The 576,716-nt window shown below is 43.3% G+C and overlaps 1 pseudogene; it reads left to right on the top strand.

Moving 5' to 3' along the window:
* The first annotated feature begins 89,148 nt into the window (after nt 1-89,148).
* LOC138528395 (probable ribosome biogenesis protein RLP24 pseudogene) lies at nt 89,149-89,683 on the top strand (annotated as a pseudogene).
* The last annotated feature ends 487,033 nt before the right edge of the window (nt 89,684-576,716 follow it).

Here is a 576,716-nt window from a genome sequence, read left to right as displayed (position 1 = left end):
ACAATGTATACAAATATGACCATATACAGGGAAAGTACAGCCATAAAAAAAACAGAACTATCAGAAAGTGCTCATAAGTCTAGTGATTATCTTTATGCACAAAAAGGATTGCTGTCTTTCAAGCTTGTGTTTTCCCATATGTATATGTTTCATATGATGTGACTGTACTCTAAGGGAATTACTGTAAGAACCTACTAGAAGGATACGTCTACAAATGAAATAAAATTCTTAGTTTCTGACTGTTACTGAAGAAAACCATGAGGCCTAGATGTGTCAGCAAAAGACAAAATAGTGAGCCAGACATGTGATGTCATCAGTGATGTCATCAATGACATTTGTGATGTCATCTTTGATGTCCTGGGTGTTAGTCTTAGCAGTGCACGGTGGTGGCGCCAGTTATGGTTGCTTAGCTTACCATAACTGGCAAATTTCAAGGTTTTTTCGGTTTTACTTGGAACCATAACGTCCCTTTAACAAAGTTTTTTCACTGAATTTCATAGGTTTTTAGTAGCGCAACTTAACCATAACGTCCCTTTAACAAAGTTTTTTTCACTGAATATATATATATGAGCGGGTTGGAATGAATGGGCGTGCAGGAGGCTTGGCGGGTGAGTCTGCCCTTTACAAGGCGTGTGACACCCGCCAAAAGCGTGTGAGTTGAGAGCTATGGTAGATGAACACATTTTCAAACAGACTTTTACCTTGTAAAATCTGTAAAATGAATTTACTGTACTTTTTTCAATTTCCTAAAATCAACTACCACTTATACAACTTTATACTTTTTACTTTCTTTATACACACACACTCAAATCATGTTAAACTAACATTTTTTAAATGAAATATATAGACTACATATATTCAAACAAAATTGCATGCAAACACAATCTATGTTTAAACCTTTATAAAAATACTTATACAATTTCATGTTTTTTGTTTTTATTTATTTCCTTAATTACTTTAAATTAGACATGACATTGGGGCGCTATTACCTAGAACAGTTTACTTACAGAAATAGTGGTATTCACTAATATATTATAAATTTCACAAGACATAGTAAAGATATTTTATTTTTGCTACAGTTAGTCATTCAATACAATTTGTTCATTAAGAACATATCATATGTACTGAACTGATGCAATGTATCTTATGTAAATAAATTAGTTTAATGGTTTTACAGAAGGCACTGAGGATTTCAATTAAAAAAATCAATATCTAAATTATAAACAGTGCTATATACAAACAAAGTTACTAATTTGAAGCTTTTACAGTTGCAGTGAAGACCAGTTTCCTGAAAAGAAGCAGCCAAATTCGAAGAAGAAAGAAAAACTAAGAAGTTACCTGTTAATTTAAAAAAAAAGTAAGTAAAATATCACCATATTATTTATATTATTAATCAAATATACTATAACATTAATACCAGCTATTTTGGTTTCTTAAAATAGAGATTTTGTACCATTTTGTCCAAAAATGTCCATGTCTTAAACAGCGATTTACAGCCAGAATGGCCCACAAATTTCTATTTTTGGACACACAAATTAGCCAACTGAACCACTACAATTTTCATATTATAGAACAAACAACTGTTTTAATTTTATACATTACATTTACTATTTGTACTTTTCCACACCACTAGCTTACTTTTTTTTGTCATCTGAACCCCAGTTTAGTGACACATAAATTCAAGAATACCTATCCCTACTAGTTTTAGTTCCCAATGCAAAAACACACACCATTACATACATCTTTATCATCTTACTCAAACACTCATGCACACAGCACACAAACATTCCAGAACACCCCAACCCATATCTTCTTTATTTTTTTCAACAGACCCTAAAGAATGCCTACCAAAAGACAACTCCGCAGAAAGCAACGCAAAATTAGAGCAAATGAAAATAAAGGTGTCCAACATAAGCATCCATCTCTAGCAGAATTTGTAAAAAAAGTTGAAACAAAACAGCTAATACAATCATTTAGTGAAACACAAGAAGTTTCATGTACAACAACTTCGCTTCCTCTATCAAAATGTAAAACAAACCAAAAAACAATTAACAGAAAATCAGATATCAGTACAGATAAAACTACTTCTTCAAATTTTAATATAGTGCAAAGTAAGCATACCATGAAAAGTATTTTAGCCAAAATATACCGTCACATAGTCCTTCAAAATCTTATAAAAACAGGAGAGAAATCAGGTTTAAAGCTTAAAACCTATCGTAGGAAATTAATCTTAGAAGCATTGATGGACAGTGCAATTCTTCTCAAAAGAAATTTATTTATTTTACTGTTAAACAAAATGAAACCACTAACAAAACTAACTAAATTACAAAAAAGACTTCTCAATAAGCGAAATGTCAACAGAAAGAACTTCTTAAGTATCTGCGGAGGTGAGTGGAATCACACTACGAGCACAGAACCATATTTTAATGAAGAAGCGTACAAACAAAAGCAAACGAATACAATTGCCATAAATAGCAGTGGTCGAGGTTATGAAAAAGTGAATAATACCATAATGGAACAAGAAGTACTCCTTACAAAAATATGCCCTGAAAACTTAGAATTACCCCTCCATTCAACTGAATCAGAACGTCTAGTGTACAAATGGCCATGCACGTCAATGTGTAACATTCCCAAACAATGTTTCAAATCTTTACACCAATTCCTCAATAAATATGTAAAAAGCAAAGACAAAATCAAAATTAAATTACTGTAAAATATAGATACCTGTCCAGTGCGCAAGTACACAGGACTACAAGGACATTCATTGGCCTGCATTACAGGACCTACTTGTAAAACCACTTTCCATGATATCAAAAGGATATCAACACATCATTTTAATATAAAAGAAATCTAGTCTATAAACTGTACTATGCTAAAAGTACTGCTTTAGCACTAGCAAAGTTAAATAACATCCTTCTACATGGTACAGCAAAAGACCTACTTGAAGAAATTCACTATATCCAGAAAAAATATTTTGGAAGTGAAAGCCATTTACAGAATGAAATAGCTTTAAACCAATTAAGCAACAATTCTACACATGGCAACCTTTTGCTAAACACATACAAAAAAGAAATACTAAAATTTAAAAGTACATCAGCTGAAGTACCAAACCATGTATGTGTATGTTGCCGTAGAATTTTTCATAAAAGTAACACAAAAACTGTTGACCTATCATACAAAATAGAAGACAATGAAGATTCTAAATGGTTTGAATTAGCTCTCTACCTTCTAGCAGAAAACAAATATGAAATAACTGAGCCCTTAATACTTTGCAGTTACTGCACTACAAAACTTGACAAACAACCAACTCCTTCACGTTCTATCACAGTTAATTTGGAATTATACCCAGTACCAAAACCTCTACAACAACTTAATTTATATGAGAGCATCATAATTCAAACAGTACACCCATTTCAAGCAATAATACGCCTTCAACCAAAAACAGCAAAATTACCTCCCTCTGAATTGGTAAAAGGCATTCCTGGAAAAGTAGTTTATTTACCATTAAATCTAAAAGAAAATGTGCATACTCTAGGAGTGCAATGTCCAATGCAGCAATCTTTAATTATATTAGTAAATGGAGTACCTACAAAAGACAAAAAAATATGGCAACGGCTGGTACATTTATATAAAGTTAGACAAGCCTTCCAATATCTTAAAGAGAATAATGAATATTACAAAGAAATTAATATTGAAGAAAGCTTGAAAGATACAACTGAAATAATTCAAGAAACACAAGAAGCTGGTCAATTTGAGCTACTAGATCCTGCTACAATATCAAATACTTTAGACCAGTATACAATTCATCCTTTGCACTGTAATGACACCGTACAAGATGTACTGGAAACTTACCAAATGCGTCAAACAAAAGGATCGCCAATCAGTATATGGGAAAAAAGTATAGAAGCACAAGCTTTTCCTCTTCTCTTTCCAACTGGCAAAGGCGGAAGGTATGATGATAGACCTATTCAAATATCAGCTTCAGAATACCGCTCATTACGGATGTATTCTGAAGATCCCAGATTTAGACAAAATGTGGAATACATATTCCACCTACTCTTTGAAAGTGAACTAGCAACTTTATGTTACGGAGTTGCACACATATTAAAATCAGGATCACACTTTCAAAATATGACAGCTACACAATTATTAGAGAAAGTGCAACAATAGGATGAGGTTTTACAATCAAATATTACAAATCTATTAGCAAATATGCATGGTACTAAAGAGTACTGCTTTCTACGTCATGGAGATGTACGTTGTATGATCAGAAACCTTGGCCCACCCACTTGGTTTGTTACATTAATTTGTGCAGAATATGCATGGGAAGATTTACATGATTTCCTACGCATATCAAATAAAAACAAAACAAACATAGATATTCTAACACCTGGAGAACTTTGTTCTTTGGATCCTGTTAATGTTTCAAGATATTTTCACCATCGCTTCATTGTTATGCTACATTTTATTTGTAATAAAACTGTTCCTCCCCTTGGAGAAGTGCAACACTTCTTTTGGAGAAAAGAATACCAAGCCAGAGGAGCACCACATATCCACATGCTTTTATGGATTAAAAATGCTCCTAAATTTGGTCAAGACAGTGATGCCACTGTTTTACAGTTTATTGAAAAATATGTCACTTGTGAAATTCCAAATGGCCATGCACCCAAGACTCTATGCCCTGGCAACAACCACCGCAGTATATCACATCCATAGAGTCAAACATTTCAACTATGATCTATGGGAAACTTTTAATGTCCGCGAACAATGTGAGTGTTCTTAGAACACTTTGAACTTGCCAGCGAACAATACGGACACCGTTTTCAGGACACCCCCTACGAACATTTCAGAACAATGTGATAGTTCTTACAACACTTTCAACTTAACAACAAACAATACGGACAGCGTCCTAAGCACACCCCCTACGAACATTCCAGGACACCGGGAGTGTTCTTAGAAGCGTCCTCAGAACACCACCATCTTGTTTATTTGGAACATTTCAGGACACCGCGAGTGTTCTTAGGACACATTCAACTTGACAAAGAACAATACGGACAGCGTCCTCAGGACACCCCCTATGAACACTCCCCGGACACCGCGAGTGTTCTTAGAAGCGTCTTCAGAACACCCCCATTTTGTTTATTTGCGAACATTTCAGGACACCACGAGTGTTCTTAGGACACATTGAACTTGACAGAGAACAATATGAACAGCGTCCTCAGGACACCCCCTACGAACACTCCCCGGACACCGCGAGTGTTCTTAGAAGCGTCTTCAGAACACCCCCATTTTGTTTATTTGCGAACATTTCAGGACACCGCGCGTGTTCTTAGGACACATTCAACTTGACAGAGAACAATACGGACAGCGTCCTCAGGACACCCCCTACGAACACTCCCCAGACACCGCGAGTGTTCTTAGAAGCGTCTTCAGAACACCCCCATTTTGTTTATTTGCAAACATTTCAGGACACCGCGAGTGTTCTTAGGACAGACTCAACTTGACAGAGAACAATACGAACAGCGTCCTCAGGACACCCCCTACGAACACTCCCCGGACACCGCGAGTGTTCTTAAAAGCGTCTTCAGAACACCCCCATTTTGTTTATTTGCGAACATTTCAGGACACCGCGCGTGTTCTTAGAACACATTCAACTTGACAGAGAACAATACGGACAGCCTCCTCAGGACACCACCTACGAACACTCCCCGGACACCGCGAGTGTTCTTAGAACAGTTTAACTTTGCTTGCGAACAAAACGGACACATATTGACTCCTTAGAACACCCCCTAGTCAGTTTATTTAGAACATTTCAGAACACCCGTGATGTCCGCAAACAAATCGAACACAAAAAGAATGTCTAACACATAAAAAACACAACTTTCATCCTATCTCACACACTCCCACCCTCCCCAAACAATCCTACACACCAACACACTCTACAAAATACACATTTTGAACAAAGTTTCACCGCGCTGTCCGGGGACGTCCGCGAATCCAATATGGCGGGCGCTACCGAAAATCTGACGCGCTTCACGCTCCACGCCGTCCAATCAGCGAACACTTTGCATGTCCGCGAACATCACGCAAGGCGATTGGCAAATCAGGACACTTTCTGCGGAGCGAACAGGGAAGTGTATCCGCAAACCGAACACAGATATCACTAATTTTTTTTACCTACTTTTTGGTCATTTTAAAAAAAAAACTACTGGACGAATTTTCACCAAATTTGCAAAAGCACGCTTTCGGGACCAAGCCGCTGCTCCTGGTCCAAATTTGGTGGAAATCCATCCAGCGGTTTGGGCTGTATGCGCAAGTAAAAATGTTTTCCCATTCACTCTATGGAGAGTGAGTATAATGTATACAAATATGAGCATATAGAGGGAAGGTAGAGTAATAAAAATAAAACTATGACAAAGTGCTGATAACCATAATGATTATCTTCATGCACAGAAAGGATTTCTCTCTTTCAAGCCTGTATCTTCCGCTATGTACATGTTTCATATGATGTGACAGGACCCCAAGTCTACAAATATAGTACCTTTTCAATTTTTACTTCCTGACTGTTACTGAAGAAATCTATGTGGCTTTGATATGTCAGTAAAGGATAAAAAGGGAGAGCCAGCCATGTGATGTCATCAGTTATGTCATCAATGACATTTGTGATGTCATCTTTGATGTCCTGGGTGTTAGTGTTATCAGTGCACGGTGGCGCGAGTTATGGTTGCTTATGTTACCATAACTGGCGAATTTCAAGGGTTTTTTGGTTTTACTTGGAACCATAACGTCCCTTTAACAAAGTTTTTTCACGGAATTTCATAGGTTTTTAGTAGCACAACTTAACCATAATATCCCTGACATGTAACATAGAACATACTAACCCCCTTGTAGAGATTTTCATGTCCGCGGACTACCGCCATGTCCGCGGACACATCGAAAATCTGAGCGTGGTGAATGTAAATTTAAATAGTGTGCCCCATTTCCCCTTTGAAGTTGGCTCTGAAAAGAGCCGTTTTTTTTTTACAGATGCTTGACAGACACCTGTTATTTTATATTTTTTTTCTTGGTTTTTTTTTCTTACTTTACTCCTAAAATCTTCACATAACCTTCTCCAAAGCAACCCTTACATTCCAAAATAGAAAGGCATTTCCGGTAAAAGATAAAGAAATGCCATCCTCTTTAAAATTAACAGTATTACTGGCATCAATATTCTCATTGTTACAGAAGAACATACCAGCTCTAAGCATGAAGGCACACATGCCTCGGTTGATGACACACCTAGCAATGTTTTGCTGAGGACAAAAAACTGAACTATTGTCCCATATTGCCCTAGGTAGTAATCGAGAAAAAAATACTTTCGCATTTGGAAGGATCTTCTTTACGGCTTGAACCAAGCGTTCCAAATCAGCCAACAAAGTAGGGGCACTGACGTTGCCCAAATGGAAAGCACCATAGTGCAAAACTACCACATGCGGACTGTTCATCGTGGCCATATCCGCACAAAGTTGTACAATTCCCTGTACATTGCAATCAGGCACAGTGCTCCACACCACCTCCACTCCTTTCACATCAAAGTTCTTTGCAACATGCCTGCATTCAGCGTACTGCTGTAAACCATGCACAAACATATCTCCGAGCACCAACACCCTGACTTTCTCCACTTCTGCCATCTTCACCACACACAGTCTCTTTCAACACAAATCTACAACCTCGACATCTGATTGGCTGATCCGTACAGTCTTCTTTCCATGTTGGATTTCCTGGAAAAACCTGGATTTACCACGCCCTGTCCACGAACAGCCGCGGTGTCCGCGGACGGCGTCCACTTTACTCTCTGTACCATTCCCTCATTGCATACAGCTAAGCAATCACACAATACGAATAACGTCCTCAGAAAACCCCCATTTTGTGAATTTTCGAACATTTCAGGACAATTATCATTTCATTATTCAACATATTAACATTACAAATATTATACTTTTATCTTGTACTCTGCACACAATGCTATCTTTCTCCATTAGTAGCTCAGTATACTACATAGAATCCCATAATACAATGCTATTTATTGATATAAATGCATTGTTCAAAGCACTAATAACGGTACGATATTTATTGCAATATCCTTGACACTTTTTTCGGAACATTATAATAAAAATCCCTAGTACACAAATTCCATGAAAAGTACATACACATGTGATGTCATCAGTGATTTCATCAATGACATTTGCGATGTCATCTTTGATGTCCTGGGTGTTAGTCTTAGAAGTGCATGGTGTTGGCGCGAGTTATTTTTCATAGCTTACCATAACTTGCTATTTTCAGGGGTCTTTCAGCTGTACTTAGAACCATAACGTCCTTTAAACAAACTTGTTTTAATATCACGCAAACAATATACAAACATGGCGTGCAAAAACCAACTTCTACAGATGGCTTTACACAGAATGTTGCAAAGTAAGAATTTATGCTCGTTCACAGTGAAGGTCAGCTGCTTCCATTTTCACCCTGACAACGAACAATACAAGCAACGTTCTCAGAACACCCCCATTTTGTGTAATTGCAACCATTTCGGGACACTGCGAGTGTTCTTAGAACACATTCAACTAGACAGATTACAATACGGACAGCGTCCTGAGGACACCCCCAGTTTGTGTATTTACGAACAATTAAGTACACCGCGAGTGTTCATAGCTCATTTTTACCTTCCTTGCGAACAAAAATGACACATACTCCGTCCTCTAAACCATAGCTCTCAACTCACACGCTTTTGGCGGGTGTCACACGCCTTGTAAAGGGCAGACTCACCCGCCAAGCCTCCTGCACGCCCATTCATTCCAATGGGCGTCTCACCCGCTAAAAACAAAATCGGGTGATTTCACCCGCCTGTAAAACAAAAATGGTTGAGAGCTATGTCTAAACACCCCACCATTTAGTTTATTTACAAAATGTCAGAACAGCCATGTTCTCCGCGGACAAATCGAACGCAACAAAAAGGTCTAGCACATAAGAAAAGAAAACATTGAACCTATCTCATACTCCCCAACCCTCCCCAAACACTCTTACACACCAACACACGGCACTAAATACAATTTTTTATCCACGTTTCACTGCGCTGTACGCGGTCGACTGCGAATACAAGATGGCGGGCGCCACAGAAAATCTGACGCGCTCCACGCCCCTCGCCGTCCAATCAGCGAACACGTTGCATGTCCGCGGACATGACGCAAGCCCATGGGCCAATCGGGGTGCTGTCCGCGGAGCGAACAGGGAAGTTCGTCCGCGAAGCGAACGCAGATATCACTAATTTTTTTGCCTTACATTTTGGTCATTTTTAAAAAAACTACTGGACAGATTTACACCAAATTTACAAAAGCACGGTTTTGGGATCAGGCCGCCACTCCTACCGCAAATTTGGTGTAAATCCGTCCAGCGGTTCGGGCTGTAGCCGTGCGCAAAGTTTTTTCCCATTCAGTCTATGGGAAAAAAAAAAGTTTTGGGGCCCCCCCTATAACTGTTCCCCCCCTGGACGAATCCTCACCAAACTTTGCAAAAGAATTCAGAGTGACCCAACTACTTTTTTTGCAAAGTTTGGTGAGAATCCGTCCAGGGAGAGCGAAGTTATAAGCCGCTCAAAAAGTGCTCTTCCTATGGAAACAGCAATTTAACCATAACTACATGGCCACTACCGTGGCCATGTAATATATATATATATATATATATATATGGTGAGAAAAAAAGGAGGAGAGGGGCGCACTCCAGTTCCCTGCACAGTACACCTTCTCAGCCACAGGTGTTCTCCTCCGACCGGTTTCTGTGCCAATACACGTCATCAGGGAGGCTGTCTTAACTTGCAGCTCACAGCAAGTGCAGGTGTTAACACTTAGTGAGGATTGTGCTGCAAGGACTTCTGGTAGCTGTAGTCATCAGGTTTGCAGGGAACAGACTCACACCCAATCCCACAGTGGGGAAAGGGGGGGAGTAGCCTACAGTGAGGCACTCCAAAGTAGGGCATAAATTACCCCGGTGCAGCACCCAACAAGATTTCTGAAGATTCCACCCTTCAGAAAACTTGGAAATATGGTGAGAAAAAAAGGAGGAGAGGGGCGCACTCCAGTTCCCTGCACAGTACACCTTCTCAGCCACAGGTGTTCTCCTCCGACCGGTTTCTGTGCCAATACACGTCATCAGGGAGGCTGTCTTAACTTGCAGCTCACAGCAAGTGCAGGTGTTAACACTTAGTGAGGATTGTGCTGCAAGGACTTCTGGTAGCTGTAGTCATCAGGTTTGCAGGGAACAGACTCACACCCAATCCCACAGTGGGGAAAGGGGGGGAGTAGCCTACAGTGAGGCACTCCAAAGTAGGGCATAAATTACCCCGGTGCAGCACCCAACAAGATTTCTGAAGATTCCACCCTTCAGAAAACTTGGAAATATGGTGAGAAAAAAAGGAGGAGAGGGGCGCACTCCAGTTCCCTGCACAGTACACCTTCTCAGCCACAGGTGTTCTCCTCCGACCGGTTTCTGTGCCAATACACGTCATCAGGGAGGCTGTCTTAACTTGCAGCTCACAGCAAGTGCAGGTGTTAACACTTAGTGAGGATTGTGCTGCAAGGACTTCTGGTAGCTGTAGTCATCAGGTTTGCAGGGAACAGACTCACACCCAATCCCACAGTGGGGAAAGGGGGGGAGTAGCCTACAGTGAGGCACTCCAAAGTAGGGCATAAATTACCCCGGTGCAGCACCCAACAAGATTTCTGAAGATTCCACCCTTCAGAAAACTTGGAAATATGGTGAGAAAAAAAGGGAGGAGAGGGGCGCACTCCAGTTCCCTGCACAGTACACCTTCTCAGCCACAGGTGTTCTCCTCCGACCGGTTTCTGTGCCAATACACGTCATCAGGGAGGCTGTCTTAACTTGCAGCTCACAGCAAGTGCAGGTGTTAACACTTAGTGAGGATTGTGCTGCAAGGACTTCTGGTAGCTGTAGTCATCAGGTTTGCAGGGAACAGACTCACACCCAATCCCACAGTGGGGAAAGGGGGGGAGTAGCCTACAGTGAGGCACTCCAAAGTAGGGCATAAATTACCCCGGTGCAGCACCCAACAAGATTTCTGAAGATTCCACCCTTCAGAAAACTTGGAAATATGGTGAGAAAAAAAGGAGGAGAGGGGCGCACTCCAGTTCCCTGCACAGTACACCTTCTCAGCCACAGGTGTTCTCCTCCGACCGGTTTCTGTGCCAATACACGTCATCAGGGAGGCTGTCTTAACTTGCAGCTCACAGCAAGTGCAGGTGTTAACACTTAGTGAGGATTGTGCTGCAAGGACTTCTGGTAGCTGTAGTCATCAGGTTTGCAGGGAACAGACTCACACCCAATCCCACAGTGGGGAAAGGGGGGGAGTAGCCTACAGTGAGGCACTCCAAAGTAGGGCATAAATTACCCCGGTGCAGCACCCAACAAGATTTCTGAAGATTCCACCCTTCAGAAAACTTGGAAATATGGTGAGAAAAAAAGGAGGAGAGGGGCGCACTCCAGTTCCCTGCACAGTACACCTTCTCAGCCACAGGTGTTCTCCTCCGACCGGTTTCTGTGCCAATACACGTCATCAGGGAGGCTGTCTTAACTTGCAGCTCACAGCAAGTGCAGGTGTTAACACTTAGTGAGGATTGTGCTGCAAGGACTTCTGGTAGCTGTAGTCATCAGGTTTGCAGGGAACAGACTCACACCCAATCCCACAGTGGGGAAAGGGGGGGAGTAGCCTACAGTGAGGCACTCCAAAGTAGGGCATAAATTACCCCGGTGCAGCACCCAACAAGATTTCTGAAGATTCCACCCTTCAGAAAACTTGGAAATATGGTGAGAAAAAAAGGAGGAGAGGGGCGCACTCCAGTTCCCTGCACAGTACACCTTCTCAGCCACAGGTGTTCTCCTCCGACCGGTTTCTGTGCCAATACACGTCATCAGGGAGGCTGTCTTAACTTGCAGCTCACAGCAAGTGCAGGTGTTAACACTTAGTGAGGATTGTGCTGCAAGGACTTCTGGTAGCTGTAGTCATCAGGTTTGCAGGGAACAGACTCACACCCAATCCCACAGTGGGGAAAGGGGGGGAGTAGCCTACAGTGAGGCACTCCAAAGTAGGGCATAAATTACCCCGGTGCAGCACCCAACAAGATTTCTGAAGATTCCACCCTTCAGAAAACTTGGAAATATGGTGAGAAAAAAAGGAGGAGAGGGGCGCACTCCAGTTCCCTTCAACACATTTGTAAGTTTTCTGAAGGGTGGAATCTTCAGAAATCTAATAGGGTGCTGCACCGGGGTAATTTATGCCCAACTTTGGAGTGCCTCACTGTAGGCTACTCCCCCCCTTTCCCCACTGTGGGATTGGGTGTGAGTCTGTTCCTTGCTAACCTGATGACTACAGCTACCAGAAGTCCTTGCAGCAGAATCCTCACTAAGTGGTAACACCTGCACTTGCTGTGAGCTGCAAGTTAAGACAGCCTCCCTGATGACGTGTATTGGCACAGAAACCGGTCGGAGGAGAACACCTGTGGCTGGGAAGGTTTACTGTGCAGGGAACTGGAGTGCGCCCCTCTCCTCTTTTTTTCAACATATATATATATATATATATATATATATATATATATATATATATATATATATATATATATATATATATATATATATATTTATGTTGGGACAGAGAGAGGGTCATGCGGAGGGAGACAGAGAATAATGAATAGTAAATGAGTAAGGCATGCACATTTAGGTAGCAGAAAGGTGGCTTTAGAATTATGTACTGTACACTAATAGAGGTACATTGTTACCTACTCAGAGACATATGGTCAGAATCATCCCTCAGAACAGAGAGAGGTGGAGGCTTAGTATTAGGGAGGGGGAGAAAGTCCTAGTGAGTGCAAGTGAATGTGGTGGGCATAGGCAGGGCAAGAACGACAGTCCAAACAGTCCAGTTGGACATGTACATTTTGGGAAGAGATATGCAGCTCTAGAACCTTTGATATCAACTGTCAGAGGGACATACAGTCAAGACTCACTACCTTGGTACAGAGGGGCTGAAGAGAGGGGATAGAGGGAGGTAGTGAGGTGGACTGAGTGGGGGAGTGAGGAAGATAAGGGTAGAAGAGGGGGGATAGATAGAGAGAGTCTGAGATAGAGTGAGAGAGATGTATTGAGATAGAGGGAGAGAAGGAGAGAGCTGGAGAGATGGACTGAGTAAGGATGATGGGTGTTGGTAGAGGGAGGAAAGATGCGGAGAGAGAGACAGAGTAAGAGCGAAGGAAAGGAAGGGAGAGAGTGGGAGAGATTAAGAGGGAGGGAATGAGGGGTAGGGTGAATGAGGTAGGGATAGGCAGGTAGAGTGAGTGGGAGATAGGCATAAAAAGGAGTAGGGGAAGCAGATTTAGATGGCTCTATAACCTTCAAGACTAGACTGAAATAGCTACATTGTAACAAACTGAGAGACATTCAACCAGACACATCACTTGGGACAGAGAGTTGAGAGAGGGAGTGAGCAGGTTAGAGAGGAAGAGAGCTAGAGTGATTGTAGGTGTGAGGAAGACAGCGTGAGGCAGAGGGAGAGAAGGAAGGAGGGAGAGAGAGAGAGAGAGAGAGAGAGAGAGAGAGAAAGAGACAGAGGGAGGGAGAGTGAGAGTCTGAGTGAGAGTGCGAGAGGAGGGAGAGATGGATTGAGGAAGGGAGTAACGAGTGTGGGATGTATTAACCCACTTATGCTCTGTCCTGTGGCATCACTGTGTGCTGATGGTGCCAGAATTATCAAAATGGCTGCAAAAACCATGGCCACGCCAAAACCTATGGAAATCGCACTTTACAACGCGAAAAGATGGCTGCCAAATGTACCATGCATGTTGTCAGTGGTGGAATGGAGGCCTCATTCCTGAAACATGTCACAGGGCTTCACAACAAGTAAAAATGGAGACTGCATGAAAAGCAGTGTTTTGCTGAAAGGAATCCAGAATTTTGTATTCAAATCTTTTTCTTGGTTGCTGAAACTGCTGAATGCCGGTCCAAAACACCATAAAACATCAAATAATCTTGCTGGGTGTTACAAATAACTTAATTCAAGAAATCATTATGAACAGACAATGGGCCTCATTACGACCCAGGCGGTAAGTTACCGCCTGGGCCGTGACTTTACCACCATGGCCTAAACTACGTTTACGCCATGGTGGTTGGCGGACTTACCGCCCCATTCCGACCTTGGCGGGGCGGTAAGTCCCCAATCCCCATTTACCCTTCCCCATTCCCATTTTTGCCCCATAGGGTATAATGGGAGTGGGGAAGGCGTTAATTACGCCACCGTAAATTACGGTGGCGTAATTAACTCCATGGTCCCTTAGCGCCATGGATTTTAACACCTGCTAAAAGCAGGTGTTAAAAGCGCCATGGCGCTAAGGGACCTCGTACTCAGGCGGTAAGGGTCGGCGCTGTTAACGCTGCCGTTAACCCCTTACCGCCTGGGTCGTAATGAGGCCCAATGTCCAGAAAAGCTGAATTTGTCATCAGAACATTCACAGCAAAAATGGGCCTGCCTGTGAAATCTGTCAAAAGCTAACAACGGGCCAATTATGACCGGGCCGTTGTCACCTCCCTGGTCCCCACGCGGGACCCTGCAACGCTGCCTGGTTTTATCAGGCGTCCTTACCGGGTCCCGCGAGGGGACCTTGTAATCAGGCGGAATGGGTTTAACGGGTCCGCATCCATTTGCGGCACCCATTATCCCATTCCGCCAGGGTCGTAATGAGGCCCATTGAATTTAAGCCTGCCTAAAAACAATTAAACCAGTCAAACAGCTTCTTCCCAGAAAGAGGACACTTCCCCACCGCTGGAACTCGCAGGGAGGTGCCAATTGCTGGGGAGCCAGAAGGAGACAATGGACTTCCTCCAAATCAAGGAGATGCTAATTAGGAAGGATCGTAAATGGCCTATGCCAGGAGGAAATGGGAGGAGGCTGCTTCTGGACTGCAAACAGACAGGAGGAGGCGGGGACAGACAACCATTTGTGGATTCACAAGGACAAAAAGCACATTTTAATAAAGACTGATAAATGACTGTGTAAAATTGTAAAAAATATAAAAATAACAGCATTGTTAATGTGATTTCTGGATGCATGGTTTAAGAGATGCCAGAACTCTGTGCTATGTTCTGGGAAGTATCAGGGGAAATTCTGGTTTTGCTGCAAATATATTTACGTCAAAATATATACTTCACACACTTATGCCCCTATACGATGTGCACATTTGTGGAAATTTGCTCCGAAATTGGACCATGTGTTCCGGACAAAATGTGCAAAATTCTGTCAAATCCAGACCCAAGAACCTACAGCAAGAATCAAGAAGGGCAAATTAAACCCAATCCTGTGCCGTGCTGTGCCAATCCTGTCCAGTCCTGTCATGCGGTAACCGGAGTGCCTTGCTGATTGAAGACCCAGTCTAGTCCGGTGTGCCCAGCAGAATTCCTGTCCAGAAATCTTGACTGACCAGAATCCCTGACGGTCCATTTGAAACCCAGATAGTGAGTATCCATAGATAGGACTTTGTCACTAGCATATGCATTGCCTTAGTATCCCTATCTAAACCCATCCTCTCTTGTATCTAGAACCTGTTAGAAATATTTTTGAATTGCCTGAACTCTTTACATTATCCCTACTATCTCCTTCGGTAGTAGTATTGTTAAATATCTTTGCGCTCATTTATTTCATCTGAAGAAGGCAAGCTCCTCGGCAGGCAGTCGCCCTGATTCAGTGGCGCCCTGGTCTAGTGGCTGTGCTTCCGTGTGGTATTTGCTTCTTCATAATCATCCCCTAGTGTAAAGAAATCCTGTTTGTCTTTTGAAAGCGCATAACTGTTTTCCATTTTTGCGCCTATCTCACAAAAACGACCTCCACTAAAATGTCCATAACTTCTTCAATTTTTATGCTAGAAACAACATTTAAACATCTGCTTGTAGTTTTCCCGCAATCGCGATTACTGCACGTGGAAAAGTTTGCCGCAAAGTTTGTTTTAGGTAAAATTCTGTCGCGTGTAAAACAGCTTTCACTTGCACCCAACCTTAGTTCTAAGTTTTCACATTACTTATTAGTGTCAAATCATTGCTAGTGTTTGTCTATAACTGTCTAAAGTGGCTCCCAATAGAATTTAAACAATTTCAGTCATTTAAACCATATTTAGTGTTTTACCCAATCCATTCTCCGATAACTTTAAAACCATTTTGACAGTTTGCCAATCAATTCTGTTTCTCTCTCGTGTTGCTGGGGGGAAATTGGGATTGACCTTTTGTTTGAATTCTGCATTCCTGAAACATGTTCTCTCTCCTCCTATCTCTTTACATTGCCTGTTGGGGGGATTGAGGGATGTGCAGGGGGAACTAGTAACCCCATTGCTATTTGATTCGAGAACCCTCACAAAAGTATTATTTCTGTGCTGCATTGTTTTTGCTTACTATTACTCCTCGTGATTAAATAGATTGCTTAGTGTGACATCACCCCATTGGTGATTATTGTATCCCCATTAAAAATAGTGTGATTATATTGTGAATACATAAATAAATATTTTAACTTTGCAAACCAGCCCGATTCCTGGTTCAGTGTGACGGGGGTGGGGTGGGGTTCCAAGAGAGGGGTGTGATATAAGTGGTACATCGTTCAGAATAAAATAACTTTTAGGCACAAATAAATAAGGATTTCAGTTGTGCATTGCACGATAGGCATTGACTTAGGTGAAGTGCCGGATTGAAATCACTGACACGAAGATGGGTGTGATAAAGGGAAGAACAGAAGGAAAGTGAAGGTGAGAGGGAGTGAGAGAGCTTCAAAGGGAGAGAGAAGGTGAGACATGGAGTATGGAAGATGGGTTGGTAGAGGAAGTGGTAGAGAGAGCGAGTGAGAAGGTGGGAGGGAGTCAATTTGGTATGTCGTTGTGTTTATATTAAGTTTTATATTGAAATTAAACATTTTAAATACATAGATCGGAGCCATTCAATCTATTCACGAACATAACCATTGAAAGAGCATTTCATCCATGAATAATATTTGGATTAGTCCAAGCAACAGGAAGCATGTTATAATAAACAACCTCTTTCCGATTTTTGGATACAACCATTTTTACAATTTTCCAATTTTATTTGAGATGCTTTCCTAAAAACATTATTTGTTTCTTGTAATTATTATTTTCCATGTTTTATTCCAATTCTTTAATTTGAAATGAAAATCCTCCTTTAAATAACATCAAAATCCATATTGGGAAAACATCAGTCTTTTAATTCCACTTGACTCCCTGTTTTCACAAAGTACATGGTATACTCATGTGTAGAATTAATATGTGTACCACATCCACTGAAATGGCCTATTTTTCAGTTCGATTCACAACAGAATCACTGGCATGTTGGTTCACATCATGGGTACCACAACATGGCAAACGTGAGTGGCACAACTCTCCCATTATATATATATATGATTGATCCATTGGTAATGGCGATACTCCAGTGCTGTGAATCCCTTCCATCCTTGGGAGTATGGCTTCTGTGGCACATGTGCATTCTTGTTACATAACTAGGGATCAAGACGATTGCCATTGGTGATAAATGTACATTATTTCCTATCGATTCTGCAGATAGACATCATGTGCCTGATCAACACAGCATTTACAATGGGATCACACCATTGTAAAAGGCTTCTGTTAATCAAGCCTGTTTGGCACGTGTGTCTCAGTTCTTGGTCTATCATGATTTTGTACGATATTTAAAATATTTTTAGATACAATACTGTTGATACAAAATAACTGTGTTTATATGCATTAGTATGCCAATATATGCACAGCATCAAGCTATTATTCATGGCTTATGTTTTACGTCATGGTCTAAATTACATTCTTATATTAAAAACACATAACATCGCAGTTACATAAAATTAAGCACGTCCATTAAGCATATCTAATGGCGTTGTTTCTCTTTTAAGAGGCAAGTGTGAAATGACAATATGATTACAATCCATGTGGCATTTTAGTAATGCATTACCCATTCTTTGATCACCTTCGTAAGAATATGTTATCATCGTAATGTGTATTCCATGAAATTTCTAGGTCAAAATACAACGTGAACACAGTTTGACAAAGCCACCAGCCAAAGTCAAGATTGCTTTCATTTGTCAATTTGTAGCTTTTTCAAAAAGTGCTCTATCAAAGAAAACTGAATTAAATTAAAGTGTTGACTGACACTGAAATTGAATTAGTATACCAATCATTCTTCAGATGGCATGAGTGTAATTTATTTTTAAAATGTTACTAATTCTGTGCATTTGATTGTACCTATTCATAAACAATATGTCTTTATTAAATAAAGAAAGAAGTGTGCTTGTGCTGTGCAGGTGGAGCTATCAGTCAGTGTGCCAGCAAGATCCCTCATAACGCCCCAGATCTGCGGAACACAGAGTAGAGGTGGATAAAGAAGTGGTCAGACAGTCGGGAACACTTAAGGGAGTAAGAAAGAAAGAAAACTTCAACTTCAGTGATTTGGGGGCGGCCTTGAGATGAGACGAGACAGAGAGAGGGGCGGTCTGAATCACGTCATGCATCCTTCGTCTCACGTTCAGAGGTTCTTTCCTCTAACCTCTTTCCTTTCCTTTGCTTTTGCGACCAAGTTGGTGGCCAAGTTGGCGTGTTGAGACGCCCCAATGGCTGTCGGCTGATGGCGTTTTGAACACACTTGGGACACCCTTGGAACATTGAAACTATTGGAATTTTTAGAAAACACATCAGAGGCACGCAGACTGATGTATTTAAACCCACCAGTAGGACCTGTCTCACAAACAGGCCAACAGTCAAGAGGTAAAACAAATACACCAACAAATGAAATTAAATGAAGACTCTTTTACAAGTGTGGACTATGATGAAGACACACATGAAAATAGAAAGCCCTCAATTAACTCAAACAACATCATTAAGCCAAAAAACGTTTAAAATTCAGCTGACTTAGAGGATCTGATGAACCTCTCGGTGCAATCTGCTGATTGAACAAGGTCCTTGAGACCGATACCTCCTTGGAAGATCGTTTTAAGGCATTGATAACAAACAATGCTTGGGTATCTTCACACAGCATCTTAATGGAAATGATTAATTTTGAAGGCATTGATGGTGAGTCTTCAAGAACGTCTGACTGGAAGAATTTACAAAAATTGCCTCTGCAAACGACTGCAAAACCTCTATTTAAAACAAGAGTTGCATCTAGAGTCCATATGAATAGATCCTTTGGAGAGGATACACCACCTTTGGTGGGAAGGTTTTTGATGCTTGAACAAAGCTGCAGGGCTGGAGATAAGCAATCAAAATGGTCGAACAAGACCTACAATGTGGACAGTACGAAACATGAAAACAGTTCTTGGAAGGAGATTACACCAGCTCCCATTTGCATGGAATTTAAGCAAAATCCTTTGCCTTAAAGATAATCTTGTTCTAAAAAGAGCTAATATCTTGAGGCTCTTTCATAGCATCGACACACTTTCTGGGCTCAATGCAAAGGATCTCTTACTAGTAGAGTTTCCGGACAAATCAAATTATGACAAAGTCATAATGCATCTTGTATCCACAGAGGTGAAAACCTTACTACTACAAAATATTGACCTGCTGAAAAATATGGGGTTTTCTCTAAAAGCCATATCAACCACAGACCTAGAAAAAAGAGAAGAGGAAAAATGTATGTCCAGGTGCTTGCTAAAATTCTCCAAACAAACAGCAGCAATTCAGGCCTAGGGAGTGGGAAGAAAGGCAATGTTGATGGTAATTGGTCTTCGAGAACAAATACAACCCTTAGTGATGAAGGACTGAGTAAAAGTAAGGGCAAATTCAGAATTGTGATCAACAACCCTAAATCGTCAAAGAGCACATCTGGTGCACCACAAGGGCCCTTGGGCAACAAGGTTGGGGATAACTGGGACTGGCTGGCCAGGTCATTGGCTCGAAGATCATAATGCCAGGGCCCAGGAAGTAAAGATCGCCCGCCCTATGTACATTTGGGCTGCTGGAACACGTGTGGCTTTAAACATGTGCTGGGAGAAAGCAGCATTCGATTTGGAGACTTTGAGGTCATTTGTCTCCAGGAGACGTGGCTGCGTGTCCAACCAACCCTTGAGGATTTTGTTGCCCTCATCAACCTGGCAACAAAAGGTCCAAAAGGTAGACCAATTGCGGGTCTACTGACTGCAATTAAGTAAAGTTGCGGACTAAGAGTAGTTTGGACAAAGAACATTTCATCATTAATTCAGGTCCATCTTCTGGAATACCAATCCTGTGAAGAGGATGCCATGAGGCCGATTCTTTTGTGTAATCTGTACTGGAACTGTAATGACCCAGCAGCCAAGAACTTCATGGACCATTTGTTGGAGGTGGTTGATGCCGCTATGATTGACAACTCCAACTTAAACTTGATTTTATGTGGGGACCTAAACATTCACTGTTTCAACAATTGAGGTGCTCTCATAAACCACTAAGCGAGTAACATACAAGAAGTTGAAAAGCGAGGGTTGCCATTTAGTAAGGAGTTCCAGTTGAGAAACATCTCATTAAATGGCATAACACCGGGGATTCTCTGCCAAACCCCACTTGGAGGAGAGGGTCTGAATCCAACATCCTAGATATTTCCTTGCTTCTAATACTTTTCATTCCAGAGTAGTGGCCTTGACGGTCATGGAAACCCCACAGAGAGACCACAACATGCTGAAATTAAGCCTTGAATTGGGTGTGAATAAAAAGTTTACTCCAGAAGGAGATACACTGGAAGTAAAGCAAGGAAGGAATAGACTGAGATTATTGAGTAATCATGTGACAAGATTATCAAGGGATCTAAGAGATAATGGCAGGCCGTAAGACATAAATTATACGCAGTCTTTGGCCATCTACAGTGAAAAATCTGGCCCAGGAAGATCCAAGGGATTCTGCCACAAATATAACTTCAACCATGAAGTTGATACAAGAAAAAGGGAACTAAAACAGATTTAAAGAGAGCATAAGAAAAATCCTTCCCTGGCATCATATGCGGCTGTCATGAAAACTAGGACAGCACACAATAATTGGTTGAAGCAACATACACAATCCTTAATGCAATCAAACGCAGAACACATGCTGCAACTGTTTGCATCCAAAAACTCGAGGGAAATGTGGGAAATCTTTAATATGCTGTATGGCCCTCAGCAGAGTCTCATCACCAATCCTATTTCAGCGAAGGATTGGATGGACCATTTCTCCAAGCTTTTCTCAAAGCCCAACTCACATGCTATGAAGGCTGTAGAAAATTAATGTTTCATTTGGGAGTTTGAGACTGAAAGGGAGGACATCCTTGCCTTAATTAGATCGTCCAGCAATTCCAGAGTCGCAGGTCCTGATGGCCTATGAACTTGACATTAAAACAACATCCAATGGGCAACTTTTTTACATCGCCTATTTCTATTGGTGAAAATAAAATGTAGCATCCCAGCCATTGAACAAAATCTCGAGCTTCCCAGTCTTGGCAGCGAAGCTGTGGAACTCAGTACCCAATGACCTCAGGAATGTCCCCTCCCTCCAATCCTTCAAAAACAGAGCAAAACAATGGATCTATGAGCAAGACGAAGATTTGGCCACCCTTTAGTAAACACCTATTGCATGCTGTGCCACCACGATTACCTCTGTATATACTGAGACGACTAACTACCTTTGTAAACATATGTACATATCTTTGTTCTATGTATATATATATATTATGTAATATGTAACTGCCTTCTGTAACCTCTCACTGTAACCTTTCCAAAACATGCGCCCTGATGCCCGTGGGCAGGCTGCGCAATATAAATAAATAAATACAAATACAAACAATCTTCAAGAAGGGTGATAGGTCTGTGGCAACAATATACAGACCAATGCTATACAGGATTCAAGGCTATCTGTAACTTTTTCTTTGTTAGAGATGGTATCAATCAATTTCAAAAAACTTGAAGGAGGGAAGTGAGAAAGAAGCTCACTTTTGTATAATTGGACAGTAGGAGCCACTAATTCTGTTTGGTTAAGATTTTTCTTTTGTTCTTCTTTTTCTCCCTCCTTCTTTTCCTTCCGTAGTAACTGGTTGAAATGGTTGTATGATATGCTCTTATTGTTATGGAACCTTTCTTTTGAACTTAAACTGTAAATGGTAAAAAGCTTCTCTTGAAGCTAAATGCTAATAAAACATATTAATAAAAGAAGTGGTCTGCTGTGGTCGTGGGGCAACAGTCTTTTCTCTGTGTTTGTGCTGAAGAGGTGGATCTACTAGTAAATGTGTCGGCAGAGTGGAAGTAGAGAAAGAAGTGCTCTGCTGTAGTTGTGGGGCTACAGTCATTTCTCTGTGCTTGTGCTGTGGAGGTGGAGCTACCAGTCAGTGTGTCGGCAAGATCCCTCATTACCCCCAGCCCAGATCCAAGGAACATGAAGCAGAATTGGAGAAATAAGTGGTTTGCATTGGTCCGCTGTGTGTAGTGTTTGGGGGTTGGAGCCAAAACACTTGCAATAAGCCTAAACAAGTCTTAACATGGTGAGAGACTCTGCCTAGGTTGGAGCAAGTGCAGCAAATGGGCGCACATACTCAGCGACAGTTGAAACTACGAGGCGTTGTACCTACATCGCAGACATCTGAAATGAATCCAGAAGCTGAGGTGAGACTGACCACCCTTTCCCCATCTATACACACCAAATTGATATCTGTTGAGAATACAAAGCAGACACATTACAAACTTTAGATCTGATTGATGGCGAGATGTTGGAAGTGGGAGATGAGGTGCCTCACTTGTCCCTAAGGGTCCAGGACACAGTGGGCTCAGTCAAGAACTTGGCCAAGGAGAACCTCCCAGACACATCATGGAGGGTGGGAGTTTTTATTAGAGAAGGGGGAAACTAAGAGGGAAAGGACCAAATAGCCCCCCCCCTCACTAACAACACTGCTGTGGGGAAAGAGAGTGACGTTAGCCAGCTGGAGTTGAGACTGGAAAATGTCCCCAATTTTGGACCCTTGGAAGGAGATGATCCAGCTAGGAGGGCTCGGGAAGTAAAGTCTCTGCCTGAAACTTTAAACTACAAGACAGTCGATTCCTCAGCTCTGGTGATGCGACTATCGCAGGATATCACTGTCATCCATGCTACCCTCAATGAGAAAGCCCTAAGAAAAAAAAACTCTACTTGCACCTTCAGTATCTTGGAAAGAGACAACCCACCTGCCCATCATGCAAAGAACCTACATTCCACCCCAACTAACTCATTTAGAGAAGCAGAATTACTACATGAGGGGCAGGGGGAGATGGTGAAGCCTCAAGTGTCTCTCAGACCCTTTCACCACATGAATGTTTTTTGAAAGATCAGAGACAGCCCTCCCTCCTTTCCTCAACCCAATCTTCAGCATCTACTGCAACCAGTCTAAATGAGTCTGTATGCCCTCTGAATATATCCCTATGGGAAGCTCAGGCATCAACCAATTCACAACTCATATCCAAAGCATGATAATATCAGCCCTTACGATCTTGCTGGCACTTTTATTTAATTGTATGAATCAGTCAATGAAAATTACAAAGTCCAAGCCACCCTCTTGTCAATTGTTCATTGATCTTCCTTGAGTCATTCACAGAGAGAGTCCAAGCCATATTGGATAGGGATGCTGAACAATCAAGCCAGTGGCAAAACCGCCTATGTGACCTAGCAAGGGAAGAACTAACTGACAAAAGGTTGATGATGGGTGCGATTTTGGAACTGCAGAAATGGATGTAAGTAATGTATAAAAAAGCCTGAAAAAAAAGTGAACACATTGAGAATCCACTTGGAAAGATTCAGCGACTGTGGCGACAGAGGCAACATGGATTCCCAATGAGGATGATATTCAGCTCCAAGAAAAAGCGAGGAATGATGCAGCCCCTGGGGAAAATAAAGAAACACAAATGAGGTGTAATTCTAAATCTCCACAAATGGATATTGAGGTGATAGAAGTGGATCCAATAGAGGATATTGTGGCAAGACAATCAAATCCAATAGAAAAAGTAAGCGGCCAAGAATCGTATATCCTTGGTGTACAATCTGCAACATGTGAGATTATTGACCAATCAGATCATAGCGGTAAGGTAAAGTGCACCAAGGAACATTTTCCAATTTTGGAAAAAAACACAATTCAAACGGTATGTGTAAAGCACCAATGCAACAAAATAATTAGGAAAACGTTATACCAGACAAGAGACAAAATGAAATGCCTCCACAGTTTTTTTCCATCATTTAGAAAAACGTATTGCCCCCGAGAGTGGTCCAGCTATGATCAAAAGAAAAGCGACTAAAGTGGAACCAAAAGGAAATAACAGCTCCAATTTGGAGTGCAGATAACGAGGAGGAGCAAGAAGTGCAAACTTTAAATCTCCAAGTTGTAGGAAAATACAGTGATATCCCCCTTAGAGTTCTCAATTTGTTCCATTGAATCCACCAATGAAGCACTGGAAAGAAAGCAAGGGACCCCTAGAGGGGAATCGCAAATGAGCATAGATCAGCACATGACTATGACGGTTAAGGCCCCAAACTCTTCTAGGGTCCGAGAAGGGGCGTTTCAAACCTTGGACCAAAAAAGAGCAGTGGCTGAGAGAACATCTCAATGAAATGAGGAATTTGTTAAACATCATTGGCTCCACAAGTACCCATACGGAAAAACCAAAATTGTAACCCAAAGTGGAATAAAAAGGAGGTGATAACATTATCTTTGGAACGTCTGTGTTATTCAAATGATTGTCTTATCCTTAATCGCACAAATGTAATGACCTTACTGCATTACATTCCAAATCTGTGTTTGATCAATTCTGATGACATTTTATTAGTTGTATTTGTGAGAGATTCCTGAATTGATTGGGTGATTTTACATTTGAGAACCAACCTAATAAAAAAGACCTTTTGAGAAGCAGCCCCAATGTTCCTGTTGCTAGGCTTTGAGTGAAAACAGGAGGTGGGAGCGTCATGGGACCCCCGAGGAAATAATATATCTATAACCAATGATGAACATGGCCAACAAGAGCTAGCAAGGAAACCACACATGTCCGGTACATTGAGATTTGGTATACAATCTGACGAACGTGTAAGACCTCATTAAATAAAGGGGTGAGACAACCTGCCCCAAAAGGTGGACTTCTGAAAGTAACCTTCTTCTCTATAAAATCTGACAAAAAGAGGGTAGAATAAATACAATATAGTGCCTCTTCTGACTATAAATTGTAAGAATGGGTCTGACTTCCGAGAGCTCTCCCACACTCTCAATATCAATAGGATGATATAAACGCCACTTGGAATCTATGCAAGTTGGCTGTTGGAACACAAGAGGGTTCATTCACCTTTTTAATAATGAGGAGCAAGACTTGAAAAACATTGACATTCTTGCCAGGAGTCCAGGTTAAGAGAAGCTCCAATATGTGAGGGAATTGCTGAATTTGTACTGGAATCTGGCTAAAGTAAAGGAAGAAACATTCATAAAATGTGCAATAGGTCTGATCAGGTGCGTATGGACTTTGTGAATCCTTATATAATACTTTGTGGAGACTTGAACATCAGGTGTATTGATAATAATGAGAACCCCATCACATGTGTGGATGCCATAGTAGCTTCTATGGGAATTAGATCTCAGGGATGGTTACATGAAATAGAGGTCAGTGAGCTCCAGATGCTTAAAGGCCAAACAGGGGGGACATCCCAGCTAAAACCACCTGGCAGTGTGGTAACCTTAAGACCACACTAGATTTTTTTTGTTTTTTTTTTTGTTTCAGGTAATGTCCTATGAGGGGTCACAGCACTGAAATCTATTGATCATGCCCTCTTGAAGCTGAGATGGAAAGGGATGACAATGTTGGAGGCAGAGAGTAAATGCATTGATGTTCAGGTCTCCTAAGGTAGAAATAGATGATGCATTAAAGCACATAATATCTCGGAGGTGACAGCAGGATTCAGAGACTTGGTAGATCAGCATAGTGCAACACTGAACTACATGCCTTTGCTCGTAACATTTGTACAAGTTGATTCTAAGCAGAAAATACCTGAACTATTCCGAAAACATAGATACAGCAAAAAATTGGTAGAGGAGTGGAAGAGATTTAGGTCAGAGATGAGAGTGCTAAATAACACCCCTGGGCTCATATGAACTCTGAATAAGAAGATGCAAAGGCAGCAATATAAAAACTGGCATTTGTCATTCAAAGCTGAAAGGTCCCAGCACGATGCTGAGAATATGCTAAAAGTCTTATGCAGGAACAATTCCTGCCTAACGTGGGAATTGATAAACAAGGTGGACACACCCCAGGAAGTGCTACAAATGTTGGCAGTCTCTGAAGAACAGTGGGTCGAGCACGTTGGATCACTTTTTGACCCTCTTTCAGCTCAGTTTGAGGAAATGGATGTGCCTGACCCAACACTCTTTGCAGCTTGACAAAAATGATGTCTTGAGCTTGATTATGAAATTAAGCACTTTGAGAGCTCCCAGCCCTGATGGCTTGACACACAATATCTTAAAGTAGGCCCCTGCTCTTTGGGGAGAATTTGCATTCCTATTATTCCACCAAATAATGAAAGAGAAAAGGGTTCCTTTGTCATGGAGAAAGACCCTTATAATACCTATTTTCAAGAAGGGCGACAGAACAAACCCAAAAAACTATCGACCAATGGCCCTGTTAGATACTCTGGGTAAGCTTTTTGAATCCCTTATCTTGTATCATCTTACAAAATGGGCCAATGAATTGGGACGATTAGCCCCACGTCACACAGGATTCGATAAGGGTATAGGAACCTCCCGAAATCTTTTCCTGTTAAATCTGCTCAAACTCCAGGCGACCAGAGAGAACAAAACTCTATATTGCATTTGGGAACCTGGAACAGTCATTTGACAGCATTAACAGGGAAAGACTGTGGGCTAAATTGAATGACTGGAACTGCCCTCAGCATTTGATTCAAGCCATGAGACAATTATACTCCGGAACAACAATACAGGTTCGATTGAACCTGCAGGGCATGATATCTAAGGATATCAATACAAATCAGGGATTGAAACAAGGCTGGCCATTGGCGCCAGCCTTATTTAATCTATACTTATTGGATTTGGTTTTGGGCCAAGTAAAATAATTGCTTTTCTGCCTAGGATCAATGGAACTCTGATACCTTGGATCCTACCTGCAGATGGTCTGATCTTAATAGATACAACGCCCATAGGTCTCCATCGTAGACTAAATCGCCTTCCGTAGTATATGGCTGCTAATGACCTAAGAATCAATGTCAGAAAATCACAAATCATGGTGCTGAATACTAACAGGCAATCAAAAGCCAAAATTAAAATGGTTTGTTGGGAAAGAGGCCCTGGAGTGCATTACATACCTGGGGGTGTGCATTAATGAGAGCTTAATTTAGGCCCTGTTGGCATTGGGATTATGATCTAAAGTAAAAAAAAAAATGTGCTGCACAAGGAATGGTTCTCCATCAAAGATTTGGCAAGTTTACATTGATTCCGCTCCTTACTTTCTATAATCAGAAAGTGAGACAAGTTCTCTCCTATAGTGCAGAAACAGGACTGAAGGGGCATTTTGTAAGATAGTTCTACAACTCCCGAGATGCCTACCTGTGGCATGTATGAGATTTGAGTTGGACCTTTAATCTTAATACTCAGTGTTCTTATAGAAGTCAATAGCCAGTGTCAAAGCTGGATCTATCTTCGGAGCTTCTAGTGCTTAATCCAATGGTGGTTGCAACGAAAATTGCAACGCCAAAACTGGATATTAACCCAAGCAAAAATGGATCAATATTTGCTGATGAAGGACTATCGGGGAGAATGTAGAGCATTGAAAATCATCTTTAAATACCTGGTGAAGTTCCCCAATCTGGTATACAGAGTGCTATTTATGAGAGTCCAAATAAATCTGTATCTAACTGAAGAGATTCTGGGCTCTAACAAACACATTGTGAACCGTGCCCTCACCTGGAGATTCTATGAAAAACAGGGCGTGGTAGAAATGTTGAAACATCTAATATATAGTCTCAGTTATGGGCCTAACTGCCCTAAGAATGTACTACTTGTGAACCTTTATTGATAGAGTAAATACACTATCACCAGATTAATGTTGGAGGATGCTCTTATTAGGTGAAAATCCATCTCTGATTATTTCAGTTGTGAAATCTTTATATGAACATTTGAAGGATGAGAGGGTTTGATATAGCAGGGGAAAGGAGTGAACATGAATGTGTAGAAGTAGGGCCCTTTGGGGAATTTTTGTTTTGTCTAGAATCTTTGTTTGGATCACTTATTTCATTGGGGAGTGGAATGGATAGTGAGTGTGAGTGAATGAGGTGAGTATAGGCAGGGTAAGTGTGACAGACGGTCCATACAGTAGAGTAAGACATGATTATTTAGGTAGCAGACAGGTGGCTCTAGAATCATCGAGTATACACTGATAGAGGTACATTTTTACTAACTCAGAGATATGGTCAGACACATCTGTTGTGACATAGAGAGGTGGAGGCTTAGGGGTAGGGAGGCAGAGGAAGTCCTAGTGAGTGCGAGTGAATAAGGTAGTGATAGGCAGGGTGAGAGCGACAGATTGCCAAAAAAGTACAGTAAGACATGCACATTTAGGTAAGAGACATGTGGCACTAGAAGCTTTGAGTCAACTGACAGAGGTACATTGAAATAAAGATAGGGGCATAGAGTCAGAAGCATAAACCTGAGACAGAGGGGGCAGAGGGACAGATGGGGAGAAAGGGAGAGAGATGGAGAGGGATGGAGTGAGTGAGGGAGAGGGAGGGGAGAGAGAGTAAGAGCGATGGAGTGAGGAAGTGAGAATGATGTGGAATTGTAGAGGGAGGAAAGAATAGGAGTGAAATATATGTGGAGAGGGAGAGGAAGGGAGGGAGGGAGAGAGAGGGAGGGAATGAAGTAGAGGGTAATAAGATAGGGATAGGTAGGGGTGAGTGAGAGATAGGCCTATCAATAGAGTAGGATAAGAACATTTTGGTTACATATATATGGCTCTATAGATACATACATAAAGACACATCAATTAAGACGAAGAGAGAGGAGAGGATGAGAGGGTTATTGAGGAAGGGAGAGGGGAAGAAAGGGAGGGACAGCGAGGAATAGAGAGGATAGAGAGGGAGATAAATGAGGTGACTGTAGGAATGAGGAAGAAGGGAGGAGGAGAGAGAATGAGGAAAATGGGAGAAAGAGTTAGATGATGGGAGAGGGAGATAGGGGGATAGTGAAAGGTTGAGGAAGGGAGTGAGGAAGATGTGGGTGGGAGAGGGAGAGCTGAAGTGGGAGACATAGACAGTGAGAGAGAGGGAATGAAGTGAGGGTGAATGAGTTAACAATAGATTGGGACATTTAGGTAACAGAAATGTGGCTCTATAACCTTCGAGTCTCAACTGACAAAATGACATTGTAACAAACAGAGGGACTTCCATTCAGACACATCACCTGGGACAGAGAGGGGGAGCAAGATAGAGGGGTATAGAGGGATGGGGAGTGAAGGAGAGGGAAGGAGAGAGAGGAAACAAGAGTGAGATAGATGAAGAGAGATAGAGTGAAAGAGATGGGAGAGTTAGAGGGAGGGATAGAGACAACAAGAGTTAGTGAGAGATCATCCTAACAATATAGCAGGACAAACACATTTAGGTAACACACATATGGCTCTAGAACTTTCAAGTCCAGTGATACATTGTAACAAACAGAGCAACATACAGTCAGGCGGGGAGTGACAGAGTGGTAGTGAGGAAGGGAGAGGGAGGGTTCTATTGCATAGACTTACCCAGGAAAAGTATTCAGTTGTCTGTCTTGGCATTTTGCACACTTTCTTTTGAAGATCTGTGTGAATAGGGTAGTCGGGCACCAACCATGTTTTCCCACTCTCCAGTTCGTTACTCAAAAGTCCATATTGGTAAGCGTGATAATGTTCATTATATTACCACCACTGTTTGTTTAACGTATGTTGAATCAGTGATGGCATTCTTTCTGAAATCCTCAACTGAACCCTAAAACTTTTTCAGATACCACTATAGATGATTGTAGATGGACTGAGAATTTCTTCACATCCCTTTTTTACAAGCAGCATTAACCTTCTTGGATATTGAGCTGTACACATGCTATTTATCAAATGTATGCTTTATGTCTGGAAACTTCTCTCACATGACGCTCACAGTGCCAACATGCTGGTGCATGGCTATCAATTCTATTTCAAACCCTCTTGATTGCAGAAGATCAATGGATTTACTGAAACCATATTTATCCATGGCAACAGAGGATCTACATTCTGACACTTTTAATATTACAGAGCTCACTCAATTTTGGCTGATCATGTCCTTGAAGTATAAGCGCAGTACTTCACTGAAAATCAAGGACTGTCATATTGTCCATCATCAGTAAGCCTGAGCCTTTTTCCTGCGATAGCATTCTCAATTTCTACCTGCTTGCGATTCCATGCATGACTTATAGCGGGGACCAAGTAATGTCTCTAATCTTTGTATTGTGTAGTTTTAGGAATTAACTCAAGTCCAAAACATTTACATAAACTTGAGATCTTACTAAATTTTGATCCACTGATAAATAGGGGACAAGAATTAATTACATTTCCTGCTGGTACTTTGCCAATAATTGGTTGATTGGATCATGAACATTTTGATTGTGCATGCACACAGCTCCCCTTGATCTTCAGATTGGCTCCAACGACTTCTCAAGTAAAACTAACCAATGGCTCCCAACATGTCCTTCCACATTTTTTAAAGATATCAAACAGGCAACTGTCAAAGACAATGGGGGTCATTTTGAGTTTGGAGGCAGCCATGGTGCTATTAGCACCATGGCTGCCTCCAAACCGTGTCCGGGTCCGGGTAGTCAGAATGGGGACTTTCCGGGCCCGTTATTAGCTCCCTGGTCCCTTAGCGGGTCACGCTAAGGGTGGCTGGTAAAACCAGCCGACCCGTGTGGGACCCGCTAAGGGACCTCGGAATGCGGCGGTAGGGGGTTAATGGCACCGGCATTCTTACTGGTGCCATTAACCCCCTACCGCCGTACTCGTAATGACCCCCAATATAATTAGGCTCTCTGAATAGCCACTTTTTCTGTGATGTGGGACATTAATGATTCAACAGTGGTGGTAAATTGTTTTTCACTATGGATGGTGTTAGAAGGGTCTTTCTCCTTGCTGTTGGTCAATTCAGAAATTCCCTCCATGAATTCACACTGTGATATTTATTGATTGTGAGACTATATTGGAGAAATAAGGAACAGTAGATCTTAATATTTCACCAATACTTTTGATGCTGTGGATTGGGTGAGTGGATCGGCAAGTAATATTGATGCCATTTCTGTGGGGTCTTTCAGTTCAGGTGGACATCTGTGCTGTAAAAATGTTCCAACATAATGTTTCCATGGCTTGCAGTTGATATACAGATCAAATTCTGGCCTCTGCACATGAGCATCCTGAGTCTGTACTTTGAGAATAGTATTTGAAAGCTCCCACAAATGTTTTTCCCAATTCACAGCAGTTTCACAAGTGGCATCAGTTGTAAGTGGGATGGTATGAGCATTCCTATTCTTCCTTTTTTATCCCTTTAGTTGGGGAAAAATATTCTTTCAAAATTGATAAAAATATAAATATAAACCTTAAAATGTAGTACTCTATTTAAAACAATTAGAAAATGCTATGGTCAATGTTTGCAGGAATAATTTGTATTCATCCGGATTTTTCTAATTCATTTTGAAACAGTCAATATTTATGTGCAATTTCATCGCCCATCTGCCAGAGTAAAGACACAAGACATTTTTGACATGATTTAGAAAAATTGACAATTGTTTTAATTCACATGTATGTGAACATAAATGATTACTTAGAATGACCTTTAATTTGACCTATTAAAAACAAAATATTTCTATTTACATCACTTGTAAAACAAGTATTGCAGAGTTCCTTGAATGATGTTGTTTATGCCATAATAGAAATTATGGCATATATGATTGTATTTTTATTTTCATACACAGAAAAGATACACACACAAATTAAAATAAATGACATACATTCTACAATGGCATACACTTATAGCTTGGAATTAATAAATATAACAAATTAAAATGTAAACATAATAGAACATTACATTCAGTTGAACGTTTGTACCTGTGCTCCTTGTGCTTCTTCTCAGTCAACTAGTCAGTGGATAATGCCTTGGACATCCCAAAGCAGAAATGGGTTTTGTGAAAAATTATTGATGATTTTATTAGTCTGATTTTATTATTCATTTCAAGTGAGATACATTACTTTGGAAAACATGCTTTATTTTACGTAGTGAGACTATTATAATTCTACATATCATAACTATGGACATACACAACAAAATAAATGTGCCGCCTAACTGTTTCCCCTCTGTGCTATTACTTGATATGCATGTAAATATGATTTTACGCTACAAGGTCAGGGCAAATCACAAGAAGTGTGGTGAACAGATACAAATAAAATTATGAAGGCATAATATTTGAAAGTCTTACTATAAATAAGCATAGGAGAGCAGATTTTAATAGATACATTACTTATCAATTCAATTTTCAATTAGCTAATTGTAGATGTAAACATTTGAAAATAAGTTTCAAAGAACTATCTGATATCTGTTGTCCATTCCTAGTGTCACAGAGAACAGAGCTAAGGAATCCCCTGTACTGGAATCACTCAATTTCAACTCTGACCAATTTTTTTGCAGATTTTTCTTCTCTCTCTTGTAATGAAAGAAGGGCCGCACATGGAAATAATACTGGTGGGGGACCAGAATGCCTCTTGCCTTACAGTTAAGACCAATGGCAATGTAAATGCAAATTCCCTGTTGAATGGTGAAAAGTGGTTGGATTTCCTGTCTGAATTGAATTTAAACATGGTGAATGTGTGTATCGGGGAGAGGAAGCGCTGAGGCCAACATGGTTCAATAGTCGTAACAGCTCGGTGATCGATTACCTGTCTTTGTATAAATTCCTATTGGACTTTTGTGTTGATTTTAAGATCAACGAGACGGACAGAAGCTATCACAACATCTTGTCAGTTAGCCTCAATTTGGGTATTAGTCTGGTCCGTGAGGTGTATCAGTTACCGCTGGAAGTGAACCAGAGTGAAAATAGGGTGGTTATGGTTCAAAGAGGGGGAGAATCTCTACATTTGAAACTAGATCAACTCCTGGATTCGACGACCGCTAGCAATCTTTTTCGGGCCTGTACCCCTTTTGATTACACTGACCTCATCTGGGAACTGGAAGCGCCAAACTTGATTAACATAAAGGGTGGGCTGTGTCATCAAAATGATTTTGAGGAAGCAACCCACTGGAAGAAAAAGGAACTCAGAAGAGCAATTCATGCACTGAAGTATTTCCAAGGAGACCTGCAGGCCATAGCTCTTAAGCAGACATCCCTGTTGAAGTGCAGATGCTTCCCCGATTACCAGTTCTCATCCAGTGTAATGACATGACTGTGAAGATACCTGTCAGCATACAGAGTGAGGTACCAGGACAAGTTCTGTTGGGTAACGATTTAAAAACTCTCGGAGTTGTGTCTCATACCCCCAGACCTCCTAGTAAAAAGGTTACAGGAGCTGACCAGACCTGCAAGGGAGAGAACCATGAGAGGTACTCCCGAGGAGATGATGAAGAAGGATATCACTCCTGCTCTTCTGGTATTGTCAGCTGCTGTCTCAAAGAAATCAGAAGCAAAAGGGAAACCTAAAACTTCTATACCGAAACCAGCAGCCAGCACTTCAGTGCAGCCAACAAGGACTTCCCCTCGGTTGTCCACAGTTTCACCCGTAACTCCCCCTCCAGCTGAGACTGAGAGGGTGGTACAAACCTGTGTGGTAGAATTAGACTCTGAGGAAGAGCTAATGGAAGGCCAGGAACTCATTGGAGATCTGGATCCTGTTGACCATCCTGAGCTGCAGTCTTTACTGGCAGAAGGTGGACCCAACAGGGCAGACTTCAGTAAGGGACAGAGAGAATGTCCAACTCTGGAAGGTCTTTGCCACCAGGCAGAAGCTCAGGCTGAAGGGCAAGAGCCTGGGAAATACAGGGTGCACTGGGAAGACGGCCTCTTCTACAGTGAACCGACCGAGTCTGAACTTGGAGACTACAAACGACTTGTAGTACCCAAAGAGAACAGACAACAGTTCTTGCAGTTAGCCCACGAGATTCCTTTGGCTGGTCACTTGAGTTTCAAGAAGACCAAGGAAAGGCTCTCTTTGTACTTTTATTGGCCTAAAATGGAGGCCGAAGTAGAAAAACACTGCAGGAGCTGCCACACCTGCCAGACCTCTGGTAAGGTTGGCTCCAAGAATGTGGCACCTTTAGTGCCTCTCCCAGTTGTGGGAGTGCCATTTGAGAGAGTAGGGATTGACATTGTTGGTCCCCTTGATCCTCCAACCTCCTCAGGCAACAGGTTTATACTTGTTGTAGTAGACCATGCTACTATGTATCCTGAGGCAATTCCTATGAAGACTGTTAAAGCTCCGGCTGTGGCTAAGGCCCTCCTTGGTATTTTTACCAGGGTCGGGTTTCCTAAGGAAGTAATCTTTGACAGGGGGTCAAACTTTATGTCCCACTACGAGAAAGCCATGTGGAAAACCTGTGGAGTTACTTACAAGTTCTCAACAGCTTACCACCCACAAACCAATGGGTTGGTAGAAAGGTTCAACCGAACCATGAAGAGCATGATAGGTGCTTTAGAGGAACCCCTTAAACGGAAGTAGGACCTTCTACTGCCATGCCTTCTCTTTGCTTATAGAGAAGTCCCTCAGGAGGGAGTAGGTTATTCTCCCTTTGAGCTTCTCTATGGTCATCCATCAGAGGTCAATTGGCCCTGATTAAGGAGGGGTTGGAGAGTGCTCCTTCCCCCAAGCAAGTCAGAGTGACTGACTACATGATATGTCTCCGGAGGAGAATGTCAGACATGATGGCGGAAGCAAGTGATAACTTGAAAGCTGGACAAGCATTGGTCAAGCACTGGCATGACCAAAAGGCTAACATGGTTGAGTTCACTCAAGACCAGCTAGTTCTCGTTATGATCCCAACAAGGCAGAGGGCCTTGCAAGACAAATGGATGGGACCCTTCAGAGTTGTGGGTAAACTTGGAGAGGTCAACTATCTGGTGGACTTGGGCAATCCGAAGGAGGCTCCGACAGTCTTCCACACCAACCGACTCAAATCGTATGTCTCGAGACCTGATGTAGGAGCGTTGCTTCTAGCATCATCAGAGGAAGAAGAAGAGAGTGAAGCTCTTCCAGATCTCCTCAGAGGCTTACCTTTAGATGAAAAAATTGAAGGAGTAAATCTCTCTTCAAATCTGACACCTGAGCAACAAGAGGAGTGCAAATCTATGTTGAATCAGTTTGCCTCTCTGTTCTCACTTTCACCAGGCTTGACCCCTTGGGGCCAGCATGACATACTCATTGGTGACTGTCTGCCAGTCAAAAGCAGAGGATACAGAATGTCAGAAAGTGTAAGAACCCACATCAAAGGTGAGGTCAGCAAGATGCTTGATCTTGGGGTAATAGAGCCCTCTACTAGTCCATGGTCTAGCCCAGTTGTGTTAGTACCAAAGGCAGGATCTAAAGAACTTAGATTCTGTGTGGACTATAGAGCTCTTAATGCAGTCACCAAGACTGATGCCCAACCTTTGCCAAGAACAGATGAGTTGGTGGATAGACTTGGTTCAGCCAAGTTCCTCAGCACATTTGACTTGACGTCAGGCTATTGGCAAATAGCCCTGACAGACCATGCCAAGGAGAAAAGTTTATTTTCTACCCCAGCTGGCTTATACCAGTTTAAGGTAATGCCTTTCGGATTGAAAAATGCACCTGCTACATTTCAACGGATGGTAAACCAGGTTCTGAATGGGATGGAGGACTTCTGCATGGCATACTTGGATGACATAGCAGTGTTCAGCAATTCCTGGGAAGAACATGTAACCCACCTAAGAGATGTTTTGCAGGCTCTTGGACGAGCCAATCTGACCATAAAGGCGAGTAAATGCCAAATTGGACAGAGTAAGGTAGTCTATCTTGGACATGAGGTAGGAGGGGGAGAAATAAGGCCTTTGCCCAGTAAGATTGAAGCTGTGCAAAATTGGACAACACCTACTACTCAGACCCAGGTGAGAGCCTTCTTAGGTCTCACTGGGTATTACAGGAATTCCATTGAGAACTATGGGACTGTAGCTTCTCCTCTGAATGTCATCTCCTCTCCAAAATTCCCTAAAAAGGTTAGATGGAACGAGGAGTGCAATCAGGCCTTTGAAAACCTGAAAAAGGCTCTTTGCCAAGCCCCAGTACTCAGAGCTCCTGATTACCACCAAACTTTCATTGTGCAGACAGATGCTTCAAATGTAGGAATAGGTGCAGTACTCAGTCAACTGGATGGGAAAGGTAGGGAGCACCCCGTTTGCTTCCTCAGCCGCAAGCTGAAGGATCCTGAAACAAGGTGGGCAACAATCTAAAGAAAATGCTTTGCTATCGTGTGGGCCCTGAAGAAGTTTAGGCCATACTTGTATGGTTCTACTTTTGTCATTCAGACTGACCACCAACCCTTGAGATGGTTAATGCAAATGAAAGGGGAAAACCCAAAACTACTGAGATGGTCAATCTGCCTGCAAGGGTTTGATTTCACCATTGAGCACAGGTCAGGTCGTCACCACCAAAATGCTGATGGTCTCTCTAGGATGTATATCATCGACTAGAGGTATGAGATTCATCCAGGAATGGATTAAATCCTCCTGTCCCTTAGTCTGGGGGGGGGGGCGAGTGTTAGGGAGAATTCTCAGTTTAGGCTGAATTTCCTAACCTAGTGAGTCCCCCAGCAGCTTTGCTGGATTTCTGGAGTTTGTTTTTTTCATCCTGCCAAGAGTGAGACTCTTTTCCTCCCACTCTTGGACATGAATGTGGTTGATTTCTTTGAATGTCAATGTGTTCTATGGGCTATGAGGTCTTTTACTCCATAGGGCCTCATGTGTTTTGCTATGTGTGTTACACCACACCCTCCGTGCCATAACACTGGGGTGTCCTAGAGGATCCCCACCATAGGCTCCATACCCTGGGACTGACTACTGTCTCCCAGGGCATGTAAAGTCACCATTGGCTTTACTAGACATACATTTACTAACAGAACTAGTACAAACCATTCTATTGTGGACGTACTGGTAGGGGTAACCTGGGTCTGTTGTTCGAGGAGGCACTGTCCCGTCCCCCTCGTCGAGTTTTGGCTGGTGGCAGTGGATACTACTTTTTATATTCATCCGCGAATATATTCCTATGGGATTCTTCCCATTGTTGGAGGCTAATTCTTTTTCACATTAGTCTCTAATATACCGCCGGTTTATTTGTCTTAAATAAATCCACCGGTTGGTATTTTCTGCCAGAACTCGGTTTTTAAAATGGCGTATGTGTTCACCTCTGTAACTCCGAAACCAAAGGTTGAGCCCTTTGTTCCACTTTTGGCGGGCTTCTGCACAGAAGCCCTCCAGAGTGGTGCCATTCTGTCTGGGTACCACAGGGGGTGCGGGAGGGGGGTTAGGCACCCTGGACTGAGTTGCCTTGCCAACTCAAGTCGCACTCTTGTGTGATTGGCCCGGGTGGTGAGCCGCCCCGCTCACCACTTAGCATGTTTGATTGACAGCTAGGCTGAATGAATGGGGGTTTTCTGCATAAAAGCATGGCTTTTGGGACTTGAACTTCAGATGTCGCCACAGGACCTAAGAATCCGACGAGGGTAAAGCTGAGCCGACCTGCAATGACGACACCTCCGGTGGAGCCCTGCTGAACCGACTCACCACTTCCCAACGACAGAGGAGATCTCCCCGCTGGAGAGTCTTCTTCCCCTGACTGGTGGGAACAACCAGTCCCTTGCTTTTTCTTTTCTTCCAGGACGTCCAGTGGTCGAATTGCCCATGCAGAGCACCCCGGCAACCGGATAGCCACTGACCACTGTACCGCGACCAAAAGGTGGTGCCTTGTGACGGAGCACTCCGCGGCTGGTCTCTTCCCTGGTGGTGCAACTATCTTCAACTTTTCCTCGACGACGAGACCATCTCATCTTCTGGCAAAGCCCCGACTTGCATCCACCACCAGGAACAACTGCCCCCGCCGGAGCTGTCTCTTCACTCTCAAGGTACTGTGTCCACCTGGCTTCCCTTGTGACGGTTAGCGTGAGGTGTCTTAAATCCTTACCTTTCCATTGGGTCACCTCCAGACCTTCTTAACTTTTTGTTCTAAACTGGTCCAACCTCTCTGTGACATTTTGCTACAAAGACTTGAAGTGCATTTCCACTGTGATACTTTTGGGACATACAGCCTTGCCTCTCTCCTTTGTGATTTACAGTCAACCCTGCCTTGCTCGTCTTGCATTTGTTTCGTAAAAGTGTTGGTACTGAGTTGGTTTCATACCCTGCCTTTTTCTCTCCCTTTCTAAGGAATACTAGAGTGCCATCTAGGTTAAAGCATTCACCTCTGTCTGCAAATAAGTGGTGCCGTTGAACCTAGACTTGTCGAAATATTGTTATGGGATTGATATATGCTTATAGTAATTGTGATTGAAGTTGTTTGCCATATTAGTGCCAGTGTGTTTTCCATAGATGTGTTTTTAAATAAATAATTATATATCTTTACACCCAAGCTCTGTTCCGTGTCTGCTTGTTCTACTGTGTAAATTGCCCTATCTTGTATACTCCAAATACGACCTAACTCTTCTTGAGGGAAGTCTGACTGCTCAGCCACAGCTACCAAGTGAATCTGTGTGGTACAGACTGCTACCAAGTGGGTTTACTGCCAAACACCTGTAGTCTTAAATCTTTTGCAGTGGTCCCAGAGGGAACTGCACAGGTTTCTGCCTAACACCATGCATGCACCATCACTGCGTATGAAGGGGAGGCAAATGGCACACATTGATGACACCAAGATGGAAGATCAACACATTTGCTGCATGCTGGCTAGCAGTGCCATTACACATTGGCCTGTGATTGGCATGTCCAATACACATACATGACACATGCCATCAGCCAGATGGCATGTACCATAGCCATGTCACACATGTGACAATAGGACTGAGAAATGCCTAGTGGAAGTGGTGGAATGCAAACAATCTGCCTGAATGAACACAGAAAAATATGCAACAATGTTGTGGGAAGATGACACTTCAAGGGCAACTGGCGTGATGTTGGGCCAAATGTCTACTGTTGCCAGAAGGGATACTGCAATACCCAAATCCTGGTGCGCAGAATGTATTGGATGTAGAACATGGGTGACCCAAACCACTCAGACACACACACCCTCACCTGGCACTCAATCAGAAGCCCTCACACACACACCATGCACATGGATGACACACACATGCATGTGCACTCACCAGACAATGCCTCGTAATCTGGCAGGTCTCCCATGCCTTGGATATGTTCCTCCGTGACATAGGTCCCAGCAACATACTCATGTGGAGTGAGTTCAATGTCCTCTGCTGGAGACCCAGCTCCAGTCACTAGAGTAGCGGCATGACTTGAGGCCAGCTTTTTCTTTGCCGTGCGCTTCAGGTCATTCCAGCGCTTGTAGCAATCATTAGCTGTGCGCCTCACGATTCCAAGGGCACTTATGATGTCCACGATCGTCGGCCAGTGTGCCTGACGTTGAGCAGGTGTCGTCTTGCACCCTGCGGTAATCAACATCTCCCGGTCATTTGCGTACACATACTCTATAAGTGCATCACGTTCGGCCTCACTGAAGCTAGGCTTCCTCGAGGTGCCGGACTGTGTAGCCGTGTCTGGGGCATCAGCCTCTACTGGACGAGCACTCTTCCTCTTCCGCTTGGAAGGTGGTGGCGATGCTGAGTGTCCTACGCCGCTCTGGACACTAGGGGCAGAAGCCCAGGTGGACTGTGTACTAGGAGTGTGTGAATGAACACTGAGCATGGGCCTTGGTGCAGGCATTAGCTGAAGTGTGATGTAGTCAGGGGGAACGTCAGCAGGATGGACTGGGACCGACACTGTCCTGGCTGGGTGAGTGATATCTGGAGTCGATGGAGCCAGAACTGCCCCTGCAGCCTTCCCTCCCTGCCTACTTGGGGCAGCAGATAACATAGCTGCCCCTGATCCATGAGGCCTGGTGACAACAACGTGCACCGCCACACGTGGCCTTGACCTGCTGACCTGGAAGTCAGCCTGGGAGTCACCCTGTGCCAGGTCTGGTGCCACAATGGGCTGGTCCAACAAGGGCTGAGCATGGATGGTGTCAGCCACGTTACTCTCAACCAGGGGGGGGGGCATGCGTGTCCCTGACTGGTCCTCCACACATTGGGGGCTAGGGGCACCCTGCAAGTCCGGGCCACGTCCCCTACCGTATCCACCACGCCCACCTCTTGATGCTCGGCCACCTTTGCCACCCTTACCGCTTCCTCGCCTCCCAACCATGGCACTGATGTTGTTGTGCGTATGGGAGTTGCAGTAAACTATTGTCCTGGGCAATTGGGGGTCAAAGGGGTAGGGTTCTAGATGGAATTCGTACCCTGGTGCTCTAGCAAGACTGTATGTGACCCCTGGAGAAAGTTGACGGGTCACGCAACGCACAGGCACCCCAAAAAAGGGAGATTACGTGCACGCAAACCCTCCTAGACCACGTGCGTGGAAAAATAAACCTGCACTACGCTGTGGCACCCAGAAACACAAGAATGAACGTATGCGTGTCACACGCAGCCTAGAATGACCTCTGAAGGGGTACGCTACACACGGAAAAGCACAGATGTTAAATACGTGCGCGACTCACCGTCTGCCTGGAATAATAGCGTAAAAAAGACACGCGTGTGCGCGCAGGCAACACCCCGCCAAAAAAAGAATTGCACGCTGTCTGAGGAGACAGGACAACAGAAGAAGTGTACGCTGTTTGAGAAAACAGGGCCAGGAAAAAGACAAAAAGAGAAAAAGCTGTCAGAGGTAACAGGGAGTACGGACTCGAAATGCCGTGAAGTAAATCGCATGTGAACCAAGAAGAAGTACAGATTTCACCCACTCACTCTCCACGAAAAGCACGTACAAGGAAATGGCATTCTACACGTGCCTTTTAAACATGGCCACACGTCCAGCGTCACTTTCGCGTGTACGCGCTAAGGCCCTATCCTCCAATTACACGAGCTGACACTCTGACATGCAGTCATTGGACGTGTAACATGCACCCGTGTACAGGGAAACTCCCGCGCACGCACGTCACAGACGCGCATACGCGCTGAGGCCCTTTCAACCAATTACACGCTTCGACACTCGGACGTGCTTATTTTTTCTACACACCATGAGAAACGCCCGTGCGCGTAACGTCATAGACGCCCCTACAAGCTGGGGGCCTTTTGGCCAATGAATTTGCGTACGTGTGCTGACGGGCTTACGCGCTAAGGGCCTTTCGTCGAATTACACGCAGACGTGCTGGATTTTCACGTGCCAAATCACTCCGTATCAAGCTGGCCATGCGTAAGCACACGGAAGACCACGCTCCTGCCCAGAAGGCCGAATCACTGCCCCCCAGAGCCCCGAGCACGCTCCCACCTGCCATCTGCTGCTGCCTGAGTGCCTGCTGCCCACGTGCCCTGCCATTTGCTGCCTGCACATCAGCCAGGGGTGCTGTTGCTGTGACCACCCCTGCTGGACCCAAAGACTCCCGACGGGGATTCCATCGCTCCACAGCCCAGCCCCAGGACCCTGTTGCCCACCCACTCCTGCCTCTGGGGTTTCCATGTCGGGCACTACACCATCTGGCACCACTGGCAACCCCCAGCCAGAGAGGCAGAGGGGCACCAGCTTCACTGCCACTGAAGTTGGTGTCCTGGAGGAGCTAGTCCTGGGGCAGTATGATGCCCTCTTCAGAAGTTTGCGCGCCGACAAGGAAGGACGGACTCGGATCTGGACGGACATCGTGACTGCCATCAACGCGGAGGGGGTGGCAGTCCGACAATTCCATCATGTTAAGAAGCGCTGGGAGGACTTCAGGTCCAGGACCCTTAACAAGGCCCGGCGCCTCTTGAAGGCAGCGGATGCTAAGGTGCGCCGGGGCCACTTGTCGGAAGATCAGATGAGGGTCCTGGAACGCATATCCCCAGCGCTCCACATCCAGGTCCTTGAGAGGCAGACCCGTCTGGAGTCGAGCGGTAAGTGTACATGCATACTGATTGTAAGCTGTGCGTGTGGTGGTGTGCCAGTAGTGTGCAGGTTGCACATGTGGTTTTATGGGGCCAAGTATGGGGGTGTGTGTACAGGCCCATGAGGCTAACACATGCGAGGGCTTTCATGTGTGAGACATGGATGGTTCTTGTGTGTGTAGGCTTGCATGCCAAATGCAGATGTTTGTGCAAACATGTTTGAATGAATGTGTATGTAAGTAGGCATGGTCGTGATGTCACACATGGATGTTGGTTTCAGCTGCATGTATCTGCACCGTGTACATGTGCATGTATGTGTATTTGACAAGGGTGCAACAGTGATGCAACATGGATGCGATATGGCTGTGGTATAGCTCATGTGTGCGAGTTGAGGGGCAGCTGGGACCCCACAGGGCCGGACGGGGGAAGATGGCATGGAGTAATCCAGGTTGGTGGGGGGTTTGGTGGAGGAGGAGGCTGTGCAAGGGACAGAGACGGGGTCTGGAGGTAGGGATTCCACTGGTGCTAGTGGTGCAGTGCAGGACCAGGGACAGGAGGCAGCACAGGCTGCCGCGGAGGTGCCTGTGTGCAATCCTGTCCCTGATCCTGTCACTGCATCATTTTGCACCAGCAGGGATGCCCACGTCCAGACCCGTTTTCAGGCAGGGGATGAGCTTACAACAACAGGCCTTCCACTGCCTGCAGACGTGGCTATCCAGGTACGGGTTGAGCCTGTCCTGACTGGTGAGGTGTTGCGTCAACGGCCATGCGAGGTGACCTGCAGTCTTTTCGTGAGGAGACTGCATGTCATCTCGAATGGCTCGTTGACCGCGTCGGCCTACTGGGATGGGTCACCCAGGCCGGATTCCTCTGTTTGCTGGAGCTTGTTCCGACCCCCTCCTCAACTGAACCCCCTATGCGCCAGTCATCCTCTGTGCCATCTTTCCACCCATTTGTCTCCTGGGTGCCCACATCAACAACTGCACCCCAGCCGGAGGAGGATGTGCAGGCAGCAGGAGCCAGGGCACGGGCACAGGCACAGCAGCAGTGTCAACGAGGTGGGAGCCATGATGGCTAGGGGCCTTCGACATCGGAGGGGCAGGCATCGGCCGGAGGGCATGAGGACCCAGGACGGGAAGTGTCTTCCGTGTGGCAGCGGTTGGGCCACGCCATAGATGCGGAGCGGCAGCGGGCGGAAGAGGCACGGCTGACGATGGTCATGGCGGAGAACTCCATGCGGAGGGCCCTGAGGCGGGCCGAGTGCCTCGAGGCAATCCGCGGGAGTTGGAGGAGAACATGTCGTCGGCCCTGCCGACCCTCGGGGCCATGGAGGAGGACTGCCTCTGGGACATTAAGCAGGAGTTCGATGATTCCCTGGCCCGGAACATCCAGAAGTGAGCCATCGGACTAGCCCGCTGCCCTTGTAAATAGTTCTTTAGTGTTAAGTTTCCTTTCTTTTTTTTTTTTTGGGGCGCTTGGACAATGCCCCAACTTCTTGTATATAGTTCTTCATTAGGTAGGGTTTTATTTTGTAGGTTTCATTTAAAGGATTGGGCACATGGACCCTGGATGTTCACTTTGTAAATAGTTTGACTATGGATTTGGATTATTGATTTTTTTTCACATGGATCAATGTTTTTTAATTATTTTTGCCCCTTGGATTTATTTTCTCAGACTGGCACTTTAGAGACTTGCTTTTGGATTGCTTTTCATTTGGATTTCATGCATCTTTTTCATTTATTGGACATGCAGTATTTCATTTATTATTTCCATTTTCTTCTGTTCCATTTCATTCCCTTGCTTTTCTGTTTAAAACATTATCATTTGGTACTTCAATGTGTGGTATTCTCTTTTTGGTTTCATGCATGTCACAATGTGTGTTTTATCATTCACATGCTCTGATTGTGTGGGTTTGACAGATATATGTTGATGTGCAGACTGGCCATTTGGGATGCATCATGTGGAGTTGATTTCATTGTGGGGTGGATGTCATACCTGGTGGTGTGTTCGGACTGGGGTGGCGTGTGGGGTGTATTGATGGGGTATGGGGAACATGATTGTGGATCGTCATGAGGTGTTGGGGGGACATGTGTGGGGGCCTACTGGCAGGTGCCCCTGACTGCTGGGTGGTGGGGGTGCTGGGAGACATGTGTGGGACATGAGTGGGGGCCTGGTGGAGGGTGCCCCTGACTGCTGGGGGGTGGGGGTGTAGGGGGACATGAGTGGGGGCCTGGTGGAGGGTGTCCCTGACTGCTGGGGGGTGTTGGTGCAGGGGGACATGTGTGGGGGCCTGCTGGAGGGTGCCCCTGACTGCTGGGGGGTGGGGGTGCATGGGGACATGAGTGGGGGCCTGGTGGAGGGTGCCCCTGACTGCTGGGGGGTGGGGGTGCAGGGGGACATGAGTGGGGGCCTGGTGGAGGGTGCCCCTGACTGCTGGGGGGTGGGAGTGCTGGGAGACATGTGTGGGACATGAGTGGAACCTGGTGGAGGGTGCCCCTGACTGCTGGGGGGTGGGGGTGCAGGGAGACATGTGTGGGACATGAGTGGGGGCCTGGTGGAGGGTGCCCCTGACTGCTGGGGGGTGGGGGTGCTGGGAGACATGTGTGGGACATGAGTGGGGGCCTGGTGGAGGGTGCTCCTGACTGCTGGGGGTGGGGGTGCAGGGGGAAATGAGTGGGACCTGGTGGAGGGTGCCCTGACTGCTGGGGGTGCTAGGGGACATGTGTGGGACATGAGTGGGGGCCTGGTGGAGGGTGCCCCTGACTGCTGGGGGGTGGGGGTGCTGGGAGACATGTGTGGGACATGAGTGGGGGCCTGGTGGAGGGTGCCCCTGACTGCTGGGGGGTGGGGGTGCAGGGGGACATGTGTGGGACATGAGTGGGGGCCTGGGGGAGGGTGCTCCTGACTGCTGGGGGGTGGGGGTGCAGGGGGACATGAGTGGGGGCCTTGTGGAGGGTGCCCCTGACAGCTGGGGGGTGGGGGTGCAGGGGGACATGTGTGGGGGCCTGGTGGAGGGTGTTCCTGACTGCAGGGGGGTGGGGGTGCAGGGGGACATGAGTGGGGGCCTGGTGGAGGGTGCCCCTGACTGCTGGGGGGTGGGGGTGCAGGGGGACATGAGTGGGGGCCTGGTGGAGGGTGCCCCTGACTGCTGGAGGTTGGGGGTGCAGGGGGACATGAGTGGGGGCCTGCTGGCGGGTGTCACTGACTGCTGGGGGATGGGGGTGCAGGGGGACATGAGTGAGGGCCTGGTGGAGGGTGCCCCTGGATGCTGGGGGGTGGGGGTGCTGGGAGACATGCGTTGGTGATCAGTAGTGCAAGTTGACATGTGGGTTGGCTGGGGGGCATGGCCATGGCGGATGGGCTGCCTGCGGGACATGACCAGGGGTGCAGGGTAGTCCCCTGTGGTGTGGGCTGCCTGCAGGGGCCGTGGAGGGTGTAGACATAAAACCTGGGGGGACCCACACGGCCAATTCATGTGTAGTACTCCCCGGCACCCCCGAAATACACGTACCCTGCTGAATTTGCATGTGGAACTTCCCGCGCACCCCAGAATACACGTAGCCTGCTGAATTTGCATGTGGAACTTCCCGCGCATCCCGGAATACACGTAGCCTGCTGTGATCGCATGTGAAACTTCCCGCGCACCCCGAGGTACACGTGCCCTGCTGGAATTGCGTGTGGAACTTCCTGCGCACCCCGGAATACACGTAGCCTGCTGAATTTGCGTGTGGAACTTCCCGCGCACCTCGAAATACACGTACCCTGCTGTGGTTGCGTGTGGAACTTCCCGCGCACCCCGAAATACACGTATCCAGGCCAATCGCGTGTGGTACTTGCCGCACACCCCAAAATGCACGCACACGCTATTTTTCACGCAGCGGGTGTCCGTGTTTGTCACGTACCCCTTTGCACATCATTTGTCCTAGAGGGCCACATTATGGGACATTCATCGTAGCTGTATATAGGTGCTTTTTGTTAGCGCACACTTTGGCGCACATTCATTTCAGGCGCAGGGACGCTACCACCTGCTTTCTTGTGGCGGACGTGTTTGGGCCTGTGCGCGTCTTTGCCCGTGCGCTGGTTTGCCCTATTCGATTCCATGAATACGTGTTGTAGGCGAGCGTGTGGGCGCTCCGCGCACTTGCCTCCTGTACTTCCCCCGTGACGCCCATATTTTCACGCGTTGTTCCCCATTCCGAGTGTTACGCCCTGCGATCTGCCTACTTTTGTTATGTGCGCCGCGCTATGTGCGATTTCGCTGTGGCCGTGGCGCACACCGTTAGATGACGTGTGCGCCGGCGTGCGCCGCACACTTTTTCAGCGCACATCCAATATTTTTCTCGTGCACGGACTTCCATTAATCGATGTGCGCTGGTTTCCCTGCAATTTTCGCACTTACACTGCGATTCGCATGTTTTTGGCCGCTTGCGCCGATATTTTCGGCGCACATTGATTCCATGAATCGCCCTCTAAATGTTTCAAATAAATGAGTGACCTACTGTTGAGTGTCACATAGCTTTCAACTGTTAAATGTCATAGTTTTGAACTTAGAATCAGTATTCTAGCTGCAGGTGTAAAAATTGTAAGTTTGATTTGGATGAAGAAAAACTGGGAACAAAAGTGACATTTAGCTGAAGTCTGGCTTAAAGAGATTGAATTCTGCCTGGCAACTACCCCCGACAGGAGTTGAAACTTGCTCAGCCACTCTTCCCAGGCCTGGCCTGCATTCTCCTGCCCTCACCAAAGGGAGATGACACCTCTCTGATTGGATTAGGGGAGGAGCAGCTGGGGACTGCAGGAAACTGAACAATGAGCCGTCCTGGGCTCAGGCAAATGTTAAATTAAGGGGGGTCGTAAATGGCTTCCTCTTGAGAGAAACGGGGAGGGGCAGTGCCTCTGTGAGCAACTTGAGTTGGAGAAAGTGGACAAACCAGAAATTCCAACATGTGCTTTGGGAAACCACACCCCTCTGGGCCAGAGCATAATTTTAAAAAGATGGATAATTCATAGTACGGACTTGTCAAAATTATATAATTAATATCATTTTTCTTGTGATTTTTCTGTGCACATTTTAAGAGGTGTTAGAACTCTGTACCATGTTCTGAGGCAAAACCCCATGAATTATGGAGATTGCAGACACGGGGTTCACGCTAGAAAAATGAAAATTTACTGGAAATTGTGTAATTTTTGGTAAAAATCCAATATTGGAAAACCAACCAAAAAGCGCAAAATGTTGTCATTTCTTTATCCAAGCTCTTAGAAACATCAGAGTTGGAACAGAAACTACCTTATGTGATATATGATGTGTATATGTAATGTCAACCACTTGTGTATCTGGGAAATGTGTTTAGTTATGAAAATTATTTTCTAAGGTAAAATGCAAAGGGGAGTGTTCTTTCTGTATGCCATAAAGATGACACCTGATGACTCACTGCTGCCTTCTCAAATCAGGTCAAAGAGAAATCCTTGACCTATCAAATCATGAGTGGGGTGGGCAAAGAAAGTTAGCATCCACACCCATTTTCAAAAGACATAAAAAGATCCACTGGAAGCCAGACAGGGACATTCATTTTCCAACCTTCAACTGAATTCCTGCGCAGCACTCTGACAGAGAACTTCACTCCAGAACTTAAAGCAGAGAGGCCTGGACCACCAGCTAAATCCTTTTTCAGCAGGCTTTCAGAATCCATCAATCCAACCAATCTATTCTACAGCCGGGCGAGCTGTTGGATTCTTGTCAAGAACTTTTGCCAGAACCAGTAGCAGACCCAGAAAGCAGTGCTGTATCCAGAGAGACCAGACCCAGATCGCTGTGAGCAGAAGCAGAACCAGAGATCCAGACCAGATCAGCAGAGCAGAGCTGACCCAGATAGCTGTGACTTCAGAACCAACCGCCTGGAGTCCATTCCCAACCTGACCAGACCCTGACGGCCTATTTCAAATTCATAGTGTGAGTGCTCAGCTAGAACTGTGCAGAACCCATCTCTTAGCTTAAATGAATCTGATTCAAAACATTTGAACCTGTCCAGAACTGCATCATAGAATCGTGTGTCCCTTCTCCAATTTTAAACCTGTAAAAGTGTAATTTGCCATTTTGAATCATTATTTAATTTCTGAAAAACTACCTTCATAAAATCGTCCGTATCTCTTGAACCGTTTGTGCTAGGAACATTTTACATTTTCTATTCATTATACTTTTTCCGTAATCGCGCTCGACGGGCTCGATGCACTAGGAAAAAGTGCTGCGATTTGCGATTTGGCTCAAATTTCTTCACTTGTCAAAATAGCAGCTTCTTGCTTTCCTTTGCTGAAATTCATTTGCAACCTGACAATCATTCATAGAGCATTGCGAAAGTGATCCTGAAATAATTTAAAGTAGCTATCACCCACCCTGAATCTCTTATAGGAAATTAAAAAACATCTTTAGCATATCTTTCCCTTCTTTGCAAACCACATTTAAAGTATTTTGCCTGTGTTTCAAAATCATCCCTGGTGCTATAAGCTTGCTAGGGGGGAACTGAATTCGTATTGTACTGTGATTGTATTCCTGAAGACTGTGGGCCTCATTACACGAATGTCGGTAATGGTTAACGGTCACCGTTACTGGTAACGGTGACCGTTAACCATTACCGCCTTACTACGAGGTCCCTTAGCGGGTTGGTGCTTTAACGCCTGCTTTTTGCAGGCGTTAAAAATCAACCCGCTAAGGGACCTTGCTGCTAATTACGGCACCGCAAAATTGCGGTGCCGTAATTAGCACCTTCCCCATTCCCATTATGCCCTATGGGGCAAAAATGGGAATGGGGAAGGGCAGTGGTGGAAGGGGGAATTACCGCCCTGCCAACCTTGGAATGGGGCGGTAATTCCCCTTTCCACCAAGGCGGTGCCGGTATTTTACCGGCCTGGACCAAGGTGCTAATAGCACCTTGGTCCATGTGCTAATACCGCCATCCGTGTAATGAGGCCCTGTGTGTGTTACTTCCATCTCCTTACATTGCATTGGGGGGGTGAATTGCCAAAAGGGGAAAAGTGATTATATTATCTTTTGCTGAAATCATATAAAGTTTATTCCTGTGTTGCTTCTTTTCCACCTTGCATTTCCTTGAAATCATAAAAGTATTCTCAGCTACCTTGTTCTTTCCATACCAACTCGTAAGTAATAAAATAAGTGTGCTAGTATAACATTATCCATTGTTGATCGACATTATACTCATAAATGTGATATCAAATCTTAATTTATTATAAAAGTGTAATATATATATATATTGTTTAATTTTTCCAATAAATCTTTTGAATTGCAAAACAAACCTACTTCTTGGCTCAGTGAGGTCAGGGGGATTCAAAGAGAGGGGTGTTATACAAGGGTTCATCATCCAGAGTATAACTTGTCATAAAAATATATAATTAAGGGCTTCCCTTGGGCATCCTAGACGAGGCACTGACTTAGTTGGATGCTTGATTGGAGTCATTAACAGGTGATATAGATTTGTTGTTTCCTGTGCTCTTACCTGCTGACTCATGGAAACAGATTAGAACTGTAGATGATGCAGCAGCGTTGGGTGACACATGGGATAACTTGGTTAGGCAAGATAGAGAAAGGAAAGCTTGTGAAAGACCACTGCAGATGATACTGACCTTGCCTGATAGAATAGTGACACAATTGAAAACCTTAATCCCTGAGAGAAGGATTGTTTGGGACAAACTCACTGCTTGTAGCCAAGGAAAATCTGAAGGTGCTACCAAATTCTTTCATCGGTTTGAACAAATATTCTCAGGTTTAAGCGGACAGGATTTAAGCACTGAGTCCGGAAAAAGATTATTTGTGGATAAATTTGTGCGTTGATTGTTGCCTGACATCCAGTCACAAATGTTGACTTCCGAGAGTGCTTGGCAAGCTAAATCACAGTCGAAGTATTGAATATGGCTCAGTATTATGAGAATAGAGTCAATATGAAAAGAAAGGATTGAAAAGAAGAAAGGAGATTTGAAAACTAAGGTAGTGTTGCAACAGATAGTTAGAGGACCTAGAGGGGGTAGTACACAGTTTCAGGTTCAGTATGTTCCACAAGGTAATGTGCCGTTGGGTCCCGTGCACGCGAACCAATGTGCTTATTGCAGACAAGAGTGTCATTGGCGAGCAGTGGTCGAATAACACATGTGGGCCTCATTACGACCCAGGCGCTAAGTGGTTAACTAAGCGCCTTTCTACAAGGTCCCTTTGCGGGACCCGACCTGGTCTGGACCAGCCGTTAAAGTAGGGACCCGCAAAGGGACCTCGCAGGCAATTACGGTACCACAATTTGCAGTACCGTAATTGCCGCCTTCCCCATTCCCATTGAGCCCTATGGGTCAAAAATGGGAATGGGGAAGGGCCATGGTGAAATGGGGAAATACCGCCCCACCAACCTTGGAATGGGGCGGTATTTCCCCATTTCACCATGGCGGACTCGTTACAACACCGGCACCAACCGTGGTGCTAATAGCGCCATGGTTTAGCGCCAGTGTTGTAATGAGGGCCATGGTGTCATGGGGAGACGACCCAGAGGCCACCCTGGGGTAGGGGGTCTGGGTAGAAGCCAGTTTGCTCAAAATTCCCAATCTTTTTCGCAAGATAATCAGCAACCTAATGTAGATAGCAGAAATATTTTTGATAAACCTTCTACTGCCTATCTTTCTGAGGATCTTCCCTTTGATGATATATTGTTCCGTTAGGATAGCCCGAAAGCAGGGTCTGGAACCAACACCTATTCCCATTAATCAGAAAGGTCTCTATGTTCAAATGATGGTGGGAAATAGGAAACATCTATTTTTGATAGACACAGGAGCACAGAAGTGTTCCATAGTTCATTCACGGGTTCCAGACATTCCACTGTCAGGGCAGACTAACGTTTCTGTAGGGTTTTCTGGTACACCAGTGCTTAGTCCGGTTTCTTTGCCAGTACCAATCTCACTGGGTCCATTTATGGATCACTGTCCATTTCTTTTGACAATGAACTGTGGAGAGAATTTGTTGTGGTTGAATCTGTTGAAGGAATTAAATGTGGTAATTAATTGTTCTTGGATGGAGTGCGTTTGACGATTTCACCACAACAATTCTTTGCCTCACAGTTACTGACTAGACCTTTGCCACCGGAATTTAGTGTTGTTCCGGAGTGTGTGTGGGCAAATGATGACAATGATTTTGGTATTTTACAAATTGAGCCTGTTAAAATCGTTTTGAAACCAGTTAAGTTGCCAGGAAGTCCACAGTATAAGATTTCAGTTGATGGTGAGCAAGCTTTGAAGTGTATAGTTTCTGATTTTGTACATCGTGGGGTAATTGAAGAAATTGCAGGAGGTTTGTGCAATAGTCCGATTTTACCTGTGTATAAGAAAGGGGATAATGCAATTCCTTTCCGTTTCATTATCGATTTACGCGCTATCAATAAGATTGTTGCTCCACAATTTCCAATTGTACCTGATGTAACCCGATGTAACGACGATACTGACGATGATTCCAGCGTCTGCTACTCATTTTAGTGTTGTGGATCTTAAGAATGCTGTCTTTAGCATTCCTATACACAAGGATATTAGATATCTGTTCACGTTCACCCTAGGGGGACACTCGTTTACATTCACCCATGCGCTGCAAGGGTACACGGAGAGTCCAAGCATTTACAGTAAGGCTATGAAAGAGCATCTCGATACACTTGAGTTGCCTTCTACTTGTGCATTGCTGCAATATGTCGATGATCTTCTTTTAGCTGCAGGCACTGTGTTATTACTTATACATCTAGCAAGACATGGACATAAAGCTTCACTGAAAATGTTTCGATATTGTCGACAGGAGGTCTCCTATTTAGGCTATCTCCTGCCAAAGGAGAGAATAAGATTGACACCTGAATGAAGTAAAATCATTTCTAGCATGTCTGTCCCAAATACACAGAAGGAAGTTAGAGCCTTGATAGGAATGGCTTCTTACTGTAGACAGTGGATCCCAAACTTTTCGTTAGTGATCAAACCAATGTTGGCATTGACAAAGAAGGGCATTTGTTTGCCACTACCATGGAACTTGGAACACCAGAAAGCTTTTGATCTTTTCAAGACTGCACTATGTTTAGCACCAGTTTTGGGCATACCAAATTGTGAAAAAAGGCCTTCAAATTGTATGTGCATGAACGTGATGGATGTGCTTTGGCTGTGTTAACACAGGAACATGGGTGGAAGAATAGACCATGCAGTTACTTTTCCTCCACCCTTGATCCTGTTGCATGCGCTTTGCCGAGATGTCTGAGAGCTGTCGCTGCTGCTGTTGCATCTGTAAAACAGAGCGAGGGCATGGTCCTACACCATGCTTTAACCTTGTTGGTACCGCACTCTGTAGATGTTCTATTAAATAGAACGCAAACACAACACCTTACTTCCGCACGATTAACGAGATATGAATTGATCTTGTTTGCACTGCATATTCAAATTAAAAGATGTTGTGTATTAAATCCGGCTGAACTGTTACTTCTTCCGCAAGATATTGTTTGCAGTGACGAAATGTCACATGACTGCCTTTATACCACAGAGCAAGAAACTAAAGGCAAAATTGATTTGAAAGAGACACCTCTGAATGATCCTCAAGGGGAGCTATTTTGTGATGGCTCCTGCTTCAAGCTTCCGGATGGTACATCCACTGCTGCTTATAACATGACTACATTAAGCACAATTGTGGAAACCAAGTGAATTTCTCATAACTCCGGGCAGGCCACCGAGATGATTGCAATGTCTAGAGCTTGGGAACTTTCTGAAGGTCTTAGAGTGAATATATTTACTGACAGTCAATATGTTTTTGGGGTGGTTCACAACTTCGGTAGATTATGGGCAGAACGAGATTTCTTGACCTCACATGGTACAAAAATCCAGTATGGCACCTTGATAGTTCAGCTACTCTCAGCGCTTGTGCTTTCCACTCAACTAGCAATTATGAAGTGCGTGGCACATCAGAAAATCATAGATGATTAGGAAAAGGAAACACTTTTGCTGACCAGATAGCCAAACAGACTGCTACTGACCTTTATTCATATACGTACACTACAAGGGAAGCCACAAACATTTGTACTATAGATGAAGGGATAGATTCCATAAGAAATATGCCACTCTAGAAGAAACTAAACAATGAGTTGATAGTTTGGCAAGGTTGGATGAAGAAGGGTGTTGGGTGGATAATTTGAAGGGAAAATGGATGTTGCCAATTGCATACGTTACTGCAATGGTTGCAATGGCTCATGGTCCCACTCATATATGTGCTAGAAAGATCTGCAAAATGCTAGAACTGGTCGGGGAAAATGTTAACATTCCAAAAACTGCTGAGTGTTTTATTCAGAATTGTATGGTTTGTCTACAGCATAATGTGGGGAAAGGTACGTCGACACCGAGGGGTAGATTTGGTACACCCTCTGTGCCTTTTGAAGTGATTCACTTTGACTTCATTGAAATGGAACGTTGCAATAACTTTAAATAAGTATTAGTAGTCATTTGTGCTTTTAGTAAATGTTGAAGCCTTTCCTGTGAAAGATGCCACAGCAATGACAACGGCAAAAAACATGCTTAAGGCATATTTTCCTAGGTTTGGTCTGCCGAGGGTCATCTGGTCAGATAATGGTCCACATTTTATCGCTGCTGTTATTCTGCAAGTATGCATGGGATTACAGATCGATAAACGTTTCCATTCGGCTAGACATGCTCAAAGTGCTGGACTTGTAGAACGTCACAATGGTATTTTGAAAAATAAAATAGCTAAGGTCTGCGCCGGCAGAAATCTGAAATGGCCAGACGCCTTACCTATAGCACTATTGTCCATGCGAACAACCCCACAGACTTTCCCCCTATGAGATTATAATGGGGAGTCCAGCTAACATTTGGAGACTTCCCAAAACTAATTACCTAAAGGATGTAGAACATGTACTTCTTTCTGAATACTGTGATCGGTTAACTCAAAATCTGTATTTGATTTATCAACAGGTGTGAGAAGCCCTCCCAGTTAAATACAAGGGGCCAGGTCACAGAATTCGACCCGTCTCGCACTGCGCTGGATAGGACCTTTCCAGGTTGTATTGGCCACACAGACTGCCGTAAGAGTAGTTGGGAAACAACACTGGATCCACGCCATGCATGTCAAGAGGATACCTTTCCCTTTGCCACACGACAGAGAAGATAAGAAGAAACCTACTTGCGCTGTTCCCAACGATCAACCAGTGTTGAACAGCAACAAGGGTGTTTCAGAGACACTTCCTGAGCCCGTGGGGCCTTGGGAGACTGTTGTTTTGTCTCTGAACTCTTCTGCACATCCTTCTGCATCCTTGCACGATTCTGTTGTTATTTCATCACTTCAACCAGGAAGCAACGACACACTGTTTGCAGATCACACAGTACCAAGAGTCACAAGGTACAATCTGCGTCCACGGCACTAGACTTATACACAAGTGGATGGGGACTGGGAAAGACTATATTCAATCAAGAAATCACATGATCAGGAGATCACCCACAAACGGACTACAGAGTTTTCGTTGAAAAAAGAGCTTTGAGGAACAATGCCTGTCGTTATCTCTACTCGTGTGGAACAATCAAATAATTATGTGGCCAACAAAGACATTGGATGATCAAATACATGGTACGTGAGGACATATTGTTTTCTCGTAATTGTGTTTATCAGTCTCATTATTGATTGCTTTTGGGTTTTTGTATATAGAAGGAGTATGTCCACTTGAAACATTCTTGCCTACTGAGAATGTTCCTACTATGTCTACACCTTTCATGCACTTGCACACTCTATCTCCTAGGGACTCCCAACACAGACAAAGCTATCACAACAACACACTTCTACTAATAATGAATGCAACTCATGTGATTTTGAATAGAACAAACTGTTGGATCTGTTCACATTTACCACAGTATGGGGAAAAAGGGTTGAGGTGGTATATTCATCCTTTGCCTTTAACTATTGCATGTTATGCCCCTCTAAGGGCACTATTCTTTGGTCACTGGAATGATAGCATCTCAGGGAACTTTGACAGGACTAATTTGAATGAATTTGAAAGGCAAGTCCTGACGCCTCTGGGATGCTCACTTTTTGCAAATAGGAGCAAGCTTAAGATTACTTCTATTAGGCCTTCTGATAGACTATCTCAACCTTTCCAATCTCTGATTTCTTTCAAAATGGCTCCTGTAGGCAACCGGGATTCCATGCCACCTTCTTATACTATCAATCATAGCCCCATCTCTGTCTCTTTCTGCATACAAAGGAATGGTACTCAGTCAATGGGCGATTTCAAGGGTTGTACTAGTGTTGCAAACTTGACCAGCAAGGACAGATCTTTGCACGTAGCTTGTCTACTTTGTTTGTGGTAATTAAGCTTATACGTGGCTAGCTAGGGATTGGCAGGGAAATTGTCATTTGGGTATACTGTTAATAGGGGTATATGTAGCTAGTACCACTGAGATCTCTAGTGCTCGTCCAAGGTGGGACGAGAATGGTGATACATCTTCACAAGTCTTGGGTGATGTAGCAAAAGCTTTTGTACCATTTTGGGGACAGATTATGAATCCCGAGGATATTAGGAGACTAGCGAGAATATTAGAGAAAACCATCACCCGGACCACTGACATACTCTACAATATGACTCTAGAACAAAAAGCAATTAGATTAGTGGCTCTTCAGAACTGGATGGTGTTAGACGTCATCCTGGCTGAGCGTGGTGGAGTATGCAAATTGGTGGGGTCCGCTTACTGCGTTTTCGTACCTGACTCCTCCCCGACCATATTTAAGGCAATAAAAAATCTGCAGGTCCTAAGCTCAGAAGTGCACGTTCGCGAGGGAAACTGGGATTTTTGTACTTGGTTCTGGGACTCTTTATGGTCTTGGGGATGGAAGCTTCTTTCAGTCTTAATGGTAATCCTTGGCATTTTGTTGTTCTGTTGTTGTTGCATACAATGGGCCTGATTACGACCCAGGCGGAGGACCATGGTGCTATTAGCACCATGGTCCATGCCGGTGTCCGCCATGGCGGAATGGGGAATTACCACCCCATTCCGAGGTTGGTGGGGCGGTAATTCTCTATGCCGCTATGGCCCTTCCCCATTCCCATTTTCACCCCATAGGGCTCAATGGGAATGGGGAAGGCTCTAATAACGGTACCACAAATTGCAGTACCGTTATTAGCACCAAAGTCCCTTTGCGGGTCCCTACTTTAACGGCTGGAAAAACCAGCCATTAAGGTCGGGTGCCGCAAAGGGACCTCGTAATCAGGCGTTAAGGGTTTAACGGCGCTGACACCTTTTACGGCGCTGTTAAACCCTTAACGCCAGGGTCGTAATGAGGCCCAATGTCTTCCTGCTATATGTTCAATGTTAGGGGGATGTTGCGTGCAAACTGAAGTAACATTAGGACCGAAAATGCACACACCTGAAAAGATGACTAATGTATTTGTGATGAAATCTATTGCTGTCAAAGATCTAATGGCGATTGATATATCTGATGAATGTGATTCAGGATGTGTGGACATTGAAATGTGGAGTTGCGAGTAAAGCGACTATTTTTAGTAAAGCTCTTGGCTTAGGCCAAAAGGAGGGTTTGTTAAACGGTAATTGTATAGTGCCTCCTTTATATTTATATTGGCCTAAGCCTAGCCTCTCTAAGAGGAAAACTGTGTTGCAAAGTTCCGATTTCTAATTGGTTTCGCCGCCATTTTAAGATTCATCTGCCATTTTGGTTTCTACTCACATGTTTCTTCGTTCTAAAATGGTGGACTATATTTTCAACTTGCAACTAGGCTTCCTGACCTTTGAGTCCTGTTAATGTTTAGACTGTCCGAGAGCCGACGGTTTAGACTATGTAATGAGGAATTGCACTGCAATTGAACTGTTGTTTAAGTGTCGTCTGAGCTCAAAAGACTCATCCGTGAATAGAAATTGGGGACAATGCAGAACAAACCTCAAGCGTAGACACAGGCCAAACTACATTGTGTAGAAATTTAGAACAAGGCTTACTGCAGGATTTGAGAACATACATCGCCATTCTCATACCAACATCCGCCGCTCACTGCACATCATTCTAAGTAAACACTGCTGGTTTCACACCCCCAGCCAGACGTTCTCCTCAGGCCTAACGCAGCCACAGCCGTTCTGGATAAAACCCACCAGAACGAACACATTCTCCTGATCTCTCAACCACCACACCTACCGCTAAGAAGCAGCTATTACACGAATACCGCACGAGCTGCACACATACCCGGTGCTCACATGCACCTTTGACTCTCTCTACTCTCTCTACTGATCTGAACTTCGGTTCCCAAGGGCGTTCAACCTACCAGCGCCTTCAGACCATACCAATGGTATATAAGGCACTATATAAGTGCAAAATAACATAACATAACATAACATTCTATCTCTATGGAAATTCAAATGTATGTAATCCCTTGTACAATATTGTATGATCTGTATGTGAACTAGGCATGAACTCTAGACCACAAATTATTAACGTGAAGAGAGGCTGGACAATATTACTCAAAATTGTATAAAAGTACAAACATTTAGATGTCCAGCACACTCTCACCTCTCTCTGTCGGTCTGGTACACATTGCAGGGTGTTGAGAGCCAGATAGCTATCTGTGTTACTTTGTAAACTGTACAGTAATAAAAGATATGTGAATCTTTCTAGCCCGTGATTGGTGTATTTCCTTTGTGGTACTAAGCCGCAATGTTTTCTCGTTCTTTCAACCATGCATAATTTATTTGGATTCTCTGTTTGGGTATACCTATGTTTTGTGATAGGAAGAGCTCCGCCTATGCTTATCGAGACCAACATCATGGCACTGTTCCGGAGAGTCTTTGTGCAGCACCAGAGTATCATTTGGCATTTGCAGAACATTACCAACAGGAACACCACAAGCTGAATCAGTACTGCTATTCCTAGACATGTTGGCACCCATGAGAACATTGTATCGAACCAATCTTCAGCCTGCACTCCTGCTTCAGTCTCCATTCCCATCTTCAGCTTCTGTAGGGCCCTATGATGTGTGACAGGGACCCGTTGTCTGCAACATTTGTGGGGATGTATGTTCAAGATGACAACTCGATCCTCTTGCACACGCTCCCTCCATGGCCATCTGTAAGTCCAGAATGTATCTGTTTTGAAGGGTCATCAACCAGATCACATGCATCTCACGTTTGATCAATTACAACCCTTGCTTTGTGTCTTTCACCAAGTAGATAATTTCCCACTGTATGATTTGAAACCATTTGGCATTGGCTGCAGCCTAGACAACTAACAGTATAAAAGAGGAAAATAACACTTCTGTTTTGGTGTAGCGCCGACATTTATCTGGAATTGCTTTCAGTAATTTGAAGGAGTTTTCAGATAAATAATGTGAACACTTTTGTCATTTTCTTTTCAGTGATCGCTTATTTCCTTTGCTTCTGGGGGTTGCGATGGCTGTGGCTCTGCCGTGGGTGTGTGTGCTAAGGGCAGGTGGACTTGCAGAACCACTCAAATAGCTCAATGCAAATAGCTCAAGGTTGCTAACATGTTTGTCTCTATGATGGTGTGAGATGCACATAGGCCCGCGGGCCGCACACCCAGAAGATGTCCATGACCATGGCTCTGCCTTTGCTCAGATCATGAATGATATGATATGATATGATATGGCATTTGTAACGCGCCTATACACTAGTGTTTCAAGGCGCGACATAAGTGTTTCAAGGCGCGAAATTGCTGTTGGTTCCCAGAAGAACTGCCCCATGCCCTTGGAAACAGAACTCATATTCATCTGCTGCTTTCACTTTTACTGGAGTTTCCTTTGTTTTGATCCACATCAATGTTGACACAAACTTGGCACATTTGGTAAAACCGTTCTTGTTTATGTTCCATATGGTCTCTTCATTGAAACCCACCAACTCCCCTGCCACACAGCTTACTACTCCCTCCTCCCATCTGTCCGATATGAATAACACTGCATCCATCTTCAGCAATGGGCATGCCTTGCATTGGGTGTCTTTTTCATCTTTTGCATATTTTGGCTCGTTCTTGTCCATCAATACAACTTGTACTCTGTGCCCTTGGAACATCCTTTGTACCCAACACAGTGCCAAATGAACTAAACACTGGGCTTCTAGGGGTAGCATTTCTTGGGGTACTTACATTTTGGGTGCCCCCGATGCGTGCAGTTTGAGAGAGCATACATAACAGCTCTCATTTAACCTATGCTTCCCCACTCAGTCCATGTGATTATAACGTAAGTTATTGAATTCTGTATGGTGTACATCAATCAATGTGTGAAATACTACCGCTTTATATTGATCAGATTCCTTTTATTCTTCAATCCCTCTTTTGACTCATGACTTCCATTGCCATGTAACTGTATCACATATACAGGTTATTTTTATGTTTACTACCTCATTTTGAGAGACATTATTCCGAGCAGTACCATATTCAAACCCTTCTTTTTATGTGCACCCTATATTACGCCCCCTTTATATGTCCCTACCATATAAACTGCTTCATCGAATATATGCATAATCCTGAAATAAATCCTAAACATATATACAATATAGACATTATTGCACGATGCTTGAGAAATCTGCATGGGGTGAGAAGAATGAGACAACCATTCAGTATACATATAATTTCTCCTGTTAATACGAATGCTTTGTACCACAGGACAAATATAGTCCTAAAAGGGAAACACATTGGTTCTAAAACAAAAGTAGCTAATATTTTACACTCTGATCGCCAAATGTTTCTGGGGCCCTAACTAAATATACCCAGAATGTGAAACATTTAGGGTACATATGTCAGTCTAGTTTGAGCTGTAACTTACACATCAATCAAAATGTTAAGTCGGATATTTTCATCTAAAACCTCTGAAGCCATTACTGCCCCTTATCTCTGTGAAAGACTGACCTATCGTGGTGGTGATTAGCACTAGGTTGGAGTATTGTAATGCTCTTTTGATGGGCATACCAAATAATCAGCTCCAGAGACTGCAGGTTGCTTAAAATTCTGTGGTACGATTAATCTTCCATCACCCCATTTCGATGGAGACTTCATTGGCTCCCAGTGCAGCAAAGGATTTTGTTTTAAATTCTGTGCATGGTCTTTAAGTGTGTCCATGGTCTAACCACGGCTTAATTATCTTCCAAGATTGTTAATTACCATCCTCATCGTATATTATGATCTAAGGGGCAAGGTCTCTTGGTGGTCCCATTATCCAGAACCTCTACCCAGGGCACAGGCATTTCTCCCTTACTGGCCCCCGTTGCTGGGATTCTCATCTGCAAAATGTGTGGCTAACCAAATCATTAAATGTATTCTGAAGCAACTGAAAATGTATCTATTTACATGATACTATTGTCATGAGAATAAATATTCAAATTCCGTATGGTTTCTGATGCATATACATTTTCCATCTGCTCCCAGATGTAGTTATCTGCTGCGATCCCGTTGTGGGATATGCACAATAAAAGCTCACAAAATCAAAATAAAAATCGTCACTCAGCAGAACTTTTATTTATACAAAAAATGGCAAGAGCTGGCAAATTTATCCAAACGGACACTGATAATCTGGTAAAGGATGAGCTGAATGGGGCACCTTCTGGACATTCGAAAGGTACACCCAAAGCTACAATTCCTTTACTTTTACTGTGAACGAGGTGACAAAGACCACGCTGTAAGGTCCATTGAAGTGTGGCTCACTCCATCTGCAGACAAAATTGCAGATGTAAATTGTGTCTCCAGGCAGTAGCTGCAATGGTGGTGAGCTTGCAGTTTCTGGTGCCATGCTGTCTTCCACTATTGCTCTTCTGAGTACTATTTGACAAAGGGATTTATGGCATTTTGTTAAATGGTGCAACTATACTGTCAACTCTTCTACTAACACAGTCACAGGCCTGTGAACATTAGAGGCACTGAGTGTAGGTGAAAGTGGCATGTGCATTCTCCTCCCCTTCACTAGTTTGTTAGGTGAGAGGTGATGGTCCTTACAGGGTTGTGTCCTTAAAATGAACAGGGCCAGGGGCAAACAGTAGACCCAGTTATTTTTTAGGGTAAAAAACCATTTTGACAAGTTGCCCTTTTGAAGGGCATTGATTCCCTCGACAATTCCATTGGCCTGAGTGTGATAGATGGAGCACATCTTTTGTTGAATGCCTAACAGAATAGCTACTTCTTTAAACAGCTAATTGAAGAAGTGATATGATATGATATGATATATCATATGATATCATATGATATGATATGGCATTTATAACGCACCTATACACAAGTGTTTCTAGACGTGAGTGTGTACATAAGTGTGTGCCAAAATACAGATTTTAATACTTAGCACATTCCCCAGCAGAGGTACACTTCTCAAACTGAAACTGTGGCTGCTGATGTAGCATCTGATGTGGGCATGGGCCAGCCTCAATCCAATGGGAGAACGGACAGGCATCAACAATAGGATACTGATAGGTATTGCACCGCTCACCCATGTCAGCAAAGTCGATATGTAACTCTCAAAATGGTCCACTGGGGCCTTGTAGTGTGCCTCGCAGTGTTCTCAATGTTTGTGCTGTGTGCACATATAGCAAGTGGTGCAATTGGCAATGACATTATTTATCAGTTCTTGGATTTTAGGCACAAACCAATCCACTTGTATGTCTGCAGTGATGCACTGCTTCCACATGTGCAACAGGTGGTGCAACTGTTCAGAGGTGACCATCACCAACTCTTGGGCCATCACTACCATACTTGTGATGTCCTGTCTGTCAGTGAGGGATTGCACACATCCTTTCTTTTACCATAATTGTTTGCACTGTAGTTCGATAATCTGAGTAATTGATAGTACTGTGTAGGGGACCTCTATTTGTACTTGCACACTGGACAGTTCAGGGTAAGCCACAATATCTGACACTGGGAGATAGGCCTGCTGCCTCATTACCAAGAGATATTGGGTCAATATTATTGACTGTGACAGGTGTAGGCTGCAAGAGGGCATAAATCAACCTCTCAAATAGCAATGCGTGCTGTACAGGGGACCTGTCAGCCCTTCGACACCCCCTCCTCTTCCAACTCGATAATCCAGAATGCACAGTGCTGGTGACGTACACTGAATCAGAGCATATTGTAACATGGCATCTTTGGGATGCCTCCAGACGCTCAATTAGGGCACTAGGTTCTGCAGCTTGGACAGAATAATGCATGGGCAATCTCTTCTGCACTAAGACCTCCTATTCACCATCCATTAGGTGGACCACTGCGGCCCCCATGTGCCTCCTTTCGGTCTCCTTGTCAATAGTTGCTGACTCATCAATGAAAACTACTTCCCCATCCTCGAGAGCACAGTCCATGCCTTGGCTATGTCATCCTCTGGACCCTCATAAGTAACACAGTAATGAACGTCATCATGCTCAGTGATTGCCTCAGTGATAAATGTGGCTGGGCTACTGTCTTACATCAGACAATGTGAATGGACGGGCTGGATAGTATTACTTCATATGCCGAGGCCCTTTGTGTTGTCAGTGTGGATTTTGACCTTTCCAATATTGCAAATACTGTGTGTTCTATGTATAACTTCACTGAACACCCCAGAGTGATACTTGCTGATTTTTCAATAGCAAAGGTCGCTGCTACCAGAGCCTGTTCACAGAGGAACTGACCCTCCATTACTGAGTCCATCATGCCATTGTAATAAGCCATGGGCTTGTGACCCATGGTCAATTTTTGCATCAGTACTGCTGTCATCACCTGTGCATCTGCATGCAAAAACAAATTAAATTCCTATGCATAGTCAAGGTTTTCAAAAACAGGGACTGTACTATTCATGTCCTTCAGCTCCTAAACACTTGTTAGCATTTCTTTTGTCCATGTGATGGTGCTTTCTTTTTCTTTTGGGCCTCCTTGTGTGCATGTAATGATGACCTTGTGTATGTCGAGTTGTCAGAATTCCATGTCCTGCAGTATTTACATAACCCTAGGAACTTCTGCATGTCTTTTGCTGTTACTGGCTGTGGGGTACTGCACACTGCTGCTCAGCGCTCAGGCATTACTTTCTTACCACTGTTAGAAACCTGAGGGTATCCTCACACCTACTCCCCTTGCATCCTCTTCTCAGGTGGCCAAGGAAAGGCCCTCACTTTTGGATCCTGACCCTGGGGGTGGAGATGCGAGGGAGGATCACCTGGGTGGAGGGTCTTTAGAGATTGGAGACAGAATATCCACAGGCGAGGCATGGTATCCCCCTTTTCCAAATGACAACCAATATCACCCTGCCCCTGCCTTTATAGGCTGTTGTAAACCTTCTCCACTCATTTCCTCTCATTCATTCCACTTTAGTACTGAAACGAGGAAGAGGCGACTAGGAGTAATGCACACTAACAGATCCTTTCACCCCTCCAATATTGAGATGAGGAAGAGGCCTAGAGACTGGTGTAAAGTGCACACATGTCTAGAGTGCTTCACTAATTGTGGTCAGGCAATTTGGCAATTGGGACTGCAGACACATACCTGCAACCTGTTAAACAGTTGCAGGTGTATAAACGGTGTATAAAAGGTGGAGCCGGAGAACCCAAAGAGAGACCAGCAGGGAGGCCTGCAGAGGAAGAAATCCTGCAGAGTATGAAGCAGCAGACGGTAGTCCTGTCGGGAAAACAGGACACCAGCGACAACTGGAAGGAACTGCGGTGCCGGGGCGAGGAAGGGCCATGCAAAGGCCACAATATTGGGCGTTTCACTAGTCGGTGCCTGCATCAGAGTTTCTGGGCTGCAGAAGAAATCCAATAGTTGTAAGTCACCGGCAGCATTCAAAGGACACGAGTTGTGCTGCCGGCAAGCCACAGAGAGAGAGATAGAGAGGAGCAAATGGTGAGCGGGGCTCACCGTTCACTGAGAAGTGTACACGGAGCAGAACAAGAGGTCACAGCTGCCATGAGATGCCAGATACCATTGAGTGAGTTAAAGGGATCACTCAAACTGGGGGGGTTTTGGGGCTGTTCTGTGAAAAAAGGGAATGCCGAATGAACAAGAAAAAATTTGCAAGATACAGTTAATCAAAGTAAATGGGTTTGATGATTACTATAAAGTGTGAGCAAATAAGAACGGGAAAATATTGAATATCGAACTGAATGAAAGCTTTTGATGAGCATATGAAAGCTTTTAATAAACCAATATGCAAACAACAAGTTAGTGTGAGCAACGTGGTGAAAGGAAAAGAGCACCACAAAATGAACTGTGTAACACAACTCATGGTGGCACATTCCAGAGACTGGCAAAGAGTGAAACATGCTGTGGAAAAGCCAAAAGGCTCTCAAAGAGAGAGCCAAGTGAGTGTGAATCAGAGCATAGGTGCACCTACAGAAGAACCTGTGTGGGCAAGCAAACCTAGGGTGACCAATTTTGTGAACTGTAGTGGGTGGACCATGAGGTCCGACAACTGTACCTAGACTGGGTATACCCTATTTGTGAAAGCCAAAGACATATACAGTAAGAATTGCCAAGTGCCTGCAAGAAATTCCTGAAGTGAAGCAGGAGAAAGCAATCTGTTTGAACTACCAAAAACTTGAAGGAGTATAAAGTTGACCTGGAACTGGTTTTGAATATTGAGAGACTGACCTTAAGTACAAGTTAGCAAGCTGAGCAAGCTGGCGTCTTGGGGAAGGAGAATCCTGAGACCAAATTTGAACTGTGTTGTTTTCTTGGGGAAGACTTTGTGTAATTGTCTTGAACTTGGGGAAGGGAACCCTGAGACTTTGTGAAACGGTCTTAAACTTGGGGACGGGGAGCTAGAAAGTAAGCCCAGAGCTGGAAGAATCTCAAAACTTTATTAGGAACACTATTTCTTTTGATGCTGACAGCCCTACACATTGTTTAGCATTAGTTGTGGGGACAGGTATAGGTTGTGGACACAGGCAGCCTTTTAAGTTGAATTTACTGACTCAGACTATCCTTAGTTTCTTTAGGTAGGGAAATCCCATCTTAACCAAGGGCAAGTTAGGGCTTCATCCATCCTGACATTTAAGTTAACATATCATAACAAATCATTTTTGTTTACACTTTACATCTGTTGTCTGTGTCTTGCTTCATGATGTCTTCACACCACCAATGGTAATAAATTGGCCCAAATATAGCACTTCCTGTTTAAAATACTGCATCCTTGCTCTGTCCACTTTGTACCCCTTGTTTGCTAGCAGTTTCAACAGTGTGATTGAGTCCTCCCTGCACTACACACTAATACATTTTCATTTTAAATGATCGCACTGGGCACATGTATGTTACCGAAATCAGCGTGGAGTACTCTGTTGAAGTTGCTGGGGGACAGAGTACCCCTGTGGGAGCTTATTATGCTGGTATCACATCCCGCAATAGGTAAACAAAGTGAGGTACAGAGAATTGGGATGTAACGGAATAGAGAAGAAAGCATTTTTTAAGTCAATGACAGTAAAGTGGCTTGGTGAGGTGGGTGTATTCCAAAGTATCATTGCTTGGTTCGGTACACCAGGGAACTCACCTTGTGCTATGCTGTTTATGAGGCATAAATCATGGATCATTCTCCAACTTGATCCCTTTGCTTTATTGATGGGGTATATAGCTGTGTTGCAGGGGGAGTTTGATGGTACTATAATACCATGAAGTAACAAAGCTGTGATGGTGCCATGTATCCCTTCATCTGCTTCTTTGGACAACAGGTACTTTATTACTCTGGGCAATGCTGCTCCTGGTTTGAGGATAATGTGTACTGGCGCCACACTCTGCGACAGTCCTACATCATGGGGGTTACTTGTACTGAAACCATTGGGCACCTGCGCTAGAGCACCTTCAGCAAACTGTGGGGCATTCTCTATTAGCATCATGGGGCATGTAACATTTCAATTCTGAATCATTATTTCACATGGGACACAAAGTGCCAATATTATCTCTCTGTCATTGTCCATGTCTTCAAACATCTGATTGCTTGGCACCCCTCTCAAATGGCTGGACTGGGTCAATGGACAAACATTGCACCATTCTCCTCCCGCTGCATCTGTCCCTATCAGCCTAATCTTGTCTTTTGACACCACCACCCTTTCCAAATCAAGTGTGATAATCATCCCGCTACATGCTCTTGGAGCTGGCCTGGCCTAAACAAGAATTCTGATGATCCGCTCCATGATTGTTCAGTGACACCTGGCACTGCATTGAGCAATACTGTGGCCTTGTCAATGAACAAATCCGTTTGCACGGATACTCCTCTAGTTGCCCCCTCATTCCCCAATGCGTGCACAATAAGGATCGCCCTCACATAACAAATACCTGGGTTGGAACACACTAACACTTTTTCTGTGAATGAGATCACCATGTTCAATTTGCTTTACACATCTCTCTCCAGCACATTTACAGGGGATGTGTTGAAAACAACAGTTGGGCCGAAATCTCTCTATTACCTACCTTGATGAGGAATTCTTCTGTGAATGGAACTGATTTTATTGCCCCAGAGAACCATTGTGTGTCCATTACTTCACACAATAAGGGGGATTACCCCTCCCTAAAACATGATTCTGGTGCACCTGCACCTACCATGAAACAAATGTGGCTGTGCTTGACAGGACTGGGCATGCTAAAGTTCTCTGTGGGCTGACATAGCCTGGGTAAGAGTCTGTTCCTGGGGAGATGGAGGGATTCCACACTACCACACTGGCCACCTGGTAATTTGTTACTGTACCATGGGGTACCACATTACTTTTGGGCACTTCATGGGCCTGTGGCTGTGCTGGATATATTGTATAAGCTCGTGTGCCATTGAGTACTGGGGGAGCTGACAGCTGTGGGAATGGTGGTGGTGGCAGTACGAAGTGTGAGTTAAAAATCTGCATACAACAGCATGTGCGTGCCATTCTACACAATGATGTGAACTATCCAATGGCGAAACACTTCTATGAATGCCACAATAAGGAAATAGACAGTTTCAGATTTTTTGGCGTATACAAAATAGAATTGGGTCCAAGAGGAGGGGACAAGGAGAAGCTACTCAGACAAAAAGAAACAAGGTGCATATTGGACTTCGAAAGCAAACAGCCCAATGGGCATAACATTGATGAAGAACTATACACTTTTCTGGCTGCTAAAAAATGATCGAGTTCCCTGACCCACAACATATGATGATAGAAAGAATTAGCCAAAAAAATGTGTGGGCTGTCAAAGACAGTTTTTAACCTTTTTAAACTTTTTCACCATAGTTTTTCTAGATGTTGATAGAACAATGAAAAGGAAGAAGGGTAATTAGGAATTGCTGACCCTGACGAGTGATATAAAAATCTTGCAGTTGTTTTTAATGTTTTTTAACATTTTAGGGCTATTGATGTTTTGCTTTTAATACACTTGTTGTGAATACATTTTGATTTCAACAAAAGGTTTGAAGAGGGACGAACAGGAGAGGGTTGAGGGGTAGACAAACACATGCCGAATTGAGGATGTGGCAGCTTCATACATTGTGGGCAGTGTTGACATTCGGTATACACAGCCCTATATAGATTGCATGTAGATTCTAAGAACCGACATTTTGTACGCATTTTTTAAAAGCATTATGACATGAGCTAACGAAATCCCCCCCCTGTTTTTAGACATAAACGTTATTATAATTGGAGTAGTTGCTGCTAATGCACTTGCCACTTTAAATTGAAGAGCAAAGGCTGCTAATGCACTAAGCACTTTTTGACACTTTATATTTTTCGAAAATAATATGCTGCTTTTGTATTTGTTACTGTAACTTAAAGAGCCACTCTAGTCAAAGCACTACGCAATTTAGAAGTTTATGAACCAAACAATAAGACAAGTGGGCCATAGAAGACCGAGTAGTTTTACAGCTATCTGAAGTATAGGGGTTCACTGTGAAAAAATGAAGGTGCAAACATGACATGCCGCAATCGCACCTTTTACTCCTAAGAGAAGAGTCAGTGGTGCAAATGCATTGAGCATTCAAAGCATTTGAATATAAAGATATGTATTTTACATTCTACTGTTTCGAATTAACATGCTGCTATTGTTCATGTCACTTTACCTTCAAGAGTCACTTTGCACTAAGCACTTTAGTGTTATATGGGGGAGAACATTAGAATGTATAGCTAATTTAATGTACAAAATGTGGTACAATATGAAGTATGTCTATCATTGCATAGGGTTGAATGTAAACTGCATCGTTCCAAGATGGCCGACTTAGGAATTGAATGCTTGGGAAGGGCTAAATTAGTCCTTCCGCTATTGCTGCCATTTGCGTCTCCCCTCCCCTTTCCTACCTGTTTCCCTCATGTTTTCCTTAAAAACGGTTCCATGACAATGAGGCTAATTGTTGTGAGCAAGCGGCGAGGTAACCGCGAAACGCGTAAACGCCTCAACATGAGGAGTGTTGCACTTGGGAGGACCTTTACAATTTGGTCTTTTTGTTTTTCTATTTTGGAACGGAGTTCCATGATTTTTAAACATTACGTAATTTTACCTGTGAAATAAATAAAGGAACAGATTTGTAACAAAAACAACGGTTTGGATTCCAACCTCTTTTTAACTCTGACAGGTTACTAAGTCACTGTGGAGAGTGCAGCTTGAACTGTCTGCCTGATAGGCAGAAGAACCAACATATATATATATATATATATATATACATATTACGCAGCCACGGTAGTGGCTGTGTAGTTATAGTTATGGTTAAGTTGCTGTTTCCATCCATAGGAAGAGCACTTTTTGGGCGGCTTATAACTTCGCTCCCCCTAGACGAATCCTCACCAAACTTTGCAAAAAAGGTATATGGCCCACTCTGAATTTTTTTGCAAAGTTTGGTGAGGATTCGTCCAGGGAGGGAAAAGTTATAGGGGGGGTCCCAAAACTTTTTTTTTTTCCCATAGACTCAATGGGAAAAAACTTTGCGCACGGCTACAGCCCAAACCGCTGGACGGATTTACACCAAATTTGTGGCAGGAGTGGCGGCCTGGTCCCGAAAGCGTGCTTTTGCAAATTTGGTGTAAATCTGTCCAGTAGTTTTTTAAAAAATGACCAAAATGTAAGGAAAAAAAATTAGTGATATCTGTGTTCGCTTTGCGGACGGACGTCCCTGTTCGCCCCGCGGACAGCACCCCGATTGGCCCAAAATGTGTTCACATTTTGGACGGCGAGGGGCGTTGAGCGTGTCAGATTTTCTGTGGCGCCCGCCATCTTGTATTCGCCGTCGACCGCGTACAGCGCGGTGAAACTTGGATAAAAAATTGTATTTAGTGCCGTGTGTTGGTGTGTAAGAGTGTTTGGGGAGGGTGGGGGAGTTTGAGATAGGTTCAATGTTTTGTTTTTTTATGTGCTAGACGTTTTTGTTGCGTTCGATTTGTCCGCGGAAAACACAGCTGTTCTGACATTTTGTAAATAAACTAAATGGTGGGGTGTTTAGAGGACGGAGTATGAGTCATTTTTGTTCGCAAGGAAGGTAAAAATGAGCTATGAACACTCGCGGTGTACTTAATTGTTCGTAAATACACAAACTGGGGGTGTCCTCAGGACGCTGTCCGTATTGTAATCTTTCTAGTTGAATGTGTTCTAAGAACACTCGCGGTGTCCCGAAATGGTTGCAATTACACAAAATGGGGGTGTTCTGAGAACGTTGTTTGTATTGTTCGTTGTCAGGGTGAAAGTGTTTTAAGACCACTCCTTTTGTCCGCTAATAGTACAATTTCCTATTGGCGTCAACCGACTTTTTGTCCACTAAAGAAACGATAAATCCGGCTGGTGTGCGCCGACGTTATGTGATAATCCTATGACTGGCGCTATTGACCTGGCTGACTTGCTTTTGCGACACTAAATCATATCTCCCGCCCCTAAGCCTGATATTATCAAAGCATTCATATTCCCCGCCTCTCTCCGTGACGTTACAGGGTGCGTCATCAAACGCGCCTAGTTCTGTGCAGTCCTAAGTGTCTTTACACAGAACCTGGAAGACAACACATATTATGTCACAACACAGCGCGCTACAATTCGGAATATGAAACAGTGATTTAAAAGCAAACAGCAAGATTGTAAATTTTGTAAAGTACATTTATTTGACATCAAATGTTTAGAGAATATTAAGCAATTTGCAATTGTCTTTGTTGTCGATCCGCAAAAGTTCATGTTGAGGCACGCGATGTTCCTTTGCGGTACAGAGGGTGTTAGATTAGCTTACAACTCAGTGCGCCACAATTCGGAATATGAAACTGTGATTTAAAAGTAAACAGCAGGATTGTACATTTGGTAAAGTACATTTATTTCACATGAAATGTTTAGTGAATATTCAGCGATTCCCCGCCTCTCTCCGTGATGTTACAGGGTGCGTCATCAAATGCGCCTAGTTCTCTGCAGTCCTAAGTGTCTTTACACAGAACCCGGAAGACAACACATATTATGTCACAACACAGCGCTCTACAATTCGGAATATGAAACAGTGATTTAAAAGCAAACAGCAAGATTGTAAATTTTGTAAAGTACATTTATTTGACATCAAATGTTTAGAGAATATTAAGCAATTTGCATTTGTCTTTGTTGTCGATCCGCAAAAGTTCATGTTGAGGCACGCGATGTTCCTTTGCGCTACAGAGGGTGTTAGATCAGCTTACAACTCAGTGCGCCACAATTCGGAATATGAAACTGTGGTTTAAAAGTAAACAGCATGAATTGTACATTTGGTAAAGTACATTTATTTCACATGAAATGTTTAGTGAATATTCAGCGATGTGCTATTGCCTCTGCTGTCGATCAGCAAAAGTTTATTTGGAGCCATGCATTGTTCCTTTGCGGTAGATAGGCTGTTGGTTTATGATAAAAGCAGTAAATGGTCGCTCTGATAATCGGAAGGTTGCTCCAACAACGAGCCATTAGACCACCCTATTGGTTGGTATGTTCTTTGTAGCCGCTAGTACTGCGTAAGGGCATATTGGTCCTTGGCGATTGTCCCAGAAAATGGTGAGGGTCATGAAGTTGCATATTTGGACCTGCACCTGGCAGTTGAAGACCCCATCCGCTGGAGTCTGTAAATCGTGACATAGGCAAAATGGGGCCACATACCTGTTTTAAAAAACATAAATTAGTCTCACCAGCCGATCTTCATTAAAAATTATAATTTTATTTATTAGGGCGTGAAACTATTTGCTATCAAGTATGTTAATAATAAAATAATAATATTTTCCCATTCATATAGCGCTAAGAACCGTGAGGTATCTAAGCGGTGCTTATTATTAACCACGGTGTGTGGTGCTCATTTATCGACCACAGAAGGATGAAAGGCTGAGTTTGGCCTTTCCAGGGTTCGAACTTGTGTTAGCAAGCTGTGCACGGATGTCAAAGCGAAGTGACACAGAGAGTAGAGCGCTTGACCACCTATAGACCGGTTAAATTATTTCTATTAACCCACCCTGTATCGTCTGCCTTTTTCAGAGCCCTCTAAACGACAGGGGATCTATTCGGCGGTGATAGTGCGCTGTAGAAAACATTATGCCACTTTCAAAGAACAAGTTCAACTTGAGCGGTCTTTAATGCTACGCTATTGTAATTATATATGGTATAAAATAATCTAAAGGGTTACTTACAGTACAATTGCAATTTCCATTGTCTACAAGTGGTGCAGTCCCAAAATACGACTCCGCGTGTGCGAACGATCTTTCGCATAGGGATATAATATATAAAAGTGGTTTTGTTTCAGAAATGTCATCTTTATCTTCTCTTACGTTTTAGCAATATACCTTCAAGAGAAGTCTTTCATCACAATCTCTGTCTGTCAAGGTCAAAACACAATACAACCTTATAGTCCGCTTCGTGAGCCTCTCCGGGGCCCGAGAAAAAAATGGAAGCAGCTGACCTTCACTGTGAACGAGCATAAATTCTTACTTTGCAACATTCTGTGTAAAGCCATCTGTAGAAGTTGGTTTTTGCACGCCATGTTTGTATATTGTTTGCGTGATATTAAAAAAAGTTTGTTTAAGGGACTTTATGGTTCTAAGTACAGCCGAAAGACCCCGGAAAATCGCAAGTTATGGTAAGCTATGAAAAATAACTCGTGCCACCACCGTGCACTGCTAAGACTAACACCCAGGACATCAAAGATGACATCGCAAATGTCATTGATGAAATCACTGATGTCATCACATGTGTATGTACTTTTCATGGAATTTGTGTACTAGGGATTTTTATTCTAATATTGCGAAAAAAATGTCAAGGATATTGCAATAAATATCATACCGTTATTAGTGCTTTGAACGATGCATTGATATAAATAGGGATTCTATCTAGTATACTGAGCTACTAATGGAGAAACATAGCATTGTGTGCAGAGTACAAGATGAAAGTATAATATTTGTAATGTTAATATGTTGAATAATTAAATGATAATTTTCCTGAAATGTTCAAAAATTCACAAAATGGGGGTGTTCTGAGGACGTTATTCGTATTGTGTGATTGCTTAGCTGTATGCAATGAGGGAATGGCACAGAGAGTAAAGTGGACGCCGTCCGCGGACACTGCGGCTGTTCATGGACAGGGCGTGCTACATCTGGGTTTTTCCAGGAAATCCAACATGGAAAGAAGACTGTACGGATCAGCCAATCAGATGTCGAGGTTGTGGATTTGTGTTGAAAGAGACTGTTTGTGGTGACGATGGCAGACGTAGAGAAAGTCAGGGTGTTGGTGCTTGGAGATATGTTTGTGTATGGTTTACAACAGTACGCTCAATGCAGGCATGTTGCAAAGAACTTTGATGTGAAAGGAGTGGAGGTGGTGTGGAGCACTGTGCCTGATTGCAATGTACAGGGAATTGTACAAGTTTGTGAGGATATGGCCACGGTGAACAGTCCGCATGTGGTAGTTTTGCACTATGGTGCTTTCCATTTGGGCAACGTCAGTGCCCCTACTTTGTTGGCTGATTTGGAACTAATTAGCTCATGATATTTATCCCAATGATCCTTGACAGTTTTTGGTCAGCATTATACGAATCCCTTGTACAGAGTTTTTATGAAAAGTAAATGCACGTGTGATGTCATCAGTGATGTCATCAATGACATTTGTGATGTCATCTTTGATGTCCTGGGTGTTAGTGTTAGCAGTGCACGGTGGCGCAAGTTATGGTTGCCTATGTTACCATAACTGCCGAATTTCAGGGGTTTTATCGGTTTTACTTTGAACCAAAAATTCCCTTTAACAAAGTTTTTTCACTGAATTTCATAGGTTTTTAGTAGCGCAACTTAACCATAACGTCCCTTTAACAAAGTTTTTTACTGAAAATATATATATATATATATATATATAACAAAAACCAGCCCCAATTCGGTCCACAACGCCACAATAAAAATGCCAATAAACCACAACAAACTACTCTTCATCCTAAGGCCCCCTTTATTTTGGGTGGAGGGTGTCTTAGACTCTCTCAATATATGCAGCCTCTACCTTTCCTCTTTTCAATCATATAGTGCTGTATTCTCTCCCTAATGCAAGAGGATCATGTTACTCCTTTATCCTTGTACCTCATTTAACAAAATTCAGAAACTATATAGTGCCATGTTGGCTTTTCACTCCACATTCAGGCAATGCGACTACTGTAAACCTCTCCAGTTTGTGCACAGGGGATTGGAAACTGGAGGCGGGCACGGCTCCTTTGGATGTGCAGTCTGGAATCCTCTTTCACTGCAGAGGGCCTGGGATCATGTCGGGGTCACCAAATTTGTATGGCAAGACCTCCAGACAACCAGACAATAAAAGCACTCCTCTAATGAAACAAGTTGGTTCACCTCTTTGCATGGAAAACAAGGTTTTTTTGTCTACAAAAAGGGAAAAGGTGACAGAAGGTCCTGTAGAACCAAACTGCCATGGAGCTCTCAATTAGTTCCAAGCAATCATGGGGTTATGAGGGAAGGCATTGTCATTAATGACACACACAATATACAGTGTTCATCCCCACCCTCATTGGCTAGCACCTATATACAAACTATAAATCCCCTATAGTCCCTCTCCCAATTAGCCACATCCTAATCTACCCCTGGCCTCTAACACATGGTGCCCCTACTACATCATATTAGTTTCCTATTACCTCATTGTCGGGCCACCTGGAATGTTACCCTCCCCACGGGCCTTGTCACATGCTGTTCAGCTGGTCATCAACATGAGCTCAGTGGATACTTTTGAGGGGAAATTGACCATTTAGAATAATGGTGTGCTTTGCTAGATACCAGACATGCTGGTATCACCATCATACCTCCCCAGCATGGGACTAAAGTTGTTGGCATTACCTCTTGCTCCTTGTATCAGAAATTACGAGATGCTTCACTCCTTGCTTCCATCAGCTGCCAATCCCTGGACTCTTCCTGGGACTCTCAAGGACCTCAATAATCAGCCAAATTCTGATGGATTTAGGTATTATATTTTATAGGCATCTGGCAGTTCAAATGGGATGGCCAATATTCTGTGGGGCTCTAGTGCCCTTAGTCTAGCATAGGACCTCTACCCCGGCTCCCCTGAGTTTGTCCTTTAGGACGGGTGTAGCCCTGCCGTGCACAGCCATTCAAATTCCTTGCTGGTGCTGCAGGCCTACATACCGATAAAAATACATTTGTATCTATTCGGCTTGACGGTTTCTATGTTTGGTTTCGTTGCTGGGGCCTGGGATGGCCTTACTGGCCGTGTTTCGGTATGTCTTCCTTCAATGACAAGGACCTTCGCCTTCCTCATTATACACTATATTTTAACTACTGTACTTCAATATCACTTGTGCTCTATACCTGGGCCTACCTATAGTTCCATGACTACTACAAAACAACTATATTTGTTATTCCCAATTCACGCGTTCCACCCACTTGCAATCATGAAGATTTACTTTCCCATGCACTATTTTATTTTCCTCAGCCAGAATAGTTTGGGAAGGCATGGGAGCTGGACATGCATCACACCACTTTGTAATGTAATGTTTTGAATATTGGTTGGCCTTTGACTGGTTTCAGCTGTAAGAGATCCCCAGATGGAATGACATGTTTTCCTCCAAACAGTTCTTCGTATCCAATCTTATGAATTCTTAGGTGAATTAAGACAAGCATTTGGTTAGAAACCCTACTTACTTCATCTTTTAAAAATAACTATCATTTGTCATAGAATTCAACGTACTTCAAATGCAGCTTCTGCCAATAGTTGGTGATGTTATAATTTGGAAGACTAGTAGTCAGTGCAATGGTACATCTCCTATCTTGTACGCAGCTAGACCTGTGAGGGCTTTTAGAAGAACTGAAAGGTTGCTTTCTGTTTTTTGTCTAACAATTACAATTTGTTTTAATTTGAAACATTTTGTCAGAACAGCTAATGCACTAATATAGAAGAGCAGATAATTGTAATAATTTGTTCAATTTCTTATGTGACTTCAAGGTAAATGCTGAGTCGTTCATCATTTAACTCAGATGTGAGCACTGATAAATCAGAGTGTTTTATACGTCAGTCATTGTCATTTCTACTTTATTTTGAATAAGTGGTAAGTGGTTCAGAGTGGATCTTGTCCACCTGCACGCGATGGCTGACTCCCTTCTGGGGTTTCTTTACCAAATTCTCTTTCTATATCTTCTTCTTGATGAACCTCATCTTCCAACACTTCTTTGTTTTGTTTAAAATTGGTATTTGTTATCCAGCTTTCACTTGCTTCAAATACAGTTTTCAATCTATCATGGTCACCTAATAATTCTTCCTCTTTTCTCTAAGGTTTGAATAGTTGTAGTACAGCCACGTAATAACATTCTTTGTGGTTTGTAGATTTAAAGGATACTTTTTTATGGTTAATTAAACTGAGTTTTGAAAATCTTACTAGACTTCCTTTACAGATGAGTACTGAATATTTGCAAGCTGCTTCGTTAGGTATGACATCATTTTTGTATGAGTATTTTTGTGCTATTTTACACAAACGCATGTCTGTATATCAATTATTTTTTATAAGACTTTCTAAATAAAATATTTTATTTTTGAACATGCTTTTTGATTTGTTATTGAGTCACTCGTAATAACTAGTTTTCTTTTGAAACTTTCCTTTGAAAGTTCTAGGTTCTAGATGGTGCACTAACTGTTAAATTGTTGTTTTGAGAATGGGGTAACTACCTTCCATTTTCTCTTTAAATACATTCCTTAGTAGAATCCTAAACTCTTTTCACATGCGCTCAATGGAGATCCTTTGGATTGAAACATTTAGTATGTTTGTAAGGTTCTATGTCCTTAGATTGCCCGGTTTTTCGATTTTTATATTTCTTTATTGGGGGTTCCCCAAGGGCCCCTTTCCCATTATCTAGTCCCTATTCCCCACACTCCTACCCCTTAAATCCCCTTAGCACCCCACTCCCCATATTTTTGGATTAGTTATTCAGCTGAAATCTTTGGCAGAAAACTCCAAGAAAAAAAAGCCTGGGGATGGAACATCATCATACCATTGTTAGGATCAACATGTTCAAATTTAACAGTTTGTTTTGTATATTCAAAAATTATGATTTGTTTCTTTAAATTGCTCACTATTTAAATATCGTTGTGATATTCATTGCACTCCTTCAGATACTCTAGGGACTTTTTTATTTTGTTTAAGTCAACTAGTTATTGCCAATTTGTTTGACCTTTTGTTGGTACAACATTCATCTGTACAATAAATGGTTGATGTAACAGTCTTGAGCTGTAATCGATTATAGCTTGGAATTTTTGTATGGTCTGAATTATGATACTGTCATGCAGAATGAGGTGTTGGTGAGCATTTGGAAGTTATTAATGATAGTTTGAGAAGGCATTTGTTTGTCATCAAGTTTATTATTGGAAACTATACAAAATAATGAGTCTGTTATGTTGTATATATGTTCTGCTGTTAAGTACAAGGTCAATTGGAACCATTGTGATTCCTCCTTGTAATCAAATTTGTGGCGCATATAATATTTTTGTACTTTGTTTGTGAAAAGTTCAATGGCGATACTTACACTGTCTGGAACTTCTGCAGAGGTAGTTTGAACGTTTGCTATGTCCTCTTTTTATGTGTTGGAAAAAAGATTACTAGTTAAGAATTGTAGGTTGCTACTTTGTGAGTTAGTTGTGTTTTCTAGTTCTACTACAGTACCATTACATTTATGTTGTCATTTATCTGTTGTAGGACTTCTTGTGCTGTTCCAATTAGTAGAAGGCCATTGAGAGTTTGTAATTCTAGAACTCAACTTTTAGCATTGTATAGATTCTGCACAAGAGTGTGCATTGTAGAATGTTGTGTTTCTAACAGTTTTATGTGAAATAAGTTGATTTTAAAGGATGTTCCTGAAATGCAGCATAAAGAATGTCCAGAATGGATGCACACCAGACAGAAATATATCTTCTGTAGAATGTATATGCTTCTTTTGTCTTTCACTTTAACATATTGACTAGAAATTGTCATAAACATTTGAAAAACCATTGGGCCACTTTGTTCATTGAGCTGCATGACCGTGTGTAGACAGGATGAACTGTCTGGACTTGTGGAAGATTTGATTGAATGTTTGTTTTGTAAAAATCTTTATTTACGTTTTTCTTTTCATAATAGTTTTTCCTATTATTTCATAGCCTCTATTATATGCATCTATGTCAAAAGGATTTGTTTGTACTTTGTTGCATGCTTCTTCGTTAAAGTATGAATCTGCGCAGGTGGTGTAACACAATTCACCAGTAAATTAGTTACAGAAGATATCTACATTGACATTGCGCATGTTTCTACATTTTGTTTGCATTTTTTTCATTCATTTTTTTAATTGTTTAATTTTGTTTAAATGTGCTATTAATTATTGATTTTATGACAAGTTTTCTTGGGTAAATCACAAGGGCGGAGCGTGACTTTATAGATTTGTGTATGAGATTGTTGAAGACTCTACGATATAATAGTGTGTGCAAAATTGATTTCTTGAATTTTTATTGTGGCTTCATTGACATTGGAAGGTATGGTTTCCTTTTCTGTTGTGTTTGTTGGAGGCTCATCTTCTGTTGAAATTGATTTAGAAAATGATTGTTGTGACATTGCAAGAGAGAGTTACTTATTCTCTTGCCTGTACATTTTATAATAATTGTTATAGAGAAAGGAAAGTGTGTGACTCTCCCTTGTTTTTGAATTGGTGACAAGCAGGCGCTCTGTTGCCAGTCAAGTTTTCCTGCATTAGCTTCTCCTCCAAACGCACGTTTTCATGACTCCATCAATCTTCAGTGAGGCTGTGTTTCTTTACTTTTTCAGGTGTGTCTTCATTTCTTTTTTCAGGTTGTGGCAAGTTAATTGACTCTAAGGATTCTGGTACTTGTATTTTTCGCACTTGATTTTTCTTGCAGGTGGCTGGAAACAACTCCCTCCATAGGACAAATCTTTCCCTTGATGGGGGGAGGGGGAAAGCCATGGTTGTGGCTCTCCATTGTAAGGCATGGTGGCCCTGCTGCTGCTGCCTTTTGAGCCCGGGACTCCTGGAACAATGTTTAAGAATTGGTGACAAGGCAGACACTCTGTTGCCAGTCAAGTTTTCCTGCATTAGCTTCTCCTCCAAACGCACGTTTTCATAACTCCATCAATCTTCAGAGAGGCTGTGTTTCTTTGCTTTTTCAGGCATGTCTTCATTTCTTTTTCAGGTGTGGCAAGTTAATTGACTCTAATGATTCTGGTACTTGCATTTTTTGCACTTGATTTTTCTTGCAGGTGGCTGGAAACAACTCCCTCCATAGCACAAATCTTCCCCTTGATGGGGGGAGGGGAAAAGCCATGGCTGTGGCTCTCCATTGTAAGGCATGATGGCCCTGCTGCTGCTGCCTTTTGAGCCCGGGACTCCTGGAACAATGTTTAAGAATTGGTAACAAGGCAGGCACTCTGTTGCCAGTCAAGTTTTCCTGCATTAGCTTCTCCTCCAAATGCACGTTTTCATGACTCCATCCATCTTCAGGGAGGCTGTGTTTATTTGCTTTTTCAGGCGTGTCTTCATTTCTTTTTCAGGTGTGGCAAGTTAATTGACTCTAAGGATTCTGGTACTTTTCACCAATTTTTAAACATTCTCCCTTGTTTTTACCTGATGTTTTCTGTGTTTTTTACAGTGTTGAGTTTTAGTTGCCATTTTTAGTATCTGTTAGAGAAAAGAAATACGTTTTACATTATGTTTTTACAACATTTGTGCATATGTAATCATGTTATTTTGTATCAGTATCTGGGAAGAGATGTTTTTCAATAATGTCATTAGCAATTATGGCATTTTGGAAGGAGGACTGAAGTTTTTGGCATGGATACATTCTTAGTAGATTTCAGAGTCATGAATAGTGGTGTGCAGTTTATCTGAGAGTGCTTGCTTTCAAACTTTGAAGTTATGAAAGCTGAATTACTAATAGTATACTTGGATTAAAAAAAGAGAGAGTTTGAGTCTTTGAATAGTCTGATGAGGGAGATTGAGGCAATGATAATGTAACAGATCAGTAATAGGGTACTATGATTAGGAAGAGGGAGGTGGCATTATGTTATTAGTAGTTGGGTAGTGGCATGAGGAAGAGGGATGTTGTGGGACTGGCACAGACTGCTAATGTGGCAGTGGTTTAAGGAAGAGGGACGTGGTGGTTGGGTAATCAATTACTGTTGGGGTACTGGGATGAGAAAGAGAAAGTATTCAATTTTGGAGTACTACGAAGACAAAGAGGCAAGTGGTGATAATGTAACAGATAAGTACTGGGGAATGGGGTGAGGAAGAAGAGGGTGGGGTTATGTAATACGTTGCTAATTTGGTATTGGGATTAGTGAAAATGGGTTTGGGCCTCGGATTACTGTGATGAGGAAGATGGAGGTCTTAATATTGTAACAGATCAATAATAGGGTACTGGGATGAGGATGAGGGAGGTTGGTTTAATGCAACATATTAATAGTGTGGTAGTGGAACTAGGAAGAGGGAGATTATGGGAACGCCAGGCTACCGATATGGAAAATAAGATGTGCTTAATGTAACATATTACTAATGGTATAGTGGCATGAGGGGGAGGGAAGTTGTTAGAATGCAACAGACTAATGTTGGGGTACTGTGTTAATGAAGGTAATTTTAGACTACTATTTTTGTATAGAGATAGGCATTAGGGAGTTGAAGGTAACGTGATTGATTAATATTGGATACTGGAGTTAGTAAGATGGAGGTGAGGATAGCGTTATAGTATACTAAGGTGAGGAAGAGGGGTAAAGGCTGTGTAATGGATTACTAATGTAATACTGGGATAAAGAAGAGAGAGCTTGAGTCTTGAATTACTGTGATGAGGAAGAGGGAGGTACTGATAATGTAACAGAACAGTAATAGGGTAGTGGGGTGGGAGGGAGGTGGGGTTAAAGTAACACTTCAGTTATTTGGATTAGGGACATGGGAAATAGGGTGGCCAGGTAATAGTACATACTACAAATCAGGTACTTGGACGAGGAAGAGGGAGGTGGGGTCTATGCAAAAGATGAGTAACGGTGCTGGGATGAAGAAGATGAAGTTGGGGGTTCATCTAATATATGTCTAATGGGATAGAGGCATCAGGAAGAGGAAGGTTGTGGGAACACAGAAGACTAATATTGGGGTACTGGGATGAAGAAGAGGCAGTCGATGGCAATGCCATGGCCACTGAATGGAGTACTGTTGGGGTACTGGAGTGAAGAAGACAGGAGATTAGTTTAATGTTACTGAATAATAATGATATGCAAGAACAGGGAACATGGAGGTGGGGTTATGTAATAGATTGAAACTGCGGTATTGGGATGAGGAAGAGGGAGTATGAACTCTTGGGTACAGTGAAGAGGAAGAGGGAGCTGATTATAACGTAACCGATTAGTAATAGGGCACTAGGCAGAGTAAGAGGGAGGTTGGTTAATATGACATAATAGTTGTTTGGTAGAGAGATGAGGAAGAGGGCGGTTGTGGGAATTCCAGAGATTACTATTGGGGTAAGGGGATGAGGAAAATGGGGTTGGGGTTAATGAAACATATTGCTAATGAGATAGTGGCATGAGGAAGAGGGAGGTTGTGAGAATGCAAAATACCATTATTGGGATACTGTGTTAATGAAGACAAAGGTGGGGTAATTGTAGACTACTATTTCACTACTCGGCTGAGCAAGAGGGAGATGAAGGTAATGCCATGGTAATGCAATGGATTTTTTATGGATTCTTGAGTGAGGAAGATTGATCTGGGGATAATGGAACCGATTACTAATGGGGTAATGGGTTGAAGTAGGGAGAGGTGAGGGTTATGCAAAGGATTACTAATGAGTCACTGAGATAAAGAGGAGAGATTGAGTCTTGTCGTAATGTGATATGGAAGACAGAGGTGGGGTCAATATTAAATTATTAGTTGGGTAGTGGCAGGATTAAGTAGGTTGTGGGAAGGGCACAGTCTATTAATGAGATACTTGAATGAGGAAGAGGGGGGATTATGTAATCATTTACTAATTGGTACCAGGATGATGAACAGGGAGTGCTCAGTTTTGGAGTACTGTTACGTGGAAGATGCAGGTTGTTATAATGTAACATGTTAGTAATCGTGTACTGGGATGAGTACGAGGAAATTGTGGTTAATGTAGCATATTTCTAATGGGATAGTGGCATGAGCAAGAGGGAGGTTGTGCGGATGAAAAATACTATGCTCGAGGTACTTTGCTGAGGAAGAGAGCACTGTAGGAAGTTGCACTGACTACAATTTTGGTACTGGAATGAAGAAGAGGGAGCTGAAAGTAATGCTGTGGTTATGGGCTATAGTACTGTTGGGTTACTGAAGTGAGGAAAATGGACTTGGGGATACTGCCACAGAATAGTAGTGTGGCACTGGGACAAGGAAAATGAAAGTGGGGTATTTGTAATGAATTACCAATGGGGTATTGGGATGAGTAAGACGACTTCTGAACATTGGAGTACTGTGATGAGGAAGAGGGCGGTAATGATAAAGTAACAGATTAGCTATAGGGTACTGTTATGAGCAAAAGGGAGGTGGGCTTAATGTAATATATTAGTAATTTGTAGTGAGATGAGGAAGATGGGTAGAGGAATACCCGAGATTACTAAAGGGCTACTGGGATGAGAAAGAGGAATTTGATCTGAATGTTACATATTACTAATAGGATGGTGGCATGTGGAATAGGGAGTTTGTGAAAATGTACCAAACTCCTATTGGGGTACTGTTTTGACAAAGTCAGAGATGGAAGCCATTATGGGTACTGGGACGAAGAAGAGGGAATTGAATGCAATGTCACAGTAATGCAATTGGTTACCATTGGCTTCTGGAGTAAGGAAGATGGAGGTGGGGATAATGCTACAGAAAACCAGTGGGGAACTGGGACGAGGAAGATTCTGGTTATGTACTGGGTTACTAATGGCATAGTGGGATAAAGAAGAGGGAGTTTTAGTATTGGACTACTGTAATGAGGTACTGGGATGAGGAAGAGGGAAGAAGGGGCAAGTAATGATAGTGTAATAGATAAGTAATAATTTAACTGGATGAGAAAGAGGGAGGTGGTGTTAATGTAATATATTAGTTGTTCAGTAGCGGCATGAAAAAGAGGGAGGTTATAGAAATGGTATATCCTACTAATGAGAATGGGAAGAGGGAGACAGGGATATGTAATCGACTATTGTTGGAAGACTGTGATGAGGCAGAGGCATATGGTATTCATGTATCAGATTACTAATTGGGTACTGGGATGAGGAAGAAGAGGTTTGGCTAATGTAACATATTGTAATTGGGATAGTGGCATGAGGATGAAGGAGATTGTGGGAATGCAAAAGACTACTTTTGGTGTACAATGTTGAGGAAGAGGGAGGGAGGGGGGTGAAGGTAATTGCATAGCATATTATTGAGGTCCTGGGATGAAGAAAAGGAAGCTGAAGGTAATGCCATGGTCATTGAATGGGTTTCTGTTTGAGTTCTGAAATGATGAAGCTGGAGCTAGGAAAATGCCACAGTATACTAATGTTGTACTGAGGCAAGGAAGAGGGAGGAGTGGTTATGTAATGGATTACTTAGCGAGTACTGGGATGAGGAGGAAGAGAGAGTTTGAGTCTTTGAGTACTGTTATGAGGAAATTAAGGTAATGTTATGGTAATGTTATGGAACAGATTACTAATGGGGTACTAATAAGTTACTGGCAGGCATGAGGAAGATGGATGTTACTTGTATATTACTTGTTGGATAGTGAGATAAGGAAGAGGGAGGTTGTGGAAATGCCACACATTAGTAATGGGATACTATGACAAGGGAGAGGACATTTTAGTTATGCAAGAAATTACCATTGGACTACTGGGAGGAGGAAGCGGGAGGTGGGATAAGAAACAGATTGTGAAGGGGCATTGGAGTATGGAAGTATAAGATGAGGGTAATGCAAAGTAGATTTATGTAAGGAAAATTAATACGGGTTAAGAAAGAACCTTATTAGTGTCTGCTAAAACCACAGAAGGAAAACACATGAACAAATCAAAACTATTCTTGACACAGAGTCACTGCTCGCACATACATTGAACAAACTACAAGTGTCCAGAAAAAGGCTGCAAGAATCTCTTCAAAACAAAAGGAGGAAGAAGCTTGAAGCGTTGAGACAGAGAGCCGGAAACACTGCAGCAGCTCCTGACAATATGTGGACAGATAACGGAGAAAAGCTCCAACAAACCGGACTGTGTTGCAACCTCTCAGATTATACCCCAACATGGGCAGAAAATGCAGAGCTGTCCAGGGGGGCTCACATTATGCCCTTCTAATCCCATTGATAAAATAGAACTGTATAGGGATCTATAGGCCTTCTTCAGATGATTCGGATTAAAGGAAATATTTAATGACAAACCGGATGACAGCCAGGGAAGCAATGACATTGTCAACAACTGGGACACAAACAAAGCCAGAAAGTTCAATTGGAATCCAGAAATTGGGAGCAACCCAAAACTGAATGGATACTTAGAAAGCTTCAGACATTTATACACATCTTTCTTTAGCGCTGGCCCTACCCAGAGGATCTCGGAGTGCCTTACATGAGCCAAATATTGAAAAGGTGGTTGTTGAAAAAGAAGTTACTAAATGTTTTCAGGAAAAGATAGGAAGATTAGTATAGACAAGTGATAGCAGTGGAGGACGACAGTGTTATGTGTTGGGAAAGAAGTATGTTTTGAGGCTCTTTCTGACAGTGGTGATGGATGATGCAGTGCGCATGTTGAGATAAAAGTTGTTCCATGCCCCGGGTGTCCAGTGTTTAAATGATTGTTTTGTGTGCATGTGAGTTTGCAGAGTGGAGCGTGCAGAAGATGTTGTCTGTGTAGGGATTTGTAGTGTGTAGGAATCTACAGGCCTTCTTCAGATGACTCAGATTAAAGGAATTATTTAATGACAAACCGGATGATATCCAGGGTAGCAATGACTTTGTCAATAACTGGGATGTGAACAAAGCCAGAAAACAGTTCAACTGGACTCCAGAAATAGGGTGCAACCCAAAACTGAATGGATACATTGAAAGCTTCAGACATTTATACATATCTTTGTTTAGTGCTAGCCCTACCCAGAGGATCTCAGAGCGCCTTACATGAGTCAAATATTGAAAAGGTGGGTGTTGAAAAAGAAGTTACTAAATGTTTTCAGGAAAAGATAGGAAGATTAGTATAGACAAGTGATAGCAGTGGAGGAGGGCAGTCTGGTTTGAGGCTCTTTCTGACAGTGGTGATGGATGATGCCGTGTGCATGTGGAGAGGAAAGGTGCTCCATGCCCTGGGTGCCCAGTGTGTAAATGCTTGTTTTTGTGTGCATGTGAGTTTGCAGAATGGAATGTGCAGAATATGTTGTCTGGCTTTTCGGATGTTTGTGTGGGTGATGGGTTTGAGTTTGTCATGAAGGGAAGACAGAGTTTTGGTGTGGATGGCTTTGAATATAATGCAGAGATCTTTGAAAGCAATTCTCTGGGGTATGAGGAGACAGTGGAGCTGGGCAAGAGAGGGGGTAATGTGTGAATGTTTGGATATGTAGAGAATGAGTTTTGAATGGCTTGCAAGGGGGCAAGAGTGATGATCAAGAGTCCAGTGAGGAGAACATATCCATAGTCCATCTTAGAGAGAACCAGTGCCTGGACTGCAGTGCATAAGTCATCAGGAAGAGGGATATGTCTGCTTTTGCATAGGATGTCTAGTTGTAGATTGCATGTTTTGGTGACAGCGGCTATGTGGTGTGTGAAGGTGGGGGTTGATATTGAAACCAAGGGATTTAACAGGTGTGGAGAGTGATATGTGTGGGTTGGTCCGTCTACCAGAACAGAATCTTTATGCCTGAAAATGCACCAAAGAACTCCACACAATCTTCTCAGAATCCAAGGCCCTCCTTTGCAGTGCCCCATTGCACATCTCCCAAGCACTCTGTGATGCTCTCTCAGACCACATCTATAACATTTCATTAGAAAGAAACATCGCCATACCTGCTAAACTAGCGGCACACCCACCCCGACAATCAGAACCACAGCAGAACTCCTCCAACCCACCTTCCTCTCACCCTGTCTTCTCCTCTTTTACTCCCATCTCTCGACATGAGTTCCTAAAGCTAATTGCTAACCGCCGCCCATCAGAATCCCTGAATGATCCATGCCCTCCAGCCCTCCTCAAAGAAATCTTCTCCTTATCAGGTGCAGCTGACATAGCGAGATCTATCATTAAGTCCACCCTCACCTCAGGCCTATTCCCATCAGTAGTCAAGACATTGCAGAACAAACCCTTCTTCAAAAAACCCTCCAAGGAGCTCCAACTTCCAGTCAACTACAGACCTATTTCCAACAACTGCTTCCTAGCTAAACTTACTGACTGAATGGCCTACTCCCAGCTTCATCTCTTCACCACATCCAACCACCTCCTTGACCCTGCCAATCCGGCTTCAGACCCCTCCATCTCTGATGACCTCAAAAACACAGAAGATTCATATGGATGTGCTGACACCGTTGACCACAGCATCCTCAATGACAGACTCCACTCACTGGGCATAACGTACACAGAGCTTAGACCGATTTCCACTTTCCTGGCTAATATATCACAAATCACCCTTCTCCCTTCTTTCTTTCAGCCCCCCCCACCCTGTCTCTAATGGAGTCCCAGAGGGCGCCTCACTGTCTCCCCTTCTCTTCAACCTCTACTTGAGCCCCCTACACACCCTTATCCTCTCACATAGCCATACCTGTTAGAACTACGCTGATGACACCCAGATCATCTTTAATATCCCTAAGTGCACCGCCACACCCTCCCTGACCCCACCTCCTACCTCAGAGACATTTACCTCTGCATGACAGCCAACTGATTCCTCTTCAATCCTGGAAAAACAGCATCTGTCACAACGAGAACCACCTTGCCTTCTGGAGTGGGCTAGTCACTGTGCTCTACCAAGAACAGCAGGGAATGATCAGACCTGTGGCATTTACCAGCTGTTGTTTAAGCCCCTCTGAAATTAACTATGCCACCCACAAGATAGAGTTCTTGGCACTGAAAAGGTCAGTGACTAAAAAACTGCATGACTTCCTATATGGAGCCACCTACCGTGAGGACGGACAGCAACCCACTCACATACGTCCTCTGGTCCGCCAAATTGGATGCTACTGGCCATAGATGGGTAGCTGTTTTGTCCATATATACCTTCCAGTTAGAATATCACCCTGCAATCAATAGCATAGATGCTGATGCACTGTCCCGCAGACCCCACTCTGAGGACAGTCCGGAATCCATCACTATTGAAATGGCTTCTGTGGCCACTATGAAAGCTCTATTGAGGAAAGGAGCTACTCTGCCAGGGGAACCAGAGCGTTTCAATGAATGCCTGGGAGGAGCCACCCAGAGGGCCATCACAAGCAATTGTGATGCAACCAGTCTAATGGCTCCTGAATTGCTGCACATGAACCAGGCGGAACTGAGACAAAGACAATTACAAGATTCAAAACTATGTGAAGTGCTGCAGAACAAAGACAATGGCACAAAAGGGCTGCCTGAGCACAGAAATATACCTAACTACCAGATATGTCAAAAGGAGTGGAGATCCAGTCCTGTTCCCCTCCCGTGTCCCTTGCCCCCCTACCCCTGCCAGTTTCCCCTTGCCTCCCTTGCCCCTCTCCAGTGTTCCCATGTGCATCTTGCCCCCTGCCAGTGTCCCTTGTCCCTCCCTGCCCCCCACCAGTGTCTCTTGCCCCACCTGCCCCCTGCCAGTGGCCCCTGCTCCCCTGCCCCCTGCCAGTGTCCCTAGACCCCCGCAAGTGTCCCTTGCCCCCACCAGTGTCCCTTGCCCCCCTTGCCCCTTGCCAGTGTCCTTTGCCCCCCTTCCCACCACCAGTGTCCCTTTGCCCCCCATGCCCCCACCATTGTCCCCATGTGCCCCTGCCCCCGCCAGTGTCACCTTACCCCCTGCCCCCCTGCCAGTGTCCTCTTGTGCCCCTTTGCCCCTTCAGTGTCCCCATGTGCCCCTTGCCCCTGCCAGTGACCCTTGCCCCTCCCTGCCCCCCGCCAGTGTCCCTTGCTGCCCCTGCCCCCACCATTGTCCCCATGTGCCCCCTTCCCCCTGCCAGTTCCCCTTACCCCCTGCCCCCCTCCTGTGCCCCCTTGCCCCCTGTCTCCTCCAGTGTCCCCATGTGCCCCTTGCCCCCCACCAGTATTCCCTTGCCCCCTGCCCACGCTAGTGTCCCCACTCTCCCCTGTCCCCCTTCATTGTCCCCTGTTTTCTCTCCCCCTTGCCAGTTTCTCTTCTGTCCCCTGCCACCCCCCAAATCACTCATAGTAATTCGTAGCTGCCTGTCTTGCAAACATTTCCCCCCTCCTCCTCCTTTATGCCTCCAAAACTTCCTTAGCAGTTACTTTTATCATTGGTCCCTTGACCATTGATAACATATTGTCTGCCCTCCTCTTCCCTTCTGTTTTTCTCCTCCCCTTTCCTCCCCAGCATTATCTTGAAATGTTGCTGACCTTAATTGATAGTCACTTGTTTTGCTACTCTCCTCGTGTCCACTTTCCTTTCCCCTCACCCCTCCATTCCTTACCCCTCCTCTTGTCACTCTTGCACTGTAACAATTGCCATCAGGCATAGTAATGTTACTGCTTGTCTTGTCTCCCTTCCCCCTCCCCCCTTTCTCTCCTTTATTGTTACATGCACTTGTACTATTATGCCACATGGTGCTGGCCACAGCCCAGGAGCTTGCATTTAAAAAACAAAAAAAGTACCCTAAATGACGTCCCTGGTTTCATTTAACAATGTTTTATTTGAACCATGTCTGACATATATAAAGAAAGCTGTCAAGCTGGTAAACTGAAGATAAGTCTGTGACTATTTATTTACACAAAATGCACCCTAACATAGTCATCAACCAGGTATAACATATCAGATAGAAGAGGGCCTACACTGCCCAGAGCCTACTATTCGCTCTGAGGGTGGACAAGGGTCATCATAAGAGAGCCCACTCATTGTCCCCTTGATTATCATTTCACATATGTGTGCAGTAAGATGTGAGTATCCCATTCTCAGGACTCCTACAGGTTGCAGCACACGACACTTTTCAGATACCTTAGGGAGAAACACCTTAAAAAAGGATCATGTATGATATCTTTAAGGATGTACAGGGGGTAATATGATTTCTAGATGACATCTTGGTATTTGGACCAGACAAACAAACACACAATCAGAGGCCAGAGAAGGTGATGAAAGTACTGATCAAAAGAGGCCTAACACTCAGTAAGGAAAAATGCAAAATTAATCAAACAAAGATTGAGTATTTAGGACACACTGTGTCGGCCGATGGAGTTAATGTAAAGAAGAAACTTGCCAACAACATACAGAGTGCTGTTGAACCAAAGAATACGTATTCTGTGCGTACATTCTTTGGCATGGCAGAGTAGTATTTGAGATGTGTCTTAAAAATAACGCTCAATTCATATGGAGCTCGGAGTGTGCTCAAGAATGTGTTGCTATCGGTATGTCACTTCCTCTCCCCTGTGGATCGTTGTTGGGTAACACCGGGCTTCGGCCCTCCTCCAAGAGATGTGTATCGAGAAGTGTTACTTCTGCTCCGGGCCTCTGTACTCGGGGCACGGAATGATCTTTTTCCGCAACGACTGCAAGATGTTTAGGTTCTGCCAATCACAATGCCACAAGAACTTTAAGAAGAAGCAAAACCCCAGGAAAGTGAGATGGACCAAGGCTTTCTGAAAAGCAACTGGCAAGGAGCTGACTGTGGACAAGTCCCTTGAGTTTGAAAAACGTAGAAATGAACCTGTGAAATATAGGAGAGAGTTGTGTAGCAAATCTGTTGAGGCAATGAAGAGAGTTGAAGAGATTAAACAGAAACGCCAGGCCAGATTCATCATGAACAGACTAAGGAAGGGCAAGGAGGTGGAAAAGGCGCAGGACATCAAAGAGGTATAACAAAACATCCATCTTGTGCGTGCACCTCATGCACGCAAAGCAAAACGTCTGGCAGACAAAATGGTACAGAAGCTGCAGGAAGATGTGGACATGGAGGCCGATTCTTGGAACTATTGAGCAGTTTTATATTCACTTTTATACTTGGAAAGCCTGTCCTATCCCACTGTTGTGCAAAACTTGATTTGTTGTCTTGGGGGTTTCCTTGGTGTTTTGGTCCAGTAAATCGGATAATTTGAAAGCAAAATATTTTACTGTTCTGCATTTTTGTTTTTCCAAAGAATGTTTGGTAAGAATAAAAATGTTCCAAAACTGAAAAAAAATGTGTTGCTATCAAAGCTGCATGAGAATGGACACCTTCTCTTAACGACTTCACACGAACTAGAAAATCGATAATTACAATGGATGCCAAGAATATGGGACTAGGTGCTGTGTTCAAGGAAATTGAAGAAAACAAGGAGTCTGTCATTGCTTTTGCATCATGTTGGTTAAGAGGGGCAGAAGTAAATTACTCTACCATTGAAAAAAGATCTTCTTGCTGTCAAGTGGGCAATAGAGAAATTTAGAAGATTTATGTGGGCAGTTGAATTTGTCATATGTACCGATCACAAGCCTTTGAGAGAGACATTACAGAAGAAGCGTCTGGATGGTGGATCCTTGCGTATAAGGAGATGGGTTATTGCACTGCAAGAATATCAATTTGATGTAGAATATGTACCAGGAAAGAAGAATATGCCAGCAGACTGTTTGTCTTGTATTGGAGTGGATGGGAAAGAAGAAAATGAGTGCATGGAAGACGATGAATGTGTGTTGTATGTTGAGCCCAAGATGATAATGAATGACGAGTGGGAAAGGAGTTTGGAAGGGGATAGCATTCGTAAGAAAGTGAAAGAAATTTAGGAGAGAGGCGAAGACGTGAAGAAAGAGATAGTTGGTAGAACCAACTTGGAAAGACTTTGTAAAGTGAGTGAGGAACTACATGTGGAAAGAGGTTATGTCATGAGGGGAGATAGAGTAATTGCACACACTGACATGAGGAAAAGGATAATTGAAACAGCTCATGAGGGACACCAGGGTATCACGAAAACCAAACAAGCGTTGAACGATGAATTCTGGTGGCTGGGTTGTGATTTAGAAGTAGAAAGGACAGTAAGGGACTGTGTACTGTGCTGTTTAAGTGATACAAATTGTGTGCCAAAGGAAAGTCCCATGTCAAGTCTTAGAGTTCCCCGCATGCCGTGGGAAAGAGTAGGCATGAACAATGTTGGACACATTCATGGCAAAGGTGTGGACAAATATTGAATTGTCTTGATTGACATATTATCAAATGGGTAGGGGTGAAGATCACAAAGTCTATTACGACTGTAGATGTTATCACTTTCATAGAGGATGTGTTTAGGAGAGAAGGGTACCTGATTGAACTATTTACTGACAATGGCGTTCAATTTAAATCTAAAGAAATTAGAGATTATTTAATGAGAAATGGTATGCAAAATAAGATGACCACGATTTATCATCCTCAAACTAATGGTGTGGTGGAACGCTTCAATAACGTGATCAAAGACTGCATTAGGTGGGCATGTGTGAATGGTGAGGATTGGGAGATTGTTGTGATGTACAGGATGGTGGCGCACAGATTATATCCTCATGCCATGACTGAATCATCACCATTTGAGTTGTGTAGAGGGAGAAAACCCAACTACAAATTGAGTCCTCCATGGATGGGGCGAGCAAGATGATTGTGGGAGAGTGTGCAGCAGGTGAGGGAGAGAATGAGAGAAAAGCACATGAAAAACAAATGGAGGTACAATGAGAGAAAGTTGGTAAAAGAAAATGAGATAAAAGAAGGAGACTATGCCAGAATTAAACTGCCTGGTCCATTGAGGCAAGGTCCTATGAAGTGGTCCTCAACATGTGAGGTAGTGAATGTTAGAAAAGATGATGGTGGATTTTGGAACATGAACAGAGTTGTAAAAGTGACCAAAAAGAGTATGTTAACTGTGAATGAGTAAATGATGATAAAAAGGATTTCATAAGTGACAATGGTCTGAGGTGTGGAGCTGATAGGCCGCACAGGTTGATCAGCAGGCCTGAAAGATTCAAACACTTTGTGTTGTATTGATGTTGTATTAATAGGAGGGACGTGTGTAGTATCTTGATCCCAGCCGGCACAGTGCATTTTATGTAATGTAGGGAATAATGAGTAGTGAGGGATCTAGATTGAAAGGATAACTGAAAGATAGAGAACCTACTGAAAGGAAGGATACTGTGCTGCTTGTGGGACTTCAGATGATATTTGAAGAATAAAGTAAAAATCTGCCTAGCTCCTGTATACTTCAATAATGCTCTAAATGATGGTCAATCTCTGTTGATGCACTCTCAATCCTTAAATTCTTCAAATGATCACATACAAGTATATCTTCCCCTTTCCCATCATCAAATGAATCTAGTACCAATCACTTGTGCCTCTCATAAAATAGCATCTATAGATCCTTATCTCAAGGGACCTCTTCCTCATCACAAAAGTGGCTTAATGCACCAAAGAAGCACATTGGGACACAAGCACCCTTGCTAACTACCCCATGATTACCCAACTTCATTTTCTGGGAAGGGTCCTTGAAAGCATGATAGCTCTGCAAGAACAAGCAGATCAATATGGTCTACTGTGGGACTTTCAATTCCATTTCAGACCCAGAATCAGAAGTGAGACAGTAACATACAGAGATATCATTGACTCACTGCAAATCACGGACAAAAGAGATGCATACCCCTTGTCCCTATATCTCATTCCATTGTTTTAAAATGATCCTGAATATATCATTCGGGATGGTCTAATGTCAGATTGTCCCTAGGATTGAACACTACCTTAATTGTACTGAATTTAGCACAACCTGTGATGCTTTCTTAGTAGGCAATAGTGTTTTTGCCGCCAAACTACATATTATCTTCAAATATGCACATTAGGCACACATGAGGCAAACTGCATTTCCTTTTTACTGTTTGTTGAGCAGCATAAAAAGAGAAATGTTTACACACCTGTATTTGTATGTTATTCAGTAGACATCATATGAAAACTGACTGCTACCTTTCTGCCCAAAAGCAATTTTTTGATGATGTGGATTTGTACAAAAAACAATTGCTCCATTCCATATTTACTTACTAAGCATCAAAACGCAGGGTACATTTAGCTGCACACTTTTCAGTACTGGTGCACATGTTAAATAATCTGTCCCAGGAATCTGAAGCTCATGGTCTTCTCCTCATTCTGAACTATAGCTCATAGGAGTGAACCTTTTTAGTTAGGGCAGTAGTCCTCTGAGATTCTATTCTTATCCCAAACAGAATTATTTCTAATTAAACTCATTTTTATGTACACATTAAAACCTTTATCATTCCTTGTTTACGTTCTCACAAGTGTGAGTTTGGTTGGATTGATCTTACCCTTTGGTGTGAATGACCACTCTAAAACAATCTATACCATTACACACCTGTACATGTGCATGCTCCTTAGTCTCGGGATCTAAACGCTGCTACTCTTCAAAAAGAAGTGACACAAAATAGGGCAAGCAGCATTGCTAATAAAGCCTGCAAAGACAATTCATGGTTGTGATCCCCCACCTGAAAATGTGAGAGGATTAAGTTAGTGACCCACAATGCTGAGTATCTGGGTATAGAAGGACTTTTGCTCTTAATTCCTTGAAGGATCATCCAAACCCAAGATGATCACCAATTGGTATTCCATACACCTGATCATGAAGTTCCCAAAAGACAACTTGTACACATTAACTGACCAGTAGGAGTGAGAAAGAGCAATTATGCTTATGAGGTTTGCAACTGAAATCACATATGAATTAATTCTCTTGAAAGACACTAGCCAAACCAACATTCCTATCTAGAATGACACATTGCCCTGGTGCCAAAGGTCCATGACTCTCACAGGGATACTGTTTCAGTGTTCCCAAGTGCAGAGGAGGACACATGAGACCAGAATTCTTCCATGCCATTGGTTGGAGAGATTCTGCAAAAACATTGGAGGGGTTCTCCTTCCCAGGAATAATAGGACATGGAAATAAGGGAGAAGCATCAGTATATCCATGCTCCTCTGAAGAATCAAGGGGTTCCTCCTTGGTAAAGCCAAAAGAGGATTATTAGCATGAAACATGCTCCTGGTCTTTGGATGTTCATTAGCCACATTGGAATGAGTGAAGAGGGTGGGAAATCGTAGCACATGACTGGTTCCTATGACTGAAAATGGGCATCTGTTGGGACTGCAAATTGGTCTTGCCTCCAGCTAAAAAACATTAGTAATTATGTGTTGATTCTATGTGCAAACATATCAATACACATGACAATGCACTATATTTCCATTCTAATAATGTGATGGGAAAGGTGACAGTCATTGGAGTCTGTTATCTTTATTGTGCATCAGTCTGCAATCATATTGTATTGTGGATCCTGGGTAGGAATTCTATGTGTAACTGAACTGGTAAGGCAAGAATCTCAAAATGTCTTTGACATTACTGATAGTGTCTTGGATCGAGTACACTCTTTTTTTACATATGTTTTTATTGGCATTTACAAACAGAACAACTTCCCCTCCCTCCTTTTCCCTCTCTTTCTTCCCCACCCATGTTCCAACCGTAGGCTTGAACCCCCTTCCTTTCTCCATGCCTTATCTTTTACCCTCCCCCTCCTTTGTCCCCTCTTTAACTCCACCCCCCCTGCATCATGTCTCTTTTTAGGCACTGGACTATGAGTCGTGATACTACATTGTCCCATGTTCATGGCCTCAGAAGTCTGGGCGAGGAACCTCAATATTACGTCCCATTCCATGCGGAAGAGCTGGAGTTCCCCCTGGAGGAAGTAGGTGATACACTCTAGTGCTACAAAGTTTTATACTTTCCCCACCCATTCATACTCTGTGGGGCATTCCTTTCTTTTCCATTTCTGGGCTACCACCAGTCCCCCTGCCATCATGAGGATCACATATGCTTTTCTTTGTGACTTTCCTCAAGAGTCCACTAATTCTACCGCAAAGATCTGCTCCAGCACTGATTGGATCACCTGCCAGTATAATTGGATGAAATGGCACTCCCACCAAATGAGCTCCCATGTTCCCACTTTACCACATTCCCTCTAGCACCTTTCTGGGATCACCTTATAGAATTTGTGCAGCCTCTCGGGAGTCAAATGCCATTGGACCATCATCTTTGTCTATATTTCTTATATTTGGATTGTCCTGGTTAGCTTGGGGATTTGTGCCCATAGGACAGAGTAATGATCCCCCTCAAGAGAATGCCCTACTGCTGTCTCCCATCTCTCCATGTATCTCATCATCCCAGGTTCCTCCCCCTCTTTAATGATCAAGTACACTTTTGATGGTTAATATTCACAAATGGGAGACACATTGTACATTCATAGGGTGATTTCAACAAAAAGAAAAGAGGGGATGGCTGGAAGGTTAAGAATTAATTTTAATCTCTGGAATTTCTCAGGTCAACCCTCCAGGCCATCGTTCTTTGCCTGCCAAGCCATTACAAAAGGGCAAAGACCATATGCAGATCAGGCTTGGTCCCACTCCAAAAGGGGCAGACCAGTCCAATCTGCTTCTGCACAAGACCTACAGGATGATGCCCCATGGATATTTCCATTTTGTTAATGTTCAAAGTTCAGAGGAACCATGCATTTATTATCAGTTGATGTGTGGCTCTCGACCACCTTGGCAAATTGGGGTACTCTCTCAATACCTGACACCCTAATAAAATATGTTTGCATCAGATTCTTATAGTCAATATGGAAAGGTAATGAAGGATCTCCCTCAATTCGTTTTCCAAAGTCTTAATACTGAAGCTGGGATGATGAAGGGAGCACACCATTGAATCTACAATCTCAGGAACCTGATTTGTTGTGTTGGTACAATTTCTGATTTATCCTGAATATTCACAAACCCATTCCCTAAAAGAGAAAAGTAGCCTGCTGTGGATTACACCAAACCTCCTTGTATGAAGAGGTCATCAATCAGATGTCATTGGAACTTCAAAGGAGAACACGGCCCTGTAAGCTCCGGTGGATACCATGGTGAAGGCACTTCAACTGAAAGACATTTCTCTGCCCTTTGAACTGGAGATTTGTCCTGTGGTACTCGTCAGTTGAGTTTGTTAGGTACCTGTCCATACAGTCAAAATGTCCCATCCGGTTGCTGGTCTTTAAAAAATCACTTGGCAGAAATGATTGTGTAAGAATCTCTACCATGAGATGTTGAGTGTTCCAGGGCCCCTGATTCTTCACTCGGTAATTCATATTGTTACTAAGCTAGCAATCATAACTAATGGAATGCCTGATCTCTACTTCAATGTATACTTTTAAGAGGAGAATCAATGACAAATTTAAACTTGGGATATGATCTACATTATTGAAAGCCACACACTGCCTGTGTATCTTTCCAGGAACGTAATGCAAGTTATTCCTCTCTGCTGCATACTCACCATTATCTCTAGGGAATTTGATGTTAAACATAAGTAGTCATATTTTAAAAATGTAAATTAAATTATACTAATCTTTCCAGATAAAAGTAGACTTGCTATGGAAAGTCAAAGAAATAAATAGGAGAAATAATTATGGGTTTTGTAGACCCATGATTTAGAGAATTTATTAATAATTGATGCTTCTGTAAAAACAATGAAAATATATGTTGAATAGTAAGACATTTAGGAAATATGCATATGCTGTCACCACATCTCAGTTGCAATTAATGGGCTCTGCAACAGGGTTGAGGTGGAGAAAGTGGGAAGACATCCAGTTTTAAACAGCGGAAAGACAGTTGTAAGGGATTTCAATCAGGCACACACCCAAGTCTAGCTTAGCATGTAGTGCGCGAATGAAACACTTATTTATTTTTGTCTATAACATCACCCTTCTCAAAATACTGCACAGGTCACCAGGAATCAGGCTAGTTTGCAAAGGGAAATATTTATTTATTTAAATATTTAAATCACTCATAGGTTTACTATAGATAGGTATATGAGGCAGCAATCACCCAAAGGGTGACAATACAATTCAGAAATATAAGTCAAGCAATTGAATTCACTTATAAGGAGGCAAAATAGAAAACTCAGGGAAAAAGAACAGTCTTGTTTTGCACACAGATAGTGTTTAGGTTAATGTTACCCCTGCAAAGTTTTGTATAAATACAAATGAGCAATCCTACACCAATGTGGGTAATCAGAGGGTTTTCGGGAATGAAATGCAATGTCTAGAGTTATAGGCAATCCTCCCTCCCACACAAGATAGAAAACCTTATTTTGGCAAATGACACTTTGAAATGACAGGTGACATGGCTTGGTGAAATACTGCAAAATGGTCAAAATGCTGAAATGGAGATGAATTCTAAAGAAAGCAACACTAATCAGGTCCTAACATGCATGGGCTATAATATGAACCACAATATACACTTCCGATCAGGATGGGATGGAAAAAGCACTTTGAAATGGGCAAAAGACACGTGTACTTTGCCTGAAATTGCAAATTTGCGGCAAACTTTTACTATGCGATATTGAAAAAAAACAGTTGTGGAGATAGCTAAGGATGTTAGGTATCAGTTAGAGTTGAAATGTTGTTTCTATTGTTAAAACTGAGGGATTTATATAGGATTTAGCGAGAGGTGTTTTTAGAAAATGATGACGCAAATTTGGACAAGGACTTCAGTTTAAAACCAGAAAATATGGAAAATATGGATTATGCTTTTATTCAAGACTAGAGCATTCAATTTAGACAACCAGGTTAGGACGAAGTAAGCTCTGAGACTGATTCATGACTTCAGTAACAGATCCCCAGTGCCTTCCCCAGCGGAACCAGTCCAAACACTCAAAGTGGGATTTATGGATAAGAGTTACACAAATAAAAATGACTATGAAAATGATGCTTTAGCAAATAGACAGGATAGTAAAGCACTAAAGAGTTTGACACTATTACTGGTTATGAAAGTAAGGATAGTCCAGAGATTAGGGTGGAACAAGATAAGGCAAGGTATACAATAGTTCTCTAGCGTCCTGTTAATACTCACAATCCAATGGGATTTAAGATTTTTGGACCGTCAAAGTTCTGGTCAATTGGATCGAGTCTATCAGGGAAGGACAGCACATCAGGCAGGACAGGATCAGCTAGGCCAGTCACTGGAACACCACGGGATCTGCCCTTCTTGTTTCTGGATATTTCAGATCAGCGGGTTGGCAAGTTCAGCAGGCAATCATTTATGGTATCAAGCCAGATAGTTTCAGGATGCTTCCCCCCACCACAGAGCTTCACTGGGTTGTGAGGATAAGTTGAGGACAGAGGCCATGCTTAAAATGGTTCAGCTACTGCTTGGCCTGGTGGTTGGCATCTGGATCTAGAAGGATGTTGAAGGCTGGATGTTGAATGCTGGATCAAAATGCTTCACTGGAATCAGAAGAGAGATTGAGTGTATGTGTTGTCAGATGTCCCTAATTATCCTGTCAAATAACATCACCAAATGGGTTTATGGGCCGGCTTAACTAAACTTGCCTCTGTGAAATGGGATTGTATCAGAGCCTCATCTCCGCCTTGCATCCGGGTGATTGGTTCAAAGACAGATGATGTCAGGTTTATGGTTTGATTTTTACAATACTTAGAAACCTCCCCTAGCCACCAGTATCAAAATCGAATTGTGTCCTACATACATATTTATACATTTGTAACCTCTACAAAAATCACATACAAGGATTACATATTTTATGGAGTATCTGTTCATCAACATCCCACAGCTGTGAGATCTTGTTTCGCCTTTCTGCAGCATTTTGTCCATTTTGCCATGAAAATGTTTTCAAAATGTCTCAAAATTTCCACAAATATGCGTGTTTACCATAGGAATGTGTGTGCAAAGTATGACAATTCTAGCATAAATACAGTTCCCATAAAACCACATATATTGCCATGCCTGTTCAGAATATGCTACACAGTTCCACCACATTTTCAAAAGTAGGGTCAAAAATTTGATTAACTAATCTACCCTTTTTATATTTTTCCCTACTTCTGATAGGGAGTTATACATCTCTAAAAAATGTTCATTACATATTCATTAGCAGGAAATGGTCAACCTTTTATCTGTCTATGCAGGCAAAGAGCAGCCCCCACCTTTGGGATTTCCTTATGCAAGCCTAGTGTATGACCTCTTCACACATCCATTTCCTGGCCTGGAAAATCTGCCATTGTTCAGTCCCTGGCAGCAGACACAAGTCTGGCATACCACACAATTATCATGTGTCAGTGACGACCTGCTGAGAGCAATGCCCTCCCCTTGGGTGGAAACACGATTTTCAACCCCTTGCAGGCCCAGCCAGCCCAGGTTAATTCTTAATTTCTTGAACTGAAATCCAGCATAAAACAAACTTGTTGCATCAAATAACATATATAATTTACATTCTTGATTTAAACCTGTGGGATCAAAACAACTGAGACCCGTGTTCCTTTCAGCAACAGTCCTTTTATATTTGCTAATCCGGCAGACCTCTAGTTTAGACAACCTTAAAGTTTAATCAGGAGAGCCCATTTGACAGTGGCTGTCACTCACAGGTAGCCCATTGTGGCTGCACAAAGGTCTTTGACAGGAGTTGTCATTCACAGGCAATCCAGTTTTGCTGAGAAGGTGTTTTGCTCTTAACATTTCAGTACCTTGTAAATTCACAGTGCTTCATTAGATTAAATTAATGTTGGCGACAAGCAAGATTTTGAGTGTTGGAAATTGTTATGTACAGGCATTTTGAAGTTTCAGCAGCAAAGTAAATGTCATTTACAGGCACATTTTGGAGTTCCACTTGTAAAACGCTACTTCTCCCTCTGCACTCTATGATTACTTGTCCTGGAGCCCACTGGCACTTTTTCTGCAGTGTGTGCTCTGGTCCACCACAGATTGTGCAGCCATCTTTTTGTGTGTTGAAAAATGCAGTTTTGGAGGTTTTGGCACGCACAAGGATGGTGCCGCCATTTTACTGTTTCTCGCACCATAGATAGCTGAGTGAGGCCGCATAGTATAGCAGAGTGGGTTAATACATCCCACACAGTGCAAATCAGAATGAAGAAATAAGAGCAGACAGAGGGGCAGTATAAATAGAAAAGAGGAAAGGACCAAATACACTGCCTTGAGAGAAACCATTAAGAAGAGAAAATTAGGTGGAGGCATGTCCAGCCCAAGTTACAAAGTCGGACCGAGATAGGAATGGAACCATTCAAGAACCGATCCAGAAATACCCAAGGTAGAAAGAGAAGATATATGAAGAGAGTGATCAACAGTATTGAAAGCTGCAGAAAGATCAAGAAGGATGGAAATAGATGAATGCTCAGAGGGACGAGTGGAGAGAAGAGAGTTAGGTACATGTAAGAGAGAGGTCTCTGTGCAGTGAGAGCTGTGGAGTGAGAGGGACGAAAGCCAGGTTGAAGAGATGGGAAAAGAGAGTGAAGATTTAGATAATGTGTTACCTGAGCGTAAGAGGCCAGCTCGAGGATTATAGAAATGAATGGCAGAAGCGAGACAGGCCGAAAGTTGTCAAGAATAGATGGGTCAAGTGTAGATGTTTCAAGAATAGGAAGAATAAGTGCATGCGTGACCAGAAAACAGGAGTTTACAAAGGAAGCATTAATGAGAGAAGTAAGATAAGGAAGAAGATGGGGATAGACCTGAGGGATAAGAGAAGATGGAAAAGGACCAGAAGTAGAAGCAGTAAAATGGCCCCAGACAAATAGAGCAGAAGTGTTAGAATCAACAACAGGTGAAAACAAGAGAAAAGAGTGTGAAGATAGTCTAGGAGAAAGACCAGTAACTGAGAGAGTAAAGGCTGTGTGAGGATTTGCCACTTTAGATGTAAAACAGTAGTCAAAGTCAGGGGAATAAAGAGACAAGAGTGCAGATGAATCAGGTGGTTTTGAGGACAAGATATTGTGAAGAAGTTGATAAAGATGTTGAGGCTTATGGGAGAGGGAAAGTGTAAGCAAAGAAATGTATGCTTTTTTGCAGCAAGTAAAGCAAAATCAAAAGAAGAGTGTAGAGCTGAAAGTACAGTAAGATCCAAGGTAGATCGATAATGTTTGCATTCCCTTTCGGCTTTATGCAGGTGGCAGTGGAGGGACATATAATCAGGAGAGAGCCAGGGCTGAGGAGCTTTATCAGTAGTAGAAAAGTGATGCAGAGGAGAGACTGAGTCAAGTACAGATAACAGAGAAGATGGCAGAGTGCTGGTAGCTGTATCGGGAGAAAAGAAGGATAAAAATGAAGATTGATGGAAGAGAAGAATGTAGGGAAGAAACAAAGGATACAGAGTCAAAGGAAGAAAGATTACAGTAGTAAAGATAGTCAAAAAGGAGGTGGAGCTGGAGGAGAGAAAGGAAAAGAATGTAGAACATGATCAAAAGCATAAAGGGGACAGGAAGACACCTGAAAAGAAGACCGAAGTGAATAGAAGATTATATCAAGGCAGAAGCTAGACTGATGGGAAGGGGGAGAAGGAAGGAAATGTAGGTGGTAGGTAACAGTGATTGAAAACAACAAGGGGTAAGATGAATTAGTGGAGGGGAGTTTAAAGTCCACAAGAAGAAAAAGAGGTGAGGAAGAAGGAAGAAGAGATAAGAGAATGTCAGATGTTCAAGAAAATCAGTAGCTAGTTCAGGAGGACGATAAACAACAATCAGGAAGACAGAAAATAGACTAGACACAGAGTACCCTGACCATGCCTAGATGGGCGAGGACTGTGGGAAAACACAGAAGCAGTGTGAAAGGAAGCTGGAATGAAATAATTATCAGAAGTAATCCAGGTTTTGGTTAAAAAATGAAAGTGAAAGTTACAGTGAAAAAATAAATCATGGATCGAGTGGGATTTGTTACAGACAGAGCAGGCATTAAGGAGGCCACAATTAAAGAAGGGTAAAGCATCTGAATTAATAAGAGGACAGAAAAAAATGAAATGATTGTAGGTGTAAGCAGAAGATTACTGAGGAAAATTACTGTGGGTTATCCTAGATGGAACAAGACAAGGCATGGAAACACCAGAGAATATGAGAAATAGGTAGACCAAGTGGATTGCAAATCGGTGCATGACCAGGCGCAAACAGGTGCAAACAGGAGTAGTCAGTGCCTTTAGAAGGCTGCCCTTTGAATGGTACGCCTCAGGGCTTAGGATAAACTAGACTTTTGGAGATATAGGGCAAGTCACATGATCCTTCACATGACCCGAACATCAGCTGGGCCAATGATGGTGATGGCAGCTGGGCCACTGGCAGGGCTAGGCAGACCAGGCACAGTGCGAGGGAGCAGGGCAAGGCCTTGGTGTGTGGTGCACGACCACAATGGTAAGTGGGACCATGTCTGCCACTTTCCCGAGCAGCAAGACAGTCACTGGCAGGCAAGATGGCAGGCACTGACACAGTCAGATGGCACAGAACTCAAAGAATAAACAGTGGGGGACAATAATTCCCACCTAAAATTATGTTATTTTTTACAAACCAAAAATGAAAAGGGGACAGAAGGTGAATACAGGGGGGTGAGAAGCATTCTGGTGAGGCCATTGAGGGTGCCCAGCAATAAACAACTCAGAGAAATAACATCACAATATCAGCGTCTGTAATGCTATATGCTTATACAAGTGATGTGAACAAAGAATAATCACTCATAGTGAGCACAATGATCTCTTCATCGACGTTGGACTCCCAACAGTTTGCCATAAACATTATTTTGAAGCTGCTTAATAAGATACACACAGATGTAAGCACGCATTGTCAAATTTTAGAGAATGTTGCGGCTGAAATGGAAAGGTGAGGATAGGGCACAACAAGGAAGGACTTTGCCCTAGCCCCCCGAAGAATTATCTGAGCAAGAAGACAAGCAATGAGGCATTGTTTTCATACTGACAAGTGCAGAGGCTGAGAACAAGAACATTGTCACTGTTTTGTTCATTGAAGAAGATGATGCATGATGGTATATATATACCCAGAGGGAGAGAAGACACCAAAGGAAGTTGAATATACAGAAATCTAAATGTGTTATTACAAATGGCTCTATAATTGTTACCTGCGCTGACTCTGAGGAAGGTTGCCCGCCAATAATTTCAAACACGCATAAGCATACATTTTGCCATGAGTAAATGTATGACTGATATGGTCAGGTATGAATGGACACGGCTGAAATGTATGACTGCCAATTAATCGGACAACTGGATCAAAACCTTAGCCTCGGCACTGTCCGGGGTAATGTGTATTGTGCAAAAGAACCTCTATGATAAACAGATTCAAGATGACAAGCGCCTTCTGAGAATGAAGATATGTTCCACTAGGCGAAAAGGGATAGGGGGTGTGATCATAGGGAGAGAGGTTACGAAGAACAAAAATTAGTATTATAGGTGGATACCGATGGTTACATGTGATTTTAACTAATGGTTTTTTAACAAATAAAATTATGAGAACATTTTTGTTTTTTATTTGGGGGCTCTTCCCCACACTCCCCCAATTTCCCCACATTTGTAACCCCACCTTAATCCCCTGCCACCCCTTTTAACGCCTTACCTCCAGTCCCTACCTATTTACCTTTCGATATTTTGATCGTTACAATTTCATTTGTTATTTTAAATTTGTTAAAATGACTGCATACCATCCTGATTGATTGCCCAGTGGCGAGGGATTGCAAGCTTGAAAAATGGGAATATTTCCCTGATGTGGGTACTGGCTAGACAAAGTAGGAATGATTATTGAGAAGAACACATCAACTCAATAAGTGGTAATTGGTGTAAGTTTATCCGATCCAGTCAGGATTCCAACATAGAGCACTGCCATGGCAAAAGACACCTACCAATTTGGAAGGCAGCCTTAACTTTGGACTTTGACCATGATTCTGTCATTGTTGCTATTAATAAGGTAAAGCGATTTACGACACCTGGCCCAAATGGCCTGGCAAATGTTGTACTAAAAAGTAACTGAAGCGTAGTCTGATATTCTAGCCATTTTATTCCAAAAGCTCTGCTAAGAGGGTTAAAATAAGGCTTCTTGGAGAGAGACCACCTTGGTCCCTGTATTTAAAAAGATCTCCTGTCTAGAGCACATATATGAAAAGTTTTATTTATTTATTTTCTTTATCAGGTATTTATAATGCGCCTATACACAATAGACCTCATTACGTCTGTGGTGGTAAGGCAACAATGGCACCGGCAGTGCTACCGGTGCCGTTGTTATCATGCTGCCACATTACGAGGTCAGCCCGCGGGTGCCGCTCTGCAAGCCTGGTCAGACCAGGTGTGCAGAGCAGCACCTGCGAGCAGAACAGGATAGTAGCAACGGTACCATTATAAATGGTACCGCTGCTACCATCCTCCCCGTTCCCATTGAGCACTATGGGGGCTGAAATGGGAATGGGGACGTACCGGCTCCGGTTCCCGCGAATGGGAAATAACCGGGCCCTCCAAGGTAGGAATGGCCAGGTAATTTCCCTTTTGCGGGACCCGGAGCCGGACCCGAGTTTGGGCGAAGCCATGCCCTTATTAAGGTCATGGCTACCTCCAATCTCGTAATGAGGCCCAATGTGTTTTAAAGCACAATCAGACAAGAGGGTGGGGGAACAGGGAGGACAATCATAAAATGATCATACTAGACCTTGAGAAGAGAACAAAGAGTGGGCACCACTGTGAGATGTTCACGTTTCTTAAAAATTCGTTTCTGTGAAAAAGTTCATTTCCTTGGAAATTCCTTGTCAACAAATTATGAAAAGGAGCTGGCTGTGACGAATAAGGGGACACCCAAATTCAAAATACACAAGAAGCCAAAGACCAAGTGGGATACAAGGTCACACAGCCGCTCTCTTGGAAGACCCAATCAGGGTATATAAGTAATGTAAACTCTCCAAAGCTTGATGAATTCCAAAGTAAAATGTTTACATATTCAAAAATGATGATAGCCATAGAAGTTCAGTGATTTTACAAAAAGCCTTTTATCAACAAATGATTTTGTAAAAGAATAATGCGTCTCATGATATGAGCCATCACTAATATCTTCTTAGTGAGGAAGAAAAAGCCACTAGCATTTTACATCAGACCAGAAAATTTTTGCCAATGCATTTCGGATTTACAAATCCTTCAGGGGCAAGTCTGCAATTAACATGTGCGATTTCATAACATCCAAAAGACAGTGTATCAAAATGCACATTTGCATAAAAAATGTAAATAACATACCAATCATTGTAGTGGTAGAAGAAGTCAAGATTGATTGATACATAGAATATGAAACAGAAAGAGAAAAAAAAAAAGCAATGAGAGGTCTGTTTATTATGAGGTTGGCGGTGACAAGAGTTGCAGAAAGCATTTACCTGAGAAAATGGTGGAATGCTTGCATGGAAAGTGGCTTGGTGAACGAGAACCATGAGGTAGGCAGAAAACTGCCCGGAGAATATCAGCGCCGAGGCGCAGCCTTCAATAGATAGGCTGAAATCCAAGAAAGGCATTGTAAGAAAAACGGGTGGAATCCGTGTGAAAAACACGTGTCATAGCATCAAGGAGGCTTACCATGAGACCAGCGAGGAGTGGGACTGATCCTCTCGCCTACTAGACCTTGAGACATTCGGATCACACAAGTGCAGTAAGAGAAGTGCAGGGGAGAGTGGAGGGGGGAAGTCACGGTCAGGGTGAAGGTCCTGTGAGAAGAAATAGTGCCAGGGGACGCCAGGTGGACAGAGCCAGGAAAAGCAGAGAGTGCAGGGGAAGGGAGGTTCACAAGCTAAATGCGAGATAAGGGCTGGAAGGGCTACAAGGGTGCAGGCCAAGCCAGGCTATTGCAGGGGGAAGGGCCAAGAATGTCAAGTTCCGGTTGAAGGTGCGGTGGAGACGTAGTGGAGGGGTAGACTGGACTAGGGAGATCAGGTGACATGTATGACTCCGAATGAACCAGGCTGCCAGTCAATCAATCAATAACTTTATTTCAGCTTTGAGGCATAAAAGTATTGCAAAACAGATAAAAACAGAACAATTATTAAACAAATCGTGCAAAGAACCCTAACCCTAGGTTTTAAGTATTAAAGCATTTGGGATCAAACAGAACAAATGGGTAGTTGGCAACATAGCACAGGGGAACCATAAATAAGGACATAATAGCATTACTTCAACATTTTCTATCGTGGTCTCAACTTTGGAAAATAGGCTATAAGCATTTTCCCAAGTGGAATGATGTTCGTCCCGAAAGCATTGGGCTTCTTAGTATATTTTTGGAGTCATGGCCAGTGGGTATACTTACAATGTTCATGGGTGATTGGCATCTTGCCAGAAAACGCAATATGTACCTGGCAATATCTGGGCTCTTGAAAACAATGTTAACATGATCAGCAGCATTACTATCCCAATGACATACACTTGTACAGGTCTGAATTTGTTCTTATGATGCAAATAGACACCCTCTTACAGCTCGGAGCCATTGTGTGCATTTATTAATTAATACCCAGCGCGTCAATGCCACGGGATACACTTAATGTGAATTGGCTCTATTCCGAGTCACACCACAGTGTAATCCCGTTTATACATTTGCGTGCATCGCGCACTGGGTCCACTGAAGCTTACTGACTTACCTCCGTATGCCACCATTTTCCTGAATTCACTTGAAGAATCTGCGACTCTGACACAACGCGCTGCGACTTAGATAATAGCGGACACATTCATGAACAAAAGCTTTCTCCTCACATTTCACCCATTTGGAACTGGAGCAGCTACCCGGAAAATGTCCATGAACAACACTGTTATAAACTTTTCAAATACCAGCAATCTTTCCATCGAGGAGTGGCTTATTGATAAATCCATGGAAAGTGAAGAAGGACCAACCACTTCTAGAAACTGTCAAAGTAACATGCATATAGAGGCCACAAAAAACATTGCAAGCAGACATATTTCAGTGGCTAATGAAGACCTTGATCTGCTGGAAATGAATAGATGTGAGCAAAACACACAATGTGCAACCAAATGGGCAGTTGACAGATTTAAAGGCTGGCTCGCACAAAAAGGATATTCCACTTCTTTTGAAATGCAACCACTCCATACTCTGGCCTCCTATCTACATGCATTTTATGCTGAGGTTTGCTCAGTACATGGTACAGAATACCAACCACAAAGTCTCATCCCTCTGTGATCCGGTATAAACCATCACCTGATCAATTCACCTTTCAGCAGAAAAGTTAACATAATGCAAACTGGGAAATTCACTGCTTCCAACAATGTATACATCGCCATATTTGAAAGACTTTGTCGAAAATGGAAAAGACCAAGCTCAACATAAATCACCAATTACCTCCAGTGACCTTTCCAGTCTACTCTCATGCGACATCTTCAATACAGCTTTTCCACAAACATAACAATACCAAGTAAGGTTTGACATACAAATACATTTCACAAGAAGAGGACGTGACGGTCTTCATTTACTGCCACCTAATGTTTTCAAGGTAGAAACAGATGAAAATGGCAAACAATATGCAAACCTCACATAGAACGGGTTATTAAAGAACCACCACAAACTTTTGACCAACAATGAATTAGTCCTCAAGGAAGGATGTACACTATTGCTAACGGTCCCAACTGTCCAGTGAAATCTTTCCTCCTCTCCATCTCAAAATGACCATCAGAAACAGTATGATTTTTTGTAATGCCTCGTCACTTCATCCACAACTAATGCAAAGATGAAGAAATTGCTACAGCAATGGCCCACTAGGTAAAAACACTCTGGGTGCTTTCATGCAACGCATTAGTGAACGTGCGCACCCAAGTAAAGTATACACCTACCACTGCATTCGCGCCACTGCAATCCAACTCCTTTCTAATGCTGGGCTGGAATCCAGAGAAATAATGCCTGCGACTGAACACAAGAATGCCTCATCAATTTCCAATTACTGGCAACCGCAAGCCATACGGCGAAATGCATGGTCTTCCATTCTCCACAAAGACCAATCTGCAAAACAAATACACACTAAATATCATACCACTCTTCCACTTCACAATGCAACAGATGCTGCCACTGCATCTACTTCATCTACCTCATTCTCCACTATCATGTCCATCACCTCTACAAATAACGCCAACCCTCAATTTTCAAATTTCTCTTTCACTTTTCATGGAAATGTTCACTTTAATGGTCAATGATATTATTTTACTGCACACAAATTTTCATGTTATATTGTTCATCGCTACCATAAATTGTACATGTCGAAATACTTATTTTGGCTTTGTTAAATTGCACTTACTGTTCACACACCTTACTAATTTCCTATGCCTCAATTACACATGTCACAAGAAAAGTTTAACACCTTCACTCTGCCTACAATTTTTTACTGTATATGTTGCTATTGAAAATTACACATGCTGCTTGTCTGCTTGACAAAAGTCACATTACTGCCTTGCACGTCTGCTAATCCATTTTTGCTGTATATGTTGCCATTTACAATTGCACATACTATTTCTCTTCTTTACAAAATGCACATTACTGCCTTGCACATGTGTGCTTATCCATTTTTACTGTATATGCGGCCATTCACATTTGCACACTCTATTTATCTCCTTTACAAAATGCACATTAGTGCATTCTTCCCCATTCATTACTACAGATCATCATGACCCAAAATGGCGCCCTGTTGATCCATAGTAATGAAGCAGTACACGCATTCTAGTGTTTCTAGAACTAACGCTTACTGCTGCAACCACCTTTTCAAACAGCAAAATAAATGCTGCTTGAAAAGCTTTGACTATGACATTAGTATCCCAGGGCTACAAACCTCGGATACTAATGGCAATAACCCCCTCGCCGGCGGGCTATTACCACCCAGTGGTAATGCCTCTGGGGCCCCTGTTAAGGCCCTCACTACGCTCTGGCCTATAACTTTGGGCCCCAGGGGCATTACCTTAGGTGGTAATGGCCCCCTGGCTCGGGGTTTATTGCCACATGAGTGCTTCCCTAGATTCATGATAATTTGACACCCATTTGGGTACCCTATGCATACATACAGTACCCTTAGGTATCTGAGGAACTATTATCCTTCTAGGGTTTGTATGGCAGAAATCTTCGGGGTGACCTATTCAGCTCTTCACCTTGTCAGGTACAGTTTTTAACATGTCTTCCTTATCCACCTGTGGATTAATAACCTGGGACAATACGTAGGGGGTGGTGATTCGTAGGCACTCCTATGGCAAATATGGCTATTTATGGCCATTTCAAGTAACATCACTTTCTCTACAATTGGGAGTTACGAGTTAATACTTGATTTATTCCTGTGTATAAGCCTCCTCTCACCCTTCTTAGATTTTATGGTTTTAGTAGCTCGGGTATTACTGCTGCAAATTTCATACAGATTGGGCTAGGTTTCACCAGATTATTTAAAACCTTTTTTCTGTCCTCTTCCTGGTGCAGTAACTCCCCTTTGTTCAAGCCTTTCCTAACAACATCCATCAAAGAAAGGAACAAATTCCTTAGAATGAGAAGTTCGGCGAGAACAGAGCTGTGCTGGCACTCGTGCATTAAGTTCCCCTCGCCAGACTGTATAGGTGAACACTCTGCCGATTGTTCGTGGGATAGGAGTGGCTTGAGCATCCCATTTTCCAAACCAACACAGCTGCCCACCACTCTCCCCTCATCATTGATCAGACAAATGTCTTCGCCCAGTAATGGCTCGTTGTTGATGCCCCGCAGACCCTGGTCATGTTCAAGGAAAACAGAGGGCTTATCAGGGATGATCAACTCTGATGACATGAACCCATCCTCACCATCTAGAATTACATTGGTGATGGCCATGGCATGGGGTCACTGAAATCTGCACTGACTGGGCTATGTGGCAACAGAGAGAACTGCAGGCTCAACGGCAGACCAAGAATCAGGGTTATTGGCAGAGGGCCCTATAGACTGTACAGAGGTGTAAGAATAATGGTTAGCGCTTCCCATTTGTCCCATTTGTCCATGATCACTGGGCTGACACATGGAAAGACACATGGGGGGATCATTACGAGTTAGGAGGTAGCCATGCCGCTATTACCCTTACCGGGTACCAGGTCCGGGTTCCTTAAATGAGGAATTACCGGGTCATTCCAACCTTGGAGGGTCCGGTAATTCCTCATTGAAGGAACCCGGACCCGGTACATCCCCATTCCCGTTCAAGCCCCTATAAGGCTCAATGGGCCTGTTGTTAGCATGCTGGGCTGATCGCAGGACTCGCTAAGGACGCCTGGTAAAACCAGGCGGCCTTAGCGGGTCCCGCAAGCAGCCTCGCAATTGGGTGGTAAGGGGTTAACGGCTCCGGCACCTTTACCGGTGCCATTAGCCCCTTACCACCCTCCTCGTAATGAGGCCCATAGACTTGTCAGTTTTAATAGGGGCTCAGCATTGTGCAGAGAGTTGCCTCCCTTCCAAAGAAACCTCACTGACAGAAAGAGTAGATGAACACAAAAATTGGTTTATCTCACTGATGAGGGTGTAGGCTTCCTCTCGGTTCCCAAACAAAGTGAGCATACTGCTTTGCTGCAATGTTCCTTTTCATAGACAATCATTTTCGTTTTGGGGAATGGTACCATAGGTTGATCCAATGTGGTAGATGTAAGAGAGCTGATAATGGTAGCCATCTTAAAGCCATCATTTTTATTGGAAATAGTAATATGCCCAGAGAGTCCTGCACAAGTCAGTTATCAGTTAGGTTCACAAAATGTGGTGAAATATAGCAGAATAGCAATGATAGCACAAGAGTTCCATTGGCCTTATTTCCTTATTATTTCCACAGTGGTTTTAATGAAACAGCCTCGTGTCATCCAACTGTGCATCTCACCTGCTCAGAAGTGCTGCTTAGGTGCTTGGTGATTCCATTTATCATGGTCGGATTCTGAGGGCTGCACAACCTGTTCATCCACATCGGCGAAAAACAGTAGGCACATATAGACTCCTGGAAAATCATACCGGTTTAGCAGCCACAAACTCCCTGTGGATGCCAACTCCTGTGCCCTTTCCCACTCGTGCTGCAGGGGAAAGTCAGCATAGAAATGGAAAAGGGGGCCTGGCATCTGACAAAGCTGCCTGCCGTACTGCAAGGCTTCCTGTGTCCGCGCTCTTTCTCTGGTAGGCTTCACCCTGTGGGGGGCAGCCGGGAACAAAATGGAAAAGGGTGCATGGCCTCCAACAAAGCTGTCTGCAGGAATGCATAGCTTCCTGTGTCCCCAGCTGGTGCAGAAACTCCTGCCCCCTTCCCCTGCGGGCAACCAGTCAAGACAGACAGGGATATTTCATAGGAGGGGTAGGGGGAGAGGGAACGTAGAAGAGAAAAGGAAGGTCTTCAGAAGCGTCTGGAACTCAAGGAAATCCAGCTCAAGTCTGAGACGAGAAGGGAGGCCATTCCAGAAGGAGGCACCTGTGGAGGTTAGATATCTATCCCCCACTCTCTGCTTGGAAATGTGTCTGATCTGCAGAGAGTTAGAACTAGACGACAGATGGGCTCTAGCAGGAAGGTAGGGTTGAGAGAGTTGGATCTAGCAGGGTTCCAGGCCCCAGAAAGCCTTGTGGGTGATGCAGAGGGTTTTTCACATGATCCTTGCAGCAACCAGGAGCCAGTGGGGAGAATTTAGGGCTGCAGAGATGTAGGCTCTGGGCTTGAGGTCAAGGAGATGTCTCACAGAGCTGTTCTGGATTTGTTGAAGGGGCGAAGGGAGGAGTTAGGCAAACTGAGGAAGAGGCTGTTGCAGTAGCCCAGCCTCGAGGGGCTAGAGCTCTGGAGACATTGAGTTACTGGGGGAAGGTGAGGAAAGTGAGAATGCCTCTGAGGAGGCGCAGCTGAAAGTGGGCCTTCTTTGCAAGGTTAGTGATGTGAGGAGAGAAGGAGATAGAGGAGTTGAAGTTGACATCAAGTTTTTTTGCTTCACAGGAGGGTGAGGAAGGGGGCCTATGGAGGGTAGCCAGAGTGTGGGAGGGAGTCAGAGGACATGGGTCCCAATGAGAAGGATCTCTGTCTTACTGGACTTAAGACAGAGATTGTTGGCAGTGCACCATGCCTGAATTGCAGACATGGAGTCAGGAACAAGAGAGGAGTGGGGGCTGAGGAGGGAAGATTGAAGGAGCGCTGCATATCATCCGCATTACAAAGGAAATTAGGAGAGAAGGTGGAGATCAAGTGGGCTAGAGGGGCGAGGTAGATGTTAAAAAGCCAAGGTGGGAGGATAGAGCCCTAAGGGACACCACAGGCGGAGAGTGAGATATTGGAGAGAAAAGGGCACAGTTGAACCTGGGAAGGTTGGTCCCAGAGGAAGGATGTGAACCAGTCCAGAGTCAGGTCCGTGATGCCAAGGGTGTCACATTGTCGATTTATCAGGGTGGCATGATTGACACTATCACAGGCAGAGTAAAAGTCAAGAAAGATGAGAACGAAATGAGAGCAGGAATCAAGATTAGAGAGCAAGTCCTCATGGGTGTTCAGGAGAGCAGTGCTCTCAATGCACAATGCCATCAGTCAAACTATTTGCTTCCATGTTATTAATGGAGTATAATGGCTGGGAGGAGAGTGAATAAATTCTATGCCAATTTCAGATAGATTTCTGAGCTGCTCTTCGACTACCCATTACTTTGTAGCACTTAATTGGTTAATCAATGCATCAAAGAAAAAGGGCAATCCTCTAGCTGGTATTTCTGTTCATGCTGCTTTTGACTCTATAAATCGTAATCTATTTTGGCAGAAATTGATGAAGTGGGGTGCTCCTATGGCTGTACTAAAGATGATTATTCAACTGCAAGAGGACACACATGTTTGTGTTCACCTGAGTAGCTGGGGGTGGTGGGTGCATACATAATATATCTACTTGCAAAGAGTCAAAGCAGGGCTGTGTGCTTCCCCTCCTGCTCTTTAACTGATATCTGATGGACCTTTCTGCCAGACTCCAAAGAATGATGAATGACCTCTGTGAATAAGCCAATGAGAACAGACTTATCCTAAATGTAGACACAACTAAGTTCATGTATTTTGGCCAACGGAAAATGACAGCATTAATATTGCATATATTGTCTGCAACAATTGCATTTACGGATACTTACTGCTACTTGGGCTTACAAAAAACTCCTGCTAATGTTATGCAGAAAGTTATTACGTTTTTTTAAAAAAAAAGCTTTGGTCCTTAATAGGATAATTCTAAAAATATTATATCGTTCAGCTGAGTTTAGCATGAAAGGGCAGATGCTGCTATACAAGCACGTTTTTTGCTCTGCTGTTATTTACAGGCTGGAAGCCTTGGTTAGTTATGTTTCAGTGTCTGGCCTTTAGAAATTGTTCTGTGTGGTTAATGTGAAATTATTTGATGAAATTAGATGGGTGCTCAACAGGGCTGATACTTGTATACAGCAGAAGGAGAACTTCTTCAATACATTTCTGTTGAATGATTGGTGAAAGAATTGTGATCACCTCGCAAATCGTAAATCATACTGCACATATTCAAGGTTGGGCCATACATACATACATACAAATGCAGCTGTATCTGATGCCTTGTCCTGCCACTGAACTAAGGAGATGTGTTATTAATGCAGTTGAGTTGTCTCCCCACATTATAAGTGAAAGGTCCTGAATTGAAAATTCGCTCAGGTCTGTAGAATGTGTGGTATCGCTAATGTGATTGAGATAAACCACAATGTTATGACATCCAGCAAACAACTTGGAGACCTGTACATGACGCATTTAGACATCTTTGTATATGATTATAATAACATACAGACAGAAGAGTTCTGCAGTTAGTGTCTTAATGGATTACATACTGCACTTTATAGAGTTTGCAAAAGTATAGAAAGTATGCGATTGACCCGGCACTGATATTTAGTGTCGGTCTTTGGGCACACTAGATCCTGAAATTGTAGTAGTTTGTTTAGAATGGAAATGGTGATTGTCCTGTTTTAATATTTTTGAGTTGTGGATTGTTTGAGAAGTATTATGTTTATGAATATGATGACCTTACATATATTAATGTTTATATCATGTTAGCAACTTTGATGTATCACTGATGATTATATTGTTGAAGTTTATAATGTAAGGATGACTGTATGTATTGATGTTTTATATTTTGGATATGTGAAAAGTTCAATGATCTGGCACACATTAACCAAATGCAAATTTGATGTGGAATGTCAGATATAGAATTATGCATTCTTCAGCTTCTCAGTCATCCAGCATCCATTTGTAAAAATAGTAGAATAAAATAAAAGCTTAAATATGACACAAGGTAAACAGATTTTGTACATGTAATAGAAATGATTAATTGTGGCATCTAGGAAAATGTGTAAAAGTTACAGTTCCTTCCTCAGCAGTACTCGCGTCTGCATTTCATTGTCTATTTTGCTCGTTTTAGAAAATAAGTCAAACAATAAAATATGTTTTAATTCATTGGACATGTACAAGTAAATGTCAGCTATGTTCAGGAAAATAAATTGGTACAGTTCCTGTATAAATTGTAAGAGAAAAGGGAGATAACTATAAAATGGTGGCAGGTACAAACAGCCTACCCATCAAGAGCAGATTCTGTCCACCTACATAGAGGTTTCTCAGTGCTGAATAGTATAATTACATTTTGAAAGACACACAAATGCATGGGAATCTATGAATTAATGATATACAAACTGAATATAATTGTTTTCAGGCTGTCTGTGTCATTAATGGAAAGGACCTAACAGAGAGGGAGCCCTGTATACGAAACACAGGGCAGTCCAGGTATACACCAACAAAATAAACTCCCTATTCTTTCTGTCATCTTATATGTCACACTATTAATATAGACGATAATGCAAAAATATACATTTGGAAATTCTCTATTTAAACTTTGAAAACAATTAAACTGAACAAAAAACAAAAGAACAATTCAGTTACAATTGTAAAAAATAAATAAAACCATTTTACGATTAAACACCCACCATCTAAAAAGAAATAATTAACCAAAATAACGTAGGTGTCTCTTCAGGACAGCTTTCACACGTTCATACACAACTAAACAAACATATTTACAACTTAAGGACCGAATAAAAAAAAACAGAGCAACAACAAAATTCCTAGCATTGGATGTAATACAATATTGTTTTAACCACTTAATTCACAAATCAATATATCTATCGTAGTTTAGAAAATAGTGCCTCCGATCTTAATCACCACCAACAAGTGCATCAGCAATTGACACCTCACCATGTCATGCATGCCCCAAAGAGAAGAACATTTACATGAGTCACTAAAAAACAATTTTCTGTAATCTGGTGAATTAACTAGTTCCAGATATTTTCAGATTTCCAAGGGGATTCTTGCCCTAACATAGTTTACCAAACAGGGTTCTTTGCATGGGACCATTCAGACAACTTATCTTGGCTTAGAGCCACAGTCTGTACCTTGGCTTTGGTTTGGGCATAAGAGTGATTCTCCATTAAAGTTCTGTTTGGAAAACCTTACCTACCCACCATAGCACTAGCCTTTCAGAACCAAGGACAGCTGCCCTTAGGAGGTGAGTAAGCAATCTCTGACGCTACCTTGTTAATGTCTGGATTCAATTTAAGTACACACTGTTTTCTTTCTCAGGGAATATGAAACAAACCTCTATTCCACGTGTACCTTAATATTGTTGATTCCCAGTCTGATACAATGTGTGCAAATTGGAGAATCTCTTGGGAGCCGCAACGTTTTTCTGAGAACATTATTTTGATTTTTCCAAAAATCATTGCACTAAGCAGTCCCTTCCGGTCTTTCTACTATAAATCATTGTGGTGCAAACTTAAATGTTAAAGCTTGTTAGCACCTATCCAGTCTGCAGCCACAACCATTATAATTAAGCCTCATTAGCCCACCAAGACGCTTGGACAAACACTTTTTGTGGTCCTCCTGGTATGGGGTAACCAGCTCCCATTTTTCGTGAATCGAATTCCTCACATGTATATGAAACATTCACCCCTAACCTGGCGTCAATCTAATACCATGAAGATAAATTGTAACCTTTAGCAAACGCCATAATCTTTGTTTTAGACGAGTTTAGCGATCGCTCATGAGTTTTGAAATATTCTTTATCAAATGTCAGGCATTGTTGGAACGAAAACAGTTTAATTTGCAGAGAACTGCATTGAGTGCTATAAATAGATGGAAGATCTACTCTTCAGTAAAGATGTTGAACTCTGTCCATGTACACGTTTTTCATGTATTATTTTTCAAAACACAAAGTCGTCATGTAATCCCAAAACAATCGTTTTTGATGTTTCACATCATGGTTCTTCCATTCAGACAGGAACGTGTGCATAGGTGTATTAACACATGTGAGAAATGCTCTGTGCTTCTTGCCGAGAATATCAGAATAATGTTGCCTTTAACTAAAATGTGTTTTTCCATTTGCATTTGGCTGATCCAAAACCCTTAATTCAAAAAAAGTAATGACCCCCTATGGAAACACCACCAGATGGACACAGAACGGGTGCTTGGAACGAGTACTGTGAACCCAGATGATTGGGACAGGAGGAAGGGAAGGAGGGGTGGCACATCAGGAGATGAGTAGGGCGGATGCACATGATAGGGAGAAGATAAAAAGAAGGGGGCAGTTAGAAGAGGAGGGGGAGCAAAAAGAGGAAATCCATATGGGAGAACAGAGTAAGAAAAGTCGTATGGTGGAGAATAATTCCAGTGGCATGGCTAGTGCAAGATATGATATTCCATGACAGCTAGTATCTCTGGAATTCTCCACAATTTAAGGAGATTATTCTCAAATCTTAGACATGGTGAGCATTTCAGGGAGAATCCCAAAGTGTGAAATACCTCTGAAACGCGTGTATTTTATTGGGTGAATGTAGATTCTTATCAGATTGTTAGGCATCAGCAATGAAAGCAAAGGTGTCCTCTGTGATGTGGGTGTGTCATGTATTGAGGGTTATCAGAGTCTCTGGCTTGTGGATTATGAATGAGGTATTGCGTTCACTTGTGGTAGGATGATATCTTGCCTACTGCTTTTAGACACACATATTCACCTAATCGGTTTATTGCACTTGGTTGTTAATGATCCCGGAAGATTGGTGTCTGAATATTTGACAATACATTGTTGTTGGAATGGCTCTTTTTCTTTGTAGTGTTATGGAAGGTATTGTGGGATAAACAAGAGATCAGAGAAGGTGTTTTTCAAAAACCAGTATTTGTTCAATGTTTTTAATTTCTTCAGTGACTTTGTCGCCAGTGTCACAAAATTGAACTACTTCCCCGTACATTCTAGCAACCTTATACTCAGTGCCGCTGAATTTGTTAATTTTATCTTTATATTGTAGATGACATGAGTGCTAGTGTGACCTTCTCCATCCAATTGTTTACAACGTCGAATGCAGTTGATGGATGTATTAAATAGTTCAATAATGGACTGTTTAATACCTTGTTTCTGAAAACACTGTTAAAATGAACATTCATTAATTTGAATAAAATACTTTCTCTTGTGAACATGACCTTTATTAATGAAGGTTGTTAGCTAAATGGACAGGTTTATAGACCATGTGGATAGATTGTCTCCTTTCGCCCAGTATTTTAGACCTCATTCAAAGGTTATTCTCGTTAGCTTGTTTTTTCCTTCTTTTTTAGGTGTCCATGGTTATGTTAACTATGAATTGTTGTATTTCACTCAACTATTTTTGTCAAGGCATTTGCCTTTAACTACGAAGAAGAAATAATGTACTTCATTTAGAATTATATTTAAAATATAGTAGGACATTTACTATCTATACGAGTTTGGTGAGAAAAGTGTTTATGCTCACCAAGATGTGTGTTTTTTGTGGGTAACGGGTTGGTTGATGGCAACAATTTAAATAGCTATGTGGGGTGAGGAGCAACATCTATATACAACACGTATATATATGTAAGGGTAAGGAAGGCTGTATCAGTCACAAAGCATTGTAAACATGCGAGGCAAATGTACTTCGATAATACATATTCTAAGTTCTTTCTTTCTTTCTTTCTTTCTTTCTTTCTTTCTTTCTTTCTTTCTTTCTTTCTTTCTTTCTTTCTTTCTCTCTTTCTCTCTTTCTCTCTTTCTTTCTTTCTTTCTTTCTTTCTTTCTTTCTTTCTTTCTTTCTTTCTTTCTTTCTTTCTCCTCTTCTACTATAAAGGCAATGGAATGTAGGCTCAACCAGCATCACAATAGTATAACAAAAAATGCACATAAATGGTCATCCAACACATCATGAAAAGTTGCAAGCTGTGACAGATGCACAGATTCATATTTCAATGCACAAATAGAAATGAGTACATATTGTGCTCCTGAATGGTGGAGCAAATTGGACAAGACACAACAGTCTGGCAGTATCTCATCATAGTGAATGATCTATCAATACAGGCTAACTCTGATGTATAAGAATACCATGGCTGTAAATGGACAGTATGTTTAAATGCAAACTCCAAACAAGCTTTTCACATGAATCCATCTGTATATGCAGAAGCACGTTTTTAAATGCTGCATCTCTCTTTTTGTAAGTGTGATCTGCTGTACCTGTGATGTCATTCATGTGGTCATAAGAGATGTCATATGTGATATCATCAGTAGTGTCATTTGTGATGTAATCAAGATGCTATGAGCTGCATGATGAGGGCCTCATAGCAAGGTGGTGTAGCTTCCAGCATCTGCTGAATTTCAGGGGTTTTGTTATATTAGTACGGCAACTTAACATCACGTTAACTAAAATATGTTCACTGAATTTCAAGGGTTTAGTTGTATCAGATTGGTACACCTTAACGGTTCTTTAACTAAAGTGTTTTCATTGAAGTTCAAGTTTTGTTTGCACAGAATGTATTCACCTTAACTGTCCCTTAACTAATGTTTTTCAATGAGTTTCAAGGTTTTTTTTTTCTGTTATACCTCCCACCAACTGTACGTTTCTTTTTGTTATCAATATCCCAATTTGACCCATGTGACGTTGGGTTTATCACGTATTCAATCTTTTTGTGCATCCACTAGATAAGAATGGATTAGAAATAGTGTACCGAAACAAGGAAGAACAAGGTGAGTTGAGTGGTGGACTGTGATGAGGAAAACTGAACTTTGTAGTTTAGTACTGTGATGAGGAACAATGAGGTGTGATATTTGGGGAAAATGATGAGGAAGAGTGAGTTGGTGGTAGTTGAGTACTGTCACAAGGAAGAGCGAGTTGGTGGTAGTGGTGAAGCATGATGAGATGGGGTTGTTTGAGAATGTGATGTGGAATATTGTGGTGAGGAAGTTCAGGACTGTGATGAGGAAGAGCGAGTTGGTGGTAGAGGGTGACTGTGATGAGGAAGAATAAGGTGTTGGTAGTGGGGGACTGTGACGAGGAAGAGTGATATGGTGGTATTGGAGGGCTGTGAAGAAGAAGAGTGAGGTGGGGTTAGCAAGAGATTGTGACGAGATATACTGAAGTTGTGCAGTTGGTGACTGCGATGAGGAAGAGTGAGTTGGTGGTAGTGGAGTACTGTGACACGGAAGATTGAGGTGAGGTAGTTGGGGACTGAGATGAAGTAGAGTGAGGTGTATCTAGGGTTCCATGTCATTTCACAGCAGGATATATTTTAGCAGGTTTTTTTTACTGCGATTTAATTTTACAAAAAAACCTATTGAATTAAAAAATATATATTTTTGGGGTGGTTCTGCCCCAACCCCCCAATTCCCTTCAATTTTTCATGCATTCCCAAACACCCACACCCATATATATAATTTTCTAACCCCCACTAAAAAACTTGCTGGGTTTTCTCCTGAAATATTTTGCGGTAAAAAAAACATCTTGCGATGAAAGGACGTCATACCGTATTTAGTGGGTTACTCTGACCAAGAAGAGTGAGTCAGAATTAGTGAATTACTGTGATGAGGAAGAGTGAGGAGGAGGAGTTGGAGACTGTGAAGAGGAAGAGTGAGTTGGAGTTGTTATTGGACTGTGATGAAGAAGAGTGAAGTAGAGTTAGTGGGGGACTGTGACAAGAATGAGTAATGAAGGTGGTTGTGGGTTACTGCAATGAGGACGAGTGAGGTGGAGTTAGTGGAGGACGGTGGTGAAGAAGAGTGAGGTGGCATTAGTGTGGGATTGTGACAAAGAAGAGTAAGTTGAAGTTAGTGGGGTGCTGTGATGAAGAAGAGTGAGGTGGAGTAGTTGGGGACTATGATGAGGAATTGTGAGCTGGGGTAGTTGGAGACTTTGATGGGTACGAGTGTGGTGGGGTTGTTGGGACTACGATGAGGAAGAGTGAGAGGGTTGTAGTGGAGTACTGTGGTGAGGAAGAGGGGAGTTGGCTGTAGTGGAGTACTCTGATGAGGAAGAGTGCAGTAAGGTAGTTGGGGACTCTGATGAGGAACAGTGAGGTGGACTTAATGGGGGACTGTGATCAAAAAGAGTGAGGTAAAGTTAGTGAAGCACTGTGATGAAGAAGAGTGCAGAGGAATTAGTGGGGGACAGTGAAGAGGAAGAGTGAGTTGGAGTTAGTGTGATATTATTATGAGGAAGAGTGAGGTGGCTAGTTGGGGACTGATGCAAAAAGAGTGAGGTGTAGTTAGTGGGGTTCTGTGACCAAGAAGAGTGAGGTGGAGTAAGTTGAGGGACTGTGACAAAAAAAGAGTGTAGTGGAGTAAGTGGGGAACTGTGATAAAGAAGAGCGAGGTAGAGATAGTGGGGGACATTGATGAAGAGGAGTGAGGTGGAGTTATTGGGATACAGTGACGAGGAAGTGTGAAGTTGAGTTAGTTGGGCACTGTGATGAAAAAGGGTGAGGTGATCTTAATGGAGTACTGTGATGAGGAAGAGAGTGGTGGGTTTGTTGTGGACTGTGATGAAAAGGAGTGAGGTGGAGTTAGCGGGTGACTGCAATGAAGAAGATTGATATATTAATTTCAGTGTCAGAAAAAAAAATATGTTCTTTACACCAAAATGTATACTAACAATGTAGGCAGGGAGACTGTTCCAGAAGGAGGCACCTGCAAAGAGTAAAGCTATCCCCCCAAGTATCTGCTTGGAGAAGCGGCTCACCTACAGAGAGATGGAGGAAGACGAGCGAAGGGCTCGGGAAGGCGAGTATTTAGGAAGAGAGCATTGCAGGTAGATTGGGCCCAGGCCCCAGAAAGCCTCAGGGACAATGCAAAGGGTCTTGAACTTAATCCTTGCAACCACGGGGAGCCAGTGAAGGGATTTCAGCGCCAGAGAGATGCGGTCCCTGGGCTTGAAGCCAAAGATAAGTCTTGCAGTTCTGTTCTGGATGAGTTGAAGAGGACGGTGGGTAGAAGAAGGCAGGTTGAGAAAGAGGCTGTTGCAGTAGTCCAGACTAGAGGAGACCAGGACTCTGGAACGGTGAGCACCTGGGGGAAGGTGAGAAAAGGATGAATACCTATGAGAAGATGTAGTTGGTAGTGGGACTTTTTAGAGATGTCCGTGATGTGAGACGAGAAGGAGAGAATGGAGTCGAAGATGACCCCCAGGTTTTTTGGATCCTCATCTCCATGTAAGAGCTCTTCGCTCTTCCAATCAGGCACTAGTGACTCAACCCACCTTCAAACGTGCCAATTGCCGTGGGGAAATTGTTCCCAGTGACCTCAGCCCTACTATGGAATTCACTACCTCTGACCTTGAGAACTGAAGCGAATCTGGTCAACTTTCGTCATCAACTGAAAACTCACCTATTTGAGTAATCTTGTCTTGACCATGAATCATCGTGCAACAACAACTGTCCTGTCTTTCTTTTCGTCATATTGTATTATTGTTCCCCCCCACCCCCAGAGCCCCGACGCCTGTGGGCTTCAGTGCTATAGAAATAAATAAATAAATAAAAAACACCCAGGTGGAGGGAGGGACAAGCAACGACGGCCAACAGGCTACTGCGGCCCCCACACCTGAAGACATGCATGTGTTGGAAATTAGCACATCACCAGAGAGCCATGACCTTGTGGAGGTGCACAACCCAAGGCCATAGTGCTGGGCACACCGCTTTTGTGCTTACATCGCAGTGGCTGATGAGGACACACCCTCAAATGCCTAATCATCAGGCAGCCCCACCAGGCAGGACAGCCCCACAGGTGGAACAGCATCCCAGGCGGTACACCCCCCCTGTGGCTGCTATGATGGCGCGACTGGATGTTATAGAGGTAGGCCAGCTCAGAATTGATGGACTTGCCAGAGAACACAATAGGCACATGAAGGCCATCAGCCGTGCCATCAGGGGTGCTGCGAAAAGCATGGCCAGGGGCAATGCCTGCATGAGGATGGTGCTGAAGTATCCTTCATGGGGTTCGGGCAGAGGTTAAGGGAGCTATGCAAGGGGCTTTCTGCATTTGCAGAACAAATGAGGGAAACAAATAAACTCCACTGCCAGCAAATCCAAATGCCTGCCTCCATCCCATCTACCTCCACCACCCCCACTGAGGAGTGACAACGGGGAACCTGGCGGAGGACACAGCACACACTGCTACAGCACTCTCCCAAATCCGGTGCACATGATACGTGGCCACGTACCCAGTGAATGGACTCTGCACTGTCAACCTGAGGAGCCATCAAATGGACACATGATTGGTGGAGGGAAATTGGGACTGTGTGCTGGGGAGTTTGTGGTGGGTGAGGGGAGGGGGACTGCATGCTGGAGAGTTGGTGGCAGGTGGGGGAGGGTGGACTGTGTGCTGGGGAGTAGCTGGTGGGTGGGGAGGGGGTAATGTGTGCTGGGGAGTTGGTGGTGGGTGGGGGAGAGGGGAATGTGTTCTGGGAAGTTGGAAGTGGGTGGGGAAGGGGGATGGGGTTAGTTTCACATATGTTAAAGCCCATTGAAATCTGAGAAAATGCAAGGACAATCATGATTGTGTACTAGTGCTCTTTATTCAAAATGTGCAGGTCGTGGTATGGGTCCAGTCAGTGTGGTAAAGAAAAATGTATCTATCAGTGCCTCCCCTCCTTCACCCCATCCCTGTGTGTATCAGCTCTCGCTCCAGCCACATGGTCATCGTCATCATCAGCCCCTGGGGGTTCCCTGTCTGCGTATTGGGGTAGGGGCACTTAACGCCTGAGGCAACTTTTGTGCAGCATTGCACATGTCAAGACGCTGTTGACAACTTTGTCCTGGACATACATGAGGTCCCATCCAGGTCGATATAGACACCTGAATTATGCCTTCAAAAGTCCAAAGCATGCTTGATGCAGATGCAAGTCCGGCTGTGGGCATGGTTGTATGCATGGTCATGAGGTAATCTTGGGTCACGAACAGGGGTCATCAGCCAGTTGAACTTCAGGTTTTCTGAGTCACGTGCATGGGATGGGCTGAAAACATCAGGTATTTGTACCTTGCATGTGTCTGCAGAATCAGAATATTTAGCCATTATGCACCGTGGGCATTCCTGTGAGCAACAGTGCCATGCAATGTGTATGTCTGATGGGTGTACGTCGTTCCTATTTCATACCATGCATTATTTGTCCTGTATAAGCACCCAGTGTTGTTGAGGTGGCTGTCTTGTGGTGGCTGACGGTTTACTGCACACGGGATGGCTGCTTTGGCACGGGTGGACACAGCACTACAGGTAAGGGGGTTCATGGGCTACTTTTAATAATTATGAATCGGCATGAACTCACATTGTTGATTTATGATAGGATGTAGTAATATTTCCTTGAATGATTGTGCAAGGGTCACCAGGAGCCTTATGCCCCGGGTTCCACCTGCACTGCTTCTTGGATATGGTTGGGCAGGCGGTGCATGGATTCCCACAGGATGGGGCTACTGTTTTGACTGCTTGATCAGGCGAAGTAGGCATTTGTCTTTTAGTGTGCCTGTATCACTAGATAATGATTACACCAACAATTTCATTGAACAGTTGATACATGTTTTAATACACTTATGTGATACTATATCTATGAGGTTGATGTACATGTTTACTCCTCAGTATTTCATTTGACATAGTACTTTAGGGAGTAGGGAGTGGGATCCTTTCACTTTGGATTCTTTTCTGGGGCCCTGAGGGCACTCGCTGTTGGGTGATGTGGTGTGGATCTGCACTGCAGCATATTCCAGGTGCATTCTGGTGATTGTGTTCTGATGTGCTGTTGTGTTTGCATCAATGTGTGTCCATCACCATGTGTGGGTCCAGGTGTGGTGGCCATATGCATGCGCCTTTGGATGCCCCCTGTAAATGGTAGCGGTGCTGCAAAGGTGCTGACGGTGCCTACTATTGACATGGAATGTTTCCTGTGGTTATAACCCCCATTTTTTACTGTGCTTAAACATACATTTATAGCAGGGTTTGTACTCACCCACTATCCAGGTCTGTTGTCCACTTTGACTCTCCATGTAGGCCGGCCGTGTGCTGTTTTGTAGAACCATGGAGTGGTGGATGGATCCAGGGTAGCGGGCACAGCAGTGACTGATATTTTGGTTAGGCCCACAGGTCATCTGCACATTCAACGAGTGATAGTGCTTGTGGTTCTGAAAGACTGAATCATGAGCCTGGGGCACAACCATTGCAACATGGGTGCAGTCGATGGCTGCAATGATGTTGGGCATTTGTGCTGTGGCATAGAAGTGTGTCTTGAGGTCATTTCCCTGGGCCTGGGTGGTGGGCAGTGCCATGTGCTGGTTGCCATGGCACATCAGGGCATACAGCACCTGTACCAGGACTGCACTGAATGTCGACTGGGCCATGCCATGCATCATGGCCACAGAGTGCTGGAAGGTGCCCGTCCCCAGGAATTTCAGGACTGCCACCAGCTTGGCCAGTGGGGCACCACTGTGAGGTTGGAAATCCTGTTCCCAATGTCTTTTATTTATCATGGCCAGCAGCTCAGAGATGGTCACCCAATTCAGCCGGTACTCTGTTACTAAGTAAATATCACTGAGGGCCCAGGGAGATAGCCAGACCCTGGAGATGGGTGCACACATTGCTGGAGCTGGGCTCCTTCTCCGCCTCCTCATCCTCATTCAACCCCACCTGTGCTCCCGGTGCCCCGCCCTGGCTGTCCAGCATCTGTAGCTCCAGGCACAACATGTGGAACTGCATGTCAAAACTCCCAGCATAGAATGGCAGCATGGTGTTGGCAAGTGTGTTGGTGCCTAGGTGGGTCTTTTGTAGCCCTCTGGTGTGCATTGTATGTACCTGTGGCATTATACCTGGCACCTGGGTTCATTTACCTCCAGCTGGAGGTAATTCCAGCTGTATTATAGCTGGTTTTCAGTCAGTAATACAGCTGGAAATGCGGTTGTGATAGGTCTGTGATAATGTGCTGTATTGATTCCGGTATTATCGCTGGATGTAATAACGTCAGTTGTGATATCGCCGGCTGTATTAACGCCAGTCGCTTTTTGGTCTGGCACTAATTTTGCAGGGTTGTGATCAGGCAGAGTGGTATTCCTGGCGGGAATACCGTTACCACCACATTCGTGATGAGGCCCAATGTAGTTGTGTGGCATACAGTATAGTGCTTAAAGATGGGAAGAGAGGAGCTTTATATGTGCACATGAGAAAGGAGATTCACAGATGGGGGAGCCACTGTGAAGGGAAACAGTAGTCTTGAACTCACATGCACAGACATATATACACACATTGTTTTTCAGGGAAATGTATTTGGGGAACAGGAAGTAATGGTGAATACAAGGTAAGTTTGAATACCGAAAAACCCTCATAGCTGGTGTTTTGGAGGCTGCAGAAACCTGGGGTGGTGAGATATACTCTATGTGACCTGGGAAGTTGGTTGATTAAGGTGAAAGGATGAGGGAAGGTGGCTAACTGCAATCAGCCAACTGCAGGAATATCAAATGGTCAGTTGTGGCCAGGACCAAATGGAGGGAAATGACCAGGATGTGGCCAGAGGCCATGTGAGCTGAAATGGTAGTCGTAATAGATTAGCATGCAATAAGAGATACCAGAGATGCCTGCAAGTGTGAGTGGATACAATGTTTATCACAACTTCAAAGGGAACACGTTTGTTTCTCTCCCTCCTCATATTGATGAAGTGTCCTTCTAAAAGCCATGTGCATCACTCCTGGGGTTAGAGATCCATGACTAGATGGAACTTGTAATAAATTAGGATTGTTGTAGATGAATATGTAACCATGTGATGATGTCGCAACTGACTATGGCAAGAGCCCAAAAAGGGGTTGTACTGTTACAAGAGCTAATGCAAATGTGTGTCAAAAGGTATGGTGGTTATCTGAATGTATTCAATGAGAGTGTGGGAACTCAGGGGGATTAGATTTCCTTTTACGGGTTTAGCCAATCACATTTGTGTGATGACTTTGAAACAAAATATGATAAAGCGTGTTAAATGTTGCAACAATGTTTATAAAATGTAACTGTTGAGTGGTTCAAGCAGAATTATTGTTCTGTCTCTGAAAAGTCTTCTAGCCCCTCCTGGCTGTATGTATAGAGTAAACTTGCTCAACAGAAAAACATGCACTCACTTCTTAAGAGGTGTGCCTATTTTTGGTAAGCAGATCGGAGGTCCACCCTTAAAGATCCAGGCCTGGCTCACTGCTATGAAGTTTGAGGGATTCACATCCCAGATGGCCCCCTGTGCCAAGTCCCTTGGGTTCAACAATCGACAGACACCTCAGGTTCAAACAATACATAGCAAGAAAGACACAAACCACCTGGTGCAGACTGTTTAACAGTTACAGACTTATATGGAAAATCTGAACACATTGGCTAAACCTTGGTCCAGATTAATCCCAGAAAAGAGTACTAAAATCGTACCAAGAGATGGAAACAATAGCCACAAATGATCCCAACAGTCTGGACATTTTAAAAAACAATTAAATTGACACATACTACTCAAAGTACTGCTTTGGAAAACACGTGCCTGTACAACATAGCCCAAAACAACTCCTACAAAAACAATGTCACACCAGATGAGACAACTGGCAAATATCCAGTCTCAACTTGTGAAGGAAGCCCAGTGAAACTTTTCAAACCCAGCCTAATTAATCATATAAAGTTATCATTTAAATATCTGCAACATACATACCTTTATTACATGGCCCTACTGCAACTTTCTAAACCTTGGAGAAAATAAGAATGATTAGGTGACTATGACTCATTTGAAGCTGCATTCAAAACAAATGAAAGCAGTATAACAAATGTGACTTTCAAACAATTCAAAGAAATGTTGGACAATTAACGCCAACAAGAGGAACAAAGTCAAGCTCAACTTGATAAAGAAACTCCTGAGGGCAGTCATAGCCATGACTGAGGTAGAAAATACCATTTATCAATATTATCAGTCTGAAAAAGACTTGCCAGTGCTGAAATCACAACTAAATGATGAAAAACTCAGCATTTATTTAGAAGTCACTGAAGAAATTGAACATGGTTTTAAACATGAAACTAAAACATGTAGCAATACAAATTATAAACCTCTGCTCCTGTATGTAAGTGGTGAAGTTGTTTCTGGTAAAACATTCTTAATAAAATAAACAGCACATTTCTATAAACCTTAACAAACAACAGCATTTTGGCTGTTGTAACAGCCCCCATAGGTTTAGCTGCCTACAACATAGGAGGTGTAACTTTACACCGACTACCTCTCCTTCCAGCAGAACACCAAAACAAATGAGAATACAACACATTACAAGTCTCTGGTGTCCCATGTGAGCTCCAGGATTATTTGGTATCAGGGAACCATCAGCCAACCAGAATTGATAAAATGCGCAATTGCATCTTAGTGAATGTGTTTGTGAGGAATTAGATCATCCGCACAGGGAGAGTTTGCTCGCCTGGGCTTTTTAATTTTTGTTTATTTAAAAAGAATAAATGGTGGAAGAGCAACCTCCGAAAATATGTGGGGCCATTCCATCATGTATTTCCCACACTCACCGGATAGCAGAAAAATAGTCATGTACTCTGTGAGGACACAGTTTACCAGCGCTGCCCCCCCGGTAATGTTTAGCTGACACCTGACAGCTGTGGGTACATAAAAAGGCTTTGTCCGTGGGCAGCCTAATTAGCATTTCAAGGCCCCATGACTTTGCATCTCCATTGTTACACATTGCTGGTGGTGGCGAATACCGAAGAATGTTAATTAGCAGGCCTCAGGGAAGGCCTGGGTTCAGGAAGATACAATGTAGACCAGAGACCAACACTGCTTTGTAATGCAATTTGTCACCTGGTACTAACACCCCTATTTGTTATGAAAGGGCAGTGAATGTCCTGTCTGGGACCACTCCTTTCAGAGCAGGGAAGTATGTGAATTGTAGGAGATGAAAGTCTGCCTGCAACCTCCTATTTCAAAGGAGGCCCATGTTGTGACCAAGTGCCGCATAGGGCTCAGTTAATTAGGGAGACACTTTGATGTACAGCAGACAGGAAGATGGGTGCGAATTAGAATTATATGTTGTCATGCTTCCCCTGTCTGTTGCCAAGTGCTCTGATTCTGACCTGAAGCATCACTGAAAATTGTGGGTGGGGACCCAGGATTGGTTCATTAAGGTTTGCTTAGCCTGCACCAATCACTGGGGCCCATTTGGTTTTAAAAGAGGGCTGAGCCCCTCACTGATCAGATCATCTGAAGACTTTGAAAGGAGTAAGGACTCATTTTGACCTGAGCTGAAGGTACAGTCTACCTTACATCTTCTGCCATTGAAGGAAGGCCAGGAGTTCCAAGAGGGAAGCAAGATCCCTCTCCTAAACATCTTCCAGGGAACAGAGGGAAATACCGGACTCAGAGGACCCATCCAGCAGCTCCATGACTGGTACCCAGCAAACACATAGCATACCCTGCTAGGTACTGACAGCAAGCTTCCTAGGTGGAAAGTGCCAGAGACTCTCTGGTCAATTGCCTGCTAACACCCTCCTGAGCTTTGGTCCATCCACCTTAAAAGGTCACAAGCCCTGTGAAGAAGGAGGGAGAAGTGCTACACAAGCATAATCCAGCGTCCATCTTTTTAAGGACAATTTCTAGACAGTCAAGTCCTTGAACCACATCCACCTGCACCGCTGACTGTTGTCACACCGCAGTCACCAGAGCCATCCAAGATGCCTCAATCAGCATTACAGATCCACTAACCAGCACAGAGACAACGATTCTTGGCCCCGAACTGCCACGCCGGACAGCCTAGGGACAGTTACGACTCTTTGCCACTTTGGTGTTGAAACCAAATAAGCTTGAATTGTAAGACTGATTACTTTACCAACTACCCTCCTGTCAGTGCATCCCTTTCCTTCATGAAACTCTATTCTATGTGTTCCTTTACAGTGTGGGTTGTAATTCTATTGTGCTAGAACTGTCTGTTGCAGTAATAATAAAGTAGAGATTTTTATATAAGCTTGACTTGACAGTCCCCTTTATCATTGGGTAATAATTGTATTTTCGTTGTGTTGCAACTAGCCAACGATCCACGACCTTGCAGAGATAAACCTGCCGTTCCATCCACGTTACCAAAATTGGACAAGAAGGTCTTATAGTTTACTTGTATTCTGATCTGTTTGGATCCCTTCGATTGTACTACAGGTGTGGGGTTGATTGATGGTTTGGAAACCGAAATTCATCCATTAACCACTGGTGTCCCAGAAGTTGATCCGTCACAGTGTTCTCAAATTATGCCAACAAATGTATTACCTCTGCCTCTCATATGCTTTAATAGTAAAATTTCCTGTATTTTCTCCCTCATTGATTGTTGAATTAAAAGGATTATAAGCATGTCTGATATTTCTAATTGATTTTTAACTGTTCATATTAGCCACATTCCCCCTCTTTGGATTTACATTGGCACTTACATTGATATATGAATTGACACTTTAGAAAGAACACCATTTTCATAAAGTCTATCATGTTTTCTTCTCACAATGATCATCAGTCCCATTCTTACCTTATACTTCCCACTCAGTAAAAGTGAGTTTGAGGTACAACACTGTTGGTGGGCCCTCAATATTTATGTGCCATTCATTTGGAATTTTGATATATAATATTTATTTAATGTACAGTAGGTTTGCCCATAAACCCTTCCAAAAGAGTTAATATTCAATGTGGTAATCGGGAGACAGATGATATACATATTCAGTAAAAAAACTTTGTTAAAGGGATGTTATGGTTAAGTTGCGCTACTAAAAACCTATGAAATTCAGTGAAAAAACATTGTTAAAGGGACGTTATGGTTCAAAGTAAAACCGAAAAACCCCTGAAATTCGGCAGTTATGGTAAGATAATCAGGAACTAAATATTGTAAATTACTATATTCGTAGACTTATCCTTCAAGTATGTACTTAGAATAATTCCCTTATGGTCCAGTCATATCATATGAAACATATACATAGGAGAAGTCACAACCTTGAAAGACAGCAATCCTTTTTGTGCATTAAAATTATCAGTAGATTTATCAGCACTTTCTGATACTTTTGATGTTTTTTTATTACTGTACTTTCCCTGTATATGCTCATATTTTTATATGTTGTACTCACACTATTTTCCTTAGGGTCCAGACACATCATGTGATATATATATAGATAGGGTAAGTAACAGCTTTGAAACAGAGCAATCATTTCTCTGCATAAAGGTAATCAGTTAGGTTATGAACACTTTCTGCTACTATTGCTGTTTCTTTTTCCTACTTCAATTCCCTTGTTTATATTCATATTTATATGTGGTGTTGTCTCTTTGTGATTTGTGTATAATAATGCAATTATGTAGTAAGTGGGTTTTATTACCTACTTATCACAAGTTTCACTTTACGCAAAACTTTAATATGAAAACAGTTATCATTTCAATATTCAACATGGCAAGCTTATGAATATTGCACCTCCATCATGTATGCTGCACACAATGCCTATGTTTCTACATGAGTACCTTAGTATACTGGATTGAAGTTAATAATAAAATGCTATTTATATCAATGCATAGCTTAATGCACTGATTAACACTTGATATTTATTCCAATAATCTTTGACATTTTTTTTTTAACATTACACTAAGAATCCCTTGTTCAGACTTTTCATGAAAGGTAAATGAACATGTGATGTCATCAGTGATGTCATCAATGACATTTGTGATGTCATCTTTGATGTCCTGGGTGTTAGTGTTAGAAGTGCACGGTGGCGGCGCGAGTTATGGTTGCTTATCTTACCATAACTGCCGAATTTCAGGGGTTTTTCGGTTTTACTTTGAACCATAACGTCCATTTAACAATGTTTTTTCACTGAATTTCATAGGTTTTTAGTAGCGCAACTTAACCATAACGTCCCTTTAACAAAGTTTTTTTTTTACTGAATTTCATAGTTATTGAGTAGCACAACTTAACAATAATAACTTTGACTTTATGTACATATAATATGGAACATACTGAACCCTTTCTACTGAATTTGACGGTCCGCAGACATGTTTGGACAACAGTACCACCACCTAAAAACTCTGGGGAGGTATGTGTAATAGCTATATCATAACATAGGAACATTTAACAAATTCACAAAGCAGCACACATACAAAGTATATGTAGTAATACTTAAAAAATGTTACCCATATATGTAACACACTAACCATTCATGTAAATACAATATGTTTTAAAATGGAATATACCAAAAGAAGATAAAGTGGCTTCCACCATAATTATCTCACAGACGCTCCACAACCAACAGCAAGACCAGACGTATACACTACTGATTACATATCTCACCAGACATTGTAAGCGCACTTCTTTTTAGTCATATATTTATAAACTTTCTATAGTAGAAAAAAAAACATATTACTTTTTTGTTTTCTCACAGAAATGTGTAGTACTCTCGACTGGCTAGAGGAGCATTTCCCACGAGAGGAAATGTTAGAAAATAGTCCACCTAATGGTACACACTTTACTATATAAACCAATTAATAAATATTATTTTGTATACATTTAACATATACATTTTTTTTATTACAGACCATACAAAAAATTCCAAGTATCTCACAACAACAATCAGAGGATATCACTCTACAGAAGATTAATCAAAAAATGGACGACCTTATGCAAAATTTTATGGATTTGAAAAACTTTGGTGAAAATTATGCGAAACCCCCAACAGCACACCATTGATCAACCTGCACTTGTCCCCTCTGACCCTATCCCACGCAGTCCAAACCCTGTCTATGGACCAAAGCGTTTCGATGAGATTTCCTTCCCTTCTTCACCTGATCCCAGTTATCTAGAAATCCCTAATTCTCCTGTTTTTGTTTTCGTTTCTGCCCCACCTTCCCAGTCATAATTGTATATATATATGAAATAAAGTTACTTTTCTTATATTGTGTTGTAATTACTTTCAGTTCCTTGTGATAAAACCAATTTAGGTGTCCACGGACACCACGGTTGTTCGGAAATGTTCGTAAAGAAACGAAAATGTAACTGTCCTGAGGACACTACATCTGTCCGTAATGTTCTCATGCAAGTTGAAAATGTTCTAAGAACACTCGTAGTGTCCTGAAATGTTCGTAAATAAACGAAAATGGAGGTGTCCTTAAGAACACTATGCCTATTCGTTGTGTTCGATAGCAAGCAGAAACTGTTCTAAGAACACTTGTGGTGTCCTGAATTGTTGGTAAATAAACGAAAACGGAGGTGTGCTTGAAACGCTATGTCTGTCTGTATTGTTAGCAAATAAATTAAACTGTGCTAAGAACAAACGGCTGTCCGTAACTGTTCGTTTTACATGTGACGCACTTTTAATTAGTTCAGGACCCGAACACTGTCCGCAGAACATCAACACGCATGCGCAAAACAATGTCCGTACATTTGGTGTCCTGCGGACTACCGCTACCTTAGCGAACATGCTCACAAAACAATCATGTGACCGCGCCCACGCTCATCTCCTGCTCTAAATGCGGAAACTGTTCGTGTCCCCGACCAGTTTAAAAGTACATTTCCAAGTAATCCACAATATTTCTCATTAAAAAATCACCATACCACAAATCCCACATACTAATCCTAACTTTCCACATAGTTTTTGTGCCTTTTTGAACCTTTTTTGATGTTCGATCTGTCTTGCGGAAGGCGCGCATGTCCGCGACCCGCGCACAAGCACCCTGATATAAGACCACGCCCTAGAGCGTATTCTCATTGTGTTTCTGACTATTCCACAGAGCACACTGCATTTTCTGCTGCATACTTTGCAGATTTTGAGATTTCCATCTCCAAGCCTATGACATCCATGGCTCAACTATTACCACATGGTGCTACATCTGCCTCAGCACCGCCCCCACCCCCTCCACCACCACCATTTCCCCAAGAGCCTGAAGAGGGGAACAGGAGTGAGGACACAGAGGGGGAAGAAGAGGATGACGAGAATGAGGAAGAGGAAATCCCTATTACCCGCCGTCGGCGTGAATCGTGGGTGTGGCGGTTGTTTACCGTTCATGGAAACGGTCCTAAGTCTCATGCGAACCGTGTCACCTGTAATGAGTGCAAAATGGTACTCAGTCGCGGGAAGCATGGTTCATATAGCTTTGGGACCACTACCATGAAGCGACACCTGCGCTCATTCCACACTGGGGCCATTCGCAAGGTTGTACCTTGCGAGAAGCATAGTAGGTTGATTGCCTCTACTTCATCCTCCGTTCCTGATCCTGTCACCACAAGGAACACCTCTGTGGGACAGCGTCTTCCTCAAGCTGCCTCAAAGGCCATACAGAATTCTGATGACCCTTACCTTTCGAGGGTCACAGTTGTATGTGTGTACTATGACACAGTACTCTGCAGGGGGGAGCGACTTCTGAGTGCTTTTGAGACGATCGTCTCAGAGCACCAGAAGACCTGCTCAATACCCAAATAAAACCCACACTACATCTTCCTCTCTCAGCTCGCCCTTTCTTATCCCTTTGGTTGGTGTCCCCCTCCCTTTACCCTCCTTTCCCTCCTCTCCTAGTGTGTCGTGTATAAAAAAGAACAAAAAAAATACAAAATAACAAAAATCAAAAAAAAAATAAGGCTCTTTTCAGAGCTGCCTTTCACAGTTAAAAAATAGAAGTGAAGATACATAAAGCATAGCCATTTCCATTTCGTGAAAGTCCGCGGACGGTCCGCGGACAGAAAAACAATTGCATTGCTACCCTATTGAAACCAATGCATTTTTCTCTAACAGAAAGTGGTGGCTCTGAAAAGAGCCTTTCGGAGGTGTTTGAATGTAAAACATTTTAACTACGTAAGACGTACTTCAAAATGAATGCTGTATTTCTAAAAAAGGTCGCAATGCATTTTGTACATTTCTCAGAAAAATCTGATTGCCAGCATAAGTAAGATGGACTCCATCTTTGCGAAAAATGTTTGTACTACGAAACAAAATATTTTCATTGTTAAAAGAGGACATGCCAAAATCTCTTAGGAAAGCACAAACAGCCTTATTAACATTACGCCTTACTTTCTCCATTTGTGGACCACATGAGAAAGAACGAAGCCACACTTGTCTCTGTGCAATCCGTGAAAAAAGTATTTTAGAGTTTGGAAACATGTCCATTATCTTCTGAAGTCCTTCTTTCATTGCAAATTGCAAAGAAATTCCAGACACATGTCCTAAACTGTTCCCTCCACAATGAATTACAATTATGTCTGGATGTTCCTCTATCTTCAAAGTTGCACAGAGAGGTAGCAAGTCCAACCACTTCATTCCACGCACTCCATGCCAGTGCACTTCCACATGTGGGAATCCAAGATCTATAGATACTCCACAGCTTTCTGCATGCACCTTCAACCAATGAATCCAACAGTCTCCCAAAATCCATACAATCTGTGTTTTGAAACACTCAGCCATAGCTATCTGTTCTTCTCTCTGCAAAAACAATATCTGAGAAAACCTCTCCTAGCACAACACACTCACTAAACTTTACTGAGCAATCCCTTGCTTCATCCAATCTCATTTCCATACCTCCCCTCCCCAAATTCCCCGGATGTAATACTTGGTGTCCTAGAACTACCGCCATGTCCGCGAACGTATCGTAACATGTACAGCCTTTCTACCATTTCGATTTCACTCTCGGTGCCATTCCCTCATTGGATGTAGCTAAGCAATCACATGACCATCCACCAATCAAATCCAATAACTCTACTTGTAACTGCATCATCATAAAGCAGCACTACAAATGTACGGTGTATCTCTCGGAGTACAAATCTCATACCATTGACAACCACGATCTACGAGAAATACTATACAAATCTCCAATATTTCTACTTGCAGCTTGGTCCATATCCATATACATGAACAGAAAGTACAGGTATGCATATTTTCTACACAGTACATGAACACATTTTCTAACCGACTTTTACCTTCTATAATCTGAAAAATGAATGGACGATCATTGTTTCATTGTCCTAAAATGACCTGTCACTTACAAACCTTTATATCATTTAATTTCTTCATACACACACACACATGCAAATACTATTAAACTAACATTTTTGAAATAAAATATATACACGACATATAATCACACAAAATAACATACGCACTCTATGATCAAATCTAAAACAATAATATTTGTAGAAACACATAATTGGTTTTAATTTTTTTCATTTATATAAGTAGTTACATACATTTATATAGGACAAGCAGACTATGACATTCACTCACTGTTACGTGCAAAAGCAGGCTATGACACATAGCTCTCATCTCACACGCTTTTGGCGGGTGTCACCCCCCTTGTAAAGGACTGACTCACCCGCCAAGCCTCCTGCACGCCCATTCATTCCAATGGGCGTCTCACCCGCCAAAAACAAAATCAGGTGATTTCACCCGCCTTTGTGACACACATGGTTGAGAGCTATGATGACAATGACTCACTATTACGTGGAAAAGCTTAGTTACAAGAATAGTGGTATATGTTGGTAGATTATGAATTCCATTATTTTCTTTCCTACTCTTAGTCATAATATAGTTTTAATGGTTTTCAGGAAGGCGCTGAGCATTTCAATTAAAAAAAATCTATGTCTAAAATGAAAACAGTGCTATATAGCAACCAAATTACTAATTTCTTTCTTTTACAATTGCAGTGAAGCCATTCTCCTGAATAGAAGCAGCCGATTTTGATTTACAAAGAACAACTAAGAAGCAAACTACTCATTTTTGAAAAAAAAGTAAGTAGATTGTTACCATAATATTTGATTTATAACTCACACGCACTGTACGGTGCATTCATGGCATTTCTGTGCCTAAAAATAGAGATTCTGCACCATTCTGACCAAAAATCCCCCCGTCTTAAACAGTGATCTACTCTCAGAATGGCCCTCAAATTCCTATTTTTCGGCACACAAATTACCCAACTCAGCTGCTAGAATGTTGTAAGAGGATTCAATTCAACACTACAGCTAAGTCAATGCCTAGTCTGGGATACTGATTGGAAACCCTTATTGATATATCTTTATGTCCAGTTCATGAGTTCTGGATGACTACCCCTATATAACACCCCTCTCTTAGAATCCCCCTGACCCCACTGAGCCAAGAAGTAGTTCTGTTTTGCAAGTTTAAAAGGTTTATTTGAGAAATAAAACAAAATATAGATACCACGCTTTTATAATACATTAATAATCGATATTGCCCTTGTAAATATAATGTTAATCAACAATGGGTAATCTGACACTAGCACACTTCTTTATAATCAATGAGGAGTTAGTATAGGATGGATAAAGTAGCAAAAATACTTTTATGATTTCAAGGGAAAAGCAATGAGGAATAAAATGCAGTACAGAAATACTTGATATGATTTTAGCAAAAGATAAGATAATCACTTTTTCTCTGGCAATTCACCCCCCTCCCCTATGCAATGTAAGACATGGAAGGAGATGGAAGTAACACACACAGTTCTCAGGAATGCAATCAAATACAATACGAAATTCAATTCCCACCCCAGCAAGCTTAGAAAAAACCGGTATGAGTTTTAAAATACAGGCCCAAGTGCTTTGAATGTGGTGGCAATGAAGTGAGAAATATGCTGAAAATGCTTTTAATTCCCTTTAGGAGGTTCAGTGTGAGTGAGAGATACTTGGGATGAGCTCAGGCTCACTTTAGCAATGATTCAGGGATGGTTATTAAGAGGCAAACACATTTTTAGCAGAGGAAAGCAAAAAGCTGCTATCTTTTTACAGGTAAAGAAATCAGGCCAAATCGCAAATCGCGGCAAATTTGCGAGTGCATGAATCGTGATTACGGCAAAAGTATAAGGAGTAGCAAGTCGGTTCTAGGTTCGTTGGAAAGCTGAGATTCTAAGCTTTCAGAGGAAAGTTCCTAGGACAAACGGTTCCAGAGATATGAACGATTTTGTAAAGGTCGTTTTTCAGATTTAAAGTAAACTCAAAATGACAGGTGACAGCCTGCAGCTGCAGAATTGACAGGTGACAGTTGTGCAGCTTTAAAAATGACAGATGACACGATTTCTAGGAGGCAGTTCTACTTAGGTTAAAATAGTTTGGATTAGATTATTTTAACTAAGAGATTGGTTCTGCACAGTTCTGCTAGGTACTCACAAGATATTTTTGAAATAGGCCTCGCCATGGATCTGGTCAGGTTTTGGACTGGACTCCGGTTCTGGTCTCGGCACTTCACAGTGATCTGGGTCAGCTCTCTGGTTCTGCTCACAGCGGTCTGAGTCACTCTGGATCTCTGGTCTGGCAATTGTTCTTGGCAAAATAATTCAAACAGCTCGCCTGGCTGTGGAAGAGTTTGCAAATGATTTTGATGCCTGCTGACAAATACTTTTGCTTGCAGTGGGCTTTCTTGGTTCAAAGTTCTGTAGTCTCTGTTTAGCTTGGAAGTCTAAGTGTTGGATTCTGGATGTGAAGTCATCGGTCAGCATGCTCCGCAGCAAATGGAATTGAATGTCTCTACCTGTCCCAGCAGTCTCTTTTTATGTGTTTTGAAAATGGGTGTGTGCCTGGGCCTAGCTAAGCCTGCCCCTCTCTACTTGTCATTGGCCCAATTCTCCCCTCTCCCATGATTGGGGGAAGGAAATGGATTGTCAGCATGATGAAGTCTGTTTATGGGTCAGAGGATCCTCCCCTGGTCAGTTTGCCCACAATTCTATATTTGATTCAAATACATCCTTCCCAGATATATAATTTGTTGAAATTACATGTGCACATTATATATTCCTTATGGTCCATGCTTGTCCGCCTCTGATCTTCCTGGGGGCTTGTATTAAAAAATGACAACATTTTGCGCTTTTTAACTGGTTTTGCAATATCGGACATTTACCCAAAATTACACACATGCGCGCAAGGAGTATGGACATTAATTGATGAAGTGTCAGATTTTTAACATGCAGACATTTGAAGTGAGACCCTATTTTCCGCTAGCAACCCCCCAGAATACACCAGAGGGTCCTAACGCCTCTCAAAATGTTCACATAAAAATCACAAAAATAATGATATTACTTATATAATTCTGACAAGTCCGCACTATGAGTTATCTATCTTTTTAAAATTATGCCCTGGTCAATAAGGAGTATGGCTTCCCACATCACAGGGTGGAATAACTGGTTTATCCACTTCCCCCAAGCTCAGCTGCTAGCAGAGGCACTGCCCCTCCCAGTTTCCCCTAAGAGGAAGCCACTTTACGCCCCCCCAATATAACATTTGCCTGAGTCCAGGACAGGCCTTTTTTCAACTCCCTGTAGTCCCCAGCTGCTCCACCCCTAATCTAATCAGAGAGGTGACAACTCCTTTTGGCAAGGGGAGTGGCTGAGCAGGTTTCAACTCCTGTCGGGGGTAGTTGTCAGGCAGAATCCAGTTTCATTAAGCCAGGTTTCAGCTAAATGTCACTTTTTGTTCCCAGTTTTCTACATTCAAATCAAACTGACAATTTGTACCTATACATTAAATAATTATTTCCTTCAAGTCATTTCAGAATATGGTTTTACATTCTTCCACCTCTTAGCAAGTCTTTCCTTGGTCTGGTTTTGTTTCATTTGTGCAGTTTTACACAAAAGTCTGGTGGTTTTAAAACGCCGTCTTTCTGATAGTGGTGAGTACTGGTAATGCAACCATTTTTGGGATTAAGAAAATGAATTCCCCACAGTTCTGGGTTGCTTTTGGCAATCAGCATTGCCATTCCCAATGGTTTCAGGCTACTGTGTCTAGCCCAATGGTGGTTTTAGGCAGTGCCTTTCTGTGCCCACAACATAGGCAAAAATGGGTGGCAGCCTATTCTTCATGCATTTCCCTGTGCATTTTCTGGGAAGTTCTGGCCATCATGATGTTTTCAATGCCAGTAAGGCACAGTTTTTGTGGTAGGGCTCGGATGCATGGGTAAAAACATCCCACAATGTAGATGTTGTAGAAAAAACAACTGTTTTAATTGTATAGCTTTACCTATATTATTTATTCTTCTCCACACCACCGGCTTACTTTTTTCTGTCATCTGAACCCCAGTTTAGTAACACATTAATTGAAGAATACCCATCCCTAGTAGTTCAACTTCCCAATTCACAATCACACACCATTACATACATCTTTATCATCTTACTCAAACAATCATGCACACAACACACATGCATTGCAGAAAACCCCAACCCATACCTTCTGTATTTTTTTCAACAGACGCTAAAGAATGCCCACCAAAAAGCAACTCCATAGAAAGGGACGCAGAATTAGAGCAAATGAAAAGAAAAGTCTCCAACATAAACACCCATCTATAGCAGAATTTGTAAAAAACGTTGAAACACAACAGCTAATACAGTCATGTTGTGAAACAGAAGAAGTTTCTAGTGCAAACACTTTGCCTCCTCTATCACAAAGTAAAACGACCCAAAAAACTATTAACAGAAAATCAACTATCACTACAAATAAAACGTCTTCTATACATCTTGATATAGTACAAAGTAAGCATACCAAGAAAAGTATATTAGCCAAAACGTTCCGTCACAAAGTCCTTCAAAATCTGATAAAAACAGGAGAGAAACCAGGTTCAACACTTCATACCTATCGTAGGAAAGTAAGCTTAGAAGCGTTGATAGAAAGTGCAATTCTTCTCAAAAGAAACGTATTTATTGTTGTGTTAAACAGAATTAAACCACTAACAAAACTAATAACTACATTTCAAAAAAGACTTCTCAATAAACGAAATGTGAACAGAAATAACTTCTTAAATATCTGTGGAGGTGAATGGAGTCACACTACAAGCACAGAACCATACTTTAATGAAGAAGCGTACAAACAAAAGTAAACAAATACAATTGCCATACATAGCAGTGGTCGAAGTTATGAAAAAGTTAATAATACCATAATGGAACAAGAAGTACTCCTTACAAAAATATGCCCTGAAAACTTAGATTTACCCCTCCATTCGACTGAATTAGAACATCTAATTTACACATGGCCATGCACGTCAATGTGTAACATTCTCAAAGAAATCTTTACGCCTATTCCTCAATCAATAAGTGAAAAGCAAAGAAAAAATCAAAATTAAAATACTGCAAAGTATGGATGCTTGTCCAGTACGCAAGCATACAGGACTGCAAGGACATTCGTTGGCCTGCATATCAGGAGCTACTTGCAAAACAACCTTCCATGATATCAAAAGGATATCAACACATCATGCAAGTATAAGAAATCTAGTTTATAAACTGTGTTATGCAAAAAGTCCTGCTTTAGCAGTAGCCAATTTAAATAACATTCTTCTACATGGTACACCAAAAGACTTACTAGAAGAAATCTAGTATATACAGAAAAAATATTTTGGAAATGAAACCCACTTACAAGATGAATTAGCTGTCAACCAACTTCGTAACAAATCTGCACATGGCAACCTTTCACTACACACATACACAAAAGAAATACTTAAATTTCAAAGCACTTCAGCTGAAGTACCAAACCACGTGTGTGTGTATGTTGCCGCAGAACGTGTTATAAAAGTAACACAAAAACTATAGACCTTTCATACAAAATAGAAGACAATGAAGATTCTAAATGGTTTGAATTAGCTCTCTACCTTATAGCAGAAAACAAATACGAAATAACTGACCCCATAATACTTTGCAGTTACTGCACTACCAAACTTGACAACAACCAAACTCCTTCACGTGCTATCTCAAATAACTTGGCATTACATCCACTACCAAAACTCCTTCAACAACTTAATATATATGAGAGCATCATAATTCAAACAGTTCATCCATTTCAAGCAATAATACGCCTTCAACCAAAAACTGCAAAATTACCTCCCTCTGAATTAGTGAAAGGTATTTGTGGAAAAGTAGTGTATTTACCATTAGATCTAAAAGAAAATGTGCACACTCTAGGAGTGCAACGTCCAATGCAGCAATCTTTAATTATCTTGGTAAATGGAGTACCTACAAAAGAAAAAAGAATTTGGCAAAAACTGGTAGATTTACATAAAGTTAGAGAAGCCCTGCAATATTTCAAAGAGAATAATGATTATTACAAAGAAATTAATATCGAAGAAAACTTGTAAGATGCAACTGAAATAATTCAAGAGACACAAGAAACTGGTCAATTTGAGCTCCTAGATCCTGCTACAATAGCAAACACTTTAGACGATTATACAATTCACCCATTGAATTCTAATGACACCATAGAAGATGCACTGAAAACGTACCAAATGCGTCAAACAAAAGGATCACCAATCATATGGGAAAAAAGTATAGAAGCACATGCTTTTCCTCTACTCTTTCCTACTGGCAAAGGAGGAAGATACGATGATAGACCTGTTCAAATATCAGCATCAGAACATCGCTCATTACGAATGTATTCTGAAGATCACAGATTTTGACAAAATGTGGAATACATATACCACCTACTCTTTGAAAGTGAACTAGCAACTTTATGTTACGGAGTTGCACACATATCAAAATCAGGATCACACTTTCAAAATATGACAGCCACACAATTATTACAAAAAGTTCAACAAAAAGATGAGGTTTTACAGGCAAATCTTACAAATCTATTAGCAAATATGCGAGGTACTAAAGAGTACTGGTTTCGACGCCATGAAGATGTACGTTGTATGATCAGAAACCTTGGCCCACCCACTTGGTTTGTTACATTAAGTTGCGCAGAATATGCATGGGAAGATTTACATGCTTTCCTACGCATATCAAACGAAAACAAAACAAACATAGATATACTAACACCTGGAGAACTTTGTTCTCAGGATCCTGTTAATGTTTCTAGATATTTTCACCATCGCTTCATTGCTATGCTACATTTTTTTTGTAATAAAACTGTTCCTCCCCTTGGAGAAGTGCAACACTTCTTTTGGAGAAAATAATACCAAGCCAGAGGAGCGCCACATGTCCACATGCTTTTATGGATTAAAGATGCTCCTAAATTTGGTCAAGACAGTGATGCCACTGTTTTACAGTTTATTGAAAAATATGTCACTTGTGAAATTCCGTCAGAATCCACAAATAGTGATCTTCATGCAAAAATCTTACAATTCCAAAGACACAAATGTGGCAAATATTGTCGTCGCAAATACAAAAACAAAGGGAAATACTACACCAAATGCCGATTTGGTTTCCCTAGACCAGTTACAAATACAGGTCAAGTGAACAACCTCATGTCTTCAGTTAGACATAGTGTTAAGGATAAGTCACCTAAAAATACATATTGCATAAAAAGAAAAGAAGAAGAAAAATATATCATTGATTACAATGCAATCATTGCCCACTTGTGGAATGCAAACATAGATGTGCAGTACATTGCAGACAATTCTACTGCAGTTGCACGATATGTCACAGCATACTTAACCAAATCAGAATAGACAGAGCTCCAAGACCTCTGGAATGACCTGTCATCAGATAAAACAGTGTCTCAGAAATTATACAGCTTGGGCATAAAAATGCTGTCCCATAGAGAATGTGGATCCTATGAAGCAGCTGATCGATTAACTGGTACTGCATTGTATGGTAAATCTGCAAATATAGTATGGCTAAGTCTTGGTCCAGCTAAATCTAGAAAAAGAGTTCTAAAATCATACGAAGCTATAGAAACAATAGCCAAACATGATCCCACAGTCAAGACATTTTAAAAAACAATTTATTGGACACATACTACCCAAACAGGAGTACCACTTTGGAAACCATGTGTCTATACCACATAGCCCAAAACTACACATACAAAAATAATATAAAACCTGATGAGCAAAACCGTAAATACAAAGTGACAAACTGTGATGGCAGCTTAGTAAAACTCACCCAACCAAATTTAATTAATCATATCAAATTGTCATTAAAGACTCCTCAACATAAAGAAATATATTACATGTCCCTGCTACAACTCTTCAAACCATGGAGAAAAGAAGAAGAAATACTAGATACCTATGATTCATATGAAGACGCTTTCAAAGCCAATGAAAGCAGTATAACTGATGTAAACTTTGCACAGTACAAAACAATGTTGCACAATGAACAGCAACACGAAGAGGAACTCCAGGCCCAACTAGATAAGGACACTCCTGACAGTAGTCAACCTTCTGTCACAGGAAGCCAAGAACCACTGGGAGAACCACTAATAACAAATGAGGCAGAATTAGCTATGATAGAAGTAGAAAACACCATGTGTCACGATGAAGATAAAGTAGACTTAACTACACTACAATCAAAACTAAACAAAGAGCAACGTAGCATTTTTCATGAAATAACAAAAGAAATTGCACATGGTGTGCAACATGAAAACAAAGAATGCACCTGCCAAAATTACAAACCTATACTATTGTATGTCAGTGGTGAAGCTGGTTCTGGCAAAACATTCCTAATCAAAATTATCAGTAAGTTCCTTCAACAATTGACAAACAACAAACTGTCAGCTGTTGTCACTGCCCCCACAGGTTTAGCTGCCTACAACATAGGTGGTGTCACTTTACACTGATTAATACTCCTGCCAGTAGAACACCAAAACAAGTTAGATTATTACAAACTTTCTGCAGAAGCTGCAATGGAAGTATGCAGAGTATTGAAACAAATGAAAATGCTACTAATAGATGAAGTGAGCATGGTGTCCAACCTAATGTTGGCTTTGATTCACCTCAGATTAAAAGAAGTACTCAAAACAAACTATGAAGAGCTCTTTGCACGAAAACACATCATTGTTTTCGGAGATCTTCTTCAATTGACACCTGTAAAAGGTGAGCCTATTTTTAAAACATTAGGACACAAACTCTGCCATAAAACTGTTGGCAGCATTGGAAATGTCAACCTTTGGCAACATTTCCAATACAGAGAATTAACAGAAATTCTGCAGATCTCACTTATGCCAACATCTTAAAAAGTATCAGAGTTGGTATACTTTCTAGAGAAGCAGAAGCAATATTGAAAACCTGGCACATTCATGCACTTTATGGTGATAATGCATGTGCTACAGATGTTATGGAACAATTAGCCCACAAAAATGTCAATCGTATGGCCTTAATGCCAACTCTTGCAAGCTGTTTCAAATTCAATGAAATAATGTTAAGCAAAGAAATGCAACCAATTATGGAAATTAGCGCCACAGACAAACTAGATGTATATGGAATGACACTACCCATGTGTGACCAAGCCACAGCAAGACTAAATAGTTTAGAAAAATCAATCTCAAACACAGCAGGCTTGGAAAAGATATTAAAATTATCCTTAAATTGCAGAGTAATGCTTAAACGTAAACTTGACGTGGACCAAGGACTAGTTAATGGAGCACTGGGTACAGTTGTTGGCTTTCAAACATACAAGGAACGTGACAACAAAATTCAGTTTGTCAATATTCTCTTTGACAAACTTTCAGAAGTAAAAAAAATAGGACGCTCAACAGCTCAATTCCTTCTCTTCAAAGACATGTATGTACGCAGAGAACAATTTTCTCTAACTCTTGCATACGCAGTCAGCATTCATAAATCACAAGGTCTTACTCTAGACAAAGCAATTATAGACATTGGTAACACAGTCTTTAAAGAAGGCATGAGCTACGTAGCACTGTCACGCCTACGTACAATTGACAGTCTATTTCTAATAAACTTTGATGCAAGTAAAGTAAACGCTGATATTCCTTGCATTTTAGAATACAATAGACTTTGTTCACTATACACCCCCATCTACAACATATCCTGTTCCACAAAAAGGAAAATGTTCTAAAAGAAAACTAAATCAAACAGAAATGCAACAGGATGTCACTGCAAATCCTCCAAAGAGACTAAAAGAAACTAAAACTTCATCAAGTACCACAAGCAAACAAGAACCAATTAGAGAAAGTAAACCAAGTACTTCGTCAAAGAAGGAAGACAAACTAAAAAAAAAAATTCAGATACAGAACTACCTGGTCCATTTAAACTTATAAATGAAATAGGTGTAAGTTGCTACGCAAATGTAGCAATCAATATTCTCTTTCAAATACCAGCCATTGTTGACAACATTTACTTACACTTTAGAGACCCATTGTGTATGCAAATGTTAGTACTTCATAGAAACGCAAAAAACAACCCTGACACCCCGTATACTGTTCATGGAATAAGACAAGAATTGGACTACTGTGCTGGAATGGTGAAATTCACTATAGACTCACAGGAAGATCCACAATAATTTCTAATGTACTTACTATTAGTACTGGAAAACAAAAACATACCTATAAATGAAATCTTCCAGATTTCATACATGTGGAAACATATATGCACTCTCTGCAACAATGTGACACAAGAACAAATCCCCAATGAGCGCTTTGTCTATATATCAATACCTAATTGTGAATCTGTTCCATTTCAGCAACTTGTACAAAATGCAAACCACGGTAGATTATGTTCTACCTGCAATTCGGATAATCGCTCCACATTACTAATACAAACACATAGTAAATATTTAATACTAATGCTTCTACGTTACAATGCAGATGGTACGAAAAACAACTGCAAGCTGACTGGATTCACGCATGGTCAAATATCACTTGGTAGGAAAACCTTCACAACAATAGGTATAATCTACCACGCAGGAGCCACAACCAACCCAGGGCACTACACTGCTTATATAAAAAAAAAATCTGGATGGTTTGAATGTAATGATAGTACCGTTACTCTAAAGCAGAGATTACCAGCTAATCTTACAAATGCGTATTTAATGTTCTTAAAACCAAAATTTGATAACTGAACTGTACTTAAACCTTAAGTACACTTGTAGTAAAAAAAATATAAACTGTCACAATATTTCAAAACCTATCTAACTAAGATTCCACAACAACTAATCAGATAAATTAATACCACTCAAATAGAGCAAAAAATAGACAGTTAGAATACGCCAATTGGTATCTAACTGTCCCAAAATTTACAAATATGCAAACAGATAAATCAATACCACGAAATTATATCAAAACATAAACAGTTAGAATACGCCTACTGGTATCTAACTGGGCCAAAATTTTACAATATCCAAACAAATACCTAATATCTTACTGCTCACAAAAACTGAAACAATCCAATGCATAAAGCATTAGGCAGAAAGAACAAGTAAACGCGGAAAACAAACAAATAAATAAACTGTAGCATAACAGAAAAAGTTTTTTTTTTTAATACAACATGGATTTTTTTTCTCCCACAGACCCAATGATTTTAGAAACAAACACAGAAACTTTGCAAATTGCACAGTACTCTGGTTTGTAATCTACTAAATATGAGGGGCAATAAAAAGAAGAAAATGTTGATTGTACAATGTAATAAGTCATTATAAAATACTAATACTAACATGCTATTTTCTTTTATTACAGAAATGAACAAGAAAAACATGGACTTTCGTTACTAAACCAAATAGTACGTATAACAAGATAAATACAACCATCGCAGCATATCACACCCATACAAGCTTTAACATTGTTCCTTATAAATTAGTTTTTGACCCAAAGTTAAAAGCCACTATGGGTGTGATATGCTGCGGTGGTTGTGGCCAGGGCATACACTCTTGGGTGCATGGCCAAATGGCCATGCACCCAACATTCTATACCCTGGCCACAACCACTGCAGCATATCACACCCATAGATGCAAGCATTGCAACCATTTTTATGTCCGCGGACAAGGGGAAGGTCCTAGGACACATTCAACTTGCCAGAGGACAATACAAACAGCGTCCTCGGGACATCCCCATTTTCTTTATGTACGAACATTTCAGGACACCGCGATTGTTCTTAAAACATTTTCACCTTGCCAACGAACAATACAGACAACGTCTCCAGGACACCCCCTGCAAACATTCCAAGACCCCACGAGTGTTCTTAGAACACTTTCAAGTTGACACCGAATCCATTCTGTTTATTTACGAACATTCCAGAACAGCCGTGTTGTCCGCACACAAATCGAACACAACAAAAGCGTCTAGCACATAAATAAAATACAACTTTGAACCTATCTCATCCTCCCCCATCCTCCCCAAAGACTTCTACACACCAACACACTCTACTAAATACACATTTTGAACAAACTTTCACTGCGCTGTCTGCGGACGTCCGCAAATGCAAGATGGCGGGCGCGACAGAAAATCTGACGCGCATCACGCACCACGCCGCCCAATCAGCGAACACGTCGCATGTCCGCGGATATGCCGCAAGCCGCTGGGCCAATCGGGGTGCTGTCCGCAGAGCGAACAGGGAAGTCCGTCCGCGAATCGAACACAGATATCACTAATTTTTTTGCCTTACATTTTGGTCATTTTTTTAAAACCTACTGGACGGATTTACACCAAATTTGCAAAAGCACGCTTTTGGGACCAGGCCGCCGCTCCTGCCGCAAATTGGGTGTAAATCCGCCCAGCGGTTCGGGCTGTAGCCGTGCGCAAAGTTTTCCCATTCAGTCTATGGGGAAAACAAAGTTTTGGGACCCCCCTATAACAATTCCCTCCTGGACAAATCCTCACCAAACTTTGCAAAAAAATTCAGAGTGGGCCATATACTTTCTTTGCAAAGTTAGGTGAGGATTCGTCCAGGGGGAGCGAAGTTATAAGCCACCCAAAAAGTGCTCTTCCTATGGAAACACCAACTTAACCATAACTACATGGCCACTGCCGTGGCCATGTAATGTGGGAGATTTTGCGAGCATCTGCCCGTTGGGTGTTTGGGAGAGGATTTTAGAGAAAAGTTGGACAAGGCAGATAGTCAGTGGTGCAAGGAGGCTGTCTATATACAAGGAAGTAGGCATAATGAGATAAGGGGTATCCAGTAATAGCATTGAATAACAAAGCATCGAATGCCTTACCATCTAACAAAAAAAGTGTCGAAAAAAAAAGCATCTTATGCAGTTTTTTTTAAAGTAAAGGGTTTATTTTAATTGTATTGGATTTTCAAAGGTTAAAAAAAGTGGGGTTGTGGGGGGCCCCCACCCCCATTAAAATAAAATGGAAAAAAATGCATTAGATGTTTTTTTAAATGCTTTTTTTTAAATGGTAAGGCATTCAATGCTTTGGCATTCTATGTTATGACTATAAACCAGATCAGGTGTAGGGAAGTCATGGAGGAGGGGCGGTGGAATGTTGAATCAGTAGAGGTGATCCTTCTTAAATAGTGGAGTTTAATGGAGCTTTGAAAGAGCGGATAGTGGTAGTGTTCTTAACACTGAGCAGAAGGGCATTGTATTGGTGTGCGACAATTAAAGAAAAAGGAGTGGAAGAAAGAGATGAGAAATCGTGGTGAGGGGACAGAGAGATTAGAGAATGTACTAGAGAAGTTGTTAAGAGATGGTTGTAGAGGCATGTTCACTAGATACAGTGTACAAGCTTATGTTTGTATTGAATACACACAGTAAGAATTATAAAAAGCAGCAGTTTTTCCTGGCAAACTAACCAGCAAGATGTAAATGTTTTAAGGTGGGAGAAGAACAGATGGGGATATGTGAGTACTAACAGTGGAACAAAATGAGGTTTGCACAGTACTTGAGGCAGTTGAGCACCAATGTGAGTATGAAGGCTTTCTCAGTATTTAAGGTGAGGAAGTTATAGATTTCCTGACATTAAGCAGATTAACTCTGCCACAGTAGAGGTAGAAATAATAATGGCGTTAAGGCTAAGATTGCTATTTCTTCATGCCTACTGGGAGAGGGAGATACATCAAGAGGACACAAGGTGCATGTAGGAAGGAGAAGGAGTATACAGTGTGATAGAAGTTAGATCACTGCTGACTTGATGGAGTTCAGCATTGTACAATGAATTGTCATCCAATGATCGATCACAGAAACAATGAAAATAGAAGTAAAAGTAGATAAAGAGAAAAAGATTTTGGAACCATCCACATAGAGATTGTTGGAGAACCCAAACGTCAAGGGGATGATGTGTACAAGGAGAATAGTAGGAGGGCGATGACTGTTAGGCAAGGTTTGGCTGCAGAACCCTCTGGGAACACTACAAACAACTCTGACCACAGGTATAGGAAAACCAACCTTTGGTATAAGCTTGTACTACACAGTTTTGGTAGCGTGTTGAGCAGTCAGGCTTATCTCAAGAGGGGTCAGTGTGAGCTGTAGGGGAGTTTCACAGAGATTCTCAGTGACAAATATTCAAATAAACTTGTATACACAAGGTTTCTTGAATAAACAATTATTAATGTATTCATCAGTCAGTTAGAATAAGCTTTCTTCAGAATGGAGCAATATAATAGTAATACACAAATACACTTCAATACTATACATTCTTACTTTCTAAATCAGTACAGACCCTTTTGGGATGGCCCACAGACACACTCTACACCCTCATGTGACTTCAATTGATAGGGTGCTGGGGACATTACTATCTTACTGTTTGCATTTAGAATACTGTTATAAGTTGTTAAATGTTAATGATTATTAGAACAAAAAGAGACCACAAATATTCTTAAGCAGGCAAATACTCTTGGATGCCCACAGCAAATTCATTCAGTATAACAGGCTAGGCCAAAGTCAATGGGTAAAAGTCTTATATAGGAAGAAGCACTTCTGGTATGTAAGTAGACAAGTATTTTCACAATGTTTTAGAAGTCTTTGAAGAAAAGAAAAATCAAACATAAGACCACAAGCCGTTAGACCTATGAGTAGTAGAATATGCAAGCAACTCTACATCAAGAGTTAAGTTCTTTCAGACTTTGTACAGTACCTTTGAATTGAAGAAAAAGTACAGCAGATGACCTGTTCCAGTGCAACTCTGCAGATCTCACTGTTCCTGGGCTTCTGTCGTGGGGACAAGAGGGAGGACTTCTGGGGACTCCTGCACTGCAATGGGACGGTCACCGCTAGCGACCGGCCATCTTCAAATCAGTGGCTGTTTAGTAATACAGCTCCATGTGTCTACCGCAAATAGCAACACCGCAGTTCCTGGCTGTCGAGATGGGCTTTCCTTGTTTCTGGGGTCCCACACTCTGTTGAGGGGGCTCAGACTTGGTCAGTCCTGCTTCCTGGGAGTCTGGGAGATCTTCCTGGATCTCTAGGCCAGCTTAAAAGCAACGCACACAATCTGGTGTTCCTCTCCCTGGCTTTATAGTTTCCAGCAGCAACTCTGTGGAAATTCAACCAGCTCTGAGAAGGATGTCCAGGTGGCTTACTTTGTAGTTGATTGGCCCCACCAACTCAAGGGGAGAAGCCGTCCTTGCAGGGCTTCTCTGTTAAAATCGAATTTGGAGTTTCAGTACAGCAGCAGGGCTTCACCAGGCAAACCAACGGTCCAGGAGTTGCAGCAGGCATCCTCTTCAAGTTCTTCTTCAGTTCCTTCATCCAGTGGTTGACTCTGCCTTCCAAACCAAAAGCCTTGCATTTTATTCAGTTCTCTCCCATTCATTGCAGCCTAGCTGTCAGTCACCCAGCAGGGTGGCTGTCCTTGCCAGACAGTCAGCCACCCAATCACCACAGAGTGCATTTGGGTCGCCTAGGAGACTAAGCACAGGGAGTTTCGGGCACCTCGCTCACTTCTTGCCCACCTCAGACACCCTGTTGCCAGATGCGGGCTTCACTCGTGAATCCCGCCGAAGGCAAAGCGAACAATGGGACCAAACATAGTTTGGCGCGCAGAGTAAATCTCAAGAAAGACCTTTCCACAAAGAAATGGCGAAAAAAGACGACCAGGGCTATGTTGACAAACATGGCACATTTGGGTGCTTTGCTGCAGCTGCCAACACAGCCCACAGTAAATGCATGACACAGTAGTTAAAACAAAACCAGTGCCATCAGCCATTCAGTGAGAAAAGGGTGACATAAAATTGTTACATGAGAAGTTAGACAAAAGGGAATAGATGCTAGGTAACCCCTCCAGCACCCTACTGTAAAATAGTGTGTTCTGGGTCTAGAAAGTTATAAATGTAAGTAAAGTCAATTTCACTTTACTACTCTTGGAAATAGTAGTTTATGCCGGAGAAGGTATTTAAACCTTTGGGAAATCTGAAAAACTTTCCCGTGCCACTGCACTAGAGGTGTTGTGTGATACAATGTAAAAGATGATGCCTATGGAGTTTGTCAGACGCCACAACCAAAAGAATAAATCACATTAAAATACATGAGAGAGTGGGAAAAAAGAGAATCGCTCTCTCCAGGTTCAAAAATCAAGTCCTCAAAATCCAGCAAAGTTGCTGGGGGTCTCTAAGGTGAAGGGAATTAGCAGATCTCTGAGGATTCTCCCTAACAATGACAGCACCTTGTGGATTCTAACATTGTGGGAGGTTGGGTCAGCGTTGGCCTTGAACCACAAGATCTAGTATTTCCAGTGAATGAGGTATAAAGCCACACAATCCAGAGAGCTATCCCCTGGATGAAAAGGTTGGTAAGGATCCAAAGAATTAAGGGGCTCATCCACCATATCTAAAGCAGCTGAAAGGTCAAGAAGTGTTAATATTGAGGAGAGTTTGCAGTGGTGAGTAGAGTTCAGGAAATTAGAAACATACATTAATGCTGATGCCATAGAATGGATGTTGCAGTATTCAGATTAGAGAGGTTCAGCAAGGTTGTAAGTGTCCATAAAGGAGGAGATCATGTTAAACTCAAGTTTCTCTATGATTTTACAATGGTAGTAGAGGGGAGAGTTAGAGAGGTTTCTATTAGAAATATCAAATTTAAAGAGGACTCTGAGGAAAGTACCATTGAGTGGTACTAGGAGCGTTTGGCAGCCTGGAGAATGGGTGTTAATGTATTCTGAAAAGTTATGGGGTTAAATTGCTTTGAGGGTGGTGGTATGGATAGGTTGGAGTATGGGATGGAGGGATAGAATGGTGGTGAGGGATTGCCACATGTATTTATTTTTAATATGTAGATGCTAATTAGTCTTTGCACAATAGCTCCCATCTGTAATTGAAAGAACATGTGGAAGGGATGAAAACTAGCCAACAAGGAGCCAGCATGACTTGGAATGTAGAGTTGCATATGCATAGAGTAGTAGTTAGATTGATAAAGTGGCATGGTTTAGCAGAGTCAAGGGCTGTGGTGAAGGAGAGGACAATATTTTTGTAGGTGAGGTGAAGTGGCAGTCAGGTTGTTATGCCACTCTCAGAGGTGACACTGCAACTCTGGTTGGCCTGAGGGGTTATCTAGGGCTGAGGGCAAGGGGTGAAAGGAATGATGGCACGAGAATGTTAGTGATGCTCAGAGAAGGCCTATCAAAAGAGGAGGAATGGAGAGGAGCAAGCGTGAGTAGGGATGACTGGAATTCTCCTGGGTGTAGGGCAAACGATTCTGGTGTGCACTTATAGTAGGAGTTGGTGGTGTTTTGTGCGTGAGGGAGAGAACAACAGAGGACAACAGAGAGATAAGCAGGGAACAGTGATAACGAAGCACAGAATATAGTAGTGCAAAATAGAGGGATCACTCATGATATTAGATGTGGGCAGGAAAGAAGAGATAACGGTATGGTCAAAACTGTTTTTTGAGAGGAAGGAGGGAATTCAAGTGCATTGGTGGGAGAGGATATCGGGATATTGAATACACTCATGAGCATTATTGGGTCTTCAGTGAGAAATGAGTCAAGGAGGATTTCCAAATCATAAACTCAACGAGTCTTCATCCATTCAAATTTGGAGACACGTATGAAACATATATGAAACTGATGTTATGCCTAACGAGTTTCCATATATCTGTGCTGAAGGGTCACTTTGTAATATTATGTATTAGATTACTTACAGTTTGATGCCCTAAAGATGGACACATTTTTCCAAAATGCATTGGCCCATATTGTCAGCCTCACCACTATTTAAGGAATTGAATTACTTAAAGACGTTTTAGAAGCAACAAGAAGAGTGAAGAAACTTGGATGATTTGTTGACACATGTTATCAATTTTGAAGTCGTTTGAACTGCAAGGCTGCAACCAGCACAATGGGAGGTTCCCTCAGCTTGGCTCATGAATCTCCTTTCAGTGCCATACATTTTCAGGGAATTGTGGGGACAAAACAAAATCATGAAATAACTGAAAAGGCTTGTGGAAGGTAGATACAGATTTGGGAAAAGACAAGGGTTGGTGAGGCTGGGTGGGGGTTTAGCAAGAAGAAATCAAGTCCTATGCATCTATAAATGTTATCCAATTAGATCAGCCAGCTCTGCAGATACGGGCTTAATCAGGCCATTTTACCGAGATAAATTATCAGAATGCAGCAAATGCGTATCATTTATGCAGGCAGGTGACAGGTCTCAGTTGATGCCTGCAGAGGCCTTCCCTCTTTTTATTTTTTTATTTTGCATTTTTAAGCGCTCACACAGCCCACAGGCTTCGAGGCGCTGCAGCTTAAAAATAAGCATACAGAAGCCTTGTGCACAGACTCCCAATTATACTGATCTGAGTGGGCTGCAGCGTAGGGAATAGCAGCTTCCTGCCTGCACTGACAGCTTCCTTCCTGCACTGACTGTCCTGCACCAAGTCACAAGTCAGCTTTCACAGGCTGTGTAACATCTCAGCGTTTCGGTTGGAGAGGGTGGATGGAGTCAAAGATTGGTATGGCTGCACGCTGGAAGATTGAGAATTCACAGGATGGGATGGTGCCACATCCAATTCGCAGGTTATTTGCATCCAGCAGAAGCTGATAGAGATACTTAAAGGTGTAAAAAATCTCCTCTCCCAGGGACCTTACAATAAAATGCGTTTCCCATGAAGATTCAGTGGATGTGTGTACACGTGAGGCATTATTCTTCTGGTACACACCGAGGCAGTCCCTCAGTGTATCCTGATGCCCGCTGCTTATTTGCCATGTATTTGTCATGTAGGTAAGCGCATGTTCATTTAGTGCATATCTTCCAGGGGATGTTTGTCTACGTATTTCTCAGATATGTGCTACAGTAAATCAAAAGAAGTTGGCGAATTGAGCCAAGAAGCCCAGATGGTTATATTCTGGTGCATTCTTCAAGTGAATCGGTTGACCTATATAAGTGCTTAATTCATATGTTTTAGTTCGGATCCATGAAGGGTATCACAGTAGGGCATTGTGGAGTTCTGAAAGTTATCTGAGGGTCAGACAAATGATCATCATGCAAGAAGCAGCACTTTCAAGGTGACAGAGGAAACCTTGATGGGAGCAATGTCATGGTGAATGTCACATGTAAACAATTATGTGTACCCTTACTAGAAGAAAAGGTTTCAAACCAAACCAAACATTTGGTGGGACAGATACAGATTTTTAGGTCCTTCCAGAGAGTTTATAAAAAGTTGGTCTCATAAATAAGAGATCCAAGGAGTGAATCTGAAAGTAATAACCACTCACTGTATCTGTGTATTAAAGTGTTAGGAAACAATTATTTATTTTCTAATCATATGAGGCATGTGATAAACAAATGAGACATACTAAATATTGAAACATACAAATAAGAAATAGCAACTTGCAGTGACATCATAAACATACAATAAGAAAACATGACATAATATACAAAATTAAGTGTAAGTATAAATTATTTTTTCATTGACAAAAATGGTAAGCAACAAAATAGAAAATGTACAATGCTGAGTAATTTCAATTGAACCGTGAATGTTCTATAGGGATATAATTTCAATTGAACAGTGAATGTTTCAGGGTCATAGGATAAAAGATCTCTTTGCCGACGTGGTAGAGACAGACTGAACAGGGTCTGTAACACCGGGAACGGACTTGATCGGGTGTTCCCAGTTGGTTTCACAATTCGCAGGTTATTTGCATCCAGCAGAAGCTGATAGAGATACTTAAAGGTGTAAAAAATCTCCTCTCCCAGGGACCTTACAATCAAATGCGTTTCCCATGAAGATTCAGTGGATGTGTGTACACGTGAGGCATTATTCTTCTGGTACACACCGAGGCAGTCCCTCAGTGTATCCTGATGCCCGCTGCTTATTTGCCATGTATTTGTCATGTAGGTAAGCGCATGTTCATTTAGTGCATATCTTCCAGAGGATGTTTGTCTACGTATTTCTCAGATATGTGCTACAATAAATCAAAAGAAGTTGGCGAATTGAGCCAAGAAGCCCAGAAGGTTATATTCTGGTGCATTCTTCAAGTGAATCGGTTGACCTATATAAGTGCTTAATTCATATGTTTTAGTTCGGATCCATGAAGGGTATCACAGTAGGGCATTGTGGAGTTCTGAAAGTTATCTGAGGGTCAGACAAATGATCATCATGCAAGAAGCAGCACTTTCAAGGTGACAGAGGAAACCTTGATGGGAGCAATGTCATGGTGAATGTCACATGTAAACAATTATGTGTACCCTTACTAGAAGAAAAGGTTTCAAACCAAACCAAACATTTGGTGGGACAGATACAGATTTTTAGGTCCTTCCAGAGAGTTTATAAAAAGTTGGTCTCATAAATAAGAGATCCAAGGAGTGAATCTGAAAGTAATAACCACTCACTGTATCTGTGTATTAAAGTGTTAGGAAACAATTATTTATTTTCTAATCATATGAGGCATGTGATAAACAAATGAGACATACTAAATATTGAAACATACCAATAAGAAATAGCAACTTGCAGTGACATCATAAACATACAATAAGAAAACATGACATAATATACAAAATTAAGTGTAAGTATCAATTATTATTTCATTGACAAAAATGGTATGCAACAAAATAGAAAATGTACAATGCTGAGTAATTTCAATTGAACCGTGAATGTTCTATAGGGATATAATTTCAATTGAACAGTGAATGTTTCAGGGTCATAGGATAAAAGATCTCTTTGCCTGACTGAACAGGGTCTGTAACACCGGGAACGGACTTGATCGGGTGTTCCCAGTTGGTTTCACATTTTAGCAGTGTTAGAATGAAAACACGTCTGCCTTCTTCAGGGCTCCATATGGGGGACCCTGTGGGAAGTACAGAGAACTCCTGTGAGCAAGGGTATGGTGTGCCATTAATTACTGGGCACATGTGTCTTACCTGCCGGTGCTATAAATCCCAAGTACTCGGTAGTCGGTCACAGAGAGGCTTGATGCTGGACAGCATGGATCATCACACGGGTCCCAGAGAATTGGTGGGGACCCAAGCAGTTGATCGGTATACAAGGAATTCTCTGGTGAATGTCACAGTCATCTTAAAGTAACAAGCAAATAACACGTAGGAGTTTGGCTAAGATAAGCCTTATTCAGCATTTAACATCACCTTAAAGGAGCACTCGTTATACTGTTACGATCTGAGATAAGTGAGAAGGAGTTAATTAATACCATGCCTCAGTCTTCTCTTCCGAAGTTTGCTGGAGAGAATTTTAAATGAAAGAGTAACATGCATAGTGCTCAATTAGGAATTACGCAGCTCAGTGAGCTAAATGACAACTTTGTTGGGGTTAATTACCTGAGTACCATGGAATTGGGAAATAAGGACACTCACAATTCCGATGTCTGGAGGATTTACTTGTGCGTGAACCTTGTATGTGTAATTATTGTAAGTTTATTGATTTTTCAAGTATATTTGATCTCTTTTGCAACATATGTTTAAACAGTTTTTCATCTAGAAAGCCATTCCGTCAGTTTCTGTTTTGCCCCAATGTCAGTGCCCAGATGTGTTACCATGGCAACTCCGCACCAGCAGTGTCCCTGTGCGAACATCCTCCATTCTTTTGTAAGATTGACTCATATTTGGCTCTTAATGCCAGGCTTAGGGTTACCCAGGAATTTTCTGTCCCCCCTGCCCTTGCCCTACGTTTAGGGTAGTTTGCAGCACTGTTGAAGATCTCCTCCCATCTCAACCTCCCCCTTTCACCCACACATTGCTAATGGCATCAGCTACATTCTGTCTATTTCATAATGCCCGCCCCCCCCCCCCCACCCCTGGCAGTGAAGACACTGTCTCCATCAAGCAGCCCCTGGGTTTCTGCCTGAGTCTCTGCAGTGGTAGGCAGTAGGTGGCACTCCAGGGAAAACACAACGTTGTCTTGCACTCTGTGAGCCAAAAAAAAGGGTCTCACGCCCCCTCCCTCACACAATCAATCACAAACATACCTGGTGTGCACATGACACTAGCATCAGCTTCCTCTCCCTTTCTTCGATGCATGCTTCAATATTACCATGAGGTTTCACAAAACGCTGCCTCTAAATAATTGCCCAGGGTCAGTGACTCAGGAAGACCCAATGACCCAAAAGGTCTCATACAAATGGAAGGAAAAAAGCTGGTTGTGCGAGGGCAGAGCATGGGGTGGTATTGGTAGTAAGGGAGGGATATTTGAAAAGGAGCACAAATAGACGCAAAGATGTGGCATGCAGAACTTGGCTGCCTACCTGCTCAGAAGCTACCAGGGTGATTTCTGTTTCCTTAACAGGAATGCTTTGGCAATCTTCAAACATAATTTTTAAGCATAACAATCCACAGAAGCCAAATGAAAACTTGTAAATGCCAAGGGAGCTGCATTGGCAAGGTTGGACATGAGAAAGATGTAAAAATTCCTATGTCTGTTATCACTGCCACATGCACTGAACATCTTTACAAGGATGTTTACTCTGCGTGTAGGAATTGCAAAAGCCTCTGCAAATGCAATAGCTATCACTCCCTCATCGAGGGCATACATGACTGGTAAAAGCCCACATTCCAAGCGTAGGCAGGTCCAAGCAAAATGATATAAGCACCCCCAACAAGGAGGTGATGGCTATTTGCACCCAGGGACTCGATCCAGGGTGAACATAGATGTATTTATTTCCTTTCATCAGAGCCCAATCTCCCATTTGAAATATATAGTTTTTTAAAGCTGGCCCCCGTCATAGTGATTAGAAAAGGGACTAAGTCCCTCTTCTATTGCCATGGTGGGCAGCGACGACAGGAGAGAGCGCTGGAAGCTCTGTCCAACAGTTGAGTGGGTAGGGAGGGGGTAAGGGTAAGAAGGGTGTCTGGGAAGGGTGGGTGATTTCTTGCGGGGACTGTAGGAGGATGGGATGGCAACAGGAGAGAATCCCTGTTGTCTCCCCAAAATCAAGATGGTGGCTCCCTGGGGAGGGTCTGGGGTGGCTGAAAAATGCAGGCACTCCACTGTGTGTTCTCTCCCGCATTTCAAGCTACCTGATTGGTTGAGCAAACTTCCCCGGGTGGAAATCAACAATTATAAAGAGGTTACCTTCCAAGTTTACTAGGAGACATTACAGTGGGACCATTTCATTCAAACGTTTACAGATTTACATTGAGAATTAACTTGCATTCCATTTTTTTTAACCTTTTGTTGATAATCATTGAACTTGATGAATATTTTGGTGTTTTTCGGTGTGGAAATAGGAAACGATGGGAGCACATTCACCTTTCCAACAAGGATCACACCGACCTATGTAAAAATAGGATGCATTATGCAAAGTTACTTTTAAAAAGAGATGTGCGGAAAAAAAATGTGTGATCTTGAGAATTACTGTGCAATTTAAGGACCGCTGTTTCATAGTGATAGAGAATTGCAGATGGGGGTATTCAATAAGCCTTTTCCCAAACACATATCATTTGTCCAAGATCACTTAATTTGTTTATGTTGCTGACCAGAACTAAATCGCAGGTCTGATTCATACCTCATCCTGAATTCATACCTCATCTGACAGTTTTCTCTCAACTAACATGTTCCCAGACCGGAATCTCCATGTGCACTGCTAATGGTTAGAGTAGCACTGTAACACTTTAACTTTCTTCAACAGGAGATGCCCAATGGCTGCTGTGCGCTTTATAAATGTTAATAAATAAATAAAATAAAAGGAAGTTATTATGAAATAGAACTCATGTAGAAAATACAAGGCTATTAACAGTTGTTAATGGCATGTAGTATGTGCGGTCTGAAAAGGATTATTTTTTTTTTGTATCTGGGGGGGATACAAACCATCCAGGAAAATCAGGATTTGCCATTGGCATTTGTGGGGAAGCCATGTACGGAACCCCTCGGTGGCCCCAGTGGACTCCAGGGCAGGGCATTCGTTACACTTGTTTCCTCGTGAGCTGTAGCAGCCATCATCAGAGATTTCTTGGAAGAGGCCCCTCACGCTAGGAAAACATTGCATTTCTCGCAACTGCTAAGGTATGATGTGCCATGTTTTGTTCCCATCTAAGCCCTAGTCCCTGTCATGCCAGGGTATGAAGAACTTGGCTGGCTCTTTAAACTGTCCTTTTAATTCTCGCATATTGCTGTGGACAGTGGTCTGTACATGAAAGGCCTCAGACTGACACTCAGACTCAGAGTTCAAGACATTGCTGCTCTCTGCAGCTGCCACCAGGAACCTTCATACCAAAGACACAGGTGTTGTAGCCAGTGTGTGAAAAGTCCAAAGCCCAAAACTTCTTCTACTGTAAACCAGAAAAATAACTGTAAAACTCTCCAGTATGAGAAAGTAATTCTCAAGACATGACCATCTTTTGTAAGCTCTCCCAACCTGTGTACATGTGTGAGTGTGTTCCCTGCATCGGGGTACAACTCGATTATGACCCAAGTAAAAGATACGTTCTAGTTGTTCCCAAAGTGCTAGTCCAGAGATGTGTGTGAGAATGTCACCACCACAAGGCATGCATCTCCTCCTCATCCTGCAATATAGAAACTTTTCTTTGAACAAGTGCCAGGATTGTCATTTGGGGGTCGGTAGGGGTCCCAGTTGCAACCCCTGCTGCATCCCTGGCTACTCTTGCTGTCTTTCTTGCTACCTCTGGCCCGAAAAAAAAATAATTTATTTTATTTCATTTTTTTAAACTGGATGTGATGATTTAATTGCAAAATGCTCTTTTCTCTCACCATAGCATATAGCAGTTCCGCTGACATTACACAATTAGAAAAATAGGCCACTAGGTGTAGTGTGGAAGTACCTTGCAATGCTGTGCTATCATCGCTCCCAAGGCCACACAGTTTTCATTAAGTTCTAAAACAAAAAGACAGACAGGAACAGGATAAGGTATTACTGGAGTAATGGGACATGCTGGGTTTCATTTGTTAAATGATAATTGTTCTTCAGCAGAGCAGACATAAGGGACTATTTTCTGTGAGAAGGGTGCAAAAGGATCTGTGAAAGACAACACATCCCGTACAAATTGTTTGAAGACACTGGAAAAGGCTATACGGTTTTGGATTTGTTTTACAGTGTGGATATGGGCTATTGTATCACTGCGCTGTTCAGGAGGACCACTGGGGCGTGAGAGCATAGGTCAAGACATTCCCAGTGCTTACCAAGTTGGACTCATCTTAGGATATCATCTCTCGAAATGTAACTGCTGGAGGACAGTGCCCTCATGTAAAATATTAAAATCTTCTCTCTTGGTATATATATGAATGTCACCCTGGCAGGTCACTGTAATACATCTATGATGTCTGAAAGCACGTCCTTCACGAAATGGTCAAGTACCACTGGAGCAGAAAAAACCCAGAAAGACACCACTAAGTATTTGCTAGGCTCGAAAACATACACTTTCGCTGGATTGAAGGGAAGCACCAGTGCATGCCTTCTGTAAAGTAAAAAAGTGCTTTTATGCTATTTTAACATCTGTACAACCACCTTTTTGGTAGAGATAAAAACAGGCTCTGCTGAAAATCCACCATCAGCCTGATGCCGTTTTTTGCTACTTGCCTGAGAATGCCAGTGGGTCTGTCTGCAAGAGTGGACTGGCCTATAGGTGACTTTGGAGATTTTCCAGGTAGGCCTCTGCATCCGGGGCCACGTTTGTGTGGTAACCTATATAATTTCCAACGTTTCTCATAGAAGAAGGATTGGACTTGCTGAAAATGTGTAAAATGGTGCCACTTCAAAAATTATTTAAGGGCCTCTTTTGGCCATCAGTCAGTCCTCCACTCTCTTTGTGGCAGCCAGTGTGCTCACCTTCATCTCTTCTATTCTGTCGTCTCTTCTGGAGTGCTGGCCTCAACTCAGGGATTGTGCCTCCCCTTCCCTCCCTGAGTTGTTCCATGCTTCTGCTCCAAGTGCCCACATGAGCGGATTTACCAGGCATTGATCACCATTACCAGATGCTACAGCTTGGTTTACTGCCAGCAACATGACTCCAGCACAAAATGCTGTCAGTGTTTCCCTGCTAGCAGATAATCTACTTTGCAAAAATGTCCTTAGAATAATGGGTGCCACCTCAGCTGACCATGTTTCAGACGTAAGTCCTTGCCCATAGAATTCCAGGGCACTCGCTTAGCAGAATGTAGCCCCATTTCATGAGAAGAACTGCAACACAATTAGCTCATTTTCACATAATGCAAAGGTACGGTTACTAAATGCTTTCACGCACTCAAACAAAAGATCAAAACAAATAGTCATTGCAGCCCACACAATACAAATATACACCACTAACAACTAAACATTCAATACGAATTATTTGCATGCTAATACTCAAATTGCTGATTATTAACAATGTCTTAATTATAACTTCAGCACTTGTGCGTAGTGCCGATTGTCACGGAGCAGTGCACAATAACCGGTAAGCAATTAGCTCTGTGTGCAAATATCTCCTTAAAGTAGAAACGATAAAAGGAACAACATGCACATCTCTCCAGAAATGGGTGAGCCATAGGGCCAACGGTGTGCAGAACGCCCACAAGACTATTCTGCAGCAGGGCTCTCCAGATGTGTTGGACTTTCACTCCTATGATCACTCACAATTCACTATGCTGGCTAAGCCTGATGGTAGTTGTAAACCAACATATATAGCAACACAACATTTTTTAAGATCTGTGGGGTCCTGTAATGAAATGCTTGAACAATTACAGGAATGTTTGTGAGCTTGCAAATCCATTCTCTTTTAGCATCATCACACTGGGGGCATTTTAATGGTAAAATAAAACATGGGATTTCTTCTATGCACAAATGTGCTGAGGAATTCTGTAAATCTGGAATCTACCGATTTTCTTTCAAGGACGAACGTGCTTCTTAGAAAAAGTGAGATGTTTTGAATAAATACTGGATCTACCTGCAGGGACATCATTTGGGGGTCACTGGAAGTCCCCCTTGCTACCCTGGCCAAAAGAAAATAATTCCTGTGATGGCACTTGGGGCAGGGTCAAATTACATCACTTCATGTGATGTCATCAGAGATCAAGGTCACGAGATGTCACTTCTGCTAGCCCTGGCAGTTTGTTGAACTAACGACCCTGCCAAGTGCCTTATGTACTGACTAAATAACCCTTACCAATCCCCTCATGACTGACTCACTCTGTGACAGCATTCTAATTGCTGATTTATGGGTGTGTAAAACATCTCCGAGTGACTCTAAAGCAAACAGTCCAAACAAACCTCAAAGTAAAAAGTCCAAGATGGAATCCTGCTACTCCCACACACCTGCTAAAAATAGATCGGCCATTTAACAGAGAAGGTGTTTGCTCACTCAGCCTGCAGCTTCAAGGCCTCCAGGTCTAGTCATATGCTGATTTTTGTGGCCTCGAGCATCGGGTCACCATCTTCCTCCATTCCCCAAGACAAGGGCGTCTCAACAAAACAAAACAATACAATGCTGTGTTAAGGAACCCAATGTATCATGTTCTGCAGCATTTCTCTCCTTAATAAAATAAAATACAAAAAACGATGACTTAATTACATATCCCAATTTCACCCGCTGGCAAAAGAGCTCACTGGGGTAGGTGTTTGCTACTGACATATCTGTGTTCAAACTGCAGGTCACATGTTCAAAGTCCTAGGTTCAATTCTGCTTTTCATTTTTCTGGGTATGATAACGTGAGTTCCATTAAAATGGATAATATGAATGCAGTTTGTCCAAGTTATTATCAAGCTGCAGCTTTCTGCTGTGCAAACATGTATTTGACTAATAGTGAATGGTCTCCAACTAAATAAATAGTAGGCATGGGCCATGCCTACAAGGTATTATGTTGAAGACAACTTACCCCAAGTGTAATACATTGTTTGATGAAAGATAACTTTCATATACAATTGTTTTGTTTGTAATGTGTTCAGTACAGATTCTTTTGCATGTATGCTATTAATTTTGTACTCTCTTCAAATTACATTTAATCTCTAATTTTAAAGGTTCGTTGAAGAATATTCCCACCTCAGCATCTGCTCTGGAGCGCTGATGACAGTACAGTACACCTTGCAGTAATATATCCAGAGTACTGCACCTGCAGTGATCTACGTTCAAGCTGCATGTCCACGGTTTGAATCTAGTTCAGAATAATTCAGCCTTGGAGTCTGCCTAAATTGATCATTGTAGTAAAGTGTAAGTGAGGAATTGCAAGAGTGCATGTCATACTATGTCAGTTACATGCCAGACATACCTAGGTCTGCATCTCATTATTCAGAGATTGACAGATGTTGTATTATTGAGGTTTATAATCTACAATATAGGGAATTCATAACATACATAAACCTCTGAAATGCCTGTACAGCTGGGGAAGAGACAGTCATGTATTATTGGAGTTTTCTTCTAAGAGAACTACTGGGGTTATTTCTTTTAATAACAAGAATGATCCATGAATGCGGGTGTGACTGAATCTTTCTACGCCAGCAGGGCTCAGAAAGAGTCTGTCACATCTCAAACATTGACTACCAACTCTGATGTGACTTACTGAAATACCATTTAGTCAGGCAGAATTGCAATGTTATGACCTCTGTACCTGAGGAAAAAAGCACATCCCATATATCTACAGTAAGAGGTGTATGGGTGCAGGGAGAACCATGCATGCTCCTGACACTAATATATGCAGTGTGGCTATCAGAGCATTATTTGTGTTGCAGCACGGTCACCTGTAAATGTACGGAACCCCTTTGTGAATTAGCTGATATGCACATTTCTCAAAGTAATGCACATAAAACAACACATCCTCTGTGCCTTTTTATTTGCATAGCATTTTGTGAATTTGGGACTAAGGGCCTCATTATGAGTTGGGACCGCCCAAAGGAATTACTGTTACCACCACTTGGTCCTTCTGAATTAATGCCAGATTACAAGTGGCAGTGGCGGAGTTAAACCCCATTTTTTGAGAGCCCATTGGACTCTACGGGGCATTTTTGGTTGAATTAGGGCTGGCAGAATTAGCACTGCAGTAATTCCGCCGATTTTGATTTTTGGGGGTGGAAAATGGAAGGATTTACCTCCAGCATGACGTTGGAGGTAAATCTCCCACTCCAGGGCCATACTCAATACAAAGTGGGAATTATTTGCCACAACACCATTCTTGTAATGAGTCCCTATGTGTTTTTTTTTTTTAATGATTATTGTTTTTGCCACTGCAAACAAAGAGTTCATTTTGTGGATTTCTATATAAAAGAAACAGTCAGGTGCAAGCCATAGGACACTTAGACATGTCCTTTCTTTGAGTAACCCTTGCAGGAAAGGTTCTGAAGTTCTGACATATTCCATTAACTCCATAGTTTGTTTGCTTTGAACAACTGCTAGCTGGAAAATGTCTGACTGGTTCAGCCTAATCTTTACAGCAACATTTCATCAGCTTGGCTTACACATAAACCAATTCTGTCACCCACATCCCTTAAAAGTTTGTCTAAACGCAAATTACACAAATGAAGTGAACCGTCGGGCGATTCAGTGTTTGGCAGAATGTTTTCACTAAGGATTTGTGAGGAGAGACCAACACGAGAGAGAGGAGTGTGAGTAGCAGGGTCTTGGTTGGTGAGCTGTTTAGTGGTATTCAAGGACGCAGAAGAGAAGTTTAGGGGCTGGGCCCGAGGAAGCACCATAGTAATACAGGGAAATGGTGCAGCACAGTCAATAAGGTGGCTAAATGCAAGTAACAGAGTACATTTAGAAAGTACGGGTCCTATGGTAGGCCAAAGAGCAAATATAAAAGTATAATTTGGAAACAAAGCACCTAGGGTGACCTAAATGCCAGTATCACAGTGCAGTTTAAAAGCACGCGGCCTAAAGTGACCAAACTCAAGATATCACAATACAGTTTAGAAGCAGGGAGATTAGGTTGGCCAAACAGCAAAAAGAACAAAGGGTCTGGAGCAATGGAATTCAAGCAGCTTAATGAAGTTACAGAGCACAGGTTCATGGTTTCCACAGTGCAGTGTTGAGGCATATTATAAAAGTGTAGGCTCTTGGGGCAACAGCAAATAAATGTAAGAGTAGGGAAGCTTACCTTAATAGTGTCACAGGAGGGACACATGAATCGTCCAGGAATCTTCAATAACTGGTGGAAAACACAGAAGATGTTTGACTTATATTTCGGTGCAGCTCAAATGAGATTTGAGAGGCTGGACGGAGAAAGGAGGGAGGCTCTAGGACCTTGCAGGCCTGAAGAGGACCAAAACGAGCATACCTGTATCACTTCTGCCCTTTGCAACGACAGCTGGTCTAGGGATGCCAGGGGACTGGTGAAAGCAGTGGTCATGTGATTAGGACAGGCAATTGTGTAGCTGTATGCTGTGTAGTGTCAGTGGTTGTGACAAACACAGGTGTTTTTTGTATGTGCAGGTGAGGCAATGGGTCTTATGGGGGGTGGGGTGGGGGTTCACCCTCCCAGAATAGTGAAGCGCATGGCTATGCTGAGGCCTGGAAAGGACACACACATCTCAGTCAAGCAGCTAAGGTGTTGTACCTTTGACATGTCAAGCAGGCTTCGATCAGAGCCATCAGGTGATCAGACCACCATTTGGGAGCTACCCTGTTTTGTAATGGATATGGATGGGACAAGAATAGGCAGATGGCGGAGTATGGGCCTTTGGGAGGTCATACACACATATTTACCTGTGCCATTATTACCAGGCTGGTCAAGAGATTATACTGCAGTGCTTTTCTAAATTCCTAACACAATTCACGATTAATTTTTGCTTCTGTTTTATTCTATTCTATTCTATTCTATTTTACACAGCCAGTTGCTTTTGGAATTCGCATTCAAGTTGTGACTATATTGTCGTAATTTCAATGCTACAAATAGTTGCACTGTTGGCAGTATGCCTGTTTTGTGAAAAAAACGATCTGAGTTAGAAGTTACTAGACACAAACTGATTAGTTCCATGAGTTTGTATTTTCAGTGAGATACACTGTTACTCTGAATCAAACCAGTTCAATGTTTCAGATGTAAATATTGTTTATACGAAACCCATTTCGAAGGTGTTTTCTGTACAGTCTCTTTTTGAATGGCTCTGTTTAAACATTGAATTATTTTTTTATGTATTTTTTTTTCCTTTCCATCCTCTTTTGGACGTTATCACAGGTAAGGGCTAAACCCTAAGTATCAATAAAGAGCAATAAAAAAATGACCTATATGCAAAAGCAGACTTTCGTAACCAGCTGGGGAGGCAGGTGCAAGATCAGCACTGGACCAATGCCATCCATGCCAGTGCTACGATGGTAGCAGGTGCAGCATTCAGAGGAATACAAGTGTGCACTTTGAAAAAGTACAGGGGATGAGGATGGTTAAAAGCCACACCTTGGGAGTAGGATGGGCTGTGAATATTTATTTTAAAAATAGGTGCACGGTTTTCTCTAACTCGGTCTTACTTATATGTACAGATATGTTTCAACATCATTAACAGGCAGAAATGAAAAGCAATATCACACGCATACATACTGCACTGGTGAGGGCACTTATTGCCATGTAGCATGGGATGGAAAACTGTCAGCTTTGATTCAAGTTAGTATTTCATTGTAGGAAGTTAGATGTTCATAGCACTGAAGCAGAAAGTTGCACATGGCAACGGTGTTTCATAGAGTGTATGGGTTCGGTTGGCACAGCTAGATAAACTGTGCTTTGAGCTGCTAACTTTCTATATGCTGTCTTCCTTCTTTCATCCCAAGAGTCGGTTTTATCCCAGCAGGCCCCTTATAATAAAGCTGTGCTCTGAAGTGCTCACCTGCAGCCTGTGTGTGTACATCAGAGCATCACTTTAGGATGGGAGCTGAGCAATGAATCTGTCTTCAGGCATTCTCGCCCAGTAGGGCAGCACATCATATGTCATGTTCAATGGTAGCTAATCAAAAGACCGTTGAGGAAAGTTATTATTTTTTATTTTTTTTATTTTAGATCTTGAAAAGGACAACAAAATACTTTGAAATTGAATTTGTCGCAACTGCAGATCCTTGATCGTTCCAGTATTCCCATAAGGGGGATAATGACAGACAGTCATGGAGAGATGGAATAGCAACAAACAGACATTACATTTGAGCAGCCATTTCTGCAAAACACATAAAGATTCATTTAGAAATAAAAAGAAAAACATGTCCATAAATTCACTGATTGTGCTCTGCTATACTAATGCAAACGGTTGTCAACAGACCGTATTTGCAAGAAGTGATCACCGGATGGTCTATCTACTCAATAATATATAACTAATTTTACAGGCAATTGTTTAGCTGTTGAGATGGCCACTCATCAATATTAACTAAGAAGAAAATAAATTGAAAATGAGAGCAAGGGCATATATATATACTCCATCATTAGATATTTGATTAATTCAATATAAATAATACATACTTACCTAAACTATTTTTTCTTATTAGTGTTTGCATGGCTTTATACTTGGAAAACGTGAGTTGTGCACAGCACTTTTTTGTAAAATAGGAGTTGGTGTGCACACTTTGCACTTATGAATAGTCCTCTTTTTATGGCTTTTGCATTCATTTGCATTAATGGCAGTTAGCCTGCCTGACGCTCTTTTAGAAATTGCTGCGGCACGTTTACTGCACTGAAATGTTCTCGTGCTGTATACATTTATTGTTGCGGCTAGATTTTACTTGTATTGTATTTATAATATATTGTGCTTCTTTTAAAAGTTATTTTAACTCATTCATCTATCTGAATTTTAGACAGAAACTACGTGCCTATTTCGCACACAAATTTGCTAAGAGCTACCTTAGTGGGTTGTAAGAACTGCGAAACCCTTTAGGATTGTAGTCCTCACCGGTGCTCTTATTTGCATTTCTGGCACAAGAGCGCCGGCGTGATAGGGACAAGCCGGTCTGTGGCGCTCCTGGGTGCAAGGTGAACTCTGCGCGATTAAGTAAGTTAACATGAGTGTTGTCAGCGTTACATCTTTGATTAAGAAGGCCAAAGCTCAATCTGAGACTAGGAACACACAATTGGAGGAGATACCCACTCACGCTCGCACTCACTTTGATATTACGCGTGAGGGCCTTCTTGAGAGGCAAATAGAGGCACCGGTGTCCCACTCTAGCAGGGATAACGTGCCTGGATTGGAGGCGATAGTGCCCCACATAAATCACATCTGGGAGAGAAACTTAGTACTCAGCCCCCAGTAATGCAAGCAAAGGCAGATCATTTTAGTACTATGCAACACGTGAAGGGACATTCTGGCTGCAGGGACATACTGAAAACAACTATGCCAAATAATGGTCAGGCAGTAATAACAGTGGACTGGGATATACCAACTCAGTTCGTAACACCTCTGCGTAGGTTATACATACCCTCAGCTACTAGAACCATGATAAGTGTCTAACATTTGTGCTACTTAACACAAAATATTTAGTCAAACATGGTCTGGACGTTGCAGCATATCTAGTCCTTCATGATATAGATATATGTGCACTTGGTGAGACCTGGAGCCTTACCTCTAAAACTAATTTAGACATCTGGAGAATTGACTCCTAAATCCTGATGGATGTAACCCACTACACATAAAAATAAGGACAGATGCAGAAACCACTTTTAATGTGGTTCTCGTGTATAGACCCCAATCTATTATGCATGACTTCACCTATCAATTATGTAACTCAAAGTGTTCCTTTCTAAAACTTAACACTAAAGTTCTTCTGTTAGGCGATTTTAACTACTGTTTGACTGACAGGAGTAACACATGAGCCGAGTCTCTTGACGAGGCTTGAGCGACCTAGGGTTCGAACAATTTGGAAAGACAGCTACACATGATAAAGGTAACACACTGGACTGGATAGTGGGTCATAATGTATTTCTAGCCAGTCAGAAGATATCCCTGTGCCCATGGACCATCCTTTGATGCCTGCAGCGCCTGTGAACATTTATTTTGTTCCATCTTGGCTTCATGGAAGCTTGCTGCCATTGCCGCGCACGAGTTTGGGCTTTGAAAATGGCTGCTCGTGTTATTGTTTATTAGGTTGCCTAGCAACCTCACTTGAAGCAGCGACCTGTGATTGGCCCCACGTACCTATATACATCACGTGCCACGACCGGATGGCGATAGCCGGCCCATCCTGTACAAGGCCCGCCTGATAAGGCCAGCACCTGTCACCTGCCTGTCACGCCATGCATGCTGTTAGCCTGTCCCCCTGCTCGAACTGCCTCATTTCCAGTGACCCGATACATGTAGCACCTCAACTCGCAATCAAGGTAACTCTATTCCCTTATTATACCCCCGAAAACACTAACCTAAGTGCCTGATCGTCTGGAGCGACCCGCCGGCAATTCACCTCCCCACCACTCCTTTTACGCACCCAAGACTGAGATATTATGTCCACGCACAACAATTATCTAGACTGTTTGTTATGAATGAAATATATGTTCTGCCATAACCTTCAAGAATATTATGCTCAATATGATGTGCAATACTAATCCTAAATGTCTCATGACACCTAGCCCATGCATATGCTAGTGTTTGTGAACCCCTACCTCAATCACGCCTTGCATTGATTATCATCTTACATTGTTGCTGCCCAGAGTTCACCTCCCCTTCTCAAGCCCACAATGATCAATGATACATCTGCTAAAACTGCATCAGCCTACTGCTGCATTTTAGTCCCTCTGCAGAAATCCTACCATACCTACTGTGTTTTAGGCCACTCTGTTGAAATTCGAACTAGCCTACTGCTGCATTTACTATTCTACCAACTGTGCTTTTAGACCTCTCTGTTGAAATTCGAACTAGCCTACTGCCACATTTACTATTCTACCTACTGTGTTTTTAGGCCTCTCTGTTGAAATTCGAACTAGTCTACTGTCACATTTACTATTCTACCTACTGTGTTTTTAGGCCTCTCTGGTGAAATTCGAACTAGACTACTGCTGCATTTTCTATTCTACCTACAGTGTTAGCCCACCCTGCTTACTACGATACTGACCAATACTAGCACCCTGCTGAACGGGCACCTATGTGACCGTCTCCACATTGTATATACTGTTTAGCTAGGTCATACATTAACATTGTCCTCTGTATTTAAACTCTGTTTAATTTTGATCCTCAATTATTTGCCATGTACTAAGTTGCCTGTAACCACGCCGTGATACCCCAGGGTCTGGGCGTGTAACAAATGAATAAATAAAAACTAAAATAAAATACAATGCCCATAGCCATCAGCAAGCTCACTGCCCAGCCCACCACACTGCTCACCTTTCTTATTGCACTCTCCGCTCTCTCATTTCTCACCACACACAAACACCCCAAACGCACACCACACAGCTACGCCCCCAATCCCACTCAACCTACCCCAGCGGAAACATACCTATCCTCTGTAGACAAATGCCCTGCACCACCCTGCACCACAACTATCTGCAGACTGGATAGACTCAGAGCTCGGACACTGACTGCAGAACTCAGCATTCAACCCGCTTCTACAGCAATCAGAAACAACAGACTAGGCTCCGCACCACACACAAACACACCCCTCACCAGGAACACTCAAAAACCACCAAACAGTCCCCCGCCAACCACAACAGACCCCACACTGCCTCTACACACTCCACACCAGACCTATCCCACCCCACCACAAAAAAGCACACCCACCCCCCACATCAAATGCGCTCTCATTAATGTACGCTCCCTCCCAGCTCATGCTACTGAGATCCACAACCTCATAACCGACAACAACATCGACCTACTAGCCATCACAGAAACATGGCTCCATGAAGCCTCTGGCCCCACTGTCACTACCACCAGGCTTCACCATTCTTAGGCAGGACAGAATAGCACGAGTGGGAGGCGGAGTAGCCATCATCTACAAAGAGAGTCTCCACCTTCGACTTATCAGTCACCCCTGGACCTGTAACTCTGACCTGCTATCAGCTAAACTCACACAGTCCCCCAACAGCTCCATCAACATACACATACTGTACCGCCCCCCAGACCCCTTAACTCTGAGAAACACCTCACCCACATACTCAGTAATAACATCAAAAGCACCACCAAGACCCTCCTATTAGGAGACCTCAATCCAGGATTTAATGATGAGAAAGACAAAAACGCTGATACCTTCACAAAAGAACCTAATGACTCGGTTGTCACCCAAAAAGTATTAAGTCCCTCTCACTCCAAAGGCCGCATCCTAGATTGGATTGCGGACCATAACTGCCTCATGACCATTACCGCCAACAACACCATGCCGTGGACCGATCACAGCTGTATCGAATTCACTATACCCATCACCAAAAACACCAAAACCCTCACCCCTGCGACCGCAGTGCAAGTGAGAAGCTCCAAAAGCTCACAGAGGACAACTTGCGCCCTTACCTAAACATCCCTGATCTAGCGGCCCCCTTCGCCAAAGACCCTACCACCCTAGCTAACATCTACAAAGATATCATCACTAAAGCAATTAATGAGATAGCACCCCTCGAAGCCAAAGAAGATAAGAAATCATGTCAAACAAATTCATGGTTCACTGAAGAACTTCAGTCATTGTGCACTTGCAAAAGAATAGCACTGAAAAACTGGCAATCCAATCCTAGTGTCAACGCCAAAAACGAGTTCAACTTTATCTCCCACCAATACAAAGCAGCCATCACCTCAGCCAAAGCTAACACTTTCAACACACGCATCTCCAATGCTAAATCACACTCCTGAGAAATCTTTTCCATCTTCAATGAACTTACCTCCCCTCCCAGCACACAAGACAAAATAGTTCAAGATGAAGCATAATGTACAAGCATCCAAACGGCCATTTTACACAAAATAGACCTCCTCCAAAAGAAAATTGAAGACCACTGCAAAGCCCGACCACCACAAATAGGGACGAAATCTACCACCTCAACTCCTGACTCAACCAACTCCACCAAACCTGTATTCCCTTTCAGGGATATCACTGAACAAGAAGTTCTAGACCTCCTTTTGAGCAGTAAAACCTCAAACCCTCTCCCTGCAAAGGGGACACTTGCCCACCTAAGCTCATCAAGGACTGCGCAGACCGCTTCGCCCCACTATTCACGGCCTTCATCAATGCATCGTTCAAAACAGGCATTATCCCAGCCATCCTCAAAGAGTCCTGGGTCCGCCCACTCCTAAAAAAAACAACTCTGGACCCTCTACAACCCAATAACTACACACCAATAACCAAAGTGCCTTTCCTCCTGAAATTAATGGACAAAGATGTCCACTGCAAAATCCAACACTTTTTGGAAACCCACTCCATCTTAGGAACCAGACAATCAGGCTTCCTGAAAGGACATGGCACTGAAACAGCCCTGGTGGATCTTAAGAATCGGATCACCCAAATCATGGACAAAGGCAAGCCTGCCTTGCTACTGCTCCTAGATCTCTCAGCCGCTTTCAATCTGGTTGATCACAAGACTCTCACATCTCACCTGACACTTTCAACTAACTTCGCCAAAGAAGCAGCACGTTGGGTCACCTCCTTCTCGGATATAGCAAATGCTAAACCTACCACAATCCATTGCGGAGTCCCTCAGGGATCCTGCACAGTGCCCACATTATACAACTTGTTCACGAAGCCCCTCTTCGACAAGCTGGACTCACTTGGTATCGCGTACATGAATTACGCTGACGATACGCAAGCACTTCTACCCCTCTCTGGATCATACTACAAAGACGCCAAGACACGCCACACGATCTACTCCACCATCCAGGATTGGATGGCGGTAAATGGCCTCTGCCTCAATGGGGAAAAGACGGAGATCATGAAGCTAGGCTAAAAGAACACCCTAACCAAGCTTGACAAACTATATGCCAACTTTACCATTGACAACTCCACGATCCCTGTATCTAAAGCAGTCAAGACACTGGGAGTATACCTAGACTCCTCACTAACCATGACCAGACAGGTTAGCGCCATCACCCCCTCCTCAGCACATACCACCAAACTAATAATTGCCATAAAACCTCACCTATCCAAACCCAATTGCCTATCAATAGCCAGAGCAACCATTGGTGCAAAACTAGACTATTATAATGCCCTTCTGGCAGGCACATCCGAAAAAAAACCTAAACAGGCTTCAAGTCATGCAAAACAATGCTCTCCGTGCTGGCCTAAGCATCCTAAGAAGGGGACACATCTCCCAGGCTAGACAATCAGCTCTCTGGCTCCCGGTCAAAAAACGCATCACTTTCAAAATCTTCACCCTCACACACAAATGCCTCACACTATCCGCACCCTCATACCTATCTGAGACTATCTCCAAGTCCTCTTTCTACATGCCCCACCAGGCCACAATACTCCAACCAACTCCATATCCCACGTATTAACAGGGCCAAAGCCGGTGGGTTAGACTTCCCATATATTACTGCCAAACTCTGGAATGCACTACCCACAGACATTAGAGAAGAAAACTCACTCCTGGCATTTCGTAGGAAACTCAAGAACCAACTCCTTGCACAGTAATCTGTAACCATATCTGTAAATATGTGTTACGCTCACCTGGTATCCACAGGGACGCCACCCAGCTGGGTTACTCACTGGTATGCTTCTCAGCTTTGCCCTGATGTGGTCTGCGGGGAAGGTTCTGCCTGAAAATACAGGAGGACTGTGTTCAAGACTGACCGTCTGGGGTAAGTATCCTCCCTCCACCCCCGTATGCTTTCAGTCCCTCTGGCGTCCTCTCCTCACCTTGTGGTAGAATTAGGTGTGCTCTCTGTCCTGCCTTCTTTGCAGGGGCGTGTTGTCTTTCATGGGCGAGTGCGGTCCAGTTACTTCACTGACGCCGGCCCATTTGATATTGTTCAGGTCGGTCTTATTGCTGTTCTTTAGTTTTGTTGCTATCCTGCATGACTTTCTTTGTTTAAAATGTCTCTTTTTTTCTCCTTTAGGTATGTGGAGCTTCAGTGCGGCGAACTGGCTTGGTTGAGCCCCGCTGGTAAATGATGGTGCATACAGAGCGCTATGATGCGGTAAGTAAGCACTATGCGCAGCGCTGCAAAGTCTTGCCTTTGCTAACCTGTGTTTTCCATCCTTGTAGGTGGCAGTGTTCTTCAGCGCAAGTGGAATGTCCGGAGTGGTGCCAGCCAAGAGGCAACCAGCCAGGTAAGCCTTTTGAGCAGTTCGTAATTTGTAAATGTCTCTACAGCTTTCTTTAATGTTGCCTCTATCTTGCTCTTTCAGGTCGTTCTCTCCGGGAGGCGTGCAGATTCGAGGAAGCTGTTCTCAGTAGCTGCAAGTGTTTAAAGATGAAGACTGCAGGTAAAATGCTGCTGCTAATGATGTTCCTTTTGTCTCCTTGCAGGTTCTGCTTCTCCGAGGTTCAAGGGAATAGCTGTACACGGTGAGCGTCACGTTGCAAGCTGAAAAGTAACATGAAGCATGTTCTGCAGTCAGGGTGTGGTTTATATAGCCCAGGTAAAGTAGTACCAGGGAAAGTAGTTCCAGGCCTGCCACACCCAAAACACTAGACCGCATAGCTTGGTTCCTAGGAACCAAGCTATGTGGATGCCTCCATGTTGGCTGACAATACAACAAAGTAGTTCCCAAGCACATTGTTGTTCATGGTGTATGAGCCTGGCGCCATAGGCCAGGACTGGCCCCATGAGGGCTTTTGAAGAGGATGCCAGGCTCTAGAGGCCCGAGTCCTGACTCCACCTGGCCAATGGGTTTGCCAGAGAGGGTTTTGGGAGAGGGTCGTGACAGCACTCCCCCCTAAGACCCCTCCAATGGTGTTCCTTCTGTCTGGCCCAGGTTTGGTTGGGAAGTTCCAATGGAATTTCCTGATTAGACGTGGTGCGTGGAAATTCTCACTGGGCTCCCAGGATCTATCTTGTGGTCCGAATCCTTTCCAATCGACGAGATAATATAGCTTGGTCCTAGAGTATTTAGAGTCCAAGATATCTCTGACTTCGAATTCTGGTTCTCTGTCAACAAGTATGGGCTTAGGTGGTGTCCCAATCCGTGTGCCGGGTTGCATTGGTTTCAGGGGGGACACATGGAATAGCGGGTGGATGTGTAGTTTAGATGGTAAATCCAGTTTCACGGCTGCTGGGTTGATAATTGCCTTAAAGGTATAAGGTCCTAAGAATCTGGGATGAAAGGTCCAGGTTCCCTTGATGGGTATGAATTTAGCGGCTAACCAAACTTTGTCTCCTACTTGATAATCAGGGGCCTTTTTCCAGTACTGGTCGGCAAATCTCTTTCGTTTTTCTTTGGCATGAATAAGGTGTTCCTTTGCCCTTTTGAAAGCCTGAGTAATGGTTGTGTGTAGAGTCTTTACCGCTGGCATTACCAAGCTGGCTGGAAGATCTAGTTCAGAGGTAGGTGGATGTCTGCCATGAAGGGTACAGAAGGGCGTTTGTCGAGTGCTTGAATGTAAAGAATTGTTATATGCATATTCGGCTATCCATAGTAGGTCTTTCCAATTCCTTTGTTCGTGGTGCAGCATGCACCGTAAATATTGCTCGAGTGTCTGATTGGTTTTCTTGGTTTGGCCGTCCGTTTGGGGATGGTGACTGGTAGATAGCCGAACGTCGATCTGCGCTATTGCACAGCATTTTTTCCAGAAGTTTGAAACAAACTGGCTGCCTCGATCAGAGACCAGAACCAAAGGGAAGCCATGTAGCTTAACCACTCCCTCCAGGAACACATTTGCTAAAGTGGTTGCGTCTCGGAGGCCTTTGAGAGGAATAAAATGGGCCATCTTCGAGAATAAGTCCACAACTACAAGGATGGTGTTGACCCCTTGGCTTGGAGGTAGATCAGTGATGAAGTCAAAGGAAAGAGAGTGCCATGAAACTGGACGAATGTCCAATGGTTGTAGGAGACCAGATGGTTTTTGTTTCTGTGATTTATTTTGTGTGCAGACACCGCAGGACTGAATATACTGAATGATGTCCTTACGCCAGGTAGGCCACCAAAAGTTCTCTTTCACCTAGATAGGGTTTTGGCGATCCCAGGATGCCCTTCGATCAGTGAATCGTGATAGTTTGAAATAATATGCTGTTGTAATTTCTTCTTGGGTACATATAGGCGATCCCTAAAAAAGGGTAGGTGGTCCTTCATCTTATATTGTTCTCCTTGAGTTTGCCATGCGAGGTAGGCATCAGGATTCATTGTCCGTTGGATTTCTTTTCGTAGTTCTGCTTGTGTTAAGGCTGTCATGATACCCAAGAGTTTGTCTTCAGGTATAATAGGTACTGGGTCTGGAGTTGTATATACTATTTCATCTATGCCCATGCTAGATAAGGCATCCGCCTTTCTGTTTCTGACTCCTGGTCAAAATGTGATTACATAATCATATTCGGCAAAGAAAAGGGCCCACCGTAATTGGCGCGAGGACTGGGCCTTGGCTGTTTTGAGATATTGCAGGTTTTGGTGGTCTTTGATGACTGTAATGGTGTGTCTGGCCCCCATAGGGTAGTGCCTCCAGGATTAAAGGTGGATTTGATAGCAGGAGTTCCTTGTCCGTGATGGCATAATTAATCTCTGGAGGTGAGAACTTTTTCGACCAGAAGGCCACAGGATGTAGCTGGCTGGTTTCCGGGTCTCTCTGTGAAAGGACAGCCCCCATTGCGAGACTAGACGCATCAGTTTCAACGACATAAGGGAGGTCTGGACGAGGATGTTGCAGGATTGGAGTGGAGGTAAACTTTCATTTAAGTTCCTGAAAGGCTTCTTCTGCTTCTTCGGTCCAAGCTAACTTTTTATTGTTTTTTCGTAATAGTACTGTGATTGGGTGCACAACCTGAGAGAAGTCTGGGATGAAGCGGCGGTAGAAGTTCGCAAAGCCCTGCATGATTTGTACCCCTTTCAGAGGCGTCGGTGAAGGCCATTTCAGAATGGCATCTACCTTGTGCACGTCCATTCTGATGCCTCCTGGAGTAAGGATAAAACCAAGAAATTCTACTTCGGTGACGTGAAAAAAGCATTTTTCAAGCTTTGCAAACAAACGATGTTGACGGAGCTTGGTGAGGACTGAACGAACGTGCCTGACATGATCTTGTTCCGAGGCTGAGTATACTAAGATGTCGTTTATGTACACTAAGACGCACACATCAATTCACTTCCTTAAGACGCCATTCATGAAATAGAGGAATGCCGCAGGAGCATTGCATAACCCTAAGGGCATGACTTGATATTCAAACAAGCCGTACTTAGTACGGAAGGCGGTTTTCCATTCATATCCTTTTCTGACTCAGACCAGGTGGTACGCTGCTCGAAGGTCCAATATGGTATACATCTGGGCATGGTTAACTTGGTCTAGCATCTCAGGGGTAAGTGGCAAGGGGTAGCGGTTCTTCACGGTGATCTGGTTCAATGCGCGGTAGTCAATACAGGTTCTCAAGACTCCTTCCGTTTTTGGTACGAAAAACAAAGGACAGGCTGCGGGGGACTTCGAAGGACGGATAAATCTGTTTGCAAGGTACTGGTCAAAATAGGATTTCAAATGATGGTTTTCTGGTTCTGTGAGATCGTAGATCCTGCTGCAAGGGATTTGTGCACCAGGAACAAGGTCGATCTGACAGTCATAGGGCCTGTGTGGCGGCAATGTATTGGCTTGGTCCTTTTCGGAAAACATCCTGGAAATCATGGTATTCACTTGGCAAGGTATTAGTTGCTCCCAGGGTTGATACTGTCGCTCCGGGAGTCATGGGGATACCGACGTTGGGTTTCCCCTCTTGGTAAAAGCAGGCAGGGGAGCAGTCACCGGGGAAGGTTAATTTTCGTGCCTGCCAGTCTATCAAAGGGTTGTGAGCAACCGACCATGGCATCCCTAGTATTAGCCTGAACTGAGGTGCCTTGATGAGATCGAATGAAATAGACTCCCGATGTCCGTCCTGACACAGCAAGGTTACCCTGGCTGTGCACTGGGTTACTGGTCCAGAAGCGATTTCTGTCCCATCCACAGTGGTTACCTTGTCCATAGTTGGCTTAGAACACAAAGGAAGCCCCATCTCTGCTGCCAGTTCTTGATCAATATAATTTCCAACTGCTCGGCTATCGATGTATGCTTCAACGGCATGCATTCTTGATGACTGTTGGTGGTTAATTAAGATCACTGGTATTGCAAAGTGCAAGGTCAGCAACTCTTTCTTCTCACTCGACAAACTGACCTCTACGTTTGTCGAGCTTGGTAGTTTCCCGATTCCTTAGCTTCATCCTTCTCCACAGGGACGCCACCTAGCTGGGTTACTCGCTGATATGCTTCTCAGCTTTGTCCTGATGTGGTCTGCGGGGAAGGTTCTGCCTGAAAATACAGGAGGACTGTGTTCAAGACTGACCGACTGGGGTAAGTATCCTCCCTCCACCCCCGTATGCTTTCAGTCCCTCTGGCGCCCTCTCCTCACCTTGTGGTAGAATTAGGCGTGTTCTCCTTCCTGCCTTCTTTGCAGGGCGCGTTGTATTTCATGGGCGCGTGCGGTCCAGTTACTTCACTGACGCCGGCCCATTTGATATTGTTCAGGTAGGTCTTATTGGTGTTCTTTAGTTTTGTTGCTATCATGCATGCCTTTCTTTGTTTGAAATATCTCTTGTTTCTCCCTTAAGTATGCGGAGCTTCAGCGCAGCGAACTGGCTTGTTTGAGCCCCGCTGGTAAATTATGGCATATTAAGAGCATTATGATGCGGTAAGTAAGCGCTATGTGCAGCGCTGCTAAGTCTTGCCTTTGCTAACCTATGTTTGTCCTTCCTTGTAGGTCGCAGTGTTCTTCAGTGCAAGTGGAATGTCGGGAGTGGTGCCAGCCGAGAGGCGACCAGCCAGGTAACCCTCTTGAGCAGTTCGTAATTTGTAAATGTCTCTACAGCTTTCTTTAATGTTGCCTCTATCTTCCTCTTTCAGGTCGTTCTGTCCGGGAGGTGTGCAGATTCGAGGAAGCTGTTCTCAGTAGCTGCGAGTGTTTAAAGATGAAGACTGCAGGTAAGATGCTGCTGCTAATGATGTTCGTTTTGTCTCCTTGCAGGTTCTGCTTCTCCGAGGTTCGAGGGAATAGCTGGACACGGTGAGCGTCACGTTGCAAGCTGCAAAGTAACACGAAGCATGTTCTGCAGTCAGGGTGTGGTTTATATAGCCCAGGTAAAGTAGTACCAGGGAAAGTAGTTCCAGGCCTGCCACACCCTAAACAGTCGACCGCATAGCTTGGTTCTTAGGGACCAAGCTATGTGGATGCCTCCATTTTGGCTGACAATACAATAAAGTAGTTCCCAAGGACATTGTTGTTCATGGTGTATGAGCCTGGCGCCATAGGCGCCAGGACTGGACCCATGAGGGCTTTTGAAGAGGATGCCAGGCTCTAGAGGCCTGAGTACTGACTCCACCTGGCCAATGGGTTTGCCAGAGGGGGTTTTGGGCGAGGGTCATGAATGTAAAACATCACATGTAAATATGTAAAATAGCAGATTTGTTGTAACTATATATATCCTCATGTATATGTAACTAAGCCATGTATGTAACAAGCGGCATGATGCCCTAGGGCTAATGTGTGCTCTACAAATCTGAATAAACAAATAATACATAAATAAATATATGGTCAGAGCACTTTTTTTATACATTTTGGGGTTGTATGCGATAGAGTAATCGCGCATAAGAAAGTCTTTAAAACTATGGTGGTATGTAGAAACATCAATAATCTCACCCCTAAGGACATAAATCCATTGTTAACATCCTTTTGTCAGGAAGTGAATGACTCTCTTCTTGTGAACGATATTTCGGAGAAATATCAGTGTACTCTCCAAAAAGCCATAAATGCGTTAGCCCCCTGGAAAACAATACAAGTTATTCAGAGGCAGGCTAATTTGAGGTATAGCCCAGATTTACAAATGTTCAAGAGTGCAAAAATTAACACCCTCTATAGATGGAACATTTCTCTTACGGAGCCTGACAATGAAGCATATAGAACTGCAGCAAAAAGCTTTAAAGTAGCCGTTGTCCTTGCGAACAAATTCTGTCTCAATGATAGAATTAATAAGGCACATTCCCAACCTAGGGAATTGTTTACAATTCTGGAGGAATTGGAACATTTAAGTATGGTTACTGCTGAAGGTATTATCAGGGATGCTGAATGGTGTAATTCGATTCGGGATGCCATGATAGGTAAATTAAACACCATTAACGATAATATTGAACTGGCAAAGAAAGTGATAATATCCAATGATGATAAAACTACAGACACCACCCAAAAAATGTGGAATCCAGAAGAACGGTCTGTCTTCAAATCAGTGACTGAATCTGAACTGGCACTGATAATAGAAAAGTTGAAACCAACCAATTGTAAGAGGGATGCATGCCCTGCTATGATTGTAAAAACATGTTCTCCTGTATTCATTAGTACTCTGTGAAAATGTGTGAATGCCCCGTTCAGTGAAAGTCATGTTCCAAGTGGCATTAAGAATACATGGATCACACCCCTCCTGAAAAAGACTGGTATTTGCCCATTGAACCCGCTGAATTATCGACCCATCTCTAACTCCCCATTCCTGCTCAAAATTCCTGATAATGTAGCATACACTCAAGCTATGGCTCAACTTAAACTTAACAATATACTGAATAAATGGCAGTCAGGGTTTAGGGAGAACCATGGTACACAGACTACCCTTCTAAACATTAAGTCTAGGCTTCTTAGGATTATGGACAATAGGCTGATGGCTATGCTTATGGTGCTTGACCTCTCCGGCACCTTTGACTTGGTAGCTCATGTACTACTGATCTCCAGGTTAAAGGAGGTGGCAGGATTTTCAAGAGAAGCAGCTTGCTGGGTTGAATCATTTCTCAGCAATCGTCAATATCATGTTAATAGTACAGTGGCGGGTACAAAACCAGTTGAGCTCACACAAGGAGTACCACAAGGAGCCTGCTTGTCTCCCCTATATAACAATATTTTCACTTTCCCTTTTCTTAAATTCCTAGAAAAATATAAGATAGAATTTACAAGTTACGCTGATGACACACAATGTGTCATCTTTCTTTCTGGCAACTTTTCTGAGGATGAGATCACTATCAATAGGATATATGGATTGATCCAGAGGTAGATTTGTAATAATGGCCTTGCCCTGAATACTAGCAAAACTGAGTTGATGCTGGTTGGCACAGAGGCAAAAACCCATAAGTTTGGAACTGAATATGCCCAGTTCCAAATTGACGGATGTATTATAAAAACAAAAAACGTATTAACAGAGCCACATATTTACGTGTATGGAGGGTGCCATGTTTATCATGAGGGCAGGGTTTACAAAAATTTAAATGAGGAACAGGCAGCATGCTCGTAAGAGAGGAAGCTGAAAAACCTGTGGACGAATTTGGAAGCAGTTATTACAATGGAGTAAATTGAAATGATGCCAACACTTTTGGTTAAACTTAAACCCTCTGGCATATTTACAGCTGAAAAGCTGAAGAACAATATAAAGACAAAATAAAATAAATGTATTTGAGAGACAATAGAACCAGAGGAAACACAGGACTAGCAAAATAATATAAAACTATCTTTAAAAATCCTGATAATTGAAGGAGGACAAAATTGTGAAATACGTTTGAAATATATCATATTAACTATCAGAACATAAATACATAATTTAATCTTGTACAAAATAAATCAATTTTGATCTAGGATGACAGAACACAAAATGTGAAACAGTTGTGAACACAATGGAATGAAGTAGGAAGGATTTAACACAATATATTATTTGGAGCAAGGTATTCAAGTTGATATTGTTAGTTAGCATTGAATTTCAATTATTGGCTCACCTAGTTTATATTTGTCTGGCTGAGTCTTGGTTCAACGTCCACAGGAGCTGCTGAATCCTGACAGACCCACAAAGGTGTGAGGCACTCAACGTAATTGTCCATGGCTAAGCACCTAATATTCCTGGGGGAAAGGGGAAGTGGATAAAATAAATAACAGTAACAGATTCCTTTGAGCCCTCTGGATATCTGTGGTGGGAGAGAAGACATAAAACAACATCTCTTGTTAAAGAACATGCACATAAACCTCCCACCAGGATTTCACATTGCATATTAAAAGAATTGTTACCTGTTCTCCGTCTGTTGAAGGCTTAGAGGGATGCTTATTAACTTTCAAATGAGTGGTATGTGGTTTCCTGTGAAGAATAACTTTCTTGTTTATTTACAACTTTCCACTGACCTCTAAGCTAGAGTCAAGACTGTTTACGACTTTGAGGATAGAGAGTATTTTATCTGCCAATCTAGTCAAACCCCATGGATAACCCTGATGAGCAACTTTATCCTTTGACATTACACTCAACTCCAGGAGTCAAATAATTGAAGAACAACCTTTCAGCCACTAGACTGTTCACAGTTCCAGGAATGATAGGGTTAATCCTCAGAGTCAAGGCTTTTCTCTCCTCTTTTAATTTAAATTTCCATGCAACCTGTGCAGTCTCCTGTCTCCACCGTAAAGTGTAAAGTCACTGCACTTCCCATTAATTGTTTTATTGTTCCAAACTAATACTTTCTAATCTAAATGAAAATGTTAAATGAAATGACGCTGTCAGGAGTCTTCCGAACGGCTCATGCTAAATTACAGAGTTTGTCAGAAATCGCGCGCCTACCGAGCATGATCACTAACCAAAAGCTACAAGCCTCAGAGCCCTTCGAGACAGTCTAAATGTAAACACGCGCGAGTGTGTCAGCCAATGGGAGACCTGGCACTTAAATGTCAGTTGCAAACCTCCAGTTTCATGAATAAAGATTCAGATCCAAAAGCAAGGTGTCCTTGAGCTCGCGTGCACTGAACATGTCAGCTGTTAGGTGAAACTGACACAAAACAGGCCAAGCAACTTTTGACTTTTACATTAAGGCTGCTTCATAACTCTGCAATGTTATATTGCAAGGCTATCAGAAGTAAGGCTTCACAGAATAAACCAGTTTGACGTCTGCCTTCAAAGTGAAACTAATGTTACAATGCAAACAACCTAGGAAAGCTTTCCTAAGAGTAACTGACTCATTTTATTTTACAAAAAATGATTATGGAACAGCGGACAGTGAGTCAAATTTAAAGTGCATGGCTTGATTTAAGAAAATAGTCAGTTGCTTACAATACAAATGAAAAAAGACTCTCACACGCTCATTGTTCAAACCTTAAAGGTTACTCAAATTACTTCACAGTCAATTAAAGCAGAATAATTACATATATACATATATTTCTCATGTCGAAGGTGAAATAAGAGTTCAGGTATCATTTAGGAAGTTTTCTTTTGCTGAACTGAAAAGTATTAAATAAAAAGTTGAATGAACACTTAGCTTGTGATCTTCTGAAGGCTTCAATTCTCAACTGAAGCTCAATGAATAAATGTTTCCTTTCCTGCTACAAACAAAGGCGCAATACTGGAGCTTCCTGGATCCTGACCACCTCAGCTGAACTCTGGACAATGAAGGGCAGTTAATGGTGTTTCCAACTGACCTTGAGGACAGCTCAGCCAATCGGATCATCGACTGAAGCCTCCATCTTGGGTAGGGCAAGTGTCCACACTTTAATGGAATTTTTAAGGCCCAAACAGGAAAGTGGAGATGAACGCATATAATTCTTTCCCAAATCATAACTTCCCTCATTTTCAGAAGACTAATGTATTTCCAGTACCTACTCATGATAAACCTCAACAGTACAACCCTGACAATATTCTCATAGTAAGGAAAATATATTTAGCTAACAAGTTGATCTTTCATTATTACTATTATGCTTTTCAGTATAATGACAATGTAAAATACACTTTTAAGTGTAGAATGATAACAAACATTGATGATGGTTACTTTCTTATTATATTGATAGCCTTGAAGAAGATCCAAAAAATCGCAACACGTGTTGCCAAACAAAAGCTTTAGAATATTTTGAACAACACGATTCAACCGTATATTATGCACTGCGTTCATAATAAAGTGTAATAACACTAAGCAAAAGCTTTAGGAGGTTTTTTGAAATACAAATATAAGCAATTGTTCATTGAACTATGTTTTCAGAATAAATAATTGTAACTTTTGGAAAATAAGGTGTGCCCGTTTAAATGAGATATTATGGAACCTTAACTTAAATGAGTGAACCTTGGTCTATAATTCTATTTAAGGTGAGGTTGCCTTTACATAAATCCCCAACATTAGAGTAGCATCCCTCCATAGCATCAAAGAGCACAGCTAATGAAACTAGCAACCTAATTAGGTAGTTTTAGTACCTGAAAGCAAGAATACTCACTCATTATCACACTTACACAAGTACACACTTGCATGCACGCATAGATACATACATTCACACATACACCCAACGTCCTCACAATCATGCACAATGCACAAATACAAAATCAGGGTTTTCCTTCATTCTAGATCTTTCTTGCTCTGTTTCTCTCATTGTTACAGATACAGATACCACACCATTTACCCAAAACTCACACTAGAACTTACACAGACACACCCTTGCATGCACACATACCTTCATACATTCATACACACACACACACACACACACAAACACTCACACGCACACACACACACACACACATCAAACACCTGTGAGAAACCTGACAGTGTTCTCCCACCTACTCCCTTGGGATCTTCCATTCAGGTGTCCAGGGAAGGACCATCACTTTGGATCCTGACCCGGGGGTGGACAAGTGATGGAGGATCACCTGAGGGGAGGGTCACGATGGACTGGAAGGAGGATACCCAAGGGCGAGTCATGGTATTCCCTCAGTCCCACTAATACCCCAATCCACTCTCCCTTATTCTTCATGGGGTACTTTCAATCTCACCCCATCTCACCCTCCCCATTTCCAACCAATATTCATATGAGGAAAAGTCAACTGGGAGCAGTACATTTTTATCATAGAAACAACATGGGGAAAGTAAGGAAACCGGCTTTAGAAAGAACTTATCTGTCCCACTGATAGAGTCAGACAGAGTCAGGCATTAACTAATTATCACTGACACTTGTCTCCACTTGACTGTTTTCACAACTATAAAAGGTGTGGTCTATTTCAAGAGAGTGAGCAAGCTGTGGATGCTGTCTGGACCAGAGGAGCCAAGGTGTTGAAACTGGCAGGAGCTGAGGGCTGGAGGAGAATGGTGGCCCGCTACATTGGCCCTGTGTCTGTGAGGGGCTACAGCTTGAAGAGGGAGGCATGTCTCCAAGGAGCCAGAATGAGGCTGCCTGCATACTGCTGGCATTGTCCAGGGAAGTGCTTGTTCCTTTGGGAGCTGTGCCGGCCGCAAGGGCATTTTAGGGGCAGATGGTGAGACTCTGACATCAACCCTGTGTATCCTGAATGGACCTCCAGTTAACGTGGCGCTGACCAGTGAGTTTCATGCAAGCAGTGAGAAAGAAACTAGGGAGCGTGCACGTGACTGTAGCAGAGTGGGAGAAAGGCACAGAATATACAGCAGCATGGGGCAAAAAGCAAGCAACAGAATGTGAAAAGGTTTTGAAGCTAAAAGCGACTGGAAAAGTGTGCAAAAGACAAAAAGTGAAAGTAAAAAGTGGAAAGTTTACAAAGAAGCACTGAGAGAGCAGAAAGAAAAGAAAAGGTGGAAAATGAGCACCAGGAGCACAGACAGGTGTGGAAAAAGGGTGCAAGTAACCCACAATGAAAAGGAGGGTGCAAATGAGCACCGAATGGACAAGCGAAGTGTGCAAGAGGCACGGGAAGGAAAAAGGAAAGAGCCAGGGGCATGGAAAAGGTGAAAGCAAGCGAGAGGCAGTGCAAGTTTGCACGAGAAAGCAAGAAGGGTACAAGTGTTTACAAGAAAGTAAGGATGGTGCAAGTGTCCAGGTGCAAGAAAGCAAACATAGAATAAGAAGGGGGCATGGGAAGCATATGAAGGTGAAAGGCTTAAGAAGGAAGAGCATGGATGAAAGAGTGGAGTACAGATTGGCATGGTCATGCCTAGGAGGAGTAAAGAGCAGGAGGTTTTGAAAGTCTCTGACTGTGTCCCACAAGTGAAGTGTGTATGAACAAACTGTGTTTAAAAGGAAAAGTACATCCTAACACGTTGAACTTGCATTTGAAACCAAAAAGGGGCCTAAACCAGGGGAATGGCACCCTGAGAGGCCTAACAAAGAAAACAAAGTGCATCCTGACAAAACTGAATTTGTGTTTGAAACTGCACGGTCCTGAGCTTGGGGAAGGAACCTTGAGAGGCCTAACAATTTTCTTATTGGGAAAGGGAACCCCAAGAAGTTGAACGAGAAACTGTGTTATACTTCTTTTGTGGTGTTTTGGACTTGAACACATTGAAACTTTGGGAAGGGAAACTCAAGGAACCCAAATACATTAAATGTATTGGAGAGTATTGTGAGGGCTTTATGGAGAAGGATTTATGAACAGCCCTGTTTTGCTTGAACTAATTTTTGTGAAACTGACCAACGTACACCTGGTGAGAAGACCACCTGAAACCAATCTTGGTTTCCTATTTTTTGTTGAACCACTATATTTTTCTTTTGAGAGACTTCCTAATACATTTTCTCGAAGAGTAAGGGCTGGCATAGGCTTAGACAGAGACAGATTTTTACTTTGGACTTTAAGAGTTCAACGGCCCTTAGAAAAATCAGTAAAGGGAACAATCCCTTTAGTGTTAGAGCCAGTTGGGTGTTATACTAACCCAGAAACTTTGGTAAATAAAGGTTTTGAAACAAACATCTTTGAGTCTATGTCTCTCTTGATACCATGCCTGTCTCACACATCCTAACACACAAATAGGCACTCACAATACAGAAATACATTTTTTCTTTCCTATTCCCCACATCGCTCCGTACTTGATGCGCCTCTGCCCCTCAGGCATCCTGCTCCGGTGCTCCTAACACAGAGGAACCAGGAAGGAAAAAGAGCATTCTGGTTCCTGACATACACAGAGGAGCTGGATCACCTCAAATCTGTGCCGACAGTCAACCATCACTGCAGCATGTCCCCAGAGCCCTGAATTTAAAATGAAATACTTTCTTTCCAAAGTTAAGCTTTGGGAGGGACCCCTTGTGACATGGATTGGTGCCCCCACCCCACATTGCAGGGCCTTCATTGACGAATGCTAAGCAACTGCACATTCCATAACTGGAGAGTGCCACTGGCTTTTAGATGTTTGCTTGCCCTGCAGGAATAATGTTCCTTTCACAAAGTTTTGTGACTGAATTTCCAGGTTTTTATTAGGGTATGACTGTTATGGTCCATTGGAAAAATGCAAGTAAAATACCCTCTATCTGAACTTTTTGAGTAGAATCGGCAATCAATTTCAGCTAACATGCTACATGTTCCACAGTACCAAGAAGTAACAATTCATTGAACCTCAACTCCAGTTCAGACCCAATGAGCAATTAAATTTTCTTATGAAAATTAGCTGAAAATAAGGAATTTTTTCTTCTAGAAAATAGTGTACAAATTACAAAGTCTGCAATAGCAACTGTGTAGTTATGCATAGAATTGGGCATCTGATAGGAAGAACAGTTTTTGAACATCTTATATATCTGTCATCTTTCAATTTGCAAAAAAACGTTCCCAGAAAGGTATAAACCCATCTCAGGAAAGATTTGTGTGGTTTCAGTATGGGTTGCCACAATGATAGTGGTGTCCAAAGCATATGCTTTCATATTTATTCTCCACATATTCGGTTTTGTTTCTACATATTCATCAAACTGCTGGATGGATTCATGTCAAATATCTGCAAGGAGGTATCATCTAGTTGACTCAACATCATTTTGTTATTTGGTTTAAATCGGCCCAGAAGTTGCTTTTAAAAGTGCTCAAATGAAGGCAAATCCCAATTAGAAATACGTTTGCCTGACCAAACAAATTCACTGATACATAGATGCCCATTTGAATATATCTTTGGCTACTTTGGTTCAGGTCTGAAGTCTTTTTTGGGGTCGCAGGACTGGGGCCACAAAAATACTAAGGGCCCACTAGTTTAGTACTTGTACATAGATGTAATCTGATTACTGCCCAATGACACCACTTATTTTTAGCTACCCACTATTATGGTTTGCTCACATTTTTCATAGGGTTTGGGAGTTCTGTGCTGGAAAGACATGGTCCTTTTACTTGCTTGCTGGGGGTCCCCCCCACGTAGGGTAGTGTGTGGTGCATATGGGTAGGATATGCCCCTGAAAAAAAAGAAAATGCAGCCCACAACCAGAGCAGTTGGGTGGATGTCAACATTTTTGTTTATGGGTCAACAATGCTTAGAAAAGTGGATGCATGTGACTCCCTTTAGGTACTATGAGGACAAGGTGGGTTCAGAGGGGTCCCTCTAGCCCACCTGATCTCTACTTTTTCCCCTCATGTGCAGTGTTACGCAGATGACAAACAGCTCTTTTCAAGCTGCTTTTTTCTACCTCCTCCATCATACCTGACTGTCTGCTATTTAGGCATGATGCTCTGCCAATAATCTCTTACTGAAGGCCAGTAAGTCAGAGATCCTTCTCATTGGGACACCTGCTCCTTGCCCCCCCACTTTCTGTCCAGACCCCCTCGGTCTTCTTCCCTTACCCACTTGTGATGCAACAACCTTGGGATCATCTTTGACTCCTCTCTCTATTTCTCTCCACACATCATGGACCTTGCCAAGAGTCCAATTTTCAGCTACAACTCATTAGGTGCATTCTAACTTTCCTCATCTTCCCCCAGAAGCTCAATGCCTCCAGGGCAGACGGTTCTCTCTAGGCTTGCCTATTGCAACAGCCTCTTCTTCAACCTGCCCCTTACCTCCCTTTGCCCCATTCAATTAATCCAGATTAGGACTGCAAGATGTCTCCTTGTCCTCAAACCCATAGGCTGCATCTCTCCAGCCCTAAAATCTCACCACTGTCTCCAGGTGACTGCTTAGGGAGTGGGATATATTAATTTCCAACCCAACATTCTCCCCTTCCATTACTTCTACAGTAACATATTCTCATCGCCCATATTTAAGCTCATTGGCCCTCATCTCTGCTTCCTCTCATGCGGGTGTTCCTTTTATTTGCATCCAGGCCCTACACTCATGTCTTAAGATTTCTCCTGCTTGCACGTACTGCTCAGGTGTACATGTCGTGTGTATATACACCCCCAGCCCCAGCCAGATTGACCCACAATTCTTTGAAATTTTAGGCGTCGGGGGGAGAAACAATGGTTGTGTGGTATAGGTTATCTAATATATCTCCAACTGGCATTGGGACCATGTGGTGAACGGAGCGGTCAGTTTGGTCAGTCTGTATTTCTACTTCTTTTGTATTATGAGGTACTTCAGTATTCCCAATAGTAACCATCATCATGGCGCTACTAGGCACAGCTTTGGCAAAAAACCCAATACCCAATTGGCACACGCAGAAGATCACCAGGATAACCGCGATGATGGATATCAACATTTTCACCTATGTTCCGATCCATGATGGGACCCACCTGAAGGCCATGGTAAATCACTCTTCTTCTTGAACCCCAGTTTTTTCTTCTTTTTTACCCGCAGCTCATGTACTGCAGCAATGACATGCGTCAATGTCCCATTGTCAGCGTCTTCAGAAGGTGCGAATGTGCAACATGAACTCCCGATCTTTTTTGCAAACACCTCCTTCCATGGCTGTCAGAAGACCCAGTACATACTGGTTCTGTATTATCATTAGTATTAGGGCTCTCAGTTCCATTTTTATAACATTGAACCCTTGTTGTGAATCAATAGCCAGCTGGATCAACTCCCACTTCACAATGCAGAGCCATTTTGCATTGGCTTGTGTCTGGATGCTTGGTATTGGTGATACAAAAACATGTCTCTGTTAAATTATAGAGCTTATATTCATCAGGTATCTGTGCAAGCAGTTCAGACAAGTCTTCTGATAGAAAATTTAAGATTATTTTCTTCCTTCGCAGGTGGCCATAGGGCCCTTTCTCAGGGAGGATGCAAACGTTTGGTGATGCTTCCTCTGTTGTGGGCACGGTGGGTGCTTCGAGCAGGTCCTCCCTTCAGGTATTCTTCTGTTACCACTAGCAGGGCAAAGTGAAGTATGGCTAGCGAATAGTAGCCCCTCCAAGAAGGCGGGAGTTGCAAGTAGGCTTGCTGGCCGCAGATCCAGTAATAGTCCATCAGCACAGAGGCACATTTCTTGAGGTTGGTTGTTATGACAGTTCAGATGCATTGTTAATTCGATCCGACAGAAACAGTCCCTTCATTGTAAAAAGAAAGTTAATATGATTTTTTCTTGGTGCACTTTTACTAGTTTTTTGAGAGCTTCAATCCACGTTAGTTTGGTGATGTCTTCTGCCCATACTTGTGTGCATGTCTGCTTGATGAGTGCTATCATTTTCTCAGATAATCATAACTGTCCTTCGCCTTGCATGCATGTGTTGTTTCTTGCCACTCATCGACATTTCTTGCCCCTTCGATTACTAGATGTTGTTCTTTCAGACAGTTGAGGTAGTGGAGCATGTTTTGCATTTTCGGGGGTTGGGATCGATGAGTTCTAGGTGGACGTTGCATGCCTGGAAATTGCCTTTGAACCTACATAGCGCAAGATGTGCGATATATTGACCCACTCAACAGTATTTCCCCACATCACCAAGCTGCATTTGCGCAGAAACAGCAAAATGGCTGTGCTGGCTCCTGTGAGAGCCGTGGCCTCAAAACTGTGATTGCAGCAACAAAAAGATGGCTGCACCTTCTTGCCAAGCATACATTGGGTAGGATGTAACCAGGGGACACACTGAAGGAGTGTGCCAGTGTGTTTTGACACATACAAAAGGAAGAAAGTAAAAAAACATCATTGTTTTGCTGCACAACCCCAAAATCCCCCTTAAAAAATTATTTTTCACCTTTAAAAAAAATGCTGCTTTGACGCTAACTCCATCTGTTCATTCTGAAACCACGGTGATCAAAAAGGCCCTGCCATGTTCTGTACATTTCATTGTGCCTCAGCAAAACCAGGCATGATTTCTGGATGACAGGCTCTGTCAAACCAACTCTGAAATAAATCAACAAGGAACTTCACTTTACTCGCACGGGAACACACGTTCATTTCTTTACAAAAGTATCCAAAGTTCAGAAGTTCAAAGAGGCTTTAACTATCAGAGCCACGTCAGTTTCAATGTATCTGTGCTTCAGATGAAACTCCTGCATTCAGGAAAATTACTGTAGCTGCAAAGACAGTGTGGGAATCTAATAGAGCTTCCAAACCAAATTCAAAGGAAGAAATACTAGCTTTTCACCACACATGCAAAAATGGGCCTTTGCAAGCTAAAGGAAAGAAAATGGCCCATTTAAAAAGAAAATTGTTGAATGAAAGCTTGCCTTATTTAGCAATGTAAAGGGGGTGTGTTGTTGGTGATAATACACACATGGGCTTTTTTATTTCACAGGTGTGTTTTAATTCAAGACCCAAAATAAGAAAATAAAGATTTTAAACCACATGGGCTGGATTTGCAAGCTCTTAAAAACAGGATATTCCAGATGGCAGAGCTAAAAGCCTCCCCCTAAGGAAGGGAGACACAACATAAACTCTCAGCAGATACTAACACCTAAATGATCATTACTAGGTTGGAAAGCATATAGGCTAGGCTAACCCACTGACAATGGAACTCCCAGGGCAAGGAAGTTTGAAGTGTGAAGGGGCAATAAATCCAGCTGAGAACCCCCCACCTTGCTTTGAAGGAAGTGACAGTTGGTATCCGTTGAAGGAAGAGAAAAAAAAATGATCCAGTGGCAAAGGACTGCCATTTGTTTTCAAAGAATATTTTATAAATACACTTTAAAGACTGTTTATTTCTGCAGCAAGACTTTTTAAAAATGTAAGATTTTCGCAATTTAAAGGGGATTTTTTTGGGCTTTCTTTTAAGACATGGTAGAATTTATTAACACCTTGGGGACAGAAATGGCAAATTATTGTGGATTATTAGAACAGCATCCATGTGGCAAATGTGAATTTTTGTACATACATCCCTGATTATAATCCACATTTATGTATAAAGTTATAGAATTTTGAGTAATATAATTCCCATTGAACTGTGCGAACAACTGTTAGAAGGGCGAAACAAGGTCTCCTTGACTGGAAGATTGGACTGCTATGTGCTGCACAAAATATGTAACCTGTGTATATAATTTGCTAAGAGATTGCAATTGTATAAGTGTACGTTTGTGGCAAAATTGGATTTTAGTAAAATAACTGTGACAGGTTTTTGGACATTGTTAAACTCACATCATGAATCTGACATAATTTTCTGGAAATCCAGCCAGCTTAGAGAGAGGTGGGGACTAGTACCTCTGTCCAATCGAGTTGTTTAGAGGTGTGCTTAGTTAAGCCGGCCCAGCAATATAGTGTATGATGTCACTATGCCTTATAAATAAGAGTCCCTGACAAGACTCTACACACACACTCTTCCTGACATTCCTGTGCTGCGTTCCTGTTCCATCCATTCAGATTCCAGATCCCAACTACAAGGCCAAATCATTGCTGACCCTATTCCAGGGCCCACTGCAAAACCCAAGCAGTGCTTATCCTGCTCCAGCATGAACTCAAATCTGAAATCCCACTAAAATTCCCAAATAACCAAAGGTGAAAGCTATGGTATTCTTTTAGGAAGCATCCTGAACCAGCCTGGCTTGCTGCCCATTAACCGCTGCCATCCTGCCAGCTTGTCATCCTGCCATCCACTGGACCTTTAGTATCCAGAGACCAGAAATGCCATTCCAGAAGTGCCATCCGGTGACCAGAACTGCCCTGCTGTTTGCCACGTGTGCTGCCGTGTAGTGAGCAGAACCATTGACGGTCCAAAAATCCCAAACTAAAAGTGGACTGTAAGTATAAATCACCACCCCATAGAAACCCCTGGTATATCTTGTCTTGCCTTGGTCCTTATCCCCACTCTAAGTCATTCTATCCTTATACTGATAACTTGTAAAACTGTCAGAATTATCCGTGCAACCTAGCTCTTGATATCTAGTGTTAGCGCCATGTTTCTCTTCTTTTCTGTCTTGCATATATCCTAAGTCATTAGCAATATTGTGTTTAAATAAATTCATTTTCCCTTAAGGAAAGGGGTACACTACATGAAGGGTTACAACTGCAGCGTAACTTGTATATTCACGGGTGGCCGTTCCTCTTTTCTTAGCCATTAAATCTAGTTTAAGTAAGACTTGCCTTTCAATTTTAAAAAACGATTCCTCTTTTCACTGCTCTATTTTCCTAAAAATGAACCTCACTCTACCTTCCTTATCTCTCTCAATTTACCATCTAGAGACTTACTTTCACTTTCATATTGTACCTGAGATATACCTCTATTCCCAGCCAAAAACCTCAAAATCAGTGCATTTCACCCGTTTTAATAAAAACCGTTTGGTAAATTGTAGGCGGGAATTTAAAAAAGTGTAATTTTGCTGCAATCTGTTTTAAACTTTACTCTCGTTTTCGAATTGTATGCTCTTGGTAATCCATTCTTTGTGATGGTTAGTGTCGTTGCATTGTTGCTCTAGTGAGGAATTGTATTTTCTTCAAGGTTTTTAACACACATTCATTATTTATATGTCCATTTCCGAGTGTCATTTCATCACATTGCAAGGGGTTTGAAATCTGTTTTCTCTCTTATTTGGGTAGGGAAGGTCAGATTTGGATTCCAGTTCTTGCCTGTTATTCCTGATTACTAGCTATGTCTTTCTACCCTTTCAAAATTCAATTATTTGGGGGTTGAGGGAACATTGCAGGGGAACATTCTAAATTGGGTGCTATCTTTTCTAAATCAAAAAGCGCTCCTATTCCAATGTGCTCTATATATGTTCCACTAGAAGGTTAAACCCAGTGCATTGCTCACATTCTCATTGTAATTATCACCCCATTGGTGATTGCTGCCCCATATTAAAAAATGTATGATTTCTTTAGAATTTTAAAATAAATAAATAAATATTGTATTTTACTAACCAGCCTGGTTCACGGTCCATTATGACCCGGGGTATTTGAAAAGGGTGTGTGATATGAGTGGTGTACCATCTCAATATTGAATCCATATAATTTCAAAAGATAAGCATTTCAGTTGTGTGCTGCATACTAGGCTGAGACCGAGGTGTGTGTCGCCTAATTGAAATCCTTAACAAAGATGAATTAGGCATTGGCTCTCTATCATGAGTACTTCTTGCAGTACTAAGACCTTGGGTGCCCCAGATGTACGCAATATCAAGGAGCAGATGTAGCAACTTCCATTAGTCGTTCGCCTTCCCATTGCACTCATGTCGGAGTAACAACTGTTCGAGTGTTCAGGATGACGAATATCTTCTACTGCATCCAGTCCTAGTCCTAATGCATCAAATTTATCTTGCTGCGCTTGTCTTTCATTTCTTGGACTTCTGCTGCTAATAATATTTACATTTCTGCTTCAATTACATAAAGAGATTTTTACATATGGCATTAGTACTTGAAACATTTTGCTATTATATTCAGTGGCTTTGGAGCTGCTACTATTTGCACTGGTCACAATATACATTGCTCCTGTTTCCATTATAGTGTTTGGTTTTGCGACATTGGAAGGTACAGTTTAATTCATCCTTTCATTTGGGTTTAGGTTCGGGCCGGAACCTAGCATTATGACATGAGCGGAAGTGGGGTCGTGGTAGATTTAATTACCGTGGAGCATATAGGGGTTAAACTAGCATCAGTGAACGGTAGTCCAGTTACATTTGAAAGAAATACAGTGACATTGAAGGGCAATTCAGTATCATTCAGAAGCAATCCAGTGACACTGAAAGGTGTACTCATGGTCCAGGTTCCCGTATCCACTCCCCCCTTCTTTAAGATGACCAACCCAAAAAAAGAAATTCCCCAGTAAATTCCTAATGCAAACCTTGTTAATGCAAACAAAATAGCCTGAAAGTGGAGGCCACAGTTGTAACTATACATTCTAGTACTACTAATACTGTCTGTACTGCTGAGGAGTATCTGGGCTTGGTCATTTTCATCACTGGCGTACCTGTAATTTAGAAAAAAATGTGAACGGGAATGGAAAACAAGGAGGGGAGGGGCCAGGGAGTGAAGGAAAAAGGGAAAGAGAGGGAGAGATAGAGAGATGGAGAGTTTTAATCCACGTAGCTGATGCTGTAGCAGCAATGCACATTTTCTTACTTTTTACACATGCACTTAATATAATCAGCGAGAAGTTACACAAGCTGAGGTAGTGTTGTCTTCATTTTGGATACATTTTGTTGTGAATGTCTGAGAGGTGTATCCAATATCTCAATCCCTTCACCTTCACAGTGAGAGGGTAGAAAACACCACTTCGTAGGGACCATGGAACTTGGGTTGTTCCCTTTTCGTACAAAGCTTCTCACATATACCAATTCTTTGGGAAACATGTTTGTGCAGGTGTGGTGTTAGTTTGTGGGTTTTAGTTAGTTTTATCGCATGTGTCAGTTGGGACAGATATTGTTTACCCAACGATTGCTTCTGCTCTATGGGCATCTGCTGCTTTCATCACAGGCGATAGGGGTGTCTGCATGTGCCTGCCAGTCACTATTTTGTGGGAGGGACAGGTAGTGGTCCTTACTCGGCAGTGTGCACAGATTAAACACAAACCAACTCTATGTAAGGCAAATCCAACTTTTGTTAAGCGGTGGAGGCAGATACTAAACAAGTGCTCCTTGGATCTAATACTATTGATGATAGAGGAGTTGGCACATGGTCTCAGTAACCTTGAAGAGGAAATTGGTAATATTAAAGCCAGTTTGAGCAAAACACTGTCAAAGAGGAAATAGACAAAACCCTTGAAGATAATAATTCCAAATTAGCAAAATATAAACAGGAATTAGAGGTGAAGAAGATCAGCAAATTCTGCAGACACACCCAAGGCTACAAGTTGGACAAAGTATATACCTGGCAAGAGTATTTTGGTCAGAAACATCTGAGATCTTTTAACTCACAAAGCCCCAAACCGAATGTCCCTGGTACGGACCCACAGACATCAGACTCCTCAAGCACAGAACTAGAGACAGTTATTGAAGTAGAAAAGACAGCGGAAACAGTGTAAGTAGAGGACAGAGAAACAAGAATTAGACCAGCGCCTTTTTTAGGGGTAAACCAGTCAGGTGAGGAAAAAAGAAAAAAGTCACAGTGGAAGAATACCAAAAAGAGCCAGTGGATAACATGTCATCCTATTATTTATCAAAGATGGAACTAAAAGTCCTACATAAAGGATTGTCGTTCGTACCACAATACTCCAGTAACTTGTTGAGAGAGAAGATAGACTTCTTTAAACTGATGCAAAAAATTAAACTAAAAGTCTTTTTTGATTCTATCGAGGAAGATTCTCAAGAATATATGGATGAACAAACTGAAAATTTGGAAATGTTTCCAAAAAAGCACATTCTATCCACCAATACAAAATCATGCACTCTCGGTGTTCGAGAAGAAGGTACTGACAGACTTCAAGAAACTGAAGTTCAAAAATGAAAAAGGCACACAATCTTCTCGAAGATTGAACATCTGACACTAAAGGGAATGTTGGATAACAAAGACATAGGGCCTCATTACGAGTCCGGCGGTAACCGAGGCGGTAAAACCACCTGGTTACCACTGGACTCGTATTACCATTCCGCCTCCGTGACTCCCGGAAATACCAGGGCATTACAACCCTGGTGTCGCGGGAATTCGGGAGGCGGAATTCAGTAAATCCCCATTCCCATTGAGTCCCGTAGGACTCAATGGGAATGGGGAAGTGGAAACACCGGCACCATCTCGTGATGGTGCTGGTGTTTCCACGTCCACCTGCAGGCGGGCGGTGTTAAACCCGCCAGGTCAGACCTGGTGGGAACATCACCTCCCGCCTGCATGAGTCAGGATCGGGCGGTCCAGAATTAACAGTGGTGGCGGGTTTACCGCCACCATGATATCCAGACTGCCCGACCTGTAATGAGGCCCACAATCTTCAAGGGTGGAGCCTTTGTAGTGTTAAATAAGGAAGACTACATAACAGTGTCACACTCTGCCTCTTGTCTCACCTGTTTGTCCTTTGAAGTCTTCTTTCTCTGAGGTTTTTCTTTCTTTCTGGTCGTTCCGGACTTGTACAGGTACAGACGGGTATCCTCTGACTCCAGTGTGTAGAACGGACACCAGCCTTAGAGAGATGGTAAGTGTTCAGTATTCCAGGAAGATCAGGTGAGTAATGGTCTTAAGTCTGGGATGGGTCTAGGAACCAGAGGGGAGTCGAGGTACTCACACAGTGCAGAAGGTAGAATGCGAGTACGGAATGGAACAGGACCGAAGGCCCGGGAGGGAAGAGAGACGAATGAGTCCTGAGGCAGAAGTGCAAGGAGTGGCACAAAATGACAACAGGACGTGTTATTAGAGAACCACTAACTAGAAAGGGAGTAGCACGGGAGTAGATGGAAAAGTTAGGTACGCACTTGCTGGATAATTGGCAATATAGCGTTGAGACACGCAGAGCCGTGGGGGCTGTTTTCTAAGAAGTGGCAGGTCTTGCGGAAACACTAGACAGCGGGCTTCTCTATGGTATCGGCCATGTTGGTAGAATAGCGGACAAAAAATTGCGGTGCTTGATGGACCATAAAGTCCAGAAAGGGCGGAAACGGTGAATCATGACAGCATGCCCCCTCTTAAACCTCGATCCACAGGGTTTACCTGGATGAGTTAGGTGGAACCTTCGTACCAAACAGGGTGCATTCATGTTGGATACTGGTTCCCATGTTCATTTGCTAGGGAGATAACCTTTCCATTCCACCAAGTATTGCAGTCAACCTCTCCTATATCTCGAATCACATATCCTGGAGACCTCAAATTCGATCTGATCATTGACGAGCACAGGGGTATGTCGATGAGCTGTCCTGGTGGATTGAGAATAGGGTTTGAGCAAGGAAGTGTGAAAAACAGGATGTATCTTCTTCCAGGATTCTGGTAATTGAAGTCGATATGCCACTGGGTTAATGATTTCCTTTATTGAAAAGGGCACGTTGAATTGAGGGGCCAACTTTTTGGGTCACAGGTGTCGAGGTAAGAGTCGAGAGGAAAGCCAGACCTTGTCGTCAATGGCATACATAGGACCGGGTCTCCTCCTGGTATCAGCATGTCTTTTAATATCCATCCTGGCTTTTTCCAAATGACACTTAACGTCCTTATGTACAGTGACTAGATGCTCAATCCAGGAATCAACCGAAGGGACCAGGATGGGGTGAGGCAAGAGAGTTAGCAGGACAGATGGATGGAAACCTTGACTGCAAAAGAAAGGGCTTGTCTTGATAGCAGAGTGGTCAGAATTGTTGTATGCAAATTCAGCAAATGGGATTAAAATTGACCAATTATCCTGGAATTTGGCAGTGAAGCATTGTAAATATTGTTCAAGGGTCTGATTGACTCGTTCGGTTAACCCATTGGACTGAGGATGGTATCCTGAAGATAAGGCACTTTGAATACCTAACATTTGGCACAGGTTCTTCCAGAACTGGGAAATGTATTGAGGCCCACGGTCTGAAATGATTTTGGAAGGGTGACCATGTAGTCTAAACATGTGGTTCAAAAATATCCCTGCCATTTCTTGTGCCGAAGGTAACTTGTACAAGGGAGTGAAGTGGGCCATATGGGAGAATAGATCGATGGTAACCATAATGGTAGTGAGACCCTTAGAAGGAGGTAAATCTACGATAAAATCAGTGGCAATTATTTCCCAAGGCCGGTCTGGCAATGTAGATTGATGGAGAAGACCAGCAGGTTTTCTATTGTCGCACTTGTTCTGACTGCAGACAGCACAGGCTTGGATGTATGCCTTTACCCCATCAATCATTATAGGCCACCAAAAATGTCTCTGGATGAGATGAAGGGTAGCTTTAATGTCCCGATGCCTGGAATGGAAGGTATCATGACAGAGGTTTATTATCTTGGTTCTCAGGGTCTGTGTATGTATAACCAATCTCTTGTCCTTGAAAAGTTAACCATCTTTAGCAATCAGGGACCATTGGTTGGTATTGGTGTAATCCTTCCAGAGATCAGAAAGTGGGGTCTCAGTACGGACATTGTCCAATAGAGAGCTGGCCTGGGCTACTTAATCAGGACGTCTAGATAAGGCATCAGCGATTATGTTGGTTGTTCCGGGTACATGATGGATGTGAAACTGATATTGGGCAAAGAAAAAGGCCAAACGAGCCTGACGACTGTTTCTGCACTCCAGGGATTGCAGGACCTGTAAATTCCTGTGATCATTTCAAACTTGTACAGGGAATTTGGCACCCAAAAGCAGATGACGCCACTCTGTAAAAGCCTGCCAGATGGCGAGCAATTCCCTGTCCAGTACAGACTAATGCGTCTCACTAGGATTCAAAGTGCGAGATAGGTATGCAATGTGATGTTCTTCTTTGTCCTCGGATTCTTGTTTTAACACTGCCCCAATAGCCTAATCTGAGGCATCAGTCTCTACCAGGAAGGGTTTATTGATGTCAGGTTGAGCCAGGAAGGGACCTTGAGTAAACCTTTGTTTTAGTTCTTGGAAGGCAGTCTCTTGATCAACGGACCAGTTGAAAGGAATGTCTTTCTTTAGCAATGCAACTATAGGCTGTACTATGGCAGAGAATGTAGGGTCTGAATTTCCTATAAAAATGTGCAATTCCCAGGAAGGATTGGATCTGTTTTACTGTTGTAGGAGCAGGCCACGAAAGGATAGAGTCCACCTACGCGGGATCCATTTCTATTCCTTTGGAACTCAAAACAAATCCCAGGTAATGGACTGTAGGGAAATGAAAAATACACTTTTCTGGTTTAGCCAGCATCTTGTTCTCTCGTAGGCATTGTAAAACCAAGATCACATGTTCTTGATGTAGTATGGGAGAGTTGGAATATATCAATATGTCATCCAGGTAAACAATAACGAAGAGGAATGGCATGTCTGAAAATACTCTATCCATGAAGCGCTGGAAAACCGCTGGTGCAATATCAAGACCAAATTGCATAACCAAATATTCAGAGTGACCGAAGGGCCACCTGAAGGCAGTCTTCCACTCATTGCCTTCCTTTATGCGGATCAAATGGTAAGCGCCTCGTAAGTCGAGTTTGGTAAAGATTACAGCACTGCGTACTGCTTCCAATATGTCTGAGATGAGTGGTAATGGATAAGGGTCCTTGAGGGTGCATTGGTTAAGACCCCACTATTCCATGCATGGTTGGATTTCCTTGGTGTCCTTTTTGGGCACAAAGAACACAGAGGCCCCAGCAGGAGACTTAGAAGGACTTAGAAGGATGAATGGTTCCATTGGTGAGATTGGTGTCCAGGTATTCACGTAGAGCTCTTTTCTCAGGTTCTGAAAGTATAAACATCCTTCCAAATGGTATAACTGCAGAGACTTCAGTATCGATAGCACAGTCTTCTGGTCGATGGGGAGGCAGTGACTGAACAATGGCTGTCGAGAATACATCTGAAAATTGTTGATATATCTCAGGTACTTGGGTAATGTTGGAAACACAAATAGGGGGTTGTTCTGGGATCTGGGATTCCACGGATATAGTTTGCATCTAATTCCAGGATATATAATGAGACAGACAAAGTTCTGAACCAAGAAACAAGGATCTGGCCACCCAGTTGATGTATGGGTTGTGTTTTTGAAGCCAGGGCATGCCCAGGACCATTGGGTAATGAGCTGCCTTTATTATATCAAAATGTACCATCTCCTGGTGGTTGTTTATTGAAAGCAGTAGTTCTGTGGTTTGCTGGGTTATGGGTCCAGAAGACAATAGTTTTCCATCTATCACTTCGACCGCCTGGATAATTTCTTTGGATTCTCAAGCAATATTGTGCTTTAAGGCCCATTCGTGGCCAAGAATATTTCCATCGCACCACAATCAACTAGGGCCAGGATGGAATGTGTCTCCTTATTGGTGGTAGACACGGATGCCTGTAATACCACCAAGGTGTTTTGATGAAGACGATTCAAGGAAGGAGAAGAAGCGGAGCAAGTACTTTTCTCCCGAAGCTGGGCTCCGTTCAAGCTCAGGAGTTGGCATTTCCCGAACGCTGAGGTGGGGCTATTGGACAGTTTCTCACGAGGTGTTTATAAGAGGCACAATACATACAGAGTCCAGTGTTGATCCTACGAGTCCTTTCTTGTGCAGAGATTGGATCCCACAAGGAGCCAAGTTGCATAGGTTTGGGATCAGGGGAGTGAGGAGTGGTTGTTTCTTTAGGGCTAGGATAATCCCCGGGAACCTTTGGTGGTACTGTTTGTGTCTTTCTTTTCTCTGCCTTTCTCTCTTGAATACGGAAGTCGATTTGTAAGGACAAATCTATAAAAGCCTGGAAGGAACCTGGACGGTCCACTCTAGCTAATTCATCTTTGATTTCTTCATTTAACCCTCAACTAAACAAGGTAAAGCATGCATTCAGCCTCCTTAGACAATTGCTTAAAACGGGTTACATAAGATAACATATCTTGGTTTCCTTGTTGGAACTCCAGCAGCTTGTGCTGAGCACTATACACTTGTTCAGGACGGTCAAACATGGTTTTGAAGCATCCACAAATCTGTCATAGTTATCCAGGAGCGGGTCACCCGCATTTCCCAAGGGAGTTGCCCAGGCTAAAGCATTTCCAGAGAGATGGGAGATTATAAATCCCACTTTAGCCCTGAGTGTGGAAAAATAGGAGGGTTTAAACGTGAAAGGCACCAGTCAAGAATCGAGGAAGGAAAACAGTGCCTTAGAGGAACCGTCGTATTTGTCCACTATGCCCCCTACCAAGGCACTTTCCTGGAATGCCGAGTCCATGGATAACACGAGTTGTTTATGTGCTGCATTTTCAGCTTTGAGATTCTGAACTTCTGTTGTTATTTCTTGCATTCCTCTTATGAGGTCCTGGACAGCAGCCTACATATTGGATTATATATCAAGTCTTAGGCGTCTCAAACTGTAACACTCTGCATCTTGTCTCACCTGTTTGTCCTTTGAAGTCTTCTTTCTCAGAGGTCTTTATTTCTTTCTGGTTGTTCGGGAGTTGTACAGGTACGAATGGGTATCCTCTGTCTCCAGTGTGTAGACCGGACATCATCCTCAAAGAGATGGTAAGCGTTCAGTATTCCAGGAAGGTATGGTGAGTAATGGTCTTAAGTCAGTGATGGGTCTAGGAACCAGGGAGGAGTAGAGGGACTCGCACAGTGCAGAAGGCAGAATGCGATTACGGAATTGAGCAGTGCCGAAGGCCCAGGAGGGAAGAGGGACGAACGTGTCCTCAAGCGGAAGCGCAAGGAGCGGCACAAAATGATACCAGGATGGGTTATTAGGGAACCGCTAACTAGAAAGGGAGTAGCACGGGAGTAGAGGGAAAGTTAGGTATGCACTTGCTGGATACTCAGAAAGGTAGCGTTGAGACGCGCAGAGCCATGGGGGCGTGTCTGTTTTCTAGGAAGTGGCAGGTCTTGCGGAAACACTAGACAGCAGGCTTCTCAATGGTGTCGGCCATGTTGGTAGAATAGCGGATACAACATTGCGGTGCTTGATGGACCATGAAGTCCAGAAAGGGCGAAAACAGTGAATCATGACAAACAGAAGTGGAAAGACAATTGGGCGATAGGGAAACCTACCATAACATATCATTTGACCCCACAGAAAAAGTACAGAAACTGATTAAAGAAGTGGTAGATAAGGGAGAGAAACAACCATATCACTGAGAAGACAAGAAGATTTGTGGAAACAACACACCCTATGATGCTGGTATTGTATATCTTGCCGAAAATTCATAAGAGTGTATTGAATCCACCGGGCAGACCCATTATATCAGCTATGGGCAGCGTCCTGGAGACGCTAGCAAAATATCTGGAGAAATTAATACAACCAATGATCCAAAACAGTCCCACCAACATCAAAGATACGGGTGATTATTTGTCAAAATTGGCAGTTACTAGATTTGTGGTGGGACGGGACATAGTATTCACCATGGATGTCACGTCTCTATACACATATATAGCACACGAAGTAGGGATGGAAGCCATGGAGTGGTTCTTGTTACATACTGGAACATGTGGAAATACAATGTTTTCATACTAAAATCACTCAAATCACTCAACTAATACTAATTAATAATGTTTTCCTATTTGGGGACAACCATTATCTACAGGTGTCAGGCATGAGCATGGGGGCCGCTATGCCAACACCTTTATGTTGTTCCTAGAAACAGAACCTGTACTCAACATTGGATAGATGGCTACAACAACTCACAATGTATGTAAGATGTATATACTATGGGCCTCATTACACGGATGGCGGTAGGGATTTACCGGTTCCGGTAAAATACCGGTACCGGTAAATCCCTACCGCCTTACTACGAGGTCCCTTTGCGGGTTGGGGGATTTAACGCCTGCTTTTAGCAGGCGTTAAAATCCAACCCACTAAGGGACCTCGGAGCTAATTACGGCACCGCAAAATTGTGGTGCCGTAATTAGCGCCTTCCCCATTCCCATAGAGCCCTATGGGGCAGAAATAGGAATGGGGAAGGGCAATGGCAGAAAGGGCATTTACCGCCTCTCCAACCTTGGAATGGGGCGGTAAATCCCCTTTCCGCCAAGGCGGTGCCGGTATTTTACCGGCATGAGCCATGGCGCTAATAGCGCCATGGCTCACCGCCTACCGGGTAATGAGGCCCTATATCTTTGGAATTTGGAATGGACCCGAGATGAACTGATTCAGTTCTTCCAGATGATGAATGCAATCCACCCACGCATAAAGCTTACATCTTACGTCTTACAGCAAGTCCAAAATACATTTTTTGGATGTAGAAATTTACACCACAGAAATGGAGCTACACACACGCATCTCACAAAACCTACTGATAGATATAGCCTATTAAAGGCTACAAGTTTCCATCCAAAAAGAACAATAGACATTATGCCGATTAGTCATTTTATGCGGTATCGGAGGAACATCTCTGAGGAGGAGGAGTATGGTAGACAATCTGGAACAGTGAAGCTGAAATTTCAAAAAAGAACATATAGAACGGGTGGCACAGAGGGTAGCAAGGATGCCTAGGGACTCCCTATTTAAGTTCAAAGGAAAGGAGGGAGAGAAGTCGTTGGTGTATGTCACGACACACTCGCTGCAAAGTGGGCAAATCAAAAAAATGATAAAGAAGAATTGGTCACTGTTGAAAATGGACCCTATGCTTGAAAAAACATTACCAGAAGTACCTACCTTTGGATATTGCAACAGCCAGGCTCTTCGTAACACACTAGTTAGAGCCGAAACGACAGATACAAGGAAAACACCAAGATTAAAACATAAAGGCACAATGCCATGCCTGAACTGCCAGCATTGTGACAGTGTAATCAAGGGGAATGAGATTAGACATCCATACTCTGGTAAAGGCATTCAACAGAACCATTCATGCACATGCGATTCCAATAATGTTGTGTATGCGTTAAAGTGCTCTTGCGACTATTCTTCATGAGGATGACAACACGCAAAACAAAGTCCCCAGTATCAACACACTTTGTGGAAGCTAGGCATAATGTCACACACATGAGGTGCGTAATCTTGGAACCAGTAACATCAAAAACGTTTACAGAAGGAAATAACATGGATTGAAATGTTAGACTCCCTTTCAGCAAGAGGAATGAATTGTGAGTTCGATATGATGTGTTTTTTGTAATCAGGCATAATATTTGAGATATGAAGTACAATGAACAAAGGGACCCTGACCAAGATGTAAGAGCACGGTGTAATCTATACAATTGTGAGCCATCTCTATGGACAGATGGTGAGTGATTGAAAAAAAACAATAATGGGCACATGGCCAAGGAAGGCGTTATATCATCCAAGTGAGGTGGGGATACAAGAACGGTACTTGTGACTGTTCGCCTTTGTGTCCCCATACCTTCGCTTGGATTTGTATAGATTTAAAAATATGGGAGATCTCACAATGTAAATAATAGTGCAAAAAGTGATCTGCTTTACTAGACTTGGAAGAGTCCCACAGCAAGATGGCTGATATGGGATGTCACAGACATTGGTGCACATGCGTGGGGTGTCCATGACAACCACATGTTGATATTACGGTGATGTGATATGGGACATCTTGGCTGTCCAACGCTGCACGCTGCTACAATTCTGCGTACCTCGTTCGCCAAGGTGAGCATGAATCGAGGTGATTTGTGAACTAGACATGTACTATATGTTCCCTTTTGGATATTGTAAAATACGGATGTAAAGAAAGCAGAGAATGCTGTGGCTGCCGCACATGGAAATGCGGCAACCATGACAGAATCCAATATGTAATTGGTACCTGTCCCCTTTTGGGACAAGTGAATCTGTGCAAGTAGTGAGTGAAACATGCCGTGTATGACACACATGGGAATGCAACTATCACGACTAAACTGCATACATAGTAATAACGTTTTTTTAATAACAATGCCGTGGCTGCCCCATTATGGTACACAGCTGCCTAACCTTATGTACAAGGATAAGCACATCGCAACATTAGTGGAGGCAAAGTCACATAAGTGTTAGAGCATGGGGGAACTTATTTATTTGAGACAACTGCGGTCAACCCTTAGAGGAAGTGGGCCTAAGGAGCTTCCCAGTTAGGAATGACGGGATTGTGGAGGGAATTTGGGCAGAAAATGTGACGTTAGTCTTTCACGAATTATATAAGCTGGTTTATCTAGAAAGAGAGGTCGCTTTGAGGTGACAAAGAAAGTGTACGTCACACTGATTAAAACCGCATAATCCCCATGTGCCATTAGTTGTTCCTGGGAAGATGGACCAAGGACTAGCTTTAAGATTGGAGCTGGAGCAGTAGGAAATGCTGACTCTGAAACTAAACACTACTACACTGGATACCAGGTAAATATTATTTGGCATTTCCAGGAGGGGCTTATAAAAATATAAATCATTCATGTGAATTTCAGCAATTGTTCAATGGTATTGTTTCATGTAGGTGATGCAGAACTATGTACAGAGAAGAGAGTTGTGTATACAGATTCCAGTGTTAAGAGACACAGGACTATTTAAGAAAACTCTAAGGTTGGTGCATTAGAAATCTCCCGATGACATTAATGTTAGTACAGTGACATACAAATCACAGAATAGCAGCGATTATTTTTATTGTTTGCAGATACGCAGATGAAACTGAATGTTTGTAATAACGAAGTATCAATGTTGAACCGGCCCTGATGAAGGATTCTGATTCAAGTTCACAGATGAAACAGGGCCAGGGGCATGCAATTCACCCAATTGTTTTTTATGGTGTTACATAGTTTGGAGAGCCTGCTCTTAAGGAGGCCGTTGATCCTCTCTACCATCCCATTTTCTTGTGGTTGGTAAATTGAACAAATACAATGTTTTATTCCTAACAGGGCAGTTATTTCCTTAAACAGCTCATATCTGATCTAAAAACGTCACCCACTCCCCAACAGGGGAACACCACTCCAAAAAGGAATTTTGCGGCACACTGGGTGGGCACATGGGGTAGCCTCAACCCATTGGCAAAATTGACACACCACCATAATTAGATATCGTGACCCATTGCATCGTTCACCCATGTATGCATAATCAATATGCAGTTAGTGGAATGGGCCAACAGGGCATTGCAAAGTTCCTCTCAGTGTTAGTGTTCTCAGTGTCATGCCTGTCCTAAATAATTGACATGTTGCACATTGGATCATCATTGTTGCGAGGTGCTCCTGTAGGTTTGCGATAAACCAATCTTCCTGAATGTCTGCTGCAATGTGTTGCTTAGAGCTATAGGACGGTTAAGGCAATTGCTCGAAGGCTGTATGCAATAATTCAATGGGCATTACTACTTTCCCTGTGCTCTGTTCTCTCCATAGGAGATCGGTGTGTGATTGTATGCAGCCAAGTGTGAGCCAATTGTCTTGTTCTTCTGGGGGTGCCCTAGTATGAAGCTCAATTATCTGTGTGATAGGGAGAGCTGTGTATGCATCTGTGTCTGGCCCGGTGCTTACTGTAGTCACAACGCATTCAGCTGATGTTGGCACTCGGAAATATGCTGCAGCTTCGCTGCCATGTCGGCGGCTGCATTTCCCAGCAAAATCTTTTCTGTATTCTGTGTATGTGCTGCGCATTTGACGACCAACACCACAGAGGACTTTGCAAGGGCAGAAATCAATGAGATGAGCAGGGTGGCATGCTGTACTGGTTACCCAACTGCTTTTCTGAACCCCCCCTTCCCCAACGCGACAGACCTGCATGCTCTGTGGTGGTGGCATAGCCAGAGTCTGAATAGATGGTGGCATAGCACCCCTTTGAAGCCTGCAAGGCTTCTATGAGCACTACCAGTTCAGCTGCCTGCGCTAAATAATGTGTGGGTACTTTCCTCATTATCAATGTCTCATATTCTCCCGTCTCCAAGCGTACCACTGCTGCCCCAACATGTCTTTCATCTGTTTTCTGTTCAATTGATGCTGACCTGTCAATAATGTGGATCTCTCCCTCTTCTACGGGGCTGTCTTTTGCTTTGGGGATATTATCATCGTCTCCTTCATAAGATGCACAGTCATGCTACTGCAAATCTTCAATGGTGCATGGTTGTATGAGGAACGTGGGGGTATTTACTGTCTTGCACCTGCACAACATGGATGTGGGGGCTTGACAATATTATTTCATATGCTGATGCTCTCTGTGTGTTGAGTGTGGACTTTGAACTATCTAGAATTGTGAAAATTGAGTGCTCCACATACAACATTACTGAGCACCCCATGAAATGTATGGAGATTTTTTCAGTCGCAAACACTGCAGCTGCATGAGCTTGTCCGCAGAAGAATTATCCCTGCAAGACAGAGTCGAGTGGTGCTAATGTAATAGGTCGATGGCTCATGGTGCATTGTGCTCTTCTGCATGAGTACTGCTGTCATGAGTGTGAGAAAATGCAAAACTCCTGTATGTATTCTGGGGAGGCGAGGACAGGTGCTGTTGAATAACTTCTGTTAAGTCAATGAAACTAGTTATCATCTCTCGGGTTCACTCTATTATGTTGCTCTCTTTTTGTGCCTCCTTGAGGCCCTGTAGGAGTGGCCTTGTGTATGCTGCATAATATAGGATCCATACTCTGCAATATTTGCACAATCCTGGGAATGCGTGCATGTCTTTCACTGTGAGTGGTTTGGGAGTGGCACACACTGTTACTGCCCTGTCAGGAATTATTATTTTTCCATCCTTGGAAATGAGTTGCCCAGGTATAATACCTCCAGTTGGCAGTACTGGAGCTTTGCATTGCCCACTTTGTACCCTTTCCTTGTTAGCAATTATAATAATGTGAGTCTCTTCAACAGCGTTGCTCGCTGTTGCTGCATACTAGTAGGTCATCTACATATTTAAGTATCGTGATGGGTACCTGAATGTAGCCTAGGTCTTCAGGTAGTATTCTGTTGAAAATGCTAGGGCTCTCGCAGTACCCCTGGGGCAAATCAGTGTGTTCATGGCACTTTCCACCCAGGGTAAAGGCTGTGAGGTATTGTGAGTCTGGATGCAGGGGAACTGAGAAGAAGACATTCTTCAAATCCACAACAGAGAAATTAGTCGCTTCTTTGGGGATACTGCACAAGATGGACGCATATTTTGTGACAAGTGGAAACTCCTTCGGTACTATGTCTTTAAGGGGGCAGAGATTCTCGATCATCATCCAACTGCCACTGTTGCTTTTTTAATGGGGTATATGGCCATGTTGCATGGTGAGATGCAGGGTACTATGATCCCTTGGTGCAATTGGGCTTGCAGAGTTTCTTGAATCCCTTCCTCCGCTTCTCTGGACAGCGGATATTGTCTTACCCACGGAAGCACCACCCCTGGTTTAAGTCTGATTTTTACAGGGGTCACCTCTTTCAGCATCCCCACATCATGTGAGGTTGTTGTCCAGAAATGTGTGGGCAGGTAGTTTAAGTCAGCCTGGCTGAAAGTGGATGGTGTGACGGCAGCCATCAGGGGGCTCTGAACCTTCCTGTATTGAACCATAATCTCACAGGGTATACAGATCTCGAGGATGATTTCCCCATCATTATTGCCATCCTCGAAGATCTCTTCATCAGACAATTGTCATAGGGCACATTGATTTATGATCATTGACAGGACTGGACACGCAAGTGCTCTCTGTGGGCTGTCCTAGTTGGGGTACATGTCTATCCCAGGGAACGAGAAAGGGTTTCCCCCTACTTCTGTAGCCCTTTGAAATGGGGCAATAATATATACATGGGCCTGCTCCATAGGGGATGACAGGCTACCATGGGATAGTCCATTGCCATCAGTCAGGCTCCACATGGGTCAGCTGAGCTCATCTTTGAGGTTGGTTGAAGGTCAGGGCACGCACAAATTACAATGTTACTTCCAAACTATAATGCTAAACCCATGTACTATATCACTGTGGGATGTACCTGGGCAGCTTGGGGAATTGGTACCAGGGAGAGTGAGGATAAAATACAGTCACGCTGACCCACAAATTCAGTGCTTCCTTGATACCTTACCTCCCGCACTTAAGGTCTCAACCCTGAGTTTGATCTTTAATTCATCCTCCCCTGCCACTCGTGTAATAAAGGATGTATTTTATGCTGGGAGAAAAACAGTTGCACATGCTTAGATCTTTTATGGACCCTTGATTTGGGTTGGGACAGGAGGCTCACTTTGCTTTTCATGGAATTCAGAGGTGTGGGATTCAGTTCAGTGGTGTGGTGCTGACTCTGGGCTGGCTGGGTGGGGTTTAGAGGGCTACTGGCAGCTTAGTGGTGATGAATGCATTCTGCGCGGAGTCTAGTGTTGTCTCACATTTTTGCAGGGCGCATTCCTTCAAACGATACTAGATGATTGCAACAGTAAAGGGACATGGGGAGGTGGACCTCCGTTGGAACTCTCTGCCGTGAGAGTGTTGGGCTTAGTGAAATCTTTCCATGGAGCTCTGCTGGTGTAGCACAGTCATACAAGCCTGTATTTTTAGCCGTAACTACAAAATGGTGTTTTTTTCTATGGGTCTCCTAATGCCATGCAGCCGCTCTTCGCGCAATATTGCCTTTTCGCCGGGTTTCTTAGTGTGGTTCTCTCCCCCTTATACAATGCACTCGTAGGGGATTCACCTCACCTGAAAGCAGTAAGGAGGGTGGGATATACTCATTTCCATCCCAACAGTAGAAGGCCCTGACCCAATAAAAGTAGGTAGTGGGCATTGGTGGGCATTAGTGATAGTGCTGTGGGCTTGGGGGTAAATATGGCACAGGCCCTGCCCCAGTGGAATCAAGTAGTGGGATAAAAACATGCTATGGTAAATGTCTTCTGTATGCATCTGAATCAGAATCCATACTGTATATTTGAAAAGAAGAGAAACATAAATGCAGAGAAGTCATATATTAACAATTGCCTAGCATTTTGGTGCTGGACTGCCCCTGGGTAGGACAAAGACTGATATGCAGGGAAATTTCTTCTCAGTGAATCGCACAGTGAGCTAAAGACTTGGTAGAGTCTCTCCCAGGGGTTACTCACCCAAGAACAGGTCCTGGGGCTGTGTTCGTGCTGGTAGAGAGATTCCCAGACCCACCCTTGTTTTGCATAAATTAACTTTGGGTCTCACCCTAAGTTAAAAGGGCAATCCAGACGTGGACCCCTTGCTCACTGTTCTTAGAGAGGTGCAGATTCACCTCACTGATGATGCCCAACAAGGCTGAAACACGTGTATGGGGTTGCTGTTGGTACTCTTGTTCAGAGGAGAATTGCCTAGCATTTCGGAGCTGGACTGCCCCTGAGCAGGACAAAGACTGATATGCAGGGACATTTCTTCTCTGTGAAAGGGACAGTGAGCTAAAGGCTTGGTAGAGTCTCTCCCAAGGGTTACTCACCCAATAACAAGTAATTGGGCTGTGTTCGTGCTGGTAGAGCGATTCCCAGAGCCACCCTTGTTTTGCATAAATTAACTTTGGGTCTCACCCTAAGTTAAAAGGGCAATCCAGACGTGGACCCCTTGCTCACTGTTCTTAGAGAGGCGCAGCTTCACCTCATTGATGATGCCCAACAAGGCTGAAACACGTGTATGGGGTTGCTGTTGGTACTCTTGTTCAGAGGAGAATTGCCTAGCATTTCGGTGCCAGGGCAGGACAAAGACTGATATGCAGGGAAATGTATTCTCTGTGAAAGGGAGAGTGATCTAAAGACTTGGTAGTTTCTCTCCCAGGGGTTACTCACCCAAGAACAGGTCATTGGGCTGTGTTTGTGCTGTTAGAGAGATTCCCAGACCCACCCTTGTTTTGCATAAATTAACTTTGGGTCTCACCCTAAGTTAAAAGGGCAATCCAGACGTGGACCCCTTGCTCACTGTTCTTAGAGAGGCGCAGGTTCACCTCACTCATGATGCCCAACAAGGCCGAAACAACTTTATGGGGTTCTGTTGGTACTCTTGTTCAGAGGAGAATTGCCTAGCATTTCGGTGCTGGACTGCCCCTAGGCAGGACAAAGACTGATATGCAGGGAAATGTCTTCTCTGTGAATGGGACAGTGAGCTAAAGACTTGGTAGAGTCTCTCCCAGGGGTTACTCACCCAAGAACAGGTCATTGGGCTGTGTTCGTGCTGGTAGAGATATCCCCAGACACACCCTTGTTTTATACTCAAAACAGGTCAACACACATTGTTATTTTTTAAATCGATAGCAATTTTAAATACTATTGTATCAGTACAAGTAATCAATACAGCATTGACATGTACAGAACATCTTTTAAGTATTTTTTTTTCCTAATCCTCGGTTCATCCAGATGAAACAACTGAAGTGGATTTTGAATAAACGCATTATAAAATAATGTGCAAAGTCGGTGGATATTATCAAGCCGCATTTTAATTGGCAGTGTTGTAAATGCCATATGCATTATACTGTTTGGCAATGGATAGATTTAAAAGTAATATGAAGAATACCATACAGCACACTCAGAGCTTCCTTGGGAGGTCTATGTGAGTGGCATACACAGACAGTAATACTGTTATGTACAGTTTTACTACATGCCTTTGGAAATCATCTAGAAAAATAAACAAGCAAACGGCCTGCTTGTTAGTGGATGCGTTATCTCCTAAATGGTGGAGTAATGATGTTGGCAGTATTGCCACCTTCTTCAATACTGACACTCCACAAAAAAGTTCTATGAGACATTATTAGGAAGTCGGTAAAACTTATAATCGGGTTCAGCTTGCCAGATACCACATGCAGTAAACAGTATTTGCGTGCAGCCGATCAATGCTGATAATGCCACCAACCGCGCAGGGGAGTTGCTAGGTCTGGAAAAGACCCGGGGCTAAGCTGATGTTGGAACTGTTGGGACTGGGGGCTAGCTAGTCTTTTGGCTATAGCTCCTGAGATTCTATCTGGGGCTACAACCAAAAGATCAGGGGCTATAGCCCCCTTAACCCCCCCTAGCAACGCCCCTGCAACCGCGTAATGAGGCATTACATCTCTTTACCTTTTACAATTTGTTGGATACCAATGGGAATATTCACAACGGATACCACGGTGTCTTTCCCTGGTGTACAGATTGAATACGGTAATTTAACGCATGGTAATTATTTTGAATTGTATCTGTTATCTATTTCAATGAGAGATTGATCTGTGCTAAATGAAACACTTAGGGGCCGATTCATGGAACAAACGTGTGCCGAAAATCTTCGCGCAAGCATGCGCAAGCATGCGCAAGCGGAAAAAAACAGGCGCACGCGCACGTGTGCGATTCATGGAAGTCCCTGCGCGTGTTCACCGCGGGATGTGCGCAAAACCCATGCATGGCGCACAAGTCACTGCAACATCGCGAAAGGCGTGCGCGACGCGCACAGTGAAAGCGCACAACCTCAGCGCACACACCAGAAAGTGGGCGGGACATGGGGCGTAACGCGCGGAATGGGGAACAACACGGGAAAATAAGGGCGTAACTGGGGATGTACTGCAGGGAAGCAGACAGAACGCCCACACGCACTCGAACCACACGTATTCATGGAATCGAATAGGGCAAAGCCACGCACAGCCAAAGACACGCACAAGCTGAAACACGGCCGCCACACGAAGGCAGGCGGTAGAGTCCGAGCGCATCAAAAAAGTGGCGCGCGGGAAGTCAAATACGCGATTGAGCGGGGTGCGCGAGAAATACTACACGCGATTGGCCTGGGTACGTGTATTACAGGGGTGCGCGAGAAAATCTACACGCTATTGGTCTGGGTACGTGGATTTCAGGGGTGCGCGAGAAATTTTACACGCGATCGGGCCTGGGGGAGCGGGCTACGTGTATTACAGGGGTTCGCGTGAACTTTTTCACGCGATCGGGCCTGGGGGAGCGGGCTACGTGTATTACAGGGGTTCGCGTGAACTTTTTCACGCGATCGGGCCTGGGGGAGCGGGCTACGTGTATTACAGGGGTTCGCGTGAACTTTTACACGCGATCGGGCCTGGGGGAGCGGGCTACGTGTATTACAGGGGTTCGCGTGAACTTTTACACGCGATCGGGCCTGGGGGAGCGGGCTACGTGTATTACAGGGGTTCGCGTGAACTATTACACGCGATCGGGCCTGGGGGAGCGGGCTACGTGTATTACAGGGGTTCGCGTGAACTTTTTCACGCGATCGGGCCTGGGGGAGCGGGCTACGTGTATTACAGGGGTTCGCGTGAACTTTTTCACGCGATCGGGCCTGGGGGAGCGGGCTACGTGTATTACAGGGGTTCGCGTGAACTATTACACGCGATCGGGCCTGGGGGAGCGGGCTACGTGTATTACAGGGGTTCGCGTGAACTTTTTCACGCGATCGGGCCTGGGGGAGCGGGCTACGTGTATTACAGGGGTTCGCGTGAACTTTTTCACGCGATCGGGCCTGGGGGAGCGGGGTACCACTCACCGTCTGCCTTGCGTGTAGTAGAACGCCTAGCCAACACCCGCTGTGAAGTAATAGCGTGTGAACCCCAACGGATGGAAAACACACGCACCGCACGAAAAGCACGTACAGAACATAAAGGCACGCGGGATCGCCAAGCCCTGCCAGGGCAACGCCCGTGCGCAAAACGTCACAGACGCGTTTACGCTGTAAGGGCCTTTGGTCCAATGAAATCGCGTACGCGTGCTGACGCGCTTACGCGCTAAGGGCCTTTCCTCGAATTACACGCTGACGTGCAGATTTTTCACGTGCCAAATCACTCCGTATCAAGCTGGCCACGCGAAAACACACGGAAGACCACGCTCCTGCCCAGAAGGCCGAATCACTGCCCCCCAGTGCCCCGAGCAGCCTCCCACGTGCCATCTGCTGCTGCCTGCCTGCCTGCCTGCTGCCACCGTGCCCTGCCATTTGGTGCCTGCACATCAGCCATCTGCAGGGGTCCAGTTGCTGTGTCCACCCCTGCTGGAACAGTAGACTCCCGACTGGGATACCATCGCTCCACAGCCCAGCCCCAGGACCCAGTTGCCCACCCACGCCTGCCTCGGGGGTCGCCATGTCGGGGCAAGCACCATCTGAGACCAGTGGCGACCCCCAGCCAGAGAGGCAGAGGGCCACCAGCTTCAGTGAGAAGGAAGTTGGTGTCCTGGTGGAGCATGTCCTGGGGCATTATGATGCCCTCCTCGGAAGACCACGCGCCAACAAGGAAGGACGGGAGAGGATCTGGGACGATGTAGTGGTTGCCATCAATGCGGAGGGGGTGGCAACCCGCGACATCAAGCACATCAAGAAGCGCTGGGAGGACTTAAGGGCCAGGACCCTCAATAAGGCCCGGCGCCTCGCGGAGGAGGGCCGGGCATGCCTGAGTGACATCCAGATGAGGGTCCTGGAACGCGTAGACCCAGCGCTCCACGCCCGGATCCTTCGGAGGCAGACCCATCTGGAGTTGGCCGGTAAGTGGCCAAGCATTACTGTGTGAGACAGGGCATGTTGCAGTGTGCTGGTTGTCTGATACCTGCCTGTATGTGTGACATAGGCCATGTACGTATGTGTGTGTGCAGGGACATCATGGTCAGGCATGTGAGTACAGTGATGTGTTCTATTGCAACATGGGGGGCTCTGTGCGGAATGGACACATGGAAGCATGGCAGTCTCTGTTCCTGGACATGGGTGGGGGTGAGGGATGGGTGCTGGTCCCATGTACACGTATGGTGTCCATGTGTGTGTGTCTGACCTGCGTGTCTGTGACTTGTAACCGCCATGGATGCATGACACATGTCTGTGACAATGTTCAGATTCACTGATGCAGCCTAGTCATCCTTGTATCCACTGCGTCTGTGGTGCACGAGGCCAGATGGATGGAACTACGGTGAGGTGTGTGCATGTGATGGAAAGACCCATGATGCATGTGAGTTTGAAACCAACATTGTATGAATCATGAGTCCCTTGGTCATGTATGCCAATGTCCATGGCCTGCGCCATGCCTGTTACTGTATGTGTTTTGCCTGCACTGACCCATGTGTTGTGGAGGGACATGATGGAAGTGATGTATGACAGTGCCACTCATCTGCTGTTGCTTCCTGTCTAGGGGACCATTGTACAGTACCCTGATGCTTGTGTTCTATGTCTCCCTCTACACAGTGGCAAGTGAAGAAGAGGGCGGAGAAGGCGCTGTGGAGCAGAGCGGCGGGGATGCCGCCACGGCTGCAGCGGAAGGGGTGGGTGAGCCCCCACAGGGGCTTGCACCGGCGGAAGACGGCGTGGAGACATCCAGGTTGGTGGTTTCCACAGAGGGGGAGGAGGCCGCTACTGAGCCACACATGGGGCCTGGTGGGGGCATCCCCGCTGGTGCAAGTGGTGCAGTCCAGGGCCAGGGGCAGGAGGCAGCACAGGTCGCCGTGGAGGTGCCTGTGCATGTCACTGTCCCTGACACTGTGACTGCACCACCATGCACCAGCAGGGATGCCCCATCCCAGGCCCGTCCGCAGGTAGGGGAGATGTCCATGTCATCTGACACTCCTCTACCTGCGGACGAGGGGACCCCTGGCCATGTGGAGAGGGTCCTGATTGGTGTCACGTTGCGCACAGCTGGCATTCGTGATGAGGTGCATGCTTCCCGGGAGGAGCATGCACATCATCACGAAGAGCACCGTGCGTACGTGAACCATTTGGGAGCCGCCATGGTCGGGGGTTTCCTACATGTGTTTGGCCTTCTGGCGACCCTCTCCTCCTCTGAGGGGGCTATGCGCCAGTCGTGCTCCATGCCGTCTTCCGGCCCAGATGCCACCAGGGCCCCCTGTGGACCTGCCCCAACCAACGCAGCCAGCTCGGTGGGGACCCCATCCCTGCCACAGTCGGGAGTCGAAGGTCCAGCAGGGGTGGACACACCAGCAACTGCCCCCCTGCAGATGGAGGATGTGCCGGCATCATCTGGCAGGGCACGTGCACGACGGCATCGGTGGATTCCATCAGCCTGGATGCCGTCGTGCTGGCAGAGGCAGTGGCGTCGGAGGCAGCAGCAGGCTCGACGTGGGAGGCATCATGGCTCGGGGCCATCAAGAGCAGAGGGGCAGGCATCGGCCGGAGGGCAGGAGAACCCTGGGATGGCAGTGTCTTCCGTGTGGGAGCAGTTGGTCTAGCGGATAGGTGCGGAGCGGCAGCGGGCGGAAGAGGAGCGGCTCACCATGGTCAGGGCGGAGTTCTCCATGCGTCGGGCGTTGAGGCAGGCTGAGTGCCTCGAGGAAGCTCGCAGGGAGTTTGAGGTGGACACGGGGTTGTCCCTGCGAGACCTCGGGGCCAGGACAGAGTCCCGCCTCCGGGACATCGACATGGAGTACGATGATGCCCTGGCCGGCAACATCACAGAGTGAGCCGCAGGACTTGCCCGCTGCCATTGTATATAGTTCTTTAGTTAGTTAGTGTTAGGTTTCCTTTATTTTTTAAGTTTTTTTTGGACCGCTCAGACAATGGCCACTTTTCTGTATATATTTTTTTTATTAGTTAGTAGTAGTAGGTTTCATTTATGGTGTTGGGCTCATGGACCCTGGGATAATCTTGTACATAGTTTGATGTTTGGAAAACATTTGTTGGATTTATATTTGTGTTCACCATGAGGCAATGGTTTTTCCTTATTTTTTCCCCCCATTATTTTTCTTTGGACTACATTAGTTTTTGGATTCCTTTGTTTTTTGATTTTTTCTATTAGTTCTCGGACATGGACCATTTGTTTTGTCATCCCCATTGTTGTGTGTTTTATTTCTTTACTTCATTTTCATCTTTAATACATATATTTATTACTTATATTTGTGGTATTTTCTCATTGGTTTCATGCATGTCATGATATGGGTTTTGACATTCACTTGCACCCATTGTGTATGTGTGTGTGACGGACATGTGTTCATTTACATACTTGCCATTGGGGTTGTATCATGTAATTGCATCTACTATGTGGGTGGATGCAATCCTTGGCTGGGTGTTTGTGCTGGGTATGCTGCCCATTACTGCCATGATTGCGTTTCGTCAGGACCTGGGGGCAGGGGGACATGAGTGGGGGCCTGCAGGGGGGTGGGGGTGCAAGGGGACATGAGTGGGACATGGTTGGGGGCCTGCTGGCAGGTGCCCCACAGTGCTGGGGGGTGGGGGTGCAAGGGGACATGGTTGGGGGCCTGCTGGCAGGTGCCCCACAGTGCTGGGGGGTGGGGGTGCAAGGGGACATGAGTGGGACATGGTTGGGGGCCTGCTGGCAGGTGCCCCACAGTGCTGGGGGGTGGGGGTGCAAGGGGACATGGTTGGGGGCCTGCTGGCAGGTGCCCCACAGTGCTGGGGGGTGGGGGTGCAAGGGGACATGAGTGGGGGCCTGCTGGGGGGTGGGGGTGCAAGGGGACATGAGTGGGACATGGTTGGGGGCCTGCTGGCAGGTGCCCCACAGTGCTGGGGGGTGGGGGTGCAAGGGGACATGGTTGGGGGCCTGCTGGCAGGTGCCCCACAGTGCTGGGGGGTGGGGGTGCAAGGGGACATGGTTGGGGGCCTGCTGGCAGGTGCCCCACAGTGCTGGGGGGTGGGGGTGCAAGGGGACATGAGTGGGGGCCTGCTGGGGGGTGGGGGTGCAAGGGGACATGAGTGGGACATGGTTGGGGGCCTGCTGGCAGGTGCCACACAGTGCTGGGGGGTGGGGGTGCAAGGGGACATGTGGCTTGGCTGGGGGGCATGCCCATGGTGGATGGGCTGCCTGCGGGACATGACCAGGGGTGCAGGGTAGTCCCCTGTGGTGTGGGCTGCCTGCAGAGGTCGTGGAGGGGGTAGAGGGGAGACCTGGGAGGACCCACACTGGCAATTCACCTCTTCAACTTCCCGCACACCCACGTAATACACTGCCCCACTCGCACAGGCCCAATCGCGTGTAGAATTTCTCGCGCACCCCTGAAATACACGTACCCTGCTAAATCGCGTGTAGATTTTCTCGCGCACCCCTGAAATACACGCGCCCAGGCTATTCGCGTGTGGAACTTCACGCGCACCCCTGAAATACACGCGCCCAGGCTATTCGCGTGTGGAACTTCACGCGCACCCCTGAAATACACGCGCCCAGGCTATTCGCGTGTGGAACTTCCCGCGCACCCCTGAAATCCACGTACCCAGGCCAATCGCGTGTAGAATTTCTCGCGCACCCCTGAAATACACGCGCCCAGGCTATTCGCGTGTGGAACTTCACGCGCACCCCTGAAATACACGCGCCCAGGCTATTCGCGTGTGGAACTTCACGCGCACCCCTGAAATACACGCGCCCAGGCTATTCGCGTGTGGAACTTCCCGCGCACCCCTGAAATACACGCGCCCAGGCTATTCGCGTGTGGAACTTCACGCGCACCCCTGAAATACACGCGCCCAGGCTATTCGCGTGTGGAACTTCCCGCGCACCCCTGAAATACACGCGCCCAGGCTATTCGCGTGTGGAACTTCCCGCGCACCCCTGAAATACACGCGCCCAGGCTATTCGCGTGTGGAACTTCCCGCGCACCCCTGAAATACACGCGCCCAGGCTATTCGCGTGTGGAACTTCACGCGCACCCCTGAAATACACGCGCCCAGGCTATTCGCGTGTGGAACTTCCCGCGCACCCCTGAAATACACGCGCCCAGGCTATTCGCGTGTGGAACTTCACGCGCACCCCTGAAATACACGCGCCCAGGCTATTCGCGTGTGGAACTTCCCGCGCACCCCTGAAATACACGCGCCCAGGCTATTCGCGTGTGGAACTTCCCGTGAACCCCTGAAATACACGTAGCCCGCTTGCCGTGCTGGTACAGGGTTAGCGCAGCCCTTTGCGCTGGATTGGGGATTTTGATGGCTTTTCACTGCGCGGAAGGCGTTCTTGGGGGCGTAACTGGCGCTGCTGCAAGGTCGCTGCGCCACTATGCGCCACGGCTGGTTTCGGTGGCTGGAATCCATGAATACGCTGTGCGCGGAAATGGGTTTTGGCGCACGCGGCTGGCGCAGGGATTCGCACGCGCACACTGTGCGCCAGCCATGTGCGCCACTTGTGCACTGAATTCTATGAATTACCCCCTAAATCATTCCAGATTGAAAGAAAACGTTGTGCATGCAGGACATTTATTGCTTGACACAAGCATGTGGGTCACACATTGCAAAAATCACATCATCGAAAGAAGTATTTGCAGAGAACATTATTCTCTGAATGTCTATATTGTGTCACTGAGGGCATTAAAACCACACCAACTCCGGAAGAGGGTTCATCTGGATGTATTAAGTATTTCAATAGGGTCCATCTATGGGCCATCCCACTGCCTCTTGCCTTCCAGGTTTCCCTCCATCCTAGCATGGACTTCCCTAGAACCCACAGTGGTCAGTAGAGATCTTCATCCTACTGTCTAAACTCTGGTAGATAGTGGTGGGGGCCTACAGCTATGTTCCTTAGCTGGCTAACGCCCTATCTAATGTTCTTCTTGGATTGTAACCTGGGGACCCATAACAAGCATGATATCTGGAATTGGTGCCTTCTAATCATCCTGCTCACCCTCGATCTTTACCTCTAACACTCTCGTTTTCATTACTCTCCCTTTCTTCTGCTCTCCTACCTTCGATTCTTCTCAATGCCCTCTTTCTCAACCGCTATCTTTCCATTTTCATGCCCCATGATGTTCTTCCATCTACTGCTACTCTCACCCTCCCTCTTACACTCTCCAATCAATTTTTGATCACTCTCCCCTCCTACTCTTTAATACTTTCCATTTCTCTTCTCTGTCCTCCACTACTCTGCAACTCTCCACTACTCTCCACTCTCCTATGTTACTCTCCACTACTCTCTTCTCCCTCCATGCTCTACTACACTCTCCTCCTGTGCTCTTTACTACACTCTCTCCCCACTCCACATTTTACTCGACCACTCTCCCTCAATTACTCACTCTCACTAGCTCTCCCTACTTGTACTCTTAACCTCAGGTGGAAGTATGACTGTCTCTCACCAACCAATGCCTCACCCTGCACATGCTCTTTGAAATATTTTCCCACACTCTACTCCACTATCCTTCTTTCATTTGCTCTCTCAGTGTGCCTTCGCCTTACTTGCCCAGACCCGAACAACCCACATGGAGCAACTTCACTCCCCTTTTATTATCTACCCGTTCTATTGGCCCCGCATCTGGTTCTCTGGGCTAATCTCTGTCTTTCTCTTCTCCGAGCACTGGGTTACAGACATGAGAAACCATAAAGTACCAATTAAGCCCTATCCTTTTCCAAACATGGGTCTGATGGTGATCTGCAGTGTTAGCCCACTACAATGTTTACAAGTACGTATTCCATGTGTTATGAGCATCTCATTTGCCAGTCTGCCGTGAGCAATGGTTTACTGGCTCTAGGCTTGCTGCTGCATCACTGGCTCTAGTCTCTACTACAAGTAATTCTATTCTCAGCAGTCCTTGAAGGCAAGAGAGAATATACTAGCCAGCATGTTGTACAGCAGTGATGTGATGATTAAAATTGGCACACTGCAAATGTAGCCTGACACGTGACAGGGGGACACAGTCTGGGGGTCTACCATCTGTCATACACCATTGTAGCCCTTCTGTCCCAAGTTGAGAGCACCCCCATCCTCCCTTCACTGTGTGAGGTCCTTGACTTGTAACAATTGTATTTATAATTTTCCTGATATATTTAAGATAAACTTGAAAAGATTGTTGAACACATGTGACAATAAAGGTATAATGTGTTGTGATGATTAACATGTTAACTTAAACATAATAAGTAGGCATTCTGTAAGTTTGTAGATACATCCTGTTTGATGTGATGCATGTATCTTTTGATATAAGAGAAATGGTTAATATTACGGTTGTCTATTCACATATCTGTTTTATACCTCAGAGTAGATAGACTTCCTTTGCTGCAGGAAGAACAGGTGTTCATGTTCCCTTTAATTTAAAGTTGCAAGACGTTACACTCACAATTTGGAACACAGATCATTCACCAGGTGCATACACTCAGGAAATAGGGTTGCAGAGGTGCTTTCATGGTTTTATTTATATGCATTCTCCAGAATGTCCCTTTACCAATATGTGTTCTCGCTCTAGACATTCTAGCGAACACAGGAGGAATGCTTGCGGGCACCTTGGTTAGTTGAATTTGAAATTGACACATTCCTGCAGCTGAGTACATTACAATGATGTTGGCAGGTAGATTATGATGTGCATCATTTCTGTGCCAGCTCTGTTCGGAGCAGGAAGTGCGCCACCTAGCTCTATGTGAGTAAATGCCACATGCGAGGAAGGACATTTAAACAGATTAACAACAGCATTGATCTTTCAGTTTGATCAGGTGTTATTTTCAAATCTGGTTACCATATGCAATACCTGGCAGTCCTGTGAATTATGTTTGTGTTTTGTCGTTTAATAAACATCCCGGATAGAGCCGTTTTTAAAATGTAATTTCTAATAGTACATGTCTTTTTTGGTATATGCTTTTTTGGGATTGGGTACAAGTCCACAGTGGAGTACACAAACATGACGTCTAATGTATTCAACAATGCAGGCGGTTGCATCACTGACCCTATTTGGAACAATGTTCAGATAACACAGACATGTGAGTGCACAAACACAGAACTGTTCCCCACAAACGTACATCTTCTTTGAATAATTTTCAGCCTGCATCGACAGGAGCATGATCAAGGCAAAGGCATTGTCATTTCCCAATGGTAACTTGATATGCAAGTAAGAGAGAGAACTGTTGTCTTCTTACATTGTTATATTTCAAAAAGTAAGAAACATGCTAATGCGCAGGCAATCCTGTTGGTTTCGCCGAGTTTGTCGAACTTGACAATGGCAACATGAATGACACCTTGAATAGATACATGCCTGGGCATCAATCAGTGCGCCCACTCCCGAAACCACAGTATACATCCAGATGACAGCACAGAACGACTCTGCAGGTAAGGCAACAGCTAAAGTCTACTGTCTAAACCAAGTGTGTTAGGCACTAACTTTTCCATCTGATTGGCATAAACATAGTGTGTTGTTTCTTTTCCATAGAATTCGCTGACGTGCCAGGTGTTCATTATTGATTTAGCATGCAGGGTTTACACACCAACACTAAAGTATGTACGGATCTTAGTATACTTGGAGTCAGTGGCTTTCTTTAGAAAGTGACATTTTCAGTGCTCTACGTGACTTTTCCTGTTACTATATTGAACATGGCCTGGCATTTATCATGCAACAACTGAACACGTCTCCAATTGAAAATACACGTTTTCCTCCAAACCATGGTTTGTAGCCATTCTTAAGTATGTTCTGCAGTCTATGGGGAATGAAGGCTAGCAATAATTTACAAACCATGCCAACCTCGATACAATGTACAGCTGTGACAGCTATGGTGTGAGCAGCCAATCCGGTGGGTCTGTGACAACACATGTTACCTGTCCACTTGTGTAAGTATGTGTGAAAGCTGCAGTAATACAACAAGCGTGCTGGGACCAGGCTTCTCAATAATTTTCAAGAGAAGAGTCTGACATTTCTAAAAGTGCATTTTTTGCAATGTGTAAAATTCATGTTTTATGTTTCAAGTCATTTGATACATGCTCTGATGTTGATCATTCAGTTGAGTGTCAAAAAACTGCAAAATCCTCCTATGCCTGTTTGTATTTTAGAATGTATGTTTTCAATCTTTGCAATTTCAGGTTACTTTTGAATATGTCATGACCTTAATGCACCTTAGCTTCCTCCAGAACGTCATTAATTGCTTCTGAGAGTTTATTGGTAAGGTTCATCTTCTAACATGTGCTTGTTTTTAAAATGTTTGTTTGGACTCCTTCAGTAACTGCCTGTAAAATATTGCACTCTTGATGAAGAACTTGAAAGAGCCATGTAGCACAATTCATTTTGTCAGAGGTTTGACTGATCAAACTGGCTTTTGAATGTTTTACTAAATAGTCTTCAATGTGTTGAATGCCAAATATACCAGCAGCCTCATCAACGGACATGTTTTCCTTGTGTTTATAAAACAGAGAGATCACAAGCAAAAAGAAATTCTCCAAAGTAGTAATTATTTGGATGTACTATTATTGATATGCTTGTTTTTAGAGTTTATTTCATCTGTGTATCATGTGAAGAAATGTATTCTACTTCTCGAAATTATGTAATTACTTTTTCGATAAGACGTTGGACCAAAATTAAGCCAAATTATGTTCTCTGATCACAATATGCTGTGACATTTAAGTGGGGGGTGGCTTCTTATAGACCACACGCCGAAACCAAAGGCATCCCGAGACATGCCCTCCTCATTGAGCATTGTCAATGAGGTGTAGCTTGGACCTCTCGACAGGCAAAACTAGGGACCATCAGGCAGGAGGGATGTGACCTAGCAGTTCAGGCTGCACTGCCCCTTTTGGGTATGAGGCCAAGCCTGATTTGCATATGGTGTTACCATTTCTGGAATAGCATGACACGCTGACAAATGATGGTCTGAAAGATTGCCGAGAGAAATATCAAAGGTTATTATATAGCCAAAAGAGATTCAACCTTCTTCCTTGCATTCTTTCTTAGGACACCTGAGTGAGGAGGGTATTTCCAGATGTGGGTCCTGGGCTTGCCATGCCTACATAGCACAGCTACCCATCATTTACTATGTGCAATTATGCTGTGCAATTATATTGAAACATCCGTTGGGCTGCTTGCCATATACTGGCCTGTCATCTTGTGACGGGTCAATTCCTGATTTGCAATTAGTATTTCCCTTTCTGTTACGGCAAATTGGGCTGATAAACAATTTTCTGGATGGTTTTCCAGAGCAATGGCAGATGTTATGATTCAGGCAAAACCTGCCAGTCACCACTCTCGTGTTTTTCCACAAGTATAGAACGCCAACTATAATCTGAACAAGGCAGTTTCAGCCAGTGCCTTAAATGGCACTACAAATTGAGCCGGGGCTCATCCAGGGGGCGTGGCCTAACAACGGCGGTCTTCATGGCCCGTTAGGCCACGCCCCCTTGTGAGCCCCGGCTCAATGGGCTACTGGCACCCCTGCCAGGCAGCCTTCTGTAGAGATTAGCACCCTCTCGCCAATGGGGGAGAGGGTGCTGATCTCTGCATTTATTTTGTATAGGCTTGCCTGGCAGGGGACAGCGCCTCGTCTATTCAGCCTTAATGGTGATGTTGCCCCTCGCCAGCTGGGGAGGGGCAGCGTCACCATTAAGGCTGAAAGGGTGAGGCCACAGGAAGCAGAGGCCTTTTTCCTAAAGACTGAAACTCCTGCGAATCCGCGGAAGCTTCAGTATTTAGAAAGCAAGGCCTCTTCTTCCAGCGGCCTCACGTTTTCTCCATAATGGTAGCGCTGGCCTACATGCATCACTTGATTAAAGGGATGCCTCGCAGGTGCGGCGCCACCATTATGGCTAAAAGGCATTTTTTTCTGAAGCCTGAAGCTCTCCCTCATGAGCGAGAGCTTCAGGCTGTGGAAAAAAATGCCTTTTCGTGTAGTGGCCGGGGCTGCCAGGGGAGATTAGTGGACCCCGGCAGGGCCCCGCCTCTAAACAAAATTTCGGAGCCTGCCGGGGCCCAGCCCCAGCAGGCCCGGCCCACTTACAGCCCTGGTTTCAGCATTGCTTAGTGACTAGTGTACACATTATACTAGTTCCCTCCTAATAGAAGCACACACCATGATATAATTCATGTTTTGTTATTATTATTATTATTATTATTATTATTATTATTATTATTATTATTATTATTATTATTATTATTTCCTGTCTTCGATGCAACAATCATTTAATCACTTTTTCTAATAAGACACACAGAAAGGGCTCTTTTAAGAGACACCCTTGCTGGTTTAAAAATGACTTTACTCAAGAAGTTTAATAATACCCTACTTTACATTAATCTATTAGTAAACATTTGCATTCTGGTACTTCCAGTTACTAGTTTGCTGTTCAGCAGAAAAACCTCCCAAATTGGTGGATCGTAGTTTGCAATAGTTTAGAGCAATTTTAATATCCACCAACATACTTGTCATATAGGATTTCCTCACGATACTCTTGGAGGTGTCGCCAAGTGAATGGACTCCCATGTCATCCGCAAGCCACCTGTTTCTGGCAATCTGGATTCATGCTGGAAAAGAAGGGTGCATTCATACATAATAGTATATCAATACATTTATAAGGGGGTTACATTTTCTAATAAAAGTAATGGTAAACTCGTATTATTCTATGCTTGTAAATTGAAAATCAGGGGCAGTACAGTTAAACACAGAGATTGAATAGCATGGAGCACATTTTTTATGTGAGTAAAATGTTATACTGGGTATGCTATTACCTTGGATCTGAAAACGCGCATTTGTAGGCTTAATTTTTCTGAGGCTCATTAATGTGTAGCAGTTAACCATGGGATGAGACATTGTTTTATGACTAAGGATCTAACATTGTGCAAAGGGATTTTATGGTTGCACTCTTAAATAAAACTTTCTTGGCATGCTCCTTTTCTTCTCGCCCCCCCCTTTTTTTAGACTAGGCATGAGGTTGTGGGGTTTAAAGAAATACTTCAGTAAGCTTTCATTGAGTCTACCAAATTTTTGGTGTAAGTAGCGAGTGAGCAGTGATTACTTTGTTTACAATCCTTAGATGGTTTCTGAAGAGTAAGAACTTGACCTAGGGGCCATTTTCAAGCCAGAACCTGTTCCGCGGCGCACTATCTTTGGGCAACTCATTTGGATACCTTATCTTTTAAGGTATGTTTGGCTTTTACTATTCAAGGTGACGGTTTCTCTTTTTACACGTCGGTATGCTTTGAATGTGACACAGTGTTTGTGTCTTTTTCTTTTTTCTTTTCCAGTGTGGTTCTACTCTAAATCCATTGAAAGGATTATCATTATAGGCAGCTGAAAAACGGCTAATGTGACTGTACTATTGACAGCTTTGGATCCTTGGAATACGATTAATTGCAAGGTATATATTTATAGCAGATTTGTAGTGCTTTTTGTTTCCCCAAAGTGGGAATGAGGTAGGGGTGGCCTTATTAATTCAGGCTCCTGAGCTTTTTAGCGTGATGTTCACATATGACATTAAAAAGGTATACATTTGGGAAACTTTGGGTACACACACAATTTTTAATGTGATTGTATGTTTTTATAGATTGCATTAAGGATCAAGTTTAGATCCATACCCACCAGGATTGGAGGGGACGTTTTACTCCAGAATCTCAAGAAGAGCTACCCCTGATGAATGTCAGACATCTAAAAGTCAACAGACAGAAACATGTTGGGTTATTATTAGTATGCAACAGAGGATTTATATACTAATGTTTGTATGTCAAACGTTGTTTTAATGTTGTATGTTTTTTTCATTTTATATTTGATATTGTGTATGTAATTGTCCCGTTTATTGAGAACCTGATTTTAGGGTTATTCTCCAATATGTGTATGATTTAACACAGTCTTTTAAATGATATTGATTTTTCTACAATAAAATAATGGTTTTTTACTGATTTAGTCCCTGTGTGTGACACCTTCGGTTTTCCCATTCAAATGTGATTTTTGAACTGTTTTCTTCTATACTATATATGTAAGTTCATCTGACACCATGTATATATGAATGTAGTGTCCAAAAGCATGTGTCTCTCAGGAGAGATGCACAAAATGGTCATAGGAATGGTGCAACACATGGCAGTCAAAGCAAATGGCCAGTGAGCACACATAAGTGGCAGGGGAGGCAGTTAATGTTAGCAATGCACATGCACTGAAATAAAAACTTGCATGCCAACACATGGATACATTAGTATCACTCATGTGTGTCAAGATAGTCAATGTCAGCAAGTGAAGCCCCACCGCACCAACAACAACAAGCAACCAAACAGGCAATGTTCACATGCAGCACAGTGTACACCCACAGCAGGCACTACCACAACCAAGTAGTAGCAGCACTCATTGGAGCAATACCACCCAAGCCAACCACAGGAAATGTGCATCTCTCAGACACATACAATGTCACATGAGTGTAATGCAAGCTTGAATACATGTCTGACAGATGACTAACAACATGTCATTCTATTCCCAACAGGAACACAGTCAACAGACAGTGACAAGGCAGGACCCTCCACTGCAGGCACAAAATTGGCCACCACCCCTGCACAGGCCAGATCCCTTGCCAGCCGTAGCAGACAGCAGGGCAGGACTGCCGGGACACCTCCAACACCTCCACCTACCACTGCCATGGACACACGGCAGGTCCTGGAGAGGACACAATCCCCATGGCAGCACTCAGTGGACCTTTCCTCAGCCAGGCAGGTGAAAAGGCAGATGCTAAATCCGCCACTGCTATGCCAGAATTAGCACCAGTCATGGGGCACAGTGCTAACATCCCTCCTCTGTCCAGAAGACACTGAGGTTTCAGCACGCCCTCCTCGCCATCATGGACAGTGCAGCTGATGGACCATTGTGGCAGGGCCCATGTGGACACCACATATGAGGATGAAGGGGATGATTTGGAGCATGGGATGGGAGGTGCATCTGCATGATTCAGCCCTGACCCCTCCACACAGCCGATCATCTATGCTGGTGCCCAATGTGTTGGGCATGAGTGCACATCTGCATGTGACTGAGGAGTGGCAGGCTTCCAATGAGGATCTGGCGGGCCAGCAGCTGCATACGATGTGGGCCATGTGTGAGTGCATGCAGGGTTGCAGTGGCAGAATGGCCTGGTCACTTGCCCATGCCACCACCATTCAATTAAACAGAGGGTATGGGCGCTGACAGAGGCTACCTGCGCCTCTACCAAGACCATGCACAAATGCATGCAGCTTAACCTGCAGTTCATGCAGGCCCAAGGATTAGAGGCCTCCAACTCCGTGATTGTTACTTGGGAGGGTGTTTTGAGGGTAGGTTATTGGGAAGGGTGTTTTGAATGGGGGTTAGTGGGGAGGGTATTTTGAGGGTGGGTCATTGGTGAGGGTGTTTTTAGGGTGCTTTAATTGGGACACTGTTTTGAGGGTGGGTTATTGGAGAGGGGGAGTTGTTGTGGTGAATGTCATTCCACGTTGCTACAAAAAAATCATTTTGTCTTGAAACAATGACAGGACATTCCTTGTTGTGTACCAGTGTTTAACATGAGAGAACATTCTTTACAAAGGGGCAAGGGGAGTGCAATGTGTTCAATCAGTTCCTGGAGAGCCAGGCTCCCATTCCTTGCCTCTACCCACTCAGTGCATGCATGCATGGCCCCTGTAGGCACTGTGTCAGGTGGCAAGTCCAATTCCGGGGCCAGTGGAATGTTCTGCCAAATGCAGATGTTGTGCAGCTTTGCACAAGCAAGTACAATCTGACCCACCTTGCGAGCCTGTACATGAGCACATCAACAGACCGGTGTAAACATCAGAAGCAAGCCTTCCACAGCCCAAAGGTGATCTAAACACACACCTTAGTCTGGAATGTGCCCGGTTGTATGTCACCTCCTGTGGCATCTAGGGATTCAGAGTCATTGGCCACAGAAGCTCTCGGCATCCAGAGTCACCTGCAAGGGGAAGAGACATAGCTGTAAATCGTGATGATCTATGGATGCATTGCATGTAACAGCATCCTGAGAGACAGTCTGTGTATGCATGTCCCATGTGTCATTGCACAACACTATTTCCTATTCCAGTCCTTGAATGTGGTGTCAACTACTCAGGGGAGTTGTTCATTCAGTCATGGTAGATGATGCACACAGCTCAAAGCCAAAACACGTTGCTTTCATGGTCGATGACTGACAGGGCAGCATGCTATGTTGTTGGGTTTGGGCGTGTGCAATGCTCCCATGCATGGTTCCTAATGGGTGTCTGCATTGCATGTGCAGGTTGCCTGTGTGGATTCCATGATCGATTCATATACATGGTGAGCTGAGCACATGCCATGTCAAATGCCAGTGTTATGTTCCTCAGTTGCATTGCAGCAGAACGTCTTTCCATGTATGGCAGTTTTCTTTTAAACCTGTACATAATGGACACCCAAGGGGCTCTATTGGCATTTGTGAACCCTACGTCTAGTCGTTCCTCACCACCCTCAGCTCTCACCATGTGTGACTGGTAGTGGGCAGGCTATTCATCATTTCAAAGTGTCATTGGAGGAACTAATCTCCTTGTGTATTGCTTTACTGTGTAGTTTTACTCTGAATGGATGGTGACCTTGGTCATTAGTTGTGTTGCCAACTGTCATCTTCACTCTTTTCCCTGGCTCTTGGGGCACCTTCTGGACATACTTTGGACACCCTTAGGTGGTCCAGTTCCCCCCGTTTGCAGCCCATGAATGCTGTGGGATTGTGTGATGTTGCATTGTTGGTACATGTAGTGTAGTGTGTGTGGCTAACCTGTTGGGGAAGCATGGCTTGGACACCTATGGCTGCATCACCCTACTCCTGGGGGTTACAGCCTGTCATGTGCGCGGTGTGCAGGTGGGTCCTGCATGCATGTACAAAGCCTTGCCAAGGCATGATATCTCTAAGTGTGAGGCCCCCCCATTGCATGTCACTTGTACAGCAAAGTTTGTGTTCTGGAACATGTACTCATCCAATATCCAGGTCCATTGGCCCATGTTCCCCGCCATTTATGCCAGCAGCAGGACCCTGGCATCATGGGTTGATCCTGGGAAGCAGACACAGAAGTGGGTGATGGTGATGTCTGCATCACAGGTGACCTAGACATTGAGTGAATGGTACTGCTTCTGGTTCTTGTTGACCTCCTGCCTGGGGTGACTCCAACAATATTCGTGCACAGTCTAGGGCTGCTACCACATTGGGCATGTGTGCCATGATGTAAAATCTAACCTACATGGCATTTGCCTGTGCCAGGCTGGTTGAAAGGGAAATGTGCCATCCCACTTGGCACAGGAGTATTTCCATCACCTGGCACAGCACTTTAGTGAAAGGAGGCTGTGAGATGCCATGCAGCTGGCTCACAGTGTGCTGCAATGTGCCTGTGACAAGAACGTGCAAGACAGACACCAGCTTTGCCAGCAGTGGTATGGCTGTCCTGATGGTGATCCTTCTACCTATATCGTACAGGCTCTGGTTCAGCAGATCGGCAATATTCTCCCTGTTGAGGCGTTAGAGGGTGAGGACATGGCTGTCATTGGGGGTTCATTGTGAGGCCCTTATCTGCAGTATGGGTGCACACCTTGCATTACATCTCCTCCTCACCATCATCCTCCTCCTCTCCTCGGAATCATGTTCCCTGTGGTGGTCCTTGTGGGATGTTTTTACCCATGCAGCCAAGCCCTACCATAAAACTGTGCAGTACTGGCATTGAAAACATCATGATGGCCAGAACTCCCCAGAGAGTACACAGGGAAAACATGAAGAATAGGCTGCCACCCATTTTTGCCTATGTTGTGAGCACAGGAGGGCACTGCCTAAAACCACCATTGGGCTACACACACAGTTGCCTGAAACCATTGGGAATGGCAATGCTGATTGCCAAAAGCAACCCAGAATTGTGGGGAATTCATTTAATTAATGTCAAAAGGGATGCAATACTGGTGCTCACCACTATCAGAAAGCCGCCGTTTTAAAACCACCAGAATTTTGTGTAAAACTGAACAAATTAACCCAAACCAGGCCAAGGAAAGACTTGCTAAGAGGTGCATACAATGTAAAATTATATTCTGAAATGACCTGAAGGAAGTAATTATTTAATGTATATATAACAAAAAATAGCCTGGGATGTCAGCAGCTTAAGTGAATTTGGGGGTAAAACCACTAAAATCGAAATGTTTAAATTAAATGAGTGACCTACTTTTGAGGGTCACATAGTTTGCAACTGTTAAATGTCATGGTTTTGAACTTAGAATCAGCATTCTAGCTGCATGTGTAAAAATTGTAAGTTTGATTTAAACTGGGAACAAACAGGACATTTAGCTGAAGCTTGGCTTAAAGAAATTGAATTCTGCCTGAAAACTACCCCCGACAGGAGTTGAACTGGCTCAACAACTCTTCCCAGGCCTGGCTGCATCCTGCTGGCCCCACCAAAAGGAGATCACATGGCCCTGTTGATTGAAAGGGGAGTGGCACCTGGGGACTGCAGGAAACTGAACAATGGGCCTTCTTTGGCTCAGGCAATTGTTAAATTAGGGGGGTCGTAAAATGGCTTCCTCTTGGAAGGAAATGGGAGGGGCAGTGCCTCTGTTAGCAAGCTGAGCTTGGGGGAAGTGGACAAACCAGAAACTCCACCATGTGCTTGGGGCAAACCAAACCCCCTTTGGGCCAGAGCATAATTTTTAAAAAGATGCATAATTCATAGTACAGACTTGTCAGAATTATATAAGTAATATCATTATTCTTGTGATTTTTCTGTGCACGTTTTAAGAGGTGTTAGGACCCAGTGGTGTATTCTGGGGGGTTGCTAGCGGAAAATAGGGTCTTACTCCAAATGTCTGCATGTTAAAAATCTGATACTTCATCAATTAATGTCCATACTCCTTGCGCACATTTGTGTAATTTTTGGTAAATGTCCGATATTGGTAAACCGACCAAAAAGCGCAAAATGTTGTCATTTCTGAATCCCAGCTCGCAGGAACATGGGGCTTGAACAGAGACCTGTCTTAATTCATCTGTAATATGTACATGTAATGTCAACCACTTGTGTATCTGGGAAATATGTATTTGAATCAAATATAGATTTGTGGGCAAATTAACCAGGGGAGAATCCTCTGACCCATAAACAGACCTCATCATGATGACAATCCACTTCCCTCCCCCAATCATGGGAGAGGGGAGAATTGGTCCAATGACAAGTAGAGAGGGGCAGGCTCAGTTATGCCACACACACACCCACTTTCTAAACACATAAAAGCAGACAGTGCAGGACAGGTAGGGACAACAGGTAGGGACATTCACTTTCCACTTTCTTGCGGGACGCTTTGCCGGGAGACTTCAGACTTCACATCCAGAGATCCAGACTTCAAATCCATCAATCTCCAGAACCTGTAGCAGAAATTAACTCCAGAATTTGTAGCAGAGAGGCCTGAATCCACAAGCTGAATCCATTTCAGCAGGCCTCAAAACCAACCAAACTATTCAACAGCCGGGCAAGCTGTTTGAATTTTTTGCCAAGAACTTTTGCAAGAACCTGTAGCAGTATCCAGAAAGCAGTGCTGTATCCGGAACCAGAGAGAACCACAAACCAGACCCTTGTGAGCAGAACCGGTGCTTGACAGACCCAGAGAGCAGAGTTGACCCAGATAGCCGGGACTTCAGAACCACCCGCCGGAATTCCCGTCCAACCTGACCAGACCCTGACGGCTTATTTCAAAAATATAGTGTGAGTACTCACTGTGCCAAAACCAATTTCTTAGTTTAAAATAATCTAATCCAAACTATTTTAGCCTATTAGAACTGCCTCCTAGAATCGTGTCATTCTGTCATCTTTAAAACTGAAAACTGTCATCTGTCATTCTGAGCTTTAAAATTTCAAATCCGAAAAACTACCTTGACTAAATCGGCCGTATCTCCGGAACCGTTTGTGCTAGGAGCGAGTTTTAATTGTCATCTTAAAGCTAAGATTCTAAGCTTTCCAACGAGCCTAGAACCTACTCCTTATAATGCCTCTGTAATCGTGCTCGACGCACGCAATTACATTTGCTGCAATTTTACATTTTGCACAATTTCAGCCAAGTGTAAAAATCAGCAGCTCCTTGCATTCCTTTGCTAACATTTGTTTTAACCTGCTAGTTACTCATAGAGCATTGCTAAGGTGAGCCTGAACTAATATAAACTAGATATCACCCACCCTGAACCCCCTATAGGGAATTAAAAGCCTTTTTAGCATATTTTTCACTTAATTGCAACCACATCAAAGTATCTTGCCTGTGTTAAAACTCATACCTGTTTTCCTCTAAGCTTGCTGGGGGGAACTGAATTATATTTGATTGCATACCTGAGAACTGTGTGTCTTCTTTCCATCTCCTTATATTGCATAAAGGGGGGAGTGGATTGTCAAGGAAAAGTGATTACATTGTCTTTTGTTGAAGCCATATCAAGTTATTTTCTGTACTGCATTTCATTCATCATTGCGTTTCCTTGAACCATATAAAGCATTCTTTCCCACATCATTCTCCTGTTCCTATTGATAAGTAACCAAGAACTGTGCTACTGTAGGATTACCTCTTGATGGTTACAGCTCATATTCACAAGTGTACTAACCATTATCAATTTAATTATAGAAGTGTGATATATATATATATATATTGTTTAATTTTTCAAATAAACATTTTAAATTTGCAAAACAAGCCTACTTCTTGGCTCAGTGGGGTCAAGGGGGATTCTAAGAGAGGGGTGTTATACAAGGGTTCATCACCCAGATTATAACATGCCATAAAAATACATAAATAAGGGCTTCCCTTGGGCATCCCAGACTAGGCATTAACTTAGCTGTAGTGTTGAATTGAAGTCGCTTACAAAGAGGGGGCTCGTAGCCGGGATATTCTGGATTAGTTTTACCACTTGTGCAGCTTAATACAGTGTGTCAACTGACCGGATACACATATCCGGTTAGATCACCACGCTGTTTTACACTGTGAAAGCACCCCTCAAAGGAACGCTCTAAGGAAACGGTCTGTTTTGCAAAATAAAATACAAACTTCTGTAAGTCAGGAAGGAACTCAAATTCCAGAATGACGACACTGGTAGACATCAAAGTAGCCAGAGAGCACTTCTTACATAAGCTATTTGTGAGAGGTGAATGGACTGAGCAGGGCCAGTATGCGTGGTTGCAGGCAATCACATGACAGGTCACTGCAACTGGGTTAGATATCTGGAGAGATCAGGGTCCCTTACATGTGGCCCTGAGTGAACTATACATGGCTCCTAAAGCTAAAGATGAACACGACAAGATGGTTAGGATAGCGGCATATTTGTATCTATATATGGGAGCCATGCAGGACAAATGTGCTGAAGGCCAAGATCTGGCAAATAGTCAACAGATCGCATTAGAGAAGGCCCAATCTGACCTGGTCTCTTCTGAGCAGAGGATGCACAGAAGCCAGGAGTCAGAAAATGAGAGCAGACAGTATCTCATTAAAATCAAAGAGGACATGTGTATCCTGCAACAGGAAAAGTCTGACCAGGATACCAGATTTCTGGCCTTGCAGAAGGAGTACCAAGAAGGTTTGGACTCCCTACTGCAGAGCCAGAAAAAGCTGGAGCAACAATTAGATTTCAATAGGGCATGTGCTGAGCAGGTAGTCACCCTGCAAAGCCACCTAGATAGGGAAAAGGCAGAGAGCAATAAACTGATCCTGAAAGACCTGGATACCCAGGCAGAGTTCGATCAGGAACGCCAGAAAGCTGGTGCCCTTCAAAGGCAAAGGGACGACCTGGCGGCACAGATGCAGACTCTTAGTCAGGAAAGGGACACCTTAGGCCAGGAAGTCTGCCATTTAAAAAGAAAAACTGAAGAAAATCAATTGGCCCTCCAGGGGCTGGGTGACTTCCAAAAAGAGCATCAGAACCTGTTAGAGCACACCAGGAGGGTGGAAGAGGCTCTGGCAAGAAAGGAGCAGGCCAGTACGGATGGGACGCAGGAGGTAACCCTCCTGCAGCAAAGACTGGCCCAGTACTCCAGGACCAATCAGGAGGCACAGAGAGAGAATGAGGCTCTCTGCCAGCACAATGATAGGCTCCAGCAAGAGGTAGCCATGCAGGAGAGATTGATAGAGTCGAGTAAGGCCTTGGTTGAGGAACTGAAATCCCAGGCTCGTGCATTGCAAAAGGGAGCAGGGGCTGATAGAGATGAAGTTCGCTGGGAAAGGGAAACGCCTGAGCATAACCTCAGGAGCCCTAGTACCAGAGGCCTTCATCTCTACCAGTCCCTGGACTCTGCCACCCCCATGTTCCCTGGCGCACATGAGCACGGGGCCACAGGGATGGCAGATTACTATCCAGCTAAAAGTATGGGGCTCATAGGCCAGTAACACCCAGGAATGGAGGGGCGGGCATCCGGGTATGGGCATGCAAGCACAGTGCAAATTAGTGGGGAACCCCAGGAGAGTAGGCACACTAAGGGCATCCTGAAAACCTCTGCCCAGTTAGGTCAGTGGGGGGGGGGGGCTACCCATCAAATCCTGGCAGCAAGGAGGGATCTGAAGACTCCTCTGAGCGTCACAGGACACAGGAGACCAGGTTCCCACATTCTGCCAGCCATTCCCAGGCTCGCAGAATCCGGGAAACCTGCAAGATCAGACGGGCACCTCTGGGAGCAGTGCTTCTGAGTCGGAGGATGAATGGACCAGGGTTACCCGAACCAAAAAGGCCAATAAGGCAAAAAAGGGACTTGCTTAAGGACCCATTGAAACAACTAAAGGCAATAAGGAGTGTCATCATGCCTTATCATAAGAACACCAAGTATTCTGTTTGGGAACACTTGGAGCTCTATGAGCAAATGATGGAGACTTTCCATTTGAAGGACAGCAGTGGCTGCATCCAGTAAGTCAAATGGACATTCTCCCCAGAATACTCCAGTTTCTTTGCAGGGCTGGAGGACCAAAACCATTCAAGATGGTCTGCATATAGGGCGGCCATCTTGAAACATTTTTCTGTTCATAGAAATCCTCAAGAGGCTCGCAAGGCAGCCTACAATTTGCAATGTGGGGAGGATCAGGCCCCACAAGAATTTGTGCAAGAATTGAAGCGTGCCTTTGCGCATACCACCAGAAGGGTGCGCACGGACAGCAGAGAATTTGTCAATATTTTTTTCCATTCCTTTCCCAAATACATCATGACCCAGTTAGTGAGAGATTTTCACGAGAAGAGGTCACTAGACTGGGTCATTGAACAGGCTACCCGGATCTATGAGGTGCAGAAGCCCATAGAAAATAAAAATAATGCGCAGAAAAACCCCAAAACCAACAGCACCCCTGCTGCTGCCAAGGTGGCAGAGGTAAAGGTTGCTCCGTTTTAGATTTGGAGATGGGGGGCCTAAAAACCTGCCTGCACCTAATAACTCTAACACCAGAAGGCCCTCGGGCCAGTCACAGACAGGGAGTCAAGGAGGTAGTCCCACAAATGGGGTCCCTCGCTCCCCTGATTATGTAAGTCTCCACTACAAGGGAAACCGACCCATCCTGGGTTATGTGTGGACTCCTCAAAGCCAAGGGGGGGGGTCCGGCCAAGCACCTAACCCAGGGAATTTCCCTCCTAACTTCCCCCAGGAGGGCAGAAATTCACCAAACCCTGGGCAGAATTTTCCCCAGGTATCCACCCAACTTCCAGCCCCAAAATCATCCGTCCTTCTTTCCCCAATTCCCTGAGCCCATACAACCTAATCCGGGAGAGGGGATGCCAAGGGTGGAGGGGTACCCAAATCTTCCCAACCCGGGGTATTACCAGAGAAGGGATAGCTACCCTTCCCGGGATCAGCCCAGGGGGGAAAACAGAACCCCGTGTCAGCCTGAGCGGGTTTCACAACTTGAGCGACAGGTCCAAAACATGGCACGGGATCTGGGTCACATGCTGAGGGCGCAACAGAACCCTCAGATGGGCATGCCGGCACCGAACGCCCCAAACTCTGGACCTGGTGCTCCAGAACAATGACGGGGGCAGCACCCCGATAACCCACCAGTTCCCAGGGAGGAGGCACAAAGGGAAAGGGGTGCAAAGCCTTGGAGGAAGCTTCCTTCCCAACTTATAAACAGCCCCTGGAAAACCAGGAACCGGAAACAAAATCTCCTACCCCTGAAAGCCTGCCTCCCAAAGAGCAGAGGGGGGTAGGAGAAACAAAGGACCCAAACAGACCCACTTTGTGGAGGAGGTACAGGTCTTCCAATTTGAGGGAGAGGGATCCTCAGAAGATCCTGGGAAAAGGATCTTCTCCTTCAGAGATGGGGAACTCCTCCCAAGGAAAAATGGGTCCCAAGAGATTCCAATCCAGACTGGGTAGATGTAGGGAATGAGCTGTCGCCGCCCATCATCCTATCCCAGAACCAACAAAACCAAAAACCCCTGGTTCAAACCCATCCTGGTGACTGCCTCCAAAAAGGGGGGGGGGCTGCCCAGAACCCGGAAGCATTTCCAGTTGCCAACTTTTTCTTTCAGATTCCACAGAATTCTGCCCAAATCTCTTCGCTAGCAATGTCCAAAACCAGAAAATTAGCCCACCAGTTGTCCAAAAATGTGCATTATCTCTGCCCCCTTGAGGAGAAGGAGGGAAGATACTATGCCCCGGTACAAGTACAGGGGCAGGGTACAATTTTGGCACTGGTGGACACTGGATCCCAAGCTACCCTTCTGTCCAAAAGGGCCTTTGATGAACTAAATGCAGGAAGGGGGGAGAATTACCGTATTCCTCTCACCTCTCTTCCTGGACAACTGCAGAACTTCGACGGGAAGGAAATTCCTGTCTAGGGGACTGCAGATTTGGACATCAAAATTGGGCGACACAAGGTGAAACACCCGGTCATAGTAGTGACTCCAGAGGGCACCCCTTGTTTACTAGGGAACGACCTCCTGAGAAGGTTGTCACCCCTAATAGATTGTGTAAACAAGGTCCTCTGGACCCAGACTAGCCGACCAATAAAATTAAAACAGAGTGTCAACCATGTTAGTTTAAACGACACCTGCCACATGGTTGAACAAAAATCTGACCAAGTAGAATTTCACTTCCAGAACAACCAAATTCCAGACGTGACAGTAATAGCAGTAGGACAACAGACTGGTGATGGGGGGTCCTCTCTATTTCTGAAAATCAACCTTCCTTCCAGTTTAAGGTGGTATTCCACACTGGAAGGAAACACTCTGAAATTCTTTACCAATCCACAATCAGACACTCCCACTCCTATTGTCCAAAAAGATGTGAAATCAGCTCAGAGCCTGGCTGATATTCAGCAAATTGGAGATCAGTTGTTCATCCCTGTTCAGTTAAATGATGGGAAGGACTCTGTTCTCGCTCGAGTGTGTGTGAACAACGGTAAGAGCTTCATCAGCGAAGCAATGTTCCGCCAACTCCCAAAAGATGCAGCCATTCCCACATTCAAACTTATAGATAAATGGGAAATGGACCTTGAAACACCCAATTCCAAACATCTCCTGCCAAGCAGCTGTATGCTCAAAATCTCCATTGGCAACAAGAGCATAGTCCATAATTGTTGGCTCGTACGAGATGTCACTGCCGCCTTTTACTTAGGCAGTGACATTCTCAATCGCTTTGCCATTAGTTTGGACCTAATAAACTTCAAAGCTTGGTCCCGATTAGCGGATAATCCCATGGACTTTGATGATTAAGAAAAAACATTTAGGTCAGCTCAATTGCTACTTATCCACTTGAAATTCAGCTTAAAGAGGAAGTCACCATCCCAGAAAGGACCTGACCATTCTCCCTGGAAGTGAAAGTTAAAAGAGGACAAAAATTGAAAAACCCTGATGCTTATATTCATCTAAATGCTTCTCTACAACAGCAAGGGTTAGGGGTAAACCCAACACCATTAGTCAACATAGAACATGACACCATTCCAATAGAGGTGGATAACAGCGACTTAAAGAGTATTACTCTAGCCGCAGGCACCATTATTGGAATGGCGGTTGATGACCGACATTTCTCCATTGATTTAGGAAATGAACTGTTAGGACCAATCCCCAAGGACTGTTTTGACAGTGACAGTAGGACAATACAACAGCAGACAGGATTTTCACCCGGCATGGGGGGAACTTCCTGGTGTACACTTCTTGCCCTTATGGTAAGGAAGATGTGACTTCAGGAGGGATGAGGTGATTTTCCAGGTTCATGAGGGATGCCTTTCCCACCTGAAGCCTCCAGTCCAAATCAGCACTCTGACCAGGGACTTTTCCACCCAGCTGGAGGAGGCTGCTGAGATAGCCAAACCAGAAGTCTCTCCAGGCTTCAGGCAGATGGTGGAAGAGAGAGTCAACCTAGCTGTTGCCTGTGTGACTCTGGAACAGAAGCAAAAGTTGAAACAAGTTTTCTTGGATTTCCAAGATCTCTTTGCGGTAGACTCATATGACTGTGGTCGCACCGACATCCACACAACAAAAATTCCCACAGACCCTGGCATGACTCCAGTGTTTGTGAAGCAATATCGCTTGCCTCTCGCATCCATGGAGTCCCTTACTGAAATAATTAAGAACCTTCAGTCCTGGGGAATAATCCGTCCAGTCTACAGCACTTTCAATAATCCGGTGCTGGGAATATTGAAGCCAAACGGCCAGTGGAGACTCTGTGCCGACCTTAGGGTGCTCAACAAATGGGTCCATACTTCCCGATGGCCTCTGCCCTACATTGACCAAGGGCTGGCCCAGATCCAGGGGTCACAGGTATTCACTGCAATAGACCTGACCAATGGATACTGGACCGTGCCTGTCAGTAGGGAGGACCAATACAAACTGGCTTTTACCTTTGGGGGCCAGCAGTACACATAGACCCGGACTCCCTTCTGATACCTCAACTCCGGCAATTAATTCAACATTTTCTTACATAAGGCCATGCCCGACCTGGGTGCGAGGGGTAACCTGGCTTATGTAGATGATGTCCTCATCAAAAATTCATCTGTGGAGGAACACATAGCGGAGATCCGTTATGTTCTGATGCAGTTGAGGGCCACCGGAGCAAAACTTTCCTTTCAGAAAGCACAGTGGTGTAGAACCCGTGTTAATTTCTTGGGGCATGAGATTACTCCTCAGGGTCTCTGTCCCCAGGAAAAGAAAGTGGAAGCACTTCAGAAACTGAAAGACCCCACAACTCTGCGGGAACTAAGGAGCCTCCTTGGACTGACTAATTACAGCAGAAAGTTCATTGAGGGCCATGCAGAGATCACCAGACCCCTGATTCATCTCTTGAAGGGAGGGGTCAAGCGGGAATGGGGTCCAGAACAATCCGAGGCAGTAAAACAGCTCAAAAGAAGCCTCTGACAAGCGCCTTGCCTAGCTTACCATGTCAGAAACAAGAAGTTCTTCCTGGAGACAGGGTTCTCTAATACGTGCTTGACGGCAGTATTATACCAAAAGCATGACAAGGTCAATAAAGTAATCTCCTATGCGAGCAAAACTTTATCCTCTGTGGAGGAAAAATTCATCGATTGTGAGAAGGCACTCCTGGCAACGGTGTGGGCATTGAAGAATTACCACCCGTTTATCCAGGGGGAACACATCATAGTGGAGACTCCACACCAGCCCCTGCAATATCTCCAAAGTGACAGAATCCAGGCCCGAAATGTGAGTAATTCCTGAATTACTTCCTGGATTCTGTCAATGCAAGGCTTTCCTCTGGAGGTCAGATATGGCCAAAACAAAAAGAGTCCCCTCGCGCAAGGTCTGGCTGACTTGCCTGATTGTGCCAGAGAAAACTGTCTCGAGGACGAAAGTCTAAAAATCAAGGACAACATGAAGGCATACCTTAATTCCCCACACAAAGTCTTTGAAGAGGACAAGTGTGAGGGAATGCCCACTGTCTATGTGGATGGATGCTCTTACCATGTTGACAACAACAGGGAGAAAGAACTGGTGGCCGGCGTAGGGAATGCATGGGTGAAGGAGATTCCAGAACACCTCCGCTGGATACAAAATTGGTCCCCGAAGTAGTCAGGTGGCAGAGTTGATGGCTGTGCATCAGGCCATCCTCACTGCTGTCCAACATCAACTCCACGAACTGGTCATAATCACAGATTCGGATTATGTACGGAATGGGTTCGTGGAGCACCTGGTTAACTGGAAAACAGGAGGCATGCTATGTGCTAATAACAAACCCCTGAAACATGGGAAGTTAATCCAAAACATTGATGATCTGGTCACCACGAATGGGATGACCATCTACCAGAAGAAGATCAAGGGTCATTCCAAAGTAGAGGGACCAGACAAAACTGGAAATGACTTAGCTGATCAGCTGGCCAAAACTGGGGCCATCCAAGGGGAGCTAATAGAAATAGAGTACCTGTTGGGGGAAATCCAGGTCACTGCTATCACTAGGTCCCAGACAAATGCTCACAATGATCTTTCAACTGCACAATGGAGTAAGGAGACCCCTGATGCTGATTTAATTACAGCTCAGAAGGGGGACCCAATAATTGGTAAGTTTTACCAACACATTGAGGACCCTGAGAACTTTCCCCTGACGGATACCGATTACATTGGGAAGGAGGACCTAAGAGTGTTGATGAAATGTCCAAAATGGTTCCGAATCCAAGACGGTTTGTTGGTAAGGAAATCCCAAGCTGGCCATGATCAGTGGGTGGTCCCTACCTCATTCCGAAGCCTGATATTAAGTCACGCCCATGATGCGGCCACCGCCGGTCATAGGGGGTTTCACACAACACTTGAAATCTTAACAGAGGTTGCATACTGGCCACACATGAGGCAGGACCTCGACCAATACTTGAAGGGGTGTCTTGTGTGTGCACAATTTCAGCCATCATCCCTCACGCACTGTGCACCTCTCCAAAAGAGGGGGATGACACTGCCATGGTCAGATTTGCAAATCGAATTCGTAGGCCCTGTAATTCGCTTGTCTAGAGGAAACAAGTACATGTTGACCGTCACATGGTAAACAAGTGGGTGGAATGTCTCCCGGCCCCAATCTGCAAGGCAGAAACAGCAGCTGCCCTGATGATTAACCACATCTTTTCCCGTTTTGATCTACCTCAAAGGATTGAGTCAGACAGGGGTAGCCACTTCACCAGTGAAGTAATGACAAAGATGTGGGAGATACTGGGGGTCAAAAGGAAGCTACATATTGCTTACCGGCCAGCTTCTTCTGGGGCAGTAGAACGCTACAAACGAACCATTGTGAGCATCTTAAAAAAGTTTGTGGCAGATTCTGGGCCAAGTTGGGATATCCGACTACCTCTGGTCCTAATGGCCATCAGATCTACCCCTTCAACTGCAACTAAAATGTCACCATTTGAGTTGATGACTGGACGCAAGATGGTGCTTCCTCAGCATTTGCTCTACAGGACCCAAGAGCAGACACTGATAAATGCCTCCACAACTCATGAGTATGTGGAGAATTTAAGGAAACACCTCCAACATGCTTTTGCCTATGCTCAGCAGAATCTAGAAAGATCAGCTGAGAGTATGAAAACGCACTATGATTTGAAAACCACCAGGAAGGAATATGATGTGGGAGACCCGGTCTATCTATACAATTTCCAAAGGAACCAGGCCAAACAGCGAAAATGTTTGCCTACATGGAAGGGACCCTTTGAAATTATAGACAAGATCTCCCCTGTAGCGAATAAGATCCGCATCCCCAAAGATAGTCTGGCGGAAGGGGAAGACAAGTGGGTACATATAAATCAGCTAAAGTGTTGCCATCCTAGGCACACTGTGCAACAACTGGAGGAATCCTCTGGAATCCCAGAGGGGGCCACCCCAGATCAATAAAAGCTCCAACACTAAAATATTCCACATACCAAAAATATAGCAACCTAATGTCAATATTTCCTGTTATATCTTGTTTTTAAAACAAGACTGAAAAATGTAACCAGATGTATAAAATGTATGTGTTCGCCACACCATTAATAGTGGTGGAGAAATGTCTACGAATAGGTATTGCCACTTTTGCCTTATCATCCTAGGAGAGATGAAACCACGGAGACTGACCAAGGAGGCGACCTGGGGACCTGGAGCGAAGATCCGAGGGGCCCGGGGTACCGCCCAATCCTCCCATCAGGACCAGCAAGGAGAAATGATTGATCGACTGGAGGGAGGAAAAGATGCTGAACTGTGCCATCTACGGAATTGGAAGAAGATGAGGCGAACATCCCAGATCTTGCGAATTCCATCAGTGAAAGTACAGAATGGTCATCGCAAGAGGGGGGGCTTGTGGGATGTTTTTACCCATGCAGCCAAGCCCTACCATAAAACTGTGCAGTACTGGCATTGAAAACATCATGATGGCCAGAACTCCCCAGAGAGTGCACAGGGAAAACATGAAGAATAGGCTGCCACGCATTTTTGCCTATGTTGTGAGCACAGGAGAGCACTGCCTAAAACCACCATTGGGCTACACACACAGTACCCTGAAACCATTGGGAATGGCAATGCTGATTGCCAAAAACAACCCAGAATTGTGGGGAATTCATTTTATTAATGTCAAAAGGGATGCAATACTGCTGCTCACCACTATCAGAAAGCCGGCGTTTTAAAACCACCAGAATTTTGTGTAAAACTGAACAAATTAACCCAAACCAGGCCAAGGAAAGACTTGCTAAGAGGTGGATACAATGTAAAACTATATTCTGAAATGACTTGAAGGAAGTCATTATTTAATGTATATATAACAAAAAATAGCTGGGGATGTGAGCAGCTTAAGTGAATTTGGGGGTAAAACCATTAAAATCGAAATGTTTAAATTAAATGAGTGACCTACTTTTGAGGTTCACATAGTTTGCAACTGTTAAATGTCATGGTTTTGAACTTAGAATCAGCCTTCTAGCTGCATGTGTAAAAATTGTAAGTTTGATTTAAACTGGGAATAAACAGGACATTTAGCTGAAGCTTGGCTTAAAGAAATTGAATTCTGCCTGACAACTACCCCCGACACGAGTTGAACTGGCTCAACAACTCTTCCCAGGCCTGGCTGCATCCTGTGTTACGCTCACCTGACTCCCACGGAGGCGCAGGTCTGGTTTGGAGTGTTGTTGCTTCTTCTATGGTGAAGCGCAGGACCCGGAAGAAGGACTGGACCGGACCTTCGAATCTGGCTTGTCTGGCTCGCAGGAATATCTTTCTGTATGTGAAAAGGGAGTATTAACAATCTGCGGGAGAAAGTGTAAGCCTCCCGCTCCCTTCTCACCACTCTACGAAACCCTCCTGCAACCCCCACGTGAAGTCTCACCTTAGGGTTTGAAAGGTTGAGCTCTCCATCCTGCTTCTCATGCAGGGGCGCGTTGTATCCAGTTACTTCACTGGGATTTTGATTGTAGAGGGTTCAAGTTTTGTTTTCCCGGTATAGAACCGTAAGGATTCTGTTAATGAGTATGATTCCGCAATAATAATTGTTCGTTGTCTCTTTTTCAGGTGCGGAAACTATTCCGAGAAGAGCTGTGGAACCGAAGAATGAGACTCTGGTGAGCTTGATGAGAGTTCTCTCAGTGTCCTTGTATCAATGCGCTCACTAATGCTGATGTCTTTTTTCCCCATAGGGGTCCGGAAATGCCTGGATGCGGCACCGACCCGAAACAAAGCTCAATCCAGAAGAAATCAGATAAGTCTTTAATGGGCGTTTGGGTAATGTCTTTTCATGCGCCCACTAATGCTGATGTCTTTTTTCCCCATAGGGGCCGGTGCCCGGAAATGCCTGGATGCGCCACCAACCCGAAACAAAGATCAATCCAGAAGAAATCAGATAAGTCTTTAATGGGCGTTGGGTAACGTCTTTTCATGCGCCCACTAACGCTGATGTCTCTTTTTCCCCTTTGGGGGCGGTGGTCCGGAAATGCCAGGATCCGGCACCGACCCGAAATGAAGTTGGAATAACCCAACAGGTAAGCTTTGTATTGGAAATTAAGGTTTCCTTGTTTTCTTTCCCCTCTCACCTTTATTCTTGTCTTTTTCTCCCTAGGCGCGGTGATGTGGCTGCGAGTCCAGCTGTCGCCGTAGAATGTGGTGGTACCTTGTACAGGTGACTGAGATGCGGCGCTGCAGCGATCGATGCGATGTGCTTTTAAATGGATGTCTTCCTTTTCAGCACCGTCGGTGAGATGTCTCCGGAATGCGGATTTAGCAGGTAAGGACTCTTCTTTACCCTTTTCTCTTCTCTTCTCTCTTTGCAGGTGTTCCAGGATGCTGGCAGGAGTGGCAGAAGACAGAATGCAGGAGCAAACACGGTGAGCGTCCAGCTGCTAGATGCAGAACAACGAGAAGAACAAGTTACTTTCTTACCTGGTAACGTTCTTTCGATGGGATGGTCCGACGACGTATTCCATATCTATGACATGTAATCACCACAGCTGTGCTGCTTCGGAAACTTTTTTCGGCGTCTGCGTCCTGCGTCGATGACGTTGATGCGCCGTCGTCGAGGACCTCCTCCGACGTCCGACGTCATCCGATGTGATAAGTAGGACGCACGACGCCCGTAGCCTCAGTTGTAGTTTTTTCCCACAGAACGTGTGACATTAGTCAACTGCCAGTCAGACACAAAGCCTTGCGGAACGTAAGCTGCAATCGCAAAAGAAATTCTGCAGCGGGGAAGGCAGGGCGGGAGCGATATGGAATACATCGTCGGACCATCCCATCGAAAGAACTTTACCAGGTAAGAAAGTAACTTGTTCTTCGAGGGGATTGGGTCCTCCGACGTTTTCCATATCTATGACAGACTCCCAAAGCAGTACCAGAGCAAGGAAGAGGGAAAGTATTTAGAATCAAAATTTAGAATAGCCAATCAAATAGCAGAGCAAAGGACCGCCTTGCCAAAGGCCAGATCCTGCCCTCGGATGGAATCGAGGGAATAGTGACGTACAAATGTATGTATTGAAGCCCAGGTGGCTGCATCACAGATGTTGCGAATAGGAACACCCCTCTGCAGGGCAGTAGATGCAGCCACACCCCTGGTAGAATGGGCCCGCAAGCCAGCCGGTGGGTCCTTACCCGCCAAGCGGTAACACTCCGAGATGGCTAAAATAATCCAGCGAGACAAAGTCTGTTTCGTCACAGCTTGCCCCAAACGCTTTCCAGCGTAACCAATAAAGAGTTGATCGTCCACTCTGACCCGGGACATGCGTGAAACATAAAAGCTTAAAGCTCTCCTAGGATCAAGCCTATGGAGCCTCTCCTCTTCCTTACCACGATGCGGAGGAGGATAGAATGCCGGAAGAAACACCTTCTGGGCCAAATGAAATTCCGTCACTACCGTCGGAAGAAAAGAAGGACGAACTCTAAGGACAACCCTCTCCTTGTGAAATACAGTGAAATACAGTGAAGGGTGGCTTAACTGAAAGTGCCTGTAACTCACTCACTCTGCGAGCGGAAGTAACTGCAACTAAAAACACAGTTTTCAGAGTTAGCAGCCTCAAAGGGCAAGAATGTAAAGGCTCAAACGGAGCACCCATAAGAAACTTAAGAACAAGGTTTAAATCCCAACCGGGCACCAGGAAAGGTGACGGAGGGAACACATTAGTGAGCCCTTTCAGAAACTGTGAAATTAAAGGGATTTTAAAGTAAGAACACTCTTCAGACGAGCGCTTAAAGATGGACAGCGCCGCCAGGTAACCTTTAATGGTACCCACTTGCAAGCCCCTGTGGGCCAAAGAAAGTAAAAAGGACAGAACCATGGGGATGTCACATGCAAAAGGATCCACATTCTGAACTCTGCACCAGTCGCAGAACTTATGCCAACGGCAGCGGTACAGAGACTTTGTTGCTGGCCTTCGGGCCGAAAGCAACACCTCCATCACGTCTTCAGGGAGGTCCCAATCCTTATACCTCAACCTTTCAGAAGCCAAGCGTGAAGGTTGAGGGATCTGACCTCTGGATGGAGAACCTGACCCCCCTCCCGTGAGAGCAGATCGTCTCGGTAGGGAAGACGACGTGGAGGGCAGATGGACAAGTCGAGAAGGTCCGGGTACCACGTCCTCCGAGCCCACGCCGGAGCAATGAGGATCATCCGGGAACCGAACTTCCGTAACCTCCGCAGCACTTGCGGGATGACGGGGACTGGACGAAACGCGTACAGCAGCGGGAATGACCACTCCACCACAAACGCGTCTCCTAAGGCTGCTTTTGGAGGAAATTCCCGCAAGAAAAACCTTTCGCACTTCCGGTTGACACTGGAGGTGAAGAGATCCACTTGAGGGGTCCCCCAAAGGGCGAAGATCTCCAGGAGAATCTCCTGAGCCAACTCCCACTCGTGAGAGATCGCGCTCTGCCTGCTCAGAGCGTCTGCCGACACGTTTTCGTCTCCGGCCAGATGAACTGCCGAGATCGAAACTTCCTGCTGGATGGCCCAGAACTCGAGCTGCATCGCTTCCCTGCACAGAGGAAGTGACCCTGCCCCCCCCCTTTTTGTTGAGGTAGTGCATGGCCACTGTGTTGTCCGTCAGGATCAGGACATTCTTTCCTCGCACAGTCGGCAGAAAAGCCTTCAGGGCTCGCCTGACGGCCCTCAGCTCCAACAGATTGATATGGAGTCTGGACTCCGACGGAGACCAACGACCGCTGACTGTCAGCCCGTTGGCATGAGCTCCCCATCCCGTGAGGGATCCATCCGTCACGATCGTCACCTCCGGCCAGGGAAGCCAAAATGGAGCCCCCTTCATCAAGTTGCCTTCGATGGCCCACCACAGTAGGTCCCGGGCGACCGAGGGCGGCACCTGCCGGAGGACTGCCACCATTGCGTCTTGAGTGCCCACTGCAAAGATCTCATCCACAGGCGAGCCTCTGGCACCAGAAGAATGCAGGATGCCATGAGGCCGAGCAACCTCAAGAACTCGAACGCTGGGAGCGTCTGGGCATGCCAAAACTTGTGCACCATCTGCTGAATGTGAAGAGCCCTCACCTGGGGAGGAAAACACTGCCCCAGGGAAGTGTCGAGCACTGCTCCGATGTACTGGAGCCGCTGTGTTGGCGTCAAATGGGACTTCTTTAAATTGAGGGAGAAGCCCAGCCTGTGAAGGGAGTGGCAGGTGACGGACAGATGATCCAGGACTTGCTCGGGAGAGCTCCCCCTGATCAACCAATCGTCCAGGTAGGGGTAGACATGAATCCCCCCTTGCCTGAGATGCGCTGCCACCACCACCATGAGCTTGGTGAAAACCCTCGGGGCGGAGGTCAATCCGAACGGCAGGACCCGAAACTGAAAGTGAGAGTCGCAAACCGCGAACCTCAGGTACTTCTCGTGCTTGGGATGGATCGGCACATGGAAGTAAGCATACTTGAGGTCGAGTGACACCAACCAGTCCTGAAGCTGAAGGGCCTGGAGGACTTGAGAGAGAGTAACCATCTTGAACTTGTCCTTCCTGAGGAGTTTGTTCAAACCGCGCAAGTCCATGACGGGTCTCAATCCCCCGTCTTTCTTCGAAATCAAAAAGTAAGGGGAATACCATGCCTTGTTCCTCTCCGCTACAGGCACCAGTTCTATGGCGCCTTTCTCCAGCAGGGCTTGAATTTCCTGCGCAAGGAGCGGATCCGGACTCTGCAAAGAGAGGTTCCCCGGTGGATTGTCATGAGGCCTGTGCTGAAAGGGAAGACAGTAGCCGTGGGTTATGATCTCCAGAACCCACACATCTGAAGTAATGGCTTGCCACTCTACAAGATGCTGCACCAGCCTTCCCCCAACCAGCGAATCATGGGACATCACCTCATGACTGAGTGGGAGCGGCTGCAGCGTTACCTGAGGGCAAAGAGGCAACTGCCCGAGCGGCCTTGGCACCACGGGTACCCTGTTATCCACCTCTGGTACCCCTGCGTTGGCCTCTTTGACTGTCAGCTCCTCTCGCTTTACTGATGGACGAGTAATAGCGAAAGGAACCACCCCTCCACTGCTGTCCCCTAGGACGAAAAGGCAGAGGTTGGCGAACTGCAGCGCCCAACGACTTTGCTGCAGCTTTTGAGGTCTGCAACCTCTCAAGGCTCTGGTCAGCATTACTGCCAAAAAGGTGTTCACCGTCAAAGGACATGTTGAGAAGCCGGGACTGCACATCAGGAGCTAACCCCGACTTCCGCACCACGCAAACCTGCGTATCACGGTGCTCGCCGCCATGGGCCTACTGACGCATTCAGCTAAGTCGAAACCCGACTGAACGGACTCACACATGGCATCCTTACCATCCTGGACCATAGCAAGGAAACCATCCCATTCGTCCCCTTCGGGAATATGTTCAGCCGCTAACGCAACACAGTTCCACAGAGTGTGCGTGAAACGAGACAATGCACAAATGGAGTTGGCCGCCTGAAGCGCCATACCACCAGAAGAAAACACTTTCTTCGCTCAGCCATCAAAACGTTTGTCTTCCCTATCAGGAGGGATGGTAGGGTACGACGCCTGCTTTGCCGGGGCCGTGGCCACCTGCACCACCAAACTATCCGGAGTGGGGTGCCTGGTCAAGTAGCAGGGGTCGCTACTGGCTGGACGGTATTTTCGCGACAAGGATCTGCCCACCGCCGGGAGCCTCTCTGGAGCAGTCCAAGCCGCCGCCACCCTTCTCTGTAAAGCCATATGGAACGGCAGTACCGGGTCAGTTGGGGGACCAACATCAAGGATGTCCGTTAGATCATGCTGCACAAACTCCCCTGGGGGAGCAGACCATCCCAAGTACTCAGAAACCCTATCCATAAGGCGCCTGTACGAGGAATCGGCATGAGAGCCAGGCTGAGGCCTACAAAACTCCACCTCCGGAGAGGTGTCCAGTCCACTGGCATCATGCAGTGACTGCCTCAAATCGTCAAACTGACTATGGCCCGAGACAATTTCATCTGGAACCTGACTAGGAACCAGGCCATCAGAATCCTCATCCGCCTCTGAAATATATTCCAGGTGGCGAAAAGAAGGCACCCAAGAGTGCTTGCTCTTAACCAGAGCCTTCCTAGGGGGTTCTCCCATGCCACGGGGTACCTCCGACACAAAAGGCGTCGATGGCGTCGAGCGAATCGGCGCCGGCGTCGAGCGAATCGGTGCCGGCGTCGAGAGAACCGGAATCGTCGCCGAGAGGATCGGCGTCGACGTCGAGGAAATCGGCGTCGACGTCAGATGCAGCGCCTCCAGCATAGGCGGCGTCGACACAGCCCTCAAAGCCGGAGCCCCGAGCGTGTCCCTCGACGACCTGAGCGTCGACGGCTTCGACGACTTCCTCGGAGCTGGAGCCTCGAGAAAGCCTGTCGACGCCCTTGACGCCTCATACGTCGATGTCTTCCTCGAAGACCTCACAGGTGCACACAGTCTCGAACGCGTCGAGGACCGGGACCTTGAACGGGTATGTCGAGAACGGGTCTCCTTGTCCGAACGGGACCTCTCCCGTGACTCGTGCCGACCACTCTTGCGAGAGGTGTCTCTCGACCTCTCACGGCCGACCCCACTGGGGGGCGCGGACGGCTTAGTAACCTGCGACTCAAGAATCACCAGCATTTTCTTCCCGAAGGAAGCCCATTCCTCCGGCGTCGCACGGCTGGTGGGGTAAGCGACGTGCCGGGCAGAGTCCTCTGAAGAGGACCTGGAAGACGACCGGTGTCGGCGCTTCCGAGAGTGCCTCGAAGAGGCTGAGGAGTGGCGAGACCAACTCCTAGAAGGAGACCCACGAGACTTCCGACGATGACGCGAAGAGTCACCCCTCGAATCATCCGTCGAAAGCCCCGCAGACTTCGACTTCCGGGGCTTGGACACCCAACCTACCGACAACTTCTTCTTACGTTCGGGTAAGGCTTTGGACGTGAGCGACTGGCAGTCGATACAGTCATCCGTGTCGTAGGCCTCCCCGAGGCACCAGAGGCAGGCGTTGTGCGAGTCCGTCACCGACATCTTGGAACCACACTCCCCGCACTTCTTGAAGCCCGGACGCGGGGTCGAAGACGAAGTAGAAGACATCTTCACACGAAGGATTTTCACAAAAACGAACAGGTTCGAAGAACCGAGAAGAACAAAACTCCAAAGAGTCGAGGCGTTAACCGAAAATCACGAAGCAACACGTTCGCGGAAAAAACGGAACTGAGGCTACGGGTGTCGTGCGTCCTACTTATCACATCGGATGACGTCGGACGTCGGAGGAGGTCCTCGACGACGGCGCATCGACGTCATCGACGCAGGACGCCGAAAAAACTTTCCGAAGCAGCACAGCTGTGGTGATTACATGTCATAGATATGGAATACGTCGGAGGACCCAATCCCCTCGAAGCGTGAGTTGCTGCTTGGGCGTGGCTTAAATAGCCTTCAAAGTAGTTCCAGGTACGTATCCTTCCTCTCTGGTATGTATTCCTCCCCTGACCACACCCGTGTGGTTAAGTAGTTCCAAAGATAAAGTAGTCCCATTCAGGCCTCAGAAGGCCTGGATGTTGCAGCATGGTCTGCATCAGGTAAGTTAACACTAAGCACCTTTAACACAAAGTCCCCTTTTATGAGCCTGGCGCCTATGGTGCCAGGACTGTGGCCCGATATGAGCCTGGCGCTAAAGGCGCCAGGACTGAGTCCAAAGAGCCCCTACTTGAGGCTGTTGTGACTTCCCTTGAAGACATGATGTCTGCCTCTGGGGTAGCTGGGTCTTGTCTGGCACCTTGGAGGTAGGCATCATGACAGTACCCCCTCCCAAGGCCCCTCCCAAGGTCGTCCTTTCCGGGGGTTTCGGCTTGCTTGGGAATTTTCGGTGGAATCTTTGCACTAATCGCGGGGCGTGTACATGGTCACTTGGTTCCCAAGATCTTTCCTGAGGTCCATACCCCTTCCAATCAACTAGATAGAAGAGTTTTGATTTTAACATTTTGGAATCCAATATGTCCTTAACTTCAAATTCTAATTCCCCATCGATTTGAATTGGTTCAGGTGGTTTGCTTAGTCTGGTTCCAGGCTGCACCGGTTTTAACAGTGATGCATGAAAAACGGGATGAATTTGCATGTTGGCTGGTAGATCGAGTTTAAAGGCCACCGGGTTAATTATAGCTTTGATGGGATAGGGTCCAATGTATCTGGGATTAAAAGTCTGCGGTCCTTTGAGAGGCAAATGCTTGGTTGCCAGCCACACCTGGTCTCCAATTGGTACGAAGGTGCTTCACTCCGATGTAGATCAGCATTTTCTTTGTATTTTTTCTTGGCTTGTTGCAATTGAGTTGTAGCTTCCTTGAAGGCTCCGGTTATAGTAGAATGCAAATGATCAACTGCAGGCATTTCCAGGTTTTGAGGAGGGTCTAGGTCTGAGGTTCTAGGATGATGACCATACAAGGTGTAAAAAGGGGTTTGTCCTGTTCCAGAATGTACAGAATTGATATATGCATACTCTGCTATCCATAGAATATCTTTCCAGCTGTTGTCAGATTGATGCAACATGCACCGAAGATATTGTTCAAGGGTTTGGTTAGTCCTCTCGGTTTGACCATCGGTCTGGGGGTGGTGACTAGTGGATAAGCGTACATCAATTTGTGCCAGTTGGCAACATTTCCTCCAAAAATGGGAAATAAATTGGCTTCCTCGGTCTGAGATTAATATGGATGGAAAACCATGCATACGAACTATGTTTTCCAGAAATTCCTTGGCCAAGATGGAGGTTGAAGGTACCCCTTTTAAAGGGATAAAATGGGCCATCTTGGAGAACAGATCCACGATTACCAAGATAGTGTTATATCCATAGCAAGGAGGCAGGTCGGTAATAAAGACCATTGACAAGTTGTGCCAAGGGGCCGGTGGAATATCCAAGGGTTGTAGGAGACCGGCTGGTCTCTTCTTTTGACCTTTATTTTGGGCGCAAACTCCGCAAGACATCACAAAAGATTGCATGTCTTTTCTCCAGGATGGCCACCAGAATTGTCGTTTGATCCTCAGTTTTTGCGATACCAGGATGTCCTTCCATTAATGTATCATGATAGTGAGCAATGACCAATTCTTGCAGTTCTTTTTTGGGCAGAAATAACCGCCCCTGGAAGTACTGTAAATCGTTATTAACGGAAAAGTGTGACCCCTTTTGAGTCCATTCTTGCAAGGCTGTGGAATTTAAAAGTTGTTTAACTCGAGTTTGAACGTCCTCTATAGTTTGTAAAGAGGTGAAGCCTGAAATTCGTTGTTCGGGTATAATTGGTACTGGTTCTAAGTTTGAATTTGTTTCATCCATTCCAATCCGGGATAAAGCGTCCGCTTTGCCATTCTTGCAGCCAGGGCGGTAGGTGATTATGAAATCAAATTCTGCAAAGAATAAAGCCCATCGGAGTTGGTGGGATGATTGGGCTTTGGCCGTTTTTAGATATTGCAAATTCCTGTGATCTGTAATCACCGTAATGGTGTGTCTTGCGCCGAGGAGGTAATGACGCCAAGCCTTGAAGGCGGACTTAATAGCTAGTAATTCTTTGTCGGTGATTGCGTAATTGATTTCAGGAGCCGTGAATTTCCTGGACCAAAAGGCTACAGGGTGCATCTGGTTAGTTTCTGGATCCCTTTGAGACAAGACAGCACCCATGGCCAAACTGGAAGCGTCGGTTTCAACAATGTAAGGGAGATCTGGGCACGGATGCTTCAATACAGGGGCGGAGGTGAATTTGGTCTTTAGGTCTTGAAAGGCCTGTTCTGCCTCAGGAGTCCATTCGAAACGTTTATTCTTCCGTAAGAGGGCTGTTATGGGTTGAACCACTCGAGAAAATTCCGGGATGAATCTTCGATAGAAATTGGCAAAGCCAAGCATACTCTCAACCCCCTTTAACAGAGTTAGGAGATGGCCATTTGAGGATGACGTCCACCTTTCGCGAGTCCATTCGGACTCCTTTAGGTATCAGGATGAATCCGAGAAACTCGATCTCTGTGGTATGAAAAACGCATTTTTCGAGTTTCGCAAACAGGTTGTGCTGGCGCAATTTCTCAAGAACTGCCCTGACATGTTTTCTGTGTTCGGATTCCGAGGAGGAGTATACCAGGATGTCATCCATATATACGATGACACAAACATCGATAAGTTCCCGAAGAACATCATTCATAAAGTATTGAAAGGCGGCAGGTGCGTTGCATAATCCGAAGGGCATCACCTTCTTTTTTCGGCACGAAGAACAGAGCTGAGGAAACAGGAGACTTTGACGGGCGAATAAAACCGTTGGCAAGATACTGATCTAAATACTGACGCAAATGAACTTTCTCAGGTTCAGTAAGAGCATAAATCCTACTACAGGGCGGTTGAGCATTGGGTACCAGGTCGATTTGACAATCGTACGACCGGTGGGGAGGTAACATGTTTGCCTGTTCTTTTTGAAAAACGTCTTGGAACTCTTGGTATTCAACCGGTAGTTGTATCGTGGTGGAAGTTACTGTGGCCAGACCCATATCTGGATTTCTTGGATAACAAGTCAGTTCACAATCAGGAAAGGTTATTCTCTTTGCTTGCCAGTCAATTCAAGGATTATGTGTTTCTAACCAAGGGATTCCTAGAATTACTTGAAATTGTGGGGCCTTGATTACATCGAACACAATTGCTTCCCGATGTCCATCCTGTCCCACTAGTGTCATTTCTGTAGTGGAATGTGTTACCGGCCCTGAGGCTATTTCGGTTCCATCTACTGTAGTAATGACATCCTTGTTAACTTTCGGACGGAGAGGAAGATTAATCCTGGAGGCCAATTCACGATCTACGTAGTTTCCAATAGCTCCACTGTCGATGTATGCTTTTATAGCATGCAACCGCTGAGGCTGTTTTGGTTCCACGAGCACCATTGGCATGACAAAATGCAAGGTCAAAGAGTCTGTTTTCAAGCTCGGCAAGCGGACCTCTACGCTTGTCGGGCTTGACCGTTTCCCGAATCAGGTTCTATTAAATTGTTGTCCGTGGCTCCAACCACCTTCTTAGGTGGCTTTACCGGGCAGTCTCGTAGAAAGTGACCAGAAGCCCCGCAATAGAGACATAGGGCCTCATTACAACCTTGGTGCTAAGTGCACCAACTTTACCACCATGGTGTTAACTCTGTTTACACCATGGTGGATGGCGGATTTACCGCCCCATTCCAAGGTGAGTGGGGCGGTAAATCCCCATTTCCCATTTTCCCTTCCCCATTCCCATTTTTGCCCCATAGGGCATAATGGGAGTGGGGAAGGCGCTAATTACGCCGCCGTAAATTACGGTGGCGTAATTAGCACCATGGCAGGTTAGCGCCATGGATTTTAACGCCTGCTAAAAGCAGGCGTTAAAATCAGAATCAGGCGTTAAGGGTTAACGGTGGCGTTAACCCTTAACGCCTGAGTTGTAATGAGGCCCATAGTTGCTTTTGCCGTCTTCTTTCTCGTTCCTTCTGCGTCAATGGTCCTTTAACACCGCCGATCTGATTAGGTTCTGAAATGTCGGTACTCTTAGGGTTAGCGTGAGTTTTGATCAGCACTCGAGTTTCGAACTTGGACGATCTGCTTTTCTAGTTTGCAGTCTGTGGTCAAGTTGGACCACTAAGTCTATGTATTCTGCGCAGGCTTGAGGTGGATTTACTATTTGAGCTTGAACATCCTTAAGTTCTCCGCGCAGGCCTCGATGAAATAGTGTGATCCTTTTATTTTCGGGCCACCCCGTTTCTACAACCAGCCTATTAAAGGTGGCAATATAAGATAAGAGATCTTGGTTACCTTGTCTTAAGGATAGTAATTCGTTGTCAAGGGCCTGTCCCTGAGAGTGTCGAGCGAATAATCTTTCCATGCTCGCCTGGAAGCTTTGAAAATCCTGGAGAATTGGGTCATTCTGACTTACCAACGGAACAGACCAATCGGCAGCACAGCCACTGAGATAAGATAATACAAAGGCTACCTTGATTTGATCATTAGGGAAGGCCCCAGGTCTGCATAGAAAGTGTAGGCGACATTGGTTCATAAAAACGGCATATTTCTTGGGGTCCCCCGCAAAACGTTCAGGCGGGGCCAAAGGCATGTTTCCAGGTAGATTGATTCGTACCGGGTTATTCGAAAACCATTGACGAGGCATTACCCCCAGAACTAGGTAAAGGAGTTTGTCCTGTTTGACCCTGCAACAATCGTTTGGCCAGGTCATCAGTTCTTTCCTTGGATAAGATTAATTCTCTTTTGAGAGCATTAGTTTCCTGGCGGGCGGAGTGTACTTCTGCCCTTAATTCCCCCAAAAGCTGAACCAGCTGGTCTGTCTCGGAAGTTTCCATAGCGCCCGGGTGGGAAATTGTAGGTAGGCTTCGCGTTCTGTTACGCTCACCTGACTCCCACGGAGGCGCAGGTCTGGTTTGGAGTGTTGTTGCTTCTTCTATGGTGAAGCGCAGGACCCGGAAGATGGACTTGACCGGACCTTCGAATCTGGCTTGTCTGGCTCGCAGGAATATCTTTCTGTATGTGAAAAGGGAGTATTAACAATCTGCGGGAGAAAGTATAAGCCTCCCGCTCCCTTCTCACCCCTCTACGAAACCCTCCTGCGACCCCCACGTGAAGTCTCACCTTAGGGTTTGAAAGGTTGAGCTCTCCATCCTGCTTCTCATGCAGGGGCGCGTTGTATCCAGTTACTTCACTGGGATTTTGATTGTAGAGGGTTCAAGTTTTGTTTTCCCGGTATAGTACCGTAAGGATTCTGTTAATGAGTATGATTTCGCAATAATAATTGTTCATTGTCTCTTTTTCAGGTGCAGAAACTATTCCGAGAAGAGCTGTGGAACCGAAGAATGAGACTCTGGTGAGCTTGATGAGAGTTCTCTCAGTGTCCTTGTATCAATGCGCTCACTAACGCTGATGTCTTTTTTCCCCATAGGGGCCGGGGTCCGGAAATGCCTGGATGCGGCACCGACCCGAAACGAAGCTCAATCCAGAAGAAATCAGGTAAGTCTTTAATGGGCGTTTGGGTAATGTCTTTCCATGCGCCCACTAACGCTGATGTCTTTTTTCCCCATAGGGGTCGGGGTCCGGAAATGCCTGGATGCGGCACCGACCCGAAACAAAGATCAATCCAGAAGAAATCAGGTAAGTCTTTAATGGGCGTTGGGTAACATCTTTTCATGCGCCCACTAACGCTGATGTCTCTTTTTCCCCTTAGGGGCCGGGGTCCGGAAATGCCAGGATGCGGCACCGACCCGAAATGAAGTTGGAATAACCCAACAGTTAAGCTTTGTAATGGAAATTAAGGTTTCCTTGTTTTCTTTCCCCTCTCACCTTTATTCTTGTCCTTTTCTCCCTAGATGTCTCCGGAATGCGGATTTAGCAGGTAAGGACTCTTCTTTACCCTTTTCTCTTCTCTTCCCTCTTTGCAGGTGTTCCAGGATGCTGGCAGGAGTGGCAGAAGACAGAATGCAGGAGCAAACACGGTGAGCGTCCAGCTGCTAGATGCAGAACAACGCGAAGCGTGAGTTGCTGCTTGGGCGTGGCTTAAATAGCCTTCAAAGTAATTCCAGGTATGTATCCTTCCTCTCTGGTATGTATTCCTCCCCTGACCACACCGGTGTGGTTAAATAGTTCCAAAGATGAAATAGTCCCATTCAGGCCTCAGAAGGCCTGGATGTTGCAGCATGGTCTGCATCAGGTAAGTTAACACTAAGCACCTTTAACACAAAGTCCCCTTTTATGAGCCTGGCACCCATGGCGCCAGGACTGTGGCCCGATATGAGCCTCGTGCCAAAGGCGCCAGGACTGAGTCCAAAGAGCCCCTACTTGAGGCTGTTGTGACTTCCCTTGAAGACATGATGTCTGCCTCTGGGGTAGCTGGGTCTTGTCTGGCACCTTGGAGGTAGGCATCATGACATCCTGCTGGCCCCACCAAAAGGAGATCACATGGCCCTGTTGATTGAAAGGGGAGTGGCACCTGGGGACTGCAGGGAACTGAACAATGGGCTTTCTTTGGCTAAGGCAATTGTTAAATTAGGGGGGGTCGTAAAATGGCTTCCTCTTGGAAGGAAATAGAAGGGGCAGTGCCTCTGCTAGCAAGCTGAGCTTGAGGGAAGTGGACAAATCAGAAACTCCACCATGTGCTTGGGGGAAACCACACCCCTTTGGGCCAGAGCATAATTTTAAAAAAGATGGATAATTCATAGTACTGACTTGTCAGAATTATATAAGTAATATCATTATTCTTGTGATTTTTCTGTGCACGTTTTAAGAGGTGTTAGGACCCTGTGGTGTATTCTGGGGGGTTGCAGCGGAAAATAGGGTCTTACTCCAAATGGCTGCATGTTAAAAATCTGACACTTCATCAAATAATGTCCATATTCCTTGCGCACATTTGTGTAATTTTTGGTAAATGTCCGATATTGGTAAACCGACCAAAAAGCGCAAAATGTTGTCATTTCTGAACCCAGCTCGCAGGAACATGGGGCTTGAACAGAGACCTGTCTTAATTCATCTGTAATATGTACATGTAATGGCAACCACTTGTGTATCTGGGAAATATGTATTTGAATCAAATATAGATTTGTGGGCAAATTGACGAGGGCAGGATTCTCTGACCCATAAACAGACCTCATCATGATGACAATCCACTTCCTTACGCCAATCATGGGAGAGGGGAGAATTGGGCCAATGACAAATAGAGAGGGGCAGGCTCAGTTATGCCACGCACACACCCACTTTCTAAACACATAAAAGCAGACAGTGCAGGACAGGTAGGTACATTCACTTTCCACTTTCTTGCGCGACGCTTTGCCGGGAGACTTCAGACTTCACATCCAGAGATCCAGACTTCAAATCCATCAATCTCCAGAACCTGTAGCATAAATTAACTCCAGAATTTGTAGCAGAGAGGCCTGAATCCACAAGCTGAATCCTCTTCAGCAGGCCTCAAAACCAACCAAACTATTCAACAGCCGGGCGAGCTGTTTGAATTTTTTGCCAAGAACATTTGCAAGAACCTCTAGCAGTATCCAGAAAGCAGTGCTGTATCCGGAACCAGAGAGAACCGCAAACCAGACCCTTGTGAGCAGAACTGGTGCTTGACAGACCCAGAGAGAAGAGCTGACCCAGATAGCCGGGACTACAGAACCACCCGCCGGAAGTCCCGTCCAACCTGACCAGACCTTGATGGCTTATTTCAAAAATATAGTGTGAGTACTCACTGTGCCAAAACCAATTTCCTAGTTTAAAATAATCTAATCCAAACTATTTTAGCCTATTAGAACTGCCTCCTAGAATCGTGTCATTCTGTCATCTTTAAAACTGAAAACTGTCATCTGTCATTCTGAGCTTTAAAATTTCAAATCCGAAAAACTACCTTGACTAAATCGGCCGTATCTCCGGAACCGTTTGTGCTAGGAGCGAGTTTTAACTGTCATCTTAAAGCTAAGATTCTAAGAATCTAGAACCTACTCCTTATAATGCCTCCGTAATCGCGCTCGACGCACGCGATTAAATTTGCCGCAATTTGACATTTTGCACAATTTCAGCCACGTGTAAAAATCAGCAGCTCCTAGCTTTCCTTTGCTAAAATTCGTTTTAACCTGCTAGTTACTCATAGAGCATTGCTAAAGTGAGCCTGAACTAATATAAACTAGATATCACCCACCCTGAACCCACCCTGAACCTCCTATAGGGAATTAAAAGCCTTTTTAGCAAATGTTTCACTTAATTGCAACCACATCAAAGTATCTTGCCTGTGTTAAAACTCATACCTGTTTTCCTCTAAGCTTGCTAGGGGGGAACTGAATTATATTTGATTGCATTCCTGAGAACTGTGTGTCTTCTTTCCATCTCCTTATATTGCATAAAGGGGGAGTGACTTGTCAAGGAAAAGTACATCGTCTTTTGTTGAAGCCATATCAAGTTATTTTCTGTACTGCATTTCATTCATCATTGCGTTTCCTTGAACCATATAAAGCATTCTTTCCCACCTCATTCTTCTGTTCCTATTCATAAGTAACCAAGAACTGTGCTACTGTAGGATTACCTCTTGCTGATTACTGCTCATATTCACAAGTGTACTATCCATTATCAATTTAATTATAGAAGTGTGATATATATATATATATATATTGTTTAATTTTTCAAATAAACCTTTTAAATTTGCAAAACAAGCCTACTTCCTGGCTCAGTGGGATCAAGGGGGATTCTAAGAGAGGGGTGTTATACAAGGGTTTATCATCCAGATTATAACTTGCCATAAAAATACATAAATAAGGGCTTCCCTTGGGCATCCCAGTCTAGGCATTGACTTAGTTGTAGTGTTGAATTGAAGTTGCTTACATCCTCCAACACCTGCAGCAACATGTTCGTCATGGAGCAGGTGCAAGTGAATGCTTGCTGAGACCAGTGGCAGCATGGTGGTGTAGGGAAGTGTGTTTGAGGAAAGTGTGGTCATTTTGTTCTCCTCCTGTGTGCACTGGATGCAACTGGGTGCACCTGTGGCCTAATTTCCATCCCCTGTATGCATGTACCACCTGCTCTCAGGTGTAGGTATCTCTGCCTTGATTCTGCCAGTATTACTGAAAAATAACAGCAGTCTTACTGCCATTTCCAACCTCACAATCAGCCGATAACACCACTGTGCCTGTAAAACCAGTTGTTCCGCAATTGGATATTCCAGTACCAGTATTTCCAGAGCTGGAAATACTGGTGCCGGAAATACGGCAACAGCATTGCTGCCATCTCGTACTTCACGGGAATTGTAAAAATGCCGGTACCCGGATTAACTACCGATTTGACTGTTTACCAAGGAACTTGTAATGAGCCCCATTAATGCCTTAAAAGTAAAATAAAACACTGTACTTGGCATTGGAGAAAGTATGTGTAAATTAAGTATATATGTTTTAAATAAAGTCACAGGATATTTGCATGTAAAAAGTGTTTTAATAACAAGACACGTACATTAAACTGTGCATTTTTAGTTCACCTTCAATATATTTCAAGAAAGCACGCAGAATAATATAGAGTGCACCATTAAATCAAGCATAGAATGTGAACATTGTGTCTTTATCTATGTGGAGAGAGAGAGCAAGAGAAAGGAGGCTGTGAGATGCCATGCAGTTTACAGCGCGTGGCAAGGAAGTGAAGGACATACACCAGCTTTGACAGCAGTGGTATGGCTGTCCTGATGTCAATCCTGCTCCCTATACCATACAGGTTTTGGCTCAGCAGATCGATCTGCAATAGTCTAGCTGTTGAGGCTGTAGAGGGTGAGCATTCGGCTGTCATTGAGGGTCCATGGTGAGGCCCTTACCTGCAGTATGGGTGCACACCTTGCATGGCATTTCCTCCTCGCCATCATCTCCTCCTCTCCTCTGAATCATGTTAGCTGTGGTGGTCCCCCATCCCCTGCAGCTCTATTTTCGCCTGGAGCAGCTGCAAATGAATGGTGACTGTGACCAGTGGCAGCATGATGGCGTAGAGAAGTGTGACATGGAAGAGATGGACCATGTCACAATTAGCAGCACTGGAGGAGTGGGAATATAAAAGGGCACAGTAACAATGAGTATGTATATGGTATGATAGTTTACTTATATAGCGCCTATACACAATGTGTTTCAAAGCGCTTCAAGGCAAGGGAGGGAACAAGGGAAAAAACAATGACATTCTTACAGGCCATGAACAGTAAGGATGACATTTCAGATAGTGCAAGTGCTAAGACATAGATAAGGAAGTGAGGGGGAGAGTGGTGAGGAAATGGAAACAGACAGGCGACTACCGTACTAGGCCTGACAACATTTCTGGTAGAGCCGGGGGAAAACAAAAGGTGAGGGAGAGGGGTGCAGGAAGGGAGGGGAGGAACAAAACAAGCGACTATCGTACTAGGCATGAAGAACATTTCAAATACTGCTGGATGGGAGCGGGGGGACAGGAAAGAGGGTGGGGGGGAGACAGACAAGGTTGCTATCATACTAGATCCAAGGACAATTCTGATAGAGTAAGTGCATAGAAGAAAGTCAGGAAGGAGGGGAGGAGATAGGAAAATGGAGAAAGGGAGAGGAAGAGAGAACAGAGAGTAAGCAGTCAAAAAGAGTGGAGAAGCAAGGGGAGAGAGCGAATACAGTAGAAGTAGGTAGGAACACATTGTTGTAAACACATGTTGCAAGCCAGGATACAAGATGAAGATGGAAACAGCATTATTCATGGCCACCATGAGTACAAGATGCAAAGGAAGTCCAGCATGACAGTTGAGAAAGGACGACACACCATGAAACAATTCAGTCCGTAAAAGTCAAGTCCAGCATTGGCCACAAGACGGTGATGGTCAAACCAGAATGTGTCAGGACAGACTACTGCCGAAGTAGGCTAGAGGGGGAGGGAGGAGGAGCAGGGTAGAAGAATCAAGCAAAACAGGCAACACCTATGTGCGAGAAGGGTGAGGGGCACAAGGGAACATCACAGGGGAACCAGAGGGGGTGGGGTTGGCCTGTGGGGAAGATGGAGTAAACACATGTTGGTGCATGATAGAGAGGGATAGCGGCATGAGAGAGAGAATCGTGACTGATGGAAGAGCAGAGCGTAAAATGCCAGTCTGATGTGCAGGGAGCAACTCAGATGAATCAGAATGCTTATTTACATGGGTAGAAACTTTCTGCATTGGAGCCTCCTAACTGGCTGAACCAAGTGAGGTGTGCACCAATAACATTAAGAGTTTCAAAATATGTTTTAACACAGTAACGTTGTTAAGTTTCTATTGTACATCAGGCCCTTCGGTGGGCTTTGGAATTATAATGCCTGTCACAATATTAAGTCCCTTTTCGCCTACTCACTCCACTTAATGCCTCTAAGGGCCGTACAATTGTACAGATATTTTGAGTTACCGACATGGGAAAGCACTGGAAGAAAAATGCATTAGCTTAAAGATAATAAAATACATCATGTCATGTTAGCTGAAGCGGCTGCTGCATTTGAAAATTGTTTCAAAGTACAAGTAGAGAAGCAGATATTACTTTTGTATCAAATCAAAATTAATGTGGCATTATTTAATATCTATTGTGGAAGTATAATTAAGAGAGTGTTCTCTTGTCATGTAAATTCAGTACAGTAGTGTTTTACAGAATTGGTGAAGAATGGGTGCACCCGGTAGACAACAATGTTTTCATATCTTCCATGATGCATTGCTGAACCCAAGGATTTTCACTCTTAAAATCTGCTGTCTTGAAAATCTAGATTTGCATGAGTAAAAAACAAATAACATTTTTTTAATATCCGTTCTTTGATAGAGAGTGAATGAATAGGGTCGTTTTGAGGCTGGGGTGAATGTGGGCAGGGTAAGAGAGGAGGTTTTGTGCATGTTTGGAGTATGGAGATAGTGTATATTTGTTTTGTGTCTGTGCGTTTCCCTGAGATAGTTATAAAATGATAGGATGCAGCCAGCACAGTACATGCGAGTTAAGGGACGAGGTTATCTTCAGTGAAATTAGAAAGCAATACAAGCGTTTTTTATTACAAAAGAATGCAGGGGCTGCTGAATTAACCTGCCATTTGATAGAGGGTATTAGGGGAAGTTTATGATTTCGTAATTTTAGAAACTTTAATTTGTTGAGCAAAATGGAAACATAATGTGCACCACAGAAGCATGAGTGGTGTCGATGCATATTGGGCAAGCAATCTCAAGTTTTTCAAATAGGTTGATTCTCCTTCTGATCTAAGAGGAGCATGTCTGCAGTTTAAATGTGTGATCTTTATAAAAGACCAATGCATTTCAGTACATATATAAAACAGTAGTTTGTGATTTTAAGGATTAAGGGATCATGTAAGGAGCATTATAGAGTGGTAGGGGTTGAGTCACTGTGAAATTGGTACAGTGAGGAGGGAGAAAACTATGCACTGTTTTTTTCTCACAGATCTAGATTCTCATTGCAATGAAAGATCTTGATTCTTATCGAACAGCAAAAGAAAAGAGAAAATAATTCACAAATATGAAATAATATGATGTAGTAAGCACACTGTATGCTAGTTGGGGGGCAGATAAGTATTTTAAGTGAATTGGAATACCAAATTAAGATTTCAATTTTTTGGGACAGTCAGAACAGATGATATTAAGTCTTCGCACGTATCATGTTGCATACTTTAAGAGCACATATGTTATGTTGACAGAAGAAAGAAAAGTGCAACAATAGGTTGTGGAAAGTATAATCCTTGAAATTCCATCGAAGCACTTTAGTTAATGGACAATAATGGTAAATAGTGTCAGTGCAACAAAAATGGTCTAATCCTGTGAAAAAAGAGCTTTATGTGGAGTGACAGTAAGGTTACAATTTCATGAAACATTTCAATCTACAGAGGATTTACATAACAACTTCCACTAGCCCTGCCTAGCATAGGCAATTGTGAGGGGTCATGGGAGTCATCACCCAAAGCATATAGAGAGATGCAGGTTTCTGGCACATACACCAACAACATTACAACTTTCATCCGTTCAGTATGTATTGTAATCTTGATAACCATCTGCTTTACATCATGATATTGTTTTCCACATGTTTGACCTTTTCAGGTCACTTGCATTAACATTTACCATTTGACATGGTCAAGGCCTACCTTTGCTCTGTTATGATTCCGAAAGAAATTGACTCTACAAGGTTGTTTTCCAAACTCTCTCCTACTTTAAAAATGACAGTCCCTGTTGATTCCTTAGAAAACGGATGGGATAGGTCTCTGTATGCGAAATTAGGCATCCCGTGATTTTTGTACAAGCCTGCTTGGCTTTGGGAGTCACTAATATCCTGGTAAAATGGGAAACAAATACCAATAAAATCATTAAATCGGTCTCTCTCAGATTGTAAGGATCAAGGGATTTTTAAATTTGTCATTTTATGTAATGTTCCCTCTGTTTGCCAAACGCCCTGCCATTATATTTTGAGTCTCAGTCTTGCTATTGTTTAAATTTGCATTGTAGTATCTATATTAAACTGAATTTATATTGGCTGGGATTCACTATTCTAATTACTAGTTCAACATATATTATTCTTAATACATCGATTATTACCACATTGTTCTTGCTCAGTTATTCTCAGCTATCATCATCAATTACATGTGTGCTCGCTGCCATTCTGAGCTTTGATTTGGGAGGGGGGCAGGTCTGAGTTCTGGGTGGCTGCCGAGTTCCCTGGTCTCCTCATGAACACATTTTGCATAATTGCTTGCGATTGAGTTTGATGTCCCCTGTAGCTGTTTTTACTATCTTATTTATTTATTATATTGTATTTTGCTTTAAGTTGCTTTTGTATTCTCTTCACCAACTTTACTTCTACAGTGCTTTTAATTTTCTCCTCTTATTATTAGAGAAACCTAAATAGCATACAATGTTGGAAGTTGTTTTTAGGGGGTGCTTACATTATATCTCAGTTTGTTATATTCTACAATGAGAATGCACATTATTTCCTGGCTGAAACTGCACTGGTTACCTGGCCACCTTCTGATCTCGGGGCCAGGTCCCCTCCCCCGCCAGTCGCACACCTGCACTGCCTTCCTGGCAACCCCCGCACTTTGGGACTCTTTCTGTATCCCTACAGCCCCACTACCAGCACTTGACACCCGATGTCTGCACTTACCCTTGCACTTGCCACCTGCTGGCCGTATTTTTATCTATTGCTTAGTTATTCTATCATCCCATGTACTGCACTGTCCCCTCCTCCTTGCCCCCTGCACTTTCCCACTTCCCTCTTCCCATGCACTTGCACGATCTGAATGACACCTGGCCTAGTATGCTCGTTGTCTGTCTTCCCTCTGTTCCCCCTCCCTTGCCTTGTCGCGGCTTGAAACACTTGTGTACAGGCACGTTATAAATGCCTTATCATATCATATCAATGCAAGAGATATTTCTGGCCGAGTTAAAAAACAAAAAAAATAGAAACCACATCTAAGCACAGGAAATGCATCCTTAAATTTATGAGATTTCAAGTCTTAAAATACATTGAGTTGGTGAGAGCATCTATGCTGGTAGTTTGATAAACAAAACAAATTATGCCACTAGTCACCAAAATATGCAATATGCAGTCATGACCAACAGCCAATTATAGAGGGGGAATGGGCTTTCTTGACCACATTGTAACATTAATTATTAGCACCCAGACGTGATGTCACAGCAACTCCTAACTAATCAGAGGGTTCAAAATTTGGGCCTTAAATCATGTCACAGGCCCAAAGTTCTGCAATGCCCTTTGCACACTTTCTGCAGCCTATGTTCCACCTTCCATCCCTCCTGCAAGCCTGCCTTCATTCACTCCCTGAATCATGTTGCCCTTCCTCTATTTACCTCTCCAGCTAGCTGCATTACTGTGCTTGACTAATGGTTGTGCATGGATATGGAGAATTAACTATGACTGTGTGTATCTCCCTTCAACATTTCCTGGTGGTCATCCTTTTCTACATATTTTTCTAAAATTGAGAATGTATTGCTTCTCTGGTCATTTCTGATCTTATTCCTGTGTGAACCATTTTGATGTGCAGCTTATGTCTCTGAGTGGAAGAAGGGAGACCAATTAGTGCCAGCCAAAATATGTAGCTCCTATACAATTGAGAATAGACTGCCAAAAACTATTCTCATCTTTTCATTTGTATGATGATATTTCTGTTCCAATCATTTGGAACACTTTAAAATTATCTTTAAAAAGTAAAATGACCCCACATGACCATAGAAACCCAGTTCATCATAACCACAATGTTGATCATACTTATATACTGAGATTGAACATAATTGTTCGTTCAATGACGGAGCTTGAACCATTTTGTTGAGTGTTAAGGAGAACATCTATTGTGAGTCAAATACAGTGGTTACAGTCTTAGCTTCATATTTAAAAGTAAAAAAATGGAATGGATGTAGGTTAAATCAATATTAAACTCATATAATAGTTATATCTCTGCAGACTCAGGTGTTCTTTTCGTTTTATATTAATCAATTTATCGCCAAACAGGAATTTAGTTCTAATAACATTAATGCCTTCTTGTGAAACAGTAATCCTGACTCATTGGGTTACTCCAATGTATTACCAGTTAGATACCTTTAAATCTATTAGACACTGTTTCAAATTTACATAAGACTAAAGCCCAAGGTAATGATTTTTTTTCCAAATATTTTTTTTGTTATGCCTTTTTACATGACCTTCTGTGCTTTCTCTAATGCTTTTAATATATGTCCCCCTAACAAATGCATTAAGTATACTAAACAAGTTGAACCCCATATCTCAATTAAGTCCAATGATGTTGAGACATATGAAACTAAACATAACGCAACACCTACAAAGTATTGATGCTGCTATTCAAGACAGAGTAAATTAATACTCGTTTTTGCATAATTGTGAATCTTTACTTGTTATACTCTTGCTCATAAATGATCCTATTTCTGTGCAGTAAAGGTTGTCATCACTTCCAACACCCGCCAGATTTCATGTTTTATTAACGATAAATTGGCTCTCTTTAACTTTGTCTGAAGTAAAGAATCATCACTTTTTTCATACTATATATATCCCCCACCTTCATCAGCAAACAAGCAGGACCCACTCACATGACTTTCAGCCATAACGAGGGGGCGATTTCTTTGAAACACAGTTATATGTCATTAATATTGAACCAAATATGTTTATTTTTGCTAACCCAGTTCCCCTCTTTGTGCCCTTCTAATTCACTCACTCCCCCATCTCTTACCACTTCACCCTATTGTCAAAATTGTTCATCGTACACAGAAGATAGCTGCCTACACACATAACATCCTACAAAGTAAAACCACTGCTCACTTCTTTAGTCATATCACACCCTCTCCAGGCCAGTGGTTAACATGGTTTCGAAGGGATGCATTTCAGCAGAGTGATCTTGCGATTCCAGCGACGAGTGAAAAACACAGACAACTTTCTTTGCCGCTAAGCATTTAGCTTGATACCAATGCTCAGGACTGGGGTACTTCCGGCCTGCATGCATCAACATGTCCCAAGTAGCACCTTACTTCCCTTCCAGCAGAATAACAATTTTAGGGAACGGTGCATGGAATTATTTTGCACGGGGCAAAGTGACTCTTCACTTTGCACTGCCAACAAACACCCTTATTCATGGAACTGTGCAAAGTGTTTTCTTGGCGTACAAAGTCATTTTGCACTGTGCAAAAAAATCCATGAATCAGGTCCCAAGCTTTCTTCTTTTTCATGCATGGTCATGTGCAACGAGGACGCCCCAATAGTAGAGATGTGCTATACAAGTGCAATTTACACTACACAACATTCGTCTTTTTAAATTTGAAAAGAGGTCAAAAGTACACCGGTATTGAGGATGCATTGCCTGAGACACTGGGCCTCATTCCGAGTACGGCGCTAACCAATAGCGCTATTAACGCCTTGGTTGACGCCGTACCCGGACCGGCAGCGCCTTGGTGGATGGCGGAATTACCGCCCCATTCCAAGGTTGGCGGGGCGGTAATTCCCCATTCACCAAGGCTCTTCCCCATTCCCAAATGAGCCCCCATAGGGCTCAATGGGAATGGGGAAGATGCAAATAATGGTGACCGTTCATTACGGTCACCGTTATTGGCTTGGAGGCCCCTTTGCGCCCTTGACTTTAACACCTGCTCAAAGCAGGCGTTAAGGGCGAGGGCGCAGAGGGAACTCGGAGTATGGCGGTAAGGGATTACCGCCACCGGTCTCGTTACCGGTGGCCGCTATCCCTTACCGCCATACTCGGAATGAGGCCCACTGTGCTGCAAGCCTGCTTAAGTAAAAAATGTGTAGCCGCAAAACACATTAACAGTTTACAGCTTCTTTTACATTACAATGTATCTCTCAAGTGTCAAGGACCTCTTAGCAACGTCTTAAATATTTCAGCCGGCCAAAGAACATCCATATCCTAGCATCAATCTTTTTTAGCATAAGTACTTATTGCACTGTGCGTTCAAGCACTGTAATCAATGAGCGATCTTTCAAATGCACACCTTGTTCATAGGCACTTTGCTTACAAACAAGATCGCATTGGCCGCCATTAGAATGTGTGTTTTAATTATAATTGTTTTTTCACAAGGGCTTAATATCGTAGAGGTTTCTAAACGCGCCCGAAAATCGAGCCTGTGTTGCTTTGCTTCTCTTGCTTCCAGGACGAGCGCGTTGCCACAGAGCCATACTTAGATGTGTCAAGCAAAGACGAGCTTGGTGCTCAGATGGTGAGTCTAGTGTTATCGCTACATGAGATTAGTTCTAGTACGTTTATATCCGGTGCTGCAAAAAGGAGAGTGCCCGTAGATATTACACGTACACGAGACGGCTGTTTTCAGAAGCATTACAACAATGACCAACATAGTCTGGACATTAATAGCAATATTACACAATGAAAACTGCTGAAAGACAAGAAAAGTGTCCTGTGCTTTTCACATGATAGGACCTATTCACCATAACAACGTGTTTTTCAATGGAAAAATCGGGCCCTATGTGTTGCTTGCTGAATCTTTTTTCACAGACTGCCCTATTTGATAACTATTCGTAGAGAAACATGTAAAAACGTTACAGAATAGCATGTTGCTATTTCGTGTAATGTTTTTTTTTCCACACATTGTATGAACTGCAATAATAATTATGGACAGAAGAAGGGGCATTTTCATTGAGTTTTCCTGTTCTGCATGTTGTGAACTTTGGTGCAGCTGTTACTCACCACTCGATGGAGCAGCTGTCACACCAGGCAGGTGGTGACCCAATGTCACTGGACAAACCATTATGGCAGTAAATGACTTACATTTAAGCAAGTAAAGCACTAAGTAAAGACTTAGTTCACAGCAATTAAAACAATGCATTTTCATCAATTGAACTATTGGATTGAAAGTAGCAGATTTGTGACTTATGAATGTACATATGCGTCCTGATACATGGAATCTTTTGCGTGGAAAATCTGGGATTTGTGTGCCATTCTGCGCGCCAATTCCATGTTCGTTGATTCATGAAATCGACTGTGTAGGACTCTCCCAGGACTTGCGTGGATTTCGTGCCGGCCCGACACATCTCTGCGAGCAACCAAATGCCTTGCATGAGCCACCACGTACTGCACGGGTGTGGCTTGCGTAGAGGGCTTGGAAGGGGGCGGAACCCTGACATTGTGGAAGAACACAGAAAAATGTGGGCATTGCGAGGGATGGCCCGCAGGTTGTCCCCCACATGCCCACAATTGCTCAGAACGATATGGATTCATGGATCCAACTGCTCATTCTCTCGGAAGTGAACAGGACACACAAAGCACTCATTCTATCCGCTACCAGAAGGTGGGCCTACAAATGTATGTCTGATATAGGAGTGCATGCACAAAATCAGCGTTCCGATAGAACTTAGAGGTGCGCGTAAGTAGTGTATCCCGTTGCAGGAGCGTTTAGCGAGGATTCACTTGCATATTTGCTGACTTTTACATTAGGGCTCTGCATGTTGATGGGGTGCTGTGTGTGGGTCCAGGGGAACCCACGCACCCCCACCGGGGTGCTGGTTTGTTTGTGGGGGTTCACAGGCAGTCTTGTTGGGGTGCACTGATTTTGCATTGGAGAAGTGCGCAAAGGTCCCCCTCCATGGCCGGAATGGCTTTGCATGTGGGCATGTCATGGTCATTCCTCTTGCAGTCTGCGCATTGGGTAGTTCTGCATGGATATTTCCATGAATATGAGAGGGTGCAGATTTTATTCTAAAATGTGATATGATTAATACTTTCAGCTCTAATAAAAGAAAGCTGAGCATTGATAGATTTTAAGTGTATCAAATAATGATATTTTTAAGCCAGTTCATGCAAAACTCTAACTTCTCAGCATTCAGTGAGTTGGAGCAATTCAGGCTTTTTAGATTTTTCTAGTGGTTTGTGCTAGGTCTTTTGGCCGGTCCCACCTTCATTTCTAGACACTTGTGAAATAGGACAGTTGGCTTTTGAAGAGGCTGGAGAATCGATTGAACCCTAGACAGGGAAGGGAATTTGGCTAAATAGAGAGTAATGCAGGATTTGAATATAAGTCACCCACATTTTCTGTGGGTGGTCGGGGGAGCACACCAAAACATTATTATGCACATGTTCACTTTGTCGAGGGGTGGTTAGTATGTCAAACGCATTCTTAGACACACATTATTTTTGTAGGTGTGAAGGGAGCATACCAAAGCATTCCCATTCACACATTTGTTTTTACATTTTTATCCAGAAATCATTTCAGCTAGACAAATATAACTCTATGGGCCTCATTACGAGGTTGGCTGTAACCTGCCGGTGCCACTGGTGACATCAGAACCAGTATTCTTTCATACCATGCATGTTTGACAAGAGATTTGTAATACTTGACTGTAAAACTTCATCTTTCTCTTGCACCTTTTGAAGAAGCTGCGTAGCAGACATGTTTAAAAAATTGGAACCTGTTTTCAATGTGTGTGCAACTCCGTGACATAGAGTTGCTAGTTCACTTTCAAAGAGGAGGTTGAATATGCATTCAACGTTTTGTCTGAATCTGGAATCTTCAGAATATATTCATAAAGATTGGTATTCTGATGCTGTTATTTGTCTGTATTTTCATCATACCTTTCAACTTTCCAGTAGGAAAGAATAGAGGAAAGGCTTGTGCTTCTAAACTTTTCTTTCCCATTTGCTGATTGGAGATCCTTTGGCTTGACACATTTGATATGTTTCTAGTCCATCGTGTATGGTGTCTTTGGAATGCAGTGGGTGAATGGCATTCTGGTCTAAAATATTAGAGGCTGTAGTAGGATTTCGAAGTTCAAATTGGCCAGTTCATGAGGAATCCTGAATTATTTTGGTGGTTTCTCTCAGGTTTTATTCAATGTTTGTTTCTTTGTAGTACTCATTGTTCTCTTTAAGATATTGCAGGGCTTCTCTAACTTTGTTTAAGTCTACTAGTTGCTGCCACATTTTGTTTGTCTTTTGTAGGTACACCTTTCACTAGGATATTGGCCATTACACTCCCATAGTGTATTAATTTTCTTTAAGATCTAATGGAAAATAAACGACTTTGCCACAAATGCCTTTCAGTGATTCAGAAGGAGGCATCTTGGCTGTTTTCGGTTGAAGGCGTATTAACGCTTGAAATGTGTGAACTGCTTAGATTACAATTCTCTCATACAAATTAAGCTGTTGGAGTGGTTTTGGCAGTGGGAATATTTCCAAGTTATTAGTGATAGACTGTGAAGGTATTTGGTTATTGTCAAGTTTTCCAGTGCAGTATGTGCAAAGTATTGAGGGGTTAGTAATGTCATATTTGTTTTCTTCTATAAGATAGAGAGCTCATTGGAATCAAACTATTTTGTACATTATATCTACAGTTTTGGTGTACTTTTTATAAAAGGTTCTGTGACAGCATACACATACTTGCTTTGGTACCTCAGCAGATGTATTTTTAAACTTTGGTATTTCTTTTTTGTATGTGTGTAATATGAGGTTAGCATCTGCAAGGTTGTCGATACTCTCTTATAAAGTTACTGAAATTTGTAAGTGCTCTTCACTTCCAAAATATTTGCTTTGGATGTGGTCTATATGTTCCAGCTGTTCTTTGGCTGTACCATGTAGAAGAATTTGATTTAAATGCTCCAGTGCTAAAGCAGAACTTTTTGCATAGTACAGTCTCTGAACAAGATTTTTCTATAGTAGAATGGTGTGTTGCTAACATCCTGATGTGGTTGAACGTGCTTTTGCAAGCAGGCCCGGAAATGTAGTCCTGTGTATTTGCGCACTGGAGTCCATGATTTGTAATATTTAATTTCTCATTTGTCTTTGGCTTTCACATGCTGATTGAGGAACCGCCGCAAAGATTTGAAGGATTGTTTTCGTACGTTACACATTGAAGTGCATGGCCATTTGTAGACGGGACGGATTGGTTCGGTGGAATGGAGAGTTGATTGAAGTTTATTGGGGATATTCTTGCAATCAGTGTTTCTTCTGCCATAATGGTACTGTCTACCTTTTCATGCCCTCAGCCACTACTATGCATGGCAATTGAGTTTGTTTGCTCATGTTTGTATGCCCCGCCATTGAAATATGGCTATGTGCTGGTTGTGTGTATCCACTCACCTGCACAGACGTTTGCAAAGGTATCTATGTTGATATTGCATATGTTGTGAAGTACTTTTTGTAGTTTACTTTTTAATTTTGTTAGTGGTTTCATTCTGTTTACAATTAATATTAATAATTTCCTTTTGAGGAGCTTTTCACTGTCTATGAGAGCTTCCAAGATCAGTTTTCTGTAGTAAGTTTTTCGGTGTAGCGTGATTTTCCCCTGTTTTTATAAGGTTCTGAAGGATTCTATGGTGGAACATTTTTTGTAAAATTAATTTTTTGGAATGCTTACTTGTGGTTATGTTCATGTTGGTAGATGTAGTGTTAGCACTACTGGTAGTTGCATTCTTCTTAATACATTTAGTTTTAGTTTTACATTTTGGAAGAGAAGTCACACTTATGTTTCCTGCTACGTGGTTCCATTCTGCTCAGTGACTGTAGTAGCTGTTATGTTTGTACTTTTTGTAAAACATCTGCTAGAGGTGGATGGCCATTTTACATGGTTTCAGTTTTATCTTCTCTATGTCTGTGTTGTTTGTACAGAATTGCTTTTTGGTAGGGATTGTCTTGTGTCTGTTGGAGAAAAAATGAAAGTGTGGGTGTGGAAGTTGTGCAATGTGTTTGTGTGCATTGTGCATGATGGTATGAATTTAGAGGAGTGTGATTGTGCAAAGGGTTCTTACTTTTGGCTGGGAATCTTGTACTGGTATGTCTATGTGTGATCCTGTGGGAAGGGTTTTCTTCAGTCTGTATGACAGTGTAATGTTCTTGAAGAAGTAAGGACATTACAATATTTTTATATCATTAGACGGTATTAACATAGTGGCGTTCAGATGACAATAGAAACAGTGGACCTGTCAAGGTCCAATGAGTGAGGGTGAAGCAAGTGCTGTAGGGTTGAATTACATTGTCTTGGCTTCAATACTACAAAACTGCACTGTCTGAGTAACAGGCAGAACACTACAACAGTACTGCTCTTACTTTATTGGATGTGAAGAGTATGTTTCTTCGGGTTTTATTTTCCAGCAGAGACATCACTGGCTTTTAGGAGGTGGTTCTTCACTGCAATTGCAACGGTGTGAGGTTAAGGGTATGTGTGTTAATAGTACAGTATAAGCAGTAGGAGAACACATTGTTTAAGATTGTAGGATGATTTGTTGGCAGGACGAGTTAGTGTTGGTGTGCAATTGTACAGCACTGCATATGATTGGGGACTCGGAAGCATTGTTGGTATGGGGTCAGTGCTGCTGTGGTAACTGTGCCCTATGGGGCTGCACTTTCTAAGTGTGTGGAATGTTTTTGCACTATTTGTTTTGGAAATGGATTAGTGGAAGTCATAGTATAGTGAGAAAAAGGGCAGAAAGATGAAGAGATTGTTAAGGAGAATGTAACCATATGTGTAATTTTGTTAACTTTCTTACACATAGATGCTCTCTAAATGAGTGCAGGCATTCTTTTCTGTTTATTCATTTATCCAAATCCACAGATAGCACTGTCTCCAATGTACACAAGCATTTATTTGCTTTCCTCCCAATGGTGCATTTTGTCAATTTTGCAATGCATGTATGCCATGCTTTCCTTACATAAATGCAGTTACCCTTTTTTGTGTGCATTCTGGGCATTTCACATAGTATCTGGCATTTGAATGTGATGTGCAAATATTCCCAATGTGTTTTTTCATAAAATAAATCACAGACAGTGGTGATGAAATTGAAGTATGTGGTTTGTAGCAAACAGCCTAGTAAGTAATGGTCAGTTGATGTGAGGAGATGGTACAAATGACAGTATGTGTATTGAGTAGGTTATGCAGGGCAAGTGGCAGGCACCCTGTTCACATGCATGCAATCTATGCACTTGTAATGCTTTGGTAACATACATGCAGTTTTTATTTTCTGTGTGCGTTACAAAACATATGCATACTTGTAGTTTGTATTGATGGATGTAGATGTGGATGAATCTGGAAGTAGAAATCTTGGAGAGTTTTACAGTACTATTTGATGCAGGTGCTTGGGAATCATAGGACATCTGTGTTGAACAGTATATCTGCAGTGTTGCACTGAGTTGATAGAGTTAGCTGTAGAGATCTTGAATGTGATTGGTGGATGTTGTGAGACTGCTCAGCAGTAGCCAATGAGACAGTGCTGCAAAGTGTGAAGTGGAAAGGGAAGAAGGTCCACCTCTGTGTTACGATATCTGCAAACACCGCTATAGTTCATGGATCACACTTGCCACATCTGGGGCTTCTCAGCATGCCTGGCATGGAAATGGGACTATTGGGATTAGCCATTCAGGTTTTCACGGTGTGCTTTACATGTTTTGGTTGTGTAGAGAAGATGGCTGGAGGAGTTGTGTGGATAGTGGGTGATTCCCTTGTATGTGATTTGGAGAGGTATACAAAGGCAAGAGGGGTTTCTGCAGATCTTGGTTTTCTAGGCATGGAGACTTTATGGTGCAGTGTGCCTGGCCACAATTTGCAGGTACTGCTTGCTCTTTGCAGAAACATGTCTACTTTTGGTAGCCCTGATGTTTAGGTGGTGCACTGTGGAGGAGAGCATAATGGCTACATAAGTGCCCCAAGTTTGGTCCCTGTATTTAAGTTGTTGGTGAAAGAACTAATGCTGCTTTTCGCTACTGCAAAGGTGTTTTTTTTCTGAAATACTACCAAGAGCACAATGGAACAACCCCAAAGTCTTCAATCCACAGTAAAATGTTGGAAGGTGCCTTATTAATAGAGGCATGGGTATAGTTTTGCGACGTGCAGAGATGTTTGTTTTCACCAATGACAACATTGACTCCCTTAGTGTGCACTATTTTCCTGCAGATGTCGTTTTGGTGTCGTCCATTGTTGGAAACGCTAATTTTTTTCGGAATCTAAGGAATGCTTTGCAGAGGTTGATATAAGTCAGTGAGAAGAAAAAGAAGAAAACAAAAAAAAACAAAAAAAAACAAATTAAAAGGTGTTTTTTTAGAAGCACCTTTAAAAAAGGCTGTTTTCAGAGCCACCATTAAAGAGGATATTTTATACCCTGGTTAAAATTTCTTTCCCCACCCCAGTGAATTGCACGATATGTTTGCGTCTCCCGTGGTAGTCCGCGGATCGCCCGTGCCACATCCGGGGCTTTTGAGGATCGCAGGTATGGAAATGGAACTGTTGAGACCAGGGGATTGGTCAATAAGGTTTCCTGGTTGTGGTGTGCAAGGAGAGACTGTGGCACAAGGTCTGTTTGCTGAGAGGAGTGAAGATTGCTATGGCTGTGTCTTTCAGGAGACAGAGTGTGTGGATTCTGGGGGACTCGTAGATATATTGGTTGCAGGTGTATGCAGAGCACTGTGTAGTGGCTGCACATCTTGGATTCACCCATGTGGATGTGCACTGTTATGCAGTGTGTGACATGAAGTGGCTGGATTTGCTTCCCCTTTGTGCCATTTTGGTGACACAGCATCATCCAGCCATTATTATTGTTCATTCTGGAGTGAACAGTTTAGGCCATGTTACTGGAATCTCTCTGCGGTTTGCGATGAAGGAGGCACTTGGGAAAGTCATAGACATGTTTCCAAACTTTCAAGTCATTTTTTCACACATTGCCCAGAGACAGATGTGGCTGCCCTCATCATCATTTGGTCCGGAAATGGAGAAAGCCAGGTGCAATGTCATCAGGGCTGTTTGCGCATTTTTGTGAGATGTTGTTATGTCTTCCTTCCACAATGAAAACATTACATTTCATAACACCATAATTTTCTGCAGACATAGTGTTCATCTTACTAATGCTGGGAATCATCTTTTTCTGCACAATATCCAAAATGCTTTGCAGCCGTTCTTGTAAGCATAGCATGCATGTGTGCAGTAGGTGTTGGGCACTTCAAAGCTTCCAAGAACAAAAAAATATGACAAAAATGCTTTTTTCAGAGCCGCCAATTGCTCTCCGAAAATAATGCAATGGTTTGCATGCTGCCACGCCCTACAAGCTTTGGGAGTCTGCGAACAGTGCGGACAGGGGCCTGCACCATTTCATTGGCACTTCTATTTTCAAACTATGATTTATCTGTTTTTTGAATTATTTAGGGAATTTTAAACACAACACACAACGGACGGATGGGTAGTGAGGGTAGGGAAGGGGCACCAACCACAGGGATAAGAAAAGGCAGATGGAGAGATTAAGATTTCGGGTGTGCCTCGTTGAGGTAGGGGGCACTTTCCTTAGTGGTCCCAGGCCGCAACCTCAAAACCACCCCGGAACTCACTGGGCTCACCCCTGCAGAGTACTGTGTCACAGTACACACATAAAGCAAAGACCTTTGAGAGGTAAGGATCTACTTCAGTGCATATGGCCTGTGAGGATGTTTGAGGAATCCGCTGCCCCACAGGAGTATCTCTTGTGTTGACAGGAGCAGATATCGAGGATGCTGCAGTGGAACTCAACCTACTCCCCTGTTCGACGGGGATGACCCACCAAACTGCTGCTTTGCAGCTGGATCACAGGTGTCACCACATGAAGGTAGTCCCATAACTGTACAGCCCAGGTTTGCTGTGACTGAGTAGCATGGCACTCATTGCTAACAACAAAGTGCAGCAAACCTTGGATGCACTAGCCTTGGGCTTACCACCAATGGTGCTAAAAACCTTCCACACCCAAGACTCACATCGGCAGCTGGTAGTGGGGACTTCCACTACCTCATTCTCTTCTTCCTCTTGTTCCTCTTCTGCATCATCACGCCTGTTGCGCTCTCCAGGCACTTGGGAAGGTGGTGGTGGTGTTGGTGGGGGTGCGATGGTGCGGAGGCAGAGGCAGCAGAAGAGGTAGATATGGATGCCATTATCCAAGTAAAAGTAGCCTGGAACCAAGAACAGAGCAATCTGCAAAACAGCAGGAACACAGCAATCTGCCAAACAGCTAAACAGCAACTTGCAGCAGTAGTCCTGGTCAGCCAGAAACCAAACAGCAATGCCAATCAGAGCATTGCAAACCACAGCCAAGTGCTCTGAGCAGGAAATTTAGGAACAGCAATGCCAATTACATCCAAGTGCTCTGAGCAGCAATCCAGCATTAGCACTGCCAATCACAGCCAAGTGCTATTTCCTGGAAATCCCAAAACAGAATGAGGAGCAGCACTTGGGTGTGGCCTTTTATAAGGGTGCAGGGGAGCATTCTGTGGACAGTTGTCTGCTCCGTGGACCCTTCGAACCCCAAACTGGGCTCAGAAATTTCCAAAAAGTGTCCAGATCACCAGGGGCATGGTTTGGGATGCCTTCAAGGGTGAGGTTTCACAGTAAAACACCTTGGATTGGCCGACGCTCAGCGTGGGTGCAGTCATATGGTGACATCGCAAATGTTCACGAATTGGACAGCAATCTGTAGGACACCTTTTGAATGGGATTCATTGTGCACATTCACATAGGTGTCCTACAGACATGGTTGAGGTCCCCAAACTAATAAAAAGTGTGACACACGTGCGGTGGACTGTTTTGAACAGTCGCAGTGTTTGTAGGACCCAGGGGATGAGATGCGCATGCGCCCAGGTGTCCGCCGGACATGGGTGGTATCCCGAACTAATTAAAGTATGTCACCACTTTGCAGAGATGCCAGATAGGCCAATTGTTTGTAGGACATGGGGGAAGAGATGTGCATGCCCCCAAGTGTCCGCCGGAAAGGGCTGGGGTCCCCAAACTAATTAAAAGTACACTACAACTTTGCAGACATGCCCGACAGGTGCGTTGTCCATAAGAAAAAGGAAATGTGGTGTGCGTGTGCCCAGGTGTCCGCAGGACAGCGGTGTGGTGCACAAACGAATTAAAGGTACATTACAGCATTGCAGACATGCGGACAGGCGTAAAGTACTACAGACACCTCCATTTTGAATGCAGACTTCCCGGACAGGCTCGGTGCGCTGTCCATAGGATACCTCCGTTTTGATTAATTGCTGACATCCCGGACAGTCCCACACTATGCGGACTCCTAACAGGGCTTTTAAAAAAGAAAACACACACACAGCAACAATATTCAAATAGAACTTTAATTACACACATACATACGCAAGGAAAGGAAAGGGGCAGCAGAAATAATAACATATACAGGGGAATTGGGTTTTTTCACAGTTTGGTCATCAGGGGAGGAAGGTCTCATCATAACTTCTTTGCTTATAGGGAATAAGTGTGGATGGTTGGCTGGGACAGCGGGAAGAGGTGCAGGTGAGCCAGTGGTATTTAATATTGTCCATTAGATATTTCTGTACAAATTCTTTTAAGTCACCAAAACAGTTAATCAATTGTTCCACTTTTGCACCAGGCTCACTAGTTTACTTTGCACACTGTTATTTTGGTTTACTATGTGACCATGCACTTGTGGAGGAGCTGCTGCTTCTGGCCATTCCCTTCATTTCCTGTATGTACTGTTAAAGAAGAACATATGTCTCAGGTACATGTGAAGCAATGTGTATTAAATATCTTATTTTTCAAACTGCACTGGAGTTACTGTCTTCACTCATTTCATCACAAGGGAAATTCTCCTCAAACCACTCCAGGGTGCTTGCCATTTCTGTGTAAAAAAAGAGGAACCATTTTTACTCTTACTGTACACAGAACAAACTGCACAGTTATAGGAATAAATATAGTGTACTTACCACTTTGTAGTACAGTTCTGCTGTCAGTACGTTTCACTTGTCTTGCTGACAGTTGCTTCTGAGTTTGTATGTAATGCAGCATTGAGGTAATACTGTTGGAAGCACAGGTTATTTTCCTGCTTGGTGCATTCCATTATGCTGCATACTCTATGCAATTGCATTGCTGCTTTTATAAGTACAGAATTTGTAGGCCTATTTCATTTTTCCTCACAATTCACTTATGTGTCGGTCTTTAAAGATGTTCAATTTCTTTGCTGTATGCTACCATAATGTGAACCAACCCCCGTGCTATTGGGCAGTGTGGATGGTACCCGACTTCCGTAAACAGTCGTATAGTCCGCGGACCCTGAGGTTATCAACATGGTTTTAGGGTGTTCAGTATGTTGTATGGTACATCTATAGAAATTAAGGGTATCCAGGTAAAAATGTATGAAATTCAGTGAAAAAACTTTGTTAAAGGGACGTTATGGTTAGGTTGTGCTAATCAGTACCTATGAAATTCAGTGAAAAAACTTTGTTGAAGGGACATTATGATTAAGTTGTGCTAATAAAAACCTATCAAATTCAGTGAAAAAACTTTGTTAAAGGGATGTTACAGTTATTTTGCACTAATAACAACCTATCCATATTATGGTTACAAGTAAAACCGAAAACCCCAGAAATGCACCAGTTATGGTAAGCTAAGCAACCATAATTTGTGCCACCACTGTGCACTGGTAAGACTAACACCCATAACATCAAAGATGCCATCACAAATGTCATTGATGACATCACTGATGACATCACATGCACATTTACTTTTCAGGAAAAGCTTCTACAAGGGATTGCGATTATATGTTGGTGGAAAACTATCAGAGGTCATTGGGAGACATATCATGAGATACATAGTTCATTATGCAATGCATTGCTCTAAATACCATTGTATTACAGAGTTCTTTCCAGTATAGGAACCTACTCATGTAGACATGTAGGCATTGTGTGCTGAATGCACCAAATAGGTGCAATATTTATAATCTTGCCATGTTGGATAGTAATATTATGAATTATTTTCGTTTCAGAGTTTTGCATATTATGAAACTTGTAATAAGTAGCTATTGATGCCTCACTTACTACATAATTGTGCTACTACACACAACACATAAAGTAACCAAAACACATACATAAATGAGCATATACAGGGAAAGTAAAGTAAGCAAAAAACAGCGGTATTACCAGAAAGTGTTCATAACATAACTGTTTATCTTCATGCACAGAAATGAGTGCTATGTTTTAGGCTTGCTTCTTCCCCTGTGTATATGTATCATATGATGTGACTGAAGCCTAAGGAAAGTAGTCTTAGAACATATGAGAAGGGTACGGTCTACAAATATGGCATATTTTGCATTTTTAGTTCCTGACTGTCAGTGAAGAAAACCACAGGCCTAGATATGTTGGTGAACCAAAGAAGAGGGAGCCAGACATGTGATGTCATCAGTGATATCATCAATGACATTTGTGATGTCATCTTTGAAGTCATGGGTGTTAGTCTTAGCAGTGCACGATGGTGGTGTGAGTTATGTTACTTAGCATACCACAACTGTCAAATTTCTAGGGGGTTTCTATTTTACTTGTAACCATAATATGGATAGGTTGTTTGTGCAAAGTAACTATAACGTCCCTTTAACAAAAGTTTTTGCACTGAATTTGATAATTATATATATATATATATATATCTTGCCATATCAACAATGTCTGGATTATGATCGAGCATCACCAAAGTGACACAAAGAGGACCCACATGCAGCCACTTCATCGCACGTACTCCATACCAGTGGACATCCACATGATGGAACCCAAGGTGTGCAGCCACCCCACAGCGTTCTGCATACACTTGCAACCAATGTATCCAGGAGTCTCCCAAAGCCATACACTCTGCCTCATGAACGGCACAACCATAACCATAGCCATGTGCACTCCTATTTGAAAACACACATTCTGGCACAATCTGTCCTTACACACCACACCCAGGAAACGTTATTGACTAGTGCACACACCTGCACAGTCCCATTTCCACGCCAGCCACCCTAAAAAAACTGCATGTGGCACGTGCGCACCTCCAACTGCTGCGGTGTCCACGGACATATTGTCCTTTATGCATGGGTGCAGGTACACATTTCAACCAGGGTAGAGGATCCCCTCTTTGGATGCTGTGAAAAGTGTTTTTTTTTTTGTTTGAAAGGTGCTTGTAAACAAACAGTTTTTTGTATTTGTTGGGGATTGTTCTCTTCTTCTCCTCCTTACATTGTTATACAAGCTTCGCGAAAATAGCTTTTAGATTCTGGAACACAAGAGCATTTTCAATGGGGGCCAAAAAATCAGCTCTCCTGAAAAACCTCACATTTGAAGCACTAATAATATCGTGGGCACAGAAGAACATACCAGCAGCGAACAGAAATTCAGACATGCCACCGTTTACAAGAGACATTTCCTTCTCTACCTCGTAAGAAAGTAGATCTGGATTGTTCCACACTGGTCTTGGTGGTATACATGAGATAATGACCGTTGCAGTGGGAAAAAGGTGCATCACTTCTTTTATCATCTCCTTCAGTTTACCGAGCAAACTTGTATCAGTGCGAAAAGCTAAATGCAGTGCTCCACAATACAGCACTAGTATGTCAACAGTACTCCAAGTGGCCACATGCATTCTGCAATCACAGCTTGCAAACTCAGTAGAGCCACACTACGCCACAAAGTGTGCACTCCATCCACACCAAAATTATCATCAACACTGCTACCCTGGGCATATCTGTGTAGTTCACCCACAAATGAATCACCGATGATGACCACTCACATCTCTCTGCATCTTTGCCATCATTATGGTACAGAGCAATTTAAAAAAATATTACCACCCTTCCTGTTAAGCACACCCTCAACACCTGATTGGGTAATCCGCAGTAGACAGCATGTGGCACAGCCAACTACAGCGAGGGCTGCACCCCAGTAAAGCAGGGGAAGTCCCTCTTCCCTTTCCAGTACTCTTTTTGCAGCACTCGCTCATTGGGTACTGTTAAACAGTCACACATGCATCCACCATTCACATCCAAGATCTCTGCATCTAACACTATCATCCCTGTTCGACACTCCATACTAACCGTTAAACACTCAGAGAACAAGTGTCCTGTGAATCAAAAACACCTCCACTGGAAATTACTGTAAAACTATCGACAAATTCTGCATCAAGATTCATCCACATCACCACCCATCGCCACAACCTGCAGGTATCAATATTTTGTATACAATACATTTTCAACTCTGTTATAAGTGCCTCACAACAGGGTACCTGCCACTCAACCTCAATAACGTACTCAAAAAGCATACTGTCATGTCTCCCATCACCTACCATCAAATGCCACCTACAGTGGTATGTGCTTGCAAAGTTGGCATTTAGCCATATCAGCCATTGTAATATCCAAACGGTTACTCTCTTCTTTCTTTCTTTCTGTCAATGTTACGGCCTTTCCCCCACTAACGCACCTCCTATATAATTTGTAAAAATATCACACAAAAGGATCAGTAAATGTATACTATCAAACTAAGCCAAGTACATACATTGCATGCATGACAACGGGCTACCTGCCACTTCCTTGCACATTTCACAGAATGCAACATTACTTAAAAACCAAATAAATGTATGTGTGCATTGACAACAGTACCATTCATAAATGTACATAAATAAATGAAACAACTGAAATAATTGCTCCACTCATGTCGCAAGCATATATGTGCAGAAAAGTAAATGGAATAGCACACACGAAAACAATCTCCTTTGCAATCTGTACATGTTTCCGAACCTTTTTCTTACCCTTCTACAATGAGAACTAACCCATTTTCAAACTAAATAGTCCTACACCAATGCACACACTTGCTAATGTGCACGTCATACAACACACTTACAAATAACCCACTTACCCCCTTACCAAACATGCTGATGCTCCCAACTCCCCATTCATATACAAAGTCATCCATTTATACACACACACTAACTCTTACTGCCAAGCAACCCCCTACACTTTTAAATAATGTATTCTCCAAATGCAATCACTTTGCCCTTACCAAACATATTTTCTTACAATCTTCTTGTACAGTTGCAGTACCCAACCTGAAAGCCACTGGTGTGTGAACTTGAAAATACAATCTAGAATAAACCTACTCTCACCAAGCAACAAAGAAAGTACAATACCATTGTAGTGTTTTACCAGTTACTGAGAGAGTGCAGTGGTCTTGTATTGTAAGAAACAGAATTGTGTCAACCCACCGGTATCTGCTTAATTCTTACTCATGACACCTCTACAGTTCCTCACTTTATATTATCATCTTGCCACCAGTATACTAACCCCAGATAGTAATATAGCGTTCCCAACTGAAAGTTAGAGCCCATTACACAGTGACACACTTCCATTTATATGCCTACCCTCATATTCAACCACTCATGCACATTGAGCAAATATATATTTAAAAATCTGCACACCCACACTTTCCTTTTTTCTCCAACAACTACTACAGAATGCCTACCAAACAGCAAATCTGTAGAAAATAATGCAGAAATAGATCAGCACAACTTAAAATCAGCCATCCACCCCTAGCAGAATTTGTACAGAAAGTCCAAAGAGAAGAGCTAATACAGTCACAAATGAAAACGTAAGCACCTACCAGTAAGGAAACTGTAATTCCTCTGTCAAAAAGTAGAAATTAAAAGAAATGCACTAAAAAGAGTGCAACTCACACTACTGCTAACAGAGCATGTATAAATGGTAATGTCACCACAAAGAAACATTCCTAAAAATAATTTTACAAAAAAAGTTCCACCACAGAGTCCTTCAGAACCTTATAAATAGATTGGAGATATCATCACCAACCCTTAAAACTTACTGCAGAAAAGTAATCTTGGAAGCTCTTGTAGACAGTACAATGCTCCTGAAACGGAAATGATTTATATTAATTTTAAACAGAATGAAACTACTAACAAAATTAATTGGTTAACTACAACCACTACTTCAAAACAAATGCAGTATCAGCATAGATACCTTTGGCAACATCTGTGCAGGTGAATGGAGTCACACCACCAGCACAGAGCCATACTTCAATGAAGAATCATACAAAAAGGAGCAAACAAACCAAACTGCCATACATAGCAGTGGACCAGGGTATGAAAAGGTACACAATACCATAATGGAAGAAGAAACACTGCTTTTACAAATATCCCCATCAAACTTAGATGCCACTCTCCATTCCACTCCCTCTTCAAAGAAACTACGTGCACTTCCATCAAAATACTCAGACACAAAACTACCTGGTCCATTCAATACAACTGATGTAAATTGCTATGCAAATGTAGCAATGGATGTTCTATTCCAAATGTCAGACCAGTTGTGTTTACAAATGCTAATCCTTCACAGAAATGCAGCAAATAATCCTGACAACACTTACAGTGTCTCAGGAATAAGACAGGAATTGGACTACTGTGCTGGCATGGTGAAATTCACGTTAAACAGACAAGAAGATCCACAGGAAATACTGGAAAGCAAAAACATACCCATGAATGAAATCTTTCTGATTTCGTGTATGTGGAAAGATACATGCACTCTCTGCAACCATGTAATTCAGGAACAAGTCCCTAACGAGTGCTTTGTCTATGTATCAATACCTAAGTGTGATTCCATTCCATTTCAGCAATTTGTACAAAACGAAAACCATAGCATATTGTGTACTTCTTGCAATTCCGATAATTGTTCGATGTTACATATACAATCACATAGTCAATATGTAATATTAATGCTTTTAAGATACAATGCAGATGGAACCAAAAATAAATGCAAACTTACTACCTTCACACACGGACAGGTATCACTTGGCAAGAAAACCTTCACAACAGTGGCCATAATCTACCATACAGGCGACACAACTAGTGCAGGCCACTATACTGCATACATTAGAAAGAAATGGTCATGGTTGGGATGCAATGATATTTCCATTACTCCAAAGCAGAGATTACCATCAAATCTTGCAAATGCCTACTTAATATTCTTGAAGCCAAAATGCACTCATTGATGTACAAAATTAGAATCCTCTGCTCCCCAATAATGTACCTACATAATTGCACACAAAAAGAATTGCCTTCTACACTCTGGAACTAGAACAATTTAGCATACAGTAACTATCAACAATGAACCCAATGATTACACTCAGAGAAACAATAAGTGTACACAACTCACACTAATAATGTTTTTTTTTTGTGGCAGAGTAGGTGCAGAGTCTCGTGAGTCTCTGTTACTCTACCTTCCTGTGTCTTTGGAGCTGCTGTTGGAAAGACTGACATTGGTCCTTCTTCTATCTCACTACTTTGGAGGGTGTGGAATCACTTAAAATCCCCTCTATTCGGCGGAGCGGCACAGAGTCGGTGCAGAGTCTTGTGAGTCTCTGTTACTCTACCTTCCTGTGTCTTTGGAGCTGCTGTTGGAAAGACTGACATTGGTCCTTCTTCTATCTCTACTACTTTGGAGGGTGTGGAATCACTTAAAATCCCCTCTATTCCACAGAGCGGCGCGGAGTCGGTGCAGAGTCTCGTGAGTCTCTGTTACTCTACCTTCCTGTGTCTTTGGAGCTGCTGTTGGAAAGACTGACATTGGTCCTTCTTCTATCTCTACTACTTTGGAGGGTGTGGAATCACTTAAAATCCCCTCTATTCCGCGGAGCGGCGCGGAGTCGGTGCAGAGTCTCGTGAGTCTCTGGAGACTCATGAGGCTAAGCAGGCACTAGGCGTATTTGTGAATCTTTACACGCCTGTGCGGCGGATTTCGGCATGAGTCGCGATAATCAACCGTCCAGAAATCTACATCATCCACTGACGCGGCTGCAACTACGCCGAACCGAGCGAGGGAGCTCTGAACAGTCTGATGACACCAAGAGCCGTCTGGAGGCTCCTCAAGTAAGAGACCTCAAGTGCACCTCCTCCCCCATCCCCCGTACCATTTTTCTTCCACAAATTTCTGTGCACAAAGACATAACATATAATACAACAAATGAAGTGGATTGCTTTCAAAATGATGATGAATGCGCACTCACACATCATACAATAAATCATACGCAGTGTCTCCCAAACCCTACCGTTAATTATGAACGTGTAAATCTTGCAGAGCAATTATCCCAGGAGGCGGGGTGTATGGGCAATTTAAGGGAAGTCACTGCTGTCGATTCGTTTGTACTGAGGAACTCTAACCCGAAAAGGGGGGTGGTCTCTGATACTTGTGATCCGAGTGTGTGGGGGATCTTCAATGATTCAGTTGTGATGTACGGAGATACAGCGGCGGCGTTCACATTGCCGCCGATGCGAACGCAGGATGTTTGTGCTGCAAAGACGCATCGCTCTGATTTTTGTGCGGAGGTTGGCGAGCCTGCGACTAGGGAAAGTTGTTTAACATCCGAAAGTACCAGCTCTTGGCTAGAGACTCCAGTTGACTCTAGAATGAGTCTTGTGACCCATGCTGAAAATTGAGGCATAAACATTCATATTGACACACTCTCCCCAGAATTGCCCAAGGAAGGAGTTGAGTCCACAAAGAAATTGGTAGTAAGGCAAGACTCAGTAGTAAAAATGAACCTACAGACTTCTGAATATATGGAAAAGCAGATATTTGACTTGACCGCTGAAGAGGTGACAGAAGAGGTTAATGAAGTGAATAGAGATGAAAAAGCAGACACTGTACCTCATACGAAGAGTAATACGTCATGCGAAAGTGCCTTTTCACCATCTAAAAGGAGAAATTCTCTGGCAATTGTGAACAAATTATTGCTAGATTTGACGGGAATGAATGGGTCACTCATCTCAAAAACTTCTTCAAAAATGGTATCTGCTGGTGAAATACATACCGTAAAGGAACACAATAAGGACTCTGTGTTACTACAGCAACCAGTTATGTATCCATTTAAAGAATCTACACCAATGAACCATAGGCCAGATGGATCTAGAAAACGAAGACGTGTTGCCTTAAGCACGTCTCCTCCATTCGAATGCTCGCAAAATAGACCTAAGCCACTTGCTAAATCTCTGTCACCAAAATTACCATGTAACAAACAGGACGCAAGCTTTACAACAACACCACCTATCCGGCTGTCCTTAAATGAGGATTCAGAATCGTCCTCAAATGATGAAACTACTTCATTTGCAACAGAAAAAAGATGAAATGGGCCAAAACCAAAATGGATGTACCATAGAGCCTCTCTAAATCCAGTCATGAGTGAGCTCCATGTTCAAAAACTAATTAAGGAAGCCCTAAATGAACTAAGACCTTTTGTCATGTCCTCACTGACAATAGCCATGGCACCAATGCTTAAGAAGTATGAACAAATCAGTCAAAATATAAAAGTTCTATCAACTTTGTCTGCCTTACTAAATTCCAAAATTTATGCTCCAGAGTCGCAACGAGATTCAGCATCTAATAATATATGGACTAGCATTCAGAGGATAGACCAGTCACTAAAGGATCTAACTGATCAAAAGCGTACAAACTGTGAGGATAAAAAATTACTAGCCGAAGTGACTAAAGAAGCCTTGGGCCTGCTGAAAATAAATCAAAAACTAAGAAGAGATGAGTGTGATCTAGTTGCCGGCCGCACCTCACAATTGCCACTAAAAATGACTATAAACAAAACCGCACTTGACGATACTCTGTCTTCACACCTTACAAGACCCTTGGTAAATCATAATACAGTATGTGTAATTCATGATGAGAAAGAAGTATCAAATGTATGCTTAGTGGAAGAGCAAACTCCTGATCCGGCAACGTTGGGAAATCTGGTTGCTATCTTTCCTCATAAAGCAGTTGCCAAGGAACTGCGAACAATCCAGCTAGATAATGACATTGGTCAAAGAGCAACAACTAAGCCACAAGGTGTTAATATCTATCAGGAAAATAAAAATTTGACAGAGAGCTCCACTGTTCCACGTCCTGTGGAGGTTGTTCCCACTACTTCCGCCAACGTGGTTGGTGTTGTTGGATCAGGTGAAACTCCTATTCAAGCCTCCCATCCTGTGTTGGACAATAATGATCAAGCGGAAAATGACAGTAATGAACAACAGGAAAATGAAAATTCAGGACTCGTTGATGGAAAAAGCGGAGCTGATACTCCCTCCTTAAGAAAACATAATGGGAGTAACGACTCTACACCTATAACCTTGTTAGAGCAAAATGTGGTCAGGGAAAAAATCTATGGAATCTTTGAAAAGCAAAACTCTTGTAATACAAATCAAACTCAAGGAAAGAAAACTAAAAATCAAAAATGCAAAAGAAAACGAAATAACTTGGGCTCTAGAAAATTTCTAAGAAATTTAAAGGCCGTAAATGTATATGTAAATACAGAACACATGAGTGAAAATCAAATGAAAGACCCCACAAACCACAAACCAAATGACAACAGTTTTACTAAAGAACCGATTATAGATGTAGAAAATGAGGAAATCTTGCAGAGCGAAATACTTAATTTCTCTACATTTGAAGAGGAGAAGTGTTATGAAGAAATGGAAGACCAAATAGAGGAAACCCGCACCGATCCAACTACAGTACCTAATGCTGTTCCACAGATGGAAACATCAAGTGAAGCTATGCCAAATTGTGGAAGAATATGTCAATTAATCTTGCCCTTGGACGTAACTAAAGCTCAACCTACGACAGTTTCAGAAGTAAAATTCGAGACTATGGATGAAAAAGGAAAACGAAAAGAAATTCCGAAGGTGTTAGACAAATTAAAATTTGACAAAACTCATACAAAATCTCCAAGTGACAACTTAAGTGAAACGGAAGATAAAAACATCAATGGACCTAAGAGTTCGTCTAGCCCTCCTGTTGGACAATTCTGTACAAGAGAATTTATGCTTAAATCCACAGTCTCAGGAAATGAAGAAAAAAGTAGAGGCCAAAACCAAACATTTTGTCCATGAGCTGTAAAACATAAGAGTCCTGGGAAATATGTCTTGATTCTTGAAAGAATTTTAGACACAAAAGATGGCTTAACGTTAAACCAAAACAATGTTTTACGTTTATTGCATCATGTGCCAGGCCTCTGCTCTATTGAGTCAAACGACATTCAAACGGTTGAATTTGTCAATGAAGAACAGAACGACAAAGTTAGGCTACACATACATTCAAGACTCATAAGTGACCTTCTATTGAATGCAATTCAGTTCTTACTCTCTATGGGGTTTGACATACATGAAGTGACTCCAATCACAACTCCTATTGTCGCGCAAGAAGACTGACCAAGAGACAGAGGAGAAGCTGATAGAACTCAGACAAAAAAGAATCAGCGACCTGAGAACTATCAAGCTCACAGTGAGAATTCACAGAGAGTGACCAATGCTTCTGAGCCAAGGTTGGAAACGGAAGATGGAGCCAAGAACCAATCACCTTTTATTCTTGGCGAACAAATAAAAATTACGATAAATGGAAATACAAACATTTCCAATAATGAAAACAGTGCTGAGATGGACCGACAAGACCCAAACAAAAATTCAAATTGGAATTGGTTGGCTGGTGTCTTGGGCGGCAATAAAAGCTAATGCCAACAAGGACCTACTGCTCCTACTATAAAAATCTTATCCTGGAACACCAGAGGATTTGTGCATTTATTCAACGGATCCAACAGCTGGAGTGATGATCTTAACATAATCTGTTTGCAAGAAACTTGGATGGCTGCTTGCCCAATTTCAGATGAATATCGATTGGCAATAAATCCAGCCATAACAAGAACCAAGGGACGTCCATCAGCTGGTCTTCTGACTATGATTAAAAAGAGTTCTGGCTGGTCTTTAGTAAAAACATCAAATCTTTCGCCCTTCATACAGTATACAGTGATATCTGCTAAAAACAACACAAACAACAATGTTAATCAAATCCATATCCTAAATCTATACTGGCATCACAAAATGCGGGCAGATTTAAATTCTTAAAACTGATAAACAACTTGATTGAAGAAATAAATAGTATCCAACAAAATCCAAACATTATTTGTTGTGGGGATTTAAATCTGGATTGCCTGATAGAGAGCAAAAATGGTTGCGGCCCTCAAAATCCACTTCGAAAATTAGCAAAAAGATGGTGTAATGATTTGGAAGAAAGAAACATAATCATGGTCAATGGGAACATCAAAGGCGATATTCCTCCTGAGGTAACTTGGAGATGTATGAAACAATCGTCAACCATAGACTACTTCTTTATATCACAAAATTTACATCGTCGAGCTGTATCGTTTCAAATTACACCGGATGTAAATAGTGACCACAGCCAACTTAAGCTTTCGATACAAATGACAAATATTGCAAAGCCTCAGCAATGGAACAATCAAGTGACGGTAGAACCTAACAGATCGCGGCTCTGAATAAAACCTCAGGAAGTGAAAAATCTTACAATTGCATACGATAAGTATAAATGCGAAGTACCACACAAGAAAGTTGAATATACCATTCTTCTAGAACAGTTCATGATCCAAGACAAAGGTCCCCAAAAACCATCTTTTCAACCAAAACATCAATTTGATCAGCAAGTTCGTGAAAGAAAACAGCAACTTCGAAAAGAACTAAGATAACACAAAAATCTTAAAGGCGAACAACAAAAACAAGCAAATAAAACCAGTAAACAAAGATATAAAAACTGGCAAATTTCGCATAAAGCGATCATGTACCAGCAAGATAGCGAATTAATGCTGGCCAGTCTTAAAAATAAAAATTCTTGAGATTTTTGGAACCTGATAAATAACATTGAATGTCGCCAAGAAGCAATTCAAACCAACATGGTGAGGGAGAGTGAGTGGGTCAAACATTATCAAGCTGTATATAAGAAAAAAAGTATCTCAGTTGACCCCCCTCTGCCACAACTACCGAAATGGGACTTGCAATTCGAAAGAGAAGATATCTTAACAAGCATCCGACGAAGTTCCTCATTAAGAGCCCCAGGTCCAGATGGCTTAACCAACTTTGTCATCAAACAAAATCCGGATGAGTGGTCAAAGTTTTGGGTATCATTGTTCGCCTCAATCGCCAACGAAGGAAAAATCCCTACAAGTTGGAAAACAGCAATTATAATTCCGATATTTAAAAAAGGTGACAGAGCTGATCCCAAAAACTATAGGCCAATTGTCCTACTGGATGTCTTGGGAAAAAATGTTGCCATGCAATTGCAGCAACAACTCCTAAAGTGGATCGAAGAGTCCAACCATATAGATTGCCGACAATATGGTTTTGTCAAAGGAGTGGGATGTGGCCTAAATTTATTTATACTTAACATACTCAAAATGGATGCAATAAAAAGAAACAGAAAAATCTATCTCGCATTTGTGGACCTGTCAAAAGCTTTTGACAGTATAGGTAAAGAGTTACTTTGGAAAAAATTGTCCGATTGGAAGTGTCCAACCAGCCTACTATTGGCAATTAAAGCATTGCACACGGACACCGAGATAAAAATAAGGATGGACAAAAGTGGAACTTTATCGGTTCCTATAAAAAACCTTTCACGGTGTAAAGCAAGGCTGTCCCCTCGCTTCGATTGTTTTCAATCTGTTCATATCGGACTTGGGTGACGCATATGAAAATGCAAACATCTACCCTCCAAAAGTAAACGGACAACCAATTAATTGGATACTGTATGCAGATGATCTAGTTTTGCTAGACCTCACACCAATAGGTCTTCAATGAAAACTATGCATTCTAGATAAATACATACAACAAAATGGGCTGAATGCGAATACTCAAAAGGCAGAAATTCTGATCTTACAAGATATGCAGAAAAACAAAGATCCTATTGGGAAAAAAAAGTTTTCGTGGAAACTTGGTGAAGGGAAGATTGATTTAACAAAACAAACAATGTACTTGGGCATGCTGCTGAGCTCGAGCTTAAATGATGCCCCATGGGTTGATAAAGTCAAAAGCAAATGTAAACAATTGACAGCACAAGCCTGCATTGTAAACATGAAATATGGTAAACATTCTATATTACCTGTTTTGACCTTTTATAAAACAAAGGTCATACCGGCTTTAATTCATGGCGCTGAGAGTGCCTTTGGTTGCCCTGCTGTGGTGTGGGCTTCGTTGGAGCATTCTTTTTGGTCCAAAGTGCTGCGCTTGCCACTGGGTGTGCCCATAGACTGTATAAGATATGAACTCAGTCTGCTATCTATCAACGGAAGAATAGCTTGGAACACACTCAATGAATTCCGCAAAATAACTGCCAAGAATCCGCGACCACAATATAACATCTTAAAAGATGTGATCAACGGACCATGTGACTCTGTTCTATCGCAGTGGGCAAGACGCTGTGAAAAGATACTAACAGATATATGAGCAGACATGTCTCTACTTCAAGAAAATCCTAACAAAGTTAAGTCAATGCTTTGGAATCAAGATTGGATAGACACCGGTGATTCATGCAAGAAGCATAGAATCATGCAACTGATTCCAGTTGAAGAAAAAAAATTAAACGTAGTCCAGCCATATCTGCAAAATTTTCCAGAAAAAAAAAGAAGAGCAACATTCATGAAATACCGTTTAAATCAATTCCCTACTCGGGAAAATCAGAGCATTCGAGAAGCAGGAGGACTAAGTTCTTTGACATGCAGACTCTGTGGAAATGACACAGAAACATTGAAACATCTCACATTATTATGTCCCAATTTGCATCAAGACCGTGCAAATCATCTGGGAAGATACATAACGGAAAAAGCATCATTAACTATGGAAGAATGGTGGAGATACTCTTTTCAGGACGCTGATCGTCAATTAACAATTGACCTAAAGTTTTTCTTGGAAACTTAGAAATGCTGAAGTTACTTAATAACCTAGTATTCATGACTCTATACTACTATGGTCTTTTTAGCAATATAAGGATATTTGTCTCCTCATGTTCTAATCTGAATTTTTTAATGGCATTTCGGAAACTTTCTCACATTTAATTCGGAAAAGTGACTGATAGAATGATGCACCGAAGAAGTTCTTCCATTTTGTAGATGCTTTGATGTTCTGATGTAAATGTGTTTTGATGGAATTGTTCTCATTCATTTTTTAAAGGTTTGTAACAAACCAATAAAAAAAAAAAAAAAATAATAATGTTTCCTACATGATACGTAAAAGAAAAACTAATACTACTAAGTATGAGGGTTCAAAACTATCCACAGTAACCTCTGAAACCACCAACTACGCAAATGAGTCATCGTGTGTCTAACAATGCCCATAATAATTCAATACATATGCAAATATCATTACTTAAACACATAATAGTGCACCACCACTTCAGAATGTGGAAAAATGTGAAACTACCAACAGGAATGCACAAACTTCTAAACATACCCTATAAAAATGTGAAACTGTGAACAGTTGGAATATGCCAACTACTATCTAACTGCAACCAGAATACTTCAATATTACTTTCAGCATTGGCACTGCCCAACTCAACCTTCAACAACCACTGTGCTACAAACATATCCTCAAACACTTCCAAACTATGAACAGTTACAGTAAACCAACAGGTATGTAACTGCCCTCACAATTCTGCAGTAGCACATTGCAATGACACAATACTTGCAAAACATCAGCAGCAACTAAGCACATAAGGAAATTGTGCTAAAGAAAAGGGAGCAGGTACCAGATAGAATACACCAACTGATATATCAACCATATTACCAACACACAGAAATCGTACACCATTGCAATTCCTCCTGCTGCAACAGCGCACCTTAAACATTGCTATAATCACTGCAAACATTACTGTAATGGACTGTGCAACATAACAGCAAATACATTTGGAAGGTTTTTTTTTTTATCCAGCATAGATATTTTTTCCCCACAGACACAATGATTATGCAAAGAACCAGAGGAACTGCACACAATGCACAGTACACTTGTTTAAAGCATCATGCTTATGAGGTACTAATTATGATAGTCCACAAAGTGTAAAAATATCTGCAATGAAATGAACTGCAAAGTAGCGAAATACCTGCTCTAACATGTTATGTTCTCTTTTTCCACAGATAATGAAGCAACGATTGCTACAACATTTCACATCCCATACAAAAAAACTGCACATGCCATCCAAAATAGAAACAGTAAGTATGGCATTATTGTTGTCATACTTCTTTATAATCTGCAAAGTTTAATGTGTCCACATATTTCTGCAACCCACATACCAATGGCGCAATGTTCAATGTACAGCTACATTACACTGTGCAGCTTGTGCCCACGACCTACACGCTTCACTACACACATGAAGGGTGCTGTAAATATTGCCTAAGAATATGTAAGTGCAAAGGGAAATAATACACAAGGTGCAGATTTAGATTCCTTAAGCTTTCTTGCTCAGCTGCTCAGGTGAACAGAGTCATGTCTTCTGTACAATACAGAAAAATACAATTAACCTCAAAGGTGGTGAACAGTCCCAGTTCATCAATGACTATAATCCTGTCATAGCTCTGCTTTGGAGTAAAAACACTGATGTTCAGTATGTAGCAGATACCAGTTTTTTCCTGCAAGGTTTGTTACAGCTTATCTGGCTATAGCTGAAGCAAATGTTGTTTGAGCTGATTTGAAAGCAGAGAAGCACTTGAGTAAAAGGTTGTTCAGTTTTGGCATCAGAATTCTCTCTCAATGTGAGTGTGGTGCACATGAAGCATCCAACAGACTCACCAGCACTCTTTTTTATGGATAAAGTGGCAGTTGTTTGTGTATGAGCCTTGTAAGGAAAAGTGTGCTGAAACCACTGTGTGAAATTGAAGAGTTGCCAAAAACTGCTGTATGGTACGGATATGGTTAAAAACAGTTTGAATTATACATATTATCCATCAAGCCTCCAAAAAATGAGGACATGTGCTTGTATGCAGTAGCAGTACATTACTCCTATCAGAATGTGGATAGTAAATGTAAAAAGGGACATTTCTTGTTAAGTGATTGTCCACGGTGTCTAGTGAGACATGGGAAAGCATCTCTCATCAATCACATGAAGCTCTCTTGTGAAACTGCAGAAAAAAAATGTTTTACTTTTGTATCTTACAGATGTTTGTTTTTTATGGTGGCACAATGATTAAGAGTTGCTTGACACTTTTGAGTCTTATCAAGCAGTGTTTGAGAATTAAAAAGGGCATATATTTTATCCACAATTTGAAAGTTATTTAAGGATGCCAGAGGAGGAAATGTGACAGGAGGAAAAGGTCTCAGCTGAAATTTCACAGGAAACCCCTGAAGGGAGTCAAGAGCCTGTTTATCACTGTCAAAATGCTCTTTGAAATACACTTTTAGGCAATAAGGCTGGTATTGATATTAAAGGAGTAGAACATGTATTGCAACAAGCTAAGGATTCTGAACTTCAACCTTCAGATTTAGTAGCAAAACTAAACAATGAGCAGAAATCAATTTTCGCACACATTACTGAGCGTATTTGTCATTGCTTGACCATGAGAAAAAAGGAGTGTTCATGCTCAGGTTTGTGTCCATTGTTAGTGTAAGGTCTCGGTAGGATAGTTCGGGGGCAACATGCTCACCTTGGAAGAAAGACGACACAGAGCACCGCAGGTTCGATCCCCGGGTCCACGCTTAGAAACCTCTGGGTATTAAGCGAGTTATAAATAACTTATTCTATCATATCACAAGTAAGTCGACAAGCTGGAACAGAGTAAAGTATTTTTAATTCATGCCCTCTGAGCATTTGACCAGAAAATGACCAGCTGTTCTCTGCATTGTGTTGTGATTGCTCCCACTGGTTTTGGCATCACTCAACAGAAGAGGTCTTAATCTGCAGTGCTTTTTGGTGTTATCTGTTGAACACAACAACACGTTGAAATTTCAGAAACACTCTGGAGAAGCTGCTCATGAAGTTGTTAGGATTCTCCCTAAAATGAAAGTTATCATTGTCAATGAAGTTAGTATGGTGTCCAATCTCAGGCTTGCTTTTGTATGTGCAAGAATGCAGGAGGTGCTGAAGACAGATTACGAGTAAATGTTTGTTGGAAAACCTGTGATTGTTTTGGTAATCTCCTGCAGTTAATTCATGTCAAGGGTGATCCTGTTTCTAAGATCCAGTGTAGTAAATATTACCAAACATGTATTGGTAGTATAGGCACTGTAAACCTCCCGGCATATTTCCAATATCATAAGGTAACTGTCAACAGGAGGCAATCTGCAGATGTTGAGTATGCAGATATCTTAAAAGATGGCCTTGTGGGAGTATATATATCTCACGTTATTTTGAGACATAACTTGAATGAAGAGTTTGGAATCATTAATGAAGCAATATAAAGAGCAGTTAGTTTTGTGCCTTTTCCCAAGAATGTTTCTTGCTCAGTTTGACCACATTAAATAATTACAGTTCATAGGGAGAATTTCTCCACGATTTCAACTTTCCAAAAACATGTATGTCCAAAGGGCACAGTTTACTCTGTGCTCTGCCTTTGCCATCACAGTGCACACATCTCAAGGTTTAAGTTTAGATGTTGCACTTGTGGATGTTGGGCGCACTGACTTTAAGGAAAGCATGTCTTATGTGGCATTGTCTTGTGTAAGATGTTTGCTAGGATTATATCATTAGTGTTTCAGGAGTTTAAAGCTGTTGCTGATGTGTAATGTGTTGTACAATATAACCATCTATGTTTACAGAATACTCTTCACCTGAGTGCATTGCCAATTCCTGTGAGGGCTAGTTTGAAAAGAAAGCAGAGAGACGCTGTTACTCAAAGTCAAATGTATGCAATTATCCTGTTTAGAAAGCAAACATTGGTGAAGGAAGCAAACTGTAGTGTTTATATGACACAACAAGATTTGAATGATATTACCATTTAACTTTGACTCTGCTGTTTCAGGTGACAACATTTATGTGAAGTGTAAACACTCATGCAGACAAAACCCTCTGTGGTGAATTAACCACTCTTCAAGCACTGATCAATGCTTCTCCAGGCAATACAAATTGTGCATCTTTAATTCATCATGTGGTTGCAGCTTCAAGTGAATGTTCAGATGTTTCTGAAACCTCTCAACAAGATGCACATGAGTTCCTCAATTCAATCTTTGAAGTTCTACACAATTAACATTTCCCTGGTGACTGTTTTGTTGCTTTGTCATATGAGTGGGTACATGCTGGTTCTAGATGTCAACACCAAATTGTGGACTGTGAACCATTTGAGCAGTTTGTGTACCTTTCACTACAGAGATAGTGTTTCATACTGTGCCCTGGTTAGCTATGCATACCAGGGCATGGTCTGTGCTGTGGACAATGTGGTGCTCACTACTATTCTACATTAAGAAATGTGTAGTGTCAAAAGTATGTAATACATTTTGGTGCAGCGATATAGCGATATAGAGATATAGATATAGAGATATACAAAACATAGAGATGACTTTCAAACATTAGCACCAAAATGCTGAATTGTGTACACAGCCAGCTTTACACACCACAAAAAACATTTGAAAATGTTGCGATTAATTCCACAATGGAGTAAGCATTCACAGTGGCCATTATACCAGTTGGCTGCAAAGAGAAACAATGAGGCTTGTCTGTAATGATGCTCTGGTTTCTTATAAGCCTAGATTGCCTTAGCATTTTAAGAGTGCTTATTTAATTTTTCAAAACCAAAATGTACAGTGTAGTTTGAGTTTTAAATAAAGATGACATTATAATACTAAATTAACTCTGAGTAGTCAGCAATGAAACTCAGACACAACGGGTTCATAATTCTGGTCAAAGACTTTTATTAAAGTAAAAGGGGTGGGGAAAATTCCTCTCTGTCCCTGCACTAGAGGATTTTCCCAACCTAAAACCAAAACTAAGGATATGTCAGTGGTCAGAGTGTCTAAAACAAAACACCCTGTGTCCAAAGTTCTATTCTGACCCTCAGATTCTAACAAAACAATTCTAAAGTGGAAAGTGAAAATATCTTTGGCCTTGAATGATGTACACATTTTCAAAAAGAAAATACAAAACTCAAACACGAAGGTTCCAAAGGATAGAGTTCCTTTCTCCAGAAGATGATTGCCGTCCCCTGGATTTCTCTTCCCTCTTGTATCCATTCAGGATGATCAGTCTCTTGAGGATCAACACGGCTGGTGCACAAAACAACGTGAGCCTTGAACTCTGCTTTGTTAGGATACCTGGTGTACTCTCTTGCTAGGTTTCCTTTCTCCTTTAATATATTTCCTTTGCTTTTTCCTGATGAGGTCTGATCAGCATTTATTTTGAGTTACTTTCATATTACACTTGGTACATCTAAATGGCTGATATGCTTTCCTGTCAGGGTTTTCTCATTAATATACATGTTCACAATTAGCATCCAGCTTGTATACTTTCCTTCTAGGGATTTCCTTTTATGAAAACTCTGACAACTTGCAGGACATTCTTACAAAGGGATTTCTTTATACTTTCAAACTGCCTGATATACTCTGCTTCCAGGGCTTTTGTTACATATGCACCTTCAAACATACCTGTACATTGCCTGGTATAGTCTCCTACCAAGGCTTTCTTATGTGGATTAGCTTTTTTCTGGTGTTGTGCTTCACTTGTAAACTATTCTACCAGGGCTCCTTTAACATGCGTTTTGCATACACTCACACACTTGTTCTGATTACTTTTCCCATTTAATAACCATGTTCATTTGCACCTATTCTTTCAGTGGCTGTTTTGTTCATTAACAGCGTTTGTCATGCCAGCCAATACGACACGGTGCCCACACTTGCCTTCTGTGGACTGACCAGTTCTTCCTGTCCTATTTCCTCTCTTCTGCATTAAGCTGGCAGCAAGTGTTCAGTGTCCTGCTCAGTGCTTCTGTTTACTGGCCCCTCTGTTCTGTGTGGCTGCTGCTGGACTCTCTGGTGTCTTATGTAGCTCTGGTAAGGTGGAAGTGACCTAACAGATGCAAACAACCAGAAATCTTCTCTGGGCTTCTGGCGTCCCTACAGCATGTTCCTCTTCATGGTCTGTTTCCCTTCTCCTTCTGCATGATCCAGTTGGATCCATAGAATGCCTTGTAGTCCCTCAGTCTCTTGGTTGCTTCAGAAAGATGTAGTGTTCTCCTGCCAGCACCAATGCTTGGTCAGCTGCTTCAGTTGTTTAAATGTCCCTGCTGTAGGTAAGCACTCAGAACAACCATAGCACTTGGGCTTGGGTTATCTGCATTACTCGATCCCTCTTCCTCGTACCAGTAGTCTTGTGTTTATGGGAATGGAAGTCCATTCTTGACGACTTGCAAATGTCTGGGAAAAAGCTTTTAGTGGTTTTCAAAGGCAAGTTGCTTTTTTGATGGTTTGAAAACACACTTGATAAAAGGGTTTTCAACATGTTTCTAGTTGGATAAGGGGAGGTGTAACAATACACCTTAAAAGCATTAGGTATGGGTGGGATATCCTCAGAAGGAAAAGGAGATACCCTCTCTCATCCGATGATGCCATGAAACTTCCCCAGAGGCTGTTTCCATCCATGTGATCCTCCCTCATATATGCACCCCCTGGGTCAGGATCAGGTAGCGGCTGCTGTCCACTGGCCACATGAGAAGATGTCACCTCCGGGAAAGGCGTGATGGCACCATCAGATTCATCATGGAACATTCATTTAGACACGTATCAGTGTTTTTTAAATGTAATTTGTTTAACACATTTAATTTGTTTATGTATTGAATATTTATAAGGAGCACTATACAACAAAAAGTTGATTCCAGGTGCCACAAGACAAATAAAGGGAAGGGGGCACAAGGGAGATAAACAACAATAATGGTCCTACTAGTCCTTGTGACATTCGGATCATGCAAGTGCAGTAACACAAGGCTTAGGTGTGAGGGCAGTGGTGAGGGGGTGGTGGTAAATGATGCTCAGGGGAGGGGCATACAAAGCAGGGGAGGAGGATGAAGAAAGTCTCCAGGAGCTAGGCAAGTGATGGGGGGAGTCCAGGTGGACAAGTGCCAGGGGATGCCGGTGACAGGGATGGACCAGACTCAGAACGGATGCCCAAACCCACCACGCTAGTCAGGGAAGGGGCCCAGAGTGGCAGTGCTGAGTTTGAGGCGGGGGGTGCTGTTACAGACTGGTCAAGGAGGGCCTGGTGCTCTGTTTGAATCATAAGGGACCAGGCCACCAGTCGTATATTAGATGGGGGCATTAGCAAGGGGCAGGGAGAGGGAAGGAGGTAGAGAAGATCAAGATCTTTAGAAGCTTCCAGATCTTAAGAAGCCACTGCTCACATCTGAGAGGGGCAAGGAGGCCATTCCAGAGGGAGCCACCTGCCAAAGAGAGAGATCTACCCCGACTCTCTGCTTGGAAAAACATCTGATCTGCAGAGAGTTGGAGCTTGAGCTGGGAGGTATTAAGGTTGGATGTAGCAGGCTCCCAGGACCAAAGGGCTCTTGCAGGGAGGCATTTAGGTTGGATGTAGTGGGGTCTGAGGCCCTAGAAAGCCTTGTTGATGATGCAGATGGTCTTGAATGTTATCCTTGCAGCCACTGGGTGCCAGTCGAGAGATTTAAGGGCTGAGGGATGCAATCCCTGGGCTTGAGGTCAAGGATAGTCTTGCAGTCCTATTCTGGATTAGTTGAAGGGGTAAATTGAGGAAAGAGGCAGATTGTGTAAGAGACTGTTGTAGTAGTCCAGCCTTCAGAGAACCAGAGCTCTGGAGACATTCCGTTTCTGGGGGAAGGTAAGGAAGAGGATAATGCATCTGAGGAGGTGAAATTGAAAGTGGGCTTTCTTGGCAATGTCCGTGATGTGAGGGAAGAAGGAGAGAGAGGGGTCAAATATGACACAAAGGTTGTTTGCCTCACAAGTTGTTGAGTGAAGGGGACCGTGGGAAGGCAGCCCAAGAGTGAGAGGAAAGCAGGGAGCAGGGGTCCCAATGAGACAGATCTCTGTTTTACTGGCATTAAGACAGAGATCATTAGCCATACACCATGCCTGAATTTCAGTCAGACAGTCAGGAATGAGAGAGGAAGTAGAGGGGATTGTGGAGGGAAGTTTGGAGGAGAGCTGTGTGTCATCAGCATAACACTGGAAATGAGGAGAGAAGGAGGAGATCAAGTGAGACAGAGGGACAGGGTAGATGTTGAAGAGCCACGGCGATGGGCTAGAGACCTGATGGACGATGCATGTAGAGAGTGAGTTGGAGGAAAATAAAGGGCCCTGTTGCACCTGGGAAGGTTGGTTAGATAGAAAGGAGGTCAATCAATCCAGTGGCAGGTCCATGATACCAGGGGTATCATGGCGCTGCTTTATGAGGGTGCCATATTTGACTGTGTCAAAAGCAGAGGACAAATCAAGGAGGATGAAAACAGAAGAAGAGTCTTCACTGGTGTTCAGGAGAGCAGTGTCTGTGCCTGTGGATGCTCAGAAGCCAGACTGGTGGTCATAGAGACAGCAAAATAATTCAGTGTGGTAGGGCAGTTTGGAGATTAGCCACTTCTGCAATAGTTTGCCTATGAAGGGGGTTGTGAAGATAGGGCAGAGGTTAAACAGACAGGAGTGTTCAGCAGACAGATTTTTTAGGCAAGGGTGCACAAGGGAGTGCGTGATGCACAGTGGGAAGGAGCCAGTGGCAAAGAAGTTGTTGCAAAAATCAGCCAAGGAGGAGCGAGAGAGGACATGTTGTAATTGATAGCTCTGGAGGAGCAGGGGAGCACCTGTTTGAAGGAGATTTCATAGAGCAGCTTTTAAGACCTCCTCAGGTGCTATAGGCGAGAAGGAGGAGAGCATGGGGGAGGAAGAGAGATGGTCTAAGGAAGGCCTGAGAGCAGGTAGGGACTAAGGTAGGCGTAGAGGTTAATGAGGACAGCATGTCCTGGGTTTTGGTTGTGAAATGTGAGGCAAGTGCAGTACAGAGGGCCTGGAATATAAGAGCAGAAGTGGGAATTGCAGTAGGATTGTCAAGTTCCATACAGATTTTGAACAGTTTATCCATATTGTTGGTGGACTGAGAGATGCAAACTTGGATATGGGCCCTCTTCTTGGAGCAGGTTGGTAGACAGTATTGCCTTTAAAGCAGACGACAGGCCAGTTTGTCAGTGGATGTGCTTGAAGCCTTCCACTTCTGTTCAGCAACTCTGCACTGGCTAGATTGGAATCATACCAGCTGTTGCACTTGGAGGCAGGCTTCGTACAGATCCTCATGACAGGTACAAGGATGTCAAGGGTGTTGATGATGGAGAGGTAAAGGTTAGTGAGGTCTGTGTTGGCGGGAGAGTCAAGGGCAGGGGTAGGAGGAGGGATGAAATTGGTGGCAAAAGCAGCAACTGACACACGCTTTATCAGTCAAACGAAGGAGACAGTTGCAGGCAGCCCAGGAGCTCCAGGTGAAAAGAGAGGAAAGCATGGTAAGATAAGGAGATGGGTGTAGTAAGAGGGTTAGAGATAGGGATGCTTGCTGAGATGGGTGCATCCAAGCTGTATCCAGCTGGGTGGGCACAATCAACGGGAAGAATGGTGAGGGAATGAGTGTTACAGAGGTTGTGGAAGAGTATAGTGGCTGCACCAGAAGAGTCAACACGAATGTTGAAGTCTCCAAGGAGGAGAAGCTTGGAGGTAGAGGTCAGCAGAGAAGAGGTTAGGTCGGCCCATTGAGAAAGTAGAGGGAGACCAGGTCAGGCAGTGTGTCGATGGTGGCAATAGCAAGCAAGAGGGTAGGAGAGACACCAAGCCTGCAGATGAGGCATTCAAAGGAAGAATAGATCTCAGTGGGAATGATAGAAGCAGGGGCCCATTTGCAGTAGATCAAGGCAACTCCGCCTCCAGACCGGTTATGCCTGGGCTTGGAGAGTATCTTGTAGCCCTCAGGGAGGAGTGTGTCAAAATAAGGGACAGAGCTGGCCGTGAACCACATCTCAGTAAGAGCGAGAACGTTAAGGTCAAAGTCTTCAAGAAGGAGACAAATATCTGAGGAGTGTGTAACAGCAGAGCAGGAGTTGAGGGTAGCTAGGTGAAGCTGGTTTCCAACTTTTAAGGTCTTCCGAGGAGGGTTACATGGATGTGGTGCACCCATCGGTGAAGGGGAAGGGGTAAAGGGTGTGGCAGATAGAGGAGAGGCAGGGTAAGAGAAGAAGTTGATGGGAGATGGAAGAAACCTATCAAGAAGGAGGAGGTTGGGCTGAGAGCCCTGGGCCATGAGAAGCATGCCAAGAGTACTCTCCATTTGGTGCCACCATTAATTTGTGACAAAGAGAAAGGGGAGAGGACAGAGACCATGTGGGGAGTCCATAGGTCTGGAGAGGGTGCCACAAAGAGAATGTCAGTGACAGTCTGCCTGGAGGAAGCATTGACATAGGTGTTAGCAATGGGCAGGCCTGGGTTAGAGACCAGGAGATCTTTCTTGAACTGTTTCCTTCCAGTTTTCGAAAGAGGGGTAGGTTAGGGAATAATGTAATTAGTTAGTTATTTATACGTATATGATCTTGTAGGCATAAGAAGTATATTTACATTCAAAAAGATAAACATTTGATATTTCTAATTGTTTTCACCATGCGTAGATGAATTGACCTCGGAAACTGTCCATTGTTATGTATGTTGTATTCTTTAGTGGACAGAGCCAAAGTCATGATTGTACTAGGCAAATGTGTAATTTGCATAGTGAACTGTTTTTATAACAGAGTGATAAAAGTACTCAAGCATCTAATCATGGTGAATAATGTTCAAACAATACATGGCAATTATTGTGTGTAAAAGTACCACATTTGTAAATTGACATTATTTTAAATGCAAACTCCAACCAAGCTTTGCACCTGAAACCACACTTATATGCATAAACATGCTTTTTAAATTTTGCATCTCTCTTTTATGCATGTATGATCGCTTTACCAGTGATGTCACTCATGATGCCAAAAGTGATGCCACATGGTGTGTTATTAGTGATGTCATTTGTGATGTCATCAGTGTGCTTATGGGCTGCAAGATGGGGTCACCATAGTTAAGGTGGTGAAGAATCCAGCAAATTGCAAATTTCAGGGTTTTTGTTGTATTAAAGTGCCACCAACTTGCACAAACAGGGAGAAGCCTGTTTATGTTGTTGGCCTTTGTCTGCAGACCTCCCTGCTGGATCTAAGGGAGAATGAATATGTGAGTCAGTGTGTCACAAAATTCTCTGGGAACAGGTCACGGCATTCCAGATGGCTTCCACACTTGCAGGCAATGTTCTGGGTCTTGTAGGTCCAGGTAGCTTTGTTTTGTATGTAGGACCACATGATGGTGCACAGGGCCAAAATGCAGATCAGGATGTGGCCAAGGGAAAAAATCCTTATTGATAAACGAACATCCAGACATTGACATGTCCCAATGGAAGCCCGCCACAGTGTCCCTCATGGCTTCCACATTTTTAGGCAGAGTCCTGGGTGTTGAAGGCCCAGGTGTATTCAGGACCCTGGGATGGTGCACATGGTCCCCTGGCAAAACAGGATGTCACCAAGGGATACACTCCTTTTTGAAAAAAGACCCCTAGGCCTCAAGACAGTTTGATGCAGTTTCTTGAAAATGGGCCTTGTCTGCATCTCAAAGGTTTGACATGTTTGCCTCTGAGGGTGGAGTTGGTGTTGAAAGGGTTCAAGCTGGTTGCTCCCAGTTACCTGTGTTTCAGCAGCAGGCAGGCCCAGTCCAGTCGCTGGTTACTTAAAATGTCCTTCTGAAACTGTTGTGGGGAGGGTCTGACATCCTCTTCTTGAACGGGATATTATATTGTGCCTCCTTTATTGTATATATTGGCCTAAGCCCAGCCGCTCTACGAAGAAATCCGTGTTGCAAGGTTCTGACCTTAGACCAAGTTAGCTGCCATTTTAGGTTCATCCGCCATTTTGATACTCACTCCAAAGTCACCCTGTGTTTTAAAATGGTGGACAGTGTTCTTCTGTTTGTAACTTGGCTTAACATGAAGTTAATGCCTAAACTGCCCGCAGGCCAAATGTTAGGGTCATGTAAGGAGACCTTGTCCTTCGTTGACCTGTAGATCGAGGATTACCTGTGCCAACGAAACTAATCCGCGAGCATATCTTAAGCACAATGTTGTTTAAATACTGAATGTGAACACTTGTTGAACTACATTGTATAACACATGTATGAAGGCTTAATGTTAAATCCAAAGGTACACTGTTGCTATTGAGACTTATTTGTTTATAAACTGGGAATAATCCATATGCATATAGATGAATAAATTAGAAGTGAACGCGCCACGAACCCCTAGCCCTAGGAATAATTAACCTGTAAATGGGCTGGACATCACATTACAAATTGTATAAAATAGTGAATGTTCTGATGTACATCCCCACTCACTTCTCACACCGACAGGGCTGTTATTCGCTGTGATGTACTGTGGGCCAGATAGCTATCTGATACTTTGCTCCTTTGAAAATTGTTCAGTTGTAGAATAAAGATCTGTGTATCTTTGTAAGCCTGTGTTTGGTGTATTTCCTTTTGTGGTACTCAGCCTCGATATTCTCTTTTTGCTTTTACACTCCTTGGTACGAGTTATATTTACATCAATGTCTGAAGGCTTTGGGCAGACAGTACCTCATTAAAGTTCCATAGAAATCCTACTTTGGGTGTACAAACATGATTCATTCATCGGGGAGAGGGGTTCTCAACCCCTTAATAGGCATTTTGTCCCATTGATTTGGTACATTTCAAGCCTCCTGTAAGGATTATGCCTGGAGATGTCAGTGTCAGACTGCTTTAACTGCAGGAAGTTGGAATGGGGTGCAGGAAGTATGAGTTGCCTAGAAACCTCAAAGATGGTGCAACCCCTCTCCTGGTAAAAACTCCTCTCCTCCGCTACCAAAGTAGATGGCAGTGGCGGGGATGTCAGTAGGTAGGCCCAGTCATGAGAACATATGTACAATATGCCTTTTCTGCAGGGAGCCATTAAGCACGTGAGGTCGAATTAGCAGAAGTAATTTTCTGAGACAGAATTACCAGCATCACTTTGTTTCACTTAAATCTAAAAAAAAGCCAGCATTGTTTACCTGCGCAGATGGAATTTTGACAAAGGAAAACATTAATGGTACTTTTGATACAATTATTTTCTTGCATCCTCTGAACAGCTTCACACTATCTTATTAATCTATGATCTTTTTCTGGTGTTTTATCAAGAGTAAAGCTGAATACTTAGAATTCTAGGTATAGGGGTAAAGAAAAGAAAATAGGGAGGAACCTAAGGAGTGCACAAGAAGACAGTAAGCACACAACTTATCGCAAAAGTCACGGTTTTCACAGTGTTGAGCGACAAGCAAGCGCACACCTTATATATTTTACAGATGTTAACAATTATTTTGCAGATACACCTGGTATAGTTTGTAAAAATGAATGAAATGGCATTGATTGCAAGGGTACGATTTCAGAGACTGCTGGGAAGTCCTCACTAAAAATCCATATGTTTAGACCTGAAGGTTAACGTGATTTAGTTTGGGTCTTAGATGCAGTTGCAATGTGTCCCATAAGCATGATACCTTAATGCGTACCACCCACCACCCCTTGACCTCTCTTTATGTTGGTAGCAGGGGTCATATTCTTTAATGTACTAGTCCATAGATTTCAAGTAGGATGATATCTCGTGAGGAATCTAGCAATGTAGGGTTTGCCCACTAGCCATATCCATGTTCTTATAATGTGGGCAGTTTTAAAGACGTGTTGTAGTGAAGAAGACATTGGGCCTCGTTACGAGGTTGTCGGTAACGTGCCGTTCAGACCAGTGGGTTACGCCGATGCCGTAACACCAGATATGCTGCATGACTTCCCAGTGCCACTAGTGCATTAGAAGTCCCGGCGGAGCTGGAAGTCAGGCGTCAGGTTTTGTAAGTCCCCATTCCCAAAGAGTTCCGTAGGACTCCAATGGAATTGGGACTCTGAAGCACCAGCACCGTTGCTAATGGTGCCAGTGCTTCCATGGCAACTCTGCCTGCCGGGGCTGCTGCGCCCGGCAGGTTCAGACCTCTCAGGTGTTGCAGCCCCAACAGGCAGACTTGTAGTGTGGTAATCCGGAAACAAGGGTGCCAGTAAGCTTACCGACACCCTTTTTTCCGGACCACCACACTTGTAATGAGGCCCGTTGTAACTGTACCAGGATCACCACACCATATTCTTTGTTGATGCCCTCAGGCACTACAACCATATATAGGTCTAAGTTGTGAACAGCGGTATCAATAGGCACACTTTATACTGGCCTGCCCCGGCAAAACTGATGGCTATCGATGTCCGTCTTGGCATCTTTTCTATAGTGGCATTTTTTTTATAAACAGCAGCTGTGCACAATGGTTTTGGATTCATGAACGTGAGTCTTTCGTTTCATCACATAGTAACATATTAGCTGGCTTGAATGTAGACATTTTTCAAAATGAGGATGGTATTCAAGAATGTATTCTGGAAGCCTTGTACAATGAAGAAGCAGTAGGCATGTAATTTCAGAGAAGATACTTAATCAGAAAGACCGCAGGGAGCTGCCTCCTTTTGCATAAGACAGAGAGTGTGGGTTAAAATGACATCTACTATTTTTCTTTTATTCGACATGAATCTTTGTAAAAACACGGTGTGGGAGAGGGGATATGCCAAGAAAGGTATCCATACGGTTTTATAGGGCTTTACCTATTTGAAAATTGTAACTACACAGTGTAACGTGAATAATATTTAAATGTATTAAGGGCATGCTTGTAGTTAATGGAGCCTATGTTCAATACTATAGCATTTGTAAAATCCACGCCATATAGATTAACTTTTCTTTGTAGGTAAACTGTCTGTCGCCAGTGCATTTTAGCTGGCACTTTTTAAATCACGACACAAAATGTTCCCTCAGCGCTGAGAAAGGGAAATGAGGAGCAGGGGGAGGACATTGAAATTGAAATTCTGATACTAGAAAGCCCTTTATTTCCAACGAAACAGCTGATTACGATCATCAGTCACACTTTCACTGCTGTTCCAGGCGAATAGAATAGTTACATTTCCAAAAGTTTTAAATAGGTTCTGTCTGATGTACTTCGAAAAAGAAAACTCTAATTCTACCCACGGACGATTCAATAGAGTCACCTCCATGACTCTGCTGCCATGTCTGAAGTACTGATAAATGAAGTTGATTCATTTCAACAACGATATGCACATATGTTTCAATCCTTGGTATGGTGCAATTAAAAATATATCGGGCAGGTGGATGTCTCTGGTGTTGTGTGGTGTAAAGGTCTTTAATTATTGCAATGTCAATGACACTCCTACGACCTGCATTTAAGGAGTTACTCCTTGGCACTGAACAGGAGGATGCATGTCTCAGGTGTGATGTCGAATAAACGTGTTAATCTACTGGGGAGTCAAAGCTTTCATGCATTCGCACATTTTGGTATTTGCTTTGTCAGTGGAGAGTGGGATGTTGTCTGTCGTTCAATTACACTTTTCTTTCTGACTGACTTTCTATGTCTTTAGTGTGAACAACAATGCCACGTGGCAGCTTGGGTGAGTCAACGTCGCCCTATCTGTCGCCCTGACCTTTACAATGTCCTTTGAAGTTCGTCAAGCAAGTTCAAATGGAATGACTCAGCAGAGTGGTTTTTGATAAATAGCCGTATAGACAATCAGAGGACTTTTATACTGCCCCCTCACACACAGAACGGCACAAGACTATTTGGATAGTCTAGATGGACAGTTGAATTCCGAAGCTCTAGATTATAAAACTTTGGTCATTCTTAAATATTTTAATTGATGGTTCGAAGGTCAAAAACACCTGTGACCTGATTTGCAAAAGCAATTTAGCATGGGAAAATCCCATTGCAAAATGTTTGTGAAACAGGCCCTTGAAGCCTAAATTCTCAAACCAAATATTGTATTCACACAATTTTAAAAAATTCCCTATGATCCCTAGCGCTAGCGACTTGACGGACACTGTCTTGACCAACAACAGTTTTTGGGGGGTTTTATCGGTATATTAGATAATACCTATTCTGGTTGGACCACTATGTATTTATTTGTATTTATTCGTATAGTTTAACCACTTGGAACTTCTATAAGTCTTTAACAGAAGTCCAGATCTTGTTTTCGAAAAAAAATATAAACTGACCTCTTTACAATTAAATAAGGAACCTTGAACATTTGAAGTTTGACTCCTCCCTCCCTTGTAAGGAATTTGCAGGCCCTTTTTATGTGTTATGCAAAAGCATGCCTCTATTTAAGTGTCAAAGTAAAATGCCATAGAAAAGCTATTATTTGAATGAAATCAAACATGGAGTATTACATTGGAGTGTTTATCGAAAATAGGTACTACCGAACATTCTCTGAATCAGATTTAAAACATTGTAAAATAATACAAAGAAGCCATCTTCGAAGCTAAAATTAAGATTTTAGTGAACAAATCATGAAGTCTGTTGAGGTCCAATGAGGCTTTCACACTGTTAAGTCATTTTGTAATGTGGTAGCCACCCATAATTCGATGTGTATTTCACCTGAGCATTGTCTGGCTTTGGACGATTGCTTTGTATGTAATAGTAATAAATAAACAAAATAATTTAACAAAAGGTTCTCAACCTCTCCTCAAGCTGAAAACATCTCAAAATTCAAATCAGCTTGATTTTCAAAAAGTTGTGATAATCGAGATCGCTGATGCGCTGAAAAACCCTCAACCAACCACCCACTGGGATAATCCCCTAGCTGCTCTTTAAGGGACTGCATCGCAGATACCATCACTTTATGTGTGAACTAGCAGGTATATGCGTGCTTTGCACAGTAATTCACACTTCAGTCCTAGTTTGAAGTTAATTCAATGAACAAACAAAGATGCTGATGTTGCCCTGGCTGTTTGCGTTACCCGATAACAACACAATCAATTACAGCTACTTTGAGTTGGAGCACTGAGATTGTGCAGCAACATTATTGGGGTCCCAACCTACAGCGAAGGCAATGGCGACCTCAACATAAGAAATGATGGGTAGGGCTGAAGCGTGTAAGCTTGAAGTGCTGCACCTGTATATGAACGGCTGAAGTATGTGAGCTTCATATTGCTGAAATGGCATACACCCATCTACTCCCGTGGGAAATTAAGTTCCTATAATAATCAAGAGAGATATGCCACGATGTGATGGACAATGTCATTACGGACATTATTGAAGAGCCATGCACCATTTCCTGTCACTTGCATTGCTACAAAAGCACTGTTTTGTGAAACCCACATGATTTCAGAAGTGAATGCTGCTAATGTCAGCTAGAATGCTGATAGTGTGGAATGTTTGGGAACAATGAACTGCTGAAGTTTACATAGAACTGCGGCAGACCTATGGCGTGGAGAGCCACATGGCAGGAGTAAGCAATGCAGACTGCTTAAAGAAAAATAATTGAAAAATGTATATTTTATACTGTTTACATTGCCTACACTATGGATTCTACACACAAATCCACATATGGCAGGAGTAAGCAATGCAGACTGCTTAAAGAAAAATAATTGAAAAATGTATATTTTATACTGTTTACATTGCCTACACCATGGATTCTACACACAAATCCACATATGGCAGGAGTAAGCATTGCAGACCGCTTATCTTTTATACTTTTGACATTATCTACACCATGGAACCTACCCACATGCCAAATTGAAGGTCTGTAGCATGTTGGGAAGTATGCTGAACATTTCGAACAGACACACACACATATCCACATAAGGCAGAACATTGCAGATTGCTTACAAAAATTGAAAAATGTATATCCAATACTTTTTGCATTGTCAAACAATTCTAATGGACACACACACACCTTTTCCCTTTTCTTCATATATTAAAGAGAAATGTATGGATATGTTTGTGTGTCTGTTCAAAATGTTCAGCATACTTACCAACATGCTACACACCTAAAATTTGGCATGTGGGTAGGCTCCATTGTGTAGCCAATGTAAAACGTATAACATTTCAATATAACTATGTGTGTGTGTGTATGTGTGTGTGTGACAAACTTGAAATTTGGCATGCAGGTAGGTTCAATGGTGTTGACAATGTAAAAAGCATAAACTATACATTTTACTATTTATGTTTTAAGCAATTTTTAAGCAGTCTGCAATTCTTGGCTATGTGTGTGTGCCTGTTCAAAATGTTCACCATACTTCCCAACATGCTACAAACCTGACATTTATCATGTGTGTAGGTTCCATGGTGTAGACAATAAAATAAGTAAAACATATGAATACACTTTTGTCTATTTTGGCGTTGGGGGGGGGTTGTGGATATGTGTATCTGTGTCTGTTCAAAATGTTCAACATACTTCCCAACATGCAACATTTGGCATGAAATTTAACATGCGGGGAGGTTGCATGATGTAGACAATGAAATTTGGAATTTGGGGAGGTTGCAGGATGTATACATTGAAATTTGGCGTTTGGGGAGGTAATAAATAAACAAAATAATTTAACAGAAGGTTCTCAACCTCTCCTCAAGCAGAAAAAAATCTCAAAATTCAAATCAGCTTGATTTTCAAAAAGTTGTGATAATCGAGATCACTGATGCGCTGAAAAACCCTCAACCAACCACCCACTGGGATAATCCCCTAGCTGCTCTTTAAGGGACTGCATCGCAGATACCATCACTTTATGTGTTAACTAGCAGGTATATGCGTGCTTTGCACAGTAATTCCCACTTCAGTCCTAGTTTGAAGTTAATTCAATGAACAAATAAAGATGCTGATGTTGCCCTGGCTGTTTGCGTTTCCCGATAACAACACAATCAATTACAGCTACTTTGAGTTGGAGCACTGAGATTGTGCAGCAACATTATTGGGGTCCCAACCTACAGCCAAGGCAATGGCGACCTCAACATAAGAAATGATGGGTAGGGCTGAAGCGTGTAAGCTTGAAGTGCTGCACCTGTATATGAACGGCTGAAGTATGTGAGCTTCATATTGCTGAAATGGCATACACCCATCTACTCCCGTGGGAAATTAAGTTCCTGTAATAATCAAGAGAGATCTGCCACGATGTGATGGACAATGTCATTACGGACATTATTGAAGAGCCATGCACCATTTCCTGTCACTTGCATTGCTACAAAAGCACTGTTTTGTGAAACCCACATGACTTCAGAAGTGAATGCTGCTAATGTCAGCTAGAATGCTGATAGTGTGGAATGTTTGGGAACAATGAACTGCTGAAGTTTACATAGAACTGCGGCAGACCTATGGCGTGGAGAGCCACATGGCAGGAGTAAGCAATGCAGACTGCTTAAAGAAAAATAATTGAAAAATGTATATTTTATACTGTTTACATTGCCTACACCATGGATTCTACACACAAATCCACATATGGCAGGAGTAAGCATTGCAGACCGCTTATCTTTTATACTTTTGACATTATCTACACCATGGAGCCTACCCACATGCCAAATTTCAGGTCTGTAGGATGTTGGGAAGTATGCTGAACATTTCGAACAGACACACACACATATCCACATAAGGCAGAACATTGCAGATTGCTTACAAAAATTGAAAAATGTATATCCAATACTTTTTGCATAGTCAAACAATTCTAATGGACACACACACACACCTTTTCCCTTTTCTTCATATATTAAAGGGAAATGTATGGATTTGTGTGTGTGCCTGTTCAAAATGTTTAGCATACTTACCAACATGCTACACACCTAAAATTTGGCATGTGGGTAGGCTCCATTGTGTAGCCAATGTAAAAAGTATAACATGTAAATATAGCTATTTGTGTGTGTGTATGTGTGTGTGTGACAAACTTGAAATTTGGCATGCAGGTAGGTTCAATGGTTTCTGACAATGTAAAAAGCATAAACTATACATTTTACTATTTATGTTTTAAGCCATTTTTAAGCAGTCTGCAATTCTTAGCTATGTGTGTGTGCCTGTTCAAAATGTTCACCATACTCTTCCCAACATAATACAAACCTGACATTTATCATGTGTGTAGGTTCCATGGTGCAGACAATAAAATAAGTAAAACATATGAATACACCTTTGTCTATTTTGGCGTGGGGGGGGTTGTGGATATGTGTATCTGTGTCTGTTCAAAATGTTCAACATACTTCCCAACATGCAACATTTAGCATGAAATTTAACATGTGGGGAGGTTGCATGATGTAGACAATGAAATTTGGAATTTGGGGAGGTTGCAGGATGTAGACAATGTAATCAGTATACAATATACATTTTCCTAATTTTACTTTTTTCGCTGTTTTTTCAGCGGTCTGCATTTAAGCGGGCATGAAATTGCTGGTCGCTTTCAATACTATCACTATCAATCATAACATTTTGATTCAACATCTGGAGGAATGTGCCTATGTTTCTTCTCATGCATCGACATGTTTCTGATCACACAGCAAGTGAAACTAGGCCCATTCCTGCCCTTATTGCATGGTGTCCCACAAGGTTCCCCTGTCCCCTTTAGTATTTAATATGTATGTTAAACCTCTGTAAAAAAAGAACATTTTAATTTACAATTTAGGATATCATGCTTATTCAGATGATTCCCACGTCTATTTACAAGTCAATGACCATAGTGCAAGCACTGATACATTGATCACATGTATTGATGATTGTGAATGCTGGATATTGGATAATGCTCTTCAACTACAGCCAAATAAGACAGATCATTTGAGGACATGAATAGGCATTTGCAGATTCAGCTGAATTCTGTTCTCTTCCGTTGATCTTCTTATGAGCTTTCATAATACAATTAAGCGTCTGGGTATGGCCTGTACTTACATGCACAAATAGACTGATTGGTAAAATTCTCATTCTAAACACTAATCTTACAGAGAAAGGTTTTGGCTTTTTGGGCCAACATGGCAGTAGGAGTTTTAGTTCATCCTGAGATTGACTACTGCAATTAATTTTACTAAAGCATTTCTGAGTATCCTTTGGAATGTATAAAAAGGCAGCAATTCGGTTGATGATTCAGCTTTCGAGAAGTGATCTTATTTCCATCTTCCGCTGTTCTCTTTATTGGTTTCCTTTAAGATCTTGTATTGCTTTTATGGTACTTGGTCTCACGTTCAAATGCTTGCACAGCCTTGCTTCATCAACCCTTGAAAAGAGAATCCAGCGGTATTCGCCATTGAGACCTTTGCGCTCAAAATAACAGGTTCTTCTGGTGATGCCGAAATCTCATATACATTATAGAGGTGATTGTAGGTTTTTGGTTGCAGCCCCTTCCTTTTGGAACTAAAGTAATGCACAATCTCCTGGCATTCTGTAAAACTATCAACATGGCTATTTTGTTAACTCCCAATCCCCGGAACAGTAGATTAACAATATTTGCCCCTTGACACAGATCATCCATGGAGCAATATAAATCAACCAAATACAAATGCAACATTTCTGCTCACATTTCAGGAAAGCTTGTCATACTCTCATTAACTGTTTGATAGTTGGAGGTAGACACACAGAGCCCTCAAGGTTATAAGAGATGTGTAAAACCTCCAAAGCCCTCCACTCTGCTTTTGCTTCTCGTCCCCATAAGAAAACAGGTTTTGCTGCCTGAGTATTCTGCTTTCTCCCAAATATATTTGTGTCACTCTCCGAACCCAGTCTCTGATGTTTTGACACAAAAAAAATACCCTGCCACTTCCTCTGACATTGGGCCTCATCAGGAGTTGGGCGGTAACGCGGCGCTATTACCGCCGGTGCTATTAGCCCTACCGCCAACCCCCCCGGCGCTATTAGCGCTGGATCACGGGTTTGGCGGAACGGTTAGTGCCCATTCCCCATTGGGCCCATTCGGGAATTCACCATTCCCCATTGGGCCCAATGGGGAAAATTCATGCTATTACCGCCGTCGGATTTCCCGCTGGCAGTAATGAAAGGGGCCCCTAGGGGACCCTGACCTCTATGGAAACAAGAAGAGTCACCACACACAATAGATACACTAGACACAAGGTTCTATTCCCAAAGCTAGGGTTTATTGCAAAGCAAATGTCTCAGTTGGCCAACTCGGTCTCACGCCCCGCAACGTGTATCTCTAGACCTCAAGGGATGCAAGAGAGTGAATTACGTACATCAGTTACATATATACAAAATGCATATCAAACAATCAGCTATGACATGTTTAACACCCCCCTTTTATTGGGTTTCTTTGAACTTGGTGTGATGATGGACATCTCCAACAACTATGACACCTTCAAACATCTATTCTAGTAACAATTTGCAATTTGTGAGTGCAAAGGCATCTTTCAGTTGTTGAACAGAACACAGCGCTTCTGTTCTTGGAAGCGAGCTACATACGGGGGGGAAGAGTTCCATTCCGGACCTTGCTATCTATTAGGTGTTATTCGTGTCCTGGGAGCCGACACTCTCTAGCGGGCTCAGCAAAGGGGGGCCGTAAGAAAAGCATAATTCAAGCCTTTAGCAGTATTATTGTAACATATTCTACCATATAACGAGACTGGCTGGCAGCTGCAAAATGAATAAATGCCCTGCAGCTCTGCTTCAAGGCTACATTTGGAGGGAGCCGGGCATTCTTCCTGGTGCTGCCTACGTTTGTGTTTCAACAAACTCTTGTTATCCTCTCGGCCCTGCGGCCTTGTCCTTTTCACATACAGACAGAAATGTTTTACAGTCGAGCAGTGTAAGCGGAAAAAATACTGCGAAGCAATAGGAACAGAAAGCAATGAGCAATGGTTAGAAAACAAAATGGGGATTCTTGTTACATCAAAATGGCCGTTCATTGGCAAACTCGAAAACCTATATTCTGTCATATCGTGCATGAGACGGTTGGCCCACGGCCACCAAAATGCGTTTGCAGTCACAAAGTAGAGGTATCCATTTTTCTAGACTGACAAACCCTCCTTTGGCCATATGGCATACGTCTCATCTATTTATTGAAACCTCCTCTAGTGATGATGAGTCTGAAGTACTTATGTCTGAATTTTGCATGCTATCGTAGACATCATCGTCTTCATAAATATCTATTGCCATCAACTCTTTTACTGCTCTCACCTCATTTGGGTCTGGGTCAGTTCGACCATGAGGTTGTTTTTTCTTTGCCATCATATGCATACATCCTTCCGTACATCCCTCAGTTACCTCAGCGCAAATTATGGGTAGACAATGTATACAACAACAGCACGTTAGGAATATTCCAAACACCACTACTAATATTGAGATCAACTTCCATCCCCAAGAATGTAGTATTCCCCAAAACCAAGATCCTATTCCCCAGCTCCCTTCTCCAGTAGGGAGTTCAGAGTTTAGGACGTGCATTTTCTTTATTGCTTCAAAGATTGTGGGGGAATAGTCATCGACATAAACGCAACATGCTGATCCCACTATTTTGCAAATTCCCCCACGATCAACCAGGATCACATCGAGAGCCATTCTATTCTGCAGCGCCATTAACCTGATTCCTCTTTCTTCCAACGTCATGTTAAATAGTATATCTGTTGTTGTGCTTATTGTACTTTTAGGATTCTGGACAGTTGCCTTATATTATAGGAGTTCACTATCTACCCTAAGAATGGAATGAATGATTTTGCTACATCAGTTGCTATTAAAACACCCTTGTCAGTCCTTTTGACTCTGGTTCTGGATAATCTGGCCATGGCTGCTGTTTCTAAGAGGAATACTCCTGGGAACAGCAGCCCTAGGTAACATGCACCTCCCCAATTTCTGGGCAACCAAGGATATGCTTTTTCTCCACATATAAAATAAACTTGATCACCTACATATACTGGTTCTATTTCCCATTTTAATACCACTGTATTCATGCACCCAGTATATGTTCCGACTGAAAAAAAGCCTTTCTTTTTTAGACAAAAAGGGACAGTTCTTGGACTATAATTCACCGTGTAAAATGGGGGAATTGCATCTTTGTCCCCTTCCGTTCTTACACGAAACGTCATTACAGATGTTTTTCTGGTGGGGACAATCTATCTCATCTATTTTGTCGTGTTATCTTTCGTGTACTTTTCCTCGTGAGCTCTGGGGCTATTACTTGTGCTTTATGGAAAATGGAACAACCCACAGGCTTCATTATTATCTCCTCAAACTCATTCATGTTGGTTCTGTCTAATTGACCCGTATTACTCTCATTCCATTTCCCATAGAACATTGCACCTAAAGATGCACTACATGCAGAACTTAATGGTAGTGGCTGCACATACCACCCTATTCCTTTCCCAGCATGCTGTGGTAAATGGGCACATACCCAGCAGTTTGTTTTCTTCAGAATTGCATGTGTCATGTTCATGACCAATAGCAAAGTATTATTTCCAAAACCTTCCCTGTGTCTTTCTTCCATTGGGGGCAGGGTATAAGTGATCACCTGAACCGGGCTTTCAGTAGTGGATATATTAATTATTGGTTAAAACATTGCTAATGGGTGTATTTTTTCCACCCACCATAATATTAGAACTGTCGATATTGGGACTACCACGCTCATAAAGCACATTATTATTGTCAGTACCAGCATACAATTTGTTTTACCATGCGTTTTTCTTAAGCTTACAGTCTTTATAATTGACTCATTCTCAGCGGTGGTGGTGCAGGAGGAGGCTGGAACGGGTCCCGGCATGTTTCTTGTCGTCCTTCTTCTTTCTTATCACAGTTCGTTGTGGATATCTCTCTTCGTCGCGCTTGCTCTGATGTTAATAAGTTCAATGGAATTGTCACAGTTCAGTTCTGCCTGTCCTTTTTAGCCTGAATTCGATTATTCGTTTTTAGGCGAGATCACTTGTCCTTTCTTATACTGCTCAGAGGACCTTTGATCAGTTATCTTATCGCCTTAGTATCATGTGCGCCCAGCTTGTCCGCTCTGGTTCAGGACACATGTACTTTTAATTAGTTATCTCACTTGCCATAGTACCATGTGCGCCCAGCTTGTCCACTCTGGTTCAGGACACATGTACTTTTTATGATCGCACAGAGGAGCCGGAAGTCTTGAATTGTCTGACTTGCACAATTCTCACGCTTCTCTCCTCTACACCTCTGGTTCCTTCTCCGTCCATGAGCTGAACCAGAGGTTGACATAAACACCAAAAAGAACTGCGGATCACTTTGTCTTCTGAGGCCGCAAGTTGTATCGCCTTGCTCCTGGTATCGTATGATCCGAGAACAGTGCTGGTGCACTTCCAGATTCAGGCTCAAAGTCAGCCTGTGGCGCTACTGCAGGTGCTGGTGTGCGCCGTGCCAATGATGCAGATCCGTCCTTTGGTGTGCTGGCAAGTAGTGTTGGTGGGCGCCAAAGGGGTACACAATTTGTTTCTGCTGGTATTTGCAAGGCAGATTTCGTGTCGGCCAGCAGTGATGTTGATTCTGCTGGGCAACGTTGGGGCACTCTTTGCCCTTCCCCCTCTTTGGCAATCGTCTCAGGCTTTGTGTCGAGTTTCACTTCTCGTTTTGGCAGATTAGGTGGCTGCTTACTGGCAACAGTTTCTTTCGTTTCTGGGACCGCTGTCTCTTTCCGGTCATCAGTGTCAGGCAAGTCTTTCAGTGCAGTTGGAATCTTCTTGGCATGGGTGGCATGGATCCACGACTTCCTTCCATCCACCCGTATTGCCGTCTGCGTCGCCAAGAGTACTTGATGGGGCCCGCGCCACCTGGGTGCTAATGATGACTTTCTTTCAAAATTCTTTAGCAGCACCCAGTCTCCTGGCTCCAGCGTGTGCCCCGGACCGGTATATCTCACTGGTAATGCCTCCTGTACCTGCTGATGAATCAAACGCAATTTCTGCATTAAAATGCCACAATAAGTACTAAGCACAGGATGCTCTATCTCACTAAGTCGTTTTGGTTGAGGTGCGCACCATACATTTGCCGGCCTCCCCATCACGATCTTGTACGGGGAGAGCCCAGTTTTAGCATGTACAGACATACGCATGCATAATAGTGCTATTGGTAATGCATCCACCCAACTCAACTTGCTTCCCGCACAAATCTTGCTAATCTTTGATTTAAGAATCCCGTTGTGCCTCTCCACAAGACTGGCAGAACTCGGATGCCTTGAACTATGGAATCTCTTATCAATCTGAAGACCAGCACATATCTGTAATAGCACTGCGCCCACAAAATGTGGTCCATTATCAGACCATAGGACACGGGGCAAGCCAAATCAGGAAAGGTACTCCTTCAACATTACTTTTGCCGTGCTCATTGCTGTGCAGTCCTTCAAGGGATATGCCTCCACCCACTTACTGAATGCACAGATCACCACCAAGATGTATTTTAAGTTTTAGCACCTCTCCATTTCTATGAAATCAATATGAATCACCTCAAATGGCATAGAGGGCGGGCAGAAACTGCCTGCTGGAGTCACTGTTCCCTAACCTACATTGTGTTGCAAACAAGTGATACAGTTCTGCACCAACCTCTCTGCATTCTTTTTTATGTTTGCATTTTTCCAAACTGTAGAAAGGTGCTGTATTATTTTCTTCGCACAGATGTGCGTAGGGCTGTGGGCCATTGTGACCATTGCAGTCACGTACGAATTTGGCAACATCCAGTTTCTAGTTCCCTTGTCCACCCAACAACCTTCCAGATCCAACTCAGCAGATCCCTCTGCCCACCCCTGTATTTCATCGGCCGTAGCTTCGGCCTGCATTTCTTTGACAGTAGCAACTCCATTTTCTATCATACAAGGTACTTCCTCTGTCTGAACCGTCATCATTTTGTTATTCAAATCAGTGGCTGTTTGTTTCGCAATTCTGTCTGCAAATGCGTTTCCCTCTCCTACTTTGCATGTTACTTTTTTAAGTGCCTCGCATTTCTCTATTGCTAGGCGCTTTGGAAACGTGAGTGCAGACAGCAATCGTACAATCAATGGGCCATGTTGAATTCTGGCGCCATGTGATGTCAAAAACCCTCTCTCAGCCCAGAGTCGACCAAAGTTATGAACCAACCCAAAAGCATACTGACTATCAGTATATATATTCACATTCAAATTTTCAGAAATCTCGCAGGCTCTGGTTAATGCTATTATTTCTGCGGCTTGTGCTGAATTATAGGGAATTCTTTTGCTTTCTACAACGCTCTCTAGGGTAGTGATAGCATATGCGGCAGTTCTCGTGCCATCTGGTAATTTAAAACATGAGCCGTCACAAAATAACTCTCCATGTGGCTCTTTCTGTAGGATATCACTTAAATCAACTCTCCCCTTGGTTTCTTCCTCAGTGACCATTAAGCAATCGTGGGGGGTTGATTCATTCTTCCCAATTTCTTTTATGGTTGGTGGCATTAATTCTGCAGGATTCAAAGCGCTACACCTCATAATTTGGATATGGGGCGCAAACAAGATAATCTCATATCTTGTCAATCTAGCAGAGGTGAGGTTTTGTGTCTGTGTCCTATTTAATAGAACGTCTATGGCATGTGGCACCATCAAAATTAAAGTGTGCCCCAATACCATCCCTTCTGTTTGTTTCACTGACGCAGCAGCCGCCGCGACAGATCGCAAACATCGTGGTAGTGAGTGCGCTATAGGGTCCAGCGCAGAAGAAAAATAGCTGCACAGCCTATTTCTTCCACCCAGTACTTAATTTGCAAAAAAATAATTGCCAGTGCCCGGCCGCAGCATGGGCATGGCGCTGCCAGTTCAATGCTAGACCTACCTAGATCGGCCTACCACCAGCCCATCACACTGCTGCTGCTCCATTTCACATGGTTGGTGCTGCAGCAACTGCTGGCACAGGCTAGTAGTGGGATGGATGGGGAAGGGCACACATGGGTTGAGAAAGTACAATGCTTTAAAGTTGGAAAACAATTGTTATGGTAGGTGTAGTGGTTCCAGCATTCCGGAAAACCCAGAGGCAAAACAGTGCATTTGAACACACTTCTAAGTTCTAGACCACACTTGTTAGACGTCTGGACCATACTTGCTGTCCTCGAAGTGATAATGCATTTGATAAAATTGTTGCAAACCTGTGGATGTTATATAATTTGTCAATTTTGTAGAATGACCCCCCCACCGCCCGGCCCACCCCCTCCCACCGCCCTGTTTCCCAAATGGCTCTGAGTGGAGCTGCATTGCAATCATTGTCCCGGGACTCAGGATAGCTCAGCAGCAATGTGCTCGATTGGAAGCAAGACGACACGAAGCAACACAGGTTCGATCACCGACTCCTCACTTAGAAAGCTCTGGGTATTAAGCGTGTTATAAATATGCAACTAAGACATGCTCCTCCTGTAACTGCGCCTCGATGCCCCCGGGCTGTGTGAGCGCTTTAAACATGCAACTTAATAAAAAAGCATTCTGTTTCAGTCACTGTTGCACTGTATTTGCCTCTACCCCTTCTGCCCCATCTGACAGTCTGTTAAAGTACACCAAGTATTGTTAATCGGTTACCTTAGGAAGAGCACCCTCCCCTCAGCCCGTTCCTCAGTCACCTCATCCAGGTGTTTTGTGTAATCAATTTACTCTTGAGCCCTTATCAGTCATCACATCTCATAAATGCATCCCCCTTCACCCTTCCTTCAAGCATAAGCATGGTGTTGTATAACTTGGAAAAAGTCATTTCTGCAAGACATTGTTGTGTAATCAACGGCCTGTGCTACTTCTGCTTTAGGGCCTCTTTCCACTTTAACACATATTCAAAAACGAAATATGTTTTGTCATCCAATATTCAGGAGCCAGAGCAGAATGCTTATTCGGATATCTCCTTCCCACTGCCATGTTCTTGACATACTTCACTAAACTGCGGGGTGTAACAGACACCCACCTCTATCTGAGGATTCCTATCTGAAGATTGCATGTGCTCTCATTTGGAGCACATGCTCAGAGCTTATTGTATCCAGGTTAAGGGGCCAAATCTGGTGTATAAACCACACATCAGGATAGAAAACGTGCGCTTGAATTATGTAAAAAAAATGACAGCAAAAGACGGTTGAGAATTATACACGAATACTCAACTAGTGCTTTCATTTATGATGACAGATTAGTGGGCACGTGCACCATGTTTATCCCCATCTAGTTTCCATGTGTGTATCTTTGCCTGAAATGGCATTTCAGAAGTTTGTCTTTGCATGGGCTTTTCTCGCGAAGTGCAGTCAGTTCGTTTTCGGCCCCATACGTGCACCATTCCGGACCGGGTCCCCTCGCTGAAGCTTGTTTGTGAACTAATGAGGTCGATAACATTAAAAGGAAGAACGGAAACACCCAGGCAAAAATTCACAGTTCATGTTTCGCTTAGATGAATGCTATCCAGGGTCGGACTGGGGCATACAATTGTCTTGCTTCGGGCTCGGCACCAATGAAAAAGTGGTCAAACTTGCAAACAACAATTCATTCCTTTTGTGACAGACTAGTGGTACTACCCAGTCATGGGCCTTGCCCTGCCTTTCCTTAAGCACGCAGGCTACCTTCTGAGGGGCTGCCACTGCCACAGCCATGCTGAGCCTGATGATGACAAAAATAGGTACGCGGCACAGCGGCCCCACGGAAGGTAAGATTTTAAAAGACAAAACATATATATATATCACTTTCGAAGTGATGTGCCACAGCCGACACTCAAAATAAGTTATTTCTTTTAAAACCTACCTTCCGTGGGATGGGGCCCCAGCCACCGGCACCACGGAAGTGCAGGTTTTCAAAGAAAAAAGTAAAAAACATACTTTTGGGCACAATCAACGGGTCCGGCTGCCCACTGCAGAGTCATCAGACTCAGTCTGCGGCAGCCCCTCGTAACAGAAATTGGCCTGGGCCTGGCACTGACTGCAGTCAGCAGCACACTGCACACAAGTCACACATACAGAAGCCCTGGCGTGGACGGTCCCCTGGTGGGGTCCTGACTGTGCCGCCACTTAGACCCCGACCTGGGCCTTGCCTTATCACTTGACTGTGACAGGCTCAGGCTGCACCGCATGCAACAACAAGTGACTTACCTGCTTTGCCAGCTCGGACTTGGTCTCCTGTCAGGGCCTCAGGGTGGGGGGGGCGAGTGCACACTCTGGCACCTGCACAAATGAAAAAGCAGGCAGAGGGGGCCCCAGGAAGCAACTAGGCCGCACCACCCAGGGCAAGCTCACTCTCTCACAAGTCAGGACCGATGACGCCACGCCTCGACACCTTCACTTCACAGTAACTCATGAAATGAAGGTGGCGCCGCGCTGCCTCCTGTGGCAACAACAACACGTCACCATGTAATTTCACTGGCTCAGAAGAACAGCCAATGAAAACTGCACATTCTGTGTTACTATACAGAATGTATCAAATATTGCATAGTAACAACAGAATGGTAGTTTTCATTGGCTGTTGTTTGTAACAGTTTGTTGTTCAATGCTATTGCTGTCCCCTCCCAGGCCCAGCCAGCCATGGCCTGCAACCTGCAAGCACGAGAGAGATCGAGATCAGAATGACAAATCTCAATGATTTATAATCGAAGCAAAGCGAAGTGGAAGAACAAACAAAGCAATTGCACGTGCGCTAGCCCCGCATGAGTTGCGGTGCCCAAAAAAGTGTACCAGTGTTGGGCACCGGCAACCACCCCCACAAATTAAGCACTGCTTCCACCTTGTTCCTGTGTCAAAACCGCCAATGCACATCCTTCACTTTCACACACAAATAGTCTAAAAATGTTCTCATAATTCGGCATACCCAAAACTGGAGCCGAGCATAATGCAGTTTTCAATCCACAAATGCTTTCTGACATTCCTCATCCCACTGCAAAGGCATAACTGCATCCTTTCTAGTTAAATTCACCAGCGGCTTCACAATTAACGCAAAATTAGCAATCCATTGTCGGCAATATGAAGCCATGCCTATTATGGCTCTGACTCCTTTTTGTGTCTTTGGAAGAGGCATACAAGAAATACTGTCTATGCGTTCTGGCGTTAGTCTTCCCCCTCCTTTCGAAAGTAGGTATCCAAAATAGGCCACCTCCTTTCGATTATATTGAAATTTCTTCAGACTAGCTTTATGGCCATGTGCCGCTAGGTGTAACAGTAGTAATACAGTGCTTTCTTTACAAATCTCCTCTGTGTCTGCAGCTAGCAATAGATTGTCTATGTATTGCAAGACTACACACCCCACGGGTAATTCCAGCATGTCTAGCTGCTCTTGTGATGCTCTACTGTAAATACTTGGACTTTCCGTGTAACCTTGCGGAATCCGCGTAAATCTAAATGATCGACCTCCTAATGTGAACGCGAACAAATATCTACTGTCCTTGTCCACTGGAATACTGAAGAACACGTTTTTCAAATCTACCACACTAAAATATTGTGCTGAAACAGGTATCATTGTCAATATTGTAGTGACGTCTGGTACTAGAGGGAATTGTGGATCTACTACCTTATTCAATGCGCGCAAATCAATTATGAATCGGTATGGTACCTCATTGCCTCCTTTTTTATAAACCTGAAGAATTGGGCTGTTGCATGTACTGCCTGTAATTTCCTCGATTACCCCTAATTTCACCAAATCTGTAGCAATACTCTTCAATCCTTTCTCACCTTCAGCCGAAATTCTGTATTGGGGTATTCCCGGTAGGGTAACACCTTCTTTCAAAATGATCTTTACTGGCTCTATCTTTAAACATCCTACATCATTGTCATGCATTGCCCATATACAGGTTGGTACTTTACTTAGATCCCCTGGTAACGCTTCGGACATGAATTCTGACACAGGGGCATCGTATGGCCAAATTGTTAGAAACACTCCGTCTGCTGTGCAATGTATAACGGAACCTAGCTTTTTCAACAAGTTTAATCCCAACAAGTTCTCCCCACAATTTTCTGTTAAAAGGACAGGACAATGTTCAGTGAATGGTCCTATAGTAACTGGGACTGGTTTGGACACTGGGTTTATGACTGGTGTACCTGCGAAACCTACAGAAATATTATTTTGCCCTGACAGTGGTATATCCGGAACCAAGTGATGGTCTATTGAACACTTCTGTGCTCCTGTATCTACAAGAAAGCGGTGCTCCTCATTCCCGTCTCTCATTTCTACATAGGGTCCTCTCTGATTCACGTGAATAGACACTGGTTCCGACCCCTGTCCTGGGCTGTCCTATTGGGGGAAATAACACATTGTCCGATGTGTAATCATTACTATTACTGTAATACGTGTTTGGTTGTGTATCGAAAACGTTCCCACTCTTTCCTCTATTTCCCTCACTCTGGTTTCCATATTGTTGATTTTGCTGTCCCTGACTCTGGTTTGGGGCATTTTGGTTTTGGCCTTGGTTTTGATTACCTCCGTTATTTTGATGCTGCTGCATACTATTCCTATTTGGTCCATTCTCACCTGGGTGTCCTTTATGCTGTCTCCTCTGACCAGACCTAGTTCTATTCTGTAGATGCGGACATTGCGCTCGCCAATGTCCTTCCTCCTTACAATACGCACACTGATTCGGTCCCAGTGTACCCCCATGCATATTCGAATTACTCCTTCCTTGCGCGTTCCCTCGCCCTCTATTATGTCCTACTAATTGCTGCATTAATACCGTGTCTTCAGATTTACCCTATCACTCTCTTCTTTTTCTTTTCCCGCAGTCACTCTGCGCTCATAATATTGGGCCATATGTAATACTTCGCCCAACGTTTTTGCTTGCCATGCACTCTCTGATGTCATTATTAGATCCTGAATTGGAAGTTTTAACCCCCTCACATATTTGTCAACAAATAACCTCTTTCCCGCTTCCGAACCCAGATCCTGCCCACTGAAGTCTGTGAATACTTCTTCAAATCTATTAAAATAATCTGTAGCCAACTCATCCTTGCCTTGTACACATGCAGTCAATTTGTCCCATTGAATTCTTTTCTCTGGGACAATTTGTTTTATCTTCTGCACTATACGTGCTGGTAATGCCACCAGGTTTGCTCCCGGTGTCCCTCCAACCGTTTTATTCCTGTCCTCTATTATAAAGTCCGCCCATGTGGCGCCAAAGGCTGTTGAGTCATCCACCTTCCTTATTTGTTTCCATATGTCTGCTGGCAGGATCACCAGGAATATTAGGTCTATATCACCCATGGTAAGCAAAGAGGATTGTAGGCAGGACTCTACTTCCTTGTAAAACCCTGCAGGATTCTTTCTTATATCAGGAATCGTCTGCTTTATGTTGTTCACCTCCTGTCTGAAAAAGGGGACATGCACATATTGGGCGGTGTAATGGGCTGGTGTTACCTGCGCCGCTGCACCGCCACTGCGGGAACCTCCACTTTGGGCACAAAGGTAGGTGGGACCTCTCTCATAGGAAATGCCCCACTTACCGTCCCCCCGCCTCTCTTAGATGTAACAATATTCCCAGATCCAACGATAGGGCTGTTTCTCCTGTCCCTCGCTCTAGTGCTCTTCTATATACTGCCTTATTTCGGGTGAGCTGGCCTTATCGTTTTTTATATCTTTGTCTAATAAATGTTCAGCCATCGACTGTAGTGCTTTTCTTTTCATGGGCATGGAATATTCATCACATATCTCGTGTATCTCCATTGTGGGAATACTAGGATCCGACATCCATCTAAACGCTTCTCGTATACACACTTTTAATTTATCGCCCCTTTGTACTGACGACGTTGAATGTCGTCGTTGTATATATGGCTCTACAGTTTCCTTCCTATTTCTCCCGATATCCCTACTCCTGTACCCAGGTGTAGCAAACATTTCGGCATAATCATTATCTAATTCATCTTTGAGTTCAAAAAGTCTATATACATGTTCTCTCACTTCTTCATCCCTCTCCCTACAGCGTGCTAATGCATTAAAAGCTAACAATCGCTGCGGTGGTAATTTCCCAATTAACTGTTTCCATTTCTCCACCAAATATTCACCCATGCATTCCAACACTACCTCTCTTTCGTTGCTTCTAGGGAAGTCATATATCGAAGCCAATGTTGTCGTCCCATCATTCCCGTCTATATACATCTCTGCCTGTTGCCGCAATTCCACCTTCCTTTCTTTGCTGATTGCGCTGCGAGTTACCCTCGTGCATCCCCGTTGGTCAGTCCCACCTTTTGCCCCCGTGGTTTCAACTTCAACCCCGGGAGGAACGGACGGTGCCGAATCTGTGTCTGAGGAGTTGCGGATGGGAGAATGGGAACAGGGAGTGTCTGTTGTGGGCCTGGTTGGCTAATAGGAAATGTTACACGCGCGGTTTGTGGCTGTGGGAGGGCTTGAGCTACAGGAGGTGGAGCTTGAGATACGGGCGAGGTCTGGGCAATAGCTACTGACGTGTCTGGTCTTACTTCTGATCTTGGGCCTTGTTTTGCATGGGTCAATATATTTTCTATCAATTCATCTGCTATGTGTAATTCTCGTTGTGGGTATATCTTTTCAATATTCATCTGGACACGTCTTCCTGCCCTTCTTAGACTCTCAGTCCACTCCTCCTTTTTTTTCTCTTCCGCTACTTCACCTTTCGATTTATGCCTGCCCGCATGCTTTGCTCTGCTTTTAAATCAGAGCATTGCTTCCTTTCTCCAGTCTTTAATAGTCTCAAATGCTGCAGGACGCACTTTCTTTCTTAGCAAAACCCTTTCCAGGTTGTCTATCCTCGCTATCTCAAAACTACCATTAATCAGCCTCTGATGGTCTTGTTGCTTTCTGGTTTGCCTAAGCCAAGTCTCACGGAATATTATCGCACCCACTCCATACTTCACATACATCGCATACGCCGGCGTTCCCCCAGGTGGTACAATTTGGCCATCTTCCAAAGATTGTCTACCACAGCGTAAAAACCCTGCTAAGGTGGACAATACCCCAGGCATGTTTCAACGTTCCCCCTGGTTAATCAACCTTACCTAGGGTGTTTGATTTTGAAAAGTCAACTCTCAACCAATATCAGGATTACTTTGAATCGGGGAATGACTCACCTGATAAATCAAGTCGTCTGTATACTGACGCACCAAAGGACGGCGTGTATGCGTTTCTTGTCTTCCGCCTCGTTTCAGGACCCTCGCGTCCTTGTTCTCTAGCCAAGCATGTTGATCAGGGATCAGATGTGTGCAGATCTGCAAAGGAGTCTCTCATCACTTTTATAGGGCGCACCGAACACCCCTTGATCCCGGCTTGATCGTCCCGTCCTCGCTGTTCTCCACCTTACTCAATTACACCGTCATGCGATGGAACAAGTGGGGGTCCCTATTCGGGCGCCATCTTGAAAGGGGCCCCTAGGGGACCCTGACATCTATGGAAACAAGGCGAGTCACCACACACGATAGATACGCCAGACACGAGGTTGTATTCCCAAAGCTAGGCTTTATTGCAAAGCAAAAGTCTTAGTTGGCCAACTCGGTCTCACACCCCGCGACGTGTATCTCTAGACCTCGAGGGACGCAAGAGAGTGAATTACGTACATCAGTTACATATATACAAAATGCATCTCAAACAATCAGCTATGACATGTTTAACACCCCCCTTTTATTGGGTTTCTTTGAACTTGGTGTGATGATGGACATCTCCAACAACTATGACACCTTCAAACATCTATTCTAGTACCAATTTGCAATCTGTGAGTGCAAAGGCATCTTTCAGTTGTTGGATAGAACACAGCGCTTCTGTTCTTGGAAGTGAGCTACATACGGGGGGGAAGAGTTGCATTTCGGACCTTGCTATCTATTGGGTGTTATTCGTGTCCTGGGAGCCGACACGCTCTAGCGGGCTCAGCAAAGGGGGGCCGTAAGAAAAGCATAATTCAAGCCTTTAGCAGTATTATTCTAACATATTCTACCATATAATGAGACTGGCTGGCAGCTGCAAAATGATTAAATGCCCTGCAGCTCTGCTTCAAGGCTACATTCGGGAGGGAGCCGGGCATTTTTCTGGCGCTGCCTACGTTTGTGTTTCAACAAACTCTTGTTATCCTCTCGGCCCTGCGGCCTTGTCCTTTTCACATACAGACAACAATGTTTTACAGTTGAGCAGTGTAAGCGGAAAATATACTGCGAAGCAATAGGAACAGAAAGCAATGAGCAATGGTTAGAAAACAAAATGGCGATTCTTGTTACATCAAAATGCCCGTTCTTTGGCAAACTCGAAAACCTATATTCTGTCATATCGTGCATGAGACGGTTGGCCCACGGCCACCAAAATGCGTTTGTGGTCACAAAGTAGAGGTGTCCATTTTTCTAGACTGACAGTAATAGCGCCGAAAATAGGCAAATTTGCCGTGGATTTCCCCCCAGCTCAAAGCTGGGGGGAAATCTGCCAAGGCCCTGATCTGGCGGACCCTTAAATGCAGCACTAATAGCGCTACCGCCGCATTTAAGGGTTATCGCCAGACTCGTGATGAGGCCCATTGTATTTTCTTACAGAACAGTCATGTGTTGCTTTTTGTGATTTTCTGATGTGTCACATAAAAATGGTTCTGCATCCTTCTGCTCTGAAAATCCTGCATACCTCCATCTTACTGCAAATGCTGTGTTCATCTCCTGGTCCCTATTAGACTGCCTCGTTTTAAGAGATAACACGTTTTAGAGAAGGAAGAGTACAGTGATCATCTCACTCCTCTCTGTTGCCAGACATACGTAGAGGATGAATCATTGGATCCCTGTTCTTCCCATTCCCATTTCTGTAAATGGATGTCTGCCCTCTAACAGACAGCATATCCTGTCACACTCTCTCTCGCTCTCCTTCTTTCTATCTCTCACTGTCTGCCCCTCTCCTCCCCCCCTCACAGGCGTAGCTCAAGCATCAATCTCTTTGATTTTGTCTTGCCACCTAGAGAAATCACATGTTACTCTCATGGATCTTCATGTTCACTCCCACAAAAATCAAATGAAACTATCTGTGATTGTGTCTGCCACCCTGAAGGAAAAAAAAATAAAATAATTTAAAAAAAAACACATCTGAGATCTCATGGGAATTCTCTCAACAAAATCTTGTGTCACTTCTTGTAATTGCATTCTTTTTTAGAAAAATAACATGATTATTGTTTTCGCCAACAAAAAACAGCCAAAATAAATCAAATGTCACCATCTGATATTCTACTTCTTGATGCAACCTCAAAAGACATATTCCCCATAATAATGACTAAATCTATGCTAGCGCCTAACTTAATATAAATGTAATCCTAACAATTCCCTTCACTGTACTCACTCTAAGCACTCACCTTACGCTCCTCCCTCTCCAACCCCATTTGCAATCAATGCTAATATTTAAAGAGTGGCTGTATATACCCATAGGTCAAAATGACCTCAACCTCACTTTCTGAACCCTCAAGTTCAATGTGCCAAACCTGCAGAAATTCGTGAGATTTGAATGTTGTGGGATGAGAATCGAGCATGCTAAAATAAAAGTGCTTCTGGTCTGCAGGAAAGCACTGGATTTTACCCATAATATCTATAAACACCTATAGGCGTTAAACATTGTGTTCTGATAATTGCTGGATCATATTATGTTACTAACTATCCTACCATTTTTCATTTAGCATGTCTTTAAAGTGAATTACAACAGAAGAGATATGATGTAATAGTGGGAATGATATTGATGGCAAGGCAGAACTAAAACAAACACAGAATTAATTAATCAGTGATTGTCTTGAGTAGAAATGAAACGTCTTCCCAATAACTCTATCTTAATTTTTGCATTTACAATAAGAGATGTTATCTAATTTGAAGTATGTATGAAGTTCAGGATAAGCTACTTTTACAAACTGGATGTTTGATTGTGTATAGAAGACTGTACATAACCCTCTGTATGGCTCTGTTATCTCACTTCTCTGCTAAAACTCTGAACATCCTGTCCTCCATCTCCTCTTTCTCTCCCTCTTCCTTTCTTGCCCCCCTTTGGTCATCTCTACTTCTCTTCCTCCTTTCTCCTCTTTCTCTCTGACAAGACGTGATGAGGTTTCTAGACAAGTTCTGATCTATGAAAGTGTTATCCAAAAAGGTTCTCCCTTGCTCCTCTACAACCATCAAGGACCATATTAACCCTTGCTCCAGCCTTGGCCGATTTCTGTAATCACTCTTTCACCACTGGAATGTTCCCCTCTCCACTTAAGCACTCCCGTACACCCACTTGTGCACCCACTCCTCACCTGCCTTTCCTGCCTGCCCAGCAAACAATCACCCAATCTCCATCATCCCTTTCCTAGGCAAACTGTTGGAAAAAAGTGGCCATCTCCCAGCTTACTCTCCGCACTGAATCTGTTTGTTGTCTCCATGACCTTAACTCTGGCTTCAGAGCTGCCAGAGGCAGGGAAACTGCTCTCCTGAACACCTGTGAAGATCTGCTCTCTAACCTTCATTACAGCATTCCTTGTGTCCTCATCCTCCTTGATATTTCCTCTGCTTTCGACACGGTCAATCATGCCATCCTGATCAAATTGACTCAATGAGAACCTGGGCATGACAGATCAGGCCTTTGAATGGCTGACCTCCTTCCTCTTGGACTGCCCCTCCCAGGTGCAATGTGGTCCCTTTCTCTCTGCCACAACTCTCTATGCAAGTGGCGTACCCCAGGGCTCCATCCTCTGACCCCGGTTTTTCAACCTCTCCTTGGCCCCTTTGGCACACCTGATCTCTACCTTCTCTGCTTATGCAGATAGCGCTCATCTTTCCTTCAGGCTCCCCTCAGACTTCTCTCCTCTCTCTCATTCCTGACTGTCTATCCACGATTCAGGATTGGTGTGCCTCCAATGATCTGTCCCTTAATGTCAGTAAGATGGATATCCATCTCATTTGGACTCCTGCTACTGCTTTCCCTCTCACACTCTGGCTGCCCGCCATGGACCCTCTTCCTTTGCCTTCCTTCAAGGCAAAAAACTTTGTTGTCATCTTTGACTCTACTCTCTTTCTCTGCTCACATCTAAGACGTCGCCAAGAAGATGCACTACCAGCTGCTCCTCCTCAAAGGGACTCTTCGCTTTTTCACTTTCCCCCAGTAGCTCACTGTCTCCAGAACCCTGGTTATCTCAAGGCTGGACTATTACTACAGCCTCTATATCAACCTGCCTTACTCTACTCTCTGCCCTATGCAACTAATCCAGAACAGGATTATCCTTGGCCTCAAGCCCAGGGGTTGTATTTCTCCAGCCCTGAAATCTCTTCACTGGCTCCCGATTGCTGCAAGGATCAAGGTCAAGGCCTTTTGCATTGTCCACAAAGCTTTCTGGGCCTGGGCCCACACTTCATCCAACACTCTCTTCCAAAATACCTTCCTTCTCAAGCCCTTCAGTCTGCTACCTCCAACTCTCTAAGGGTTAGACGCTTCTCCAGGCAGAGCAGAGAGTGGGGGGGTGGTAGATCTCTCTCCTCTGCAGGCGCCTCCCTCTGGAAGGTCTCCCTGCACCCCTCAAACTTGAGCCGTACCACCTGAAGATCCGGAAGCAGCTCAAAACCTTCTTCTTCTATTCTGCTTTCTCTCTCTCCCTGCCCTGCTGGCCTACCTGACCTACCTGTCTGCTGTACCGACTAGTTTCCTGACTACCCTCAGAGTCTCACTGATTAAAGACTCTTTCTTGATCAGTCACCCCTGCACTGCATCTGGGTCTACCACACACTTAAGGGCTGTAACTGTAACCCTAGAGTCCCTTGTTCTCCTTGAACTACCCAGAGCTGTGCTGCCCTGGCTGTACTTACTCAGAGCATTGCTGCCCTGTTTTTCCCTCCCCTTTCCCTTGCACATCCCCCCTCACTTTCCCCTTGCACTTCTCATTCTCTCCCCTGCAGGATCTGAATGACATAAGGCCTATTAAGATTGTTTGTCTTGTCCTCCCTCTATCTTCCCACCCGTGCCTTGTCACGCCTACAAACACTTGTGTACAGGCGAGTTATAAATGACTTATATCATATCATTTTATCACAGATGCCCAGAAAAATATACAATGCCGCAGTAAGAAACGGCTAGTCTGGCAACACCCAAATGCCAGTCTAGCCAGGTAATTACACTTAGCAGGACTGCTTTATCAGAAATGCCCAGTTATAAAAAAAAGTCATACCAAACTGAGGAATTACTAGACTGGCTGCACCAAAATGCCTCTCTAGCCACTAATACCACATATCATGCCTGCTTAGACTGGACATGGACAACCATAATGATTAGTCGAAAAATCCCCCAACACACACATCCCCTCTCTGTCCCCCCTACCCCAACCTCCAAAATCAGCTCCTTGGCCCAGAATTACCTCCACGTCCCTCTTCCTTGTCCCAGAGCTTACGTATGAGGCTCCTTGCCTCATAGGTAAGTACTGGGATGATGAAGAGTGGGACTAGGAGTAATGAAGTTTACAGGTAGCTAAATCAGTCATTACCTTCATGTACCTCTACCTCATCCCAGTAAAGAGAGTGTCTCATGTGCCTCATACACAAGTACTGGGACGGGGAAGAAAAGGGCTAGGAGTAATTAAAATTAGCAATAAGTAATCAAGGCATCAAACACAAGTAGTGGTGCAACACCATTGAGTTGACGGGATTCGGCACTCCCCTCTGCCCCCTGGCTGACCTTCAGAGCAGTTGCCGGACAGAACAGGAGACAGATGTTAAACAGCACCTGTGTTTCGCTGTTAACAAGAGCCCAGCAATTACTCACATAAAGCATTTCACTGTTAGTACCTGCATTCAAAAGCCAAACATTTTAGGCAATTGAAATTGTGTTGTAGGTTTAGTACATGCATGCCAGGGGAGTGATTGGAAAGGTAGAGAGGGAACAGGAGAACACTCATTCTCGCAGCAGTCAATAAGTGGGAGCTTTCAACCTTAAAGGAAAGAGTTAACTGCGTGTAACATTGAACCTGCACTAGAATAGTCTCATTAAAATTCTTAAAGAAATCAGATGCCCCACACAAATAAGTTTGCCCCTCCCCCAACGCCTGTGAAGTTAGTACTTCTCCCAACAATTGAAGGGTTAGCCCCACCAAAATGTAGGTTTTGTTGCACCCCTGAATGCAAGCACACACACTTCACCATATACACACATGCACACCCAGCCATCCATACATTTAAGTGTGCACACTTTCACCATACAGGCACACACACCCAGGCCCCCACCCATACATTTAAGTGTGCACCCTTTCACCATATATGCACACACACCCAGGACCCCACCCATACATTTAAGTGTGCACCCTTTCACCATTCAGGCACACCCAGACAGTCACCCGTACATTTAAGTGTGTACCCTTTCACCATACACTCACACACGCACACGTCATGGGGTTTAGGGGAGCCCTATCACTTCAATAAGAAATTGTTTCTTTTTGAAGTCACTCTGGCTTCCGTTAAGGACCGAACAATAACATAAAGGAATTCTTTAGGAATGCAGAGTGACTCCCACCACCCCATGACATGGAGGCTTCCAGCTTAGGGTCTTCCATGGCATGGTGCGGGGGGGATCCCTCGGACTTCGAAAAGAAAGTTTCTTTTTGTAGCCACTCTGCCTTCATAAAGAAATTATTTCTGTTACAGAAATTGTTTCTTTATGAATGCAGAGTGAAATCAAAAAGAAAAAAAAAATATTTATTTTTTGTAAAAAAAGATTTTATTTTCTTCAAGTGGGGCCCTCTCCCAGGACATGTGCTGGTGGGGCCCCCCGCACCGCGCGGGCTGCGGGGGCCCCCGTTACTCCAGTGGGCATAGTGTTTGGTTGGGGAGGAGGTCATGGGACATTGTGTTTGGTTGGCGCATGGGGGTCCTGGGGCAGAGTGTTTGGTTGGGGTGGGGTAAATGGGGCATTGTGTTTGGTTGGGGATGTGGGTCATGGGCCATATTGTTTGGTTGGGGTGGAGTGATGGGGCATTGTGTTTCATTGAGGTGGTGGTTATGGGGAATAGTGTTTGTTTGGGTGGGGGTCATGGTGCATAGTGTTTGGTTGGGGTGTGAGGGTCATGGGGCATAGTGTTTGGTTGGGGTGGGGGTCATTGGGCATAGTGTTTGGTTTGGGGTGGGCATCATGGGACATAGTTTTTGGGTCGAAGGTTATGGTGCATGGTGTGTGTTTGGGGGTGAGGGTCATGGGGCATAGTGTTTAGGTTGGGGTCATGAGGCATAGTGTTTGGTTTGGTGGTGGGGATCATGGGGAATAGTGTTTGGTTGGGGTGGGTGTCATGTGGCATAGTTTTTAGTTGAGGATGGTGGCCATGGGGCATAGTGTTTGTGTTTGGGGTGGGGGTCATGGAGCATAGTGTTAGTTTGGTGGTGCGGGTCATGGGGCATATTGCTTGTTTGGGGTGAAGGTCATGGGGCACAGTGTTTGGTTGGGGTTCAGGTAGCATTGTTTGGTTGGGGTGGGTGTCATGAGACATAGTGTTTGGTTTGGGGGTTATGGGGCAAAGTGTTTGTTTAGGGGTGAGGTTCATGGGGCATAGTTTTTGGGTTGGGGGTCATAGGGCATAGTGTTTGGTTGTAGTGGAGATCATGGGGTATAGTGTTTGGTTGGGGGTGTGGGTCATCGGGCATAATGTTTGGTTGGGGCTGGGGATCATGGGGAATAGTATTTGGGTCATGGGGCATAGTGTTTGGTTGGCAGGGGTCATGGGAGTGGAGTTTGGTTGGAGTTGGCGCTCATGGGCATTGTGTTTGGCTGGGGGTGATGGTCATGGGGCATAATGTTTGGGTTAGGATGGGGGCCATGGGGCATCGTGTTTGTTTGGGAAGTGAAGGTCACAGGGCATATTATTTGGGTTTGGGGTCATGGTGCATAGTGTTTGGTTGGGTGTGAGGTCATGTGGCATATTGTTTGGTCAGGGTTGGGGGTCTTAGTGTGGGTCATGTGTCATGCAGTTTGGTGGTTGTGGGGGGATATGGAGTGTGGGGTGGGAGGGCATGGGGGACCAGGGACATGCAGGTTGGTGGGTGTTGGGGGATAATGGGGAACCAGCGGGGATGTGGGGAGGATGTGTCTTGGGGGTCCAGGGACAAGTCATTGGTGGGGGGAATGGTTTGTGGACCAGGGTTATTCCATAGGTGGGGTGTGGATGTCTTGGGCAGGTCCAGGGCCATGCCATTTGTAGGGCGAACAAGGTGGGTACCAAGGTCAAGCCATTGTTGGGGGTGGAAGGGAATAGGTTGGACCAGGGCAATGCAGTTTTGTGGCTGCAGGATGATATGGGGGACCGGGCCATGCTGATGGTGGGGATGGTGGTCTTAGGGTGTCAGGGCTGTGCCATTCGTGGGGGGAATATGGAAGGGACCATGGTCCAGGGCCATGCCATTGGAGGGGGTGGCTGTCTTGGGGGGACCAGGACCATGTCATTGGTGGGGGAATAGGGTGGGGACCAAGGTCATGCCATTGGTGGGGGGTGGGTGTCTTGGGTGTCCAGAGCCATGTCATTGGTGGGGGAATAGGGTGAGGACCAGGAATGTGCCATTGGTGGGGGGTGAGTGCCTTGGGGGGATCCAGGGCCATGCCAATGTTTGGGGTGAATATTTGCGTGGGGACTAGGGCCATGCCATCAGTGTGGGGTGGGTGTATTTGGGGGGTTCCAGGGTCATGTCATTGGTGGGGGTGAATAGGGTGGGGACCAGGGCCATGCCATTGGTCTAGGACAGGAGGGCATATGGGGGGCCAGGGCCATGCAGTTTGTTTGGGGGATATGGGTGACCAGGGCCATGTCATTGGTGGGCGTGGTGGTTTTAGGGTTTTTTTTGGCCATGTCATTGGTGGGGAAATATGGTGGGGACCAGGGCTATGCCATTGGTAGTGGGTGGGAGGGAATGGGGGGACCAGGGCCATGCAGTTTGGTGAGGGGACACAGGCGTGCTGTTCTGTGGTTCGTGGGGGGGCATGCAGTTTGGTGGGGGTGTATGGGACATGAGATATGGCATTTGGTGGGTGGGGTTTAGAGCAGGGCCATGGCCATACAGTTTGGTGGGGTGAATAGGGGAAACCAAGGCCATGCCATTGATGGGGAATGGGGTGGGGGACCAGGGCCTTGTGTTCAATACAAATTGGTGTTGAAAAAGTTTCCTGCCTGCCCCCGACTTCTGCTCCTCCCCAAATACATTTACTTTTCAGCCCACTATAGGCAGCCCTCTGCCAAAATCAGTAGTACACCCCAAATTCTAGGAGGTATTTCCCTACCTCAACCAAAAACTACAGGTCTGTCATGTGTCAAGATGCTCAAAGCAAATGTTTTCTGTGTCCGAAATCCCATCCTAGCATTCTCATTCTAAAAGTAACTCTAAAGTTTTAAGGGTAATATCTTTGGCTTGGAAAGTGCAGAAATATTACGTTTAACAAAATATATAAAGCAAACAAAAGTTTCAAATGGATAACGTTCACAGGTCCAAAGAATGACTCCCTTCCCCAGGTTTCTCTCCACCAAAACAAACGTTAAAAAAGAATAAACAAGTTATTTGTAGCCCAAGAGGATAATCCAGTCCTCTTGGTGTTGCAAATCACTCCAGTGGAAATGATTCCCAAAGTCTTTTCCATTTTAATTGCAATTCAAACACCTAAGGGCATGAATCTTCAAGAAGCCACAACTTCTGTGTGGGTCCCAGACTCCCCAGCCAGGTTCTTTTGTACAGTTCCTTTACACAATTGGGTTGTGGGTTCCAGCTCGCAAACGTCTGGCATACTCTACTGCCAGGAATTTTATACAACTCTTTATGGGTTCAGATCCCAGATCCGCTCTTCGCATGGTATGCTTTCCTGCCAGGATTTTGCACAACACATCTCTCTCTTTTCCACTCAGTAACAGGTGGTATGGATCTTCCCAAAGTTATTCTTATCAATGGTATATTGTATTTAATCAAATGCTTGGACTATGCAAATCGGTTAATGTAAGCAATAGGGAATTTGTCTCCTGCTCCAGTTAGGGAATGCCTTCTCCAGCTCCCTCCTGCTGCCCTGACCTTCCACTGTCAGCTCACCAGTTTTTGGATGGTTCCCTTGACTTGGGTCCTCCTCTGCTTCCGCTCTCTCTCTCCGCTTCAGGTGGCACGCCTCTGAGGCTGGTAGCAGTCTGTGCGCCTGTCCAACTTCCCTTGCCTGTGTAAAGCTTTTTGTTTGCCTCACGTCCCACTTCATTGTCTCTCTAACCTGTGGGAATGATTCTTTGGTCCACCTCCCCCATTCTTTGTGCCACTTCTCTGCTTTGATCACTGCATTCTGGATTTCCAGCCTGAGCTGGGAAGTCTTCTCCATGATTCTCCCATGTATCCACACTCGCCTGTCCACCTGACAGTTTAGCTTCCGCAGCAGTGGCTAGGCAGTCAGACCTCTCTCTCCCTTCTCTGGCTCGCTGTGTTCTTAAACTTCCTGGCTCCAATTGAACCTGTCCAAATACTAGAGTGTGTAGCACGGTTCTCTGGTCTAGTAATCTGTATTGTTCTCCTCCTCTTCGTCCCAGTATTCTTGGTCGACTTTAAACAGGGAGAAACATGAATTTGATGGTTAAATTCCTGTTTGAAATTCCAATATGTCATCTAATATTGTGGAATTACTGGGGAGTTATGATCTTCATAAAGATATGCTATTCTATTACCAAATAATCTAGAGGGGAGGGATGTTGGATCTGGGTTGTTCTTTTCAACTAGGTTGTAAAACGGGAAATCATATTGTGCCTCTTTTCTAATATATATATATTGGCCTAAGCCCAGTCACTCTGCGAAGAAAACCGCGTTTCACATGTTCCGATTTTAGATTGACTTCACCGCCATTTTGGGATCATCCGCCATTTTGATTTCTTTTCAAATGTAACTCTGTGTTCTAAAATGGTGGACTGTGTTTCCAACTTGTAACCGAGCCTTCCCGACCCTTGCACCTTAGTTAATGTTTAGTCGGTCCGCGGGCCGAATTTATAGACTGGGTAAAGACACCTTGTCCCATGCCTGACTTGTGGTTTTAGGATTGTCTGCACCAATAAACCTCATCCACGAACATACATCGAAAACAATGTAATGCAAATATCGAACGTGGACACTGGCTGAACTGCATTGTCAAGGGACATGTGCTAAGGCTTACTGCTAAACCTGGGAATACACTGTTGCCATTGTAACTTGTTTATATGTAAACCAAATGTAATCCATGTGCATATTGTCGTATAAGCCATAAGTGAACTCGGCACGAACTCTAGACCATGGATTATTAACTTGCAGATGTCCAGTACCTCTCACTTCTCACACTGAAGGGCTGGTATTCACTGTGATGTACTGAGGGCCAGATAGCTATCTGATTTGTTTCTTTGTAAACTGTGCAGTCGAATAAAGATCTGTGAATCTTTATAAGGCCGTGTTCGGTGTATTTCCTTTTGTGGTACTCAGTCTTGATATTTCCTCTTGCTTTTACAAGGTAAGGGGAATATCATGGTTATCCCAGCAACAGCAAATCTATCCCACTTCCCTGAGGGATGTGTCTCCCCATGTGGTTCTCCTCAAATAACCAGTGTCAGGATCAGGAGCGGTTGCTGTCCCCTGGCCATTAGCAGAGAGGCTATCCCCGGAAGAAGAGTGATGACATTATCAGATTCTTAACAGTATGCACAATAGCGCAGTGTTCAATTCAACACACTTGGGTGCCCAATGTGCTTGTAACATTTGTATGGGAGGATTTAACAGTTATCAATAATTGGATGGTGCCCTCAGGTGTCTGGTTTCATCAAGTCAAGGAGGTCACACTGCTAAGAAGAAGGGCATGGGTGATGCCTATTTAGGGCAATTAATCTGCCATGTAACGTTACATATTCACGGACAAGGCAATGCTTGACCTGGGTTTTCAAGAATAGCTTTGGGACATGTTTACAACCGTTCAATGTGTTAAAATAGTGGCAAAAATGGCCATGGTTTTTCCACCGTCATCCATGTAAAGGATGCGGGGGACGCCCCCGCAAGCCCCAGACCCATATATCATTTAAGGGAAGCGGGGGACACCCCTGTAACCCCTGCTCCCCTTAAATGGTATAATGGGTACACCTTTACTAGGTCAAACTACAGCATTTTTGCCGCAATTTATTGTAAAGGCGTAATTTTTGCCACGATTTTAACACTGCATACCGTTTACAACATGTGCTTAGGTGAGCTACCACAGCTGTTAGCCATGCGCCTACCAAGGGGCTTTTATTGAGCAGTTCAAGAATACTAGGGATACACCAGAGCATTTTAAATATGTTTTTATTGATCTGATCAAGCAGGTCTTATATGTTTGCCAAACAGCCAAGAAACCACATGTTGTCTGAATATTCTAAATCTCTATCTTCCGCAATTGCTATTGGATATTTGAGAAAATAAACAGCAAAACAATTGTTGGTTGTTCCATAGAATTGGAAGGGAGTCAATCAGCTGATTGGTGTAATAAAATATGCCTAATCTGCTTTATCACATATGACGAAGTCCCTACTGAGGTAGTCCTGGAGAGGGGCTAAGAAGCTCTGCAGGCTACACATTGGTTATGTGGTGTAACCCCTGGAAGTCATATATTGGGGTGTCAAATTCTACCATGCGTCATGTATTCAGATCCCTAGTGAGCCCCACTCTGGCCCCATACATGGATTCCCTCACAGATCAGGAACTGATTTTTGTCCACCTACTCTGAAGGCAGGGAAGGCCATGAGTCCAGAGAACAGCGGCTACTCACAAATCTGTGAAACCAAGCAGAGTGCTCGTGTGCTGAGCAAGGGAAGCATTTCTGGGTAAACACAATTACCAGAAACACAGAGAGACAGAACACAGGCCTGCCCCGTGACATGATCACCTTAACCCACTTCACAATTGTGTCCTACATAATTAATCTGTCAGCCTTTTGTGAACCCACTAGTCAAATCAGAGGAGAGAATGGGCAATGAGCGACTGAACAATGCCTGAATTGATAGGAGAGAGGCTGTGAAAACATGGGGAATAAGTGGCCCCAAAGTGGCAAAAACACGGAAGAAGCATGAAGGGAACATTACATAACTTGAACCTGCTGGTGAGATGATGGACACCCCCAGGGTCAACTACCCTGAGATCATGGTGATTAAAATAGGAAGGTGAGCTGTTGGACTAAGAATACTAGGTCCTACTAATTTAGACCCTTGCATCAGGACGATTCTCTACTCCATCCTAGCACTGTTACCGTAGACGGTTCTACCATGCTTCCCTCGAGAAATGACAAACGTGTTGCACTGTTGCTTGTGTCCCAAGTTATCTGCAATATGCTCCCTGTAGCACACATCAGGCATTCCTAAAGCTTTTTCAACTTGTATTATGTTGTGTGCATTTCAAAAGGATTCTCTGGCATGTGACATCACAGGTATTGAAGCCTCAGTTCAATTCATTTGTATTGGAATGGTCCCACAATCAAAAGATGAATACGTTTTTATGAGAACTGAAAACATACCATGTTTGCACTGAATGAAGACTCCAATGTCTTAGGTACATTCTCACCTAACCTAACTACTTAGCCCTTGGTATTTCCTCTTCATACAACAGTGGGAGACATCTTAAATGGACCTTTGCTATTGTCACTGTGATAACGTAAACAAGTAAACAGATGTGCACAGTTGCATGTCATATATATTTAGTATTTTCTCCTCAACATATAATCCAAGACCCACCAGTACATTCACCCTCACGGATCCACCCTCATCAAATGTCATTCCTATAACTCATAACCTATATCTCATGCAATAAGCAACATACAGGACATCATCATTACACTCAGTCACTGGCCCTCACATACACTCAGATATAGACCTCAGAAACTGAACTGGTCACACATACAAATCAAGGTGAACACTTGCGCACCCAGCAGTAGGCTCAGATACATAAGACACAAACAGGCATGCATTTTCTATTAAAAGATGCATGTGTTTCTCAAATTCCATCCACCTCCACGTGTGAGGTCTGCAAACAATGTGTGAGACGTTTCCCATTGTTTTAGGCCTCGGATAACTATCTTGAGCATTTTACTTGTTTGTACACCAGGAGTTGGGGCATGATATGGACGTTCTGAATCTGCCTTCACCCTCCATTCCACCTATGCAAAATCAAAAAGTTACACTGGATGTCATGTTCATGTTGGAATGCCACCTGTTCTTAGCCTCTGCTAAAAGTAAGTGCATTCCATAGGTATTCGTTAAGACCTCACACAACCATACATTGTCAGAAGCGTTTCTATTTGTTACACCACAAAGTGCAACAAAGTGTTAAACTGTTTTCACTAAGTTTAACACTTTTTTGACATCGTAGTGCAAATGAGCAGAATTGTACAAAGTTGAACAAAATGCATAAACGTGCAAATGTATGCAGCCTACTATGCACAATGTACAGTTTCTTTAACAATAATTAGATGCAAATCATCGTATCCATCTGGAGAGCCTATTGTCAAACTTTCTGGAAATGGCAGGCTCTTGACAGAGGGATCATCAAATAGCGAGGACCAGCTAAACTAGCTCCACTTCTGAAAACGTCTACAATGATTTGTGTTAATACCTAATACACTCTGGAAGGTAAAAAGAAAGGACAGGTGTGATTATAAAAAATAGGTAATACAGGAACACTAGAGCAAACGACAGACCACATTGCTGTCACTCGAATCTCATAAAGTTGATATCAGGACCAAAGAGTTATCAGCTTGTATGAGCTGTATATACACAAAAAAGGTAACTAAATCATATTAGAATGCATTAAGACAGCAAATTGCGTACTGTAACTTCATCAATGACGAAGAACAATTATGTGTGATGTCATCAAACTTCAAGATAAAGAATAAAACATGAACTGGGAGATTCATAGGGTGCCACTGAATGAAGATATTTGAAACAAGCTCAAACACCAAGGGGAAAGTCAACAAAGGTCTGGGCTGCCTTTAGTGCAGAGAACCCAGGCTCAATCAGGCACATTCTTAACGATTTAACCCTAACCCAGGGAAAAAAAATACTAATAAATAATCTGCTCCCAAGTGAACTCAGCTCTGAGAAGAGATACAGCATATTTCACATCCTGCGTGTGCCTTGGGACCTGGCTCAATCACATGCCAGGGTGACTGACAAACAGCATTAGTACCCCTCGTGGGTCAATGAGCTTGTTAAAAGCAAGCTTATTGCCCCTCGCCTGGGCCTTACCTGCCCAACAAGGCTCTGATGCTTCAGCGTCTCATGGTTTTTTCCAGTGAGTGGCTACCATGGAAAGGGTCAAGAGACTACATACAGTCCTTTGCCCCTTCAATGGTGGCCATTTTTTTCGTTTACTTTTTTCCCATTCATTTGAATGGCCGCCATGCTAAACCCTGGCAGCCATTTTTTGGGTGCTTTTTTTCCTCGAGTCGAGAAACAGTTGCAGCGCCGTTTCTCAACTCGAGAAAAATTACTCTTAGTACCGTGGTATGTCGTGCTGGGGCACTAATGGCAATATAACCCTCAGAGGGAGGCATTGAAGGTAGCATAATACCCCACGGGCATTGTTAAAGCAATCTATTTGCTCAGGCTACTAACTATGGCCCCAGAGGCATTACCCTACCGGTAATGCCCCTACTTCTCGGGTTCTATTGCCTTATATAATGCCCCCAGTAAATACTTGATGATTCAGATACTGCAACAAATAGCACCAATAACACCAGCAATTGTACCTCCAGCAAAAAGGAGGCATACAGACGTGCCGAGTGTACTGGTTGCAAACAAAGGCACCTTCAATCAGCCCTGAGGTGAATTCCCCCACAAGCACCACACACACACCACCATGCAGCAAGGCAGAACTCTGTCCATCTACTTTGGAGTGCTGTTAATAATACTTGAAAGAATGACATTTGGTGCAAAAACCACAGCCAAGGAGGAGAAGGAGGGGGGCATACAACCCTAAAGTAAGACTCTCCCCATGAGCTTCTATGGACAGAAAAATAGTGACCTTCTAATACTTGGCTAGGTACACCATTCTGAAAATCCAGTTGATCGCACAGAGTGAGGTGGAAAGACAAATTGTCATACACACACTCAACACAGCACTTGTGAATTTGGTGACAGTGCTACATTTCCTCGCGACTGGCCCCTTCCAGAACTTAGTTGCCATGTTTCATGCTCTGTGCCAGCCAGCATTTTGATGTGTGCTCACACAGGTAGTATGTTCTCCCTGTTGTTATGCTGCAGCTGGCATTGTACTTCCCATCAGCATGGAAGCCATCATTCTCCTCAAAGGTATATTCTACTGCATTGCCCACTTCCACAGTATTATTGTTGGCATGGACTCAACCTGATGTTTTTCCAGTGGTCCTATATGACCGGGATCTGGTCTACATGAATTGAAAGATGCAATATACTGTCAATATAGTTTGAACTAGCGGGTCTTTATTATCCGTATTTGTAAGGTAAGTTATTTTAGAGCAAGATCGCATGTGGGGGTTATTTTTCCTACGGATATTTCTATCTGCTGGTGTTACTAAATCAATGGGCATGGTCTGATTAGGAATGGTGCTATCTATTTGGGTGTCAGTGCTCGGTGTATTTGTCGTGGGATTTAATTGAGCTTCATGCCACCTAAGTAATTTAGACAGTATCTCATTGTTTTTATTTAGTTTCCCGTCCAAAGTGTCATAAAGTTATGTCAGTGTTGTCAATGCTGTATTCATAGCCCATAGTGTGATCTCAAGTAAATGGTAAGAGCCTTCACTAGGCAGAGAGATTCTACGTGTGGTGGGATTGGCAAAAGAAATAGAAAGGGGAGAAGACGAACAGGAAGAGGCCGAATTAGAAAACATGATTGGGGAATGGGATAGTGAGGGGGATAGGTTTGTAGTAAGAATATTGCCATCTCTGTGAGACTGAACTGCAACTTTCGGAGCCTGAGCCCTGTCAACAGTGTCAGCTGATATTGTTTGAGGTGGCATTAGAAAAAGCATAGTAACTAGATGTGACATAGATATTTGTGAAATAAGAGTGTTTAATTGGTCTGGCTGAGATTGGAGAAAAGGCAAACGAGTTTGTTGTTCGGAGTGTATATCTGTATTAGAAATAGCGGATCTATGTGTGGGTTGTAATAGCGGTAAGGAGGTCGAAGAGGTGTGATTTATGATTGGATTGAGTTGTACAACCGCTGAGTTTGGTAAATCAATTAGCGCTGTATCTGGAATGTCAGTAGTCTCGCCAACCATTGTTTGTGCATTGTTCGCCTGCAATTTGTCAGGCTGTGGCTGCCTAACTGACTTGGGGGTACAACACCCTCTTATATCTGAGTTAGATATTAGAGTTTGTTTCAGCAATCGCGTCGAAAGCAATTTAGAAACAGGCTGTGCTTAGTATACTTCAGACTTCTAGAAGATGTGGCTTAAGCCTTAGATTCGTGAAGAGCTAAATTCGGCATTTCCGATTTCAGATTATAAGAGTAACTCATTTTAGGAACCTGTTATGTGCTGGTACGGTCGAAAAAATAGACAGTAGGCATGCAAATGGTATGATGGAAATTGAAAATCTAATTAAAATTATAACAAGGTGACCCTGAACAACATACAGGAACTCCGAATCGGGTTGTAAGAGTACTTACCACGCTCGGCCACTCTGCCTAACTGTCCAACTGTACTCGCCTGAAGTACTCTCACGGATATGCGCACGCAAATGTGTGTGGCCGAGTGTTCTTATAGAGTCAGGAAGTTAGGGGCGGAGCCAGTGGATTAAGTGTTGTAAACGTAGTCCGTACAAGTCCAAAAAAGTCCACAAACGTACAACCAGTTTACAGGATGCTTCTTCCCAACTGCACTCACCTGAAGCACTCTCCCGGATGCAATATCCTCAATGTGCAGATGACCTGTGATCCTGACCTTCCCAGCCGCCATTACTGCTCCTGGCTTCTCGGACCACCTCACAATATGATGGTAATGTGCAAGAGAACCTTGCAAATCTGCATGGCGACCCACAGAGGACAATATACATTACTGTATGTTCAGGAAATCCAGCTGCACATATCCATTCAGATGATTAAGTGTGAATACACTGTGAATACTGAGAACAGGAACGGGGTGTTAGTGCACAGTGTGAACACTGTGAACATGAAAGGAAAAATAGTATGCACATGGAATACTGGCGAACTGAAGAAAGCTAAGGAGTTAGTCTGCAATGGGAATAGAGGGGACATTAAGAGGGTTTTATATGCGAGGAAAAGATGGAGAATGGTAGAAGGTTGATAGTGTACAGTGGTGAATCATGTGGAAATTAAGTGCTTTAGTACGCAGAGCGAATAGTCGGAATTATGAAGCGGGGTTTTTATGCATTGGGAACACCAGTGATATGAAGGGGGAGGGGGCAATAGCATATTAAGGAAACCCTCAATAATGTAGGGGTCAGTAGGCAGAGGGGAAGTGAACACCACAGCCTCCTGTGCGTTCCCATAATGAGGAGAATCAAAACAATATAAAATGGCATACCCTTTTTCATCCGTCATCACAGGTGGCATGGGCTACTCTCTCCCGTCATTGCTAATTACATTTATCCAAAGAAACACCTGACAATGGAGAGATGTTACAGGGAACCGGAAATCTGTACCAGATGCACATTTTCACGGTTCTAGGGGCTTTTCAATGCAGGATTATATAGCCTGAAGCAAACATGCAGAATGCTAATGTACAAACACAAAAGGTTGGTCAAAATTCTCTTTTTTTCTGTATATTGTGCAATATATGAATCAGGAGACATTTGTGCTGCAGCATAACATTAGAGTGCACGTAACACCAAGGCAACTCATGAAAAACTTGGTTGCAACATGCCATGCCTCATTCCCACTGAATGCATTGTTGTGTCACTGGAATAGCATTGTTAGACGGTATCCATATAAAACGTTGTCGTAAAAATAACGAATGGAGAAATTATTACATTTTTTTGCGAACATTTCTCCATTCTTGGGCATTTTTTTTAAATATAGGGATGGTGTAAGGGAAATAGTTGAGGCAAGGGGAATTTATCAATGCGATATTTTCTCCATTCGAAATTCCAACTTACTGTCCATTATTATGCATCAGCCATATGTAATTGTTGAACTTGATTCTCCCCCTGCAAGTAATTGCAACAAATAGTATGATTCAAAAGAACAGAAATCCTCCGAGATGTACTTATTACAAACACATTTTATTTCCCCCAAAATATTGTCACAACCATATGCATACCAAAACGACCCCCGCTTAAACTATCCCTCAACTCCTCCACCCAGACATCTCCTTCCATACTATCATACAACACATACCTCCACTCTCCACTCCCATATTTTATCACACAACACACCCCTCCAGTCCTCTGCCTCTTTTAGACTAGCCTACAATCCCCTTGTTAGGGAGAATTCTCATAAATATGCAAATGCCCTTCACCTTAGAGACCCCCAGCAACTTTGCTGGATTTTGAGGACTTGATTTTTTTTACCTAGAAAGAGTGTGAGCCTTTTTTTCCTACTCTTTCATGTATTTAGATGTGTGTTTTACTCTTGTGTTCTTTGATTATGGAGTTTTAAGATAACTCCGTAGGCATCATCTTTTCATGTGTGTTACACAGCACCTTCAGTGCAGTAAGACAGGAGGTTCACATACCTTTTCTGGGATAAACTACTGTTTCCCAGAGAATGTAAGGTTAAATTAACTTTAGTAGTCTGTTTAAATTCCCAGACCCTGCTCACACTATCTTCCTGTAGAATGCTGGAGGGGTTACCTAGTATCCCCTGTATCTAGAAATTCATGTAGCAGTCAAATGCTACCCTTTCCTATCGAAATGGTTGGTGGCAGTGGATTTACAACGAACTACCATGATTTTTCCTGACCGCGAACACCGGCGGCTAAAAATCAAGGGAGCCATGTTTTTCAAGATGGTGCCTTAAGCCCCTTTTTTAAAACAGGTCCCAGTCTTCTTTTTTTGCCGTTTCTTTTCGGAAAGCGCCTTCTAGAGTTTGTTTCTTTGCGCCAAACCAGGTTTGGCCCCTTGGTTTGTATGCCTTTGGCAGGCTTCAGGACTGAGGACCGCCTCTAGTGCCTGAATGTCTAGGGTGGGCAGGAAATGAGGGAGGTGCCCGAAACTCCCTGTGCTTATTCTTCTAGGAGACCCAAATGCACTCGGGCGTGATTGGCTGGCTGACTGTCCGGTAAGGACAGCCACCCTGCTGGGTGAGTGACAGATAGGCTGGAATGAAAGGGAGAAAACTGTTAAAAAGGCGTATCTCTTGGACTGGAAAGCAAAGTTAACCACTGGAACGAAAGAACCGAAGACGAGCTGGAAGAGGATGGCTGATGCAACTCCTGGACCATTGGTTTGCCTAGTGAAGCCCTGCTGCAGGTCCGAATTGCCAAGTTCACCTCGACAGAGAAGCCTATTCAAGGAAGACTTCTTCCTTTGATTTGGTGGGACCAATGAACTCGTAAGCCACCTGGATACCATTCTCGGAGCTGGTTAGGTTTAGCCAGGGGGAAGGACACCAGCTTGTGTGCTTGAAGACAGCTACTCGAACTGAAGATCTTCCATTTGCCAGCTTGTTTGACCAGTCCCCGCGCAGTGCAGGAGTCCCCCGATGTCCTCCCTCTTGTCCCCACGACTGAGGCTCAGGAACAGCAAGATCTGCAGGAACTGCCAGTAACCAACGTCTTCAGCTGCATCTTTTTCTTCATATTAAGGTACTGTGCCAACCCGATTGAGAGAACTTACCTCTCGCGGTGAAAGTTTGGGGAAATTTCCCAACTTGCAGGCCTAATCAGCTTGTGACCCAACATATGATTCTTTTCTGTACCACCTACTTCTTAGAACACTGGCAAATACTTTACTGTTTACTACAAGAACTGCTCTTTCCTATCCAAGACACTAGCCCATAGGGCTATTGAACTGAATCGAGTCGTCCAGTGAACTGAAACTATTTGCACTGCTTAAGAAAGAATTTGTGATCTATTCTGTTAACTTGTGCCTTTCACTCCCATTCAAAGTAACTGAAATGCCATGTTGCTCCTATTTCAGGGGAGCCTAATTTACTCAGAAACGTATTGGTTTGGTATTGAAGTGTGTTTGTATATAATATTAAGTTGCCTCCTTCTAGTGAATGTTTTCCAAATGACTTTGTAATCAATTAATAAGTGTTTTACCAGGAAACCTTGAGTGTGTCTACTTGAAACACTGTGATAGTCCTAATTGTATGTGGTGGTCCCAGAGGGTACTGCATGCAATTCTGCCTAACACCCCTCAAAATCTAATCCTCTCATACTATCTCACAACATACCCATATCTCTCGCCAACTATCAGTGAAGTTGGGCCGAAGGCCTTACTTCCAAGACTGTAGGCCCTTGCCACAACCACCGCAGCATGTCACACCCATGGATACACCCGTAGTATTGCGTTTCGATTGGCAAGTTGTGGGGAGTGCGTGCAGTCTTGGGTGCATGGCCAAAGGCCATGCACCCAAGAACAAAGTTATAAGTACTAGACGTGGAAGCCACTGCACACCCATCCCATGTAAGATCTATGGACATACAGCTAGGAGTGAAGCCTCTGGCCAGAAGCACTGAAGGATACCACACCTATAGAAAACCCCCCACTACCACACATCACTGAGGTGGTTGTGGGGAGACTCTGCCATGCACCCAATAACACACTTATACCTTCTTCATGATGTATTTTCTATGGCCTCCTTGTCCGCACAGAAAATGAAGGGTCCAATAAGGGCAGTATTTCAGTACGTGCAGTGCACAGGGAACTTGTAACAGTTGTAAGGACACGTGTGGTGTTAGGGAACATTGAAATTGACACCATGCCGCAATTGCAATACTTTTTCCTATGGTTATTGTATTCATCAGTACGCCGCCATGGGTGGCACATGCTACGGTGGTTGTGGCCAGGGCCTAGAGTCTTGGATGCATGGCCGTCGCCGAAGTCCAAAGGCCTTACTTCCAAAACTCTAGGCCCTGGCCACCAACACTTCAGCATGTCACACCCATGGATACCCCCTTACTAATGCGTATCGATTGCATTGTTATGGGGAGTGTGTGTACTCTTGGGTGCAAGGCTGAAGGCCATGCCCCCAACAACAAAGCTATAACCTCTTCACTTACAAGCCCACATGGGTTTCATGTAGTGCGGTGGTTGTGGACAAGATGTGTACTTTTGGGTGCATGGTTGCAGGCTGTATGCCATACACCCAAGCATGCACCCAAGCATGAAACTTGTAAGCACTGGAGTTATAAAACACTTCACAACCATATATTGAAATGTATGGCCATACACCTAAAATTTTAGGCCCTGCGCACAAACAGTGCAGCATTTCAGAGCTACAGAGACACCCCTAGTATTGAACATCAGTCAGGTGGCTGTGAGGAGAGTCTGCAGTCATGAGTGCATGGCCGCAGGCCATGCCCCCAACAGCACAGTTATATGTAGTGTACTTACAAGGCACAATGGGTATGATATGGTGTGGTAGTGCATCACTCTGGGGGCTGTGGGGAGGGGCTGCAATCATGGGTGCATGGCTGAAGGCCATGCCCCCAAAAGTACATGTGTTCGTAGTGTACTTATATGCGACAATGGATGTCATAGGGTGTGGTAGTAGTGGCCAGGATGCAGAGTATTTGAACAAAGTAATAAGCACTGCAGTTGTAAGTAACTATGCATTTTAAATACTGTATACCCATACATTCACAATGCTATGGCCTCAAACTCACCTCTGTAGCCTGTGGCTACAAACTACTGCACCATATCACAGCTATTGGTATGCTTGTACTATGCAACATCATTAAGATGGTTGTGGGGAGGGTGTAGCGTTTTGGGAGCATGGCCAAATGACATACTCCCAAAACCAAGTTTGTACATAGTAAAATGACAAGGCAAAATGGTTCCGATATGCTGTGGTGTTTCCAGCCAGGACCTAGACTCTTGACTGCATGCCCAAAGGTCATGCTCCCAAGACTGAAGTCATAAGCAGTGGAGTTACAAGTGAATATGGGTGTGGTGTAATGCGCTATTTGTGTGGACGCCCTAGTGTCTTGCCTGCATGGCTGCAGACGATGGTCCGAAAAGTAAATTTATAAGTAGCTAATTTACAAGGACCATGGTTTTGATATGCAGCGATGGTTGTGGCTAGGACCTATACTCCTTGTACCTTGGTTGTAAGGTGTAGATGGTAGGTTACACACCGAAGATGCAAAGGCCAGCCTACAGGCACTGCAGCATATTAGTACCATAGATAAGACGTGTAGATTTGCATGTGTAGAAAATGACTTACTCCTTACTTTGTTCAGAATCCACATACAATTTTTAAATGGTTAACGTACTTGGCGGAAGCATCCCTTTTTCCATTTCTGTGATAAAAGAAACAGGTATGTTAGTCTTTGCATTTTTTGAAAATTTACTACATTGCTTAATAGAGTTTACCTTTTTTTTACCCTCATATTTAGTTTACAAACCAGTGTACTGTGCATTGCACTCAGTTTCTGTGTTTGCTTTTCTAATCCTTGAGTCTGGGGGGAAAAAAATCCTTGCCGGATTAAAAAAATCCTTCATTTACTATGGTACTAACTACTTCCTTGTTTTGAGTGTTTCCTTCATCTTTCTGATTAATGTTATGTTTGTTGCCTTCCTGCTGATTTTTACCAACAGTTAGATACCTGTAGGTGTATTCTAACTATGCATTTGTTCCTACAGCTTTGTGATATTCATTCATTTGTGTCGTTGTTATATCCTGTTTCCTTCATCTTTCCCATTAATGTTATGTTTGTTGCCTTCCTGCCAATTTTTAACAGTTAGATACCTGTAGGCGTATTCTACCCGTGCATTTGTTCCCAACGATCTGTGATATTCATTTATTTGTGTCATTCTTACATCCTCTTGGGTAGTTAGATACCTGTTGGCATATTCTAACTGTTTGTAGTCTTTCACATAATCATTTTTTTAAAAAAGAAATCTTGAAGTACACATTATTTTGTTAATTTTGGCTTTAAGAACATTAAATACGAATTTGTAAGATTAGCTGGCAATCTCTGCTTTAGAGTAATGGTGCTATCATTACATTCAAACCATCCACAATTCTTTTTAATGTATGCAGTGTAGTGACCTGCATTGGTTGTTGCTCCTGCATGGTAGATTATACCTACTGTTGTAAAGGGTTTCTTTCCAAGTGACACTTGACCGTGTGTGAATCCAGTCAGTTTGCAGTTGTTTTTGGTGCCATCTGCATTATAATGTAGAAGCATAACTATTATGTAGGCACTATGTAATTGTATCAGTAAGGTGGAGCGATTGTCTGAATTGCAAATATTACATAATCTGCCATGTTTGCATTTTGTACAAGTTGGTGAAATGGAATGCTCTCACAATTTGGTATGGACACATACACAAATCGCTCATTTGGGATGTCTTCCTGTATCACTTTGCTACAGAGAGTGCATGTATGTTTCCACATGTACGAAATCGGGAAGATTTCATTTACAGGTATGCTTTTGTTTTCCAATACTAATAGTATGTACATTAGAAATTCTTGTGGATCTTCTTGTGAGTTCATAGTGAATCTCACCATTCCAGCACAGTCATCCAATTGTTTCCTTACTCCATGAACACTGTATGTGTTGTCAGGATTGCTTGTTGCATTTCTATGCAGCACTAACATTTGCAAACACAAATGGTCTGTACTGTGCAGGTAAATATTGTTAACAATTGGTGGCAATTGAAATAGAATATTCATTGCTACATTTGCATAGCAACTTACCCCACTTTCATTTGCAAATTTGAATGTTCCAGCAAGTTCTGTATCTGAGTGCATTTTTTGGAATTTCTGTTGCTTCTTTGCCGACGTCCCTGGTTTACAATCCCTAATAGGTTCTTCTATGTTTGCGGTAATTGATGAAACTTTAGCTTCTTTTCTTTTCTTTCCGGAATTTGCTGTTGGATTCTGTTGCATTTCTGTTTCATTTAGTTTTCTTTTACCACGTTTTACTTTATCTGGAACAGGGTATTGTTTCAGATCAGGGGTGTACAGTGAACGCAATCTATTGTATTCTAGAATGCAAGGAATATCAGCTTTGATATTACTTGCATCAAAGTTCATTAGCAATAGACCGTCAAGTGTATGTAAGCGTGATAATGCTACGTAGCTCATGCCTTCCTTAAAGACTGTGTTTCCTATATCTATCAATGCTTTGTCTAGGGTAAGACCTTGGGATTTATGAATGGTAACTGCATATGCAACATAGAGGGCGCTAGAGAGCCATCCAAGATGGCGGCCTCCGTGTGAGCTCCGTGGAGCTCCCTTAAAATCCTGATTAATCGTGCGTTCCGTGGCATCCAGACAGCTTAGGATCTCCAGCCACCTACAGCCAGAACCTTTTTCCCACAGGCTCCTGCGGGCATTTCAATTGCCCTTCGTGGTCTCGCCCGTGTGCGAGAGGCTGTGAGGCCCCCACCCCCTCCCTCCATTCTGCTGACCGGAGAACGCGGCCTCGCCGCAGCCACGGGGGAAAGTGACGCGCGGGAAGCGGAACCGGCCACCTCAACACGGGGCGAAGCCCACGCCTTGCCGGCGTTCCTGCGGCGCTGCGAGGAGCGAGGGACCGCGTCTCCACGACGCCCTTCGGCGCCGGCCTGGACCACCCACCGTGCGCCGCTGGAGCTCCTGGAGGTTCGGAGGGGCGCGGCTGCAGAGGCCGACGCGCAATCGGAGGGCCGGCTGGTGCCATGGGAGTCGGCGCGGGAACTGGAGCGGCGACCCGGCAAGGAACCCGGTATGCGCGCCCTGCACCCCTGGCCTCAGTCGCGGGGACCCGCGGCGGGCCTGGCAGCTCCCAGATCTCCCGTGCTGCAGGCCGGCGGTCCTCGCAGCCAGCACGCCCTGTAACCCATCACGTGCCGGGGGGAAAATCAGCGATCGGCCGGGAGTGCGGCAGAGGCTCCCATATTCCAGCGCCAAGTCCATCCAAAGGTCGTGCACCGCGGCAGCACAACAAACTCACCAGTCAAGGGGCCACGCGGGGCCTCCACATTGCCTACCCGAGTGGCTCCACATGCATAAGGGGAAGGCCAGTCCACACGGATCATCCCATCACCCCATGAAGCCACAGACCCCTCCGGTACTGCGCACCCAGTACCCAACGAGTGAACTCCAGATAGCTGGCATAATCACACCCCCAGAACCTGAGTGCGGCCTGGTCCACTCTGCGGCAATACCCAAGACGTGCCAGAAAGAACACCAATAGGCACGTTACTCTGGAACTGCTGGCATCCCTCCTGCGGCCTGGCACACGGGCCTTCTCCACGCCATACTGGACAGTATAACGGCCATACGGCGACAACAAACCAGAGACCCAAGAACTTCGGCCTTCCAGGCATTGGAATACCCTGTGGTCCTCCAGCTGCCCCCCGCGGGTTTGCTGCACATTGACTCCCTAGTGCTCCGCCATCCGTAGTCACCACAAAGATGGGGAAAAACAACAGATCACAGCGGAAACTAAACTTTGAAGGCTGTTCCTCCACCAAGGCAACCGCCCCAAACAGCAGACCACAATCACCCAATCAAGAACTGCCTCACGAAGCCGGAGAGCCACAAGAACTGGATATCAGAGAAATTCTGCTAGACCTCAAGGCAGGAATAGGAGGCCTAGGCCGCAAACTAGACTCCCTCTCCTCTAAAGTCGACCAGCTCCAACATCGGTTAGACAAACACGCTGACAGATTAGATACGATCGAGCAGAGAGTCTCCGACCTAGATGATGGCTCTTCGGCCCTAACCACCAGAGTATCCCTATTAGAAGCGCAAGTGAAGGCGGTGAGCGCCAAGAACGAAGATCTCGAAGGACGCTCCCGACGAAATAATATAAGGATTGTCGGTGTTAGAGAACACCAGCCTACCCAAAGAATGGAAGAGTACATAGAAAAAATCTGCACAGACCTATTCGGAACAGAGATATTATCCAAACTCTTCGTGGTCGAGAGAGCCCATAGAGTCCCCAACGCAAGACCTGTCCCAGGAACAAATCCTCGGCCCATAATAGCAAAATTGCTCAATTACAGGGACCGCAACGCCATTCTGAGAGCCCCCAGAGACAAAGGCACGCTTCAATATGATGGTGACAAGATTCTATTCTTCCCTGACTTCTCCCAAGCAGTTCAGGCACAAAGGCGTTCATTCACAACAGTAATGCGTAGATTGCAAGTGAATCAAATTCAGTATATCATGCTTTTTCCAGCGAAACTTTGCATACAATATGGAGGCAAAACGCAGTTCTTCAACACGCCGGAGGAGACTAATGAATACCTAGACCGCAATGGCTGCAGATCTGCCCCAAACGAGGCAAACCCACAACGAGGAAACAGACCGAGAAGAGATCCGCCATAAAAGACATATTCTATTATTGGCTCATACAGGAGATATCTCGCTAAGACAAGAAACATTTTCACCGATACGGAACAAACTCACACTGAGGTTGGGAGCCAGCCTCCACTTGGAGGGCCACTAGCGCCCCCAGCACAGCAATGCTGACTGTTTTGTTCACTGGGAACTGTTCACTATGGGCCAGTTGGGAGTTGCCCAAACAGGGGAGGGTGGTTATCTCGTGGGCCTGTTGGGGGTTGCCTGCGCAGGGGACGGATCCAGGAGTTCGCAAGTTGTTTTTCGTCCTAGCAACCACGTTCAAGCACACTACAATCACAGATCCACATTCCGAAACCTAGAACACGTAACAGGCTCATCAGCACCTTTAAGTCCTACTTGATCCGCTTGATTGAGTTGGTGCCAGCCCCCTCCTTACTACCGCCGCAATCTGGGTTTACTTAGAACTGCTACTTGGAACATCCGCGGTGGCAACCAACCCACCAAACTCAGGAAAGTGCTGCAATACTTGCAGAGACACAAGGTTACTATCGCTATGCTACAAGAAATCCACCTTTCACCATCAGCAGAGCAATTTTCATATGCGAGAGGCGTTGCGATACTGATCGACAAGAAAGCCAGTTTTAGCCTGATCAGCTTCAAAAAGGACGAAGAGGGCAGGTTCCTGCTAGTGCGAGGTCTCCTTGCTGGGAAAGAAATAGTTGTGGTGAACACCTACGCCCCCAATGCCGACGGACCGAATAACTTTAATTGGATTATGTCAAACCTGAGTGCGTATACCTCTGCAACGATCATTTGGGGTGCTGATCTCAACACCCCGCTCGACCCCCAAATCGACAAATCACACTGCTCCAACAGCAGAATTTCCAAGGCCAGCGCCAGGTCACAGAGATCTGCCAGGCCTTTGATCTATCCGATATCTGGAGACACACCCATCCAAATTCGCAAGATTACACCTTCCACTCAGCGGTTCACAACACCAGCTCCCGCATCGACTATCTACTGGTCTCGACCCACAGTCCATACAGTTGGGGTTCCTGCCAAATCCTGTCACAAACCCTCTCCGACCATTCCATGGTCACACTCGACTTTATGTTATCAGAGGCTCCAAGAACCCCCGTGAACTGGAGATTTAAGTCAGGCTCGCTGTCAGATCCTGTCTTCGCTGCTGAGCTTCGCCAAGACATCACCACGTTCCTTGTGACAAACCAGGGGTCAGTCGATTCAGCCTGCACGTTATGGGAAACGCTGAAATGCTACGTGAGAGGCGTGTGCATGGCCAAGGAAAATGGCATCCTAAAATTGATTAGGCGCGAGCTATCAGAAAGTGAACAACGCCTGAAAGACCTAGAAAACAAACAATCAACATCCCCCAACGTGCAGACCCAGGCCGATCTAAAGATAGAACTGTCAAAATTCCAGGAGTCAGCCGAACGCGAACTGAAATTTCTGGGTCGCAACCACAAGATCAGACAATATGGGGAGGGACAGAAACCTGGGGCGCTCCTGGCCCGCCTTCTGAGGATAGATCAATCACCCTCTCGGGTGGAATGTATCCGAGACACGAGTGGAAATTTGACATACACCGAAGAAGATATTGTGAGCACATTCCACGATTTCTACCAAGACCTGTACAGCTCCCATATCACTAGTAACCCCGAAGAGATTCAGAACTACCTTAACGATACCGAACTGTACTGGGTAATCCATGACCTACGCGAACTACTGAATGCACCCATCACACAGGAGGAAATCACAGAGACAATAAAATCTCTCCCAAACACTAAGGCACCTGGTCCCGATGGCCTCACAGGCGAATTTTATAAAGCCCACGCCCCCACGCTAGCTCCGCTACTCCTCCAAGTATACGAAGAGGCCCTGGAGCGAGGGATCCTTCCACCCACCCTCCGCGAAGCCAATGTAATTCTCATCCACAAATCAGGCAAACCCCAAGATGATTGCGCCTCCTACAGGCCGATCTTACTGATTAACCTTGACAACAAGATTCTGGCCAAGATCCATGCAAACCGCCTCCTTCCTCTCATGCCGGCACTGGTCCTGGGTGACCAAGCCGGCTTCATTCCTGGTCGTAACACGACATATGGTATTGGACGATTGTTTGGAGTCATTGCCGCACTCGACCCTACACAACAGGCCATCGCAGTGCTGTTAGACGCTGAGAAGGCCTTCGACTCAGTCGAATGGCCATACCTCTTTGCAACGCTCACACAAATGGGTCTGGGAAGACAATTTATCAGGTTGGTTTCATTACTATATAACGACCCCCGCTCTTACATCACCCTTGGCTCTACCAGATCCCCCGGAGTCAGGCTGGAACGTGGAACTAGACAGGGCTGTCCACTATCAGCCCTTATTTTTGCCCTAATTATGGAACCACTTGCCTCTAGGCTAAGAACCCACCGGTTTAATAGAGGCATCACCCTGGGCCCACATAGATTGATCGTCTCCCTTTATGCTGATGACGTGATGCTCTTCATTAAAGATCCCCAAGTGAATCTCAACCCCATTATGTGCGAAGTGGTCTGATTCAGCGGCATCTCTGGTCTCAAAATAAACCATTCCAAATCGGTAATATTTCCGCTGACAATGGCCACATCTAGGTTCCGTGATGACCACGGATTCAGGTGGGAAAGCACCAGAGTCCGCTATTTTGGCATTCTCATGTCGCTCAACCATGATGAGATCTTTAAAGACAACTACGGACAAGTGGTCCAATCCCTCCGCGGGCGCATCCAGAGATGGAAGTCGCTTCCCCTAACACTATGGGGGAGGGTCTCGCTGACTAAGATGGTGATTCTCCCCAAACTCCTTTATTTGTTCACGAATATACCCCTAATACTCCCACGCACATTCCTTCAGGAAATTAGAAGCCTCATCTTAGAACTAATATGGGCGGGCAAACCAGCAAGAGTCGCCTACGTAACGCTGACATTACCGGTGGCCTTGCAATGCCCGATATAGAAAAGTACTACTGGGCCGCTCAAGCCCAATTCTTAAGCCACTGGTATGCCACTGAATACGTCCGTCCACATGTACAAGTTAAACGCGCCTTGGCCTCCCCCGATCTCCTATCAGCCGTCATCTTCAGCAATCTCTCGGTCCCGCATAACACGCTAAACACAGTCCTATCATCATATGTCATCTGGAAGAAAATCGCCCGTAAATACAAACTACAGATAAGATACTCGCCGCTACTGCCCATCAAGTTTATCCCCGGCATTCCCCTGACCAACGAAAAAGTATTTTTGATTTGGCTGGGCACGACCAACATCAAGACCTTTGGGTATTCTCTTCCCTGACGGCATGTTTATAACCCCACAAATGATCAAGGAAAGGGGCGGCACCACCTCGCTCGCCATTTTTCTCTACTTCAGGCTGAGACACACTTTAAAGACCCACTTCCCGAAATTCCCCAAACAACCGCCGACATGGCCCCTGTTACACAAGGTGATCCAGGGAAAGGGAGAGGGTCGATTAGTCTCCACAATTTACAGAACACTGCTCGCTGACACAACTGTGACCACCGTGAGTGCGAAACAGCGCTGGGAGGCGGCCCTACATGCCACAATACCCGAAGACGAATGGACCTATATCCTTCGACAGACCCAAAAGTAGCCCTAAATACTCGACTTAAACAGATCCACTTCAACTTCGTGCATCACACATACTACACTCCCCAAAAGAAACGACAACACCACCCCGAAGCCTCCGACCAATGCGAAAGGTGCGGCACTCCCTCCGCTGACTTTATTCACCTCGCATGGCACTGCCCGGGAGTAGCCCGATTTTGGTCCTCAGTCCTACAACATACGAGTGCCATAGTCGGTGATGTGTTGGCCCCTGACCCGACCTTCGCTCTCCTGAGTATGACAAAACACTTACAAGCCCCAGTGAGGAAGCTGGCTTTGTTGCTCCTGGTGCTCGCCCGCAGAAGAATAGCCCTGACTTGGGGGACAAGGCCCCCTTCCCTTACTCACAGCATGGAAGAAAGACATCCTCTACTATCAAGACTTGGATACTGACTTTATACGGACTCTTCCCCTGCATGCGCGTCCTCCCGACATTTGGGCCCCCTACATTAACTACTTACTGTTGGCTCCTGGTGTCGTAAACTCTCAATCTTAAACCCGCAAAGCATATCCAGGTTGAACGTCAGACCCCAGATATGCTCACAAACACTCAGCAGAACAGACTATTTTAAAGGACAACTACGCTAAAGAATGTTCGATACACAGTTATTAGATGTGCATTGTATGTGCTATGAACGTACTGTTTTGTCTCTTTGTTATTTGGACCTGTAGATACAGGTCGCTTCTGTTTGCTTTTGTTAAAAACCTAAAAATAAAGTTGTTAAAAAAAACTGCATATGCAAGAGTTAGAGAAAATTGCTCTCTACGAACATGCATGTCTTTGAAGAGAAGGAATTGAGCAATTGAGCGCTCTATCCTTTTCGCTTCTGAAACTTTATCAGAGCGAATATTGACAAACTGAATGTTGCTATAACGTAGGTATGATTGAAAGCCAACAACTGTGCCCAGTGCTCCATTAACTAGCCCTTGCTCTACGTCAAGGTTACGTTTAAGCATTACTCTACAATTTAAGGATAATTTCAATATTTTTTCCAACCCAGCTGTGTTGGAGATTGAATTTTCTAAACTATTTCGTCTTGTTGTGGCTTGCTCACACATGGGTACTCTCATACCATGTACGTCTAGTTTGTCTGTGGCGCTAATTTCCAGTATTGGTTGCATTTCTTTATTTAACATTTTTCATTGAATTTGAAACAGCTTGCAAGAGTTGGCATTAAGACCATACAATTGACATTTCTGTGCGCTATTTGATCCATAACATCAGTTGCACATGCATTGTCGCCATAAAGTGCATGTATGTGCCGGTCTTTCAATACAACTTGTGTTTCTTGCGATAATACACCAACTCTAATACTTTTTAAGATGTTGGCATAAGATCTGCAGATTGCCGCATGTTCTCAGTTAATTCTCTATATTGGAAATGTTGCCAAAGGTTAACATTACCGATGCTACCAACAGTTTTCCGGCAGAGTTTGTGGCCTAAGGTTTTAAAAATCGGTTCACCTTTCAATGGTGTCAATTGTAGAAAATCTCCGAAAACGTTAATGTGTTTCCCTGCAAAGAGTTCTTCGTTATTACTTTTAAGTACTTCTTGCAATCTGAGATGAATGAAAGCCAACATTAGGTTGGAGACCATGCTCACTTCATCTATTAGTAGCATTTTCATTTGTTTCAATACTCTGCATAATTCCATAGCAGCTTCTGCAGAAAGTTTGTAGTAGTCTAATTTACTTTGATGCTCTACTGGAAGCAGTAGTAATCGGTGTAAAGTGACACCGCCTATGTTGTAGGCAGCTAAACGTGTGGGGGCCGTTACAACAGCTGACAGTTTGTTGTTTGTCAATTGTTGAAGGAACTTGCTGATGATTTTGATTAAGAATGTTTTCCCTGATCCAGCTTCACACTGACGTACAGCAGTATAGGTTTGTAATTTTGGCACGTACATTCTTTATTTTCGTGTTGTACACCATGTACAATTTGTTTTTTTACGTCTTCAAAAATGGTGTGCTGATCGTTGTTAAGTTTTTCTTGTTGTACAGTTAAGTCTTCTGTATCTTCGTGATACTGATAAATGGTATTTTCTACTTCTGCCATAGCTACTTCATCCTCATTTGCTATTAGTGGTTCTTGACTTCCTGTTACAGAAGGTTGACTACTGTCGGAAGAGTCCTTATCTAGTTGGGCCTGAAGTTCTTCTTCCTGTTGCTGCTCATTGTGTAACATTGTTTTGTACTGCTTTAAGTTCACATCGGTGATAGCACTTACATTTGCTTTGAAAGCATCTTCAGAGCAGTCATAGTTATCTAGTATATCTTCCTCTTTTCTCCATGGTTTGAAAAGTTGTAACAGAGACATGTAATATACTTCATTCTGTTGAGGAGTTATAAATGACAATTTTACATGATTAATTAAGCTTCGTTTGGTAAGTTTCACTAAACTCCCTTCACAATCGGTCACTCTATATCTACGTTTGCTTTCATCGGGTTTTACATTATTTTTGTATGCAGAGTTTTGAGCTATGTGGTATAGACACAAGCTTTCCAGAGTGCTACTCCTGTTCGGATAGTATGTGTCCAGTAAATTGTTTTTTTGAATGTCTTGGCTGTTTGGATCATTTCTGACAATTGTTTCTATGTCCTCATATGATTTTAGCACTCTTTTTCTAGATTTTGCAGGACCAAGACTGAGCCATATTATGTTGTCTGATTTTCCATACAAAGCAGTACCGGTTAAACAATCTGCTGGATCATAGGCACCACATTCTCTATGAGAGAACATTTTTATGCCTAGGCTGTACAATTTCTGTGATAATGTTTTGTCTGATGCTAGGTCATCCCAGAGGTCTTGAAGCTCTGTTTTTTTCTGCTTTTGTTAAGTAGGCTGTAACATATCGTGCAACAGCAGTTGAATTGCTTGCAATGTACTGCACATCCATGTTTGCATTCCATAAGAGGGCAATGATTGCATTGTAATCATTTATATATTTTGATTCTTCCCTTCTTTTTATGTAATACGTGTTCTTAGGTGTTTTACCTTTAACACTATGTCGAACTGAAGACATGAAGTAGTTTACTTCGCCTGTTTCTTTAACTGGTCTAGGGAAACCAAAGTGGCATTCGGTGTAGTATTTATCTTTGTTTTTGTATTTGCGGCAACAATATTTGCCACATTTGTGTCTTTGAAATTGTAAAATCTCCCCATGCAGCTCACTATGTATCTGTTGAGAAGGGATTTCACAAGTGACATATTTTGGGATAAACTGCAAAACAGTGTTGTCACTGTCGTGACCAAATTCCGGTGCACCTTTGATCCACATAACAGCATGTGAATATGTGGTGCTCCTCTCGCTTGATATTCTTTTCTCCAAAAGAAGTGTTGCACTTCTCCAAGGGGTGGAACAGTTTTATTGCAAATAAAGTGTAGCATGGCAATGAAACGATGATGGAAATATCTTGACACATTAACTGGATCTAGAAAGCAAAGTTCTCCAGGTGTTAATATATCTATGTTGTTTTTGTTGCTGTTTGCTATGCGTAGGAACTCATGTAAATATTCCGATGCATATTCGGCTCAACTTAGCGTAACAAACCAAGTCGGTGGTCCAAGGTTTCTGATCATACAACGCACGTCTCCGTGACGTCGGAACCAGTATTCCTTTGTACCATGCATGTTTGCAAACAAATTTGTTATACTTGATTGTAAAACCTCATCTTTTTCCTGTACTTTTTGTATTAACTGCGTAGCTGACATATTTTGAAAGTGGGTACCAGATTTAAGAATGTGTGCAACTCCGTAACATAGTGTTGCTAATTCACTTTCATAGAGTAGGTGGTGTATGTATTCCACATTTTGTCTAAATCTGGGATCTTGCAAATACATTCATAATGAATGGTATTCTGATGCCCCAATCTGAGTGGGTCTATCATCGTATCTTCCACCTTTGCCAGTAGGAAATAGCAGTGGAAAAGCACGTGCTTCTATACTTTATTCCCATATACTTATTAGTGACCCTTCGGTTTGTCGCATTTGGTAAGTTTCTAGTGCATCATCTATGCTTACATTGGAATGCAATGGATGAATTGTGTAATGGTCCAAAAGAGTGGATACTGTAGCAGGATCCAGAAGTTCGAATTGTCCAGTTTCTGATGACTCTTGAATTATTTCAGTTGTTTCTCTTAAGCTTTCATCAATATTTATTTCCTTGTAGTACTCATTATTGTCTTTTAGATATTGCAATGCTTGTCTAACTTTGTGTAAATCCACTAATTGTTGCCAAATGTTTTTGTCCTTTGTTGGTACTCCATTTACCAATTAAAGAATGCTCTATTGAACGTTCCACTCCTAGAGTGTGTACATTTTCCGTTAGATCTAATGGCAAATAAACTACTTTGCACCAAATGCCTTTCACCAATTCAGAGGAAGGTAATTTTGCTGTTTTTGGATGAAGGCGTATAATTGCTTGAAATTATACAACTGTTTGAATTATTATGCTCTCATACAAATTGAGCTGTTGCAGGATTTTTGGTAATGGAAACAATTCCAAATTATTTGTAATAGCATGTGAAGGAGAATGGTTGTTGTCTAATTTTGTAGTACAGCAACTGCAACATATTAGGCGTTCAGTTAGTTCATATTTGTTTTCTGGTAGAAGGTAGAGAGCTAATTCAAACCATTTAGAATCTTCATTGTCTTCTATTTTGTATGCTATGTCCACATGTCTTGTGTTCCTTTTGTAAAACGTTCTGCGGCAACACACACACACATGGTTTGGTACTTCAGCCGATGACCTTTTAAATTTTACTATTTCTTGTCTGTATGTGTGTAATAGAAGGTTGCTATGTGCAGAATTGTTGCTACTATGTTCTAAAACTGTTGCATTTTGTAAGTGGCTCTCACTTCCAAAATACTTTCTCTGAATACGGTCAATTTCTTCTTGTAAGTATTTGGGTGTACCATGCAGAAGAGTGGTATTTAAGTTGCCTAATTCTGAAGCTGAACTTTTTGCATAGTATATTTTATACACTAGATTTCTTACATTGGAATAATGTATTGATATCCTTTTGATATCAAGGAAGGTGCTTTTGCAAATAGGCCCAGAAATGCAAGCTAATGAATGTCCTTTTAGTCCTGTGTATTTCCGCACTGGACAAATATCCATATTTTGCAGCACTTTCATTTTACTTTTGTCTTTACCTTTTATATATTGATTGAGGAGCTGACGTAAAGATTTGAACGCTTTGTTTGGAATGGTACACATTGATGTGCACGGCCATTTGTATACTGGACAGTGTGGTTCTGCTGAATCGAGAGGTAATTCTGAGTTTTCAGGGAATACATTTGTAAGCAGTGTTTCTTGTTCCATGATGGTAGTATTGATTTTCTCATACCCTCGTCCACTGCTATGGATAGCAATTGTGTTTGTTTGATTTTGTTTGTATGCTTCTTCATTAAAATATGGTTCTGTGGTTGTTGTGTGACTCCATTCACCACCACAAACATGTAAGAAATTATTTTTGTTCACATTCCGTTTATTGCTGAGTTTGTTTTGTAGTTTAGTACATAGTTTTGTTATTGCTTTCATCCTATTTAACACTAATATAAACAACTTCGTTTTGAGAAGGATTGCACTGTCTACAAGAGCTTGTAGTATTAACTTTCTACGGTAGGTTTTAAGGGGTGAGGATGATTTCGGTCCTCTTCTTAGTAGATTCTGAAGGACTCTGTGACAAAACATTTTTGATAAAATACATTTTTTACTATGCATTCTGTTACACTATCAGGATTATTAGGAGCATTTATAGCTGTACTGGTAGTCGTTTTTTGACAACATTTCTTCGTTTTGTGACACATTTTGATAGAGGAGGTAAAGTTTCGGTAGTTGAGACTGCCTTTGTTTTGCTAACCAACTGCATTAGCTGTTTTGTTCCAACATTCTCTACAAACTCTACAACAGGTGGATGCTTACATTGGGCACTTTTATTTTATTTGCTCTACTTTTGTGTTCCTTTCTATGGATTTGCTTTTTGGTAGGCATTCTTTGGTGTCTGTTGAAAAAAAAAGGTATACTTTGGTCTGTTGTCCAATGTCTGTGTGCATGAGTCTGATGGGGAAGCTCTTTGTCGTGGTGTGTCGATGTGCATTGGACTCTTGCAATGATTTGGTAAGGCTACTTTATTGTTTGTGTACTACTACAATGTGCTTCTGATGAGAGTACAAAGTGGACTACTTGTGACGAGAACCATTATTAATAAACGCGAGAACCATTATTAATAACCGTAATGCCATAAACTTGCAACAGCAACTTCTTTTCTAAATCTAACCTTCTAAGGATTACGTATGTTATTTCAGTTCCAAACACACAGGGATTTGTGAGCCATTCTGCCTGTGTTCAATAAATGGATATTTGTAGGTAGAATGGTTTAGAAATCAATGTTTGCTTTGGCACCCAAAATAAACAAATAACTCACACAGCCTCTTTGAGGAGTAGTTACAATATAAAGGTAGTACTGTACTTACTTTTTTTTTAAAATAACCAGGTTTCTTCGGATATGTCGTCTGCAGTGTAGATGCTGTTGATTCTCAGGAGAGTTGTCTTCACTGTGGTGCAAAAAAACAAAATCAATTACTTTGTGTGTTTACAGCAGTGATGATACTGCAAATATTAATTGTGCTTCTTTCGTCACAGCATTCTACTTTTATATTTCAACCCGGCGCATGTGTGCATTTCACTTCACTTTGTACAGTCTTTGGATGGTATTTGCAATATGGTACTTGAAAGTCCTTCAAAATTGCTAACAATTTTAAGTTTATGGAAATGCCTTGTTTTTTACACGGTGTACTATGTATAGGAGAGAGGTTTGTAAGCGATAGGTCACAGTAGTAGATGGGGAAAAATGTTCTACTTGCAAATTAAAAGCACGATGCCGAGAAATCAGGAGACCCTCAGAGCGAGATGTCACCACAGCAATCGGGAGCGCTTACTTTTCGCATACGATTACATTGCAAGTAGCATTAATGTAGCCCGTACACAGTACACAACTCCGACATTTTCACATACAAAATTGAGTTCCGCCCTAAATAGGCATACTTGCAACGTATGTATAGGTTATGCGAAAGACAGTAAGCAGTCGTGCGGTTTGTCAATGATAAAGCGGGTATCTTGCACTAAAAAGGGGGAGCGTTGGTATGTATTACTTATGCACATTTAGCGGCATTGATTTTTCTAAATTAAATCATAAGGGTTGCACATGTTCTCTGATTACAAAATACATACCTGCATTCTATACTCACGCATGTGCGCATGCATGTAGCTGTACGTAGAAATTCACAATACTTGCACAGTAGCTTGTGAAGTAGGTGCTTTGCAATGATATGTGACTTCCATTCAGAATCATCAACAGTAATTTTGAAGTGCGCAATGCTGATGACGTAGTTAGAATTAGCGATGTTCAATGTGATTGGTGGATGGTTGTGTGACTACTTAGTTGTGTCCAATGAGTGACTCGACTTGCTACTGCTGTGGAAAGGGTGGAAGGACTGGGTAAGAGTTACGTGCCGCACGTAGGCAACGCTTGTCTGCAGGTAGGGCATGTCACATTCGGGTTTCTATAGCAAATCCTGCATGGAAAGGGAACGGTAGGCATCAGCCAATCAGATGTTCACATTACTCTTTTGTGTCGATAGACGGTGCGTACACTGAAGTTGGCAGAGGTGGAGAGAGTCAGGGTTTTGGTGCTTGGAGACATTTTTCGTGCATGGCTTACAGCACTATGCCGAGAGAAGGCATGTGGCACACCATTTTGATGTGAGAGGAGTGGAGGTGGTGTGGAGCGCTGACACTGATGCCAATGCTGCAGCAATTCTGCAAGTTTGCAGAGACACGCGTACAATGACCACTCCTCATGTGGTAATTTTGCACTACAGTGCTTCCCATTTGGGATACGTGAGTTCACGTACTTTGTTGGCAGATTTGGCACAGTTGGTTGAAGCACTCATGACCATCTTCCCAACAACGAAAGTAATTTTTTCTTCTACTCCCTAGAGTAAATTGGGACAACAATTCTGTTTTCTGTCCAGATCAAAGTATTGGGAGGTGTATCATCAATCGTGGCATGCGTGCATTCATGTTACAAGCTGGTATGTTTTTCTGCAGCCACGATAACATTGCTTCAAGCAATGCAGATTATTTTGAAGCAGATGGTGTTGCGCTATCTTCTTTGGGAAATGCGATGTTCTTTTGGAACGTAAGGCTTGCTTTAGAGAAGGTTCTGTAATGGTTGTAGGAGTAAAGCAAGGACAAAAAATACAAAACAATAAATAAAATAACAGATGTCTGTAAGGTATCCGGCCAAAAATAAAAAATAAACGGCTCTTTTCAGAGCCCACCTCAAAGGGGAAAAGGTGGAATAACACTTTAATGTACCGTCGTCATGCTCTGATCCTATACATGTCAGCGAACATGGCGGTACTTTACAGCCAGCGCATATCACCAACGGGGATTCCGGGGTGGAGACGCATGCAAATGAGAATGAGCGGAGCTAGGGATTGGTCCATAAAGTTCAGTAGGTGTGTTCTGAATGGCACACTTTAGTAAGACCGTCTTCTCCCTGACAGGAGACCACACAGCCATGGCTTTCCATGCTCGAAAACAGATTATCTGGATTTTGGTGGACTCATGGATACATTGGTTGAAGATGCATGCAGAAAGCTGCAGCTTATCTGCAGATCGCGGATTTCCACATGTGGAAGTGCACTGGCATGGCGTTCATGGCATGAGGTGGCTGTACTTGGTACCTCTATGTGTTACTTTACTAACAGAGTGTCCTCCAGATATACTTATCATTAATTGTGGAAGAAACAGTTTAGGCCATGTCTCTGGAATTTCTTTGCAATTTGCAATGAAGGAAGGACTTGCGAAGCTCATGGACATGTTTCCAAATTGTCAAATACTTTTTTCCCGTATTGCACGAAGACAAATATGTCTGCGTTCATCTGCTTTTGGTCCACAAATGGAGAAAGCGAGACGCAATGTGAATAAAGCTGTTTGTGCCTTTTTAAGAGATGTTGACATGTCTACCTTCCACAATGAAAACATTTTGTTTCGCAGCTCTTTCATTTTCCGCAGAGATGGAGTCCACCTCACATATGCTGGCAATCAGATTTTTCTTCGCAATGTACAAAATGCATTGCAACCTCTTGTGAATTCACACTAATCTATCTGACAATCCGTTTTCTCCAATCCACAGTTTTTGACCCACACAACAAACCACCGAAAGGCTCTTTTCAGAGCCACCACTTACTCCCAGCATACACTTCATTGTGTTTGCTCCACTTGCACCCTCCCTTTTTTCCCCTACGACTGTCCGCAAACTTTTCCACCACTCCGCAGGGGTCTACGACCGTCACTTCATAGTTCTATCTTTAAACTGAGAAAGGCGGCTCTGAAAAGAGCCTTTTCTGTAATTTTTGTTGTTTTCACGTTTAATGCTTCACAGCACACGACACACTACGAGAAGAGGCCAAAGGAGGGTAAGGAAGGGACACGAGCCACGGGGATAAGAAAGGGCAAGTGAACAGAGAAAGATATAGGGTGAGCTTTATTTAGGTAAGGAGCAGATCTTCTGGTGCTCTGTGACCGTAGCCTCAAAAGCACTTCGAAAACTCTCCCCCCTGCAGAGTACTGCATCACAATACTTACACACTATTGTCACCTTTAAACGGTAAGGGTCAACAGCATTGCGAATGGCTTGTGAGCAGCTGGAGGGAGGCGCTTTGCCACAGGAGTGTCTCTTGTGGTGGGAGGATCGGACACGGAGGATGCTGTGGAGGAACTTAATCGACTACGCTCTTCACATGGCACCACCTTGTGAATGTCCGCAGTGTGGAACGAAGTAGGGTGTCGCTTCATGGTTGTTGTACCAAAGCTGTACAAACCAAGTCTCCTGCGACTCAGCACCACCTCGCACTTGTTACACTTCACCAGGTTCGCACGTGCTTTTGGTACATTCCCATAAACGGAAAACAACTGCCACACCCACGACTCTCGGCGAGTGCTCCTAGTGCCGAGTTCCTCCACTTCATTCTCTTCCTCCTCTTCTTCCTCGCTCTCTACAGCCTCACCCATATATCTCTCTGCAAGCCCTTGGGGAGGTGGTGGTGGTGGCGGGTTTGGGGGTGGTGCAGAGGCTAATGAACCAATAGCAGCCATGGAAGCCATACCGATTAGTTTCCTTTTGGTCACTACAGCAGTAAAGGCAGTACAACTCAAACTGCTATAGCTAGAAGGACAATGAAGATGCGCTCGGGGGTGTGGCCATTTGTAGGGGTGGAGGGGTGTGCCTCGTGACCATCTTCATCACTGCAAAGCGGTACAAACATTTTACACACCAAGTCCTCAGGTCAGCTATTGTCTGGGATATGTGAAATTATATTTTTACACTCTACAATACTTTGCCTTGTGTCTACAAGTTCTTTTGGACTGTTGCGGAAGCACACAAACTGCGCAAATTAGTCCACACGCTCAGCGTGGGTGTGGTCACATGATGACGTCCTGAACACATCCGCGCCAGAAATGGGAGTCTGCTGGACAGCAAATTCAGAGTACCAAACGTGCGCATGCGTGCAAGTGTCCTACGGACAGTGTTCGGGTTCTCAAACTAAATCAAAGTGCGACACAAGTGAGACGGGACAGTTAGGGACACGCGTGATTTTTTCGCTATACTTACGGTTGTACTGCGCATGTGCATACATGATATGTTCACTGTACGGACAGTTCCAGTGTCCTTAGGACAACTCCATTTTGTTTGCCTACGAACTTACCGGCCACCGCACCTGTTCTACGGACGGCACAATTTTGCCTGCGCCCAATACGGACAGGTATACTGTCCTTCACACACTCCCATTTTGCTCATTTACAGCCACCCCGGACATCTGGTTTGTTCTACGATCATGTTTCATCTCATTTACAAGCGGTACGGCGAGGTATAATGTCCTTAGGACGCCCCTTTCTGTTTATGTACGCACAACTTCAACAGATGGTGCAGTCAAACATCAAGTCCATCTTACTTGACATTAGTAGGGGTAGGTGTACTGCCTTTTCAGCACCCACATTCCATTTCTTACGGATAGGTCGAACAGACGCGCAGTTCGCGAACATTTTACGTCTTTTTAAAAGAATTTTTTTTACTCACACTCTTTCACTACAACTACTGTACAAAAACATTCCAAACACACACACATACACTTCACTCCAAAGAAATAGCGGGGGAAGCAGACATTGACACAAATATGGGGGAATTAGGATTCAACATGGGCTGGTTATGAGGAGAAGATTTCTGAGGGGAAGAGGGGATGGATAGTTCGTCAAAACGTCTATTTTCCTCTTGAAGGTTTGGGGAAGGTTCACTACAGAATGGAGAAGCGGGGTAGGTACAGGTGGGGCAATGGTAACAAACTTTTCCTCTCACACAGTCCTCCACAAACTCCCGTAAACTTTTAAAATTCTCGTTCAATATGTCCATTTTCTGCTCAATCCTTTTTATCCTATCTTCTTCTGTCTCGTTTGTTGTCCTTTCTTCTTTTCTTTCCTGGTCTGTTAAAAAAAATATACATTTGTTAAATGCCTATAAAATACTGGTCATTATGCTGCATATGCAGAGCAATGCGTACCATTATTGTCGCTGTCTTCAGACATTTCCCCATGTGGAAAATACTCCTCCAGCCACTCCAAAGTACTAGCCATTTCTGAGTCAAAACAACAGAAAGAAATTATTATTTCTGCACCAAATACCAAAAAAAACACACACACATACAAAAACATGACCTCCACTCACTCTTTTGATGTAATCTCCCTGTCGCTCCAGGTTTCCATATTTACTTATTACTACTTATAATATCTGTATGTCCTTCGTCTACGTTGTACACTTTTTGTGTAAGACAATAGACCATTTTCAGATACCCCCCGCCTCTTTGGGTAATGTTGATCCTGTCCGCCCCCATCTGCAAACAGGCGCTCAGTCCGTCCCTTTCTATTATCAATATATATATATGTACATTCAGTAAAAAAACTTTGTTAAAGGAATGTTATACTTCACAGCAAAACCAAAAAACACTGCTCATTCCCCCATTATGGTAAGCTAAGAAACCATAACTCGCACCATCTACGCGCATTGCTAAGACTAACACCCAGGACATCAAAGATGACATCACAAGCATCATTGATGACATCACTGATGACATTACATGTGAAAAGAATGTTGATGAAAAGTCCCTATCTACACGGGGTGCTTTCTATTATGTTGGGAGCAAGATGTCATTTCTGCACATGTGTGTTTACTGCATATGGCTATGAAATGTGACTAGTGCCCTAAAATGACCACACCATGAGATTTTTGCTTATTCCTTGATATGGTATGGTATGATATGGTATTGTTTATTTATATAGCACCTATACACAGGCAAGTGTTTCAAAGCACTCAAGAAGGCTGGGAACAGAGGAAAAAACAAAAGTTGCTCAGAGCCCTTGAAATTCTGAGGGTTAATTAAATGAACAGTCAGAGTAAGTGTGTACAATACATTTAACAGTTAGGTGGAAGCAAATAGGCCTGACAGCGATTCTGCAATTTTACTAGTGCAATTAAGGGGTGGAGACAAGGGGGAACAGACCGACAATCTTCAGGCATGGTGCTTAAGGATCATGCAAGTGCACACGGTCATAGGGAGGGGGGGTCCAAGTGCACCCGGTCGGTAGAGACTGGGGTAAATGTAAAGAGAGCCACTCTGAAGGGTTACTTCTCAATTGCAGCAAGTGTGGTGGGGTGTAGGGCCCTGAGGCAAGTGTAAAAGAGGACTGGCGGGAGTGCCAGGGACCAGTGAGACTCTGAGGTACACCAGGCGGCCAGTAGACAATCTGTAAGGAAGAGGAGGGAAGAAGGAATTGAGCATGGAGCTAGCTTAGCCCAGTAGAGGGACAGAGAAGGATGAGGAGAAGTGGAAGGTCTTCCGAAACTTGAGAAGATCAGGCTTAAAATGAAGTGCAGCAGGGAGGCTGTTCCAGAGGAAGGCACCTGCTGAGGATAAGGATCTCCCTCCAAATCTCTGTTTGGAGAAATGGTTCACTCACAGAAGGTTGGAGGTAGATGAGCGTTTGGCTCATGAGGAACAGTATTTAGGTAGTCAGCATTGCAGGTAGGTAGGACCCAGGCCCCAGCAAGTCTTGTGAATAATGTAGTGGGGTTTTAACATGATCCTTGCAACCATGTGGAGCCAGTGAAGGGATTTCAGCACCAGAGAGATGCAGTCTCTCGGCTTGAGGCCAAAGATAAGTCTCACGATTCTGTTCTGGATGAGTTGCAGAGGGCGCAGGGCTGAAGAAGTGAGGTTGAGGAGATAAAGGAGGTTAACCATGCCAGAACCTGACCTGTGATTCCCAGGGTGTCACAGAGATGTGCAATCAGGATGTCGTGGTTAACCGTGTCGAAGGCAGAGGAGAGGCCAAGGAGAATGAGGACAGAGGGAGTGTTAGTGTCAAGATTTGAGAGCAAGTCTTCACGGGTGTTCAGAAGAGCAGTTTCTGTGCCTCTGGATGCTCTAAAGCCAGGCTGATGTTCATGAAAGCACCCAATAGATTCAGTGTGGAGGGTCACCTGAGAGATCACCAACTTCTCCAGGAGTTTGCCCAGGAAAGGAGTGATGGAGATAGGGTGGTAGTTTGCCAGAGTGGAGGGGTCAGCAGAGGGTTTTTTGAGCAAAGGGTGCACAAAGGAGTGCTTAAGGGCAGTTGGGAAAACTCGAGTAGAAAAGGAGAGATTCCAGAGATCAGCCAAGGCAGGGGTGAGAGAGTCAATATTGTCTTTAATGGTTTTTGAGGGGTAGGGGCCCACCTGTTTGGATGAGGCCTTCATAGATCAGACTTGTCTGGTGACTCACCTTTGGCCATATTGTTTGGCTTTCTTCCTTCCTTTCTGCCAGGTCAGGCAATTGCATTTAAGTTCATTCACTTCCCTTGTCGAGTGATGCCTTTGCTTGTTTGTGGCTCAAGAAAGATAAGGGACTGTCTGGTCCAACTCTACATCCATGGTGCCTAAACGTGTGGGTGTGGGACAAGAGTGAAACCAACAGTGGTTCCTGATTGGACAAGAATCCCCCGTAGAAGAACAGCCATCTGAAGATTGAAAAAGACTAATGAAAAGGCCTAGAATACCTTCCTGCATCTGGCCTGGTAACCCTGTTGGACAACCTGATCAGCAATGCCCTGTGTAGTGCTTCAACCCTTGGACAGGTTGGACCAACCAGTTCTCGAGGACCCAGCTGTCCTGACCCTTCTGAGGTGTCCCTGGACCACCCAGTAGCCTGAACAGCTCTCCAGTGGTCTATCTCACTAGAAATGATGCCATTCTGCATTTGCAACCGGAACTTTGGTGGTCGCCAGCTTTTTGTGTAGGTCACCTTTCAGCAGAATTTCAGCCTACCAGCTTTAATGGATCCTGCTTTGGAAGGTCTTCATCAACTGCATCTGATAAGATATCTTCCATCATACATGTGTGGTAGCCGTCACTGGAACTTAGGATTTCACCATCAGTTAGTAAGAGTACAGACATGGGCCTCATGCTCACTGTGCCTAGATAGGAACAGTCCCCTGGCCAGACCTCACTGACGATGCCCAACAAAGGCATGTGGTTGCTATTAGTACTCTTGTTCAGACTACAATTGCACAGCATGTTATGGTGTTTTTCTCTTGTGGTTGGGACCAGACTGATATGTAAATTGAGGTAATAACCCTTCCATTGAGAGTAATGAGAGAAAAAACAAAACAAATGAGTTCAATCATCTGTGGAGTAAGGGGAGGGTTTATCAGATGGCGAACACTCAGGGGTCTCTTGGAAGAGCTGGTAAAGCGTGATTGTTTGAACATGGATGCTGATTAGCTGATGGCAAAGCATCAGGGCATTTACCTGGACGACAATCAACATAAATTGTATTTTGCAAGCATCGCTGGTGTATGTGTTTTAATCAAAGTATGGATTAATCATTTGTTTTACATTTCAATCAAAGAAAATTGAATAACATAGTATTAGGTGTACATTGCATAGCAAGAATGACATTTTTGATGGTAAATCCAGAAGGATATTCACAGCGCGTGATCCTTTTTGAGACGTTGCAACTCATGAGATGTTCAGCAATACCTTGCTGCACGGTCCCATATTGAACTTAACCGCATACAAGTAAAATAAGTGAAACGGGAACTTGACTCTCTTACAGAGAACCCAGAAATAGTTATGGGGTGCGATATTGCATTAAACAACGTTGAGATCCTCTGGCTCTAAAACACTACTGTCTGCAACCTTTATAAAAAAAAGATAAACTGTATAGCAGCAGGCTGGAAACTGTAGGATTCAACCTTCTGAGCAACATACGAATGGCTTTTCAAGAAATCATTTGGACTTGACTGATGAGCATTCCTCCTTTGTAGATGTTCTATCCGGATATGAATGTCTCTGAAGATGCCCTGTGCTGTTCCCTCGCTGTGCCATGACTCTGTGCTCTCCTGAAATGTGCTTGTGCGCTTATGGTGCATTAAGCTCTTCTCCCACTCCTTTTTATTGCATGTAACCCCTATGAATCTTTCCAGACAAATGTGAAATATTGCATGTCCCTTTCGTCAGCCTTTCTCTGGGCACACTATGAAATGGCATTGCAGATGGTTGGTGTAGACATAAGTACAATTGTGTCGGGGCTGGTTCTTTGGAAGCTTTCTTAGGCTAGTGGGGAGAGGGAAAATGCAAGATAGCTTTGCTGCTCTGTTGATACATGCAGTCCGAGGACACCATGAGCTTTGCTTGCAGGACGCTTTCTAGGCACATTGTGGCAAGAGCATGGAGGCATTATTCTCCGGGGTCACACTTGTGTGCCAGTGGTGCTCAGATGCATAGGCTAGCACTATGATCTGTAAGCTGTTTGATGAGGTGTAGCTTTCTGTTGGTTGACGTCTGTTGGGAGGTGAAAGCACTCATTTAATTGTACGATGTCTCGGCAATGAAAGTTTAAATGCAGGTCATTTATGAGCTATACATCCATAGGTAGTGATTTCCAAAGTGAATATTCATTAGACGTAAACAGACGGTCTGGAGTGAGTCAAAATATTGTGAAAGTGATGATGGATCTATTCCAAGCCTCATCTCAATGCAGGTATCGACTGTGGAGGGGTTTCCTGTTCAATAATATAGGTTACTTTCCGTTATAAAGTGTATTCATTCATTTTGCTCTATGTGTTTGTGTGTACACAAAACACACCTCTGCGTTATAACACGTATTAACAACTTGTGGAATAACAGATTACTATTATGTATACATCTGCCATATTGTCATTTAATATGTCCCCCACTGCTTGCTCTTCAAGGTGTGCTGATCCTTCAGATGGCTGCCAGGTCATTGTTAACCAATGTTTTGCATAACTCAAACAATCTGCTCCATCTGGACACCAAACAGCCAATCACAAGCAACAGCACTGGCAGCTGTACTTACAGTCTTCTCTTCCCCTCATATTCCTGAATGCCAAGTAGTGGAGACAATCAACGTGAAGGGGAGGTGAAGAGTCAAACTTTGCTTGGAAAACAACAGGCTTTAGGAAGAGAAAAGTGTGGCAATGAGAGGATAACATGTAGGCACATATACGACGAGAGCCAGATCCTGAGTGGGAAGCTCACCTTGAAAGCACAGTTGCGTAGAAAGAGGGAGAGATTGTGGGACCAAAATAGGGGATAACAAAGGCAACAGAGAAGCAGTATTTGGTTAGCGAAAGTCAAGGACGTGCTCCAGAACCATTGAAATAACTTTACTTGGACCCTCAAAAACACACTCATAGCAAGGATAGTAATTGCATTTTCTTGAATACACACCACTGCAAAACATTTTACATTTTAATAACAACACAAGCTCTATCAGTACGAAAAGGGAACACGTGTTATGTAGTAGACTGGCATTTCTACATCCACCTGATTCAACAATTCATGCGTATGTGACACTTTAAGGACGACTAATGTGGGTGGTTAGGTTATGGTCACCAGCAGAATGGAAATATATAATAAAAGTAAACACACATCCAACTTGCTTTCATTACCAGGTTATGTAGTCGTTGTTCAATAATCCTGACTAAATTGAGGTTTTTAACTATATTAAGCTTACATTGATCAAAAAATTAAAATCTGTTTCCTTTTATTCATGCTTTTTTGTGGGTTCTCACATGTTGATGACAAAATTAGGTTTGAATTCCAATCCAAATGAAGAGAGACAGATCTACAGGTCATCTATAGGGCCCACCGCCACAGTTTTATCATATTGGAAGAACAAGAAGACACTGTGTGGGGCACCAGCTACCATCCCAATACTCCATCGAAGATACAAAAGATGTTATGCGCTCAGACAACCACATTGAATATACCCGTGAACTGACGTGGTAGAAAAATGCCTACAGACACCATTGAACATAGAAGAGTAATAAGTGAAGTCTGACAGGTGCAACATGATGCATTAAGGAACAGACACAATGACACACATAAATGAGATAGAAATACTTAAAAGATAAAGATGTGACTGAAGAAAAGTAAACATATACTCAAATACAAAGAAATCATATACACAAAGATGATAAGTGATAAGAGATGCAGTAATGCACACAGGCTGAAACACAAGGTAGATGAGATAGATAGAAGCTTGCTAAAGTAGAAAATATAATGTGGATAAAGCGGCCATGTTGAGAAGATGGACATTGGTTTCGTATAATAGTAAATGAGAAGCCTGAAAAGAGAGACCAAGGCTGCAGAGCGGAAAGGTGCTAGCAAACAGCTCTGTGCAAAGAACAAAGGGTATTTGCCTGGCTCAGGATCAAGGATGCCATAGCAAGATGCAATTGTGAGGCACAAAAGGAGTCAAAGAGGATGAGCCACATATGCATGACATATTTCTCTTAGATTAAGCAATGGAGTGAACATTTGAAACCGCACATTTTTGAACAATCAAAGATGAAGGCAAAGGCAGTGAATATGGCAAGGGGAATGTACACAAGACCACACAGTGAATAGCTTTGAGTCAAAAAACATGCGCTCAGGAACCAAGACACATGAACACTAAAACCCAGGATGTGCAAGTAGAGCATGATAAGAAATAAAATATAAAATAAAATGGATGTGGGGTAAGCACTAAGAAGCTCCTTATAATTACAAAGCAAGCCGGCAAGTGCCTTACCCACAATCGCTGTTACAGGTACTGTCAGCGCTAAGCCCACATAAAGGGCAATTAATAAAATGATCTGTGTGCTAACAATATTAATGGCAATGTATAAGGTATCTTAAAGACAATACTCACAAGAATGAGAAATACTATCTGAAATGTCAGCCAAGCTCACAAACCCTGTTGATCAAACAGAGACCCAGAATTGCTACAACAGCAAAAGAGGATAACTTAATACATCAGACCCTTGACTAGGGACAAGTAACAATAGTGATTACAGAATAGTGAGGAAAACATAGGCATTCACACTGGAGCTGGCTACAACAGCAGAACACACCTAACAATAAATAGGGAACAACAGGAGAAGAGCAAGGGAAAACCTGGAACAGACTCCTAGAGAAAGTGAAGGAGCAGGGACAATGAAATTACAAGGGCAAAACCTCTCCCCTCCCCACCCAGGGAAGGAAAGGCAAACAGGGATACAATACTAGTCGCGATACAATACTCAATCTATACATGAGTAGTGACTAAAGGATCAAGATTTTGATGCTGAATCGGGCAAAGTCAAAGGAATAAAGAACACAGATAAACTGGACTGCACAGGAAAAGGAAAGCACTGGGGAGTGCTAACTGCAAAACAGAGGAAGATAGAAAGGAAATCCAGGAAGCAGAAATTACTAAGAAGCACACTAAATTAGAAATCCATGGACAAAGGGAACAGGAAATTAGAAACTAGGAACTATACACTAAGCTAAGAACCAGGAACAATGGCCCAGTCACAATTGGGAACACTGCATCAATGACCAGTGCTGGACTGAAGCATACTGAGGCTTTTAAAGTTGGCTAATGTATACATGCCTTAGGTGTTCAGCTTGCTGCACCTGCCAGCCACAGGTGCTGATTATTCTCCACCCAACCTTGTCCTGAAAGGGTGGAGATGAAGCAGTGGGCCAAGCATTCTGGGAAGCATAGTTTAAGAATTGGTGACAAGGCAGGCGCTCTGTTGCCAGTCAGCTTCTCCTCCAAACGCACGTTTTCATGACTCCATCAATCGTCAGGGAGGCTGTGTTTGCTTTTTCAGGCGTGTCTTCATTTCTTTTTCGGGTGTGGCAAGTTAATTGACTCTAAGGATTCTGGCACTTGTATTTTTTGCACTTAATTTTTCTTGCATGTGGCTGGAAACTACTCCCTCCGTAGCACAAATCTTCCCCTTGATGGGAAGCAGCAGCAGGGCCATCATGCCTTACAATGGAGAGCCACAACCATGGCTTTCCCCCACCCCCCATCAAAAGGGAAGATTTGTGCTATGGAGAGAGTTGTTTCCAGACACCTGCAAGAAAAAGAAAATGCAAAAAATGCAACTACCAGAATCCTTAGAGTTTATTAACTTGCCACACCTGAAAAAGAAATTAAGACACGCCTGAAAAAGCAAACACAGCCTCCCAGAAGATTGATGGAGTCATGAAAATGTGTGTGTAATGCAGGAAAACTTGACTGGCAACAGAGCGCCTGCCTTACCAATTCTTAAACATTCTTGGAAGCATAGTCATTTGATTAAAGTAGCATATTGGCTGCCAAAAACCTGGAATGGATTCGGAAAGGAAGTAACATGGAAAATAAGGATATAGCGCTCCCAATTCACCACCGCACTGTTGCATGAGGTCTGGCAGGAAAGACCTGTAGGGAATAAACACCAAATCAGACCCCAAGTGGTGGGAATGGGAGAAAAGGTATCGAATTGTGACTGCAGAAAGCATATTCAAGATGGAGCAACCAAGTCTCCAGAGACCAAGAGGAGTAATAACACCCAGCATAATTGAATCAAATAGCACTAAATAAAAGCTCAGGATGGACAGAATCCTGGTCTCCTCACATGTTTTGCAAGACCATAAAACAAGGCATTTTCATTAAGATTCAGACAAAGATTGCAATGTACCTCCTCTCCCTTTAAAGTTCAAAGGAAGAGAACAGGTCAGCAAGGTCAACTGCCAAGAAGAAGTCTTGGTTTAGGGCTTAACTGAATAGAGATATTAGGCTAATTGGCGAAGTGGGCCGTGGCCTGACGTTGTTCTCCACACCTGGGTTTCTTTGCAAGCAACAACACAGTGGGCCTCATTACGACCCTGGCGGAGTGGGTTTACGCCAGCGGTATTCGCGGCGGACCCGTCCGCCCTACTACGAGTTCCCGTAGCGCCATGGAGCGGTTTCCGCCTGGTTTTTCCGGGCGGAGAAATCCATGGCGCTACGGGACCTTGTTGTTAATTACGCCACCGTATTTTACGGTGGCGTAATTAACGCCTTCCCCACTCCCATTATACCCTATGGGGCAAAAATGGGAATGGGGAAGGGTAAAATGGGGAATGGGGATTTACCGCCCCGCCAAGGTCGGAATGGGGCGGTAAATCCGCCAACCCCCATGGCGGTATCGGCAGCTTTCCGCCGTGCTCCATGGTGCATATTGCACCACGATTTCCGCCAGGGTCGTAATGAGGGCCAGTATGTTTTGCAGTCAAAGTTTTCATGGACGGATTGAAGTCCTTTTTTCTGTAACTCTTTTTGACAGTCTAAGCTGTTCATTAAAATATATATTTGTGTCATCCAATGACGTGAAGTAACAACTAGATGCTAAAACTAAAACATGTGCCAACATGATCCAAATTATTGTCTGTACAGAGAAATCCTTCCAATGTTTCCCATCAGCTGTCACAATTTACCGGATCCTACCCCAATACAATGGTCTACTCATCATTTTGAAACTATTTGGCTAGTGTACTGATTACAGTAGGAGTTTGGAAAAGAAAACGTGTTTGCTTTCACACCACATAGTTTGTGCATGTTTCCTTCTCATGCATCAATGACCATTATTATTTATATTTAGTAAGAATGTCAAAATACATTAAATTAATGTTCTACGCCAATTATCCTCTTGTCCAGCACCTTATTTCTGCCACTTTAAGCATGTGTACTTTGATCCAGAGCGACATCTACCCTTCACACAATACATGTGTGTGTTTCTTAATGGTACAATATCTTATGGTCGCTGCATGATTTTCAAAATGCTAATGTAGCCATGTTTTGACCTAGAAAGACATGTCTACTTGGCCTCATTATAAATCTGTGGGTGGTGTATGATATATTAATATCTTATGTTGTTTACGTGATACACAACTTGTTCAAGCAGCCACATGTTTTCCTAGAGAGGCATCTATAATTATTCTCAAAATAAAACTATGTTTTCTGTATGTTATCATTATATCTTATTTTCATGTTTTAAAAATCAATGTCTAACCATTCCTTCCATCAGTATGTGTGAATGCACTCCATCAACTAGTGTCCTGTGTAGTTATCACTCCAAGATACACAGGACCGCTGCAGCCATTGTCCATTTGAAAAGGCACATTACGTTTTATATCTTCCTTGATCTGGGAAATTGTTCATGGCACCTCTTTCCCTCTGAGCAGGCAGAATAAATGAGAGTTCTGCAAATACAATTTCCTGGACAATGTCAGTCATTTGGTCTAACTAAGCGTGATTACCGTTTCTTTGTGTGGGTGTTTTTTTTTAAAACTTGGAATGACCATTATACGACGAAATGAACCACAAAAACATGTATCATTTGTGAAGCGTGCTATAGACCCGCAAAAATAGACATTATCATCGGCTTCAGTCGGTCGATATTCCATGCTTGCTTTTTGTTATTTGACAGCCTTTACCAGAGTGAATACATTGCCGTCAAAAGAGATAGATTTACGAAAACGTCTTCAATCTGATATATTAGGAAATATGACATGCAGGTGATTAGGTTGATTCTTGTTCATTTATTTGCCAACGATCTTTTACATTAGTTTACTGTTTTTTTAACGCAGTTTATGCCCCAAATTGTATTTCACGTGTTTTAAATAAAAAAATAAAAAAATATGCAAGAATTTCTCCACTATTCTAGGAACAGTTTGTGCCAACACAGTTAAAGTGATTGTAGCAATCTCCCCGCTTGGGGACGGGAGGGGCGATAACAGCCCAATCTAGTTAGGCCCAGTGTACTCCCCTCAGGAGGCGTGATTCATTTTGGCAAGCTGCGGTTTGGCAGGGGTGCAAGTCATCTTTTTATGGGGGATGGTCTCCCATAAATAAATCACAAGTTGGTCATTATGATAGTAATTAGAAAAGAGACTAAGTTGCTTTTCTATTTCTATGGTGGCCCCAGGCAGGACGCAGTGCCAGGATCAGAGAATAAAGCTCCAGTCCAGCATCAGCTAAGTGGGGAGGGAGAGAAGTGGTGGTAGAAAGGTGTGGGATGTCTTGGGGGGTTGTTAGCCTGGGGAGTTAACAGGTAGAGGATCCCTGTTGCCTCTCCACAATTAAGATGGCAGCACCCAGGATAGGGCCTCATGATGCTGTAGAAATGTGGGCAGTACTTGCACAAAGACATGGACAATCAAAAGTGGTTTGAATTGTGGGTGACTATATCTGGGCCTCAAACGGATCACCCCAGGTCAATGACTCAAAGAGCAAACCCTGCAAAATCAAACAGTATATTCTCAAATGCGTGCAAATGATGGCCTTGGTATGAGGACCAACATGCATTAGGCAGAGGAGAGGCGTCAACTTGCTGTACAAAACATGATCCAACAGAGAGAAATGTAGGGAATGATTTAGGGTTACTGAAGGCACATCAGAAATGGTAAACACCAAAGCAATTCCCTGGAGGAAAACGTTTTGTGAATGACTGAATGTATGTTGTCAGACTTTGGGCAATAAGACACCAAAGAGCCGTGCGGAAAATAGGAGCAGAGAAATAACTCTTTTCTCTTCTGTGTAGAATTGCTCATCTACTGCACCATTGTTTTTGTGAGATGCCATGTTCATGACCTATTTCATCATTTCTGGAAGTCTTGGTTTAGGGCTTAACTGAATAGAGATATTAGGCTAATTGGCGAAGTGGGCCGTGGCCTGACGTTGTTCTCCACACCTGGGTTTCTTTGCAAGCAACAACACAGTGGGCCTCATTACGACCCTGGCGGAGTGGGTTTACGCCAGCGGTATTCGCGGCGGACCCGTCCGCCCTACTACGAGTTCCCGTAGCGCCATGGAGCGGTTTCCGCCTGGTTTTTCCGGGCGGAGAAATCCATGGCGCTACGGGACCTTGTTGTTAATTACGCCACCGTATTTTACGGTGGCGTAATTAACGCCTTCCCCACTCCCATTATACCCTATGGGGCAAAAATGGGAATGGGGAAGGGTAAAATGGGGAATGGGGATTTACCGCCCCGCCAAGGTCGGAATGGGGCGGTAAATCCGCCAACCCCCATGGCGGTATCGGCAGCTTTCCGCCGTGCTCCATGGTGCATATTGCACCACGATTTCCGCCAGGGTCGTAATGAGGGCCAGTATGTTTTGCAGTCAAAGTTTTCATGGACGGATTGAAGTCCTTTTTTCTGTAACTCTTTTTGACAGTCTAAGCTGTTCATTAAAATATATATTTGTGTCATCCAATGACGTGAAGTAACAACTAGATGCTAAAACTAAAACATGTGCCAACATGATCCAAATTATTGTCTGTACAGAGAAATCCTTCCAATGTTTCCCATCAGCTGTCACAATTTACCGGATCCTACCCCAATACAATGGTCTACTCATCATTTTGAAACTATTTGGCTAGTGTACTGATTACAGTAGGAGTTTGGAAAAGAAAACGTGTTTGCTTTCACACCACATAGTTTGTGCATGTTTCCTTCTCATGCATCAATGACCATTATTATTTATATTTAGTAAGAATGTCAAAATACATTAAATTAATGTTCTACGCCAATTATCCTCTTGTCCAGCACCTTATTTCTGCCACTTTAAGCATGTGTACTTTGATCCAGAGCGACATCTACCCTTCACACAATACATGTGTGTGTTTCTTAATGGTACAATATCTTATGGTCGCTGCATGATTTTCAAAATGCTAATGTAGCCATGTTTTGACCTAGAAAGACATGTCTACTTGGCCTCATTATAAATCTGTGGGTGGTGTATGATATATTAATATCTTATGTTGTTTACGTGATACACAACTTGTTCAAGCAGCCACATGTTTTCCTAGAGAGGCATCTATAATTATTCTCAAAATAAAACTATGTTTTCTGTATGTTATCATTATATCTTATTTTCATGTTTTAAAAATCAATGTCTAACCATTCCTTCCATCAGTATGTGTGAATGCACTCCATCAACTAGTGTCCTGTGTAGTTATCACTCCAAGATACACAGGACCGCTGCAGCCATTGTCCATTTGAAAAGGCACATTACGTTTTATATCTTCCTTGATCTGGGAAATTGTTCATGGCACCTCTTTCCCTCTGAGCAGGCAGAATAAATGAGAGTTCTGCAAATACAATTTCCTGGACAATGTCAGTCATTTGGTCTAACTAAGCGTGATTACCGTTTCTTTGTGTGGGTGTTTTTTTTTAAAACTTGGAATGACCATTATACGACGAAATGAACCACAAAAACATGTATCATTTGTGAAGCGTGCTATAGACCCGCAAAAATAGACATTATCATCGGCTTCAGTCGGTCGATATTCCATGCTTGCTTTTTGTTATTTGACAGCCTTTACCAGAGTGAATACATTGCCGTCAAAAGAGATAGATTTACGAAAACGTCTTCAATCTGATATATTAGGAAATATAACATGCAGGTGATTAGGTTGATTCTTGTTCATTTATTTGCCAACGATCTTTTACATTAGTTTACTGTTTTTTTAACGCAGTTTATGCCCCAAATTGTATTTCACGTGTTTTAAATAAAAAAATAAAAAAATATGCAAGAATTTCTCCACTATTCTAGGAACAGTTTGTGCCAACACAGTTAAAGTGATTGTAGCAATCTCCCCGCTTGGGGACGGGAGGGGCGATAACAGCCCAATCTAGTTAGGCCCAGTGTACTCCCCTCAGGAGGCGTGATTCATTTTGGCAAGCTGCGGTTTGGCAGGGGTGCAAGTCATCTTTTTATGGGGGATGGTCTCCCATAAATAAATCACAAGTTGGTCATTATGATAGTAATTAGAAAAGAGACTAAGTTGCTTTTCTATTTCTATGGTGGCCCCAGGCAGGACGCAGTGCCAGGATCAGAGAATAAAGCTCCAGTCCAGCATCAGCTAAGTGGGGAGGGAGAGAAGTGGTGGTAGAAAGGTGTGGGATGTCTTGGGGGGTTGTTAGCCTGGGGAGTTAACAGGTAGAGGATCCCTGTTGCCTCTCCACAATTAAGATGGCAGCACCCAGGATAGGGCCTCATGATGCTGTAGAAATGTGGGCAGTACTTGCACAAAGACATGGACAATCAAAAGTGGTTTGAATTGTGGGTGACTATATCTGGGCCTCAAACGGATCACCCCAGGTCAATGACTCAAAGAGCAAACCCTGCAAAATCAAACAGTATATTCTCAAATGCGTGCAAATGATGGCCTTGGTATGAGGACCAACATGCATTAGGCAGAGGAGAGGCGTCAACTTGCTGTACAAAACATGATCCAACAGAGAGAAATGTAGGGAATGATTTAGGGTTACTGAAGGCACATCAGAAATGGTAAACACCAAAGCAATTCCCTGGAGGAAAACGTTTTGTGAATGACTGAATGTATGTTGTCAGACTTTGGGCAATAAGACACCAAAGAGCCGTGCGGAAAATAGGAGCAGAGAAATAACTCTTTTCTCTTCTGTGTAGAATTGCTCATCTACTGCACCATTGTTTTTGTGAGATGCCATGTTCATGACCTATTTCATCATTTCTGGATACTGTATATTCCCCAGTTGTAACACTGGGCTTTTTCTGATGATGACCTTTAGGCGGTATGGCATAGATAATAAACCATACTACGTGATTCTTGTTTGATGAAAACTTTACTTCAAAGCAGGCCCAGGCAAGAACAATAGAAAAACAGTGAGGGTGGGTGGACCAATGCTTTTTTTGTTGCTACTCATATGTTGCTCCCTATTAGGATGGAGCGCCAGTCTCATACTTACCAATCTGGAGCGCTGCTGAACCTGCATGGGTTTTTAAAGTCAGCGCTGCATTGCGGGCATGATGTACCTAGGATTAGACCAGAATATCAAGACTTGTTAGCATGAGTTGGTTTTATTAACAGAGAACACATTTTGCAGGCAATTGCTATGTAATGTGCCTTATGATTGCTTGAATTGATGGTAATTGGTGTGTGTGCTGCCTATGCTCTTCCGAGCAGCACCAAGAGGGAAGGAGGTCAAGTACACATGTGCTCAGTTTAAAGGGCGCATAGATGCTTGGTACGCCATTAGAGTGGATTGTACCAAGGAAGCTTCAATCAATCCTGGGACCTTCAAACTCTGACAATCTTTCTTGTACTTACGTTAGTCATAATTCGGCTGCAGGAGTTTTTGCATGGAATTTCGTCTACTGTTAAATGAACAACACATCAGCGCTGCAATTACAGGCACCCAGAATATGTTTCACCTAAAACACAATGTTCCATTTCAAACACAGAAGTCTTTACTTGTTTTCAAATTAACCACATTCTCTTTGTCAATTAGAAATACCAAACAACCTAATCTGCCAGGGGGCGCGGCGCAAGATGGCCGTGGTCTAGAGGAGCTCCACAGCCATCGAGGACAAAGACGCAGAATGAGCCGTGCCTAATGGCAAAAAGAACCGCAGAAATGAAGTGAATTTAAGCCAAACATAGCAGGATCCAAAAGAACCTAACCGCTAGTGCCGGAGCGCAGGAGAACCCAAGTGGCGCCGAGGGGCCCACACCAGAGCAGGGCCCCAAGCCTAAGCATGCCAAAACTCACTCCCCCAGCCGACGTGGGCAACCAGGCCGCGAGAACGGAGGGGGCACAACAGTGCAACCAGCAGACAGGGGTGGCATCGGGACCTCCCTTGGCCCCACCCGCAAACACTACCGGGCCGGAAACTCGCCCTCACTGCCCACCAGTACGCTGCTGCAGGCTGCAGCCCTCCCCTCTCCCCGAAAGACACTGACACAATTGAGGGAGAACACCCTGCGCTGCAGACATCACCCCGCAACAGCCCTGTTCCCGGTGGAGCAGACGTGGGCAAACTCTGCCACTCATCGCAGCTGGCCCTGGCTGCCCTGGACCTCCCCGCCCGCCTGCAGCGACATCACTGCACACCAGTTCAGGCGAAGGTCTGGGGCCAGCAGGGATGGCAGACATCAGCTGCGAAGAGAACCGCAACATCGAGATCCCACACTGTCCCAGGAGCAGCAGCAGAAGAGCACCGTAGCTGAGCCAACGGACCGGCACACAAGTAAGGAGGAGGGAGGGGCAGACGGCGCCTCATAAACCAACCCCCAGACAGGCCCTGGAGGCTCAGCCCCCCCATACAGACTGTGCCCAGAAAGCGACAACCCGTCTAGAACCACATGCACCCGCAGCCAGTGACCCACAACGTGCAGTGCACCCCCCAAAGGCTACACTGAGAAGGGCCACAACCCAACTCAGACAAGGGCCCCGCCCCAACACGGCATATAGGTGGAAGCGGGCCTCGCCTCAGGGCAACAGTGGGAGTCTTACCACAACTCTCCCCTACAGGGGCACCAATAAGCAGCACGCAAGCAAACAAAGACCCACAAAACAAGAAACCAGGAAGCCGGTCCACTACACCGGATCCCCATAACCTCTACCAACAGGAGACGCCCATACTCCCACTGGGAGTCAACCTAGCTATCCAACAATCCTGAGCACGCAATCAGGGATACCACCCCCATAAAGGCTGAGCCCTCAGGACTGAAACCTGCACGAAGAGCAAGAGAACACCCCGGGTGGAACCCGCCGGGCGCCATAAAGGCCCTACAAAAGTGGTTGGGGCCCAGAAACCCGCTGCCCCAAGCCAAGTGACCCCAGAGGCGCAAACACACACCGGAAAGTCCAGAAAGGGTGGTACAGCCACACAACACACAGCACGGGAGCAACTGGACCAGCCAACCCAACGCAAATCAGGAGGAAGCCCAGGTATAATGCGACAGAAAGGTATGAAAAAAGGAACCCGAGCCCCTACACCAGAGGAGCACCCAGCACCCGCCACACCTATCCAACCAAGGAGGTCAAATCAGAACAAGGCGGAGATGGACGTGCAAACGCAGCATCAAACCATCCTGGCGGAGATGCAGATTATCAGGCAGAGGATTCAGGAAACAAATGATGCAGTATTGGACATCAAAAGGGACCTACAGGAGATACAAAGCCATCTGACTGCCCAGGCAGAGTGCATAACCAATAACGAGCGCAGTTGAAGAAAATCAGACAACTAACGACACCGAGCTGGATGGGGTCCTCAGGGAGGTCCAGAGACTGGGGGAGAAGATTGATGACCACGAAAATCGGTCCTGCCGGAACAATCTATGGGTGGTGGGTCTTCCAGAAAATGCAGAGGGGGAAAACTTGGAATCATACATCCAAGACTTCTTACGCAATGTCCTCAAGATAGAAAATCCCCGGGAGCTCACCACAGAGCAAGTGCACAGGGCCCAAATTCCGAAACCACTCCCAGAACAACTCATGAGGATCATAACCATGCACCTCCTCAACTTCCAACACAAAATGGTGATACTCAAGGCATACATGGTGGTGAGTCCCATCAAACTAGGCGCCAGCGACATCCGCATCTACAATGACTACTCAGTCGAGGTATCAAAGATACGAAGGGAGTTCAACCCGATTTTCGAAGCACTAAAGGACCAGAACAAGCGCCACTATCTAAAATTACCAGCATGTGGTGTGTCCAATACGAAAAGCAATGGCACAGTTTCAAAGACCCTGAAGCATCATTGCGCTTCCTACGACAGTGCGAAATAGTCAGCTCTGAATATGTGCGACCCATCTCTGAAGTACAGCACCCGGAACACCGCTCCCACCCCAACCAAGACAAACCCCACTTTAGTGGGAAATGGCAAAAGAATGGCTGACGCCCGAAAGGCTGGGAGCCCAGGCGCTGAAAGTGCTAGACACAGAGGCCGAACCGAGATGGAAATATAAACAAGTTAACAAATAAGAAAATTAACAGTTAATACTGACCAAAGCCCTAGCAAGAGCTGGACCTGCACTCACGACTACTTCTGGATCCATGCAGTCGACGTGTGTAACCCATCATACTCTTCATACTCGACGCACCCGGACGTCACTGCTATAAGGTTGATGATGACGTCCCTGATCACCTGTGTCGACAGTAACCAGGAAAGGAGCATCAGGCGGACACACAACACCCGAAGGCGGGTGTGGCAATAAGGGATGGGGACCCAGGTGACACCGGCTACCCCGGCCCGAATGCCCCGGCACACGTGCCTTTTGTTGGGGAGGGGCGAGGGATTAGTCCCCCCCAACGTTTAAGACAAATAGTTAAAGTTAGAGTTATTACAGGCTCATGTCGGAGCCAATTTAAAGGTGGGTTGCTAGAATTTAGGCGAAGGCATCGATGCCCGAGCCGAAAGCTGGGCACAACCAATACAAACCCATGGTGCCCACAACAAGGGAATGATAGCATGCTTACACATACTGCCATGCAGCGGAAATGGCCCTCACGATTAACTTAATAACCCTAAACATCCAAGGCCTCGGCCACCCCATCAAACGCAGGAGAATGTTAAACAGTATGCAAAACACCCAGGGGGACATTATATTCCTCCAGGAGACACAGGTAGACATCATAGAATCGGGGAAACTGCAGCGGGTTGGGTGGGGGCCACATTCCACTCCCCGCAGCATGGGAAGAGAGGAGTATCCATTCCTATTAATAAATGGGTCCCATTCCAGACGAAACACACATTTGCAGACAAAGAGGGCAGATATATTCTCGTACAGAGACTGATACATCAGCACCCAATCACGCTCCTCAATGACTATGCTCCCACATCTGACGCCCCCTCCTTCTTCTCCAATATGTTCGCGACCTGCGCACAATATTGGAGAAACATCGTGCTCATAGGCGAGGACCTCAGCATGATCTTAAACCCGACACTGGATCGACAAGGCAATACACCAAGCGGCCCCAACACACTTAAGAAGCGGGCAGCACTCCAAGCAATAATGCAAGACCTGCGACTCATTGACATCTGGTGCATAACTCTTGGTCAAAAACAGGACTTCACATTCTACTCACACCCCCACGACAGCTATTCCCGACTAGATTACTGGTTACTCCCAGCCAACCATAGATACCTAGTGGCCGACTGCGTCATGCTCCCGTCCACCCTCTCAGACCATGCCCCGGTCCACCTGCATATTGGCCTCCTGACATAGCGCGCAAACCCCCCCTTGGAGATTAATCCTGGGATGCTCCAATACCCCGACCTGGTGGGTCACCTAGTAGAGGATTCAGAGCGCTTTTGGGAGGAGGACCTGAATCAAGAATACACAGCCCATAGGTGTTGGGACTCATTCATGGCCTTTATGAGGGGACAATGGATCTCACGCTGGTCGCACAAGTGCAAAACATGCTGGGAGGAAACTGCACGCTTGACGACCGAACTGGCCGCAGTAGAGAAAGCGCATAAGAAATCCAGAAACAAACTGCTCATACCACAACTGAATAGGTTACCTGCTAAAATCGGCCAACTGACGGCTGACAGAGCCCAAAAATCATACACTAGCTGGTCCCAAACATACTGTATGGAAAACGGCAAGCCCCTTAGGTTAATGGCCCTGCCCTGAAGCAAAGACCTAGCCTCCATTAAAAACAAAAAAGGGGAGATCCTAGAGGGGGACGACAACATTAACGCACGGTTCACAGAATTTTATAAAGAATTGTATGATGCATCAGACACCTCCACAACACAAAATATCAAACAGTTCCTTAACTCCATTCAAATCCCCAAAATCCCAGTGGAACACATGACCACCTTAGAGGCCCAAATTACGGCCGCAGAAATATCAAATTGAAGTGGGAGAATGGGACAAAAGACTCCCCCCAATCCCCTCGTGCCCCTGGCCTAGAGGATCGCGACGCCGACACCCGCCACAAGATGAATTTGCCTATTTACCAGACGACCAAATACCCTGGTACAGGAACATATGGATGTGCCCACCAGCCTGCCCACCAGCCTGCCCTGCTCAAGCCGACACCTGCGGCATGGATGAACTCGACTGAACCATTCAACAATAAATAAACACATGGTTAGAGATGCCATGACGACCTAGCCAACGGTCAGAACACCTGTGCAACCATGCACACTGGACACTCCCACACCAATCCACATGAAGAACATATTCAGTGCTATGACGTAGGTGACAGACACACCCATTGACGCGCATCTTTATTATTTTTCACATAGGGTTTTCAAAATACAGAAACGCAAGACGCACAAAGCACTCATCTAAAATGCTTGCTGACACTTCTCCTAACCCATGCATTGTGATAAGAAATGCAACGAAGACATGATACCGGATATGGAGCAATACGATACTGTAACTTAAAGTGCCGTACATTGAACATCCCCACCTATACACTAGGCCCAAGTAGGCCGCAAGCAAGAGCCTCCACGAACATTGAACGAGCAAGAGTACAATTGCTGACCCTGCAGAATGAGCCCAGCGAGAGCTGACAGCCAAGGGGGCAATGTTGCAACTCGCATGCCACAAGCCAAAGCCAAGGCCACACCTGCAAACTAAGCCAGACACACAGTGGAAAATACAACATTAAATGTGCAGAATTCTGCCCCAACCACGGTCTCTCCTCACGTGACCAAGCCGAACCTGACAGGGTGCCAGCCCCAGGAGGGAGAAGTCGCCTAGGTCCCACGTCTGAGACACAGGCTGAAACAATGAAATGACCCAATGGACACCTACAGCGGTGGGAATAGTCTGCTCTCAAGCATATGAGCAAATCCACGCATTGTCTGCATAAACACATAGTTACATATTGTTGCAAATGACAGGTACACCGCGAGCTGGGAACAACGATGGTCCCAGGCTGGGGGGCTCGCGAGTGGACCAATCAGAACATGGGGCACTCATCACTGACGCCACTAACAATAGCCAATCATCAGGGGTCTTTGTGTAACAATTTTCATGTATCTAATAGAAGGGACAACCCAAGTATACCACCTGACTGACCCTTAACCACTAACGTTCTCTATACGTATGCTATACTAACCCTACCACTCGAGGAACCAATCCAGAGTGGCGATAGGTTTTTTGCTAACTTTCCCAGGTGACGCAAGTAGCGCGTCATACTGAAGCAAAAAGGGGCCTGCGAGCCCCACGAATTTCGAGAGTCAGGACGGACGCGTACTATCCTAGACCCATCCCTGCCGTTGTTCAATAAACAGCAGAACCACCTTGCTTCTTGTGTGTCTCATACTCATTTTTGGGATATGCGGGAGGAGTCGGGACCTCCCTGCCCGGAGGTCCGCGGGCGGCCCAGCCGACCCCCGGGAGAATTTTCCCCCGACAAGTTGGAGGCACTGCTGAGATCTGTTTAAGATCTGCTTTTTATTTTATTTTTCCGAGTGCTCTCGTTGCGAGGAGGCCCGGCGGCGCGGCCCCCTCTGCCTCTGCCCCCTTTTGAGGACACAGGACCATCGCGGAACTGCGAGAAGACCGGACAGCGCAATCCGGATATTGGCCTTCGGGAGCCGGTTGAGAAGTATCCCGCCCGCGGTTGGCGAGTGTCCAGACGTGGTCCAGACGAGGGGAGGTGGCAAGCCGCTTTGAGGGGTGCACGCAGTCGAGCGGCCCCGCATCAAGAGAACTTGGTGAGTATGCCACTCCCAACAAGCAATGTGAAATTGTGAGGGAGGGGGGAGGAATAGAATAGGGGAGGTGGGAGGTTTTACACAGGTGCTTGGCGAAGGTTTGATAAATTAGTGTTGACGGCGAAGTGAATGGTAGCTGGACAAGTGCGAGAGCAGTCCGCTACGTTACGAAGAAGGAGGGGGCGGAGCACGAAAACATTACGTGCGGCCGCTCGTAGACACTGATTGGCCTAAGTCGCGACCACCTGTAAGGGTGTGTGTGTGTGCGGTTTCCTACGAATTGGTGATTATTGATCAATGAGTAGATGAGGATCCCTATTGATCGAGCAGAAAACTCGATAGATAGATGACGTTTCCCTGTAGGCGGTAGCTAGCTGGTTGCCTAATACGGAAGATAATTGGCTGGTTAAGCCCTCCTGTCGAGGGGCGTATCACACGCGAGGCGACGCAGTGTGCGCAATCTGATTATATTGTTGATTACCTTGTTCCAGGCATGATAAGAGGACAGCTGTGGGGTTAATGGGGGTAGATTGCAAACTTATTTCAAACTTTTAAAAACCTGCAAAGAACTTACCGGTAGTTTCGGAAGAGGGTGGTGACGTCACCAGTAGGGCTTTCATAGGATATCTCGAGCACAAGGCATTTTTGGAGAGTGGTGGGGAAGAGAATAATGGTAAGGGAGTGGAGACGGAGATGAACAGTAACAATTAGATCGGGGCAAAGTGAAGAGAAGGACGTGGCCGCGCATGGAGAACGCCGGCCACGACAAGTGAAGAAAGAGGAGGAGGGGTGAAATAAAGTGGGACGGCTGTATAAGAACGTCACACAGGGCACGCAGCCGCAGGGGGCTACGTGCGCCTCGGCCGTAGGGGGCCGTAACGGTGTTAGGGAGAAAAGAATATACAAATGCAAATGCTATATTTTACTATTTTCTTTTAGCGGACAATCGCAAGTCCCCAAAATTACGGGGCCAGGTAAAACATCTGAAATTGTATAGCGTACATTATTAGCAAGATAACCGCTACCATATAGAGGGAGGATAACAACTCAGTGCTACTATGTCATACGGGACAGGTTCGAGGGGGTGGGGGAACACCCTCACTGCCCCGCTACAGCACATATGTAAAACACTGTCACCCCATAGGGAGAAACTGATCAAATACAGCATAGAATGGACACAGGGGACGGACAACAAAATGACGACACCATGGCCGCCTAATGGCAGTTTCGACCCATATACCCAACACTCACTAGTAACCCATCTGCATAACACATACAAGGGGAAGAAGTTAACACACCACGTGGAGGTGTTTAACTTATGGAGAATGTTCCAGGGGTCCCGACCTGGACCAAACGGAATGTTCACTGTGGGGGAAACAAAGGAAGAGAAGAAGATTAAGGAGGAAGAAAAGAATGGGGAAAAAGAGAGTGAAGGCACACAGTGCACGGGAAACGGACAAGAGGGAGGAGAAAAGAGTAGCAACCCAAATGAAAAAGAAATAAAAAAGGAACAGAGCGACGACATGCCCCTAGCGAAGGTAGTGAAAAAAGAGGAAGGGGGGTTATATCCTTTAACGGAACTACGAGAAATAGTGAGAGAACAATTAAGGGCGGCTGAGGGGTACTCGAACCCGGCATACAGCCCACCACCATATACAGCTACAGGTGGCCACACGGGACGGGAACAGACAAGTACGGCGGGACCAACTTATACGAAGATGCCCGCAGGGGAGGGGAGGACTAGCGAAGAACAAATCGCAGCAATGGGACTTGACGAGTGGGTAGCTGTGCAAGTATTATTAAAACTACGAGGTTCATTAACAGGAGAAGAGAAGGAGGTAGTTAGGAAAATGGACGAGGATAATGAGAGAAAGAGCGAGATGAAAGGGGAAGGGGGAAAAAGAAAGGAGGAAGAGCTGTCACAAGAAAAAGAAGAGATTTTGGAGGAACGATTAGCAGAATTAAGGAATGAGCAAAATGCCCTGATCAAGCAGCTTGAGAGAGAGGAAAGAGAGAGAGCACGGGAAAGGAAAGAAAGTAAGAACGAGTTGGAAAAAATGAGGGAACGAACTGAAGAGCGAAAGAGAGAAGCTGAAAGAGTAAAGGCAGTAGCAGAAAGGGTATCCCGAGCAGCACAGCGCGACAAGAAAAGAGAGGAAGAAGAGAAAGAAAAAGAAATGGAAATATGGAAGAGGAGAATACTATCAGAAACGACCAAGAAATACTAAGAAGGGAGGATGATAGAAAGCATATTAGAGCGGGAAAGAGAGAGATGGGAAAGAAAGAGAGAAGAGGAAAGGATATTGGAAAAGTTGAGTAGTGAGGTAATGGAGGAATTAATAAAGAAAAGAGAGGAAATTGGTAGAGAGATAGCGGAGAAAAAAGAAGGGGAGAGAGAAGTAAGGAGATATGTACACAGAGACACAGAAGTAGCAACAACATCAGCACAAAGAGACGGGACAAACAGATTTAATAGACTTAAAAACAGTAACGATTAGGGGGAAAAAGACAGATTGGGGGTTGTCGCTCCTGGATGACTTTTGTAGTGAGGAGGAAGAAGGAATGGAGAAGGAAGGAATAAATAGGGAAAGGGAAAGCTTAGATAAATTGTACATCACCCGGACAAACAGGGAATCACCATGGGCCTGCAGAAGAAAGGAAAAACTGGGGGGAAGTGAGGGGGAAGAGCAAGGAATGGCGGGAAGGCAGACACGTGCAGCTACACCCTCAGCATCCCGTCCAACATGCTCCACCACCCCACACTCATCCCGTGCAACATGCCCACCTACACCCGCACCCGCCCCTCACAAACTCACACCCTATGCAGGCAGGCTTAGAGACCTCCCAGGACGCAGGCAGGAAGAACGAATACACACGCCCGCATTAAATAAAGGAAATGATAAAAGAAGGGGAAGAGATGGAGGAGAAACAGTTACGAGCAGGGGAAATATGGACACAACAGACGATGTAGACGACACGGAAGAAGAGGAGGGGTACACGGACGCGACTCTGGGGAACCCAGGGGGTCAGACAGGACACAACCTAATGCCACTCTTGGAGAGGGGAGGGGTTAGACCACAATACGTCCCTTGGAAGCATGCAGACAAGGAAAATATAAAGTGCAGGCTCCCATCATTAAGTGGGGGTGCGGGGAAATGGATATATGAAATGGAAAAACACACCGCAGGACAGAAACTGGCAGTAGGAGATGTAAAGGGCCTCCTAATATCAATATTGGGGGATGCAGCAGATGACATCTGGAAGAGAGCAGGCTTCCCCCGGGTCACAATAACAAACACATCACACGATGGGGCACCATTCGCAAACTGCAGACATGCATTATGGCAAGCGCTGAGGGTACAATACCCAGACACATCAGACATAGGAGCGATTACATCACGCAAGATGCGTGAGAACGAAGATCCTGTTGATTATATCCAGGAAATTCAAGAGAAGTGGCGTATGGAAACTAGAGAACAATGGGACAAAACACCAGCAATATTCTATCATATACTAATACAAGGGCTCCCAGAAGCAGCCCAGAAACAACTAAAGAAAGTAGTGGGGATGGAAGCAAAAGCATGGCCAGAAATACAACTGACGATAGTACATCATTGTAGGACATGGCAAGAAAAGATGAAACAAAAGGAAGAGGATAGAAAAGCGGAAGAGGCTAAATTGGTGCAGAAAAAACTTACTAAATACACGATGGAAGGTGCACTAATAACTACACCTACAACAATGACACAAAACCCCACGCAAGTAGTGGCTGCACAAGATCCCTCCCAAATACAATCACCACAGATTGTAGCACAACAGCTGCCACCACCCCACCATACACGACTAACATGGGAGGAGGATACTCAACATCAGGAGCTGGATATTATAATTATAACAGGGGAAGGGGAGGAATGATGAGGGGGAGGGGATATGGCTATAACACACAACAGCAAGGGGGAGGATTCAGAAGTTTCTACCCCACTGGGCAACCAGTATACCAGGACAATTCAGGAAGTTTCCCATGGCAGACCAGGGAACCACCGGTATGTTGGATTTGTGGATTATTGGGACACATGTCACGCACATGTAGAATGAGACCCGGCACACCAGCATGGGGAGAACAGGGACAACAAGGGCCTACAAGGGTACAGCAGGGCCAGCAACAACAGCAGGCACTGCTGCCGGGAAATGTGCAGCAACAACTAGTAACACAACAACAGCCACAGACATATTCACTACTACAACAACAGGTAGCGATAACACAACAACCTCAAGTGCAGCAAGTACAGCAACCCGCTCAAATTCAAGACCATAAAATAACCTCTACCAACAAACAGTTACAGCAAACACAACTGGGAAGGGTGACGGTGTCATGCACCAGCCCTGGAAATTCATGCATAGGTGGAAATACCACTAACATGGTTCTGATTGTTCCAGGTTGAAGGTCTAGTGTTTTTCCAACATGGCCGCCGGGAACTATAAACAACGATGCAAACTGGCGCTTAGCGCGTTGTATCGACTTCGTTACGTTCGCTGCCAGTTTCGTTTCCAGAGGCGACTTGCAGTTCAGAGCTCATTCTCTCCCTGTCTCCCTTCTCTGTATGTGTTTCACCTTTATTCCCTCACGTGGGTGTTTACAGGTTAAGGTAAGGTAGCGGTTGGTTCTGTTTCTCTATTCGTTCATACACATAGCGCTAACCTCCCTTTGTGTCTGCCGCTATTTCCCTATAAGTGTCTACATCGGCTATCTCTCTCAGCTTTTTCTCTTTATTTTACCGACGTCCACTGTATCGGAAGTCTTACCTTATTCTATTTCTTTCCCGTTATCGTCTATCTTTTTCTTACCTATTTCTTTCTTTTGTGGAAACTACTGGACTCTGATTTCTATATTCAACCCATCATTAACTCCATCAGAGGAATTGTTGGAGAATTTGTGTACTGTTTCCAAGGACAATTGAAAGATACTCTCAAACAAACACTCACCGCATCTACAGACGGACAGTTACGATCTCTCAGGGTTTTTTTGCCTTTGGGCTTTTTCCCAGCACGAAGGGCGTGCTCCTCGGGTTTCCCCAAGATCTGTAAAACATCCAGATCAAGGTGGCCACCGAGGGAGCGCGTCCTTACTTACGTCAGAAAAAGGAGAAGAAGTCAGGAGAAAGCGTAAGAACTAGGAAGAAGACCGAAGCATTAAGGTTGGAGGAGATACAAGAAGACCCAGGTGAGGAGGAGAAAGGGGTAGAGGAATCCAGTCTTGACAGTATACAACGCCCAATCAAACCTATGGCGTCTCCGGAACAGATACAGGAGATGTGCAACGCCATACAAGGACTCAGAGTGGAGATGCAAACCCTGCATGCTGAGAACCTTCTACTTCGTCAACAGGCTGCAGCTAGAACAGAGAGTAGAGATGATCTACCACCTATGCCATTCTCATATGGAAAATATGAAGGAAACCCCAAGACAATAAAGGAGTTCCTAGATGCCTGTGCAGTATATTTTTCCTTCAGACCTAGAGCTTTCGAGTCTGAAAGGGCTCGGATAGGATTTATCATTGCTAACTTAGCGGGTAGTGCTCTGGCCTGGGCGACCCCCCTGGTCACTAACCAGGATCCTTTGGTTAATGATTATGCTGTATTCATACAGGGCTTCAAAGACCGTTTTGAACGTCCGGAGGTCCAGTATACCAAATACGAAGCTTTCCTCGATGTAAGGCAGGGAAATCAGGACCTTCAAGCTTACATTGCGCAATTCCAGAGTCTAGCAGTATCCGCTGGTTGGCCAGATACAGCGCAACAAACGATCTTCAGAAGGGGATTGAACGAAGAAATGAAGGACGAATTGGCCCGCGTAGCTCGTCCCAACAGCTTTCGTGAACTAGTTACCCTCTCCCTCCAGATCGAATTTCGGATCCAAGAGAGACGTTTGGAGAGAAGGAGAGGAAGAGGCTATGTCCAAAGGTATAGTCCTCCACAAGGAAGAAGAGAGCGCCCAACCTTAGAGGAACCGATGCAGATAGGATCTACCAGAGGACCCTTAACCAAGATTGAAAGGAAGAGAAGACAAGAACTGAACCTCTGTATGTACTGTGGATCCTCTAGACACAGCCTCAAGGACTGTTCTGAAATTCCCTCCAGAAGACAGGGAAACGACAGACCCCAGGTCTATGCAAGGGAGATCGTGGGGACAACGGCTCAAACCCTTGCAATCTTACCAGATTCAGTCAGGAAGGAATAGAAGACAACCGTTTAATGGTATTTCAGGTCTTGTTTACCTACAACTTGAAACAGAATATCCCTGTACTAGCCATGCTAGATTGTGGAGCTGCGGGAAATTTCATTGATGTCAACTGGGCCCAAGAAAACCAAATTCCACTCCAGAAAAAGACAACCCCTCTCCCAGTTGAAGGTGTAGATGGACGTCCTTTATCTTCCGGAGTTATTACGATGGAAACGGTTCCTATCTCATTGGGAATGGGACACCACACGGAGAACCTTAGCTTTGATGTCATCAGAGCGGCACATTTCCCTCTGATACTAGGTATCTCCTGGTTACGACGTCATAACCCCACAATAGATTATACAGCTAACAAACTCAGCTTTGATTCTGAATATTGCGGAGAACATTGCATGAAGGGACTCCAGGTTGAAGTCCAAGCTAGCATTTCCAAAGGACTATCCAACATTTCTGTTTCCTCTATCCCCGTACAGTACCAGACTTTTTCTAAGGTGTTTGAAGATATAAACCCTAGACTCCTCCCACCTCACCGAAAAGAAGATTGTAGCATAGACCTCAAGGAGGAGGTCTCTCTTCCATTTGGACGGATGTACCCTTTGTCCTTAGCAGAAAAGGCTACTCTGAAAGAGTATCTAGATACCAACTTGGAGAACGGACTGATCCGACCATCAAGGTCTTCAGGAGGAGCATCATTGTTCTTTCTATCTAAAAAGGACTCAAAGGAGTTACGCCCATGTATCGATTACAGGGGTTTAAATAGCCTGACTATCCGTGACAGATACCCAATACCCCTTATTCGAGATATTCTCGAGGCTGTCCGGAATTCCAGAGTATTCACCAAACTCGACCTAAGAGGGGCCTACCATTTGTTAAGGATTAAAAGAGGGGATGAGTGGAAGACTGCATTCAGAACACCAATGGGGTTATTCGAATACTGCGTGATGCCATTTGGATTAGTGAACGCCCCGGCGATATTTCAGAGATTTGTGGACAAGATCTTTGCAGATCTTCTATATACATCTGTCGTGGTATATCTGGATGATATACTGATCTTCTCACCATCCTTGGAAGAACATCGAATTCAGGTTAATAGGGTTCTACAGAGACTACTAGAGAATCACCTCTTTGCTAAACCAGAGAAGTGCGTCTTCGACGCTTCCGAAGTCTCATACCTCGGATTTATTTTGTCAGCCAATGGGGTACGAATGGATCCTAACAAGATCCGGGCAATAGACCGATGGCCTGATCCTTCTTCTGTTAAGGAAATACAACGCTTCCTTGGTCTGGCAAATTTTTATCGTCGGTTTATTCCTAATTTTTCAGACCTGGTTTTGCCCTTAACCTCACTCCTTAAAAAGGGAGTAGTTTTTCACTGGGATACAAAAGCACAGGAGACATTCAAGAACCTCAAGAAACACTTCACTTCTGCTCCAGTTTTGTTACAACCTGATCAGACTAAACCATTTGTCCTGGAGACAGACGCCTCCGGAGGTGCCTTGGGGGCAGTATTATTACAAGAGAATCAAGAAGGGGAAGAACACCCCATAGCTTACTACTCCCGCACCTTGACGGGAAGTGAAAGGAATTATTCTGTGCTCGAGAGAGAGCTATTAGCTATGCGAGCTGCCTGTCAAGAATGGAGACACCTTTTGCAAGGGGCAGCGCAACAGTTCACGATCCGCACAGATCATAGAAACTTGAAGGTACTCCAACAGATGTAGTGTAGAAATTCGAGACATGCTCGCTGGGCATATTACTTTTCTAATTTCGACTTCCAAATCACCTACATCCCTGGATCTCAGAACAGTGTTGCGGACGCATTATCCCGAAGCTGGGAGAATGAGAAGCCAGAATTACAGAGGGAAAGAATCCTACCGAAGCATCATTTTTATATGATCGCAAATCTTTTTCTACAAGAAGTTCATAGTGGATTGGAAGAATTTACACAAGAAGTAAGAGAAACCTATCAATTGCAAGACATTGACGGATTATGGTTTCGCCAGTCTGCACTATTTCTACCCACCTCAACTCTTCAGAACCAAGCCATCCACTTTTGTCATGATCTACCCTTGGCAGGACATAAGGGGGAAAAGGCAACTTATGAACTGATATCCAGAAGTTTTTGGTGGCCATCTATGCGAAAAGATATCACCTCCTATGTTTCTACTTGCCCCATCTGTGCTATCAATAAGACACCTCGTCAAAGACCATTAGGACTCTTACATCAAGCCAAGGCACCGACACTTCCTTGGGAAGACCTTTCGATGGATTTTGTAGTAGAGCTACCAACTTCAAATGGTAAAACAGCAATTTTGGTAACGATTGATTCTTACACAAAGCTAGCCCACTTTGTAGCGTTACAAGGAGTACCCTCTGCCTCCGAAACGGCTACCATATTCCTCAAGGAGGTTATAAGACTACACGGCTTACCCCGAACCATAATTTCGGACAGAGGAACCCAATTTACCTCAAAATTTTGGGACTCCCTTTGTCATCAACTTGGAGTTCAACGAGCTCTCTCCTCCGGGTATCATCCTCAATCAAACGGACAGACGGAGAGACTGAACGCCAATTTATAACAGTACCTCCGTTGCTATTGCAATAGAGAGCAAGACAACTGGGCTTCTTTGCTACCAATGGCAGAATTTGCCTATAATAACACTTATCATACAGCTATCAAGATGAGTCCCTTCAAATGTACCTACGGGTACCATCCTCATCACTTACCAGGAATCATAGCTCCAAGATCTAAGATATCCACACCAGCCATTGAAGAGATGTTAATGGATCTCAGGGTCTCACACAAAGAAGCATTGCGAGCATTGGAAGACAGTAGGAGGAAGTACAAGGTGTCAGCCGACACCAAAAGAAGCCCCAATCCATTATGGAAACCAGGAGATCGAGTCTGGCTCTCTACTCGGTATTTACCTCGTTGGATCCATATGGGTAAATTTGCAGCCAGATTTATAGGTCCATATCGCATTCTATCCAGGATCAATCCAGTTGCATTCAAGTTACAACTACCCAGCGCCTTAAGAAGAATTCATCCGGTCTTTCATTCGTCTCTTCTAAAGGCTCATAAGGACGATCCTTACAAGAGAACAAGAAGAAGCCCGATTACTGCCCCTCCCGAAGAACCAAAAGAGTATGAAGTGGCCAGATTGGTTGATTCTCGTTATAGAAGGGGAACTCTTCAATACCTGATTCATTGGAAGGGATATCCGATTGCTGAAAGAACATGGGAACCCAGATCACATGTACATGCCCCTCGACTGGTTCAACAGTTCCACCGACGGAATCCGGGGAAGCCTGGAGGAAGCAGGTATAGAAGGGGGCATACTGTCATGCACCAGCCCTGGAAATTCATGCATAGGTGGAAATACCACTAACATGGTTCTGATTGTTCCAGGTTGAAGGTCTAGTGTTTTTCCAACATGGCCGCCGGGAACTATAAACAACGATGCAAACTGGCGCTTAGCGCGTTGTATCGACTTCGTTACGTTCGCTGCCAGTTTCGTTTCCAGAGGCGACTTGCAGTTCAGAGCTCATTCTCTCCCTGTCTCCCTTCTCTGTATGTGTTTCACCTTTATTCCCTCACGTGGGTGTTTACAGGTTAAGGTAAGGTAGCGGTTGGTTCTGTTTCTCTATTCGTTCATACACATAGCGCTAACCTCCCTTTGTGTCTGCCGCTATTTCCCTATAAGTGTCTACATCGGCTATCTCTCTCAGCCTTTTCTCTTTATTTTACCGACGTCCACTGTATCAGAAGTCTTACCTTATTCTATTTCTTTCCCGTTATCGTCTATCTTTTTCTTACCTATTTCTTTCTTTTGTGGAAACTACTGGACTCTGATTTCTATATTCAACCCATCATTAACTCCATCAGAGGAATTGTTGGAGAATTTGTGTACTGTTTCCAAGGACAATTGAAAGATACTCTCAAACAAACACTCACCGCATCTACAGACGGACAGTTACGATCTCTCAGGGTTTTTTTGCCTTTGGGCTTTTTCCCAGCACGAAGGGCGTGCTCCTCGGGTTTCCCCAAGATCTGTAAAACATCCAGATCAAGGTGGCCACCGAGGGAGCGCGTCCTTACTTACGTCAGAAAAAGGAGAAGAAGTCAGGAGAAAGCGTAAGAACTAGGAAGAAGACCGAAGCATTAAGGTTGGAGGAGATACAAGAAGACCCAGGTGAGGAGGAGAAAGGGGTAGAGGAATCCAGTCTTGACAGACGGTCCTGGGACACAACCCTTACACCGGAAGTGGTCAATCATTATACCCACAATAGGACAGCCCACAGACGACCTTGGTGTGTCCCATCCTGTCGGTAACACCTAATAGTGTGGAGGAACCATGCATAGAGGTAACGATAGGTGACAAAAAATTATCATTCCTTGTTGACACCGGGGCGACCCGGTCTTGCATAAGGGAAGGTAAATTTAAGATGTCAGGTGAGGCCATGAACAGGATTCTCTGGGGCTGGGGGGTTGGTTCCCTTTACTGATAACATCCCCTTATCGATAGGGGATTATGACATGTCCGTCCCGCTTTTATATTCAAGGGACTCACCAGTAAACATACTCGGGAGAGACATAATGAGCAGGTTGAATGTGACAATCTCCTTCACGGAGGACGGCATAATTTGTTCCACTCCTGGGATCAACATGCTCACTACACGGCAAATTATGCAAGCATACTGTGGACAGACAGTGATTAGGGCCGAGCCAGTAGATGGCGAACTGTTCCAGTACGGAACAGACATGGCATTCGCATGGATGCCAGGAATAGAAGGAAAGATCTGGAGAAGGCCGACAGCCTACTTGTTTAGACCAGAAACACCAGCCAATGAACCAGAAGGAAAGGTGATTTAATGTGAGCATGGAGAGCATTATAGCGACTGCTGATTACATTGCAGTACATCCCCAAGACAGGGAAGGAAGAGCATGGAGGGCAGTGATAGCCCTAGCTGAGGGATGCAGGCTCACCCAGGTGTCAGACGAGGAGCTCTTTTCAGAAGAAAAGGAAGAAGGCGAAATGGTATTTATGATGAGTGTAGATATATGGCTAAGAGTGACATACAAACAAGTGGCACAAAAAATTGCAATGGCACTTGAAGCACCCACATCCACCCCAGTTCCCTTTTTTGAAGAGGATATGGCAAAAGTTCCAACGTCATTGTGGACCACTAGTCCTTATGACGTGGGATGTATAAAAAGTATAGGGGGAGTAAGAATTAAATTGAAAAAAGGTGCAATACTCCCTAGAGTGAAACAATACCCACTATCAAAAGAGGCAGATGAGGGCATATATGAAACAATAACGGCCCTTATAAATAATGGCATATTGGTACCATCAGAATCACCATGTAACACAGCCGTATATCCAGTGCACAAAGCTAAACGGGGGTCTTGGCGTTTGATCCAGGACCTCAGGCCCTTGAACAACATAGTGGAAACAGAATACCCCATAGTAGCAAACCCGGCCACAATATTGTGTAGGATTCCTGCAGAGGCATCACGATTTACAGTGATTGACCTCAAAAATGCCTTTTTCTCAATACCCCTGCATCCAGATTCACAAGATCTGACAAGCTTCACGTACAGAAACACAAAATGGAAGCACACCAGATTGCCACAAGGGTACTGCGAGTCACCCTCAATTTTCAACAGAGTAATACAGATGGACTTGGGAAACATTGAATTGGAAAGCACAGTGTTGCAATATGTTGACGACATAATAATTTGCAGCACAAGCGAAAAAAGATGCAGGGAGGACTCATTGAAGATGCTGAAAATATTGGCTGAAAAGGGTTACAAGGTAGACAAAGAAAAGTTACAGTACTGTCAGGAACAGGTATTATACATTGGTCAGCTGATATCCCAACACGGAAGAAAGATTGCGCCACAAAGAGCACAGGCTATATCAAAAACGCCATTGCCACAAACAGTGAGGGAGCTGCAGCAGTTCCTGGGATTGTGCAACTACTGTAGAGCATGGGTATTTGATTACAGCTCATACATAGGACCCCTACTTGAAGCATTGCGAGAGGCTAACAAAGGGGAGAAAAAATTGGGGTGGACAAGGGAAATGAAAGAGGCCTTTGATGAACTGAAAGACGCAATATCAACTGCTCCGTTGCTGGCCCCCCCAGATTATGAACGACAATTCTTTATATTTTCACATTGCGACTCAGCAGTTATGAAGGCAGTGTTGGCTCAAAAAACAAGCATGGGATACAAACCAGTAGCATTTTACAGCAGTCACTTGGATCCTGTTATGTTAGGTCATTTCCCTTGCGAACAAGGTCTCGCCGCAGCTGCCTTCGCGGTAGAGAAAGCATCATCAATTACAATGGAGTGCCCAACCACACTATTTGTGGAACATGCCCTATTTGCAATATTGAATAAGCCTAAGTCCACACTAACCACGCAGAGGGCGTCAGGTTATGAGATCATCTTATCTAGACCAGAATTATCCATTGTTAGATGCAGCACAGTTAATCCTGCACGGTTTATAGCGGAAGTTATTGAGGAAGGCGACTATGCACATGATTGTACGCAGACTACCGAAATGTACTCATGTACTAGAAAAGTTGAAGAGGATGCGCTAAATGGAGGAGAGCTCTTGTTCATTGATGTGTCATCGACAATAGACCAGAGTGATGGGATAAGGAGAACTGGGGCAGCAGTTGTAAAAATGACAAAGGAATTGGTGTGTGTGGCAGTGAAATGTGTACAATTACCACAACATTACTCTGCTCAAGCAGCAGAATTGGTTGCATTGATCTTGGCGTTGAAGGAAAGCTTTGACAAAAGACTTACTATATATTCTGATAGCGCATATGTCACGTCTACTGTCCACTCAGGATTGACAAAATGGAGGAGAAGAGGGTTTAGGAGAGCTGACAGCACCCCAGTGCAACATGCCCTCTTATTAGCTGAGTTAATTGAAGTAATACATGATCCCCAAGAACGAGCTTTGGTCAAATGTCTCGCACAGACTAACGGAGAAGATCATATCTCAAAAGGAAATGCAGCAGCAGACGCACATGCGAAGTATGCCGCATATTTTGGTGAGATATGGAACCCCCCCAGAGTCAGAGAGAGGGAGAGGGAGGGGGATAGCTAAAGAGATGTTGATGAGAGAAGGGTACACTCATCTCCCAGGCACACAAATAATGGAGTTACAAGCGGCTGCACCAATGGCAGAAAAAGAAATATGGGTAAAAAGAGGATGTACAATGTCGCCAACTGACGCACTATGGCGCCAGGGTAACACTGGAAAGATGGTAATGCCATTGGCACTATTGAACACCGCCCTGAGCCAACTCCACCACCCAGCCCACACAGGCAAGGAAGTTATTGCAGTTCGAATTAGGGAAGATTGGTTCTGTCCAGAGTTAAATTCCCATGTGACAAATTTTATCAGCAATTGTCTCACATGTCAAAAGTTTACGGCCGGTCACACGCTGAAAGTGATAAAAGGTACTATACCCTGGCCAGAGGGACCCTTCCTGCACTTCCATATTGATTACGTTGATATGATCAACGTATGTCAAGGAAATAGGTATATGATTGTAGTGGTATGCCCACTCTCCAGGTGGATTGAGGCAGGACCCTGCTCACATCCAGACGCATTTAGATCAGCTAAATTTCTAGTGAGGGAGGTTTTCCCCAGGTGGGGAGTGTGCGAGGTACTGCGGTCGGATAACGGCCCGCATTTCGCTAATGAAATGTTCCAGCACATCACATCCTTATTGAACATCAAGCATAAATTTGCGTGTGCATATCACCCGCAGGCCAACGGTGTATGCGAACGCCTGAATGGCCTATTTAAGGAGGCAATTGCAAAGATACAGCAAACGACAAAGAAGAGTTGGTTGTATTGCCTTCCACTGGCTCTATTTGAGCTAAGGAATAGACCAGGCTCCGACCACCACCTCACTCCTCAGGAGGTGGTGACCGGACATCAAATGCGCCATCCTCTAACGCCAACATCAAGAGCATTCACAGACCATGAAAACACTGCAACTGTTCTTGGTGATGAAAAGTACCAATATGTGTCTTCTTTGATTACTAGTGTAGTGTTTGTGTCTCAACAGCTCGAGCGCACGCGGGGCGGGTCTAAGAGTGATCGACAAGAAGACGCGGATAAAGAATTGGAAAAGGAAAAACTGTGCAAAATTGCTAAAGGTGACCACGTGCTACTCCGCAATTTCTATAGAAAGTGGAACAGCCCACGCTTCACTGGCCCCCACTGGTAGAGTAGGTATCTACGAGAGCAGTAAAGTTGCAGGATAAACGTGCTTGGAATCACCTACACGACGTGAAGATCTGCAAACTCCAGACCCGCCCTAGCGTCAACAACAGGGCAATTGGAAGAACAACGACAGCGTCACCTACGGAGAAAGAGACGTCTACCACAGCTGACGACCTCAGTGTCTCCATACCCTGCAACCCCCAGAATACCCAGAGACAAGTAATGAAATAGAAACTGGTAATCCCCATACCGCCCACCCCATGGTCACACGATCAAAGAGCAAAGAGACTTCCGGCAGTTGAGCCCCAAACCCTCTGCCCACAAACCCCCTACCCACTACGGCCACCACCCAATTGAAGGACATTGTTTTTTTTTTGCACATATACACATGTAAACACTTGTATGTTCTCTTTTTCTTTCTCGCACATGCAGGTACCGTGTATTATTGTATTGCTAAGAAAATAGATAACTAACAGTGTACATTGCCCAGGAGTAGATGCTACCCTCAGACGATAATTACCCTGAAGCCCTATCACACCAATTTGTATATTACATAAAAAGGCCAAAGTACCTAAAAAGAAGGAGGATACGTGTTAACTACACCACATTTATCTTGGCCATAGAACAATCAATGCCCCATCTTCACGAGCACTTACCTGCCCTAAGAGACAGATCGCTTAGATTGGCGTGGGAACAGCTCTTCGCCTGGGCACTGAACGATTACTTGATAGGGAGGGCTTGACAACAACAACTAACATCAATAACAAGCTTATTGAGAATTTTCAGGCGGGCAACTGTAACGTTGCAAGAATAAGCTGCCGGACTGCAGCAAGGTAAGAACAAAATGCTGGTGAGACTAGCTTTTGTAATAAAGATGATAGGGGTTTTGATGATCACTGTTTTTTTAGCTGCCCCCAAACCTAATGTACCCCCACCCACGGCTGCAACAGGTGTTACGTCAGGTGGTACTAGCAAACCTCCACATAAGGGAAATAGAGTTAAACGCAGCACATACTCAGATAATAAAGGCATTGATAATTACATAACAGATTCAGCACACGTCTCGAACAACATGTGGTACCAACACATGACCCAAATAGGTAAGCAGACAACAGAAGACAGCTGCTACGTCTGCTCATTGATCCCATACGCCATGGGCGCTTCTCGAACATTCGTTGCCACGGAAATAGATGAAAAGACAGCACGATGTAATATATATCTGGCACTATTCCAAACGAGAGGGCGATTTCAAGGGACGGTGGTGAGACTGGTGTGAAAAACGCGAGACACATATCCATACGAAAACAACTTCCTCAAGACTTATTTGAGTTACCACAAGAGCAGTTTGCATGCCGAAGCATTCAGATACATGACAAGTGGTCCTGAAAAGGGAGAAACGAAGTAAGTAACACTACAATACCTACCATGTGACTGGTACGCCACTGAAGTAACTGGTACACAAGGCTGTTGGGAAAGACCACTGGTAACAATAACAGGGAAGGTGTACATGGACAACAAATCGGACATAGGGGTGATTGGAAACATGGTAAAATGAGAAAATATTACCACTATTGATGAACACAATAACAGATGTTGGACGATTTGGGGCAAGTACGTACCCATGCTGACGTGGATGGAGAAGGACAAAGACCCAATGATCATACTGCCGCTATCTGCACCTAAGATATGCTACCAACATAGAGGAGAAGTGGACGTGGGATACAACACCAACTGTGCCAGCGTGATAGAGTTACCTGAGGGGGGAGCAGGAACAGCAGTATTAATGGACCACTACTGGGCCTGCGGAAACAAGGCATACCACACACTGCCCCCTCTGTGGAACGGTATATGCACAATGGTACACATTAATGTACCATCACTAGTGGTGCCCCAGAAACATGTGAACATGGCGAACTTCCCCAAAATGGATGAAGGAAACAAGAGGGAAACAAGAGGAAGAAGAGATCTGTACAACCTCAGAAGGGGTCAGAGAACGAAAACAACAACAACAATAATGTCCTGAATAGAAAAAAGAGACAAGGAGAACCTCTGACAGGAAATTACCTATGGGGAAGGTCGGAAACAGCACTCACTTCAATCCCACCAGAACACAGACTATTCAGCAGAGCAGCAATGTTTTTCTCGTCAATAATACATCCGGGACTACAAGCTTACGCAAACGCAAAATGGCTCCAGATAACCCGATGGGAGCTGATGATGACAATTAATTCTACAGTAAATGGATTCAACGCAATAAAAGAGGAACTGCGAGCAGTGAGGATGGTAGCACTAAAGAACAGATACGTATTAGATCTCCTTACAGCAATGGAAGGAGGAGTTTGCGCAAAGATAGGACAATCATGCTGCACATTTATACCTGCTAACGATGCTGACAATGGTACACTCACCGAAGCAGTATCACAACTGGCCCAGATGCCCTCCAAAATGATGGAAGAAAGTAAAGGAGTGAAGAAGGATGACAGCTGGTTTTCAATGTTATGGTCATGGATGCCATCATGGCTGTCGGACGGACTGAAGATTATAGTTGGATGCATAATACTGGCTGGAGCTGCACTGATAATAATAAGGTTTTGGAAAGCCCGGAAAGCACGCACTACAGACGAAATGATCGAAATGGTTGGTATGCACCCCTTGATGCCGACTGATGATGGCCAGCACACAGACACAATAATAAAAGAAAGAGAAAAACTACGCAAACAAATCATCACCAACCACCTGGACCCGCCATCCATGAAGCTCGAAAACCCAAGAAACCCGAGGAGCTATATCGGGAAATGGGTATACTGCACACCTGGAGGAGGTTGTGTGTATATGTATTGGCCATTTGAAGACCATGTCAATGACTATGGACACCTGGGAGGAGTAACTAAAATATGGAGAGTAAGAGGAGATAAGGAAAAAGATATGTTTGTGGTCGACAAGTCGACCAGAGGGGGGACTGAAGTGGGAGAATGGGACAAAAGACTCCCCCCAATCCCCTTGCGCCCCTGGCCTAGAGGATCGTGACCCCGACACCCGCCACAAGATGAATTTGCCTATTTACCAGACAACCAAATACCCTGGTACAGGAACATACGGATGTGCCCACCAGCCTGCCCACCAGCCTGCCCTGCTCAAGCCGACACCTGCGGCATGGTTGAACTCGACTGAACCATTCAACAATAAATAAACACATCGTTAGAGATGCCATGGCGACCTAGCCAACGGTCAGAACACCTGTGCAACCATGCACACTGGACACTCCCATACCAATCCACACGAAGAACATATTCAGTGCTATGACGTAGGTGACGGACACACCCACTGACCCGCATCTTTATTATTTTTCACATAGGGTTTTCAAAATGCAGAAACGCAAGACGCACAAAGCACTCATCTAAAATGCTTGCTGACGCTTCTCCTAACCCATGCATTGTGATAAGAAATGCAACAAAGACATGATACTGGATATGGAGCAATATGATACTGTAACTTAAAGTGCCGTACATTGAACATCCCCACCTATACACTAGGCCCAAGTAGGCTGCAAGCAAGAGCCTCCACGAACATTGAACGAGCAAGAGTACAATTGCTGACCCTGCAGAATGAGCCCAGCGAGAGCTGACAGCCAAGGGGGCAATGTTGCAACTCGCATGCCACAAGCCGAAGCCAAGGCCACACCTGCAAACTAAGCCAGACACACAGTGTAAAATACAACATTAAATGTGGAGAATTCTGCCCCAACCACGGTCTCTCCTCACGTGACCGAGCCGAACCTGACAGGGTGCCAGCCCCAGGATGGAGAAGTCGCCTAGGTCCCACGTCTGAGACACAGGCTGCAACAATGAAATGACCCAATGGACACCTACAGCGGTATGAATAGTCTGCTCTCAAGCATATGAGCAAATCCATGCATTGTCTGCATAAACACATAGTTACATATTGTTGCAAATGACAGGTACACCGCGAGCTGGAAACAACGATGGTCCCAGGCTGGGGGGCTCGCGAGTGGACCAATCAGAACATGGGGCACTCATCACTGACGCCACTAACATTAGCCAATCATCAGGGGTCTTCGTGTAACAATTTTCATGTATCTAATAGAAGGGACAACCCAAGTATACCACCTGTCTGACCCTTAACCACTAACAACGTTCTCTATACGTATGCTATACTAACCCTACCACTCGAGGAACCAATCCAGAGTGGCGATAGGTTTTTTGCTAACTTTCCCAGGTGACGCAAGTAGCGCGTCATACTGAAGCAAAAAGGGGCCTGAGAGCCCCACGAATTTCGAGAGTCAGGACGGACGCGTACGATCCTAGACCCATCCCTGCCGTTGTTCAATAAACCGCAGAACCACCTTGCTTCTTGTGTGTCTCATACTCATTTTTGGGATACGCGGGAGGAGTCGGGACCTCCCTGCCCGGAGGTCCGCGGGCGGCCCAGCCGACCCCCGGGAGAATTTTCCCCCCGACAAAATGCTATAATCGCACTATCAGCGGTGAAAGCGGAAGGACCCGACGGGCTCCCAATCGATGTATATAAAGAACTAGAAGAGGTAATAGCACCACGGCTAGAAGAGGTGTTTAAAGAAGCAGCAGCAGGCGGGCAACTACGCCAATCCATGCTCGGCGTAAATATAATAGTATTCCACAAGGCGGGAAGGGACCCGGAACAGTGTGGCTCCTACAGGTCCATCTAGCTAATAAACGCTGACGCTAAAATCCTAGCTAAATGTCTCACCAAGCGCATTGAAAACTGCCTGTCGAGCATTATACACAAAGACCAAACCGGCTTCATCAGGAACAGACACTCTAGTGATACTATCAGAAGGCTGCTCCACATGGTGGCAGGGGATAGGGAACCGGATGATCTTATACTAGCAATTGACGCCGAAAAGGCTTTTGACAAGGTACAATGGGAATTTATATTCAAAGTCCTCCCAAGATATGGCTTCCCCTCATACCTAGTCAGACTAATCAAACTGCTCTATACGGGCCCCACAGTGGCCATAGTAACCAACGGCATCACCTCCCCAGCTTTTGAACTCCAACCAGGCAAGCGCCAAGGGTGCCCGCTCCCGCCACTGTTGTACGCCCTCTCCATCGCACCAATAGCGATAAAGCTTCGGGCAGACAGGGGGTGCTCAGGCATCATAAAGGGGGCGATGAGCACTGGGTGTCCCTCTATGCTGACGACATGCTCCTTTACATCAGCAATGGCCCCACAGCTCTCCTGCACATTCGGGCACTCTTACTTGAGACTGGACAAATGGCAGGGTACATTATAAACTGGAGCAGGTCCGAGGTCATGCCACTATGACCAGAAATCCCATGGGACCCGGACGGAGTGGCACCATTTCAAATCCAAACGCATCACATAAAATACCTGGGAATTAACATCAGCAACTTATTAGAAAACATCAGAGATCTAAATTACCCTCAGAAGATAGCGGGTGTATTCCAAGACCTTAAAAGATGGGACAATCTGAACTTATCACTCATCGGGTGAATTAACGCCCTGAAGATGAACCTATTCCCCAAGCTCACGTATGTCGCTATGATGATCCCTATCAGCCCCACATCAGAATCCATGAAAGACCTGGATAAAGCAATCTCCACGTTCATATGGAAGGGGAAGAAAGCCAGAATCCGCTCATCAGTTCTGCAGGCCTCTAAGGCAAACGGGGGCCTGGCGGCCCCCTCACTCAAGGCTTACCATCAAGCGGCACAGCTTTGCTGGATCAAACGATGGCTGGATACAGCAGACAAATCCAGCTGGAGAGCAATGGAAAGCGCCCTAATGCAACCTCTCAACCCAATCGAGATCATGGCCACTACCCCAGGCATGCTCCCGAGCAATATTAAGAAACAATAGCTCAATGGCAAAAACTCAGATCAGCGCAAGAGATCCAAACTCAGCACGCACCGCCATGGGCCAGCATCCGGGCAGTATTGCACTTCGGCACGAAACAGAAAATACACCGCAATCAGGACCACCTCTGTGCCCACACAAGAATCATGGGCATATGCGAGGGGGGACACCGCAGGCGTTCCTAGACACGCGCACAATACTTGGTCTGAACAAAGGCAACTGGTTAACATACCATTCAATCTGCGCCACTATACAACGTCATGCGGCCAAACCCAACATACCCGCAGCTCCGGCCCCCTGTGAGACCGATATGGGGAAACACATCGGAACTTTCCCACACCTCTGCACATTCTACCTAAGGACAGCCCCGCAGAACCATAATTGTATCCACACACTTGCACGCATATGGTCAGAGGACCTAGATACACATATCGATAAAGCAAATCTCATGGAATACTTTGCAGACATACCACTAGTCTTGATAAACCAGAGAGGTCCAATATAAAATACTACAGAGACTGTATCGCACCCCAACCAGAATACACTGAATGGGGATAGCCCACTCAGACGAAAGCTGGTGAGAATGTGGAGCCACTGGTACCATCGGACACATACAATGGCACTGTCCTATGATCACCCCATACTGGAGGGAAGTCCATAGACAGCTAAATGACATCACAGTGGCCACAGTTGCATTTACACCTGAGGTGATGCACCTCGCGGCGGAGGCCAATAATCTACATGAGGAGGGGCTTACAGGCAAACTTATAAACATAATACTGTTCTCAGCACGCAAGCTCCTAATAACCCATTGGAAAGCAAAGACTCCCCCACCCCGACGGCACAAACCTCACTTATCGCCAAAACCTGCAGAATGGAAACAGCAGCCCTCATGTGACATCAGTCTCACAACCCCACGAGAGCTCTGGAATTCTGAAAACTAACAGAACCATACATCTAGAATAAGAAAGATGAAGGAGGGAAACACCAGCAACATGGGAAGGCAAGGACCATGGAAGGAAGCACACGCTGGCAGCATGAACACCAACATTCAGTGCTTCCACACCACAACTTGGACAATTCAGCCCTCAGCACCACTTGAAAGCATCTCAATTAGGGGGTGAGGGGGGTTAGTTGTTGGGGGATTAATAGTTTATGAGGCGGAAGAGACGGAACATGGTGAAATCAACCCAGGAAGGGGGGCGGGCGATGGTTGGGACCATAGAAAGGACAATGTGCAGTATGAAGGACTCTTCCGTACCTGACCTAGAAACGTGCAGTAAGATTTATTTTCATAACCATGCATGCACCTGTAATTTGATTTCAATCGATTGCTATTCTGTCTAACAAATGGCAATAAAAAGATGTTTAAAAAAAAAAGAAATACTAAACAACGGGGCGTAGCTTGACACTGTATGAGATGGTGGGCTAACTCTCGACTCTCCACGCTGTATTGTTTTACATGATAAATGTACTTCTTCTGAGTCACCCGACATACCTGGCTTTCATATGAAACACTTCTGAAGATACGGGTAGTGTTTTGAGGTGCTTGAAGAACCTGGCGGTCCGGCGGTCTTAAGGGTTGAAAGGAGTAAAGCAGTGCAGAGGGGAGGCCTGAGAAGCAGCGAGTCGCAGTAAAAGTCAGGCTGAATTTCCTGTCATCTGGCTCGGCTGATATGTGGTGGGAGTGCTGCCAAGCTTATGAAAGCTTCTTTCTTCAAAACACAGATCTTTAAATGCAACATGCAGTGGTAAACCAGCAATCCAGTGAATACACTTGAGTGCCAAAGGTATTTATAATGCTATAACCTGCTGAACTTAATTTTTGACCTTTTTGAAGCTACTTCTTTCTTGTAATCACCGGACATACTTGTGCCAACTTCTCAAGCAACAGTTCTATTATATGGCATAACAAGTGACTTCCATTCCCAAATATATAGCAGTTTAAATTTGTAAAGCTTGTTTTTTGTAAGGCGCATGCCATATCAATGTCAAATAATTGTTCCTCTCTCAAATATATATATCATATCTGAGTGCAACATACTCAACATTTCCATACACTACAATATGGCTGCAGCCAAGAGAAACCCTGGTAAAGTCTCCACCACCTTAAAGAGGCCAAAAAATGATTTGCTGACACCTGAAAAAGCCATAGACCCTGCCATGCTCGCCATTTTAACGGACATGAGAGCCCTAAACCGTTTATAGAAGCAACCAATAATAAGCTGCAAATGTTAGATGACAAATGGTCGGCTTTTGACTCATAGATTTCTGAAGTAGAACACAGAGTCAGTGTTGCAGAAGATATTACTAACAAAGTCGGAATATTGAAAAATACAGTAAATAACTTTCAAAAGCACTCAGAAAATCTGGAAAACAAGAACAGAAGAAACCATCTGTGCATTGAAGTCCTTCCTGAAGGAATCGAAGGAGATGACACCTGCCTATTCCTCATCACCATGCTCTCCAAGCTACTAGACCTACCACTTCACTACAATTTAATATCCAGTGAGCCCACAGAATTGGATCACCATGTCCTCTTACCAATACCAGGAATGCCTCATGAATACTCATTTTTGCACTCTTGAACTTTAAACATGTCAAGCTAATCAGTAAAAAGGTTAAGCTAATCAAACATCTCACCTGGAACGGAAATAATATCCCAAGATATTGCAAACTCTATCGCCGCCAGAAGAAAATAGATTCTTCTATTAAGACCTGCTTTAAAACAAATGAATGCCAGATATGGAAAGGTTCAACCTGCAAACCTAAGGGTAACCCTCAATGGTCAAACCACTTCCTTTCTCAATCCAGGAGAACTGAAACACTTCATTCAATCACAAAGATTGGAAGTTGTGGACACACTGATACCTTCTTCTTCTAATATCATGCCATAAGTTTATTTTTCTAAATAATTCTTTGACTACTCAAACAATGTTTCGCATGTGAGTGGGGCCCTGTTTTGTGTCCTAATCTTGGCCGGGTACCAGCCCTCAACCTTTTTTTCATTATATCAACATGAAATATTTTGGCTGTTTCCTGCAAGCCATCTTGTTTTGTTTTTTAAGCATCATATTCAATGATCACTTTATTTGATGTTGCTGTTTGTCACCCCCTCACCCTTATGTATCTCCTTCCCCTCTTATTTTTTTCACCCAGGGTAATGTTCCTTACATAATACAAACATGTTTACTTTATCTGCTTGATATGATATATGATATGATAAATATGATATGATATGATATGATAGTTTATTTATATAGCGCCTGAATGTGCTTTGAAATGTGTTTCAAAGTGCTTCAAGGCAAGGGAGGGAACAAGAGAAAATACAATGACATTCTTACAGGCCATGAATAGTAAGTATGTGAAATTAACTATCGTACTCGGCCTGATGACATTTCAGATAGTGCAAGAGCTAAGACATAGATAAGGAAGGGAGGGGGAGAGTGGGAAGGAAATGGAAACAGACAGGCGACTACCGTACTAGGCCTGACGACATTTCTGGTAGAGCCACAGAAAAACAAAAGGTGAGGCAGAGGGGTGCAGAAATGGAGGGGAGGAAGAAAACAAGCGACTATCATACTAGGCCCGACGACATTTCAGATAGTGCTGTAGGGGGCATGGGGAGGAAAAAAACAGTTATGGGATGGTCGAGGAAACAGACAAGGTTCCTATCATATTAGGTCCAGGGACAATTCTGATAGAGTAAGTGCATAGAAGAAAGTAAGGGGAGGTGATAGGAAAAGGGAGAAGGGAAGGAGGAGAGAACAGAGAGTAGGCAGTCAAAAAGAGTGGAGAAGCAAGAGTGGAGAGCGAATACAATTGCAGAAGTCAGTAGTAACACATAATGTTGCAAGCCAGGATACAAGATGAAGATGGGAACAGCATGATTCAGGGCCACCATGAGTACAAGATGCAAAGGAAGTCCAGCATGAGAGTTGAGAAAGAGTGACGCACCGTGAATGAATGAAGTCCATAAAAGTCACATCCAGGATTGGTAACAAGACAATGATGGTGAAACCAGAATGTATCAGGACAGACTCCTGCAGAAGTAGGCTGGAGGAGGTTGAGGGGGAGCAGGGTAGAAGTATCAAGCAAAACAGGAAATGTACATACTCATATTCTCCAATGACTGAAATATTATCTTATTGTAGCATTATATTGTGCTCCTTCTCACTATCATGGCTATAAATATATCATCTTGGAAAGTTAAAGGCCTTCATAATCCCATCAAAAGGCAAAAGATACTCACTTATCTAAATAGAATCAAACCTTCTATAGCATGCATCCAAGAAGCTCACCGTTCATGTTTAGAAGCGGCCACACTTAAGGAGCTATGGATAGGCAAAGTGTTGGCTAGTCCTGCCCTGGGAAAGAAAACGTGTGTTATTATCTCGGTGAACAAAAAGTTTGAATGTAAGATCATACGTTCAGAATCTGATGACTCAGGTAGATGGAACCTCTTGAATATCTGTTTTAATTCCACATATTACTCAGTTCGTAATGTGTTTGGCCCAGATGCACCAGACCCTGCATTTAGGAGAACACTTGAAGTACATGTGCTGTGTTCAAATATGCAAAACTTGATCGTATGCAGAGACTGCAATGAAATACTAGATCTATTTCTCAACAGAAAATCCACGTCTCCCTTTAAAAATTCAAAATCTCACAATCAATTTCTCAACTTTATATCTGAAATGGGTCTTACTAATCCCTGTCGACTACAGCACCTGTCAGACATAGACTACACCTTTCACTGCTGCCCCCATGATTCTTTCTCCAGAATACATTACATATTCCTAGCTAAATCCATGTCTGCTAACTTACTACAGTTTAATATAGACTGCATATCCCGGTCCGATCATGCCCCGGTTCATATCAAATTAAGAATTACCAACCCTGCTTCCAAATCAAATAGATGGAGATTTAATTCAGCTTTATTAAAAGATGAAAAATGTACTGTATCACTAGCAGAAATCCACACAAATTATTTTTAGATTTATAAAGGAGAAGATACATCTAACCCAAATAATTGGGACTGCTATAAAGAACTACTTAGAGGTGAAATAATCTCCTTTGTTGGAAAAAAATAAAGATATTAAACATGAATCAGAAGAAACTCTATGAAAAATAAAAACTCTTGAGGAACAATATTTCGCTAACCCTTCTTGGGAAATCCAATCTAATATATTGCAGTTAAGAATTAAATACAATAAACTTACATCTGACTATTCTTGTGCTCATCTGCTCAAATATAAATAAAAAATGTATCTGTTTTCTAATAAAATAAGTACACCTCTAGCTTCCTAACTCAATATCAAAAAAGAAAGAAGCAGAATTGCAGCAATAAAGGATTTGCATGGCACCAGAAAATGTATTGACAAAGAAATGATCAACGTGTTAACCAACTTTTATCTTCAATCATACTTCTCTGAATCTACCACCAACAATCCAAACATTGCTGCTTTCCTTCTAAACACAACACATTTGAACTACAAGAATATCAATGTTGACTCAATTAATTCACCTATAAAGTAAAATGAAATCATCAACGCTACACAAGGATTTAAAAAAGGTAAAACACCAGGACCTGATGGATTCTCAATAGAGTTTTATGAAAATGTTAAATCAATAATTACCCCCAAACTATTAGAACTTTTCTCTCATTTTGTTTCTAATTCTAAATCTGAAGGTACCTTTACTAAAGCTATGCTCCTAGCATTCCCGAAAACTAACAAAGACCTAGAATTACCACAAAGCTATAAACCAGTTTTCCTAACCAATACAGATTGTAAAGTTTTTGCAAACATTCTAGCAAATAGTCTTCTCCCTTTTATGCCCAAACAAATTAAACAAGATCAGGTTGGTTATGTTAAAGAAAGAGTCTTGGCATCCAATATTAGAATCTTTTTCAATGCTTTAAATATCACCATCCCATCAACTGATCCTTATGCAGCTGTCAGCTTAGATGCATAAAAAGCTTTCGATAGAGTCAAGTGGGATTAACTATTTGAGGCTTTGCTCTGGCATGGATTGCATGATACGTTTAAATCCATGATTACAATTCTATACTCTTACCCGCAAACCTCTATTTGTATAAATGGTCAGATGTCTCCCGTCTTTCATTTAGGTAGAGGTACCAGACAAGGTTTTCCTCTCTCTCCTCAGTTATTTATCTTGGCCCTGTAATCCTTTTTTTAGAAACTATTAGAATACATCCAGGCATCCAAGGAGTAACCTTTGGGAATCTAAACGTCAAATTGGCTGGCTATGCAGATGATATTCTTCTATTCCTCAAGAAGCCAGAGATGAGTTTGCGAAAATGTACTTTACATTGTATTAAGCTTTTTGTTAGCCTCAGGATACAAATTAAATATGGACAAATCCAAAATTAACCCCCTAAATATTCACTGTAACAAATATCTAGTTCAAATTTATGGCATGAAATGGTGCCCTAATACAATCAAATACCTAGTACTTCAAATGTTTCTGTCAATCAAAGATATCATTAAAGAAAACACCAACAATATCTTGGCCAAAATTAAAAATCTTCTTGAGTCATGGTCCCCTTTATCCTAATGGGGTCACCTCCAATCCATTAAAATTATGATCGCCTCAATTATTCTGTAAGTTTTTATTCATGTTCTCAATCCCTATTCCCAGTAAATTCTTTAAAGATGTTGACTCATGTCCAGCTAATTTTTTTATGGGGAAAGAAGAAACCTAAGATATCTCTTAGTAATTTAAAGATAAAAGCCACTTCTGAGGGGTGGGTTTTCCAGATGATGCGAAATATCACTCTGCCTTTATATTAAAACAAGCACAAGGTTGGTTTTATCTTAATGATTGATCTTTAACTCCTACTTGGGTTCCGGAGGAATACAATATGGTCTGGCCTTTCTCGCTAGCTGATTGTTATACTTTTGTTACAAACAACAGATTCATTAAACACACTAATGTGCAAATCACCGACAAACAGATCAGAAAATATCTCATCTACCCAAATTATTTGAGTCCATACCACAGTCTATATGGCTTAATAAAATAATAAGGATTAATGGCAAAGTCATATTTTGGAAAAATTGGATTATTAAGGGAATTAAATTTGTGCAACATCTTTTCAATCAAGGTATATCGCTACCCTTCAATGAATTCAGGAGATGCGGAAGAATAACATATTTTAATATTCATAGAGATTGAAGGTTTTAGGGTGCATGGGTCTTTAGGGGTTCTTGACAATGAGCATAGTTGGGACAAATATCTGGAAAGATGTTAATAATTAAAGAATTGAAGGTCAGTTTGAAATAGTTTGAGCCAACCTTGGATAGTTGTTAAGCTCTAAGGTTAAGTTGGGTTTTTAGTGAGACTGTAGTGGTAAAGGGTAGTCACATGATATTTAGGTGGATGCAGCATATAGATTGAGGGTCAAGACTCAAGGTATTCAAGCAATTAAGCAATATGCACGCTTAACTTTGAATTCAATTGGGAGAGGTGGGACAGATTTCTCTCTTTAAGGAGTACAGAAGGGAGATACAGGTGGTTTTTAACCGACAATCCCAGGCGATTGCTTGTTCAATTATTGTTTTTGTTTGTAATTTGATTGTGTGGGTGTATGCGTTTTTTCACAGTAGTGGGTGAGGTTGGGTCTAATATGACAAAGCAAAACATAAACCGTTTGAAAATAATGTCTTGGAATGTAAATGGTCTTAACTGTGTGAACAAAAGATATTGTGGTGTGGTTTCTTAAATCACAGAATAGCCAATGCCAACTGCCAAAAACATGCTCTCCCCAGAGCAGGGGTGTTGCTAGGTCTGGAAAAGATCCAGGGCTACACTAATGTCAGGACTGTCAGGACTCAGGGCTAGCTAGTCTTTTGGTTGTAGCCCCTGAGCTTCTATTTGGGGGTACAACCAAAATACCAGAGGTTATAGCCCCCCCATCTTCCCTCTAGTGATGTCTCTGCCCCAGAGCCAGCTGTAAAGTCCTCCAGGTATTCTGGTATTAGACCCAAGGGTGAGTATGTCATAGCAGACACACTCAGGGCCCATTTCTCAAGTGGGCTTAGTGAGCATGCTAAAGAGCACGAAACAATGTGCCAAACCTAGACGTCCAGGCTCCACCACTATTCTCAAGTGGGCCTGGGCGTCCTCATAGTGCACGACAGTGCACCACCTTCATTGTGCTTGTTGCTGGGTACAATGGGTGCAATGGAAACATCTCAGAAGCACTTTCCTTAAAGAACAACATAATCATTCTTTTACTGAAGTGCTGCCGAGGACACATTAATGAGGCTTACATTAATGTAAATCCTCCAAGGACTAAACATTAGACTGCTCGCTCTTCTCCCTGAAAATGTAGCCCAAACATTAGAGTCCTACTAAAGAGGATTGCAATTCGGTGCCATCGGCAATTGGCAATCACCTGCCATGCACAACTATTAACTAGTTGGGCATTGGCAATCACCTGCCATGCAAAACTATTAACTTGAAATATGCATTTGCAGTTCCCAACAGCGAGACCTGGAGACTGAGCACAGCGAGCAAGCTACATGACACTTTACACATTTGCATCAGCTCCTGAAGGGTGCAAAGGATGTAATGTAGAACCTTTGATTTAGATTGTGGTTGATAACGGCCAGAAAGATATTACACAAATGTCTCCTTCATCGATAGAAGCTGTTACAATGTGCTTGACTTTTCCATTAGCAGAAATCTATGACAACCAACATATCGGTTTGGCAAGTTTCTGGGGGTTTGGCCACCCACCTGCACTGCGACCAGTTTCCTGTGGCACTCCTCCACAATACGGGCACTGAAATGGTACTGTAGAGGAGGAGCCAAAACCCTCTACCAGAAGTCCTGCTCCTAAATTGCCTATATGTTGGGAACCGGAAATTTTCACAAGCAAGACACCTTTAATGATGCCTATAAAACGAGCAGCCTATGAAGCAAAGTATCCATTGAGAATACCTTGTCTTTATGTATCCACAAAATACTGACAACCTTTTGGGAAATATCCCCGAAGAGCAGGTGAAGACGGATGAAATAAGAGATTGGTGATGTCACATGAAGAAAGTGACACACCTCAGAAGAGATGACAAGAAAAAAGATGTATAGACCATATAGAATCTGATGACGAAGTAAGAACCGAGTAAACATTCACGTGCAAAATAAAGATCACACATGTAAAGAAGCTCAGAAGAAAATGACAATCATTTTATAATTGTACAGCTGCAGTAACGCAAGTAGACGAAGTAATTATAAGGCTGGATATACCTAGTGAATAGATTGCAGCGATGCACCAAGGTATGTATATACATAGGAATCTGAAAGTTCTATCCTCGTATTTTTAGCAAACTGGACCCTGGGAATAGAAGGGATGGAAAAGTGTGGTGCAGCAAGATAAACTCAGCTGAGAATAGAAGGACCATCAAGAGGCCTGCTTGGGCAAGTGTCAAGGGGTGAAGCAGCCAAGAAACTAATCAATTATAATGGGAATAATACAATGTACGCGAAGGCAAGAATCGAAGCTCCTGTAAGGTGTGGCGGATGGACATTGGGTGCCAAGTTGTATTAGTTTAACACCATTAAATACGGTGAGGAAGCTCAAACGTGGTGTCAGTCACATGGTCAGATGAAAATAGACTCTTGTACAGGCTACACTGAGACCAGAAGAAAAATCATACCCACACTCCCTTTTATTCCCAGGAGCAGTGCTATTTTACAAGGCCAAGTACAAAGACTATTCTCATGGCAGACAGCTTGAGTGATGATGGATGATGGGCTAATTGGGTGGGGAGACATGGTCAAACCCGACCCACTGGCACCTAGAGTACGAGCATGCATGCTGCTAACAAGTTGAATATTCCAGAAAGGCACATGCCTTGCCAACCAATTATAAAGGGCCACGTACCAAAGAGCCCTATAGTTTAGAGACCCAATAAGACGTCATGTATTTTATGATGCTCACAATGACTTGCACTAGGTGTGGGCAGAGTTGTCCACCTGACATTAGAGATCCAATCACAACACCAACCCTCATAGAAAATATACCTAGATGTTTCCCGTTACCCAACCACAACCCTCCATAAGTTTCTTAGTTTGCCACATAGGATGACGTCACTGATGATGAATATTTACTATATAATCATGTTTTTTTTAATGTAATATGACCAAGACCTTACTGTCTGAAGTTGGATGATGTCCGCTCTACTCCCTGGTTTAAATAATTGCTATTAAAACAGACAAAAGTCTTTGTCAACTTCCTGAGTTGGCTGAATTATTGATCTTTGAGTCATTTCTCCATCCCCATCCACCCTGTAGAGTGTTACCTCGTCTTAAAGGACCTAAAACAGTTCACTTGGTAGCAGAAAGAGGATGGTTAGATAAGACCCATTGATGAGCAGCTCTTTGGGGTAGTCAGAACATCGGACGCCCTCTGCCCTCCAGCCGGTGGAACACAAGGTTTCCTGTGGAGAACGGCCAAAATAGTCAACTTGCAAGTAAAGAAGATACAGATGGGATGGGCCCCTCTTTCATGAAATACCTCTGGGTTTCCACAGGTGGTGAGTGGACCGGCGGTGACAGTGGCCAATTGAGGAGGGGGAGATCCAGAGAGTCTGGTGCCGAAAGGTGAATGGTAAGTGGATTGAGGAAACTGGCAAATTGTGTGAGTGGGGTTGTAGTACCACACACAAACACATGAACAAGTAATGGAGGGTTGGTGAAACGGTGTGTTGGACGAGGAGTGTTCCATAAGAAAAGCCCAGAGTCCTGAATTCAAGGAATTATAAAAGGAGTTGTCTTAAAACCCAAGTGGGTAAAACTAGGCTGCACACAGATAGATCTGTGAGAGAAGACAATTCAAACTCCTATCGGAGTATTTCAGGGGTTAAGAGAAGAGGAGTATATACCATGGTATGCATGTAAGGAGTCGACTAGTTTGTTTGTTTGTAGAGAAAAAGGTCATTATCTATTTTAGGTGATTGTCGGTGCCAACCAAAGAGATTGGGATTATTGAGAAGTAGAGGCTTTGAGCGGTGACTGTTGGTGCGCTATCATATTTATTATTTTTCTGAAATGTATTTTGTGTAAAATAATTGGTAAGTATAGACAGTCAATTGAGACTTGTCATAATGGGAAAGGTTACACCACTGATGCACATGTGCAAGACACCACCGAAACATATGCCCAAAACCAAACAGTACAGTGCAGAATGGGTAAAGGGAACAGCAGACAAAATGTTCATGCCGTGTCCACAAGGGGGATCACTGGCAAAGGCAGTATTGCAACAAATGACCACATTCTTGCATGCTTGCATGCAGCATACATGGGAAATAAACCTTTACCTAGGTGCCAGCAAATACATCATCAACAAACTTCAAAATAATGCACTTAGAACAGCTCTAAGTATTCTCAGAAGACAACATATCTCGGAGGCTAGGCGAAAGAACAACTGGTTTTCAATCAATGACAGAATTCAGTTCAAAACAGTCTCCCTTACCCACAAATGCCTAAACAACTCTGTCCCCCAATATCTAATGAAGAAAATTGTTAAAAAAACCTGTGACACGCTCTACGAGGACTGCTAATTCCTACTGTCTAACAGTCCCTAGATTTAATCTAAAAAAAGCAGGGAGTTGCAGCTTTCCTGTTATATCCGCCCAGGTATGGAACTCCCTCCTTACTGCTCTCAGAGCGGACAAGTCATTCTTTAGCTTCAGGAAAAATACCAAAAGCTGGCTTTTTTCTAAGGATTCATGATGATCTCCAGGACAATATAATGTTTCTTTATGCTTTGTAAATTGTTCTGCTGTACCTAAACGTATGTATTATACTGTCTGTTCCTGCTGTATTCATCTATATAATGACTGTAACTATCTTGTGTGTAACCTGAAAATCGAAATGTACCTGTAATACACCCAGATACGCCAGGGTTTGGTACACAATATAAATAAATAAATAAACCAACAAACAAACAAGTGAATAATGAGAAAATAATGAGAAAATAGAATGGACTGAGGAAATGGAGGAAAGGTTTGAAGAATTAAAGAAAGCAAATTGTACAGCTCCAGTTTTAGGAATTCCCAGTTATGACAGCAGTGCTTACACAGAGGACCACACTGGGGTATAAACCTCTGGCATATTATTGTGGGATTCTAGATCCAGTTATGAGAGGACACTTTCCTTGCGAACAATCACTGGCTGCAGCCGCGTTCGACGTTGAAAAGTCTATGGCCATAGTGATAGGGTGTTCCATGACATTTTTTGTTGAGCATGCTCTGTTTGCCATTTTGGAAAAACATAAGGATACGTTGACATCTCAGAAAGCCTCTGCATATGAAGTAGTCATATTGTATCCTGCGATTACGATAGTCAGGTATAGAATAGTAAACCCTGCCACATTTGTAGCTGAACCCAAGGCAGAGGGTGAGCATGCACAGGACTGCACCAGGTATGAGGAGTCATATGAAGACATACCACATGTGAAAGAAAAAGCGCTATCAGAAGGGGAGATTCTCTTCATTGATGGATCATCAAAAATCAATCAAATAAATGGAGAATGATTGGCTGGGTCAGCTATGCTGAGGCATTGAGAGAAAGGGGAATTCGACATTTGTGGCAAGAATAAGGCTGCCATCTCACTCTTCGGCACACACAGCAGAATAAGTGGTGCTTATTTTCGCTCTTGAAAAATACAAAGGAAAGGAAGTAATGGTGTACAGTGACTCTGCCTATGTGACGTCAATCGTACATGCAGGGCTACCACGTTGGAAAAGGGGGGGTTACCTTTGAGCGGACAGCTCTCCAGCATGCAGCATTATTGCACAGGCGTATTAAGGCACAAATGCTCCCAGCAGCCATTGCAATAGTCAAATGCACAGCTCACACAAAAAGAGCTGATTTTATTTCACGCAGAAACAAAGTCACAGACGAAGAAGCCAAGAGAGTTGCAACTTCATCAGACATTTCCAGTTTTGATTCTGCTTAAATAAGAAAGAGAGAAATGATGGCTGTAATAATGCAGGAAGGTTTTAATCATTTGCCGAAAACACAGTTGATGGAAATTCAAGGCAATGTTCCACAAGATTAGAAGGAGTTATGGGAAAGGAAAGGATGTTCCTTATCCCTGTCCGAAGCTTCAAGGCAGCAAGATAGCGCTGGGAAGCGAGTAATGCCAGTAGCATTTTTATGGGTAGCACTTGAACAGCTGCACTACCCCATGCATGTAGCTAGGGAAAGCCTTGCAGCAGCCATTACGGAGGATTGGTTTGTACCAAACCTTTTTAGAACACGTTGCATTTTATGTAGTAAATTGCATTGTATGTCAAATATGTATTGCTGGGCACACATTGCGAACAACTAGGGGAGTGATCCCAAGACCTAATGGTCCTTTTCAGCATTTACATATTGATTATGTTGATATGCTGCAGGTATGTAGTGGATACAGGTATATGATAGTGGTGATGTGTCGCCTTTCGAGATGGATTGATGCCAGTCCATGTACACACCAGGATGCCACTTGCGTAGCAACGTTTTTAGCACGAGAAGTATTTCCTAGATGGGGAGTGTGTGAGGTGCTGAGATCTGACAATGGTCCACATTTTATTAATTAATTATTCGAACAGATTAGCTTTTTACTTAATATAAAACACAGGTTTTCTTCTGCTTATCACCCGTAAGTGAACAGAGTATGAGAGATACTCAACGGTCTTCTCAAAGAGAGAATTGCTCAATTGAAACTGTCATTGAAAAAGGGGTGGCTGTATTGGCTACCCTTGGCATTCTATGCATTAAGGAATCAGCCCGGGTCGCTCCTCCACCTCACACCCCATGAACTAGTAACAGGGAGGCGAATGAGAATGCCTATGACTCCTCCATCGAGGAATAGAAGTGATGCCCAGAAGACAGCAGAAATGTTAGCAAATGAGATACTTGCTTATTTAACATGTATGACTGAAAATATCTCTGTCATTTCAGATCAACACTGAAGCAAGGGGTGCCGGTCTCAGGACACAGATGAAGGCCATTTAGCAACCGGATTCCAGAAATGATTACCTGTACCAGAACTATTTGTGGGAGACACAATCCTAATTCGCAATTTCACTAGGAAGTGGCAAGAGCCTCATTTTACTGGTCCCTACATCATAGAGAACATTACTCCTTCAGCAGTAAAAGTCCAAGAAAGACATGCTTGGATGCACCTCAGTGACCTTAACCCATATGCAACCCCACCCGGTGATTCGGTAGCAAGTCAACACAAAGTAGTTCAGCATGTGCAGACTCGATCGATGACAAGGAAGAAGGACTCAGAAAGTGCTGAATAAATTAATGCAAGTGTGCATTTGGACTGTGACTTACCATGGACAGATTATAGCGGGCGTGCAAACTTGTTTCTTGAGCCACAGAAATCTGAACTGAACACAAAGGAACATTTTGGAATGCTGCAAAATATGCCAAATCTGGATTTCCTGTTCAGTGACTGGATGAGGGAACAGGTCCCCGATTCCTTCCTTACTGAATTTCTCTTTGGACACACCAATGGTCCTGTCTGATGTTGACGTTCACTGGCTCTTGCTTACTGTCCTTCATTTCATTCTTCAGACATATCATGTACTCGTGGGGAGAAGTACTAACATTCTTGTGTTCTTGCACAATCCTAAAAATGGTTCAACGATAAGAAGACTGCTCTGAGCAATCATTGAGCAGATTTTGCAACTACCGGAGCACTTGACAAATTTGCCTGATTAAAAAGGTTTTTTACTTCCTTAAAAAATAGTAAACAGGCATAATGTGGGATCCTGAAAATGATTCAGTAGTGGGAAACGAGCAAGCTCAGTGACGTGTTAAGATTCACCGTTGGTGGGGACTAATGTATTGGTGCCTGATATATGACTGCCCATCATCTATTATTGTTTTCCTGTTTCTACTAATGCATGCTGATTATCTTGCCGGTCCAAAGCCAGCAGCAAGCCCCTTGATCCTTCCCACACCTTTGACCTTTACAGACATATCAGTTGCACAAAGGCCAAGACCATACTTGATTATAACTACACCAATGACACATGCAAAGTCACCTATTTCACTGACAAGTGTCACTATTGTCCCCCCTTTAGGAAGGATGTATACTGATGTACTTCATGAGCTGCTTATAAAAGTTCACCTTGCAAGAAGAGACCTAAGAGAGGTATAAGAGGACATGATTATGAATTAAATAATCATTATCTAAGCAGTACAGCACATTTGGGGAACAAAATGTGGTATCGGCACATTAAAGAAGTAGGAAAGAGAACCTCTGAGGAGAGCTGCTATGTTTGTGCTCTCCTACCCTATGCATAGGGGAATTCTAAAACATTTGTTGATATATAAATAGATATTCAGACCGCACATTGCCTCATGCACCTTGCACTTTGCCAATGAGAGAGGTCAATTCCAGGGTCGTACATCATCCTTGGTATGGGTGACAGAATGGACAGCACCAGAAGAAGATGATTATGTTAAAGATTTGAAAACAAGAGCAAGGCCACCCACAAAGGATCATGTGATAAGATACAAACAGCCTGGAATGAAGAGAGCAGTAATCAGATGGGAGATAAATAAAAAGCCCAATTGCCAAGGGAAAACTGAAGAAGAGGTATGAAGATGCAAGGAGAGAGGCCAAATGCAGATCTGTGGAACAGTATTTTCACTAGATGGATGGGAAGACAGCATAGTCGTATGCAGAGCAGTGGCAGTAACTAGACATCACAAACCAGTTATAGAAGGTGCAGAGACAGGATGTAAACCTCTTTGGCCAAAGCTTGCCAAACTACTGACCGGGGTTGAAGATAAAGAAGGCCCAATGGAGATAGTGCCTCAAGCCAGTGCCGAACTATGCTTCAGAAACAGTGGCACAAGAAAAGTTGGAGAAAATCAAAATTGCGGTTGAATCTTTGATGTACCAGGAATGAAAGATGGGACAGTAGTATTAATGGACCACTACTGGGCATGTGGATCCAGAGCTTATATGAAGCTATCCAGAGATTGGGGAGGACTGTGCTCCCTGGTGATTATTCATGTTCCAGCATTAGTGATCCCAAGAAGTGACTTGAACATTGGAGAATTTCCAAAAGCTGATGTTCACCTGAGGAAGAAGATGCCGCTTAGATTTCTAAATCAAACAAAGACAGAGAATTACTTCTCAGCCAAATCAATAGAAGCTTTCAATGCTATTCCATATGACCACAGGTTGTTCAACAAGATTGCATCAGTGGGATCCAGACGATGGTGAATGCCAGATGGTTACAGATAACCAGATGGGCGCTCCTGCAGACGCTCAACACTATCATAAAGGGATTCAACACGATTAAAGAAGAGCTGAGAGCCATAAGATTAATGACACTCTAGAACAGATATGTCCTGGACATGATTACAGCTATGGATGGAGGTGTTTTGCCAAAATCGGGGAATCATGTTGCACATTCATACCTTCTCATGATGATGAGAATGGGACCTTGACAGAGTGACAGAGGCCATGACGTTGTTGACGAACTTGCATACCAAGATGGAAGATGAAGTAGAAGATACAGCAGATGACAGCTGGTTTGCAGCAATCTTCTCATGGGTACCACAGTGGATGGCGAATAGCTTTAAATTCTTAGGAGCATTATTACTGATGATAATGTCTGGATTTTGTGTGATCAAAATAATAATCACAAAATGCAAGAAGACAGCAAAGAAGACAGAAGGAATGAAAATCCTAATCAATGTTGAATCTGGATTTGAACCCAAAGAGCTGACTTATGATGAAATCAGAGACTGTATAAAGACCAGCATCCATGCACCTGAAGGAACATAGTTCCTGTATCCGAGACACCGCAAGAGGCATGTGGGAAAATTGATCTACTGCAGCCCAAATGGAAAATGCAGGCTTATGACCTGGAGCGTTCATGACCATGTGATATCAGCAGGATCTTTGAAAGTTGTGATGAAGATATGGACTCCTAAGAAGCACTTCTTCAAGAGAGGATGTCTTGATGCGGAGACTGGTGAGAGAGTGGTCGATGAATCAACCAGAGAGGGGAAGTGTAGAGGAGAAGCCAAAAGCCTCTACTAAAAGACCCGACCCCTAATTTGCCTATCTGGTGGGAACCAGAAATAGTGAGAAGCAAGACACCTGCATTGATGCCTGTAACACAAGCAGCCTTTGAAGCAAAGTATCCATTAAGAAGACCTTTCTTTATGTATCCACGAAGAACTGACAACCTTTTCGGAAAGATCCCTGAGGAGCACGTGAAGATGGATTAAAGAAGAGATTGGTGATGTCACATGAAGAAAGTGACACACCCCAGAAGAGATGACAAGAGAAAAGATGTATTCAACATATAGGATCTGATTACGAAGTAAGAACCGAGTAAATGTTCACATGCGAGATAAAGATCACACGTGTAAAGGAGCATGGAAGAAAATGACAATCATTTTATAATTGTGAAAAGGCAGTAACGCAAGTAGATGAAGTAACTAAGAGCAGGACACCCTGCTCATTAATCAAACCTATGCACTAATCCAAAATTGGATGGCCCTTAACAGCCCCTGTCTTAATGACAAAAATAAAGAGCTGGTCATAGTTTGATCCCCAACTAAAATCAACACCTTACAGCCAGACTATGCAGCATTTAACATCGATGGCACGGCGTTACCAGAACTCAAACAGGTTAAAACCCTGGGTGTTTACCTAGACCCCAATCTAACCATGACAAAACAAATAAATGCCCTACCCTCAACTACCTCTTATACGGCTAAACGTATTGCTCTAGTCGCAAATTCCTCACACCAGAAAATTGTGTCACCCTAGCAAGAGCATTAATACTCTCCAAGTTTTATTCCCAGGAGCAGTGCTATTTTACAAGGCTGAGTACAAAGACTATTCTCATGGCAGACAGCTTGAGTGATGATGGATGATGGGCTAATTGGGTAGAGAGGCATGGTCAAGCCAGACCCACTGGCACCAGGGGTACAAGCATGCATGCTGCTAATGAGTGGAATATTCTAGAAAGGCACATGTGTGCCAACCAATTATAAAGAACCACAAACCAAAGAGCCCTATAGTTTAGAGACCCAATAAGACGTCATGTTTTTTATGACCCTCACAATGACTTGCACTAGGGGTGGCCAGAGTTGTCCACCTGACAGTAGACAGCCAATCACAACACCAACCCTCATAGAAAATATACCTAGATGTTTCCTGTTACCCAACCACAACCCTCAATAAGTTTCTTAGGTTGCCATGTAGGATGACGTCACTGATGATGAATATTTACTATATAATCATGTTTTGTATGAAATACGAACAAGACCTTACTGCCAGACATTGGATAATGCCTGTTGTACTCCCTGTTTTAGATAATTGATATTAAAACAGAGAAATGTCTTTTGCCAACTTCCTGAGTCGGTTGAATTATTGATGTTTGAGTAATTTCTCCATCCCTATCCACCCTGTAGAGTGTTACCTCGTCTTAAAGGGCTTAGAACGGTTCAGTATCATATATCGGCACCACTTTAGCGCACATTTAAAAGTGGAGGAGTGCCACAAGAATATCCGTCTTAAGTGGCAGGTAATGTATGTGGCGGTTGCTAGGTTTGTTTCCCACCCATCCTAGCAACCGCCACATATATTCAGAAAGTGGCACATTCACACCGACTTTGGAAGAATGTGCCACCTTCAGAATAGTTCTTCAGTACCGATAAGGTTGTTAATGCTTTTAACAGCCCTTTTCGTTACTTAACACCCACCACCCACTTGAGAATTGGGCCTTCAGAACTATGTAATCATTGACTGACTTCCTGTTGTGCCAAAAGATGTTGGATCATCCTAAAAACAGCTTTTTTTCCCTTTGGGACCATCCCTATAGATGACACATTGAACTCCAGGAAAGGTCTTGCCAACTTGACCCCAGCAACTTCCATCTTTCCTGTAGGGGAAACGAAAAACATCTTTAAAGCCATATGCCAAGAGTGTTGCTGCTTTCCTTTCTGGGTAGTGGTTCAGCAAATCCACAAATCACTCAGTGTTAATATAGTATGTGGGATCTCCCATTGAATCCTTTCCGTTAGCACCCCTGCTGGTATTCGTTCCTTCTCTGTACATAGCAATAAACCGAAGGATGTTGATCTCTGTATTCTATGCATTCCTGTTCCTATCAAAAAGCCATGAATAATGGCAGAAATCTGAAAGACTGACGTCAAACTGTGCAAGGCAGTATGCTAGGCCATCTTAACAATCTCTTCTCTTTAAATCATTTTTTGCATCTCATCTCTGTGTGAAGCGTTTGAAAACACACAAAAAACCTCCCCCTCGCATATCATTTCTTTTGTGACCTTCATCAAATGTGTCCAGAGTGTCTTGGCCATTCTCATGTAGGTCGGGTTGGCACCTTTTGGCTGCAGCAAAACCTCCCTGCTGCCCATCCCTTCTTGCAGCGGCACCTCGGTCAGACCTGAATCATTTGCTAACACCTTCATCACCTGTGCATCAAACAGCGCCTTATCCCTGCCTGCACCTTCCAGTAGGAGACCAGACATACCCCCACCAACTCTATACTCTATAAAATGTATTTCCGCTCTCCAAAAACCTGCCCCACTTTTCCAGTGTGCCCTCTTGTCTTCCCACAAGCTCATCCTTACAATGTTTACTGCTTTTCACTGAGACATCCCATGCATAACAAAAGATGTGATGGCTGGAAGGTTTTGAATTAATCTGAACCTCTGGCATTGCTCTGGGAAACCCTCCAGACCATCGTTTGTCACCTGCCAAACCATTACAAAAGGGGAAAGACCATATGCAAATCAGGCTTAGTCCCACCCCAAAAAGGGGTAGTCCAACCTGAACTGATAGATCACATCCCTTCTGCATGAGACCACTAGCATCCCCAAAAAGGTTTCATCCTTGTGTGTCCTCATCAGTGAGGAGTAGCTTGGGTCTCTAGGCCCAGAAGGCATGTGATCCAAGTCTGGGCATACCCGTCCCATTCGGGGTGACAAAGCAAATCAAAAGAGTTCATGGCTGGACCATTTTTAATTAATCTTAACCTCTGGAATTGCTCTTGGCAACCCACCAGACCATCGTTCTTCACCTGCCAAGCCATTACAAAAGGGCAAAGACCATATGCAAATCAGGCTAGGTCCCACCCCAAAAGGGGTAGTCCAGCCCCGAACTGCTTGGTGACATCCCTTCCAACATTCTACTTGCTCATCCCAATCATTCTTACCCATTGTCTGCTCCCTTCTCATACACCTCTACCCAGCCAAGCCCATGAACTCGTATGTCCCATTAATCTCCATTCTCCCAGCAACCCTTCCCATTTCCCCTTTTAATTACTGTTCTGGGACCTCTCTTTGCAAGATCCTCCTGCTCAGCCTAGTGTATGTCTCCCATACTGAACGCACCATGCAATGTGTTGCTCCTCTCTTCCATTTGAGGGTACACCCACAGGTCCCTCACCTCCTCCTTCTATTGTTTACCTTGGGTGTTGCATCGCTCCCTTTTCAGTGCTTGCTGGTGTTAATGGGCTCCATTCTGATCCTAGCCACAACTGCCTCCATCACAGTCCAAAACACTTTTCTCTAACCTCTAGACACACACTTGGGTGCCCTTTCCTAAGTGCAAAACTGAACACCTCCCCTTCATCATGTATTGATTCCTGCAATAAATGCTGCCTGGCTTTCCCCACATTACCTTTGTTTTTCTTCTTTCTTCCTGCTAACACACCTCTCTGTGGCACTCCTTCCCTTGGGAGACTCTTTTGTGTCCCCCTGTCGACAATCAAATCTGGGTGGCTGACCTCTTCTTTGGCCAGCCATTTCGTTGCCCATAGTACCATCATCCTGTTAGTATCTAGTCATTTTCATGCCCAAAAGCCATCTTAGGTACGGACCACACCCCTTTCATGGCTCCTGCCCAACATTACCGCACACTACTCCCCCAGTCCTTCTCAGCAAGATGTACTTTGTCTTCTACCACCGATAATTCATCTTTATCCCACTCCAGTTACATTCTCTTTGGCCACATTGCCATCAAATACCTTTCTACTGTGTTCCTTTACAACCTTCTTGGAAGTCCTCCTTGTAGTGCCCACTTCTTTTTTACCTCAGAGGGGTGCATTCCAGGATTGCTGTCCGCTGTTTGCGACTGCTCCATCATCCTGGTCCCTCCATGCCACCTTCAGTTCCACCTGCGGTCAACTAGGCTCCTGATCTTGCTGTCAGGCTCTACAATGTTTCTGCTCCTTACTCCATGTCCTTCTTCATCCCCAATGCTTTCCTTGAATGTGTCCCCTCACCCAGGGCACTGGAGCCTCTTCCCCTTGAGCATGTGGGCTGAAGTAGGCTTCTTAGCAGACCCACACCCTCTATCATCCTGCCTCCCTTCCCCCATATCAGACTATGCTCTACTGGCTTTCTGTATCACTGGGATGGAGGCTCCACTCTTCTCCTTACCAGGAGCTGCTCTGTGTGCACCCATCGATTATTAACCATTAAGTGGAAAGAGGCTGGGATGATCATGCATGGTTCTCTATGAGGGCATCAGCCTTCTGCTAAACAATCTATAATGCTAGTGCCCAAGCATCACTACATCTTCCTGGCACACCCTCACAACAGCCCATTGGTCTGCCCTTCTGGGCCCATGTAGGGGGAGTAATATATGCAATGGTTTGTTTTGCTTTTGCTGCAGTGCCTTATCTTTCCCCATTTATTTATCATGCTCCTGTTACCCAATATTGACTCCATTGCTATTAATAAAATAAAATATTTCTGACAAATAATTGGTTAGACGAAGGTATTGCTGGTTTAAATAGGTGTGTCAATGTACAGTTTTGTTCTGATATGTAAGCTGTAATCAATGTTCATGATCTGACTACATTTCTGTTAAACTTTGTTGTGCACAAAGACAATCAATTCACATTCTTAAAATAAGAAAGTGTTTGTTTGCCTCTATTTTCATTTCATAATTAATACCTTTCAAATACATCACATTTGTGTTGACAAGAAATGATCTAAATGTGTTTTTTTAATTACTTATGTTTAAAAAAAACGAATTTGTTTGATTGTATCAGCCCACACAACATGACATGAGCCATTTATCAACCTACTGTCCTTGTGCATTTTGGCAGATTCTTATTTGTTAGATTTCAAATGTTCTACCTGTACAGATTGGCCTTCTTTTCATATCAACAAAGAACAGCATAATGGGCTTGTCATCGACCTCCCTTGAGCAGGGTCATGGTCTAAGGATTTACACAAAGAAAGGGAAAATACGTATTTCTTAGCATTAAATAGTTTTAGTTAACAGATTTCTTCAAACAGAGGTATTGTATTTATTTATTTATTTATTTATTAAATTTGTATAGCGCGCAGGCAGCCCAGGGGCATTGTGGCACTGTTACTTGCAAGGAAGACTTAGTTACAATGTGTGCAGGTTGTGCCTTGGGTTACAGTGAGGCAGTGACCTGTGATCAGATATACCACATAATACATCATACAATGCAATTATGAGGGCTAGGCCATGTAATTGTTAGATGAACAGGGTCGTTTTCAGGGTTTTCCGAAAGGCGGTCAGTGAGGGTTAGGTTAGGTTAGGAAAGCAACAAAATAAAGCCAACAATCCTGTTTCCAGGTGCTTCACAATGGTATGGTAGTGGAATGCATCTCGCACATCGCCATCTTGGAAGAAGAAGTGGATACTTAAAACATAATAATCGTTACGAGACAAACTACAGTACAGTTATTTTCAGGATATGTATTAAGATACAGACCGTTTAATTATATACACATTAATTAACATGTAATTACAGCTGCGAACAGGGAAGATGATCATGGGGTGTACTATACGTTTTGTCCGTGAGAATGAGGTTACAAAGAGGGTTGACCCATGCTGAGGCAATGTGCAAATGTGAGGCAAAGTGGAGTGCTTTGATAAGGGGAGAAATGTCTAGAGCACATATTAAAGCAGGATGCTATGTGAGTAGTCAAACTAGCAGAGGTCCAGCGGGCAGAGGGGCCTACAAAACACTGTGCCGATTCATGGAATTAAATGCGTGCTGCAACCTGTAGTGCAAAGAACGCCCCCAACGCCCCCAACATGCCCCTAACTTAAACCAGCACCTATGAACCCTGATGAAACTATGTGTAATAACGTAAGATGGATAGTCGATGACACAAAGCGCAGTCCTTCAGGTATGTTTATTGTCTCTTCAAGTAAGTTGGTATGGAAGGAGAAACACTGGAGGCACCCCACCCGGGTGGCATCAGGCATCAGACTTCCCAACCGTCAACTGCCAGAACACTCACACATCATGCCTCACTCACACACGAACATTACAACCTCTCAGGAGGCGTGCAAGCACTCCCCACGCGCAGATATAACACGCACTCCACCACGTCCAGATGTAACACTATGACTCGTCCCCTGAGCTTAAAGAAGCACCATCATACCCCGACAAAACTGCACCCTAGTCCCCTAACCCCAAGCAGCAGCCGTGTACCCAGATGAAACTGCACCTAGGCCCCCTAACTTAAGGCAGTACCTGTGTACCCCAATGAAACTGTGTATCTCACTCCTAACTTAAAGCAGCACCCACACGTCCACCTTTGTCCCAGTAACCCCAATGACATGTGCTCCAACCCCCATCCCTAAGCAGCACCCACAACTCTGCTTTTATCCCAGTACCTCCACTGATCTGTACCCCATCCCAAGGCAGTATCAGCAAGTTCACCCTCATCCCAGTATCCCCACTGACCTGTGTCCCAAACCCCAAACCATGCCAGCACCCTCAAGTCTGCCTTTGTCCCAGTACCCCCACTGACCTGTGTCCCAAACCGCAACTCAAAGCAGCACACGGAAGTCTGTTTTCATCCCAGTACCCACACTGACCTGTGCTCTCAACCCAAGGCAGTATCCACAAATCTGCCCTCTTTCCGGTACCCTCACTGAACTGTGCCCCAACCCCTCAAACCAAGGCAGCACCAACATGTCCGCCCTTGTCCCAGTCCATTGTGGAGTACAAACCTACCTCAACTCCTCTGGCCTGGGTCCACCTTAAAGTATGCCTGCCACACATCCTCCCTCCTCCAACATGAACATCTCAGAGCATTGCCATTCAATCCAGGACCATAGCCTCTTACATGGCTCCCTGTTGGATCAAACTCAGCTACTTATCAACAGCCAACCATACTGTCACAGCAGCTACACTTTGGTCCCTCTATGTATATGTGACATAGTTGACATGTGATGTGCGTAGCCCAGTGTTCCAGAATGAGGCCACATCCCACCAAAGCATCAGTGGGCCAGAAAGGAATACAATGTACAATAAACTGAACCTTGAGTAGTGCTTGGGTAAAGGTGAATGATCTGTCACCAGATACAACAAACATCTAAACCTTGTTGAACATGCTGCAAGACACATCAAGAAATGAGTATCTATCCCCAATGAGAGACCCCAAAAACCATCCTGAAACATCACACTCATCACCAAATGCATACACATATTGAAACCATGAGACACACAATGAATAACAAACTCAACCAACAATGATACATGGACACCAAACATGCAGTGCCCCTGCATAAAGAATGGCATCAGACAACCAGCCCTTGCCATCTTCAGCGGCTTGATGGCCCCTCCCATATATGTGAAATAGATGTCCATATGTCCAAGTCAACCAGATTAATGCCACCATGGCAACCACAAAAAACCCACAATGTCATGCGAGGGGTCAGTAATGTGAGGAGGCCAACTGCTTGTAGTTTTCTCAGTATTTGACATTTTATTATAAACAAACATTTCAAAGAAAACCTAATCAAGCCTACTCTACCAGGGGATACCCTACCTAGTCTAGGATCTAAGGAAACATTTCCTAGCATTCACCAAACTAGTCCCTTACACTAAACAAAACAAAACCAATCAAAACAAAGCATAAACAACAAAAAAGAAAGATCACCAAATAACCAGTGTTTTGGATGACCTCTACTTGTCCTAGGTGAATCTGTTTCCCCAGGAATGTCCAAAGTCAATTTCTTCCAAGGACTGCGCAGCGCGCCGTTATCTGCCATATGACAATAGCAACAGAGCACACATAAACTCTGTCCCGCCCAAACCCACAGAATCTCATACCCTCCTCTCTGCCCCCCAATAGTGGAGCAGACGGTCAGGATCAGGAGATTAGTAAGTTAGGTGGGAGGGGCTGGGAGCAGACCAGCCTGCATCCATTGTCATAGGATGCCCCATAGCACTGCCACAGAAGACGGCAGGCAGGCTTCCAGGGCAGAGAACCTTGAACCTGTTTGTTTAAAACCCTGATGGTCTTGGCCAACTGCCAAGTGGGGAAGTTAGATGGGGCGCTGGTCCGTCTCACTGCATTGGCAGGATGGGTGGCACTGCCCCCTCCAGCCTCTCCGGCACTGGCAGGTTCAAGCCAACATCTGTAAAAATAAAAGTTGTCTATGACTCTTGCTGGTGGATTACTTGGCTCACACGTCAATGAAGAATGCAGCCGCTTTGAGAATTATTGTGAATTGAGGACACAGTAATCATTGACACTTCAAACGAACATTGCAGCCCATGGTTTTTCTCGGAGCCATGCCTGTCTGAGTGTCACTTGAACATAATTGCCCCAGGGAACCTCACAGTTTTAGAGAGGCAAGGAGGTTGTTCCAGAGGGAGGCACCAGCTGAGGAGAGATATCTGCCTCCAGATCTTTGCTTAGAAAAGCGATTGAACCTCAAGGAGTTGGAGTTGGAAGAGCAAAGAGTAGGGAGATACTTCAGAAGAGAAAGCTGGAGATATGTTGGTCCCAGACCCCAGAATGCCTTGTGGACAATGCAAAGGGTCTTGATTTTGATCTTTTCAGACACTGAGAGCCAAAGGAGGGATTTCAGTGCTGGAGAGATATGATCCCTGGGCATGAGGCCAGGGACAAGTCTCATAGCCCTGTTCTGGATGAGTTGGAAAGGACAGAGAGTAGAAGCAGACAGATTTTAAGATGCTGTTAGAGTAGTCAAGCCTAGAGAAGACCAGAGCTCTAGTGACAGTGAGCTTCTGGGGGAAGGAGAGGAAAGGAAGAATACCTCTGAGGAGGTGAAGTTCACAGTTTGAGTACTTAGAGATGTCAGAGATGTGAGAAGAGAAGGAGAGTTTTGAGTCGAAGATAAACATGAGGTTCTTAGGCACGTAGGTGGGAGAAGGAAGAGGGCCAATGGAGGCCAGCCAGAGAGTGCAGGGAAAGAGAGGAGTAAGTGTGCTGATAAGACTAAGTGCATGTAATACAATTAACAGTGTCGATAACAGCAGATAGGTCTGACAACAATTCTGCAGTTTTTCCAAGTGCATTGAAGCGCCACCATGAAAGGAGGAGGGGAAGTCAAGGGAAGACATATAGAGGAATCTTCAATGCATGGAACGTTCAGATGATGCAAGTGCACACAAGGTACAGGAGAGAGGAGGGGAGGACAAGTACAGGGGGGGGTCAAAGTGTACCTAGTTAGTAAGAAGCTGAGAGATGCCACTCTCAAGGGTCATTTACCAAATGCAGTAACAATGAGGCAAGTGCGAGAGGAATGGTGGGGGTGCCAGGGACCGGTGAGAATCTGAGGTACACCCGGCAGCCAGTCAGCAAGCTGTCCAGAAAAGGAGGGAGAGAGGGATAGAGCAAAGAAAGAGGTTAGCAGGGTATAGGGAGAGAGAAGGAGGATGAGTGATAATGTCTTAAGGAGTTTCTGGAATTTAAGGAGATCAGGTTCAAGACAGAAGGCAGAAGGGGGCTATTCCATAGGGAGACCTCTGCTGAGAATAATGTTTTCCATCTAAATTTCTGCTTGAGAACCGGCTCACTCGCAGAAGGTTGGAGGTAGATGAGTGGAGGGCTCGGGAAGGAGAGTATTTAGGTAGCCATCATTGCAGATAGGTAGGTCCCAGGCCTCAGAAAACCTTGTGGACAATGCAGAGGGTCTTGAACTTGATCCTTGCAGCCACTGGGTTCCAGTGGAGGGATTGCAGCACCAGAGAGATGCAGTCCTTGGGCTTGAGGCCAAGGATAAGTCTTGCGGTTCTGTTCTGGATGAGTTGCAGATGGGACAAAGCAGAGGCAGGGAGGTTGAGCAAGAGGTTTTTGCAGTACTCCAGCCTTGAGAGGACCAGGCTGTGGAGACAGTGAGCCACTAGTTAGAAGGTGAGAAAAGGAAGAGTACGTCTGAGGAGGTGCAGCTGCTAGTTGGACTTTTTAGAGATGTCTGAAATGTGAGTGGGGAAGGAGAGAGTGGAGTCAAAGATGGCCCCAAGGTTTTTTGTCTCGCAGGTGGGTGTCGGTGCAGGGCCAAGGGAGGTCGGCCAGAGTGTGAGTGGGAAAACGGGAGCAGGAGTCCCAATGTGAACAGGCTCAGTCTTATTGGCATTGGTAGAGGTCGTTTGCAGCACAGCATGACTGAATTGCAGACAGACAGTCAGATATGAGTGAGGTAGAGGAGGTGGCTGAGGGTAGCCTGATGGAGAGTTGTGTGTCATCCGCATAACACTGGATGTTAGAGATGAAAGTGGCAATCTCACGTGACAATGCAGCTGCGTAAACGTTGAAGAAACAGGGGGATAGGTTAGAACCCCGGGGAATGCCACAGGTTGAAAGAGTGATAATAGAGAGAAAGGACCAAAGTTCCACCTTGGATGGGCGGTCGGAAAGGAAGAAGATTAACCATGCCAGAGCCTAACCTGGAATTCCTAGGTTGTTGCAGAAACGTGCAATCAGGATGCTGTGGTTTAAAGTGTCAAAGGCAGAGAGTGGAGGCCAAGAAGAATGAGGACAGAGGGGCTGTTAGTGTCGTGATTTGAGACATGGGTGTTCAGAAGAGCAGTTTCTGTGCCTCTGGATGCTCTAAAGCCAGACTGATGGTTGTGCAGGCAACCAGCAGATTCACTGTGGAGGGTGATCTGAGAGATATCCAGCTTCTCTAGGAATTTGCCCAGGGGAGGGGTGATAGAGATAGGGCAGTAGTTTGCCGGAGTGGAGGGGACAGCAGAGGGTTTCTTAAGCAGAGGGTGCACACGGGAGTGCTTAAGAGAAGTCGGGAAAACTCTAGTGGCAAAAGAGATATTGCAGAGATAAGCCAAGGCAGGAGCGAGAAAGTCAATGTTGTCCTTAATGGTTTTGGAGGGCCGGGGGTTCACCTGTTTGGATGAAGCCTTCATAGACCGGACTTGTCCGGTGTGACAGGAGTGAGAGAAGAGAGAAAAACGTGGCGGAGAGGGCAAAGGGAGGCTCCAGAGGTGTTGGGTATGATGTGGTGTGGAAGTGAGTGATGATAGAGTGTCTTGGGTTTTTGAGGTGAAGTGTGCAGCTAGGGTTGAGCAAAGGTCCTGGGTGGGTGTGACAGAAGAGGAGGCTGCTGCAGGATTGGCCAGTTCCTTACAGACTTTGAAATGTTCAGCCGTGTCTTTTGATGCAGCGGTTATGCAGGCTTGAATAAAGACTCTTTTCTTGATGTGGATACAGGGTCCCTATTGCCTTTGGAGGAGGCAGCAGGCCTGTTTGTCAGAGGGTCCACCTGACTAATTCCATTTCTGCTCAGCTGCCCTACACTTGCATTTAAGGGCAGCCAGATCAGATTCATACCAAGAGTTGCACATTTTGCAAGGCTTCAGTCGGACCCTCATGACAGGGGCAATAGTATCAGGGGTGTTAGAGACAGAGAGATTGAAGTTAGCGAGGGCTGTATCAGGGTGGGAGTCAGCCGTATTAGGAGGTGGAGAGTAGGTGGAGGCAAAGGCAGATACTGTCACTCTTTTCATAGGTCTGGTGACTTTGAAACTGAGTGGCTGCATCGGGTGTGCTGATGCAAGAGGAAAGGAGAGCTTCAAGTGTGAAGAGAGAAGAGAGTGGTCCGACCAGGAGAGAGAGGTAGTGAGAGAGATAGAGAGAGGGATGTTAGTGGAGATGAGAGCATCCAAAGTGTGGCCTGCTGTGTTCATGGATCCAGAGGGTAAGATAGAGAAGGAGAGCAAATTGCATAGGTTGCTGAAAGGTCCTGAGGAGTCAGGAGAGTCCACATGGATGTCGAGGTCACCCAGCAAGAGGAGTTGAGAGGAGGATGGTAGAGAGGAGGCCAGGTCAGCCCATTCTGAGAGGAAGAGAGTAGAATGTCCTGGTGGCTGATAGAAGGTGTGTATAAGGAGTGAGGATTTAGGAGCAAGTAAGAGCCTCCAGACTAGCACTCGAAGGATGAGTATGCCTGAGTGGGGATGATGGACACAGGTATCCATTCCCGGAAGATCAATGTCACTCCCCCTCCTGACCCCTTAGATCTGGGCACAGAGAGGATCTGGTAGCCTTCAGGGAGGAGTGTGTCAAAGCTTGTGACAGAGCTGTCCTTGAACCACGTCTCGGTGATGGCAAGCACATCAAGATCAATGCATTCAAGGAGGTTGCAGATGTCAGACAAGTGTTTGACAGCAGAGTGAGAGTTAAGCATGGCAATATGGAGAAGTTTGCCATCTTTGAAGGTCTTCTGCGGAGGGGCGCAGGGGATGGTGGTCCCTCCGAGGGTGGCAAGAGAGCCAGAGGGATAGTGAAAGATGGCAGAGGAGCCAAGGCTGACAAGGGAGCAGGGACAGTGAGGCAAGGCAAGGGGGCCTGTGCAGAGGGGGAGGAAGGCATAATAGGCAAGGAATCCTGTGCAGAGGAGGATGAAGGCACAGTGGACAACGGAGCCTTTGTAGAGGATGAGGAAGGCACAGCAGGCAAGGGAGCCTGTCCATGTGGAGAGGTAAGGTTTGAGAGGTGAGGTAGGAGCCTGTCAAAGAGAAGAGGTTGGGTTGAGGACCCTGAACTATGATGGTTCCATTCAGATTGACATTAATGATGACCCTGGAAATGGCGAAGAGGTCAAGGAGGCCTCCCAGTGGGTGCCGCCATTATTGGGAGAAGAGGCGATAGGAGAGAGGAAGGCAACCATGTACCGGGTCCATTGGTCGGGTGAGGTAACGATAAAGAGGATGTCTTTGAGAGTCTCTCTGGAGGAAGCTGTGACATAGGTGCCTGCAATAGGAAGGCCTGGGTTGGAACCAGTATGTCCTTCCTAGCTTTCTTCTGACCAGATTTAGTGATAGGAGAGGGATTGTAAATAGAGAAGTGATTAGAGAAGATAGAAGAGACAGATAGCGACATAGCTAGATGCAGTGGAGAGGAGGACACTTACCAGGCTGATGTATTGAGGCACATGGAGGGTTATGGGGGTTGCCAGGCAGTCACAGGGGTTGGGGACAGAGGGTATGAGGGGGAGGCACTGAGGACAAGGTAGAACTTGCAGGACATTAATGCAGGATGTACTCAAAAGCAAACATAATTCTGTTTGTGAGATGGCAGTAAAGTAACTGTTGTGCACCCAGCAAAAATGATTTTAAGAAATAGTAACATCAAGTACACAGTCAGGTTCGATTTTAGATAAAGCAGAAAGAAACACAATGCAGCAGGTGTACACTGCCAAATGTGATTCTAGCTAAAGCGGAGGAAACAGGTGCAGCAAGTGCACACAGCTAAACTGTGCAAGGCAGATGGAGCAGAAGCAATGCTAAAACAGCCAAATTCGATTTTTAAAAAGGAGCAGAACACTGTGCAAGGCAGATGGTACACAAGCAATACTAAAACAGCTACATTCAATGTTTAAAAGGGGCAGCAAACTGTGCAAGTCAGATGGAACGCAAGCAATGCTAAAACAGCCAAATTCGATTTTTAAAAGGGGCCAGCAAACTGTTCAAGACATATGGAGCACCGAGCAATGCTGAAACAGCCACATTCGGTTTTTCAAAGGGGCAGCAAACTGTGCAAGGCAGATGGAACACGAGCAATGCTAAAACAACCACATTCAATTTTTAAAAGGGGGCAGCAAACTGTGCAAGGCAGATGGAACACAAGAAATGCTAAAACAGCCAAATTCGATTTTTTAAGAGGGGGCAGCAAACTGTGCAAGGCAGATGGTTCACAGGTACACAAAATGAGTATGAGATGCAAGAGGAATTGAGTTAGATAAGGCGAGGCTGGTGTGACGGTAGAAACTCCAGGAGAGATTGTGATGGGACTCACTTTGATGCTGGCCAGGAACATGGCAGTCTTTGGAGCAGCTGCAGTTGTTGCAGATAACAATTTGTCAGTGGATGTATCATTTTTAGTGACCCGGGGCTGTGGCTGTCCAGGCCCAGACAGGAACAGACAGGAGCCTTGGAAGTGGGACCTTGGAGAAGTGGGTCCAGTGAACCTGCCGTCTTCTTGATTGGCCGAGTTCATAGGCGAGCCAGCCAATCAATGCCTGCGCACTGCAGGACAACACCATGCACTCCGGTGCCTTAGTTTCGGGCCACCATCTTGGAAAGACATGCATTTGGAGAGTCTACTGGGGCAACAGTTGTCCCTCTGAAGTCAACTTGATCCAGCAACAAGCAAGACAGTCAAAATAAAGGCTTTCTTTTCTTTTGTAGTAATGGTATTATTATCCTCACATTTTTTTCTGTGTGCGTATGCGGCATGTGAGCCCAGGAGGGCTTACCTTGTTTGATAAGTGCTGCAGAAGATCCTTTACAGCAACAGAGTTAGCCTGGAGGGAGGGGGAAGACACTGGCCAGCACGCTTTAGTGACCCCTTCTGGTCGAGTAGGGAAGATGAAAGGGACTAGATGCAGGGAGCAGGAGCCTGGAGTGGGCCTTGGGGAGTGGGCCGGAGAGCCTGCCGGCTTTGTTAATGGCCTAGTTCATACGGGGGCCAGCAATCAATACCTCCACACTGCAGGACAACACCTGGCACTCCACGGCCTTAGTTTCAGGCAGCCATCTTGGAAAGGTCTGCGTACGGAGAGTCAGCTGGGACAACAGTTGTCCTTCTGATGTCAACTCGATCCAGCAACAAGCAAGGCAGTCAAAATAAAGGCTTTCTTTTCTTTTATAGAAATGGTACTATTACCCCTCATTTTCTTCTGTGCGCGTAAGGGGGGCGTGAGCCCACGAGGGATTAACTTATTTGATAAGTGCTGCAGGAGATCCTTTGCAGCAATGGAGGTCGCCTGGAGGGAGGGGGAAGGAACTGGTCAGCATGCTTCAGTGCGACCTTCTGGGCGAGTAGGGAAGATGAAAGGGACTGGATGCACAGAGCAGGAGCCAGGAGGGGCCTTGCAGAGTGGGCCAGAGAGCCAGCCGGCTTTGTTACTGGCCGAGTTCATACAAGGGCCAGCCAATCAATGTCTGCACACTGCAGGACAACAGCAGGCACTCCATTGCATTAGTTTCGGGCTGCCAACTTGGAAAGGCATGCATTCCGAGAGTCAGCTGGGACAACAGTTGTCCCTCTGAAGTCAACTCGATCGAGCAACAAGCAAGGCAGTCAATATAAAGGCTTTCTTTTCTTTGGTAGTAATGGTATTGTTATCCTCAAATTTTATTCTGTGCGGGTATGCAGCGTGTGAGCCAGGAGGGCTTACCTTATTTGGTTAGTGCTGCACGAGATCCTTTGCAGCAAAGGAGGTTGCCTGGAGGGAGGAGGAAGGTAATGGCCGGCACGCTTCATTGCAATCTTCCAGGCTAGTAGGGAAGATATAGAGAATTTATGAGGAGACATATGATGGATCTATATAAATTGACCCTTCTCCAGTCTAATTGAGATGTTAAAGATTTTAGACCTAATTCATATAATAGCCTGACGATAGGTAATGAGCGCTAAACTCAAATATTTTTCCAATTCTGGCCTCGATACAATCCCAATTGATCCTGAGGGCTGATTTCAATTACATACACTAGAATTGGAATCACTTTCCCCTTATAGAATTTAATTAAGGGTAAGAGGGTATATCACAAAAAAACACGAAGATTTTTTTTTCATTTGGTAAATGAGTTGAGTCCGTTTTTTATGTAGATCTGCCTCTACCGCAACCATTGTAGGAGTCGTTCTCATCATAAATCCCAGGTATTTTATTTCATTTACCACTGGTAGAGTTTGTTTTGCCATTTTCCATTTGAAGCTTCTAGTCTTTTTTTTCACTGAACGGTTATATGTCATTATAAAGGTCTTAGATGGATTGATAATAAGGTCATTTGATAGTGCATCATTTTCAAATGCTGTAAGGAGCCGCTGCAAACCTATAGGGGTGTGATCCAATAATACTGGTATTACTCGAATTGACTGATCACAATTGACCTTTTGACCTAATTGACCGAATTACCTTGGTCCTAATTGACCTTCTGTACAATTGACCTTTTAATTATATATATACACAGTGGCCGTGTAGTTATAGTTAAGTTGTTGTTTCCATAGGAAGAGCACTTTTTGGGCGGCTTATAACTCAGCTCCCCCTGGACGAATCCTCACCAAACTTTGCAAAAAAAAAGTATATGGGCCACTCTGAATTTTCTTTCAAAGATCGGTGATGTTTGGTCCAGGGGGGGAAAATTTATAGCGGGGGTTCCAAAACGTCTTTTTTCCCTTAGACTGAATGGGGGAAAAACTTTGCGCACGGCTACAGGTCAAAATCGCTGGACGGATTTTCCCGAAATTTGTGGCAGTTATAGGGGCTTGGTCTAGAAAGCAAGCTTTTGTAAATTTGGTGACAATCTGTGCAGTATTTTTCTTTAAAACGACCAAAAAGTATGTCTAAAAAAATTAGTGATATCTATGTCCGCTCCGCGGTCACACTTCCCTGTTCGCTCTGCGGACAAGATAACGATTGGCTAATGGGCTTGCGTCATGACTGCGGACACGCAACGTCTCTGCCGATTGGCTGCTGTGAGACCTGTTCTGCGTCAATTTGTTTGGCTGCGCCCAACATCTTGGATCCGCTGATAGCAGAGCAACAACCAGCGTACACATGCTATATTTATAAAACTTGTTTGCTGCGTCACAGAGCGTTGGGGCAGGTTCAGACAGTAAGACATGGGTGATCAATGCATTTGTTCTGGGGGTTGGCCTTCACAATGTATTTTCGATGGCCACCTTGTATGCACAGAAAATGAGGGATGTAATAACGGTAGCATTTCAGTCCATGCAGTGCACATGAAACTTTTTACTGTTGTAATGAGACGCGTAGTGGTAGGGAACATTGAAATTGACAACATGCCATAATTGCAATACTTTTTACTATGGCTATTATTATATTCATTAGTTCGCCGCCATGGGTGTGACATGCTACAGTGGTTGTGGCCAGGGCCTACACCCGTAGTATTGCATATTGATTGCTAAATTGTGGGGAGTGTGTGCAGTCTTGGGTGCATGGCCAAAGGCCATGCACCCAACAACAAAGTTGTCAGTACTGGACGTGCAAGGCACTGCACACCCATCCAATCTAATATCTATGGACATACAGCTAGGAGTGAAGCCTCTGGCCAGAAGAAGTGAAGGATACCACACTTATAGAAAATAACCCACTACCACACATTACTGAGGTGGTTGTGGGGAGAGACTGCACTCTTGGGTGCATGACCGAAGGCCATGCACCCAATAGAAGAGTTAGAACCTCTTCATGATGTATTTTCTATGGCCACCTTGTACGCACAGAAAATGAGGGGTGTAATAACGGTAGCATTTCAGTCCATGCAGTGCACAGGAAACTTGTTACTGTTGTAAGGAGACGCGTAGTGGTAGCGAACATTGAAATTGACAACATGCCATAATTGCAATACTTTTCCCTATGGGTATTATTATATTCATTAGTACGCCACCATGGTTGTGACATGCTGCAGTGGTTGTGGCCAGGGGCTAGAGTCTTGGATGCATGGCTGTCGGCTGAAGGCCGAAGGCCTTAATTCTAAGACTGTAGGCCCTGGCCACATCCACCGCAGCATGTCATACCCATGGATACACCCGTACTATTGCGTATCGATTGCTAAGTTGTGGGGAGTGTGTGCAGTCTTGGATGCATGGCCAAAGGCCATGCATCCAACAACAAAGTTGTAAGTACTGAACCTGCAAGGCACTGCACACCCATCCCATGTAATATCTATGGACATACAGCTAGGAGTGAAGCCTCTGGCCATAAAATATCACAGCTATTGGTGCACTTGAACTATGCAACATCATTAAGATGGTTGTGGGGAGGCCGTAGCATTTTGGGAGCATGGCCAAAGGCCATGATCCCAAAACACAACTTTGTACATAGTGAAATGAGAAGGCACAATGGTTCCGATATGCTGTGGTGTTTCTGGCCAGGACCCAGAGCCTTGACTGCATGCCCAAAGGCCATGCACCCACGACTGAAGTCATAAGCAGTGGAGTTATAAGTGAATATGGGAGTGGTGTAATGCGTTAGTTGTGTGCACGCCCTAATGTCTTGGTTGCATGGCTGCAGACGATGGTCTCAACAGTAAATTTATAAGTAGCTAATTTACAAGGAACATGGTTTGGATATAACAAAGTTGTAAGTACTGGACGTGCAAGGCACTGCACACCCATCCCATGTAATATCTTAGGACAAACAGCTAGGAGTGAAGCCTCTGGCCAGAACATATCACAGCTATTGGTGCACTTGAACTATGCAACATCATTAAGATGGTTGTGGGGAGGCCGTAGCATTTTGGGAGAATGGCTAAAGGCCATGCTCCCAAAACCAAAGTTGTATATAGTGAAATGAGAAGGCACAATGGTTCCGATATGCTGTGGTGTTTCTGGCCAGGACCCAGAGTATTGACTGCATGCCCAAAGGAAATGCACCCAAGACTGAAGTCATAAACAGTGAAGTGAATAATGGAGTGGTGTAATGCATTATTTGTGTGCACACCCTAATGTCTTGGTTGCATGGCTGCAGACGATGGTCCCAACAGTAAATTTATAAGTAGCTAATTTACAATGAACATGGTTTGGATATGCAGCAATGGTTGTGGCTAGGAAGTATACTCTTTGTACTTTGGTCGTAAGGCGTACGTCGTAGGTTAGACACTGAAGATGCAAGGGCCAGCCTCCAGCCACTGCAGCATACTACTACTATAGATTAGACGTGTACTTTCGCATGTGTAGAAAATGACTGCCAATATACTTACTCCTTACTTTGTTCAGAATCAACTTATATTTTTTAAAAGCTTCTTGTACTTGGCGGAAGTATCCCTTTTTTAATTTCTGTGATAAAAGAAAAAGGTATGTTAGTCTTTGCATTTTATGAAAACTTACTACATTGCATAATAGACAGTTTACCTTTTTTTGTTTTACCCTCATATTTAGTTTACAAACCCGTGTACTGTGCATTGTGCTCAGTTTCTGTGTTTGCTTTTCTAATCTTTGGGTCTGGGGAAAAAAATCCTTGTCAGATTTAAAAATAAAAGTTCTTTTCCTATGGTACTAATTACTTCCTTGTTTCCTTTGAGTGTTTCTTTCATTTTTCTGATTAATGTTATGTTTGTTGCCTTCCTTCCAATTTTTAACAACAGTTAGATACCTGTAGGCGTATTCTAACTCTGCATTTGTTCCTACAAATCTGTGATCCATTTATTTGTGTCATTGGTATATCCTCTTGGCAGTTAGATATCTATTGGCGTATTCTAACTGTTTGTCGTCTTTCGCCTAATTTTTTTGCAATCTTGAAGTACAGATTATTTGCATTATAACGTAGAAGCATAAGTATTATGTAGGCACTATGTGATTGTGTCAGTAAGGTGGAGCGATTGTCTGAATTGCAAACAGTACATAATCTGCCATGGTTTGCATTCTGTACAAGTTGTTGAAATGGAATGCTTTCACAATTTTGTATGGAAACATACACAAATCGCTCATTTGGGATTTCTTCTTGTATCACATTGCTACAGAGAGTGCATGTATGTTTCCACATGTACGAAACCTGGAAGATTTCATTTACAGGTATGCTTTTGTTTTCCAATACTAATAGTAAGTACATTAGAAATTCTTGTGGATCTTCTTGTGAGTTCAGAGTGAATCTCACCTTTCCAGCACAGTCGTCTAATGCTTGCCGTATTCCATGAACACTGTATGTGTTGCATTTCTATGAAGCACTAACATTTGCAAACACAATTGGTCTGTACTGTGCAAGTAAATATTGTTAACAATTGGTGGCAATTGAAATAGAATATTCATTGCTACATTTGCATAGCAACTTACCCCACTTTTATTTGCAAATTTGAATGGACCAGCTGGATCTGTATCTGAGTGCATTTTTCAGAATTTCTGTTCCTTCTTTGCCGACGGCCCTGGTTTACATTCCCTAATAGGTTCTTCTTTGTGGTAATTGCTGAAACTTTAGCTTCTTTTCTTTTCTTTGAGGAATTTGCTGTTGGATTCTGTTGCATTTCTGTTTCATTTAGTTTTCTTTTACCACGTTTTACTTTATCTGGAACAGGATATTGTTTCATATGAGGGGTATACAGTGAACACAGTCTATTGTATTCTAGAATGCAAGGAATATCAGCTTTCACTTTACTTGCATCAAAGTTCATTAGCAATCGACCGTCAAGTGTACGTAAGCGTGATAATGCTACATAGCTCATGCCTTCCTTAAAGACTGTGTTTCCTATATCTACCAATGCTTTTTCTAGGGAAAGACCTTGGGATTTATGAATGGTAACTGTATATGCAAGAGTTAGAGAAAATTGCTCTCTACGTACATACATGTCTTTGAAAAGAAGGAATCGAGCAATTGAGTGCCCTATCCTTTACACTTCTGAAACTTTATCAAAGGGAATATTGACAAACTGAATTTTGCTGTCACGTGGGTATGATTGAAAGCCAACAACTGTACCTAGTGCTCCATTAACTAGCCCTTGCTGGATGTCAAGGTTACGTTTAAGCATTACTCTACAATTTAAGGATAATTTTAAGATTTTTTCCAACCCAGCTGTGTTGGAGATTGAATTTTCTAAACTATTTAGTCTTGTTGTGGCTTGTTCACACATGGTACTGTCATACCATGTACGTCTTTTTTGTCTGTGGTGCTAATTTCCATTATTGTTTGCATTTCTTTATTTAACATTGTTTCATTGAATTTGAAACAGCTTGCAAGAGTTGGCATTAAGGCCATACAATTGACATGTGTGTGCCCTATTTGTTCCATAACATCAGTTGCACATGCATTATCGCCATAAAGTGCATGAATGTGCCGGTTTCTCAATACAACTTGTGCTTCTTGCGATAGTACACCAACTCTGATACTTTTTAAGATGTTGGCATACATGAGATCTGCAGATTGCTGCATGTTCTCAGTTAATTCTCTGTATTGGAAATGTTGCCAAAGGTTGACATTACCTATGCTACCAACAGTTCTCCGGCGAGTTTGTAAACTAAGGTTTTAAAAATAGGTTCACCTTTCACTGGTGTTAATTGTAGAAGATCTCTTAAAACGATAATGTGTTTCCCTGCCAAGAGTTCTTTGTTGTTACTTTTAAGTACTTCTTGCAATCCAAGGTGAATCAAAGCCAACATTAGGTTGGAGACCATGCTCACTTCATCTATTAGTAGCATTTTCATTTGTTTTAATACTATGTGTAATTCCATTGCAGCTTCTTCAGAAAGTTTGTAATAGTCTAATTTAGTTTGATGCTCTACTGAAAGCAGTAGTAATCGGTGCAAAGTGACACCGCATATGTTGTAGGCAGCTAAATCTGTGGGGGCCATTACAACAGCTGACAGTTTGTTGTTTGTCAATTGTTGAAGGAACTTGCTGATGATTTTGATTAAGAATGTTTTTCCTGATCCAGCTTCACCACTCACGTACAGCAGTATAGGTTTGTAATTTTGGCAGGTACATTCTTTATTTTCGTGTTGTACACCATGTACAATTTGTTTTGTTACGTCTTCAACAATGGTGCACTGATCTTTGTTAAGTTTTGCTTGTTGTACATTTAAGTCTTCTGTATCTTCTTGATACTGATACATGGTGTTTTCTACTTCTGCCATAGCTACTTCAGCCTCATTTGCTATTAGTGGTTGTCCTAGTGGTTCTTGACTTCCTGTTACAGAAGGTTGACTACTGTCGGAAGAGTCCTTATCTAGTTGGGCCTGAAGTTCTTCTTCCTGTTGCTGCTCATTGTGTAACATTGTTTTGTACTGTGTAAAGTTCACATCGGTGATAGCGCTTTCATTTGCTTTGAAAGCATATTCATAGCAGTCATAGTTTTCAGGTATGTCTTCCTCTTTTCTCCATGGTTTCAAAATTTGTAACAGAGACATGTAATATAGTTCTTTCTGTTGAGGAGTTTTTAATGACAATTTTACATGATTAATGAAGCTTCGTTTGGTAAGTTTCACTAAGCTCCCTTCACAATCGGTCACTCTATATCCACGTTTGCTTTCATCGGGTTTTACATTATTTTTGTATGCAAAGTTATGTGGTACAGACACCTGCTTCCCAAAGTGCTACTCCTGTTCGGATAGTATGTGTCCAATAAATTGTTTTTTTAGAATGTCTTGGCTGTTGGGATCATTTCTGGTAATTGTTTCTATGTCCTCATATGATTTCAGCACTCCTTTTCTAGAGTTTGCAGGACCAAGACTTAGCCATACTATGTTATCTGATTTACCATACAAAGCAGTACCGGTTAAACGATCTGCTGCTTCGTAGGCACCACATTCTATATGAGAGAGCATTTTTATGCCTAGGCTGTACAATTTCTGTGGTAATGTTTTGTCTGATGCTAGGTCATCCCAGAGGTCTTGAAGCTCTGTTTTATTCTGCTTTTGTTAAGTAGGCTGTTACATATTGTGCAACAGCAGTTGAATTGTCTGCAATGTACTGCACATCTACGTTTGCATTCCATAAGAGGGCAATGATTGCATTGTAATCATTGATATATTTTGATTCTTCCCTTCTTTTTATGTAATACGTGTTCTTAGGTGATTTACCTTTAACACTATGTCGAACTGAAGACATGAAGTTGTTTACTTCACCTGTTTCTGTAACTGGTCTAGGGAAACCAAATCGCCATTTGGTGTAGTATTTACCTTTGTTTTTGTATTTGCGGTGACAATATTTGCCACATTTGTGTCTTTGAAATTGTAAAATCTGCCCATGCAGCTCACTATGTGTCTGTTGTGAAGGGATTTCACAAGTGACATATTTTTGGATAAACTGCAAAACAGTGCTATCACTGTCGTGACCAAATTTCGGTGCACCTTTGATCCATAACAGCATGTGAATATGTGGTGCTCCTCTCACTTGATATTCTTTTCTCCAAAAGAAGTGTTGCACTTCTCCAAGGGGAGGAACAGTTTTATTGCAAATAAAGTGTACCATGGCAATGACACGATGATGGAAATATCTTGACACATTAACTGGATCTAAAGAGCAAAGTTCCCCAGGTGTTAATATATCTATGTTGTTTTTGTTGCTGTTTGCTATGCGTAGGAACTCATGTAAATCTTCCCATGCATATTCTGCACAACTTAGCGTAACAAACCAAGTCGGTGGTCCAAGGTTTCTGATCATACAACGCACGTCTCCGTGCCATCGGAACCAGTATTCCTTTGTACCACGCATGTTTGCAAACAAATTTGTTATATTTGATTGTAGAACCTCATCTTTTTCCTGTACTTTTTGTATAAACTGCGTAGCTGACATATTTTGAAAGTCGGTTCCAGATTTCAAAATATGTGCAACTCCGTAACATAGTGTTGCTAATTCACTTTCATAGAGTAGGTGGAATATGTATTCCACATTTTGTCTAAATCTGGGATCTTGCGAATGCATTCGTATAGAGCGGTATTCTTATGCCCCAATCTGAGTGGGTCTATCATCGTATCTTCCACCTTTGCCAGTAGGAAATAGCAGTGGAAAAGCACGTGCTTCTATACTTTTTTCCCATATGCTGATTGGTGATCCTTTGGTTTGTCGCATTTGGTAAGTTTCTAGTGCATCATCTATGGTGTCATTAGAGTGTCATGGATGAATTGTATAATGGTCTAAAATATTGGATACTGTAGCAGGACCTAGAATTTCAAATTGACCAGTTTCTTGTAAATCTTGAATTATTTCAGTTTTTTCCCTAAAGTTGTCTTCAATATGTATTTCTTTGTAGTATTCATTATTGTCTTTTAGATTTTGCAAGGCTTGTCTAACTTTATGTAAGTCTACGAGTTGTTGCCATTTTTTTTTTGTCTTTTGCAGGTACACCATTTACTAATACAATTAAAGATTGCTCTATTGGACGTTGTACTCCCAGAGTGTGCACATGTTCTTTTAGATCTAATGGTAAATAAACTACTTTGCCACAAATGCCTTTTACCAATTCAGAGGGAGGTAATTTTGTGGTTTTTGGTTGAAGGCGTATTATTGCTTGAAATGGGTGCACTTTTTGAAATATGATGCTCTCATATAAATTGAGTTCTTGCAGGGGTTTTGGTAGTGGGAATAATTCCAAATTATTTGTGATAGCTCGTGAAGGAGTTTGATTGTTGTCAAGTTTTGTAGTGCAGTAACTGCAAAGTAATAAGGGGTCAGTTATTTCGTATTTGTTTTCTGCTATAAGGTAGAGAGCTAATTCAAACCATTTGGAATCTTCATTGTTTTCTATTTTGTATGTTACGTCTATAGTTTTTGTGTTACTTTTATAAAAAGTTCTGCAGCAACACACACACACATCTTTTGGTACTTCAGCACAGTTACTTTTAAATTTGAGTATTACTTTTTTGTATGTGTGTAATAGAAGATTGCCATCTGTACAATTGTTGCTAGTCTGTTGTAAAGCTACTGTATTTTGTAAGTGGCTTTCACTTCCAAAATTATTTTTCTGGATATGCTCTACTTTTCCCAGTAGGTCTTTGGCTGTACCATTTAGAAGATTGTTATTTAAATTGGCTAGTGCTAAAGCAGGACTTTTACCATAGTACAGTTTATAGACTAGATTTCTTATATTTGAATGATGTTTTGATATCATTTTGATATGATGGAAGGCGCTTTTGCAAATAGGTCCTGAAATGCAGGCTAATGAATGTCCTTGTATTCCTGTGTATTTGCGCACTGGACGGGTATCCATATTTTGCAGCAGTTTCATTTTGATTTTGTCTTTGCCTTTCACATACCGATTGAGGAACTGCCGTAAAGATTTGAAAGATTTTGTGGCAATGTTACACATTGACGTGCATGGCCATTTGCATACTGGACGTTCTGGTTCAGTCAAATGGAGAGTTGATACTGAGTTTTCTGGGGATATTTTTGTAAGCAGTATTTCTTGTTGCATTATGGTATTATTACATTTTTCATAACCTTGTCCACTGCTATGTATGGCATTTGTGGTTGTTTGATTTTGTTTGTATGCTTCTTCATTAAAATATGGTTCTGTGCTCGTGGTGTGACTCCATTCACCTCCACAGATATTTAAGAAGTTATTTTTGTTGACATTCCGTTTATTGAGAAGTCTTTTATGTAATTTAGTAGTTGTTAGTAGTTTCATTCTGTTTAACACTAAAATAAATAACTTTCTTTTCAGAAGGATTGCACTGTCTATCAAAGCTTCTAAGATTCATTTTCTACAGTAGGTTTTAAGGGTTGTGCATGATTTATCTCCTGTTCTTGTAAGATTCTGAAGGACTCTGTGGCAGAACATTTTTGCTAAAATACTTTTTTTGGTATGGTTACTTGCCACTATATCAAGATTTATAGGAGAAGTATTAGCAGTAGCGGTAGGTGCATTCTTGTTAATCATTTTCTGTTTTGTTTTACATTTTGATAGACGAGGCAAGGTTTTTGTACTGGAAGCTTGTTTTGTTTTGCTAAATGACTGTATTAGCTGTTTTGTTAGAACTTTTTGTACAAACTCTGCAAGAGATGGTTGCTTATGTTGGACACTTTTATTTTCATTTGCTCTATTTCTGTGTTGCTTTCTACGGACTTGCTTTCTGGTAGGCATTCTGTGGGGTTTGTTGAAACAAAAAAAAGAAGGTATGGGTTGGGCTGTTGTGCAATGTATGTGTGCTGTATGCATGAGTGTCTAAGTATGATGGTAAAGATGTATGTGGTGGTGTGTTATTGTGCATTGGGCAGCTACAATTAGTTGGGATGGCTATTTGTCTATTTGTGTGTTACTATACTGCAGTTCAGTTGACAGTAGAAAGTGAGCAAGTGGTGTATAGAAGCTCTAATAGTAAATCTAATGATAAAAAATTAAAACAGTTCTTTGTTTTGTAATACTAACATTCTAGGGGCTGAGTTATGTTATTTGTGTTCCGAAAAACGGGGATTTGTGTGCCATTCTGCCTGCTAACCCCTGTTTAATAAATGGTGATTTGTGGGCAGATTGGTGCACAAATCTCAATTTCCTTGGTGCACAAATTACATGAATCAACCACACAGTGTATTTGAGTAACAGTAAGAATATTAAGGTAGAATTGTACTTTCTCTTTTTTGTGGAATGAGCAGGTTTCTTTGGAGTTGTTGTTTGTAGTTCAGATGCTGCTGCTTTCCAGGAGAGTGGTCTTCACTGCAATTGTAAAAGAAAGAAGTTAGTAATTTTGTGTGTTTATAGCACTGATGTTAATTTAGTTGTTGATTTTTATGTTTTTGTAGTAGTATTCTTGTTTGATATCCGAACATAGTGTATGCATGCAGTTTCATTTGACTATGTGCAGCCTTTATGTTTTATTTACAATATTTTAGTTCACCATGCTTTGCAAATTAGTAGAATATTAAGTGTATGAAACTCACTTGGTTTTTTAAAGCTGTTTTATAGGATGTTAGGAGAAAGAAGAAATAATTATATGTTTATTTTGCAATTTTTATAAGGTAAATGGCAGAAACTGTATAGAAAAGCATGGAATGTATGCATTTGTGAAGGTGTGGGTAATAAAGCAGAAGGATGTGATTTACAGGTGATGTTATTGCAGCTGGGAGCTTTTCAATGATAGTGTCTATGTTTGTGAGTGTATGAAGATGCATGACCCTTTACTGGGTATGTGTAATTTTATAATACACTATTAAGTTTTTTTCCACAATTGTACTGTTATGTCTCCCATCTTCTACTATTATAATTTTTTAGATAGCTGTGTGTGTAAAAATAAATTTAGATAGCAGACAGGTTTGGAAGTGAAAGTTGATTATAGCAGATGGGAAAAGTGACAGTACGTTAATTTTATAGGTTATACAGGTTAAGTGGCAGTTACTCTGTTTATATGCATTCATAAGAGTTGTACATGTACTGTGCAGAAAATATGCATACCTTTAGTTTGTATTCATGCATGTGGATATGCATGCAGCTGCAAGTAGAAATCTTGGAGACTTGTACAGTAGTTTTTGTATGGGTGCTTTCCAATGATATGAGACTTGTACTCAGAGTGATCAACAGTACATTTGAAGTGCTGAACTCTGATGATAGAGTTAGATGTAGAGGTCTTGGATGTGATTGGTGGATAACAGGGGTCTGTCAAGCATCTGCAAAAAAATATAAAATAAATGGCTCTTTCCAGAGCCAACCTCAAAGGGAAAATGGGGCACACAATTTAAATTTACGTTCACCACGCTCAGATTTTCGATATGTCCGCGGACATGGCAGTTGTCCGCGGACATCAATTATTACATACAGGGATTTTGGGGTGGAGAGGGATGCAAATGAGAATGAGCAGAGCTAGGGATTGGTCAGTAAAGTTTGCTGGGTGTGTTGTGTAAGGAGTGAGTTTATCAGAAAGGCTTTTTCCTGAAAGAAGAACAGTAAGCTATGGCTGTGTGTTTCAGAAAACAGATTATCTGGATTTTGGGAGACTCATGGATACATTGGTTGGAGGTGCATGCAGAACGCTGTGGAGTAGCTGCAGATCTTGGATACCCTCATGTGGAAGTGCACTGGCATGGAGTGCGTGGAATGAAGTGGTTGGACTTGGTACCTCTCTATGCTAGTTTGGAGACAGCGCTTCATCCAGACATAATTATAATTCATTGTGGAGGGAACAGTTTAGGACATGTCAGGAATTTCTTTGCAATTTGCGATGAAAGATGGACTTGGGAAGGTCATGGACATGTTTCCAAATTCCCAAGTAATTTTTTCTTGTATTACGCAGAGATAAATGTGGCTACATTCTTCTTCATTTGGTCCACAAATGGAGAAAGCGAGGCACAATGTTAATAAGACTGTTTGTGCCTTTCTAAGAGATGTTGGCATGTCCTCTTTCCACAATGAAAATATTATGTTTCGTAGCACATACATTTTTCGCAGAGATGAAGTTCATCTTACTTATGCTGGTAATCAGATTTTTCTGAGAAATGTACAAAATGCATTGCAACCTTTTTTGGAATTACAGCCATCCATTTTGCAGTAGGTGTTGACTATTTCAAGTTTTTCAAACACAAAAAAACACCACCAAAAGGCTCTTTTCAGAGCCACCACTTCCTCTCAGAGAAAAGTGCAATGGTTTTGATAGGGCAGCACCCCAAAATTTTAGATGTCCATGGACTGTCCGCAGACTTCTAAAAAATGCACAGGGCCCTACTCCATTTATTTGTCACTTCTATTTTTAGACTGTGAAATGCGGCTCTGAAAAGAGCCTTTTTTCAGATTTGTGTTGTTTTATATTTTTTGGGTTTTTTACACGTGACACACTAGGAGAGGAGGGGAAAGGAGGGTAAGGAAAGGATACCAACCACAGGGATAAGAAAGGACAGGTGGAGAGAGGAAGATGTAGGGTGGGCCTTATTTAGGTAGTGGGCAGTCTTCTCATGCTCCTTGACGTAGTCTCAAAAGCACTCCGAAGACTCTCCCCCCTACAGAGTACTGCATCGAATGGCCTGTGAGGCAGCTGGAGGGATGTGCTGTCCCACATTAGTGTCTCTTGTGGTGACAGGAGTGGAAACGGAGGATGTGGTAGAGGAACTGAACCTACTACGTTGATCACAAGGTACAACCTTGCGAACGACCCCAACATGGAACAACCTTCGGTGTCACTTCATAGATGTCGTACCAAAGCTGTACGAACCAGGCCTCCCACGACTCAGCACCATATGGCACTGATTGCAGGTGACCTTGTTCGCACATGCTTTTGGCGCCAATCCTGAATGGTAAACAACCGCCACACCCAAGACTCACAGCGAATGCTGGTAGTAAGGACTTCTACTACCTGATCCTCGTCATCCTCTTCATCCTCCTCCTGTACATCCTCACACCTGTTCCCCTCTTCATGCCCTTGGGGAGGTGGTGGTGGTGGTGGAGGGGGTGGGGGTGGTGCTGAGAAAGATGTAGCACCAGCTGGAGCAGCAAGCATTGATGCCATCAGGTTTGATGGAATGCAGCAATAGCAGCAATCTCTCCAAGATTAGCAGACAAAGTAAACAATGCTCGTCAGATAGCCAGAAGCACAATGAGGATGCACTGTGGGGTGTGGCCTATTATAGGGGTGCGGGTGCACGCTCTGCGGACAGCCGTGCTGTCCGCGGACAGATCGAACATCCAAAAAAGGCTCAAAAATTCCCAGGAAGTTTGTAGAAAGTCAGGATCATTGGCTGGGACATGTGCTGTGGTGTACTTAATATAAAATACTTTGGATTTCCTGAAAAAGTACTTTTAAAATGTATGGGGACCCGGACAGTGTCCGCAATTCAGGACACATGCTCAGCTTGGGTGCGGTCACATGATGACGTCACGAACACGTCCGCGAAGGGAACGGGTGTCTGTAGGACACCAAATGTACAGGAACGGCTGTGCGCATGCGTGCGGGTGTTCTACGGACACTGTTCGGGTCCTGAAACTAATTAAAAGTGCGATACAAATGAGACGACAGTTACGGACAGGCGCAATGTTCGTAGGACTTATGGGTGTGGTGCGCATGTGCGTAGATGTTCTACAGGCAGTACAGACATGCATAGTGTCCTCAGGACACCTCCATTTTGGTTAATTGCGTACATCCCGGACACCAAATGTGTTCTAAGAACAGTTTCAACTTGCCTGCGGACAGTACGGACAGGAATAGTGTCCTTAGGACACCTCCATTGTGGTTAATTACGGACAACCCGGACACCGCGCATGTTCTTAGCACAGTTTCAACTTGCCTGCGGACATTACGGACAGGTTTAGTGTTCTTAGGACACCCCCATTTTGGTTAATTACGGACGACCCGGACACCGTGAAGGTTCTTAGAACAGTTTCAACTTGCCTGCGGACATTACGGACAGGTTTAGTGTCCTTAGGACACCCCCATTTTGGTTAATTATGGACATCCCAGACACCAAATGTGTTCTTAGAACAGTTTCAACTTGCCTGCCCACAGTACCGACAGGAATAGTGTCCTTAGGACACCTCCATTTTGGTTAATTACGGACAACCCGGACACCGTGCATGTTCTTAGAACAGTTTTAACTTGCCTGCGGACATAACGGACAGGTTTAGTGTCCTTAGGACACCCACATTTTGGTTAATTACGGACTTACCGGACAGGTGCGCTGTCCGCGAACATCTTAACTGCCTTTTAAAAAAAAATAAGACACAAAGGACTGAATTAAAACACATATAATATTTTTTTTATTATAATTAGATATAAAATTTATGCAAGAGAGGGGGAAGCAGAAACTGACACAAACACAGAGGAATTGGGGGTTTGGAGAGGATGGATGGGAGGAGATGAAGCGATGGAAGTCTCATCATAACGTTTTTCTTGGTGGGGAAGGTAGGGGGATAGTTGACTGTGACATGGAGAGGGCGAACAGGTACATGTGGGACGATGATATTTATTTTTTTCTTTTATGTGGTCCTCCACAAAATGTTTCAAAAGATTGACATTTTCCATCAGAATGTCCATTTTTTCTTCCATGCGCTGCAGAGTATGTTCTAATGTGTCTTTAGTTGTATTATTCTCAATGTTTGTATGGTCTGTTAAAAACAATAAAAATGTTATAAAGTTATGATTATTAATTTGGTTATATAGGGGAGTGTATGGAAATGTCATCAATGACATTTGTGATGTCATCTTTGATGTCCTGGGTGTTAGTCTTAGCAATGCACGGTGGTGGCGCGAGTTATGGTTGCTTAGCTTACCATAACTAGCGAGCGAATTTCAGGGGTTTTTCGGTTTTATTTTGAACCATAACATCCCTTTAACAAAGTTTTGTTACTGAATTTCATAGGTTTTGAGTTGTGCAACTTAACCATAACGTCCCTTTAACAAAGTTGTTTTAATGAATATAAATATGTATATATATAGTGGGTTGATTTTCGTTTATAATAATATAAGGGCATTGCTGGGGGTTTGGATTGGGTGGGAGGTTGCGGGGGGTTTCGCCGGCATATATGTCCTAATTGACTTTTTAAATTCGGTCAATTCGGTCAATTGTGAAAAGGTCAATTGTGAAACGGTCAATTCGTATACAACCAATAATACCACATCATATGCATATGCAAAACGGTAAGTCTAAGTTTACCAATGGAGGGGGCAGCCATGGAGAAAGACACAAGTTTACTCCAGAGATCCGGCAAGAAGAGGTTAAAAAGACAGGGTGCAACTATGCAACCCTGTCTCAAACCCCTCTAAGTTGGAATAGATGAAGACAGATGTCCATAGGAGTTTGATCTTCCCTGTATCTTAATTTTCTCATGCAGATGAATGATAATTCCCAAAGGTCTCTCAGGAATGCCCCATTCTTTTTACTTACACTAGAGTATACCTCTATTGATGGTGTTGAAGGCTCTGGATAGGTCTAGCCCCACCCCATATAGTGATTGATCTTTATTTTGCTTTGTATTTTACAAGTTGAGCACTAGGCCATCTAGAGTAGTGGACATACCCTTACGAAATTCCTGTTTGGAATTTAGAGATGATATTTAACTGCTTTGCCCATGTTTCCAGATGGTTCAGGACAATTCGGGCAAAGATTTTGCTCACGGTATCGATCAAGGCAATTGGGCGATAGTTTCCCGGATTTCCACAATCGCCCTTCTTATAAATGGGAATAATTATGCCGGTATTGCAAGAGTCAGGGATTTGCTTGGATTTTAGAATGTCTTTGAAGAGATTGAAGATAAGAGAGGGCCATAGGCCGATTGCCGATCATAATATTTCATTTGCGAGGCCATTTGGCCCTGCAACCCTAGATCTTGATGAACTAATGATCAATGTCTTTTTTCCTCAAAATTGAGGTCCCACTTCACCATAACATTTAACCCACAGATCCATGGATGAATTTCCTCAAATACTTCTGAAAAATACTCAATCCATGCTGATTCCACAATGCAATTTGACTGTAATGAGATTGTTGTTGCGGATGGGGATTAATGAGTGCCCAGAAATTCTGAGAGTTGGCTTCTGTCACTGCTTTCATCATTGACAATCCATCTAACCGATTTCTCTAGAGACCTTTTGGTTCTCGACCAATTTAAATAATCATTAGAGAGGGACCTCTTTTCCTTATAATATGTTTCTTGATTCAAACCCTCCCTTATCAGTAATCAAATAGTCCGGTGCAATGATCTCTTGCGCTGCCAGGTCTCTGCATCGAAACCATGAACATGGGTTTGAGCCAAGGGACCCTGTTTGATGCCTGGTCTATCTAAATCCCAGAGGAGGTCAACGAAACGTCTGGAATCACATACATTATGTAGAAACCATATGGTTTCAGACCCCACTATGTCTTCCAATTTAGAATTGAGATTCCCTCTTTTACAATTGTACCTGACCACTCGATTGCCACCCTGAGTTACTGTAAGATTTGCGGAATAAAGAGATTTTTGGATACTTGGTTTCAGGAGGTTTAAAGTATGTGACAGTGGCATATGATCACTCGTACCAATGCAATGCACCCTTAGCTCCCCAAATACCACAAAAAGCGATTCCGACAAAATAGTTGAAGACAAACCAATGATTCTCCAAGTTTTCACAGGTGGAATCTCTCCAAAGACAGCACCATTTGTGAGAGTAAGTTCCATTCCTTAAAGAACCTTACCCATGTCCCACCATTCAGATATGAAATCCCTCTAAAAGCCACCACTTGCAATCCACTTTAGCAATTTGAATTTAAATGTGATCCTTTAGGTAGGCAATCCCCACATTAAGCAGTACTTCAGCGATATTTTCTAAGAACATTTCTAAGGTGGAATGCGCAGGGCTCCAATATATATTGATCAGGATCAATGACTTTTCAGTATGCTGTCGAGAAAAACATATCCTAATTGGTAATATGCCCAGTCTTTTGGATGGTAATTGATCAATGGTACTGACCCTGAAGTTATGGATTGGGACCAGCAGACCCCCCCGAGGACCTTTCCCCATTCAGGTTGGTGGCTAGCTGATTAAAAGTAGAAAAGCCATCCAGCATGAAGAACTTCCTCAACCATGTTTCATGGAAGAGGATTAAATCATGGTCTTGGAAGATATGTTTCCTCATGTCCACTTTTTTAAAGAATTACAGCCCTGCATGTTGCAGCTGATTAGTTTCAAAGACCCCTCAGCTAAAGTAACTCTTTAGTGGTGGATAATGTTTGAAATACTTCAGTCAGGATACCTGGAATCAGTGCCCAGATTCTGTTTTTTTCGCCCCTCTGATCCTTAGATGAACAACCCCCACCCCTCATAATACCTGGATGACACCCGATAGATTCTCTATCTTGAGAACTGCCTCTTCTTGTCTTTATCATAATGGAAGACCCAGACCTTAGATTTGCTGGAGTCTAAGGCAGAGGTGGGGACACTTCTAACTCTAGGACCTTATATTCCTTCCCTGAGTCAAGAAGCGCCTGTACACCCAATTGTGATTTTATCACCACCTCCAATATGTTGGTATTAAGTTCGTATGGGATCAATATCGTGGGATGATAGTAGATATAGGTCCGGAATTTGTCTTATTAAAGCCAAGATTGTTCCTCTATTCAGATTGGGTTGATCATATATTAAGTCCCGTCTCTTCAGCCATATTCTTGGTACAGCAAAAGAGCTTACTTACTTCCAGCCTATTGAATCTCTTGACTCTGTCTGAGCCTCATTTCGAGTAGGCAAACCATTTGGTCTGGGTGGTAATGTATCATCTGGCACAGTATTTATAGTATCACAAGAGAGCTGCCCGTGTGAATCAGATGGAATCTTTTGATTCTCGGCTGAGTTGCTCATACAGATGATATCTGAGGTTTTCCAGCCATTGCCCAGTTTTGTAATTTCTGTAAGGAAGATTTGTGCCAGTCGTAGTGGAGGCTTAGATACTTTATTTAGGTTTTCTGTTTTGAGACCAACGCTTATTATAGTGGGATTATTCTGTTTTTTTTAACCATTGGGGAATTTCACTTCCAGATCCTGGGCTAATATCATCCTGATCTCAATGTGGGTTCGATTGTGGAACAACCAAAAAATGTGAAACGTCTGGTGCAGCCTTGCTGGTAGCTTTATTCAAGGCATTGAAGAATTGTTTTTTCCCAGAATGTTGTTGCTTCATTGATCTTTTATACTTGGATTTCAGAAGCTGGGGCTGATACAGTGTAGATATTTTATCTTGTTTGGCCTCCCACCTTTTCTTTCAATTTTATTTTTTCTTTGTTCATTCCTTACAGTTATATTTCTCCTTGGATGTAGGTACAGGTCAGATGGACTCTGACACACAAGGAACCAATGGATGTAGAATCTCTACATCAGTCTCCAACTGTTCTGAAAGACCGATTTCATCAGACCCCGATCTTTGGAGTTTCCAGTATGGCCTCATCAGACTGGGCAAGCCTCATTAGTTACTCCAGGGTTGACTGAGACAAGGAAGTGTCATCAGGGGGGAAGCAATCCAGTACATCGTCTACCGGGAGGTGATCCTCTGGCTTGCCCTCACCCCTCATTGCCGAAAACTCAGCTTTCATTTCATGAAATTCCTGGCCAAGGTCCACCAAGTGGTTCTTAATAGCTTGACACAACAAAAATTGATTACAGTTTACTTCCTTCAGGAGTCCCAAATTCTTTAAAATGGATGATTTGATTTGGCAACCTAAACCGACCATGGAAGACTCACAAGCCCCCACCTCTCTGGTTAATTCAAGAAGGGTTCCTGAGTGTGAATGAACTTCTGTCCTAAGTAATTCAAAGATGTTGACAAGGGAGTTTAAAACAGATCTCTGGGCTGTCAGAGTTTGTTTGAGAAGTGAACTATTTGGAGTAAGGGTGACAGTAGACTTTGGCCTTTCATTAACCGGGGGCCTAAAGTCTTGTGGGCTCATAGAGGTGGAGGGTGGGGACCCTTGCTCTACTGGTTCTAAAGGACGCTTCACGATGTTCTGCATGGGCAATTCTTCTTGCATATCTAATGCTCTTACTTCTGATGTGGTAAAACGGTCAGGCCTGCGGCGTGAAGCAGGGCTGGGTGAATGCTGTGGCTGGATGAGGCACCCCCCACCACCCTCAGGACCCCCACCAACTCTGGATGTGAGTCAGGCAGATCCTGTGGATTGCCCCGGCTGCGGTGGTCAGATCTCTTCATTCAACTCCCAGGGTTCAGGGTCTGCGTTCTGCCTCAGCTGATGACTAGCAGCTGACTTAGTACTCGTGTGGACCAAGGGAATCCAATGGTTTAATTAAAACAAAGCATTGTGAAGGCCTGTGGCAGGTGTTGGCACAATGTGATTTCTGCACAGTGTTCTGAATGTCAAAGTGAAAAAATCAATGAAGTGCGGGTAAACGGCACAAGTAACTATGACTCTCTTAACTTTTCTCATTCATTCCCTTTCCTCTGCGTGGTCCCTCTGGTAACTATCCCTGTTGGAAGAGTTCTTACAGGAGGAGTCTGTTTGTCTCTAGTGCTCTAGTACTCTCTAGGTTGCACTACTGCAACATCCTCTTCCTCAATGTACCTTCTTCCTCTCTTTGCCCCCTCCAGCTAATCCAGAAAATGGCTGCTAGACTTATCCTTGGCCTCAAGCCAAGGGACTGTATCCCTCCAGCACTAAGCTCCCTCCACTGGTATCCCTGTGCTGTAAGGATCAAATTCAAATCCCTCTGCTACACCCATAAGGCTGTCTATATCAAGGGACCACACTATCTACTACTTGCTCTCACCAAATACTCTCCTTCCAGATGTCTACAATCCTCCGGCCCCAACTCTCTTCTTGTCAAGCACTTCTCTATACAGCAATTGGGTGGCTGTTCTCTTTCCTCGACTGGCTTCCTCCTCTGGAAGGGGGAGGCTCCTTCCTCTCCATCTTGAGCTGGATCTCCTCAAGTTCTGCATGCTCCTCAAGACGTTCCTCTTTTCCTCTTCCTTCCCCCTCTCCCTCCCATGCTAAACCCCCCATTCGCTAAGATCACTGGTCTGGGCCGTTATGTGTCCTTCTGGATTCTGGCTTTCTACCCCATTGCCTGCAGCATCCAGCCTCCCCATGCACTTGCCTTTGGGATCCCACTGGCCTGTGTTGCCCTAGATTCCTGCACTTACTGTACTTGAGGTTGATTCCTCTACCATGTGGTTGCTGCCTTGAATTTACCTGTTGCCCCTCAACTGGCTCTATGGCACTTCACCCTCTGTCCACCCTCTAGCACTTACCCCTTTCCCCTGCCCCTTCTCTCTCTCTCTGCACTTGCACGTTCTGAATGCTCAAAATGCCTAGTATGACCGGCTATGTCTTGCCCATCATTGTTATTTTATTCCACTGTCTTGTCCTTTTACCTTGTTTCCTTCCCTTTGCCCTATGGGCGCTTTGAAACACAATTTCTTGATGTATAAGCTCCTTACAAATGCCTAATAAATAAAAAAATTACAAAAATAGGCAAAAAAGGTAAAACATCTCCACCTATGCTGATCATGGTCAGGTAGCTAGGTGTGCCGAGATAAATGGTGAATCAACAAAATCTTGTGAGGAAGTTGGGGTGGCTTCCTTTCACAAAACCAACCCCACTGGTTTTGATGGATAAGATCAAGCTGAGACTGAAGGTGGATGCAGATGGGCATCGTAAATCGCTTGCAACACAGGCTCAACCACCCAGTCTAATTGGTGATGTGCAAGGCGTAAGGCGTCAAGATCTCAGAATTAATGCACAAAGAGATCAAAGGAGTTCCTCATGACAGAAGAATGACAAGAGATGGACTAGGAATTGATGGAAGACTACCAATTTTCATAAATCAGATAGAACACTACAGGATGCTTGTCGGACGTAGGACATGTGATGAGCTCCAAAGTCTGGATGGTTAATGAAGTTCATTGCCATGGAGGGATAACCGTACCCGTAAACCATGCTTCCTCGAAACCAACTCCTAAAATGATTCTGTTGAGGGATCCAGAATCATACTCTGAACTTTCATCCTGATGGTTGAATTGGATTGTGACTCCAACGGGACACCTGCCCTCCAATATTATAGACTATTGTAAATGTTATAAATGTATATATATATTGTTAGATAATATTGTTATGAGGTATCTCAAGTGAATTATTGTTACATATATGTTCATCTGATGTATGTACTGCACCAGGTGTACCTGTAGCATGCTTTGGTGTTGTATATGATTATGCCTTCAGCTGATAGGCAGGAATTAACCCGGTGGAGGACATGGGAAACTCCAACCCACCCATGGTGCACCCATGCAGGTGTGGGCTAGGCGGGGAGCATTCTTCTCACTTGCCAGTCAGCCTAGAATACCAGATTACCTTGACCCAGCCAGTGGCAGAGTGGCAGGACCCAGCCCATGGGATGAGGGAATATAGGCTGTGCCTTGGTTTCAGATGGCAATTTTAGACCTGAACCCAGGGTGCAAAGGTGGCAGCCTCAGTCCCAGACCGTCACAACCTCATGGCCTCCCAGCCACCTGGCCGGGGCGGTCTAGTCAGAAGGTGTGAGTTGCAGCTGGCCCCACTGTCTCCTAAATTTGTCTGTGTCTGAGAACTATAATAGTCATGGAAAAGTGTCTTCCTGTGGGGTGGACGTGTGGCACAGGAGCCAGACGGTCTCTTCTGTGCTCGGACCATGGCCCCAGAGCATGTGGGAACAGGAAACACCAAGCAAGCCTGGCAGCTGAAGATCCAGGCAGAACCTGGGGTCTGGTAGGAGTCCCCAGGAAGTGATACTGGGGCTCCATGAGGCAGTTAGGGGTCACAGCCATCTCAGGAGGCAAGGCTGTAAGGCATTGAGGGCAGAGCCCTTGAAGGCTGAGGATGTTAACAAAACCTGCCCTTGGTTATTGCTGTGTAGACCATTGCTGGCAGGTTTCCCTGTCCCATGTGTGTCACCTCAATTCTGTCCTGTTTTTATTTTATGCACTACATGTTTATGTGAGCAGAATAAAGATGTTGTAAGCCCTGATGAAGATGGCAATCAGGTGAGCTCCTTCTTGCAGTTGGCACATGCCTCTCAGGGGAGCACATGGTATTGTGACATTGGGCATGGGGATCTCCACTGTGTTGAGTGGAGGTGAGCAGGTACAGAATCAATGCTGCAGAGGTAGACATCATGAAGAAGTCAATCAGGTTAGCCCTTTGTTGCTGTTTGTGCATGCCACTCAGGGGAGTACATGATTTGGTGACATTGGGCCTCATTAGGAGGTAGGCGGCCACAGAATGAACGGTGCCAGTAAGGGACCGGCACTGTTCATTCCAGGCCGCCACATTACGAGGTCTGCAGCGTGTCCCGCTCTGGACGCCTGGACAGACCAGACATGCAGAGCGGTACCCGCTAGCAGATCAGGATTCTAACAACGGGCCTGTCATTAAGAGGCCCGTTGTTTTCATCCTCCCCATTCCCATTGAGCCCTATGGGGGCTCAAATAGGAATGGGGTTGTATCGGGTCTGGGTCCCGAGAATGGAAATTACTGGGCCCGCTAAAGTCGGCATGGCCCGGTAATTCCCTATTTCTGGAACCCGGAACCGGTACCCGGTTTGGGGGTACCAATGCCGCTAAAAACGGCATGGCTTCCTCCAAAATCCTAATGAGGCCCAATGTGTCTGAGGATGTCTTCACTCTTTTATGAGATTTGACCTGTGTTGAGTGGAGGTGAGCAAGACCAGCAGCAATGATACGGAGGGAGACACCATGAAGAAGACAGTCAGGGGACCCCTTTCTTGCAGTTGGTGCAAGCCACTCACAGGAGCACATGGTATGGTGAAAATGTGCCTGGGATGGTTTCTCTCGTTTTAGGATGTTGTGCCTGTGTCAAGGATACTGTTATTTCCACTTGCTTTGACTGTGTAGGTGGTTTCTGCACTTAATGTGATGGTTGTTGATGAGGTGATTGTAGTTTATGTGTTATAAGGCATACACAGTTTGCCTCTCACAGACACAAATTCTCAGGGCGTTGTTATGGGAAGCTGGATTGGCTCAATTGCATCACTGAGGAGCATCAGGGGTGTGGCTTTACTGTGTGTTCTCCACAGGGGTTGGAGTTCAGGTGCACTGTGTTTGTATCACCAGATAGCATGTGTCCTGTTACACTGCCCTTTGGCCTGCTAAGGGAATAGGTGGGTGCCAGTGGGTGTGGGTGGTGTCTCTCCTGCAGCTCTAAAGCGATGCCACGACATGTGGCAATATTGTGCAGGATACAACATTCCATGATTATGTTCCATACTGCAGGGGTGCATATAGCAATATGCCACCTGAGTAGTGAAGGGAGTGGAAGCATGACTTGAGCACCCCAAATGTGCATTCCACTGTGCTCTTAGTGGCTCTGTGTGCTATGCTGTAGCGTGGCTCGCCTGGGATGGCTGTATTCCTAATGGGTGTCACCTGGAATGGTGAGAGCGGGTAGCCTCTTTCCCCTGAATATGGGAACATGGTTGTTGTTAGCATTTATTGTCATTACTTGTGTCAATGTGTGTTATGTGACTGCTTGAGTGTGCATGATAGTTGATAATCACCCACGAGCCAGGTGTTTCCAAATGTTCCCGATGCAAGGGCCTGTGATTTGGGGAAATGGCAGAAGATATAGGTGTCATGCGTGAATCTCAGGTAATTGGCATTGACATGCATGATGTGTCACTTGGCATCACAGATCACCTGTGCATTAATGGAATGCCAATACACCAATGTTTCCTGTTGTGATAGACGAGCCCAGTCTATCGGGGGGTTAGAGCACTCCATTTATGCAGTTGAATACTCCCAGGACTTGTGGAAAGTGTGCAAATGCATTGCATTGCGGGCACACTCTCTACCTTTCCTACAGTCTGTGTGGCATGTATATGTGCTTTTGCACATGTGCTAGGATGCAGCACAATACCTGGTGGAGGCACCTGGATTGTGTGGGCTGAGATTTGCCCCCAATGATGGCAGTGTGTGCTGGAATGAACCAGTGGCTAGGAAGTGTAAGGCTGCTAGCACCTTGACCAAAGGCAGCACAGCCTGTGAGCATATGGTGGGTGATGCCATGTCATTCTCCCATTCCCTGGCCAGGTCAAGTATGAAAATCATGCCAAGTATGACATTTTAAGATTTCAAATTGCACTGTATTAGTACACAATGAATAAGAAGGTCAATCCTGATATACGGATAAATTAATCAGCCGACACGTGTTTCAACCTACAGTCTTTCTCCAGGCTGTTATATAACTAAAGACATTACAATATTGCAAAACAAAACAGTGTTCTCTAAGTTGTGCCTTGTGCCTTTAATCCAAGGCACAATTCTCACAAATTCAAACACAAAGGATGTCTCTCTTTTCCTTACATTAACAGTCCTTGAAACACAGTGTGTATTTCAATCACAGTGCTCTCATTTTCATTTATTCCATAATATTAAGGCCAGGAAGTGGACTTGTGTCAATGTTAAATCTCCCAAACAATGTTTGAAAAGGAAAAGCCTGGAGGACGCTGTTTGTTGCTGTTTGCTGGATGTTTGATATGATAGGATATAATATTTTATTTATGTATCGCGCCCATACACAAGTGTTTTAGAGCATGTCAAGGCAAGGGAGGAGTACATGGGAGGACAAAAACAACTATCTTAATAGGCCCAGTGACATTGAGAACGCGCAAGAGCAGGGGATGAAACCAAGACACATTGTTCTCCGTGTGGCCAAGGGTGCACAGATATCGTAGGCAGCTTGGCACGATGCTGCTACAGAACCAGTAACAGTAAGCAGTGAGTCTTTAAATCCCTAGTGTGCTCACAGCACAAGCAGTTTTTGTTTGTTTCTATGCCTCAGGAGTTTTCTAACCCATGACAAACCTTGAGCCACTACTCCAGTAATCCTCCTGGCACTATGATAAAGCAAGGAGTTTGCTAGCACTTACACAGAGAGTGAGGGGAAAGATCATACACCAGTAGCCTGGCAATGGAGATACAATTGTTGCTCCCATATTCTCCCCGCAGTTTTTTCATATTTACTAATTTATTTGGCAGTCATTTCTGCATTAAGGGGTAGAGTTCAACAAGTGGCAGGTGGAATAGCATAGTCCTGGCCAGCATTTTAAGAATGTTGTGGTGGGAGAGTCAACAAAAAATCCCACAGGTTTCATCAAACACATCAAGATACTGACTGTTGGATACTGACAGTCCACATCGACAATGCTGCAGCTCCCCAGATCCCTTCAGGTTCTCCCACTGCTTTCATTAAATGGGATTCAGTTGTCGTTCTCTGTGACTCTACACGCGCATATTATGAACCAGTAATCCTTGTGTTCAATTACTTTTGTTGGCTAGTTACTAACTCCATATCTCTGTTCAATTTATGCTGACCACCAAAAACCATGCATCTCATAGTACATGACTTTTGATTGAATTCATGCGATCCGCACGGATTGTGCAGACACCACGCCTTACATCAACTACTTGCTTGTGCTTGCTGATTACGCTTGCTCACGTTACTAACAGAATGTCCTCCATAGCCCCCCGGTTTGTACTGGAGGGCTTATCCATCCACATGGGACTGAAGTCAGCAACATAACAAATAACATACTAACACACCATGCCCAATTTAGCAACAATGACACAATGAATTCTAGCCTGTCCTTCTCTCTCCTCAAAACAAGATCTTTGATCAAGTATGGAGTGGAAGTAGCAGACCACCTGTCTGAATTTGACCCTGATCTACTTGCCCTTACGGAAACCTGCCTGAATCCATCCATACCCACTGATGCCAGACTATCTACACCCACTAACTATGTGATCTTTCAATCTGATTGTGCAAAATAACAATGGAGGAGCGGTAGCAATAATGTGCAAAAGAAAACTTGACTGTCATGCTATTAGCCATACCAGTCCTGACATATGCAAATCACTTTTGATTAAGATCAAGACATCGGCAAACTCCTCCCAAAGAGTCTTGACCCTTTATAGGCCCCCAAGAGATATGCCACACTTTGAGGAACAGCTCTTGAAGCTGCTTACCCACATCACCAAATCTAAAAGCCTGCTGATCATTATGGGGGACTTTAACTACTGGGCAAATGATCCATCAGATAAACAGGACACCTCACTTACTGACTGCCTGACATTCACAGGGATCAGACAATGGGTGGAGGAGGCAACACAAGATGGCTGTCATAAGCTTGACTGGCTGGTATCACAAAACCTTTCTGTATCCCAACTTCAGGTCTTGCCTTGCTCCTAGTCTGATAACTACTTGATTCATGCCATATTAAACCTTCCTAGACCACCAGCAAAAATGAATACCCTTCCCCGCACTAAAAAATAGACACGCAATTTTAAAAATGTTACTCCTGCTAGATTTACTGCTCTCCTATCATCCAGCATTAAACCTCAAAAGATTATCTCAGAATTTGTACCACTGCATACTAAACATTCAGATCAGAGGTGTACAAAAACATCTGGTTTTTTGATGATATGACCTCTGCTAGAAAAACAAAAAGAGCCAGATAAAGAGCTTGGCGCAAGAATCCTAACTCTGGCACACTAGCACTTTATAAACCAGCAGTGAGATAATTTAAAAAGGCATTGTCACCTCTAAATCCACTCATTATAACAACAGGATAAACAATGCCGCTCTAACATCAGCGAGCTCTACAAGATCTTGGCTGACATTCAAGACTCTCCTCCCATCAGTCAGGCTTCAATTAAGGATTCTGCTTGGTGCCAGGAAATTCACAATAGTTTCCTGGTTAAGATTGCAACCCATAGGCAGACCATTAACAGCATCCAGACATCCTCACATGGATGCAATACTTACTTGGATGCCCCCCACGTCCTTTCTGAAGCTAGTCGAATCCCCTGTTTTAATTATGTCCACTTCTCTGAGGAAAAAGTCACTAAGATCATTTGTGTGCTCAAACCGACTTCATGTTCTGGTGACTGTTGCCCTGCAGATGTTCTCAAGTACTCACTTGAGCTTCTGGCCCCTTGGATAACCAACCTCATCAACCTCTCCCTCGATGAGGGTGTGGTCCATCCTCTCTTAAGGAAGCCTGGATTACTCCTTTGCCCAAAAAGGCCAATCTTGAACCATGTGCTCCCAATAACTACAAGCCAATTACTAATGTGCCCTTTGTCCTAAAGATCATGGACAAACTGGCCTATTGAGAATAATGCACTCCCTGCTTACCAACTAGAGGGGCATAGTTTCTAGTTTGTGGTATTTTTTCATGGTATCTTTTCATGTTCCTTGTGTATGTTCCACGTTGACTGCCTTCCCCTACACCTTGATCTACTAGGATTTCACCCATGATGTGTTTCTTTACAGGTACCGTTGGCATTCCGCCCAGCGCTCCACCTCTGACCAGGTTGTCTACCAGACAGGACCCTCTGTCCTTTGAGCACCTTCCTCTTCCCCCCTCCCCCCACCTCACCTCTCTCTCCCCCTCAACATAGGGGGTCCACACAGTGGCACCCATGGGTATATGTGCCCCCCCTCTTTTTTCACCCAGAGTGCACAGCACGACCGCGCTTCTCTCTTGTTTCGAATCGGATTGAGGCGATTGGGCTTTCTTTCCTATTAAGGAGTACACCGCTCAGGCGTTACCTTGATACCCTCACGCGTCATAGAGAAGCCAGCGTGACCGCGCTTGGCCTTTGTTTTAACAGGCAATTGGGCATACTATACCTCATACATCATTCGAGCTGTATACACAGCACACCGTCCAGCGAACACGGCGCCAGCAGCCCGCACCACAAGGTACGCCCCACAGAGCTTTTCTCTGCATTAGTTAAGGATTTTTCCCCTAGCCCAGCATTTTTGGCTGATCGTCTCTCCTTGTTGTTCCAGCGGTTGATGTTGGTGTCGCCAGACAAGAGCGACTCCACCGCACCACCCCTGAATCTGACTGAGACACTACCTTCTAAGGTATGCCACACTGCCCAGTCACCTCTTTTATTGCATGTTACAGCTGTTGCACCGCATGGACCAACTAGACACCAGATCAGACCTGGCATGATAATAAGCAGCAGCACCCTTAGCACTCAGGGACCCCTGGTAACCCCTCAACCCAGCCCCTGTCACTTTCCACCTCCCTCCCCCTCCCCCTTGACGGTGAGCCTCTCACTCCAGTGGTGACCAGGCACCCAAGCACTCCTGCATCTTTGCCTAGCATTCGTGCTCCCTTTTGCTCTCACCACCAAGGGTTGACCACCACGCCCCCCTAGGCATTGAGATTTTGGTCAGAGGTTGCTCACTCTCTGTTCCTCTCTCCGTTTCCTTTTTTTGTCTCCCTACAGGAGACGCCTGTACCCGACAATGGTACCCCCAGTTCAGTAATTCTGAACTAGTTCAATTAAATTGCACATTGAATCAGAGTCCTGAAGAAGATGGCCCATTCTACCCCCGCCATCGAAACAGGTCGACCTTTTTGGTCATGAGGGCTCTCATGACCAGTGCAGATATCTCCGATCACATTAGAGAGATACTGTCTTGAATTATAGTTGCTTGCACACTCACTTTCATGGAGTGAGCCGTTTTCTATAAGAGCCGTTTTCGCCTTTCAGTTTTGCAGCTTTTCAGCTGTGTTTTATTGTGAGTGGGTATTCCATTTGTACTTGTTGCATTCCAGCTACTGAGACCCATGGGCATGATTAAAATTGACACTCAGTTTGGAATACAACCAGTTGACCTGCATTCAGGTTGTCACCACTTAGTTTGGGCAGCGTCAGAATCTAATATACAGTTCTGCCTACTGCTGCAACAGCCATTTGGAAATACCCAGAATATCTGACTTCTAACAACAAGACACCTGCCACCAGTATAGAAGGTTAGGGATAGTTCTCTCCTCTATCACTCTTAGATAGGCGTTACACCACGTGCCACCTAGGGCAAGGAACCCATGACAGAGACAGGGTGTTCTTCCCCAGGGCGAGTTCTGCTAGCTGGGTGGCTTTTCTTCTCCAGTCTGAGCTTTTGCATTATCTTTCTCTAACTTGTGCATGTATATATATATATATATATGTTTTTTGAACCACCATCCTCCTATAAAACCATTGTTTTCTGTGCTACCACATTGTATCCCGTTAACGGTTAAAAGGACGACAGCGGCTTTGCCTGTGTCCCTTAGCTTCTACCAACTTACTATGTTTGTTTGAATACAAACTGGCATATTAACAACTACAGAGGCATATTGAAGACAATCAGATCCTTGGCCCACACAAATCGGGCTTCAGAGCTCAGCACGGGACAGAAACCAATATGCTGGACCTTAAATTTACCTTGACCAGCATAGTGGATAGAGGTCATCCTGCCATGCTGATGCTCTTGGATCTCTCTGCAGCTTTCGATCTTGTGGATCACTCTCTTTTGGTGAAAAGACTTGGGCAAATCGCACACTGTTCTGACCTAGCATCATAGTGGATATCCTAATTTCTCAGCCCTCGGACCGTTCGGGTATCTGTTGGTGGGGAAAGTTCCAACCCTTTTCCTCAAACATGCAGCGTTCCTCAAGGCACTTGCGTGTCACCCACCCTGTTCAGTATATACAGCAGGCCCCTGCTGGACCTACTTGAAACCCTGGGTTTGCAGTATATGAATGTTGCTGATGATACTCAGGTCGTTCTTGAGCTCAGTGGGAGGTATGAACAGGATTTGGCTGCAATAAATAAAATCTACAATGCCATCAACCCATGGATGGCAAGCAACTCTCTTTCCCTCAACTGCAATGAAACTGAACTGTTGATTGTAGCATCTAGTGCCCGCCTTAGTAAACTATCTCCAGCCTACACCAGCTTTTGCATTTCAGGTAATCTTATCCCGATCTCTAGGAAAGTCAAGACATTGGGGGTTATCTCGGATGAACGGATGAAGAACTATACATGAGACAACATGTCTCCTATATTCGATCCTCCTACAGCCTCATTACCAAGCGAATAAACTATATTTGTCTTTTTCTCACTGCCAAGAACTGTGCATTGCTTGCATCTGCACTACTGAACTCCAGAATTTATCATTGTACTAGTCTTCTGCCAGGCACAGCAGACTCCAACATACAAGCCTTCCAAGTGGCACAGAACAATGTTGTTCGGGCCATTCATGGCCTGCCCAAATATGCTCACGTTTCAAATGCCAGGAGGGCACTTCATTGGTTGCCTATTGAACACAGGATCACTTATAAGAGCTTAACGTTGTCATTCAAATGTTGCTTCAGTATCTACCGAATATTCTTAATGAACTGAGTGAAGCTTCATGTAAGCGGGAGGCAGCTTCGCTCCTCCACTTTCCCCACACTTACTCAGCCCAGATACAAGCTGGTGCACTTTGGAGGGACATCCCTTGATAACCGGGCTCCATTACTATGGAACTCACTCCCTGGGCATATATGCCTGGTTGATAACCTGGCATTATTTAAGAAGGAAATAAAGACTTACTTATTTAACCTCAATCCTGGTTGAACTTAGCTCTCTCTCTCTTTGACATCTCCTGATTTATGCTCCCCACCTTGCCTGCCCTTTTCTGTGTGCTCTGAGGCTCATGGGCGTATGGCGCTTTATAAAATTAAATTACATAAATACATAAATATTGGTGACGGGAGCGACGGGAGCGAACAGGGAGAGACAGACTAAGGTGGCCTTCTTAGCTGTCGGGCATGACTCACTCTGTCATGTGAATTTAATTTCTGCTATTTTTTATCTGTGATGTGAGCAAGGAGGGGGAGATGGACTAAAGTGGCCCTCTTAGCTGTCGGGCATGCCTCGCTACGTCCTTTGTTTTAAATATGCAACCTTCATTGTAAACCTATCGGGATACTGTTCTGGAGTATCTGAGTGTGGAGTAGCCTGGCTGGTTACTTACTCATAATTGTAAAACACTGAATGCTGTGACAATTGAATTGTGCACGAGCTAACAATCGAGAATGAGGAAAAAAAAAGTGGAAAACTCAACTTCTCTGAATGCGAGACAACAAGGAATCTCCCTCATGCTCAAACCAATCAGTGATGTAAACAATCTGATTACATAAATCAACGGTCTGCTGACCGACATTGATATAATAGAACATTTAGGTACACCTCTGGTACCTATGGGGAATTTGTCAAATTGTGCTTCTGCGACACTGGCAAAGGATTATGTCCCCCCTTCTGTGCAATAAATTGATAATGGTAAGATTGCTGGATGTGAACATAGAACTTATCCCTTATTGGATAGACAAGATTCCTCGGCAGGAGGGTGGGCAGAACTATTTGTTTCCAGTTGAGGATGGTAGTAGAACCACGGGTGGTGTGATGGGCAGAAACAACCCTTTGATAAAAGTTCATGCACACAAAACAGGGGTCTCCCTGGATGGACCAAGGGAAATACAGCTGGAAGAGGAAATCCTTAATGATGAAAAAAGTGAGTGTGAAACACACATTGGCACCTGCAGAAGCTGGCAGGTTATAGACAAGTGGTCATCAAAAAGGGTAGGGGTAAGAAAGAGAAACCTAGGAATAATAGTAAAATACTGATACCAAAAGGTGAATCAAGAGGTGGGCAAAAGGTTAATTGCCTAGGCAACAATAGAGGGTCTGTGGCAAGAAAGAGAGTAGTACACAGACATGCTCCCTTGATCGCCAACAAGCTATTAATAAAGACCTGGGGAATTTAACATTGATGGTTAAGGGACTTTTACAAAAGGCAACAGAATAATGATTTCCAATATGGAAACTGTTAGGGAGAATTCTCCAGAATGGCTAATTTCACTTACCTACTGAGTCCCTCAGCAGCTTTGCTAGATTTCTAGGATTTATTTTTTTCACCTGGTAAGAGTGTGAGCCTTTTTTTCCCACTCTTACATGTGTTTTGCTGTGTGTATGTAACCTTTTTGTGTTCATAGACTGTGGAGCCTCACCTACTCCACAGACATCATCTTTTTTTTTCTGTGTGTTACACAGCACCTTCAGTGTAGTGACACAGGGTTGTCTTTTAGACTTCCCAACTCAGACTCCATTTTCTGGGACTGACTACTGTCGCCCAGGACATATAAAGTTGCCATTAACTTTATCAGCCTCTGTAAAACCACAGACCCACTACACACTATCTTACATAGAGTACTGGAAAGAGTTACTAGTTGTCCCTTTTTGTCTGTTTCTCTTGGAGCATTGCTTCACTCCCTTTTTATCAAGACTTGGCTGGTGGCAGTGGTAACTACCCTATTTTTCCTACCGCGGTTATCTTAAATAACCTTGGTATTGTTTTAGGCTATCTTGGTAGCTTTGAACTTAAACCCGCTAGACTATATATGTTTTCTTTCAGTTCCGGCTGGGCTTATTCGCCATTTCTTGTTGTAAAAGTCTTTCTCGTGTTTTACTCTGCGTGCCAAACCCGGGTTGATTCCTTTGTTCATCGTCTTTTTGCAGGCTTCTACGCAGAAGCCCTCCTTAGGCGCCTGTATGTCTGGGGGGGACAGGATGTGAGGGAGAGGTTTAGGACTCCCTGCACAGGGTCTCCTTGGACCACTCTGAAATGATTGGCTGTGGTGACTGTCCCGGCGGGAAAGCCACCCTGCTGTGTGATTGACAGCCAGGCTGTGTGAATGGAGGAAAACTGCATAAAAATCAGGTTTCTGGGTCTGGAAAGGCAGTGTCGCCACTAGAATGAAAGAACTGATGAGGAGCTGACAGAAGAGGACCCCTACAATGACTAAATTGCTCAGTGAAGCCCTGCTGCAGGTCTGAATCTTCAAACTCCAATGACAGAGAAGATCCTCCAGGAATCTTCTACCTCTGAGCTGGTGGGACCAACCAGTTTGCTCAAACTGCAAGCCAGGACTCCCTCCTTTGGTTGAATTCGCTGTACAGAGCTACAGTGGGCCGGATAGCCAGGAAGGTCGGACCCTACTTGGGTTTTACGGAGCTCACCTTTTGTTTGCTGCTTTGCTCTGCTGCTGGTTTCTTCCCTAGACACTACAGGACCCTCCAGTCTTCCTACTTCTTGTCAGCCCGACAGTCGCTTCAGGAACCATGAGCCTGCAGGAACTGCCAGGAACATCCACCTCAGCTACAGCTTCTTCTCCATTTAAAGCTACTGTGCAAATCCGGTTGGTCGTTTCGTTCAGCCGTGGTGAAAGTGTGTGAAATCTTTCTCCGATCCGAGGGCTTGTCCTTCTCTACTCTTTAAACTAACTTTTCTGCCAACCAACTTTGTCTGGAACTGTTGGCAAAGACTTAACTACCCTGAACTGCGTGATATTGAGTAAAAAACTTTTGTCCTATTGACTTTGGCCCTAAGCCTTTTTGATTTGATTCCATCAGATTAGTTCCTCTTTCTAGATTGCCTGCTTACTTACCTGTTGGTGCTGCTTAATTTCTGCCTAACTTTGTCTTTTCCTCCCTTTTAAATTACTGAAGTGCCATTTTGCTCCCACTTCATTTGTGAGCATAACTTGTCTGGAATCTATTGGGAGTGATGTGGTGTATTAAGAGTGTGATTCTTGACTCCTTTACTTTAGTGAAATGTTATACAACTGATGTGTAAATAAATGCATATTCTTTTACTCAGTCAGTGTTTGTTTGAATCATAGTAATTGCTTTCCTTTGTGTAACTATTGATACTGCTCACTTGCTCTTGAGATAAGTCTGGCTGCTCAGCCATCGCTTCCACTTTTACTGTGTAGTACGGGCTTGTACCAAAGGTGAATTTGTACTGTCAGTTGTAGTATTAATTTTGTGTGGTGTTCCCAAAGGGTACTGCATATAATTCTGCCTAACAGAAACTAGGCTTAATCTTCTGGCGAATGATCTAAAGGTGTTAAGAGATATGGTTGATTTACAGCCTATAGCTAGAGATCTCCGAAATAATAGAGGAAATCAGTTAACTTCAAGGATTAATGATTTGGACTGAGTGGCAAGGAAGAATGATGGAGACTATGACAAAGTGCAAATGATCGTGTCTGTGGGCTGTATGGAAAGAGTGGGAAGCCACACTGAATATGATTAGAAAACCCTTCGTAAATCCCAGCGGTGCAAGAGACATTTCCCCATTAACAGGCCCAAATCAAATCCTGATCAACAACCAGTGTCGTATTTCCAGCCAAGTGCCAGGTTGTAAAAACCCCTTGGCTGAAGCAGATAGAAGAGGCTGCCCCTTGGTAAGTATGGCCAATGTTCCCCATCTGCCCCCAAACTCATTTGAGGACCAGGAATCTCAGACCAACAAAATAACTCACTAGGTTAGACACACCAGGGGATGTCTGTCACTGATTAGAACAGATTTTGTCAGATGCATCGGAGGCCCTATTCCCCATTCTAACCTGGATTATATCCAGGTATTTTTTAAATGTTAGCATTTGGTCAAGCAGCTACTGAGTTTGGATGTCAGAACTTAGCCGCCCAAGAATGTCACCATTGCACTTAAAAGCGCAAAGTCCTTATTGTGAAGAATTAGAGAAGTTGGAACAGCACACAAGCCACCCACCATCAAGGGTAACATGGAAAAAAGCGTAGTCTAGGGTTCAAATGTCAAAAGAAATGATGACCTATCATCGGAACTTACTACAGTTGACTGACTAAGGCCTCAGGAAGTGGAGTTGTGGGAGAAGGAACATTTCTGTTTCTTATCTTGGAATATAGGTGGGATTGCTAGGTATTAAGAGGACCAGGAGTGGATAACTTGTATTAGGTGATACCACATAATTCTTCTGCAAGAAACTTGGGCGCTAACAACAACATTCCTGCAGGGCTTTCAATCATACTCTATAGTGCCCATTCTATAATTGACTATATATCTATAACAGGCAAAGATTGGAGAAAAGATCAAGGATTTTGAAGTAATGAGCAGAGTAGGCAGTGACCACTGCCTGCTCAGTCTAATTATTTCTCTAAGTGATAAAACACAGGCAAGTAGCATAAACGCAAAAAGGGCACAGGAAAATACCCTAACTGGGAATGCACAAAAGGTTGTAAGCTGGGTTACGATAACTGAGGCAGAATAGAAAGGGGAGCTGTAAGGTGCAGTGGGAGACAGCATAGATTTTATTAGTACAGAACAAAACCCTGATATTGCCATCTTAGTCGAATATGAACTGCTCAAATATAAGTTACAGCCATTCTTTGTGTGCCTGAACAAGCAATTGAAGAAAAGAGCTGTGACTAAAATGGCTGGTACGACTCAGAGGCAAAAAGTAAGATAGTGAATAGTGCTAAAGCATAACTATTGTGAGCAAGTCTCAACTAATAAAAAATACTGCCCAACTGTAATTGTGTTAGCGCCAACCAATCCCGCGCTATTAGCACCGGATCACGGGCTGGGCATTGACGGTAAATCCCCATTCCACATTGGGTCCAATGGACCCAATGGGGTATTTTCAGGCATAAATACAGCACGATAATACAGCCTTCGATAATTGTACAACGAAAACAGGGTGCTAAATCAGATTTTCACCTCCAGAAAAAAGCTGGAGGTAAAAAAGCTAAAAAAGCCCATTTAGCGTCCAACTTGTGATAGGGGAACCCCTTCAATGCAGCAGTAATACCTTTACTACCTCATTTTACGGTCGACTGCCCAACTCATGATGAGGCCCTTAGTGTTAAGATCATCATATAAGAAGCTCCTTGTAAATAAAAGAGTGAATACGCTGTCAACCAATGGGAAAAACTCAAAAATGCATGTAAGGAGAATGGTAATATAACATTGGTGACTGTTGGTGTCATTTTAGCACACTGTACAAACTGACAGAAAATGATCCCATTACAAAAGTAACAAAACCAGATCAAGAAAAAGGATGTATTATGCCAATGATCAGCAAGAGTGAGGTGGAAGAAGCAATCAACACTTAGAAGAAGGAGAAAGCAGCATGCCCGGACTTTGTCCAGGCAGACCTATTTAATATGGTCCACAGTGCTATATTCGATCTTCAATGCAGTAATTAATCCGACACTACTCCCCCTTGCTGGCAGAGCGCTCTTTTTGTGCCAATATATAAAAAAAAGGATGGACAGACAACCCAGTGAATTACCGCCCAATTTCCTTACTAGATTCTGTGGGGAAAATCTTCGGGAAGATATTATTAAATGGGCTCCAAGAATGGGCAGACAATAATAGTGCAATTACAAACCTGCAGGAGGGGTTTCAAAGGGAAAAGGGAACAGTCAACCAATGCATTATCTTGTAATTTCTTTTACAGAAACATGTACATTCATTGTGTGAAACTGTAAGCAGTATTTTTACACCACAGAACTGCCTTTGACAGTGTGTCAAAGGGAACCCTGTAGGAAAGTGCCCAAACTGATTGATTGAGCTGGTCCGGCAATTGAATTGCAGTATTTCTGCTGTAGTGCAATACGTTTTGGGAGGGGGATCGACACCACCATTCCTAGTTGGTAAAGGAGCGAGACAAGGCTGTGTGGTTGCTCCCCTCCTATTCCGTATTTATATCCAGGATATAACAGATAAGATATTGTTGGGAAGAGGACAACCCCGCCCCCCCACATTGTGCTTTAAAGTAAGGCAAGATGCATTTGAGGCACTATGATGGGCCAGAGGAGAGGGTGATCAGTGAGTGGGACGCCTTCCCATTTAACAAGCCCTTATTTCAGTATAACTAAATGTAGATTAACTGCATAGTACAGTATTAGGCGTAAAGCGGCATTACTATTCTGTGTAGACATTAGTAATAATAGGGAGAAGGGAAAGCCTGCAAGGTAAATAAATGAATAAATAAATAAACATGTTATTGCAGCCACTAGGCCCAAATTAGCAGGACCACGTGATTCCCCAGACATGCCCGAGCTCCGAGGAAGACGGTTTGCACCCCCAACCTCATTGTTCTAAAAATTGTTGAAAAGATGTGTTTCTCACCCAAGAAAAATGTGTCCAAGAAGGCCGTGATTACAGACCGGCACCTGGGGTGAATGTTATCTTACACTTGCCAAATCATGACCCGGCTCACTCCCGGGTTACCACGAGTTATAGCCCATATAACTGACTAAACCTTAAGATCCCTGAATTCCATGGCACCGGGTGCCCCTTTTACCATCGACCCCAAAGTAAAAGTCCTGAAATGTTCAAAGAGGACGGACAGGGCATATCGGCAAAGTCACAATCACGTGATTTTTTTTTTGCGAGGTGCTGGGAGGGATATATTATAGCTCAAAACGAGGGTGTAAACCTTGGAGCCAGATGACATGGACGGAGTGTGGGAAATATGCGTGCAAAACTTAGAGTGCCCCAGAGCTTCCTTTGTGGCCATTTTAAGGTCTGCCAAGTGCATAGTATGAGTGATAAACAAGCTGTATATTAGGAGTATAATTAATGTGTTTTCTGACCTTTGACATGAGAAGAAGATGAGCCCTGCAGCGCCCACGTGATGGAAGATGGATGGACTGGGCTTGGACCAATACACTGCCATCCATATGGATAAAGCAGTACATGTATAGGGTCCATTCAATCAGCTGTGCTGGTTTTTACTGTATGTTGTCGGGTCGTAATGACTCTGTAAAACTTTAAAAGTGTCTGCTTGTACCTCTGTTTGCCAGAAGGTTCTCGGCAGCAGAGTTCTTTGCTGTTGCTCTAATCTGTGTGTAAGATTAAAACTTGGTATTCTTACAAGATCGACTTTGGCCTTTCTTTCCTAGCGGGTTGCATTCTATCTGGTGTGAGCATTTAGGGACTCGCCTTCAATAGTGATAAATTGCCAGGAAAGCCCTGAATTGGGTAAAGACAAATGGATGTCACCCCAGTAGGTGACTTTATTTCACTAAAGCCAGTATTATACTGGCTTAGCCTTGGGTTGTTACATGGTCTCAATCTACAGAGGGAAGGGTTTATTGAACTCATGACTTTAGAAGGGGGTGGGGGTCTTAAATGAGTCAGATATGTAAAAGGAATACTAACTTCCCTGGGTGAAAGCACAATGTGGGTGTTTCCTCAGGGTGTGAATCTTAATGCTGCATGAAAATAAAAGATCTGATGAAAGTGCTCACAAAAAATAGATTGATAGAAGCGATAAATGTTGTGCAAGTGGACCCCGAGTATCTTACTCACAAAACAACAGTAGGTTTTGGGAATTATCTCGATGTTGCAAGCTGAGTGACAGTGAAGAGTGCCCGCTTTGACGGTGCCAAAAGAATCTATAACTCACTTCCTCGTGCTTTGTGCAAAGATGCTTACGCTTAGGCATCTATATTTATGCCTGATATTTAGAGCTAAGGGATTAAGACAGACCAGAGAGGCAGTGAGTTTTTGTAAATACACGACTCACCCATATGTGGTGTTTGCTACATCTCACTAAATCCTCAGAAGCTACCGCCAAACTTGTAATGAGGCCCATAGTCTCACATATATCAATTAAAGACATATTATTATAATCTATATGATTGTATTAGCCATGTAATCTTAGACATGCTAATGCATGTATTATTTAGTACCTCCAAAATTGTTTCCAACTTTTCTTTTATCGATGTCAAAGTTATTATTCCATAAATGTCCAATTTCTTTTCTTAAGTTTCATGTATATAAGTAATCCTTTTGTCACTTCTTGTTGTATAAAATAGAAACTTTGACATAATTAGCATGCTAGTTATTACCTAAAAAATGTATTTTATTTATTTTATTAATCTTGGTTATTTGTATACAGGGGGAACAATGCTCTTTTGATCACAAAAGACTGTTTAATAGATAATAAATCAGATTTCACGGGAGCAGTGAGCTTCTTACAATGGGGTGAGTTTTAAGGACATTCTGACCAGGTTTTAGAGGGGATTAAATGGAACAGTCAAATGGGACAATACATAAGTGGATATACATAGATTAAGGACAACCAACATTGGACATTTTGAAGTACAGTGGTAAGGACGGTTGTGCTCGGGATGTAATCATGATGTGTGAAGTTCTAGAGTTGAGGCAGAGGAAGTGAGAGATAAAGGCAGGCTAAAGGCAATGGAAACATATCAAATATTTGTGAACCAAATTTTGTAGTATATGCACATTTGCAATGTTTATATATCCTTATATTTCCTATGGCATTTTACAGTGAATCTGCACCATTTTTAGGATTTTCTTTATAACCTCCTAAATAGTCACAGAAAGAGGACTACGCCAAGTTCTCCTTAGTATTGATTTAATTCCTCCATGTTTGGATGTATACTGTGTGATCTTATGGTGATTTAACATATAATAAACATGAAAAGAAAACATAGTCAAGTTTTTATTAGTGTCAATTTAAATGTCTCCATCTTTAAATGTGTAGTGTTTGGTCATCTGGAGAACTGTAAAGCAGGATTTGTTTTCCATATCTTACAAATATGCATATAAGAATAAGTTTTGTCTCAATAATGTTTTACAAATTCTGCCCTTTAATATTTTAAATCTTTCTCTACTCAAGGGCATATATTTACACAAACATTTAACAGTGTCTTTTTGAAATTTAAAAGAAAGCCAAACTAGAACTTCTCTTCAACCTACCACCACATAAATTATGTATGGCTTTTAATATTTATTTGATTAATTTGATATGATTGAAAACATTTATCAACCTTTAAAATATCCCAACAGTTAAACTGCAAGAAATTAAAAGGCGAAGGGTAGGGAAAAATCCATGAATTCAATAGTACAATAAAAAAATACAGTACATTGATCACAAATATAATTCATTCCAATTTACATATGTCCCTAAATTCATATGTTAATATCCTTTAAAAAGTTCACAGTAGCTAAAATCAGTGAAATATATTGACCCATAAAAATCATCCTCCACATTCTATCTACAGTAAATATTTTCCCAGATAAAATCTTCATTGTGCAACAGACTTGGGCAAACAACAATCAGATGCTGTAATGTTTCCAGTTCTCTATGAGCGTTACAGAACCTACAATATCGATTTTTGTTCTAGCAGACCTAGTCTTGCACCCATACATTCCCTCGTTGGTCATAGGTTAAATTGCAATCTCATAAATTAATAGTGTTTCTTAGGACAAGGGAACTTTGTTAGATTTCTCTGTAGGGTACCGAGTCTTTTGTGATCATATTTAAGATTCTTAAAAATCGTGTATTTCTCACACTTCTTTAAGGTTTGAACCCAATCATATTGCCAACATTTTGTTTTGCCTTATCTGGGAAATGTATACAAGTGTCAAAATCAATGTCAGCAGCTATTAAATAATCCAGGCAATGTTGTTTCCATTTGGACTAAACAGTTACAGATTCAGATCCTAAAATCTGATTCAAATGTATCAATATTGAAGTGGGGTTGGCCAACTAACATTTCCTAAACAAGCTTAAAATCCTCCAATGTATTACAACCCTCAAGTACAGTAAGTCAAGTTCAAAGAAAATAATCTGAATTGGAATAGCTGCCGGAAATGCCAGGACCCTTTTCCCAAAAAAGGCCTTCATAATAATTCCAGTTCAGAATTTGATTTCTTAGGATAGACTCCGATCCATAAGCCAGATGGGGGATCACCTTTTGTTTTTAAAAAAGAATCAGATGTAAACAAGTACATTTCCCATATTTCCAATGAATTATCATTTCCTGGGATGAAACATGTCTTACCTTTTGCTTTAATTCTGCAAAATACAGCAGATCAGATCATTTATCATTAAAACAGATTCATAGATATCAATAGTTGCTAACTCTCATTATCGGTTGATCATAGATAGTGCATTTAAAATGTAGTTCTTTCCTCCCTGCCTTAGGAAATAGGCATAACATGTTAGATTTTTCAAACTTAAATGTAAGGCCATTTTCGTTTGCATATATTTCTAACTTTGCTAGCTGTCTTTGTAATCCAACTTGTGTTTGGTCCATTAAAACTAAGTCATCTACGTATAAGAGTCTTGTTAGTAAAAACAAGGATAGCTTTGAAGAAAAAGAACAAGCTCCATCCAATGCAAAACCTAGATCAGCCATGTATAGATTGAATAAAGCAGGGGCTAAAATGCAACCACGCTTTAATTGTCTATGTGTCAATATTGGACCTTTGTTATCCAGTCTTACTTGAATGGAGGTGTCTGAATATTGTTCCCCTTTTATATTCAATAACTACAATGGACAACCCCATTTTCTCAATTTCCACCACAAGATTGAGCTATCCACAGAATCAAAAGCTTGCTTAAAAGCTAAACACATTGATTGGCCTGATTTAAAAACGTTCTCCTTCAAAATTGCCAATGAAAACTAATTTACTGAGGTTCCTGAACTTGCACGAAACCAGATTGACATAAATCACTAGCGTGAGGATTGCTTTGACCTATTTCATAAGGTCTCTCAAAACAAGCTTAGTGAAAACTTTGCCAGGAGCAGCCAAGAGGGGTATTGGTCAATTACTTTTAGGGTTCATACGGTCTCCCTTCTTATAAATTGGAATAATAGCTGATTCTGTCCAGGTTATGGGAATAGTTCTTATCTTTAAAACGTCCAAAAATAATAACTTTAATAGTTTTGCCCATTCTATTGGATAAGATTTAAATATAAAATGTGTGAGACCATCTCGACCCGGAGCCCTTGATTTGCTCAATTGCTGTTTATGTAAATAATGACCTCAATATCAAATCAAGAAACCATTTCCCCGACATGTTGCATTCCCACAAGTTTTCTGAATCACCTTTTTTAAAAATGTTTTGTAAAATGTACAACCCATATAGCCTCTGAGATATGGTTCAGTTGCACAGCTACTGTTGAAAATTATTTGAGTAATTTAGTCATTTCCAAGTCTCTGTACCTGATTTACTAGCAACAGCAGACAACATTGCTACATCAACCTTTTGAACAAGGATGCTTTTGTACCCCTTCCTTCAATTTTCAAATGTTTGTTTAGCTTTTTTTTAATCAATTTTCCTTTAGTTTCTGGAGTGTAATTCCTTAACCCTCGTATTTCTGCACAAAGCCTTTGTTTCCTGGACTTAATGTCAATATGAAAAATATGTTTATGTGCGAATATTGAGCTAATAGGGGTACAATTAGATGTTACAAACATGTTCAACACAGTTGTATAATCCTCCCTAATCATATATGGTCCCCAAGATGGACCTGAGGAGCATCTGCTTAAATCAGCAGTTAAATTATTTAAGGAGTGTTTATTCCATCTAAATCAGTTTCTTCCCAAGTGAACCTCTACCTCGAAAGGAACAATTTATTTCATATCGCCTACCAAAGTCAGGGGAAAAAACCAATCAGATAGCAAACAATCATGATAACTGTGCATTTGTTTGCTCATTTTAAAATCTTTCAACCATGAAAAGATATTGGGTCGGATTCATGAAAGTATTTTATAATGGTGCAATCCCATAGGAAAACGTTCCATGAATCAGGCCCATTAGATGAAACAAGTTAATAGTCTAAAACAGTATAAGTCCTCGGCAGTCTCTAGCCCAACTTCTCTAAAAAGGAATCCATAGTAATTGCACCAGGATTCCAATATAAATTAAGAAGAGCTGGACAATGATCTCCACATGTCTTACCCTTTCTTCATTTCTGGAACATGTTAATATCATTGGGATACAGACAGATGATAATTGTGCTGTGTCTAATGAATAATGGGTTCTAACAAGTACGTCATCTCTAAAAACCTCTGAAACTACATAACCCAGCAGTAGGAAATATTGCCTGGCTTGCACAATCACCTCAGCTATCACTCTCGAGTGAATATGTAATACAACTTTGACCAGAATGTCTCCCTTAGTAAATTCTACCATCGCTCTATCTCTTGCATGTACCAGTCTGAGACTAGGTGCCACCGCAAACAGATTCATAACATTCAACCTATTAAGTATCATTGCATCACCTGAATCCAACAATCATTCCAACAATAAGTATCTACAAGTCGTATGCTCCTTTACACTTAATGCATTGAAACATTTTTTCTTTAGCATCCTTTGACCCTACATCAGTCAAAGGTTGACCTTTAGGATCTCTACTCTAATTCCACAAGTTTCCTTCTACTTTAGATCTTATCATGTGAGTTATATCAGTGTTCGTAAGAGATTTAGAAAGATCCTTAACATGATTTGTTTGGAACTGATAAGAACGTAAGCATCTTTCTTCCAAAGCTGGGAAAATTGGGGAATTAGTGAAGTTAGATTCAGTCTGCAGTTTTTGTGAAAAGGAAGAGACAGACAATCTCACAAGAGTAGTAAGCTTATGATCAGAGGTCACTAAAGCGTCTGCCACACTTGGCTCATCTACTTCCAGTACAGGCACAATGTGATCTTCCGATGCAGAGTGGGTTGAAAAGTCCAATAAATTAAAATCTTATTCTTCATTAATCAAATTTACTTCATTTATAATCATCTCAATTGAGATGTTCTGTAAGTCTGTTGAAGCTACATACTTCTATTTATTTTTATATTTTACTGCTTTTGATTTGTTACCTTTCACACAGTGCTTTGGAGAGGGAGGGGGCACAGTTAGGCTCCATAGACATTTCCTGGAGTCTTATGTAGCACACTTTGATACCCCTGTTTCATTCTTAGATTTCATCTATTGCAGATTAAAAGATAGTCTACCAGAATTCTTCTCAAAATGTTCTTTCAATTTAACCTGCTCATTGTCTTCCTCAATGCAAGACTCATTCCTCATATCACATTCAATTATTTAATCAATAGTGTTATTTGTCACATCTTTGCTGATGGGTAGGATTACTAGCCTCACTTGCCAAGTTGGACATGATTTCAGCTGCCATAGTTATCAATTCCTGTTATTTATTTAACGATTGTGAGAGGACTTGCTGAGGAATTGACTTTGTTTTTGATTCAATATCATGAATCCCATTTACAGCATAGGTGTTATAATGTAAGCCGAAAGCATTGTTTTCCAAATCTGCTAGCATGATCACAAACGACTCCAGAATGGTCAAATGATCTTGAGCCCGCACATTGAGGGTATCTCGGGAGGATAGCTCAAGGGCAACATGCTCGCCTTGGAAGCAAGACGACACGGAGCAACGCAGGTTCGATTCCCGGGTCCGCGCTTAGAAACCTCTGGGTATTAAGCGCGTTATAAATAACCTATCATATCATATCATATCTAGAGTATCAGCAAGTGTTGCAAAGAGATGTTCATTGCTGTTAAAGTTACCTCTAAAGTTGATGGAGGCAATCCTCCTGTCAAGCCAAAAGATCTTATTGGGGTGGGGTTAACAAAAGATATTGAGCTTACAGAGGAGGAATTCAAAGAATCGAAATACAAAGCCAGAGTGATGTACAGATTTATTCCTCCTTCCTCGCTTGCTATCTGATCACTTAATTGATCTAAGGGTCTATCACGTAATTGACTTGGATGCCTTATTATGCCAGTTGGGCTGATGATAAATCCTCTTCAGTACTTTTAGTTTACACATCTCCTGTTCTGTTCCCAACTGGTGCGAAAAGGCAGTTGGCCTCCATCTCAACTGCAATATTTTTTGAGGTTGACGGCCTAAGCAGAGAAACACAGACCCTCACCAAATGTACTTGAGCCTTGGCTAAAGGGCACACCATCTCCTTTTTCTGCAGCTCGTGACCCTTGTCAAGACATCCCCTTTCAATTGTGCAGTAGGGGCAGTCTCAAACAAGTCGAAGTCTTTTGAGATTGAACTCAGTTTTTCTGAAGTGGAGGACGCCAGTGTTTAAACATTTGATGCCCCCTCTATCAATGCAGAGTCTGGAATTTCTGAGAAAGATAGTAGCAAGTTTGACTTTTACTGCAAGTGTGTGATTTAGCTGGCCTCTATGTTAATGGTAGATGGTAAATTGCAAGAAAATGCACCTTTTTTACATCTTTTCTATAGAAATGTGCACATGTCTGAGCAAGATTTTACCAATTCTTCAGGCCGAGGTTGAGGCATTGTGTATTTCAAGGTATACATCCTCCACATGTAGTGTTAAATACAATGGTCACTTACCAGATTTACACCAATTGAGATAAACACCAGGGTAGCCTTGCTCCTTGCCTAACCCCAATCGCACCGGGCCACCGCCAAACAGCCAACAGCACTCACGGAGCACTCTCTGGGTGCACACGCTTGTGTTCGCACTGTGCATTACCTTTATTACGAGATGGGTGTAGGAGGCATGGCCAATCACTTAGCAAAGCAGAGAGTCTTCCAAAGTATGTTTAGATGATGAATTTGGTCACCACAATCGGCTAATGCTCATATGGAATTAGCTGAGTTCACAGGAAAAAGAAATATCTCAAAATCAGCTGATAACAGTTAAACATGGTAAGGCAGCAGACACCAGCCAAACAGCCAAGAGCACTAAAAAAGCACTCTATGTGAGTCCATTTTATATATATATTCACTATCTTATCATTCAAACTTTATGCCAAATATAATACCATTCCTGATAAGATATACAGATACATTTACTACAAATCATAAGAACACATATTCTGCTTCTTCCAGTGATGCACTTAAAATTAATAAGTTCTATTAATGCATATTGGTTAGGTTGTTGCATTAATATAGTGTGGCTACAAATAAATTAAAGAAACAACTACAGCTCATAGTCGGTATTGAGTCCTGCAGTAGTGCTATAAAAATAAAATATACATTTTGCTTTGTGTTGTGTTAATAATGTGATACTATCATTGCCTCTCTTATCCTCAAAACATTTCCAGATTCCACAAAACTGAAGTGCTTCTATTTCATCTACAATATGTTCTGTCATCAAGTGTACGGTCAGAGGCTGTTGTGTGTCTTTAATCTGTATTGCTCTTAAAGGTTAATATATGTGTGTTTTGAGTGTCCTTGTTGTACTTCTTATCTACATTTGTTACAGATGCATGAAATCCTGTAAACAATATATGTACTTCTACAATCAACACCTTGTCTAATTTTCTTACATCTTTTACCCCAGATATCTCATATATGACTACCCCAGAAATATTTGTGGGCTTCCTTCAGATGGTCAAAGAATAGATCAGTTTGTCTGATGCCGGTGAGAAGGATGAGCAATGAATGAAACTCAGACCTGTATTAATGGATTTTCAGAAAATATTCTCCGTCAATTCTCATGATTGCAGACATTTGTACCTTCATTATACAAAAAACCCATTGACACTAATGTAGCACTGGTATAGGTACAGAAATACGGGTCACCCCTATAGTCCATGGAATCACTGTTGAAGAATTGGTGGTGGTGATTTGCCACATGTTTATTCCATTAATACACGTAGAGGCAAAACACAATCACTTAAAAAAACCACAGTGGTGAAGAGCTGAGATTAATTTTCCATGCCATGAAATCCCTGCAGAGGGTCTTAATACCAAAAAAATGAAGGTTGGGGCTGTAATGAAATTGGAGAACCGCATATGTGTATGTGAATTACAAAGTCTCTTTTGATTGACCCACTACAGTCACAAATTCACTGATGGCTATATGTAGAGCAGTCCGCACAGCTGTAAAATATCATCTTCATGAACTTATAATCATAACTGATTCAGACTATGCCCAAAAATAGATATGTCAAGCAATTAGTACATTGTAATGCTAGAGGTATTTTTTGTGCAAACAACGGGTCCCAGAAACATGGGAATTGAAATGATAGAGGTATTAGTGACATCAAACAATAAGGGGCCCGTGAAAGTTGAGGGCCAAATAAGAGTGAAAATTATTTGACAGATTAGTTAGCCAAAACTGGAGCACTCAAAGGGAAATACATTGATGTGGAACATCTTCTCAGAGAAATAGAAATAACAGCAATAACCTGAACACAAACTCATGCTCAGTAGAGATGTTCCACATCAAAATCTACTTACTGCCCATATAGAAGACCTATAATTTGAAAAAATTATCAATATCTAGACAATCCAAACATGTTCCTTTATCTGAACAACACAGTCAGGAAATGTTTCAAAATATGTTCAAAGGCAAAATGGACTTTTGATTTAAAAACCTCAATCTGGTATTATCAGTTGGTGGTAACTACCGCATGTCAAAGCATAATGTTAAATCATGCCCTGATGCAGTGACAGCTGGTCATTAGGGATTCTAAAAGATGGAAATCCACAGGAACTTGCTTTCTGGACACACACGGGTCAAGACTTGAATATCTATTAAAAAGAGTGTCTAGTGTTTGCTCAATTTCAACCAAGTTCTCCAACTCACGGGGCTCCTTTATAAAAGAGACTATTGACACTGCCAGTGTCTGATCTTTAAATTGACTTTATTGGTCAAGTGATTTCTTTCACCTGCAGCATTACATATATCTGACCACCACTTGCCTCTGTACCAAATGGATTGAATATCTCCCTACCCCAAAAAGCATGTCAGAGACTGCTGCCATTTTATTAATCAACCACACTAATTCTCATTTCGGTCTCCTCAAAGGATTGAGTCTAACTGGTTTAGAAACCTTTCCATTGAGGTAATGAATAAGATATGGAAAGTTACATATTGTTTACCTCCTGGCATCAATCAAGGGGATAGAGTAAAATGATAAAAACTGGTGGGACCTTTAAATAGGTTTAATGTGTATTCTGGACTCTGTTGGGACTTGAAAATACCACTGTACCGAATGGCTCTAACAGCTACACTTACATCTGCTATTAAGATGTCTCCTTTTGATTGCATAACTGGTAAAAAAATTGTACTGCTTCATTATCTGCTATTCCAAACACAGGAGCAGACATAGATCAACACCTAGCCACCTCATGTTTATTTAGAAAATCTATGCAAACCCCTTCAACATGGCATTTTTATGCCCAAACATATCTGAAGGAATCATGCCAGAAATGAATATGAGGCTTGTGATCAAGTGTACCTGTACATTTTTTAAAGAAACCAATCTATAGATAGAAATTATCTTCCATCCTAGTGTGGGGCTTTCAAAATTGTTAATAAGAGCTCTCCTCGTGCCTACCATATTCACAATTCCAAAAGGGAATAGAAAAAGAAATGCCGGGTCCATGTCAAACAGCGGAAGGTCTGTTATCCTGTAGTGTCCTTACCCGGATCAAGGAATCAGCGCCTCCTCCTGATGAGATGACCTTTGAGTAAAACGAGTCTGTATTGGACAGGTAAGTAAGGATGTTTGGGTGAAAGAATGCTATGATGATAACATTAAATAATATATCCATTGCTATTATTGTTGTAGGTTTAGAATATATAAATAGATATCAATATTTTATACTAAGAAATCCTTTCTAGCCCTCTCTATTAGTTAAATAAATTGAAGTTATTTCTAGCTTGAAGGAACAAATGAGAGAAGTGAAAGATAGCAACCCCCTCGCCCAACAAATGGGGAAGCAAGGGATGAAGATACTGACATCCTTGTGCCAGAAGAAATTAAGGGCCTGATTCATGGAGGTGTTTTATAATGGCGCAATTCCATAGGAAAACGTTCCATGAATCAGGCCCTAATTGTCAGGCTGGAGTAATGGCGACGATCCAAGATACAAGTTGAGGCCTTGTAAAAATAAGTAATGAAACATTATACTTTTCTTGGAACAGATTTAAATTCAAAGATTCAATGCAAGTTACTTTCCCTTTACAGGAAATTACCACAACCCCTGCACCAATGTACTTCCTCATCAAACTGCCATCCTGGGGTGGGGGGTCTGTAGACAACAATTAAGAGAAATTGAGACTGACTACATCAGAGTGAGTTGCACAATACATGTCAATTTGCTCATGTACCAAGCATCTGCAAAATATTCAATTAACAGCAAGACATGCTGAAATCCACTTTCCTATCAAAGACCTAGGGCCTCATTATGACTTGGGCGGTAGCCATGCCGCTATTGGCGGCATGGCCGCTGCCGAAATCGGGTCCAGGTTCCCAAAATGGGGAATTATCGGGCCATTCCGAGTTCATAGGGCCCGGTAATTCCTCCCTCCAGGAACCCAGGCCCGGACCTTCCCCATTCCCATCTGAGCCCCCATAGGCCTCAATGGGAATGGGAGAGGGTGCAAACAACGGGGCGATTACGAGCGGCCCATTGTTTGCTCCCTCTTCCCCTCCCGGGACCCGGTAAGGACACCTGGTTTGACCAGGCGTTACTTACCGGGTCCCACAAGGGGAGCTTGTAATGAGGCGGAACAGGTTTAATGGGTCCGCCTCCTTTAGCGGAGCCCATTAACCCGTTCCGCCTCAGTCGTAATGAGGTCCCTAGTATTGAATTGTTGCATGTGAAATGCGAGTGGTAATGAGACAGAAATAGTGGCTGTTTCTACATATTATGTGAGAAATTATTCAAGTAAATAATGAAAACTCAGTTTGTGCCAATATAATTTCTATTTTAAAAAACATACAAGCATTTAATCTACAATATCATTGGCCCACATGCCATGTGTTTATAAATGGGGCTCAGCTTCGTTATATTTATGAAGAAAATGACTTATCCAAATACTAAACTTCTTGCTACGAAGATTAATATATGTTTCAGAAACTCAATTAATTGTTGTTTCTTTTAAATCCTGGAATGTATTTTATCCAACGCATGTGAGAAAATGTTGAATGTAAAAGGTGTTTCTTTTCCTGACAGGAGGACTGATCATAGAAATTCAAAAATCTATATATCATGGATCGAAAATATTCCTACTGAAAGATGTGGAAGAAAATATGATTATGAGTCCATATTTTTCACAAAACAATCCTGTCATAAGTTAAATGTGTATGACCTATTCAATTCAGGGGGTATTCTCTTCTATTAACTTTCTTAGCCAGCCAAAGGACAGACTTAACCGATCAAAAACTATGATGTTGTATGACTGACTACAGGGAGAAGAAGATCATATACATAGAAGCACACATGAAGTGAGGGGAGAGCTCGAAGATTTTGAAAGGCTGCAAAAAGGGGCCTCTGTCTAAATGAATGAGTGCTGAGGTCAAATGACATCTCGAGTGAGGAAAAGATTAATTTTGCCCTTGAGGAAGCCTTAAGCAGATTGTATCTGGTGAGAGGCCTGAATTAACTGAGGTAGGCCTGACTTCCAGAGGCAGATACAATAAACAGTGGAGGGTCTAGCAGATTGGGGAGATGACTTGGAAGATGTGAGGGTACATGCCTATTCTGTCCTTAAAGGAATACTCTAAAGTGATTAAAAATAGTCCTTAGTCCCTAAATAATTGTTCTGCTAAGTTCCTAGAGTGCATAGAACTGGGAGGAATGTTTCTGGGGAGACCAATTTCAAATAGAATGCTTTAGCATCATATTGTGAAACGTATATTGTTTTCTCATTATATTCAAAGCCAGATGAGATCTGATTCAATGTACAACAAATCACATGTAAACCCAGGTTTTCACATGTATAGTCAACAACTAGGGCTGTGAACAAGTGTCCAACACTCCATAGCCCAACAGAAAATGTATGAATCAATTCCTATGAAGGCCAAGGCATTTAAAAAAAATATATATATTGTATGAACGGGAGCTTCACCTAACCCTATCCATCCAAAGAAAAGTATATCATTTTAAATATTTAAATAAACATTTGAAACTCAGAACCACAGAAAGAGAAGAACTCTGCTCCAGTAGGACCCAATCTGTTAATTGAAGTGGGAGGGACACTCTCATAAATTTATAAAACAATAGTTCTATGTAAAGAGGACAGATTAATATTCTGTGCATTAAAATTGAATAGCACAGTTTCCTTAAACCTAAAATTGCAAATTTGGATGCAACCCACCTTGGCTTGTATTTCACTTATATGCACATGCTAGGAACCCACGGTATCACACATACACATATGAAAAATTCAGATCAAAAGTGATTTATGTTCATGTAACCTTTCCCTTATACAAAAATACAGAATGTTTATGACTCTTTAATTCATTAAAGGAACTTAATTTTCATATATATTAAAGGAACTTAGTTTTCATATATATACTGTGGGAAGTACAGAAATATGCTGGCTGACAAGCGATAATCATAGATTGAAGTACATTGTGCTGGTTAGAATGTGGTTTGTATTATTGACTCTATGAGAAGTGATTAAATGTAACTGATCGAAAACCATTTTGCCACCTTTCTTTCCCACAAAATGTAGGGGAGACCCACACGCTTCCCTCACATAAATTCGTACCCACTTTCTACATCCCCAAACCCAACTCACCATCTACCTTTTTTGCTGCATAAAAAAGGTTAAAGAAAATGCTGCAAAGAAAGTGGGGAGTATCATGTTATGTAGTACTACCAGAAGTACTTGTTCTCTGAATGGGTTCTGAAGACAGACATGATAGCACTGATTCTGTAGGTTGCTGTTCTGATTTGCTTATCACTTGATAAGCTTTACACCATGAAGTAAACTGCACTGAGAAAGATCACGTTTGGCAGGCTGGCATACCGCAGAGCAGGTCTTGTGGGGAGGCAAGAGAGACATCCTATGTCCTGGATCTCGGGTTTGGATCATCATGTTGGGACCAGTAATTCTACAACCACATTGATGTTTTGCCGTTTTCAGGCAACCTTCTCATGTGTGAAGGTGCTGACATCCAGGGAAAGGGATGGGGTGTCCAAATGTCATGTAGCTAGTAATGCCTGTAGGGTCCTAACAGGTAACTATGCAATATTTGGTGCAGATTGGTGAAACAGTGTGGAATTGTATAAGAAACAACACTTTGCCACAAACCCACAAACACATTTTGACTTTTGCTGGAATCCGGGGAAGGGGTGGCTGTCCAACTGTTATGTGGCCAGTAATGTCCAGAGGGTCCTAAAGGGCAACTTTGCAAAATGTGGTGCAGATCAGTGAAACAATGTGAAACTGTGTAAGGAACAACACTTTGCTACAAATCCTGTCACAAACACATTTTGACTTTTATATAGATAGATAGATAGATAGATAGATAGATAGATAGATAGATAGATAGATAGATAGATTAGAGGGTTAGAAATATAGATATTTGATTTCTGGGAATGATTGTTTATGTTCGGTATCCTAGTGAGACTTTTTAAGGCTGGTTCAATTTATTTCCATAAAATGGTATGACATGTTTGGTCACCTCACCAGCATAAGGTTATCGGACCACCTTTGCTTTGATTTACTCATACATATACAATTTGAGTTTTGGCACCCAATAAGGCCTGTTTCCCGTCCTGGAGTTGTGGGGTGGGATTTTGTACCACAGGTGCTTAAATCACAGGGTGCATCTTAGTGAAATAAAACTTAACCTCATAGTAAATCTTACACCATGCACATCTTGGGACCATCACACCACCATACTTCCACTAATTCTAATGCTTCTTCCTAGTATCTAGAAAGTGCCGTCACTAGAACATGTGTTCTTATTTTCCCTATTTCTAAATGAACAGTCCCTCTGATTAACAGCTATCTTTACAATGATATTCCAGGAACCAACATCCCTTAGTATCTTTTCAATATATTACTTTGATGTGGATCTATCCTAGTAATGCTTCTCCCGACACACATTTTGCCCTCTTATCCTTTTCTCTTCCTTCACAGAGTATGGTCTTCTTTGTTCAAGTGGGGGGACAGCACAACATGTTCTCATGCAAGGTGCTGATGATTTAACACCACAATTGTGGTGATTAGTGAAGTCTATATCCCGTATAACATAACATTTGCTCATTTGTATATGCCCCCTACAGCAGATTCCCAATTTTATCTGTCTGCCTTAGATATATATTTTGTCTGTTTTACAGTGTGCTTTTCCCTTGAAGGTGTAGATGATTATGGTGTTTAGTAATGTTTCGCTTTTAAGAAAGGCTGCTATTTTTTACATAACTTTGCTTGGACATTTCTTTAAATTACGGTACTTACCACACTGTTGGTTGGAAGGTTTTGCTGCAAAACTATAACTCTGGAGAGCTATTAATGTAGAGGCGAAATAGGTATATGCTATAATCTGGTTTATCTTCATTTCAGGAAGGCATATGAGCTGAGATGATATACAAGCTCAGATACAATGCATCGGAGCATGTTGACATACCTCTGCAGTTTTCATTGCTAGAAGATGATTCTGTCACACTATGGTAGTCAATTAATGGTAGAAGACTCATAGGTACTGATTTTGATTATAACAGTGCATTTAGTATACACAATTTTGTGGGATATCTGTTTATTCCCAGTTTTGGTATCTGTCTGCAATGTTTTCTTACTGACAGTTCGGCAGGTCGTCTTATGTGCTAGGTTTTATTTTGACATTTGTGTCATATACTTTTGACAAAATAAGAAGGTGCTCAGTGCTTTGGGTCTGTGGATTCCTCAGTTGTTGGAGCCTATTCTATAATCCAGGTTCCAATCATATGTTGGTTTGCTATATCAGTATTACTGTATGCAGTAAAAGTGAAAGTATTACATCAAATATTGTGGAGGCTGTGATATAATCAAGCAGGCCGATAATCACCACATATATGTAGATGGTATATGTGGATGTAAACATTTTGAGATTGCTGGAAAGTGACTGTGAAATAGTACAGTGGGACAGACATACACATGCATCTACTACCATTGCAGTAACTGGTTCCTATGAAGCGTCGGCAGGCATATTTGCCATAGTACTTCACTGAGCTCCCAATTCGGGGGAAGTTCATAATGATTTCCAAAGAAGACCATGTATTGGCTACATCTATTAGTCCAGGGTGAATATGTTTGTTGGATAAACACAAATGTAAGAATTATATAATTGAGGTAAGTGCAATCCGTGACAACCTTTAACATCACCGTATCTCATCTAAAAAATTAACAGGAAAACTTCCTTGCAACCCACAAGATCGGCTAACACCTCTAAACTAGAGATTCCAAGGTTTAAACGTTCCACCGCGGGAGGATCCAGCTTTCCCATCAAAGCTGCTCACTGCTGGAACAAACTACCACTTGAACTCAGAACGGAACAACCATACCCGAAGTTCAGGCACAAGATAATCAATTGGCTGCATGCCAATGACACATAACTTCTACCCTACCTCCTACCTAGCCACAACCTACCTTTGCCTAGACACCCTAAGACATGCCTTCTGGGTACCTACTTGTATATATTCCTGTACATATCTGATTTTTGCCGCTTGTTTTTATATGATTGCACCTAGTCTCACTTATATTTGCTCTCTTTTGCCATTGTGTTGTACATACTCATGCCTAACATTGTAACAAGCTTAATTCTTCATGTAAACTCTTACGCCTGGCTACCCACGGGTTTGGCATGCATTAACAAATAAACAAATAAACAAATAAAAAATCACCCATAGTAGACTCGACCAGAAGCACGATATTTCCAATACCATATATGCCCTAGTAAATGTGTTGTTTGTGCTGCATGAATGTACAGTGGGTTATTTTCAGGGGACAGAAGAAATAAATGCTGTTTTTACACAGTCAACTCTTTTGTAGAGTTCTAAATTAAGACATAGCAGTTATGATGAAACGCATTCCTGATTTCAAGCATTTTCCAGAGACACAAGCACATTTTGTCCATGCCAATTGTGACTTCTTTGGCAATATGAATTTCCATACCATGTTTGGAGCTTTTGACTGTACACATATGGGCCTCATTACGACCCTGGCGCTAAGAGGTTAACGGCGCCGCAAAGGCTGCAGCGCCATTAACCACTTAGCGCCTTACTATGAGGTCCCTTTTCGGGACCCAACCTGAACGGCTGGTCTGGACCAACCGTTAAAGTAGGGACCCGCAAAGGGACCTTGCAGGCAATTACGGTACCGCAATTGGTGGTACCGTAATTGCCGCCTTCCCCATTCCCATTGAGCCCTATGAATGGGGCGGTATTTCCACATTTCACCACGGCGGACTCGTTACAACACCGGCACCAACCATGGTGCTAATAGCGCCATGGTTTAGCGCCGGGGTTGTAATGAGGGTCATAGTGTTTTATTGTCAACCTAGTAACATGTTCGGATAAGAATACTGCATTATTTAATAGATGTGAAGATGAACTGCTCTGCAGATTATCTTTCACTCAACTGCAATGCTGGGTTTCCTGATCATTTGGAGAGGAGAAGAAGATGCTGCAACTTGTTTCTTTGATTGAATTAACCAACAAAACCAACATCTTAGATTCACGGAGAACTCAAGTAAAGTAGAGATTAATTATCTCGATGTTACCATTAAAGTGGACCCACAGAAGGGAGAACTTTTTGTAAAACCTTATAAAAAACCCACTGATTATAATGCTCTGTTGCATTATACAAGCTTCCATCCGATTCATACTTGCGATAAACTACCTTTTGGCCAGTTTCTTTGGCTAAAAAAGAACAGTACCAACAGTGCAGACTATAAAGAAGGAGCACAGAAACTGAGAATTAATCTGCATAAAAGAGGCTATCCAACAAGGTTGACAAAAAAAGCTATGAAGACAGCCGACAACAATAACAGAGAGGCAATTCTTGAGCAAAACCCTAGAGAGAAAAATAAAGCTAATTTAGTGTTTGTTAATACGTTTAGCAATCTCTCGTATAGAATCCAAAAAATTGTCCATCGAAACTGGGGGATCCTTGAGAAAGGGAAAGTACCACTACAGAGACCGTTGATGGCATTCCGAAGGAGTAGATCCATAAAAGACCAGATTATGCGGAATGACATTACTAAACAGATCAAACCACAAATGACCCTAACAGAAACATGGGGGATGCGAGCACCGGAGGGGCTCTACCCATGTGGATCTTGTGCTTGCTGCCCACAGACTAAAAAAACAACGGAAATAGACCTAGGTCTTAAAAATCCATGGAAACAAAAAGCTCTGACTAATTGCAACTCTGGTTTTGTAGATTACGTTATCTGGTGCCCATGTAAAAAGATATACATAGGGAAGACGGAAAGAAAAATCAAAATCCGTATCACAGAACACAAGAGTTGTATAAAAAATAGAGTACATTCTGCCCCTCTTGTGGGACATTTTATAGAGATGGTACACAAAGTAGAAGATCTGAGATGGTCGGTAGTCTATGTGGTAAGACCGACAAATGACATACATCTTGACAGAAGAAAGTTAGCTCAGAAAGAAAAAGAATTGATCTTTCTAACAAAAAGTATGGAATTGGGTCTTAATGAGAAGATGGAATGAGAAATTAACCCTTTACTCTCTGATGTTCAGGACTAACTAAGTGACGAGCAATTCAGGAAGGCCAAGGATGGAAGATAACCCACATCAAGAAAAAGTCTTTGAAAGAAATGGGTACTCTAGCCCAGCTTGGATAGTCGGGCAATTTTGAGTACACATTAAAATGTGAGCTCCTCTCCAGAATAATAGAAATTAGTGATGAAAAATAGTTGTCTTCTGTGCTGTACATGTCTACCCACGGAGATCTACGACTCACATAGAAATGGACAACTAACCCATGTATCAGAACCCATATGTGCCGATATCCCTCCTCTGACAAACGAAACATAAAACAATATAATTCACCTAGCGGGAGATATGTAAGGCGAACCTAGTTGATGAGTGTTTTTGTCTTGTGTGTGAGGCGCGAGGTTGTGCCACGCTGGAGGCTCGACAAACGAAATGTAAATAATGTAACTCACCGAGCGGGTGATATGCTAGGCGAACGCAGCGGACGATTATATTTTTTTCCTGCGGGTGAGGCGCAAGGTTGTGCCGCGCTGGTGTTTCGATCTGACGAGTGCGCTCGACTAAGTACAACGGGGGGCCGAAGGCAGGATATGACAAAACAACATCTAAATAGAAAAAGAGAGCACCGGGACACCGCCTCCTAATCAGGTGATTTGATGGTCACGTGGGTGGCTCAACCTAATAAAAAGCGAGGATGAACAACGGAAAAGGAAGGAAATGGATAACGGACAGAGAGGGAAATGCCACCAGCAGAGAAGTCGGTGGACGGCTTCAGAGGAGCAAGGAAAGTGATAATCTGAACCCTAGACAGAGCGGCAAGGACAGAGGAATTAAAGGTAAGAATTAAAAACCTTAGGTTACACAGAAGCCCAAAAAAATGCTCGGTGGTACAAAAGATTGAAACTCTGTACCCGATTTATTTTTCTGTTTTAGAAAAAGTTATGCGGATGGTCCCCCTCCTAGACAATATGAGAGGACTCGACCTGGCCAATAAAGAGATGCAATGCGGGAGATGCCAATAAGCACTAATGACAGGGACATGCATAATAAGATCATTAGGTTAGTATGAAGGACTCTATGGTGGTCTACAGTGCTAGGAGCATGCAATATGAAAATAATTAAGTTTTTAAAAAATTCATGGTTAATACATGATGTTTTTCTAATAGGGATGTACCCAAGTGATCTTAGATATTTCATCTGGTGGAGAGTATCTCTAGTTAAACATCAGAGCGATCTGGAGGTTGAACATAGACTCAGGGGGGCCATATTAAGACAAAAGGAAAGAAGAAGTGAGCCTGTCAAAGGTAAATATACAAAGACAAACTTAGACATCCAATGATGCATTATGTAACCCTGGTGATTGGCATAAACATTTCGATATACCTAAAAAAAGAGCTAGATAAATATTAGAGCGTATGTGACAACATTATGGTCTATCTAATGTAGGGTCTATCACACTACTAATGTAGGGTGATACAAAACTTACCAAGCACTAACTGATCATGTAAAACCTGCTGTTGACCAAGGTAGAGAGTTGATGTGATAACAGATGTAAAGAAGGAGTTAGTCCAATTGATGACACCCTTCTGTTGATGATTGATATACAGCAGGTTGTATATAATAAAAATGTCAACCGGGATGTAATTTCGAGTACTAAAATTCGACTATCCCACACTTGCTTCCCACAGTGTATCTGTCAGATGGTTGGACCTTAAGAAAGGACTAATGGGACCCCATTGAAAGTCGTTCCCTAGAAGAGATAAAGTCTATAAGAAGACAAATACAACTGTACATTTAATGGAATGTGGTTATATTTTTACCCCTGAAGAATTTCCTTGTTAGTAGTTTGTAAGTGTGAAAGGAATGAAACATGTCAGGTATGGTATGAATGCGGTATGAAAGTAAGAATGGGTTGTATGATTACAAAGTGAAATGTTTTACGGACTGGGATGTACTTCTCTATGAGAGAGGAGAGCAATTTACAAATCCAGATCAAGAGATGAATTCCAAAAAGTATTAAATGATTGAATACCACATGATATTGAATGTGCACAGAAATTATTGAATAATGTATGGTGTTCATATAGTTGTTTGTCAAACTATTTAAAAACTCTCTAAAAATTGGAGCTGTGAAAAAAGAAAAAAAAGTTTTTTACTGTTGATATACTAAAAATAAATAACTATTTTTTGATACAATTTGGTGTAGTATATGAGAATTTAATGGTTACTAATCTCATGGATTAAGGTACAACCACGCATGAAGTTGGGGAAGCAAGTGACCGAGTGAACATTGTGTATTGTTAAACAAGTGTTTTTTGTAGAGGGTTGTTCACTAGTGGTCATAGAAAATATTGCCTTTGGTCTCTCTAATTAGTTGTGGGTTTCCTGAATCAGCACATGGCTCATATGTTCTGAGGAGTAATAGCTTGCCAGAACTCATTACTTCACTTCACAATGAAAGCAAATGTCTTCTCAAGAGGACCTTTTGTTTGATGATGGTCATTGACCTATATCAGGAGCGTGTAAACATTGACTCGTCAGTCGTTTTTTTGTTGCACTATTACAACCATCAGCCCTAACATGTGACAGAACATGGGAGTCATAGTCCAACAAACAACTTTAGAGCATTAGAGGGGCAGGATGCAGACCACAGACATGCAAGGTGGTGCACATTGAGTGGCCATTGGTTGGTATTGACTGTTAATAGAATGTGCATTGTGAGACACTGATGTGTGCACCATTTGTAAATAAGCATATTCTAGATGCATTTAGTTCACAGTTATCTCAAACGCACTAGTGTGTTTTTAGATACATATAACAACGTACACCAGTAGTGGAGGCCTAAGCTAATTGCCCCATTATTCATGAATTTTCACCATACAACGAATTTGCACTATAATAATGGCTTATGGCTCCAAATTTGCACCCCAGGATGCGGCTGAAAGCAGACTGATTAGTGCCAAATGTGTGCTCAACGTACACAAAAAAGAAAACATTTATATTACTGAAATGTGTTCTTAGCTTTCTATCAATCCCTTTTACACACCAGAGAAAGTAAGTTGCTTAGTTGCAGCATGCAGCATTCTGAGTGATTTAGCAGAACATTCCACATTCAAATATCACCTTGGGAACAGATGAATACAATTCTGACACATTTTACAGGCAAATCAATAATTATATTCAGCAAGACAAAGAAGAAGAAATTGTTTATCATGCCATACTAGATCTTTTTCACATAACATTACCGTTTTTTGATGCAACGTTGTTATGAAAGATTTCGCTTTTGTTAACTGTCTCTCCATATAATGTGGACGCCCAAATGTTGTGTTTTTGTTTTTGAACATGCCCTGAATTTTGACAGGGAAGTTAAGCCCTCAGATGCAATTCCTTTGACTTTTGCTCATTTTATTGTGGGGAAACTGATCAGTCCTTCAGTCTATCAATAATGGGAAACTATGTTTCCTTTTTGTCTTTATACCTTTTACCTTTTTGGTAACGTTTTGAAAGTGCGCACAGAATTTTACAATGCAGTGTGTGGGGATACTTTTGCATCTCCAGAATCTTTTACACTTGAGATTTGGGGTTCCTTTATATGTGCCTAAAGACAAGCTGATGGCAACAGATACAATTTTTACAATGTTTGCATTATTTTTAGGGTGCACCTTCGCGTTTACCATGTCAGGCTACTAGACATGGCTAATGCCCTAAAATGGTCGTGCCACAAGGTTTTTTGCTTGTTCTTTGGCTATTTGGTTTTTGGGGTTTCTTCATGCCTTCTCATGTTAGGAATTCCCATATATAGGCATTCACTTGCCAGCTCAGGAAAGCTGCTGCTTTTGCGTTCTAGTGATGTCTTTGTGTAAGTGTGTCCCAGGAAGGGTAGGACTGTCTGATCTCACTCCATACCCATGGTGCCTGAAAGTATGAGTGAATGGACCACTGCTGTCTGTTTGAACGGTGCAGATATTTACCATTGGTGGGCTGGACCTGCTTCTAGCCAGGATTTAGATTAAGAAGAGGAATCCTGCAGCCATTTTTGCAGATCTGCTTTGGAGCCAAGTATCCTGTGTAGAAGAGAAGCCAACTGAAGATCTGTGGATAACTCCCAAAGAGGCCTGGCATTCTCTTCCTGAATGTGGCCCAGTGAAGCCCAGCTGGACTACCTGATCTGTGAAGGCCCCAAGCAGTGTTTCAACCCTTGGACCGGTGGGACCAACCAGTCTCAGCACATTCACGAGGATCCAGCCATTCTGAGTCTTTGGAAGTGTCTCTGGACCACCTGGTGTACTGACCAGCTAAGCTCTTCTTTTGTGGAACTTTGGTGGTCGCCAGAATGTGTAACAAGTCACCTTCCTGCCAAGTTTCAACTTCCAAGCTTCAAGGGATCCTTCTCTGGAAGGTCTCATTCAACCATGAATGGAGAGATTCCTGCAATCGTCGCTAAGCAATGACCATCAGTGGAAGTCACTTCCCTGTGTCCAGTGAGGTGTCCTGAAGAGTCCTGCATCAGTGAATCCTGCTTGCCTTCTTCACCCGGGGTTGCATTCTGTACCAGCAGCCAATTCCTCAGACCGGCAACCGGCATACATCCCCCACCAGAACAAACAGCGGAGAAAAATACCTCAAGTGACCCCCCTATCACCCATCTTTTCATCTGGGAAAACCAGAGTCAGCTGAGTAAGTAAATGCAACACATTCACCGCCCCTGTTCTCCTTAGAGTAAACCTTAGAATAAACAAGTCATTCCATTCCAAAAGAAATTGATCATTGGATGTAAAAGCTTGTATCCTAATTATAGGAATATAATTTGACTGACCTGTAACATTGTTGAATATCTTCTGAATACCACAAGTACTCTTCCTACATTAGTCCCCTCTTCTAAGAAGACACTTTGTGACTCTTGGGCACAAGGCCCCATACACCATCGGATTGAACTTATAAAGTTAGGGCATAATTAATGTGAACTAGTTTCATTCTACTGTATCACTATTTAATATATTTTAGTTATTGTATGCAGTCCTATAAACCTAAACGCGGCTATATATATGTTTGACAATTGAGAATTGTGTGTTATTACTACCTGCTTATTTCATTTCTTTGAGTGTTTTTTGGGCCTTTAATAAATAGAGTATTTTGTTCTTACCTGTCTGAATCACATTTCTGTGTGCTTCACTGTGTGCACTCATTGTCGACCCGTGACCCCACTCACTTTCTCCTAAGACTAAGCCGTGATCACTCTCCATGCTTACCTTGACAGGGTTTGGCTAACATCTCAGAGTTCCCCTGTTCACTACAACTAGGGTGGCCTCCTAAAATCGGTCCATCAGGTCAGATTCCAGAAATCCATCGAAACAGGCATTTCATTTGACGTGGTGACAGTATGAGAAATGTGACGAGTGAGGCATACTTTTTATTTCTTTATTAAGTGTAGTTGGTTACCATTTAAACATTTACTCTACACTAGAAATAACAAATAGAACACATATCACAAACAAATAAAATTAAAAGGTAATACATTCCATTACAATATAATAAAGACAATACATGTTCAAATAAAAACTGTGTCATGTTTTTATGCTTAGTAAACATTTTGTTAGCCAAACATTTGCACATGGCTTTTAGTGACACATACAGCTTTAGTAACATAGGGGATAAGGTAGCATTAATAAGGCACCAAAATATACATATAAACATCTGCCGCCTTCGCTTATTACCCACAGATATCATTTTGGGTTCATCAGCATTTATCTTCAATTTGTTTTCCATAGAGTACTCATGAAATGCCCTCAGTGACACTGCAAGCTGATGGGAATTTCATGACAATATCATCAGCGTAAACCAGGAATAGAATGGGAGTTAATGATAAACTAGGGGGAACGTATTTTTTTCAAATGCTCTCGCCACACTAGAGGTGTAGAAATTAATAAAAGTGGTGAGGGTAAACACCCCTGTTTCGAACCATCCATGCTGCGAATGTAACACGTAAGGTGCCCCTCTCTTTCAAGCCTCACTGCAACTGACGTTTAAATATAGAATTGTATTATCAATTCTAGTGTAGGGTAACTAATGCCCCATTTACTTTGTTTGCACTACAACTTTGCACAATTAACCTTAGGGAAAGCTGATGAATAATCAATGAATGCTACAGCATATACTTATGTAAGCAAACTATGCCGCACAACTCTATGCCGCGTTGCCTACTGTTTATTCAAACCTGTCTATTTTGCATAATCTTTGCTAAAATGATTCTGCCTGCTGTTATGCACATCCTGCTTATTTGAACCTGCTTATTTCGCACAATTTTAGCTAAATCGAATCTACCTACTGCTTCTGAGCAACTGAACGTCTTTGCATATGACTTGCCAGTCTTTTTTAGCTATTTATTAGCTATTTTAGCTACTAGCCCTGATTAATTGATTTCAAACCCGTACACAACTACACCGCCTACTGGCCAGTATAGTTACACCACACCCCTCAGTTAGTTAGACAACCAGACTACGTCATGTGGCTACTGCCACCTGCCTGTCATCACTTCTCTTATTTGATCACCTTTGTGTACCTAACTGTGACTCACTGCATCTCCCCGATTAGCACTGCTAAGACCGCCCACTACTACCCCTCCATACACCCCTGCACCATATTGCACAGCACCAACATCTCAGCCAACCCAGCCTTGTGGTTTCAACATTTTGCTACTAAACCCACACTCAATCAACCATGCACTCTCCAGTCTAGGAATCTCAGACTCAATTCCAGACTGCCCCGCCCCCCATGTGCCCAGCACAGCTGCAGCAACACCTCACAGTCCAACACACAGATGACACCTCACCTCCCCACCTCTATTAATGAACTCAAGGGAGCCCTCATCAATGCCAGATCCATTACGGCCCATGCTCTGGATATTACTGACTTAATTACCGTCCACAACCTTGACTTCATTGCTATTACCGAAACCTGGCTTCATGCAGCCTCCGGCCCACTCCTCGCCCTCGCAATCCCGAATGGTTACACTATCAAAAGAATTGACCGACAGTCCTCCGCATCCAAAGGAGGGGGAGTCGCATTCATATATAGAGACAACATCACTATGAGGACAATCCCCAACACTCAATTTAGCTCTGCCGAATCATTATCGGTGAAACTTACCCTATCTCCGACTAACACTGCAACAGACCTCCAGGACCACTTGGCTCCTTCACAGACGAGATCACGTCCATCCTGACCGACAACACTAAACCCAACTCTCAGGTGATGCCACTAGGTGACTTTAACCTTGGCCTAACCGATATTAAGGACCACCTGGCCACTGAGGTCGCTACCACTCTTGCCAACCTAGGCTTCCAGCAGCGCATTCTTGAACCTAACCACAACAAGGGCAGAACACTTGACTGGATTGCTGATCTCAATTGCAGCATTTCGATAAGGTCTAAACATGCCTGTGCCTGGTCAGACCATCACATCATTATCTTCCAATTACCAGCCACCAGCCCCCACTCCAAACCCACCATAGCCCCTGCCATTCCTACTAGGAACAAAAAAGACATTACCAGGGACAAACTACTCCCTCTCATCCTCCCCATCCTCAGAAACTGTGCATCTCAGCACAAAGACCCTACTGTCTTAGTAGACACCTTTAACCGTACACTGCTTAGAGCTATCAATACTATTGCTCCGCTCAAACTTCGGAAAGCCAAACAATGAGCCCATCTGAACTCTTGGTTCCTCCCACAGCTTAGAGTCCTGCACAAAGAAAAGCGCAAAGCTGAAACTCTTTGGAAAAGTCGCCCATGCGAATCCAATAAAGACCACCTTGTTATCAACTCCCTTAACTATAAGGAAGCGATTTTGCATGCCAAAAAAGAGACCTACAATCAGCGGATTTCCCAAGCAGAATCCAACACGAAGGAGCTATTCACAATTCTCAAAGAATTAGAATCCCCTTCCCCTGCACCTGATACCTGCAGTAAAGACAGTACATGGTGCAACAACATCCAATGCGCTCTTCTCAACAAAATAACCACCTTACAATCCAAAATCAATGCTAAACAAATTACCCTCTTTACTTCTCCCCTATCCAAACTAGTGTCACCCCCACAGCCTCCTTTACCCACACTCCTTTCAGCTTCACCCCACTCACCATCTCCAAGGTGGAACATATTATCTGCAACCTAAAACCATCCAACTGCCAAGGCGACTCCTGCCCAGCACCTATCATTAAGGATTCGGCACATGACTTGGCGCCTTTTATAACAACGTTTATCAACTCATCGTTCCAATCTGGAATGGTACCTAACAACTTGAAGGATGCGTGGGTCATCCCTCTCCTAAAAAAAACGACTTTAGACCCTGAGATACCCATTAACTACAGACCCATCACTACTGTCCCATTTCTTCTAAAAATATTAGATAGAGCAGCATATTTACAGATACAGAACTATTTGGAAACTAACAACCTCCTCGGCACACAACAATCTGGTTTTAGACCAAAACACGGGACAGAAACAGCTCTTTTAGACCTTAAAACTCAAATTGAGGATCTAAAAGACAATGGGCCTCATTACGACCCAGGCGGTAAGTTACCGCCTGGGCCGTCACTTTACCACCATGGCGTAAACTACGTTTACGCCATGGTGGTTGGTGGACTTACCGCCCCATTCCGACCTTGGCGGGGCGGTAAGTCCCCAATCCCCATTTACCCTTCCCCATTCCCATTTTTGCCCCATAGGGCATACTGGGAGTGGGGAAGGCGTTAATTACGCCACCGTAAATTACGGTGGCGTAATTAACTCCATGGTCCCTTAGCGCCACGGGTGTTAAAACCTCCATGGCGCTAAGGGACCTCGTAATTGGCGGTAAGGTGTCGGCGCAGCTAACGCTGGCGTAAACCCCTTACCGCCAGGGTCGTAATGAGGCCCAATGGCAAATTAGCCCTCCTACTCTTATTGGACTTATCCGCAGCCTTCGATCTGGTCAATCACCAAATTCTCTGTCAGCACCTGAAATCTGTCGCCCATTTTTCGGACAATGCCACTGATTGGATTAGGTCATTCCTAGACAATAGGTATATGAGAGTTTTTTCACCTACCTCCTCTGCTGAACCTGCTTCAGTCCCCTGCGGAGTCCCTCAGGGGTCTTGTGTCGCCCCACACTTTACAATGTATTTACCAGACCACTGTTCGATGTGCTTGACTATCTGGGTGTCACATACACTAACTATGCAGATGACACCCAGATACTCATTCCCATTACCAGTGACTACATTGCCGACTCCAAAGCTCTGAATGACATCTACCAAGTCATCCAAGCTTGGTTGGCCCAACACGAGTTATGTCTCAATGATGATAAAACAGAGTTACTCATCTTGGGCACACAACAGAGATTAAACAAACTGAACCCTTTGTTTAGCTCTTTCAATATCGACGGCAACTCCATTAAAGTATCTAAAGATACTGAAACCTTAGGAATCTACCTTGATTCCACACTCTCCCTTGCCCGACAAACCAATGCAGTTGTAGCCACCTCGGCCTACAGCTGCAAGCTGATCACAGCCTGCCGACCATTCCTCACCACACAAAATTGCATCACTGTGGCCAGGACACTGGTTATGTCCAAACTGGACTACTGCAATGCTATATACCAAGGCACCAATCAACGGAACATTAACAAACTCCAGATCACCCAAAACAATGCCATCAGAGCGGCCCTCAACATTACCATATCAGCCCACATCTCAGAAACTAGAAAGAACCTTCACTGGCATTCAGTCTCCCAAAGGATATCCCTGAAAGCATTGGCCCTTACCTACAAATGCGTAAATAACCAGGCCCCTACTTATTTAGCCTCCTGCTTCACCCAATACATTCCAACGTGGTCTCTTAGATCTGCCCAAACTCAAGGTCTCACCATCCCCAGATTTAAGCTGCAATCAGCCGGAGGTGTTAGCTTCCCAGTCCTGGTGGCTAAACTCTGGAACACCTTGCCACTCTCCATCAGAAATCTACCTTCATTGAACTTATTCAAACACAAAGCAAAGCTCTGGCTAGCCACCACACATGAACCAATGGGTACAGCCTGACTCTCTCAGCATGACCGTGGGACTACTTACTGCTTTGTATGATAATGTTCCATTGTATATAAATTGTTTGCAATGTTAACTGTAACTCCGCCTTGATTGTTACCACACTGTAATTCATCTGATTATGCCTTTTTGTAACTTACTGTCGAAGATATGCGCCCGGTTGCCTTCGGGCCTGGCTGCGCTATACAAATAAAACAAATACAAATACAAATGCCATATCTAGGGGTAGTCCATGCACAATGGCATGAGACATCATCTGCTGAAAACGTTGTCCATTCCTTTTCTGAATTCCATGTGTTGCATGGATAGGAATTTAGTTTCCTCAGGCCAAGTCTAAAGTTTATCCAAGATAAAGAAACCAAAGAGCTTCCAAGGAGCATCCAACATGACCAGTAAGTGAAAATGAGTGGGGTTGCTCTTCGGGCCCTTCTTCTGGACTGGTATGAGAATAGATTTTCTCCAAGATTATGGAATTCGACCCTCATTGAAAACCTTCCAAAACCGATGGGTAAGGACTTCACCCAAAAGATACAGATCACTTCTCAATGCTACATTCGACATACATTGGGGCTGGGGGCTAGAGAGGACTTGATTTTAGTCATTTTCCCCTGTACCTCTTTGGTAGTAATGTCTGGGAGATCAGGATTTGAGGTGCAACAGGAAGCAGGAGTTCCATAAAGGGACATTCCTCCTCAACAATGGGATTAATGTCTTTGTTTTCATTTGCACCCTGGAAATCCCCTGAAAATTCCAACATGATTGGCTATCTTTCCTCTGTAAGATTTGTATAAGGCTAACCATCTGGCAGTACATTTTTTGACATTTTATGCGAACGCAGTCAGTTCTTGTAAACAGGGCGGTGAGGAAATCATGTATTTCCCACTAGCCCAATCCAGGTCACCTATTTTATCCAAATTATGCACATACAACAAATATTTGTGTGCATGGACTTCTTCCTATCAGCAATCAAAGGATCATAGATAGATTGTTAATGATTCTAGCAGAAGTAATTCCATTTCTTCTCTTAGATCCAACCTTGTAGGCATGCGCAGAAACAACAGCAATGACTGCATTTTTGTTCTTATCCTGTAAATCTACCATAATTGCCGGGTCAGAACGCAGTACCTCATTCAATGTCTTAATTTGATACATTGACCTTGAATAGATGGGTGTAATGGCCTGTTAATTCCTCTGGAGTAGAGACAGCACACACAGGCAACCAGTATCTTATGGTCATTGCACTTGGTATATACCATTTCTATGTATGCAGTATCCCACCCTCCTTTTTTCTGGGCATACATGTAATCAATCCTGCTAGTCGACTTCTCATTTTTCCATGTGTCAGCCCTGCAATCAGGGGGGCATCAATGAAATCTAGTCCAAACGAATACAGGAAACCGTGCCATCGAAAACCCTAGAGTACAAAATACATTTTTTCATTCAGACCCACACCAAATAGTTTTAACCCTATTACAACTAGTGTTTAAATCACCCACTAGAATGAGGTCACCCCCAGATGTAACATGTCCCATTCTGAAATGATGTTGGACACATAATCCATAATTCTGCCAGTCATGATCCCACTGGGACGGTCATATATGTAAATAATCAACAGATGGTGCAATTTAATTTGTGACTTCAAAGATAGGTGGGAGCACAAGACGTTTTGGTCTATCTCTCTATCCTGAAAGCCTCTATCTGAATGTGTGATTTAGCCCCAAATAAAAGGCCATCACACGGTCGATTAATACATCCCTTAATGGCAGGATGTGGTTGTTCCAACGCAGAGGAAGCACACACTCCTTCCTCCCCTTGAGGGTCTTGTCACCTGCACTAGCAGTAACACAGTGAACCACAAACCCCACTGGGAATGAGGGTTAGGGTCCATGGATTGTATGTTTAGAGGGAAGCAGGATCACTGGAAAGAGGGTTAGGGAGTAGCGATGGATATGTAGGGGGATTTGGTAGTAAACATGGTCCTTGTCACTTTGATTTGCTTGCTGGCCTGCACGCTTAGGCTTTAGGTTTGGCTGCATGCTAGGTGAAACTCTCTTGCACACATCTCACACACACACTTTATGGGTGGGCAGACTGTTGTTTGTTGCCTCACTGAGTTATTGGCCCAGAGCACACACCAGTTGCCCACTGAGAAGTCACCCAATACACTGACATAGCAACCCCTGCTGTAATATACACTGGTATCAAGAACAATGCCATAACATTGGTATTAAGAGTTTATCAGAACATGGTTCAAACACATTGCCATAACATTGGTATGAACAGTTTGCCAGAACATGGTTCAAGAACATTGCCATTGTCATAAAACATGAGTAAGAGCACATAGCTTCCTCTGTGTGCATGTAGCTTCTATGCCCGTCATCTGCCTCTACTGTCGCAACAATCGCAGAAGCCTTTGTACAGAGCGTCGTAGCATTGGTGCTGGAGCTGCTGAGTGTTGTAGTTTTTCCCTGGATTTGGTTCTTTCTGTGGTCCTCCTAGATTGAGCTGGCAGTGTCTTTCTGTTGCACCTCAAGAGGGGCAGATGTGAGATCTTCCATATGATTAGCCCCCCACCATGCCTGACACTCCTTGCATTGTAGCCTGCTTCAAGACACTTAATGGCCACTCGGTTAAAGGTCTTGTAACCATCCACACAGATTTGAGTGACTGATAGGCCAAAGGCAATATTGCTTTTTTATCCGCTCCAAGAAGAGGGTCCACATTCAAGTCTGCATCTGTGGAGTCACTAATAACACAGCAGTACTTGTCAAAATCTGCAAGTAACTCGGCAACCCAACTGCAGTCTCTGCTTCTCCTCTTCCCTCCCAGGCTCTCTGCACCGCTTTGGCCTCCCACTTCAAATCCTGTCCTCAGACTCCTAAACCCCCACCTCCACTCCTGCTCAAGCCCCTACCACTTCCTGGGCAATCGTTTGATGAAAATGGTCCTCCCCCAACTGAGCCTTCACAATGAACTTGTCGGATGCCTCCATGACCATCAATCTGGATTCCGGGCATCCAGAGGCACGGAGACTGTTCTCTTGAACACCTGTGAAAACATGCTTGCAAATCTTTATTCTAACTCTACTGCTGTTCTCATTCTCCTGGATCTCTCCTCTGCCTTTGATACAGTGAATCATTCTATCCTCATAAAATGACTCTGTGATACCCTTGGCATCACTGACTGGGCCCTGGTTGGTTGCCCTCTTTCCTCACTAACAGACACTTCCAGTTGCAACTGGGCCCTTTCTCCTCCACCACCACACTCCCTTTCTACTTGCAGCATCCCTCAGGGCTGTACCCTTTAGCTGTGGCTCTTCAATATTTATCTTGCCTCTCTTGCTCCCGTGATCTCTTCCTTCCCTCCTCATTTCCAGTGTGATGCTGCTCCTCCTCTCTCATTCCCGATTGTCTGACCGCCATCCAGATATGGTGTGCAGCTAATGATCTCTGTCTTAATGCCAGTAATACTGAGACCCTTATCATTGCGACACCTGTGCCCTGTTCCCCCCCCTACCCTCTGGACACCCACCTTTGGCCCCCTAACCTCAACATCATGTGAGGTCAAAAACCTTGTGGTCATTTTTGACTCCACTCTTTCCTTCACCCCTCACATCTTGGAACTTGCTGAGAAGGCCCACTTCCAGCTTCACCTCCTCAGAGGTATTCTTCCTTTCCTCACATTCCTCCAGAAGCTCAATATCTCCAGACCTGGTTCTCTATAGGCTGAACAAATGCAACAGCCTCTTCCTCAATATCCCTCTTTCCTCCCTACACCCACTTCAGCTCATCCAGAATAGGGCTGCAAGATTTATCCTTGGCCTCAAGCCAAGGGACTGCATCTATCCAGCCCTAGAATCTCCCCACTGGCTCCTGGTTGACACAAGGATCAAATTCAAGACCCTCTGCTTCATCCACAAGGCTTTCTGGGGCCTGGGACCATGCTATTTCCAACTTCCCATCCCTAAATACTCCCCTACCAGAGTCCTCCGCTCCTCTAATTACAACTCTCTACTTGTCAATCACTTCTCCAAGCAGTGAGTGGGGGGCAGGTCGCTCGCCTCGGCTGGTGCCTCCCTTTGGAACAGCCTCCCTGCACCACTCAGGCTTCAGCCAGACCTCCTTAAATTCCGAAAGCTCCTCAAAACTCTCCTTTTATCGACCTACTTCCCTCTTCCCCTTCATTGCTAATCACCCCACTGCCACTGACACTGGTGGCTAGTTCCTCATGAACAACAGGTAACCAGGCCATCCACCTAGTCAGCACCAGCATCCCCTCCCCCAAGCACTGCTCCCTGTGGGCCCCCTGGCATCTACACATCCCACCATAGCACTTAGCCTAAAGAACACACTTGGCTCCCTTGGGACTACTATCTGGGCTCCCATCAGTGATTGTTCATTCTTTGCCCTCCCACCCATTCCTAACCTGAACTTCTCCTCACTGCACTTGCATGTCCGAATGCCACAATGCCTAGTAGGACCATGATTGTATATTTACTGTTTTTTCTACCAATGTTATTTCTCACCTTGTTCCCTCCCCATTGTGCATTGTGGCACCTGGAAACAACATCCAATTGTATAGGCACCTAACAAATGTGCAATAAATAAATACACACTTAGAGTTTCTTGTCAAATAAAAATATCAGCTGTCTTCATTTTGTTAACCCCCATCCACCCAACGTAAGATGCCTGGTTCCCTGTGTATTCCAACTGAGAATATTCAGTATTTGAGTCTGTGTTTTTGATTCTCAGTTTTGTTTGTGCCAAGAAGCATAAGGACTCCAGGCCTAAGTGCCCAACGAAGAAGTGTCAAATGAAGGGTTCAGTTTATTATCTTCCTGAAAAAGGGGCCACATTGATTTCTCCATGCCCACTTCTCCTTTTAGTCATCAGGTTAGGTGTGATGTGTTCCTCAAATGAAGCACTCATTTCCATAGTGAAACCCATTCTCAAGAACTGAGGTGCAGGCAACAAAATTAGATTAACAATTTTGGGATGACTAAAATGAAAGACAAGCCCAATTCTGGTCCTTTTCATTTTCTTGTAAAACAACCTGTATTACATCAAGTGTCGTCAAAACCTTCAGTAGAGGGACCATATGAAGAAGGTCCAGGCTCGCTGCCTGAGTCAAGAAATGGCACTATGATGTGATGCAAACAACTCTATTATAGTTATTTCCATCAATAAACGTCACCTTGCTGTCCTTTTTCTTAAGCGCCCAGTTAGAACTTAAAGGTTGTTCATCAATAATGCCACAACACTGCTCAGCAGCATTAGATTTAGAGGATTCCAGGGAAAATCTGATTTGAGTCTTCTCCTACACTCGTAGATGTATATGAACCATCTCCTTTCTGTGGTTTTAGGTTTCGTTCTGCTTTCCCTAGTTGGACTTTCTGCAACCAGTTTTCCAATTCCCTAAGTTGTTCCCACCAGAACCTCTGCACCCTCCCTTAATAGATTTCTTCGACACATGAGTCTGTGCTTTCTTGTTAGGGTCGCCCGTAGACTGTGCATCTTTCTTATAAAATGTATTGTTTACTTCTGGTGTTGAACATTGCTCTTCTGTCAGTACACTTATAATGGAGGATGTACTAGTCATCTCATTAGTTGAATAAGATGGTTCTATTGCATTATCTTTAATCGGTGTTGGGCCTCTCTAAACTCTGCCCTTTTTTTGAGCGGGTGCTAAAGACTTTCTTTTCACGGGCTTCCCAAACTGTTTCCCAGTTGGGTTATTAATGGATACACTTTCGATTGCAGGCTCAAATGAAGTGGAAGCTGCAGGTGCTGCTACAGGCACTGCTAGCAGTGTAATCACAGGTACCTCCACAAGACCTATAGGTCCTCCCTCTTGTTTGATAAGGGCCTTGTCATTTATCGGGTCAGGCTCTAATAAATGATGGTCAAGGAGGGTCAAGTAGTGGGAAGTAGGCACTGCCTTAGCTATTTCTATCAATGTAGATTGACAGCTTTTCTGTTCCTTCATAATGTACGTGTCGAAATCGAAATAATATTATACCTCCTATCGCATTGTTTGAATGTAGGTTGGCCTACGCCAAGTTGTCTAAAAACATCGTGTAAATAGATTCCGCGGCAAGGTCTTGACCTTAATGTATTGTGTAAATCGCTATCTTGGATTTAGCCGCCATTTTAGGTTCTCTTGTAGTGTGGAAGTCACCCTGAACAACAAAATGGAGGCCGAATGACATTTCGAGTGGGATTCTGGCCGTTGTGACCTCCGCACACATGAATAAGTAATATGCCTGCAGGCCACTTGCTGGGGTCGCGAACTGAAACCTTGTCCTATCCCTGACCTATGTGTAAATGAACAACTGTATCAGCGAAACTGATCGAAATGCATACATTATGGGATCGACCTGGCAACAAACTCTAGGCCTGGTTCTAGGAATGGTTAAGCCGTGAGGGGGTTGGCCAGAGCTGGATAAAAAGTATAAAAACCTGAGTATCCCAATGTACGGTCTCTCACACTAACACGGCGAACTACCGTTGATAGTTCGTTCTGTTACTCTGAGGGCCGAATAGCTATCCGTTTGTCAATTGACTTTTGGTAATTGTTGTATCTTTGAATAAAGCGCTTTGTATGTTCTTTGTAACCTGTGTTGGTGTGTTTCCTTTGGGCTTCCCGGCCTCATATCAATTTCTCTGTTTCCACAGTTGGCGCACGAATAGGGACCCTCAAGATTGATGCCGGATCATTGAAGGTTGACGCAGACTATCGAACCGGGATCGGACGGTGTGATTCTGCGGGCCCGACCGATCGAGACGCGATACCTCGGCAGCGCTGCACGATCCGATCCTTGGACGATAGTCGTGTGGTCTGACACGGCATCTTGACGAGGGTCCAATTTTGAGGCGGGCAGATTTGCCGAAACCAACAAACAGAAGGTAAAATTCGTTAGGTAAGTTCTTTGGTAAACCGTACGGTCCTCCTTAGGTTTGGTCAGGTGCAGCCGTGACCCGGCTCTTAATTTAACCCTGACAATTTGAATTTGGCGTATTGTATCTGCAGACACAATTATTGAACCAGGTAACACCAGTTTTTTGTGAAATGCCTGGGAAATTGTCTAGCTGCTTTAGGGCTCTGTTCCGCAGCGATCGACAATCCTTGGAATTTAGCCGCCCGGCACCACAGGAGGGGTCGCCGGCGTGTACTATGTACTGTAAGTATGGCATTGGAAGTATAGTATTTAATGATATTTGGCACAGACAGACCAGACATGCCTCCGAATTTCAGTGGCCAATCAACGGTAGTTTTGAGATCCCCCGTATTGAATACTTAGAATCGATCTTGTTAAAGAAAAAGGCTAGACCAGCAGCCTTTGATGTGTTACAGAATTGGAAGAAAGAAGCATTACAGCAGCTTAAAAGTAGGGATAAGCATGCACGTCGTCATAAAACAAACGCTGAGAAGGCATTATTATATGATAAAGAAAAGCGGTCAGAATTAGTTAAAAATATGGATAGAGCCTTTTCACTCGGAATCCAAAAAATTTACCCCTCTAAAGATTTCCATGTTTCTGAGGAATTTATTGAGAAGTTATTAAATGAACGCAGGCCCGATGCCTCAGCGCCACCTCCGCCTGTTCCTATTTTGGACGCCCTGCCCGTTCCTGTCGTCGCTCCTGTTGTTACTCCTGTTCCCCCTATACAACCTATTGTTCCTAGTCCTTTGGTTGTTGTTCCTCCGCCTATCGCACCGCCCCTTCCCTCTGCACCGATAGTTGCACCTCTGTTAAATTTACCTATACCTCCGCTCCCGAGTGGCCCCGTATTGACTGAAGTCGATCCAGGTGCAGGATCAAAGATTGTACCCGTAGTACTGTTTCTGCAGATAAGAAACAGGAATTGTTTGCATGGGCTAAGCATTGCATGGAAAAAGGTGATCAAGTTAATGTTTTTTCCACATTATCTAATTTGAATAGTTTTCCCGAGAAAAATGTTTTTATCGAAGGACTGGGGACTCATTTGTGTGTGATGTGGGGTAGATTACAAAATTCAGATCTTCCACAAGGGGTGAGAGATCTGAATGCTTTGGCACTTTCGAGGGACACGGAGCAGAAAGTATATGGACATGTTGAAAAATTGTTTGAGTTTAGGAAAGACTTTGAAAAGTCGCGAGATGAGGACGACGAAGATGATAGAATATATGTACAGACACGGTTCCTTCCGTGCCGTAGAGCGGCACCTGAGGAAGTATGAATTTGTACTAAAGATGCGGTTCGATGGATCTCGGATTCATCGATACCGCCAGACGAAGTGTATGACACGTATAGTCAGTATACAGTAGAAATGCAAAGAAAGGTAATTCAGGTGATGGTACAGCACCTGCAAGAGGAATGTGTAAGGAAGAGGGTTAGTTGCCCCGTAGAATTATTGGGGATTTGTAAAAGGGCTTTTTCGCCCGATACTTCTACAGCTGCCTTAGCGCTCGACCTGGCTCTATTGCTTAGTAAGCGGCCGGAGGTACCTATATCTCAGCTGCCTATGAGAGAGGTTCCTCCGACCTTTGTCCCAAAAGTTGAGATCCCCGCCAACGCTGGGACTGGTGCCCCCGCTGTGGATATCCCTGCACATTATGTATCGCAATTTGTTCACGTCCCATTTTCACGACAGGAAGTGAACACAATTAGACAATCAGTTCCCGATGTTAGGAAAAACCCGACAGGGTTTTACACAGAAATAGAGTCCGTTTTACAGTCCTCTGTGTTCACCTTGAGTGACATTGACTTGTTATTCCCTGTACTCCTACCCGTAGATGTATGGAAACAGGTTCGGACAATAGACGATGTGCCGGAGCTGGGAGATACGTGGGCAAATATGATTAGAATTGATGGAGAAAGACCAGCTGGCGAGAAACAACCACAGGTAATACTCACTTTACCTGATAGGATTGTTACGAAACTAGAAACTATAATTCCAGAGAAAAGGATTATTTGGGACAAGCTTACGGCCTGTGTCCAAGGGAAAACTGAAGGCGCCACCAAATTTTTTAATAGATTCGAGCAGGTATTTTCTGACTTCAGTGGACAGGATTTAGGTACAGAGTCGGGGAAGAGGTTGTTCGCGGACAAATTTGTACGTGGATTGTTACCTGACATCCAGTCACAGATTATGTCCTCTGAGAGCGCTTGGCAGGCAAAATCTCAATCTGAGGTTTTGCACATGGCTCAGTATTATGAGAACCGTGTTAATAATGAGAAGGAGAAAATTGAAAAGAGAAAGGGAGATTTGAAAACCAAAGTATTATTGCAGCAAATTGTTAGAAACCCCAGAGGAGGTACGACACAGACTAGAGGTCAGTACGTCCCAAAAGGAAATACTCCTTTGAGTCCTGTGAATATTAATCAATGTGCTTGTTGCCGCCAGGAAGGTCATTGGTGAGCACAGTGCCCTGTCCTTCGCCAGAGGTCAAGCAGTGCGTTTGGGGGTATGGGTAGACGACCTAGGGGCCGCCCTGGAGCAGGGGGCCCTGACAGAGGTCAGCTTTTACAAGATTCTCAGCAACCTTTTTCACGGGAAAATCAGACCTCGAGTATGGACTAGAGAAACATATTTGATCACCCTTCTGCTGCCTATCTTTCTGAAGAGCTTCCTTCTGACGAGGCTCTATTTCATTAGGATTGCCCGAAGCAGGGTTTGGAACCTTCGCCTATTCCCGTTAATCAAAAAGGCCCCTACGTTGAATTATTAGTAGGGAATAGGAAACACCAGTTTTTGATTGACACTGGAGCACAGAAGTGCTCCATTGATCATTCTCGGGTTCCAAACATCCCACTGTCAGGGCAAACAAATGTTTCCGTAGGGTTTTCTGGTATACCAACTGTCTGTCCGGTTTCTGCGCCGGTATCCGTTTCTTTGGGTCCCTTTATGGACCATTGTCCCTTTCTTCTCACTTCAAACTGTGGAGAAAATTTGCTGGGGTTGAATTTGTTAAAGAAATTGAATGCAGTAATTCATTGTTCTTCGGATGGAGTACGGCTGACGGTGTCACCACAGCAACTTCCTAATTCTCAATTTCTGATTCGACCTTTACCTCCCGAGTTTAGCATTGTCCCGGAATATTTGTGGGCGGTGGACGACAATGATGTCGGAGTGTTACAGATTGAGCCCGTTAAAATAGTCCTGAAACATGGGGTGAAACTGCCACGCATTCCGCAGTATAAAATATCAGTCGAAGGCAAACGTGCTCTGAAATGCATTGTCTCCGATTTTGTACATCGTGGGGTGATCGAGGAGATTACAGGTAGTTTGTGTAACAGTCTGATCTTACCCGTATATAAGAAAGGCGACAATGCAATTCCATACCGGTTTATAATTGATCTTCGTGCTATTAACCGAGTGGTCGCCCCACAATTTCCTATTGTGCCTGATGTGACGATGATATTGACAATGATCCCTGCTACGGCTACGCACTTTAGCGTTGTGGATCTGAAAAACGCCTTCTTTAGTATTCCTATACATAAAGAAAGCAGATATCTGTTTGCGTTCACCTTGGGGGTACGCTCAATTACATTTACAAGGGCACCTCAAGGGTATACTGAAAGCCCTAGTATTTATAGTAGAGCTTTGAAAGAGCAGCTCGACACACTTGAATTGCCACCTACTTGCAAGCTGCTTCAATATGTTGACGATTTGCTTTTGGCTGCAGATTCTGAGAATGCCTGTAAAGAAGGCACTATACTGTTGCTTGTTCATCTAGCTAAAAATGGTCACAAAGCTTCGCTTAAAAAATGTCAATATTGTTGTCAGGAGGTTGCCTATCTAGGCTACCTCCTGTCAAAGGAGGGGAGAAGATTGACACCTGAAAGAATAAAACACATTTCTGGCATGTCTGTTCCAAATACACAGAAGGAAGTCAGAGCTCTGATAGGTATGGCTTCTTACTGTAGGTTGTGGATCCCGAATTTCGCACTAGTGATAAAACCGATGTTGGCTTTGACGAAGAAGGGCATTTCTCTGCCACTGCCATGGGAATCGGAACATCAACGATCATTTGAGCTTCTCAAAACCGCGCTATGTTCGGCACCGGTTCTGGGTACTCCAAATTATGACAAGGCCTTTGTGTTGTTTGTGCATGAATGTGATGGATGTGCTTTGGCTGTGTTAACACAGGAACACGGAGGGAAGAATAGGCCGTGCGGCTACTACTCCTCCGCCCTTGATCCTGTTGCATGCGCTTTGCCAAGATGTTTGCGCGCTGTCGCTGCTGCTGTCGCGTCTGTAAAACAGAGTGAGGGAATGGTCCTAGGCCATGATTTGATTCTGATGGTACCTCACTCTGTTGATATTCTATTGAACAAAACCCAAACGCAACACCTCACCTCAGCACAGTTAACAAGGTATGAACTAATTCTGTTTGCCCCTCACATCCAAATTAAGAGGTGTTGTGTTCTTAATCCGGCTGAACTCTTACCTTTCCCACAAAATACTGTTTGCGGTGACGAAGAATTACATGACTGCCTGTATACCACTGAACAAGAAACAAAGGGCAGGATAGATCTCATAGATACTCCTTTGGATAATGCAGACGGGGAGCTGTTTTGCGATGGCTCCTGCTTCAAACTTTCGAATGGTACATCTACAGCTGCTTATGCAGTTACTACATTGAGCAAAGTTGTCGAAACTAAGAGAATTTTGCATAACTCCGCGCAGGCCGCAGAGATTATAGCGTTGACCCGAGCTTGTGAACTTTCCCAAGGGCATAGAGTCAATATATATACTGATAGTCAGTACGCATTTGGGGTGGCTCACAACTTTGGAAAGCTTTGGTCGGAAAGAGGGTTCCTGACCTCACATGGGACCAAGATTCAGCATGGCCCCTTGATAGTGCAATTACTTTCGGCACTCTCACTCCCTAAACAGTACATCGCAAGGTCATAGATGATGTGGGCAAAGGGAACGCTTTTGCGGATTTGATAGCTAGACAAACGGCCACAGACCTTAGCACAGACATGTATGCCTCGAGGGAAATGAGAGATGCTTGCATAATGGATGAAGGTATTGGGTCTGTGCGAGATATTCAAACTGATGCCACGATAGAAGAATCTAAAAGGTGGGCTGAAGGAATGGGGAAACTGGATGACGAAGGGTGTTGGGTGGATACATCAGAAGGGAAATGGTTGCTCCCTGATTCTTATGTATTGGCAATGGTTACGATGGCACACGGTCCTACGCATGTGTGTGCCCAGCAGATCACGAAAATGTTAGAACAGGTTTGGGTAAATGACAAGATTCTGGACACTGCAAAGAGGCACGTCCAGAACTGTATGATCTGCCTGCAGCACAATGTGGGTAAGGGGACAGTGACTCCAAGGGGAAGTTTTGGGCCCCCTTCTGTCCCCTTTGAGGTCATTCACTTTGATTTTATTGAAATGGAGCGATGTAATAATCTAAAATATATTCTTGTAATTATTTGTGCCTTCAGTAAATGGGTCGAGGCTTTCCCCGTCAAAGATGCTACCGCCATGACCACTGCAAAGTCTTGTATCCCTTTTTTTTCCGCAACTTAATAACCAACAAAAAATAACTCCTGGTGAAAAACTATAAACCATAACCCCACCTATAATTGCAATCAGAAAAGAAGGCCCCATGATTCTCCAAGCCCTGAAAGTTGCCCTACCTGTAAAAAGTCTGGTATGCAAAAAGAAAGGCCTGCTGATATGGAAAAACAGGTCGATCTCGCTGGTTTGTTCCACCCCTAGACGGGGTTTGACTGGCGAAGAACGTTGGGGAATGCCGAGATCCGGCATTTCTGCAATGGCTCCTTATCTGCCTTTAGAGCCAAAACGGTTATGTTGGATAATGAGCCCCCCAAACTAGTAGAGCCTGACCCACCCTCTATGGAAACCCAGGCAGGTAATGCCCTGGAGCCCATTGGAGGGGAGGGTACTGTTCCTTCTAGTGTTGGAAAGGACAAGCTCCGTTCGAGAGATCAGTCCTTAACAGATACTGCTATTTTGAAATCTCTGCCCAACTATTGTCTGATACCTAAAGTACCTGAAGTAAAACAACAAGAAAAAACGGATATGGTGATTATTGACCTTGAACTGAATGATTCAGTGTTTTCTAACAGTGTGATGTCGGAAAACCTCTCAAGCTCTCCTGTAATGTTCTCTGAGAGTGAACAAAGTTGTGAGGACTCCATCTCTAGAAATGTACCCCCTTTACCAATTAATATGTCACCCCCTCCTATCAATGTACTAATGCTTAATCATAGCACAAATACATCTCTCCTGTGTCATCAAGGGGAGAACAATATGTTAAATATTACCTTGCAATCAATGAATGTATCAATGCATGCTCTTTTTGAAATGTTGAAAATATGTGAGAGTAAACTAATTATACTTGATGAAAAACTGGGAAAAACACCCCCATGGTTAATTGAGAGAGAGGATCTCGTTACCAACAACAAAGTCAATGTCAAAAAGAGTCAGGCTGGTGCGTTTGCAGCAGCTACCCAAACGGAAATCTCCTTAGGGCCTCCTCAGCCTTGTAATAATTGTAACTCTAAAAAACTAGGAGAAGATCCCATGCCTGTGTTGCCCTGCATCTTAAAGATTATTTATGACATCTCTTCAGAGTCAACAGTCCCCCCAAAATTGAATCCTGAACCCCCTGGGCAAAGTATTCCAAACCTGAATGGTAAAAAAGTTCAAATTAATCCTCAGGTTTTTGATCCCTCTGAGGTAAAGAATAATTATTTTTTTTAAAGCAATGCCGAAAAAACTCCCCAAAAACCAAATGCTGCCTAGGAGTCCTGGCAAGGCATCAGTAAAACACTTTTTTAAAACCATTTCCTTGCCTAAGCGAAATACTTTAATAACCTCGTAAGCAATTAAAGAAAAATACATAGCACTTAGCACACTCAAAAGAATGACAACCTTAACCTACACCAGTCCAGGCATTGGAATAGCCCCCTCTTGATAAACTAATGGAAGTACTGAATGTTGAGAATCCCAAGGTTCTGAACGAACTAGGTCAAGAGTTACAGGGACAGCAAGAAGGTCCCAGACAAGCGCCACAGAAAAAGGGGAGAAGTGATGATCAACTAATGGCTCAAAGGGTTATAATTAGGAAAGCAGTGGACGCATACATGTTAGAGGCGTGCAATCCTACTGTTGTTCCACCCCTTATGTCTTATGTTGATGGGAAGACGACAGGTTCTTTACAGTTAAACAACACTATTGTCAATAAAAAAGGGCTGAGTGAAAAATCTGTGCATGAACAATGCTGCGAAGGCGAAGATGTTGTGACCAAACCCTTCTGTAAAGAAGAAGAAGAAGGGGCTAAGGCCCCCACTGGATACTGCTCAGAGAGCCTTGGGAACACTCGAAAGTAACTATCAAGGTGATTGCGAGGGTCTTCAGAAGAATATAACAAGTTCCACCATTAAGTTAATAGAAAGTGCTGTTAGTAAAGCGTTGGTGAATAATTCGCAGAAAAACCAGTTGACTTCCAACATTGGTTTGGAACAAGGGACTCAAAGTACTGTAAGGAAACCTAACAGAAAACTCCCTGCACTCTAATCTTTGATGCTAGCTTGTTCACCACCTCTGATTACTCAATACGATTTGAATAGGAGAGCCATAATGGCTATATTCTCTGAAATTCCTCAATTGGAGGACATTGTGTCTTCCGATTTTGCACTTGTTGAATTCACCATGAAAGGGCACCTAAACTCAATAAGGCTTTGGATTAAATCTAGAGTTGTGCAAAATCTAATCTGGCTGAATAAAGGAAATCTGTCTAGGCTGGGATTTGTACGAAGCCTGGAGACAAAGGGAATAGTTGATCCACTCCTGAAAAATGAGGGCTTAAGACCTGAGGTGCTGTCCGCTATTCACACTAATACTGTGATGAAAAGTAATTCAAACATCGCTATGTGTGTGTGTTGCAACCACCATAATCGGAAGTAACAAAGAACAGAAGATTGAATATCCCTCGTGAGTTGGAACACGAGAGGGTTTAAGCATCTTATTAATAATGACCAAAGCCAGCAGAATAACTGGGACATAGTTCTTTTACAAGAGATGTGGTTATCAGAATCTCCACTTTGGGAGAACCACAAAATCCACATAAATGCTGCTCTTAAACCAGTTCGCAGATGACCAAATTGTGGCCTGCTAACAGCAGTAAAAATGGGGAGATGAATGACCTGGCAATTTTGGGCTGCATCGAATAAGTATATGCTCTTGGTAAAAGTAATGTTTGAAAAAGATGAAGCTGCAATCTTGAACATATACTGGAACCCGATTGCCATGTCAGAAGACAAATTCTTCCTTGATTTGAACTACCTATTAGATCTGGTTTCGAAAGAGCCAAAAATTAATGCATTGATTTTAGTGGGTGACTTAAATTTGGGGTGTTTTGAGATCCCAGTAACAAAAAATAAAACCAGATATTTGAGATGGGACTCTCTAACTAAAGCAAGAGGGTTGTTTATGCTTAACAGAGCTTTATCTCCAGATATCCCCCCATTTGAGACATGGCATAAGGGTGATAGTAAATCGATTATCGACTATATATATGTGAATAGATCACTATGGCCGTTAATGACAAAGTTTTCTGTCATAAAAACAAATGCAAGCGACAATAACATGTTGACAACTGAATGGCGGATGGGCGCACCAGAATGTAACAAACTAGACTTTATGCAAGGTACCAGTGTGGTAAATTCAGGGGAGAATCGCCTTTGATGGTCAGAGCCTGAGTTAGATCATTTGGATAACAAGCTGGGTGTTATGTGTGACATGCTGGGCACACAGCCTGGTAAATCGAAACTTGTGTATACTGACTTTATCCAAGCAATACAACAACAAAGCCAAAAAATACAATCCAAGCGTGTTCACCTACATCAGTTTGACCCTATAATTAAGGATCGAATTGCTCAGCTCAGAGCTGAACACATGCAAATAAGAAATGAACCTACCCCACTGCATCATCAAATAACAAAATCTCTCAGAACGCGATACAGGAATTGGCTGAAGTTCCACCAGGCTACTATGTATCAAGAAGACGGGGCTAACATGTTAAAAACACTGTCTAGTAAGAACATTGCCAGAATAGGGACTATGATAAATCATTCTGTCACTACCTCCCAGCTAGTAATGCAATCAACGGCTGTCTCAGTTCATTTGTGGGTTGAACACTTTAATAAGATTTATGCTTGTGTAAGGGGGGATGCACCTCTGGATCTGTTGAAGCCCCTCTCCACCTTTTCCCTTGATTTCGATTGGTTGGATATTTTTGAGCTCATTAAATCCTCAAGTAATTCCAAAGCCAGTGGGCCTGATGGGCTGTCCAATTATCAGTTAAAAAAACATCCTGAGATCTGGTCCTCGATATTGTTCAAAATCTTCTCAACGGTGAACTTCACGCAGTCCTTACCGGAGTCCTGGACTCAAGCAATTATAGTACCAATATATAAAAAGGGATAGAGAGAGTCGCCTACTCGCTATAGACCCATCTCCCTTTTAGACATCCCTGGGAAATTATTTTGCAAAATTATTCTTAACCAGTTGCAGGTATGGGTGAAGACTAAATGACAGATTGATCCATTCCAATTGGGATTCATGTTGGGCTAGGTACTATCCCGAACATTATCTCATTAACTATGATCCAAGCTCAACAGGCAAAGCGGAACCAGTCTCTATATTTGGGGTTTAAAGATTTTAGAGCCGCGTTCGACTCCATATATAGAAATATGTTATATATGAAACTGAAGAAGTATGAGTGCCCTGATACTCTTCTCTCACTGATAAATCTTTTCCACTCAAATACGTCGGTGAGAGTTAGGATTACCCTTGATGGAAAGTTATCTCCTCCAATTAAAACACAGCAAGGTCTAAAACAAGGGTGCCCTTTGGTGGCCTTCTTATTTAACTTCTTTATTTTGGACTAGGACTCACATTTAACACATGTATGGGAGATCCTTCTAAGCTAGGTGACCACAAGATGCCTTATCTGCTTTATCTGGACAATCTTGTGCTATTGTCCCAAACACCACAAGGCCTGCAAAATATTCTGACAAATTTGGGACGCTATGTACAAGTAAATAATCTAGAAATCAACATCGAAAAGACCCAAATATTAAGACGTGAAAAGAAGCAGTCCACCCTGAGTAAAAAATATTCCTGGAAAGTCCATGAGGAAAATGTGCAGAACGTGGCCCAATACAAATATTTGGGAGTGCAAATTAGCAATGTTATAAGTAGACAACCAGAAGAAGAGGTAAGGAAAAATAAAATACAACAGCTCACCTCCCAAACTCGAGTGCTGATTGGAAAGTATGGGAAGTTTTCCATGAAACAAATAGTTTTATTCTATAAAATGAAGGTACTCCCGATTGTGCTATATGGCATTGAAGGTTTTCTCCCCAAAGCTAGGTGTTATTGTGACCAGTTGAAATCAAGTTACTTACCCAGTACTGTTCTAATTGCAATTCTGCGCTACGAATTTGGGTTAACCTCTATCTATGCACAGGTAACTTGGAAACAGTGTGCACTCCTCTGCAAGTGCTTATTGGAACGAGAATGTAAAAATATATTGAAGGTGATAGCTCACTATCTGTTGAAATCTTCGAACACTTTTGCTATTAAATGGAGGAAACACGTGTTCAGCAAATTGGCTAATGCCGATATTAGGGTTGAGCTATTACTATCGAATCTAGTTAGAGCAAAGACGAAAATATACTTAGCTGATTGGGCTGAGAATATGTCCAGATGCACTCAATACAAAGACTTTGATATTTTTCTATTCGGGGTGAATAGGTGAGAATGGGATATTTAAGATTTAGGTTAAACCTATGGTACACGAGAGACGTTCTCCATAAAAGGCGACAGTTGTCAAAAGAACAAAACTGTTGCAGATATTGTGGTGTGTTAGAATGAAGGGAGCCTCTGCAACATCTGCTAGTGGAATGCGAAGCCCTCTGTAATGTACGAGCTAGATGTTTCGCAAATACTTTAGTAACGCAGAGAGTAATTGAGAGTAATGAAAGGTGGCATTCATTGTTCTCTAGTACTCGCCCAAGAATTCAGCTGGCAATAGTTACGTTTTTTCAAATTGTGCTCCCTGGTCTAGAGGTGCAAAAGGAGCAACGCATTATTCTATGAAGCTAATGGAGTAATTGTTTAGCTGTATGAGGCAGGTATGGCTAAGCTGGCCTTCTGTGTAATTATCGTAGTTAAATGATTTAAAAGGGATTGATTTGTTTTTTTAGATTATGAATTGTGATGGGTGATGTGGTGTATATAAATTGTAAGAAGATATTATGTTTTTTTTTAAATCTTTTGTAGAAAATTGTAACTATATGTATTTGTATATGTTTGAATATTTGAAACGTTGTAACAGACACCTAAAACAAATAAAAAAAACAGGAACCAGGAAGCCCTCGCAGCTTCCTGATTCTTGTTTGTGAGCAGCACGGAGGAGCCGAGGTGGCTTAGAAGGACGGATCAAAGCTGCAAGAAAAAGGTAAGAAGGCTTTCTTTTGTAATATCATTTGTGTTTTGCACGTGTGAAGTGTGTGTCAAATGTATGTATGTCAATGGTGGCTGAATGAGAAGTGATGTGATATGTGTTTTTCAATATTATGGGTGGGTGGGTGTGTGCCTGTGTAGAGAATGCAATGAGTGTATGCAAGAGAAGGACTGAGTGACTGGTGGGTGAATGCGAAGTGATGTGATGTGTGTTTTAGAATGTTCTGGGTGGGTGGGTGGGCGTGTACATGTGCATGTGTAGAGAATGCAATGATTGGATGTAAGAGAAGGTGTGAGTGACTGGTGGGTGAATGGGAAGTGATGTGATTTGTGTTTTTAAATGCTCTGGGTGGGTGTGTGCATGTGTAGTGAATGCAATGAATAGATGGAAGAGAAGGTGTGAGTGACAAGTGGGCGAATGAGAGGTTATGTAATGTGTGTTTTTGAATGTTCTGGGTGGTGGGTGTTTGCCTGTGTAGAGAATGCAATGAGTAGATGCAAGAGAAGTTGTGAGGGACTGGAGGGTGAATGAGAAGTGATGTGATGTGATGTATGTTTTGGAATTTCTGGGTGGGTGGGTGCGTGTCTGTCTAGAGAATGCAATGAGAGGATGTAATAGAAGGTGGATGTAATAGAAGGTTTGAGTGACTCGTGGGTGAATGAGAAGTGATGTGATGTGTGTTTCTGAATGTTATTGGTGGGTGGGTGTGGGTGTGTGCCTGTGTGGAGAATACAATTAGTGCATGGGTGTTTTCCTGTGTAGATAATCCAATGAATGGATGTAAGAGAATAGGTGTATGAGTGACTGGTGGGTGAATGAGTATGAATGTGATGGTGTGTTTTTTAATGTTCTGGATGGGTGGGTGGGTATGTTGTGTGTGTGCAGTGCCTGTGTATAAAATGCAATGGGTGGAGGTAAAAAAAGGTGTATGATTTAGTGACTGGTGGGTGAATGAGCATGCATGTGGTAGTATGTGTTTGAATGTTCTGGGTGGGGTTTGGTGTGTGGCTGTGTGGTGAATCTAGTGTGAGCGAGTGCGAGAGGATATGTATGGGTGAGTGACCGGTGGGTGAAAGTGGATGCATGTGTGTGTAAGGCCTTGGGAGACTGGGGATCACTGGAACATGTGTGTAACATCCTGTATTGACTTTGCATGTTTTACTGGTATCTTTGGGCAAAGGGAATTTCATGTGTGCCATTCGCTGGCTAGATTGGCATTTTGATGAAGTCAGTCTAGCCATTGCTTACAGTGGCATAACATTTATTATTCAGCATCTTTAAAAAAGGAAGCATAATAAGAAGTCTTACCTCGCTAGACTGATGTGTTGGCATAGCGGCCTGTATATTCTTCACTGTAGCATGACTTTGTATTAACTGAGCAACTATGATGAATCAAGCAAGATAGGTGTTCTTATGGGTCTAGACTGGCTTACATTGGAACCAGTTTGGACAGGTTTTCCTATTGTGACATGTCACTTTTAATGGCCAAACCAAAGGGAGTATGTACTTACATAGGAGAACTGGCATATATTGGCAGAGCCAGTTTTGTGCCCGGTGCCAGTAATGATAATATAGAGAAACGTCTTAAAGCAAACATGCATGGTCTTATATGGGAATAATAGCATATGTTGGTGGAGCCAGCATGGAAATGTATGGGCACAGCCAGCATACAGATGTTTTTTTGCTGGCATATATTGCAGGGACCTGCATGATAATGCAGTGGGAAATGCCCTGTGCACTTTTTGTGACTTGCATCTATTGTACTTGTTTTCATGATTTACCCTACACCGGGCACCGCCCCCTTCTCCCTATGTTACGTTAAAGATTTAAGCTTTGATTGAAAAACCTATTTACTTCTTTCACTTGCAGTAGTGCATGCCCCTGCAGCGGCATAATCATCTGGACATTCCGCACATGTGGTGGTCCGGCCAGGCCAGGGGTGTGGCGTGCCCTGTGCTTTGTTAAGGAGCTTGGGGGGGGGCAACGCATGGCTTGCATGGGAGCTGCCAAATTTTGTGCTATGCAATTGGGCACCACTGGGTCTGACAAAGGGGTAGTGTGCAGTGCACGCCTTGAAGTCTGCCATTGAGTCCCTGGATAAGAAGCAACTCGTGGGTGTTTTCAATTTTAAATAACTGTGTGGTGCTATGAATTTATGTGTGCAGCAATAATATTACATCAAATGATGTTTTTTTTTTAAAGTCCTCTGGCACCCACTATTACGCTTAGCTAATAAAAACTTTGTGGGGTCTTAGGTATATTGAAAGAAAATGTCCCAGGTATTATACTCCAGCAAAGATAACATTATGAGGTGGACCCCCCTCTGGGCACGCTGACCAGTCTAATAGGTTTCTTCTATCGTAGTGGTAGCTCAATCATATATACATGTATAACCAGGGAATTTTGTTGATACTAAATCCTGGTCAATTATTTAATTTTCAGGCCTTGTTCGTGCAGCTTTTTTCTCCTGGTTAAACAGCAGCGCAGGCCTCCCAGGTCAGTGCTTTTTTTGGCTTAACACAGCAACGCCACAGATAACACGTACTTCTGTGTCCATTGCTCTGTAAATGTTTCATACACTAGCTGTAGCCTAGGTTACAGATTTTGGTTTCCTTGTTAGAAATACTGCATTATGTATGTTTTACATATAGATCCCACGTCCAATCTGGAAAATGTCATTCCGCACTGCAAATGTGTAATCGTGGACAAATCATGCCTCCCTCTGTTCCTCGGTTCTTATATATGGCTGAAATGAGAGCACCTGGAAACACGGGTGCTAGTTGCATGTAAATAATCTGAAGCTCGTTTGCCATCACGTCCTGTGATGTCACTTGGTGGTGAGGTCAAATTACATCAATTCCTGTGATGTCATCACGGACTCAAGGGTCATGTGATGTCACGTCCGCAACCCCTGGCATTTTGGTGAAAAGATGTCCCTGATCTTGCCATACGCAATGAGAGTGTCTTTCGGGTACCTCACAAATAAGACCACAGGTTTGCGTGCTTTAAGTCTGTTAGTTTGGCCTGACACTGCTTTACTGGAATCACTGTGTTTAAGTGGATGTGTACTACCACGTATATTACTACGAGTCATGAATATAGTTAAGTTGAAAGCTCAGCAAGTCAAACAGTGTGAAAGTAAAGTCTTACTCAGTGAAGCCTGCTTCTAATCAGCAACAGCAACCAGCAGACTGCCAACAGCACTGAGCCCCACACTTGCCAGAGCGGGCGATCCACATGGGACAAGTGTAATTAAGTGCAGGTGAAGTCGGCGTGTGTCTCAGGCAGCCAGGCAGCACGGCAGAATGCAGAAGCAGCACACATCTTCCACTGAGGATGTTCGTAGCAAATATCCAACAGACCGTGGTGCAGAACAGCCACGGAGCAACACCAAATTATCCTAAGGCTGGAAATGAAAAGAGCCTCCAGCTGCCGACAGCACCCATCCCCGCACAAGGCCATGTGCGTGCCGCGCATGGCACACTTTTAATCTAGGGAACGTGAAGTGAACGTGTGTCTCAGGCAGCCAGGCAGCACTGCAGAATGCAGAAGCAGCACACTTCTTCCACTGAGTAAGTTTGTAACAAATATCCAACAGACTATGGAACAGCCTAGCCCACCACCAAACGAAAAAGAAGCATACTTTGTGCAACCATCACACTTGTTCTATTACTTGTAGTAACAACATTGTTCACTGTTGAGTGTATGACAGGAATGTTCTTTTTTTGAGCAGTTCATTTTTTGTTGTATTTGAGAATCACAATGTTGTGCAAAGGTTATGTGGAGCATGCTAATTGTAATCTCAGTGTTGCGTTGTCAATGTTAGTGGGATAAGTGAGTATATATTTTTCATGAAATTAAATTCACTGTTTATCAATGTAAGTACCATCTTTAATGTTCATTGGATTGATTGGGTGTTCATCAAGTAATACGAACTGAAAAAATACAACTTACCATTATGGCCAATTCATAAAACAATTCTACATTACATGGACAACATGGTCGATACCCTCTGTGGAAAAATAATGTGTCATTCTTTTTTATCGTGCTGCTATTTTATCTGCCATGATTCCCATACTAAAGTACCACACTTGGTAATGTTTTTTTGCAGAATACCTTTTATTTACGGAAACACGTTGCCACAATTTACTGTATTTTATAGACATTTCCAGTATCGCAAAATTACAACACTTTTTCTGTATCATTAAGGACAATAACAGACAATAAAGAGCAACCTATTTTAACATCATTACACTGTAAAGTAATTTCCTCTCAGTAGTACAAGCTGTTAAAGTATAGACATAAACTATACAACACCTGAGCACTTTCCAATGAGACACGACTGTAGTATTGTCAGATGAAATGCATCAACTTCCTGTGAACTGTTATGGAGCTGTCAAATGTGTAAACCCAACATATGGACACATCAAAGGAGCAAATAACCATTCAAAATAACCTTAACAAAAACTGCTTGCTATGGGGCGGTGATCTCACTTTCTTAGTAGTTGGACGTGTGCCTTTGAGCAGGTGTCTGTGTGTGTGAATAATCGGCAAAGGGCCATTTTAAGGAAGATGTATTGGCATCCCAGTTTGGGGTCTCGGCATAGCTCAATTATGCCAACTGAGGATGCTCTCAAGCTTTCCTCAAAGACGGAGTTGGTCAGGAAAGATATTGGTTGTTAAAACACACATCCAGCCATTTTAAACAACGTATGCAGCCCCAAAGCACCTATCGTGGTGTCCTTACACTTAGAATTGGAATTCATAGACCGTTATATGGTGTCGTTCATGCTACTGAACACCGTTTGTATCATTGCTTTTGCTGACTGTGACTGTCAATCTGGTGTGCTCTTGCTAATTTGCATGATCTCATGTAAGGTCACAAGTTTTCAATGTGTGTAGTTATGTGCTGTTTATTGCTAGCCACCATATGCATGTGTGCTTAATGATTCAGATGATTAATTAGGGCACAGTGCTTCTGTGCAGAATTTACACGCTGTTTTTGACCTCACAAGGTTTTTCTTGCAATGGAGCTAACATGTGCCCCAGAGGTTTCTGGGTAGACACTTTGAAAAATGTGCCCCTCATGGTCCACTACCTCGCTCTATTTCAACTGTACGATCCACCACAGGCTATATAGGGCTATGTCGATGACATTCTTTGTTACTCCCTCCATGGATCATGATTTCCAGTACTCCACATTTTTGCCGAATGCAACTTTGCCATTTTATGTATTTTTTTGTTGTTGCTAAATGTTTACCATTTTCTTTTAACCTCAAAACTATAGATGGTAAGTACGCGTATGGTATATAGTGGGTGAGGTAGAGGGTGTTAGGGACTTCTGCCCCTCCCCGCCTGCTTTTAGATGTAAAGATAAGTGGTAAAAACGGTTCAAAATAACTTCGGCAAAGTTGCATTCGGAACATTTTTTTATAATCAGTAAACAGTCATAGATCCTAATTTCCTACTCATAGGTGATCCTCCGGGGAAAGTGATCCTTCAAGGTCTGTAACCCTGCTGGTTAACACTATGTTCCCATTATTCACTCAACCCACTACAGTGTCGTCATTGCAACCTTCATGTGGGTCCTGGGGATCTTGTCAGTCCGGTAAAATGATCTGGCTTTTTATTCACCTGAAGTTGCGTCTTCAGGGCCAGTCTCTGCATTATTAATATTGTTTCTGATTGCTGGGAACACCACTTTTCGCAAGCTCTTTGTTCTGTAGATCTAGTAGCTATTGGAGAAGGGAAATAAATAATTAAATTAAAACTACACTTGTCAAAAACAAGTAGCAAAACAATAAACAAGATTGCTTTGGTACAGTCTGCTCAGGAGACCTCCACTGCGGGATTAATATGTAATAAATGTCCACCTGTCAATTTGACGACTCCCGAGTGAAGGTTAGTGGACAGCTCATGGAGATCAAGTTGCAACCCTATTCCGAGCATGGCCAAGTCAATACGAATGAAGACCTGAAACCTGCTGCACGAAAGAAGTTTGTGAATCCGATGGTCAAATTGCTGACAGGTCTGAAGTCATTAAAGGAGTTCTATGTTGAGCAATTCTGCATGAAAAGCGGGAAGTAAACACCTAGCAAAACAGAGAACAACAGAGAGACGCAGAGTTCACATTGATATTGTTTCAGACATGCGTGACACACTTTCCCAATGTCTGCAGAGGCTTTCAGCAATATCAACCAGAGTCAAAGACATTATTTCCCTACAGAACATATGATTATACATGAAATGTCGATGCTTGTTGAAATCATGCAGTTTAAAAACAAACAACGTTTGACCAATTACAAACGGCCGTTATTTAGTCAAACTATTGAAAACCAACTGCAACATAATATTCCTTGTGTTTTTCCAGTTAATTGCCAAACCGTGCATACAACAATATAGGACCAGGTGAAATTTCCATGCAAGCACAAATCCTTCAAGGTGGGTCTACCAAAGGGGATTCCCCGAAACTCTAACTCGGACCTCTACAATATATCTTAGGGAACATTCAGAAAAGCTTTAAAAAGTTCAAATGACGCCTTTAGAAATGATTACAAAGTTTACTCTGAACGTGCCTCAGACTAATTAAAGCCAAAGCCTTATTATATGTCAAAATAGTGAGATGTTCCCCTATATCAAAGTATGATGCTTCTGCCGAATATGCTCATGTGGGCAGCCACACATGCACAATGGTAAAGGAACTGGTATTTTACAACCCAACAACTTTCCAGAGGCACACCGATAAGTTCAGGCAGTAACCATACAAATACACGCTTCCTCGATTAACAAAACAATAGAGTCACATGGACATCAAAATCTGTCAGAAGAAATGTCATTGACCGGATCACTAATCAAACGATACTAAATTGTCACTATCATTTTCGCCTTTTTGCATCATAACAACAGCATCAAAATTGCCTAGTGGTAGAGCTATGTGTTTTCTGAAATGAGAATATCTGGTTGACATAGCAACCGGTAATGTCGCAATGAGAGAAATTACATTATATAAAATTATCAAGGCACAGCCCTAATGAAAGAATGAAGAAAACATTGTTACATTGTTCAAATATCCACTCCCCTTTCTGAGCTGCATTCAGATATGCTGCCTCTCTGGCATCGTTGTGCGGGGGGTTCTGTGCTCTATACAGAACATAAACAATAAGCCCTGGGAAATGGGAGAAGATTTTGTGGGAGGTGGGTGGTTAGGGAGGGGGAAACCGGCCATTTTCAACAGGAACTTTGTGCGTTGGCTCTGGAAGTTTTTTCTTTTGACCGTAACTCCCTGGTCTATTGTGAGTTTGAACCTGGCAGTGTCATCTGATCATGTTTCAGTACTATGTTTGATTCTTTTATGTTGGGCTCTTATTTCTGTACTATGCAAAACAATAAAAAGTGTTTTTAAAACAAGTGTGCCCAGTACAACAAAGCCACTTCTATATCTGCTTTGGGGTGGCTGGAGAAATCTGGACACCAGGCTAAGCGACTGCCTCTGCGATCAGAGGTGGTTCATGGCAGATTCTCAATAGTTCCCCAGTCCACCTTTGGCCAATCCAATGGGTCAGCAAATGCCTGTATTAAAACAGAACCCTTAGACTTCCCATGGAGAAATGTACCTTATGAGTCAGGTAGGAATAGGTCTAGAGTAGTGCTAAGGTGCCCTAATTTTCACCTAGGTGTACATACCCTAAGAGATTCAGCCCAAGGGAGATTTGTCATGTATTGCAGACAGGAGGGTGAAGAGATAAACACTTGAGGCTCCATTCGCAGTTCCATTCATGGAGCTGGACTGAGAATTCAACACAGTTCAGGTACCCAAGCCTACCATGGAGCATGATCCAGAGACAAATGAAAATCTTACAGCAACTGCAGAGAACACAGAGAACAATCACCAATGCTAAGCACATGAATGCTAAAGACAGGGAAACAAACTCAAAGGCAATTGGGGAATGCAGAATGGGGGATTGGAATTAAGGAATGAAGCTGCTGACTGATCCCCACAAAGAGAACAGACCCTTTGTCATGTTAGACTGTGGGGCTTTAGAGTAGAAATTGGACTCAGAACAATAGATCCTTTTAAGTCAGGCCATTCACTGAGTTTTCTTCATGCCAATGGTTGAGGGGCATCTGTTACAATAGCCTATTATCTGGGATTTTGAATGAAGGGAAAGGATGCCTACTGGGGTTGCATTGATAATGAACCATACAATCATGTACTACCAGGTGTTTTGTCTGAATTTGTGGCAGAGGGCCTTTGTGATGCCATTAAACCAAGATGACCACTGTTACGGATACTAATTTCATTTTTTAGCTATAACTGCTTTTAGGGTGGTTCTATGAAACATTTGCTTAGTAGGTGTTTTGTTAAACATGATACAAAGGAATATAAATGTTCATATAAGGACCTTTTTATTATCAATTCTGAGATATAGCCTCGTAAATTATTTCTACTTCATTGCAATCCTGTAACTGTATGCTCAGGAAAATAGAAAGTTTGAAACAATGTGCAACTTTCTCATTGAAATATACTATTTATTAACTACAATAGCTATTCACATTTGAAGAGGGACATTAAGGTTTCACAGGTCATCTTCTGAATCCTGGAGTTCATTTCCATCATCTACAAAAACGTTACCAGAGATCTCTTTGTCACCCCCACACTTACACAGTTGTCTGCACCTTGGTGACTGAACTTGGCATTTGCAATGCACTGGATACCGTACTAGCTGTATGATTGATTGTCGTGCACATGGAAGCATACACATAGTAGGAGAATATTTATTATCTGCCTTCTCCTACCTGAATTGTGATGTCTCAGGGAGATTCAGGTGTTTTTGATCAGTGCGTCGACACTTCATAACCTGGTAATGAGTCCTTAAGATGTATGGTATTAGAGAACATCTTGTTGGTGGCAACTTTTCACTTTGCATCTCTTTTTTTTAAACATTCAACAACGCAGTTGACCAACGTCCAAAATCCTGGTGAGTAGACTTGACACATGAAACGCTCTATCAATTGTTCATCTTCCTTCCTAGATTCTTCTAGACATCCACGTCTTCCCAAAGCTTCAAGGATTTCTTTTTATGAAGTCTTGAATACTTTCCAGAAATATAGTTGTTCTTTCTCCGTAAAGCACTCAGTAACATCCCACCCTGAAAGAGCATGAAGGCCTAGTAATGCCTGCTCTTTTGAAAGCCCTAAGCAGGAGCAGACACTGTGAGATCTATGCATTTTTTATTAGTTCCAACGCCTGTAACAAGCATGCTGTCAGATGGGAAAAACAGTGAACACCACAGTAAAATGACAAATACATCGATACCAGGTGAAGAAATGTGGAGGGTAGCAGCATGATAGCATGATACATAAGGGGAGTGAAGAATTATATTTGTGTCTATGTCCTCATGTGTGCTTTCAATGCCTCCAACATAATTCCCATCTGATTACTTGGCTTAATTTCCCCAGCTGGCTACAAGGCTTCTTGTATATCCTTTGTGCATGCAGAATTGTTTTATTTGAGAGTTAAGCTGTTATCTCATCTTTAGTTTTAGAATGCAATAGGAGGGTTATCATGGAAAAAATGTCCATATTTGTAGAATCGGTGATTTTGTACTCAACAGCTGTTGCTTTTCTGGCACTTTTCATTCGCATGAAGTTCTTGAGTGAATTTTCAAGGTAGGTATCACATACTAAATGGGTTTCATCATAGTTGAGCAGATACGCTTCTATTGTCTTGTTGAATTAAATTGCAAGGTCATGGCATGTCTTCACATATCACGGTTTCTGCAGTGCTTCCAGTTCTGCCATTCCATCAAGGACAGCTGCTGAATATGTTTTCTCTTGTACAGATTCTGTACTCTGGAACAAATGAAGAGAGCTCTGTAATGTTGTTAGACACCTCTGTGTTCTGCTTCAGCATCTTCATCAGCTTGCTTTTGTTTGCAGCTAAAATCATTGTACCATATAAATTGAACAGTAAAAGACTTACTGCAGAGAGTAAATGGCTTACTGCAAAGAATGCGTAAGTACTCAATCATTACTGTAGATCAGTGTCAGTTCGACTTTGTTAAGTAATCAGTAAACATGTTAACAAAGAACGATCTGCCTTCAACTGCACTAGGGTGTCTGATACTTTTGTTTTATCAACTTTGCATGCACTTTAGCACAGCTGAAGGTTCTCTTTCTTCATGTGTGTCCACAGGCTACATTTTTCTTTCATTCTTGATATTTTTTCTTCTCAATTTTTTCATCAACAACTGCCTTTGTTGAGATGTTGTTGAGTTTGTTTCTATGATAATTCACAGGATTAGTCATTGTCATGGTCGATATTTAGATCTGTTTAAAGTCTTCCTTTTGGACTGCTGTTTGGAGGTGATTTTTCACTGTTCATAATCTGTGATTCCTACAATTTTGTTTGCTTCTGTAGATAGCCTTGACACTCAGGAGAGGCTAAAGCAAATCATGCTAGAGCCTGTCTCTTTTGAGTAACTTTAACCACACAATCAAGTACTTTACTTGCCCTGTTTTGATGCTCCAGAGCTTCATCTGAAGCTAAATCACAAAAGAGTACTTTTATCGTTTCTTACTACCCAATTGCCTTTATGAAACTCACTCCACAAGTCCGGGTGTTTGCTTTCAAGCTGTTTCATTTCTGCTAAGTACTGTAATAAAGAGGCAAGTTCAACACAAGTATAAAGAAACACACTTATCAGCTGCAAGAGTAGGACTGCAAATAGGGAGTCTGTGATCCAAAGCCACCGTTGAGAGAAGTACAGAGTGGTTGTTATTTTACATGGTCACAGATTAGAGCTCACAGGGTCCGGCAACTAATAGGTAGTACATGACCGTTTTATAATTCAAAATCATTTATGAAATACGATTTTCTAATGGAGTCAAAAAGAACAATGGTGGTTTCAAATTGACCTGTAGAACATTTTCCCTGGGAAAAGGGTTAGAGCATTCCCGATATGTAACATTTGTATAGCAGTATGTCCATGTCATGGTGGAGAGCCATTCTCATGAGAATCAGGATGAGGCGACCGGGGCAGTTGATTAAAGTTCTGCTGGTAATATCAAATGTTTCATTGACTTAACTTTGTGCTGTGGGAATTGGGGTTGGATTGTGATGTTTCAAGCTGTAATTGAGGGTGGTGTGGGAAGGTTTGTTGACCCAATTATTGATTGCAATGTATGCTTTTCTATAAGGGTTCAAAGTGCAAAGTGCAATCAGCTTTGTGTGGGGAGATGTGGGGAGATGTGGGGAGATGTTTCATGTTGCACAATCCCAAATATGAATTACTTGCATTGTATAAAAGTTCTAACCTTAGGGGTGTTTCTTGGAAAGTGCCTTATTCTGCAGTTTGGTACCGCCATCTGTTTTAATTTGCTTTCCCAGCTGCGTCTTGGGCCCTGAATAAAACTGTGCTACTTCTTGCACCTGCATACATTCCTTTTTGACTACTTTTGACTACTTTTGTAATATTTTGTTATTTGGAATGTTTTGCAAGGTGTCCCCCGATACATTTTCATTTCTTACTTGCGTGATTTATCAAATAGAGGGCTAACAAGTACTTAATAAATGCTTCAAGTGATGCAAGATGTAAATCCAAGTTTGTAGTTCAGACGGATCTGATAAATAAAAGTATTGTGCCCAAAATATAAATGTACTGAAGAGCAACTCTGAATGTTTTTTTTTTCTTGAGATTCTTTAACCTGAAATGCTTCCATTTTTGCCATCACATTCAAATTTGTCAGAACTCTCACAACATAATTATTTACTGATTGTGTTTCTTGGGAATCATTTACTTTTAAGTAACTTCTTAAGTTCAGGTTCCATCTTTTCCTTGATTACAACATGCTCTTTTTAGATTTAATCAATGAAGCATTTGAAAGGTGCAAGCCCTAGTCACGTGTGTGCTTCAAATGCTCTCCTTACGCACGTCACTGATAGAATCTTCGACACACCATTTGCATCATAAAGTAGAGTTAAGGTGGCTTCTATGCCTGTACCATCCAAGAAAGAACCAATAGCTTGAAGCATCACCATTATCATTTGTATCTCACCTGCTCTATTCATCCAGTTCTTTGACAAGTCTTTTTCAGCGATAGCTAAACAGCCTTTTAAAATCCAATGTTACAGCTGTTTTTTATTCTGAGGTGACAACAGATGTTATTTTCTCCAACTTCTTCATGAATTTAAGCTGTGTTTGTGTGCTTATTGGGCTAGCATCTCTGACTGGGAGTACACACACTCTAGTTTCTTTAGTTGGAGGATCACTAATAATGGAATTGTAAGCTGATCAAGTCGGAACTGTAGTGGAACTGTAGTGAGTGGTCCTGACAATTTTCTCACGTTCATCAGTCTCGGTTTCTTCAGTGAGATTACAATGTGTATCTGGCAACTCTTCATCAAAACATTATTGAAAATAACTAACTGGCAAGACAACCACCATCATCCAAAGTAGATCCTCCAGCTTGTCGCAATCTAAAATAATGGTATCCCTTTCTGTATAATCAGTGATTTGTCTGTTTACAGGATTCCTTGGTCTAGACCCTTTGGGAATGTAGCAAGACATGACCTCAGACAGGTACTGAGGAATCTTCGGCAGTGATCAAAGTGATGATGATCCTGATATTTCAATTGGGCTTAGGACATTTGGCTCCTCCTTCTCCTGATAGACCACCATAACTGTACTGTGTAAAGTTCATTTACCATACAGTGTATCCTCAAAGAAGTCAATGTTGTCAGGAGCACAATAGACACATCTGCCTGTCACCAATTCAGAGGGAACATAATACCCTCCCTACTCATCCATGCATTTCATTATCTGTGTGGCTATCTGTGTCTCGAACCGAAGGACTCTAGCATAATCAATAGAAGCTCCCATGCTATGCAGAATTTGAATGATGAATTTTCAGAGGTTAGATGTGTGTATTGTGAGCTCAACTGCCACTTACAAGGGTATTTCGCAAGTATGCCATGTGGTAAAAATGTTTGCGTAAGAAGCTTGTCATAGTGGTAACATTTCTTATATAAACAACTGTGACAATTTGTGAGCCCTGTTCATTACAGTGGCATTCTGCCTTTCTGAATCACTTTTTTATATCCATCTGTCTTTGACAGCACCACTTGTAAAAAAAAAAAATACTTCCTTTGGAACCACATCTACCAAATTCTCTTCTTCAAAACTCCCAGTGAATTTCGTTTTTTCACAAGTTAGTACGGCTCACTGTAAAGTTGTAGCTGGTTCAAAAATGGTTCTCACATTTTTCTCAATATTCACACATTTTTCTTCTGCATGAGACTTCAGTGAGACTCATTGTGGTTCATATATCCTTTTGGGATTACTAAAAATAACACCAATACATTCAAGCTCTTCTCCTATGAAAACTTTGATTTGTTTTCTTGTTTTCATCTGTTCTTCTTCTAAACCATTGTTAGCTGCAATTTTCTTGTAAAGCTTTTTAATTTCCCACATTGTTGTTATGTTGCCTGCAAGGTAAAAATCAATTATTGACGATACAAATTCAACATTCTTTGCTTCGTAAGACAGGGAATGTAGCTGCATATTTCCACTTCATGCAGGCTTGTGTCATAAGATATTCACTACATGCAGTGGTCGAAGCGAATGCAAAGAATTAGTGAAACTATGTTCCCTACTGGCTTGCTCCGCTCCACACAAACCCCATCTCCACGCCCCCCTGCCACGTGCAATCCAAACCTGCAAACAAGCACACCTGTTGTTCAGGGGAATGTCTGTCCAGTGCACTGAAGTGCAAGTTTCAACTTCTTCCTACACTTTTATTTTAAAACTAAATCATGCCAGAACAGTTTTGTTTTAAAATAAATGTATAGGAACAGTAAAACCTAAAAAAATAAAGCATTGGAGCAGCGCTCCCAACCGCTCCCGCCCACTTCGACAACTGACTACATGTGTGTTCCAACTTAGCTTGTGATATGCAATTTCCCTTGCATGAGGGTCTCCAGGATCTATACAATCGAATCGCAAAGACAAATCTTCAATGTGTCATTGTTAGACAGTTCTACTGCTCTCTACAAACAGATGCCTGCTGAATCAGTTGCTATCAAATATAATTGATTACTTCTTTTTCCTTCTTTACTGCAAAAAAATCATTTATTTCTGTCGTCAATTGTTATTTTTGATCTTGTACTGTAGCATTGTTCTACTTCTTCCTCTTCTTCTCAGCTTTGGCGCACATAACTGCTCTTCATACAATATTTCGCTTTGATCCATCTTTGCCTTATGTGTAAATTGCTTGCCAAGATGCTTTTTCATTTTTCAGATCTTCATGTGTTAAGTTGACTAATTGTAGACTTCTGTTCAAGTAATAATTATTGTTCGCTTTGCTCTCTTTTTTAATACTAAAACCTTTTCATAACATGTTGGATTAACCGGGAGAGTTTTCTTTCTTTGTTGACATAAGATACACAAAGAAAAGTCTATTATATGTTTTCTTTTTTTGGCTGATGGTGAAAGTTCAACTTTTTTAATGACTTTCGACATCTGTACGTAAAAAAATTATTTTACTGGAAGATTGATTCAATTTTCATGCGTAAACTGCTCTTAAATAATGTTCTTGCTAATTACCAGAATCTGTAACAAAACAGAAGGAACACAAATGTTAGAAATCATGAAACATTAACTGCAAACAGTAACTTCTGAACAATAATAGACATCAAAGTATTTTAAGGACCTTCATTTTTCAGTGGTTATGGTGAACAAAAAAGGTCAGCAGAAAATACGTGATAGGATCACTCTGACAAGAGTTTAGGAACACATTCTAATTCATAAATTGTAGCGGTTGCCATCTTGGATTAATGATGTTACACAGGCCCTCTGCCACAAATGCAGACATAACTCCTGGTAGTACATGATTATATGCCTCATTTTCAATTCACCACCGGCATTCATAACTTCCTTTCATTCAAAATCCCACTAAATGAAATATACCCGCTCAACTATACCCGGATCCCACTTTTGCCATAGAAAATCTCTTTTTAGTTTGGTTCACATCTGCTAGGCTTTCTTCCAACCTTTTCCACGTGAACCAAAAATAAAGGTTGTCAAACATATGTATGTTGTGTGTGTTCTGTAGTATCCAACTGTGATCAAGACAAAGTATTTATAAAATTAAAACAAACATTATTTGTCAAGAAATGTCTACCGGCATGCCCAAGAAAATGTTGAATAATATCTACATTTCAACATTATTGATAAATGTTGCACTCACAGAGAACATAGTTATAGTATTGACATTGGAAATGTTCAGGTCCATAGATTAGCATTGAACAAGAAATTGCATTGTGCCACCGTAAGTCACGATCCTGTGAAATGATGCAAGGGGCCTGAAAAGAAGTGTGGAATGTCAACAGTCCGAACACAGATATGTGTGAATGTTGTAAAAGACTAGGACCAGGCTGTCACAGTGCAAACCTCCCTCTGGTTAGTGAGCAGTGGTTTACCAAACCTGCTTAACCTTTCTTGAAACCTACAAACGTTCAATGGTGAATAACATGACCACTCCTTGATTATCTCTGTGTCTAAGACTAGGCAGGTAAGTACTGGTGCTAAAATGCCTGCCACAAGAGTGGTAGAGGGTGTGGAAGTCGATGTCTTGGTACAATGGCGCCCTAAGGGATGCAGAAAAGATAGTACATGGCTGATCTTTGTCTTTGAAGATTATGTACATTATGGGAGAAAGGTGAAAGTGAAGATGATTGTCAGGTGCCCCTGAAACTCTTCTCAGGTAGGGACATTGCAGATGTCCTGGGAAAACAAAAGTTACTGGCAGAAGCTTATGTACTGATGGGGTACATGTGGTCTATTGGTGAACTAGAGGCAGAAAGGACCTGTTTGCCTAAATTCAAGCAGAAACATACACATTTGTGAATGGTCATATTCTGTTACGCTCTGAGAGAGCCATTGGGTCAGTCATAGATGGATGCTCCTCGTGACCCTCTAGATCAGCACACAAGCCTCCTCAAGAAAGAAGAACCAGTGACTCTTTCAGGCAATATGTAGTATGTACAGGACAATAAGTGATACTTTGTAAAATGCTTGTTAACATGTTACAGTCTAATGTGTGCTGTATCATTAATGTCAAAAGAGAAATACAAAGGCCAAAAGCAGGCACATAGCCCAGTCCAGGTCACGCAGGCATTAGATTCAGTATGACTGGTCATCTGGAGAGGCCGCTTGTACTCGGGTCCTATGGGACAGATCTTGGTCTCTCTTCAAATGACCACACCCACCACTTCCAGGGAACTCACTCAAAGAGTTTCTCAAGGCTAAAGGGGCTGTCACAGAGTGAAACAATTCCTTAAGTCTGAAAGTAGAGTCTAGTTCTTCACTGATTCTAAGACTTAAAAGGCTGGTGGGTGGTGGGGCAACCCCAACTAATCATTTTTTTCACAGCTGTTTTCTTTTATTCAAACTCTCATCCTAGCTAAAAGAACTTTACACATGAAATCGATATGAGTCAATTTACGACAGGAGATTCTGCCAATGGGAAACAGACTATTCATCCTGCACCAGAAACCTTTGTCATGATTGTAATCCTCTCACTCCTCCAGCAGGAAGGATTTATGATGTCAGGCATGTGGTCTATATCAAGGTCTGCTGCTAGAGAAACCTGCATCCACACTTACAACGGAAAACATGTTCATATTTTACTCAGAAAATGCATGCATGTTGAGAAAAACCTATAGCTCACAGCACTAGATTTGTGTAAATATGTATTTACCGAAGGTAAGCAACAGCTGTCACCTCAGAAATGTAAACTATAATCAATGTCAAAGCATTAACATTTTGGTTGCAAGTATAAAAGCTTACACTATTTTAGGGTGTATATGTTGATACAGGCAGTTACAAATCTACCTGGTGAATGGTTGACATCAGTAGGAAAATTCAACTTTCGAAAAACACTTTGTTACAGAAATTTCTGTTTAGAGATTTGCCACATTAATATAAACTCTGGGGCAGTAGAACATGGGTGCCAAATATAGCTTTTAGATAGAGACGTACAATGACGGGGCAAACCGGGAAAGATGTAAAAGCACACTAGGCTATTTCACAGACCCAATGAGAGGCCTTGAACTTCACGCCAGCTCTACTGCAGCATTGGATTTACATTTATAGTTTTGGCTATTAGGTGGCTATTAGGTGGCACTGAAAGCAGCCAAAACTATTGTCATTAAAATTAGAGCTTTATCATGAGAGCATGACACAGGGGCTTTGGGTGCAGGTTTATTGTATTGCTTTTCAATGCAGGTTGGCATATGAGGATGGATACATGGTAGTTTGACTATGTGTCCCACCCATTTAATGCCCATTGCTTAGTGAAATGTATAGGAATATTCTCCCATTCCCACCCATTTCCCTTCCAGGCACACCTTCTCTTGCACTCTTTGGCTCAATTTCTACTGTGTGGTGGATTTGGCAGCCATTTTTACTTCCTAAATGGTGGCCACCATCTGTTAATATTATTTTAAAGTTGTTTGACTTGATTGATGCTATAACATATATGTATTGTAGCTTTCAATTTATGTTACAGACTTGACATTATTGTTTTATTAAAAATAAACAAGGTAATGTAATAGTATATTTTGGTAAATGACACTGAAAATGTACATCTAGTGATTTGTGTAGTGTTGGTGTAGTGTTTTTGATGTAAGCCGCACCTGATTGGCTGATTAGTTAGTGATGTCATTAGGATGTGATTGGCTGTGCAGTGTCTGTTTGTTTCTGCAAGTAACATATTTTTTTCTAGTAAGCGTAAAGCTGTGTTTTATCTGCTTAATTGATGTGTTTCTATATGGTTATTAAGTAATCCATCTATTTCCACTGCTGTTCAGTACTGAGTGATTTTTGTCCTGACATTATATTAGGTAAGTGCTTGTTTGTATCCACACTTGCTCTGCTGGAAGAAGGCTGCAGTGTGCAGCCCCTCTGTCCCTGGTCTGCCTGCACATGCTGCGGTGGCTTCATTTCCAACGTTAGTAAAAACTAATTCTGAGCCAGTGTTGGTTTGCCTTTCTAATGCTGCAGCCGGTTTAGAGATTGTTTTACTAAATTCTGAGCCAGCAGCGGTTTTGCTTTATTGATGCCGCCGCCGGCTCAGATTTTTTTTTTGCTGTTAACTCACCGCTGACACATCCTTTTAATGTTAGGAAACTAATTCAGAACCAGAGGCAGTTTCAATTTTCCGATGCCGTTGCCGGCTCCATTTTCATTAATATGTGCTGGCGGTGGCTTAACAGTGCAAGCTGCAGCCAGCACATATTTGACATATGTTGGGACCTTCTTTCTATGGTCAGTTGGTCCCACAGGGCGATGCTGGCAGCAGGGCATTCTCAGGTGCTGATCAGGTGGTATCTTTTTAAAACCCACATGCCACTGGTATCAAAGCTAGAACAAGACCTGCAGGCGTTGGGGTGCCTGTTTTAACCAGAGATGATGGCATCTGTTTGGACATTCTTTTCATCTGTATTAATGTACGAGCAATGTGTGCCTTAGAAATCACATATATGAAGCACAGATGTTACGCATATGCCACAACCTCCTTGTTGAATTAACCACACAAATTATTATGGCATGTTCAAATTGTCTAAATTTAGGAACACAATTTCACATGGAGAAATTGTGTTGAGACCTTTACTTATGATCTACAGTGAGATGCTGTTGTTGTCACATTATCCTGTTAGGGGTCATTGGGCCTGATTTACAAAAATAAATTTCAATGGGATTTTCCCATTCAAAAATTGCTTTTGTAAATCAGCCCATTTTGTGAGTTATGATGTTAGCCATGGAGGATAATGTTCATTTAGTGGTGGCAGGTCACAGTTGAAAGCTTCCACGTTCACTCGGCTCTTGAGTCTAGAACTTTTCTTGCAGCGGAGTGTGCAGATGTGAGTACAAGTGCGTACCTGCACACTTACAGTAGTATTGTGGTGACAGCTCTGTGCCACTCCAAGGTCAGTTGCCTTTGTATGTAGATTTGCATGGGACTGCTCTTCCCCATTAGTCAAGTGACAGGTCCGGCAGCAGCTAATCAGTATTGGGCTTTGAGAGGGCTAGTCTGACTTCTGCCTGACCCATGCCCATGTCTGGCAACCTTTCAGAGGTAAGCCGGGCGTGAACTCTGCTCCTCCCCAATCTCTACTGGCCTTTGAGTTCTGAGACTAATACTGTTTGTGATTGACTGCCTCGGTTGCACCAGCCTTTCAGAGGTAGCGTTTGCCGTAGTGAGCCTCTACTCCAACCTTGTAGGCATTTGAGGCTAACCTAACCTAAGCACCAAAAAGCAAAGCATTACGCAGTGAGAAGTCGAGAAATCTGCCACGTCCATGCCTTTATCACAGTCACGTCTGTCCTGTGACTCCCTCTTTCACTAGCCTGTCTACTCTAAAGAAGCACTAGTCATTTAGAACTCCATGTATGCCTTGCCAGCTTTTAATAGAAATTGCCTAAAGTATAAATATTTAGAATCTATTGAACCTAATCTATTTAGGCACAACTAAGACATGTGGAAGATAGTAGAAAAGGGATCACCTGCAACTTATAGAGGAATCTGGTCACAGATGAAAGAATAGTACAACATCCTCTTCCCCTTATAAAAAAAGACAGGTTAGCAATTTGTCAATATTTTCTTATTTTTAATTGTTTTGAGCGCATGCATGAATGGATAGTTCCCCAAGTATACATAAAAGGTGATAACTATATGGAATAATATAATGAACAGTGTTTCCTAAAAAGAAGTAAGACTATTACTACTGAGAAACCTGAGAGGAAAGTTATTCAACATGGGTGCTATGTACTTACACTGATTAATAAATGTCATAGTATTTTCAAGATCAAAAAGCAGGTAAAGATTGGTAAAGGAATATTTAAGTGCACAATGTCAACTCAGATACATGAGTCATTTTGAAGTTCGGTTACTTTGTCTAATTGAGCAAAAAACAGATATTTAAGAATTATTGTAAAATTTCAAATTGATAACACTCTACTTGTATATTTTTGTAAATATTTCTTGTAGATATTGTCTAAAAACAGCCCCTGAAGAAAAGATAGAAAGTCTCGAAATGCGGTGCACAATAAAATATTGCATCCGAAGATTTTTTTTTTGAGAGGGTTTGTTTCTAAACAATTAATATGTGAATACAATGTAATTGATTACAAATAATTGTACATAAAATCACTTAACAGCTACCAGACATTATGGTTAGCATTTTCTAAAAGGTTGGGCTTAATTATTGAGCCACAAACAGTGTGCAGGGGATGCGAGTTCCCCAAATAGGGGACTTATCTTTCTAACTTGTTAGATATTATCAGGCAATACAGCAGTGCCCAAATGGTTGACACAAAAGAGCAGTGCCAGTCATTTTCTTTGGGCCAATGTGGGACTTTTTTAGGACTCTGCATAGTGAAGCTAATAATTTCAGCCCATAATTTTACTTTCCAAATATGCTTTACAGTTTACCATTGTCACAACCTTACCCTAAAAATGTTCACACGGATACAAACAATACACTTTCTTATGAAATGTTACAGGAGCACTTCGCTCACACAGATCAATCTATTTCCCAACACTTCCTCACTCTGACTGACCAAATGGCCCAAGTATATGGTCCACTCTTAATTTCTTTGCAAAGATTGGCGAGGTTTGGTGCAGGGGAGCAAAGATATAGGTGGGGTCCCAACATTTGTTTTTATCCCATTGACTGAATGGAGAACATTTGTGCGCACGCCTACAGCCTAAACCGCTGGATGGATTTTTACCAAATTTGTGGCAGCAGTGGTGGCTTGGTCCCAAAGTGTGCTTTTGTACATTTGTTGAAAATCCATCCAAAAGTTTTTTTAAAAACAACCAAAAAGTGGGACGGACAGCGCAGCATGGAAGTGAGCATACATCCGATTTTGGGGAGTGTGTGGTGAGTGCTTGGAGAGGTTGGGGGAGTAAGAGATGGGTCAAATGATGTATTTGTTTAGGTGCGAGGAGGCAGTGATGTGTCGGTCACTGCGGTTGTCCACGGACATACTAAACACTGGGCGCACTACTGGTTATTTTACTTTGCTATGATGTTGGTTTTGGGTTGTTAGTACAGCATTGGGTGAAGAGGGTATGTATTGAATTGTTTGTGCGTTGGTTGTAATTATTATTTTAGAATGTTAATTGAAGTGGATAGGTTTTGAGGTGGATGTGTTATGTTTTTGGTTTGTGGTAATTTGGTAGCTGTTTGTTTCTATGGGTGTATTATGCTGTGGTGGTTGTGGCCATGCACCCAAGACTCTAGGCCCTGGCCACAACCACCGCAGCATAACACACCAATGCTACCAAACATTTTGACTGTGGTATGTGGGCTGCATAGGGGATATGTTTTCAAAAATGTGAGTACTGATTGGAGGTAGTGTAATAGTGTTTATAGGATAGTGAGATGATGTGTGTTACTTTGTTTGTTGAATTGTATTCAGAATGTTGGTATTGAATACTGTAGGCATTTTGGGTTGTATTTATTGGTGAGGTATTTGTTTCCATGGCTGTGTTATGGTGCTATGTTTGTGAGTCTAATTATTATATACTTACTATTTCCTTTGTTGAGGCGGTATTTAGAGTTTCTGCCAGGCTATGCAGTCAAAATTGTTGTGTTTGGCAACAAGCACTACAGCATAATATTCCCATGGAAGCATACATTTTGGATTGTGGTCTATGGTCAGGTGTTTTCTTGAATGGGTGTGTTATGCTGTGGTGTTTGTGAGTCCAATCATTATATTCTTACTGTTTGAATTTTTGTAGTTGTATGCAGATTTTCATGACATGGGTAGTTGGAGCAGACATTTTTTTTCAATCACTGTGATAAAAGAAAAAAAAAACACGTTAGTGTAGGTAGTTTATAATGAGTATTACATTGCATAATAGACATCTCTGTATTTTGTTGACCCTCATACTTAATACGTTAGAATTACTATAGTTCAAACCAGTGTACTGTGCAATTTGCTCAGTTCCTTTGTTTGTTCATTAAATCATTGGGTCTGTGGGAATAAAATCCATGCTGGATTAAAAAAATTAAAACAACTTTCTACGTTGTGGTACAATATATTTCTTTCATTGATTTCAGTAGGAGGGATTGAATAGGTTGCAATTAGATAGCAGTTGATGTATTCTATGTGTTTATATTTTTTTCCATTTTAGTGGTATTCATCTATCTGTTGGCTTGTGGCAGTTAGATACCTGTTGGCGTATTCTAACTGTTTATTTCTTGTTTCATTTTAGTGGTATTCATTTATCTGTTTGCTTGTTGCAGAATCTTGGGGCAGTTAGATCCCTGTTGGCGTATTCCATCTGTTTATTTTTGTTTCATTTTAGTGGTATTCATTTATCTGTTTGCTTGTTGAATAATCTTGGAGCAGTTAGATACCTGTTGGCGTATTCTAACTGTTCATAGTTTTTGAAATTGAAGTTTTGTTTATGTTAAAAAAAACAGATTATTTATACATTGTTGGTTTTAAGAATATTAAGTAAGCATTTACAATATTTACTGGTAATCTCTGTTTTAGAGTAATGGTAGTATCATTACATTCAAACCATCCACAATTCTTTTTTATATATGCAGTGTAGAGACCCGCATTGGTTGTTGCTCCTGCGTGGTAGATTATACCTATTGTTGTGAAGGTTTTCTTACCAAGTGATACTTGACCATGTCTGAATCCAGTCAGCTTGCAGTTGTTTTTGGTACCATCTGCATTGTAACGTAAAAGCAATACTATTACGTATTTACTATGTGCCTGTATTTGTAAAGTGGAGCAATTATCTGAATTGCAGGTAGTACATAATCTGCTATGGTTTGCATTTTGTAAAAGTTTCTGAAATGGAATGGATTCACAGTTAGGTATGAATACATATAAGAAGCGTTCATTAGGAACTTCTTCTTGTACGACATGGCGGCAAAGAGTGCTTGTATGTTTCCACATGTATGAAATGTGGAAGATTTCATTTATAGGTATGTTTTTGTTTGCTAGTACTTGTAGTAAGTACATTAGAAATTCTTGTGGATCTTCTTGTGTGTTTATAGAGAATTTGACCATTCCAGCACAGTGGTCCAATTCCTGCCTTATTCCAGAAACACTGTAAGTGTTGTCAGGATTGTTGGTTGCATTTATATGAAGGAATAATATTTGCAAACACTGGTCTGTCCCGTGTAACTAAATGTTGTCAATAATTGGTGGCAATTGGAATAGAATATTGATTGCTACATTTGCATAGCAATTTACACCAGTTGTATATGAAAATTTGAATGGACCAAACAGTTCTGTGTCCAAGTCATTTGTTCAGAGTGCGCACTGTTTCTCTGAAGAAGTAGTTGACTTTGTTTGTGCAGTAGATTCTTCTTTGGTTGTGGTCCTTGATGAAGTAGTAGCTTCTTTTATTTTATTTTTTGAGGAATTGCTGTGATATCCTGCATAATTTGAGAGTGAAGCAGTTTTCTTTTACAAAGTTTTGCTTTTTGCAGAACAGGATAGCTTTTTAGATGGGGGGTGTATAGTGAACACAGTCTATTGTATTCTAGAATGCAAGGAATATCAGCATTTACTTTACTTGCATCAAAGTTGATTAGAAATAGTCTGTCAAGTGTATGTAAGCGTGATAGTGCTAGATAGCTCATGCCTTCTTTAAACACTGTGCTACCAATATCTATCAATGCTTTATCTAGGGTAAGACCTTGTGATTTGTGAATGGTGACCGTGTATGCTAGAGTTAGAGAAAATTGTTCTCTGCATACATACATGTCTTTGAAAAGAAGAAAGAGGGCTGTTGAGCGTCCTATCCTTTTAACCTCTAATAGTTTGTCGAAGAGAATATTGACAAAATGAATGTTGTTGTCACATGGGTATGTTTGAAATCCAATAACTGTACCAAGTTCTCCATTAACTAGTCCTTGGTCCATGTCAAGGTTACGTTTAAGCATTACTCTACAGTTTAAAGGTAATTTTAATATTTTCTCCAAACCAGCTATGTTAGAGATGGAGTTTTCTAAGGTATTTAGCCTTGTTGTGTCTTGTTGACACATGGGTAGTGTCATACCATGTACGTCCAGTTTGTCTGTGGAGCATATTTGAAGTATTGGTTGCATTTATTTTTTAACATAGTTTCATTACATTTTGAACAATTTTCAAGAGTTGGCATCAAGGACATACAGTTTACATTTGTGTGTGCTAATTGTTCCATGACATCAGTAGCCCATGAGCTATGGCTATAAAGTGCATGGATGTGCCTGGTGTTCAATATAGATTGTGCTTCTTACAACAACTCTAATACTTTTTAAAATGCTGGCATATGTGAGGTCTGCAGACAAACACATGTTTTCAGTTAATTCTTTGTATTGGAAATGTTGCTAAAGATTGACATTTCCTATGTTACCAAGAGTTTTATGGCATAGTTTGTGCCATAAGGTTTTAAAAATAGGTTCACCTTTAACTGGTGTTAATTGAAGAAGATCTCCGAAAACTATAATTTGTTTTCCTCCAAAGAGTTCTTCATAGTCTGTTTTCAGGACCTCTAATTTGTTTTGATGTTCTACTGGAAGGAGTAGTAATCAGTGTAAAGTGACACTGCCAACGTTTTAGGCAGCTAAACCTTTGGGGGCAGTTACAACAGCTGACAGTTTGTTGTTTGTCAATTGTTGGAGGACCTTGCTGATGATTTTGATTAAGAACATTTTGTCTGAACCAGCTTGACCACTCACGTATAGCAGTATAGGTTTGTAGTCTTGGCAGGTACAATTTTTACTTTCATGCTGCACACCATGTTCAATTTGTTTTGTTATTCCTTGGAAAATGCTACACAGCTCATTGTTTAGTTATGATTTTAGTAGAGCAAAGTCTTCTGTAGATTGCTCATACTGACACATGGCTAATTCTGCCTCATTTGCTATTAGTGGCTGTCCAAGTGCTTCTTGGCTTCCTGTTACAGAAGGTTGACTACTGTCAGGAGTGTCCATATCTAGTTGGAGTTCTTCCTCTTGCTGTTCATTGTGCAACATTGTTTTGTACTATGTAAAGTTTAAGTCTGTTATAGTGCTTTCATTTGATTTGAAAGTGTCTTCATAGGAATCATAGGTATCTAGTAAATATTCTTCTTTTCTCCATGGTTTAAAAAGTTGTAGCAGGGACATGTAATAGAGTTCTTTATGTTGAGGAGTTTTTAATGACAATTTGATATGATTAATTAAGCTTCGTTTGGTAAGTTTGACTAAGCTGCCTTCACAATTTTCCACTCTGTATCTACCTTTCTTCTCATCTGGTTTAATATTATGTGTGTATGTGAAGTTTTGGGCTATATGGTATAGCCACATGGTTTGTAAAGTGGTACTCCTGTTTGGGTAGTATGTGTCCAGTAAATTGTTTTTCAAAATGTCTTGGCTGTTGGGATCGTTGTTGGCTATTGTTTCTATGTCTTCATATGATTTCAGAACTCTTTTTCTAGATTTAGCAGGACCAAGGCTTAGCCATACTATATTTTCAGATGTTCCATACAAGGCAGTACCGGTTAAACAGTCTGCAGCTTCATAGCAGCCACATTCTCTATGGGTGAGCATTTTTATAACTAAGCTGTACAATTTCTTTGATAGTGTTTTGTCAGATGATATGTCATCCAGCAGGTCTTGGAGCTCTGTTTTTTCTTCTTTGGTTAAGTAGGCTGTGACATATCGTGCAACTGCAGTGGAATTGTCTGCAGATTTATATTTGCATTCCACAGGAGGGCAATAATTGCATTATAATCATTGATGTGTTTTGATCCTTCTGTTCTTTTTATGTAATATGTGTTCTTAGGTGATTTACCTTTGACACTATGGCCCTCATTAGGACCCTGGCGGTAAGGGGTTTACGCCAGCGTTAGCTGCGCCGACCCCTTACCGCCAACTACGAGTTCCCAAAGCGCCATGGTCACTTTTCCGCCCGCTTTTTGCGGGCGTAGAAATCCATGGCGCTATGGGACCTTGGTGGTAATTACGCCACCGTAATGTACGGTGGCGTAATTAACGCCTTCCCCACTCCCATTGAGCCCTATGGGGCCGAAATGGGAATGGGGAAGGGTAAATGGGTCAATGGGGACTTACCGCCCCGCCAACCTCGGAATGGGGCGGTAAGTCCGCCATCCGCCATGGCGTAAACGGACTTTACGCCATGGCGGAAAAGTCCGTCGATGGCGGAGAAAATCCGCCAGGGTCGTAATGAGGGCCTATGTCTAATGAAGATCTGAAGTTGTTTACTTGACCTGTTATTGAAACTGGTCTAGGGAAACCAATAGCGGCATTTGATGTATGTTAGGGAGAATTCTCTGTTTAGGCTGAATTTCCTAACCTAGTGAGTCCCCCAGCAGCTTTGCTGGATTTCTGGAGTTAGTTTTTTTCCATCCTGCCAAGAGTGAGACTCTTTTTCTCCCACTCTTGTACATGAATGTGTGTAATTCCTTTGAATGTCAATGTGTTCTATGGGCTATGGGGTCTTTTACTCCATAGGGTCTCATATGTTTTTCTATGTGTGTTACACCGCACCCAATGTGCCGTAACACTGGGGCGTCCTAGCGGACCTCCATCATAGACTCCATACCCGGGGACTGACTACTATCTCCCCGGGCATGTAAAGTCACCATTGGCTTTACTAGACCTAAATTTACTAACGGAACTAGTACAAACCATCCTATTATGGACATACTAGTAGGGGTAATTCGATTACTCCTGGGTCTGTTATTCGAGGGGGCACTGTCCCGTCCCCCCTCGTCGAGTTTTGGCTGGTGGCAGTGGAAACTACTTGTTATATTCGACCCCGAATATAACCCTATGTGATTCTTCCCATTGTTGGAGATTAATACCTTTTTCCCGTTAATCTCTAACATACCACCGGTTTACTTATCTTAAATAAGTCTATCGGATGGTATTTTCTGCCAGAACTCGGTTTTTAAAATGGCGTCTGTGTTCGTCTCTGTGACTCCTAAACCAAAGGTTGAGCCCTTTGTTCCATTTTTGGCGGGCTTCTGTACAGAGACCCTCCAAAGTGGTGCCATTCTGTCTGGGTTACCACAGGGGGTGTCGGAGGGGGTTTAGGCACCCTGGACTGAGTTGCCTTGCCAACTGCGGTCGCACTCTGGTGTGATTGGCCCAAGTGGTGAGCCTCCCCGCTCACCACTTAGCGTGTTTTTGAGTGACAGCTAGGCTGAATGAATGGGGGTTTTCTGCATAAAAGCAGGGCTTTTGGGACTGGATCTTCAGAAGTCGCCACAGGACCTAAGAATCTGACAAGGGTAAAGCTGAGCCGACCTGCAACGACGACACCTCCGGTGGAGCCCTGCTGAACCGACTCACCACTTCCCGACGACAGAGGAGATCTCCCTGCCGGAGAGTCTCTTCCCCTGACTGGTGGGAACAACCAGTCCCCTTTGCTTTTTCTTTGCTCCAGGACGCAGTGGTCGAATCACCCGTGCAGAGCACCTCGGCAACCGGATAGCCACTACCCCTGTACCGTGACCAAAAGGTGGTGCCTTGTGACGGAGCACTCCGCGGCTGGTCTCTTCCCTGGTGGTGCAACGATCTTCAACTTTCCTTTGAAGACGAGATCATCTCTTCTCTTGGCAAAGACCGGACATGCATCCACCACCAGGAACAACTGCCCCCGCCGGAGCTGTCTCTCCACAAACAAGGTACTGTGTCCGCCTGGCTTCCCTTGTTGCCAGATAGAGTGGGGTGTCTTAATCCTCGCCTCTCCATAGGGTCGCCTCCAAGCTTCTATAACGTTTTGTTCTGAACTGGTCCAATCTGCCTATAACAATCTGCGACAAAGACTCAAAGCGCATTTGCACTAAGATACTTTTTAGGACATATCGCCTTGCCTCTCTCTGAGTGGGCCTGGCCTCTGAACTTTGGAATCTACAGTGGTTCTTGTCTTCTTGCCTTGCATCTTTGTTCTTACAAGTATTGGTATCGAGTTGATTTTTTAACCTGCCTTTTCTCTCCCGTCCTAACGAATACTAGAGTGCCATCTAGGTTAAAGCATACACCTCTGTCTGCAAATAAGTGATGCCGTTGAACCTAGACTTGTCGAACTATTGTTAGGGGGATTGATCTTTTTCTGATAGTAATTGCGATTGAAGTTTTTTTGCTGTATTAGTGCCAGAGTGTTTTCTATAGATGTGTCGTTATAAATAAATACCTTTATATCTTTACACTGAAGCCTTGTTGCGTGTTTGCTTGTCTTACTGTGTAGAATTGCCCTATGTTGTATACTCCACATACTGCCTAACTCTTCTTGAGAGAAGTCTGACTGCTCAGCCACAGCAACCAAGTGAATCTGTGTGGTACAGACTGCTACCAAGTGGGTTTACTGCCAAACACCTGTAGTCCTAAATCTTTTGCAGTGGTCCCAGATGGAACTGCACAGGTTTCCGCCTAACACTGGTGTACAGCGGTGGGATTTGTATCGAGTATACAGTTTAGAGTGCTTTTCGACACTTTAGGATAACTAACCACAAAGCTTAGCACTAAAAAGCAACATTCAAAAACATGTCTACTATGGAAGCTTACAGTCAAGAATCCTTGTCAGGTGAAAATACTGAGAGTTTATGAGCTCTCTGTAGGCAAGAGAATCTTTCTGTAAGGGGCAAGAAGTTAGAACTAATAGAGAGATTGCTGGCGAACCAAAGTCTGGGTACTGGTTCAGAGGAACCAACTTCTCCAGCAAATGTAGATAACAGTGATGGTGTTGATCTTAATCATAATTCTGATGATAGTGATGAAGAGGCTGAAAAGAAAGGGAGGCTATCGAAACGGTCTCCCCTGCTCCTCTACCTGCCTTACCAGATGTACCTACGGGGCCCATACCAGGTCCCACATATAACCCTGCTTATTTTGAACTTGAAAAAATGAAGCTCGAATTAGAATACAAACGGTTCTTGGCTCAATCTGAAAGAAACCAAGAGCTCGAGTTCAGACGGATGAATGCCCAGGCTGAGCAGAAGCAAGCTGAGTTAAGGCTCAGGGAAATAAAACTTAATCACGAGTTAGAGATGAAAAAGTTGTCTGTGGAAAATGCTTCTCTCTCCTCTGGTTCCTCTAGGAGCTCCAGTCCCAAAAGATCACGGATGCCGAAGGAATTAGTGGGTATGTATGAACCGAGATTGGATGTGTTGGATTGGTTAAAGCTGTTTGAGTACAATCATGGGCTCCAGGACATCACCGGGAATGATTTACTTCCCTGGTTGTTCTCTGGGCTCCCCCCTGTTGCGACTGATGTGGTAATGGAGTTGGGGGAGGCGGATAAGACGGACTACAAAAGTGTGAAACTAGCTTTGATAGCTAGATTCGGGAAGACCCCTTCCCAGTATCTTAAGAGGTTTAGAACCCTCATAATGGTACCCCTTGGGCTACCTGGGTGAGTGAAGGGTTGAAAAACTTAGAGTGATGGATTAAGGGTTACAAAGTGAACACTTATGAGGGTATGAAGAATCTTTTTATGTTGGAGTCTATTTATGATGCCTGTTCTCCTGAGCTCAGACAGCACTTGGCTGATTCGAAGGAATTGGATTCCCGGAAGCTAGCTAAGGCTGCTGACTTATGGGTTGCCAACAGGGCTAGTCATAAGGATCCTGGGGCAACTCAGAAAAAGGATGAGGGAAAACAGCCCAAAAAAGACTCAAAAGAGAATTCAAATAACTGAAATTCCAAAGAGGGCCCCAAACAAAACCAGAAGGGTAAGCCACAAGGAAAACCGCAGCAGAATAGTGTATCTTCTGGTGCCAAACCAGAAGTGGGCCAGAACAAGCCAACATTCCAGAAAGCATTCGGTAAATGCTTTGTTTGTGGCTCGACTGACCACGTGAAAGGAGATCCCAGATGTAAGGGTAAACCTTCAGGGGTCCAGCTTGTCTCCTTAGCCTTCGCTCCAGAGGAGGAAGTCCAAATGGCAAGTATAAACTGTCTACTGCTAGCTGATGAACCCATCGGAGTCAAAGCCAGCGTTTCTTTAGTATCTCTGGGGTTGTGGGAACAACAGAATTTAGATGTCTATAATTCTATCCCCGATAATACTAAAGAGTATTATAAGGACAGTGTCCAGGTGAATGGTCAGGAGACTCCTGCCATTAGGGACACTGGGGCCAGCATAACTGTGGTGGATACATCGTTTTTTCAGGCTGAGGATGTTGCTAAGGCACCCAAATGCCTCACCAAGTTAGCTAGAGGGTCTGTGCAGATGCTTTCCCAATTACCAGTTCTCATCCAGTGTAACGACATGACTGTGAAGATACCTGTCAGCATACAGAGTGAGGTACCAGGACGCGTTCTGTTGGTTAACGATTTGAAAACTCTCTGAGTTGTATCACACACCCCCAGACCTCCTAGTAAACGGTTACAGGAGCTAACCAGCCCACAAGAGAGAGGACCATGCGCGGTACTCTCCAGGAGATGATGAAGAAAGAAATCACTCCTGCTCCACTGGAATTGTCGGCAGCTGTCTCGAAGAAATCAGAAGCGAAAGGGAAACCTAAAACTTCTACCCCGAAACCAGCAGCCAGCATTTCAGTGCAGCCAACAAGGACTTCCCAGCGGTTGTCCAAAGTTACACCCGTAACTCCACCTCCAGCCGAGGCTGAGAGGGAAGTACAACCCTGTGTGGTAGAATTAGACTCTGAGGAAAAGCTAATGGAAGGCCAGGAACTCATTGGAGATCTGGATCCTGTTGACCATCCTGAGCTGCAGTCTTTACTGGCAGAAGGTGGACCCAGCAGGGCAGACTTCAGTAAGGGACAGAGAGAATGTCCAACTCTGGAAGGTCTTCGCCACCAGGCAGAAGCTCAGGCTGAAGGGCAAGAGCCTGGGAAATACAGGTTGCACTGGGAAGATGGCCTCTTCTACAGTGAACCGACCGAGTCTGCACCTGGAGACTACAAATGACTTGTAGTACCCCAAGAGAACAGACCACAGTTCTTGCAGTTATCCCACGGGATTCCTTTGGCTGGTCACTTGAGTTTCAAGAAGACTAAGGAAAGGCTCTCTCTCTACTTCTATTGGCCGAAAGATGGGGGCCGAAGTGGAAAAACACTGCAGGAGCTGCCACACCTGCTAGACCTCTGGTAAGGTTGGCTCCAAGAATGTGGCACCTTTAGTGCCTCTCCCAGTTGTGGGAGTCCCATTTGAGAGAGTAGGGATTGACATTGTTGGTCCCCTTGATCCTCCAACCTCCTCAGGCAACGGGTTTATACTTGTTGTAGTAGACCATGCTACTAGGTATCCTGAGGCAATTCCTATGAGGACTGTTACAGCTCCGGCTGTGGCTAAGGCCCTCCTTGGTATTTTTACTAGGGTCGGATTTCCTAAGGAAGTAATCTCTGACAGGGGGTCAAACTTTATGTCCCACTACATGAAAGCCATGTGGAAAACCTGTGGAGTTACTTACAAGTTCTCAACAGCTTACCACCCACAAACCAATGGATTGGTAGACCGGTCCAACCGAACCATGAAGAGCATGATAGGCGCTTTAGAGGAACCCCTTAAGCGTAAGTGGGACCTTCTACTGCCATGCCTTCTCTTTGCTTATAGAGGAGTTCCTCAGGAGGGAGTAGGTTATTCTCCCTTCGAGCTTCTCTATGGTCATCCCGTCAGAGGTCCATTGGCCCTGATTAAGGAGGGGTTGGAGAGTGCTCCTTCCCCCAAGCCAGTCACAGTGACTGACTACGTGATAGGTCTCCAGAGGAGAATGTCGCACATGATGACGGAAGCAAGCGATAACTTGAAAGCTGGACAAGCATTGGTCAAGCACTTGCACAATCAAAAGGCTAACATGGTTGAGTTCGCTCAAGATCAGCTCATTCTCGTTATGATCCCAACAAGGCAGAGGGCCTTGCAAGCCAAATGGATGGGACCCTTCAGAGTTGTGGGTAAACTCGGAGAGGTCAACTATCTGGTGGACTTGGGCAATCCCAAGGAGGCTCCGACAGTCTTCCACACCAACCGACTCAAAGCGTATGTCTCCCGACCTGATGTAGGAGCGTTGCTTCTAGCATCATCCGAGGAAGAAGAAGAGAGTGAAGCTCTTCCGGATCTCCTCAGAGGCTTACCTTTGGACGAAAAAGTTGAAGGAGTAAATCTCTCTTCAAATCTGACACCCGAGCAACAAGAAGAATGCAAATCTATGTTGAATCAGTTTGCCTCTCTGTTCTCGCTTTCACCAGGCTTGACCCCTCGGGGTCAGCATGACTTTCTCACTGGTGACTGTCTGCCAGTCAAAAGCAGAGGATACCGAATGTCAGAAAATGTATGAACCCACATCAAAGGTGAGGTCAACAAGATGCTTGATCTCGGGGTAATAGAGCCCTCTACTAGTCCATGGTCTAGCCCAGTTGTGTTAGTACCAAAGGCCGGATCTAGAGAGCTTAGATTCTACGTGGATTATAGAGCTCTTAATGCAGTCACCAAGACTGATGCCCACCCTTTGCCAAGAACAGATGAGTTGGTGGACAAACTTGGCGCAGCCAAGTTCCTCAGCACATTTGACTTGACGTCAGGCTATTGGCAAATAGCCCTGACAGACCATGCCAAGGAGAAAACTGCATTTTCTACCCCCGTTGGCTTATACCAGTTTAAGGTAATGCCTTTCGGACTGAAGAATGCACCTGCTACATTTCAACGGATGGTAAACCAGGTTCTGAATGGGATGGAGGTCTTCTGCATGGCATACTTGGATGACATAGCAGTGTTCAGCAATTCCTGGGAAGAACATGTAACCCACCTGAGAGATGTTTTGCAGGCTCTTGGACGAGCCAATCTGACCATAAAGGCGAGTAAATGCCAAATTGGACAGAGTAAGGTAGTCTATCTTGGACATGAGGTAGGAGGTGGAGAAATAAGGCCTTTGCTCAGTAAGATTGAAGCTGTGCAAAATTGGACAACACCTACTACTCAAACCCAAGTGAGAGCCTTCCTAGGCCTAACTGGGTATTACAGGAATTTCATCGAGAACTATGGGACCATAGCTTCTCCACTGAATGTCATCTCCTCGCCCAAATTTCCTAAAAAGGTTAGATGGAACAAGGAGTGCAATCAGGCTTTTGAAAACCTGAAAAAGGCTCTTTGCCAAGCCCCAGTACTCAGAGCTCCTGATTACCGCCAACACTTCATTGTGCAGACAGATGCTTCAAATGTAGGAATAGGTGCCATACTCAGTCAACTGGATGGGAAAGGTAGGGAGCACCCCGTTTGCTTCATCAGTCGCAAGCTGAAGGATCCTGAAACAAGGTGGGCAACAAACGAAAGAGAGTGCTTTGCTATCGTGTGGGCTCTGAAGAAGTTTAGGCCGTACTTGTATGGTTGTACTTTTGTCATTCAGACTGACCACCAACCCTTGAGATGGTTAATGCAAATGAAAGGGGAAAACCCAAAACTATTGAGATGGTCGATCTGCCTGCAAGGGTTTGATTTCACCATTGAGCACAGGTCAGGGTGTCACCACCAAAATGCTGATGGTCTCTCTAGGATGTATGTCATCGACTAGAGGTATGAGATTCATCCAGGAGTGGATTAAATCCTCCTGTCCCTTAGTCTGGGGGGGGGCGAATGCTAGGGGGAATTCTCTGTTTAGGCTGAATTTCCTAACCTAGTGAGTCCCCCAGCAGCTTTTCTGGATTTCTGGAGTTTGTTTTTTTTCCATCCTGCCAAGAGTAAAACTCTTTTTCTCCCACTCTTGGACATGAATGTGTGTAATTCCTTTGAATGTCAATGTGTTCTATGGGCTATGGGGTCTTTTACTCCATAGGGTCTCATATGTTTTTCTATGTGTGTTACACCGCACCCTATGTGCCGTAACACTGGTGCGTCCTAGCGGACCTCCATCATAGACTCCATACCCGGGGACTGACTACAGTCTCCCCGGGCATGTAAAGTCACCATTGGCTTTACTAGACCTAAATTTACTAACAGAACTAGTACAAACCATCCTATTATGGACATACTAGTAGGGGTAATTCAATTACTCCTGGGTCTGTTATTCGAGGGGGCACTGTCCCGTCCCCCCTCGTCGAGTTTTGGCTGGTGGCAGTGGAAACTACTTGTTATATTCGACCCCGAATATAACCCTATAGGATTCTTCCCATTGTTGGAGATTAATACCTTTTTCCCGTTTATCTCTAACATACCACCAGTTTACTTATCTTAAATAAGTCTATCGGATGGTATTTTCTGCCAGAACTCGGTGTTTAAAATGGCGTCTGTGTTCCTCTCTGTGACTCCTAAACCAAAGGTTGAGCCCTTTGTTCCACTTTTGGCGGGCTTCTGTACAGAGACCCTCCAAAGTGGTGCCATTCAGTCTGGGTTACCACAGGGGGGGTGTGAGGGGGTTTAGGCACCCTGGACTGAGTTGCCTTGCCAACTCCAGTCGCACTCTGGTGTGATTGGCCGAAGTGCTGAGCCTCCCCGCTCACCACTTAGTGTGTTTTTGAGTGACAGCTAGGCTGAATGAATGGGGGTTTTCTGCATAAAAGCAGGGCTTTTGGGACTGGATCTTCAGAAGTCACCACAGGACCTAAGAATCCGACGAGGGTAAAGCTGAGCCAACCTGCAACGACGACACCTCCGGTGGAGCCCTGCTGAACCGACTCACCACTTCCCGACGATAGAGGAGATCTCCCTGCCGGAGAGTCTCTTCCCCTGACTGGTGGGAACAAACAGTCCCCTTTGCTTTTTCTTCGCTCCAGGACGCAGTGGTCGAATTGCCCGTGCAGAGCACCTCGGCAACCGGATAGCCACTACCCCTGTACCGCGACCAAAAGGTGGTGCCTTGTGACGGAGCACTCCGCGGCTGGTCTCTTCCCTGGTGGTGCAACGATCTTCAACTTTCCTTCGACGACGAGATCATCTCTTCTCTTGTCAAAGACCGGGCGTGCATCCACCACCAGGAACAAATGCCCCCGCCGGAGCTGTCTCTCCACAAACAAGGTACTGTGTCCGCCTGGCTTCCCTTGTTGCCGGATAGAGTGGGGTGTCTTAATCCTCGCCTCTCCATAGGATCGCCTCCAAGCTTCTATAAAGTTTTGTTCTGAACTGGTCCAATCTGCCTATAACAATCTGGACAAAGACTCGAAGCGCATTTCCACTAAGATACTTTTTAGGACATATCGCCTTGCCTCTCTCCGAGTGGGCCTGGCCTCTGAACTTTGGAATCTAAAGTGGTTCTTGTCTTCTTGCCTTGCATCTTTGTTCTTACAATTATTGGTATCGAGTTGATTTCTTAACCCGCCTTTTCTCTCCCGTCCTAACGAATACTAGAGTGCCATCTAGGTTAAAGCATACACCTCTGTCTGCAAATAAGTGATGCCGTTGAACCTAGACTTGTCGAACTATTGTTAGGGGGATTGATCTTTTTCTGATAGTAATTGCGATTGAAGTTGTTTTGCGTATTAGTGCCAGAGTGTTTTCTATAGATGTGTTGTTATAAATAAATACCTTTATATCTTTACACCGAAGCCTTGTTGCGTGTTTGTTTGTCTTACTGTGTAGAATTGCCCTATTTTGTATTCTCCACATACTGCCTAACTCTTTTTGAGAGAAGTCTGACTGCTCAGCCACAGCTACCAAGTGAATCTGTGTGGTACAGACTGCTACCAAGTGGGTTTACTGCCAAACACCTGTAGTCCTAAATCTTTTGCAGTGGTCCCAGAGGGAACTGCACAGGTTTCCGCCTAACAGTGTAATATTTCCCTTTGTTTTATATTTGCGACAAAAATACTTCCCACATTTGTGTCTTTGAAATTGTAAAATGTGTGCATGAAAGTCACTATGTGTCGTTTGTGAAGGGATTTCACAAGTGACATATTTGGATGAACTGAAAAACAGTGGCATCACTGTCCTGACCAAATTTAGGAGCATCTTTAATCCACAAAAGCATGTGGATGTGTGGTGCTCCTCTGGCTTGGTATTCTTTTCTCCAAAAGAAGTCTTGCACTTCTCCGAGGGGAGGAACAGTTTTATTACAAATGAAGTGTAGCATAGCAATGAAGCGATGATGGAAATATCTTGATACATTTACAGGATCTAGAGAGCAGATATCTCCTGGTGTTTTTATATCTATATTTGTTTTGTTTTTGTTTACTATGCGTAGGAAATCGTGTAAATCTTCCCATGCATATTCTGCACAACTTCATGTCACAAACCAAGTGGGTGGTCCAAGGTTTCTCATCATACAGCGTACATCTCGGTGGTGTCAGAACCAATATTCTTTTGTATCACACATGTTTGCTAAAGATGTGTAATGCTTGACTGTAAAACCTCATCTTTTTCTTGCACTTTTTGCAGTAATTGCGTAGCTGATATATTTTTAATTATTATATTATATTTAAAAAATTGGTACCTGATTTCAATGTGTGTGCAACTCTGCAGCATAGAGTTGCTTTTTCACTTTCAAAGAGAAGGTGGAATATGTATTCCACGTTTTGTCTGAATCTGGGGCCTTCGGAATACATTCATAAAGAGCAGTATTCTGATGCTGTTATTTGTGTGGGTCTATCATTGTACCTTCCTCCTTTTCCAGTAGGAAAGAGCAGAGGAAAGGCATGTGCTTCTATACCTTTTTCCCATATGCTGATTGGAGATCCTTTGGCTTGTCACATTTGGTGCAATACCAGTGCATCATCTATGGTGTCCTTAGAGTGTAATTAGTGAATTGTGTAATGGTCTAAAATATTGGATTCTGTGGCAGGATATAGAAGTTGAAATTGACCAGTTCCTGATGAGTCTTGAATTATTTCAGTGGTTTCCCTCAGGTTTTATTTGTTGTGTTCATTGTTGTCTTTTAGATATTGCAGGACTTGTCTAACTTTATGTATTTCCACAAGTTGTTGCCAGAATTCTTTGGCTTTCGTAGGTACGCCATTTACTAAGATAATTAAAGATTGATCTATTGGACGTTGCACTCCCACAGTGTGTACATTTTCTTTGAGTTCTAATGGCAAATAAACTACACAAATACCTTTCAGTAATTCAGAGAGAAGAAGTTTTGCTGTTTTTGGTTTAAGGCGTATCATTGCTTGAAATGAGTGCACTGTTTGAATTATGATGCTCTCATACAAGTTAAGTTGTTGCAGGAGTTTTGGTAGAGGGAATAATTCCAAGTTATTTGTGATAGCACGTGAAGGTGTTTGGTTGTTGTCAAGTTTTGCAGTGCAGTAACTGCAAAGTATTAAGGGGTCAGTCATTTCATATTTGTTTTCTGCTATAAGATAAAGGCCCTCATTACGACCCTGGCGGAAATCGCGGTGCTAAATGCACCGCGGAGCACGGCGGAAAGCTGCCGATAGCGCCATGGAGGATGGCGGATTTTCCGCCCCATGCCGACCTTGGCGGGGCGGTAAATCCCCATTCCCCATTTTACCCTTCCCCATTCCCATTTTTGCCCCATAGGGTATAATGGGAGTGGGGAAGGCGTTAATTGCGCCACCGCAAAATACGGTGGCGTAATTAACATCAAGGTCCCGTAGCGCCATGGATTTCTCCGCCCGGAAAAACCAGGCGGAAAACATTCCATGGCGCTACGGGAACTCGTAGTAGGGCGGACGGGTCCGCCGCGAATAACGCTGGCGTAAACCCACTCCGCCAGGGTCGTAATGAGGGCCAAAGAGGTAATTGGAACCACTTGGAATCTTCATTGTCTTCTATTTTGTACATTATGTCTACAGATTTTGTGCTATTTTTATAAAAAAGTCCTGCGGCAACACACACAGTGTGGTACTTCAGAAGATGTACTTTTAAATTCAGTATTTTTTTTTTTATGTGTGTAGTAGAAGGTTGCCATCTGTAAAGTTGTTGCTAGTCTGTTGTAAAGCAATTGCATTTTTTAAGTGGTTTTCACTTTCAAAATATTTAAATATTTTCTCTGGCTATGCTCTATTTCTTTGAGTAGTTTGTTGGCTGCACCATGTAGAAGATTGTTATTTAAATTGGCTATTGCTAAAGCAGGGCTTTTCGCATAACACTGTTTATGAACAAGATTTCTTATACTTGAATGGTGTTTTTTCATATCATTTTGATATGGTGGAAGGTGCTTTTGCAAATAGATCCAGAAATGCAGGCTAATGAATGTCCTTGTAGTCCTGTGTATTTGCGCACTGCACAGGAGTCCATACTTTATAATAGTTTTATTGTCAATATGTCTTTCCCTTTCACATACTGATTGAGGAACTGGCATAAAGATCTGAAAGATTTCTTGGCTATTTTACACATTGATGTCCACGGCCATTTGTAGACTGGAGGCATTGATTCAGTGGAATTGAGAGTTGATACTAAAACACTGATTAATGGAATTATCTGCATGTAAAATGCAGATTTGCGTGCCATTCTGCGCTAAAATTCCTGTTTGAGGAATGGGGATTTTTACGTGCAAATAATTCCATGAATCAGGGGCTTACTTTTCTGGGCATATTTTGTTAGCAGCGTTTCTTGTTCCATAATGGTATTCTTAAGTTTTTCACACCCTTGTCCACTGCTATGTATGGCAATTGGGTTTATTGGCATTGTTTGTATGCTTCTTCGTTGAAATACGGTTCTATGCTGGTGGTTTGAGTCCATTCACCTCCACAGATGTTTGTGAAGCTATCTTTGTTGATATTCTGTTTATTGAGTCTTTTTTGTAGTTTAGTACTTAGTTTTGTTAGCGGTTTCATTCTGTTTTTATAAAGTTCTGAAGGACTCTGTGGCGGAAATTCTTTTGTAAAATATTTTTTTTGGTATGCTTACTTGTGGCTACATCTAGATTTATAGGTGCAGTGTTAGCACTAGTGTAAGCTGCAGTCTTGTTAATCACTTTCTGTTTTGTTTTACATTTTGAAAGAGGAGGCACATTTTCTTTACTGGAAGCTGGTTTTGTTTCACTTAGTGACTGTATTAGCTGTTTTGTTTGAACTTTTTGTACAAATTCTTCTAGAGGTGGATGCTTTTGGACACTTTTATTTTGATTGTGTCTACTTCTGCGTTGCTTTCTATGGAGTTGCTTTTTGGTAGGCATTCTTTGGGGTCTGTTGGAGAAAAAAAGAAAGTGTGGGTTGGGAGGTTGTGCAATGTATGTGTGCTTTGTGCATGAGTGTCTGAGTATGATGGTAAGCATGTATGAAGAGGTGTGTGATTGTGCAATGGGCTGTTACTTCAGATTGGGAAGGCTATTCTTGTATTTGTGTGTTACTATACTGGTGTTCAGATGACAATACAAAGTATGCAGCTGCTGAGGGGCCAGCAGTAATACTAAATCTAATGCTGCAGGGTTAATAAAATTGTTCTACAATACTAGAATTCTACAGTGTTTGAGTAACAGTTAAAACATTATGGCAGCATTGCACTTACTTTTTTGGATGGAAAGAGTAGGTTTATTCTGAGTTCTGGTTCATACTTCAGACGCTGCTGGTTTTGAGGAGAGTGGTCTTCACTGCAATTGTGAAAGAAAGAAGTTAGTAAATATGTGTGTTAATAGCACTGTTGTTAATGTAGACCTGTTTGTTTTTGCAGCAGTAGTGCTTTCTGATAACTGTGCATAGCATGTAGATGCACTTTCCTTTGTCTATGTGCATTCTGTATATTTTACTTAGAATCTGTCAGTTGAACGTTATTTAGAAATTATTACAATAGTAAGCACACAGAGCACACTTGGCTTTTTAGGGTGGTGTTATTGTATGTTAGGAGATATGAAAAATAACCATATGCTTTTCTTGCTATTTATACATAGTAAATGGCAGGAACTATGGGGAAAAGAATGCGATGTATGCATTTGTGAAGGTGTGGGAAATAAAGCAGAAGGATTTGATGGGTTCAGCAGTTTATTACTCTCCAGGATAGTTTTAGGGGAGAAGGTTCAAATAAGAAAAACTGTAAAAGTGGCAAATGGACAGTGCTAGTTTACTAGATTGCAGGTGATTATCAAACTACTGGGTGATCTTGTGGTGCTTGGAGATGGCAGAGTCTGAAATAAAGTAAGGGTTGCAATGAAGGGTGTGATGCTTGCATTGCAGACTGAAGGGAAGGGGGGAGATGTTGTATGTTTTGCTTTACTACACTGTTTGTACATAGTTGTACATGATGTGATAGACATGACTGCACCTGTGTATACTTGAATGCTGTGGTAAATTCTAGAACGTAATGGGCAACCAGCTGGAATGAGAGAGCTGTCTAGATTGGAAGAACAGTTGGAGAGGCAGTAGTGTTGTTTCAGCTGGGAGCCTTTCAAATTATATTGGCTACCTGTGTGCATGAATAAAGATGCATGTACTCATCCTGGCTGCATGTCATTTTATAACACACTACACAGCATTCTCCCACAATTATACTGTTATTTCTCAAATCTTTTAACATGAAATGACATTTTGTTAGACAGCTGTGTGTGTTGTGTCTGATTACTATAATAATCATTCCTAAAGGAAGTTCAAATGATAGATGTATGTAAAATATCCAGAATGTATAGAAAGGAAAGTGTATGTACATCCTATGCACTATAATGCATTAAATGCCATTATAGTTGAAATGGGGATTGTTAGGATTGTTAGGCAGAAACCTGTGCAGTTCCCTCTGGGACCACTGCAAAAGATTTAGGACTACAGGTGTTTGGCAGTAAACCCACTTGGTAGCAGTCTGTACCACACAGATTCAATTGGTAGCTGTGGCTGAGCAGTCAGACTTCCCTCAAGAAGAGTTAGGCCGTATTTGGAGTATACAAGATAGGGCAATTTACACAGTAGAACAAGCAGACACGGATCAGAGCTTGGGTGTAAAGATATATAATTATTTATTTAAAAACACATCTATGGAAAACACACAGGCACTAATATGGCAAACAACTTCAATCACAGTTACTATAAGTATATATCAATCCCATAACAATATTTCGACAAGTCTAGGTTCAACGGCACCACTTATTTGCAGACAGAGGTGAATCCTTTAACCTAGATGGCACTCTAGTATTCGTTAGAAAGGGAGAGAAAAAGGCAGGATATTATACCAACTCAGTACCAACACTTTTACGAAACAAATGCAAGGCGAGCAAGGCAGGGTCTACTGTAAATCACAAAGTTCAGAGGCCAGGTCCACTCGGAGAGAGGCAAGGCTGTATGTCCCAAAAGTATCACAGTGGAAATGCACTTCAAGTCTTTGTAGCAAAATGTCACAGCAAGGTTGGACCAGTTTAGAACAAACGTTTAAGAAGGTCTGGAGGCATCCCAATGGAAAGGTAAGGATTTAAGACACCTCACGCTAACCGTTTCAAGGGAAACCAGGCGGACACAGTACCTTGCAAGTGAAGAGCCAGCTCCGGCGGGGACAGTTGTTCCTGGTGGTGGATGCAAGTCGGGGCTTTGCCAGAAGATGAGAGGATCTCGTCATCGAGGAAAAGTTGAAGATCGTTGCACCACCAGGGAAGAGACCAGCCGCGGAGTGCTCCGTCACAAGGCACCACCTTTTGGTCGCGGTACAGTGGTCAGTGGCTATCCAGTTGCCGGGGTGCTCAGCACGGGCAATTCGACCACTAGACGTCCTGGAAGCGAAGAAAAAGCAAGGGACTGGTTGTTCCCACCAGTCAGGGGAAGAAGACTCTCCTGCAGGGAGATCTCCTCTGTCGTTGGGAAGTGGTGAGTCAGTTCAGCAGGGCTCCACCGGAGGTGTCGTCGTTGCAGGTCGGCTCAGCTTTACCCTTGTCGGATTCTTAGGTCCTGTGGCGACTTCTGAAGTTCCAGTCCCAAAAGCCCTGCTTTTATGCAGAAAACCCCCATTCATTCAGCCTAGCTGTCAATCAAACATGCTAAGTGGTGAGCGGGGCGGCTCACCACTGGGGCCAATCACACCAGAGTGCGACTTGAGTTGGCAAGGCAACTCAGTCCAGGGTGCCTAAACCCCCTCCCACACCCCCTGTGGTACCCAGACAGAATGGCACCACTCTGGAGGGCTTCTGTGCATAAGCCCGCCAAAAGTGGAACAAAGGGCTCAACCTTTGGTTCAGAGTTACAGAGGCGAACACTTATGCCATTTTAAAAACCGAGTTCTGGCAGAAAATACCAACCGGTGGATTTATTTAAGACAAATAAACCAGCTAACTTGGTGAGGCGTTTGGGTGCCTTAGCAACATCCTCAGTCTGAAAAAAAGATTTATCCACCACAGTTATGCTGGCCCCAGTGTCCCTGAAGGCAGGAGTCTCCTGACCATTCACCTGGACACTGTCCTTATAATACTCTTTAGTATTATGGGGGATGGAATTATAGACATCTAAATCCTGTTGTTCCCACAAACCCAGATACACTAAAGAAACACTGGCTGAGACTCCAATGGGTTCATCAGCCAGCAGTAGAAAGTTTCCACTTGCCATTTGGACTTCCTCCTCTGGAGCGAAGGATAAGGAGACAAGCTGGACTCCTGAAGGTTTACCCTTGCATCTGGGATCTCCTTTCACATGGTCAGTAGAGCCACAAACAAAGCATTTTCTGAATGCTTTCTGGAATGGTGGCTTGTTCTGGCCTCCCTCTGGTTTGGCACCAGAAGGTACACTATTCTGCTGTGGTTTTCCTTGTGGCTTACCCTTATGGTTTTGTTTGGGGCCCTCTTTGGAATATGAGTTATTAGAATTCTCTTTTGAGTCTTTTTTAGGCTGTTTTCCCTCATCCTTTTTCTGAGTTGCCCCAGAATCCTTATGAGTAGCCCTGTTGGCAACCCACAAGTCAGCAGCCTTAGCTAGCTTCCTGGAATCCAATTCCTTCGAATCAGCCAAGTGCTGTCTAAGCTCAGGAGAACAGGCATCATAAATAGACTCCAACATAAAAAGATTCTTCATACCCTCATAAGTGTTCACCTTGTAACCCTTAATCCGTCCCTCTAAGTTTTTCAACCCTTCACTCACCCAGGTAGCCCAAGGGGTACCATCATGCTTTTTGAGGGTTCTAAACCTCTTAAGATACTGGGAAGGGGTCTTCCCAAATCTAGCTATCAAAGCTAGTTTCACACTTTCGTACTCTTTCCTATCCTCCTCCCCCAACTCCATTACAACATCAGTTGCAACAGGGGGGAGCCTAGAGAACAACCAGGTAAGTAGCTCATTACCTGTGATGTTCTGGAGCCCATGATTGTACTCAAACAAACTCAGCCAATCCAACACATCCAACTTTATTTCATACATACCAATCAATTCCTTAGGCATCCGGGGTCTTTTGGGACTGGAACTTCTAGAGGAGCCAGAGACAGAAGCAGTTTCAACAGACAACTTTTTCATTTCTAACTCTGCTTGAGCTCCATTTCTCTGAGCCTAAGAATTTGTTGCATTTCTTGGTGTTTCTCTTCAGTTTGAGCAGTAATGCTTCTGAATTCCAAGTCTATTTTCATTTTTTCTAGTTCAAGGACTTGAGGACTTAGTGTGGGACCTGCTATAGGCCCAGTAGGTACAGCTGGTAAGGCAGACAGAGGAGCAGGGGAGACAGTTTCATTAGCCTCTCCTTCCTCTTCAGCCTCTTCATCACTATCATCAGAACTTTGATTTAGATCAACACCATTACTGTTATCTACATTTGCTGGAGAAGTTGGTTCCTCTGAACCAGTACCCAGACTTTGGTTTTCCAGCAATCTTGTTATCAGTTCTATTTTCTTGCCTTTTACAGAAAGATTCTCTTGCCTACAGAGAGCTCTCAAACTCTTCGTATTTTTACCTGACAAGGGCTCTTGACTGTAAACTTCCATAGTAGACATGTTTTTTGAAAGTTGCTTTTTAATGCTAAGCTTTGTGGTTAGTTATCCTAAAGTGTTGAAAAGCACTCTAAACTGTATACTCGATACGAATCCCACCGCTGTACACCAGTGTTAGGCAGAAACCTGTGCAGTTCCCTCTGGGACCACTGCAAAAGATTTAGGACTATAGGGGTTTGCTGCCAAACACCTGTAGTCCTAAATCTTTTGCAGTGGTCCCAGAGGAAACTGCACAGGTTTCTGCCTAACATGGATAAATAGGTGGCAGTGGTTACAAAAATGACAAAATGAATGAAGGGAATAACAGTCTGCACATTACAGTTAGTAATGTAGGAAAATACAAATTTGGAGAGCTGACAGCTTTGCAAGCAACACTTGATCATAGCAGAGCGGAGAAATGACAGTAAGCTTTTTTTTACAGGCTATATAGGGTAAGTGGCAGTTACCCTGTGTATATGTTATGTTATGTTATGTTAAAGGTATTTGTACCGCGCAACATCACCAACGGAATTGGTCCCCAGGTGTTCACATGCATTTATACAAGAGCTGTATATGCACTGTGCAGAAAATATTCATACCTCTAGTTTGTGTTCATTCATGTGGATGTGCATGAATCTGCAAGCATAAATCTTGGAGAGTTTTACAGTAGTTGTTCCTGTATGTGCTTTGCAATCACAGTCCAATTGTACTCAGAGTGATCAACAGTACATCTAAAGTGCTGAACTGTGATGATGGAGTTAGATCTAGAGTTCTTGGATGTGATTGTTGGATGGTTGTGTGACTGCTTAACAGCCAATGAGGAAATAGTGCAAAGAGTGAAGTGGAAAGGGTAGAAGGGCTGCCCCAGTGTTAAGCACTCCGCGGACACCGCAGGTGTTCGTGGACAGGGCAAACCACATCTGGGAGCTTCTGAGCATGAAATTGGAGTGTATTTTGGGGATTAGCCAATCAGGTGTAGAGGTTCTGCTTCATATTGAGAGAGGCTGTGTATAGTGAAGATGGCAGAGGTGGAGAAAGTCAGGGTGTTGGTGGTTGGAGATATATTTGTGAATGGTTTGGAGAAGTATGCTAAATCTTGGAATGTAGCTAACAATTTTGACATAAAAGGAGTGGAGGTGGTGTGGTGCACTGTGCCTGGTTTTAATTTAAGTTTGTCAGGATATGGCTAGGTTTAATAGTCCATATGTAGTTGTCCTGCATTGTGGTGCTTGTGCATTTGGGTTATGCCAGTGCCCCTACTTTGTTGCAAGATCTGCAAAACTTGGTTCAGGCAGTCATGAACGTCCTTCCAAATGCCAAGGTAATTTTTCTGCTTTGTTACCTAGGGCAGTATGGGAGAATAGTTCTGTTTTTTGTCCTCAGCAAAATGTTGCTAGGTGTTTAATTAACCAAGGCATGTTTGCTTTTATGATTAGAGCTGGAATGTTCTTTTGCAATAATGACAACATTGAATCTGGTAATGTTGTTTACTTTAAAGCAGATGGCATGACTTTATCTGTTAGGGAAATGCCATGCTGTTTTGGAATATGAGGATTGCTTTGGAGAAGCTAATGTGAAGATATTTGGAGGAAAATATAGAAAAAAAAATTACAAACTAAAAGGTGTTTTTGAAGCATCGCCAAAAAAAAGGCTCTTTTCAGAGCCAACCAAAAGGGGAAATAGAGCACACTATTTACATTTTCATCCCCCACTCTCAGATTTTATGATTTGTTCGCGGATACCGCGGTTGTCTGCGGACAGCGCGTATAACATACAGGGATTTTGAGGCTGAGAGGCATGAAATAAGACTTAGCAGGGCAATTGATTGGTCAATAAGGTTTACTGGATGTGATGTGTAAGGAGAGACTTTGTCAGAAAGTCTTTTTCCTGAGAGGAGAGCAGATAGCTATGGCTGTGTCTTTCAGAAGGCAGATTGTCTGGATTTTGGGAGACTCGTGGTTAAATTGGTTGGAGGTGCATGCAGATCGCAGTGGAGTGTCTGCACATCTTGGATTCCCTCATGTGGAAGTGCACTGGCATGGAGTGCGTGGAATGAAGTGGCTGGATTTGGTACCTCTTTGTGCCACTTTGGTGACACTGCATCATCCAGACATTATTATTCATTGTGGAGGGAACAGTTTAGGACATGTCTCTGGAATCTCTTTCCAGTTTGCAATGAAAGAAGGACTTGGGAAAGTCATGGACATGTTTCCAAAGTCCTGAGTAATTTTTTCTCGTACAAATGTGGCTGCATTCTTCTTCATATGGTCCACTAATGGGGAAAGCGAGGCGCAATGTCAACAAGGCTGTTTGTGCCTTTTAGAGAGATGTTGGCATGTCTTCTTTTCACAATTAACATATTATGTTACGTAGTACACACATTTTTCACAGAGATGGAGTACATCTTATTTATCTATTTATTTGTTATTTATTTGTATTTGTATTGTGCACTTGCAGCCCGATGGCATCGAGGCACTGTTATAAGAATTTGTAGAAGGTTTTGGTTCATATGTTAACAGGCGACCAAAGGACTGCATGAAAAACAAATGTGATCATTGTTGCAAAAAGATAGATAATACAAAGAGGTCATTATACAGGGTGATCATTGACCTTTTGCTTTCAGACAAAGAGCTTGGTTTTGATAGCTTTGCGGAATGCTTGGTGGGACTAGATCATTCTTAGGTGAGTGGGAAGTGCGTTCCAATGGGTGGCACTGGAGTCCCTCGCACAGACTTTCCGAGTTTTGAAAATCTGACTTATGCTGGCAATCAGATTTTTCTGCAAAATATACAAGATGCATTGCAACCCTTTTTGGAATTATAGCAATCCTTTTTCCAGTAGGTGTTAACCATTTGAAGCTTTTCGAATCACAAGAAAAACACCTACAAAAGGCCGTTTTCAGAGCCACCACTTCTTCCCAGAGAAGAGTGCAATGGTTTTGATAGGGCAGTACCACAAAATTTGTAATAGGTCGCGGACTGTCCACAGACTTCTAAAAATGCACATGGCCCTGCAGCATTTCATTGGCACTTCTATTTTTAAACTTTGTTGTTTTGTATTTTGTTTTTGGTTTTTCAGTCATGACACATAAGGAAAGGAAGGGAAGGGAAGGGAGGGTAAGGTAGAGGCACCAACCACGGGGATAAGAAAAGGGCAGGTGGAGAGAGGAAGACGTAGGGTGGGCCTTAATCAGGTAGTTGGCTGTCATTCTCATGCTCCCGGACCGTAGCCTCAAAAGCACTTCGAAGGGTCTCCCCCCT

Source organism: Ambystoma mexicanum, chromosome 7q, assembly GCF_040938575.1.
Source record: "Ambystoma mexicanum isolate Mex_15411 chromosome 7q, UKY_AmexF1_1, whole genome shotgun sequence".
NCBI classification, from domain to species: domain Eukaryota; kingdom Metazoa; phylum Chordata; class Amphibia; order Caudata; family Ambystomatidae; genus Ambystoma; species Ambystoma mexicanum.
The sequence above is the reverse complement of the archived record's forward strand: the minus strand, read 5'-3'. Positions and strand labels throughout refer to the sequence as shown.